General features: G+C 35.6%; 2 protein-coding genes across 3 annotated transcripts; one reads left to right on the top strand and one right to left on the bottom strand.

Annotated features, from left to right (window-relative positions):
• The first annotated feature begins 88,244 nt into the window (after window positions 1-88,244).
• Window positions 88,245-198,897, top strand: LOC149799649 (serine/threonine-protein kinase TBK1-like). Of its 2 annotated transcripts, none has more exons than XM_089958993.1 (20): window positions 88,245-88,277; window positions 120,585-120,624; window positions 156,742-156,866; window positions 159,828-159,968; window positions 163,591-163,720; window positions 168,598-168,688; window positions 169,257-169,347; window positions 169,671-169,828; window positions 170,948-171,058; window positions 175,068-175,241; window positions 176,825-177,030; window positions 179,080-179,230; window positions 179,847-180,093; window positions 180,224-180,339; window positions 180,803-180,919; window positions 181,417-181,518; window positions 187,719-187,815; window positions 191,270-191,403; window positions 193,818-193,880; window positions 194,347-198,897. In XM_089958993.1, exons 2-20 carry the CDS (start codon window positions 120,609-120,611, stop codon window positions 194,396-194,398), a joined length of 2,322 nt encoding a protein of 773 aa, XP_089815119.1. In that variant the 5' UTR covers window positions 88,245-88,277; window positions 120,585-120,608; the 3' UTR covers window positions 194,399-198,897. The 2 variants fall into 2 exon arrangements, with proteins under 2 accessions (XP_089815119.1, XP_089815120.1); XM_089958994.1 differs by lacking the exon at window positions 88,245-88,277 and adding an exon at window positions 114,755-114,848.
• A 4,242-nt stretch (window positions 198,898-203,139) lies between these two features.
• LOC149799650 (membrane-associated guanylate kinase, WW and PDZ domain-containing protein 1-like) lies at window positions 203,140-412,618 on the bottom strand. Its single transcript, XM_089958995.1, has 24 exons — window positions 411,953-412,618; window positions 398,515-398,628; window positions 387,479-387,598; window positions 368,171-368,468; window positions 364,545-364,627; window positions 360,702-360,722; window positions 289,311-289,368; window positions 282,484-282,542; window positions 281,214-281,318; window positions 269,547-269,594; window positions 261,822-262,010; window positions 253,343-253,984; window positions 246,254-246,288; window positions 241,183-241,261; window positions 238,370-239,463; window positions 236,810-237,005; window positions 232,866-232,973; window positions 223,104-223,271; window positions 219,603-219,637; window positions 218,587-218,690; window positions 218,110-218,179; window positions 216,047-216,202; window positions 215,007-215,145; window positions 203,140-214,462 (listed from the first exon to the last, which is right to left on the bottom strand). Exons 1-24 carry the CDS (start codon window positions 412,323-412,325, stop codon window positions 214,308-214,310), a joined length of 4,449 nt encoding a protein of 1,482 aa, XP_089815121.1. The 5' UTR covers window positions 412,326-412,618; the 3' UTR covers window positions 203,140-214,307.
• Between the last annotated feature and the right edge of the window lie 1,966 nt (window positions 412,619-414,584).

Genomic DNA, 414,584 nt, shown 5'->3' on the forward strand with positions numbered 1-414,584 from the left:
GAGAGAGGATATATGGTCGGTGGTACTATTACTAAAGCAGAATAATGACCTCTAAATATATTAAAATATTTTAATTACCTCTTGTCGGTTCGTCATTTCGCTTAGTTTCTATTCCACATTAATTCTGATGCGCCGGTTCGTGAATGGCAAAGGTTTCATGTGAATGGCGTAACTAACCAAACGTTTGTAGACCTAGTGCTCTACTTTCATCATTAAAACCATCTCTCATGTTTAAATCATAAGTATGTATTATATCGATTAAATAAATTTGATAAAAATTTGAAACTAAAAAAAGAAAACACTTAACTTATCAATATGCGGAGGTGATTGTGAATAGTCACATAAGGCATAGAACTACATTTTGTAGCGGACACACTCGGGGATGTGAGGAGTTCATTCACTCCGTCAATACACAGCTGCCTGCAGTAAATCTTAACTCCATTCAATGGACAAATATATGTATTTGTATGTGATATATATAAAAAATATTATAAATTTTTCATTTAAAGGAAACTCGGCAAGCCTCGTTTTCTTTTAATGAAACATGTATGCATCTCGTGGTATATGTGTGTGTGTGTGTGTGTGTGTGTGTGTGTGTGTGTGTGTGTGTTTCTGAAATCTTGTATGTTTCGCTTTCAAATAAGGAAATATTTAATTAGACACGTAGGGATTTTCGATATGATCAAATACAAATTTGCACAGAAAGCTGTGGCTGACACCAGGACTTATTTATTTATTGTTTTGTTTTGTTTTTTATTGTCTGATGCATCTCATGAAAACCGCAATTATACCACAGAAATGATGTTTTTCTTTACCTCCTGTTTTGTGACAAGCTAATACCTATCTGCAACATCGCAAATGCCTTTTGCCCATTCTTCATCCCCATCCCCACTCAATATTCTTTTTCAAGTACTTAGTTAAAAATATTGTTTGTTTGTTTGTTGTTGGGTTTTTATGGTGTGTGTGTTTGTGTGTGTGTGTGTGTGTGTGTTTATGGAAATGTTTAGGACCAAAACATACCTCGCTTAAAACAGTGTTTTGTTCCTGTAAACTATTTTGTGAAGTACTGAATTTTTACTACATGAAACTTAGTTAACAAATCAATAATGACTCTAGAAGTTATTTTTTTTTTTAAATAAATGTGCTGTTAATATAAAAGATTTATAAATTCTGTATAATCATCGTATTACTGAGTACAAAAGTAAGATCTTACGCTTTTCCTCAAAGTTTTATATCTGTGAATAAAATCTGAAAAGTATATGAACATTGATAGGTGTTCATTTAGATTCATAACCCAATTAAACAGATTTGTGTGATAAATATTTTTGAACTTTTTTTCACATAATACTCTTTTGTGAAGTCATTCACATAACCAGTCCCTTCGGGATTTCGACGAATTGATTGTTTGGTTTGAAATGGATTGCTTAGAGTATGTATTGGTACATGAGGTTAAAGAGCTGTTTTGCAAGGCTAGCACAAGCTTGTAGAAATAAAATCATATAATTGCGTCAAATACATTTATAAGTACTTTTGTCATCCTGGCCATTTCTGTTAGCAAGGGCCTGTCTTGCTGATATATATTTCTGATTTCAACCACATACACACTGAAAGGCCATATGTTGATGTTGTTGTGGGCTTAACGCCATTTTGCACAGAGAGAGAGAGAGAGAGAGAGAGAGAGAGAGAGAGAGAGAAAGATAGATAGAGAGAGAGAGTGAGAGAGAGAGATCACTAAGAGGATAAGGGAGTGCGTTTAAATTTTAAAACTGGGGATTATGCTGGAATTACTGATGAACAGTAAAGGTGAAGAGTTGTTTCTTCTCCATTCTTCGCCTACATAATTAGCATTCAATTTTAAAAAATATACTGTAAAAGAAGGAAGCCCTTTAATTGTCTTTTTATTAAACAAATACTACGTTCCTGTTCATACACAGCAGGTCAGATCTATAGCTTAGTCATCCATGATTATAATGCGCTTTATACCTGATCCGTGTCACTATTTTCTGTTGTCATAATGGGGCATTCGTCTATTGCATCTTGCAGCATATTAACAGCCGACTTGAACTTTCTTTGTGCTTCTTCAGTATGTGGGAAACGTTTGACCTTGTAATACTTAACAGTGTGATATAAAATGAAATCTGTCAAATGCACAGAGAAAAATTAGAGTTTGTATGACACAATTAAGAATGTTAACGTGTGATGGAACTATTATTAATGTCAACGTGTGTAATATAAAAAAGCACATAAAATCAATCACATGAAATCTGAAGACACGAAATATCAGTATTGTGATAGCATACCTAACAAACACAGTAATAAATACTGGCAGATGTAAATGTACCATCCAGAAGGTGTATCCTATAACATACATACATAGAATTAAAATACATGCATATAATTGTCGCGTTAATCCGCCTCCATAGTTTTGTAGATCTATAAATAATCTCATTACCTTTATTTAATATTTCAATACCAAAAGCATGAGGTGGTATGTAAAGTATGTGCGTCATTAGCAAAAGCTCTCTCTCTCTCTCTCTCTCTCTCTCTCTCTCAATACCCGACTCATCAACACACACGTTTAATAAAAATATGTTTTAGAGGACCGTGTACAAATTCAAAATGCATCAGAGCTTACTCACCCAAGTGAAATGTTACCTTAAAAGAAAATACACATTGTAATGTATGCTTTGTTCATTACAATAGATGGAAAGACTTTGCCATTGTAAGTACGACAATGACACCCTTGTTGATCTTACTGGTTGCTTACCTAAATTACAGCCTATTAAATGTAGGTGGGAAAATGTATAATAAAGCCTTCTCACGAACACATCCTGAAAAAGCACAATAACTTCGTTCACATACAATATTGTGACAAATGATGCATTAATAAGCTGCTCAGACTTCAGTCATTGCTATACCTGTAATCTCTATTTATTTCTTTACGGGAAAGAATGGTTTACTTATACAATATCGTCAAAAAACGAAAATACGTTTTCTTTAGGTACGATAAAGTAACAATATATCCACTGCTAGCAATATTAGGTAATTACCTGTAATATACACAATATTTGATCAATGACAGTAGTGATTCGTTAAAAAGAGAAGAAGAAAAAATAAGATGACAATGGGACAAAGTATAGCATTAACTGGAGGTTGGCCAAAACTTTTATATATTTAAAAACGGTACTGTGTATTCGATCACAGTGTTTTTTTTTTAAGCACATAAAACTAAATGAAAATACTATATATGAATGTACATTAACTCTCTCTCTCTCTCTCTCTCTCTCTCTCTCTCTCTCTCTCTCTCTATATATATATATATATATATATATATATATATATATATCATATTGAAGTCACAATAAAAGATAATAAAAGATAATCCACTATATGCAAAGGCATAAAGTTCGAAAAACAGTCATGAAATATGCTGCATTACAATGTTTGTTTGTTTTTGACAAACCTGCTTTTATTCTTAAATTGTGATTAGTGTCTCCCAAAATTAAAACGGTATACAAACTAATGAAACTTTAAAGTATAAAATTATATTAATCAAAATCATCATCTGACATACGTGTCCACATAATTTACTGCATTTTTTCAGTCGTGTCACCGTGTCAGGTTTTTTTCTTAATTTTTTTAATTATCTTACAGCATGAATGACAGTTGGTAATAAATACATGCGAATGCACTATAAACACTCAATGCTAATTGCATGTAAATGCATGGGAATACAATGTAAACACAATTGTACAAAACAATAAAGATACGAACTGTTTCTAATCAAGAGACTTCTTGGCTATAAGAGTAAGTACATAAATTTATTCTTTGCCTTTATATTACCTCTTCACGCATGTTCATTAAATTTGTTTGATGTTTTGCCACACAAGAAACATTGTAATTATATACGAACAAGCAATTTGCTGAATAATTCAATGTAACTGGGGTCATGACCGATACGTTGTCCATGTAGGTGACTCTATGAACCCATCACTTGCAAGTGACGTAAAGTCTGTGTCTTTAAATAGCTTACTGGATTTCCCTTTTCCTCCTATTATTTCATTGAACAGTCATTTGTGTTACTTTTACAGGAACTGTCACTGACACCATGTAAGGCATCCGTCTCTGTTACTGCTTGTGTTAACCACTGAAGTTTCTTAGTGCAGCAAATATTAAACAAATCACATTTGCATTATTATGTTTTCACAAAATAATAGTATCTCAAAACGGATTAAATATGTATAGTATTTTCCTTTTTGCTTCCATTAAATATATTTTCAAATACCAATTACATATTTTGATAATTTTTCAATGCTTAAAAGTCTAAACCTATTTATCTATTTTTGTTAGGCGAAACTGATGTATATGCTAACATATGAGAGAGAGAGAGAGAGAGAGAGAGAGAGAGAGAGCATAATGAAGTCATTGTATTCAATTGTCAGAGCATCCGTTCGATATGTTCCCTTGCCGATCACTGAACTGGACTTGACAGAAATAAATTTGAGCGTAGCAGAACAGTTTTTGTAACACTGAATATAGAAATTCTTATTACTGAGTACATATCGGGACACCCACAGTGATAAATAAAGCTAGAGAAACAGTGATAGCTTAACAACACCTTGTAATTTTCTCTTCAACATCACCCCCCCCCCATCCATTTGCCGATCCGACATAATGACCCAAACTTCAAACCCGAAATATATTACATATGTTTTCATCTGTCTTCTTGCTAACACTAATTATGTCATGTTTAGTTTAAGAGAATAGAAAAATGTCAATGTATTATTCAATTTTGAACATATCTTTTTTTTATCCCCCAAACCTATAAACACAGTAGTGGGAAACAAGAGTAATACCCCTCTTGCTGATGGCCACAGGCATGAATAAATGGGCAGATGACTACTAAGTTTGATAAATCTTCATCCAGCTGTTGTTGTTGTTGTTTGGGGGGGGGGGGGAGGGCGCCACAGATGTTATGTACGAGCAGCAGTGGAGATGAACAGACCTTTTGCTGAAACGTCATTTTTGAAAAAATAAGGCTTCCTAAGAAAACGAAAAAATAAGGTCAATAACGTCAAAACAAAGCCTCTAACTTATCGAGAGTTTCTCTAATTGGGTTAGTTTATTTTGTTACTTTATCTACTCGTTCGTGTTTTTTTCTAAAATTGTATGTGTGTTTTGTTTACCCGCCGGACGTTTTATTGAGGTCTCACCTCCTCTGCTGCTATAAATGTGTGAATAATTAAATCATTATTATATCAATCTCTCAACCAAAGATTTTATCAAGACTATACGATATCGTGATCGAGGATCATGTAAATTTATTGTTATAAATCCGTGTGGAGCAGACTGTGCTTTTGAAAAGAAGTTTTTAAACTTAATCATATCCATCTCCCCGCAACACCATGTCTGATCAATGTTTCGCTGAGCATGTGTATCGTCTCCATTAAACACAACTAAAATATTACAATTATCTCTGATCACTTTAGGTATTTATGTATATCGCTGAGTAACATAAATCACTTCAGTATTTTTATGTCTAACTCGAGAAAATATTCTAGCTGGATTTGACTGTTTGTCCAGCATTACATCATCGTAACCACGAGATTATTAATAAATCCACTGAGGTCATCCACAGATGGAACTTCATCAATTTCGGTGATAAAATCTATAATAGCATTACCATATTCGTTCAACAATTTTGCGTTTTCATTAAAATCTTTAGGTACATCGTAGCATCTCTGATCATCAACTGACGGAGCTACTAAATATAACTTATCCCATTTGAGTCATCTTATTATCAGATTATGTAATAATTGAGTCTTACCAGATCCAGATCGACCTATTATAGTTGCTCTGATCGAATTTGGTAGCGCTGGATGATGCTTGACTGACTCCTGCTTTCGAGTCGCTGAGAAATCAATGACATCCATGTTATACAAATATAATAAATTACAAACATAATAAATAATATGGATTTATATTGTGTTCGATGTAGAGCATCCACCCCCACAAGTGGATTAACAACAACAATAACAAAAAAATAAAAAGCGTGCACTTACAGGTAAATGTGTGAAATGTGGTACAAAAAAAAAAATAGAAATAAATTTATAATAATAAAATCGGTGGTGATATCGCTACTTCATTAGCGAAATTATCAGGAACTCCATGGGCTTAATACCCAGGAGAAACACATCTTCCAGGATATAATTACTGTGGTCCTGGAACCCGACTTGATATCCGACTTGACGAGCGAGATCAACCAAGACCTGGAGAGTATCCAATAAATGCCATTGATCAAGCATGACACGTTCAGGATGTAGCTTATAAAAATCCAGATCTGCAACAACGACATATTGCAGATGTTAATTTGATTCACTCGTTAAGTTCCAAAACATTTAATCTTTTAGAGAATCTTTAGCTAATTGGTCGATAAGATCTGCGATGAAAGGTAAACTAGTGCTAAAGGCTGGTAATTAATCAACCGATTATTAAAATAATGGAATCGATTTGTTATAGCCCAAGAGGATATTGGACGAGTAGAGCAGCGATTAGTTTACTCGCGGATGCAGCAAATGTTACACATTCTGTTGCTGCACAAGTGTTAGCACGGCAGGCAATATGGCAAATTAACTACCACCACCAAAAATTAATGCTGCATACACATTTTGATGTCAGCACTCCTAATGAAGTTCATCAAGCAGATACTTTATTTTTACCATACGATACTATTAAAATTGGAAGACGTCAATCACGTACATACAAATACGCGTTAACTGTCGTTGATGCTGCAAGTAGTTATAAGGAAGCAAAGCCATTATCAACTAAAACAGCATCTGAAGTTGCATCTGCTTTTGAACGAATTTATCAACAAGGACCATTGCGATGGCCACACTTACTACAGGATGATCCTCGAAAGGAATTTCTTGATGCAGTATCATCTCTGATTTAAAAACATAATGTCAAAATTAGACGAAGACATACAGCAATTCATCGTGACCAGTTAATTGTTGAAAGATTTAATCGAACACTTGCTGAGCAGTTATTTGGATATCAATATGCGAAGGAAATAATTCAGAAAGAGATGAGATCTTGCGAATGAGTTGCAAGACTACCAAGTGTGATAGCTGCATTAAATAATGAAATTACTCGAACAACTGCCATGAAAACCATTAATGCAATTACAAAAAGCACACGCCAATGACTTTTCAAAACAACCAGTATTAGGTAATGTTACTTTCAGGTATTTATATGAACCCGGTGAACCTGAAGGTGGTGAAAAAGAGCGACGGATCAGATTTGAAGTATTACGACACATACAATTTCTAGCGTGGTAAGATCTACGGGTAGACCTGCAATCTACAGACTAGATTCAACTGCTCATCAACGTGGATTTATACGCGAGCAATTGCAAGTAATTCCTGAAGGCACACAATTACCACCGCATTCACTTTTGTAAACTAGCACCTCGACGTCGATTTCATTCAAGACAGGTCAGCATCACATTTTCGCGTGTGTGACCAAGACTACTATTAATTATGTCTACGGTAAATTGTCTTGGATTATTTTTTTAATATTGCCAAAACATTACTGTGTTACAGCTCTCACAATGATTATTCTGTCGTTGTTTCAATGTCATGATAAATTCAGCATCGATATCAAAGTCGCGTTTATTTTATTTTTTTGTCACACTGTGTATAACTAACCTATTTTTCTTACAATATCATTACTAATACCATCGCTATTACCAGCATTTTCTGTAAAGTCTATGACAATTCTCCGCTGTTGAGATATTCTTCTGACTCGAGACACTGCAAGATAAACTAAATTTGACAATTCGATACGATCATCGACGATCCAAACATTTGTATCAGAGATGATTAATCCTTGTGATGAATGAATCGTCATTGCGTATCCTAACGTCCACGGAGTATTGTCCATAGTTAACGCGCTCTCAACAACACTAACAGGAGCTAAAACAATATCATTTAATACAATATTTTGTTTCTCGGACGATCCCTCTATATCAACGTCGATATTTCTGTCGTCGCACTTCTGTTGGTCATTGCATAATGGTACAGGTAGATTTGAAAAAGTTCTTTATGTAACATAAATACTTGTTGTTGAAGTGTATCATGAACTATCTTTCTACTTGCAACTGTCAAATCAGCTGGTCTCCATAAATTCCAAAAATTGTTAATAGGAGTTTCTGAAATTATTTCACGCATTATTTCACATTGAATTTCATTCGTTTGTAGTCTGATTAATCTCGTAAACTCTCTTAATTCTGGATCAAGTGCTCTATGATCATCAATTTTTTCTTCATAATAATCTATAAAATTCCTCAGCAATTTACGTGCAGACAATTCAACAAAAGGCGGTGGTTGACCATGATCGCCACACATTATTACAGCAGTATTTTTTGTTAATAACAAATCAAAAAATAGTTTTAACGTTTCTAATGAAATAGTGCATATTTCATCCCAAACAGTAATCCTTGAAATATATTTCTCTCCCATTCGTTCAGGAGTCCATTTATCTCCCTTCCATCTAAAGAATTTGTGATAAGTGCATGATTTAATATTTCTTTCTTTAATTTCTCTTGCGAGTCTGTGTGTAGGTGTTAATACAACTATTTTTGAACAACTGTTCAAGAATAATTCGATCACATGAGTTGTTTTACCACAACTACCAGGTCCATTAAAATAAACCGTTTTATGTCTAGCTACAGGATCAAATACTGATAGCGCTGATGACAATTTTGATATTTGACTTTTTGGTAATAAATATCCTTAATTTCAACGTCGGCGGATTCAGAATAATTAAGTATATTTTCTTGCTTTATTCTCCATTCACCCCATGATGCATAATTGCCGATATGTAGTTGTTCTAGCAATCCAGCATTCTTGTTAATATAAAGGAAATCCGTAGCGACTCTGACAGCAAACTCAGAAACTCTATTTATCTTTGATAATAGATTTATCGAAACGTATGCAAGCATTGAAGATCTTAAATGAGTAAACTGCGGTGACTCACCATCAATATAACTCATAATTGGACCTAATTTAGTTCCGTCTGATAAATTAATATTACTTCGACTTATAAATGTGTTTCCATTCGCTTTATCAGCAATTATAAAATCGAGTTCAGCATCATCTATAATTAATCCTGTACAATGTTGTTCATGATCATATGATCCTCCTTGGGTGAATTTACCGATTATATTTCTGCCAAGATCTTTTGCGATTTTATTCTCAAAATCAGTTATATCAGGATTTTCAACATCAGAATATTTGTGGTAACCAAAATTGTTTCTGCGGACGATACGATATAATTGCTTCACTTACTGTTAACAATAATAGTATTTTTACATCTAGCATATATCGTAATAATACTGTTAGGGCCAACATTTTTTTCTGAAAAATATTTGCCAAACCAGACATAACAAATCGGATGAAGATCTTCGGCAAACGTAATTCACTCGATACAAGCAAATACAGTCAAGTTAAAATCCAGTAATGGTCCATTTAGCAATACTCTGGTCATCTCGTGTGTTGGATGTCCAAATCGCTCAAAATACTTAGAACACTCTCCCATTCCAAGAAAACTTCCCGGATAACATGAAACCACATCAACTGAAATAACATCCCTATAATCGTTTTTAGTATTCCATAATCCACCGTGTCCGTATTCGAGACAACTGCGTTGTATTTCTTCAAGAAAATCCAATTGTGTTGGTTTACACGCATTTTTCTCTCAAGCAAAATGAACAGCAACTGAAGGAACGGTACAACAATTACTCAGTAATTGTTCAGCATCGTCATGGGTATATTTCAACGCAAGATTCTTCATCTCTTTATGGAGAGGTTCTGTGCGATAAATATCTCCATTATGCCATACAAACTGATAATAATTTCCATCATCTAAACTTTGAGACATCCATACTAATACAGGATCATTCTTACTTATTTCGTTAACAAAATCAAATATATCTCCTTGGTAAAATTTAACGATTCGATTTCGTGCAAATGTTGTTACTGTTTTAGTCCACGAACGCGCATTATGATCAATAATTTCAATCAAAGCTCCTTTCGATTTATATTTTGATTCGCATAAAAACTCTCCGGTTACCGTTCTTATTGTTACTGGAAATTTTAATTTCTTTCCTAATTCAGCAACATCGTTTATTGTAGCTCTATCATCCTTGACTGATTCAGCCAATTTGTTTGTTTCTTTTTTTCACGTCGTTGATCTGTAAGTTTATTTCAACGTATCGCGTTTGTAAAATGTTCCGTATCTCGTTCGGCTACACAATTTATTTTTGAAAATTTCATCGATTTTAGATTATTAATGCTGTGTTATCATTTATCAGATAAATTCCATAAACAAAGTCGGTCACAGGATACACTCTTTTATAATACGGTTTGTCAATATCAGTAAACATTACTGGTTTGGAAATTTTATTTAATAGGGCGATTTTTTCATTATGAAGGACAGGGTCACGTTTGTCACTGATAATCCAAGTATCGTCTACTTCCTTAATAAACTTTATTCTGAAAAAATATCTTTGCCGAAATAATTAATAATCGTCGATGCTGTTTGGTCTTTATTGCAGCATCGACAACATCGGTGTTGCGTATGATTTTGACGTTGACCACACATGAGTTGCGCCATCTGTACGAAATTCTTTCTTAGAATCACTGATACATTTAATCAGAGTTTTCTTCAGATCAACCGAGCTCGTCTTCGTTTGTCAGGGGTTCTTTTATCAAGATCGAATCTATATTAAGCAGGTTTAAGCTTAGTCGCTGTTAATTCGTCCATATTATCATTATATATATATATATATATATATATATATATATATATATATATATATATATATATATATATATATATATATATATATACCGATCGTCATGCTACGGTTTATTTTGCTTTAAAAATTACATTAATATATATATATATATATATATATATATATATATATATATATATATATATATATATATATATATATATATATATATATATATATATATATATATATATATATATATATATATATATATATATATATATGGTTAACAAAAGTATTAATGATATTATTTCTGCAATTAAAAATTAAAAAAGGCATAAAAATTCAACTTGATCCAGAGAAATATTTGTGATTTTGAATTATCTGAGTTATTAAATTTGAAGATAGATATACACTAACAGCTGAATATAGATTTATAAAGCAAATCCAGCAAGCTTTGGCTCTTGTGAAAGATACAGAAGTTAAAAGAAATCGTATCTCTCTCAAGCTTGATTGAGAAAATTAGATCAGAATTAGCCCAGGAATATGAAACGAAAAAATTATTAACACGCGCGTGAAAACGCTTATGTCAGATCACAATGACAAAGTTATTAATGAAAAAAGTAATCGGGATTTTGAAGGTGAAAGTAGTGACAAAAGTGAAAATTAATAATTTATTCTGCAATATTTATTCACATTATAATATTTATTGACTACGTTAAGGGATTCAGATTTTTTATATTTTACCTGATTATTATTATTATGACATTTTTTATTCAGTTTTTGATGAGATTTTCATTATTTTAGTAATATTTACTCAATCAAAATTATATAATCTAACTGATTTTCATTATTTTAGTACTATTTACCCACCAAATATAAAAATTCTAACTGATTTTCATTATTTTAGTACTATTTACCCCATTAATTAATGAAAAATCAGTGAAAAAATATATTCTGTTACAAATATATATTTGTTAATGAAATTATTATTATACATTTATTTTTCGATCAGATTATTTTGATTTATCCCACCTTATTGAAATTGTTAAATCAATTAAGTGACCAGAAGTTTGAAATGTATCCTTGATAATAACTATTATGACAATGCAGGTAAACAGGATTAATAGGCTCTTGCATAATCAGATATCCAGCAGGTACTTGAGGCGTAAATGTATATAAAATCTACCCTTCGTCGAGCTTGAGTTGATTTTTCAAGATCTATTTGATAGCTACCATCAATTGTATCACATACAAGATTGACTGTGATTGTTGATATGATATTTACAATTCCTGGTGAAATATGTCTGCCTCCGCCGTATGGATCATTGTTATGTTTGAGAGCAGATGCTGGTGGGGATATTTTACTCCATGACTCGATGATTTTAGGAATATTTTCATTGATGAGATCGTTGACTGATGTTTTTAGTTCGTCAGTTCTAAATTCAGGCATTGCAAATTTTGAGATAGTTGTCATATTCAAGGTCTGATACAATTTGATTTAAATGTCATATTGTTTCAATGATCTGTTGTTTTACATTGTTACTTTAATCTTGTATAATACTGGAAAATAAATTTGGTCGATTATTAGGTACGCGTGCATATTCAGGTTTGATTAACCTAGGATATTGATTAAGAAAATAATCATCTTCAAGATAATGACGATTGGTTTCTTCATTTATATAACATATTGTTCCACTTTATCTTTTGACATTGTTATCATCAGTCGTAGTAAAAGAATCTTTAGGATTTGGACCTGTAGCAGTTCTTCCTCTTCCCACAAAATACCACGAATTAGTTTCTCGATATTCTGGAGTTGTTATAAATCTTTTTTGTCTGTAAGGAATTTATTTAACTATAGTTCTGACGGCCTTGATATTCAAGTGCTATCTCAGGCCAACCTAACACACATCTGATTGACGATTGATAAATATCTACAACATAATCTTGCCGTTTCATTCTATCGCAGCTGATAATGTTGGTTCGTGAACTGTTATGTAGCTATTTTTGATTCTCTTGCGGTTATAGATTTCACTCTGCGCTGAAATTCATCATTGATTTGTTCAATCTGATAATTACTTGTGGGAATTCTGTGAACTTTCAATCAGGATTTCCATTATCTTTACTTTTATTTTGCAAATGCAAGCGAATGATTTGCTGGTAATATTAAGACGCCCAGCAGTTGTTGTTTCTGCTGTAACAGAAATTGTTACAATTGCTGGTGCCCTCACTAGCGAGGGTGTTATTGTTGATAATAATATGCTGGTTCCAGCAATAACAGCAGGCGCCGAATATGCAATTATGTCAACAACAGCTATACGTCTACGATATTTTTTTACTTTTACTGTATACTCGTCAACGATATTTTATTGTTTTGTTTGCCATTCACGTGCTTGATTGTATCTAATACGTTGATTGGATTACTCATTATATTTTAAGTAGGAGGGAATTTAACTACTAATTCAAGACACCAATAGTAAATCAAGCCGAGTTTTTTTTCTTTGGGTTCCACAGTAAATGTTTTTTCGTCGTTTTGATCAATTGCGTATGCCACCCAATGAGTACCAGGACTAGAACTATTATCGAGCGTAATGATACCTGTTTCAATATTGTTTGATTGTTTTGGTAATTGATCACACATGAAAACACCTCTAAAATTTTTAATATTTAATTTTTTAGCAGCATCAAGTAAATCAAAATTGGACATTGGAAAGATTAACAAACTGTTCCTTCAAGTCTCAGACCGTTTCCGTATCGATAAGGGTTCATGGTAATCTTAGACCCCTTCCCCTTTTTATAAATCCTTGTCCTGTTGCTTTCGTTAATGCCATCCCAGCAGCCGTTCCAACAGCACCAAGTGCAGCTGCTTTTGCAACAGCTGGGGCTGCAGCGTCTATTAACGCTGGTATACCTCCAAGAAGTGGAAATATACTGCCTGTTTTTATTGAGTCTTTAACTGCACCAGCAGAAAGACTGAGTTTAAGGCCTGTTTTTGATTGATTGGCGCTATTGAAATGCCTGAGTTGGCATTCTGGCAATGATAGTTTATTTTGACCACCTGTGATCTGATCTGTTTTTAGTGATATTTCATTCCGCAGTTCTTTGCTGAACTTGATTGAAGCTTTTTAATCTGATCAAAAATCAGACTGACGCTAACATGATGATATGATATTATAAATATCGTGAGCGATTTAATTACACGTTTTCTGTCGGTGCGTCAATAACTCTCATTCGTCTACCAGTACCTTCAAGTAACATTGCTTTATCGCTGAGTATAACTGCAATTGATCTGTAATCAACACCAGCTGGGTTTACACGAGCTCGAAAATGAATATCAACGACAGATTGTTTAAATAAGTCTGTATGCTCCAGCGAAAAGTAATAGATCGGATACAAGTTTGTAAAATCTAACTATGATATTTGTAAACCAATATCTATATTTTGATCATGTCCCATAAATGTCATTAATCGATGATATGCACGTGCTACATGATTATTTTCAAAGTTTAACAATATATTTTCAGATGGTTCTTGATGTCCATTTATTCGTAAGGAAACTTCACTAACATTAAAATTGTCAAATATCATATGACTACGTAATTGTGAATTTAGTCGATTAACATTTTGTAAAACGATAAATATATACCTCGGTGCAGAAACTCCTTGTTACGAAGCAATATGCCACGTAAATAACCCAGCAAGTTTACTCTGAATGATATATGTGGTCATTTCAACCATGGTAACAATGATTTTCCACCTGAATTCATAAAAGTAATTAAATTTTCTTCTTCAGCAATTTTTGGGGTCATTACTGGCATGAACAACGAAAGTTTTATTATTAGTACTTTACCACCATCACCAATAGAACGCCAGAGTGCATCATCATCATTAGTTTTTCTCATAAGTACAATTGTATGTTTCGCCCCAAAAATAACTTTTCTTACATTTCTACAAATTCGAAAAATATTTGATGGTGGAATTGCACATGAAAATCTTCTACGATCACCTTTTAACATTGATTAACGGGCAGCAAATCCTAAGTTAAATTCTGGATTAGTAACATGAATCATCGGCCACACAGCAGCATCACCGGTGTCATCATTCTTTCTTGGTCGTCTTACATCATACTGTCTGTTATCAGGGTAGTCAGAAGTGTATTTAGCAAACATCACTGACGGACCCGCTGATCTTGAATAATCATCTGAATATCTTGCTAGACCCGATATTGTTTGAATATTTCTTCCGTCATTCATGTACTTAACACTGTCAAACAACGCCATAATACCATTGTTAACAAAACCAACTCTAACATCTTTTCCATATTCAATATCGTCTGTTCTTAGAATTTCACCTTCTACTTCAATAAACGATGCAGCAGGTAAGAAATATCTGCTTGTATCTTGAACTTTCAGTTCTATTCGACTACACTGATTTGGTACACGTGCGTCATAGAATAATACTATAATCGCATATAGATTCATCTTTTAAGAATTGGTGCGTCCATATCAAACGCTGGATCGGATATACGTTTGAACATCTTGTCATAATTATTATCGTCTAACACGAAGACCACTTCCTGCTATTACACTTGAAGTTATATTTTTTCTTTTTCTGACTGGGGTATATTGGCCAACTGTTAGTTTTTTTATTTGCAGTTTGATTTAATATTTTACTGATATTTGAAGGCTTAACTTCAGTGCCGGGTAATTTTACTGGCTATGGTTTTCTTCGTACTAATCGAGCTAATCTTTCTTTGATTACTGAAAATGCTTTACCAGCAAAATTACCAACAGCACCAATACCTTTATCGCAAATAGCGTCAATAGCTTTCATTCCTAATTGTTTTTGCAATCAGTATTGCATTAGAAGCTATTCTCTGAAACTTTGAACAACATCACCAAGTCCATCTCCGTAAATCGCTTTGTACGTTGGCAATCGCGAATTTACTACCCTAATTATTATATGCCCACGCTGAGCATTGTTTATAATCATTTTTTAAATTACATGCTGATTAATTGTTTTCAGTCGCTGTAACAATCATCGACAATTTCATTAATGAGAGAATGATAAACATCACGATCCATAACACCGCCTGTAAATAATCTTCGATAAATATCAGATATTTCATTGATAATTTCTGGAGAATTATTTCCAGCGCGTTTTCCTCCGATCAGAATATCTAATCGTTCAACATCGGCGAGAACACTGTCAGGACAAGTTCCTAATCCACTTCCGATTTTTGGAGGTTTTTCAATCAGTTGAGTACAAAAATCTTCATCTACTTCTTGTTTCAATTCTTGTTCTCGTTTTCTCACTTTATCACGAAATACTCGTAGAAATTTTTCATCATGTACACTATCAGAACCATATGAAATTAATTTTACATTATCAATCCAATCAGCCTTTGTCATATACCGATATTCAAGTTTTAAATATCTATCTCTTTCATCATATTTTGCAGCAATATCATATATTATAGATAAATCCGCATCTGTAATTGCCATTAAACCTTTATCTGTAAATTTTTTCAGATTCTTCAACACCTGTAGATTGAGGAATTTGAGCTTCAGGTTCATCAATTCGTAATTTTTGTTTTTATTGTTTTTGTTGTAATTGTTCTATTTGTTGTTGTCGTTGTTGTTGTTGTTGTTGTTCTAGTTGTTGTTGTTGTTGTAATTGTTCTTGTCGTTGTTGTTTTTGTGGAGGTTGTGGTTTAGTTTTTGAATTTTTTGTAATTGCTTAAGGGCCATATGGTCATCTGATTGTTGTAAATATTCATTACATTTTTCACCTCGTGCTTGATTTTTGTCATCATGTACACGACATATCCATTTACGCTATTGTTCAAAAGATACACCTTTAACATATTCAGGTTTTAAATATTTATCTCGTTCTGCATATCCATCAAAAGAAATTTTATATAATTTTTTAGTCTCTCCTAATTTAGCAATATCTTCTGGGGTAAATTTATCAAGCCTTTTAACTTTTTTTTCTTTTCTTTTTTTGGTTCTTCGCCAACAGCACCTTCAATTTCAGGCTGAGCAGGAGGAGGTTTAGCAAGTGGTTGAGCGCCTGGAAGATCTTTTCAAATCTTTTATGTTTGCTTAGTTCTTCTTGATATCTTTGTAATTTGCTCATTAGTTTGTCTTACTGATGGAAGAAGACCTTCAGTAGCTTCTGCAACTCTTTCAGTAACATTTGTAACAGGTTTTAAAAAATCGTTCTTTATCTTCTGCATATTCAACTTGTGCTTTTTGTTGTTCCTCCTTTTTTTGTTTGAGAGCATCACAAACAGGAAGATATCTTCTAATTGCTTCTAATCTTTCTCGAGCTAATCTACTAGTGGAAGATTCCATTATTGATATAATAATGATTTAATTACAGCAGCAGAGGAGGTTCGACCTCAATGAAACGTCCGGTTGGTAAACAAACGCACATACGAATTTAGAAAATAGAAACACGAACGACAAAGATAAAGTTACAAAATAAACTAACCCAATTAGCGAAACTCTCGGTAAGTTAGAGACTTCGGTTTGACCTTATTGACCTTATTTTTTCGTTTACGTAGGAAGCCTTTTTTTTCAAAAATGACGTTTCAGCAAAAGGTCTGTTCACCTCCTCTGCTACTGTACGTCTGACATTATGACAGATTATGACAGGTGGGTTTTTTGGGGGGGTGCGCCACACAGATGTTATGTACGTCTGACATTATGACAGGTGTATGATAGAAGTTGTTTGTTTTTGCAGCATGGAAAGCATGTTCGCATACCTCTATACAATTTTCATGTACCGTGGCTAAAATTTCTTTATATGTTGTAGTTGTGGAAATCGTGCATGATCTAAAGACGCATCTGAATAACTTGCTGTGCTAATGTCCTCGAGTAATGGGCTTGAACTAACCTAAAGTACACTAACATCAGCAGGTACTAAAATAGGAAAAACACATTTTGCCAGAGTAGGCAATACTAGCGTCTGAACGTGCAATGAACGAATTACATGTATGAAAAGTAATACGGAACAAAATGTTACTAGCTCTATTTTCTACAACTTACCTTTAAATTGAGGAGGTGAAATTGATCAACCGAGCAAGGATTTCGGGGGTTTCCGGACCCTAACCCCCCTCCGCCAAAAAAGTACAGACACACACAAACGTACAATCACTTGGCACTTGAAATTTGACCATCGTTTAATTCTTCCGCACGTTTATTGGGTATTGTGCACACTTTGAGCAAATAGACATATAGACTTTGCTTTGATCCCCTTTCGAGGAAAGTCAGGGCCTTTTTGACATTTTGAACCACCCACCCCACCCCCAACACTTCACCTGATCCGGCCTTGCACAAAAAAATGAATTAAAAGTTCTTTTAGCAATACCAAGGTATCCAAGGTCCTTTTTAATAGCCAGTATAACCAGTGACGAAAACCTTGAAAAATGCTTTTATCTTTGGAAATTATACCCTATGCAAAGTATACCCTATACAAAGTACGAAACAGTAGAATACCACCTTAGGAAGAAATATGGGTAGAGGAATAGACTGATGGACGGACAGACAAACGGAGGGTATCAAAATAATCATCTAAGTATAGGACAGTAAATTGTTCTGCAAGCGACAATTAGCACCTACTGAGCCCAGTCCACCTTCGGCACTAGAATCTTAATATGTGTGTACAAATTACCGATCATTTAGATTCGCCGTTTACTAAAGATGAAAGTAAATTATACACAAAGTTGTTTCAAAATTTATGCACATAAAATATAAAAGTAAAAATTAGATTTTAACTGCTCGAATAATATGACTTCAAGCATGTTTATCGATGTTTATGGGGTATTCAATATAATTAAAATACAACATATGTGTCATCGTAGTAATTATGATGTATGTTGTTGTTGGCATCCGTTAGTCTCGAGAAACGACGGAACTGCACCCATGACAGATGTCCCGGTTGGTGGTTGTGCAGCGTCTGCTGTGGCTAAGTAGTCCAATGCGGGAGTGGCAGTCCCTGCTGCACTTGCTGCACTTGCTGCACTTGAAGGTTGTGTCAGGTGTTGGTTGGAGATGCTTCTTCTTCCTCTGCGATCGTCTTTCATCAGCTAGCAAGCGTTGCTTGTCCTCTCCGGCTTTCAGACCAGTGATCAGAGCATGTCGCCAGCTTGATCTGTCTGGAGCGAGCTCTTCCCAGGTGTTGACATCGATATCAAGGGCTTTCATGTCATGCTTACAGACATCCTTGAAGCGGAGATGTGGCCGTCCGATCGACCTTTTGCCAGAGGCGAGTTCCGAATAAAGAAGGTCTTTGGGGATCCGTCCGTCAACCATCCGACGTACATGGCCCAGCCATCTGATGCGGCGTTGGCGGAGGAGTGTGATCATGCTGGGAATCTTGGCATGCTCGAGCACCTCGTTGTTTGGTACTCGATCGCTCCAGGTGATCCCGAGTATACGTCGGAGGTATCGCATGTGAAAGGCGCTCAGTCTTTTCTCTTGTGAGGCGTACAGAGTCCAGGTTTCACTGGCGTACATGAGAGTGCTTAGCACGCATGCACGGTACACTGTGATCTTAGTGTTCATGGTCAGCATGCTGTTGTTCCACTCTCTGCGACAACCTGGAGAGAGTTGTTGATGCCTTTCCGATCCGCTTGTTGAGCTCAGCATCGAGTGAGAGGTTGTTGGTGATGGTAGAGCCGAGGTACATGAACTGACTCACCACCTCAAGTTCGTAGTTGTTGATGATGATGCTTGGTGGGTCCGCGTCCTGAACCATCACGTTTGTTTTCTTTAGGTTTATGGTTAACCCAAACTCATCGCACGCTTTAGCAAAGCGGGCCATCAGGCGCTGAAGCTCAGCTTCTGTGTGGGTGGCAAGAGCAGCATCGTCTGCGAAGAGCATGTCCCTGATGGTTACTTCACGCACTTTGCTCTTTGCCTTCAGTCGTGCCAGGTTGAACAGTCTGCCGTCTGATCGTGTGTACAGGTAAATCCCTTCTGTGGACGTCCCAAAGGCGTGCTTTAGAAGGACTGCGAAGAAGATGCCGAAGAGCGTGGGGGCAAGGACACAGCCCCGTTTAACTCCACTGCGGATGTCAAAGGGGTCGGATGTTGAGCCATCGTACTGCACTGTGCCTTTCATGTCATCGTGGAAGGACTGCATCATGCTTAGCAGCTTTGGAGGGCAACCAATTTTCGCCAGGATTGGGAAGAGTCCGTCTCTGCTGACCAGATCAAATGTCTTGGTGAGGTCTATAAAGGCCAGGAAGAGGGGTCTGTGTTGTTCTCTGCATTTTTCCTGCAGTTGCCTTACAGAGATCATGTCGATTGTGGACCTCTCTGCGCGGAACCCGCACTGCGACTCTGGGTAAACTCTGTCAGCAAGCGTCTGCAGTCTGTTCAGGATGACGCGTGCGAAAACTTTACCCACGATGCTGAGAAGTGATATGCCCCTGTAGTTGCTGCAGTCGCTTCTGTCGCCCTTGTTCTTGTACAGGGCTATGATGTTAGCATCTCTCATGTCCTGAGGCACTGTCCCCTCGTCCCAGCACTGGCAGAGGAGGTCGTGCAGGTGTGTGAGCAGCACGCTGCATCCACACTTGATGAGTTCTGCCGTGATGCCATCCTTCCCGGGGGCTTTACCTAGGGACAGTTTCTCTAAGGCCTTCTTTAGTTCGTCTACAGTAGGTTTCTCATCCAGTTCGGCCATGAGAGGGAGGTTTTCAATGGCGTTGAGGGCATCATTGTTCACGTGGTTCTCTTTGGAGTACAGTTCGGAGTAGTATTCCACCCAACGCTCCATCTGCTTGCCCTTGTTGTGGATGGTATCGCCTGTGGCAGACTTCAGTGGTGCTGTCAGTTTCTTCGTGGGACCCATTGCTTTCTTTATGCCATCGTACATGCCTCTGATGTTTCCAATATCTGCTGCTGAATGGATAATCTGACAGAGCTGAAGCCAGTATTCATTGGCACACTGCCGTGCTAATCTCTGCACTTTGCTTCTGGTAGACCTGTATGCCTGTAGTATCTTCTGACAGGGGGATCGCTTGTATTGCAGGTGAGCACTGCGACGCTCTTCTATGGCTGGCATGAGTGTGGCAGAGTTAGCCTCAAGCCAGTCATTGTTCTTTGATTGCTTCTTACCAAAGATCCGTGTGGCTGTGCTGTATACAGTGTCTGATGTGATCCCATCTTTTTTTGTCACTGCCGTTGGGGGGTTCTGAGTCAAACGTCTTGGAAAGAGCATAGGTGAATTCCTCAGCCTTGTCTGGATATGATGTCTTGCTCACATCAGTGCGTGGTTGACCCTCTTGCCTAGAGCGGTGGATCTTCTTTGGATCAAGCTTCATTTTGCAGCACACCAGCGAGTGGTCGGTGTCGCAGTCAGCACTGTGGAAGGTACGTGTAAGAAGCACACCCTTCATGGCTGACCGTCTTGTGATGATCAAGTCCAGCTGGTGCCAGTGTTTAGACCGGGGATGCCTCCAAGACACTTTGTGATGTGGCTTTGTCTGAAAGAATGAATTGGTGATGCTGAGTTCGTGGTACGAGCACATCTCTAGAAGGCACTGCCCATTCTCATTCATCTTCCCAACGCCAAACTTGCCAAGACAGGAGGGCCAAGAGTCATGATCGGCACCCACCCTAGCATTGAAGTCGCCCATTAAAATCAAGTTCTCCTCCTTGGGAATTTTGTTGATGAGCGAGTTTAACTCATCATAAAACTCATCCTTGGTATCTGTGGCGGATCTTAGTGTGGGAGCGTAAACGCTGATCAGGTTGACATCCCCGTTTGAGGTGTGGAGGCGGAGGGATAGCAGTCTTCCATTTCCTTGTTGGCAGGGTTCTATCATCCCCAGCAGAGTGTTCCTGACAGCGAATCCAACACCAAACTCTCTGGCTTCATCTGCACTCTTTCCTTGCCAGAAAAATGTGTAGTTCTTTTCTCTGAGGGACTCTGAATCTGGTAGTCGTGTCTCCTGTAGTGAGGCGATGTCGACCTGGTACCTTGCAAGTTCATCGTTGATTTGTGAAGTCTTACGAACATCACTGATTGTCTGGAGATCATCTGAAAGCCCAGTCAGCATGGTCCGGACATTCCAGGTACCTAGCTTGAAGATTGAAGTCTTCTTATTTTTTTTTATTTTGTTAATTCTTGGTGCATTAGTTGCAGTCCGCTTGTCAGGTACTCGCGTACCTTAAGCCTTACGCACCCAGCAAGGCAGGCGAACTGTGGCGGGACAGCACCTTATTGGCTGGGAACTGCCCAGTTTGAGGCGGGCGGTAGCTCTCCAGTGAAACATGTCGGTCTCTCCCACCGTCAGATGCAACCCCTGGCGTCTGGCTCTACGCCAATCGAGCGGTAACTTATAACCGGTAAACTGCTGCTTCCCGTGTTGTGTCGACGCCATGGAGCGAGGCTGGAGTGTCCTCTCCAGGGCGCAAGCCTGGGCAGGGTGATATGGAGAATCAACTGTTGCCCATGCAATGATCCCCCCTCTCCACTCAGCTGATGGATCCAAGGGAAAGGACAAGCCGATACGTCATGGCACCAGCTACGTCGCAGGAGTTGCCGAGATGACACTGAAATCAATGCCAAGTTGCCTTAAGGACTCCGTCTCCGGATTTTCTGTTGTGGTTTACTCCCTTAGCCTTTCCCACGAGAGGGTATAGTCGCAAGGCAGCGAAGGTTTGAAATCGGAGTTTACCTTCTCCTAGATGGGCGACCACCCAAGGTTAACGAGCCCCATCTGCCCGAAGCATCTGGTTTTGAAGCGCCATAAGCTCGCCTGTCATCCCTTCTCTAGTCTGTTTAAACAGGTTCCGCCACTCGTGAAGGCCTGGAGCTGGATTTGGTTGTCAGAGGCTCTATCAGACGCAAGCCATTGGGAGATTTCCAAGGGAAGTGGGTGCTTATCTCCCACATCCGCCCCCGGCGATGACAACCCTTGAAACCGTGATGTATGTATATAAAGCTAATTTGTCATCAAAATGTATCGATGGTGTAATTGGCACACTGTAAAGTCATGATGCATCTGGAGTTAAATTTTATCAAAGTATGTTCCTTTGGCAAAATAATAGCCTGAACACAAAACCAGGTCACGATTTCCAATTATTTCCTGTAATCTCGGGGGTGGGGGGTCCAGAAATATTGTTTTGTATCTTTTTTTTCAAGTGTAGGCGGGGATCAAAGAAGAGCAGGGATCTGTTTTACGAAGTTCCTTGTGGGAGCGGAGGAAGCAAAGCCCCCAAATGTTCCTGCATTTTAAGCGTGTCCATGGCATAATTTTAACTAACTGTAAACAAAAACTTACTCTTGAAGAAGTTCCAGTGACTTAGCTATCATATTAACTGGGGATGGGAGTGGAGGATCCGCTGGCTTCATACCCGGATCATTCCCTGCATCATGCTAAACCATTTGCTGTTACGATACAAATATGTAATGACACGTAGTCTGGTCATGAGGCATAACTGTAAGAAAACAAATCAAAAATATATAATGAATGTTAGGTAATGTTTGTAAAACAATTTATTGCACTCTTAATTAGCAACATATTTCTTCTTCTTTTTCTTCCAATAATATGCTGGGTTCCTCTGGAACATACTCGCACATGGTGTGAGGTCCAAGTGCAGCTAAAAGCAGGTTAAAAACATTTCTGGTCTGGAGCTAAGCGATCCCCATACCAACACTTTCTCTAAAAGTATCAATGGAATTGGCATTTACTATGGAGGCTGGTAAGGATTTCCACAGGCGGATTCCTGATGGGAAGAATGAGTCTTTGAATGTGTTGACTCTGGTGAAAGGGATGAGAAATTTGCATACATGTCCTCTAGTGTTCGATCCTGTCGTTGGAGGTATGGTGCTGCTGAGATGTCATCTAGCTGGTGTACAATCCGGTACATCATAACAGCTTTAGTTTCTTGGCGTCGCGCTTGAAGCTCTTGACATCCCAAATGTTGAAGCATGGTGGAGACGATGCTGGTTAGTCGATAATCGCCAGTAGTAAACCGTGCTACCCTCCGTCGTACCTGCTTCAAGTTTGGCCATGTTTGCTTTGGTAGATGGGTCCCAAACTGTCGACGCATACTCCAACTATGGGCGTACTAAGGATTTATAGCTCGTAGCTTTTACTTCTTCGGGGCATGTAGACAGATTTCTGCGAAGGAATGTTATGGTGTTGTTTGCCTTCTTTGTGACAGAGACAGTGTGGCTGTTCCATGATAAGGTGCTATCAATGGTGACTCCCAAATATTTGGCCCTGGATTTCATTGTCAGTTTTTGACCATGGATGGTAAATATATGACTGACGATCCGTCTCTTGCTGGTGATTCGGATGACTTCACATTTGTCAGGATTGAACTCCATTTGCCCGTCATGTTCGCATCTTTGTAAGCGGTCTAGATCTGATTGTAACTGTACTGCATCCTGGTTCGAGTCAATTATTTTGTACAGCAAGCTTTCGTTGGCAAAAATGCTGACTTGAGAATCGACTTTCAACGGCAAATCTATGATGTAGATCAGGAACAGCAGATGACCCCTGACCCTTAGGGTACGCCTGAAGCAACGGGGGCTGATGAAGATGACTGGCCTTCTAGCACAATCTGTTGGTTTCTTCCAACTAAAAAGCTTCATCCACTCAAGGGTCTTGTCCCGGACACCATTGTGGTGAAGCATGTCTGCACGGCGCTTATGAGAGACTTTATCAAATGCTTTGCTGAATTCGAGCATGAGCACACCTATCTCTTGCTTGTTGTTTAGACCAGCTGCTAGATCCTAGAGTGTGATTATAAGTTGGCTCTCGCGTGATCTTTTCTTTCTGAAGTCATGTTGTGTTTAATATAGAATATTGTTAGTTTCGTAGAACTGCATCAGGTGGTTATGGATGATGTGCTCCATGGCGTTGCAGCAAATTGATATCAAGAACCTGGTCTGTATTTAGCTGTTTTGCTTTTGTAGCCTTTCTTGAACAATGGGGCGGCGAATGCTCCTTTCCAGTCATCTGGAGACAGGCCCTGCTCTAATGAAGCTAGGAAAGCTAGAGTTTGAGATACTGAAGGTGCCGTTTCTTTCAAGAATCTTGACGAAATCTGATCATGTCAAGTCACTTTATGTGGGTTTAGGTTTTGGATAAGCTTAAGTACTCTTTTCTCATTAATCGGGATGTTTGGGGCAGTCAGAGTGTTGCTAGTACCGAAATCAGGCATGTTTGTCGTGTCTTCAATAGTAATGACTAACGATAACTGAGCGTTTAGGATTTCTGACTTGTAAGATGCACTTGAATGGATTGTGCCGTCGTTATTCAGAGGGCAGACTCCGGAACCATCACACTTTGTACTTTTCACGAAAGAGTATAATTACTTGCTGGTGCTTGTGTCGCTGATCATATCGCTGACATACTCATTGTAAGCATTCCGGCAGACTGTTTGAGTAATTTTTTGTATGTGCCGGTCCTTTGTATGGCTTGTCTGTCTTGCTCGTTTATGTGCCCTTCTCTTCCTCCTGGAGTGTCTACGTATCTGACGGCTACACCATGGTTGGTTGAATCTGCAAGATGTCATCTTAGACGTGACATAGGTAGTCGTGACCTGCATTCATTTTTGTTTAAATTCCAGCCAAAGATTATTCCGAAAACAAAGACCAGAAACCTGTCAGCATCGCAGCAAGCTAGAGAAAACCAGATTCAACAAGAATCAGGTGACTACCGCATTGTTATGTGCTCTCTGGTTGGTGAATCTTGCTTTCTCCATGTTGCTGCGACAGTGACAGGTTTCATCATTCTCAGAATAAATATGTTGAAAAGTTTGTGGTTTTTCGTTTTCCTATAAACATTACATGATTTTCATTTATATTTTCGATTTGTTTTCTAACAACAGCACTAGTAAGGGGTTATTGTTGATATCCCCAGTGATTATAAATTCGTATCAACGTTTTACTGTATCAAGATGAAAATCTGTAATAAATTGACCTTAAGGACATTTCATGCAGTGATGAAAAAATTTCTAAACAAAATTATTAAGGAAGTTCCGAAATACTTTATTGACATAATGGAAATTGATTTTACCTAAGCAGTGGAATGTGGAATTATTTGAATTCTTCCTTGACGAGGTCATGATTGTAAACCGCGGGGACATTTGGAAAGTAGTAGAGGCTCAGACATTATTAATTTGGACTGTTATAGTCTATGAATGGATCAATTCAAGACTTCATATTTTGAAATCCCTGCAGGTACAAAACATAAAACACGCTTTGTTATTCGGAACTCACGTAACCACATCTGTAACAGGAAGAAACCGGGCTAGGATTAGATTTTGTGAATGAGACGTTAATTTATAATGTAAATAAACGGTTAACGGTTAATGAATCTGACACCATAGTCGTGAGATTGAAGTCCAACAATGGATTTAAGGGTGCAAGGGACAGTTTTTAAGCGCAAATTTAATGCCATATTAAATCTAGTATAAAAATTAATTAAGAAATACACAGGTGAGGTAAAAAAATTGTAATTTTGGATAGCTATAATAAAACCAATCGGGCCTTTTCTTTAGATATTCAACTTGATTTGAGCCCACATGTCTACTACTAAAGACTTGCTCTGCTTCCTAGCTGACTATCAGCATTTCACTGTCTACGTATTGCAAAGTAAATATAAGAGGAGTATATGTCTCGCTTCAATTTCAAGAACAACACGAGCCCGAAACACCTAATTTACAAATATATAGATCGATTACCATGGATGATGAATGTAAAGAACTTGTACACAAATATGAACAAAGTATAGTTATGTTATTAAGCGTACTCAATTTACTGAATTCGTACAAAAACTATTAATAATGAATCGCTTGATCGACAAGTACGATATACATCCAAAGCAAATCTTAGAACTTTGTGTTATTCTTTTTTTCAAAGAGTGGAAATAAATCTACCTTATGCATCCGGGATTTTTTTCTGGCTTGACAAAAAAGACCAAGGTTGTTCCTAATGCGTTTATCAGCATTGTTGGTAAAGAAGAACAGTGGAGACGACGTTGTACAATAGCCAATGGCAATGGTTTATATATCTCCAGCGAACAATAAGTTGAATGCATAAAAAGGTGTGTAGTTTTCATTTGTTGCTCCAGATAATAGCTAAAATAACTGTCATGGAATTGTATAAATCCTTTTATTTATTAAATACATGTACTCGGGTTTCGTTTTTTGTGAACAACGATACCCGAGGGTGATTTATGTATATTTACAAAGATTCACACTATGCCGCATGTGCGAAGTGCTTTCGATGGGAAGAACCGAATACTTCCAGCGCACAGACGATGTACTGCGGCATCGTCTATATATAAATGCCTCACCGTAAGACTATAACTTTACATTATGGAACGTGTTGTCACTGAGCGGTCTACTTTAAGGACTTGCACATCTCCAGCTGTAGAGCTGACCAGAGTGATCAGATTCGCAGCTGTATAGGTGATTGGAGTGATCAGAGTGATCAGAGTTATCGAAGTGATCGGAGTCGACGTGGTACTAGCTACAGAGCTAACCATAGACGTTGACCGTAGCAGCTGTGAAGCTGAACCATATCAGCCGTAGAGTTGAGTAAACAGTGCTGCTGGTCGAGTAGCAGGTGATCGGGCGTTGCTCACCGAGATTGGTGAGCGCTGATTTCTTGACTGACCAACCTAGAATACTGACTGCTTGATTGACCAGTGTGACTGGTAGTCAAGTGTGCTGGTGACGGAGTGTGTAACTCCATACATGTAATCTTTTAGCCGTGGATTAATCTTTGGGGTTTGTAATACCCTGTGTGTTTTTGGGACTGTAAAGATATTTTGTACATATGTCCGTTTGTTTTTATCATTTTCACTATTTGTGTGAATACATTTTTACTATATGAGTAAAATACCACAGTTTTTACTATTTGAGTAAAACGCACTATTCTTTCATTGTGAAATCACTGTTAATTATTCACCCCTTGTCCTTGTACTGTATAAGGTCATTTATTTGTATTTTCATTATTTAGTTCGCGCGGATTATGTAATTGATCCAATATTTGGATGTTATATGCACGTATTAATTATAATTCTTTTCTCATTCAAGTCATTCGTCATTAAATATTGTATTTGTATCACCATCAAAAGTGTTCTGTTGTAAATACGAAATCCCACCCTTTTATTTTGTTACAACAACATTGTTTTGTTTTTCCTGCTTAAAATAAAACTCCTCGAACAAATCAAACTTCACATTGCATAATGGAGACATTTTCAGGGCTCAGGAAAAATATTTCCAAGATCTCGTCCATGGGACGAGTGAATTGCAGCAGTTTCTTGTCCATATTTAACACAGTACAGTTCTCCACAGGGCCCCGTGTAGCCGAGTAGTCAAAAGCGCTCGTCTTTACCTATCACTGCCTTATCAAAGCTGTCGGCGTAGGTTCGAATCTCGGGCTCGGCCAATGTAGGTATGTGAGAAAGCTGTCAGTAGCCTCCCGTAGGTTGGTGATTCCTACCGTTATTTTCCCCGGGTTCTTCTTCCACCAGTTATAGTGGCAGCCATGTATAGCCTATATTGCAATGCGAAATGGCTTTAAACCAAAAACAACAACAATACTTCTCCAGTAAGTTGCTTACACCTTTACTTAGCACTTAAGGTACTATGAAGCAAGTTCGTAACTAAAATGGGTAAAACCCACGAAAATATGTTCCAAAAAGGGTCCTTAGAAAACATATTAATAAGAGGCAAGGTTTGCAAATTAGAGAAATTGCAATTGCACACCAAACCCTTGATTGCACAGTGTTATTCGCATTTGCAGTGACACCTCTCAGTAACCTAGGTGTCACTTGAATGTCCAGAAAGTTTCCTTTTCAACGAGTTATCACACATCTTTGCGAGTTAAATATGGAAGAAATCAAGAGACAGCGAATTTCAAAAGTATTTGATTTTTGTTTGCTCCGACAGTGTTATGCCAATATAGTTAAAATCGAGATATAATTCCAACAAATATGTATTTATGGGCGCCGATAAGAGTTCATGTTCTTTTGACCTTGTTGTTCACCAGAGTTTTGAAATTTCTGGATCCGACAAGCGTCGTTTTGAACATATGATTACTAACGATAATAATACCCAACAAGAAATGAAATGCTTATTTGATAGGTTACTAAAAATGCGTGGACAAAAAATTCCAGGTCACCAAAACATAAACTTTTATTGGCGTGTGTCACGGCCCGGTTATGTCGGAGATCTCATTAATTTTAATTAGGTTGGTATCGTGCTTGTCCCAGATCATTAAAGTTTTCAAGAATGTACAGCGGTATTAATACACTGTCACGCCAAAGCAAATAAGCCAGCAGATATTTATATAGGTAAGACATTACTTTTCATAAGAAAATGTCAGTAGTTTGCAAATGAAGGAATTCCAAACCGCCAGAATTTTCACCAGTTTTGGTACTTAATAATCCATTTGAGTCACACCTCCATTCTAGAGAGTTCAAAAGTGATACCTTGTAAAGAAAGATTGCTGACTGACAAAATAATTGGAATATTTCTGGGTCAAGAAGCCTATTAAATTTCTGCCAATGAACTTTAATCTCGACATAATGTGCTTTATAGATTAGAATGGCCTACTTTGTGTGAAAATTGAAGGATATAGACATAATGTGCTTTATAGATTACAATGGTTTACTTTGTGTGTAAATTTAAGGAGATAGACATAATGTGTCTTATAGGTTACAATGGCCTACTTTGTGTGAAAATTTATGGATATAGACATAATGTGCTTTATAGATTACAATGGCCTACTTTGTGTGAAAATTGAAGGATATAGACAAAGACACCAAGACACTAAAATAGTTATTTCAAAAATATTTTGGTAACACCTTTATTGTGAAATTAATATATATATTACATGACACTGTATCAATTAAAGATTTCTTTTTCAAATTTAACGGGGTGACCTGGGGCAAGTGAAACAATTTCTGACCAGACAAACATGTGGGAACATTTTTATATTCTCTGTCTCTTTTCTGACTCATAAAGAAGTGTCAAAATGTGCTGAAAGGAAAACATTCTTCACATCAAAATAACACCCAAATTAATGAACAGTATCATCCTTTTTTGGAAAGACTTAATCTATCTTTTAGTTAAAAGTAATTAAATGTAAATATGCATTACTGCATCATTTATTGATTTTATTTCTACTGATTCATCGTTGACTCATGCTTAGCTTCATGACTCACAAAGATCCATTATATAGTAGCTTTTAATATTTATGCTTACTTTTTTCTTTTGGACATATTGCAGATGTGGTAATCAATTTATTCCATTATCACCAAAGTAATTTTGAGCTTGGGGAGAAGAAAGTATTAAGTGTTAGTACTGAATCTTTACAAGAGTATTGTGCCTTGATGTTATGTACTGTGCATTTGCTTATTATGTAATATATATATATATATATATATATATATATATATATATATATATATATATATATATATATATATATATATATATATATATATATATATATATATATATATATATATATATATATATGTGTGTGTGTGTGTGTGTGTGTGTGTGTGTATATATATATGTGTGTGTGTGTATATATGTGTGTGTGTGTGTGTGTGTGTGTGTGTGTGTTATAATCTGCGTATTGAAAAATATTGATCCCAAATGCATGTGGCAAATGAACACCACATGAACAAGGGCCAAATATTTTTGAAAGCTCAGTCAATAACATTTTAATTATTTACTTAATAACAAGCATATTAATCCTTCTGTTCTATTAAGGGAATTATATAATTAAAACAATACAGTTGGTTTATTTAATATTTTTACAGGTTGTTGAATTTATAAATGAAACCTGAGTACAACACATTAATATACATTACTTTACTATTATGAAAACGCGCTTCAGCTGTTAACAAAACTTTGCTTGCTCAAATGAATGGAATGTTATATAGCCCAAGAAAAACAACGAAACATTGATATGACAAACATTTGATAAAATATTTTGTATCCTGTTATCTGCGTGATTTTATTGGTGGCAATCCTGCTTTTGAGAGTTTGATAACGGTTGTTTTTCTGAGTAATTATTGATTCTACGCTGAACTCCCGTATCTTCAGCAGCAACCTTCATCAACGTCCGCACGGTAGTGTGTCCCATCGGTCTTGTGTAATATCTTAAAATAAGGATTGATTTTCATTCTGAAGTCGCTATGTTTCGAAAAGATTCGAAGCACGGAATATAACTATGTTATTCAGAGTGAAATAGTGCACCATTTACTTGATACCGAATATGTTCATGCACTTGCCGTTCATACATTGTATCCAAGGTTAGTATGACGTGCTCTCTCTCTCTCTCTCTCTCTCTCAGATTGCATTTTCGTCTTACAATTTTAAGTCTTTCTGATATAGACATATTCAATATTTCTTTACTTAATTTTGGTGGTGGCTACAGTTGATATATTTTTAACAATTTCATTTTGGATGAGAGCTTTATTAACCCCGTCACATTTACGTATGAAAAGAAATAGTTCAGGAAAATAGTTATTAAACAGATGTGGGTAGATGTTTTTTTTATTGTACTAGTTTCTCACTTTACATCCTATGACCATCGCTCTTCACATCCCATAACTATCGCTGAATATCTGAATACATCTCGTTGCGTCACCGCTTTCGTATTGTGCTTTTCTGATTTTTAATTTAAAAAATTCCACGTCACCTGGATTTATGTGTTGATCTCTTGTCTCCACCTATATCTCTTCCACAAACAGTTGAAGAAATAAACATATCTCTTCTAGACTCATTTCGAGAAATACGTTTGAAACGTCAAAATTTTCACCAAGACAAAAAGTAGTTCTTCGAACGCAAGAAAGTAATTACTATATAAGAAAGCGGTGAATATTTTACTTAACTCAGTACCACTGCGTATTAACCCGTATCAACAATGCTAAACTAATGGCAGTGTGTGTGTGTATGTGTGTGATTTGATTAATTTTATTCGCTTACAATCATAACACGTGGGTTGTTGAATGTGAAATAATAATAATAATAATAATGATAATAATAACACGCATGTCCATATTATATACAAGTTTGGTTGTTTGTAATCAAAATATGTCTTAATCATATGTTTCAAATTTGGATTAATTCAATTAAACGTTATGAAATTTATTCGTGGCAGGTCCACTAAGTTATATATCGGTTCCGCTTGAACGCTTGGAATGAAACCTTAAATAAATTCTATTGACTGAGCGAAAAGGTCAGTTTGCTTTCATTTTCTTACGCATGTTTACATTATTGTCAAGGAGAAGGAAAATGACATGGCCACTGATCTCTGCATCGCGCAGGGATCTAGCGATAAACGGATGTGAGAGATCGTTCGCGTTATGTTTGTGAGCTATAAAGAATGCAAACAATGTAGTTGGAATCAAGTTAAAAGAAACATATCTTTCCTTTACAGTACCAAGTTTCGAAAACCCGTTCATCTCTATTCTTCATTTATTTGTTTACTGATTGAAAAGTCGAAGTGCCGATAGTGCTTCAAGGCTTTGCTATCTCAAAGTAGCAGGATATGATTGGTTACTTTTTTACTTTGTTATTATCTTCGAAATAATTTTATGGAATCAAGCAAACTACTCTGAGAGAAAAACGTATCACCCAAGACTGATCCATGGAGTACAGATCAAACCTGTTCTGATTTGCTGCATATGACACTTATAAAAAAAACTTTAAAAACTACCCTACCCTTGAAAAAAATACAAGATGAAAACACATTTTTGAGCCATCTAATTTGTCAAAACCTATATTAAATCCATTCAGATGTAATTGGGAACTGCAGCTGGTTACATACATTACGTCGTCAATCTAGCTAGTTTGTATTTTTTTTAGTTAAAAAGCGATACACGTGAATTTTATGCAGTTATCTAAACTTGATCAGATCAGGTTACGCCTGCTACCAAATGTAACAGTAACTGTTGACCCAGAGTTGGCATTGACATCTGGTTCTCTCTGAAAAGTTGTCTTTGGTAGATTAAGCGGCTGATCAGATATGTCTCCCCGACTGTGAAGGCAGTTTGGCAAGAGCTGCAAAGACATCTCGGATCATCAGCTCAGGTGCCGTAGGATCCGATGGCCACCAACCTGTACAACCTGACAAAAATGTTTGATATTGTCAGTCCTGCAGGGCTGTCAAAGATCATGGCAAAATCTGGTTGGCCTGAGAAATTTGTATAACGGTTAGGCAATATCAACATATTATTCTTTCGTGAGTGGTGGACCACATCGAGTCAATTGAACCAATCGCATTCACCAACGGATTCAGGCAAGGCTGTATGTTGGCCCCAAGACTCTTCGGTATGATGTTAAGACGACTTTTCAGGAAGTGACTGTTCGTAAGCTTCTGTTCACTGACGACTGTTACCTGAATCCAAAATCCTAGTCTGACATGCAACAGAGTATGGGCCATTTTTCTTCAGCTTGTGACACATTTGGTATTACAGTCAGTATCGTGAAGATAGAGGTGATGCACCAACCAACACCAGGAAAGCCTTACGTAGATCTACCAGAGTGGTCTTCGGCAGACAACACGCGAATGTTTCGGAGCGCAGAGGAGGCATAAGTCTGCAAACAAAATTGAAGGTTTAAAAAGCCGTTGTGTTACCGCCCCTGCTATGTGCATGCGAAACTTGGACAGTATACAGACGTGATGCCAAGAAAACTAACCATTTTGTGCATGGGCTGCCTAACATGACTGATGAGGATGAGACAGCAAAACAAGGTCCCAGATGATGAGGTTCTTGAACAGGCAGACCTTTCAAACATACACGCTCTGCTGATGAAATCACAAATGAGATAGGCAGGTCAAGTCACAAGGACTTGACACGAGCAGCTACCAAAGGAGATCATTTTTGGTAGCTAAAGGAGAGAAAGCGATTTCAGTTAGGTCAGTATACACGCTTTAAATACTCCCTCAGATACTCGTGGAAACCCTTCAACATTTACCTCTAGTCTCGAGAAGATCAAGTACATGATCGTTCTTCCTGGCGCAGACTCTTCAAGACTGGAGAATTGACTATAACCTGAGGAGAGTTGCATAGGCAGCGCAGAAGCTCCAGCAGCATAAAGCTTGGAACTATAGTACGTCCTCTTTTAATCAAGCAGCCTTAAGCGGCTTCTTTTTGTCGAGTATGCCACAGTTCAGCTCGAAAATTGGCCTGACCAACCACTTACATGTTCAAAGAAACCAAACCATCTGGCTATGCCATGGTCTTGGTCGAAGTCGAAGGACGAAATACAACATCGAAACATGCTAAATAGTATTACAGTTTCAGAATGAGCGTATCAGCAGCTGTCTTCATCAAACATGACGTTAATTAATATGTGGAACCTTATTGCACATAGGCTGGTTCAAATGCCTAGCACTGTGCACAAGAAGTAAGACTGACTGCCTGTCGTCTGCCAGTGTTGTGAAATAACGATTACGCCAGGAATATCTTGTTCGAAGTAAATCGCCCTTCGCTGTAATTTAGCTACTTTTGGAAATAGAAAATCAATTATGAGTGCACTGTCGAAGCTATAGATAAGCAACGTTTTGCTTCGACAAGGAAGAGATAAATGTCACAGTCGATACGAATCGGCAGTCTATACACTTTATCATGTAGTAATAAGAAATACATTTTCAAATTTATTTTTCGAGTGTCTGTATCACCGCGATAAGTTAAGTTTTGTGGTTTGCATTGAATTATTTACTCTTAATGTTTCTCTCTTATTTCCACCAGAATTGTTTGATACTTGTTCGGCATGTATAACATGCACAAGATATTCTCATGGCTATGACCATTTGCAACTCTGTAAGTGCTAACAATCGTGTAAAATACAAACTACGGTGATTATTGAGGATTTGTACAAACTTATGTTACTGATAACCTATTACCAAGCTTAGCATTACCTATGTTTTAAAATTGTGTATACATTTGGTTTTACAGCATGTGATAAAAAGTTTACGGGGCAAAAGCACTTGCGCGATCCTTTACACTATACACATGCAAATATGTAGGCAAATGGTATGTGTTTAAACTTATTTGTTTTGTTGCGGGTTAATATCTGCGTCTGAAAGAAATTATTCATACAATTAGCGATTACATATAAAGCTATAAGGGCAAATATGACCATACAAAGTAACTTATGTCTCAGTGAACATCATTGTTTTTATTAAAAATTTCTGTGTTTCTTTCTCAAATGAGACATGATATATAGTAACGAAAGATTCGTTTTGAGACAAAAATGCTGTTAAATCAAACTTGATTTTGAGGAAGAGAGTTTTTGAAATAACTCATGTCCATAATCATGAATAAATGATCATAGTTTTGTTTTTTCTTGTAAAGTCCCCACCGAAGCAAGAGGAACCAGGAAATGAGTTATCTCGAAAGAGATCATACTTGAAAATACTGCATTTATATTTAAATGGAGCCAACAACACCAAAGTTAGCTAATTGCCGTAGGCTATGCAGGAAGGGGCTGAGATAACACGTTTTGTTATGACTCCTTAGAAAGTTTTGATAGACAGACCCTTTGAAAGTTTTGATAGACAGACGTTTCTGTTCGTAAAATAATTATTTCGCTTTAGACCAGCTGGTTCTTGAATACGTACATATTAAGCAAATACAGCAAATAATGGAGAACAAAACTGCTGATAAAGATTTAATGGTTCTTTCCTATGTTTTGTCTATATTCACGGTATATGTTTTAAAATATCCTACTGGCTTATTTGAAGATGACTCATTGATTTAAAATAGTTCTTCTGACCCATTAATTTTGTGAGAAATTTGGCTCTCCATCCTCAAGATATTTTATTAAAGCAATACCTCCACTACCCCCCCCCCCAAAAAAATATTAATAATAATAGGAACTAATGAGCCTGCCTCTTCATTAACTTAAAATCGTCGAAACGAAAACCTAGGCTAATAAATACCAAAGGAAGGGCCATATCCTCTCCTCACGTTTTATTGATTGATATCACAGCACATTACAGACATGCATAATGATCAAACACGGAATAAAAAAGCTTGAAAAAAGGTGTGATGAATTACATAGACAATTCGGACATGAAATAGATGTAGAAATAAAATCGTATGTTGACAAAAATAAATTTCATAAACCCTACGTATTGATAAATTTATTTACATTGGAGAAAAATAACACAAAGCTTGACTACATTGTTTTTAAGAAAACCCCACCTCTCTCAGTTACAAAATCAAACGAAGGATTGTTTTCTTTATGCAATATAATATAGTATAAACCCGCCCAGTGATACTCATTATAGCCCATGAAATTATAACCTTTATACATAAACATTGGTTTAATAAATGCCCAATAACTATAGAAGATAACGAAATATTTAGCAATTAGTTTAATATATATGTTAGTGTTTGTCAAACTGTAGACAAAGTTTTAACACCAGTTAGAATAGCATAAAAGAGAAGGTGATAATCACATATAGTTGCTACTAATATATAACGGAAACAATTATCATTTTTGTGGAATAACGGATTTATGAAAATTGGTTTTGTCTCAAATATCTGAAAGAAAAAATATTTAAAAAAATAACCCATTTGCGATAAGTGTTTGAATTATTTGTATTCCAAAGTACAATTACAAGAGAAGAGGGTTCTGTCGTTAAACTGCAAAAAACTGCACACACGCACGAATAAACTCAATGTTCCTGTTGTTCTCTATTTTGATTTTGAAAGTTTTATTGAACCAATACATAATTGTAAACAGGTCTCTAATACGTCATGGACAATAAAAACACCAAAACACATATTATCAGGATTTTGCCTCTACCTCAAATAATATCACAAGAAGATTTATTATAAGCTATATAATTAAATGGTAAGACACGTTGCAAAATGATATTCAATAATAAAGATACAATGCATTATAACACCAACAATATCGGTAATATAGGTAAAACATAAATTACTAACGATTTCCGTGACTCCTACTTACTTGACAGCAAAACCTACTTACGTATAGATGAAGTTAATAAAACTATCGATTTTGATGAAGCCATCAAGTACATCTTAAGATATCACGATCACGTAACTGCAAAATACGGAAGTTATGCACATCTTAAGTATAGTGTAAATTATAAATATTCGCAAAATATTCTTCTGTTTATTAAAGATTTTCATCTGATTCCAAAAATCTTAGCAAAAAATTATCCACATCAAGAACTATAATTAATGCCAAATGATGAAAACTATATTTAGTTAAGTAATGACCTTATTGTTAATAGATTTTGAAAAAGATAGAGAAGTTATTGCTAAATCGAGAGATTTTATTCAAACATCACAAGATCAAGAATTACTGAAATGGATTACCACTATTCAAAACGCGTCACAAAACTGTGAAATTGTTTTCAGCTGGTGATTTTCAGGACTATTATGTAAAAAAAAAAAGATATTTAATATTATGTCAATAATTCTTTTGTGAATTCCAGTCTACGTGTATGAATAAATTAGAAATTAGAGCCAATATCTTAATTTAGTGCATCCGGATAATTTAAAACCAATACCTTAAATTAGTGCATCCGGACAATATGGCGATGTTATTTTCGAAATAATCAAGGAGAACTAGAGTTGCTAACAGACAATATTATTTTCCTAATAACTGAATATAGAATGAGGTGAAGGGTAAGCATGATACAGAATAGATATGCTAAAGCATATTATGAGTATTAACCTAAAGTGACGCCAGGACTTGATTAAAGATCAAGGTCTTATGTTATATACCTATTTACAACAACTTGTATGTCTGGGTCATGTGTCAATCAATCATATATTGATTGATATTGAAAAACTGAATAGGACAGACAAAGAACGAATCCAACGAATGGAAGAAAAATTAATGTTTTGGAGTGATAATCGATAATTTGGCGCGATGCTAGCGATAGATTAAAACCTAAGAACACATTTTCAAAACAATTTTAACGATTGTCCTTAGCAACCAGAAAACCAAATTCCTAATGATGATGATGTTTCTCCGCTACAGACGAAAATTGATAGATGATAAAAAATAGATACCAAATCTTTAGTAACTAAATTTGTATGTAAGTTAAGAAACAAAGAAAGATATATTATTCACTATCACAGTTTGAAGTTCAGTTAGGAATAAATCTAACAAGATACATAAAGTTGCTATATGCAATCAAAATCACACAGGAAAATGAATATATCTTTGAACCAAAACGCAAGCAATGACAATGACAGGACGCTTTTATGTTAATGAATAGCAAGGTCTAAATATACATAAGGAAAACTATAAGAAAGACAGCTTTTGCAAAAGTATAGCTAGTTAATTTAATAATAAACAAGACTTCTTCCAATTTCTCAACAAACTGTCATTCCAGCCCCATTAAAATGTATTTCGTTTTTTATGCACATTTTTCAGCTATTTTAGCAACAATAATTGCTGACACTCCATCATTTGTTTTTATAAAAGAATATTTTCCACAAACTTTTTATCACTGGACTAAAGAGTTAAGAATAAATGTAACCTTTTCTAGAAGGTATGTTGTGACAGAATGATCATTTTGTACTAACACAAATGCAGATATTCCATAATACCTATCAGTGAATGCTGATTTTGTTAGGCATTTTGCTTTTTTTCACATCGTTTGAATGCGTACAATCGTCTATAAGAAACGATCGATTAGTTTCCTGGTATATACTAAGAAACTAATCCTACTCATTCATCTAATTTATTAACATAATGAATTATTATTGAATTGTCATCTCTTAAAAGCCATTTTCTATTGTACGTTGTTTGTGGATCGTGTGTTTAACTCCACTTTTCAGCATTTGATACATGGCGGCTAATATATCAGGTGAACCAAGGAAAATCCCTGGGAAAAATCTTGCAGAACATTAACTACTTCATGTCCAGTTCCATGCAGTCTATTATCATGATTGCCTTTTAAGTCCAGCCATAAACAAATGTGGTCCGTATCAAAATTGTATAACACTAATATTACTGATTTCCGCTTTTTTTGTTGCACATCTAATAAATAATTTTTTGCGTTTGAAACTTTATGATTAATTTGATAGACCCGTGAATGTTGGAATATAGTATATCCATCACCAACATTATCATCCGGGACCATTTATCACTATTACCTAATGGCGGAGCCGCATTGTGAATCAATCACTAACTGTTGGTGGTAGGCTGCCAGCTCTTGTCACCACGCTTTATCTATAGACAGCAGAAGGTTAGGCCCTAGTTTTCAGCAGTTTTGCCCAGGCTTGCCACTTTGAGGTTTTTTCCTGTTACACCTAGAGCACTGAGCATCTTCCAGACCAGTTGAGCAGGACACACTTTATGTTCCATTTCTACTGGGAACATCGAATTATTCCATCTCCAGCTTCATCCTAGACTCTGACCAAATCGCTACATCCGAATGTAGAGACAACTGGACAATTTCCCCGAAAACTAAATTCTTCCCAAAATAAATACATGTTCCAACTCTCTGTTTCATGGAAGATTCTCTCGTCTGTGGTAAGGTAATAATGGTTTCTCTCTCTTCGCCAAAGTTGATCAATCTTGGCCTGTCAACTGGTACTGGTCTATTCTACTCTCCCTTTCCAATATGTATGTTAACTCTTAAAGAACCCTGTCACGCCTTCATCTGAAGAGGCCAATACTGACATCAGTCATGCCGACAGAATGTCCTCTAGGCTACCTATTTTACACTGAGCAGAAACACACGATTCTCAGTGAGGACCCATATGTACAAGTATGTCATAAATGTCAAAAGATCATACACTGATCTCACAGAAACTGCATATTTAGTGGCTCAAAATTCCAGACATCGGGCCATGTTTTCTTTCTCTTTAGCATAGACTATCTGGTCCATGCTACTTGTCTTTCTAACTGGACACTCTTAGATTGGCAAGTCTCTTCCTCCACTTTCTGTAACTTGTCCTGGTTCAATGACTTTCTCCTAAATACGTCAGTTTCAAGTCTTGTCCGCTAGCTTAGGTTGTTAACACCGTGTCCTTATGCTCGAATTTACTTTCTGCTGATTCACCCGAACTGGAAACTGAGCACTTTCTACCAGTTCGGACTTCAATTCGTGCAGTAGCGATATTCTTATCATGCGAGTGCTTCAGCATCATAAGTACTCTTGGTTTGGCCACTTTTTACACGTCCACCACTGATATTAATGCTAGCTGGAGCATTCTAGACTTGGATCAGAGCCCTACTCATGTAAATGATGATGGGACTCCAAGCCATGTGCGCAGATAAATGATGATTCTAATTTCGAGGCCCTCCACAGCTGTCGCTGCTATCTCATATATCAGTATTGACCAGACCAGTCTAGTAAGTAGACCGTTCTGGTATATCCATGCCTTGAATTTTCCGTGAAATCCTGATCTGTCAATCTTCCGCACCCGTTCGTCTATCTGGTTCTTTAGCAACTTGATGTTGTTTGTGTCTTTCAGCGTCGCACCAAACCTAGTGACGATGCAATTAATAAGGTTATTCTGATTAAATGGGGTCTCTTCATCTTGGATCTTGATTAAACAAAATGCTAGGAGATGACCCGATCATGTCTTTTCACGAAGCTCTGCATCTCCTTGGCACGAATTTCATACGGGCCCAAGATACAGTCTCCGCCAGTGCTGTCAGCACCTATCATGCATTTAAATATGTCTCAGTAGTTCCTGACAGGTCATCTATGAATGTCCTGTTGGTTGGTACGCATATACCTGACATTGTTTTTATCCTCGTGTATCCCATTCTGCTGCTATGATTATGAGGTTCAAGCCCATGACAAATAGTATATCATAGATGGCACAGCATGTAATAACCTCAGTCTAAGAAATTATGAACTTATCTGCTGTAATTCTAGCTGGCTTTGCTCTAATACCTCTTGATTAACTGCTTTACTCTCTGGTATATGGTAATGATGTGGGGATATTTCAATGAGCTTGTGGAGCACTGAACAGTGGACATCGGTAAAATCCAACCAGACAATTGTCGACTTAAAATCTTAATCCTGGCTTCTGCGATGATTTTACTTGAGCCACTTGAGTGTTCCATACACCCATAAAATCATGGGACTCCTCCTTTCTGCAATGTTATACCATATACTAGGTTATCATATCAGCCAAGACCGAGAAGAACATTTTCTTTCTACACTTAGTCGCGATATCTTCCGGAAGTGACATATATTTTTGGAGACTGTCTCATTTGGTACAAAGCAGCTTTCAGCGTCCTGCTAACAAGCAGGGATCTTTCCTTTCCTGTATATTAGCCTCATCAGACCCAACAGATGTTAGAATATTTCAGAGATCATCTTGTAGACTTTGTAGAGGATACCACATGTCCTGGGTCCTAGCTAAATCTAACTTTCCTTACGACCTACCAAACTTTTTCAGGCAGACTCTCCCGTTTCTAGGGCATAACATGGAGTCGTCCCTACATGTAGGATCCACAGACACTATGCCAGATCATCTTTGTGAGGGTCCGAATGTGTGTGTTTCAGGAACTCTTCTGCTTCTGCTCTCCAACACTCTAGATGTCCAGACAACTCTTATCCCAGGAGAGATTAAGCAAAGTTGTAAGAACTAGCGATAAAGACTGCCCTCTTGCGTGACTTCATTATCTACCTCTGTGGCAGTTCTTCGGTGTTCTCAACTCTAAGCAGCCTTTCTCCTAGGACCCGTAGCAACTGCTACAGTTACAGCTTCACTTGGTTGGTCATATGTCATAGACCTCGCGCGTTATCGTTACTTAGTGCCTTGCCACAGATATAGCAGTCTGTGGCTTTCTGAAAAGCCTTACAATTTTCTCCATCCATTAAAATCTCACTTTGATTTCGAAGCACTTCTCACATATCTTTCTTCTCAAGGCACTGGGGGAAAATGGCGTCAGCCTTCTTGCCATGATATAACAATGGAATCTTAGATTCCCTTCCGACTGGACGACTATGATGCAAAAGCTGGTCGACGATTGTCTGTGTGTGTATTTTAGCCTGAGAGTGCTTTCACTGGCACTTTCAGGGACTCAAAATCCATAAAGATGATGCATGTAATACGCATCTGGCGATGGTGGTTCTCAAAGAATGCTCTTGTCTGACTCTGGTAAAGGCAGGCAATGTCTTTTCGTCTGTATCGCGACAGACTGTCATGTTGGCTTCCAGTAAGGTTGATGCAAATAAAGACGTCGAGACATCGGCAGCAGACGTACCTTTTGTCCTTGTGGTCGTTATGCTTGTGTACCTGGCGGCCATATTTCTTTATGCAGACATAGTGGCTCTTTTCCGTATTAATGTAAGAAGTTGATCGTATTTTGCCAAATTTTCTCGTTGATATGTAACGCGCAGAGGCGAGTTTTCCACCTGAAAACAATAACCTTCAAAGAAATAATATTTACAAATTGGATACACTCATGTTGACAGCTAGTACGCAATAATAAATAAAATAAATAAATAAATAAAAATTTATTTTGAAAGCATACATGCATTTTAAAGTTCTTGGAGTCAGGGCCAGTATAAAGGTGTGGCACATGTACCCCGGGCACTTATATTCATGGGAACCCTGGTTACCGTGGATACAATTACATGTGTTTAAATAAATAATATTTAGTTCTGAACCGTCGAATACTTCGCCTAATATAGCTATAATTTATACACATATCAAGGACAGTTTAAGGACTAATAATAATCCCGCTCTGCTTGAGCTTGTTCCCTCGACTGCAGTTATTTATAGCACTAGTGCAATACATACAAATTTATATTTGCAAAGAATCAAAGAAAATGAGCAGATATAACATCTTTCAAGAAGGTAATATTATTTCTCACTAGCTATGTAACCAATTCACTGGCATTTAAAATGAAAAAGGGTGAATAGACAAGCCAAAAGGCGTAACGTCTAATGAAATGGGAAGTCAGCGCCTGATTTAACTATGCTTTAGGCCACTGGAATGATAAGAATACACACCTGGCAACGGAATCTAAGCCAGAACGCCTTATCTGAAACAGAGATGAACTCCATTCATACTTATTTGATTCAAATACTATCATATCTTTTTAAATATAACCACAAAAATAATTCAAAGCTATGAATATAAAGCATTTCGACCTTATGATGGGTGGAGGAGATTTAGACAGAATTCTAATGAAAAGACATATTTTCATTTATTCGCAAAGTAAATAAGTGTTGGCTTTACGGTGATGGCATTGAACATTTGATTGTAGCTTTGTCAATGGTATTGTGATATGCTTAAAAAAATGTATCGGTCAAAAAATTGGACAGTTTAGTTCTGAAAAAAAGTTGAATTAAACTTTACAAATAGAAGTATGAAGAGACCTAGTCAAGAATAAAATCAGCTAAGTTATAAACGTTTACCACAGAACCAGTCCTTTTTAACATCGCGAATAAATTTGAAATCCAAGCTGTGGCAGAGACTACCCTACGATGGGCGAATACATTTCAATTTTATATGGAATGTGTGCATACAGCACGAAAAGTGGATGGATGCAAAGCAAAGCATCATCTAAATTGTTGAAATACTGAGAAACCAGATCTTGTTCTCTCAATGTTTTATTCAGGTAGCAGAATTTTTTATCCCTGTTTACATTACACTATGAAGTTTCTCCTAAATTCTTCATTGTTTTATCGTCTCTTACTCTGACTTCTTCAAATGCGTTATGATAAAGTAATCTGAGGAATTAGTAGCTTCCTGTGAATGCTCGACAATTAGCTATTGCTCCTCCAATAATTATTTCTGATTTTATTTTCTTGAATTTAATAGTAGCACAAATTTAGCACTTCTGCTAGGTTTGATGATGACTTTAAACCATTAAAATTTTAATTCAAAAACTACAATTCTGTTTTTCTTGGGATAGTACGTGCGAGATTCACTTATTAACTATTTCATAATCAAGAATCTATTTATTATCTGTTCACATTGTTCAATTTCAGCTTGTACTTTTGTTGTACAATTCAAGCAATGTATTATCTTTAATCAGTGTTATGCTATCACTCAGATCTGCAATAGATAAACAGCAAGCTATCTTTATACTGTTAATAATGTTTCCATAACCATTTATTTCGCTTTCATTATCATCAATATTTCAGTCATTTCTGTTAAATAATTTTTCCTTGGCACCTCTGACAGTATCGTATTCAATGCAGTACTACAGGCGTTAAAACAGTTTATTATTTCTCAGTATCTTGGTCATTTTTATTTGCATTAATTATATCCTCTTGTAATTTCTCCAGCTGATTGAACAATCCCACAGTCATCACTAGAGTAATTCAACTTTTCTTTCTCCTACCATTTACAATACCTATATGGCATTATATATATATATATATATATATATATATATATATATATATATATATATATATATATATATATATATATATATATATATATATATATATATATATATATATATATTAAATATTGTTTGAACGGATTATGTATATCTAAAGAGACTCGTCGACGGTACCATCGAATCCATTTACAACTCTCAGATTTTGTTACCACGTTCGATGCCACTTTCGTCCATTGCAGTCGTTTTGTTGTCGGTTTATTCTATATGTGTCGTAATGTAATGCAAATTCCGATCCTTAAAAAATCCAACGTATTTTAGCATTGACAGTTCTTTAAGTAACCAATTTATGTAAGGTTGTTTGAGATTATAGTAATACGGTTCATTATATTTACGTCACAGTCTGTGGTATCGTCTAATGATGACGCTGCATCTTTTTCGCGTGTATATTATGCTGATATTGAATTTGTTAATTGTACCTATCTACAATTGATTGTAATGGCAGCTAATATTGTAGGAAGCAAGTCACTGTGAGAAACTATTTTTCTGACAAAATCCCATTATAATAGCTCGTGTTTTTAATGTTTCTGTAATTGTGATTTTTAATTATTCTGTGATATCTATTTGGTCAAGGAAAATGCATAAATTGTAGATCTTAAAACCCACATAATGTATCATCTTCAGTAGATGCTTGCATAGACATCTGGCTATTGAATCCTAGCAAGTTATCGCCAGCGTGAAAAATACACTTTGTCATCGTAACTCAGAGGGATTTGAACTTTTAGGCTGTGTTTCAAAGATTCGACAACGATAATTTCTTTGTTATCTTTATTTGTTGTCATTATTATGAGTCATTCCATCTATCATTTAGTTCATGATCATTCCCAATTTTTAAAAGCCACTAGGACCTACATTATAGTATTTTTAATTAATTGAAAATAATGTAATACCCAACAAGAAAATATTCTCTCCAACGAAATTTGTAAATGTAACTTTCCATTGTTCTTGATCAATTCAAACGAGCAAAAGTTAAAGTTGATTGTCGAAGCTGTGTCCTCGCTCAGTGAGTGGCTTTATGCTACTTTTTCTGATGTTATGATAATGATGAACGTTCCGTTCTCTGTAAATTTCTCCTTCCCCATCTGCCCCCGCCCAAAAATAAAAATATAAATTGCTTTTTAATTCATCAAGGTCTTGACTTTTTATAATTATTATTTTCTTCCCGATTGTAATTTTTTAAAATTATCTTTTTTTTCTTTGGCAGAGTGCGTGAAGCACTTACTGCACTCTTTTTCTTCATTCTTTTTCATATTTCCTTATTTTTAAATAGAAATGTAATTTGTTGGTCGAGAGGTACTCATGTGTTGATTATGGAATTCATTTTTAGAAAATTCTTGTAGTAACCCGTGATCTATAATGTAGTAAATTGTTAACTTGCCAACACAACCTGGAATAATCAGTTTACAGAATTCTTCATTATACATGGTTGCTAGGCGGACCTAGAGTAAACATGAAGAGCTTTTTCAAACGTATCCTATACCAAGCTGCATGGGCGGTGTTTAATGCCACGTGACAAATGGTGTTGATAAAAAAAAATTGAGTCGACATTTGCCTGTATTTAAAAGTTAGTTACAATTAACAAAAAAATTCCCACAGCTTAGTAATATAAGTTTACATTTAATGATATTAACAGTTTTGCCTAGCACTTTTTGGTAGTCAAGTGTGAACTGACCAAATCAAAAGGGAAAAGATTAATTTTGCAACATCTCCAATATTAATGTTTTGTAATGGACCTGTTGATGTATTAAACAACTTCTTCATCTGCATACCGCATGCAACTATATGTGCAGATTTATGTGCTGCAAGATAGAACAAAATTAATATTAGTTTTCGTTTCAACGGACAGTTGCCTGTTGGTAAAAGCTAGTGTGTGTGTGTGGGGGGGGGGTGCATGGGAAAAGCTAGTGTTTATAGGGGATCAGCGGACATGTAAACAGATTGTGTCATGCTATTCTTTGATTTTGTTGATTTTTTTAGGTGTCTAAATGTGTGCATTATACATGTTTTGGCTTATCCTAAGCTTTAAAAACATATTGGTACTTTGGTCAAATAAATAGAATCTCTAAACATTTATATTATCTCCTATAAATCAATAGATTTTGTTCGAGCTTTGTTTACTTGTGTAATTTCTGTCATCTCGTGATCTTTTAGGTCCAATATTAATGAAACATGTAGATTTGTGATCTCAAATTAGCTCCACATGTTTGTTTGTTTTTTTAAATCTCGGAAAGAGTACAGTAAGTAATTTAAAAATAATTTCAAATTTAATAGAGCAAACAAAGATGGATTTCAATACCCTTCGTGAATGTAGATAAATTAACGGTGTATCTTACTTTAACCCAAAATGTAAATGTTAACCTTGTCAAATCGAGAACAGGCGATAGCTAATGAACAAAGAGAGATGATAACAAGCAAAGAAAATATGAGCACTTCAGATAATACTTAGAAACTGACAGTAAACATAACAGAAAACAAAAATCTTGAATTAATACATTAGACTGATGTTACAAATAATGATATTTTCAGGATAATTCAACTAATAAAACATTTATGCGCATTATAGGAACATATACAATCAGACGCGATATTAATATTGCTTGGTATTTCATCTATTCATTTTTTGCGAACATGGCTAACTTTTTTCAAAGCCTCATGTAGTTATGCCCCAAATCGATTAAAAGAATGCTACGTATATTGAACAAAACGAAACTATCTAAACACTTTCTTCAATAATAATTGATTTTTATTGGTTTTGTTAAATAATTATACTTTATCCCATTTCGGCATTCTCGGCTTCCATCGCATTCCAGCTAACTGATATATAGACCAACGAAACATGGAAATACATCCATTTGCATGTCTGAAAATTTGAATTTATTAGAAAAAAAGAGACAACAGAGTAAGTAAAGTCGGAATAAAACATTATGACTTTCATTTGTAGAAAGGCGTCGATGTGGGCTGCCAAGTGTTAGTCAGCATCGGAACACGTAACACGGCGCCATTATTTAGGCAGTAATAATAATAATAATAATAATAATAATTAGGACTTTGTATAGCGCCTAATCTTTAGAAGCTCTAAGCGCTTTACAACATTAGACAACACCTATAAGATAAAAAGCATAATGATATTAATACAAAAACAAACACCATGAAATTAGAAAAACATTAAAAAATATTTAAGAAAACATCCAGAGAATATTTCAGGTAGGAAACATTATTAGGTCTTTAAGCTTGTTCTTGCAGTCGAAATAAGTGAGTTTTGAGGGCCCTCTTTGTGTCTAAGTTCAGTGGGCAATTCATTCCACGTTGCTGGGCCCCTGGTATGCAAAAGAACGTTGTCCATATGACTTTGATTTCATAGTGGGAATAATGAGTATACGATTGTCAGAAGAGGAGCGTAAGTATCTTGCTTGTGTGTACACATGGGTGAGGTCAGATAGGTATGTTGGACTAGAGTCCGACAGTGAAATGTAGCACAGAGAACAAATTTTGTGTTTGATTCTGGATCGAATGGATAGCCAGTGTAGGGTACAGAGCAGTGGGGAGCTGCGCTCTGATCGTGGTACTCTAAGTATGATCCGAGCAGCTGTGTTTTGAACATTTTGAAGTTTCTGGAGTAGATATTGAGATGAACCATACAGAATTGAGTTACAATAGTCCAGTCTTGAAAGTACTAATGAACACACAAGTGTTTTAGTGGCATCAACTGAAAGATATTTACGAACTGAGCTGATGCGTCTCAGCTCAAGATATGCAGCCTTGCATATGTTCATGACATGTTGGTGCAATGTGAGAGTACTGTCCAGAGTAACACCTAGGTTTCGTACTGATTGTGTGAATTTAATGTTAGCGTTGCTGATATTTACTGTTTGAAGTAAAGGATGTGAATGAAAAAGTATTTGTGTTGTGATCAGAATGGCCTTAGTTTTATCATCATTCATCTGCAGCTTGTTACAAGTCATCCATGATTTCACATCAGAAATGTGCCTCTCTACACCTTGGATGGTAGTATCAACTTCAGTTGGTTGGCTAGATTTGTATATTTGGGTGTCATCAGCGTACATTTGGTGAGACACTTGATGATGATCTATAACACTTGAGAGCGACTGAGTGCACAGAATGAAGAGAACAGGTCCAAGAACAGATCCCTGTGGAACACCACAACATAGATCAACTGGTCTGGAGTATATTCCATTTGCAGATACAATTTGTATCCTGTTGACCAAGTAGGACTTGAACCACAGTAAGGCTGTGTCATGAATGCCAAAAATTTGCTGGAGACGGTGAAGTAATATATCATCGTCTATTGTGTCAAAAGCTGCAGACAAATCAAGGAGGGTGAGGACTGTAATCTAATCTTTCCGCTATCCAACGCAGAGAAAATGTCATTAACTACTTTTAGAAGAGTAGTTTCAGTACTGTGGCAAGGGCGATATGCAGATTGTACATTGCTAAAAAGACTGTTTGAATTTAGATGAGATACAAGCTGGGATAGAACATCCTTTTCTAAGATTTTTTAAATGAATGGGAGATTAGAAACTGGGCGGTTATTCTTTAAATCGTTATGGTCTAGTGTTGGTTTCTTCAGCAGAGGCTTTATAATGGCAGTTTTGAAAAATGATGGGAATTCCCCAGATGAGAGAGAAGTATTAATAACATCAGTTAGTGAAGACAATACTGGATCTAAGCACTCAAGCAGCAGTGATGATGGAATTGGATCAAGTTCACATGACTTTGTTGCACTCTTCATCACGATTGTACATACGAAATCCATAGAGACAGTTTCAAATGCTGCTAATTGTTGCCGCTCAAATTCTGTATCCCATCTGTATGGTGACGACGAGTCAATTGAAATTCTGGTGTCAGGCTTATATCTAATGGTTTGTAGTTTGTCACGGAAGAAATTTGTAAACATGTCCGGAAGGTCGACTGGAGAGAAAGCAGTTGGAAGTGGTGTATATTTTGTCCTTGACATTAGCTTGTTAGTAATCTCGAAGAGCTCTTTGCAGCTGGAACTTTCCATGATCTTAGTAGTGTAGTGGGCTGATTTCGCTGCATGGACTATATTTGTGACATTCTTCTTAGCGACTTCATAGATTTGCTTATGAATAGTGAGTCTGGTGGAAAGCCAGAGCCTCTCAGCTTTACGGCGGTCTCTTTTAGCAGTGCGAAGGTGGTCCCTAACACTGCTATACCACGGAGAACACTTTTGAATTGATACTCTGCACTTGGTAGCTGGGGCATGTTTGTCAAGCAATGAACGCAGACAGTTATGGAGTTGTTCTGCGGTAGTAGGTAAGCAAGTTGTTAGGTTAGCTTGGATGTCGTGCATTAGTTTGGTTCTATTTATCCTACGGAGGTTTCTCTTAGTAGTAGATAAAGGTGGAGTATTAGGGACTGATACGTCAAGATGGCATATCATGCAGAGGTGATCTGATGCAAGGTCATGAGATACCAGGGAGGACATACAAATCAGGGTCGATGTCTATCATTGCAGGATTAGGATAACTTATGATAAGAACTTCACCATGAATTCATATCTGAAGGTATTTTATATTAACATATGATTTATTATGATTCTGTGGAAAGTTCAGTACTGTGAAACAAATGTAGAGACTATAAAGAAAAAATGAATGTGACCCGAGTCCATTTGTTGATTAAGTAGTGATCAGCTTTCCTATTCGTCTCTCTGGAGCCAGAACACAATTAATTTTACTATCTATTCTCTACAATTGTTTCTCAGTACTGAACCTTCCACTGTGTGATAATCAATGCAAATCATACGTTAATCTAAAATACCTCCAAAGATGACTTGATGGTGAAGTTCTTGTTGTTTACTTTTAATTTTCTTTTCGGTTGTGTAAGCATCCCACACACGTGAGCCAGTCATGGGATTGGGGGCAGGGTAGAGTCTCGTCCGTATTGAAGGGTCCCAATAGGTTTCCAAAAAAGGGCAAAAAATCAGTCTTTCATAATACTATTGTTGTGGTTGTAGAAACAAAACAATGATGCTTTGGGATATACTTATTTAGTGGACTTACTTCCTAAAGTAGCGATCAATATGCACACAATGCGAGCTAATGATTTTTCGATTGATAAGCAGTCGTCTGTGTGAAGATTATTTGGTTTGTCTCTGCCGGTGGTTGTAGCTGAATACAATTTACTGATCGTACTGAGAATGAATGAATGTAATTTGTTCTGATTAATATTGTCTACAGACAGGCTTGTATTACTATAAATAAAAGCTATGTATTTATTTCTTTACAGCAATACTACACAGTGTACTTGCAGAAAGAAATATATGGTTGATTTGTGAATATTTTTGCATGAAAGAAATGCCTGTGTTTTTGTAAACAAATGTCAAGCAGCCAGGCCATTGATTTACAAAGTATACTGAAGGTATTGTAAGAAGTTTGAGGTAGTGGCATAAACCTTACAAAAGAAATGAATGTCAAAAATGTGACAGTTAAACTGAGATCACTTTATCATTTGAATGTATCGTATAGGTCTATCACCGAGACACAAGAAACGTTAAGCGCATTGATAAATTGGTTAATCTGGAAGTGACCTTAGAAATTGAACGAAATAAATTGGGGCAGACGTTTGAGGCCAATGAAACTAACATGAATCTGCAGAAAATAGTGTATGAAAGAGTAGAACCTCAAAAGAAAGATAACTCGACCTCTGCGCCAGAAGCCAGTGATCTTTTTGATCAGGTTAGAGACGAAGTTGTTCAAGAGCAGGCTAATTAAACAAATGCTTTTGGGCCATAAGTATAATAAAATAAAGAGCAAAGGGAGTGGAAGACCAAGATAAATATCAACATACTATAAAAGAGAAGTAGTCGAACCATACACCCGAGGAGAGAAATGTTTGTACCAAATAATAAACGACTTATCAGAATAGCGGCAGCATGAGCACCGAGAACTATTTGCAGGCGCTTATGCTAAAAGCAGTGAAACCAAATAACTCCATGATATTCAAACACGTTCCAGAAAATTCCATGTTATTGGATACCATCGCATAGACTTTATTACATCCTGAGTTGGTATAATACTCAGTGATAGGTCATTTGACCTTGTTTGATCTGGAATCAATATGAATATGATTTTATCAGACTTTCGATATCTTTTCGATGATGTCAAAAACAATGAGGTATTTTATCTGAGAATACCAGTTTTAAAACTTCGAATTACCATATATCCGTGGGATTATATATATTATGTTTTTCATCCACCTATCCTTAAAGACACTGCAGCGGAAGAGACAGTAAAGAGGCGACAGACACATTTGCGCTATGAGCAAGGTCGTTTCGATTAAAGACACTCGCACGTATGTATAGGAAGCTCCATGGCATCGCGACGCCACAATTGCAAAGCTGCCTGCCTCGGAAAATACGAACTCTGGTAGAACACGTCATTGTGAGTACTATAAAACACACACGCAAATATTACGTGATAGCCCAAATACACGAGCCTGTCTTAAATGTGGCATTGGAGTCAAATCACCTAATCAACTTTGTCAACCTTTTGGATCTGTTCGTCAGTACCATAAAGCACGCAGAAACAAATCAAAGCATCAAACAGCTGTGGCTGCCCAAGCACAAACAGATACCCCGCAAAAGAACAATAAAACAGAAATAGATGAAATAATCACCAGGACTGAAGCGATTGCAGTTTCTGATCCTGATAAAATATATAAAAAAACAATCTATCGATAAAATTTCCCAATTACAAAAACGCTTTACCCTCCCCTTAATAGAAGCATGCTTAATATGTCACATTTAAAACAAATCGCACGGCAACATGGAATATACAAACCAACTTGTATGAAAAAATCAAACATTCTTGAATTATTGAGACCCATATTTTTACTGAATCCACAACAATTACCACCAGTTGTCACTACGACAGCAAAATAAACCAATTACCAACAACAACAAAAAACAGCCGTAAAACAACTAACACAATTTGCCCTTGAACATAATATCCGAATACCCAGAGATGCAAGAAAAACTGACATTCTTGCAGTAGTAGATGAGTGTAAACAAAACCGTGTTCGTCTCGCATGCTTTCGTTACTGAAGTGGCTGAGCATGTTCTTGCAAAAACACAACAGTCACACGTACCAGAATTAAAATTTCAAAAGCGTAGTGGCGAGTTAGAAAATGTCAAGCCATAATCACACACACACAAACACACACACACACACACACATATATGTCGGATATGTCGGAGACGTTCGGCAACTATTGACAAAAATGATTCCTGGAATCGTAGCAGTGTTACAAAACTTTGGTCACACTAGGGTTAAAGCTGACATTGTTCTTAGTGCCCATCTGGCTATACCACTTTGTCACGACAAGAATAGATTTAAAACTACTACACCGTGGATTTATACTGGTGCCCGCCTAAACATGAACCGCAAACATAGCAGCGCAGAGGTATTGACAAAATTCTCCAAACTCTTGAGAAATACACCAAGTCAGGATCGGGATGGACTCTCGAAAAGTATACAGGAGTGGAGGTTCATCTCACACGGTATCAAACATTTCGTGGATCCAGTTATATACCAACACCAGACTGGTACCGACCAAGGTCGGTGATAAACATAAGAAACTCTGACAATAGATGTTTTGAATGGGCAATTTTGTCAGTGCTATATCGGGTCACTGACAATCAAGACTCGACACCAAAATACCAGCAACGTCTAGGTGAACTCAACTTTGATGATATTAAATTTCTCGTACAGGTTACCAAAGCCGCACTGAGCTAATTTGAAACACTTAACACAGGTATCGCTGTTTAATGTATTCACGTATGACAAAGACTTTTATCCGCTGACACTACTACCCTATGGAAAGAACGGCCGAATCCAAATCGATTTGTTGTTGCTGTTGAAATGAAAAATTCAGAATCGGTATCGCACTACGTATGGATAAATAATCTTGCTTGATTGCTTGACCTGTACTTTAAAATGCATCGCAAAAAATATCCATGCAAACTGTGCATGCATATATTTACGACTCGAGAACTGTTCACCAGTCATGACTTTAACTGTGGTGGTACCAGTGAAAGCCTGGTAATAACACTTTCAAATTGCCGTAGTACAACGGAAGATGAAAGTCCCGTATATCATCTACACCGATTTTGAATGCTTGAATGTTTCAGTCGAAAGCTCTGTTAACAAAGACCCAACTATGCTTGATATCTATCGAACAGTGCAAGTCACTGGGTCGGTTCTAAAATCCGTGACCACTGTCATATAATTGGTGCCTACGGAGGTGTCACACACAAAGCATGTAACTTGCAGATGATGATTAATCCTAATAAAACCCAAATTCCCGTGGTGCTTCGGGACCTGCGCGGGTATGATGGCCACTTAATATTGCAAGCAGTAGCCACGGATCAGATAAGCGTGATCACCAACAACAAAGATGTGTATCCCTACGAGTACGTGAATCAATGGGACAGATTTGCAGAAACTCATTAGCCACATATCGAAGCATTTTATTTATCGTTGTCACGTGAAGGTATTTCTAAAGAAAATTAGGAATATGCAAAGAAAGTTTGATATGAATTCGAGTGCAAAAACCTGGGCGACTATCACGATCTGTATCTGCAGACAAATGTATTGTTGCCTGCTGATATATTCGAGAAATTTCATGATTCTGACATGCATGTGTACAATGCTTGATCCCGCCCATTGCTTCTCTTCAACGGGAATTGGTTGGGATGTAGTGTTGTCCGAAACCAAAATTGAGCTGGAATTACTCACTGACATTGATCAACGAGATCACTTCGTTGTGGAATATCACTGTCTATTCATACATACACTCGTGCCATTAAACCAAACGTGGACGGATATGACACCGCTGACCCAACAGTTATCTAGGAGCCCATAATCTGCATGGCTGGTCCTTGGTTCAACCCGTTCCTTTTGGTGGATTTTAGTGGACCGATCCTTTGCACATTGATCTACAAAACTACGTGTAAGATCACAACATCCACGTTGGCCACGGATACTTCTTTGAAGTTGCCATGAGGAACACAACGAGTATTCGCTGGCCGCCGAAGCTCTTTCGATGCCCGGTACATGGTTGTTCCCGTATCAGTACGCCATTGCTGATGTGTCCGGTAGCAAATACACTGAATACAACAAATTGGTACCAAGCTTTAGGACCAAATACAGTATTGTTGTTTTTGTTGTTGTAGGGTTTAACGCCATTTTCAGCACAAGATAGGCTATATAGGGCGGCCAGTATAAATCGTGGAAGAAGAACCAGGAAAACCCCCAGAAAGAACCACCAACCCATGAGAAGCTACTGGCGGGCTTTCTCACATATCCACATTGGCCGAACCCGGAACGCGAACCCACGCATACACAGGTGAGACGGCAGTGATCTGTAACGATGAGAGCTTTAGACCACTCGGTCATTTGGGACCCCAACACAATTATGTACTGCAGGTGCAGTTGTATTTTCGATTGGGTATGCGTGTAACCAAGATTCATCGAGTTCTTGCATTACGTTCGCAAGCTGGGATGGACACATACATTCCGATAAATACTGATCTACGTACAAAGGCCACCAATGGGTTTGAGAAGAACTTTTTCAAACTCATGAAAAATGCTGTCATTGTGAATACCATGGAAAATAAAAGCAAAAGAATTCGATTCGATCTTTTCACGATATACACTGACATGCCCGACACGTACTCTCACATAATGTTTGGCTAGCATCACAGCCACAGATCCGATATATTATCTGCCAGGATCCACCTGTAACAATCGTGACAATGTAAGTGGTCCTCGTGCGTAAATACGCTCGAGTTCATCTGCAGAATCTTTTGATGTTAGCGGCTCCGCTTCTTTGTATGTGCTGCCCACATCGACAACCGTTAGCGAGTATTTGTAGGTGCGTAATTTCTCATGGACACGATCGTGTCGAAGAAATAACAAATCACCTGATGCACCTCATTAGGCGTTTGGATATCGAATCAACCACTTAAAACTTTTTAAATACTGGTAAATAAATTTGTCACAGTGCTTGTTTTGCCAACCATGCTTGGGAAATCCCATGAGTGACTTGGCTGCACAGTCTAACTGTTCCACGGCCGCTTCACCTCTCCAATACCCACGCGGACTTTAGTATATTTTGGATAATGTCCGACTCTTTGTGTCCATTGTTTAATTGTTTATGTTGATATAATTTTACTTTTAATGAGTTGATTTTTGTGCACGATAGGTGGAACCTCCCAATGCAATCTTGGCTTTCATAACTCCTTTGACGACCCATTGTACGATTTGTTCTCTCAGTGAAGAATTAGTGGCATTTAAGCTATTAACCAGATTCCAGCGCATGTCTACGTCCACGGTAATGACTGGATGCTTTATAAGCAAGGTCATGTCGGTAACACTCAGCATCAACGCAGTTGATAGGTGCTTCACCTGGCTTTGGTTGGTTATTAGAATCGAGTCGTATATCAATCCTCGCGCCAAGCCACAGTAATTGTAGCCAGGAAGATGTTTTTCACCTGGATATTTATTACTTGGTGTCCCTGGTAACTTTGTTAATGCAGACAATATATCACCTCCGCGAACATTTTAACAAAGAAATTGGACCCTGCTAGTCTACGGCTTCTCGTGATGATACTGCAAGTTCTAATGAACATGTTATTCTTTGCTCTATATCAAACACACATTCCAGTAATCGCTGCTCGTCCATTACGAGTTCGAACTCGAGATGGATTTGCGGTACCTTTTCGCGCGACGTAGCACACAACAGGAAGACATGATCGTATTATACAACCGACTATTATTTAATGGCATCATTTAAAGAAAATTTAACGACTTTTACGACCTTGATTTCTCCGTATAAACAACATCAAAACCGTCTAAGTATGGTGATGGAACTATGTTTTTAAATTTATTTTGTGCATTAATCATTGGCCATAATTTATTTTGTGCACTAATTAATTGCCATGCTGGATCAGGTAAAGATCAACTGTTACTGAATATGGCTTTTCGATTGTTAACATGGGATCGGCTGTACGTGATTGCGTCATCGGCTGATGACTAACCGTGTCATGATTTTTTAAAAGATATTCAAAAGCGTTTGTAGTCAACCATCAATTTCTTTTCTACCATCGATGATGTCACTGCCATTGACGATTTGGATACAAATAAAAACAATCTTGTGGTGTACAACAATGTGATACTTGAAACTTACCTCAATCCCGCACAAATATTTTCACGAGGCCGGCACAAAACACGGACTTCATCTATTTGATACAAAGATATGCACGTGTGCCAAAAGTAATCGTGACTACTATAACACGCTGATGATATTTCCTGGCATTGACGCGCATGGTCATGGAAATATTCATTGGACTCGGTGTACAGTATTCCACACTTGGGATGAATTTCGTGACTTGTTTGCGCTGATTGCCGCGGATCCTTATAGTTTTCTCGCAATTGATTTCACGAACTTGCAGTCTCGGAAGTAAATAAAGATCTGGTTTGGATGAACCAATTTAACAATAAAAAACAAAGTCATATAAAAAAATCCGGCAGCGATGTCATAGAAACGTAAAGGAAGCTGCTCGTAAACAGCAATATATGATTCAAAAGTTGATAGAAGGCTGTAAAAATGTCAAAAATATTTTTCAGTCGAGAGAAATTACACGATAAGATCTCACAACCGGGTTTGAACAAATATTTGCGCCGCTGATTAAACCCATAAAAGCAATTTTTGAACATGCCGGGGTTATTAAAATGACCACCAGAGCAACCGTGTAACAACTGTCTGCAATTTCGGAAACAGAAGTAGCCAATCGCCCAGTTCGTTAAATAGCAAACCGCACCAAGGATATAAAAAAATTGAAAGGACAACTGCAAAGACGATCGTACGTTTACTACAGGCAACTGTGGATGTTCAAGAAAGCGTAAAAGAACTTGGAGAAGACACCCGTGTACTTGATGTAGACGTTAAAGAGGCACTTGCCAGAACACCAAACATGCCACCTGATTTCAAGTCAGGGTCGTCAACACCGTCTCAACAGTTTAACTAAGCAGCTCGCCAGGCGATTTTTGAAAATCTTATTCGTGTTGCTGTTAGCAGATCTCCCAACTGGAAAAACTATATGATAAAAACGCCATCAAAGGGACATGTTAAAAAGATGAATGGTGAATGTCCTAAAATGGTATTCAGTGAGTTTTTGGGAAGGAAACAAGCTACAGTAAATCGGTAGAATTATTATAAACAATAATACGAGACTTTTGCCAAAGGAAAAACTGAAGAAGGGTAGCGTTACGGGAAGCATTGTTACAATTACATGCTGTGCAACTACTAGAACCAATTATGTAACCACAACCAGAGCTTGAATTACCAAGTCAACACGCTGTAGAACAACGTCCTAGATCACAAATACGTCCATCAATCACTGAAATATAAAAAGAACAATAGCGTAGATTTTGAGGAATTAAGGCGCTGGCTAGCACAACAGCGTAACCTAATTTAGCACAGACAATGAAGAGTTAGCGTGTCATAGGCAACAAATACAAAGGTTCTACCAGGAACAACTACCTGCTGACCTGTACCTCCACCAAAAAAAGGAAACTGTTTGAACAAACATGTAAAAAGAAAAACTACACGAGAACAAACGGAAGAAAGACCTTCTGCACCCTCACCAGATGAAGAACAAAATGGGTGGTATTAGCAACATCAAGCACGTATACCAACTCCGTCTTCGCTGCCAAAAAAAACAATCCGAATGAGAACTACTAAAATCGTAGTGCCAGCACAAATAAGAAATGCAAGAATGGATGGGGAGACCACTAAAAGAAGGAAAAGGCCCTGGTGGACTGTGTGACACCAACGAGTTTGTGGCTTGATTGGGTAATTTCGTGCGCACAACAACGCACCCGATGTCATTAATGAAGCCGCATTGATTTTTCAGCGGTTGCTCACTAGTGATCTTATGGACACATGCACATTTCGCGCGCTGTTGCATGAACTTGTTCAAGATATTCATGATATATACGACACAAATGATGATAGGGGCCCCGAGTGGCCGAGTTGTCTAAAGCGCTTTCCGTTACGGATCACTGCCATCTCACCTCTGTCTGCGTAGGCTCGAGTCTCGGAATCTGCCAATGTGGGTATGTGAGAAAGCTTGCCAGTAGCTTCTTGAGGGTCTGTGGTTCTTTCCGGGGCTTTCCTGGGTTCTTCCTCCACCATTAATACTGGCCGCCATGTATAGCCTATCGTGTGCTGAAAAATGGCGTTAAACCCTACAACAACAACAACAACAACTAATGATGATATATTAGACACCAGTGATGAATTCTGAAACAACTGAGACGGTGCGTGTGTTGAGTGAAATCTATGATATAGTCTAACATGTTGTAAATACAGCCCAAAGCGTGACTTCGATGATTACCATCTCATCCACAAAAACAGTAATCAGTGTGACTTATTCCACACCTTAACCGCTGGTGACTCACGCACACTTAAAATCACACTAGCATCACTACGAGTGTATTAAAGTTGGCCTAATATTCGAGCACAACCGTTTGGTGATCTGCCCACAAAAACACATTTGTGTTTTGATCATATAATGATACAACCTGGTATACTATTGAACTTCTCTCTGGTGTGTACGAGATTACCTCATTTATGTCATTGCCATTGAATCTCCACAATATCAGTCGTTCTTGAGAACAGTTCTTGGTTAGGCCAAAGATCCTCCCGAAAATATAAACACTAAAGGGACTGGATGCTAGTAAGAGTTGGCTCAAGACGCAGATCAATTTAACTTGTTATACTTTCAGTGGTAATGAGAGTAGATCTGAAATGACAAGCGTAGTTGTTCAGGGTTACATATGGTATGGGTATTCACCAACCGTAGAACCAGGTAATTTAATATCCATTACGCCCGTAGCACCCGTGTATCTGCCATGCAATAATAATCAGCTGACCATATTAAATTTTCCATTATGGATCAAAACGGGTACGTTGTTGATCTGCGTTCTAAAACATTAAAGATACAACTGTACATTAGTGATCGACCTGACATTTAATAATAATAATAATAATAATAATAATAACAATAATACTCGTACGTGGACGTGTGAAACCCGTTTGCATTTTAATGCGAGGAAACCTATTTACATGTGTATTATGGAGCTGGGTTTGGTGATGTTGTTCGTGGATTAATGTGCGCCAAAAGCACTCACTGCCTTATCGTCACGCGCTGCGCCCATTGCTACATACGTTGTTATGCGAGTTGTATATAGTATTAAGATAGAATATGACGATTAGTAACACGAACATCAGCATCAAAGGTGGTTCCTGTTACATTACCAACGACAGAATCAATGCCTTTTGCAGTTAGTGAAATCATTAGCAGATATTGACAGATAGGCGGTAAGTGATATTAAAGAAAATCAATAATGTATAAGTGGAAACTTAAAGTTTTTGCAACGGAATAGTTCAAAGTGGTATTTGATCCAACATTTCACATGGGAGAGCCTGTGTTCGTGGATCGAAGCAAGATGGATTTTCAGTATTACTCATATCAAGCTAGAGACCCAATCAATTAAAGATAAAGAAAGAATTGCAAGTGCAAAATACGTCTATATTTTTCCTTCCATGTGAGGCATTCTTGGAAATTGATGGAATACAGGTACAGGCTGAGGATAATAATTACCCCGCCAATGCCAAAGTGGAATTTGTCAACAGCGGTTTCATGGTGTTGTTTAACAGTATACATTACTCCGTCGATGGAAAGGAAATCTAATCCATTTTTGACAATGTTAACATGGCCTCAGAAACTCTGGGACTCGCCAGATACAACGATAATTAAACGAAAATAGCTGGCCCAACTATGATATTTGTGAGAGATGTAACTAATAATGCAAATCATAGACAATACACAACCCTTGTAGTTCATCGTGATTCTTTTGAGCCACACGCTGTTGTTCACACCGCCGTGTTGACAAGCCCTCACCCGACTTTAAACCTTGGATTTGCACGGCGTCCATTACAACCATTTGCGATTCACTGAGGTTTTTGTGAGCAATGCCCTCAGTCACGTATTTGGATTGTGTAGATATGTTGGCAAGGTCATATTTGAACCAAACACTACAGAAACTTTGTTTGATAAAAACAACTCCAGCGATGCATTTTTGGTGTACAGGATGAGCTGCTGGTAAAGTTGTATTCGATACACTAACTTTGTGCATGTCTGTGTTAATTCCTTCACTGAGTACAGAATCACGATTGTTATCATGTACGCAGTCCGGAACCACTTCAACAATGTCATTTCTAGCAAATACCATATATGTTCTCCCAATAACTTTTACATCGGGACAATTTACCAGGCAAATAAGTACCCAACATGGACTTACTACACCGAAACATGTGTTTGTGGCTTTTCAAAATATAAATCGACGTAATTTAGATAATAGTCAAGAGCATAATAATATGATATTTCGGCACGTTATGAGTGACTGAAGTTTCATTGCGGATAAACGGTCATCAGTAACCTCTAAAGAAATTTGTCTCGATTATGCAGTATCCACTTCTCATAATGCACGTGCATATCACAATCTGTTGTCGTATAAGATCCGGCATCCGTCAAGTAAAAAGTGACCTTTGGATTCACCCTAATGTACCACAACCAACTCGAATTAAGCATGGAATCATCGCACGTGCACGTAAAAACGCTCAATCACTGATTCAGCAAAAGATGCAAAAGCACTCCAGGATTGTTTCTACAACAGTGCAGTGGCATTTACCAATGTATCTACCCCAGTTATGTTCACCATCGATTATTTAATCCAACGTTGATGCAACTAAAAAAAAGACAGGTCTCGGCTGTTATTCGACAAGGACGCACTTGTTCGGGTAACAGTTACTGGGCAAAGACGATCGGTAAAAGGGGATCTGGTGTAATCGGTGCTTTTTTATCCAGAGGGGTACCAAACCACCAGAACGCACAATCGTCGGAGATTTAAGTATTCTTGAGGCAGAGTTTTTTCAAATATATAACTGCAAGAGAATTGTGCCAGTAAGGAAAGAACATTGGTTAGAAAAATGTGCGCGTGCGTATTGCGCCTGCGCGCAATGATGAGACCGGGCAAGGTCTGCCTGTCGTACAATTTTTAATACGCGATTGTGGTATTAATAGAAGAACTATGACTGACCTTCAGTCTTACCGTCGTGAAGAAATAATCGGAGCAGGACAACAGCTGCGAATGAAATTACCAAGAGAACAGCCTGATCGTGAAATACAAACGCATGTGTTTGGTCGTAGATGCTATGTGATCTTGCTGCGGCAACAACTGTTGCTCTTGGTGTGACTGTAACCATGACCACATCAACCATTGTAGATGCAACAATCGGTATTATTATCGAAGCTATATTGATAGTAACTGGTGTTTTTGGTGCTGTTCGCAATTAATTTCCATGCGAATGCACTCTAGAATACGCGCATACTCCGAATTGATTGCTGCCACACAAAGCATTCTCAATATGATCAGTAAACTGTATTCGGTAGCAACTAAAGGGAAAATAATCAGTGCGGCTAAGTTTGAGGCTGTACTGGCAGATATGGAAAATCACAGACAATTACAAGCACAAATAATAAAAAAACGCGGGTTTAGAGGCAGAGATAGCCAAATAATCCTCATACAGACAACTGTTTATCAATGGAAAACACATTAACTGGCAGTGTGTATGTATATTGATAGCTACTCTGGGCTTGCCTAAATAAATACATCCCTCTCCAGGTTTTTTCGTTTCTACAATCACAACGATAGTAGTATGAGACGCTGTTGTTTTGCACTTTGTGAAAACCCTTTGGGGCACTTCTATATGGACAAAACTCTACACACACACATGACTGGCTCACATATGTGGGCTGCTTACACCCACGCGGACAATATTAACAGGCCACGCTCGCGTAGGGGCTAAATATGTCATGGGGGTTAGGGGCGAGGACAGGAGGAATGGCCCCAAAAGAGACAAAAAAAAAAAGAAAAGACGGACAGTTTCAAACTACTATTAACCTCTCTGCATGTAACTGATGATTATAATCTATTCATGCAAATTGATTTGTCTGCATAGCATGTTTTAATAAAAGTTATAAATGGGAAGGAATGTGGTCCATTGCTGAAGTTGACATATTATTCTTTAAAGTCCGTATTACAGATGCAATGAGCTAATGTTTATTATTATGTAAATGAAATTCCTAGTTTGTCTATATGTGTCTAATTTCAAAGAAAGACATGCGTATTGGTGATTGATATTCATTATCTTTGTACTAATCTCCAAAACTGGAATGGATCATATGTTGTTTTGGTTATTGTTGTTGCTGACGTTTTGTTTCGGGTTTTATTTGGGGAAGGTTTCTTTGTGAATTGGTTTTCTTTAAGGAGCGAGTGCTGCTCACACTTGTTCTAAATAAACTTGTAATTCTCATGTTCTCATTGTTTTTAAGCAATTAAGGGAACGAAAACTACCCAAATGCACTGAAACAAACCTATATCTTTAACATAGTATATGATGTCATTCTTTGTGATACAAAGATTTTCAGTGCAAACTTCAACATACGATTTGTGTGTTTGTGTGTTGAAGGTTAGTGACTACGATAAACCCTTGTCCCAAATGTGTATTTAATAGTTCATTTATTAACTTAAAGAATAAATGTATATTAATTTATTTTTAAAAAAAGTGTTGCTTTCAAATCATACAGTTTGATGGTTAAATGCCACTGAAAAAATAACTGTTTGGTAAAATATGTAAATATTTTTTTATTTGAATGCTTTATTTGCCTTAATTGTTGTGTTCCATCTTTTGTATTTTACGTGACACAACTTTCATAAATGATAATTATGTGATACAGCTTAACAAATCTTAACATATAAATACAGTATATGATATACTTTATATGATAAAATAAAATATATCCAAGACGAAACTTTCAGTCGTATCCACAGTAGATTTCATATCATGGATCGGTGGCGACGCATTTTAGAAATTTAATCATACGTGACGCTGTATCTCACTCCTGACGATACCTGCTACCGATATGAATACTTACTATGTAAGACGTCTCCATAAATAACCATCGTGTGTGTGTGTGTGTACACAACACCTTCTATCCTGACATGGAATAGTCTTTAACATCAGAAACCCGTATTTTACGTGACACCTTCTGCTTGCATCAAATTGATCAAGATGATGAAGCTGATAGGATGTCTAGACGCTTGCAGTAACCACTTGAAAAGGATAGACCATCAAATATTTTTACCGTCGTGTTCACACTCAATACCTACCGTATTTTAACTAAATAAAATCATTTTTATTATTGATTTAATATAGCCTAAATCAGTGGTGAGTTAAAGAGATTTAATTACTCATGTATGTTATGATGTAACAAGGCTGTCATGTAAATTGCACGAGTTCGTCACGTAGAATACATACAGAAACATGATCATTTATTAATTTAGATTTTATTGTTTAAATGTTTCAAAACTGCTTTCGTAAATTTTAAACGGAATGCTTTTGTGGTATTTGAAATCTATTTGTGTTTGAAATACAAGTTTTAAAACAAAGGTGAGACACGTAACACTGTTATTGTAATGTGTAGGGATACAACTGAATTAACATGATTATCTCATGCAAATAAATATATTCCAACGATTTTCAGTTGTTATTTTGAACTATGAGAATTTTAGATACATTTACTGCCAATCAAAATCCTTTGTATACGTCAAAAAACACATATAAATCTGATATATGTGATATAAATATTTGCTTGTTTTCGTCACGTAAAATACAAGCAATATCATGGCTGTAAAACCAATGATATAAAGTAACCAGAATATTAGAAATAAACAATAATATTAAATCCTCAAAAAGGAATTATTATTATTAGTAGTAGTAGTAGTTAAAGGTTATTGCTATTGTTTTATTATGAGTTGCTATGTCACCATACTATATAGTAAAAACAATAATAATGTTATCTTTTCGCTTTTGGAAAGTATGGCTAAATCGCACACTCAACGACATAAAGAATAAAGACAACAACAAAGCTAAAGATGGCAGTAACCGTCTAAAGGTGTAAACCAGAAGAACCAAAAGTTATTGCAACTGTAGAAGCATACGAACGGCGGGAAAGAGTACTGAAAAATCTATATAAAAAAGCATAGGTTGTATCTTTAAAAAAAAGACCATGAATGCGCAAGTAAACACCGAAGGAACTGGAGTGCATGTAGCTGAAGTTATGAGCTCTAATGAAGCATCAATCAGTTCCTCAATCATCGACAAGCAGATTGATTAGTCAGATTTTCAACTTCTACCAACACAAGAATTAGCACAAAAGAAAAGGAAGATAAATAGTTTAGAAGTTTATTAACAAAAAAGAGACAACGAAAACAGATATATCAACTGAAGAATAAGTTGAGAGACCCCTAACGCCAAGGTCAAAGGCGGAAAGAAATATGAAACCTTCGTGAATAAATCCTAGAAAATATTCCAAAATAACACGACAACTTACACTGACAAATTGTCTCACAGAAGAGATCAGTGAAGCTGTCAAAGTAAATCCTAGTAAAAGAGAAATTCATTAAAAAATGTCGTTGCTGGCAAAATATACAGTTGTTTGATGCTTCTTAAATACAATACAAAACAGAAATGATCTGTATATTCTAGTGTAGTTATATTTTACGCGACAATACTTAACTGATGATTCGTAGTTAATAGTTCACTATATAAAATGCTATAAAAGAAGTTTTTTGTTTTTTTTTAAATTTTGTTCTTTTGTTTCGTTCTTCAATGTTTATAGAAAGTTAAGGTTAATATAGTGTTTTAAAACCAACACTTTCATACTTTGTAGAAAACACAGAGACTCATTTCCTAATTTACGTGACATTTCATTTAGCAAACTACATTTCTTATACATGCCATATGAAGCAATGATCTTTTACGATTAAAATTGTATTGTGTGTGTGTGTGTGTGTTTTGGATTTTTAATGTAGCTTTAAAAAATTTTCAGTCATATCGCTACGATGTCTCCAGTGTGACAGTTTATACTGATGCCTAGCACTGGGGCATCATGCAGCAGATATGTAGCATGATGTCACACCCAGCCACATTATCCTGACACAAGGCCGACCAGTCCTAACACTAACCTCTTAATGATGAGCGCCTAGCGAGGCAGCTGTTAGTACCATTTTTATGTCTTTGGTACGACTCTGCCGGGGTTCGAACCCGCGACCTCTCGCATCCGAAGCGGACGCTCTAACCACCAGTTTACCGGAACGGTAGAATAACATAAAACTTTTTTTGCACGGTTAATGGTTTTCAAATCATTATAGTTATAAACAAACTTATGCGATATATTTGTGTGTGTGATTTAGATTTTTAACGTAACTTTAACATTTTTTCAGTCATATCGCTACGATGTCTGCAGTGTGACAGTTTATAGTGATGTCTAGCACTGGTGCATAATGCCGCAGACATGTAGCATGATGTTCCCATCCAGTCACATTATCCTGACACCAGGTCGACCAGACGTAACACTAACCTCTTAATGCTGGGCGCCAAGCGGGGCATCTATTAGTACCATTTTTGTAAGTCTTTGGTATGACTCGACCGGGGATAGAACCCGCGACCTCACCGGACGCTCTAACCACTAGGCCACCGGAGCGGTCCGATATGCTTGTATATATATATATATATATATATATATATATATATATATATATATGCATGCAATTCCTCAGATAGTGTAATCTTAATGTTCCAATCGTGTTTTTAAATAATCATTAAACAGATCGTTTTGCTGAATATATCTTTTATTTACTTCTTACTTTATTGTTACGTATAACTGATTTAATTCATATTTATTTTAATTTAATTGTTTGTCAGTTTTAAAAAAAATATTCTATTATATGCTACTACAATGTAAATTTATTCGCTAGAGATGATACTTTTTCAGAAAATTGTTTGACCTTGACTGAAAGAACAAATACAATTACAGTTGGAGAAAGAGAAGCAAGAGATGGAATATCAATGTAGCATGAAAGAAATGGAACTGGCAAGTGAAAAACATATTCATACTTCAAATCCAAATTTAAGTTTTGATCTTGTGAAGAATATTAGATTAGTGCCCCCTTTCAGAGAAAAAGAAGTAGACAAATATTTTCCTTATTTTGAAAAAGTTGCTGAAAATCTGAAGTGGCCAAGGGAGCATTGGACTCAGTTATTACAATGTGTACTCATTGGAAAAGCTAGGGATATTTATCGTTCACTGTCATTTCAACAAAGTGGTGACTATGATACGATCAAAGAATGCATCTTAAGGGGTTATGAGTTAGTCCCTGATGCTTATTGGCAAAAATTCAGAAACTATAGAAAAGTGGCTGGACAAACTCATATCGAATTTGCTAGAGAAAAAGAGCAGTTATTTGATAGATGGTGCTTGGCCAAGAAAGTTGAACAAGATTATGAAAGTCTTAAACAACTTATGTTACTTGAAGAGTTTAAAAACTGTGTCCATAGTGACATTAAGTCTTATCTTGACGAGCATCAGATTGAAACCTTTGAGAATGCTGCTCGTGCTGCTGAGGAGTATTCTTTAACTCATACAGCTCCTTTTGTAAATAAGACTTCTACACAAAAGTCTTTTGACAGAAAAGTATTTCAGCCTAATACAAGCCCTTCTAAAACTCAAACTGGCACAACTTATAAAAATCAAACTTCGGAGAAGCTTGATTCAAGATCCTTGTCTCTTCTTACGTGTATCTATTGCAATTAAAAAGGATACGTTATTTCTGATTTGCTACAAATTGAAAAATAGGCATCAGAATCAAGACAGACCTATTCCAAATGCTCTTATTTCTAAGAGGTCAAGGTCACGGTCATGTATTGAAAGCAATACATGTGTTGGGTCTAACAAACCTCGGTCTGATTTGATTATGGAGAATTATGAACCATTCATATCGAGGAGTTCTATATCACTCTTGGGTGATTCGGCCAATCCTATCACTATTAAAGGACACAGGAGCTTCGCAGAGACTTTTATTGTCGGGTACTTTGCCTTTTTCTGAGAAGTCTTCTTCTAATGAGAGTGTTCTTATTCAGGAGTAGAGTGCGGCTTCGTTAATGTTCCTCTCCATTGTGTAAATCTGTCATCAGAGTTAGTTTCAGGACCCGTGACAGTAGGATTGGTCTCTGTTTTACCCGTTGAGGACATTCATTTATTACTAGGCAACGACCAGTGGAGACAAGGTTGTGGTTAATCCACTTGTAACTGACAAGCCTTGCTTGGATCAGAAGGTCGATCCAGTTGAAAAAGAATTCCCTGATTTATTTACAGCTTGTGCAGTTGCCAGAGCTGTGGCAAAGAAAGCTCTTGAGAATGATGTTGATAAGGAAAGCATTTCTTTAAGCTGACACATGTATTGGTCAGGCTTTTGATGAGGTCACTTTCACTCCTTATTTGGATCAATCAGAAGGTATTGATACATTGATCCTCTTTTAACGACTCATTCTCTTTATACTAATCAGGGTGATAAACGACAATCACTTATCGTCGAACAGGAAAAAGATCCTGAGATCTCCTGTTTGTTTCAGAAGGCCATTAGTGAAACTGAAGTTACTGAAGTTCCTGTCTGTTTTTTCATTACAAATGGAATTCTTATGAGAAAATGGAGACCTCCCGAGGTACCTGCTGATGACGAGTGGTCATTGAACTATCAAATTGTAGTTCCAAAATCTTACAGACAGGAAATACTTAGTGTGGCCCATGAAACTTCTTTGGCTGGTCATTTAGGGATCAATAAAACTAATCACAAGATCTTAACTCAATTCTATTGGCCAAAAGTCAAAAGTGATGTTGGTAAATACTGTAGATCTTGTCATACCTTTCAAATGGTGGAAAAACCAAATCAGAAAATTCCCAAGGATCATCTACAACCTATTCCTGCCTTTGACGAACCATTCAGGAGAATTATGGTAGATTGTGTTGGTCCCTTACCTAAGACCAATTCATGTAGCCAATATATGTTGACCATTATGTGTGCGTCAACAATGTTTCCAGAGGCAGTTAATTGAGGAATATAAAATCTAAAACAATAGTAAAAGCTTTGATAAAGTTTTTTTTATACTCAGTTTGGCCTACCCAAGTCCGCATAGTCTGATCAAGGCTCAAAAGTAGTTAAGTGGGGCACTATACGTACAATGGAAATTAGCATTACGGAGACCCCTGGGTGAATATACGTACAATGGAAATTTAACATGGCGAAAAATCGTGGGTTAATATACGTACAAGGGGAATTAACATGGGAAAAAATTGTGGGCCCATATACGTACAAGGGGAATTTAACATGGGAATAGAGTTTGGGGGTTGTTTAGGGACAAAGGGGAATTGAATATGGGATTTTTTTTTTAAAAAATGTTTTTTTAAAAAAAGGGTAGGCAATGGAAAGGCTATCTCTTTTCGAGAAATATGGCTGGCCCTGAAAAGGGCCTTTGGGTTTATGTTAATGTATTCATTAACATAAATGGTACCGCATTGGTCTTCTTCTTGTCCTTAGGCTACGTCTCACTGTTGGTCCGTAAATCAGCACTCTTTTCAGGCATCCTTGTCTTTCAACGTAGATCCTACGTATCAACAGGCTGGTGTTTGTCCTGTGGACAACGGTCCACTTGGATCGGACATACATGAGCATGTCCGTCCGGAACATCTTGGAAGACACAAGCGTAGAAGATTGCACATCGGTCCACATCTTGAAGCGACGAGAACAAGTGAATCAATGCAGTGAACTGCGCTTATTTATAGGTACAGGAAGGATTGAAACGGATTGAATTCATTCACCAATCCGAACACGCGTTACAAAATTCAGTCAGCTCGCATCCAATCCGAAGAGAGCAGTCTGTGACGTCACGTGGTCTATATAGATTCGTTAGCGCTTGTGTGCAGTCAATCTATGCGACAGTGATTCAACATGACGGAAACTCAGAAAACGATCCATTGGGGTGCACCAGCAGGGGAGACTGCCCAAAGGAACCCGGACTTACTTTCAGAAGAGGTGAATTGGGATTTTGTGGATTTTCTTACCTCGCAAGAATTTGTTCCGGAACCTTCGTTACCTTCTTCATTACCGCAAGTGGAGAATTTTAGACAGAGACAGAAAGAAGAATTGGAGAAATTTATGCAACGACAAAAGGAAGCGGAACAAGCTTTTCTCCTACAGCAACAGCAACAACAACAACAAGAGGTAAGAAAAAACAACAGCAACAACAGCAAGAAGAAGTAGCAGCAAAGAAACAAGAGGGTGAAAATCAAACGGCTACGGTACTGTTGGACATTTTAGCGGAGTTAAGAAGTCTGAAACAAATGTATCAGACTTCTTTATCACGACCGAAGAGAATACGACCTTCCCGAGCTAAACACGTCAACCCTGTGACTAAGCCTGTCGTACCACCCTTAGTGATTTCAACCCAATCATCAGAAGTAGGCCTTGGCCGTGGCAAAGGCTTAAGGCAGTTAAAGTTGATTGGTTAAACTCACCCCTACACCAAAATAAAAAGGCCCTTTTCAGGGCCACCCACATTTCTCGAAAAGAAATACAATTTCAATTTGCCAATAACTCAAAAATAAACCCCACCCATTTTACCCTTATAGTACGTGTCTGTGTATGAGTGCGTGAGTGTAGCTTCTTATTTTAAAATCAAAACTCAAAGACACTTACCTTATATCATTAATGTATTCTTTTATCCATTTTTTACAATCCAATTCACAACACAACACTTTAATTAAAAGTTCATTGACTTCTTCTTTCTCCTTGTTTAGTCTCTCTGTTTTTTGAATTTCTTCACCGTTTTTTCCTCATTTTCTTCCCTTCTTCTTTTCTTCTCTTGTTTCTTTGCTTCTTTTAAATAGAATTGTCTTCTTTCTTCCTCTGAAGAATCCCTCTCTTCTTTCGAAGAATCCCTCTCTTCTTCCGAAGAATCCCTCTCTTCTTCTGAAGAATCCTTCTTTTCTTCTGACTCCTCTTGTTTCTTTTTTGGGCAATCTGGAGACCAATGTCCTTTTTCTTTACAATAATAACAGGTATCTTGACTTTTGTCTTTTTTAGCCCCTGTTTTTTTTTCTTTTTTGACGGTCTGGACACTCTGAAGACCAATGCCCTTTCTTCTGACAGATATAGCAAGTATCCTGACTCTTGTCTCGAAAGGAAGGAGATTAGTCCGTCGGCTGGTCTGAAGAGAATTTTCTAATGACCCCTCGCAAAGCTCTGACGAAACGTTCCATCTGGGTAGTCTCTTCCATCGTTCTCCTCGGTTTGAGAGTGAAATGAATAGTGAAAGGACAAGACACACCCTTTTTATATACGCTGGTTTGCCAAGACTATAAATTAGTCTATGGTGTTTAAACTTGAGTCATTTGACGTTTTGCACTCAAGATGAAACGATCCCATTCATTCGAGAAGAAAGAAGAAGAAGAAGAAAGTAAGAGGCAGAAACGTGATCTATCGCCTCGTACCAGGGCTGAAATCTTGGCACAAATTCATGCCAGTGATTTTGAAGAGGACATGAGTGAACCAGAATCCGAACCCTCTAAACCAAGTTCACCACCCTTAGTCAACCCTGAAAAGTACTATTCCATTCGAGAGACGGAAAAGCGCTCCTCTAGAAAATTTAGAACCACGGCTTACACCTACACGGTGAAGTTTAAAGATTTCAAGGCCGACGTACCCTTGGAGAAAGCAGAAGGGTTTATCACCGAGATGTGGGATTCTTTGCTCACCGCACTCAAGCGACAATGTCAACCCAAAGAAGACGATCGCTTGACACTATCCATAGATCACGACGGTTTGAAATCCCCTGTTTGGATCGAGTTTAGCAGACCTGCAGAACTAACCCCTTCCAAAATCATGGACAAGATTCAACACGTACAACAATCTAATGACCAGTTTGACATCACCGATGGTAAAGCCACACTGAAAATGGCCCACGTCTCTCTTCCTCAAGGGACAGAACGCAAAAAGATGTTATTGGTGAACGAGCTTCGCAGCATTAAGCGTAGTCTTGTCCAAATTCACAATCCTCATGACCAGATGTGTTTAGCCCGTGCCATCGTGGTGGGACGAACCTATGCCAACAAGAACGACACGACAGAATGGAAAAGAACCTGGAACACTATTCAACGATCCGATCGAGCCAAACAACGAAACGAAGCAGAACTCCTGTTGCAATAAGCTGGCCTCTCCAAAGACACACCCTGTGGCATTCCTGAGATGCAAAAATTGCAAGATGCCCTAGCTCCACGCTACACCTTGAAAGTGCACCCTCAAGAAATGCGCGGGTCTCTGTTGTTTCGAGGCCAGGATTTTAATGACGGAAAATACATTCACCTTTATTATCACGATGACCATTTCGATACCATTACCAGTATCACCGGATTCCTGGGATACAGTTATTATTGTGAGAAATGTGATTATGGTTATAACAATCGAGAGCAACACAAGCATTGTGGATTGAAATGCCCAGGATGTTTGGCCTCTCCACCCTGTCTGAGCGAAGAACCAGTGCCTTGTTCAACTTGTCTGCGCACGTTTGTCAGCCCTGCCTGTTACCAGCAACATTTGAAAACACAAGGTTCACAGAAGAAATGTGCTTGTCAACTCCTGAGATTGTGCCTTACGTGTGGACAAGGCATACTTACCAACAATGCCAAGGCACACGTATGTCGAGGAAAGAAAAAATGTCACATTTGTCACCACATCGTGGACTTGGAACACGAATGTTACGTGCAAAAATACCAACCCCCACCAGAGAAAGAGGACGGTCACAAGAAGAAAGGCAATTTCATCTTTTTCGATTTCGAATGCATGCAAGAGACTGGCATTCACATTCCTAATTTCTGCGTGGCTCATCGAGCGTGCGAGAAGTGCATTCAAGAACCTATCTTCAGTCATTGCCCTCACTGCAGCAAGATTCCCGGAGGGCGTGAAAAAATCTTTCGGGGACCAAACACGTTAGCCGATTTTGCCCGATGGGTCTTAGACCCCATCGACAAGACGTGGAACCAAGAGGACATCGAACGTTACGGAGATTGTCATCGTCATGCCACGGTGATGGCTCACAATTTCTCCGGATACGATGGACAGTTTCTTTTGAGGTACTATACGGAACATGGCACCGAACGTCCTAAAGTGATTTTGAACGGAGCCAAAATCATTTTCATGCAAGTGGGACAAGTGCAGTTTAAAGATTCGATGAGTTACTTGGCCATGCCTTTGAGTCGAATGCCTAAAACGTTTGGAATGACAGAAATGGCTAAAGGGTACTTTCCACACTTTTTCAAGCCAATCAACACGCCGTTCTACCCCATTTGCCTGAGGCTCACTATTACGACCCCGACAACATGCGTACCGAACAACGAGAAGTTTCTACGCTTGGTACCAGGCTCATGCCTCTGACCCCTTCGACTTTCAGGAAGAAATGTTAAAGTATTGTCGTTCCGACGTGGACATTTTACGACGTTGCTGTGGAAAATTTCGAGAACTGTTCATGGAACACGGAGGGGTCGATCCTTTGAAAGAAGCTTGCACCATTGCCAAAGCGTGTTCCTTAGTGTACCGCCAACGATTCATGCCTGAAAACACCGTGGCTGTCATCAGTCCTCAAACGACCCACTATGTCAAACGTCAATACTCGGTCAAAGCCCTACGTTGGTTACATTACTTGTGCGACAAGGAAGACAAGTGGATTCAGCATGCACGCAACGGAGGAGGCGAAAAGACCATCGGAACGTATTCGGTCGATGGCTGGGACTTAGAAAACCCCAAGATCGTGTACGAGTTTAACGGTTGCTTATTTCACGGATGTCCCGTCTGTTACCCTGACCGTGACACTAAAAATCAGTTTTTGCAACGAACCATGGAAGACTTGTACCAGGACACTTGTCAGCGACGCCTAAAGTTAGAACAGCAAGGATACCAAGTGGTGGAAATGTGGGAACACGAGTACGATCACCGTTTGAAAACCGATCCCGAGTTTAAACGCCTCGTGGAAAGTTACCAGTTCATGGACCCGCTGAACCCGAGGGATAGTTTGTACGGAGGAAGGACCAATGCCACCTGTTTGCTGTACCAAGCCGACGAAGAGAAAGGAGAAGAAATCAAATACTTGGACGTGTGTTCGCTGTATCCCTACGTGTGCAAATATTGTCGCTTTCCTGTAGGGAACCCACAATTGTTGACGGAACACATCGACCTGAAAAACATTCGACAATACGAAGGCTTGATCAAGTGTAAAGTTTTGCCTCCCACGAACCTATACCATCCCGTCTTACCTCACCATTGTCAAGGCAAACTGATGTTTCCCTTGTGCCGTACTTGTGCCGAAACGTGCAACCAGGACCAACCTTGCCATCACAGCCAGGAAGAACGTGCCTTGACGGGAACCTGGGTCAGCGTGGAATTGTTCAAAGCTCTGGACATGGGATACCAACTGTTAGAAGTGTACGAAATTTGCCACTTTCCCAAGACACAACAGTACCACAAGGGTGACCCTACTCAGAAAGGCATTTTCGCCGACTACGTGGATGCCTTTTTGAAACTGAAACAAGAAGCCAGCGGCTATCCTTCCTGGTGTCACACTCCCGAAGACCAAATACAATTCAAAGAGAAATACTATGCACAAGAAGGCATCTCTTTAGACCACATCGAAAAAAACGAAGGCAGGCGATCGTTTGCCAAAGTGATGTTAAATTGCTTGTGGGGTAAAATGGCACAACGACCGTGTTTACCCAAGACGGAATATTTGACAGAACCTTCCCGCTACTTCCAGATGATTCACGACAAAACCAAATACATGAAACACGTGGACGTCGTTCGAGAGGATTTGATCTTGGTCAATTACGAAGAAGATCTGGACTTTGTACAAGACGACCCTTTTGGAAATGTCATCATTGCGGCTTACGTGACAGCTCATGCTCGCTTAAAATTGTACGAAGCTTTAGAACTGTTAGAAGAACGCGTCCTGTACTTTGACACGGACAGTTGCATTTACATCCATCACCCGATTCAACAGCACCCTGACATCGAAGGAGACCGTTTAGGAGCCTGGACAGACGAGCATCCCGACGACAAGATTCTAACTTTCGTCAGTGGTGGTCCCAAAAATTACGGCTACGAATACCGGGACAAACAAGGAGAAGTGCACACGACGTGCAAAGTGAAAGGACTGACTCTGAATCATCGTACCAGTCGAGTGGTCAATTTTGGGGTATTGAAAGAAGCCTTGCAATCGGGAGAGGATGGAAACTTTAAAGTGACCACCTATCAACCGAACAAGATTGTACGTTTACCCACTCACCACATCGTCAGTCGACCCTTGGAAAAAGTCTATCAAATTGTATACCAGAAGCGAGTGCGACTTCCCAATCACTTCACCTTACCGTACGGTCACGTCGGTATTGGTCTGTATATAAAAAGGAACCCTAGGCAAGATCGATAGTTCATTGTTCATTGAAGTAACTTACCATGTCGTTGACGAAGAAGAAACCAGATTGGTTAGGAGTCAAATGTTGGACATCACCGAGACCAGGGTTTTGAGGCTTGGACACAAGAGGTGGCCCAGTATGCACGAGAGTTATTCAAGGAAAAAAGTTACTTTTCAACCTGTGTTAGTGACGGTGCCAGAAGAACCCGTCACCCAGGACAGGACTGTCGTGGACAGGCCTGAAAGACCCTTTCGGGAGGACACTTGTGTGACCTTACCCCTACTATAGAACTGGTTAGAACTTTACCCAAAACATGTTGTACAGACACTTGTGTTTATTCCACGTTCATGGTTATCATGTGCCTTTTATTCTTGTACTTAAGCCTTTGGCTTTTATGTATTTTTGTCTTTCGTATTCATGTTTGAAACATTCAATAAACGTGTTCTGAAAAAGTATATAAACTCTTGTCTTGTTTGTTTTTCGTGTCACAAGTGACATTTCTCACACCATGGCTACCTCTGCTGTCTCTGCTCCCTCTTCCTCTACTGTCAAAGTCATCGACGAACACTTAGATCGTGCCAGTTGGGAGGCTTTGTATCTTCGCCATCCCTTTAACATGCTCATTGCTGGACCTAGCGGTTCAGGCAAAACCGAATTCGTCAAACGTTTGATCGAACATAAACATCATTTGATCGATCGACCCCCTCAACGAATCGTGTGGTGTTACAAAGAGTGGCAATCGGCGTACAGCCTCTTGCGAGAAAGTCAAGGCGATTCCATCGTGTTTGTGGAAGGCATTCCTAAAGAAGACGATGGCATCGTCTCTGACTCCCGTCAAACCATTTGGTCATTTTCGACGACATGTTAGGAGAAGACGAAGAAGAAATTAAACTGTGGTTCACGCGCAAAGGGCATCACCGTAATGCCAGTGTCGTTTACATCACCCAAAATTTGTTTCAACAAAGTAAAGCCCATCGCACCATCAGTCTCAATGCGCATTACGTGGTCTTGTTTAAAAGCCCTCGAGATAAATCGCAAGTGCAAGTCTTAGCCAAACAGTTAGGAACGCCTTGGCTGCCTCAGGCGTACGACGATGCCACTGAAACTCCACACGCCTATTTACTCGTCGATTTGAAACCTACGACTCCCGAGGATTTGCGATTTCGTACCCACTTGTTTCACCACTGGTGCCAAGACGGAGGGCCTGTCCTGTACACGTCTCCGTCCTCGACTTCATTTCACTCCCCATAAAAAAATCTATAAAAACCTCAGACCCTTTTTCGTCTGTCTCACTCTCAGTGCGAACATGACGTCCTTTCAGTCGCATCTTCCCGTCAAATTGATTCGTGCCTTGTATGGCATCAGTCGAGAAAAAGATCCACAAACACGAGCTCGTGTCTTAGAAGCTAGTCTCAAAGAAGTCTTACGATGGTTCACGGTGACGGCACGTCAATTACTCCAAGGAATCATTCAGATTCCTCATCAAACCAAACGCTTTTTCGATCGAAACAAAGTCGCTTTGATCCAACTGGCCGATCTCCGCATCGACACTCAAACCAAAAAACAAATCATTTTCAAACCTGGAGGGAGCGGTACTCTAGGAGGGGTCATCATTCGCTCACTCTTAAGATGGGATCCTAATGCCCCCAAAGTTATACCCATGACAAAAGTCCAACGAAGCCCCAAGAAGAAAAAGACCAGGTCCCCAAGGAGAACTTCTCCAGTGGCAGGACCCTCCTCTGACCAGACACCACCACCACCCCGGAAAAAGAAAAGAAGCCCACAGAAAAAGAAAAGTCCACAGAAAACTAGTCGCAAGAGAGGCACTTCGGCCAGGACGCAACCTTACACTCGCAAACCACGACCTGCCACGGCGGTGACTGCGTGTCCGGCAGCTTCACGTTTGTCCACTTCTCCGTTAATGACACCCAGAACTGAAGAGTACTTGGAGATGTTGATCACACCAAGAACTTCTCCGTTGATGACCCCCAAAAGAACTTCCCCAGTGGCATGACCTTCCAATTTAGTGGCAGTGGCTGCTGCTCACAAAGTACCTTCTCCCAAAATCAAAGTTCAAGAAAGATCGGGCATGTTACAAAGTTTACTGGATTTGTCCAAGCAAGAACTGGCTCGATTTAGTCCGTTACGTACCCCTGCACGACGTGTCATGCCTGTCCTCAAACTAATACGACGTAAAGACAATCAGTGGCGACGCGTTCCAGTATAAAAAAGGCCTGTGACCAAGTCGGGTATCAGTGTTTTTTGGTGCTCCTGAAGACTCAAAGATGTCACCCTCCAGAAAACCCCAAGGAAAGAAAAGGAAAGGACTGCCACCACGTTTAGCCAAACATGGGGACATGTTATCTGTCCTGTCCAAAGCTTCTCCACCCCTACGAAATAAAACTCATTCAAACAGCTTCCAAAGAGGTCATCGATACCGTGTGCGAATGTTGTTTGAACGTTTTGAAAGGCACGATACCTTTGTCCAAACACCAGAAACAATGCTTAGGCAAACATCGTCACGTTCTTCGCCAAATGGTTCAAAAGAAAATTCCCATTCGTCAAAAAAAGAAGATGTTAGTGCAACGTGGAGGTATTTTACCTCTCTTGTTAGGCCCCATACTGAAAGGAGTCTTGGGAACCATGTTGGGAGGACTGGTGGGAGCAAGATAAAAAGGCCTCGGAAGTTCCAAGATCTCAGAATCGACCCCTGACAACCCCATGGAAGGACGAAAACTAGCTTTAGTGCCTTACAAACGATGGATGGAATACCATCGGTGGCAAGAACAACACACCCCGCATTTACCTCCCAATCCCCATTTGAGCGAGATGTCCCAGTTACAACACGAATTGCAGTCCTTGATGGATCGCCAAGATTTGTCCGAAACAGAAAAATCGCAAAAGTACGGTCAACTCTTGCAACGACTGCAACTCTTTCACCAGAAAGCTTTAGACGAAACAGCTCTACCCACTCTGAAAGATTTTAAGACCTTGATGAAAAGTCCAGCACCATCACCAGTACCAGTACCAGTACCAGTGACCAAGACAGAAAAAGGAAAAGAAGAAGAAGAAGGGTTTCAAACTCCACCAGAAAAAGTACGCAAGTTAACAACACCACCTACCTCCAGAATTAGATGGATTAAAAAGATGATGACCACCCCTTCTTCATCACAAGAGAAAAAGAAAGTGAAGACAGAAGTGAAGACAGAAGTGAAACAAGAACCGATATCCCCCGCTCAGACATCCTCCTCCTCTTCAACACCTATTGCCGGTCGCACACGCAAAGCATTGCAATCCAAGAAAATACCCCAAGAGAAAAAGAGTAGCATCCTCCAAGAGTGGGTGCCTTATTAACACACCAACCAACACAAAAAAATGGAAAAAGTCTTAGCCAGCATTTACTACGATCCCTCCCATCCTGCAGGTTACGCAGGAGTTCAAAAATTGTATCGTGCTGCCAAAACGCGACTGAAAAGTCTCCGTTTACCTCAAGTGCAACGATGGTTACAAGAACAAGCTACCTACACTTTACACAAACCCATTCGACGCAAGTTTGCCAGAAGTCGCACCCGAGTGGAAGGCATCGATCATCAATGGCAAGCCGATTTAGCCGATGTCTCTCATTTGGCCAGCTACAATCGTGGTTACAAATATTTGTTTTGTGTCATCGACGTCTTTTCCAAATTTGCCTGGGTCGTGCCCTTGACTTCCAAATCGAGCAGCGAGTTAGTGCGAGCCCTGCAACGAGTGCTGAAACAAAGCGGTCGTCACCCTCTTCGATGGCAAACGGACAAAGGCACCGAATTTCTGAACCAAGCTTTCCAAAAAGAATTAAAGAAACGTGACATTCATTTTTTTACCACCCAGAATCCCGAAACCAAAACCAGCATCGTGGAACGTTTTCAACGCACTTTGAAAGAACGCATGTGGAAATATTTTACGCATCACCACACTCTAAAGTACATCGACATCTTACCGCACCTGGTGCAAGCGTACAACCAATCTTACCATCGAAGCATTGGACGTGCCCCGCAAGACGTGACTCCCGACAACGAAGTGTTGGTGTTTGAGCGCCTGTTTGGTACGTCCCCGACGAGGGCTGTCCCCAAGAAAAGTGGAGAGTTGGCCGTAGGAGATTGGGTGCGCATTGGCAAAACCAAACGCACTTTCGACAAAGGTTACTTACCTAACTGGACGGCCGAATTGTTTCGCGTCACTGGACGAGTGCATGGCCGTCATCCTGCCGTCTATAAATTGGAAGACATGAACGGAGAAGTGCTCAAAGGAACGTTTTATTTGCCCGAGTTACAACGTGTCACCAAAAAAGAAGACGACGTGTACGACATCGAAAGCATTCTCGAACGCAGAACCCGTAAAGTGGGCAAACGACGTGTCAAAGAAGTCAAAGTACGTTGGAAAGGATATCCACCCAGTTTTGATTCTTGGATCGACGCTTCGCAAGTCATCGACTATAAAAAGAAGTGACCATCATGCCTTTTCACACACACGCAGCTACGTCGACCACTCCTCCTTCCCCTAGTTCTTCTGTGCAAGATTTACAAAAACAACCCTTGTGGGTGTGGTGTGGAGAACGTGTGCCTAAAACTCAAATCGTCTTTTTCTGCCAAATCTTCGTGGTGTATTGTGTCATCGGGGCAGCCATCGCCAATTTGAGTTTGCAACAAGGAGACAAACAATTGTGGACCATTTTATTGAGCAGTTGCATCGGTTACCTGCTTCCTAATCCCTCCCTGAAATTCACCTCGAACGGGAACCACGGGAACCTTGTGTCCAGTGCCAGTGCCAGTCACCACTCCAACCACAACCAGAACCCCATTTTGGGCGGAGACACACCTCTGATGTCCACTAACCCCTCGGACAGCCACAGAACTCTGGAATTATGAGTCACCAAAACCAATTTTACTTAACCTTACCCAGTGACAGTTCCATGGAGGTGTTTCCCAAGAACACGTTGTGCTGTTACACGGCCAAATTACCTCAAGCCATCCCCTTAGATCACGAAGCCCATTGGGAAGTGGCTTTAGTAGAAATGATTCACCCGACCCAAGTCCTCAATGTCCTTCCCAATCAAAATTTTTTTGATGTGGAAGTTCATGACGAACAATTGCAACAGTGGATGGATAGCAATGTCAAATATGACAAGAAAACCCGTACACAAAAGTACACCACCTATCACTTGTTCATTTCCCCAGGCTATTATTTTAGTGGTCAACATTTGGTCAGCACCATAACCTCCAGGTTTAATACCGTGTTTCTGAAAGCTTTGGAGCATGTTAACAAAAGTGTCACCATGGAGTACCACAAAACAGCTCGTCGCTTCTTGATGAAATTTGAACGGAGTAAAATCCTGTCCATTTTATTTTGTCCTGAATTGTATGACATGTTGGGCGGAGACATGAACCTGAGAATGAGCATGATGAAGAAAAGCGAATTACCCATCGTTTACGACAACGAGTCTTTTAGCAAGTTATTTCGTGCCCCGGTAGAACTGAACCAAGGACTGAATTTGATGTTTGTGTACTCCGATGTGGTGGAGTATAACGTGGTGGGACACACCTCCGTACCGTTACTGCGTGTCATTCCTTTCAAAGTGGATTCTGCCACGAACACTGACGAGGAAGGTGGAAACACTTACCACGTCCACCGCGAATTTGTACATCCTCACTATTTGCCTGTCAGTAAGTCGTATTTGGACACGGTCAACATTACTATAAAAGGAGATTTGGGACAAAATATTCCATTCACCAAAGGAAAAGTCACGGTGAAACTCCATTTTCGAGAACGGTTTTCTCTCGATTCGTAAGTCATGTATCCAGTGTACCGAGGGGTTGCTCGACAGCGAGGACACGGCTTAGGAGATATGTTAAAATCGGCCTTTCGTTCGGTGGCCCCGGTGTTGAAACCGATGGTGACACGCGGATTGCACGCCTTGAAAGATGCGGCACTGACGCAAGGCAAAGAATTTCTCCAAAATGTCATCATCGACAAACAAAACCCTAAAGAAGCCTTCATGAGGGCAGGTAAAAATGTCTTGCTGCAAACGGGCAAAGACATTTTAGGCCAACGAGAAACACCTATAAATGCCCTGCACGCTACCGAGTCAGGCATTCAGCAAGGACAAGGCAGAAAGAGACGACGAAGAAAACACCCTTTCACCAGACTTGAAGCGAGAAAGGCCAAGAAAAGAAGAACCGTTCGAGACTTAGACGTTTTCGATTATTGAGAAAAGAGACAAAAAAATGATGCACCGAGAATCTTGCGCTTGTTCCAAGACGGAACTGGATCTGTTTGCCATGCCCCCCACGATGATGACGATGCAAGAATCCCAGTGGGTGGAATTTCACCCCGCCTCCTCACTGACCGATTCCGCTCCCATCGAGTTTGAAATCAAAGGACAGCCCGAAGATTACATCGATCTGAATAGCAGTTACTTGTACCTGAAAGTCAAAATTCTAGATAAGACTGGAGGTGCTATAGACGATGAAGCAGTAGCTCCCGTCAACAATTTCATGCATTCCTTGTTCAGTGGAGTGGACTTGTACTTGAATAACAAACTGGTCAGTAGCAGCATGGATACTTACCCTTATCGTGCCTACCTGGAAAATCTCTTGACGTACGGAATAGATGCCAAGAACACTCATCTCAATGCCTGTGTGGTATGGGAAGCTGACGAACCTACCAAGTTTGAAATATTGGAAACTGATGAAAAGAAAGACAACAATGATGGATTTCTAGAACGAAGAAAGAGAATCACGGGAGCCGACACAAGTTTAGAACTGATGGATCGTTTGCATTTGGACATGTGGTTGCAAGAAAAGTATTTGCTGAACGGGGTGGATGTCCGCCTGAGACTGAATCGTAGCAGTGCCGCTTTCCATTTGATGGCTGATAGTGACGGTTACAAAACCAAAATCCTAGAAGCCAGACTCTACGTACGCCGTGTGGAAGTGTTACCTAAAGTGGGAAACGACATCAGTCAGACGTTGAGCAGAACGACTGCCAAGTATCCCATACGACGCGTGGAAGTGAAAACCTTCACCATTCCCAAGGGACAGCGATCCATGATCGAAGATCATCTGTTCCAAGGACAGTTACCCAAACGTTTGATCGTTGGTATCGTCGAGAATACAGCCTTCAACGGAGCTGCCGAAAAAAATCCTTTCTACTTTCAACACTTTGGCGTGTCCAAAATCGAAGTCAGTCGCGATGGCAAGACCTTGTGTACCCGACCTTTCGAACCTGACTTTACCAAGAAGAATTACTTGAGATCGTACTTGTCCCTGTACGAAGCCACCAGACAGTTAGGAACCAATACCAGTCACGGTATTACGTACGAGGATTATGCAGGAGGCTACGCTTTGTGGGCTTTCGATTTCACTCCAGACCAAGGCAGCGACGAGGGACATTTCCACCCTATAAAATCCGGCCAGATTCGTGTGGAAATTCAGTTTAAAGACCGAGACCATGATGAAACGGTGAACGTCATCCTGTATGCAGAATTCGATAATACCATAGAAATCAACAGTTTGAGAGAAGTCATCCTAGATTACTAGAAACCATGGAAGACTGTTATCCCTCTTTACCTAGTGGAGAAACTTTAAAGATGGAATGTGAGGAGACTGTGGAAAAAATGTTGTGTTTTGAAAAAAAAATTGTTTGATGTTATGATGTTGGATTATTGTTAAAAATGTTAGAGTTGTTGTTTAGTGTTAAGTGATTTTTGAATAAAAAATGTTGTGTTTTGAAAAAAATTGTTTGATGTTATCATGTTGGATTATTGTTAAAAATGTTAGAGTTGTTGTTTAGTGTTAAGTGATTTTTGAATAAAAAATGCTGTGTTTTGAAAAAATATGCCTTTGTGGTTTGTTTAGCTATAAGAATGTTGGATTGATGCTCCTTCATTTCTTACTATCCCTCGCATGACACTCACTGAACGTTGCGGCTCGAAAACCGTGTGGGGGATGTTTTCCTTCACGTCCGCGCTTTGACTTTAAGAACCGGGGTTGTTTCCAGTCTAACCATCCATTGTCGACTCATCCTCCTAAGAAGATGTGTTCCAGACTAGCTAAACTCAACGAAGCCTACGTGAATTTGCATAGGGTCAGACACAGTCTGATACCGAAGCCAGAAGAAATAGAGAATGTGAGAATGTTAAAAATCACTGAAGACCTGATAGAAGAGCTCTTCAGAGAAGAAATGAACAGGGAGAAAGAAGAATGGACGGAGAAGTACAGACTTTAGAGACAGCAGCAACAGCAGCAACAACAACAACAACAGCAGCAGCAACCTGAAGCTGACAGAGGCTTTGTCGATTGTCGGATCGACACCAAAGAGTTCTTCTTCTCTTTTCGAAGAAGTAGACCTATCGCCAGAAAGTCTATCCTCAGAGGACATCGCATTCTTAGAAACTAAAAAAAGAATGCCATAGCAAACAAAAAAACAGCCCTTTTCAGGGCTACCCAATACTCTAGAAAAGAAATAACGATCGATTTGCCAATGTGTGTAGGTAGAGTAGTGTGAAAATAAACACTAACTCTTTTTTAAAAATGTGAGGGTATGTGTTTGTGTGTTTGTGTTTGTAAGTGCTTAAGTAAGTTGGTATGGATAGTAGATTAACATGATGTCTTATTTTTTGGTGTTTGAGGTGTAAATTTGGGGTTAGATTGGATTGATTTGAGTATGTGGATAGTCTATTGAAGTGATTTATAAAAAATTTAAAAATAGTGATGGGTAGTATAAAAAAGTGAGTGAGTGTTTCTTTTAGGTCCGCGCGTAGTTGTTTTTTGGTTATGATCTAGGTAAGATCAATGTTATGTTTTTAGGGGGATGTTTTCCATCACGTCCGCGCTTTCACTATAAATTGAAACTCGCTGGGCAGTCTAGCTACCCTTGTTGATTGTTCAACACAAGAATGAATAGCAGAATAAGCAAACTTCTTGAACTCCAGATACATCTGGAATATGTCAGGCGCCTGTTAAATGAACTGGCCGCGGAGGCTATAGTAGAAGAGGAAAGAATGAAGAACGAAGAGGAGGAGAGAAGACAGAGGGAAGAGGAGGAAAAGAAACTAGAAGAGAGGATGTCGTACAATATTCCCGAGACAGAGGATTGGGGTGTTGAAGCGAATCATCCTCCCTCTGCGCTCCCCAGAAGAAAGGTGAAAGGAGACTGGGGAAGAAGATGCGTGTGTGGCGCCAGGCCAGGAAGGTGCAACCATTAGATAGGTGCATCTGGAGTGAAAAAAAAAAACAGCCCTTTTAAGGGCTACCCAATACCCTAGAAAAGAAATAACTATCGATTTGCCAATGTGTGTGTGTGTGTGTGTGTTTGTGTAGGTAGAGTAGTGTGATTATAAACACTAACTCTTTTTTCATAGTGCGAGGGTATGTGTTTGTGTGTTTGTGTTTGTAACTGCTCACGTACGATTGTGTGGATAGTAGATTATGGATTTTGTTTATTGTTTCTTAGTGTATGTGGAGAGTATAGTTTGGGTTTTGTAACCGCTCACGTAAGATTGTGTGGATAGTAGATTATGGATTTTGTTTATTGTTTCTAAGCGTATGTGGAGAGTATAGTTTGGGTTTTGTAACCGCTCACGTACGATTGTGTGGATAGTAGATTATGGATTTTGTTTATTGTTTCTTAGCGTATGTGGAGAGTATAGTTAGGGTTTTATTATACGAAATGAAAAAGTAGGGGGATGTTTTCCTTCACGTCCGCGCTTTTCGTATAAGAACCCACAGTATTCGTCGTTCAAACCATTCTGCAAAGAATAAAAAAAGAAGATGGCTTCTAACCAAATGGACAAAATGGAAAAATTGCAAAACGTCCTCGACAATTTAGGAATGATAGAGCAAATGTTGGTTAACCTAAACGAGGATCACTATTCTTATAGTCCCCATCGAGTGAAGATGGAGATAAACAATTTACGAAAAATGAAGGTAATCATCAGTGATCTGTCGAAAGAAATAAAGGAGGAGAAGGAGGATGAAGAGGAAAGGATAAGGATGAGAGCATGGAATGAAAAAATTGAAAAAGAAGAAAAAAATGAAAAGAGGAAGAAAGAAGAGGAGGAAGAGAAGAAGAAAGAAGAGCAGGAGAAAAAAAGAAAGAAAAGAAGAGAAAGAGTGTTGGAGATAAAATAAGAACTTGGTGGAGAAAAAGAAGAAACTAGAAGCAGAAGAAGAAGAAAACCCAAAGGCCCTTTTCAGGGGCCAGCCATATTTCTCGAAAAGAGATAGCCTTTCCATTGCCTACCCCTTTTTTAAAAAAAAATTTTAAAAAAAAAATCCCATATTCAATTCCCCTTTGTCCCTAAACAACCCCCAAACTCTATTCCCATGTTAAATTCCCTTGTACGTATATCGGCCCACAATTTTTTCCCATGTTAATTCCCCTTGTACGTATATTAACCCACGATTTTTCGCCATGTTAAATTTCCATTGTACGTATATTCACCCAGGGGTCTCCGTAATGCTAATTTCCATTGTACGTATAGTGCCCCACTTAACTACTCTTAAATTTCATGTCTGGAATTTTCCAGCAAGTTATGTACGAATTAGGCACTCAACTATTCAAATCTTCTGCCTATCACCCTGAGTGCCAAGAGGCATTAGAAAGATTCCATCAGACTTTGGAAATTATGATTCGATCATATTGTTTTGATACGGGTAAAGATTGGGATGAAGGCATTCATTTACTATTGTTTGCTGGTAGGGAATCAGTTCAAGAATTTTTAGGTTTTAGTCCCTTTGAACTGGTTTTTGGACACACTGTCGTGGACCATTTAAGTTACTGAAGGAAATACTTCTGTCTAATGAAAATTCTGAAATTAATCTTCTTAATTAAGTTTCTAATTTTAAATACAAGTTGTCGAAGGCTTGTGAGGTCGCAAGAGCAAATCTGCACTCTACTCAATCCAAAATGAAGTTAAGATATGATGAAAACTCAAAGGAAAGGAGTTGTCCTCCTGGTGATAGAAGGAAAGGAGTTTTCCTACTGGTGATAGAGTCCTGGCTCTCTTGCCAGTACCACAAAAGCCTCTTCAGGCTAAGTATTATGGCCCCTACACAGTTGACAGGAAAATAAATGATTTAAATTACACCATAAATACTTCTGGGAGGCGTAAACAAAATCAACTCTGTCACTTTAACATGCTAAAAGAGTATATTGAAAGAGATTGTGAAGTTAAACATGCAGTTAATTTAGTTGTACCTGTCAAACTCGGTGAAGATTTAAATGAAGGAATATCATCAGATTCTACTGACATTGGAGTGACAAATCTTCAGAATTCAGAAATTATGAAAGATCTGGACCAGAAACTTTCACATTTGCAATAGCAAGAAAGAAATGAACTTAGTTATTATTTGAATATGATCACTTATTTCCAGATGTTCCTACAAGGACAAACAAAATTTTCCATGACGTTGAAATTTTAAATTCCAAACCTGTCAAACAACACCCATACAGGACGAACCCTCTCAAACCGGAATACTTGAAAAAGGAAATTCATTATTTGCTGGAGAATGATTTTATAGAGCCCAGTAAAAGTGACCGGAGTTCACCATGCATACTTGTTCCAAAACCAAGATAAAACTTTCTGGATGTGTACTGATTATAGGAAGGTGAATAGTGTGACAAAAACTGATTTATTCCCATTACCAAGAATCGATGACTGTATTGATAAGATAGGGAATGCCAAGTATGTTACCAAATTTGACCTTCTGAAGGGATTTTGGCAGATTCCACTAACGGAAAGAGCAAAGGAAATATCGGCATTCGTAACTCCAGATGGACTTTACCAATATAAAGTAATGCCGTTTGAGATGAAAGGGTCGCCAAGTACATTTCAGCACCTCATGAATATGATTACCTCTGGGGTAGAAAATTGTGATGCTTATATCGATGATGTCATCATCTACAACGCCACCTGGAAAGAACGTTTAGCAACAATTCGGAAATTCTTTGACAGACTCACAGATGCATGTTTGACAATTAATTTATCTAAAAGTGAGTTCTGGCGTGCTAGTGTAACTTTTCTAGGACATATTGTGGGACATGGACAAGTTAAACCTATAGATGCTAAGGTCGAGGCTATCTTTGAATTTCCCGTGTATAGAAATGTATTATTTCATATACACTGTTTGTAATTCATAAGAGTACTTATGTTTTTCTTAAAACTCATTTATTAATCCATGGTAAAAAGAAAGCTTTATCATATAAATCTTTCCTTTTTATGGGGGAAGGTGTTACGTATGACTGATTTAATTCATATTTATTTTAATTTAATTGTTTGTCAGTTTTACATTTTTTATTCTATTATGTGCTATTATAATGTAAATTTATTCGCTAGAGATGATACTTTATCAGAAAATTGTTTGACCTTGACTGTTAGTTTATAAATACTAGGTGTTGATCTAAATTCTGACCTTGTTTCAGAACTTGTAGCTACTTTCATAAATAAGTTCTATTTTATTTTATAATGATTGGTTGTTTCTAAGGTCGTGATGGGACTTAATCATTTAAGATGTAAACAGATTTTTTAATTTTTTATTTCTTGGAGTAAAATGATTGGTCGTCATCAGGGTCATTTTTGGTGTACGTGACATAAACACGATCACGTGACCCACCCACCCCCGTTTCGATTTCGCAATTCCGGTTTTTCCATTACGCGCATTTGTTAGTTTTAATAGAGATGCTTTGTGAGAGATTTCTCAGTTTGGGGCTTTTTACACTGATGTCAAGTTATTTTGTTGTAGCCAGATTTTTAGTTCTAATTTTCTTCAGATCAGTTGGATTTCAAAAATATTCATTCTTTTTTCTCTGGAAATATTTTGAGGAGGGCTCACACAGAAATTTTGGAAAGACATTGTTTACAAATTTATTTTGGATTTCCAACACCGGAGTGCCATTATTTGTATTTCTACAAGGAGCTGTAGATAAGCACAATACTGACTACATCATACGTCATCGTCATCCAATTTGGATTTTCCATCAGGATTTGAACTTGAAATTATTAGAATATTTATTACTAGGACTTTTGTAATTTAATTCGTGGACTATTCTTTGATTATTTTTGGATTTGATTCTTGAAACCGTAAGTTCTTCTCTTTTTGTTATTTTTACAGAATTTTCCAGGAAAATAAATTATTTGTTAAATTTTAAAAAGCCTGTTGTTTTCACTCTTTCTGTGTTACTGTTTATTCGAGTCTAAACACGTATCACTTTATGATGAATGGAAACAACGTAAATTATATACAAATTTATACATTTATGCGTTAATTACAGTACCCTGTCCATTAACTAAAAGTTCAGTGTGAGGAAACTTCCACAAATGCATACTGGTCCTTAATTTTTTTAAAAAAATGTGAACTTTCATTATTCACGATTTTCTAAACCCTGGAATTGCAAGTTAATTTATAAATAGTGCTGCTCTTTTCCCCCCTGCCTTTTTTTCAAATTCATACTTTGTGTCTCCTTTGTCCTTTCTGTCTTTATTCAATTATTGCAACGAATCGAACACGGTGGAAGACACTCCAGAAGCTCGAGGTTGGTAATTTGTTACTTATATGATTTTGTACTCTATACTTACTTGCTAAAGTACAAAACTGAACTTTTACGTTCATATTTTCAAACTCTTACATTTAATTTTTTTTAAATAAGGGAATATTAATAAGAGGAAGTTGCCACGTGTTCGATGGAAATTTACTATAATTGTTCAAAATGCAGCAAAACTGAATCACCGAATATATATGCTGACCTACGACTACTTTTTAAATACTTTGGAGATCATTTTATAAAAGAAATGCTACAATATGTGAGGATACTTGCGTAAAACTCTCGAATTAAGTCTTTTACTATGTCACCCAATCTAGCAAGAACAGTATCTCTTCCCAGCACGTGGGTCCATAAGAATATAAATAATGTCACTTTAAAAAAACACAGAAACTAACTTTATGACAAAGCGGACATTTATACTAAGGATTCAGGTTTCACACACGTATTTTCATTTATTATATTAAATGTATTAAAAACGTTAGGCACAGTTTTTGGGGGGTATGTAATGTATTTTCGAGGTTATTGATAAGATCGGGAATGCCAAGTATGTTACCAAATTTGACCTTCTGAAGGGTTTTGGCAGATTCCGTTAACGGAAAGAGCAAAGGAAATATTGGCATTCGTAACTCCAGATGGACTTTACCAATATAAAGTAATGCCGTTTGAGATGAAAAGGTCGCCAACGTAAATTTCAACGCCTCATGAATATGTTTTCCTCTGGGGTAGACAATTGTGATGCTTATATCGATGATGTCATCATCTACAACGACAACTGGAAAGAACATTTAGCAACAATTCGGAAATTCTTTGACAGACTCACAGATGCATGTTTAACAATTAATTTATCTAAAAGTTGAGTTCTGCCGTGCTGCTGCTAGTGTAACTTTTCTAGGACATATTGTGGGACATGGATAAGTCAAACCTATAGATGCTAAATAACCGAATATATATACTGACCTACGACAACTTTTCAAATACTTTGGAGATCATTTTACAAAAGAAATGCTACAATATGTGAGGATACTTGCGAGATACTCTCGAATTACGTCTTTTACTAGGTCACCCAATCTAGCAAGAACAGTAACTCTTCCCAGCACGTGGGACCATAAAAAATGTAAATAATGGCAACAACACGGCATAACGTCACTTTGAAAAAACACAGAAACTAATTTTATGACAAAGCGGACGTTTATACTAAGGATTCAGGTTACACGCACGTATTTTCATTTATTATATGTATTAAAAACGTTGGGCACAATTTTTTGGGAGGGTGTAATGTATTTTCGAGGTTAGACTTGGTTGTATCACAGAACTCTGACGTTTTATCAACAGAGTACGGCGAAATCTCTGACAACAGGAAATCACCTTATCGGTAATATAAAGTGTTCATTTATATTACTGATATGGTGATTTCATATTGTCAGAGATTTCGCCGTACTTTATTGATAAAACGTCAGACTCCTGTGGTTGTATTTACCAGTGATGGGTAAAATCTAGTAGCAGTGGTAGACTTATTTGATTTAAAATTTTCGTGTTTAGTTTACACAAAAGGAGGTAAAATTTAAGTTATTTTGAAGAAAAGTAAACCAATTCATAACATTTATTGTGATTACCAATCTATTCTGAATACTGACATTATAAAGAACAAACTATTGGGCTGTACCTAGTCATACAACGTAAGACACATCACCTGATATTTTTGTTCTGGAGGGTGATGACACTAAAACAAAAACGTGCTATGTCTTACATTGTAGAACTAGATCTGTACCATATCACTTTGTTTTAAAAAAAATACAATAATCATAAATATTTTATAAGAACACAGTGCCAGTTCCTTCTGTCACACTCTCTGATTACACAATGTAATACTACTGCATGAACTGTATAATATTGTTCAAGATCTATTAGAATTAAGTATTTACAAAATTGACATCCAGAATTTAATGTTACATTGCATACACAATTTGCACCATAGAAATGCAGATTTACTGTAATAATAGTGAAAAACCTGTTCAATATGAAAAAGTGAATGAGGCATTTTTAAAGAATGTCATCCATGTGACTGACAGCCTTTGTTAAATTGTGGAAGTATTCAATGAAAATTATTTTCTGTTTGTTTATTTTTTGGCATAAATTTTACAGATATGAAAATTTACCAAAACTATCTTATCATAATTTAATTCTAAAGTGGCAGCTGTTGTGTACTAAATTATCATTTCAGATGAACATATACATGTACAAGAATTCTATAGTGATTATACACTAATTTAAGAGTAAGATATAATTTCAACTTATGTTTGACTCGTCATTATGGTATTTTATGGAAATAATGATTGGGTGAGACTGCTTAAACAAGGCAAAAAAGCTAAGACAATGAAAAAGTAAATTTATTATTAAAGCTGAATGTTCACAAAACATTTCTATATTACCATATGTAAGAAATATGCAAATTTCAGCTTCAAATAACTAAGAGGTCAAGATTTTTTTAAAAAAGTGACCAAAGACCAATATTAAACTGGTGGATGGTGCATGAGTTTCAATGCATGCTGTGAATTTATTTGAAACAATATCATAAAGATGATTTGAAGTTTGAATTCTGCATATACAAATTATGCATAAAACAATGTTTTTTTACAGCAACATATAATTTCAATGTGTATGACTCAAGACTTATAATATTATTTCATACAAAGATGTTGGGGGCGGGGCACATGATAAAAAGACACAGAAAGCTTCCGAAGTACATGTACATGGAAGATAGGAAAAGTCTATTTATTCTTATGGCTGAATATTCACCCAACATTTCTATATAACCGTATATATGAAATGTGCAAATGTCAGCTTGAAATAACATAGGTCAAGATTTTGCAAAAAGTGATCAAGACCTATATTAAAAATGGTGGATGGTGCATGTGTATGAATGCTTTCTGTAAATTTATCTGAAAAGATATCATGAAGATGAGTTCATTTTTAGATTCAGCACACTTGAATTATGCAGAAAACATTCCATTTTTATTTATTCTAACATTCTGGAAAATTCATCCCTGTTGCTAGTAAAGGTGATATAGACTGTTTGCAGAAGATGTGGTCAATTTAGAACAAAGGTGTAAAACACTTTTTCTATACGCAAAACATTTGTAGATGTACATAAAATTCTAATGAACCGGACAGCAATACTCTGGTAAATAGTTAACACCACAGTTAGCTTTGATGAAACAGGGCCCGGAGCTCATCTGATTTTACATCCTGCATGGAATTATTGGATTTTATGTAAAGCGAAATCCAGAAATCTTGGGTGTCAGGCCTTATTATAATTTTAGCATGCATTTTAAAGTGATTGAAATCACAAAATGTTCAGGTTGTATTTTATGCTCTTATTCAACCAAATGTGCGTTAAAACAGTTACATTTTTTTTATTAATAAAAAACAACCATTTTATTCTTTTTAAGATATTTTTGAAAATTATGTGCCTTGCCAGAAATTGAGTTTTGAATTAAGTGGATCAGGCATGTAATCTTAACCGGATGATGCATTGATAGCATGGCAAAAGTAGTACATTCTGATAAGCGATGTCATTCTAAAGGCTCAAAAATATGTTCTTGTGAGAGAATAAATTTCGGACCAAAATTGGCAAAGTATAACAATTGCATAGCTTTTACATCACCAGGTACATAATTTCAGAAGAACACATCTCCAGCTAAGATGTATAAACTTCAGGGTTTGCTCCTTTGGCAATTGTTTGTGCCAACCTATATAGTTATATATGTAGATATTAACCCTTTTGCCATGTTGATGAATTGTTGTTAAGTAAATAAATGCGAGGTGAATTCTAGTGTACAGTTGGGGACACTTTACTCCCACATCAAGGGTGCAGAAATTCATTATCCATATTGTCCGAGTTGGAAATTTGTTCTTGTGGACAAGCAACTTTTGCAGGGTTACTTGTCTGTGGACAGGTAAAGTTTGGCCTGTGACTTTAAAGGGCAGTGTTTCCCATTTTGTCTGAGCGATGTTTCATACTTACAAGCAAGTACCTTATGGTTGCATTGTGTATTTTGCATAATGTAATGCATGCTGAAATGTATCAATTAGGAATGAAACCAGCCCAAGCTTCCAATAGAAGCAGTCAGTACTGGTTTAATCAACATTTTGTCATGGTTACATCTGAAAATTTTTACTGGCTGGAGGATAGGACTTCTAATGGACACAGACTGTTGGTTTACAATGACGGGACTCTTTGAAACCATTTTGCATGATGCTGTGAACTTTCCTAGGAATACATCTGGTTATACAGTTTTCTTATACAGTTTGATCCAAATGGTGAAAAGTTGAATGGAACGTTAATAAAACAGGCTAAAATTAAACTTGACATGACAGGGAATATGATATTAAACAAAAAGAAAACGGGAGTTCAAAGATTATTGGCTGCAAGAATTTCTTTGGCCCAGAGCCAGCAAAGATAGAACAAATTACATCTTGTAAATACATAAGAGATACTCCTCAACTGCAGACAAAGCCAGTGGATTGTTTGCAGTACAGGTTATCACAAGGCAGAGTGCAATGCACAATTTACATCAGTTAAAATTTGATAATTAAAAGGCCAAGTCTGAGAATAAAGAAGATGTGGGTGATTTAGAGAGTGATCAATAAGTACACTGTGAGCCAAACTGAGCATTACGAGAAGCTGTTTAATACAGCATGTCATAGCAAAGCAGAGAAAATCTTTTTCAGGCTGAATTAATTTGTGACCTTCAAATCAAAAATGTTGCTGAACTTGGAACTGCTCACATCAACAGAACTGCATGCATAGATGTTATCAACAGTATACATAACATCCTATTGAAAAACATCCAGGATAAAATATCCAAGACTAAATTCATATTCTTCCTTTCAGATGCTAGTACTGATTTAGCATTCTTGTTTGTTAGATTTGTGTCCAAAAATAAGTTGAAATATCCAGTATTTTTATATGTCACAGGTCCATACTGTAAATGGTGGAGCTTATTAAAAGAAAATATTTTAACAGTCCTGTCTTCACTATTCTTTATAACTATGAATATACAGACAAGTGAATTGTTTATATGGACATTAAACTTTTAATTTACTTGTCTGTGGACAACCTGATTTTGACAAAATTTCTGGACCCCTGCCAATTACTGTACAAGGGAAAAATTTGTTTTCAGTGCCCCTTTTTATATACTTGTACAAATGTATTACTACCAGCATTTCTTTAATGGCATTATAAAAATGTTTCCTTTTTTTTTTTCTTTTTACATGTTTGCAAATTTCCCCTTGTTGAAGAGAATTGCTGATCTCCAAAAGTCTGATATTTTGATGATGTGGCGGTAGCCTCTAACAATGAGTCCCCCACCCACACCCACTGACAGATACCCTTTATTTATTTTGTAATGAACTCCTGTGGCCAAGTGAAATAAAGTCATCAGTTGCAATTATTGTGTTATTCTCATTTACACATATTTAGCCATTTAGGCAACCTTGAACCATAATTACCTGTTCAAGTTTTGTTCACTGAGCAATGAAGCTATCCTGATTACTGTTCATGCTGGGTTGTTCTATTGTATGACAAGTGGTAAGTAACTTTCTGATTGGTTAGTTTGCTACTTGTCTGTATAAACAACATAGTATGAAAGCATATTAGTGGTGGTCATTCCATTGGAGCTTCTGAAGGGTGCTGGTTATGGCATTGCAGTAAGAAAAGTGCCTGATGATTCTTTTGCTTCAAGGAAAACATGACTTGACCGTTGTCCCATATGAGAAGGGTATAACAAAACAGGAGAAATGTATTTATCTCCATTTGCCAACCTCATGCACAATAAAACCCAATTTCTTATGACAAATATTGGACTTGTGTTGTCTATTCTGTGAGTAGAAGGCAATGTGCTGTCACAATATGAAGGCCCTAGTCTTGGTCCTATTCACTGGATTTTTTACTTGATCAGCAATCATCAGTTGCAGTTTTTGCATCAAGCTACAGATGGAATGTCTTCAGCAATCTGTATAAATATGCTTGGGAGATCATTTAGTCACATTTCAGTTGAAAATGATAAAAGGTCGTGTGCAATGACAAATCGCAGCGAAGTTTAACAACAGATTCACATGATGCTAGGAGCTGATGAGACTTCAATTTTGTTGAACATCAAGCCTTCAGAGACATCCGGTATTGATTTGAAGATTACGAAAAACAGTCTTTTGCTTCAAGGTGAGTACTTGTTAGCATTTGCCCCAATCCTAGACCAACCAGTTTTTCTCTGCCTTTTCATTTTTTTATTACATCAATCCTAGTCTTACAGTGTGTGACAATCCTAATCTGAAAGCATATGGGGATGGAGCCTCTAATATCTTACTGCAATAACAGTGCTGTGTAGCTCTGTTCCTACCAAGTAGACAGGCCAAGTTATTCTCATGAATATCTCACATAATGAAAGTTGGCAGCCCATAGTGAATTGTCACAGGTATATAGTTTAGACTCAGATTGCTTAATGTTAACAATTGTCTTGTTTCCTAATATGATGCTACTTTGTTGGATAAATCAGCCCCCAAACATGTACTACCAGTATTGATACAGGCTTTGGAGCTTATACATCAGGCTACTTTTTTTCATTTCTCAATTCCTGAGAGTACCATCTCTTATTGACATCCCGACCACAGCATTTGTTCACTCTTCAGAACTAATTTATATGAACTTAAGATTTTTCAAAATCATATCATTATTAGTTGTGAATTGAAATAAAGACACATCTTGAAACTCTGTTTCACTAATTCTCATATTTCCAATCCAAAAGTCCTCATAATAATAATAATCCTTACTAACTATTCTCTCAGGATAAACCAGCTCCACTAACCCTTATAAAGCTGTACACCATTCATGTTACTGATTAAGTTATCCACTGTTACATTGCTAACTTGATGACTGTTGTGTCAGAAATTTTAATTTCCCTGAATTTGGCATTCCCCTGTTGACATGGTTGTAACAGCTACACAGTACAGATTGTTATAGCAGTAAGATGTTGTCCTCATATGATATATATCAGGGTTGATGTCTTACATTGTAGAACTACCTGAAACCCACTACCTTTCCAATTGCACTTTGATACCAGTGACCTTGCTGTTTTAGTCCTGATCTGACCCATTCAGAATCATACCCCACCTAAAATCTCAGATGTAATTGCATGTTGTAATCACTACTGCTTCAGAATGAAAGGTCACATGACATGAAGTTTTCATTACAACACTTCTTATGATGTCCATTTGGTCATAAATGAGTATGGGGTCATCTGATGTCTAATATGACTGCTTCATTAGCCATCCTAAAAATCTTGTCACTATTTCTGAATGGAAAGTTGTATTCACTTGGGGGTTTTCACATGAAGACTTCTAATGATGTCTAGTTAGTCCTTAACGAAAATGGTGCCAATCTGAGAGCCGATTCTATCACAACTCCACCTGAATGGATGGTCACACCAATGTGGGGTTTTAACTAAAAGACTTACTGTGTCTTGTTGGTCCTAAATGAAAGTGGTGCCCATCTTGTGTCCACCAATCTTGATAATCTTGTTACTGCTATTTATTACTGCATGAAACATAATGTTACGTTCGGAGTTTTACCAGAAAACCTCTTATGATGTATAGTTGGTCCAAAATGAAACTGGCATGGAGCTGATGGCCAGCACAGTGGCCATATTGAACTATTATTATTACTTCAACTTAATGGATTGGATATTTACTAACCTTCTTGTGATATCTGGTTGGTCCTAATGGTGACGTTCAACCTGCTACATTGGCCATCTTGAAAGTTTTGTTATTAATATTTACCCTTAATAACAGGACTCAAAATTAGCAATAGTCTGTTAGCCTGTGGATTGTAAATTTTCTGTCAGACAAGCAGTTTTCATAATTTTAGTATTGTGATGTGTGATAGCTGGTGAAGTTGCCATTGTCTCCAGATTTTGTTTGTGGAAAGAATTAGTAAAGATTTAGCTTGACTTATAAATTTCACAATCAGCAAATCCTTCTGGTTACAAAGAAATGCATGTAAATTCTAGGCCTGAATAGCATAAATTTCTGATATAGATCATAGATAAGTAAATGACAAAAGAAATTATATGATAAAGCCACTTTTATTCTTAATGCCTCACTGTTGAATGATTGGCACATAAAAACAAAGGATAAATAATACAGACTCTGCTTGTGGGACATTTTGTAGGAGTGTCAAATTTTTCACCAAGGTTTTTGTTGCCATTTTATTTTTGTTGAGCTATTGCAGCAGTTTTAAGCTCGCCGTCAAATTTTACACATGCACATTTATTCCAAGGTCTAGTTGTTAAATAAAAATTGTGATTCTTGGACATGAGATGGCTATGACAGCAGCAAATCAGGACAAAAATCTTTGTCTCCACTCATCCTGAACTGATGGTCATATCAGCAGCGGTTTTTACTGAAAGACTTATGATTTTTAGCTGGTCTTAAAAGAAAATGGTACGAATCTGACATTACATATGGCCACAATGGCAGCCATTGAAAATATTTATTGCAACTCCAGAGGAACAGAAAGTGGGGTTTTCACCAAAAGATTTTGTATTGTGTCCAGTTGGTCATAAATAAAAATGGTGCCAATTTGGCATCCAATATGACCACTACACAACAGTTATCTTGAAAATATTGTCATGAATGGATGGTTGTATCAACATCAGGTTTCCATAAAAGACTTCTCGTTGATGGCTGGTTGGTCATAAATGAACATGTGCTAATCTGACATCCACTATGGCCACCACTTCTGTCAGCTTGTTATTTTTGCTTCTCCTGAACAGATGGTTGTACCAACAGGAGGTTTTCACTAAAAGACCTCATATGTTGTCTGGTTGGCCCTTTATGAGAATGGTGCAGATCTGAAGATCACTCTGGCTGCCATAGCAGCTATGTAGAAAATTGTGTTATCGCTTCTCCTGAACGGAACGCCATTTTCACATGAGGTTTATACCAATAGACTTTTTATGGTATCTTCATAAATAAATATGTTGCCAACCTTAAGTCTAATACGGCTGCCACAGGGGCCAGATTGAAAATTTTGTCACTACTTCTCAATAAATTGTCATATCCATATGGGATTGTCATTAAAGGACTTTTTATAATGTTGTATTGATTCTAAATTAAAATGGTGATGATCTGACATGGAGAGTTCTTATAGTATTTAGTTGGTCCTGTATGACCATGGTGGCTTTCTTGAAAATATTGTTACCTCTATTCCTTCCTAATGGATGGCTATATCAGCATGGGTTTAGACTTCTTATGATACATAGATGGTCCTAAATGAAAATGGTTCCAGTTGTACTTCAAATATGGCTGCCATGGAGGCGGTCTTACAAATCTTGTCACTACTGAATGGATGATCATAATGACATGAAATTTTCACAGAAAGACTTTGAATGCTGTTTGCTCTGTCCAAAATGAAAATGGTATCAATCTGAGAGCTAAAATGTACACCACAGCAGCTAATTTGAAAATCTTGGCAAGAAAATGTGTGTTTCCTATTGTACTAGCTCTGAAGTTAATGTAGGCAGGTCTTGTTTAGACTGCTTCATTTGAAGAAACAGCAAGGATTTAAAGTTGCACTTGCCAATGACTATGAAATTTTGCCAAAATTGCAAAAGTTTGCATAGAGATTAAATAATTATGAGCTTAAATTTTAATTTACTTTCCAAAATTAAAGGTGAGTTGACGGTAGACTACTAGTAGTTGTGTATCATTATTATGGTCATTATCATCAACTGAAGAACACTTATGAGATGGATTATAGACCTATTGCATGATAAAACTGTATAGATGTTTAGATCAACGTCATCAATAGTTTTAGTTATTAAAGAAAAATGACCACATTAGCCTTCTGAGTAACAACATGCTACAATAAATTCATTTGTTTGGGTTCAGGCTTTAAGGAGATGAATTATTATTTTTATTGCAGTAAAGTTGCAGATCTATTTTGCTATATTGTTTTATCATAGTTAATAATATATATCTATCAAAACCCATTCATCCCACTGACAGGTCCACCCCTCTATAGGTTGGAGCAGAACAAACATTTGTTTTGCCTGTACATCAATAGATAACCTTAAGTTATATTCAAAGGCATTTATCATTGACCAATGTACTTTTGGTTAGAGACTCAAAAAAGGGGAGGGGTGTAAGAACTATTTAAATAGATATACCTCTTGATACTGTACACTTTTGCCTTTTGTAATTAAATTTCTTCATTCATGTTGTTGGGGCCCGGAGTGGCAGAGTGGTCTAAAGCGCTCAACGTTATGGATCACTGCCATCTCACCTCTATCTGCGTGTGTTCGAGTCTCGGATTCTGCCAATGTGGGTATGTGAGAAAGCTTGCCAGTAGCTTCTCATGGGTCAGTGGTTCTTTCTGGGGTTTTCCTGGGTTCTTCCTCCACCATTAATACTGGCCGCCATGCATAGCCTATCGTGTGCTGAAAAAAATGGCGTTAAACCCTACAACAACAAAAAATCATTCATGTTGTTGAACTTGTACAGAAACATATCATTATGAACATTATAATTGTTTATACAGCAAGCTCTAAGAACAGCATTTTGGAGGTTGATTTTCAAAAGGTATAAAAATTGTAACTATAGATCAGTTTTATTGCTTTTTACAGAATGACATCAACATCATCTTAATGAGCCATTCCTGGACTGATGAGTTTACGTCTACCAGACTGCAATGAAGATGTACATATTTGAAGTTATTTTATCTGTGCTGAAAGGTGAGGCTCCAAAATAGGAATTTTTACTAACGTAAACTTACTTTCTTGACTCAGTAGTTTACTGACCTCCATGACAGATTTCTTATCTATTCCATAAAGCTGTATTAGGGTTTTTAGTCCACAAATGCCATAGTCTGCTTGTGCAGCAGAGATATTCAAATAAATATCTTCTTAATTTCATTTTTTTCATCCTTATTTATTTAGTTTATCTTAACCCTGATATAAAGGTGTCAGTGGGTACCCAGGTATATGGTAGATGCACTTTCACAATTGCCTGGGTAATAAAATTAGCTATAGGGTTCATGTAAACAGTAAACAATGAAAACACGTTTCCAAGTTCAGATCAAAGATTATCTCTGGCAACGTAAGGAGTAAGCAAGACAAAGAATAATGAGTACAATTTGAGGCTCGTGTCATGTGATGTTTATCCATCGTAGACCTCCATATTTCTGATCTTATATTTTCGATTTGTGTTATGTACGTCAAAGTTTCCTTGTTTTCTATTTATAGTAACTGTACATGACATGTTTCCAAGAAAACATATTTTTTTGAATTTGAAACCATGTGCAACAGATTTCTAATAATTTGATGCACACTATTGAAAAATATAATGGTGGCAAATATTAAGTGAAACTGGCTTTATCGATGTGACTTGTGGATGTTTTATGTCTAAAAATGTTTGGAGAGGGATTTTGTTTAACTGAAGAACATTTTGCATCAGGAAAAGTACAAATTAATAGTGCTTTACAAATTTTGAAAGAGGAATTCAACAGTGATGTAATAGAGCATTTAGAATTTGTAGACTTAAGTTTAGTTTATGACTTTTCAGTGAAAGTTAAACATGTGATGCAAACTAAAGTGAATGTTGTGTATAAATAATTTATCATTTTGTTTTGTGTCTGTATCCTTGTACTAATCCAGTGACAGAAATTTTGAACTAGATCAAGGTAAGTAGCAAAAATAAATGTTTTTCATATGGTTTTATGTATTTATTGCATGTAATATATAGATTGCCCTTTTTATGCTCAGATTCTGCTTTTTTGCCACTTATATTACATGTAGTAATAATGATGCTTATACCTCTCGGGGGTTGTGATGTTGGCATGGATGAACTTGCAACAAAGCAGTTCAGGTTAAACGTTTAATATTATTTCCATTTGATCAGGTACCTGGGTAACCGATCATTCAGATCGACTGGTACCAGGTTGTTATTTCCTAAAATTTTGACATCTTTACCATGGTATGGATATATGGTTTTGTAGCATATGATCCACAGGGCTAAATTGATAGATAAAAAATAAAATAAATATTGCATTATACTTTTAAATAGTCTGTATTTTAATTAAGCTCAGTATTCAGCCCTTTCTACATTTAATTTTGAAATACCACTGAAAGGAAAGATTGACCATCGTGCCATCTTCTTTGTCCATTCAGCATATACTCGCACATTATCGATCTCAAAATCATTCACTGGTATCTCCATTGGAAAATTTCAGGCTCCAGCAATCTGATATACTTCATAACTTCAAAAATTATTACTATCACCAGCCAGTATTTGCTTACAAAAATGTCATGAACCACGCCAGAAATCAGCCATTTTGGGTTTTCTAGGAAGTCCATATTTGAACGACTAATTGTACAACATCCTTCAAACTATGCCATCTTTATTCCAGGGCATGATGTGCCAATCAAATTTAGTTATCAACCAGTCATGTCATGGTTGAAGAACCCAGATGTGTAAACAGTTGCCTACCTGAACAACAGATGCGACTATAATGGTTAAATAAAAATTGTATACTTTGCCGAGCACATTTTCATATGTGGGATGTTCAAATAATTTACGGGAGTTCTGCGCATCACTGTTGTCCAATTATCTTAACCCAGTAGCATGTTCAGCATATAGGATACATTCCAAACGTGTTCCACTTCATTATACATGTAGAACATGTTCGGAATGTATCCTATATGCTGAACATGCTGCTGGGTTAAGATAATTATAAATGGGAGAGGGGCAGATTACAAATTACAGTATGTCACTTTGTGTTAATTTGCAAATGGTGAGCGTGTATTCTCAATATTCTTTTTAGTTTTACAAAAATAATGAGTGCCTAGGACTGCAAATTCTGTTTAAAGAATAATGAGGCAATATTTATTCATGAAGACTAAAATAACTTATGATAAGTATCATTTGGTATCAATTCTCCATTTCTTGTATCGATATATGTATTGTTACAGCAGAAGTTTCATATATCAATGAATGATTTCACCCCTAGTTTGTAGACTTGCAATAAAGCAAGTTTCCCTCTATAGCCAAACATTTAGTTTTGTGACCAGTGTTATGAAAGTTGCAGCTCTTTTAGTAATTGTAAACTTTAAGTGCTTAATATAGAGTTAAGTAGTTACAGTGTAATTTGGAATTAGTTCATAAGGAGATATTTTACAAGTAATTTCCCACTAAATACAACATTTTTTTGGAAAGTTCTATAGCACATGAAATGTCAGAATTCTGTGTGTTTGGAGAGTGAATAATATAGATATAATTTGTATATAGAATCTAGGTTTTGTGTATTTTGATTTGTAAACTTGAGATAGATAAATGTCTGTAGTTGACACTTTTTGATCTTAAGTTTATCAGGCATTGGAAGATCTCCAGGGAATACTTTTTGGGAGGTCCCCTAGTTTTATTTACATGTCTGGTTCAATTCTAGTGCAGGCAGTCAGAATATGGAACTTGAAGGGTTTACATAGAATTAATTGTTTGAAGAAAAGTCCTCACACTTCTTTGGTTCCCCAAATGAAATGGCATTTGCATCAGATAAATGTATAGGCTATAGCTTTGCCATGAAACTTTACCCACACATTCATCCCATGGTCTAGTTGTTAGTCTTAAATGAAAATGATGCTTGGACCTCCAGTATGGCCACCTTCTGAGTGGAAAATCATACTGACATGAGATTTTCAATGCAAGACTTCTTATTGTCTCTGGTTTTTCCCAAAGGATGCATGGACACCAGTGACCATCTTGAAAATCATGTTTACAGCTACTTAACAGATAAGTTTTATTGGTTTGGGTGTTTCACCACAAGACGTTTTACATTGTTTTGTTGGTCCTGAAGGAAATGGTGCTGCAAAGACCTCCAGTAAACCATCACAGACACCATCATGACTATCTTGTTGAATAAAGTTAAGTTGCTGCTTGGAAATCTAATGTGGATTCCATATTGGCCATCTTGAAATTTTTTTATCACAAGTCTACCTGAACATAAAATTATATTAACATTAGTATTCATTGCAAGACTTATTATGGGGTCTAAATGAAAATGGTGTCATTCAAACATTCATTATGCTTGCCAATATGACCATCTTAACAATGTTTTACTCATTAAAGCGGTATTGTCATTGGGTTTCACAAGAAGACTTGTTATAATGTATAACTGGTGCTAAATTAAAATGGTACCAATCTCGACAACAAAATGGCCACCATGGTGGCCATTTTGAAAGTCTTGTTTTCTACTTTCTAAGGCGAGAGAGATTGGGATCAGGAATGGTGACTACATGTTAATGAAGAATGAATGGCACATGCTTGACTCTTGCCTAAATAAAAAAGGTGTCTTGTAACAAATTTTGACAGTTATTATTGTGCACTATGTAGTAGATTGTTTAAAATAGATACATAACATAATATCAGACAATTACCAATACGAAATACAGACAATACCTGTGACAATTGACATAAAAGAAAGTTGCTTTCAATTTGACTTAAATACAACAGATAAAAACAGATGAACATAATTACAACATGAATACAATAAACATAACATAATAAAAACATATATTGAAAGTGACTTCCTCCTTCAGTTCTTCTAGAAACAACTTTGTAATTTATTTATAAAATGAAACATTTTCAGCACATATAAAGTATTATAAAGTAGGGCTACAGTGTTTCATGCCAGGGAATTTGCCCACACCACAGTATCTCTTCTTAAATTAATTACTGTTGATTTAAGTTGGTTATTTTTATAAAATCTAAAGTTTTGGTTATTATTTTCATTATTCTGTTACCTGGCAATTTGCTTGTTACCATGCTTCTATATTAGCATTTTGTATATATTTGATCTAACTAAGAGATATGTTATTCAGTGAACTGGACATATTGCAATGATTAATTGCAACTTTTTTAAAAAATTGGCTTCATATGGCCATTATTGTGCTGATGTGCCATTAGATGCTAAAACATATATTACTAATGCATACATCAATGTCAATATCGTTGAACCTTATGATTCTATATGATAAATTTTTCATTATTAATACAATGGAATGGGGAAAACAGCCATGAGATAAGAATTCTCAATATGAATTTGATACAGAATTCAAAGACATATTTCAAACAGAATATTTTCCTCTACTATTTTTCCAACTTCTACACCCATGATAAAGTTCCATGAATCTGATGAAGTTCATATTGTGGGTTTGCATTTTCAGTAATCAACAAGTGTGTGATTATTAGTATAGATTTAACTTTTTGAGCTGTAAACTCTTATTACTGTGCTTTATTTTTTCAGGAGACTGAAGCTTCAAGATATCTGGCAGATGTTCCAGTTTGCCTTGAAGTTTATGAGCATACATCTGTATTTATTGGATGTTTTTCCAAAGGAGTGATATGGGCTGTAAATGAACAATAAACCAAATTTTTTCCTTTTTCCAATAATCAGATGTCTGCCATAATGATATTGCTTGGTTCTGAATACAGGTTGGAGGCAGGGGTGAGGTAATTAACTGTGCCATGCTTGCACTGAGAGTATTAGAGAAACATGGTATTGCTGATAAACAAAAAGGGCAATGCTTTTACACCATTACTAATCCAATCCCAAAGTGGCAAATATTTTTAAAATTTCTATAATTTCTTTCCAATTTATTTCCTGATCATGCTGTGTTTATTTAATTTATGATTTGTGCTTGACCTTTACCCATGATTGAGGTTAAGAGTTTTGGCCCACCTGACTATTGTCATGATTGAGGGTTGTGTCTGCCTGAATTTTAATGATGATTATTTGAATTAAGTTCAAGGCCTGGCCTTTTCATGAATTATTGAAATTTTTCCATTAGAAATTATTAGTTTTCCAGAACATCTGTTGTCATAGGTCAGGTGACAGTTTGAATATAAAGAGGTTTTAGTAAACAATTATTCATTCCTGCTAATATCAGTCTTTGGGAATCAATGATCAGATGTTTTGGTTCTGCACCATTATATTTTGAGATGAATAATTTATTGAAATTATTCATTGGACTTAAAGTGTTTATCTTGGACTAAAACACTACTTTGGGATTATTGTGAATTCATTCAAAGACATTCTGTATTATATCATGTGATACACCAATGCTGTTTGTACATCAGCATATTCAAGACCATTGGTACATCAGCACATTTAATATTGGAATTACTTTGTAACATCCTATTGTGACAGAGCTTTAGGATTATTTGGGATTTCATTCATAATACTTTCTCTTTTGAATTTTTGCTTTGTATTCTAGGGAAATAAATTGTTGAATTTTACAAAACATGTTGAATTTTGCTTATTTATGTTATTTAGTTAAAGACCAGAGCCTAAGGAGTAAAACATCACACCTGTGCCACATATCAATAAGATTCATTATACACAGCCTACGATATCATACATTTTTGGCGAGAAGGTTGACATTATGAACCATGTCACCTTGTGTTAATTTGTAGAAGGCAAGCATGTGTTGTCAGTAGGCTTTCTTTTTCTTTTCTTAACTGACAAAAATTAGTGCCTGTGCCTGTGATATTCATCTCAGAATTCAAGAATTAAAAAGTAAACAACTTTTAATTATTTATGACGGCTAAATATTAAAAGTAATTTGTTTGGGGTAAGTATTGTTTTGTATCTATTCTCTGCCTCTTGTATCGATTGGTGTACTGGATAGGCAAAAGGATTGATGAATCGTTTCATCCCCAATAGAGTAATAACAATCATTACAGAATAGCTTGAACGTTAACCACAGATGCCCATACAAGAGGAAAGTTGTGGGATAGAAGCCTTCAACCTAGATCAGTAATCAACAAAGCTGATATTACCATGTTACTACATACACGACCACCAAGTCCACGGTTAACAAACACAACAAGTACACACATTTTTTGTATTGTGAAGAAACTGATCAGGTACAACACAGTTGGTTAACCGACAAGTTAATCCACCATATCTTCCAAAATTTCTTATTTAATATCACCTAACAATTTTTCCATAAACCATTTTTCCATCATCGTTCCATAAAATGCTTTAAGATTTTTGTAGTTGAGTGTCCATCTGCTGCTGAAAGCATTGCAAGTGTTGGAAGATTTTGTAATGGTATTATACTAGTTTCGCTGGTTGCTGGAATTTTTTATATATATCTTGTTCTAATATATTGTCGTCTGCAATATTGAATCGGTTAATAATTATTGGGAGACTAATAGCTAATGGCTATGGATCGCTCTTGTTGATACCGGACATTTTCATTGAATCTATTACTATAAAGTATGGGTTGTACATCATTTTTGTCAATACCAAATGTTTTTATGGACTTAATACTATCAGTTATTGAACGTACATGTAGATTGATACCAAATGTTTTGCACTGGGCAATATGTGAGAGCATTCCATATCTGATACACTCAGGGTGAGCTGATTCCATTTCTTGGACTTATTTTGCAGCAATGAAACCATGCAGGCGTTGTATTTATGCAATAGTCTGTGGTATAAGATCTGCTTGTTTTCTTCACATTTTTTGTCATTTTATAAGGTGAATTTTACTGTTTGTAAATGGGGGACCCCGAGTGGCCGAGTGGTCTAAAGCGCTGTCCTTTATGGATCACTGCCATCTCACCTCTGTCTGCATGGGTTCGAGTCACGGATTTGGCCAGTGTGGGTATGTGAGAAAGCTTGCTAGTAGCTTCTCGTGGGTCGGTGGTTCTTTCTGGTCTTTTCCTGGATTCTTCCTCCACCAGTAATACTGGCCGCCATGTATAGACTATCGTGTGCTGAAAAATGGCGTTAAACCAAAAAAAAAAAAACAACAACAACAAAAAACAACTGTTTGTAAATGTACTACAGTCTGATTTTGTAACTGCTCGGAGTTGCTGGCGGTTTTTCATTTCCACAAACATGATCTCAAACTCAAATGTGGTAATCGCTTTGTCATCAATATCCATCGAGTACAGATTGGTAATTGTATTGGCACTTCTTTGTGCTGCCGTGAGTAGTTCTCAATAGACTTGTATTCATGAATGCAGCAGTGACATGATTGTTACCAGCGCTGTCTGAGCAACCAGTTGTTAGTGATATGATTCCAACAATGTTTCTGATTGGTGTACCTATAATTGCTAACATATTCATAAATTCCCATCACACTAAGGTCAACAGTGTTGCTATGGTGATTCTGCAAATATCATCTATGACTTCATGTTTGTATTTTATTAGCAGTGCAGTTCTCTTGGTGATTTCATTTTGCAGCTGTATGATTATTTTCTTGCGCATGTAATGTAGAGGGTCAAGAGGCCATCCATTTAGTATGGAGGGGGGAGGGTGGTTAACCCAAATGCATACACTTGCATATGAGGGGGGTCTACTGATAATGTATGTATGCATAGGAAATGGGGAGGGGGTGAAACCTCAATAATAATTTGTCTTATGTGTAACCTGTTTAGTCGGCGTTTAAATTTTAGCAGACACATGCCAAACTTTTTAAAGTTAGGCAGTTTATTTCTTTGATGCAGCCAGACATTCAGCGTCAGTGGACTATGTTTTATTAAACACATTATTATTATTAATACTTGATCGTTTCTGCATGGATTAAATATAGGTCGTTCTGTAGAATGGTGGGGGGGGCTGCATCAAGCGTACGTACACAGGTAGGGGGTAATAAAGTACACATGTGTACAGGGAGGGGGGAGGGGTCAAGCTTTGCCAGATTTTTGCATACATACTAAATGGATGGCCCCCAATCATAATTCTTCTACAGGGTTGTTTTGCGAGCTATTCTGTATTGTCATTTACCCACTAGGCATTGCGCCATCGGCCATATTGTTTTAGGACAAACATGATGCAGCGTTTGGTAAAGCTTATTGTTGTTTTCATCTTGAAATGTAACTTTTGTGTAATGTCCACGAGGGACTTTTAAATAATTATGAAACAATGTTATTGTAGAAATTTGACTGACTTTTATTACTTCTATGCATTGTTTTACCTGGCAGTAATAATACTAATAGCTGCTGTTGTTCTTGTTATAAATTGATCTTTGTGCAATTCAGTTGTAAACCTTTTGAAGTGAGTTACAAGAATAAAGTACATTTTAGTATTAAAAATTTATTAATTATGCCCATTTGGAATAGAGTAAAACAAAACTAACCCTTTCAAATTCGATCTTAAATGCCCTTCACCCCTTGGAAGAAATGATACAAAGACTCAAGGGCCTGCATGCATAAAAAGACTACAAGTACACATATCCTCCCATCCAAAAAAAATAAATGATTCGTCTAGATGCAACAACTGTCATACAGTTATAGAAAATCTCTGCCTGTGGAATATTTAAAATCTCTGACAATTGTACGGGGCCTAACACCTCGTTCATATAGGACACATGGTACTAATTGTATGGAAAAATGAGAACCTAGGACACATGGTACTAATTGTACGGAAAGATGAGAGCCAGCCTGGAAATGGGTGAACATAAAATAGAGTATATATGGGTTTGGCTGATCAGGATTGAGAGCTTATACTAGTTGTAGGTGGGGAAAAAATAGAGACATTGTTTTATTGATGGAATTTCAGTCCTTTAACAGTCTTGAGTTTGGAACATTCATTACTAAAATTAGCACCTGACTCTTTGGTGTGGAATTGAAAGCACATGTTTCAAACACAAACAGGTCCAGAAAATGCCACGGCCCATATCCTTTCCTCAACACAGAAGCTAGCATCCAGGTTTCATCTATACCGATAAATATAGGTTTGATCATGAGCACTCAACAATTTAAAGTTATTGAATTTTTATTATCATGGTGTTTGCATATGTTTACTATGGGAACTGAATTAATACCGCGAGTCCTATAGACAGCCACAGTAATACAGTGACTCCACATATGAAAGTGCAATTAACTTTACTATAAATGCAATCATATGGTTCTATTTGTGGATAATAAGCAAAACTAATACCTTTTGTAAAGCACAGAGTGACTTTCATTGGGATATTAAACACATATTTAGAAAGATCAGCTGTTGCCAAGAAGGGGGAGGGGGAACAGTGTGTAGATTTGACTGTTAGCTTGAGTGTTTAGCTCTTTGGTTTATATCTAAGCGATGCATATATAAACTTTATACAATTTACCATTCATAGAGTAATTACAGTAAGCAACATGATATTTCCTATTTGTGTTTTAAATCACTTAGGTCTCTTCCACCATGCTTAATGGTGATGACCTCTCATGACTTTGCATCCCACTAATTTCTTTTAGTGAATGTTTTGAAAGTTCATATTTTGCATTTTAATGGACTTATGTCTACTTTATTTTAGTTTTAAATTATGTCTTGTGGGAGGAAGTTTATGTGGTTTTTGTCATTTATATATCATTTTCTGTAATAATACATGTACATATAGATGGTCACCTTGACCTTTTACTCATTAATTACATAATATGACAAGGCTGGCAATACATTTCAGCATTAAATTTGAAGAGTGTTAAATGGGGATATTAAAATAGATGATTCTTATTAGACAGCTTTATTTTTATATTTTTTTCTTAAATAAAGCTCAAATATTTAAATGCTGCCTGAAATGTACCATTGATGTTTAGGTGAAGATGAACTTGCAATATAATGTAATATTCACAAATTTAATCTTTGACAAGCAGACTATGCACATTGCTTACTTATGTATTGAACTACTTACTATTCCTAGGGCTGTCAAGAAAATCAAGGGTGAATATAGGGCACATGGTAATAATGGTATGGATAAATGGGCACCAGCGTGGAAATGGGTGAAACTAAAATAGAGTATATATGGGTTGGCTGACCATGATTGGTTAACAATGTAAGTTATGTTTTAGGAAAAAAGAATCTTTTGAGAGCTTATCCTAGTTGTAAGTGAAAAAAATAGAGACATTGTTTTCTTGATGGAATTTCATTTCTTTAACAATCTTGAGTTTGGAACACTCATTACTAAAATTAGTACCTGACTCTTTGGTGCAGAATATTATGAGGTATCCTGCTATTATCAAAAATATTTTCTAATTCCAAACTAGTTTGCAGCCAGTACATAGATTCTTCAAAAGTGCAAAAAGATAGATTCAATCCAGAACAGAATTTACACATGCATACATACATACATCTGCTCTGGTTCATGAAGTCTTCCGCAGACTGCATAGGTATGTTGGTTCTATCCCTAAAAAGTTTAATGTTACATTAGAAAGTTTAATTTTTCATGGGCAGGAATGTCTTTCTGATTATTATCTAGATATGAGATAAGAACAAAGACCAGAGTAGAGGTGTCCATCAATACATCAGTATTTATTTGTAATTGCCATTATATAAATATAGCATGGAGCAAAAACTTTAACTTCTGTTAGGAAACATTTCTTTTTGTTGTTTTAATTATAATTATATTGTATTTTGTATTATTGTGCCTAAGAGGTACGAGTGTATGAAGGGACGCATGTCTTACGTTGTTAGTACTGTGATTCCTATAGACAGCCACAGCAATACAGTGACTCCACATATGCAAGTGTAATTAACTTTACTATAAATGCAATCGCATGGTTCTATTTGTGGATAACAAGCAAAATTAATACATTATGTAAACCACAGAGTGACTTTAGGTAGGGTATTATAATCAGGGTGTCACTTCTAAGTTCTAACCAGTTTCATATGCTGGGACGAAGCTAAGATTTGTCAACAATAGGTAGGGTATTAAATGCATATTCAGATATATCAGCTGTTGCCAAGAAGGGGGGAGGGGGAACATTGTGTAGATTTGACTATGTTAGGTGGAGTGTTTTGCACTTTGAATTATATCTAAGCAATACATATATAACATTTATACAATTTACCATCTATAGAGTAATTACAGTTAGCAATATAATATTTCCTAGTTGTGTTTTGAAACATAATGCTTCAGATAAGATCACTTAGGTGTCTTCCACCATTTCTTAATGGTGAATACCTCTCATGATTTTTCATCCCACTAATTTCTTTCCGTGAATGTTTTGAAACTTCATACTTTATATTTTATTGGACTTATGTCTACCTTACTTTAGTCTTACATTATGTCTTCTGGGGGTAATTTTAGGTAATTTCTTTCATTTAAATCTCATTTTCTGTAATAATACATGTACATATAGATGGTCACCTTGACCTTTTACTCATTATTTACATAATATGACAAGGCTAGTAATATATTTCAGTATTAAATTAGATAAGTGGTGATATTAAAAAAGGGGACTCTTATTAGACAGCTTTTTTTAAATATTTTTTTCTGATTTTCTAAATAAAGCTCAAATACTTAAATGCACCAGGTGAACATGAACTTGCAACATAATTAATATTCACTAATAAAGTCTTTGACAAACAGAACTATGCACATTGCTTACTTATGCACTGAACTACTACTATTCCTAGGTCTGTCAAGAAAATCAAGGGTGAATATAGGACACACGATACTAATTGTATGGAAAAATGGGAACCAGCCTGGATTGGTTAATAATGGACGTTATTTTGTAGGAAAAATAATCTTTGAGAGCTTATCCTAGTTGTAAGTGAAAAAAAAATAGAGACATTGTTTTCTTGATGGAATTTCAGTCATTTAAGTAGTGAGCTTGGAACACTCTTTACTGAAATTAGCACCTGACTCTTTGGTGCGGAATTGAAAGCATGTTTTAAACACCTGTCGGTCCAGAAAATGTCGCGGCTCGTATCATTTTCTCTACACGGAAGCTGTCATCCAGGTTTCATCTGTACTGATAATTATAAGTTTGATCATGAGCGCTCAGAAATTTAAAGTTAATGAATTTTTAATAGCATGGTGTTTGCATAGTGGGAACTGAATTAGTACTGTGCTTCCTATAGACACAAATCAGTTACGCCATTGAATGGTGTCTGAAACGATCGTTCTCGTCTTTGCCCAAAAGCATTCACAAGGACAAGTGCGTTCTTGGTAAACAGGTTGTGACATCTGAAGTATCACTTTAAACTATACAAAATGAAAGATCATCAAGATTATTTTGACTGTTGAGAACATCATTCAAGAATAGTATACCTGGAGACTTTGCACATCCTTCATGAAGGAAAATACAGTTAACAGGTAAAGAGACTGATAAAAGATATATGTTTTTGTTAAACTAAATATTATTTTACGAACAAGGAAACATTATACACTTCTGTAGTCATGGACATTTTCTTTAAACGATGCAGAAAAGACACGGTTTATTAGATTCAGTGGAATCATCCAACGAACCACTAAGAATTTATTTTACCTTGTATGCATATATTGTACAAATGTTGTAAGAATCTCGATACACAGCAAGCATGTCAGGTTTATCAAATTCCTTCTTTTAATTATTGTTTATTTCCTTGCCAAAATAACTCTTACTTACTTTGTAAATAACTTTCTCACCCCATCCAGTATTGTTTTTCATATATATATATATACATTTTTCAGTTTGATTTTTATCCACACCCTTTTAGTCATTGTTAGGTGTTTAAATACATATTTCGTGCATTTAAACATGTTTTAAATATTTTGCTTTTCTCTAGATGTGTTTGTATACATCAGTCTTCCTGCTCGTCCATCTTTCTCTAATACGTTTTATATGAAATGTAGGCTTTAGTAAGAGTTATAAGAAAAAGAAATTTAGTTTAGGAGCTTTTCTGTAGATTGCCTCTATTGCATTTACCTAATATTTACCCTCAGAGGCCACAAAACAGCCATTGTTACAAGATAACATTTAACTTTTATAAGTAAAAAGTATAAATGATTGTCTTGGAATGCGTGTCACTTTCAGTTTACCTTGCCATGGTTTAGTCTTGATCGCTGTTACGTAACTCTTTTTGTATTAGCTGATATTACAAAACTTGTGTTCATAATAGTACACAGTAGTACACTTGCCGGTATGTTGTTTATTTGATTTGAATAATTGGAGAAAAGAGAAAAATAAGAACATAATTTCGTTAATTCCAATTAGATCTGGATTCAGTGAAATTCAATTCATTACTGCTGAAATGAAAAATAGCTAAAGCTTCTCATTCCTTTCTAATGAATCTGCACTGTTTTGCGGACTTTTGGACTGATATACAATTTTTCTGAAAAAAAGAATTCTTGGAAATTTTCAAAACACTTTTTCAGAAATTGGAATACAAACCCTTCATTGAACAAAAAGAGTAATGTTTCTTTAATGTGCGCGACATTGTTTTCATTGTGTGAATAAGAAATAGGATCTAAGGGAAGACAGTAACTGGAGTGCAGTCAATTAAAAAATGAGACGATTTCAAACATTTTCCTATTGTCATTTTCGGTGATAACCTTCGTTCCTGGAACCATAACTTTACAAGAATAGAATTGGTTCTTTCGAAAATTACCAAAATAACAAATATTACGCGAGAAAATATTGCAGGAAACATTTACTCGTTCTCTTATGCTTATAATTGAACACACATTTGAAGGTCTATGCTTAGAATGAACCAACATAAATTTCTGTCGAATGATGTAATGCCTACTTCGCCTCATAATATATAATCCAGAAAAATGACATAGGTTTGGTAGAAACGTAGATTTTTACTACCACAACTTCCTTTTTAACTCATGCTTATGCATAAACTCTACCTGTTTTCAAGGCGATATTCAGCCTTTTTACATTGAACACAATCTTAATATCATGATTTTTCGACACTTTAAATCTGACAGATTTTAAATTTAAGTAAACTGTATGAGCATAATATTACAGTTCTCATTGATTTGTCTTCCTAAGTTTAGTTGTTAACTTATTCCGTCTGTTGAAGAATAGTGCACATTATTTTATCGTTTTTTATCATCTCTGGAAGGATATTGCGCTGTTTTACACAAAAGATAACTGAATGCCTGCCCTACTTAAGTTAGACGGAATAACATGAGTCTAGATCCTAGTCCGACATGTAAGACAGCGCATGTTGATTTTGTTTGTTTTGTTGAGACCCACAACATAGATATCAGCGTCAGGTTTTACATGTAGGACTGTGCTAGATCCCAAGCATGTAATTCGAGAAATACTGTAACATATGAGCTGTAGCGGATAAAAGCTGGTCAAATGAGAAAGTTGCAGTTTAAATTTTAATGGCATATGTCCAGAATTCCAATTTCACGTGTTGTATCAAAAATGCTTGTCCTTAAAGTTCCATTTCAAGGTCTAGATTTTTGATTGTATCTGTTGAAGTAAACGGTAGTGGTTGAAAGTTTTATTTTCTATGTCGAGGTTTTAGATTGTTTCGTTTGAATTACACGGCGGTGGTTGAAATTTCAATGTCATACGTAGAGAAATCCTAATTATGTTGAGTATTTAGATTGCATCTGTTGAATTACACAGCGCTGGTTGAAAATTCGATGTCCAATGTCGAATTTTTATATTGTAACTTCTGAAATACACGGCGGTTGTTGAAATTTTTTATGTCACATGTCGAGAGTTTCGATTTAACACGTTGAATCACATTGATTGTTCCGAAAGTTCCATTTCGTATGTTGAGTTTTTAGATTGTATCTGTTGAATTACACAGCGATGATTAGACATTTTATTATACTTATCAGAATTGTTATTATTATATGGTGAACTGTTGTGTTGCTATTAAAAGTAACATTATACGATGTCCACTCTAACAATTCAAAATAATGTCGAGTATGAAGATATATCATTTGTGTTTTCAATTATGAGGCGCCATTACATTTCATGCATTTGCAGTTTGAAAGTTACCATTAACAGGTCAAGAATTACTATGAATTTTTTCGCTTAAGGTCGCTCTCGTGAACGAATGGCGTTATTTTTAAACAAGGAGGCTGCTTCTCGTTGCTGTGAAATTCAACAGATGAAATCTAAATGCTCGCCACATGAAATGGAACTTACATCATAACCAGTTGCATACAACGTGTGAATTAGGGAGTCTCGACATGTGATATTGGAATTTCAACCACCGCTGTGTAATTCAAAATATACAGTACAACGTCGACATAGGAAATAGAACTTTAAACCACCACTGTATAATTCAACATATAAAATATAAAAACTCGATTTAGAAAATGGAGCTTTAAGGACATGCAATTTGATCCAACACATGATATTGGATTTCTCGACATACGACATCGAAATTTCAACTGAAACTTTCTCATTGGACTAGCTTTTGTCCGCTACGGCGCCTCATATTAAGAAGGTGACGCACTTCATACCTAATGATCCACCACATTCGAGAAAATCCCAACAGAAGCTAAAATTAGACCCTCGTAGTTTCTAGCTCTTGTGATTTATCACAACACGTATATACAACCTTTGCCAGTAAAGTTGATACTATTATACTTTTTCAAAATAAAAATCTGTTTCTCATTATTTTCTTTGATGTACTGAGTTGTGAATTTTCCGGTTGATATTCCATTTCGAGTTTTGGGTTATCTATTAAATGTAAACATTAAAAAATATTCGAAGGGCAGACATAAATAACGTGACATAGAAAGGTCGTCTTGAAACGCATTGGAATTATGAAGCAAGGTAGGCTTCTTTTTCATTTAGTAGAGGACAGTACATCCATTTATAACGTTACATAATCATTTCATGGAGAAATTTTGTCACTTCACTGTATCTTACAGAGAATATCTTACTGAAAAAGTCGTTTTAACTGTTGTATAGTGTATAAAACAGTATTTTGATTTATAATAACATTTTGTCATACATATTTTTTAAGAAATGTAAAAATATTAATAGATAAAGCAATTGTGGCATTCGATCGAATGTGGAACAAAGATCATGATAGTCGTTCAACAGTTAGATTTGATTTTTGTCTTATTTTGTTTTAAATAATGAAGCTTGCATGGATACAGAGAAGTATGTAACCTAGTATTGTATTGGTTATGATTCTCCATTCTATCTTGTGGAGAACAAAAATCATAATACAGTTCAAGCATTAGAATTCAAGGCATCGTGTGCAGAGTTGAGTCTGGAATCTGGGTCTATGTCAGGTCAAAGCATTTGTGTGTACGTTGGTTTTAACACGTGTTTATATGTGTCGGAGGTGGGGGCTGAATTGTGATCTCCACGCCTCATGGTGCTTTTGTTATCGTTATCTAGGAGTTGATCGATCGCGGTGTTTTTGCCCGGATCGAGTAAACAATAAAATCAAATATGAAATTAATGGATGGAATCGCAGAGATCTGAGCAGATATATAGAACAAAACAATACGAGCCTCTTTCCTCCCCATGTAAAATATAACAATTTAATCAGTTACATAAAAGATGAATTTGGACATGACATGTAGATGATTCACTTCCTTTTAAAACAGTTGCAAAACTTGTGCGGTTTTCAATTAGACGTTCTGTGACACCGATAAAACAAATTTCATCATTTAATCGAGTTACTGATCGAACTCAAGTTCATATCAGTTCTATCAGAAAAAATAATCCTTTTGAAAATCTAGACGCTGTAACACAAAGCGAAAGGGATAAACGCAGAAAATCTGGAAGAAGAAAAAAAAACCTACCACTACAGGTTAATCATTTAATCTAGATACAGACGAGATAATTTAATTTAATTCGATGTACTCCGCAGAAAAATATTTTGATATTAATTCTAGATCAATTCAGAATGTTGCAGACGGTAAATATAACTCCGCTACATCAAAACGACTCAAAAATAAAAAATCAAGATACTGTTTATCATTCAATAAACACAGAATAGTCAAAGATGTTTTGTAATTATATCTGTATTATTAGGCCAACATTTAGTCATCCGGTGACTAAAAAATCAAAAATATATTCATATTTTATAGCACATAAAAAACGTCAAAACGGGTCACATATAGTTTATGTTACCATGCGTTGGACATTCCAATGGTTCCATGTATTTTTTTTTCTCCAGTCACAATGAATTCCCTGATCTCAATTATACTCAGAATTGAGGCATTGCCACGGTCACGTGGATGCGCTAAAATACCTAGCCGCTATTAATAACACGCAGGGTTTCGTCGCTATTTATACATTGCACTGGTCAGGTGATTGAATGCGCTGCAACACGCTGTAGTTTTACACAGCCAAAAATCGATTAATGTACACTCTGTTGAGAAATATACCTGTTACATTAAATAAAAATAAATTGTACGATCTGAATACGTTTGTATGTTTAATGTCTGTATATCTGTTCAGTAAGCGTATGTTCATATAAATTAGTTTATGGTATATTCTTTAGTGAGACAGAGGCCAAAGAGCATATAGACAAACTTTCTATCGTACTTAATGGGTTCGAGTCCAAAAAATGTGGTAGACATATTGTCATCGTTTGCAATAGATGCTATTATAGTGGGGGGGGGGGACGCTCGACGCATCGGAAAAATACGAGATATACTTAAATGGCTAATTGTAAACTTGTAAGAATCTAACCAGGTGCAACTTACCTCCCCCTACTCCCGATCCCCAAAATGGGCGTTCATTTTAAAGCGCCTGGGGTTCACTTGGGGGGGGGGGGGGGGCTGTTGGTTGTATATTCACAAACCAAAAACACTCTTTCACACTTATTAGCGATCCAATAATTGCAATGGAAAATGAAAAATCCTCTGAATCTCTAAACGATCCTACAGTTGCAATGGACAAAGAAAAAGAAAACAATTACCCAAGATGTAAGAGATATCCAACGTCATTCAACCTGGTCGCATCTATTTCCTTCTGCTGTTTTGTTTTTAGTTCAGATAAATCTGTCCGCTGCCATCTTTTTTGGTTCCCCGCCACAAAAACCACTCGGTAGCGTACTCATGTATACAAGCCTCGGACTGGCCTTTGGATAGGTTAATGAGTCAACACTACTTGGCAAAACGTGGCCTTGATGAGGGGCTCACCCAAAAAATCGGCCGACATTTTTTGGGGGTCGGAACACCCTCTTCTGCTGCTTCCTATGATATCGATTGCTAATTTAGACCGGGTACTAGAGATTCAGTTTGGTGTACTTATGAGCGAGATCCACGCTTATCACATAGTCTGTTAACTTTGCATATAGTTTGTGTAGTTTAATATTTTAGATATTGCAACATGTTAACATATCACTTGATATGATTCTGATTGGTTCAAATAAGCCCAGAATTGTTCTCTTTACTGATTGACTGCGATGATGGGAAAATTTTACTTTCCCCGCTTTTTGTAACTTTTTGTTTTTACTATTACTTTCAACATCATTTTGCGGGCACTTTTAGAATCGTTTGCCAAAAAAAAGTTTAGGGTGAACAGGTCACGTGTGTCTTAATATGGCCAATTTACCCCGCATGGCTCGTTACGCCATTTATTGCATATCATTTGCTGAAAAATGACGTTAAAGCCCAAACAAGATGAAGAACAACAAAAACTAAAACTAAGAGTATTGGTCAATTGATAGCGGTCAGAAGGGGGTTGGGGTTGGACGGAGGGAGCGGCATACCTACAACATGGAATCCACCCTATACGTGAGAGTGGTTTAAATGTTAACTTCTAGGAGTAAATAAACTGCCGTCTGTCATAATGAACAAAATTATTTATTTTTTCTCACTAAACTATTTTCATTAAAACTAAAAAAGAATGATAGATTCTCAAATGTGAAATGATTTAATATTAAAGTTATGAAATTTCGTTGAATAATGTCCAGCTTTTCATAAATTCAGTATTAAATCATTTGAAATCCGCTATATACTATTGCATCTAATCAACAGAGACTGTCAGTACTTTATCAGCTTTATTTCTGAACAAGTTTGTAGTCTTATATCATGAGAAAGTTTGATTGAGTTTGATTATAAGCCCGATTTACACTTATTTACGAGGTAATCGTGAATGTGACTGAGTTTGTTTTCTCTCTGATGACCGAATTCCAGTCAGATTTCAATCCAACTTCGTAAATTAGCGTATATCATCATTGTCTAAATATAAAAGAAGTGAGGTTTGCGCACATAACGGACTGATTCATTTTGTTACCTCTAGATTTCAAGAGTGTTCATTTCGCTTTATATCCTCAAGAGTTGAGTTCGATTATGAGCGTGAGACCGTGAATATCAAGTTTGCATTTATCTTTGGAAAGGAGTTGTATTTGTTGTTGCTGTGGGGTTCAACGCTATTTTTCAGCACACGATAGGCTATACATGGCGGCCAGTATTAATGGTGGAGGAAGAACCCGGGAAAAGCCCGGAAAGAACCACCGACCCACGAGAAGCTACTGGCAAGCTTTCTCACATACCCACATTGGCTGAATCATAGGGAATTTTATTTAAGTTAATAAAATGGACCGAATAGATAGTCCTGCTGAAAACATTTCATTGATTTTCCTAAATCTCAAAAATATGTTTCTAATAAATGTCTTATGTATTTGTCAGGGTTTCGGGGAAAAGTCGGGTGAAAGAATAGACTTGTTCCCGTCCGGAGTCGTTAAAAGTGACTGTGGTTAATGTAGATATACAGCCGATAGGGTATAGACCATCATTATACATGTATGTAATCAGTGAGTAGGCGCCAACAAGAAAAGCCTAAAAACGAACTCCAAACAACAAAAATGTTTCAAGTTTTAACTTTTCTGTAATCATTTCTCCATATGAGTCATGCAAATTGTCAGTGAATGCACTTACATGACCTATGTCCTGTATGATATCCAGCATCCTATAACCGGTTACACTTTATGAAAAACGGTACACATTTATAAGAGAAGAAAACCTCTTGATTGAATTTGTTTAAGCTGTGACTTTAACTCTCATCACAGTCTAAAAATGATGGAAAAATCAGATATTGATGAGTGTTGATAGCAAAGCGAAATCAAAATTTGGGCGTACAGGCTGTCATTTTGCTAGGTTGCTAGCTTGCAAAGGTCACAAAAATTCACGCTTGAATGCAGAAATAAACAAGTTAAGAACCCAAATCCTTAAAAGTAAACTCACAATCATTAAAATCTTGGAAAGTGTGTGTGTGTGTGTGTGTGTGTGTGTGTTTGGATTTTTAACGTAGCTTTAACAATTTTACAGTCATATTGCTACTATGTCTGCAGTGTGACCGTTTATAGTGATGTCTAGCACTGGGCATAATGCCGCAGACATGTAGCATAATGTCCCACCCAGTCACATTATTCTGACACCAGGTGGACCAGTCCTAACACTAACTCTTAATGCTGAGCGCCAAGCGAGGCAGCTGTTAGTACCATTTTTGTAAGACTTTGGTATGACTCGGCCGGGGATCGAACCCACAGCCTCCCGCATCCGAGGCGGACACTCAGACCACTAGGCCACCGGAGCGGTCTTATCGATGAGTAATGCAGTCTTTAATCGCAAACTATGGCACAGAATGGAGATTACACAAATTGACGGATTTGGCTTAAAAGATTTAATAAGCTGAACACGTAAGGTGTTATATATTTTCTTCTAGTTATAAGGAATTATTTTAAGCTTGATTTCCAGCAGTATTCATTTTGATAATTAACTTTAGTAAATTTTGACAAATATTTTAGTCATGGCCACCTTTCGGGCAGGGAAACCAAGTTCAAATCCTGCAAGGTGTTTATTTTATTTTTTCATCTTTGATTTGTTTGATTTATGTGCTTCTTTCTACCTTTTTGAATTAGGAAAAAGAAGTATGACATTTTCTGTTCAAATATACACAACACCCATCTGAACTTAACCGCGAGAGAGTTAACACAGTTGTGTGGGATACAGTTAGAAATCTTCGTACATGTTGCTAGCAAATACGTTTGAGCATAAAATAATTTTAATAATTGCTTGTTTTGTGTGAATACCGGATATATTTCATTCAGTGGTGAAAAAACGACTATTTCACCCAGATGAAATATATCCATTATGTGCTTGATATTCTCTTTATATTTCACTCGTGACGTGGAAACATGTATTGTCACTATATTGTGGATCCATGTCAAATACGAAATCTTGCCTCGTCACAGTTGGGTACTTAAGGTTACATGCACCCGGGGCGACTATGACGGTCCGAAAGGTTTTTTTGGCGCCCCAGCAGGACCCCTGCCGCCCGTGGTTTCGGAGCCCCAAGACCTCTGGCACACAGGGCATCGCCTCGTTCGCCCCCCTCCCATTAGTGAGCTACTTCCTCAGCATGAGTGACGTACAGCTATTTATCCACTGAAAAAACGTAGAGATTATGTATATATGGCATGTTTTCCTGTAGATAATTACTTCGAGGAAAATGTTACGTCATACGAAACGAGGAAAAGTTTCAGGAAGCATGACAATTGAATACATTTCACAATTTGACATTTTCATTTCTTTCCAGAAAATATAGAGAGCACAGTCACATATGAATCAAGCACCAGGTTAGTATTATATTTCAAGTTATATTCTTACACAAGCAAACAGACAAAATAATAAACATGTAGATTACAGACATGCCAGCTTTTATGGTAATGAAAGTGGGACTGTTGCTCATTTAAAGTGGGAGACTGGCTTTGTAAAGAGGGATGATCACATACACTTTCTCCCAACCATTATAATTATTAATGACATAATTTTTTTTAAAAATTTCTTTTCAGAAAACAATAACCGTATTGTGAGTGTATTGTCACTTATTTAGGCTCTAATTAACAGAAACAAAACAAAGAGTGAAAACAACAAGCTTCGAAAAATTTAACCAATAATTTATTTCCGTAGAAAAACACAGTAAAATTCCAAAATAAGAACTTACGGCTTTAAGAATCAAATCCAAAAATAATCTTAGAATAATCCACGAATTAAATTTTAGAAATCCTAGTAATGAAATGTTCTAATGAATTCAAGTTCGAATCCCAATGAAAAATCCAGAATGGAAGGTGATGACATATGCTATAGCCTTCATAGTACATATGTGTCTACAGTTTTTTGCTGGTCCACAAACAATATTCCGGTATTTGAATTTCCGAATAAAATTTTAAGAAATGTCTTTGTCCACGAATTCTGAATGAGCTCTCAAATATGTCCAGGAAAAGGAATTGATCTTTTAGAATCCAAATAATTTGAATAAAAATTAAACTATAACTCCAAACTGGTCGCAACAAAATGAACATCTTGACATCAAGTGTTTTTAAGCCCAAACTGAAAAATATCTCTATAAACATCACTAATAAATCTAACTGCTGCGGAACTTCGGAAAACACAGAATTGCGAAATAGGGCTGTTTACAATTTAAAATCACATACACCTAGTATGACCTTGATAAAAACCTATCATTTTACTCCAAGAATAAAATAAAAATAGAAAGTCGTTTGCTTATCGCAGTGATTTCTGACTCAAGGTCTGGAACTATGTCAGAATTAGAAACAGTGTTTCTATTATTAGGTATATATGAAAAGTTTCAGGTAAAACTGAATTTTCTTAAAAATTATCAAATTCCTAGTAAACAGAATTACATTATATTGGCATGTAATGAAAACAAAAATAATTTTAAAAAAAACAACTTACAAACAGACAATTAAATTAAATCAAATATAAATTAAATATATATATAGTTTTAAAAATAAGTTAGTAAATAACAAATTGTATTTTAAATGATCTTCACAATAGTAGAAAACACAAACAAAATGGCTAATAGTTAAGAATGAAAATTCGCTTGTACGTTTCATTATACATATTTTCCCTCTAAATCAAAGAAAGAGTTCAATATAAACAAAGGTAAGCAATAATACTGAAAACAACATTACAGTCTAACAGATTGCATTTACCAAATATAATAAAATTTAAAAGTCTACTTCTGGCTAGTCGCTACATTTTAATTTTTCGTTGTACAAAGCAAAAACTTTTTTGTTTTGTTGTTTTGTTTGGGGTAGGGGCTGCTTTAGAAGAGGATTCTCATACTCAAACCACCTTGAGGGCCGCATGAGGGCATTTTCGATGGCCCATAGACCGCACCAGATTATTTCTCATGACACCTTGTGAAGTTAAACATTTTGCGGGCCACATGATTCGGCTTGGAGGGCCGCATGTTTGAGACCACTATTTTAGAAAATCTTCAATTGGTCTAACTTCAGAACAATAACAGTGTGTTCAGTTGGACACTGAAGAGAGCACCCAATGTATCATTGTTCAAATTATCTTTCAGACTCTGCAGTCTGTATGGATTTTTCTCACTGTTGAGAAACATCTTCCTGTATGTGCATTACTATGTGGGAGACATAATGCAGCCAATGCAAGTTCAGGCAGATACAAGAAACGATTAAAGGAGCACAACTGCATACATTTTCAAAAAATTTCTTTGTTTTCGTTGCTTCTGTTAGATTCAAAATGTTGAAATTTACCTTATGTTCGCTTTATAAAAAAAAGGCTGAAAATCGCATTATAAGACGGTCAAACTTCGACGTACGTAGGACTTTTTCCTCATCTAAAATAGAGATTGCCGCTACCTGATATGGTCACGTGACATCAAATTTGTAATGTAAGTCTCAAACGGCGTGGATGAACATGCTTTCAGATTAATTTTTATGTGATAATAAAATAGTATACATTGCTGTTGACCATGGGATGAAAGAGTTAATTTAGTATGGTTAAGCAAGTAAATTTATCGTGTAATGGGGGGGGGGGAATCTCAAAGTATTACTGATTGAAAGTTTGTTATCGCCCTCCTCTCTCTCTCTCTCTCTCTCGTAAAATAATAAAAGGATGAACCCTATATATTTTTATCTACATGATAAACACATACTGAACACGAGCTCACACCTAGAAAAAGTTTAATTTAATTGAAACTCCATGAGAATTTAAGCATGGACGTTGAAGACCGATTAACCCACACACAGATTGATGGACAAAGTAAATTCTATATACACCCAGCGTAATGACATGAAAGTATATAAGGAAATATTTTGAACAGGTCGCAACTTGTGACTACTTGTCAAGAAAAGAATAATTTTTATTGGGGTTAATGAAACATAGTTTGAAACAACCAAGTATGGCCATAAAGTTGACACAGACAGAAGCAGGGATGGTGAACAGCCCAACCTATAGAGACCGTGTATCTTTTTAAAAAAACTTTACTTCATAACCAATAATTAATGCCGCGCGAGGTAAATGAGACTAAGGTGAAACTGAACATGTCAACCTGGAGTCATTGAAGTTACTAAGTAATTAGTGGCTGGACAAAAAATGAGGCATGATTAGATTAACCTTAACCTCGTTTGACCTTGTACTACTTTCGTTGTCGGTAAAAAATAATTTATTTTGATGATATACGGTCTTTATATGTTGGCCTGTTCACCCTCAGTTCTGCTCTTTACCGGCAGCATGGGTAAATAAAATGTGAGCGATGGGTCCCCTTCCTCTCAACCTAAAGTTCTATCCAGACCAATGCGATATTGTATCCGAATATCGTGTACATTTATCGTAATAAATCCGTACAGGGTTTTCTGAACATTGGCACAGAAGTTTTTAAACCTAATTATGTTCATGTCACCGGAGCACCAGGTCTGTTGGATGTTCCTCGACGTGTGAGTATCAACACTGTTAAAGACAACCAAAGGATTGTAGTTGTCTCTGATAACCTGGGAATTTGAGTGTATCTCTACGTGGCGTAAATGACGTCCTTATTTTCTTGTCTGCCTCGAGAAAATATCGTAGCTTGAGTTGCTTGTTTGTCGAACATAACAACGTCATACACTTCGAGATTGTTTATATCCCCGTTAACATCATCGACTGATGGTGCATCATCGATGCCAGTGATAAATTCAATAACATCACCATCATTATCGTCATCCTTTTCAAGCGACTTTGCATTTTCATTAAATTCGTTAAGAACATTTTAGCGTCGTTGGTCATCTGCAAAAGGTGCCTCTAAATAAAGTTTGTCTCAATTGAGCCTTCTCATTATCAGGTTGAGTAGCAACTGAGTTTTAACTCCCAGATGGTCCGATGATAATTGCACGAATAGAATTTGGCAGTGCCGGTTGATGCTTGACTGGCTCCCGATCTCGTGTTGCTGAAAAGTGAATCACATTCATGTTGTACAAATATGATAAGTATATGAGTTTATATTGTGTTCGATGCAAACCTGTCACTGATACTAGTGGATTAAAAACGAGGACGAAGAATTGTCACGTGTACTTACAAGTACTTGCGTGAAATGTGGTGCAAAACATAAAAATTTGTGTCGTCAGCGATTCGCAAATCGACAGGGACGTCAGATTGCTCATCGATCCTCGGTGGTGATATCACTAAGGCAGTCGAAAAATTACCAGTAACTCCATTGGCTAAGTTTCCCGGTGAGAAACATCTGCCGGGATAATTATTGTGGTCCTGGAACTTGACTTGATATTCGACTGGACGAAAAATATCAACCAAAAGTCGGTGAATTTACAGTGAATGAGATTGATCAAGCATGTCATGTTCATGCTGTCGCATATAAAAATCAAGATCTACAACAACGACATATTGCAGACGTAAAGTTGATTCACACGCTGAAGTCTGTACAAAATAAATTACGACGAGAATCGCTTGCTAATTGGCGGATAAGATCGGTTATGAAAGGTAAATTATTCGCAGGGGCCTAGCTCCCTGGACTGTCAATTAATTTTCAATAATTATAATAATGGAGTCGATTGATTATAGTCCAAGAGGATACTGGGATACTGGAAAGGTAGAAGCCCGACAGGCAATATGGCACATTTAACTACCGCCGCCTAAAAAGATTCAACATGGACGGTTTGATGTTAGCACTCCCAACGAAGTGCATCAGGCAGATATTTTGTTTTTACGCCATGGCACTATCATAACTGGTACAGCACATAAACGTCGTTCATGCACATATGATTATGCTATGACGATCGTTGACGTTGCTAGTAGATACAGAGAAGCAGAGCCGCTATCAACTAGAACTAAAGTTTCAGAAGCATTTTAATGAATTTATCAACGTAGACCCATACTATGATGGCCACAGTTGCGACGGCTTGGTCCTGGCAAAGAATTTTATGGTGCAGTAACATCGCTGATGCAACAATATAAAGTCAAAATTAGATGAGGACAAACCACAATTCATCGCGATCAGGCAATCGTTGAATGATTTAATCAAACACTTGCGGAGCGATTGTTTGGACATCAGTACGCCCAGGAATTACTGAGCAAGGACAGATCTCGTGAAAGGGCTCCAAGACTAGCTCACGTGATAGCCACATTAAACAACGAAGTCACTCGTGGAATTCCTATGAAGCCCATGAATGCGACTGCAAAGAAACACATACCAGTGAGCATGCGTGTGCGCCAATGACATGAGTCTCCCTCGCCATTACCTGGTAGCGTGACTGTCATGTATTTATATGAACCTGGCGAACTTGAAGGTGGTAGAAAAGGAGCAACTGATCCTATTTGGGGCGTAACTACACATAGTTTCCATAGTGTTAAGATCTACAGGTAGGCCTGCAATCTACAGACTAGATTCAACGGCTTCTCAGCATGGATTTCTCCGGGGACAGTTACAAGTAATTCTAGAAGATACCCAAATATCACCAGCATGGATTCGCTAGCGAATCAATACATTAGCTGTAAGGAGCTAGCTTCCCTTCGTCTGTTATATTCAAGACAGGTCAGCATCACATTATCACGTATATGGCCGAGATTAATATTAATTCTGTCCACGGTAAGTTGTCGTGGGTCATTTGGAGAGTATCGCCACAACATTATAGTATTACAGCAATACTTTTGTTGTTGCTTCGGCATCGTGATAAATTCAATATCAAGATCAATCTCGCGTTTATGTTTTTTTGTCATTTCGCTGATTACCAGCTGATTTTTTCCTTACCATCTCTTCGTTGGTTTTCTGAGGTTGATTATCTTCCACAGCAGACAGTTCTCCACAGCTGAGGAAGTTTTGTAAATCGCGATACTGCCAGATATACTAGACCATGATCGCCACGTATGATAATCGCCGTTGATTTCGTCGACAGCCAATCAAGAAACATTTTTAACGTGTCTTTGGACTCCGTACATATCTCACCCTAGATGATGATCTTAGGAATATATTTCTCTCTCATCCTCAACGCATCACTGCACCATCGAAAGAAACTGTGAAAGTTTGAGACTTAATCCCTCTCTCTTTCATCTCCCTGGCAAGTCGGTGAGTTGGAAGTTAGAACCACCTTGTCGGTGGGCTTGGAACTTTTTTGCCGCCGTCGCAAACAATTTTAACGCACGTGTAGTTTTACCAGAATCATCCGGACCATTAAGATAAACCGTTTTATGTCGCGATACAGGATCATACACCGACCGTGCCAATGACGGTTGCAACAATTGTCCGTTTTTATAATACCAAGGATGAGGTTTGTAATCTGCACATTCTGAATAATTACGCATTAGCTCATTTTTTACTTGTCAGTGTCCCCATGGTGCATCGCCGATGCTTATCGGAAGTTCATCTAACACCCCTATTTTTGACTCGCTGATATAAAATGAATCTGTGGCGACTCTGACAACATCCTTAGGAAATCGGTTGATTATGGATAACAGGTTTATAGACACATATGCAAGTATTGAAGAGCATTGAAGATCTCTAATGAGTAAACTGGGTAGAATCACCATCATAGTAGCTGATAATAGTGCCCAATTTAGTTTCATCTGGTAGACTTACATGTTCACCATCTACAAATACACCTTTCTTTCTTGTATCTGCGATTATAAAGTCGAGTTCTGCATCGTCGATGATCAATCTAGTAAAACGGCGCTTATTATCAGACGAGGCTGCATGTGTAAATTTACAATAATCTTTCTTCCTATATCCTTGGCAAATGAACTCTCGTGCGAACTACGTTCGTCGTTGTTGTCTTCGGGTTTTGGTATCCAAACTTTGGATTGCCTCACTCACTGTCAGCGATGTTTGTATAATTGTATCGCGCATATATCTCAAAAGCACTATTGGAGCCAAACCGCGTTTAATCTTGGCGCAGATGTCTTCAGGATTTGGTTTGTTAAAATTTCGACCAAATCAGGCAGGGATGACCGGGCGATGATTGTTATCAGACTCGAATGACTCGATCTCAACAAATTCAGTTAAATTGAAATCCGCTGACAGCGGGCCATTTATCTCTACTCGAGTCATTTTTTTGTGTCGGATGTCCGAGTCTCTCAGAATAAGGCTTATATTAACCCATCCCAAGAAAGATTCCGGGATAACATGACATCATATCAATCGAAATAACGTCCCTGGAATCCAGAGGCGTCGCTGGGGGGGGGGGGCAGGGGGTACATATGTCCCCGGGCGCCAAGGTACAGGGGCGCCAAAATGAGGCTTACAACGTTACTTTATAATAAGTAAACAAGGGTAATATTCAAAAATATGATTAAACGGGGAGGGGGCTGGGGCGCCAATTTTATAGTTCGTCCCCGGGCGCAAAATATCATAGCTACGCCTCTGCTGGAATCATATATAGTATCACAGAGACCTTCATGTCCATATTCAACACGTGAGCGTTTAATATCTTCAAGAAATTCTGCACGTGTTGGTCTCCATGAATTCTTCTGTTGGCAAAAGTGCACAACGACAGATGAGATTGTAAAACAATTATTAAACAGTCCATTTACTAGATCTGTCGGTTGTGTATTTTAGTGCGACCTTGGTCATCTATAAATGAATATATTTTTCAATATAAAGTTCGCCAGGCGGCGTTACGAACTAATCAAATCCACTGATGTCTTCATCGCTTCGAAACATCCATGCCGACACAGGGTCGCGCCTGCTGATATCCCTGATATGCTCAAAGATATTGCCGTGATTGAATATGACTTTTTCTTCAGGATGGAATTTTTTTATTCTCATGATCCATGCATGGGCGTTGTGGTCATTTATTATAATCGAGGCATCACTCGATTGATACTTTGACGTGTACAAGATCTCTTTGGTTATTGTCCGTACTTCTACCGGAAATTTTAATTTGTTTTCCAACTCAGCAATATCTTTTATTGTGGCTCCGTGTTCTCTTACAACTTAAGCCCATTCATTTGGTTTCTGTGTCGCAGATCTTTTAGACCGTTTCCTCGTAACGCATTCATCAAATGTTCTCTGATTCTCTCGGCTACACAAGTTCGAATGACACTGCTTGCTGTTGTCCAAGTATTAACATTCGGCGCGTTAACACTTCTGGTGCTAGCACCAGGGTCCAAGGACCCCATCGCTAGCGATCCACGTATCGGTCGAAGATCATCAATATTAGGTTCACCATTCAGCGGATAAATCGCCTAAACAACTGCCATCACAGGATATACTGCTCATAATATGGTTTGTCAATACCCGTCAGCATCCCTGGCATGGAATTTCTATCTAACATGACAACATCCTGGCGGTGTTTGATTCTCGAACAGGGTTTTGTTTATCACGGATAATCCATGGCATGTCATCGCCACCGACGTCAGCGTGGGTGGGGACGGCAACGATAAATTTTATTCCTAAAAGTATATTTGTCCTATCAGTAGGTAATTAATAATCATCGCTGCTCGTTGCCTGTTCATTTTAGCATCGATAAAGTTATCGTCGTAATTCGAAACGTTGACCAACGGTGTGCTACTTCATCGTTCTTAAACTAAACTCCTCCTTGGCTTCACGCATGCTATTGCGTAATTGAAATGGTACAATGAGACGATTTCTCATATCGGGTAATCTGTCAAAATCGAACCTAGGGTGGGAAGGTTTGATCATGGCTAATCTCGCAAACTCCTCCATTATATAATTAAGGCAAAATGTATCTTTTATTTTAAAATCATATTAAATTAATATATAATGATATCACAAGCAAAAATTACTTGCAAATGGCTGATGATTGGATCAACGGCATGTGGCAAGCCTTGTTATCATAATTGTTATGGCTATCATTAACCGAGTGTGTGAGAAGGAGTTTAGGACCAAAACCATGCGTGAGATGCGGATTAGGTCTGAGGAAATAACATTTCAGTACACCACCCTAGATCACTACTGATCGATCGCTAGTGATTCCGAGATTTTCTTTTTGTTTATTTAAAGAAATATTTTTAGCAAAATGAACCAAGAAAATATTAATGCGGTTATTTCAGCGATTGAATATTTACATGATTGGATTGATAATAAGCCAGATGCTAACATTCGACTTACTGATCAACTTAACTTTTTCGATGTTGATTGCAGCTTTTTAATCTGACCAGGTGTCAGAGTAACATTTACATGTTGATATGACATTTTTACAGCATTATGAATGATCCAATTGCTTTGCAATGATCACTTGTGATTTATCACATATTTTACACTGCTGCATCAATGACTCTCGTTCATCTACCAACACCTTCGAGCTGCATTGTTTTATCTGACAGTATAACGGCAATTGGTATATAAGTACCAGGAGCAGCTGCTGGTCGTGTCATACGAGCTTGAAAATGTATATCGACGACTGACTGACTGCATAAACTTAGATGTTCCAGTGAGAAATAATAGATCGGATATAATGTTCTGAAATACCGCTGTGATATCTGCAGACCAGAATCAACATTATGATCACGCTCCATAAATGTAATCAAACGATGATACGCATGTGCAACATGATTGTTCCCAAAATCAAATAACACTTCGGATGGCTCTTGATGTCCATTTATTCTCAGAGAAACTTCACTAACCCCAAGCCTGTCAAACACCACTGGGTTTCGTTCCTGTGAATCTACTCGAGCGTTATCCTGAAAGGCTAAAAGTATGTGTCGCGGTGCTGAAACTCCCTTTTTGTGATGCTATCTGCCATGTAAATAATCCAATAACATTACTCTGAATACTGTCTGTGGTCATCGTCAGCCACGACAGCGTTGATTTACCACTACTATCCATGAAAGAGAAAAGCCATTGTTCTTTATTGATCAGTGGCGTCATTGTTGGCATCCACAGCGAAAGTTTTGTTAGTATTAGTTTACCTGCAGCCGCAGCATTATCTCACCAGATTGCATAGTTGTCGGTGGCTTTTCGAACAAGTACTGTTGTGTGTTTAGCACTAAAGATAACTTTTCTCACGTTGCGGCAAAATCCAAAGAAATGTGATAGCGGAACTGCACATGAAAATTCTTCCTCGCCGTTTAACAAAGCAATTTCAGTTTCAGCAGCGTTCATTGTTATGCTATGGTTCTAGGGGTGATTAGTGGTATCCTTAGTGAACATCATTGATGGAACAGCAGACCGTGAATAATCGTCGGAATATCTTTCGAGACCTAGTATCGTCGTAGCAATGTTGACGTTTTCAAGACATGATTCAATATTCTTTCCGTCAGTCATGCATGTGGCACTGTTAAACAACGCCTGAACGCCATTATTAACAAAACCAACTCTTATCTCCAGTTCGAATCGCTGTATTATCTGCCTTCAGAAGTTGGCCTTCAATCTAAATGAATGCCTCAGCGGGTAAGAAATCTTTGCTTGTATCTTGGACTTGTAGCTCGATTCATCCACGTGCGTTAGGTACATGCGCATAAGAATAATACTGATAATCACGCTTCGATTCGACCTCGAGGACATGTGCATTTATGTCAAATGGGGGATCAGATATGCGCTTGAACAACTTATTATAGTTTTTGTTATTTAAAACTACATTGAGTCAGGCCACTTCTGCTATCTGACTTGCTTATATTTTTTTCTCTCAGTGGCTTGCTGTTTTGTCAGTGGCACGCCAGCCGATTCTTTCAACCGTTCATTTGCAGCTTGATTTATTATTTTACTGGCACTTGGTGGCATTGCTTCGGTGCAGGGTAGTCTTACTGGCTGCGGTTTTCCTCGTACTAATCGAGCGAGTCTGTCTGTGATTGCTGAGAATGCTTAACTAGCGACATCACCAATGGAGCTAATAGCCTTATCACGAATAACGTCAATGGCTTTAATTTATAATTGTTTTGCAATTGGAATCGCCTTTGGAGCTACTGTTCTGATTAGACCTTGAACAACATCGCAGAGTCCATCCCGGTAGATAACTTTAGATGTTGGTAATCGTGAATTTATCACCAACTCAGGTCCACCTTCAGTATTTTGTGTGATCATATTATGTTATTGTCACTGATCTAATTGCATACATAGTCACCGAAGTGACTGTCACGTCACTTTGACGATACGGTCTCATAGGTTGGTCTGTTCACCCTCCCTGCTGTTCAAACCATGTTCAGATCTCTACTTACAAGACTTTATATCTTTAGATTTTAAAAAACAATAACCTTTCCCAGAAACAGCCTTCATCTCAAGTTAAAACTTTAACACCGTTATGCACATCTAAAGACTAGCTGCATTACTAATGGTGGGACAGACAAACATACATGAAGACATAATCCCCACCTTTTTAAAAGTTGCATGAGGATATCATGTCATGTTCATTGTGTTACTTATATAAACAATATGACTATCAAAAAAAACAAAACAAATTTGCATACCTCTGAACTCAGTGATATAACTAATAACTACACATATTAACTATACTGACAAAACTTTTATTTCAGTGTTAATACTAATTATAATTTCATTGCAACTATAAACAACAGAAGCTCTTGCTGAAACATTTTTTTACCATCTTACAGAAAAATATGATATTCCAATTGTTCATATATTCATTTATCATGACGGTAGAAGGAATGATGTGAAGTACATACAAATAATGAATAGGAACAAGAAAACTGCACACAAAAAGCAATTTTTTTATTTATTGCACATTGCAGTTTATTATTGTTGTTATTATTGTTGTTATTGTTGCTGTTTATTATTATTATTATTAGTAGTAGTATTACTATTGTTGTTGTTGTTGCTCTTGTTGTTTCTGTTAAGCACAGGTTTTAAAGGTCCTTTATCGATTATATCGATTGGATATCCATTCCTCCATCATTAATTTATGTAAAATTATTAACGTTGATTTAAATTTGCTGCAATACTGTCAAAAAGATCATTAATAATGGAGTGTTTATAATGCATTATTTTGAGACGCCATTCTTTTTCTCGTATCAGCTTAGTCATTGTTCATAGATAGCTCCGTTGTATCTGTTGTACTTTCAGCTATGTATTCTTTCTCCTTCTTATCCATGAAGCTACTCCCATCAGTAAGTACGGTTTTTCCACAAAACACATTTCCTCTTCTGGGTTATGGTCAGAAAATTATGTTTTTATAAGGCCTAAAATTCCCTAAAGTTTTCTGGAATTTTGTATTCTTCATATTATTCAGCAGTGTTCCTTTAATACCATCTGGTAGCTTCGTATCTGCAATTCTGAACCAAAAAGCATCCAAAGCAGTTTGACCATAAACAAATGTTAATAGTTCGTCCGGTCCATAGAAAGACCGGAAAACGCCAAAAAAATTTCGAAAACACCACAATTTGCCGGAAAATGCGAAAAACATTTTTAAAAAGTAGCAAAAAGGCACAAAAGCGCCGGAAAATGCCCAAAAAGCGCCAAAAACAGGGAAAAAACTGACAATAAATATTGTTATTTTATGACCTGATTTTATGCATAATTTTTTAAATATTTCTTGTTTCTTTGTAGACGTCAGATTCTCAGGAAACCAAATAGAGAATGTGTCATTAGATATTTTAAACATTTTTCATCCTGCAATGTGTAAAGTAAATCAACCGATCAAAGCAAACAGTGACAGAAAATGTTTATATGGGGCAGTATCACAATCTTTGACCGGGTCTGAGGATTACCATGATTATCTGCGATTACTAAGTGCTTTAGAGCTGATAATCAATGAAAAGAGCCAATATAACAAGGAGCAAATGCAATCATTTTATTGGAGATACTAGAATTTTGACAGGTGACTATGAAAAACTTGTGTGCGATGTAGTGTGCATCAATTGTTACTCAGAGATGGCACATGTATACGCTTTAGGTGCAGCATTGCAGGAACCAATAAGAACATACTATCTGCCACAACTGTATCCTGAATACATGTCCGAGCCGTTCACACGCAGAATTGTTGGTCGAGGAGTCACATACAAGCAAGCCAGAGTTACCCTGATGTGGACGTAAATGATCAAACCAGATAGTAGCAACGAATTCAGCCCAAATCCTTTCGCGCCGCTGATACAGGAGCAGGACTTTGTATTAATTTAGGAAGACTCTGTTAAAACTGGAAATAAAACTGTGACCTGATCAGATATTGGTTGTACACCTTTTAGGTCTACCATTGTGACAGCTATTAACTGGGTACATCGATAACTACAATGCCAGTTTCGATTGTAGTCCTTTCGAGATGAATTCCACATTCTCAAGAATAAACCAAGGATGACGTTGTTGAATGGTCTCGGCAAGATGCCATGCGGCCTGAAAGAAAATGTCTATTTTATATTGAACAATACTAAAAACTTCGACAAACGCTCACAAAATAGAAGTAATACGTTTGGTATTGACTGTGGAATATGGGATCGCGCCAGCGATGCAACTCCAAAAACTTTGTATGAGATGCAACACTGGCACGCTTTACGTCATTTTTGTATAAAATAAATGGACAGTTCTGTAGGAAAAGAATTGTGCAGCGGAAAACAGAGTTTGTACCTATAGATCCACAACCAGAAAAAAATAAGCTAATTCTTTCAACCGCTCATTTGCAGCTTGATTTATTATATACTGACACTTGCTGACATCACATCGGTGCTGGGCAGTTTAAATGGCTGTAGTAGGGCTTGTTGCGGTCTGCGTACTAATTGCTCAAGTCTCTCTTTGAACACTGAGAATGCTCTACCAGCGGGATCACCAACAGTGCCTATACCCTTGTCACGAACAACTTCGATGGCTTTCATGCCTAATTGTTTTGCAGTCGTGATGGCTTCTTGTGCCATTCTTCTGAATAAACCTCGAATAACATCGTCTTCGTAGATTGCGCTATAAACAGGTAATCGTGATTTATCACCTTACGTTGGGTATTGTGTATAATCATGTTATTTTGTTATCGCCGATCTAACTGATCACTCGTTGTAGTAATCGTCGGTAATTTCATCGATCAGTGCCCTATGGACGCTGCTGTCCATGACGCCACCGGTATATGAACGCTGGAAGATATCAGCTGCTTCACTGACGATTTCATGGGAATTTTTGCCGGCTCGTCTTCCATCAGTCAGAATTTCCAGTCGATCAACATCAACGAGGATGTTATTGGGACAAAGTTTATCTTCAGTCACCGGCAAGTTTTGATTGCGAGTGGCAAGGCCACTTCCGGTTGATTCATCAATACGAGGTGGTCTGAATGGTAATTTTTGCGGACGATAACATATCTCCAGGTAATAGCTCTTTTTCAGCTTCTTCGACTTGTTTCTCACTTTTTTTAAATATAACTGTATATTCACCGCTGATTTTAGTTATACCAAGGCTGTTTCGAAACACAAAACTGGAGCAATTGTTTTTGTAATATCGGCGGTCACTGGTTCTAATAGGTCACGATAATAAGGATATCCTGTTACAGCAACCCCATAAGGTTTTCTCGAAGTATTTTGCGACCTTCTTTGGTAAATTCGGTAGGTGGTAAATTTTTTTTTTAACATGTTCTGGTTCTGGCGCAACAAAATCCCTTACATCACCTATCTCAACACTGGCTTGATCGATACCCTCAATCGCTTGCTGTAATTGTGGTTGAGCAGAAGCTATTTCAGGTGTAAGCTCTCGGAGAATCTTTTTTTTTTTATAGTTCTTTCTGCTATTTTTCCAGTTACTTTAGCGGTTTGTTCTAACGACGGAAGAAGACCTTTAATGACTTTTGTTACTGGTTTAAATAACTGCTCTGTACCCTTTGTAAGTTCCACACGAGTTTCCTGATTCTGTTGTAACTGCTGTTTGCCAGAATCACGGACTGGAATATATTTCTTAATTGCATCTAGTCGTCAAGCTTATTTAGCTGTATTAGATTCTATAGTAAGCGCATACTCGCTCATTATTATTATTATTATAACAACAATTTAATTACAGATCACTGGACAGTTTACTTAAAAGATTTATGTATATCCAATGGCGATCAACCTGGTTGCAGTGATTCCTTTTTGCTAGCCTCAGATTAATAAATCAGCCTTACCGCAGATATAATCAACATTCTCACTATGGGGCCTTGAATGGGGTAGGGGAAGAGGGTTCATGGACAGTAACCCGGTTCACATACAAGCTTCATAGTAGCCTTTGGGTAGTTTAATGAGTCAACACTACTTGGCTAAAACAGCATTTTTTTAGCCCCAATTTGCAAAACGGGGCCGTGTTGAGGGGACCCCCTTCCTTCAAGTCGTCGCCTTTTTTTTTTGTCGGTCACTCATACAGGCCTCAGATTAGCATTTGAATAGTTTAATAAGTCAACCCACTTGGCGCAAACGTAAAAAAAAATTAGCCTCAGATTCTGAACGGAGCACTGAATTAGGGTTACCACCCCCAAAGTCGGGCACGCTTTTTTGGCAGTGCCCCCCCCCCCCTCCGCTGCTCCTGAGAACGTTATGGATGAAATAAAATATTTGATAGCCAAAAGACAAACCGAAGAAAGTTTATGACATTCTGGGAATGAAATATGATGAACTGACTAGACCTCGAAATATACAGCAAATATGTGACACAAAGAAGTACATCAAAAATAAAGAAAACTTGGTAAATGGGTCTAATAAAAAATATTGCAGATAACAGTATAATGCTGGACAACATGGTTAGTGAAAACCGTAACTTTGTTCACTCCATTCTACGCTTAAACAGAAAAGCACCATGTATTATCCTGTACACTGATGACCAGATAAAAGATATTAAGAACATTTGTTGCACGGGACTTATGATCCTAGGTTTTGACAAGACGTTCAACTTGTGCAAATTGCATGTAACAGTGGCTTGTGACAAACACTTGACAGTCATTCGACATACAACCGACCTGCCTCCATTATTTTTGGACCCGTTTTCATACATGAAAGTAGTGACTATGAATCTTACTTTCAATTCTTCAGCCACTTGGCAATGAAGTTAGTTGACACCCGGATGGACAAACTTGCTATTGGAACCGATGGCGAATATGCCATGGTGAAGGCTTTATTGAACGTATTTCATACATCTACACACATTCTTTGTACGAGACACTTATATCAGAACACCAACATCTAAAAAAAAAACAACAACAGACAAAGCATTTGACTTACAAGAGAGAAAGGACATATTTAACATGAATTTTGGAGGCGACGGAATAATCGACGCTAATGACACAATTTGTTTTGAGGATACACGTGAGAACCCTCTTAATCTCGACAGTGAGGTATCAACAAAATTTGTACAAAACTTTCAAAGCAGACTGAAAGTACACTAAAAACAAAGGTAAATGAGCCAATTAGACATAACAAAAGTGACCGAAATTGGACAAATAACAATTCCAAAATCACTGAATCATTTGTTGAAACAGACAATGGACTGGAAGATGCTACGACTGATGGACCTGGTGGAAGCAATTCACTTGATAGAGAATAAGTTCAAAGAATTATGTGGGACCTTCATTGGAACTAACGGGCGAATTTAGCTTAAGCGACAGTCATATGAAATTTAATGTCAAAAACAATCTGGACCAGAATGACAAACGAGCAATGACGAAAGCATTACTTACGATATCAAAATTGAAAAACACAGGGAGATGGAACAATGACATACAGTGACGGATGTTCTACAATTGTAGCTCCAAAAGTCCACGGAAAGAAGCTCTGCCGGCAGAAACAACGTGTGAACGTAACGACAGTGACGGTCAAGAGACAACAGACAAATTGATTGATTGATTATTATTTAACAGCACAAATGTTATTAAAGCCTTCTTCCCGGTCAGTCAAGAAAGTAAATGTGGATGGGTGAAGTTTCTTGATCGACGGGTATTGTATATATTGCTGTATGTATCGAAAATCAAATGAAGAAGGTACAGTTTCATCAAACGAGTATTTTTAAAACCAAAACAAAACTATATTTTTTTTTATAAATATTGATTTCATTTTGGTAATCGAAAATATGTGATACAAGACAAAGATTAGACAAAAGACAGACTAATTGACGGACAGGTATTACCTTGGAACGTCTGATATTAATATAATTTTCTTATATTAATATGATATTGGCATATAAGTCAGTTCTTTGATGTAAAGATCTGTTTCAAATATTGTTCTTTCTTTAAATAATGTTATGTATAAATATTTCCATGTTTATAATATAATGAAGAGTTTCAGTTATTATGAATAGGTGCTGGAGAGAGAGAGAACATTGGATAATCATATAAATAATAAATGTTTACAATATGAAAAGGGTGTTTTCTGGCAGCATTTATCAGCCAGACAGGTTTGTTCGGTCTGAATTTGCATGGAAAATGACAAAGAAAATAATAATATATTTTTAGAGTGTCTTATATCCCGTTCTCTAGCATTTTTCAGCGTTTTCTGGTCTTTCTATGGACTCGTCTGCTATGTTTTCTTTAAATCTGATTGAAGAGATTTATTATCAGATTTTTTTAGGAGCATTGTTTCAGCGTCTTTACAAGTACTTCTCAGAAAACATGAAAAAAGCGATATAACTATGTAGGTCTATACTACGGATGTCCTATTACTTCCTGTGGACTCGGATCGACTCGGAAAATATGAAGAAAAAATAACCCTGACATACTTCAGTTTGTTTATACAAAGTTTCTCCTGTTATTTCCTATTGACTTAGAATGATTCCGAAATATGGAGAAACGAGATATTTTGATTTGTTCATAAGACCATTGCCTTGTTACTTCCTGTAGACTGGGAATGAATTTTCAAAAGAAATATCTTTGATATATTGTTTCAGTGGAGAGAATTTTGCCCCTGCTTGGGACTGTCTGGTTTTCTACACAGTCAGGAGAATCCTAATTAAATCGGGACAGTTGGCATATCTGAGAATAACAATATCTGCTAACAAATTCATTGATATAATGAATATTTTTGTCTTCAGGACGATTTTCATCAGTCTGACATATATATATATATATATATATATATATATATATATATATATATATATATATATATATATATATATATATAGCAGTAGTATCAGAATGGGTGTTTTAGATTTTGATAACCGAGATCAACTCCTTGTATACTTCATACTTTCCTACTTTGCCTCGATCGTCAAAAGCAAGTGTATGCACTATAAGTGTACAATAGGTAGTTGAAACGCAAGCGCGAAGATTTTATATAGCAGAACTGGCTAGCATAAAAAACAATATAGCATTAGTTTTTGTGACGATGATTATTAATTTTACAAATCCAATTACTACAACAACGGCAACATCGTAAAAGCGCTGCCACTGGAGAGGCAGTTCAGGCTTTATGCATAAGGTGTACATTGTGGAAACTCTTCACAAGCACAATTGTAAATATATACTCGATTTTCACTGTAAATCACTCGCCAGTTTTGGGTCATCCTGGTTCCGTATATGTGCTCACAGTTGCTAGTGATTTTCCGTTTTCTGCCAACACTTTCGAACTCAGCCATGCTAATTGTTTTATCTCAATATCCATCGAGTACAGTTTAAGAATTTTATTTGGACTGCTTTGTGCTGCCGTGAGACGTTTTAAATAGACACGTATTTGTGAATGCAGCCGCGACAAGACTAGTTTACCAGCGCTACCTATAACACCTGTTACTGTTGATATGGCTCCAGCAACAATTCTGATTATAGTACCGATAATGGTTAACATAGCAGCATCTTATTAGAGAGAATTACAGCAATTTAACGTTGACCACAGGGACTAAGCTGAGTTAAAGATGCTTGCACGTGTGGCCTGAAGCACAGTTTCTTTGGAGGATTCCTTTCTTCGGAGGGTTCCTAATGGCTGCTTAACTGCAAAGAAACTTAAGACACTCCTAAATCAGCAAGTAACATTTGATTTACATACTGTCCACCATGTTCATAAGCTATATTACAAATGTCTTCATATAGCAGCTGAACATTGCGTTCATGCCAGTCTGTGGTAAGTGTGTGAAATGTGGTATGTGCTTCCAGAACTCAGAAACGACAACAACTATGTTTCTGTGGCCATTGAAGAGATTTCACAGGCATACACAATGTTAATTTCGACAACAATCGACCATCAAGAGGAATTGCGCATGAAAACCTCAATTCCAGTTCATGAAGTTGGATCAACGTGCCACCAATCTAATGCTGTGTAAAACGTTAGCTCTTCTACTTTTACAGCATTGGTGGGATTTGCGCGGTCATTAGGTGTGGTGTTATAAATTGTTTATGCTGAGGATGGTTGTTTGTGTCTTTGTGAAACATCATAAATGGGCCAGCAGACATTGCATAGTCATGGCTTTATATGGCAAGTCCAAGAATAATGTTGGCAACGTCAACCAAGCTTCAGTTTCCTTTCCCTTGATGAGAGAGCATATGCTGCTAAACAATTCCATGATACATTTATATTTATTAACCCAGCCAATTTTGATACTGATACAAAATGGTACCAGCAGCATAATTTTTTACAAGAGCGTCATCAATTTCCAAGAAAGTAGGAGAATATACCGAGACATGTCATGCACTGGTAATTCTATTAAATCTTTTTGAATAGGCTCTTTAGCCAGGTATAAATAATACTGAAATATTTGTCTAAATTCAAGGGTACATTCATGTCAGATGCGAGATAAGATATTTCTTCAAATTTTATCTTTGTTCATACCTTTTTGGATTCATCTAATACATATTTGGTAGCTTGTCCAGGCTTAGTCCATAACTGTAATCCACTTCCCATTATCACATTTGCAACCAATGAATCGGTTAGACATTTTTGAGCAGCTTAATTGATTATATTTCTGACTGGCATGGGCATTGTTTGTGTAATCACTTTTGGTTCTACCCGCAGTGATCAAGTCACTAATTGTTGTAGTCAATATTGAATCGATTAAACAGCTCGCAATCCCAAATTTATCACCTTATCCACAGCAACATTTGTGATGCTTTCAATGACCCGCGTTGCAGCATGTTTAGCAATTGCTACAGCGTTTGAAGACTTTACCAGGATCACATTCGCCGGTGTCCTATAAACATTCCCTGGTTCAACATACCAAGTCCATTTCCATCATATGTCTTCCATGTGCCTGTCCATGTCCACAAGGATTAAACAAATCTGTCAACCAGGGATTTTAGCATGGAAGATACACATGCGCTGTGGGAGCAATTGGTATCAAATCACTGGGTTCCATGATTGGGGTAAACACAGTATATATCCTTGAGCAGCTACACTTGAGGAAGATCATCTTTCGTAAGTGCTAATGATAGCATCATAGGTTAAATTGATCTGAATCGTTGACAAAATATGGCGTGATGTGGTATCCAGACCCTCCAGGTCCTACACATATGATTAATTTATCATTGGGAGTTTCATTAATGTTTTTGGGATAACCGAGAATTATTCTTATTATGACATTGAAATGTCAACCTTGTATGGTGCAGCTAGATGCTGATCTGAGTGTGGACTCAAGTTCATGTATGAAAATTGTAGAGTCTTTGCACGCCAGCGGGAAGTTCGTCTTCTTGCCAGGTTACACTATCGTCCATGGAAAACATAACGAGTTATTCGCGGGAAGATCATGATGGCGCCAGTGCAATATCAAGTCTGCATGATTTCCCCAGTGGTGATTGTTGTAGAGAAAGTCTCATCAAAATCTGGTTTTATTGATGAGATCGTGATCATTGTGGTAATGCTTGAGGTTGTATTTACAACAAACACGCTGAATTTCAATATAGATTTGATTTGTAACACGAAGTGTTTCAAAGAAAATTGCTTCAGACGTCGTTATCGGTGTTGTAATATATATCACTGATGTTTTCAGTGATTTTGTACATCAATAACTGCATCGTCCCAGGGTCCATGATGCTATTGGTAAGCAACTGCTGAAAAAATAGATGTGATCTCATTAATGACTTTTGTGCGTTGTTGCCCATGTGAACGGATCCACAGAAAGACAGTGAACAATAGGCAAACATTAGATCTTACTGATACCCTCAGCTTGCTTTGTTATTATATATTTTGACGTTTATATCTTTCAGCATCAAAATTAAATTTACTCTGCTATTTGCCAGATTCTGAATCCTCATAAAACTCCATATTTTATATGATTTACTTGCAGATTTCTTATATTCTTCCTGTACATAGCTTCACCTGTTGAAGGAAACATCACCGGCAAATGCTACAATGGCCTTTGTGATCATATTGTTTAATGTTTGCCTCGTTAAATATTCTAGGCATTTTTCTCAAGTCATATGGCAGCTGTTCAAGATGTGTAATTCTTTTTTGTATGACCGCAATCTGCTCTGGCAAGCATTCTATGGCCAACGCGATCTTAACAGCTGGACCTGCTTTATCTTCTGTTCCTTTAATCGTCATGGTTGTTTCCATGACTTTCTTCACTTGATTTACGCTTTTCCTTTGTATATTTGATCAGTAGTTTAAAAGTTTAATTAAAGCCCTCTCTGAGTTATTTTTTTTCATGCATATTGTTGTAACTGTAACATATCTTTGAGACATTTGTGTGCATCCAGTTTATCACATGTAGTTTTGCAACATTGATCAGCAGCCTCTACTATAGCATTGCTGGTAGATTTCATCATTGAATATATTTATTAGAGTTGTTAAATTGCTGCATGAGACAAGTGTGTGTCCAGACCCGTTCAATATTTTCACCCTAATACGAGACCACTCTGAGGTCATATACACTAGTCACGTCTATAGGGACAAAACTATATTGCTCCTATTTGATCTCCACAAACATATTTCAAAACTCATCCCATGGGTAATCAACAGTACACCGAGGCTAGTGAATGTTTGCAAGGCCATGCATGTCAGGAAATATCATCAACATCTTGTAATTGTCTCGGATTACTTTAGGTATGTGTGCGTATGATTGTGTGACATTGATCAGATCTGTGTTTTTGTCAGCAACGGGAAAAGATTGTCACGAGAGCTTTTAAGCAATACTCTTGTCGTACATGACAAGAACATACTCTCTCATATCAAGATCGTCCATAATAGGAGCGTCATCGACTGCTGAAAAGTTACTTCGTGGTGACAGTGGAAGCAAAACCATAAAATCAAATCTCTGAGTTCATCTTAACATGGTTGATCATTTGTCGATGGCGTAATTATGTGGAACCGATTCCACGCTAAACATCTCAGATTCATATTTAACAACAGCTGGATTTTCCCGGTTACAGCTGATCAAATTAAATGAATTAGGAAACACGTCACCATACTTTTGTGGTCCGAGCTTTGTCTGCATGAACAAGTTGATGGTGCTTTAAGCATCATAACGTTTTCTCTTTTGTGATGCCATGTTGAATGTCACTTATTATATAACTCGATCACGCTTTCATAATGTGTGATGCTGCTGCTCCGAAGCACATACTGCAAATCCAAAACAGGTACAAACACATAGTGGTAGAGTTTTGATCACTGGAATTTGTGGTCAGTGTGGGATGTAAACAAGTTCACGTTTGGGAGACTCAGACCTGCCAGGTCTGTCAATGGAGCTGAAAGTTCCTGGTCCAAAAATACATGAATGTCGGTGTTGAAGCCGTTGCTGCATCAGCAAATACATGGAGCACCATGGTGCAGATACCCAGATTAAAAGCATATCTGGCTACCTCCGGGACCTAGATGCAATTACTGCAGGCCAGGAACACAGTTGGATATATGTCTTGATTCTAATTACCAACCAAAGCCTGGAAAAACACATACATTTTATTGATGCTGCATTCTGCTGACATGATCTAGTGTACCAAGCACCAAGTGGTGCTCATGCACATCAGCATGAATAGATAGATCTCATCCATAACTTGAATGTGATTAATCCTGCACTTGGAGAATAGATCATCAAAGGAGGTACAAAGGCTAATATTGTACTTGGAGGCAAAGTCTTTTGTGGACAAAGTTAACTTGTAAAATATATCAAGATAATAAACAAACAAACAAACATAAGAAAGGTGTGATTGCTGAATGGACTTTATCCAAAACATACTATAGTTATTGTAAAGGTGAAGGAGCCATTAAAATGTTAGGTGTGGCAAAAGTCACCCATGAGATTGCTCGAGCATTGTGGCAAATTTGCCTAAACATGCCAAAACAAATTTCCCATGGATGGTTTGCTATCAGAACTTCTAACAAAGTTCGTCAGGCTGATCTTTAGTTTTTCCAACGTGATCATACATGTGGAATTACATGCAAGTACGTGTTCAGCGTTGTAGATACTGCCAGCAGATACATGTATATAGAATCAGAGCCAATGCTCGTCTAAAGATTTGCAAGTGTTGCAGATGCACTTAAAACATATTTATACATGTACACCGCAACAGGGTCATTTTTAGAATAGTTAATTGGACAACATTACATTCCCAATTTTTTATGAGGTCTCGGTCTCAGATTTGGAGAGCTAGTGTTATCCCACGAGTGATTAACATGACTTACATGAGTCTTGCAAACAGTAAATAATGTAACTATAAACATGATTGGGTTAAAACCTGCCGAAGCAATTCAAAAGAAGACTGTCACTGTTACGTACAAAATGATTTCAATGCTGTTAGACCCACTCAGAAACAATTTTTATTCAGTATTTACATGGGTTAGAAGGCAGGCAGTGTTGTGTTACTGACCCGGAATGGTGTGTCACCATGTTTACAGTCTTGGACCTTATCAATGTTCGGAGGCAACCAGCTCATTACCATTTGGTGAGACAAAATCCACCTAGTAGAGCATTTGTGTGAGAGGAATTCGGAACTACCACCAAGGTCAATTTTAATGCGCTAGCGCATGAAAAGTGTGGTGCCCATATACGTATGTGGTAACACAATTATATTCAATCCACTGCTTGGTGTCCAGTGAGAACAAACTTTATTACATATATTAACACCCATCTAATGGTTTCTTTCTTTTTACTCTATATCTGATTGGCCATATGTGTGTGTTCATGTCCCTTGTGAAGACATTCAACATATAACACCGGATATCCTATGCCACAAAAACAACATGTGAAAAACCGTATATTCTTTCCTAATCCATCAACATTGATTTGAGTATATTTTTGGTATAAACCTGACATATTCTTGAGTGGGCTTGCGGAGTACATCTTTGAGTTTTGCTACCTCTTTTTTTATTGCTAAACAGTAGATTATCCGATGGATACTCACTGAGTCAAATTTGTCAGCGAATGATGCCTCACATATGTCTACATAGACATCAGTGGTAGTTGCATGCATTAACAATGAATCCATGACTGTGTATTTTAATGTCTTTGCCATATTTCATACGGATTGAGTTGTATTAGAAACTGAAAATCCTGCGACAACCATCATTGCATCTCCTTGCTGTCAGTCGCCAGTAGAATCCTTAACATAATACTGCTGAATCACATTGTGCATCACAATGATCAAATGTTTCAGCCTGTGCGTCAGTGTGCTTTCAGGGAAGGATGAAAGACCACATAAGTGGTGTTTGCAACTTGTCAACTCCAGGAGAATTACCTGGAACAGAACTCCAACCTTCACACGGCATCCATGGACCTGACAATAGCTTTTGACACAGTCAGCTGTGTGGACCTTTGGAAGATCATGGTGAAATTGGATTGCCAGAGAAATTCATCATAATGGTTCGACAGTTTCATGATGTAATCCCTGCTCGTGTTGTGGATGATGGTGAGTCATTCTGAACCATTCCCAAACAGTGGAGTCAAGCAAGGCTGTATGTTGGTCCCATCCCTCTTAAGTATGATGTTCTCTGCCCGTGCTTACTGATGCCTTCTATAACTATGATACTGGGATTGACATTGGGTACTGGACTGATGACAAGTCCTTTAGTCTCAAGAAACTATGGGCAAAGACAAAGTTACAGGAAGTGACTGTTTGTGTTCGATTTGCTGATGACAGTTGCCTGAAAGCCAAATCTGAATCTCACATGCAACAGAGTATGGACCACTTCTCTTCAGTTTGTAACAATTTCGGTCAACAATCAATATAAAAAAGACAAAGGTGTTGCACCAACCTTGTAATGGTGCAAAATTTGTAGATATTTTTGCAGTACATTTTTTCGTGGTCAGCATGACACGAACAAATTAACGTTGACCTATAGGCTAGGCTCGTGATAAATCGCTGCCTGCGAATGATGGGATATGCACTGTCGGGAGGCACGTTTGGATTTAATAAGGACCCACTACGATAACTATCAGACATATATGTTAATGTAGAGTCAAGTATAGGAAATGACAAAGTAGAGACAAACCAGAGACAAATTTTGGGTCATTTGAAATGGGTATCATAGAATTATATTTTTCCAGAATAGGTATTAATAAAGGCAGTGTGTGTGTGTGTGTGTGTGTGTGTGTGTGTGTGTGTGCACGCGCGCGCTTGTATGATTTGGAGTTTCTTAACATAGCTTTTAACAATTTTTCAGTCATATCGCTATGATGTCTACAGTGTGGCAGTTTATAGTGATGTCTAGCACTGGGGTATCATGCCACAGACATGTAGCATCATGTCCCACCCAGTCATATTATCCTGACATCAGGCCGACCAGTCCTAACACTAACCTGTTAATGCTGAGTTGCTAGCGAGGCAGCTGTTAATACCATCTTTATAAAGTCTTTGGTATGACTCAGCCGGGGTTCAAACCCACAACATCCGAGATGGACACTCTAACCATTTGGCCACAAGAGTGGTTTCACTTAGGTGAGGTTTGATGTTGGCTGTAATATACTCATTATATATCCGAAATAAATAATAAGTGAACTTGTTTTGATGGATCGTATATTGTGTAATAGACCTTATCTTCTTACGAAAGCTTGATGTAATTGACACATTAGTAGTTATGGGCAGACTAAAAGGCATACTAAAGAAAATTATTCTGACTTTGATGGGAGTGTTACAGTTTTGGTGGTTAGAGAAAATTAAACTTGACTGGCTAAGCTAAACAAGGGGGATATGTTTCCCAGAAGAAATTCAAGGTTTAAGCAATTTCTATAAAAAATTTGGCAATTTAGGTTTTTCTTTGGAAGGGAAAGCTGGCTCTGAGATCATTTATAATGAATTTTTATTGTTAAAATTTTCGAAAGAATAGTGTCTGGAAAAAAAATTACGGACATGGAAAAGAGATTTGGCTTCATTGAAAAGAGAGCGAATCTCAGGAAAGAACAAGGTATTGTCTCAGTCATTCACAAGATGCTCATTGATGTAAGTTAGTAATCGTTTGTTGAATTTATTAGTTTTAAATTCATATTTAAGTTATTGAGTGCAGAAGTTAATCATGCATTCATTGTCTTGAATGTTATATGATTCATATATTCTAAGAATGAATATGTTCAGATTTAGTGGTTTGCATTCTAATAGAAATCATGTACTGTTGGAATTTCATGCGTTACTCTGATACAAATTGTGAGATTTAATTTGTCTTAAATCACAAGCAGCATGTATGCTAAGAATTGATTTTACAATGTCTGTGTCAGTGAATCACTATTTAGTAAGTAATGCAGTTAAGATGAGACGTGAAGTCCATTAATTCATTTGTGTTATGAAGTTGTGAATTCTCTTAACTGAGAAAATTGTTGTGTGTCGACCAACATTGTTGAGCTAGTAATTTATAATCTACATTTATAGTTTTCAAAGAGATCTAATTATGTCATGGTTCCAGTTAGGGATGAGAGTTGCTGCTAAAGAGATGTTAATTGCATTTTAATAGGGTGTGTGCATATCAGGCTGCAAACTGACCACATTAGCTTAGTTCTGTTGAATTATGATAAGATGATATCTGATGTAATAGGAGTGGGAATATTGCTCGATGCCAGGAGGAAAAAGATCTGACATATTTTTAGGATGTGTATTATATTCATTTAAAGGGAAAAATAGCTCCGTTCGTTACTTGTTACATTTTACATATTGTAGCCTATGTTGTCCTACTCTATATTTTTGCAAAGATCTCTGTTATTCCATCCATTAATTTCTTATTTTGATATTAATTACTCAGTCAGAAAAATAGCATTGTGGTCAGTCATCTCATAGATAACGATAACCAATGCACCATAACAGGTTGGGTATCACATATTACTCACACCCCTCACAAACCTGCACCATGAAAGTCTTATGTACAGCCTACTTTCACACTAAATGACCAAACCCTCCTATACTAGCAATACACGGTCAAATGCAGTCCACATCAATGATGAAACCAATGCCAGAATTGCCCAAGTAAGCATGGGCTTTGGCAGACAATACACAAATATGTGAGAGCATAGAGGCAACAGTCTGCAAACAAAACTGTTTACAGACTGAGTGTTTTCCAACCCTGCTGTATACATGCAAAACCTGGACTGTACAGATGTCATGCCATGAAGCTAAACCATTTTCATATAAGCTGCCTGAGGAATCTGAGGAGGAAATGATCACAGGACAGGGTCATAGACTTTGAGGTTCTCACACAGTCAGGCATTCTAAGCATCCCAAATCTGCTGATGAAATCACAGATGAGATAGGCAGGCTGCATCACGAGGCTGTCAGAAAGGCAACTGCCAAAGGATATCCTCAGTTAGCTGAAGGAGGGAAATCAATATCAGGGTGGTCAGAAGAATTGCTTAAAAAAATTACCTCAAGTCATCCTTGAAATATTTTAGCATTGACCCTGACAATCTTGGGAAGGTTTCACACAGGATCACTCCACATGGTACAGTCTCATCCGTATTGGACCTATAGACTTTGAACTGAAAAGAATTGCAGAGGCAGTGCAAAAGCACAAGCAGCATAGATCTTGGAACTATAGCACATCTTCTATAGCTCAAGCAACCCCATGCAGCATCTCCTTTCCAGTATGCCAAAGGCATTTCAGAACAGGCATGGTCCTGATCAGCTGCTCATGTACTCACAGAAACCAAATCAGTTAGTGATGTCATATCATTTTGCAACTCGAAGGAGGAACAACAAACAACACAGGAAATGATTGTTACTGAACTAAACACAATCATTTAAAAGAACTTCTAGGATAACATCTGAATATTTCCAGTACCATGCATTCTTTAAGTCTGGTCATGGATATTAATATTTGTTTCAAAAAATAAAATAAAATTGGTTGTTTATTTGAGAGTGAGAGAGAGGGCAAGTTGTGAGTCTGTTACTGAAATTTGTCTATTTATCAAAGTTTCATTCATTGTTCATAAATTTTAGTTTTTAAGCTTCAGATTGAGCCTATGATCTTGGCAGGTATTGTAAATTTCAAGTATGTTAAAAATACTAAAACTAATTGTTATGCTCTTACATGAATGAGAGACTGTATATCTTCAAGAAAAGATGCAAATCTAATATGTATATAAATGCATACCAAGATAGAAATGAGATCATGGGTCATGATATTGAGAAACAACTATGGCATATGTTTGGCAACCAGCTGTTTCTTCCTTAAATACATTACCCAATCATAATACCTGATGAAAACTATTACTCCTCACAACTCCAGTAATCCCAGGCTAAATTTTTAGTCAAGAATCTAAAAGTTACTTGCCCACATATGTGGCAGTTAGATAGAATGATCTCCCCATGATCCATAAACTCCCTTACTAAATCTATGCAAACACCATAATATTAAAAAATCAGTAACACTGAATTTCAGAATGCTCATGGTCAAACCTATAATTGTCAGGGTAGACATCCTTGATGACCGCTTCTGTGTTGAGAAAACCATTTGAGCTGTTGCATTTTCTGGATCTATGTGTTTTCAGTTCTGTACCAAAGAGTTGGGTGCTATGTACAATAATGAGTTTTCCAAAGTCAAGTCTGTAAAAGGACTGAACAATTCCATCAATAAAACTATCAAAAGATTCATTTCACTAAAATTTTACTTTCATTATCAACCAATCTTAGCCAGCCAAACACAACATATGGTCTATTTTATATCAACCCTTTTCTAGTCTGGTTTCCCATTCTTCCATATCATTAGTATATTGAGTCCTATAGAGAGGCTTGCAATCCACAAATACAAGTATCTGGAAGTTTTCTGCCTTAATGCAAGTTGGAGGGGTGTTCTCTGCTATAGGAAGTATACTCCAACTAAATTTTCCAACTTTTCTTGCTTCTTTCATTCAATAACACACTTCTCTGTCTTCTTTAGAATTATAACTTTGTCATCCTCACACAAGTAGGTGACCTTGGTATGTATCTTCACAGATCATTAGTGTGTCCTGTCACATTGCTGTACCTTTATTTTATGAGTAGGTAATGTGTGTACTTTAGAAAACTCAATTATATTGCTGTATAGTGTCAACTGAAGTAGGATATGTACCGGTGAGTTTTATATCCATAGTAAAGTCATTGCATCCACTTCATAGTTACTATATCTGTGTGACACTTTGGTGATTTTACCTGTATAGGCAGTCAATGGACCTTTCCTATTGGTAACTTTTATTAGAATTAATGTTTTAAATGCATACAAAATTGTTTTATCAGTATTGTAGTTGGCAACATGAATAACTTACTGCAAAAAGATCAACATGTCATCGAGGAAAAGAAAAATTCTCAGTTTAGAAGAGAAAGTGAAAGTAATTCAACTGACCAGGGGGGGTCATTGTCGAGGATCCTTGCAGAAAACTAATGTCGGGAAGACTCAGATAAACAATATTGTGAAAGATAATAAAACAATTCTGCAGAAGTGGGAAGGTGAAATGGATGGAGAAAGGAAGATTGTTTGAGCCAGCAGACGTTTGTATCCTGATTTGCATGACAAGAAAAAGCAACAATTTTGTCAGTTGAATTGGGATATGACGACTTTACTGCAAGTAACGGATGGTTGCACAGATTTCAAGTGCGACACAATATTAAGTGTTCTGTCCTTAGTGGAGAATCAGCTGATGTTAATAATGAAGTTGTCGAAGATTGGAACAAAATACTAAATGATATATGCAGGGGGTATGACAGCAAGGATATTTTTAATGTGACGGGACTGGTTTGTGTTTTTAGGCTGTAACAAAGTGACAGATGTTATGATCTGTAACATAATTATAAAGACAGTTTTAAAACTATCAATGGTTATTCATAGCATTCTTTTGAAAATGATGACACAGTTTGTTTTACATTTATTTCACAACATGCATGTGATTTTTTAATGAAAATATTAAATGTTTTAAAATTAAATGTACTTGTGAATTTCTTCATAGGTATTTACTATTCGCATTTGTCATCCCCCTCTAGAAAGGCCACCCGCATTATAAGACCACTTCCCTGCTGCATTAGGGGTGGCCTTATAAGAGGGGGACTACTGTAGTCCATCCCAACACAAACAATGGAACGTCATTTAAGATAAAATAGCATTGATCCATCACAACTCTGCTATACATTAAATTTCAACAGGTCACAATCACAATTGATCCTACCATTTGAGCCAGAATATTAGAGGTCATGGTAAAGTTTGCCCACTCCACAGCACAATGCACTCTCATGGATCAGCCACAGGTCATTCAATGCACCCAGTTCCCAGTTTAGTGTCCCAGTACACACAAAGCATGGAGTCACTGTGTTCTCATGCCTACACAACTTTAAGGGAGTACTCACACAATGATCATTTGGAAGTACATGTAACTAGATCCCAATCAGGACATTCTGCTAGCATTTTGGGCTGCTCCATTAGACAGTCTTTTCTAGATTTATTTCAGATTGCACATGAGGTATTGGCATCATCCCATTCACCTAGAGACAACAAAGTATGCTCACAAGCTCCATTGACTTTGCTAGATCTCTCTGTGACAGGAGAAGACTCTGCATCTGAGCATCAGGCCAGTCTTTCTCCTATTGCTACCAAAGTTATGTTCTCCTCCTTCTCCATCAACTAGCTGGTCTAGAGCTCCAGCATCTGTTGACATGCTTATCAACAGAGACCAACTGTTGGTCAACTGTTATCAGTGTTGGATTGAGTGGCTGACTTGGAGAATGCAGCTTTTCATGGTGCAAGTAAAGACTGATTATGTAGACTACATATCCCATAACTAGTGATGGGAATCAGTCAGTAATTCGTAATCGATAATCGGTTCCACTTAACCAACTGATTATCGATTATAATTGGTTACTAAGAACAAATTTTAATTTTTGTTTGTTATTCAGTTATTTCTTTGATCAATAGTTCAAGATGTTAGTAAATGTACTGGAGTAATCTCTTCTAATGACATGTAATATACTTTAACCTGATAATAATATTACATTTTCGTCTATTGTGTTGTGTGTTATTTTTGTTCTGCATCTTTGTTAAATGAACGCAACTTTTTATGGCTGATAAGTCATGTGCAACTGAAATACTGCTACAATCCCCCAAAATCCTTTCATTCATATGTGATGTGTCTATAATTTTAAGTGTAGAAGGACGTGGTTTTCTTGTTTGTCATTGTTTACAAATACTACAAATAATGTTGCATTTAAAACTGAAACAAATCATCAAAATGTGTTTCAGTTTATTAACTCAACTATTTAACAACTTGATCATGTAATAATGGCTATATGTTCCTTATGATGAAATTTTGCACCTATGAAATATCATATGGTTTTATATTTGTAGTTGTAAAGGGAATTAATAAATTTCAGGTCAACTTTAGTGGCTGGGAGTTTTACTAACCTTTGTGCTTTGCATACAACTAAAAAGTAGTCTCCCTTTGCATACAACTTAAAAGTAATCTCCCTTTACACATAATCGATTATGGAGTTTCACAATCGATTATCTTACTGGTTCTCTGAACCAGCTGATGATCGATTATAATCGATAATCGGAACAACACTACCCATAACCCACTCCAGCATAAGGAATTGACAAAGTTGTGGAGGATGGCCCTATTCCCTCACTGTTGGACTCTACCACAGGAATCTGACCACACAAGGTCAATAATGAAGCCGATCCAGCCTATTATGTTGAATTATGGGCATGCTTATGGTAATCAATATCTTGTATGCCATTCTGACATCAGTGCACTGGTATTTTTAGGGTTCAGTCTACCATGACAGTGCCACAGTTGATAATGTTATGGACAATAAAATGCATTGCTTTCCTTCTCAGACATGAACTGGATGATTTACCTGGGTAATTTTTCTTTGCACCTGGCTACTGTTTAAAAAAACCTGTATCTCCATTGGGGGAAATTCCCCAAACACCTTGCCTACTTTGGAAACTCACCCTCCAGCTTTAAATCTAATGGAAGGTCCTGTAATGGCCCAGTTTCATCACGTTCAGCCATCTGTATCAAATTGTACCAGGTCAATAGTGAAGGTCTTACCTATGAGGTAAAATTACTATGCTTTTAAGTATCTCATATAGTGCCACAATGCACAAAGCTTGATCTATGGCCAGTTATGGCTTGCAGATCCAACACCAGTTCAAAGCCATGGTTCATGAAAATCCTTGTGGATAAAAGCAGATAGAAAGGGATTGTTGATCTATCACATATTATGTCCCTGCATCTGTACACTGACCCTCATGGTGAGGAGAGTTAGTGGGGACATACAGTACAGTACTATAATGGTTCAGTGCTAGTTTATGGCCAGTTAGTGCCATTGTGCCCAGTTGCTATTACAGACCCAGAGCAGCTGATAGCCATGTTAGGCCCTCAAATTGTTATGGATCTCTGTAGGCCTGGTACCTTACAGATCCATCTACATCCAGTACCATCAACAACCAATGTCGAACAGGTTAAGATTCTCTCTCATGTCTTGTTTCTGTTACCATCTACAGCAACATTCAGCCACAGACATCTGGACCAAGAATGACACTTGCAGATATGAACATGGCTCTAAAGAACAATGGCTCTGTTTAATCAAGACTGAACTTTGCCAACACATGGGGATCATGTATGGCCATGACATGTTCTGATGTGATCTTTTCTTGTGCCTAAGCAGACAGATGACAAGGATCCAAATTCCAGGCACCATAACAATCGTGTGGTTTCTACCCAGTACTGGACCCATGTTGGGATATCATCAGGATAGGGCCACTGTAGTGTTGATTATTTTAATTTTTGTGAGAATCATACTAAAGCCTGGCAGTTCCTCCTGAATGGAGTATGTCTCCAGTAGGAATGTTCATTGAAATAATTTCAGTGAGGGCTTTAATTCTTATGAAAACTGTCTCACAGCCAGAGAAGTCTTCGCCTAATCTGTTTGTTTAGTCAATGTGACAGGATATTAGTGTCCTAAGTTTTCTATTATGAGGCCATTATAAATGATACTTTTGTCCATTGGTGGACAGAAAATTTACTCATTGGAACAAACAATGCATTTGAGGTCCCATCTCATGAATGGGAGAACTTCAGTTGGCTTATGTGGGGTAGTCCCTGACAGGTACAATTTTCAAGTTGACAGTTTGGATAGATGTGACCACAGTGGGCTGGGTTGCACATATTCTTCCATCATTCCAGGAGGCCAGTGGACAATGGCTCACTCTGGACTTGGGATCACCTATTGCATATCAATACAGATGTTTGCCATACAGAAAGTTTTCAAGTGGTGGCAGTAGAATCTACATGGAAAGGTCATTCTCATTCTGTCCAACAACTCCACTGTGTTGAAGTATCTCAGAAGGCAAGGGATAATGAAGCTCATAGACATCTGTGTTCTTCTTTCAGAATTTTTAAACAGGTGTGTTTGATGACAAACCTGTGGACACGTTCAGCATATTCCAGGCTGACTACAGGAATTAGCCGTTTCACTGCGTAGAAGAATCCCCAAATACAAGCAGAATGGATGCTTCATCTTTCAGTTTTCACCAGCATATGTGCCCAGTGGGATTGGCCACTGGTGGATCTATTGGTGACGATGGGAATGCAGAGCTCCCAACCTTTGTCTCTCCAAACCCAGATCAAAAGGCCTGGTCGATTGACTTGCTTTCGTTAGAGTGGAATGGCTTGGATGCATGCTTACCCTCCCAACACACCTGTTTTCATATGTGACACAGAAAGTAAGAGAATTTGAGTGCTGCCTGATTCTGATTGCACCAGTCAAGAGGGAACATTTCATGGATCATTGACCTTATCAAATTAGCAGCAGAAATCCCCAGGAAAATAAGCCATTTCCTCATCAGCTCAATCAGCCACAATGAATGGCATTCCATCCCAATCCAGAGTTGTTGAACCTGTTAATCTGGATCATATTAAAAAAGGCCTCAGGAACAAACAGTTCTCAATGCAAGTGATGGAGAGGTGAGGTGACTTTAATTTTTAACGTAGCTTTAAAAATTTTTCAGTCATATCGCTACGATGTCTGCAGTGTGGCAGTTTATAGTGATGTCTATCACTGGGGCATCATGCCGCAGACATGTAGCATGATGTCCCACCCAGTCACATTATCCTGACACCAGGCCGACCAGTCCTAACACTAACTTCTTAATGCTGAACGCCAAGCGAGGCAGCTGTTAGTACCATTTTTGTAAGTCTTTGGTATGACTCGGCTGGGGATCGAACCCATGATCTCCCGCATCCAAGGCAGATGCTCTAACCACTAGGCCACTGGAGCGGTTAAGTGATGGAGAGAATTGCTTGAGTGAAATGTCCCTTCACTTCAAATGTACATGAGGGAAATGGAAAATTTTCACACAGTGGTGTGAGGTTGAACTCAGTACCTTATATAATTAAGTTCCTACTTTGGCTGTTTGATTAAAAGCAGCACCAATCATGACAAAAGGCTGTCATTCCACAATCTCTGACATGCTGCAGCATCATGGATTGGAGGATATCAGACAAAACAAAAACCTGTCCGATCTTCTGTCAAATATTGATTTCACCCATTTAAAGGTGTTATCCTTGTGCCCCACATGAAATCTGTCAAGGGTGTTTACCTGGCTGATTAAGATACCATCTGAACTGCTCTCATGGCCTTCTTTGGTTCACCTGTCATATAAGACCTGCTTACTGCTCGCACTAGCAATGGCAGGCAGAATCAGTGAGTTAATGCATTATCAGTTGACTTGAACTACTTGCAATTGCATCAGGATGGGTCAGTGTCATTCATGACAGCCCCTGCTTTTATTGCCAAGAACAAGCTCCCACTGATGGGAAATCAGATGTTTGTGGTGCAAGCACAGTATACACTGGACACTTCATCTCCAGGTCAAATGCAGGTCCCACTGAGAACTCTGAAGTGGTACCTGAAAAGATCTGAGCTGGTATGATGTGAGAGCCTCTTCATTCATCTCAAGGAGGGCAAGGATGACATTGCAGCAAAGTCACTCTCATCCTGGACAATTGGGTTATGTGCTGTATATATTGGGAATTGACTCCAGATGAAATAGCTTGCTATGCATCTCAGCTGATGAAGTTAGGACAGTCACAACAAGCACTACGTTCGAGTGTAACTGTTCCCTAGCTGACTTACACACCATGGAATAGAGGTCAGAGTCAACACCCTACGGCTTTTGTCTCTGAGATCTTTCATACCAAAAGGCTTAGCTAAGCCAGGTGGGGCCTATTGCTAATTTACAACAATTTACATTTCCAGGTCATTCAGTGGTGTCATAAGAGTTGGCTTCCCAACTTCCAATGGATTTGAGGGAGGGAAATTGTTCCCTTTCAGAAGCCACACTACAGCATTTAGAGTCTATCCTTCAACCAGGTTATCTATCTAGAAGCTGCCTTAGATACCTTAAGTGACCAGAGATGGCCCCTCTTGGGGAAGGGGATGTAACTCCCTCCACAGTTACTTATTCTCCTAAGGTAATATATTTGAAGAAGAAACCAATATTTTGTAGTAAAATATTTCTTTAATAATACTTACCCAATCTTTATACACATACAGCCTCCCAGCAGTTACATCCATTTGAGAGTGTACACTCCACTCCTGTAGTAACTGAAGCACTCACAGGATTTAGCACCACTCCCTTTATCAAGGGGAGATCACTCTAACTGCCACTTTTGTGGGCAAGTAACATTTAGCTTCATAGCTAAAATGTTTAACATGCAAGGGCTGGATTTGCAAGATAGTACTAAGTTCTGCTAAGGTATTATGATCAGGTAAGCATTATTGAAGACACCTGTTTTACTATATATAAAAAAGTTCTTCACAAAATAAGAACATAGCGTAGGGTATAGGTTATCTGAGGAGTAAAATAACATTTTGCTGCCCAAGCAGCTATTGAATATTACCACATTAATGGTGTTAATAATTAATTATACCAAACAACTGAACAGATAAGGCATAAACTGTCACTAGAACTCCTTAAAGGACAATGTAGTTTGATTGACAGACCAAACTTGTATGGTTTTGATTGATTTTACTTGTGCCATTATAAACACTAATATTGATAACAAGTGAAGCATTTCATTAGTAGTTTCATAGACTGGATATTATGAATTTGCTCTGGGTTCCAAATATTTAATGGTGAATCATCGAGAATATTATTGGAATCATACAGTTTGCTATGTGTAAACATTGGCCAGAACACAAGGAAAGTGAAGACAACTGGTATTACAAAACCATGCACATAAAACTGGCAAAAACTTAACTACTATGTAAGAATTTTTTTTTCTTCAGGAACACCCCAGGTAAACGTGACTTATCGAACTGGGACATTATGTGAGACAGCAGGTTACATCTACAATACTGCAGACATTATTGGCAAAGGTGCCACATCTAGCGTCTTTTTTGCGAGGAAAAAGGTATTCCTAAACATCCATTGCTCAATACAAATAAGAATCTTATAAAAAAATTAAGCTATGAATATAAATATATGATAATAACCACAAAACAAGAATTTATTTTATACTAATGAATGCCTGATATTTCATTTTGAAATGTAAGAAAATATAGAATGAAAATTATAGTGTCTTTTCTAGTTTGAAAATTCTTTGTTCTCTTCAACTTAGAAATCCTATTAGATTTGTAGAATCTATTTGCCTTCTGTTTTTAAATTTCAGCAACTACAGTCTCCATGATTCAAAAGATATTTCATGTTAGAATGCAAATCTGATTCGACTAAGATATATAAACCAGATCTTTTTCCCTTTCTTATCTTTTTTATCTCTTTAAACATTAACTCTGTTTATTTTGAATTGCATGCTGCTGAAGACAATTAAATACCTTTGCTTTTTGCATTCCTTTGTTCCTATCGCTGTCTATCTAACCATGCTTTACATCATAGAATTTCTTCGGTCATTTAAAAGAGTTAAATGCTCACAAAGACAAAATATTGTATGGAAACTAAGTGATAATTTCGAAAAAAAGAATTTATTACATAAAATAACAGCTGACAATTTTTATAGATTCTAATTGTAGAAAAAAGATTGTTTAATATTATATTTACTGAAAGTGTTTAGCGACATCTTTTTCCAGTTAAATTGCAAAACTTAATTACAGTACTCGTTTCGTTTGGCTCATGCAGCAATATTATTACTGAGTGTTTAGAAACCCCTGACATCAAAATTCATTTACACAAATTGATTATATTGAAATTTCATAAAATGCACATCTGAAAAATTTTCAAGGTCAGCAGTAGTAAGTTAAAAAAAGAAATATATTGCAATCAATTATTGCATGAAAGTTTTACTACCTGAATCGTTAACAGATAGTTATTATCAGACAAACCAAATTACATTCATATGGATTTGGGATTTGTTTATCTTCTTTATTGCAATAAAATTTTAGGAAGAACTGAAATAGCAAAAGTTATGATCATAGTTATTTCACTACAGAAAGTTAACAGTGCTTGGTAATAAAACATTACAACTATAACTAAAAACCCAAGTGACAGTTGAAACCTTCCACCTTCTGACTTGCAGTTTGATATGGTAGTTACTGCATGATACAATCCTGATAGCAGTTTTGGCATGAGTAAGAAATATGTTCAACACTTTAATCTACTTGATCATCAGAATACCATGATTTTACATTGCATGATAGATACTCATTTGAAAGGAGCATAAAAGTCTAAAAGTTTTGTTGTTGTTTTTAATAACAACAACTTTTCCAAACAAAGCACAGTCAGCTTTACCATACCATTGTTAAATTCACTAATTGAGCTTTTTGCATTAATGCTGACCACTCTGCTGGTCTCAGACCCAATTTGATCAGTAAAGCATCTGATGGGAAAAACATTTTATTTTCCTTTAAGTGACTAAAAATGTCATTATTATCATGAAATTCTCATAAATTTTTCCACTGACTCAATATCAGCTAATAAACACTCGTATAAAATATTGCAGCATGTTAAAAAATTACACAATTTCTTTCTTTCCACTTAATGACACCATTAAGACTATTAAGCACCTTTGTTTTTAGATATATTACTGTTTATGAAAGGACTGAATATACCGATGCTAATAATTCCTGAGATGCCAAATTTTCTTTTCTGAATTCATTGGCGGTCAATACAAGTGTCACAATATATCAAGGGTGCACAACCTTTTTCGGCTAAGGGTCAGATTGCATTATCTAAGACCACTTAAAGGCTGCAAACACTAATTTCTTTAATATAATTACTGTTCACATGCCAGATTTCTGTGTTGTTTTAATTTGCCCTGAGGGCCAGACAGAACACGTTCGCGGGCCGGACCCGGCCTGCGGGCCACGGGCTGTGCAGCCCTGTTATATATTGTAAACATTATTTTGCTACCTTAGGAAAAGGTCTAATAGAGAAAAACAAGCATGTTTTACCAGTGAACCGGTGTTAAGATATAAACAGATTTTAAATTGTTTACCTTTTGGCTCTTGCAACTGAATGATCATTCAGAGTTTAACATCCATCTGCCATTCTGAAGAAGTTGTACAATATAGCATGTACTATAGATTATGAAATCTTTTTAAAAAATGTAAGGTAAAGCATGCAGTGATGTTTTGTATGGAATTTACAAATTTTTTCATTTTTGTTCACTTAAATTCCACACACAATCTGTCAGTTGTATTTTATAATATCTGATACAGATACCCTAACAATATTTATTTGTGCATCATATAAGTCAGTTCAACTTTGACACAAGAGAACAATCTTAGTCGATAGCTACTTTTGAATACAAAATCTACAGCAGACATGATTTTATTCATATCTAGAACAGTTGTTACAGGTACCCAAATGATTTCTTTTATTTATCTCTGTACAGATGTACAGACCATATTGGAACATATCAACCGAAATTATTAAATAATTACTGTTGCATTTCTAATTGTTCATTTTTATTGCTGTGTCTTCCTCCCCCTCCCCACCAACTACAACCAGGTTATAATTATTATTTTATTAAATTATTATTTACTTTCATTTAGCTTTGTACAGATACATGATTATGTTGCATCAGGATAAATGATAGAACGTTATTAGGTTTCTTTTTTATATTGGTTTTTGGACAGTTATAAATTTTTGGTAGGGTATAATTTTTGGCTAATTAAACTTTCAAAACTTAAAATTTCATTTTCATATGTGTTATACTTTCACTTTTATGATTTTAATTATGAGGATGTAGTTTGAATTCTGCTGTCTTTTCACTAATATTGAAGATTTTGAACTTCTTTGATCCAAAATGAAATTGAGATTTTAAAATGTAACTTATTTCCCTCTAAATGAGATAAAAATGCAATGTTTCATTTTGTAGGAATACAAACAACTGTTGAGCCATGTTTCTTTTTCTCAGGGCGCTGGTACAGTGGTGGCTGCAAAGGTTTTTGCTTCACTTCAACGTGATAGTATTGATTTGATCATACAGCATGAAGTAAAATTAATTTCCTCTTTAGAGCATGAAAACATCGTTAAGTTCCTTGATTTTGAAGATGTGGTAAGTACAGAATGCACTTTTTATAAATAGAATAGGACAGTACATTGATGTCAGCCTAATGAAATAGCTCTGTATCATAACATCAGGTACCAAACCTGTAAGCAAATTTGCCAGTGGAAGTAAAAAAGATAGTTGACTTTAATCAGAATTCAAATTACAAATTATCTGTTTATTATTATTTATGTACTTAATATGGTTACTACATAGCTGTTATGAAATATTCAATTAGTGAAAGCAATTTTAAATTGTCGGATCATCAAAATATGGTTCAGATACAAGTTTAAAATGCAGGTTTTGGGGTAACTGATAATTCTGATTAATATTTCAACTACATTAAACATGTCTTGATCTAGAGGCAAAAAGTTTTGTCCAGATTGATCTTATATCAACCTTAAAGCCTTAAAATCTGGCCATAATCTATAGGCCAATTCAAATGTTTATTATGAATCTGGCCATAATCTATAGGCCAATTCAAATGTTTATTATGAATCTGGCGATAATCTATAGGCCAATTCAAATGTTTATTATGAATCTGGCCATAATCTGTAGGCCAATTCAAATGTTTATTATGACTCTGTGGTTTAAACTAAGTTATGGAAAAGAGCAAAAACCACCAAGTTTTGCAAAAGGCAACAAATTATTTATTTCCCAGGAATACAAAGTAAAAAGTATAAAAGAACTTACGGTATTGAAATTAAATTCCAAAATACATGTAATCTTATAATTTCGAACACTAGTCCTAATGATCAAAGTTCTGAATAAAATTAAACGGTATTCCAAAATAAATAAAAAGGTTGGAAGTGTTGATGTGCCTGTAATGGCCTGTGTCATTGTGTTGTGCCAACAGTCTTTTGTTGAATCACATTAGTACAATCCAAGAATATGTCCTTAATTGAATTTCACTATATATCCAAGTCTCTGTTGCCAAGAATGTTAAGTCTGAGTACTTTGTATTTCAGAGAAGACAAATTTGAATTAAATAATTTTGAATACATTAATTCCAGACTAAATGAAGTACTGGACAAAGCTATGAAACAATAATGCAACTGATTCTGCTCAGATCTTACAGCACGAAGGAAGAATTTCTAGATAAATAAGATTATATAGTCATGTACTTGACATCAGGTTACTATTAGCATTATCTAACAATAAACTATTACCTAATGGAAAATTTCATTCGGAATGTTCCAGATGTTTACAAGATAACATCTTAGTTATAATTAGAAGGTCTGTTACTAAATTTATAATATAAGATGTTGTAAAAAAACAGGTAGACCAGGCATTTCATGGGGAATTTCCAATGTTATGGACTCGTCTTGATAAAACCAAAATCAATGATTTGGGTCAGGTAGAAAATGAATTTGATTTTGGACAAGGTCGTGTATAAAATACAATTATCCTTGACATATAATAAATTTAAAAAAACTAAGAAGCAATGCAAATTAAATATACATAAAATATTTTATATCAGGAATATTGTAAAACTGACATATCCATAACAGTTAACTTGCTTTTTTAATTATTGTTTTAATGTAGTCAGTACTTAATATTTACTTTGATCACATTTGTTACATTTGCTTCTTTTTATATAACAGCCATGAAAATCAATATCTACATTCAGTGTGTGAGGTCCAGATTACTTAGGGAAAGCATGTTGCATGTAAAATAAACTTGAAATAATGTGAGTAGAATGTAAAATAAACTTGAAATAATGTGAGTAGGTCTGTGAGTGGTCTCATCTGTGAGCCTGTGATGGTACTAATTTCAAAACAGTGCCTTTGAAATCTTTAATCCATAAATATTACACTGCTGGTAACTTCAAGTCATTTGTCACATCCTGATCAAGCCAGAAAAAGAAGATGACAGCTTAGCTTTGAAGAGGAACAAATAGTCTCAACTATATTGAAAGCTACTACAACTTTACTTTAAAGAAAAACAAAAGCGCTTGTTTCAGTACAATGGAAATACAGTTCTTGACATTAAAAAGTAATTTGCTTAGTAAATACAAATAGTGGAGAACTGATTTATTTTGCCAGACCAAACATATTATCTGGTCAGTGAGACATCATATATAGCGAGATTGAAGGAATTGAGGACCAATGCTTTCTATAATATTTTCTGCATCTCTAACTTTCCATGAAACTAGCAAATATGCACAGCAGTCTTCAGCTTACTTAAATGTTCAGAGAAAAGTTAACTCCACAGAGATATTCAATACACTAGATTCACAAATATTTTTTTACAGCATATTATTACTAAACATTATTACAAAGTAATTTCACAAATTTTACTTTCTTGTAAGATTGTAAAGTTATGATCATCTGTTCAGTATTATTCCACCACCAGTGAATATTCAGAGCTGGATATAAGCCCTGTCATTTTCTTTTTGTACTGAAACACATGACAGAACTGCTGTTTGCTCTTTATTTGTAAATGACTACCATTATTGTGAAGGAAACAAATAGGAAGGAGACAACAGGCACTGAAATTTACACTAAAACTTCAGCATCCAATATAAAGACTATCAGCATTAACAATCATTCAAAACAGCACAATGTTCATTGGAACTCGTTAGGGTTATAATTAGTGTTCCAATTATCAGTTATAATCAGTCATCAATTGATTTAGCAAACCAATTAGATAATCAATTTTGAAACTCCATAATCGATTGTGTATAAAGGGAAACTACTTCTTTTTGGTTTTATGCAAAAACTCAAAGGTCAGTAAAACTGAGTAAATCGTAAGCTAAATAGGGCTTCCAATCCACTAAAGTTGATCTGAATTATTTATTCCCTTCACATCTTACAAATGTAAAACCATACATTATTCTGTAGGTGCAAGCTTTCATGATTAGGAACATATAATCATGATTACATGATTAAACTGTTAAATTGTTGATTTAATAAATATTAACACATTTTGATGGTTTGTTTCAGTTTAAATTTAAAATCCTTTGTAGTATTTGTAAATAATGACAAACAAGAAAACCATGTCCTTCTATACTTTAAGTTATAGGCACATCACATATGAATGAAATGATTTTGGGGGATTGCAATAGTATTTCAGTTATATATGACTGATCAGTCTTAAAAGTTGCTTTCATTAACAAAGTTGTTGAACAACACAATAGAAAAAATGTAATATTTTGTGTCAGGTTAAAGTATACATGTCAGTAAAACAGATTACTGTTGTACATTCATTAACATTTTGAACTGTAACAAACACAAATTAAAATTTGCTCTTAGTAACCAGTTGGTTAAGTGGAACCGACTATTGATTATGAAATTCTGATTGATTTCCATAACTAGTTGCAACTGATGCATGATGCTGACATGTTTATATCTTGAAAAGAATCTCAACATTCAGTATTACATGTCCTTCCTGGTATGGAAATTGTTTCTCATTCTTAAATATTTTTGTAAATGGCTGGACCATTTAAGAAGTAGTATCTGTTTCCTGTGTCATTTACAGTATGCAAGCATTTCCTGTAAGATATTAACTTTTCAGATAATTTCTTACAACACATATATATCTTAATTTATTTGATTTTAAAATTTTGTCTATCATGATAAGTAAGAATTGTATTTTTCATTTTAACTAAGTTCTTTATTCCAAATTACAGATAGGTTCTCCTTCATCAGTGCTCATTATGGAGTATTGTGAGGATGGAAGTCTTCAAATCATGCTTGATAAACCAGAGTTTATGTTTGGATTAATGGAGGATGAATTGATTATTTTCCTCAACAATTTTAGTGAGTATATTTCCACTGCCTCTGTAATCTTAAAAATATTCTGTTCTAAGATGTACCTCTCCAAATACATATTAAGATCACAAGTTGAATAAAAAATGATAATTTGTATCCATAAACTTTTCAGCATGTAAGTACCTGTAATGGGCCATCCTTTTCTGTGTTGATTTTAAAAACCATCAAATCTATGAACTACATAACAAGGTCAAAGCTACATTCAAGTGCCATGGTAAACTTCACATGATGGCCACCAGTGAAAATGAGTAGCAACTCACACACAAAAATAGAAGTCAAAATAATGTTTAATTATAATGCGTTCACATTCCTGATGCATTCAGTATTTGGCTAAGAGGTGCCATGTTCTCGATGGATAATCTTCTTGTTAACATACTTTTAATATTGGCTCAAGGAAACACTTATCCTGGATAAAATGGATAAGGCCCTCTTTAGAATCAATATCTGAAATCTGCCTTTGAACGTTCTCACAATATTTTCCATGAGATTACAGGTTGAGACTGAAGAGGCCATGTCAGTACTTGGTTGTCTCTTTTCCAATGAAGAGTATGCTAAGATACACACAACAAGGTCTAAATTTTAAATCAGATTATCCACATCTGTGAATATTGTACATTATTATAGGGGTCCCTACACCATGACCAAAAGTGTACTCCTAAAACATGACAATACTTTAAATAATGGGACTGTGATTCCTGTCATTTCACATACAGTAATTTCAAGGTTTCCCTTGTTCGTAAATTTTCCTTCAGACATGAATTTACTCATTTCCATTAGTACTTTTTTGTGTTTCATCTGTAGAAAAAAAAAAAAAAAAACACTAGCTTGGTAACTGTTCACTGTCCAGTGCAGCTTTAATTGACATTGTGTCTGTCATTTCAACCTGTTCTCTGGTAAGATCCTTGTTTCTCTATCAAATACGTTCTCCAATCACATTTTATGTGGAGTATTAGACTGCTACCTCACGAATCCAGCCCTACTGAAATATCAAAATTATCTTTTTCTGACTATTTCAATAGACAAATGGCAATTACTCTTGTTCATTACCTCCCCTTGGCACCGCCAGTTGTCACCAGTTTTTAGCTTCGCTGCTGTACTGGATAGCGTTGTCCAGTTTTTTCTCTGACAATCCATGCCAGTTTTGCATTCTAATTGAATCATCCTCTGTTCCTTCTGGATTTATTGTGGATTAATCATTCTGTTACAGGTTGCAGACCTTTTTTTCACAATTTCTGCCAAATTTGAATGATTGTGTCACCTTTAGTGACTTTGTCCTTCTTAGACCATATCACACCATGCTGTTGTTGACCTCTGCAAGGTCATTACAGGACTTTTTTCGCTTGCTCCATTTGTAGCAGAGTTGGTTTTAGTTTTTAACATGATGCATTGCTAATTTATACTTTGTTTTTCCTTTCTTGTGTAGTGTCAGTAGAATGGTCAGCTAGATACTTCAGATGCATAAGTTCAAAGCATAGTCTGTAAGTTTCAAATGTGACACTGACTTTTTCGATTCATTCGTTAGTAACAGGGAATATATTTATATTAGCCAGATAGTAACTTGTTGAATTACTAATTTATGCTTTGCTTTCTCTTGTGTCATTTCAAGAGAAGGTCATTTAAATACTATTTATGCATCTTCAGAGCATGGAAGTCTACCATGACTCCTGTTTTATTTATACTAAGTATTCACCATCTGTGATATGCAGTGTCAGTAATACATGGTCAGAGGAAGTCTGGGCTGCCATATCAGCTAGGTAGTCACATACTGATTTGTGATCTATACTTTCTTCTCCTGTGTCCTTGCAGGAGAAATGTTTACTAAATGCATGAAATGCAACCGTCCATTCAGCTTGGAAGGGAAGGAAAGATGGAATAAGTCAATGAAGACAATTGACAGCTCATTGTTGGCAATAGAGATTCATTGGGGAGTATTCCCAAATTTTAAACAGCCCAGTTTTCATAAGTCCCCCTTCATGTCTGAGCATGGCCTTCGGTTCTGTAAGTCAGGGCACATGCGGTTTGTATTGGATCAATTGGATTGACTTCCTTACACCACTGCACTGTTACCGACCGTCCAGCTGTCACCTACTGTCTGGCATGGGAGACTTTTTGAGAATATGGTACAGCCAACTCCAACTCATTGGGTCAGTGTTCCCCAATTATAGGCAGCCAGTGAGCATAAGTTGCTTGCATGTCCAAGCATAATCTTCATCCCCTAAGTGTGGACACATGGGTTTGTACTGAATCGATTGGATCTAATGCATAATAAAACATTCCATCACAGGCCATCCAGCAATCATTGGCCATCCATCTGTTCCAACATGGGGACCTTCTCGCTGAATTAGCCCAGCCAACTATGATTTATGGGGATCTTAGTGACAGATCCAGCAAAATGCCCTTTCTGTGATGGAGATTTCATTGAGAAATCTCTGTCCAGCCAGGCGCTTGGAGTGACTGGTACCGGTGATAGCCGGACTGTCTTCTATACCGCCAGTTTTCAGGCTAGTCATTCACCTTGCAAACCAGCCAGCAATCCTGGCAGTGCTGGACTTCCGTATGTTCAGTGCATATCAACATGGGAGAACTAGTGAATGGAATTGAATCTTCATACTGCATGGTATGTCTTCTGCAGTACTGCAAGTAGACCCAGTTGGGCCTCAACACACATTGAGTATAACAGAACTCCTTCAAATCTGCCATCCTTCATGTCTTACTCAGATCCGACCATGGAATGGACTGAAATTTAGCTTTCTCTGCGATCCATGTCCCTTTCCAGATGATCCTGTTCTAGTCAGCATTGCTTTGGAGGAAGACTAGAGGAAGTACGGAGGCAGGCACCTTGGGAACTACCCCTCCAGCTCGCCGCTCAACCCACACGGGTGTTTGGAACCACTCAGACTCCGCCACTGTGAATGGATGTTAAGCAGCCTCAGGACAGGGGATCTTCTCAGTCACATGTGCACTAATATTGATCCCTATGATGCAGTGGTACAGAGACAGTTAGAAACTGAAATTTTAGCTAAATGGATCTCTTTATTCCCTCAGAACTGGGGGAGGGGAATCCAGGTCATTGGGTGGGGCTGCAGGTTTCGTTCATCAACAATCTCCTCCCCTCTCCTCTCCCCTCTTCACAGATGCATCGTCAGAGCAAGAGAAAGATGCCTTTCTACAACAGGAGATACAGTCACTCATCATAAGGTGGTAGAGCTTGCATAAAGGCCACAGTGCCCAGGGTTTTATTCAAGGCTGTGTCTTTTTCAGAAAGCATCATCCACTGGAGTCCTCTACCAATTCAAGATGGGAGATGGCGAGATCAATCTGCCTTTTCGTTTGATGGGACGAGTATGCCCTCAGTCTCGATCTGACCATCGCATATTTTCACATCCCTATCCACCCGTGTCACTAACATTGTCTCCGTTTTTGTTTACCACAACAAAGTTTATCAGTTCAAAGTTCTCCCTTTGGCCTCAACATCAGCCCTTTGGATTGTACCAACATTATGGATTACATCATCACCCTTGTTCAGATCGTTGTCATCTACAATGACAGCAATACATGGATGACATCCTCCAGAAACATATGGTAAGTCCTATTGTACCCAAAGCAGGAATGATCACCAAATCACCTGACCTTTTTGTTCTGATTTGGCAGTTTTTCCATTGGTGCGACAGTCTCCATGTCAATGTACAAATCAGATATATTCCTGGCGGACTCAATATCTCGGCATGGTCTTTCCATCGATCAGTCATGACTTGGATTTGCACATTATGGGAGCATCCGATTATAGACCTCTTTGCAACAAGGTGGAATCAAAAACTAGTTACCTTTATCTCTCCAGGGTGTAGATGCACCATCAATCATTTGGGAGAGGTTGTGGCCATTTGCCTCCCCTCCCACGGTGCTGATACCAAAAATAACCCAGAAGTTATGGGGTCAGAATGGCAAGATGATTCTGATAACCCCTCTCAGATGGGACAAGTCATAGATCACCGATCTACTTGTTCTAGATATAGTTCTGCCCAGGAAGATTCCGGCCACCTGAATCTTTCCCAGCTGTCATGGTTACAGGTGGCACTTCCCTGCCCGGGCCATCCTCTTATTCTACACGGTTGGGTTTTATCAGGACAGTTTTGTGAGACAGACATTTTAAACCTTCAATTGTGGAGAAAATCTCGAGAAAAAGAACACCCCCACTCTCAAGGTTTACGAAGGAAAGTGACATTTTCAGGGACTGATGCCATGTTAACAACATTGTCCCTCTTCTTGCCTCAGTCCCTCAACTGGCTGACTTTTTCTTTGGCTCTTTGAGCAGAAACGGTTGGCAACAATCTCTGTCAAAGGCTACCACCCCATGATATTGGACAGATTCCAGCATCACTCTGACATGATTTTGGGCATGATACACACCTGTCAGATCTTTTAGTCCTTTTGGACTCGATTGACAAAAATCCCTCACTGTTCCCAAATGGAACCAATCCAGTTTTAATATGGCTCAGTTTGAATCCATTCAAACCTCTAGCCCATGCTTCGCTAAAGTCACTATCATCCAAGTCATGCTTCCTGATAGCTTTAGCTTCTGCTTTCAGCGTAAGTGAGTTGCATACCTTTTCTGTTAACCAGAACTCTCTTCAGTTAAGAATACTTACCCCAATCATGCAAGCATCCTCATCAGTATCTCATTCAGCTAAAAACTAGCAACACCTGGTGATGCCAAGGGGAGGTAATGGGCAAGAGCTATTGTCCTTTGTCTATTGAAATGGATAGAAAGAAACAATTTTCATCTTTTAGTAGCAAGCCATATATCAAGACTGAAGGATAATTAACAAGTGTGACATGTATAGTACATGTAATGTATTCTCTTATAGAGGGTGCACTTTTCTACCTGAAGCAAAAAAATATAATTCATGGGGATTTGAAACCAGGAAACATTCTTCGAGCAAAAAGAGAGGATGGAAGGTATGGAAAATAAGTCAATACAAGATCCTTTCCGTGTGAGACATTGCTTTGCAAACAGTAAAAGACAATTTTCATTATAATCAAAAAAGTTTATAATGTATCAAAATATCATTTAAATGTTTGCCTGATTGATTGTAATATTTTTAGGCCATCCAAATCTGTCCTAACCAGTGTGATTGAGCATTTGGTCCCATATATTTCTTCTTCTTTTGTAAACAAGGGAACATTTTTATAATAACTTGAAATTCTTTTCATAATTCTGAACATTAAGAATATTCTATGAATGCATCTATTTTCTCTTTTAAGAAATGGAAATATTACAGTTTCATTCCATCAAGTTTTTATATTGTATCTTGCTTGATACTGTAGTACAAATGTTGAATATTTATTAGAATTTTTAATGATGAGGAATGGTTTTACAGGCTTAAGTTATGTGAGGTCTCTTAAATTTTTCGTTTAATATATCATTGCCTGAGGCAGTTTATCGTTTATTTGTATTACCTTTTACTGTGTGAAGAAAAGTGATTAATGCTTTTAACAATGTTATTTGTTTCCATATAAATTTCAGATCGCAGTATAAGTTGACAGACTTTAGTTCTGCGATGGAGCTGGCCGATGATGAAACATATGACTTGGTTCATGGCACAATGGAGTATATGGTAAATGGAAGATATTAGATACATACAAAAACATATTTATGTAGGTTTTCACTGAAATATGGTAACAGTCCAATTGAGGACAGGAATTAAAATGTCTTTAACAGTTAATTCTTATTTTTGGAACAAATTTTGCTGAGAGTCAGTAGTTTGGAGTACCTAAGATAAACTTACAGGTAAGATTTTTTGTGAAATAGTATTTATAACAAATTTAATGATTCATCAAGAAATGTTTAGTTTGAAACATTTTTTATCTTGTGAGCTTCTGCAAAAAGTTATTGTCCCATTAACTCTACCACTTATATAGTGCCAGGAAATTGTTTCAGTCTCCAGGCATGTTTTTGAGAGGCATCCTAGGAAAAAGTACCCCCAAGAAGTTTGATGTCACTACTGAATTATGGAGCATTGGTGTTACCATCTATCATGCAGTTGTGGGAAAAGTACCATTCCGCTCCTTTGCTGGTATAGAAGCCCAGGCAGCCATGTAGGTTTTAAAACATATTATATTATAAGGAACAAATTGACCACTGTCATGTATGAAAGCTTGAAATCAATACGTTGATGACTTGATTTTATTGCTGAGTTACATTTGCATATAGTCATCCATATACTTGATTAAACGAGTTTCTTAGAATAGATAATTTCTAAATACTAGATATCATAGGTGTCCTGCATTATTGATAATTAAAATTATTATACAACTTTTATTGTTATAATTATTAGCAGTAGTATTAGTATTATAATATTTAGAATTATTACTATAAAGATTATGGTGATGACAGCAATAATGATAACAGTGATAATGGCAATGTGTGAATGTTTTTTATAGGAGTATGCAAGCCTACCATTTATCCCGATTTACTTGGGATACTCCCAAATTTTTGTTTAAGAATCTGAAAATTTCACTTTCACTTTTTTTTACACAAAATCCCAATTTGTAACAATACCAGAAATAAATCCTTTTGATTCATAATGTTATTCCTCCTTCAGAAAGAGCAAAAGTGATGCAGAAATCCCATGAGAAATACACCTGTCATCTTTCATTTTTTTAATTTTCATCTTTTATGCTGATATTTAGTGTCAGTTTAATTAACACTATACATCTGCATAAAAGATGAAAATGGAAAAATGGTAGATTTTCTTGATATGACTGTAGCATAAATTTTTCACATTAAGTAAAATAGCATAAGTCAGTAGAGATGTCATCTCCTTTGCAAAGCTTTGTAAATATATGGTCCCATACACTGATCCTGTTTTTCTTCTTCCAAATCCTGATTTATTTTTTCCTTTGGCTTCTTGATTTTCATGCAGCCTGTGGCAGGTTTAAGTATGTATTTATGTATGTATGCATGTATCAGCATTTAGTGGCACTTCAGCACAACAATGACCATATGGTGCCAATTTAAAGGATAGGTCTAAAATTGTGAAATAGTTTTAAAATAATAACCTGTATGATTAATGCAGATAGACCGAGTCAGTGGCATGTGTATAAAAACCATAATGAATATCAGGGTTCAATGTTTGAAAATCTTTCTAATCTTTTGCACTGTTCAGCATACAAGTACTAGATGCAGGTAACATTGTCTCCATATCTTTACTGCAGGTACAAAATGATATCAGAGAAACCAAATGGTGCCATTTCTGCCAGTCAAAATGAGGAAAATGGTACCATTGTTTATAGCAAGAGGCTACCTAATTCTGTCCAGATACCAGAGTATGGATTTAAATATCTATTTTTTTAAAAATACCTATCTCACATCAAGCAGGGATAGGGTGCTAATACATACATATTTGATCATTAACATGTCAGTTCCTATTTAAGTGTAAATGTATCAATACATATTTAAGTGTGTATTTATTAATACATATTTAAGTGTGTGTGTGTCAATACTTATTTAAGTGTATGTATCAAAACCTATGTAAATGTATCAATACATATGTAAGTGTATGTATCAATACATATGTAGGTGTATGTATCAATACATATGTAGGTGTATGTATCAATACATATGTAGGTGTATGTATCAATACATAAGTGTGTATGTATCAATACATATGTAAGTGTATGTATCAATACATATGTAGGTGTGTATATGTCAATACATAAGTGTGTATGTATCAATACATATGTAAGTGTATGTATCAATACATATGTAGGTGTGTATATGTCAATACATAAGTGTGTATGTATCAATACATATGTAAGTGTATGTATCAATACATATGTAGGTGTGTATATGTCAATACATAAGTGTGTATGTATCAATACATATGTAAGTGTATGTATCAATACATATTTAAGTGTGTATGTATCGATACATATTTAAGTGTGTATATGTCAATACATATTTAAGTGTGTATGTATCAATACATATTTAAGTGTGTATGTATCAATACATATTTAAGTGTGTATATGTCAATACATATTTAAGTGTGTACATGTCAACCCATGTTTAAGTATGAATCTACTTCATACTCAGAATAAGATTAATATTTTAAACCCTTGTTGTTTTATCTGGGATTGGTTGTAGATGTGTTGGGGATATATGAAATGCAGGGTTTCCACGCTACTGGGAAGTCGGGGAAAAGTCGTGAGAAATGATAATTTTCTTCGCGACCATGAAAAGTCCTTGAATTTCACAAATGATGAAAGTCAGGAAGAACCCGGGAATTTTCTGCCAGCACTTGACACCTGAAACAATCACGTAATTGAGTCATAACTAAACTGATCATGAGTTAAATTTATCAAGTTCTAACCAGAATATTCTGAGGGTGCAGTATGCATCATTTGGGTGCTTGCAATAAATATATATGCTGAGTTAATCCAAAAGCTCAATGGATTAGATTTGTCTAGTAGACTTTTATTTTCAATGTCAGCTCGATATCCGTATCTTTCCTGACATGGAAGGCATGAAAACCAGTCTAGCATCATAAGAGGCCAACATGGTGGTTGCAAAGTGTAGCCGCTTACTGGATGGCCTAGCAAACTTTAAACGTTGTTAGATCAAGTGATACATGCATGAAATTGATATGAAAATTACCTATTTTCTCAGAAATTGTGACTATTGTAATCATTATGTCTTTAATCTGCTGAAGGACAAGATAAAACTACAGCGTTGATGAAATGTGAAATGGTACTCGCGATTTGCATTGCTAGTTGCATGAGTGCACAAATCTAACAATCCACATTTTAAAATGTTGTTGAGAAAAATTAAATAAAAAATATTAAATGGTGGTCATATACTGGTTGTAATAAAAAATAAAAAATCGAAAAATCACAAAATTTTCCATATTTATATATTCCGAGAACAACTTCTTGAGTTTTGTTGTATCATGTAACTACCACGTTGACATGTGCTCTCTGCTTGATAAATCAGACTGGCCAGATTGCTAGTTTTTACAAAAAGTATCAGACTTTCATTTAATATAATTGAATTTCTGTACAACAACATTTAAAAGGAGTTTGTTGTTGATATCATGTGACTATTGGACTTCCGATGTCGTCGTTTGAGATTTATAAAATCATGTGACTATTAATGCAAATGGCGAGTACAGGGTCAAGTTTCATCTATGCCATAGTTTCGTCTAGTTTGTCAGCAGATTAAAAACATAACGATTATAACACTTGCCATTTCTGAGAAAATAAATCATTTTCCTATCGATGTCATACAGGTATAAGCCAATATAACATGCATTTAAATTTTCTAGGCCCACTGGTAAGTGACTACCATATGTCGCTACCGCACAGTGGCAGCAAATTCCAAATTATCGATATGCAATTGCAATTACCCCACACCTAAATGTCCAAATATGAAAACTAAAGTGGGAATATTAGGTGGAAACCCAGATCAGAAAATGGACTGCTATTTGTTTTAAGCCAAATTTATAGTCAAGATTGCTGAATCTAAGAGCTGAGATGAGAAATTGTTGTCCCTTGTATTATATATTAAAAACAATATGAGCCTCTGTATCAATACAGGTTTGGGGACTGGTTTAACGAATTACAAGAAAACAATTTGATTTTACAGAAAATTCAGTCCTTGTTTATTCAACAGTATATAATTTTAATGTTTTTTTTGTCAAAATTTAAATCAATCCTTTGGACATTTTTTTAACACATTAACCCCTGGAGCTTTTTGCGATTTTTGCCTGAAAATTGAGTAGGAAACACATTTTGAAAGCTATTTCTGAATAGACTTGAAAACACCAAATCCCCGGTCATCTTTCAATAACATACTGCCTAGTTGTGTTAGAAACCTCATTTTTTGTTGGCTATTTAACTCGCGCATGAGCAGAATGGCAAAAGTTAAATTATTTTTTATTTTATTTTTTTATTTTATTTTTTTATTTTTATTGTTTTGCTAAACGGAGCCATTATTTTTGTATGGAGACCACTCTTTATTAAGTATGCCCATCTTACCATCTTATCCTGCTTTTTGCAAAGGCTCATCTGTCTGCTTGCATGATCGTCTGTTCTGACTTAGATGGTTTGGAGAGTGTTGAAAAAGAAACATCTTTAGATTTAGAAAATGCATGTCTCATAATCTAAAATGTACCTTAATTCCATTCAGTTATGGTCATATGTGAACCTTGAAAAATTAATTTCATCCTGGAAAAACCCTGGAAATTTATCTTTAGAAAAGCGTAGGAACCATGAAAATGGTGTCGAGTTGACATAGTGATGTTGGTGAATCAATAATTACAAGAAGTGTTGGGGTATTCTGTTTTTAGATTTGATATTTTGTTAGTAATTCAGATAGTGTAAAAAGTGTTTGGAAGTTTACCATAACAGTATTCTTTGTAATGATTTGGATAGATATGCAATGGAAATCATAAAAGTCTGAGCTTGAGTATGAAATTGAGTTTTGAATTTCAGCCAATCAAATGAGACCTTTTAAATATGAGGTCCATCTCTCATTGGTTGACACAGATCTTAACCACAGTATCAGGCTCAAAGGTGCTATGATCTCCAGGCTTGTACTTCATTTTTCTGGCATATATGTTTTACATTTGGTCTTCCACTTGAAATAAGAATTAAAGCTGAACTTGCACTCCAGCCTACACAAATTAAATTCAAGTATTTACAATCAAATAATATTTTTATCAAATTTGACCAACCTCTTCCTTTAAATACACTTTTGCTGAAATGAATGGAATATTTGTATATCATATATGGGCAGAAATAAATTGTAACCTTTACACTATAAAAAGAAAACATTTTTATGATTGTTTTATATTTATTAAGTGCAAAGGAACAAATGTTTCACTAATGTCTCACATCACCTATGGTAATGGGTATCTGGGAATTTATCAAAGACCAAAGTAATTAAAAAAAACACTAGGATTTGAATTGGCTTTAAATGATAGGATAAAAGGTTAATAGCAAAAACCTGCTTGTAAAAATGCTGGTCGTCTAAGTAGACATGAAAAATGTATAGATTGTGTTACATTATTGTTTGGTTGAGGACTCTCTTTAGAATGACTGTTTCCTTTGACATGCATAGACATACTTTTCCTTTATTTTTTAATGCCAGATTTATTTGACAATTTGTTTCACAGAAAGAAAATGTTACATTTTAATACATATGGAAATATTTTTCCAGTTATTTTGGATTCTTTTAACAAGTCAGTCATATTAAGGGAATATGTTATATTTTATTTGTATTATTTAATGCTTGCACATTATTTTTTTTATCTGACAAGTTTATACTTGGCTTTTACAGAACACTTCAGGATCTAATAATTGATGTTATAGCTGGTTTACTAGATGGAAGACATGTGCTATCTTATGAACAGTTTTTTGAAAAGGTCGTCATTATTGATGCCAAGATAAAATTCACCATATTTTATTGCTGTATTGGACAAGACATAGTGATCTACATGAATCCCAGGGATAAGTAAGCGGTCTTTCATGTGTGTTTGGCTTCCCTGTTCTCCAAATGTTTATGTTTTCTAAAATGAAATCATATTTAGAAAAATGTTTTATGCTGTATTATTTTGTATCTCTTGTATAGAGACTATACACACACACACACAGTGCAAATGTTCAGAGTTCTTGGGGTTTAAATTTGTTACCAATGACAAATTTCATGACAATAGGAGTGTGGGAGGACATTAGCTCCAGCAGAATGTTAAGTTCAGAATTGTGTACAATTCTTTGATAGTATTAAATTGACTCTATATATGACAATGACAACATGACTTAGCATTCTAGTGTCCTGACATTGTGATTCACTTTAGTAAGTGCCCACATCTTACAGAGCAAACAAGTACAAGGTAGAACGATGCACCCTTTATATAGTATATCAATGATATACCACGAGATGTATACATTTTTCATTAATTTATACAATGAGTGGTATATCATTGATACAGCGTACATACTATACATATATTTTATTTATATCACATACAAATACATATGTTTGCCCTTTGAATGGACTTAGGGTTTACTACAGGCAGCTGTGTATTGATCGAGTGAATGAATTTCTCACATCCACAAGTGTGTCCACTACAAAATGGTTGAATGGATGAAATATATTACAAATGGATAAACAGTATGTATGGACAGACTGGACCACAGACACATGGTTGAATGGATGAAGTATATTGCAAATGGAAACAGTATGTATGGACAGACTGGAAAACAGAAAACTTGATGGGTGGGGGATTTGGGATACACACATACTGCAGTAGGAACTGACATATTGGACCATGGACAACTGGATGCAGTACACACAAATCTAGTGGATCACAGACAAAGGGTTTATGAGCAAGGTTTTATTGTAAATTGGATATATTGTCTACAACTGCATTGAGATAATGGACCACAGATAAGTGGATGGACAGATGATGCACATTAAAATGGACACAATGAAAAGTGGTAAGGGAAGATCACAGATGGATACACAAACTACAGAATGGAAGAATTTGTAATGCATTCTATTTGCTACCCCTTGACTAGCAATAAAGTGAAATTTTCTTCTAATGTCGAATGTCTAGATAATTATTCTCTGACAAAAAATTTTAATTTATTCTTGGATGTACTACTGTATAATTTCTCCATATTCTTTCCTAGGCTGTTGTCAAAAGTTTTGTTATTTAATTCATCAGACCACAAACAAGCAAGTCAATGGAATTACCACAAAGATGTTACTTTAATGACAAACATGGAATTGTTGTGTTGGCCTGGATCATTACTCTAGTCCATCCACAGAAAGCAACAGGTTACTATTATTAAACGAGACAATTTAGTTGTTTGCTGTTTTTCCTAGTGGACAAGCACTTGTGTTAGTTACGTATAAAAATAATAAAAAAAGATAAAATTAACAATTCTCTAAACTACAGATAGCTGAGTTCATAAATACAGTTCAACTCAAGTAAGTTAAAATTGTGTAAATTTGTCCTTTTCTTGTCACACATATGTCACATTTTATGACAGTCAATGGACAGCAAATAAACATGCATCACTTCTGTTTAGATATGCCAGCCTGCAGGAAGAAATTGCATGTGTGACAGAAATACCAGCCATTAACCAGCTTCTACTTGTTGCTGATCAGGAATTGACAGAGATTGTTGGTGTTACTGATGAAATAAGGTCATATCCACTTTCAGTTCGGAAAGGCAGTTTATTCCTCTATCAGTGTCAGATAATTGTCACTCCATTCATGGGATTAATCAATATAAGTAAGTATGACGGTATTGTTATAATTTGAAATATTAACTTCTATCTTGTCTGTTAATAACTTCAAAAATGGACAAAAATCTTACATGATTTCTTTTGAGAGACTCTTGTAACCTTATTTTCTGTGGAATCATACATTTTGTGTTGGAAGCATATGCACAATCCATACTAAAGGGAATTTACGATTTGTCTTTGATACAAAATGTCTGTCATGAACTATTTATGAATACTTGTTATTAAAAAAATTAAATAAAGGCTCATTAAATTGCTTTTTCAATGATTTTTATATTTTGTGTCGTTGGATTCATGTCTTGCAATTTTAAATAATTGTTATTTTTTGGGTCATTGGATTCATGCATTGAATTTTTATGCATGGAGTGTCAAGTGGTCTTCAGCAGATGTTGCAAACCACTCTCTCGTAGCTGAGCCATCTGTCTGCCCTTCTGGCTTCATCCTTCCACAGTAATTGTGGACCATGCTGAATCGCTTCTCTTCAGGACAGGGTCATTGTGCAGTCAACCTTGTCAGATGGGGCAAGGCCACTGACTCTTCCTGTTGCTGTGAACTCTACAGACCATGTCACTCCTGGTGAACAACTGTCAACTGACAAAGTTCCCCAGTGGACTGCATGCTCGGTACTTTGCTGATGATGACTGTTAAATGGCTGAGCATGCACTGAACACGATAAATAAATAAATTGAATTTTTCTATAATTTTTTTTTTTTGGTCAATGGATTCATGTATTGCATTTTTATGTGATTGTTATATTTTGGGTCATTGGCTTCATGTATTGAATTTTTATATGATTGTTATATTTTGGGTCATTGGATTCATGTATTGCATTTTATATGATTGTTATATTTTGGGTCATTGGATTCATGTATTGCATTTTTATATGATTGTTATATTTTGGGTCATTGGATTCATATATTGGGTGGGGTTGGGGGTTGCACATAACAACGTGCAGAAAATTGCTCTAATGTGCATTGAAAACTGAAATCCCAAAATTCATAGGACATTCATCAACATTTGCTGAGAGTGATGATACATTTAGTCACTGTGACATCTTTAAGTTACGTTGATGTAATAACAACCAAGGACTTGAAATGGGTATTGTTTACATCGGACTGTTTTTCTAGCATGCGAAGGAAAAGACACAGGATGTTCTGAGTGACTGGATCTTATGAAATGATGCAGATACACTATAATCATGTGTACAGGATGTAATACAATGGTTAACTAATGATTCCGTGTTAAAATAAATGACTTAAATAACTTCTCTTTACATCATAATATCTCAGGGAAGAAGATACTATCACTGTCAAGTCCTGTTTCTTAGATATGCAAAGTTTACGTCCAGAAATTTTCATCAGAAGTGACAAGCAGTCTATATTTCTTTCCAGATTTTTATGTATTTTGTTTATTGCCCTGGCTGTTTTGTGAAGTGTTGCTATTTCTTCACTGAAATGATTTTTTTGCTAAAATTATCGCTATAAGATAAACATGGGTTTTTGAAAGATCTCTATGTCATAAACTAATATCTGATTTTATTTTTTTGGTTTCACTTAATCTTCACTGCCTTATAATTATAAATCATTATCTGGTAGTTGTGCACTTTATATTGAATCATTTAGATATATTTATTTTACAATACATAAAGGATAAGTTAAAGAGTGCACAATAAACAAAGAGATTAGGAAATTGAAAATGTGTAATTAGCGACAAGATATCAAAAGTTTATGTGGAAGCACTCGGATTTAATTTCTTTTTGTGATATACATATAATTTGTTAGGTTATTTTACCAAAGTGCTAAATTAATGTTTTGTAATTATATCTGGAATATTGTAATTAGATGTTGTCTTTTGACAAAAGCCATTCTTCATTTCTCGATGAATAATAGAAAACCATCTGTGAACATATCAATTTTATTATACAAAAAATGAAACAGTCCCCAATCCACTCAGTGTATTTTCTTTAAAGCATCCGTTATAAAACATTAGATTTGAAAAATTCCATTGTAGATCATCATGTAAATGTAATATTTTTGCAGTGGAACTTCCTGATACTAGTTTGAGATATAGTTTAAATGACGATGCAAGAATGGCTAAGAAATGTACAGCAGTTGCATACCACATTTGTAGGACCCATAAATGTATTATAGACAGCCAAGTCCAGCTCATCCAAAGTCTATCAAATTTGAGGTAAATAAGTTATTATTTTACATGTTCTAACCAATGTCTGTCAAACTTGAGGTAAATAAGTTATTATTTTACATGTTCTGACCAATGTCTGTCAGACTCATGGTAACAAATTATTAAACATGTTCTAACCAAAGTCTGTCAGACTCGAGGTAAATAAGATATTATTTAACATGTATAACCAAAGTCCATGAAATGTGAGGTAAATAAGTTGTTACTTAACATACACTAACCAAAGTCCATCAAACTTGAGGTAGATAAGTTCGTACTTAACATATCCTAATCATCTGTGTTTGATATTTAAAAGAAACAAAGGTGTGAAAAACAAGTTGTAGAGAAGATGAAGTTAAAGAATCAAATAGCTTTGTACAACTATGGCCAGCTCATACATGTTATTAATGACTAATAATTGGCACATAGTTCAGTACACATTTTGATATTATAGTTCTACCTTAATACACAACCTCATCTTTTGAATAGACCATTTGACTGCGTGATTGTTATATTCTGCTAGCATGTCTTCAGTTTTCTTGTGACAGATTCTGATGATAAGATGGTGCACATTCCCAAATATGTCTTGCTAATTTGTATGCAGTGTTAAATCTGTGTATCTTTTCAGACGATACATCTACCGAATTATCCGGCAATCAAATATATGTATTCTTGATCTGAAAAGATGTTCAGATGAAACGAGAAAACGACTTTCAATAGTTTTCACTGTATTTCCTGGATTTAAATCAGTTACAGAATTATTCATTGAATTCCATGACCCAGACATTAACAAAGAAGTTGGAGAACTGAAAAGACTTTTAACAGAGATCAGCAAGCTTCTGGAGGAGACTTCATTTGATGCATTTCAGAAAAAGGTATGTCTCTCAACAATATGCCTGTCATTATGCTTAGCAATTCAAAGCCACTACTTGACATGTTAAATTAAGGAATGTTCTTTATTCAAAGATTGTATTCTAATGCATATTCTCATTATCTATTTCATAGATTGAGGGACGAGTTCAGGAGATTGAAAAGTACATAGACATCTTGAGAAGCAAAATGCAGGAGCAAGAGTCCGATGCTAATATGGACTGTGTCAGATGTTGTGAGGCTGATCATTGGTACAGATTTCAAAAGCCTTGTGACCTGGGTGCTAAACAACTCATTAGCATCAAATGATTTAGATTTTACCTATTTATACCAACAGTATTGCATACAATATTATTTATTTTATTTATTTATTTATTTATTTATTTATTTATTTAACTTTTGGACACAATCTTACTTCTTCATAACCTTGTATATATCAAAATGGCAGTCTGTCTATTTGTGTATATATCAATCTTTTTCTATTTATTTATATTTTATTATTATTTTCTGATTATTTTCGTAGGAATCTATTTCTTTAATGTGAAAGTATTTCTTTTCACCAAGTATTTTGCCAAAAAATTCAAAAGCTTTGAAAACTAACAATTTTAACAAAATTTCTTTAATGACATTCTTAATGGAGCTTGTGTCAGTTTGAAAGACTTTCAAGAAATCAGAATTGACAAAAAGTCACTAATTCTGTACCATCATTTTCAGCCATGGAAAAATCGAACGCAGGAAGCAAGAAATTCTTGGTGTGATGAATATTTTCCTACGTCACATGAGATATGAAACTCTCCATGAACATGAACAGTTTATTCATGAATCAGAAAAGTAAGAACTTTTATTTAAAACTTAATCTGTTTGTCACATTTTTTATATAATTTATGTGACCTTTTTCGTTCCAAAATGCATATATTCTCTGATCAGTAACTTGTTACTTAACTTGGTAGATTATCAGTGTTGAAAACAAATACTCCGGTGATATTCCATTGACCTATTGAGTATTTGTTTACCACAACTACATGCCATACTTAAATGTTTTAGCTGTCCAGCATCAACAAAATAGCCATTTACTGATTCCTTTAAACTCTAGCCTTCTTTTGTGCTAAGTTTTACTTTTGTTTTTCCATTACTTCAGTCCCTTTAATGTGGTGGCTTACAATATAATCTGCTTGCTCTGTCATCAGAAGAAATAAAATGGCTGTACCTTCAAAATTATTTGCACTACAGAATTTTCGAAATATATGGCATGATTAAAACAATGCATATTGATTAATACACATAATTGAATATTGTAACATGTGACAAGAAATTCATGTCATTTCTAGGCACAATCTTGATGTTCTTTGTTCGAAGCTTCTATCAACGATCCAGGATCACTGTGTGCCTACATACCACCGACTGTATGAAAGTGTGATGAAACATCTGGAGTAAGCGATTGCTCACTATATGTTCTCTTATGTTTTCTCTAATATATATATATATATATATATATATATATATATAAATAAGACACAATACATAGGTTCAGTAGACACTTTATTGTAAATATAAATAATCTTTGGCATAATGGTGGCAAATCCTGTCACAGCACACTGCACCAGCCGAGCTCTGAATTGTTTCTATAGGAATACCTCAGAAAGAGAGACTTGGGGGAGTTTGTAGGGTTGTGAAGAATGTCCAACACCTGTATGTTGAGCCGCAAGGGCCTGATACAAGGTATATAGGGACACTGATAACCGAAACTCAATTAGTCTGATCCTGAGGATTGCTATGATGACAAACATCAGCCAATACTCCATACATGCAGTGTAGGAAACGGGTATGAAGTATATGGCCATAATAGTTGAGTGCATTTAAGTACTGACACAAATTGGGGATCAGAAGCAAAGCTGTAAATACATGAAACTTGGCAATGGCAGTACCTCAGAAGGGTAACTTGGGGAGTTTGTAGGGTTGTGAAGAATGTCTGACACCTTTATGTGGAGCCGCAAGGGGCTGATACAAGGTATATAGGGACACTGATAACCGAAACTCGATGAGTCTATCCTGAGGATTGCCATGATAATAACATTAGCCAATTTGACAAAGGGCCTTTTGAACAAAAGTGGGACTGTATGCTATGCAAGAAATGTCCCAAATCAACAACATGATGGTAGGAGGGGAGGTGGATGGTTCTTTCAGCAAGTAATGTTAAAAATTAAATGCAGCATCTGCACTGAAAGGAATGCATCTCTACAGGTGTATCAGTTATATGAATGACACCTAACTTTCACAATGTTTGATCACATGCTTCAACTCAGTCATCTGACTGGTTCAACATGGCAACGTGTCTAAATTTAGTTACTAGCTTATTAATATATATTGGCTGCAATGACATCATGTCTTGGCAGAGAACCATAGTAGACAAAGAGGGGCCCAGCAAGGAGCCAGAGAAGGATGCACTGTATATTACTTAAACTACATTTAATAAATTAAATGATTATATATACATGTATATATATATATATATATATATATATATATATATATATATATATATATATATATATATATATATATATATATATAATGTGACGCCTCTTCTTTAGCACACTCCATTATGACACCAATTCAGATATAACATGGTTGTGGCATGGCTCCCAAAATTTCATCTGCATGTATATTTCTTGTACGTGATAAAATATTTTTTGTTCCTAAAAGTATGAAAAAATAGCATGTAACAAATTTACTATCATTTTGAGGAAGAGATCATATTTGAATCCTAATATAAAATGAATGTGTTGTGGCTACTGAAATTATGTTTGCATGTATTTTTCTCGTACATGAAAAAATATATTTTTCTTCTTAAAAGTATGAAAAATAAGGTGTAAAACGTTTATTCAGGGGTCACACTGGGCTTTGCCAATGTTGCAAATTGCGATAATTTTTTTTCTTATTAGTGACAAAATATGCCATTTGGCAAATTTTTTTTGGTGCCATCATTGTTAGCTGTTTAACTTGTCTATATAATCTTGGGTTTGGAGTGGAGAAATTCAAATGCACCATGAAAGAAAGTTGCAGACTTGGATATAAAATGCACTATATCTATCTATTATTAAATAAGCAAACCACCTTAACAGTGCATAGTTACATCATAATCCTCTTATGCTGACATTCCACTCAAATAGCCATGCTATTGAACTAGCTACAATTGACCAGACTTTGAAGACAGGAACATCTACAATCGACCAAACAATGGCTAAGTTTTTTTTAATGTTCCAGGATATTGTTTTTGCTGAAACATCAAAGAAACTGATTACCTTTGAAGCACCGATCATTCTGTGCAAACACTAAGCAAATGAAAAAAATTCAGTCCCAATCGAATTTGTTCAAATATTTGATGTTGCTGCCAGAATAACAAATGGACATTTGTTTGGTCCTCCAAATTTGCTCATTAGCAGTGACTTCAATAACACATGCATCCTTCATCAAAGCAAGCTGACTAAAATCTTCAGTAAAAACAAGCACGTTTCATCAAAGGAAGTCAACACCTAACTTAAATACATACAATGGAATCTGTTGGATTGTTGCATTTTCCAAAGTGACTGGAAGATGTTTATTGTGCCATGAAAGTTTCCTTTTTGTAGGAATAATGTATATTCTTATGATTGCTACTAATGGCAGCATAAAACTCTAATTAAATTTATCCATAAATATCTAGCCATCAAGTTACTGCTTAATTTGTTCACATGTTTTTATTTCCCTATGAATAGCCTATCTTATATCCCTTGTTTAGGCTAGAAGAAACAGTAACAAAAGAAAGAGTGAAAACAACAAGCTTTGAAAAACACAATAATTTATTTCCCTGGACAATTCTGTAAAAATGAAAAAATATGAACTTACAATTTTATAGAGTCAAATCTAAAAATAATCCAAGGATACAATTTTAGTAGTCCTAATAACAAAATGCTCTACTGATTTCAAGTTCGAATCCCGACGAAGAATCCAAGATGGAAGACGATGACGTATGCTGCAATCTGTAGTGTTGAAGTCTACAGATCATTGTAGAAACGAGAATTATCACTCCGGTTTCTGACAGCTGAATAAATTTTTATACAAAAACTTATTGTTCCACAATATCACATGAGCATACATATTTTCCAGAAAAATAACAGAATTAGTCCTTTTGAATCTAAGTATTTTGAAATCACTCCAAACCATGTAATTTGAAATAACTCTAAACAGCACAACATACAACTAACACTTTAAAAGCCCAGCTTCTACTAAAATTAATTCTCCAAAACGTGGGTTATGTAGGCTTTCTAAAATGTAAACAAGGGTCACTTGATCATCTTCTAGAAGGTATAGAAGCAAATACTTGTTACAGACCACGTTTACCCAGTGTGACACTGATGAAAACCAATCATTTTTACTCTAAGAAATAAAAAAAAAAAATTGTTTACATCTTAAAGACAAAGTCCGATGATGACCTTGGAAACAACCAATCATTATAAAATAGAATAGAACTTGTTTACAAAGGTTGCTACAAATTCTGAAACAAGGTCAGGATTTAGATCAACATCTGGTGTTTATGACCTAACAGTCAGGGTCATATTATTTTTTTTAAAAAATATCTCTAGTGAATAAATGTACATTACAGTATCATGTAATGAAAAATGAAAAAAAATGAAACTTTAAAACTGACAAACATTTAAATTGAAAAAATATATATTAAATCAGATCTAATCAAATCAAATATACATAACACCTAGCTGTCTCCAGCTTTCCAAAATTAATGCCAGTTTAAGTACATGTACATGTAGCAAATAAACAACTATAGCCACGTGCCACTGGCAATAATATCATAGTGAATTAATTATTGACGTGTTTGTTGACAATGGGATATACTGTAGTATCATCAGTTTTCATGGGGGACCAATTTGCTTGGTTTTCATTGTTGCCCTGAACCTCAAAATTAAATCCCCAAACAAAAAGTAGCCACATAGGATGATGTCCCCCCCCCCCATTTTCTTACAGTGTTTCATTCCTAGAGATTAACACAGCTACTAGTATTTGATAAATCAAGATAATTCTGTAATCTGGTAATTAAATGTTAACTTTTACATGTGTTTGTTTTATTTTTTATTTTAACCTTTTGAAACAAGAATTATAAATCATTTTATATTGTTTCAATGCACACATTCGATAAGGTATAAGGTATCCGATAGCTGTAATTTTACACTCACTCACTTATTCAAATCGATCCTTAATTCCAGTACAACTGTTGTTGAAACATTTAAATCCTTTTAAAAGCGCATTTCATTTTATCCATGCATTTTTAATCCAAAAGAACATCAATCCTCTAAAATAATATAACTATTTCTTGAAACACTATTATTAATGAAACACAATGTATATACACTAAGTTCAGCAGAGTATTAAAGCAAACACTTCACAGATATTTGTGGCATAGTTTTATTCTTTTGTATTCTTTATTTTAGGCATTTGTGGAGGTTAAACCATGAAATTAAATACCTATTAATATGCAAATTTTGACAGGCAAAACCACGAATTTAAGTACCCACAAAAATGCCTTTTTTTTTTGACAAAACCACGATAATTGAGCGCTATGAAAATAAATGATACTACAGTAAATCAAACAAGGACTTCCATTCTTTATATATATCTTATTTGTGTTTTGGGACGTGACTGATGCATGAATTTTTTAACATGTGATCTATACTCAGATTAATGGATTTTTTTATACACGTAGGGTACTTAATGGATTATTGAGTATACTTCACAAATGCAAGTTGTCTGTATACAGATATGTCAGACAAATTTTGTCTTATTTTAATCAAAAGCATGAATTTTTATGCCCACTTTTATTACACACACATCATTTTTTATATATGCATAATTTTCTTCAGCTAACTGACCTGGTTGCTTATGACATGGTTCATCTATAACATGGTCATGTTCTGTGGACCCCAACTACCATGTTTTAGTGGGTTACACTGTATATACATGCACACACCATGCCTTATAAATAACATGGTTATTGATCTGTAATATTGTATTCTTCACATATGGCATATGAATACACATTTCAACAGTAGACTTGCTTAATTGATCAGTGATGAATCTTCACTTATTAGTCATTAATGAAAATAGGAAATGGCAAGAAAAAATATTTATTAAAAAAAAATTCCTAAATCAATTAAACATAATAAACAAAATACCTGCAGTATTCACATTCTCCCCTTAAAAAAGAACATGCATGGAGAATGCTATACTGCCAGTTCCTTGATTAGGTGGCACCTGCTGCGATCAATTTAATTTCGGTTTTGTTTTAAAACCCATAACAACGATCTGCAACAGCTCATTCTTAAATATTTAAATGAACGAAGACTTTGGGTGGTTGGTATTCAGCCTGTGAGTTTTACTACGTTGATATCCAGATCTCTCTTTCTCCTCCTTTCTCTTGTTTAAGACTTACGATGGTAAAACTGACAAACTCACTAGCAAAGAGAGCGAGAGGATAAAAGAAATCATATAATCAGTAGTAGTATTAGTAGTAGTACATTGTGCATAATTATGAATTGGAGCAACTGCAATATGAGAAATGCCACCTATATGTTGATTCACTTCTATTTCCATTTGTACCTGCAGCTGATTGATTGGCCACTTTCAGTGTTCGAGATGCATGTCATGCATTCTTTGTTGAGTTATACTTTATTTATTTAAACCAACTTTCAAGCTTAAATCCTAAGCTTATATTTTATTTAATTAATCAATAAGAATACAAATAACTCAGAAAAAGAAGCAACATAACAATAACCAATAAGACTGTCTCGTAATAGCTGCAGAAACACATGACATAGTGGATGCGCTCGGCATGGATATGAGAAGATAACTCTATCAAGAGAGCTTCTTTTGGGGCCTCGAGTGGCTGAGTGGTCTAAATCGCTCTCCATCACAGATCACTGCCAACTCACCTCTGTCTGCGTTGGTTCAAGTCTCAGGCTCGGCCAATTTGGATATGTGAGAAAGCTTGCTGGTAGCTTCTCGTGGGTCGGTGGTTCTTTCTGGGATTTTCCCGGGTTCTTCCTCCACCATTAATACTGGCCGCCATGTATTGCCTATCTTGTGCTGAAAAATGGCATTAAACTCTATAACAACAACAACAACAAGAGCTTCTTTTAGTTAATCTTAACGTCATTGGAAACGTATGTATGTATCTTTGTATATGGTGTAAATATATAAGTATGTACACTGTATCTTTGATACACTACTAATAGTATACAAAAGTTGGAAAATGGCATATGGAATAAAATGAAGTTTCTGTAAGTTTTATGTACAACAAGATCTTTCTTGGCATTTGAGTAAATTCTCATTTAATATATGGCATTCTTAATTTTGGTAATGTATGTTGAGGTAATATTATATGCATAAAGGAACATTTTTTGACTATAAAGTTTCCAGCAGGAAAATATTTAGAATTTATATTAAGTCCTGCATTTTATCATGCTGAATAGAACTATGTTTTAATTGTTATATTGAAGTGAATTCATTTTTTATCATGCTGAATAGAACTATGTTTTCATTGTTATTTTGAATGGAATTCATTTTATAACACTTTTCACAGTTTGTTGATGAAACATCTTGGTCGTGTTCGGAAGGTGGAACAAAACATAGATGCTGTCAAGGAGTCCCAGAAGCAAATAAGTTTTCAACTTGGAAAGGTCCGACATCTTATTTTATTTTAATTTTGTCTAGTCATTGAGAGGGTTTGTTAGTGTTTCTTGTTGACTTCCAAATATTCTGTACTGATGTTTATTATCACATGTCATTATTGATGTAACATTTTAAGTTTCAACCATGAACTTTCCATCCGACACATGTGTAACATCATAATGTCACACAGTTTCATGTCACGTCCCATGTATCCAAATGTAAGCTGCAACTCATTGTATAAAGGACTTTTAATTCATCAGATTACTTTGTGACAAGATACAAATTAATCATCATTTAAGACTGTTTCTTTTTTGCTGTTTTTTAAAATTCATCTAATGATAAGGCCAAGTGAGCCTATGGTATGGCCTTACATCCAATGTGTCCTTCAATGTTTGCTATTTTGAACTCCTTAAAAAAACATTGGATCAGTTTCAAACTTGTCAGACAGCATTTTTGTGTGAAGAGCTTTCTAATTTGTACATAATTATACCTATCATAACACAATGTGTTGTGCTAAAATCACGATTTTGTACTCCAAACCCCCCTCTTTACTTGTTCATTTTACAAAAATCATGATTTTCAGTAATCTTCACACAAAAACCTAAAGAAAACTGAAGCAATACCTGTAACATGTAGCATGTATAAATGGGAAACAGCCCTGCTTAGAACTCCTGTAAAACTCCCCCTGGGGCTGTTTGTACATGTAATTGTCCTGGAGGCAATTCAAGGCAAAGACATCAGGTATAAACAACCACCATTTCATATATTACTTAAATGGCTGACAGTAGCTAGAGTTAGGTGTTATGTCCTTTGAAGATGGTTGTGTGGGACCCCATTGTTCTAATTTGCATAGGTAAAGTTAATCCAATTTCCATTAAGTTAAGATAAATCCACATAATGCAAGGTGCATGTTAAAGAACAAAAGTTATTAGACATCATTGCCTTGAACAAGACTGTTGGAGCAATCTGATCATTGCCAAGTTTATGAACCATGGCAAAGTTACTTTGTAGTTGGATTTTACTCCATACATAAAACACATAGCATGATTGTTTCAGTTGTCCAAATATTATTAAAGTTTGATTCATTTTTTAAGTTGATTCAGGAAGCCAAGCTGAGCAAAAAAATTACAGAACCCCTGGTTGACAGAGTTTTACTTTGTGAAGCATAGCAGCATGGGGGAACAATTGATTCTTTGCACATGCTGCAAACAACATATAAAAATAAATAATTTTGGAATGTACAACATCCGTCAAAATTGGAGCACCGACTGTAACATATTCAGCATGCTGAAATGAATATTCAGATTAGTTTGCTTTATTTTTATTTATTATCAGAATATGATTCATTTTTCTATAAAGACAAGCATATCTCATAGTCAGACAAAATCAGACACAGTTCTAACAATGCTAACATTAAGGTTTTCAGGAACAACTCTGTTCTGACCAAGATTCACTAAGAAAATCCAGCAGGTTAATTTGAACAATGGCACCATCTAGTCTCCATTGAGAAGATGAACAATAATGGCACTTGCATAGCCTTCAACCCACCCCCCAACTGAACAATTGAGAATAACATTTAATTAAGCCTATATTTTACCATACAATCAGACAGAAAATTGGTGCATATTTTTATTTAATGTCTGTGGTTGTAATTATTTGAGTGTTTGCACATATGTGTGTATGTGTTGTGATGAAATTTGACAATGCAGAGAACAGACAAATTATTTTCTTTTCTTCTGATTTGAATTGCAATCATTTTGTATAGGCTTGTATGAAAATTAAGTCTATTCTCAGTTGGATGACATCACTTCTTTGTTACCACATGTGCTGACTCCCCACCCCCATGGGACCTCCAAACACATTTTTTGAGTCTCAAAAAAAAACCCAACTCTGTCTGGGAATATAGCAGGTATGCAAATGGTGCCAATCTACTATCAAATTAGGCCAACCATTACTAAATATAAAAGTATTGAAATGACTTTAAAATACTATTTGAATATGTTTGACAGAAAGAGTCATGTAAAATATTATCAACTCAGAAACTGCCCAACAGAATTTTATATATATATATATATATATATATATATATATATATATATATATATATATATATATATATATATACCATTTTGGCATAAAATATGGCAACTTTTACCAATGAGAGAAAAAAAATGTTGAATCAACTTCTAAAAAATTACTAAGCTGACTGAATTTGACCAAATATTAAAGAAAGTCTTCTAGCATCAAGGCTTTAACATTTCTGCTAATGATCCTGATTTGCCTTGGGAAAAAAACAGTTTACATAAAACAGAACTTTACCAAATTTGGCAAAAAGTTTCATGGCTTCAAATATTTCAGATTTTTTTTCCCCCAATATGCCATTCTGCCATCAAATATATCCACCATTACTAAAAAGAGAAAAACGTTTTATCAACTTATGTCAAAAAACTGCTTGACAGAATTTGATCAGCTTTGACAGAAAGCTCTCCTGCCACACAGATGTTTCAGTGATGCTGATGAGCAATCAGCTATGGATGAAGATACATAACTAAAAAATCTGGAGAAAATCACATTCATACAATCCACAGAATCGGAAGAAATTTATAACAGATGCATGTTATTGATCCAGATTTCTTGACCATCTGCTCTTACATTTGACTGTTAGGTGTATTGGGCAGATGTCAGACAGATGAGTGATCTCAGGCTCACTTTGACTGCTTGTTTTGTATCTCGTAGCAGGGGACTGTAATGCAAAAAAAAACATGTATTAACCTTCTTGTTGTTTTTGAGGGCCTATCAGTTACTTGTACATTTAAAATGACATGGTCTGTATTATGTTCCTATGTAAATTTTAGAGATTAGTCATCTCCCCAAATCCTTTCATTTACCATTTCATCAGTGTAAACTCTTATTTACAGTCATTTTTGGAAATTAATATTTTATTTCATGTTGCAGAATCTAAGTTCTTAAAAAAGTCTGACTTTTGAGTAGAAATAGGGATTGAAATAGTTGCATGCAGAAATAATTTCTGTTTTGGGAAAGTTTGTCTTCTTTGTTGTTACATGTATCTGTTTGAAATGAAATGGAAGTTTATAGTTCTTTCCACTGTGAATACAATCCCTATTTACAAAGAAAAATAGAATCAGAGATTTAAGCAGTTATTAAAGAAATGGGATTGAGTAAATATGTGATTTATTATGTGATTTAATAATGTATAATTGCTATTAAAAAAAAGGAAATGAATACTATCAAAATTACAACTTTTAACATTAAATTAAAATGGACTGTACAGAAATAAACAGGAACTTCATTATATTTATGCATGTAGTGATTATAAATTAATACTTCTCTACAAGTTAATATTATGTCAGTGACCTTTGCTTCATTTAATATACTGTTAGTTTACAATAGATTTGTAGTATAGTCACTAGTTAAATTAAAGAATTTACCTTTGCTTTGTAGTTTGAAGATGTATGTGTTAAAAAGATGAATGATATACTGTCATGTATAACCAAGTTCATGAGCACTTCTCAAGGGGCAACAGGTGAGAGTATACTGCCCAGACAAAGTGAGTCAGTGATCAGGGTTACAAACATGTAAGTTTTATTATTATTATTATTATTATTATTGTGATGGCGAAACATTACTTCTGGCATTGATATTTTCACAAATTGACTTCAGGCGATAACATTAATATAAATACAATGTGACCCTGCTATAACACGGTGATTTGGAGCCATAGAACCCGACTGTGTAATAGAACAAACCGTATTTTAAAAAACCGGTCAGTTAACTGAAGTAAAGGATGCATGTACCCAAAAAAATTGCGGGGGGGGGGGGGGGGGTAATAAATGCAGGTGGTAAAATATGTGCTTCATCAGAGAAATACACTATAGTGAAAACAAAGATGGCATATATAATAGTTTATTTTGTTTAGAGAACCATGAATTGGTACATACATGTGAATACTGTTTATAAATACATGTCTTATATATAGCATGAATAGAGTATCAACACTGTGTACTCACCTGCAAATCTCATATACAACGAATCCACAATACAAGTGATTCCATCAAAAAAATGCACACACACAGATTTAAAATATTCAATAATTTTGTCACAGGTCATTTTGGTTTGAATTCAGAGGAAAAACATAACACAATCACGTAACGAATGACGAAGCACATTTACTTTTCAGTACATCCAAAGTCGGTAAAAGTTTTAGTTTGCATTTTAAGCCGCCGTTGGTAGCATTTGTAAGCATACACTTTTTCCCTGCAAAAAGGAAACTTTCACGGCACAGTTAATGTGTTCCAGTCACGTTGGAAAATGCAAAAATCCATTAGATTCCATAACTTTTATTAAGTTTGGTACTGGCTTCCTTTGAAGAAAAGTTCTTTGTTTTTATTGAAGATTGTAGTCGGCTTCATTTGATGAAGGGCGCATGCATTATTGAAGTTACCACTAAAGGCCAGCTTTGGACAACCAAACAAATGCCCATTTCTTATTGTGGCAGCAACATCAAATAATTGTATTGCATGATTGAGACTGATTTTTTTCCATTTGGTGAGCACGTTTTCATCACAATGCATGCTTCAAAGGTAATCTGTTTCCTTTGAAATTTATCTGGGTACATTTTTAAAAAGGAATTGGCCATCGTTAGGACTAGTCTAGTTACTGTTCCTCCCTGCTTATTGAATAAAGCAATAAGTAAGATATTATTTTACATTTGTGGTAGCAGCTTGATGCTGCCTTCCACGCATGCATCAGAATTTTGACAAAGTGTCAACGGACGATAGAGATGCAGGTGTTCTTGTCTGATGACAGGGATTATTACAGAAAATGTGAGTGTTCTAAGGATTTAATTCTGAGTGAAAAGAAGAGGAATTTTACTTACCATCCACATGCAAATGTCAGTCTTTGTAAATATATTAATTACTAGTGAGTGGCCAAAAATCCAACGAAAGATAGATTACGAGATGATGCCTCGTCCGGTTGATCTCCGTTACCAGAAATGTCAACAACAAAAAAGCAGATATCTCACAACATACAGTACTCGTGCTAGATGTCAAGATAAGCGGATTATGATATAACAATGCACTGTTTAGATGGTTTGTCAATATGAACAAAGAGTTTGTTTATATAACACTAAATAAATTTCAGCGCATTTTATATCAAGTTTACAGCTTCCTTTCATGGGACTTCTGAATTTCTCCACTCCAAACAAATGGTTTTATGTACAAAAACAGCCAACAATGTTGCCAATAAAAAATCACCAGATGGTATATTTTGCTACCAGTAAGGATATAAAGTCCAAGTTTGCGACATTGGCGAAGCTCTTCGCGATCCCAGAATAAACTTTTTATACATTATTTTTTGTACTTTTAAGAAGAAAACACTACTTTTTCGTGTACAAGAAAAATACATGTAAAATTTCAGGAGCCACGTCACAATCGTCTTGTAATATTCATAAGCGATCTCTTCCCCCAAAATGATAATGAACTTTTTTTTAATTCGTACTTTTAAGAAAGAATTTTTTTTAGTGTACAAGAAAAACACATGTATATGACATTTCGGGAGCCATGCCACGACCGTGTTATATCCGAATTTGTGTTATAACAGAGCGTGCTATAGTGGGGTCACACTGTATTATGTAATATTCAGATAATAAACCAGTGTTAAATTCATAGTTTATTCAATGAACTTCTTGTCAAGTGCATCAAGTATTTGGGGCCTGTGAGCAAAACTTTCATGCAACTTGGTAAGTTAGATATAATTTTGATATCAATTTCAATTGAATCAAGAAAAAGATACTTTCAGACATTTATCTCAGTCTGTTTATTTTTTTTTTTTATATAACACATCTTATCTGAAGGGTTATAAATACCAGAATTAAACTAAGTAAATTTTCAGAAATGTAGTATTTATATCTAGTATTATTTTCTTCATAGAATATTTCTTATTTTTTCTTCTGGCCTTACATAATCACACGCTTTGTATTTTCATTTAGGATTCAAGAACTTAAAACTTCAAGTCAAGAAGTGAGAGACAGTGTTCATGAGCAAACGAAAAGGTGACCTAAACATAGAACATGAATGATAGTAAACTAATCAGATATTTAGCTAGAAGTTAAAGTTGCTTTTAGGATAGGCCCCTCCCCTCAAAAATTGGTTGATGTTAACTTTCTTTAACAACTGTCACTGTATGAAAGATTTCTAATTAATAGATGTAAATCATTGTCCAATGGCAGAAAGTTCTAGTTTCTTTCTTTCTTTTCAATGTTTTCATCAATTTATTTTCATTAAAATACGAGTTTAGAAAAACTAAAGATAAAGGTTACGCCGATTCATATTAGATCAGAAAAGTCAAAATCAAAGCTTCTCATGGGCAGACGAGAATAGTTTGGAAATTGCATCATGGTTATTTTATTATTGGTTTGTCCGGTAATACAACTCGGGTATTTTATTATCTGCATGTGTTGACCACATAGCTTACAAAACAGATTTTTAATTGGACATCTTTCTTTGAAACTATTACAGGTTTTCCAAAGAGCATCCAGAGCAGGGTCATACAGAAGAATCTATACAGTAGAATCAACAAACTTTTTGTGCAACATGCCATTGAAATCCTGTTCTTTTTGTTGTTGTTGTTGGGTTTAATGCCATTTTTTAGCACACAATAGGCTATGCATGGCGGCCACTATTAATGGTGGAGGAAGAACCCAGGAAAATCCCAGAAAGAACCACCGACCCACGAGAAGCTACTAGCAAGTTTGATCACATACCCACATTAGGTGAAAATAGCTCATGGCCAGGTAATGTTTGAATGATAATGATTAAACAAAATACAAAAAGACTCTATAAGAAAAACTTATTATGAAATAATCACCTGTAATGGTGTTTTAAGAAGTAACAGTAGATAATCTATACATTTTTTTAATATTATTTTTTTGTATAACAATGTGTTTCCAGTCAACTCTGTTGCAGGGATTTTATCCTTCAGAGAGACCAAATGCTACATGGGATGCATACATTTAAAGGGACTACATTTTGACGGCCCTTTCTGATGTCAGACTTGACAAGTAATGGACACAGAGTTATGAAATGTAAAAATGATTGTTATTTTCTGTCATTAGATATTCTTTAATATTTGCAAATAATACTATAACGCATTTATAACCTTATGTGAAAGAATAAGATTATATTTCTTATGACAATAAAGCAATTTTTCCATTCCTAGTTTTACTTTAAAGTTAGTTGAATAGAGAGAGGAGCAAAATTCAATTTGGTAGGTGTGTGTATGCACGTTTTGGATTTTTAGCGTAGCTTTTTTAAAAAAATCAGTCATATTACTATGTCTGCAGTGTGGCAGTTTATAGTGATGTCTAGCACAGGGACATCATGCTGCAGACATGTAGCTTCATGTCCCACCCAGTCACATTAAACTGACACCAGGCCGATCATGTTAATGCAGAGCTTCAAGCGAATCAGCTGTTAGTACCATTTTTATAAGTCTTTGGTATGACTCACCGGCGTTTGAACCTGCAACCTCCAGTATCTGAGGTGGATGCTCTAACTACTAGGCCACTGGAGCGGTCCATTGGTCAACTGCACAAGAAGCAACTGATGTCATGAAGTATATACAACAAAACTCTGTCATTGTGGCAACATCTTTTCATTATTTTTTATAATTTTGTGAAATATTTTTCAATTCATTCAATTAAAGTTGATAATTTTCATTGTACATTGTTGAAAACTCTAACGTTTCATTTGAAAACAGCACCGACATTTTTAGCACTTAAATAATTTTATTAGATAGTGATTATGCATGATAGACTTGATAGACTGTATAATGATACCCACAAATCACATAATCATGCATTTCAAAATCTTTACATTGTTAATTATGTTCACTTGTTACTTTGTATGCAATATGCATGTCTGCACTTGTCACTGGAAAGGTATGTCTCTTATAATTTGTTCTGTTCGAAGAAATGTGAGCTGTTTTTGTTTTGGTTGTGGCTAAGTCACACAGTCTATACTCTTCATATTGAAGAGTGTATCTTATTCTCCATTTGAGGACATTTTTCTGGAGATACAACCAAAACTCATGGTTTTATCTGTGAAGGTTACGCACTGAATATTTTCATTTGTAAGGCACCATCTTGAATAGCCCAAGTTATTTCCAGTACCACATCTGACTCAGCAGTATATCATGATTCTTGATTTCTGTTAAAATATTTTAATGCCTTTTTTATTTTCTCTTATTTTAGTTAACTCAGTGGCTGAATTATTGTGAACATAAAAGTGAAATGTTTGAAATTGAAGTATACATGTATTGTCAATGGAAAGTGTGTTTCTTGAAAAAAGTCCTATTGTAATTTTTTGCTGATCATGTGATATTGATTTTGAGCAAACAGTCATTAAACATTCATTGTGTAAGAACCGTTTATAATTTAGACATGCTTCATTCATAGGATCACATTTTATAAATATTCACATATTTGTATGTGGCTACAACACTTGACAAAATATTTTTGTTGACAATAAAATACTGTCACAATTGCCTTACTGGTATAATTCTATCCATTCGTATATGTCACATAACCTAAGGCACTTTTGTGTACATTTTTGAAGAAAAATTCAACCAGTTTTGTTTTCATATTGATGCCATCATCATAATATATATTGTATAAGTCAGTGAACAGGCTCCTAATGTGAATACATTTATTATTATTATTCATACAAAATATGATATTTGTCTGTTATTGTTTATTACATCATTTTCAGATAAAAGGGATGTGTTTCATTTTTACACATTGAAAAAGATAATATAATATATCGATGAATCATATTAAAAAATCTAATGGCGACTAAATGTGAAATATACATTGCATGTCCCGTATTTCAATCACCGAGTATATTATTTTTTATTATACCATCAGTTCATCATGAGAGTATATTGTTTTCCAAATTATTGAAGACGTGCAATTTAATATATTGTTTTTCTTAAAGCTAAATCTTAATTGTAACCTTAGCAAAATAAACACCACCTGTACTTGGTAATAGAGTGACAAATCTCATATAAAACTGTATTCTATGTACATTATTTTTATTCGTAATTGCTTAGTTTGTCAACCTAATTATGTATTTCATATATGTAAATAATTATTTTCATTCATTGTTTATATTGTTTGTATTTCAGTTTGATAATTTGATTGGAAATTTATTATTTCTCATTTATAAATATATATTTTTCTATTTTTGACTTGATTCTTATCATTATGCGTTGGTGAAAGGTGATAGATAAGCATCACCTTTCACAAAATTTGGGTTTTTCTATATGTATTGGTGTGCTAATAATTCTGGAAATACATTTCTTACATGTTCCCATGCTAATATATATTAATTCTATCCATGTCTTGACACTGATATTATTACAGCTGTCCATAATATAGATAAAAATTGCTCTAGAAGAACAGGTTTTGACCAACAAACTACTATAGCTGTGGCAGTTTCTTTACAAATGATATTGAGAGTGGATGATATATACTTATGTGTTAAAGAGAAATGTACACAAAATGCAGACTAGTAACATTTTGTAGAGAATGTATATTTTCGATTATTTATACAGTGTTTTATAAAAAAGTGTTGTTATTTAGGTTGCTAGAAAGAGAGAACCAGTTGACAAGACAACAAATAATTTCACAGCAATTTGTAAGAACTTGTATATCACATTTTATCTTTAAGTAAAATATTCCTTCTTAGAGTTTAGGGTAGGAAATCCAATACCTGTTAAATGCATTCCATCTTTAAGCATTATTTTCATGTTGTATTTCTTGATAAATACTTAATTCATTTCATACTTCCTATATAAATCGACACCTTTCTTAATGAAAAACTTAACCAATCAAATGGAGTCAAGCTGGGTATATTGATCTTGATACAAACTGAGAATGCTCCGTAACAACCATTTCTTTCTTTTATTTATATAAGATTTTGTTACTGTTTTCTACTTGAAAATATGCAGTACTTAAATGTGAAAGCTAGAAAGACCAGAAATTATACATATTATATATAATAGAAGTCTCCTAGGTGACTGCTTAACCAACCAATACACCAAGACTTTAAGTAAACACTTAGCTGAATGGCCTTATTGACAAGCAGGCCATTGGAATGTCTGTTTTAAGATGCTGCTTGTTGTGTTAGTCCATGAAATCAGTTACTTTTGTCTGCTCTGGATCGAAATTCTGGCAATTTTGTTGGAGCACAAACTGAAGCTCATGGTTCAAGAATTTTACACAATTACTTTTCTCTATTTCAGTTATAATCTTCACAGTTCTTTATGAATTTAATCATATCTTATATTTTTCTTATTTTCAATGATTTAAATAGCCTGCAAGAATCACATATGAATTGGGAGTTAAAATTCTTAAGGTATAATAAGCCATGATTCAAACTCCTCCTCACCAAAAGGTAGTTCATATGTGAGTATTGATTGGTATCTAAAGCAAGAATACTATGGGAACAGAGCAGCCATTTTTCTTCTTTCCTATCAGAATTTTTTAAAAGAAGAGATGTTTGTCTTCCTGTTGACCAGCAATTGCATCATAATTTTTATATCCAATTTTACAAGGTTTTCTAGATAATTAATCGCCATGCACTGTTGATGGGGTTGGGCATCAAAATGTACTGGAGTCAGCACTACTGTCAATTGTTTCGATGCACTTTAGTTGTCAAGGTGTAAAACTGGGTGGGAGGCACCGAGTCAGTTCAAATTTATATTAAGGTACTCAGCCTATGGGACATACTTTTAGTACAGAATGAGCTTGAAATTCAACCAGGAGGAATATGGTATGTGACAATGATCTAGAAAATTATACTTCTCAAAATCAAAAATGTGGGAAATGAATTTAAAGATCAGTGATTTCATCATGGATTTAATTTTTTTGAGACATTTTTGATGTTCACTGTGTCGTTACATACATGGTGATGATTTTCCTTTTCTTTTTTTTTTTGTATTCTGCAAATAGCAATGGAATAATCCAATCATTTCCTCAGTACAAAGTGAATAAACATCTTTCCCCATCATTTAATCTTGTATAATGTATCAGTTCTGAAACTGGAGAAATGAGCAATTTGCTCATGTAATTTACTCCCACTATTTCACATTCCACCCACTACCCCTTGACAGTGGCCATACTCAAATAAGGACATAACACTTCTGAGATAGTGTTAATACAATTATTGGTCAGAATGTATATCTTGCGATGATCACAATAACATGCACTAGCAACAGTCCACTAAAAACTACAAGAGTAGTTACATTCATAAAAAACTGTCATCCACTTTTTCAAGGTGCAAGTCAAAAAAGGGGCAGTAACTCAGACAAAATTCAAGCACAAAGGTTCTTGAGCATATGCATCTTTTAGATGATGATGAAAGGTACCAAGTTTCATAGCAATCCATAAAAAGAGGCACAACAATCTGGAGCTGGTTTCTGTCATACACTGCATTAAGCTACAAAAGTGCAATAACTCGCACAAAAATTGTTGGAGCCAATTTGACATTCTGTGGATCATTAGGCCTTGGCCATGACATTAAGTTTCAAGGCAGTCCCTCAGAAACTGCAGAACTAGATGCACTGACAACATAGTATCATAAACTGCATTAACCTACAAGACAAAAAGGACAGTAACTACAGTGCTCAAAGTATTTTGTTAATATGTGTATCATCAAGTGATGACCATAATCTTACATTTCATACAATTCAATTACTGCAGGACTAGATCTGACAAAAGATTGATACAATGCATCAAGGTACAATAAAAAGGGACATTAACTCTCAAAAGAATCCGACCAGCAAAAAATTTTGTGTTTAATACAGTGATCCTCAATCTGTGTGCCGTGGGAATTTTGAAAAATATTTAAAATTGCTAGCATTTTGAAACCTTGAACATATTGAAAAATTAAATGGTAAATCAATGTCGCAAAAGTTAAAAAAGTAACATAAAAAAACGTAATCTCTGTCAGTCTGTCATTCATTGGTTCCTTTTGTAATGCGAGATCTCGGGAGAAAACGATAAATTTTTTCAGTCAACATTTCCCGAAAAGAGCCTGAATGAGTTTTGGATCTCAATTAAGAAGTCATATACTGCAATCAGTTCAAAAGCAATCAAAGTAATTCTGCTATTTGTGTTTTCGTGGTTTTGTGAGTTTGGATTTTCAGCATGACTGAAATCAAATCGAAAAAGAGAGAGAGACTTCTTAAAATCTACGATGAAATGGGCGCTTGTTTATCGACTTTGAAGTCTCGCTTCAATCTGATTTGCTCTCGAAAGCAAGCACATCCTTCATATAAAATTTTAAATTAAATATATATGTAAAATAAATAAGTTCTTCACCACAAAAATTGTTAAACCTTTTCAGGTGTGCTGTGAAAATCTTTTTGGTGTGCCGCAAGACAAAAATGTTTGAGAAACACTGGTTTAATACCATTTTTCAACACATATATGGTGGCCAGTATATCTGGTGGAGGAAGTACCAGGAAAAACTGTCAGAAGAACCACTGACCCACAGTAAGCTACTGGCAAGCTTTCTCACATACTTACTTTGGCTGATCCTCAGGCTTGAACAGACAGGTGAAATGCCTTCAACCACTTGGCCAACAGGGAGCCCCAGCAGCAAAGTAATTTGCTCTGTGCACTTTCAAATCATCACCATACTATTTAGCAAATTTCACAGCAAACTCTTCAAAAACTGATACTGCATGCACTTAAGAGATTGTGCTCTGAACTACATTAAGATACAGTACAAAAAGGGGCGATGACCCTAGTAAATATTGTGAATGGAAAGATGTCTGTAGAAATGTGCATCTTCGGGTGGTGACCATAATATTTACCAAGTTTCATAGCAACACAAAAAACTGAGGGTCTACTTGCACTAACAAGACTATCATATAGTGCATTTAGCTTTTAAAAAGTGAATAAGTTGAATAGAAATTGCTTAAGTTAATTGTCAATATGCATATTTCCAGGTGATGATGATAATATTACAAAGTATCATGTCAAATCCATCAAGGGGCCCCGAGTGGCCAAGTGGTCTAAAGCGCTCTCCGTTATGGATCACTGCCATCTCACCTCTCTCTGCGTGGGTTTGAGTCTTGGATTCAGCCAATGTGGATATGTGAGAAAGCTTGCCAGTAGCTTCAGTGGTTCTTTCCGGGGTTCTTCCTCCACCATTAATACTGGCTGCCATGTACATCCTATCGTGTGCTTCAACATGGCATTAGACCCTACAACAACAAATCCATCAAAGACCGGGAGACTAGTTGTTCTAGTAGGACTGTGTAATGCATTATTATAATACACAAAGGGCAATAATTCTAACCAAAAGGTCCTTTACTGACCTGCACATAATAATTGTTGTTGTTGTGGGGTTTAACGCCATTTTTCAGCACGATAGGCTATTCATGGCGGCCAGTATTAATGGTGGAGGAAGAACCCGGAAAACACCGGAAAGAACCACCGACCCACGAGAAGCTACTGGCAAGCTTTCTCACATGCCCACATTGGCTGAATCTTAGACTCGAACCGCCGCAGACAGAGGTGAGATGGCAGTGATCCGTAACGAAGAGCGCTTTAGACCACTCGGCCACTCGGGGCCCCCACATAATAATTAATGACCATGATACTAACCAAGTTTCATAGCAATCCATAAAAATTGCAGGACTAATTGCACTAATTACCTTGTTCCTTACACAGCTACAAAACATAAAGACCAAAAACTAAACAAAAACACTGAAAGCAGTGATTTTCTGATTTGCATATCATCTGCTGATGACCATAATGTTTTCCAAATTTCATTGCAATCGATCAAAAACTGAAGGATGAGTTGCAATAACAAGTTCAGGTTGGAAGGAGTCAAAAATTAATATATACTTCAACTGAGGCAAGGTAAACCAATAGCCAACATATGTGTCAGGTGTTGCTATAAGCATTAACCTGCCTGCATTACCATGCCCGACAAAGTAATGCACATAAAAAAATACACACAATACATTAAAATAGATGTCTTTAGGAATTCATTGATTGTGCATTCTTCTGGGATCTAACTGTACAAACTTGTCTATTATTTTATCCTTAGGTGCCCCGAAAAGTGAGGCAATTGTCCTAGTGCACTATTGTGATAAACCTGCTGTACCATCATGCACCTACCCAAACTAAAATGATAACAAAAAAGAACAACATTCAAGTTATAATGCACATAATCATTATCATCAATATAAGAACTGACGAAACTTTGGAGCAATAAAACAGGTTGATACTACAGTCTTTTTCTTTAAAGACAGGCTTTAGGTAGTATAAGAAAAATATATCCCTCAAGATTCTTTTAGAACCATCTTGACTCTGTGTCATGAAAAGCATCAAAAATACCTATTCCATTAAAGATAAGAGTTAAATAGTACATAATTGAAAACTAACCCAGCTTTTGTCAGTGATTATTTTAGTAACGGTGGGCATTTTGTCTATGATTATTATTTTAATAATGGTGGACATTTTGTCAGTGATTATTATTTTAGTAATGGGGGGCGTTTTGTCTGATTATTATTTTAGTAACTGTGGGCATTTTGTCAGGGATTATTATTTTAGTAACGGTGGGCATTTTGTCAGGGGTTATTATTTTAGTAACAGTGGGCGTTTTGTCTGATTATTATTTTAGTAACTGTGGGCATTTTGTCAGTGATTTTTAATTTAGTAATGGTGGGCATTTTGTCATTGATTATTATTTTAGTAATGGTGGGCATTTTGTAGTGAATCTGCATAATCTTTACAAAATGAAATCCCTTCATTCAAGGATGCCCCCACCCCCTGTTAAATTTACCCTAATTCAGCTGAGCAGGTTTTGCAATGACATGAGTTAATGTTTTTTTCTAATTTTAGTATAGGTAGCCATATTTGATGGCAGATCAGCATCATTTGTAAAAACTTAAAAGTCCTTCATTCCTGGGTGCTATCTAAGTTTGGATGAAACTGGGTTTTCAAAAAAAATTTTTAAAAAGAAGTTACAAATAAAAATTGTAGACATAGGGAGAATATGGATAAAGGGTCCTTTAAAGCAGAAGACTGTCATATATATATTTATGTAAAATTGTCACTGAATGCTCAGTTGTTCCACTTTTCTGACCAATCTTTGATTTTAATTCATCATCACACCACAACTAAAATGGTACTGACTTAAAACATCACCTGTAACTTTCAGTAACAGTAATTGTCAGGATTCATGCAAATATGTAATTCTAACAAAGATAATAAAAGAAAGCAAGATTTAAAATTTACTGTAATATATATCCTTTATTTCTGTACAATACAAAAATTATTTTAAGTCACTCTGAACTATATGCAGTCTATTTACAGCAGCTGTACAGTGAAACATGACATGATTCTGACACAGATGAACAACACACCGCTGTACAGTGAAACATGACATGATTCTGACACACAGCTGTACAGTGAAACACGACATGATTCTGACACACACAGATGAACAACACACAGATGTACAGTGAAACATGACATGATTCTGACACACATCTGTACAGTGAAACATGACACGATTCTGATGCACACAGAAGAACAACAATCACTATGATGGATACATATATACTAGCTGAACATCTCGACTCTTACCGAGACAAAGATATCAAATCATTTTGCATCCGAAATATTGATGATGAACATAATACAACAACCTCATCTAATGCATGAATAATTCTAGTGTAGCTGCTAATATGGCTGATCAATATCAGTCTTTCCCTAGAACTTCTTAAGTTGAGGCCAATTTATAAAAGTATACCATTCGTTAAAGATGCATTTATAAATTAAATATAAGGTAGTATTAGGTGAATAATTTACAAATGAAAGATAAATAAGTCTCTGAGAACATAAAAATCACACAATGAGTGCTTATTATGATAATTTCAATAAAAAAGTTAACATCTTTTTCTCACTGACTTTATTGTACTTTAAATTAATCATTCTACTGGTAATTTTTTTGCTCCCAAATTTTACATTTTCTGTATCAACAAGAAAAAATCCTAATATGAATATTAATCTCCAAGGTGATAATGAGATACTGATGTGGTGTCAGACTTAATGCCTATTTTTATTCTTAAAAACACATTTTGTGCTGTATTATATCCCTAAAGATATGTACACAGATTGTCTTGTGGTAATTATAAAACTCTAATTTTAAGCATTGTAGTTGAAATATTGACTGGATAATTTTGTAGCTAAGTTACAATAACAAAAGTGATATCTGGTAATTACACGTATTTTACTACAGGATCAGAGATAATCCAAATGGATTTGACCGACTTTTTTTTAGTGACATCTTAGCTGGAGATAACTTAGCAACTGAGGCAATTAAAAAGACAGGAATGGCACTAAGTGTTACATACAGTTAAATGAATGAATATATATATATATATATATATATATATATATATATAAACTAAATGCAAAATTTATATACTTTTCTGAGGACTAAAGGACCTCTTTTTTGTGGTTAAAAACTGAAACGGAATAATTTCAATGCTCTATATGTAAGGGAACCGATTCAAAGAATTTAATTGGTTGAGACTGAAATAATGAAATCCTTCAAGTAAATCTCACTCCAGATGTATAGTAAACATTGTGCCATGCTATATACATGAATTATCACAATTCAGACCTTACTCCCTTATCTCCATTTTTTAAATCTTGCATATGTTTAATTTCATTTTGGGGAATCACTGCTGTCCAGCATGATTGGAATAAAATTTAAATAAACACTAGGGACAAAAAAAACTTTCAATACAGAAAAAAAAATTTAAAAAAAATGAACCTCTTTACCACATAATTACTTGCAGTCTGAGTAAACATTCACTTAATGGATGACAAGTGCGTGTGAAACAAAACAAGCCATAAAAACTGGCCATATGTGACACAAGTAGATGGTCTTTACTGCACAAGATAAGTAACCTCACAACTGTTACTTATTCTTGATTCTGTGTTATTTTATTAGTTCCATATACAAACGTTTTACCTTACTTTAGCGGATTTAGTTTTTGCTTACAAGTACAACAAATCCTGCAGATTTAAAAAAAACGAGGAAAAATCATCTATTTCCATTCAACAGCAGAACTGCAAACCCTGATGAGTGCGTTTCAGTAAGGCAGTTGATTATTTTCCGTAAGATTGACCAGTTTTCAGTAAGGTGTAACAAAATATCAATTACTATTGTAAACCTGGAAAACGTAATTAAAAGTTTGATGCAGCGATGATGAACATTATGTTCAACTGAAATGTTTGTCAACTACACGCAGACTTTATTTACCTCTAGTACAGTTCCACAAACTTTAGTTCCAAACCCTATGCAACTCAATGACTGGTTGCTATCTCTCAACTTGACATAATTCTTGGAAATTCTTTTTCCATTTCACATGAAGACGGCAATCATATCTCCCGCCACGAGATACACTCAAATTGGCATATGATGTCCAATAAACGTAATTGTGTCCTTTTCAGCTTCTATTCACAAGAATCAGAATACTCCTTTTTATTCTTCTGTGTTAATTTTTAGCACTTTGTTAGAAGCTTTTTTTCCCTTTTGTCTTAAACATGCATTGCTTTCTGGACCCCATTTTAAATTTTTTTTTATAATCAATAGTTTTATTATGCAGACACTTTGCATGAACAATTAGGTGCAGTTTAAAGCATCTGGGGTGCTGCTGTAAAATTAATTTGGTTCCCTGACTTATTTCACTAATCCTAATATCAAACCCAGATCCATATCAAACACGGATGAACAGATTATCTGGCAACTATCATTTTTCTGTAGTTTTTGCTTGTATGCTGTAAGTCTGCATTTTAAGGGTAATTTTTGTAAGACTTAAAGCAAAATCATAAGAGTTGGCAGGTCTGCAACAGCTGGTATAGACCATCTACAGGAGGGTTATTCAACAAATCAAGTTTCCGTTACAACCTATCTATACAATGCTATAACCCAAGAATTAAAACTGTTGTCCTTCTAAACAGCATATCTCATGCCTGTAAGATGTGCCTTGATGAAAAGGGAGATAACCAAAAATATATGCCAAGCTTTCTACTGAGAGTGCAATGCAAACAAAAATTTTAGTCACTAAATATGACTGTCCTTCATTGCAATACGAGTTTGGTTATTAATATCAGTCAAAGAAGCAAGTTGGCAAGAGGATAAAAACAAAAAAATAACAAACAAAAAAAATACTGACCCAGTCATTTTTCTATCACATGGAAATTAAGGACATAACCATTTAAATACCAATATGCTAGGTGGTGGTTCTAGTGAATAAAATCTATCACAGTGTATTTTCCAGTTATCTTTGTATTTGTACATGTAATGGTCATGTTTAAAAAGAAAATGTCACAACTGTGTTGCAAAATCTATGCTAATGTATTGACTAATTCCTGCATAAAATGCATAGGATTAGGCCAAATAACATACAAGCTCTAAAATTTCATACTTTTCAAAACTTGTACAAGATTACACCGATTGCACCAATTAGACGACTAAAAACAAAAAAAAAAACTTGAAAGCAATAACAGACACAAAACAATCATTACTGAACTGATGTCTGTTAAACTGGTTTATTGAGCCATTTGCATTGATTTCATTGGTTTATTGTAGACAACAGAAGAAAAAGTACTGTACAAAATTTAAGAATTCCATTTTGTCACGAAATTCCAGAATGATTTGGTTTAATACAAAATATGTATCGATTAAAAGTAAACGTACATTTTTCAAAAAATATTTCAGTATTAAAATCTCATGCAGCACAAAAGTTAACTTTTATCTGAGTAAGAATAAGTTAGCCCTAAGGTTTGATCTTTAAGTTAGATATGATATTAGCAGCAACAGTACAATACGGCATACTTTAAGAACATTCTCAGTAAAGGAAAAAATAGTTGTACACAATTTTCTGATCAAAGACCAAAATCGGTGTACTGCCTGAAAAGTGCACAGCATTTTGGCTTTTCTTTCATAAAATAAATGAGCTTTGTGTACAGGATTCATCCTGTTACCAAGAAATTTTCAACAGAGTGAACATCGTAACATTTTCAAATTTAATCTACATCTACCAGTATCTTGCTATTATGCTTTGCTATTGTACCATAAAGTCTCGCTTAAAGTCAAGTCAAACTGCAAAGAGTAATAATGATTCTGATATACCGTAGCATAATGCACTTGCCAATCAGGGTCTCTGTTGTTTGTTCTACTGATTACTCCTAACAAACTGCACAAATCCAGATCTGCCAGCACATTATGTGATTGCTGATCTTGGTCTGTGCAGTTTCCGGTTTGTCTCGTCTTGTAAGAAAGTACATGCAGTAAGTGCTGTATATATTCATGTACAGGTTGAATCAAACTACAAACAACATCAACCCTGATATGCTATTACATAATACACTTGGAGATCTGAGTCTGTTGTTTGCAGATGGACTCGACTTGTGAGTCTATGTGGTACTATACTATAGGGTAACCTCTTACAACAGATTCATCATGATGTTGAGATCTTACACTGCCTCTGCATTAACAATACATCCTGGCATTTAACCTGTTGTTCCCTGCAAAATCAACACATGGTCAGTGTACAATATTGGTAAAAACATCACTGAAAATCTCAAAGTAGGCCTTTAAATCAACAACTGTGTAAACACTGCTGAAAATGCCTAAGTTGGCCTTTAAAATCAAGACCTTGCTGAAAATTCAAAATTAGACCTTTAAAATTATCCACCACATAAACTTGCTGACATTAATTGTTGAAATTTCCCAGTAAGCTTTATTAATTCAAATCAATTTGTGGGTCAAGGGATAGATTTTATATTCAGGATGTTTCTTTCTCAAATTTGGTGCTGGTAAAGACGTACAAAGTACATGTAAATGGTGAATATACATGAAATGTATATTAATACTCAAATAAAATAAAAAAAGATCTAGCCAGTTAAATAGTTTTTAGGAAAAGACATTCATTTCCTGAAAACGTGTTTTAGAATACAAGTCTGTTAACATTGTTGTCCTAAATTTCATTATCAAATTATCTCCTTGTCAAAATTCAGCTAATAATTTCTACAAATGACAGCACATTTTCTTTAGGTATCAGAAGCAGAGCATCTTGCACCAGAGTTTTCTGAAAATGAAATCTATGCAACAAAAATTGAATAATTATTATCTTCTGTGACATGGCAACAAAAAGTTTAAAATAATCTGGGCTTAATTAATTCATACAGAATTATAAAAAAAAATTATTACATGATAAAAACCAAAATTTTTTTTAATTAAGTGTGCAATCCTCTGATAGTCCAACTCTGATGTACATTTGGATGACCTTGGGCACTAGGCATCAGATTTATATGACAATGTCTGAGAACAGTACGTGATATTACACATTTAATATTAGCAGCATACAGTGCATTTTTCATACATCGTATCCCTCACATTATGTGAAGAAAAAAAATCCAGTGATAAATGGAAAAATAATCACCAAAACTAAGAAAACAACCCTTAAATTTCCATTCTTTTAAATCTGTACCCAACAATATGAACATGTTCACTAGCCTTAACTAATTTTTAAATAATGGCAGTATTCACAGCTTACATCCAACAGCTAAGAAACAAAGGTCCTGAAATTTTGGACCAATTTTCTAACCACTGTTTTTGGTAATATCTTGCGAGTTTCTCCACTAAGATATGCAATCAGCTAAAATGTTCTAACAGAAGACATGGTTAAAAGACTATAGACTTTCTTTTTACAAATCTGATCAAATATTTTTTTAAAAAGATGAAAATGAATCTGAGAAATGCTGATTGCACAAAAATATCTGGCCAAATCGCAGCCACAAAATGTTTCTTAGGACTGAGATGCATGAAAAAAGTTAGCATATAAAACACAACCTATGTGGAAATTGGAGACGAAAATAAAATGATGTCAGTATTTTTACACAACCAAAATGGCTTCACTAACGCTAGAATTTTAAATATATAACATAAAAAATGTGATTGCGTATAAGAAAATCTATGACAGGTTGATACTTATAAATAATTCAGACCTTTAACATGTTTTCATTTGTTAATAGGCACAATTTACTTTTTGCAATCGAGTTATACTTGGTCGAAAATAATGAGAAATAACTCAGTCGAAAACAATGAGTGAGAAATATTTTGTACAGCATTCCATTCTTGGCACCAAACAAATTCTCTCTATACAAAACAGTGTATTCTTCATCATCTGGACTGGTGAAGAATACATGAGTGTGTTTATAGCAATATTTAAATGCAGTGTTTCCCCTGCTCAAATTCATTTCTCATTCAATGCAAAAATTAAACCTGTACTACAAAATCAAATGGTAAGTAAGAGGCCACACACTGGGTACCTCCAAGTCATTGAAATTTAACACATATGGAGAGAAAAGCCAATTTTAAGAGATTTCAGAAATCTGAAATTTCAGAGTTAAGTCAAAGTCTATCATAAATTCTGCATGTCAAATATAAAGAGCTGTATCCAGTCTTGCATAAATGAAATCTTCAACACTATATTTTCAAGAGAAGCTTTCCTGAACTGAATAGAAGTAGAAGAACTTTCATAAACTAAAATAATGATGGATTAAAAGTCAGAAAAGAATTATTATGCAGTGAGAATGTTACTGTTATAATGAGCCATGAAAGAACAATAAAACACAGCAATATCACACAGGCTGTAAAATAAATACAAAGACATATTTTCCATGTTACAACTTCACAGCGATCAATCTTATAACACAATCTGTTATCTCAATGAATAAAATTCAAAATGATTTCTGTTATACAGACATCCCTTTAATCTTATTACAAAATGATAATACAAGTATATAAATGTTGATATATGGTTAAAATGATTAAGAGTACTGATGTATTTTAAAATAATATAAAATTTTTGAGTAGAAATGAAATTATAGGACCATATTTTGTTCTCAATGTTTCGATCTGTGCATGTAAACGTGCAAATGATTCAATGTCTGAATACCCCAATGTCATAATATATTTTCAGACTCCACAACATTAAAATTTATCAGGGATAAAAGAAGACAGGATTAAATACCATTTAATTAGCAGTGCCCAAAAGTTGTCAGAAATCAATAACTTATATAAGAAAAATCATGGTGAAATTGTCTCCCAGTCCTTTAAGATAAGGGGGAAAATTACAACTTTTAAAAATTGTATTTAAAGTTTTACATGTATTCTCTTTGAAAATATAACAATAATTTTGTCATTCTGAGGTAAACTCAAGAAAATATCATGAAAAGGTGTATTCCCACCCGGTCATGCATTCTAGAAACTTTTTAAGCATGAAATTCAAGCTCAAGTTCATTATACCAAAATCAGACAAGATTTATTATTTTATTACCTTATGGAAATTCAGTATCCTAGTATAGGAATTTAATGTAAAGATCCTGAAAATTCTGAATCAACTTAATTCAAGCCAAATAGTTTAATTATACAATGCAAATGGTCAAGTTCCAGACTTTCTTGGCATGTTTGAAATAACAGCAGTCAGTAATAGTGAGAATAAAGTCACATAACTGAGCACACCAAGAGCTGGTCTTAATTGCTAAAATGTTTCACACAATCTCAAATAAACCATAAATATTTTAATGCTTAAGTCGGCCACTGCAAGCTGTACTAAATGACATTCTCAAAACACTCTATTCAAATTCAAATTTTAAAAACCTATTAAGTGCCAAACCAGGGAGTAAAATAACCAATCATTAAAAACGGAGTTCTGAAACAAATGATCTTTTGATCTGCACTGATAAAACAAAAATGCCTCATCCATAAATTCATTTCTAGCCCATACATTATGAATTTCATCTTAATGACAAAGTATATTATTAAATTAGCCAGAAAATGTTTTAACTTTGATTTCTTTAGTCAAGTGCTAGAGATAAGCATACATTTTTTAATAGATTTGCATACATTAAACTTGTGCTAGACAAATAATTAGAACAGGGATCTTTATAGGATTTCTTCTATACTCAAAATATTTCACTGGCAACTAAAAAATATACATCAATCACTGAGGATGTCTATCATGCAAGTACAACATTTTTTCTTCTTCTGACATGCAATTAAAATACTAAATATGTTCAAAATATCTCTCTATATAACTTTCTTCTAAAAATCAGACAATATTTTTGTAAGATACTGGCATAAATGTGCTCAATGAAGCAGAAAGATAAAATATTACAGTGCTCCCATGCTATAAAGCACCCCAGTATAGCATAGTGTCCCATATAAGACGTGTATGGTCACTGATCAAATTTGACTGGTTCTATTCCATTTTCCATATGATTTACCCTAGTACAAGGTAGCCTTGCCCATAAGACAGTACACTTTGATGACTCCCATAACAGTATTAAAGTGAGGAATCACTTTGCATCTACTGAATCTACTACTTTTCTTGTGTGCAACTATAAGCACACAACTGCAAACAGTATAGACTAAGATCTAGTAACACATTCAGTGCCAGCAAATTAGAGTCTACTACACGCACAGTTATCTTAGGGCATGTTATGCTGGCCATACAAATTTCTAATGCCTGTCACATGAAGCAAGTTAATTTCGTTAAAGTCAGCAACTCTCCATATGCAGATAAGCCCTCATGAGAAAGGATATCTAATAATAACTGTAATATTCTTTGGAAATTAAGTAGAAATTAAAATGAGCATAATAAAACTCTGGATACACTTGCCTGTGGGCAAGTAAATTTTCAAACAAAATTTATAAAGCCTGTGATGCCTTATGCATTCTTCATCTCCAGTGTTTGCAACAGCGTGTGTACTCTAACAATATTGACAATGGCAAACATGAATGTCTGACAACCTGCCATATTATTAATTCAACCTGCATAGCATCCAACAGATGTTTTATACTTAAGTTATGTGTACTCTAACAATATTGACAATGGCAAACATGAATGTCTGACAACCTGCCATATTAATTCAACCTGCATAGCATCCAACAGATGTTTTATACTTAAGTTATGTGTACTCTAACAATATTGACAATGGCAAACATGAATGTCTGACAACCTGCCATATTAATTCAACCTGCATAGCATCCAACAGATGTTTTATACTTAAGTTATGTGTACTCTAACAATATTGACAATGGCAAACATGAATGTCTGACAACCTGCCATATTAATTCAACCTGCATAGCATCCAACAGATGTTTTATACTTAAGTTATGTGTCTCTCAAAATCTACTTATTTTTTAACAACCGACAAATGGAAAAGTATCTATTAAAATGTATCACAGAAAACTTTTCCACCTGTTACTAAAATTCTACATCTATAACTAGTCTTCTAAAATGATGACAGAAACCAATGTGTACTTGCACTTTTTGCATTGATGAAAAACATGAAAGATGATTGTAATATCAAATGGCAATGGTCTAACTCTTTGATCATATTGTTCAACCAAAATGGCAGTCAGTCTCCTTAAACGGTTTATATGTTTCATGAAGATGTTTATTTGTTGAAAGCTGTGTCACCTAGACTAAGCTACATGATTTTATATGCAGTAAAACTATGATAACTTGAGCACTAATCATTCACATGACTCACAAGCAGAGACTCATATCTACCCAGTCCCACTGTCAAGAAAATTCTTCTCTTCTTCCTTAGAAAACAGAAAATTATAGAACACTCCAACCCAACATTTGGTTCCTTGGAGCTTTATGTTTTAGAAGCTGTTCTGTGCTTATATTTCATGTCAAATAGAGAATCTTCCGTACATGCTCATTTCCTATGAAATTTACTGAAAAAAGAACAATTTCTGTTTTGTAATCCCTGATGAGCAAAACATTTCAACTTATTCAATACACTTCATATTTTTGCATGAAATAAACCTATACGCAAGATTCTAATCATCAAATGGCAAATTGTGCTTGTTCAGCAGAATGTACAGGGATGTTCCATGACAATACACAGGTTACATTAAACTAAACGTATTCTGATTACACCTTGTGGGAAATCATGATGTGACTTCACATATACAAAAAATTGGTTTCCAAAATGCAATCTGAATGACATCATGTGCCCTATATACTCTCTTATAAGATGAGCCCAAATGCAAACTGCACAGGCCCAGATCTGCCATCGCATAATGTGTCAGAAAATCTGGGCCTGTGCAGTTTGTCTGGAGTAATCAGTAGAACAAACAACAGACCCTGATCTGCAGGTGCATATTGCTATGGCAGATCAGGGTCTGTGTTGTTTGCAGTTTGACAACTTATAAGCAAGTATATATACAGTAACAATCTGCGCATGAAAAATACTGTTCAGAAGTTGGCCTACAGGTTGCCAAATTTGAATTTTGCAAACAATAGTACTGTGAATGGCACATTATATATCTGACCCATGGTTCACTGTCCTCTATATAGATAACTGAACTTTTGTACAGATTCCATATTTCTTTTTTCAGTCAATGTAACCTTGATATTTGCCTTCTGACTCCAAAATTGACATTTCTTCCTAAGTGAATAGCCATCCATAAAGCTTGGGCCAGATCTGTGATGTAGAACTAATGTCACTGAGTGGAAACCAATTTTCTTATTTCAGCTAGTGATCGTGACCTCTGGCCTTTTAGCCCCAAAACAGACAGCTCTATTCAGCACCACAAGTGCAGGCCACCCAAAAAGTTAAGCTGTGGTATTACCTTCTATTTTCGAATCGACAAACAGAAAATAAAAGTCACCAGTGTCAAATTAGGCAGTTGTGAATTGACAGAATACACTGATTTGTTTTCCAAGTTAGCATTTTATGAAAATCCATGAAAGCAGAAAATAATAAAAACTCCCAAATCTACATGGCACAACTTAAAAATATAAAAATCATCAATTTTATCACTATTTGTAAGATGGGTGAACATCAATTGTTAAAATTATTTCAATGTTGTTTATCACTTGAACTAAAAAATGTTTGATCGACAGGAGATTCTTTCAAATAAAATTTACTGGTTTTGAAAATCAACAAGCTCAAAAAGCACCTCACAAAATGGAAACAGTTTTCTGAATATGAACTCCACCAGTTACTTTCCTGGAATAGACAATACATCTGTACAGTATATTTCTGCATAGGAATTGGAAAATTCCACGTCATTTTCGTGGACACTGACCACAATGCATATCCTTGGAAGGCTGTTACATTCACATAACTATTTGTGATCTCCGCATTTTACAGAACTGCGCATAACAAAACAGAAATTCCATTCTGATATGAATGCAGCTCTTTCCAATGGACACTCACAACATGAAAGCTAATATTTTGTGTCAGCTTCACCTCAAAAATAAACTGTCAAAATGAGTCAGACAGGCAAAAACAGAGATGCAAAAGACTAGAGTATGATTCCTCCTCAGTTCAACTGAGTCTCAATTTAACAGATCAATAGTTAGGATTGTTCCTTGATCCCTGGTATGTATAAAACTGATCCCCTGGTCGATCCATATTTCTCCGTCCAAGATAAGGGGAGCTCTGCCCTATCGGACCATTGGCCATTTGGGCGGATTGAAATCTTCCACCTTGAGGATGGCTTGGTTCTAAAAAGACATATATGAAATAAGAAATTTATCTGCATGTTTCTAAGTCATCATCACCATTAAAACATTTTTTTTTTTACAAGAAGACATGTCAACTACTGGAAGAATTTCATTTTTTCTTAATTAGATACAAATACTGCCTTTACACCAGTTTTAACATAAGTATGAACCTATTAGGCTTAAAAAATGGAAGTCTCAACTTTCATTCAGTTATGTCAAGACTGGGACAGTCATTTTAGCAATACCTTCAAGTTATATCAAAAAAACTTAAGAATATGGGCACCATCTGCACTTATAACAAACAGTTGAGGAAAATTATTAATGTGCTATGACAATCATACCCTAGAATGCTCAGTAAGATATTTAGAAGTATTACAGCTTCTTATTTCTTCTAAAATGTATTTACAAAACCAAAATTTTCTACTGTTTTGAAGTCATTAACTACATATCATTTTCACATATAATAAAAAATATATAAATCAGAATGTTAAATTCAATGTTGAATGTGAGCTGAAAATCTGAACAGTTGGCTGGCATTATTTACCAATACTTGGAGGTGGTTTTCCAGTGCGTCTGACTAGAAGTTTTACAGTTGGTCCTCCATTCTGAATTATATCAATGGCTTCAGAGTGGGTCATGTTGCCTGTCGTGTAGTTGTTGATTTCCAGCAGTTGGTCACCAACCTATAAACAATAATTCATATGTTAACTGTCACATGAAAAAGTTTCTTTCAAGACTTTGTTACTAAAACCTTGTAATGCTAAAGCTTGCAAATTTGCCTTGATCATTGACACACCATGGTAGCTGATCTGGGCTGATCCTTTGAATCAAACCCTCATTCTTTGATCACAAGTCCAATGCCATAACCATTTGCCAAAGCAAATCCTGACTGGTGTACTATCACCTACTGCATAGGTTATCATATTTACCCGTGTTCTGTGTACACTCAATAGTTAACAGTGTAGACCTAGATCTGCGCTGCACGATACTCTGGCAGAAGAGGATCAGCTAATTTATGATTGTATCTGAGCAGCATCAACCCTGATCTAGTGGCACATTATGCCACAGCATACTAGTGTTGATGCTGTTGTATCTGGGTAAACTCCATGCATGGCTAACCATGGTATTGACTAAACCATCCCTGCTGATGTGTAAATTTAAAAAAGCTCCTGGTATTGCCCTAATTTAAGCATAAAAAACACAGAACACTGAAACCCTTAAAGAATGCCTGAAACAACCCTTAGTGCAAAACTTAACCAATAAGTGACAGACTGAATGACAAGGGTTACAGTATGTCCCTGCCATTGTCATGGGGGTGGGGTATCATACAAAGTGAAAAATCTGATCTGTACATAATGTTAAAATTTCACTGGTGTAGGCACTTTGATTAGAGATGGCTAAAACAGTCTTGAGAAACAAACAAACAAGGCAATGGTACCATGCCAACTCAATTTCACCCTTTTAAACATAAATGATTAAATAGAAGGACAAGAAAGCAAGTACAAAAAATCCATTGGAATGGAAGAATGGCTGTCTTAACAGTGGCCGATAACAACCATGCCCGTCAGTCTGAACTCGTCTTACCCTAAGTCTTCCATCCAAATCAGCTGCTCCACCCTCAGCTATCCTCAACACAAAAAGTGGCATATTGTTGAACTCCTGCCCCCCACGAATGGAGAAACCAAATCCTCGTGCACCTCTTTGCAACTCCACTGAGTACACCTCTCCCTCTTCAGGTATCTTAAGAAAAAAAAAACAAAGAATGAAGACATTAATATGAAAAATATTAATGTCTTCTGGAAGACTTAACAGACAAGCAATGTTCTGCTGAAATAAATGTCACATTTGTGTCAATGCACTGATTTAATTTTATGCATCTGACTTACAAAAACTGAACAATACACTTTAATATAAAGATTGATACTAACGCTGTCTGAAAAGTGAAACCTTTTTCTCACCATGATTATGAAGGTGAAACAATAAAATGTAGGGATTACATTTTGAATTGGTTATGAAAGTAAGTGCAAGGATAAAATGCTATGAAAGTAGATGCAAGGATAATATGAAAGGAAGTTACCTCAAATTAGATTATAAACTGGTCATTTCATTGCATATATAGGTCTGTATTGTTTATTTATACCTTACTGATAGACCTCAGACCCCCATATCACTTACCTCTAAAATATTAAGATATTATGATAGTTTATGTAAGATCTGAGAATTTTAACTTTGTGCAATTAATGGCTAGCCAGATATTTAAGTTTAAATGTACATGTCAAAATTCCCCTAAGCCAAATACAACTTCCGCAGTTTCTGTGAATCAACTCAATGTGATGTCACATGATGAACCCTGCATTGTGAAACACCACTGTTCTACCATCGCCATTTGCCCACATTATTATTATTCATTAAAAATTTAAATTTCATTCTGTACTTACAGTAATTATCAATCAAATATAAAACTTCCACTGTTAACTGTTGAGCTATGATTGGGCTGTTCAATATGTTGCCCAAAAACAAATGGCTTTGTCAATATAAATAATCAATTTTACAGACACAATTTAAATTATCAATAATCAACTGTTCAATTAACAAACTTCCACCCTTAATTAATTGCTTGGATACAAATGGGGTTGTTAAAGACTGTGCATCGCATGATAATAAGGATCTCAAATTGGTAATGATTTCATATTAAACTTATGAAATGAGCTGAATACTGTCAGGCTTTTGTGAGCCTTCGAGAGCAAATACTGAACATTATTCAAGCTTCATAAATTTATAATATTAAATAATTACCCATTAAGAATCTGCTTATCACATAATTTTGATTTTAATGTCAATAGTTCTGACAGAAAGAAAAAAAATAATTTCTTTAATACTTTTTTTTCAAGCCCAATCTTTGTTGTTGTTGTTGTTGTTGGGTTTAATGCCATTTTGCAGCACATGATAGGCTATACATGGCGGCCAGTATTAATGGTGGAGGAAGAACCAGAGAAAACCACGGAAAGAACCACCGACCCACGAGAAGCTACTGGCAAGCTTTCTCACATACCCACATTGGCTGAATCTTAGACTCGAACCACCGCAGACAGAGGTGAGATGGCAGTGATCCGTAACGAAGAGCGCTTTAGACCACTCGGCCACTCGGGGCCCCCCCCCCAATCTTTCTCTCTTTAACTAATTATTCTTATTTCAGAATATTCCACCTTTTTCACAAATGGAAGGGGAAGGATGACATTGTATGCTTCTCTCTGATGGTCTAATGAGAGCTCCTAAGTCCCCTTGCACCCCTCCCCTATACAATTTGTTCTTTACACTTTTGGCAAGTAACCGGATGATAAATTTTCTTGACAAGATCTCGCATCATCCTGCAAATCTATGTAACAGATTTAGTTTAACAGTTTTACATGCATTCATGTGCACACATACACTTTTACATGCATTCATGTGCACAGACACACACACTCTCCAGAGATATAATATTCCCATGGCCAGAATGTATAAATGATATACTGTTGGAACGAAAATGACTTCACTCAAAAGGAGATAAATCTTTAAGGAAATGTGCCAAATCATGGAGACAATAATTTCTGAAGCTTCAACTTTTGAGAGAGTTCTCTCCCCTTGATTTTCATCTCCGTTCATACCTGGGGATTTGATGGAAGTCTATTTCGATTAATATCTTTTGGTGGTGGTATTGGTGGCAGATAATGTAGCCTGCAAGCAAACAAAAAACAACACTTGAAACAGAAAATACAGGAAATGTTACAAAAAGAGCAGTAGTAGCATAAATGTTTTGTTTTTTTTTAATTATAAAAATCAATTTTACCTGAATTTTCAAAAAATGAAAAAATATTCATGCTTGTAAAAGACTGCACAAAGATTAAAACAATGGCACCACAGCCATCCATATATCACATTTAAATGTGGTTCAGTACAGTTATTTTGTCTCTATAAGAAAGTCTGGGAACAGGACAATCAAAAATCTAATCTCCAAACAAAAAAAAAATTAAATAGACATGATCTTCCAGGTAGAATGGGAATAAAAACAAACTCATTACTTGTGATTTTCACTACATTAGGCCTAGCTATATGTCAAGTGTTTACTGTATATGACCACTTACCTATCAGAGGTAAGGAATGGCACATCAGGCCTATCAAATCTTCTGGCATCTACATCATTCAAGGCTGGGTAGGCAGTGGCATTCACCATGGATCCCTGGGAACTCTAAAAGAATTCATACATGATTAACATTAGAAAATGAAAACTAACTTCATCGTGATAAACTCATCACTTACATTCGCAACTTTCAGCAAGTTTTCATATGTCATATTTCTTGGACAGGAAACCCATTCCAAAATTCACCAAACATAAGACATATACTTGTGCAAGAAATCAATGTCCAATGATAATCCATCCTTTTACTGATATCAAATTAACAAGGCGGTCAAGAAATTCTGCCAACAAAGATGTGCCCATCCCACAAATTTCATGTAATTTAATAACCAAACTCTAACACCTTTCAATGGAATATTAAAACAGCTTCAGTACTTAAAAGTTGCTAACAACTGAGGAATCACACATGCCACTGTCCTGCCAATTCTTTTAAAGCTTTTGGTTAGAAGGTTATTATTATTGGATATTATCACGTTTATATCTTCACTACAAATCATTACAAATTATCTTCTTATTTGCCAGCTGCCATTACACAGTTGAGACTACTCAATATACAAAACAAAATGACAAGCAAGTGGGACTGGAGAAAACCTGCTATCTAAAAGTTGATAAAAATATAAATAAAATGCCTTCCTACAATGTATTGCATAAACAAAATTTCAATTTCATGTGGTCTTTAATCATTAATGGAGACAACAAAGTGCATGAACAGTTAAGTGAATAACTGTTCTTGTACAATGCAGGCTAATCAAAGCTAACAAAAGAATCAGGTAGGGGATGCAACTCTTTGTACCTTGGAAATTAACCACCAATTTTGATCCATTGAGTCTTTCAAAATTATTGTGTGGAAACAAAATTTATCAAGACGAGGATTACAGCCATTGGTAACATGATATGCCTCCTTGATAGTTGTAGCAGGGGCATAATAAATTCTTATGAAACAAACAAAAAATGCCAACTTACCCTCTGTGATGCTGATGTATTACTTGATGTATCATCTGAAAAGACAGCGTACATTATTAAGGTCTGGTCCTAATTTGTAAATTATTGTGGATAAAATCAGATCAGACTACATTTCCAAAATGGAAATTTCAAATACAAGTAATTTTCAATTTGTTTTAATTTTGAATTTTTGCAAGTTGGTCACAAACTGCCACATTAAACCTTATAGCTACTTGGGTACTGATAAATGCCATATTAAAACCTTATAGGTACATGGGTACTGATAAATGCCACATTAAACCTTATAGGTACTTGGGTATGATAAATGCCACATTAAACCGTATAGGTACCTGGGTACTGATAAATGCCACATTAAACCTTATAGGTACTTGGGTACTGATAAATGCTACATTAAACCTTATAGGTACTTAGGTACTGATAAATGCCACATTACACCTTATAGGTACTTGGGTACTGATAAATGCCATATTAAAACCTTATAGGTACTTGGATACTGATAAATACCACATTAAACCTTATAGGTTCTTGGGTACTGATAAATGCTACATTAAACCTTATAGGTGCTTGGGTACTGATAAATGCCACATTAAACTGTATAGGTACCTGGGTACTGATAAATGCCACATTAAACCTTATAGGTACTTGGGTGCTGATAAATGCCACATTAAACCTTACAGGTACTTGGGTACTGATAAATGCTACATTAAACCTTATAGGTTCTTGGGTACTGATAAATGCCACATTAAACCTTATAGGTATTTGGGTACTGATAAATGCCAAATTAAATCTTATAGGTACTTGGGTACTGATAAATGCCACATTAAACCGTATAGGTACCTGGTTACTGATAAATGCCACATTAAACCTTATAGGTACTTGGGTACTGATAAATGCCACATTAAACCTTATAGGTACCTGGGTACTGATAAATGCCACATTAAATCAGATCCAAATTAATAAATGTTGAAAAACTGAAGAAGAGTAAAATGAAGGGACTAACGTTCTACTGGATGAAAGCATTATCCAGGAATTCAAGATAAGATAATTTGTTCCTTGTAACTGATGAATGTTGAAACTATCTCCGATATTATTCTTCTTTAATAACAAGATTTTCAAATCAGCAGCTGTGGTAGACATATTGCAAGTCAGATTAGTACCATTTTCAATGAGGACAAAGGCTGTTTGGTGAAAACTCCACGTCATGATGGCCATCAACTGGACATCACATGAAGTCTTTTAGTGAGAACCTAATGACAATATAACTCTCTGTCCAGGATAATTTCAAGACTTCAGATTGACACTTACTGAAAACTCGATGACATATCTGTCCATGTAGCAGATATACTGTTAACAAGATTTTCGAGCTGGCTGCTGTTGTGGCCATATTAGATCCCAGCTCAGCATCATATTCATTCAGGACTCACTAGACATCAGAAGTCTTTCAGTGATAAATCCATGTCAATAAGACCATCCATTCAGGCGGAGTAGCAATAACAAGATATTCAAATTCGTTGCAGTCACAGCCATATTGGACATCATATTGGCACCATTTTCATTTGGGACCAACTAGACATCATAGGATGTCTTTAGTGAAAACTGTATGTTGATATGACTATCCATTCTCATTTAAGACCAACTGGACGTTATAAGAAGTCTTCTGGTGAAAATGCCATGTCAGTATAACTTTGTGTTTAGGAGGAGTCGTGATAAGATTTTCAAGATGGCTGCAAAAGTGGCCATACTGGACTTCAGATTGGCACCACTTTCATCAAGTACCAACTAGACCATGGGATGAATGTGGGTGTAAATTGTTATTGCCATCCTCTATGTAGTTTAAGAGGAACAGCAATTAAGACCAACTGGACGTTATAAGAAGTCTTCTGGTGAAAATGCCATGTCAGTATAACTTTGTGTTTAGGAGGAGTCGTGATAAGATTTTCAAGATGGTTGCAAAAGTGGCCATACTGGACTTCAGATTGGCACCACTTTCTTCAAGTACCAACTAGACCATGGGATGAACATGGGTGTAAATTGTTATGGCCATCCTCTATGTAGTTTAAGAGGAACAGCAATTAAGACCAAATGGACGTTATAAGAAGTCTTCTGGTGAAAATGTCATGTCAGTATAACTTTGTGTTTAGGAGAAGTTGTGATAAGATTTTCAAGATGGCTGCAAAAGTGGCCATACTGGACTTCAGATTGGCACCACTTTCATCAAGTACCAACTAGACCATGGGATGAACGTGGGTGTAAATTGTTATGGCCATCCTCTATGTAGTTTAAGAGGAACAGCAATTACAAACTTGTGCTAACAGATGACAGACAAGGGATGACAGATGGAGGACAGATAACAGACCATCCCATAAGCTCTTCAGGTCTATGACTAGTAGAACTAAAAAAATTAAAAAAACTGAACATATGAATTTTTTAAAAAAAAAAAGGTCACCAAAGTTAACGTAAAAATGTCTGCATATAGGGTGGATGCTGATAAGATTCTGTATTTACATATGTTAAATCAGCAGCATCAATCCATTTTAATTTACTCTGAAAATATTCCTACAGTCTTGCTGATGTTATTCTGGGTCCACTCTGGGAAAAGCTTTGTCTACCACAACTGGGTGAACTGAATGTAACATAAGTAGAAGAGTAAAAAGGTAACAAAGCAATAATTGACTCTGACTGGTGCCTTATTTACTCTGTAAATTATGTAATATTGATGCATCAGAGTTACCCATCATACACTCCAGAAAAGGAACAACCATCTATACTTTCACACAAGTTGCATCCAACTGCCAACTGCAAAGACCCAGATCTGCCATAATGCTTTAACAGATCAGGAGCTATTCTGTTTCCACTGATTAGATCCAACAAAATGCATATACATGTACTCAGGAAAGGGATGCTACTCTCTCTAGTAACCAATCACACTATGTGACATTCGATCCACCCAATTTTAACCATTGTTTTAAAACTTTTGTAAAATATGTAAATTAAAAAATTCTGATTTTAAAATGGATATGTATTTACATAGTACTGAATAAGTAAAGGGATAATAAAAAAGGCAAAAGTGGTTAAAATCCTTAAGTTTAGTTTTTTTAAAAACCTTTGTTACATAAACTGCACTTGTTTCAAAAGTCTAAGATCTTCCCAGCCAGAAAGAAGATCATGATGGGACAAGTCCCTAGGCAAGAAGTCTACCTCTGTTAGTCACTACTTTTGACACACAGGAGGTTGCATCGGGCCTATTCTATATCCATCTGCTAGCTAAGAGTACTGTATACATGACCGATAATGAGCTTCATATAGACTAGCGTCTCATTAATTTGATCTATATCATGCTGCTATTTTCACCCAACTCGTTAAGTTGAGATAACTGAACAAAATTTTGCAAAAAGATCCAATGGGTCCATTCAGCCAACAAGTTCACCTCTAATGCTTCCTTTGAAAAGTTTTAGTTTGAAATAATGACTAGACTGCCATTTTTAAACTTTTTAAATTTACCTTGAGGCGGTCCAATAGTGAGTGTGACTGAATAACCAGATTCTTTGATGATATTGACAATATCTTCATGATGGAGGTGTGAAATGTCCACTCCGTTAACAGCTAGAATTCGATCTCCTACATGTAACATTCCACAGCGCTCTGCAGGACTGTTCTCAAGAATTCGACCTGACAAAACAATTATCATGTGATATAATTTCTTGTAAAAATGATTCATCTTACTCTGTGAATAAATAAAAAGTGTTGAAAAAGCGAAACAGAGAATTTAAATTGATAACAGTAACCAAAAATCAAAGCAAAATTTAAAAAGAAATATTTATAAGCAATGTATATAGTGAAAACAAAAGACTACACCAGTGCCAATTTAAATGAGTTTTGAATATCATGCTTTATCAAAACAGAAAATATTCAGTCACTGATTCATAGATCTGGAATTTTAGAGTAGATATTCTCTATCTGACTTAAATCTGATCAACAGAAAACTGTTCCAAACTTTCTGATAACTGTTCATAGCTAATATCTGAAAATGTCTAAAAATGTACAACATTATTACATCAAAACTGAAAATGTACAACATTACTACATCCTTATGTGAAAATGTCTAAAAATGTACAACATTATTACATCAAAACTGAAAATGTCTAAAAATGTACATTATTACATTTAAACTTAAAATGTACAACATTACTACATCCTTAAGTGAAAATGTCTAAAATGTACACCATTACTACATCAATACTGGCACCTCACTATAAAGACCCTCAATATACTGTTGCCCTTCTTATAATGTACATATTATTATGGATTCCAATAAACCCGCAAGCATTATAGCAAGGGAATATTATCTTGTTAACAACTGACTAGCAGATAATAAGGTACATGAGTGAATGGATGATGGCTGGATAGAACTGATAAAAAAGTGGATGAATAAATAATTTCACCCTGACAAGCTGTGATCAGTCAGGCAGATTCAACCCTTGTATTTCAAACCTATCTTAAATGAATTAATAGGTAATTTCTGTACTGCATTATCAAAATCATTTTGTGCTAGAATCAAGCTCTGACACCAACTCCCTGTACTCAGTGGTTTTGTGGCATGTATGAGTATGACTTCACTTCATAAAGGAGAAAAGATGCAAACTAGAATACAAAAAATGGTTGATTATTTGGACCTATTGGGAGATGCTGACTTTGTGCAGATAACTGATATAGTTATAAGAACAGATTGAGTATCTAAGAATCATTATATTAGTCCCTAAGATAATAAACTGATGTTTTACAATACTACAGTCTGGAAAAATTTTAAGCTATTTACATTAATACATAGGTTTCTCACAAAGATCATACCATATACATTAACTTATGAGTCAAGTCCAACTGCAAAACTACTCAGATGCAGGTCTGCCATTCATAAGAGACTAGCAGATTTAGCTGTATAACGTTTCTTAGGGGCAGTCAGCAGAACAATCAACACAGACTCTGATCTGCAGACAAGTTATGCAATAGTATATCCATGTCTATGTTCTGTGCAGTCAGAATGGATTCATAAACAAGTATATACGCTACCTAGGGATGAAATTAACCACAAAACCATAACATCCACCAAATACAGTATTCATCAAAATATCCTAATGTGGCTTAAAATTCATACACTGTATTTTCATCCAATGCACACAAATATGATCCATTTAAAAGAGCACATATCCCAATCCTAGCAAGCCCTGTCGGAGGAAAGCTGCTGCTGTCTTGATCCCAACACGCCCTATGGCAGGGAAGCAAAAATAAGCTGCTAAATATATGGGAAGGAAATCGCAATTTTCTTGGAATCTACCACCATGTTTGGCTGCTGTAACATTACCAATTAACTGTTGTGTTGAATCAATCTCAAAAACATCTTAAATGTGTTCTATTGGGCACAACCATAGTGGGAGAGAAAATGAGCATTTAAAGTGGAAAGCACACCACAAAGGGAGCTAACTCTTCTGATATGTACACTTGCCTGATGGGAACACTGTTTTGACACTGATGGTGTGTGATCATCATGATGAGATTTAATTACCCAAATGATCATTTTCAAGGTGTCAAGATGAATATGGTACACACTGCAAGACCTCTAACAATGTACTCAAACAATGCACTCTAATAATGCATTCATAACAATATGCTCAAACATGCACAAAACTGTCAGAACCACTGCAACACAGCTACACACCCCAGTAATTCACTACAATATTACAATTTGAAGGCATAGTTATAATCACGTTTATTTCTCAAAATTGCGATATTTATCTATGTATAACATGTACCCAAATGAGAAAAAGAACCCACAATGGCTCAGTGGTTAAGGTATTGGACTCCTGATAGATGGGTGTGGGTTGAATCCCTACCATTAGATTAGCCTGACTGGTCTTAGTGGAGTTTTCCTCAAGCTAGGCATTTTATTTGCTTCCACATGATATAATCTTAGAGGTGTTGTTGTGTCAAAAAAAATAATAAAATGCCAACACCATGCTAACAGCGTTCATCATCCATCACATAATGCACCAGATCATCTTAGTATACACCGGTGTATGGTATCAGGAGTAGAACAAACTGCATATCATTCAGTACTGGCAGATCTGGCCTGGAGATTATAAAAAACTATAAGCATCCCTCTGAAATTGAGTTTCCATTATCAGCCAATCAGAAACAACCTTTCAAAATTAATGTAATTTGTGACTGGTTGAAACAAAATCTCCAGCTCAAACTCAAGAGCTGTATGATTTACAGGGCTAATTTTTTGAAAACTGTTTGAATGTGGGGTGTGTGTGAAGAATCTATGGAATATAATATTCAATAATTAATTAAAAACAACAGGGTGTATTTAGCAATGCCAGATTTGTCCTCTTGATAAAAGAGAGGCTCAAAAGTGAGCAAAAGCTGATATAAGATAAAGTTTCTGGATGATAACTATATTGTTACCACACTCAGCTTAAAGAAAAGCATTTTTAACTATATCTGCCAGAGCTGGAAAATGTCTACTTCACTTTTAACTTCATTTCTATTAATGTCTTGGATAACATGATCCAAATGTCAACAAAATTTACACTCCTGAATTCTCTCAAGACTTGAGTTGCAGTGGTTCCAAGGTTAGTGTGCCACACCAGCAACCAGAAATTGCTTATTCTAACCATTCCCTACCAGGCTTTATCATCCACATGGGCATATACTTTACTATTTGGCACAATGTAGCCTTTTATTTGTTGCTATGCCATTACACAATAATAAATCAATCACAAAACAACTGCTTTCATGATAGAAATTTAACCCCATTTTTATTGACTGTCTGATGGTACATACTGCACTCATTCTTCATCAACTCATGACATGACTTTAAATCAACAGAGAACCATAAACACCTTTTGTAGGAACTGAAAAATGCATATTTAATTGACACCCACACAGAAAAATAAATTTTACAAAATTAGAGATAATCACCATAAATCAAACATATGACAATAATGACAACTTTTCAACACATAAGATATCAGTAACAGGAGTAAAAATACAATTGTGAAACTTGCATTCAAGTTAGTCCCTAAATGATGCAATAGTCCTAGATTTCAATTAATGCAACAAAAGTAACACAAAACACAAAATGCAAATAGCTTGCAGATTATATATACATGGGGTGAAAAGTGGAAAAGGGGATGGCAGGAAGACTGAATGCTTATACTCTGCTAAGCATATGCAAAAAAAACCAGGAACCTCTAAATTCTTTTCACCTCATCTTGCCTGTGAGTTTAGCCCTAGTCAGCAGCAGCAAAACTATGGTATAAAAGGACATAAAAAACCTCTGTAGCTGACCAGAATGACCCTCATGAATCATCCCAGTCTTGCATTCTTCACAGATCAAAGAAAAATACTGAAGTGTGCTAAACACAACTATTTGATGTCTACATCTAGGCTGTAGGGTTAAGTTATACAGCATAACAGAATCAAACAGAACCTGGATTAACGCATTACAAATCTTGAAATAAGACAAACATTCGCTTTAAATAATCTCATAATGAAGCCAATGAAACACCTAAAAGTCTTGGTTTAAACTCTTTAATCAAATGTTTTTCTAGATCAGACAAGTAATAATTTAGTTGAATAATTCATACCATCACCACGTATCAGATTCAAGGGATCCACATACACAAAACATACAGCACAAAACAAAGTGAAGAAGTCGATTCCACTAATAAACTGATCTGAATAACGATACTTCACACAAATGACTTTATTATTCCCTCTTCAACTGGTCTTCGACATGATGCTTTGTCTTGCTTACAAAAGCAAAGCTAAGAACAGACTTTAATCACTGAAGGTTCATTTTAAACATTTTGCTGATATGTTAAAATTAAACCTCTTCCTTGCTTTTGCTATCAAGGTGACAACATACAAAGAAATAATGGAATCCAAACATAAAAAAGATTTAATATAAAAAACAAGCTCAAGAATCAATAAACAGCATTTCAAAATAAAATATACCATACATACAAGCTTGCAAGTCAAACTGCATATGGCACAGACCCAGGCTTACCACTGCACAATGCAACCACAGATCTAGGTGTATACAGTTTGTTAGGCATCATCAGTAGAACAACCAATATAGACCCTGATCTGCTAGTACAGCATATAAATAGCATATCTGGGTCTATGTTGTTTGCAGCTTGTCTTGACTTGTCTGCTAGAATGGCACATAATGTTGAAATGTTTATTCAAAGGCTTGAGACTGGCCAAATTGCAAATTTCCAATTTGATGCATCTCTGAATTTCTTGGGTGAACTGTAAGACAAAACATACATTATTGGTTCTATGATAAACCCCAGTAGGCCAACGTAATGAACACAGCTTTAAAGCAGCAGATAAGGCATTATTACTGGACAGTATTCTGAAATTAAATGTACAAAAATGTAGGGATAAGCTTATAGAGTACATACCCTATTCTATAACAAGCACTTGCTTGACAATAAGCCCAATCCATGCATTATGTCAATTTTTTATTTAAGAAAACCGTGTACAATAATGAGACCATCCTTCACACTATCAGATTTACAGCGTTGACTATGTGGGCCTATCATGGGAGAAATAATGCATTGCAAATGGTAAGAAGACCACAAGGAGAGAATAATAAAGCAAAGGTTTTGCAAGTAGAGCATCCTATAACTTAATATAACACTCCTATTCCAGTCTATGTACAAACATCACTCTGTGCAATGGGAAGAGGTTAGCATCAGGCACAATGGTATGATGCTGGACATTTTAATGACATGGGTTGGTCATGGATGCTTAAAATTAAGATGCCTCACCAATCCATGGATAGAGATTTTTCTTATTTAACAGATCATCTGATGTAAATCTCCCACCTGAATTGGGTCTGTCTGAAAACATCAAGTTTGGGGTTGACTTTTTTATATCGTAAAATAATCTTTAACTGTTGAAAATATAAATTTAAATAAATAGTCATCTGAAAAGCATGTCTCTTATACAGGTTATGACTGTCAGCGCCTGGAAGGTTGGCACAAGTTCACCCCAAATATTGTATAAATTATTAATTTACATGCTAACTGCCAACCCAATGATTTGAAAAAGCCAGCTTCCTCTGAAAGAACAACCCAATATGAAAAATGAATCCAACACCTGCTATGAGTGCACATGTAACTTCTCTGTCACATGTCCAGCTCACTGATCATTCAACAGTTTACACTAGTTCTGGGGGGTGCACAACATTTACATGGACTAGAATCACCTTGTTTGAAACTAAGTGTGTCACACTGAGTATATTTTATTTCTTAATCAAAGCATCAGTGCACTTGCATAAAGTAAGGATATGGGCTGGGAGCCACACAACATGTTTCTGCAGGCTGCATGCAGTCCACGGACCACATGCTGTGCACCCCTGTAGTAGCTGAATGAAGTTTAATGAACTGAGTTCATTAACAGTTACCTTTGGAACCCCTTCGTTAAAATATCAAACTACAATACCCACTTTATTTGAAATTAAGTCAATTATCAATTATCAGCTAGATACAATTACTTGAAGTGTTACATGTCATTGCTAACAATCAGGCAGCCACACAAAATTAACAGCTATATGAAAATTATTTATATAAAATACCACACTATGATGTGGTATATTATGATTTCTATAATATGCCACACTATGATGTGGTATATTATGATTTCTATAATATGCCACACTATGATGTGGTATATTATGATTTCTATAATATGCCACACTATGATGTGGTATATTATGATTTCTATAATATGCCACACTATGATGTGGTATATTATGATTTCTGTAATATGCCACACTATGATGTGTTATATTATAATTTCTATAATATGCCACACTATGATGTGGTATATTATGATTTCTATAATATGCCACACTATGATGTGGTATATTATAATTTCTATAATATACCACACTATGATGTGGTATATTACGATTTCTATAATATGCCACACTATGATGTGGTATATTATGATTTTTATAATATACCACACTACTTCATGATAAAATTCTTCAATGTACTGCTCTTCCACATTATAACACACTTTGTTAAACATAAATCCATCACTATAAGGTCATTTATAATGCATTTCCTTACTATATGACCCTTCATTATTCAGCACTCCCTCACTTAAAGACCCTTATCTTTACAGAATTCCTTACTACATAACCCTTTTTATACAGCTCTCTCTAGATATAAGACCCTCCATAATACAGCACTGTCACTGTAAGAACATTCTTATACAATATTCCCTTATTATACGACCATTATACAACACACTATTATACCATTTATTGTAAACCTACTCTCAATATAAGACCATTCATTATATGGTATCTTCTCACTATAAGACATTCATTATACATCAATCCCTTGCTATCAGACCCTTTACTATACAACACTCACTTACTATAATACTATTCATTATACAGCACTCTTCATTCATTATACAGCATCCCTTTACTAAAATACCCTTCATTATACATCACTCCCTTATACAACCACTCATTATACAGCATGTCCTCATTGTAAGGTTCTTTATTATAATACGGTTCCTGCTATAATGCAAGCAGAGTAATAGATCCAACTGTATTCAATGGTTGCAAAATTATATGCACCATGTAAATCATTATAAGGTGATCTCACTGTAAGGCAATATGGGATTCATGGACAACATTATAAGGGAGTACTCTATTTGAAAATACCTTTGAAATTTACTAATGAAATATAATGAAGTTAACTCATGAATTATAGTTTCATGTGTGTAACTAAAAGAAATAGTAGATGTAGTCCTACAGAAGGGAAATAACTCTTGACAAAATGTTCATAACATCTGACACCACCTTTTCTCCAAAACAACATTAAAATTACCACTGACAGTCACCCAAAATATTGTGATGTGTGCAATAACAATACAAATAAACTCAACAATTTCACATATGTGGCTCAAGATAGACAAATATAAAAAATGGAGAAATGAGCTGCCCTTAAATATGTCATTTCATTTATGCAAAGTAGCTTTTTAGCTTTTTCTTGAGAAACCCCATAAAGTACTTTATACTTAAAAACTAAGAAATAAATTCTGTTCTGAATTTAAAGCTTTTTTAAAAAGTAAATCTTTCTTTTTCAAAATATCTGTAAGGGAATAATGTTCATGTAGGTATAAATGAAATACAAAACATTTATTTACAATCTGAATAACATTTATTTGGAAAATGTTTTTGTCATCCAGACAATTTGTCGGATACTTGGGATACAACAAAAAAGTTAGTTATTTAAGTTATCAATAATGTTGAAATTTCATGTTTTGCTACAGCTATGAAATTCAGTGTCAGTAAAACACAAGTTATTTTACTAAATCACACGTTATTTTATCAACACAGCCATTTTGCCGAAAGAAAGCTATTTTGGGCAACAACTAATGACGATACACCATCAAAACTAGCAACATACAACTACTTAAAGAACAAAGAAAATAACAGAAAATTATTGAAATCATATCTTATTCAAAGTCTTATTCATCATGGGAAATTAAAGAATTAAAAGCGCCAATTATGCTATCTTGAATTTAAGGAAAGAAAATATCTAAAGCTTAACAGTTATTCTACAGAAAGTATCGGACAACTCAAGTATGAGATAAAACATGAAGAGCAATAAGTGTCAAAGGAAAGCAGCAAATTCATGCATGAATTTAGAAAAAAATAAAGAAAAAATTTAAATTACTAGTTTAACTAGAACCAGGGCAAATGCAATGCCTGATAAAAAATATGTATGTACTGTACTTAAAATGCAAAAAGCAGGTCTTCCAGCAAAAGTGGATGCAAGTCACATTTTCAAATACTGTTAATAAACAAATCTTTGTATACAGCCAAGTACCCATAATTGATCCATCACGGAGGTGCAAAAAAATTATTCCAGAGAGCATGCATGCTCCTGCTTATGCTAAAGAATCGTTGGTTGTAACAAAATACTGTATTGTGGTATCATGTGTTTAACACTATTTTTCAGTACATAATAGGCATTACATGGCAGCCACTGTATTTGGCAAAGGAAAACCCAGAGAAAATCCCCCAAAGAATCACTAACGCACAGGAAACTACTAGCAAGCTTTCTAACATACCTATGCTGGTCAAGCCCAAGGCTTGAGCTTACATGACAGAAATGAGATGTTCGAGTGATTTGTAATGGGCAAGTGCCTGAGTCGACTCAACCACCCAAAGACCCTGGTCAATACAGAATGCAAAATAAAAGAAACAAAAGCCAAACCTCATTCAAATTTTGATGGCTATGGGTGCAAATAAAATTTTAACTTGGTCTTCTTGACAACAGCCAAAATCCTAAATTTGGTTCAAATCCAATAACCTAAAATTCTGTACTGTGCACAAACCAAAATTACTAATGCAATGGATCCGCAGATATACAAACTTGTAATACATAATATGGTTCAAGCACAAAAAAGAACCCGTTCATTATCTGACTACACATCACACCTAGCTGTACATCATATTGGCTTTAAAACACTGAATGATGCTTGCTAAATGCTGGTATAATAAATCAGTATTTGTGTCTCTCTCTATTACCTAGATAATAAACATGGCTAGGTAGTAGGCTATAAGGAGACTACAAATGTGTCCATGTAACACTGGCCCCTGCCAATTTAATGCTGTGGAGAAAGCTTGTTCAATATGCAAGGGGAAAGCTCTAACTCTGAAAAAAAGCCATAACTCCATGAAATCAATTGAACAGTGGTGAAAAGCTAACTTTACCTACATCTTTTTATAAGGTTTCATATCAATTTTGCTTTCAATTCATGAAGTCCTTCAAAATGTAGTGGAAATGAAATTTGTGATGGATTGACTTGTGTAACTGTAACATCATATGCAACTTCAACTGATAAGGTGAGGGCATAAAACGAAAAGCTGTGCAATAACTTCTTAAAGTGGAACTCTAAATATTGTAATCTCATAAACACATTAAGTTTATCTGGCTGTTTGCATGTCCACAATGAAATATCTTCTTGGTTACACTAAACTGCCTCCCTTTTCAGGCGATATAGTTCCATGCCATTTTAGTGGATTAGAATTTGTTAATGTCAATAAAATTTGCATATGTGAATGGTTATTTAAACTAACAGAATTAAGATCTGCTTAAAGTCTAATACTTGTAATTACAAATTAGTTGATTAGTAAAAAAAGGAACAAAAAGTGACACATACCAATAAACTCACCTATCGTTGAACCAGATTTGGTAACTGACGATATTATGACAAATCCAAATCCTTCATTTTCCCTCCTTGTTACAGTTATATCATATGGAAAGCCATCTAGAAATGAGAAAATACACAGTATTTAATGCTTAATTGTATGCTGCAAACAATTAAGAAAAACAGTCTCTAAAAGTGTTATAAGATAATGACTACCTTTATTTGCTAAAAGAAACAGTATTTGCTTTCATCACAAATTTTGTACATCACCTCTCCTGTTTGCAACATGCATAGTCCTAATTAAATCCTATTTCCTGACCATGTAAAGTACGTAATCGCGATCTACATTAGATGGCAGTCAGTAGTGCTCCTCATGACAAATGAAACCATTATGCTCTGTGACCATACATATTTGAACTAATTTCAAACACTTCATTACAGAAGCATGAAAAAGGTAGTGTTCCAAACTGACCCAGATTCACAGCACAGAACATGCCAGGATTGTACCCCATGAGACCCAAGCTCATTCAATTCAAATTGGCCACAATCATTTTAATGCTTGGTCTACAAAATTAAATCTATGTAACCATGTTGCATGTCCAGATAAAAGCTAAATGAAATTTCAGACTTTTTATACACATCTACTGAAATTTATTTCATATCCACTGCACAAGCATCCATGTCCTTCACAATAAGTAACTGAATGACTGACATCTTGGACCAGATCATGTACATAGTAGACCTGAAACTGACAAACAGTAAAAAATCAATGATCTTGCGTACCGTTTGGAAATACTCATCTTAGTGATATCTGTCAATGATCAAAATAAAAAACAGATACAGACAAGATTTCTGTTCTGTATTAAAACCATAATTCTGTTTCAAATCTTGTTCTAAAGATTTCAACTTGGAACTCAGTTATCAGTCACAGTCTGAGTTGGAAACTAAGATGCCAAGTTGGGAATATGGAAAGGAAATTGTGCCCTAACTTTGGTTATGTTTAACAGTTGCTCATCAATGAATATATCCAATGAAGTTTTGTAGCTGTAAATTCTATGTACGGTGTCTGCAAAAACCCATTGACAACATTATCAACACCACAAATATGCAGTACAAATGAGATGCCCATGTCTCACAATATTTCTTATACAAGGTAAGCCTAATGGACAGTCACAAGAACAAGAGTCCCATGTGGACCGGAAATCTACCTGACAGCCAAATGCAAGAGCAACTGGATTAGGTAACAATTATTACTTCCAGTTCAGTACCTATCAAAGTAGCCTCCATTTTTTTAAAGTATTTTCCCCCTCTCATTTTGGGGTGATACAAGAGCTACATTTAGGCAATCTTGGTAATGATTTAAAGGCAAAGGTCTATTCTTGAAAATTCAGTAATCCCCCTTCTTTTAACATTAATTAATATAAGGTTCTTCTTGTCATAATAATAGACGTATTTCAAATGAATATACATTAATAGTTCTTATTCTTGACGTAACCATGTTATGCAAGTGGATATTGTTGTCATGCACATTGCAAAACCATTCAAAAATGTCATTTAAATCTTGGTACATACATAATTCTCTTTCCATTTGCTCCATTTCCCCACTGCTGCTGAATAATCTCCTTATCAGTTACAATGTTCGAGTATTTCAACATAAAACTCTTTTTTTTCAGTCCTTTCTACATAAAATTGTTCGGCAAGTCCCCCCTTCCCAACCCAGCTGATGTCATCATGTAGAATAACCAACTTTCTTCTAAAATGTCTCCGTTTATGTGATGACATGTTAGTGTTTGGTAATGATTTATTCAGATGTTGCTAACTGTATGTGATTTAATTATGCAGACGAAATGACTTCTTCATAAGGTATAAATGTATTTTCAGGTGATTTTTCGGTCTTTGCCTGGTACCCTGCTTTGTTCAAGGTTAATTTCTGTGTGTGTGTTAATGCACAAAATGTATTTTTAGCCTATGCTGACGCTGTTATGATCTTGAAAATTATGTCTGGTTGTAATCATCAAAGAGAAGAACTCGACAGATGTGTGAAGCCCAGAATGCTATCATAACACTGTTGAGCCCATTTCATGCAACATCGGCTTTTATAGATAATGATATAATATTAATCTTAGTGTTTCATGTACTTTAGTCAACACTTCTTTCAGCAACAGAAACATGACATCGGGAGACATGTATCGATAGTAGAGATTATGATTACTTACCTTATGTCACGATATGAATTAATTATTGGTTCTGGACACATTTGAAATATAAAGTTACTAACAGCAGAAAATCCTTTAAATGAATTCTCAAAAACAGCTGGATAGAATTTGAATGAACTTGATAGAAAAAATCAATGCATGAAGACCTTTCAAGTTTGTGCAAATGATTTTGATAACCCACCAAAAATCCAAAACACATTTGACAAGTTTTGCAATATACATTAGATATACATCATGATGTGCATCAACCTCACAAATCTACTTATTATAAAAAATTGTATTAGATATAAGTCTGGAAAAACAAGAACCCATAAAGAATAATGGAACTAATGATTGTGGGGTGTAACTTTTTCTAAAATCAATCATAATGCTGTTTTATTTTCATGTCATTTTTGGGGCAAATAAGCAAAATCGCATTTCATGAAAGTAGGCAATTAAATTAACTTTTATGTTTTTGTATGAGTTTGTTTTTGTGTACATTGTTTGCAAGTAGTTTAAGTCAATAAATATATGTAAATGTCTGACACAAACCAATTTAAAGCAATTCCCTATACACCAGGTTAATTAATTATATATGGGAGCATGTCAAATCCTGAAAACTTACATTCAATAAAAAAGAAAACAATAAAGAAACACAAAATTGATTCAGCAGTTTTGGAAAAGTTGCTTAAAAGTTTTTAAAAGTGTGTGTGTGTGTGCATGTGTGAGAGAGAGAGAGATATTAGGATTTATAATATAGCTTTAAAAAAAATTCAGTCATATCGCTATGATGCCTGCATTGCTGCAGTTTATAGCGATGTCTAGCTTTGGGGCATCATGCTACAGACATGCATTATCATGTCCCACCCAGTCACATTATCCTGACACCAGGAAGACCAGTCCTAACACTAACCCCTTAATGCTGAGTGCACAGTTAGGCAGCTGCTAGTACCATTTTTATAAGTCTTTGGTATGACTCGGCTGCAGTTCAAACCCAGGACCTCCCATATCCGAGACAGACATTGTAACCATTTAGGCCACTGAAGTAGTCATTATATTTTTGGTCTCAGAGGCCATATCTGAGGGCAGATAGATCAGCATACAGTGTACTTTGTAAAACTGAAAGGTCCTCATGTCAGGATTCTTTCAGTCACATTAGATCAAATTCAGTTCAGCATTTTTGAACATGAAGTCCTTTACAGGTTTCTATTGTTGTTTTTTTCAGAAATGATTGCTACAAACTTTGAAGGTCTTTATGCCAGAAGGCCCCATGCCATATTTGATTGAAATTTGGTGTTGATTTCTTTAGAAAAAAAAGCTGAATTGTTAACAGATGTCAAGAGGAATATTTTCATTTTTTTTTTAAAATTGCCATATACTTTATATCAGATTGGCATTATTTTGGTATGAAGATCTTCAAGTCAGAATGCTTGGCATTATTTTGTATGAAGATCTTCATGTCAGGATACTTTCAGTCAAATTTAATCGTGATGTGTTCAGCAGTGTGAAAATAACAATTGCTGATGAATGTCATATGGACAACATGATTGACAATGAATCGAGGACCATACAATAAGCTCAAATGGCCTTACAGACAGGTAAGCTATAAATACTGCGAGACAAAATCTTTTAAAAAAATTGATGCCAAATAATAATAATAATAATGACCTTATTTAAAGAGGGTAACACAATTAGGAAACTGATGAAATACAGACCCTGTATCTTACCTTCTGCAAATAATTAAAAAAAACACCTGCTTACCATTGGAAGAGGGTAATCTCTTTCGGACAACAAGTGTAACATGCCCATGCAAGGAGGCATTACTCATCAGTTGTACAACCCTGTGATGTGAGGAGTTTATGACCGACACATTGTTCACATACAAGATTTCATCTCCCGTCTGCAACTGGCCATCAACATCTGCAGCACCTCCAGGCACAATATGCCCAACAGATACCTACAAAAAGCCCAATTCCAAGAAGGGTGAACAAGTAATGAAAATATGACTACATAATTGTTTTGGATAGATAATACAATCAAACTGGACTTGTTTGTCATCTAAATTACAACTAACATTTTGATGTACAACTTAATTCATCTATGTACTAAAGAATTTAATCTTTGAAAAAGAGGCAGATTTTGCCCTGAAGACATTGATATTAATGAACGAAACTTATTTTTTAGTTTGTTAAATCATTTAAGGAACTACATTTCCAAGTGAATGATCATGAAATTTTATAAAGAAACATTTCAGTTGTATGATAATAAATAATGGAACATGACTATAGATGAATAAGAGCTAGATCTGAAATGGAAAATGTTTTTTACTGCAGCCCTTAAATAATGGAGCATGGAAGCATTTTCAGGTATGTCTGGCCTTGCATAACAAGAGAATAAACAGAAATTATTTAATCTTGATCTATTCTTCTCACTGTTTTTTTACTGGACTAGCATAAAAGTCCTAAAGCTCATGAATAATGATGACATTACAAATATTCCTAAAACAAAAATACAAAAAATATCTGCACAATACAACAGCTGCAGACCTAAGATTCAACCTTTTACTTAAAAGGAAATGTCATGGAATGAAATGAATAGTATAAAAAAATAAAAAGAATTTGAAATTCTACAATGACCATTACAAATAGCAACATCTACATGTAAATCTTAGGAAAATAATATTAAGTTTAATAATCAATATCATATATTTATATTAAATCTGCCTGATGAGATCCTATTTTAAAACAATATAATGTCATTTCTTTTATACAACAACAATTGTTAGTTTGGTTTCAAACAGATCTTGATGAGTATGGTTGCTGGCCTGCAGACAGCTCAATGATGTACTGTCAATACATGCTTATAAAATGAGTCCAACTACAAACTGTACAGACCCAGATCTGCTGTCACACAATGTACCAGCAGATCCAGGTGTGTGCAGTTTATCAGAAGTCATCAGCAGAACAATCAGGCCATCTCCACTGGAAAAGTGACACCAATGTCTCACTGTCATTATGCTGGTAAGACAACAAAGGATACCAGTTAGAAGTGATTTAAGGACAGGTGGTGTGTACAAACAGGTAAATGTATTGATTTATGTATATATAGGCCCTACTGAACATGACCTTCAGACAGGTAAACCATGAATTAATAACAAAATGGGACTGATTATATTATCTTAATTATACCCTTGGTTGCTATATATAGTCTGTCACTGAAGCTGTGACTGCTGTGACTGTATTTACTAAATGATACTCGAATGCACATGATAATATGACCTTGTTTGACATTTGGTAAAGGTCTGTAGAATATTATATTTACCTGTGATCCTTCTTCTGTCCCACCTATTATCCGGAAGCCAAAGCCACTTTCCTGTCGGTAAAGTCGCACTGTCATTTCATGAAACTTTGAATTATCTTCCTGAACAATTCTACGAGTATGTGGTGATAGGTTTCCTGGTAATGGATTACTGAAAATAGGATTTTGAAATTGATGACGTTTTGGAACTCTAGTGATATTGCTTGGCGTTGGATCTTCCGTTTCAAAGGATGTGCTTTGTTTGGGAAGGCGTCCAGCACCAGGATTCCCAAAGTTCCTACCAAATGTATCTGTATTATCATGTCGAAGTGGTAAATGTGGAGAGTTTGAATGTTCAGGGATACTGGATCCCCATATCCTATTGGGGTCATCAAAACCTTGCCTCAATGTTCCATTGTGTCCCCATGAGTTTTGATATCGTGAATTTGCAAGAAAATCAGGATTGCCTCCTGGAATCTGGCCATATCCTCCTGGTAAAGGAGTCTTACTCCGCATATCACTTGCTGTTGGAGTTTTTGGTCTGTGAGGGTCAGGTCTCATATCAAACCCTTGAGTCCTTTGCATCATTTCTGGGCCAGGTGTTCTACTCCTGAACTGACCAGGCCGAACTGTTTCTCCCCTACCATAGTCAAACCTTGAGTCTTTATCGTAAGAATTATGCATAGGATAAGGTGATCTGCCTCGAAAATCAGAACGATGTCCCAAATCTTGATGGAATGGATCAAATCTTGAACCAGGTGGAGGCTGTGAATTATAATCATAATTTCCTGGACCATTATAATGGTCTGATCCTCGAGAATTATTCAATTCAGGATCTAAATTTCCATATTCCCTAGAATCTTCATGAGAAGTGTACTCCTTCCTTGGTAATTGTGCACTGTGTGGTGGTGCTCGGAAGCTTGTCATATCAGAAAATGGTGGACGTGTTCCTGCTTGCATTTTTGACCAAGTATCTCCTGTAGGAATGTGATTTGGTCGAGTTGGTGTTTTGGGGCGGTTTTCTCCCTGTATTGGGGTTTTTGGTCTCTGTTCACTGCTTGATGGAGTTTTTGGTCTAGCAGGCACCTCTGGAGGAGGTCCATCTGTCTCATTATGGCCTAGTTTGGAAAAAGGGAAAAGAGAAGTTAAAACAATTAGCAAACAAATCATACTGTATCATACAGTTTAAGTTTCTAATACATTTCAACCCAGCAGCAGTGTCTAAACTCGATACATTTGCAAATGGTCTTTAAAACAAGAAATGTGTCAACAGACCATAGGATGCCCAGTTGGTACAATATAAATGATGGTCAGACAGGGTGAGATAACAGACAAACATGCATTATACTTATATAGCAAATCTACAAACATTGCAGGAAGAAGAAGAAAAAACAAAAGAAAATAATTTGTCCAAAAACTAACTGACAAAAAGAGTCCCTCAAAGCTCAAAGGAACTTATGTTCTACTGGTGGAAAAGAAAACTAAGGAATCCAAGATAATATCATTTTTCTTTCTAACTGCTCAGTATTGAAACCACCACTCATATTTTAAGGGACAATAAAATTTTCGAATTGGCCACCATCCCATGCAAAATATACGATACAGTATCAAATGTCTTTTGAGAACATCCATTTTGTTAAAATGATGGTTTCTCATGACAGTTCCGTTCTAAAAAGAGGTCACCACATTATAAAACAAAACTGATCCATAAATTGTGACAGTTCATTAATGACAGGTCTCATGCACAACTGATCTTTCAAGCCAGGTTAGACTGTATTTAGTCCATATTTAATAATCTTACATGTTACCTGGCTACTAAGAGAATGTCTTGAAGGAATTTAGATATCTTGCATCAAAATAATAACGAACAGAATAGTTGTCACCCAGTAAACTTGAAAACATTTCAAGCACTCCACACACCATCTACCCATCTATAACCCCAAATAATGCTGTTGTTGCTGTGGGTTTAATGCCATTTTTTCATTTTGCAACAGGCTATACATAGTGGCCTGTATAAATGGTAAGAGAAGACCCAATGAAAACCATGGTAGGAAACCACATAATGTACACAATCACTAGTGTCATCATGACAAAATACAGTCCCTCACTATAACACCATTTAGGGGAGTCACAAAAGTGTACTGCATAATAAGTGCATTCACCTTATACTAAGGTAAGTTGAATATCAAACAACATTCATCCTAATTAGTCTCTTCAAGGGACCAACGCTCTACTACCTCAAAATAAAGTACAGGATGGACATTAAGGTCAAAACTTCTGTCCTTTATTATTTTTAACTACTGAGTATTGAAACCATTTCTGATGTTTCTGAGAACTCAAACATGCCAGATTATTTAAAGAAAAATATTTTCCTACATTCAGCAATAGCAAAGAGAAATAAAATTTTCAAGATGGCTCAGCTGTAGCTATAGTGAATGTCATTTTCATTTAGGACAAACCAGACATCATAAGTTGTTGTTGTTTTGGGTTTAAAGCCATTTATCAGTACATGATAGTCTATACATGATGGCCAGTATAACTAGTAGAGGAAGAAACAGAGAAACTACCAGTTAAGAACCACCAACCCACAAGAAACTACTGACAATTATTTTCATATACCCACATTGGCTGAGCTCGAGACTCAAACTCACGTGGAAAGAGGTGAGATGGCAATGATTGGTAAAAGTGAGAAATTTAGAACACTAAGCGACCCGGAGACACTAGTATCACAAGTATAAAAAAACTTCTCAATATGACAATCTTCACATGGAGTAGTTATAACAAGACTTTTAAAATGGTAATTAACAAGTATGAGATGTCCATATAAAATCTTCTACCTGCAGAGAAGAAATAGGCTCCTGGCTGAGTAGTATTGAGACTGTCATCCCCTTCATTTTCCTCTCCTGTACGCATGGGCTGCAATGTATGAAATGGGTAGGAATTAATTTTATAGCTTATATTTTCATTTTTTCTGAACCCTTAATTGAGCCACAAAATACCATATATACTCATAGGTAAGTTACTCTTAGAAGCCTAAAATTTATAAAGGTCTCATGGATATTGTGATGCCCTCTATCTGTACGCACATGTGTCCATCCATTACATGTTTCTAAATTCACAAAACTTTGTGGTTGTGCTGCCCCTAAGGTAATGATTTGTGAGAGGGGTATCATCCTTTTCCATGCATCTATGATTGCTAAGATGTCGATGATTTGATATAAATAAATTTGATTTATAATAAAGGGTCCATGTTGGACTTCTAATATTTGGGTAAAACGACTTCTACCACCAGCTGGAATATGACCAAGTTGGTTAAAATAGGAAGAAATGCGTGTACAAAGTCGGACATTTATAATGTTCCAAACAGTCACTTTAAATGTATGATTTTGCATATTTTTATGTCAGATGAAAATACCAATGAAAAACTATTGAAATTTTGCATAAATTTTAATTCTCATTTTGCTTATCAACAGCTGTTGTATAACACGATTATTATAAAGAATGTCAACTTCATAAATAGTTTACAAATACAAAAGCTGTTTCCACAGTAGGTCACCTTTCATATGCTTATAGAAAGAAACATTGCATTAAATGATTTTAAGTGATGAATTTGGATACAAGGAGTCATAATTCAGTTCCATTTGTCTTTCATTTAAAACCAACTAGACAATTTAAGAAAGTCTTCTGGTGAAATGACTTTCTCTTCAGGAATTTTAGAAGTAGCAATTACAAACCTATGGCTTTGCTAATGGATGGAAGGACAAAAAGCAACAGGCCATTCCAAGAGCTCTTCTAGTATACTTAGAGTTAAACATTCTAAACAAAAACAGGACATTTTTGGAAGATCCAAGTTTTTAATATTTATCTGAATCTCACACGAGAACATTTGCTGATTAACACTGTCACAAGTAACTTTTGAATTAGCAAACTGAAGCAAGTTTCATTAACTTATTTTCAGTCTATGCGTCAATTAAGGCTGCAAAGTTGACAAGTATCAGTGGCTTTTCTTTAGTTCACTTCCTCTCTGTGTGTGTGTGTGTGTGTGATTTGGATTTTTAACATAGCTTTACCAATTTTTTAGTCATATCGCTATAATGTCGGGAGTGTGGCAGCTTATAGTGCTGTCTAGCACTGGGGCATCATGCAGCAGACATGGAGTATCATGTCCCACCCAGTCACATTATCCTAACACCAGGTCGACCAGTCCTAACACTAACCTCTTAGTGCTGAGTGACAAGCGAGGTAGCTGCTAGTACCATTTTTATAAGTCTCTGGCAGGACATGGCCAGGGTTCGAACCAGTGACCTCCTGCATCCGAGGTGGACATTCTAACCACTTAGGCCATCTGAGCAATGCAGCGTCGTTTAGAATGAACCAAATTATTTTTTCTTTATCTCTAAACTATATTCATAAAAAAAATAAAAAAATAAAAAGTGATAAAAACAGAATCTCAAATGTGTAATGATTTAATATTACATTTATGAACTTCTTGATAAACCAGGGGCTGAAAATTTTGCTTTGAACTCACTGATCCAGGAGCAGTAGGACCCCTCACTGCCCAGACCAATTAAGCCATGGACCAGTCTGACGTGAATATTTACTACAGTCTATCAACATTAAAAAAAGGCTGGAAAAAAAAAAACTGACACAAAATGAGCATTCAGACAACTACTCCTTACTGATGCATTTACCTATGACAACCATGAATTAGATCTAACTTGGTGAATTAGCCTTTCTTTTTATTATCAGGTAGAAATAGTAAATTGTACCAGATTCTACCTGCAGTAAAATCAAGCACTGGGCTCAAATGTTCATACCAAACACGATGCATATCCCCATTATCTTTCATTACCAGGATTTTTTTAAAAATCTGATGATGTCATCAACCAACTTTTCAACTATCTGAATTTTTTAAAAAAAACATTCATCCTCTCTAAATCTCTATAAATCTGCTGTATGATAAATTATGAGATAAAGTACAATAAATATTTATTTTATGATATTACCTTCAATGGTTTATTCAGCCCATGATACAATCAGCTACTTCCACCTGATGGAACCATATAGAAAAATGTCAGATTCCTGTTATATCATTTTTTTCCCAACCTAGACCATTCTTTTTTCTGAATGTTCCAAGCTAATTCAAAACCAGAGAAAGGTTTTCCAACTTACACCCCATATGCAGTGCTGCATTGTAAAGGCTTGACCAGTAAGTGGTGATGGAGGGGAATATGTTTGATTTACTATAGTACAAGTCATACAGAACAAGCAGGCATTCAGAACCATCTACTTCAGTAATGGGTGTCATTATTTACGACTTTGATTCTACATACATACCCTTAAAGGGCAATTATTCACTTCATTTGGATCCTCATTCATCCATATTCTTTTGGAGGGTCATTTTTTACATGCCAAGAAATGCATACAGCAAAGTCAATGGTAAGGCACATGGAGACTTTTGGACAAGGACTAAAGACATGATCCAGTACGAAATGTATTGAATGTTGCATGCTGTGATGTCACAATGAAAGCTGTACTTGTTGAAATTGTTATTACTACCCTGTAATTTGTTATGACAGATCTGATGTCCTTGTTATGACAGATATGACAGATCTAATGTCCTTGTTATGACAGATATGACATATCTGATGTCCTTGTTATGACAGATATGACAGATCTGATGTCCTCTTAGAACCTGTAAAAGTTAACATCAATCAATAATGTTCATCTGGGACTTTTTGACACCATTTAATGTGCAGATCATTCAACAATCAGAACTCCAAATGCTCTGACACAACTATATTAGTATTAAAGTACATAATAATAATTAACATTTAATTTGAGCAAATGTGCATACATGTCCACATTGACAGTCCACTTTAGCAATAAAGTGAATAACCTTTCTTGTGCAAGTAATATGCTCTTTGCTTGTTTTATTTGCTATCAGTGGGTCAGCTTTAAAATCAGACATGCCTTTGAAAAAGGCACTTTAATTATTGGGTATGCCACACTTTCTGAAAAAAAACAGCTACATCTTTTCATCAAACTCAACCCATCATGGCAAAGTCTTTTTCCAGTGATCCTGAATAGTCTAAATACATTTATTTGTCATCACAGCTTGTGTCCTTCTCGGACTTTGAATGTACAAGGTCCTGCGGTGCTACATGTCTTGTAGCAGACTTTTTCCCTGTGGTTGATTCTTTCCCCAAAACACCCCACCCCCGTCTGGAAAATTTATATTAAAACAAACTCATAGTAATCCATACTGTAAGCTGATACTATTGATAGCTAGCTAAGACATGGTTGGGAACATAAAAAAAATTAACTGGTGAAGATCAAGCACAGACTGGTGATCAGGGTGTTGCATGCTAAATTTGCCAATTTCCTCTAACATTTTATAAAACCAGTCTCTCACTACCAATCAACTTGCAACTGCATCATTTCACTCTTATGACTCTTTTTGGATGATTTAGGGATCTTAAAAAAAAATCGCCTTTTCTTCAATTTATAGAACAAGTAAGGAATATTAAGAGTCCAACAGGCTAGTACTGCTAACATACGACAGATCCAAAACATCAGTCCTGGACCTTGGACCACCACAGGCCATGCTGTAAACATCTGCAAAATAGGTTACCACGTAAATGAACATGCATGTGGCTGTTCACAACCCATTTAAATTAATTTATATATTTCCACGTCTTTGCTTTAAAGGACTTTTAAGATGGATTTTCCTATTAATTCTTATTTTTAAAACATGAATGATGCCAAACAGAATGTCACATTCCTAGCAAAAAGTCTAAATTGATCTGAATCTGTTGTAGTGTACATTATGTTAATTTGCTGATAACTGACACTACTGTAGTGTACATTACCCATTAGGTTGATTTGCTGATAACTGACACAATTGTAGTGTACATTACCCATTAGGTTGATTTGCTGATAACTGACACTATTGTAGTGTACATTACCCATTAGGTTGATTTGCTGATAACTGACACTATTGTAGTGTACATTACCCATTAGGTTGATTTGCTGATAACTGACACTATTTATGTTTGAAAACATATTCGCTAGCAGAACTTTAAAGACTAAAACTGTATTTTAAACAAATTTTGTTGCAAGTATGTACTCTACTGCCAAGTTTCTTAATCATTATAGCTCCTACAAAATCATCCCACACACATACCCAGACAGTATCAATAGTCGCATTAAACATTTTTCATCAAGTCACAGTATGAAATATAATGACAATGATCCCAAATATGTTTTCGCTAATCTGTCATATATATGCAAGAAAACATGGATTACAAACTAAATCCTGTCATAATAAGAGGAAAAGATACATAGAGTAAATGAAGGAATTGCAAGTTGAGGAAGGTGTGGCATGCATATTGCCAACGTCTTGCAAATAAATAACTGTCAGCTGAATGCATAAATCAGAATCAACAACATCCTTACGATTATTATATATTTTAAGAAAATTCTGGTAATCACTGCAGCCTTTTTGTCAATTACATGAGAAATTATTCATTACAACATTTTCATCACTCCATAATCATCTTTTGCTGTAAAGGATATCAGGTGTTTTTTGCTTTTTTAAACAGATTTTCTGTATTCATGATTTCTGTTTCAGTCAACGACTTTTCTGTTGACCACTACGAAGTGAGTTATGGGCTTACAAAAACCACTGTGTTGAGGTACTGACAGATGCAACTGTCATCAGCATGACTAGATCTCGCTCTCCGAAAAAGGTGAGAAAAAAAATATCACAGACACCTTCAAGGGTTTTCTCTCTGCAAATAGCTGAATGTAATAAATAGATCATCTAACTCAGTTAATACCTTTACACTAAATCTATCAGTGATTGATCCTTTTTGAAATTCATTTAACAATGTATGGCTTACTTACATTTCTAACTGGCCTTTTCCCTTTTGGTGGGATACCTGTTAAGAAATAATACAATTTAAGAATCATAATGGATAAATTTACTAATAGACAAAATAATCAATGTATCTTATAAAATCCTGCTGTATATATATATCAAGATGGATAATTCAAGTAATAGGCAAAATAAACAATAAACCTTACAAAAAGAAGAAACATTCATGCACCACAAAATAAAAGCATGCTGATCAAGACGAGTCCTACATCTGATCAAATGGTGCAACCTGAAATGGCCTAAAAGGGTGAATTAAAGACACTGACAACTAACAGGTAGTCAGTTTTGAAGTATTTTTAAAAAAATTTATCTTGTCAAGGATGTGGATGAGAATGGCATATAAATATATGATAAATCTATGCCTGTTTGTAATCTACATTTTGGAAACACAACCAAGATGCCAACATGTATAAAATGGCACAAGCTTACCACCAACAGGACTTTGAAAGATGAAATGAGCTTCAAGTTGAAATGTGCATCATAATATAGGCTGTGTACTGTGAATCATATCAAAATACTACAATGGTGTATTATTTCAACCATAACAAAAAGCCTACTTATATAAATCGTATCATCATCAATCTAACGCTGCTGATGTATTTGACATTTTAAGATAAACATTCTTCTGTACTATTTTACACAGCAACCAAAAATGTAACTTTGTCAAGCTTTAATGATGAACTGTGTAAACAAGGTAATCATTGGTAGCTGTAAGCCACTACACTGATAAGTTTGGAAAATGCAGTGTTTTCTTTTGAATGTGTGACTGACCTGATTCCTTGTTAAATTTTAAACCTACCTTCATTATAAAAGCCAAATACACAAACAGCACATTTTTAAGTAAGTTATGTTTCTCTGAGAATACTAAGTCAATCACATTAATGTTTGGGATATAAGTTGAAACCTACTAAAAAGATGAAAGTTGTCTTCTGTGTCTATTTCACAAAAACAAAGGGAAATAACTCTTGCCCATTACGCCTATTGCTAACACTAGGTATATTTAACTTTTAAACTGCATGATATACCAATGAAGATGCTCACACATCATGGTGGATGGGAGGGTTTTTAAGTAATGTGATCAGATAATATTCTTGGACAACCATAATTTACTTATAAATTTGCTTTCCCCTTCAAATACGTTCCCTGATCACATTATATCAGAAGGAGAGGTATTAGGAGGATCAAATGATGGGCATCCTGCCTATACCTCAGGTATCCTTCAAGGGAAAAAGATTGTAGTCTGTCTGTGCATGATAACCTGCTCTCCTGCTTAAAGCAACACAGCGTATGGTTACATGAACTGTGACTGTTCTATCATGCTAAGAAGATGCATACTGAAAACTTACTGCCAAAATTTACTGGCGAATCCAGTGAAGATTAAGGGCTGTGTTGTCTTAATTGGGTCTGGTGGTCATCTTGGCCACAGCCATGGGACCCACCAGATTCAGGTTTTGTCTTAGTGAAGCTATATCACTGAGATAAAAACTTGAGAGGGTAGACACTGCATTCCTGCAAACAGCTTCTTTGATGTCTCAAATCAAAACAATGCATTTAAACGCCAGACTCACAGATATTGCTCTTATTTCACAAGCTGAAATTCTCATGACGCGACTGATCTTTTGAGAGATCAGAGTCCACCAAGCATATAACTCACTCAAGCCATGAAGATCTGGTTTGGGATGTGATGACATGCTTTCTCACCATCGCAGGCAGAAAGTCCTTTATGCATGCCACAAATTGTCTCTGTGTGCTTCAAGTAGTACTTGAGGGCATATATAGGATCTTGCATGGCCACAGCTCTTGACTTACCTACAGATGACAGGGAGCATATAACGACTCTCTGACAGGACAGATACCAGTTTTAAAAAGAGGGTGAGGTAGTTTGACCTATTCAAATAAAAATTTGTAGGTCTGATAGGTCTTTATCATTACCGATATCTCTACCATGATGCATGAATGCATCTGATATAACAGAGCAGTAGCCTTTGATGGTAGCTAATGAACAAATTATCTCTTCATAGAACCAGAGAAAAAAAGTTGTCTAGATGAGGGATTGAGGCACACACAATTGACAACATAAATTTAATAGAGGGTTTGAAGGTAATGCTGGTGTTGTAAGTGTACACTAGATATTGGATTCTCCTGGTGTTCAGACTTCTCTGCTGGATTCTCCGAGTCAATCACGGTCAGAACTTAATTGACTTATGTCATTATATTGTTTGCAGTATAAGCAAAGAATTCATTGCCACCCTTTTTTAATCTTTTGTTGGCATGTTTCACAAAGTAAAACTTCATCGACCAGTTCTGAAATTTATTTTTGTTGGGCTTTGCTGATAGCTAATTGTATCCTGAATCTGCTTCAAAAATTAATCACACTTGAACAATATTCTTGCAAGTGAAATTATCATGCTTTGCATTTTATAAATGAAGTAAAATCTGACTTTAAAAAAAGTTGCTGTTGTTCACAAACTTGTCAGAAACCTATAATAAATTCAGCTTAAACATTTTCAATAAAAGCAATGATACATAATACCTTTTGTTCTCCTACACGCATCTAGTACATCTTTGATTTACCTATTGGGCTCTTCCATGTCCTGCATTTACCTATGCAAATTAACACCACGGGCTTGCCAACTACCATCTTCAAACACATCTCACAAGCTTATTTTCAGCCAATTAAGCAATATGTGAAATGGTAATGTATACCTGAACTCTTTGTCTTCTAATTACTGCTGTTCAAACTGCCCAAAGGATAGTTTTATATCAGCTCCAACCAAGACTGTTTACTGTTTATATATGCTACATGAAACAAGCCTATACTGAAAGTGGTGGGTGCTTCTTTTTTTTCTTTTCCCAAAGATTATTTAACAGTGTTTCCCCTAGGGGAGCAAGAATGAGAGTAAAAAATCTCCTTGGTGTCAAAACTGGGGGTCAGACTGAGTAAAAAACAAACTTTGGTATCAAAACTGGGGGTTAAATAAAAAATCTGGGGGTCTCTGAAGCACAAATGAGGGTAAACGGAAACACTATGTCATTATTGAAAATTGATTTCTTGAAGGGGGTCTGTGAATATCGTGTTTTTAGCATGGCATGCTGTGTCACAATTTCATCAAAATCAGATCTCTTTTTCATGCTGAACAACAGCGATCTGATTTTAACCAGACTGTGCTGTGTTACAGCAGGTATCTCAACATCTTGAAAAGACATTTCTGCATTTTATTAGCTCAATCAAAGTCTTCTCTGACATATTTGATATTTTGTGGGGGACAAGCCCAACGCGCACCTCTATTCGAATACAGGACAGGCCCGATCTGAAATTAGAGGGGCCCTGGGCATCAGGCTATCACATTTTTTTAGCACTGTAGGCAAGTTAGGATAGACAAATCCATCATTAAGATCTCTATAGATTGTACAGATCTGAAGCCATAAACCTGGTGAGACAGATGGATCTATGACAAAGATCTTCCTAATTGTAATTGTAATTGTATGTAGACATGTTAGGAGGGCAAATCTATCATTAAGATCTCCATAACTGTAATGCTATGAAGCCACAGACCTGGTGAGAAGGACAGATCTATCCCCATAATTGTAACTGTTGCCATAGGCATGTTAGGATGGGCAAATCTATCATTAAGATCTCTGCAACTGACGACAGATGAAGCCATATACTTGGCGAGACAAGGAGAACTCCAATTAAGATTCTTGTAATTGTATGCAGCTGTCAGCATGTCAGAACAGAAAATCTATCATTAAGATCTCTTTAGTTGTCCAAAGAATAAGCCCTAGGCCTGGCAACATGGACGGATCTTTCAGAAAGATCCCCTGATTGAGATGGCTGGAATGGCTTTGGAGAGCTATATGGTAGTAAAGGATAGATCTGCTGCATCAAATGAAGAGGGAAAAAAATTGCGCACAGACTTATAGGCCAGAAGGCTTTCCTTAGGCATGCCTTGGTTGCCTAAAAATGGGGGTACAATCCCCCAGTGTATCATAATGACTTGTAGGAATTTTAAATTTTGCATTGTCGTCTCCCTCTTTCTTTGTCAGAATCGACTTTTGCATAACCATAGTCCATACAGTCTCTAACCATACTGGCAAAGTACATTTTGTATATGCAAGGCATGACTTTTGTGTGTCTTTTAAAGCCTTGAACTTTTTGCATTTATTACACTTCATCAACGGGTTTCAGGGAAATGCCAATATAAAACAAAACGTAACAAAAATGTACAAATGTATAATTCAGCATATTAATAAATCACATGAATACTAATCCAAATAAATCCAAAATCCTGTATGAATGGTTCGAATTAACACAATTTGGCTTTTGATTCAGAGGAGGTTTCTCATGTTATGTTGTTGTATAGAAGCTAAGCTTAAAAACTAGCAACAATTGGATGTGGAAAGGGGCAGTAATGGGCAAGATTTATTGCCCTTTATCTCACTAAGACAGAAAAGACAAATTTTGGTCTTGTTAGTAGGGTTGGATTCAGCAGGTAGCAGTCTTATATCTCTAATGTAATCGGGGAATGTATCTGAAGGAGAAATCAGTGTCAGCCTAACAAACTTGAAACCTTCATTAATATTACATACGGTCATGTAAGTGTTTGATTTCTTGATCAACCACTAAAGATCAAGCATTTACTAAGTTATTTTACGAAAATGAGATGCTTTCTTTATTTTTTTTTATAAAACTGTTTTATTCAATGACTTTGGCAAAGCTGTGTAATGGTAGTCATGTAGCTTGTTTCATTATTCAGTGGTAATGTTTTTTCTATTACAGAACAGAATCCTTGTCATAACACATGATCAATGTTGCTGTTAATAATGAAGAAAAACAACTTTGAGCTTTTATCTTGATACAGTGAAAGTTATTTAACAGACACATACCTGCTGTAACACACATTAAGGATGTATTCATAATTCTTGTTCTCATATAAACTGTACCCCCACCCCAATTGAAAAACTACACTTTACAAAAATGGCAGAGTAGAAATTATCCTGTGTGAAAATTCTTGAGAAATCACCATAAATATCTTAGAATATGTACCTTCTATATTTGCTTACAAGTCAGCTGCAAGCAACATAGATCCAGATCTGACATTATATAATGTGCTGTCAGATCAGGATCTAAACTGTTTATGCAGTTTTGAAGATGGATCCAACTTATAAGTGAGTAATGATGGCTTTTGCTTATATGTATCAATGATCCAAATACTGACAGGTTTGACCAAGCTCTGCTGCTGTGTAATGTACTTAAGACAAGTGTCTACTTTGTTAGTTCTACTTTCAATTTTAACTGAAAATTATAGACTTTGACCTTACAGTGCATTATCAGCTATGCTAACCCATCAGCAAGTTATGAGGAATCCAACTGTCAGCTTTTCAGAACTAAACAGCTTGTCCCAAATGCATAATACATAATATGTTTCTTAAAACTCACAAACTTCTACATAAACATACTAAACGTTCCTCACAGATTATATATACTTGTACACAAAAAGCAGCAACTAAGGTCCAATGAGAATAAACGGTGCAACCAATTTCAGGATATTGAATTCCTTCAAAATTTTTGCTCAAAACAACAATTATGTTTAATTCCCCCCCCCCCCACCAAGTATCTGCATCTTTCTTTCCTATGCCTGTCTGCTACTATTTTTCACCTAAACGTGGTCAAATTAACTGGTTTCCTGTTATCACTTATTTTTTACATTGAGAAATTGGTGCTAAATAGACTGTTCTGTTTACTCGCGTCTTCTTCTACATGCTATCCCATCAAATGTTCGGTATTTTGAATTTCTTTAAACATAATCCAGAATATAGATTGTCACTAAAGAAGTTGCAATAATTAATAAAAAACAATTCATCTCTGCATTAAGCTACAGTAGATCTGGATCATTGTTGTTCCCATCATGGTGTATGTTTTATGTAAGCAGATAAGGTAACTAAAACTTGTAGCTACCACAAAGGTAATGTTTTTACATGCTTAGGAGTCCAACAGAAAACTGCACAGATCCAGATCTGCTATTGCATAATGCACCAGCAAATCTGGTTCTCTGCATTTGGTTAAGAGTAACAAGCAGCATAGGCCATAATCTGCAGGCGCATTATGATATGGCAGATCAGGATCTTTGTTGTTTGCAATCTGATTCAACTTTATAAGCAAGTATACATGGTAACCTTGATAAAATATCTTAAAAATTAACATTGGATTATTTAAGTCTCTTGTCCACCACAAACTGCACTAACTCATGTCAAATGTCCCTAATCATTTCAATCTATTATTTAAACTACCATATATATTCACATATAAATCAAGTTCAAACAACACAGACCTTAATCTACATTCACATAATGTGCAAGCAGTTTCTCTACACTGCTAGCATATTATGTGATGGCCAACCTGAGTCTGTGCTGTTTTTCAGTTGGACTCCACTTATAAATGAACATATATGGTATGTGTGATATACAACACATTCTAAACCCAGTAACTTTCAATAAGAGCCAATATCATGGATTACAATAAATAGCAAGTTAGATAAGCAGTTCCAAGTCTACACTACTAAGAACCACCTAGTGATTAGTCTAGATCCCAGTAAGCTGAAAACAAGATACTGAGACTGCTCAATTTTTGCAGTCTAAAGAAAGATATGACATTTTAAGGATTTTTTAAAAAAATATCTTACCTTCATTTTTTCATATTTTAAATGCATTTTACAAAATGTTTGCATATATACCTTTTACCATTGTGTGTGTGCAAAACTTCACTGTTAAACTGTTGGACCCTTTCTTGTAATTAGCATCTTATAGTCATTATTGTGCTGACATGCATATGTACATCTTGCTGCTTTAAATTGTGTTTAAAAGAAGCTACTGGCAGTAAATGCTGATACAGCTTTGGTCAAAATGATCCAAGTGTCCAACAGTTTATTTGAGCAGTGATTATGAAAATGGAGTCATAAGACAAAAATCGTCTACAAAATAAATATATGATTTCTTCATGTGATGACTGCTGCAGCATGTACAAATCTATTATGTAAAATAGAAGGCTGAAGACTTACCTCCCCTTTGTACAATAATGGTTGTCTCCTCTTGTACTGGACAATCCTTAAGGACAGATACAATCTCTGAATGTGACATGTTGTGAACCGGTATATTATTTATCTCAATTAATACATCCCCTTCTTGCAAATCCTTACACCGCGGTTTATCTAGAATCTGTTTCACTCTCTGACCATGAGCACTATGAGCTATTGTGAACCCAAATCCATTTTCTCCTCGAACAATCTTTATCGAGAAAAATTCTGGTTTACTCTGTACGACATCTGGAGTATCACTATTACTAAAATTACCCTGCCCTGACTGCTGACTGAAAAATGAATCCTGATTCACATTTGCTGATTTTGCAAGATCTGGGAGGGATTTAATACTTTTTGTTGAGGTATTATGTCGATCCATATTAGGATTTTCTCTTGATGAGTATGATGCTGGAGAGTTCGAACTACGTGTGTCGTTTGGCAAGCTAACAGCTACAGTTGTAATAATTTCCGTATTGGGGTCATCAGGGTCAAAGGGTAAAGGGTATCCTCGACATATCTGTAGAGACACAGTATCTCCAATTGGAATGATTTGAAATAAACTAACCACATCCTGATGAGTGTATCCAAGAACACAATGGTCATTAACATAGACAAGTACATCCCCTGAAAACAGATAAAAGAAATCTTAAGCCCAATGTTCAAAATTAGCAGATTTGTTACACAAATCTGAGATTGCTATCAGAGCAACAAAATATTGTAGTAGAACTTGTTGGTCATGTCATCCATGGAATTTCAGAAGTCTGCAATAAACTGACATGTTGAAAAGTGTCAATCAGTTACTTCTTATCAGTGATCCATGTGGATCCACACACCCATCTGACAACTGTTTACAGACTGCACCAGCAAGAACCTGCATTTCACTGTTATTGTAGGCTAGATGAGTGTTATGTAAGAATGTGGACAGATTGAAGGATTTAAATTAAATATATTAGCAGCATTCAAGTTTGTTCAGCAGTACTGGGATTATGTCAGATATCACTGCTGTGTAAATAAAAGATGTTCAGTTTCGGAATTAGTATGTTTATCAATCACTCTGTACCGTCACTATCTACCGGTATCTATTTCTTTCTTTCTCTCTTTCTCTCTGAATATATTTTTACACAATTACAGTGATTAGTTTATACTATGCTCATTAATCGTTATTTTGACCAAATAAGTCGTGTAACGAGCATGAACGGCAAATAAACATTGATATTTAATTTTTTTAAAACTTTGTTGAAGCATAAATCAGAACAGAAAAAGTTGAATTCGTTCTCATGTACACAAACGATTCATCTTACCTGAGCTCTTGTTCTTAGCAAATTTGCATCTTGGAAAAAACAGTGTAAACAAAAAACACTCACAGCATTTTCTTTTTTAAAGTTTTCTTTAATAAAATTTACGTTAGAGTGCACTTTCCGACATGTAATTTTCTAATGATTTACAAGGTGTCCCACAACTTACGACTCGAAAAAATGTTGTGTCATGGAACATACTGTGCACAAAAAAATTACTTTTAAAATACTTTTATGGTGTCCCAATAAATACAGTGTCCCAACATATATGGTAAATACGGTATAAATGCATGGTTCTTCTTTCTGTGTTAGATGATTTGGCTCTTGCACACATGCATATTTTTCTGCAATTTTGGAATCAGGAAACAACCACCTGAATAAAGACCAATGTGGTCTGCTACTCGCTAGGGTTAGTCAGTGTTCTATTAAGAACTCAGTAAATAACACCTCTGCATTTATAACATTCGTGTCCACACTCGAGTTCTGCTGTTACAAAAAAAAAAAAGAAGTTACCTTAGTATTGGTGTAAGTAAGATGAACTAATTTGATGTGTTTCTTTGTTTTCAAGTGTTTTCTATGTCAAATTTACCAAGATGACCAATATTAAAATCCCTTCCACAGAGCCTGCAATGGGCATGATGCTTTCCACATCAAATTTACCGCCATGACCAATATTAAAATCCCTTCCAGACAGCCTGCAATGGGCATGATGCTGCCCTAAAATGGAACGATGTATTATGTCATTCACTTATTCATCTTTGAATCTTTGGAAGATTCATAATTTTTTTCTTTTTCTGATCTATCTGTGAAATTATTTGAAAAACATTTTTGATCTAACGCACACCAACTAGAATCCATTTGACTACTTTAAGTGCCGAATATTAAAATTCTTTCCACAAAGCCTGCAATGGGCATGAAGCTGCCCTAGAAAGCAATGCTGTATTATGTCTTTCAAATATTCATTTTTGGAGGATTCTGTTGTTATTTTGTTGTTGTCTTTTTCTAATCCATATATATGAAATTATTTGGAAAAATATTTTTGCTCTAACACATGCATCAACTAGACTTTCAGCGCTAAATATCTAGAGGCTGCTTCTGTACAAAATTTGAATTAAACCAAAGAATCTGAAAGCAAAGATTAAAAATTAGAAAATCAGTCTGTTTTCTAAAAACTAAGCTTAATGGCTGATATAAAAAGAGTATAATGATAGCGTGAGGAAAGTAAATGCAGGTCTATTGTACTTGTAAACAAAAACCAAAAGAAAGACCAATAGCATACTATAGACTGGTTCACTAACAAACAGGAATCATAACAATGAATCTGAGGTCAAAAATTTAAAAGCAGAAACCAGCATGTTTCTTGGAAATAGAATAGCTGCTATAAATAGAACATAATAACAAAATGCACAGATCCAGATGTGCTGGTGTACTGTATGACAGCAGAACTAGATCTAAACAGTTTGCAGTTGGATTTGTCATATAAGTGAGTAAAAATGGCTTTTGCTCACATGTATCTTTGACCCAAATAACGACAGGTTTGATCAAGATCTGCTGCTGCATACTCTTACAGTTGTAGTTACATAGAAGCCACCTTTTCTAGAATATGGGATGTTAATAAAAATGAGAAAACAACTTATTCATTTTTTTGGAGAGGGATATACTGAAAAAGCATAATCCATATACAGTCAAGCATAAGGTCTAACTTAGTGAAAAACAGTGTAATGATTATGCCAAAAGCATAATGGTTGGCATGTATTATTCAGGGCCTAGCATGCAATAATAAAAATTATTTGTACTTTCAATGAAAGTTTTTGCCGTAATAGAGATTTTGAATTTTACAGAAAAGGCATGCTGATAAGAAGACAGTGCTATCTTCAATCCATCGCACAGTCATTATGCAATTACCTCTCTACTGCTTGTTTGTTAGAGTACTTGCTAACTAGACTGATCTTTTGACATTTATTCATGTACATCATGTACAAATTCGTTGTGCTATTCTTTGCCAAATTTATGGGCAATTTTCAGTAAACACTCAGCACTGCAGTAATTTTTTGCATGGACTTTTTATACAAGAAAATGTCTTATTCTTCAAGAATTTAATAAGCAGGCCTCTTTACAATGAGGCATATTCAAACAAGAAGCATCATAACACAAGTCCCAAGCTGGGACCAATGTTCAACTAAATATCATGAATTTACTGGAATGAAAGGGAAGTCTGTGTATTCCCTCCTGTATTCTTTTTAACTTCTGAATACTTAAACTCTGTGTGGGGATGGGGGTGGGGGTGGGAGTGGGGGGTGCGCGTGAGAGAGAGAGACAGAGAGAGTTACCAAGTTATGTAATATACTAAAATTTTCATCTTAACCTTAAACTTAATATATCTTTGACAGGTGATCACTGAACTGGTCTCCAGTACTGTCAAGATATACCCACTTGTTAATTTTGGTTTAATCTGCAAATAATATTTTTTAAACAAAAAATTCCCATGCCATGAATTCCCATGCTACTGAACTGGCATTATTCAATCTATTCTTCAGATAAATCCACAAATTAGGTTTGATAAAAATCAATTAAAACTTGCTAATGTCATGGTATGTAGTCTTGAACTAAACTTGCTGTGTAGAAACCATCATTTTCTTATCAGATTTACCATGACTATGACATTTGATCTTTAAAACTCTTTACCTTCTGTAGACGCATATATGTGACCCTAAAAATAGCCTTGTACCACAGAATCACATAAACAAGCTACTAATTGTTGTTGTTGTTGTTGTTGTTGTAGTGTTTAACGTCATTTTTCAGCACACAATAGGATATACATGGCGGCCAGTATTAATGGTGGAGGAAGAACCCGGGAAAACCCCAAAGAACCACCAACCCACAAGAAGCTACTGGCACAAGCTGCTAATAATACTCTGTCCCAGCTGGTACATACATGCTGTTGTTGTTGTTGTTGTTGGGTTTAACGCCATTTTTCAGCACAGGATAGGCTATACATGGCGGCCAGTATTAATGGTGGAGGAAGAACCCGGGAAAACCCCCGGAAAGAACCACCGACCCTCGAGAAGCTACTGGCAAGCTTTCTCACATACCCACATTGGCTGAATCTTAGACTCGAACCGCCGCAGACAGAGGTGAGATGGCAGTGATCCGTAACGAAGAGCGCTTTAGACCACTCGGCCACTCGGGGCCCCCGGTACATACATGCATTTCTGGCCAAGGGTTGGGAAACCCCAGAGACGCATATACACATTTCATATTAAATCTTTGCATTAGATGAAATTACAAACATCCGTTCATTTTTAAAACATTTAGCCAATGAAAATAGTCCTTACATAAAATGATGAAAGTATTCTATTAGTAGTTTTACAGCATAAAGCAGGAAATTCTATTGAAAACAAGGTCAATTGTGAAAGTAAATCAAAATGGCAACATTCATGTGTTCAGGCGACTATTCTGAATAAAGTTTTGAAGATTTTTTTCAACTGATGACATTGCAAATGACAGATTTTAATCAGATTCAAGATGAAAGATCGCATAAGTCCTGTTTTAACACCTGACATTTCAGATTTGTCTGAATCTGAGGATGAAACATGCGATGATCAAATCTGGTCAGAACATGCGAGGCTGGTAAACGTGGACGACTTTACAGCAGTTTCAGGGCCAACAATTATTTTAGAAGAAAATGCAAGGGAGATAGATTTCTTTTTACATTTTTTCCCCAAAGAAATATTCCAGTTACTGGTAAATGAAACAAACAGATATGCCGGAAAACAACTTGGCGAGATGGCTGATCCCAAGTGATCACTGACTTCGGTTGCAGAAATGAAGGCATTTCATGGAAAGAAGTCTTTATTGGATGTGAAATATGCAAAGTTAATTTATGTGTAGACAGAGACTGCTTCAGGCAGTATCACAGAAAATTACCAAATCTACAGTCAAACAGCGGACACATTATTGTGAAAAATAGTGGTGAGAAAAGTAATCTAATATACATTATAAACACAAACAGATATCTTGATGTATATTTTTATTATTATGAATATGTGAATATAAACATTGATTCCTGTGGATTATATGTACTTAGTAGAATGAGTGGCACGAAACATTAGTAAGTGTTTAGAATATTAGTTTTTATTAAATTACATAGTTTGCATGGGACAAGATTGATATAGAAAATGTAGACAGCATGTGCACTAACTCAAGAAGCTCTTACTCAAGCAGCCATTATGACGCTCTAGGGTTCAGCCTACAAACAGTTGCTAGAAGGCAGGCTGCTTATCAGGCTTAGTAGGCAGAGCAGTAAGTACTTGCAGAAGGTAAAGAGTTAAACCCCAGAATGTTTATATTATAATTTTTATATTACCTTCAATGCAAACCATCTACAAAGTTTGCTCAAGAAATGCTATAAAACAAAGCTATTCTTTAAAATTCGTTTTACTCTGAGCAACACTGACATTGATCACTGATATTATCAGCAGGCCTTTTTCCTTGTGAACAAGGTATGAAGAGTAGAGCTTAAAAAAACAAAACAAAAACAAAAAAAAACCCACAACAATTCTTACTCATTCAGCCACTGTGACCTTGACTTTTCATCTTCTGATACCAAAATCAACGAGCTTCATTTTTACCCAACATGCAAGTCATCCACATAAGTTTGGCAATGGTACATGATCAAGAACAGAATATTTTATGCCAATATCATTTTCTTCTTTCAATCACAGTGCAACCATTCTGGTGGCCTAAGTGGTTAGAGCATCCCCATTGGATGCGGGAGATCACCGGTCTATTTCCTGGCCAAATCATACCAAAGACCAAAAATGGTACAATCAGCATTAAGAGGTAAGTGTTGTGACTGGTCGGCCTGGTATCAGGATAATGTCACTGGGTAGGATATCATGCCACATGTCTGCAGCATTATGCCCCAGAGTTAGACATCAATATAAACTGTCACACTGCAGATATTGTAGCGATATGACCGAAAATATTTTAAAGGTATGTTAACCCTTAACCTCATGCAAGCGCATTTTGGACACCTCTATTCCTTTTGCATATAAGCAGTTTTTGATGCCTCCAACAACATTCTCATGGAAGCATCTTTTGATGCCTGCTGTAAACATCAGCCATTTTGAGCAGGTTTTTGTAGCGCCACCTTCGGGGAAAACCCTCTGTTAGATACTACATTCATTGCTGTGATTGACCATTACATCAGATCACATGGTTGCTGTTTATGCCCTGGCCGAAATCTGCTATTTAAAGTAACTGGGTCGTATTCTCCACTCTCCAAAATAGAGGTCGCAGATTTCGTTCAGTACTTACTGAGTTTTCACAATTAGAATCACACCTATGAAAGCTTCAAAAACTTATAAAGTAAAGGCTCTGATATTGATCAAAGCAGCATTTAGTTTTTATAAATTATCAAATTCAGATGACTTAGTGATGTAGATGCAGACAAAGAACTTGTAAACTTCAAGTATGAGAAATGACAGCTACGGTTGGTCACACAGCTTCACTGACTTGAAGGTCAATTGAGTTTTTAAAGCAAATAAAAAATTCTTCCAAGAAAAATAATTACACAGCTATAATGATTGGACTTGTCTCTTAGATATTTCCATACATAATAGATGTGTATCAAAAATGTAAAATGGTTAAAATTGCTGTTAAACATTAACATACACTGTACTGCTTAACAGTTAACAGGCAGGCCTATGTGTATGGAGTTGAATAGGTAACATATGTTCTATTTATAGTGCACTGCACTGGGTAATTTTGCTACATGTGTATCAAAGGTAACTAAAAACCCATACCCTCTGTGAGGTAAAGGGTTAAAAATCCAAATCATACACACACACTTTCAATCACAGTAATCTTGATCTTTCAAAGTGACCTGTGACCTTTTGACCCCAACATAAATTTATTTTTCCTTAAACCCCCACCCACAAGTGCAAGACATTTACAAAGTTTAGTAACTTAAGATGGTGGATGCTGAGGTAATTGTTTGAAAACAAAAATTAGTAACAGATGACCACTAGAAAAGATCATAACATAATATGCCCTGCCTTAAAAAGCTTAAAGGTTTTTGTCTTAGTGATGACAGCCATATTGGATGGCAGATTAGCATCATCTATATAAATCTGAAAGCTTTTCTTGTCAGGATCTTGTCAAAGTTAGTCAAATTCTGCTTTTGGTGACAAAGTTGTTAACAAATTTTAGTAATGGCATATTTTATAGTGAATCATGATAATTCATTCAATTTCTTTTAAATTCTGATAATATCTGTTGAGCAGGTTTAAGAAGCTGCTGCTTAAATTGTTTCTGGGTTTTTCTGTTATGGTAGCCTGATTTGATGGCAGAAATAACACAACTTAAAGCCCTTCAAACCAGCATGCTGTTAAATTAAGTCATTTTCTGCCAACAGTCTTTGAGAAGAGGCTATATAAAGGTTTTTTTATCTTGGGTAATCGTGGTCATATTTGAGGGAAAATGGACATCATTTACACAAAACTCAAAAGTGTTTAGGCCCAGATACTCCAATAATATTTTAAAGTTTTTAGAAATAATGGCCATGATTTTCAACAATCTGAAAGACCATCAAGCCATGAAAAATCTGGTCAATATCTGTTGAGCAAAATTTGAAAAGCTGTTTCAAGATCTTTATACATTCAATATGCAAATATACTGAATGACAAATTAGCATAGTTTGAAATCTGAAAGGACTTGATGTCTGAATGCTCCCTTTAAAATTAAGTGCAAGTGGTTTTTGTGAAGTTGTAACTTGAAAATGCTCTATGCCAGAAATGTATTTTGTCAAATTTATTTAAATTATATGGAGTTGTTTCTGACAGCACGTCTTTTCAAGGCTTTTCTATTTTTCGTAACAGCAGCCATATTTGTCTGTATCATTTGTATCTGCTAAAAATGCATGAATGCCTGGATGCTGTATGTCTGTCTGGTTGAAATTGCTTTTGAGTCATCTGAGAAGTTTAAAAAAAGAAAACACTGAATCACACCCAAAAGACAAACCATGACAGAGACAGCGCCACATCATAAACTCACTTGCCCTTACAGCCTGGTGAGCTAAAAATCAGGTTCCAAGACAAAAAACAACCCTTGGTTCCCACAAACTTGTGTGGATGCATCCAAAAAACCAGTTCAAAGACTTTTACCTGTTTTCAACTTTCCATCCAAAAAGGCAGGACCATTGGGCACCACATTCTTTATCTGTAGGAATTCCTCGTCAATGTGGTCACCACCAATTATTGTAAAGCCGAGCCCCCGTGGACCTTTGAGAAGAGATGTACTCAACAACTCTCCTTTCAATTCCTTGGGGTTCTTGGTGAATACCCTCTTTGACTCTGAAACATTTAAGTAAAATTCAAAGATATATATAGACTACGTGTAATAAGAACCTTCCAGCAAGAACAACTTCTGGCCTTCCACATTAAATTATGAGGGCTGAAAATAAAAAGAATAATTTAGTGCTGAAATATTAAAGTATAAACAGATAAACTAAGAAAATCAATGAAAATAGAACTGTATTCGCAATGATTTCATTGTCTCAGATTTCAGAGTTAAATGGTCTATGAGATAAAGGAAGCCACCAACTTTGGATGGCTACCACTTACCACTGCACATGCTGGAAACTGGGATCAAAAGACTAGGTCTTTAACAGTGTAAAGCAACTGTACTGCCACTTCTCTATCCAAACCTCATACAACAACATCTTTCATGAAATTCTACTTCCATAAGGTGCAATTTGCAAACAAGATAACCTTTCTGAATGTACTCTGCATTTAAGAAAACAGCAAACAATGCACATATTCTGATTTCCAGACATGTTCCTTAGCCAACAAATTCTCTGCCAAATTAGTTCAACTGATAGTATGTGCAGTGTCAAAACAGAACTCTGCAAAGACAGAAAAGTCACATTTCAAAAGTTTGTAAACAGGTATATAATGAACCAATCTACACTACCAAATCTCTAGGGTCTGTTTTACATGCCTCTACTTTATTCAACACAGACAGCCTATAACAATCGCTTGTGTGTTAAATGTGTCCCCAAAAAATGAATTAGATACACTACTGATACATTTTTTTTAAAACTTAACTTTTAATTATCACCATACAGTCATTATTTTTTCTGAGGAGTCACTGAACTCTAATACATGTACATACAATACAGCATCAATAATTAATCTCAAAATAAAACCATTATTGTCTCACCCTTCAGATTTTTCTACTTGTTATTCAAAAGAGAATTCCCATAGTTCGAGACCATATCTCAGATCTAATCTCAATACTGCTTGCCCTTCCCATCAGAGTGAAAAGCATTTCATGGCAAAGTCCACACGATAAACAAATCTTTGCATCTATGGTTACATTCCATCAAGTGCTGCTTGCTAGAAAAAAGCAAATATAATCACATCTGCACTAAATGGTTGCTGACAATATGTACTTTTAACATATGCCAACATCACAAGTTCTATGTATTTCTAATGAAACTGGGAAATCAATCAGACTGACATGGATCTTTGTGCAGGTAGTGCTGGGAAGTTTTATTTTCTCCCAAACTTCATTTAGATGCACAGCAATCTATCTGTATACTTTATATAGCAATAACATGCCTCAATTTTTATATGAACTAAAACAAAAATCTGTTAGAACTTTGAGCTTACCAATTTTTTGTATTGAAGCTACATAACATTTCATCACATTGTATCAAGACAAAAGAATAAGACCTTGATTAAATCAACATGCTGCTCCAGGAATTCAAAGCATGGATGGGTTGTCAGGCTGAATTGATCCTAATTTATATCAGATCTGATAAAAGACTTTAACTCAAGAAATAATGCTACTAGTGGTCCTTTTACTACTAGAAACAGGATTGTTCTAAACAATCTTTACAGAATTATTTTAAATTGTCTTTTCTTTATGTGTCACAGGATAATTTATATAACCATTTGAAACATTATTTGATGAATTATTGTGGTGAAATCTTTGTACAAATAGTTTTTACTGTTTTTATTGTTGTGTCAAGTTTTACCTTCAGTGGAACACTGTCCAAGGGAGATCCCTACTATGAGGTCTCCTTTGAGATATAAAAGTGTTCTAATTGGCTAGCTGATCTATACTTTGTTAGTAATTTTATTATGACCATACCGTTTGTTACCATCAGTAGTAACATAAATTGGTAACAGGGACATGGAAGCCTCTAAACCAAAGAGGCATAACTTAATAACAGAATTGGGTCTGAAAATACTTAAGTGGTGCCATATTTAAGTAAGTTAGATTATAAGAAGCAGAAGATGGTAGAAGTTAGTTTAGCATTTATAAGGTTTTCATACCCCATCTCTGCAAGAAAATCATAATTATTTCTGTCCTTTATGATTTTGTACAGACAGCTTTGTATTTTTTTAACAGACCTGTTTACCCTGACTGTTATATATAGTTATATATCAATAACTTACCAATGTCTGTCAGTAATTTTAGCCATCTGCCCAGAGTTTGCCCAAAAATGGTAACTGGACTGTCTCACATCAACAGTTTTGAAGAGCCCCCAAAAGTATGTATGTGGCCATTACAAATCAGCTGACTGTATCACTCAACTGCTTACTGATCCTACTTTGCATGAATTGGCTGATGCAAGGTCAAAATGTTTTGCTCACATGTTAGTGTGTTGGTTGATGAACTAGTAAGCAAGAAGCATGCTGTGTACACTGATGAAAAACAGTGACCTTCAACTGGGAAACATGCACAACTTCAGTCTTGTTCTGTGATGCACATAAGCACAAGCAGACGCTGATCATTCAGTGCTATATTCAGCAGAACATGTTACAAAGCCATGATGCATGGCCTATAATTGTTGGGCATCAGGCGTGAATGCGTTCCATAACAGTGTAGACAGAAACGATGATGTTGAACTCTTTAAATGAACTGTTCACTGACCCAGCATCTAACAGCAGCAATGAAAAAATTAGGGTGAATGCATACATTCCCAACAGTCACAGTCAGTAATAAAAAAAAAAGGCAAAACTTAATCATTGCAACCAAAGCCTTGAAGTATTAGCCAGACACAGCTTACAGCTCTGATGTCACACATTGAGCAGCCTGGGTGAAATTGCCTGAATTCATGACAAAATCACAAAATTGGTGGCCTTAAGACAAGTTAATGAATTATCAAGTTTATCACAACTAAAAACTAATGGGAGCAACAGGATGTGATTTTTACCACAAAAAATAGATGTTTTCATTATTTCTCTTGGGACCATCTTATCTTTTCTTCAGAATTATCATAAATCCTTATATTTTATTTTACTTGTGAACATCACTGCACGTCTGTATGCTTAACATCACTCATTCTCCAACAGATGATTGAATTAAATGCCACATAGTGTTCTCAAGCATTCAGTGATAGAGCTGAAGAGCCTAATAAATAAACAAAACCCTGTAATGCTGCATCTTCAAGGAATAAAACTTAAACATCAATAAAATATATATCTTCAACTGTAGACCTGTACCTTTGTCAAATAGCTCTTTCTTCTTTCATTTGACAGTAATTTCAAAAGGAAATTTTCGCACAAAAATACAGATCACAGCTTCAGGTATATACTTTACAGACCAAGTCCTTTCCTAAAGATGCAGCATGTCAAAGCTTTATTCAATTTTTAGGCTATTCAGAATTCTGCAAATATTTCTACTTACCTGCTGGCTGAAACTATCATCAATACGTTTTTTAAAAACAATTAATTATCCACGAAGCGATGAATGTAATAAGCACACAAAAAATACTGACAATAAGGTAGCTATTACCATGTGTACTCGCTTGTAAGTCAAGTCAAACTGAAAGCAACATTCACAATAAGGTAGCTATTACCATCTGTACTCGCTTATAAGTCAAGTCAAACTGAAAGCAACATTCATGAGGAGGCAGAAAATAACCTGGCCTTGAGATCCTAAAACTTTTAAAACTGAAATTTCACTAAAATCTAAGATGAAAGTATAGTTCTTTGCCCCCCACCAAAGTTACATTGTTCATGGGAGCCATAAAAGTGGACTGCCTTATTGCTTATTGGTGCAGTAACTTTATATTGAGGTATTATATATATATATATATATATATATATATATATATATATATATATATATAAAATCGAATTCATAACCAGATACACATGCCATATCAAGGTATGAGCTTGTAATCGGGCATCTTAAAGTGCAGTAGGAATGTACTTCAAAAGCAAAACCTATCTACACAAGAAACTGGATGGTCTTTTTAAAATGTCTTTTATCAACAGCTTCCTTTATTTTGAGGTACAAATTGAATAAATTTTTTTTAAACTTATGAAATATACATAAACAGTGACCTTTACAAACAGGTGTCCCTTGTATTAAAGTCTTCACTAAAGACAGGTTTTACTGTATTTGCATAACCTATTCAATTCTAAATACTTTTATCCTTTAAAAAAATAATGCACATTTTGAAAGCTTTTCCTTCAAAAGTATTGTTTCTGTTTAACAGTCTGAAGTCTTCAAGTATACACATCATGACATCAAAGTCTGAAGTAATCAGCCGAACACTGAAACGAACTCCCATCCCCATGCAATGAAAATGTGCATTCATAAGAAATTCAAAAGAACAAAGCATAATGCACAAAATCAAAAATATGCACAAAGACGATCTAGAACTGCAAATAGACAAACATCACACATGCAATATTAAAAGGCATCCATAAAACTGAAAACAGTAAAATAATTTTATAATAACAAAACTTTCATTCAATAATTCAGAAACATGTTTCCTTGTTTCTAGTGAATCTAAATGATTAAATCTATGCAGCATTTTTTTTCTGGGATTTTTTTATAATGTAATTATCAACCACTGATTCCTGAAAATGAACACCAAAAAAAACATGCAAGCAAAAGAATGTATCAAAGCCTTGTTTATTTGGTTCATAATGCAACTCCTAGCCATTTTCTTGCTTGCTATTAATATGCATAAATATATGGGGTAAACAAGGTAGGTACTTTTGCTAAATACACTGAACACTGGGAGGTAACAGATCTTTTTCAGCATCCATGAATTTTTAAAATAAATTTTATCTTATGAAATATATGCTGACGTTCCATATCACCATAAGTTTTATTTTGTATTTTTCACCAAAAAATGAATGAATATCAGTTGAAAAGAGAGCAATCAATTTCACAAAAAATTCCTTGAAAAGAATATGAGCCCAAATGATTTAGATCTAACAACTCAACATTCATTTCTGATGCAGATACTAACATAGGTAAAAAAGAAATCAAAATCAGAGAGAGCCTTGACAAGTCCAAGGTGAAGGCCCCTGGTGCCCATCTTAAATTTAGCACATACTGTATATGGTTACTTATAAGTCAGGTCCAACAACAAGCCACACAGATCCTCATCGGCTGTCACATAATGTGCCTGCAGATTTGGGTCTAAGTTGGTTGTTCTGCTGACTGCACAGACCCAAACCTGCTGGTGCATTATGCCATGGCAGATATGGGGACTGTGCAGTTTGCAGGTGAACTTGTTTTTAAGCAAGTACATAAAGTACTTAGGACTTTTAAATATTTCTCATTATCAGTTACTAATAAATTGTTTCTTGATCATCAAATATTTTAAAAGTAATGTCAATTTTCACGACACATAGAACAACGTATGAAACAATGAGCAGCCATTAGGATACCTGAACTAAACGTATGGTGACCAAGAACCAGCATTCTGTTGGCTCCATGGCTCTGGGCAAATAATTTGTCAAACCCAGAATCCATTTGTGTTTCAGTGTAAGTTCTCAATGCCAACCAAATACACTCAAAATAATTTTATAGTCTGAACATATCAACATTTGCTCCACTAATGTCAAGGTATTAAAATACCATGTCTGAAGAAAAGAAATGTGTACCATGTTAAGACCCTACCTCTCGCATTTCATTGATATCATCAACTGGATTCAATTTTTTCTTAAGCATGATTGCTTTATTTATTCAACAAGAAGAAAAAAATGTTATACCCCTACAGCACTAAACCATTGGTGACAAACAATGATCAGGAACTGGAATTTTTTTTATGCTTTCAATAAAGAAGCACCATTTATCCTAATCAACATACCATAGTTCTGAATTTAACTATTTGTTGTTATTTAAAATTAATTTGCCTATAAAAAAAGCAAATAATCATGTTGCATTTTGTATATATCATAATTAACATACTGTTCAAATGATATATACAGTAGGAAAAAAGTTTCTCATGTCTCAAAATCATTATAAAGAACAAACTTATGAAAATCGAGTCCTGACAATATGGTTTCATTGCCTAATACCTCATGCATGCGCTGATGTGTCTAAAATCTGTCAATCTCTATTTTGGTTAACTGACCAAAACTGGCCAAATGTGAAAACTGGCCAAAATCATTGGTCCTTTTTCATGACTATTTTTCTCAAGTTCCATTGCATAAGTTGCAGTGTTATCACAAGCCTTAAGATGTATTGCTATATCACCACTTTCTTGTTGTGATAGTATCACAATGTACACTTTTACAATGATGCCTGCGCAAAATGGTACAGCACATAGAAGATTCATTATTTTTTTTGACTGACGATAGATAGCCTGTAGACTCCTGTAATTCATATCCGTATATTTTAAAATGTATCAAGTGCCGAGGACACAGCTGATTATTTTAAACATGTAACTTCATATTATTAACATTAATAGGAAATCTCAAGTCTATATGATATCTCTATTTTTTGCAGATACTGTCACTGCACTAGATCCAACAATATATAATGATGGCAATATATGATAACAACACTACACGCAGAATGGGTTTATTCAGAGTAAAATATTCAGCTGCTGACTTTCGGCATGTACAAAGAAATACAATCCATCATGACTTGATTTAATCTTATTAATATAATCCCTCGTATGTATTGGTTCAAAAACACAAATTCCATGCATGGGTCAGAATTCTGCATTAGACATGAGACTCCACCAAGTCTGTTGAAAAATTCTGATCCCGAGGATGGAGTTTTCCTATCCATCGCTTAAGTAATGAAGGATTATTTTTCTCACATTCAAAGCATAGGTTATAAACGCAATGGTGCACAGTTAGTACATATAAAGCATGGACAAAATATACATTAAAAAGTGTCCCTATAAAAGACAGTGTATATGTTTGGTTTACACCAAATAATTCTGTGTAAATTTGGAAATGAGGTTAAAATGCAGATGGATTAGATAACTAATGAACTTCAAGCGATAGAATAATATCAGCCACAAGTGATATCATGTATATGATGATGTCGTAGAAACAAGTCAAAGTGGCAATATAGCAATCAAAATATTATTTAGACATTATGCAATTCAGATCAACAGACATCTAATGAATAATACACATATTTTTTCCATCCAAGTTTTAGACTTCAAAACATGAGAAAATTGTTTCATTTATTGTCCTCTGTTATCCGATACTTTGATACCTTGACAAAAATACTACTGACTGGCTTTCCCATAATTTTGGGTAAGTGATGACTGCCATACAAGTTAAGAAATATTCTTTTTTAAAATTCCAGATCATGGTTATAACTAGGTGATGTTACCTTTGCTCTAGACGTTCTTTACTTCATTACTGGTGCAATTTTCAAAGTCAAATAAAATAAGTTAAATAAATCAAGGGAGGTAACTTCATCTAGCTTGTAACCTAATGATACTTGGGTATTAAACCAGTTCCTGGATACACCACCAGAAAATGTCTGAAAACGTTTTAACAATGGATGCAAATGTTTCAATAACGGTGATACATCATTCTGAGTGTATTTGGTGTCAGCATGCCAGCAATATTTTACTACATATATGGGAGTAAAGTAATACGCACCTCGTTTAGTAGGGATGTTCTTGGTCTTGGAATGACGGGCATGGTAAGCTGAAGAACAGCAGAGACATGAAGTGCAAGCCACTGCGAATTAACGGAACACATAATCACAACACAGCAGTAACACCATAAAACCTCATGACGCTCTCAGCAGCATGGAATATACAGCATATCAAACCAGTCTCCAGACATAAATGCAACACAATATTTTGCATTAATTTGTTTTCATGCAGCTACATGCTTGTCCTCTTACTCTTTGCCTCTTTTCACTATTATACTCATACTTTTATTCCCTACATGTATTATGTCTATACCTTTATTCATTCACCCTTATATCTATAAATTTATTCACTACCATATCTATACCTTTATTCACTATTATATCTAAACCTTTATTCACTATTATATCTGTACCTTTATTTACTATTATATCTAAACCTTTATTCACTATTTTATATATATATATATATATATATATATATATATATATATATATATGCCTTTATTCACTATTAAAACTTTATTCACTATTACACCTGTATCTCTATCTTTCACTATTATACCTGTATATTTACTATTACACTTTTATATGTATTCACTATTATACCTGCATCTTTATTCACCATTATTCCTGTACCTATATTCACAAGTATACTTGTATCATTATTCACCATTATACTTGTATCTTTATTCACTAGTACACCATTACATTTGTAATAAAACTGAGAAAACGTTTATTATGTATTACTATAAGGCACATTTAAATTCCATTAAAATATGAGGGTAGAATACTGGTAACAAATTAACGAGTGTCTCAAGTACTAAATATAACTCGGGAAATATGCCAGCAACTTATAGTACCAATGTGTCTAGAAGATGACATAAACACAGTCTCAAATGACATTTCATAACTGCAAATATTTAAGAAGAAAAAACTAACATGGTTTATATCAATAATTATTAGTACATATAAAAATGTTTGCAAGCTGTTGATGTAAAACCTGATAATGACCCACTGACCTTTGAAAATGATTGGTATTTATCAGTGAATTTATGAGGGCCCCGGAGGGCCAAGTGGTCTAAGGCACTCGCCTTTCACATCTCACCTCTGTCAGCCAATGTGGGTATTGAAAAAATACCAGTACTTTTTCCCCCATTAAATATACATGCCACCTTGAATAAACTGCAACATCCTTTGGCATTAAACCTACAAAGCCACAAACAGACCAGTGAATTCGTGACTTCTGAGTGACTGACATATCCTTCTTGGCCTTTAGTACTACGTATTCAAGTTGTTCACAAAATCTACTTTAAAGCATAAGCAACTGCAGATAGGAACTATATGAATGACTGTACAAGTCCCTTGAAGGAAATGCAAATCTAACGGGAACAAAATTGCAGTAATCTCTGAGAAGTCCATTTCCTTCCATTCTTTAAGTAAGTTGCTTGGTATTTAAACCCTCTTAGATATTCATAAGAAAAAAGAACACCAAATCCAGAAAAACAAAATGTTTTCTTCTATGTTAAAGTTTACATGTTTATAAGATAAATGCAGTACACATTCTGTCATGGCCTTAAACCCTGAACCAAATATCATAGGTCACTTAACTAGTCACAAAAAATGTAAAAACTATCCACATGCTAAGTTTTGTTAAATCCATAATTAGTGCTCTTTTCTTTTGATGGTCAAATTGGCCCCATTTCTATTCAGTACCATCTACAGATCATAACAAGTGTTTTGGTGAAAAAACCCATGTTGATACACCCATCCATTCAAGAATTGTGGAGGACAAAATTCTAGATGGCTGCAATGTTGGGGGTCAGATCAGCATTATTTTCATAAACACCATCTATATACATCAAGTCTTTCAGCAAAACCCCCTCATTACAATGAATTTCTGTTCAGGAGGAAGTGAGATAACAAGATTTTCAACATGGAAACAGATAAAAGGATTCTCAACATGGAAACAGAGATAACAAGATTTTCAACATGGAAACAGAGATAACAAGATTCTCGACATGGAAATCCTGGTGGCCATACTGAATGTCTGTGGGTCATTTAGACAAAACTAGACCTCATCATGACATTGTATGGCAAGTTATACAACCTTTTTCCAATTACAAGCAATTTAGTAGCAAACCACATTTAATGGATGACTGATGGATGGACAATGAATGTGAGACCACCTACATATGTTTTTCTGGTCTCTGACCAGTACATCTACAAACTGTAAAAATGATTCTCAAACTTTCCTACATTTATATTTTCTGAAGATTTCCCTAATGAAAAATCAAGTCACATTAAATGTGTAATTTCTTTCTATCTTTTACAAACATTAAATTAAAACAACACTACTCATCAGAACGAGTTTGCTTATTCTTTGTAAACACAGCTGTTAGAATAAGACAAGAAAACAACATTTATCTGCAAAGTGTGATAGAACACTATAAACAGTGCTATAAATAAGTTATAAGTAAATTATCTGTGATTAAATCTGGGTAATAGAGTATACATTAGAAGCAAAGCTTGAATGTAACATTACATAGCGGTTATGATACTTGTACATTAGTACATGCATGGTGATGATTCCAATGACAAACTTAAATAATGTTTATAATGATATCTATTTAATTGCATGCATGGGCAATTCAAAATGTCTCTCAAGAATAAATTACTTTAGACAATATGTAATATAAATACAATTCACGAAAAGACTGTTTAGCATTGTTACTATCATTAAGTACTTTGGCTACATGGTATAAGACAGTAAGTTTTCGTAACTGCAGACTGAAACTTGGAAACTTGAAATTTAAAATAACTATTTATGTATATCATGATTGATACTGTTTCACTGTGATGAGAGATATGAGGTTTTATTTTGTACTGAAGTGCAATCAAAAGTGACAAGATCAACAAAGTTTATATACATTTAAACAAACAGCCTTCCAAATTAAGAAGTACAAAAAAGCAAGTTTTTATTTCATTCACTTCCAAAGAAAAAGCTGCCATTTAAGCCAACCAACATGAAAAGAACTTGGAATATTGTAATTACACATATAAACGGCACAAACATTGTTGACCTTGTCTTGCTTGTGCAACCATAACAAAGAAAAGAAAACTCCATGTTACAGTCAAATTACGCTACATAACATAAAAAGATAACCATACATAAAAACCTAGATAGATAATATTATCCTGAATCAAGTTTAAAAATAAACAGCTATGAATACTAATTCTACATAACTTTCTAAAATAAAAAAGGATAGAAAAATATCTGATTCTTAATTTTCAATTTAGCCTAACTGAAATATTGTGAACAATGCAAAACAAATAGTTAATTGCTGACAGCTTTGAAAAAATTATGCAAGTCATATGACAATCTATTTATAATTGGAATGAAAAAGCAGTCTGAATTCAGTAAGCCTCTAGATGTGTGTTGTGTATATGTAGGTTTGTTTCCCTGTATCAGAAGATTTACAACCAGTTGATAAATCCTTGCAATAGACAAGAGTGAAGAGTGGAATAATTGATAACACATATTTCTATTTAGAATTAAAAAGAACAAAACTGGCACTTCTACATACTAACTGATTAAATGTGCTAAGATTGTATGGGTTCAAAAGTGTTTTTAATGCGATTTTTCATGGCTTTCCTAAAGTTACTAAGTCAATTACTTGTACTGTTGCTGAATCTGAATTCCTACACTAGGTGTGATCTGGTACGTTGTATCTTTCTGAACTAGGTTTCACACAGATCAGGACGAAATTCTTTGAATGCTACTCTTGCAGACTCAGGAATTTAGAATATGCCCAGCTATACACCAATTCAATTTATGAACCTTCATTTCAATACCATTTATAATGAAGAAAAAACATTCAATTTGCACGACTGTTTTCATTTTTATGCCACCACTGGCACCATTTCTGTGACTCATATGCAGCTCTTCGCTCACCGAGAAAATCTGCATAAATAATCATTACTTGAAAACTTAGATTGTCCAAAAACATCCTTAATTTACATGACTCCTAAGGGAAAAATTACTTTCAATTTATGCCAGCTTTTGTTTTAAGCCCTAACTAGAGCAATGCAATAATGACAAAACTCGAGTGTCACCTATATGCCTTTTCCTTAGATATGCAACATCTTTACCTTTAAGCTTTTATGTCACTGTGCATAATTACTATTGATTGTAGAGGTTTGTCTTATTAATTTTTTCAATAATGTTTTACTGTGTTTGCTGACTAGCTTTTGCTTGGTACTCTATGGACACAATTGTGCTAATGGACTGTTAAACCCTTTATATATATATATATATATATATATATATATATATATATATATATATATATATATACACACACACACACACACACACATTTTCCAATGCATACTGGAAAAAGACTGCCATTTCTTCTAAGTTAACTGAATCTTCTTATTTCTACTTTTATTTCTGCTTGCAACAATAAGAATACTGTGAAGTATGGCTAACATATTATTTGTAATAGCAAAACATTTTAATAAGTTTATAAAGTCACTACATAATCTGATTTGAGATATTTGAAAAAGGAATGCAAAACTTGTAAAGAGAGTGTACACATAGGCTAAACATGTAAAAAGAGCAGAGTGGATATATATATATATATATATATATATATATATATATATATATATACACACATACATACATACATACATATATATATATATATATATATATATATATATATATATATATATATATATATATATATATATATATATATATATTTACACACACACATATACATATATTGCCAATTCAAACGAATTCAAATCTACATGACAAAACTTATGTTTATTTGAATTCACAATATGTACATCTGGAAAATGGAAAAAATATATGCTTTAGCATCACACATCCCTTTTAATTATTATGTTTTTTTTTAATTTTTCGAGTTGAAATAGGATTTTAAAGATATTAATCTGTGATACATCATTTTTTTTTTAAAAGTAAATATTTTTGATGTGCATCACAAATAATAGTTGAAGGCATCAATATTTGGCATTAATTGCATTACAATATCTCACATGTCTTACAGAATCCATTCTCAAACCATGATTATATCCCTTGACCAAAATCGTCTCTGCATCAAAGTTTCCATCAGAATGCTGCCATTCATAATACAAAAACTAATCCACATTATCTTCCCTACATAAAAAATGTATCTAATTAAGGGCAAACAGGTTTCAGGCCTCTAGGCTAAGGGTTTGAACTAAATTGTTCACTAAATTAATCTTTAAATATCTTTCATAATCCAGTTTGTAATAACTTTATGGAGATTTGCAGAGCTAGGTTGAAGGGAAATAGGAAATATGTTCCATTGATAAAAGCTACTTCAGACTAAGTTTGAAGTTTAGGATCACCGGTGGATCTGCCCAATCCAAGTCCCCAATGAATCATTCCTTGTAAATTCAATCAAAACATTAAACTCCTATTTCCATTATCAGAACATTTCTGCATGTCACAAAGTCTGTAGTTCTATGAGGCCATTCTATCCAGTGAAGTTACTTCAACTCTCATCTGACAGCAATCAGACACTATGACTATTTCCAAATCAAAAATGTTCTCTAACATCCCAATGTAGGTAATGTACATTATTCCCAACGACACTTGATGTATGTGGCTACATCACATGAGATGAATACACACTTCACACTTCTGTTATCAAAATAACATTCTGGTTATAATTTTAAGCTTAGGAAACACAAATAAAGCTGATTTCAAACACAGTTGGCAGAGAATAAATGTAACATACAGAAAACATGTATGACTTCTAGTAGTCTGGATTAGTTCACAACACTGTCAGACCTGGAATCTTTTTGTGAAGCAGCCAGCTGGAATACTTTGGTTTTATATAACTAGTGGTATTATACAGAATAAACACAAAGAAACTGTTAAATCAAAGCAAAAGCCTACAAAAGCATAATTATTTCAGCAACATTGTTACTTAAGTGGTTATTTATGCAGGGATTTTTCATTCTTTTGTATATATTGTTCAGTTCAAATTAGTGTGTAAATTTTGAGCACAAAGAGTTTGCCATACAACTGCACCACGGGATATGTATCTTGCTTATAAATACGTGTACTAATACTATATTATTGCCCACTGAATAATGCATTTATAACTGAAAACAGTTTAAAGCAAGATGGACTTAAAGTGCTGGCAGATCAAGGTCAATAATTATGGATAGATCACTGTTCATACACGTAGATAACAGTGTACAGTTCAGTTACTAAAATATAGTCTAAAGTGACTGGCAGATCATGGTCTATACAAGAAGGTAACAGTATATAGGACTGGCAGATCATGGTCTATACAAGCAGATTACAATTTAGAGTACTGGCAGATCATGGTATATACAAGTAGATTACAATTTAGAGTACTGGCAGATCATGGTCTATACAATAACAGTATATAGGACTAGCAGATCATGGTATATACAAGCAGATTACAATTTAGAGTACTGGCAGATCATGGTCTATACAAGTAGATAACAGTATATAGGACTGGCAGTTGAAGTAGATAATGGTTTATAGTATTGGCAGATCATGGTCTATACAAGTAGATAATGTTTACAGTACTGGCAGATCATGAGCTATACAAGTAGATTACAATTTATAGTACAGACAATGACTGATCATAATCAATACAAGTACTGGCAAATCATGGTCTATACAAGTAAATAACAGTATTTAGGTCTGGCAGTTCATGGTCTGTAGAAATAGATAATGGTTTATAGTATTGGCAGATCATGGTCTATACAAGCAGATTACAATTTAGAGTACTGGCAGATCATGGTCTATACAAGTAGATAACATTATATAGGACTGGCAGTTGAAGTAGATGCTGGTTTATAGTATTGGCAGATCATGGTCTATACAATAACAGAATATAGGACTTGATGATTATGGGCTATACAATTAGATAATGTTTACAGTACTGGCAGATCATGGGCTATACAAGCAGATTACAATTTATAGTACAGACAGTGACTGATCATAGTCAATACAAGTAGATAATGGTCTATAATTCTGGCAAATCAGAGTTGACAAAAGTATATCAGTTTATTGTTACATTTAGATCAAGGCCTCTAGTTAGTGGCAGATCAAAGAATATAATTACTAGCAGATCAAGGCCTCTAGTTAGTGGCAGATCATAGAATATAATTACTAGCAGATCAAGGCCTCTAGTTAGTGGCAGATCATAGAATATAATTACTAGCAGATCAAGGCCTCTAGCTAGTGGCAGATCACAGAATATAATTACTAGCAGATCATGGCCTGTACAAGTAAATCATGGTCCATACAAGCAGATAATGGTCTATAGTACTGGCCAATTAGAGTCTACAAGTACAAGCAGATCGATCTGTTATGGCCTATAGACTGTGGCACATCACAGAATATAATTACTCATAGTCTATAAAAGCAGATCACAGTTTACCAAGGATTCTTGAAATCATGAGCAACATAAACAGTGTAGATTCTAATATGATTGCAAATCATGCCACTGCATATTCAAAGTATACATTTTTATTATTGCTATAAGCATATGCTGCCATATTTATCCAATGATAAAATACATGGTACATGATAAGCTCAACCCAGTGTTTACAAAATGATGGTTAATATTTAATATGGATTTTTTTGTCTGATAATATTGCCAGTCCATACTTTGTGGGCAAATTTATTAGGCTAGCCTCCTGATCTTAGAATGGGAGAAACACTATATGCACATAAAGATATGGTACAAGTACAGTCACTGTACTGCAGTGATAAATCTTGAGTATCAGTGATACATCTGGCAGCAATGCTGCACCAATAAATCTCATGTATCAGTCTTGCATCTACAGATGTAGTTCACATCAGTACAGAATCTGCCACATTCATCCAAACAGAAGTTGAATTGCATCAAAATTGGTGCAAGATGGTGAAGCAGGAACTTAATGCCAAGTACAACTATCAAACAAGATAACCAGAAGTTTCTTCAATATGTCAGCCTATCAACCACTTATTAAGCAGTGTATGAGAAGTTTTATCAGCAACATTGAGTTGGAATAATTAATGCTCCATTCAGTGTTATGACTGGTTAATGAAACAGTAAAAGAGTTCTGTCTCTTTACAATGCTGTTCATGGAAGCCAGAAAAGTGACCTGTGTTGTAAGTGAGGGAGTGTTATAGAGATATGTTCTAACAAGACTGTGTTATAATATTGCATAAAAATAGAATACTTCATAAAGTGAAATCACATCATACTTCTTTTTCATCAAAACTACAGTTAGGTAAAACAATTCAAACAGTATTGATAAAACAAAGTTCCTGTTATTTAATAGGATTTATGACCTTCCCAGTGTTATAAGAGGGGTGTTGGTGTACTGAGGAAATCACAGTGTGGAATACATGTATTTTCCTTTTAAACTGTTATTAAATTCATAGTGATATGAGGACATCCATGTAATAATCAGACAAAAACTGGACACTGTTAGCCCTAGCTAACAACAAACTAATTATGAAATCAAAAGTTAAAGTGATGTTGCCAGGAATTAGCTGGAAAGGGGATATCCCCCTTGGCTTCTAACAGGAGGGCTAGTTATGAAACATGCACAATTCTTTTCTCTTCCATGTATCCAGTGGAAACTGAAATGTTTACATGAACCATTCTTTATTTAGTTAAGTTGTTTCTGATTGCAGTGATAACATTGTTCAGAGCAGAAAAAACATTCATATTGCTAGCACCTTGTCTGAAATTCTTACTAATATTTTTACTTCATCCTTTTATGTCTATGCAGAAATCTGAGTCCTATAAAACTGTGAACCAGAATCACCAATTTCCTATAATATAAATTATTGTTTCCATTTGATCAAAAGTCTCCATATATGCATCCGAAGCATTACCAGTCTCTAAGTCATCAAAGACAGTTTCTGTATCATGATCCAACTCAGAAATCTGTGAGAAGGAAAACTTTCAAGTAATCCATTATCAACTTACAACCTGCAATTGTCCTGAGAACACCTGAATGGATTTCTAGTCATGTGAAGTCTAGCATTTTTAAAGATGCATGGAAAAGTCAATCAGACAAAGAAACAAAAAAAAAAAAACACCTTGGTGACCAAGACTAAAGCAAACAACTATACATGGAACAAAACACATCTAGACCTAATCTGGATTATCTGTACATCATAAATTTTATTTGCTGGAATTTTGATTTCATTGTACAAGTTGCTGCATAGACTAATATGAAATTGCATGACACATGGTCAGTTTTGTGTGATTAGCACACATGCCTAGCAGCATCAATATGGTCATCATTCAGCATCAAGGCATCCTTAGCCAAGATGGGGCCAAACTTTAGGGAAGCTTCACTGTATTATGTACTGGCCAGCATCCTCACCAACACAGCAAAGTCCTAGAAACTACTTACATTAACCATGAGAAGTTATGTGGTTGTGTGGGAATGAGTGTTGTTAAAGTAATTACCCAAAGTGTCTCCTACAGCAAAAACTATAATCAGCGGCATGAGAATATCCTACTACTAAGCGAATTAGTTGATGACAGTGGCCTCTGGCTTACTCAAACGGTCGGTAATAGCTGACTGGCATAAACTGCCAGCATTGTAAAGAAATGAGATATCTGCCTTACTCAAACGGTCGGTAAGAGCTGACTGGCATAAACTGCCAGCATTGTAAAGAAATGAGATATCTGCCTTACTCAAACGGTCGGTAATAGCTGACTGGCATAAACCGCCAGCATTGTAAAGAAATGAGATATCTGCCTTACTCAAACGGTCTATAATAGCTGACTGGCATAAACTGCCAGCATCGTAAAGAAATGAGATATCTGCCTTATTCAAATGGCTGGAAATAGTGTTTTTTATTGACTGGTATAAACTGCTAACATTGTAAGCAATGCAAGTCATATGTGCCATGAAACTGAACTTGTACCTTGGTGCAAGTGTTCAAATTTACAAACTGGTTGATGCATAAGGGAATGTATATGGTACTATTTATCTGTCTGGTGTGCCAGCTGGTACTAAAACATAACCATTACCTCTTGGCATATGCATCTGCAGTGTCGTTTTTTTCCCCCTCCAACTCATGATATCAGCTGAATCATATAATGTAATTTGTTTTGGAGGATTGCCTAATAAACTAATGTGCATTATACATTCTGTACTTCTTACTTCTTATTTATAATTCAATTTTTTCCCATCAGCTCACAATTATGGTTTAAAAAAATAAATAGAATTTACTCAGAATGAAGGATTTCGACACTACACATTTTACACACTGTACCTTGCAAATAATTATTTTTTCCAAAAAATTACTAATCATATAAACTACTTTTAGTCAGAATTTTCTTTCAGTATATTAAAAAATTATTTTCACCAAAAATTATGTTTTCTTGTTCATTAAGCACACAAAATTTCTACAATTTTGAAATCCTTCATTCCTACTCAAATTTTCTAAACTTTTAGAAAACAAAATAATCTTTAAAAAGTTTGTTTTAATTTTGAAGAATAATTGCATTGATATTGTGTCCTAACTATCACTGAACTGGAAAATGTAAAACTAAAGCTAAAAGAAAGCTTCATTATGGTTTTCCCAATCAACCCTGTCTCTTGCTTGAGCTCCGGAAATGTTTCAACCATTAAAAAAAGAGCTTTAAAAAGTGGATTTTTTTCATTGTTGTGACCAGTCTTGATATGTCATTTGTAAGTAGGTCTAACAGCATTAGAAATATCCTCTTTAAGATGCTTCCTATTTTTGCCCAATATTTTAAAGTGCCTGCCAGACATGGACTAGAAAGCATGATTTAATAATAGATACCTTTGTAAACTGTTTGCTAATAGTGATCAACTTCAAGTTATATCAAGTTAAATTAGACAAATGCAAATTATTTCAGGAATTATACACATATTGTATATATAATTAGTGCATAACAATGTGCTGGTCACAGATACTGTCAATGGCCTTTCTTGAAAATAAAAATTTTATGCAGCCATGATTCACTTTCAGTAAATGGAAGGAAAAAAATAGTTAAACAAAAATAATTTAAAGTAACTGAATTAAACATTTTTTTTAAAGCATGCAACCAGAAAGACAACATTTTGGGGGGTCTAAAAGCCATGCTAAAGCTAGTGTCTTTTGGTGTAATAAAAGTCATACAAGAGTCTTGATGAAAATAAACTTAAAATCCAGCTATCTACCTCATTTTGCTGAGATAACTCTGCCACTCTCACTTATGAACCCATACCAATCTATTTTTCTTACATGCAGGGATTTGTTTTGACTTTTCCATTTTCCAATGAGCACTACACTATCGCTATACCAGCTGAATATGTAAAAACCAAAACAAGATATTATTATATTTTCTAACCTTATGAAAGAAAAATCAAACTTTCATATTTTCAGCCTGAAAAAACTAAGCAAACTTCTCCGCACTTTGTATCTTTAATCTGATTTACGATTAATCAACATTCAGACAATCAGGAATGAATTCAGACACTGATCACTAACATGATCCACATGTGCAAGAGAAATCCACACACAAGTTTTTACATATTCATGTGGTTAGATCTGGCCAAGTGTGACAGTTTTGGTTTTATACCATCTCCAATCCAGCTCAACTTACCAGGAGGGCTACCTCTTCCATTCATGTCCGACTCGCTGGTAGATCGCATAATCTGGTCACCGTTTTTATTTGTCACTGGTAGTGTACTGCTACTGACTTGTCCCACTTTTGAAAAAAAAAGATCAGAGCAGATATATTTTCAGACTGAGAAAAAGGAAAACATAAATTCCAGTATCTCAATATACAAGTCACACTTAATACAATATGGTAACCCTTAAGGCAATCCGCTACACTCTTTTATTACCTGTGGCTATGTCATCAACAAAACAATATAGCAATTTCCAACACATAAATGAAAGTGATTATTTATCAACTGTGCCTGAAAGAGAAACTTTGATTGGCTCATTTAAACAGAGAAATGTCATGTTGGGTGACAAGATTTTACTCACAGTGATTCTTTAAACAAGTTGATGTATATTACATGCAGTGAGGAAATCTCAGCACAGGCAGTAAGAGGTGATAATGGAGCATAGCAGATTGTCCGATCTGCTTCCGCATTAGGCGATGGCAGATCTGGATCTATGTTGTTTACAGCTGGATTGGACTTACAAGTGAGTATTTACAGTACTAGCACTGAAGAACAAACTTTTATGAATACAGGTCATTTAAAATTAAATGTGGACCATAATAGCAGTAGAGCTCAGTGCACCTCATATCCAACAAACATTATGTTAGGTGTTTAAAGGTATTATCCATATACCCTAAGTAAGCATTAAAATGTAAAGATATGTTTCCTATAAAAAAAAATACCCTTCTTGGACAAAGTGACAACTTAATCCCCCCACCCTACCCCACACCAATTCATGTGCTCCCTCATTTGGCTGTCAGTTAAGTTACTGCATGGAAAAGATATCCAAATTTTAATAAACAGTGATGTTGACCTTCATACATATTGCACCCCTCCTGTCGGTCTTGCTCTGGCTGAAAGCTGAGTGGAAGAACACTTTTTCAACGACTAACAAACAATACTTCATTTAAAGTCAAAAATGGGAATTCAAGGATGAAGTCCGTTTTAGTTAGGGTGACTCTGATCTACAGGTTACTAATTTCCCAAATTAAGGTTTCTTTTTTAACTGAGAAAAACACAAATACCAAGTCTCGTTGAATTCCACTGACTAGAATTCAAAGCAGAGAGAGCAAGACTGAGACAGAGACAGGCAGACAGACAGAAGACACACACAAACACAATTGGCTATGTTCAAAATTTGTATTTCTTTTGGCACTACTAATTACAGCATCAATTTTGAGGAATCATAGACATAAGACATACCTGCTTCTTTCTTTGCTCGAACAACTGGGTTTTCATACTGGGTCTTCCTATTTACATGGCTGAAATAAGAAACCAGTTCACCATGTTCAAACATCAATTTTAAGTGAACACTGAAATTTTTGTCAAAACCAAATGAAATATGTAAGCTGCTGGTATAAAAATGTGCGAATCTTCCTGTGAGAGCTGTCAGATTCTGTGCCAATGTATGAAGGGAATGACTCATGATATTAAGCTAGCAACATCACTAGTCAGTCTTCAATGCAAATTTTCAATACATTTAGAAGTTTGGCATGTAAATGGTAACAGTGATTCATCAATACTAAGCAAAATTCTTCATTTCTCAATGAACAAGGTACTAATTCCAATATCTCTGTCTTAGTTTCACATATCTGAAAGGATCAAGGAATTTATATTTAAAAATTGCTGAAAAAATCACTATTTATGCTTATTTGGAACAGTGCTGCACCTTAGCTGAGCTACCAGAGGGACGTTTTAGATATATATCTGACCAACTATTAGGATACAAAAAAAGGCGACTTATTCACTTATGAGTTCACTGACAGTTTGGGGTGGGAGAATGTTCTTGGACTTTCCTGCCCAACAAACAAAATCCTTAGTTGCACAGGCTGTGCTCTGGGTTGGTTGTATTGCAAACACCATGTACAAGTATGTGTGTTGCATATTAACAAACTGTACGAGTTGAAACTACTGAAGATATTAAAGAATTAACTCTAATTAGCAAATGGTAACTTGTACAGTTTTAAAGCAAATAGCAACTTTATACTTAAACTGAAATAACATCTGCCAGGAGTAAAGAACATTTTTTCAACTGTATTTGGTTACAATGAGTAAAAGTGAGTGCGAGTTTGATCTGAGATGTTGTAATCATTTAAAAAATTTAAAAATCAAACTTCTAGACAAATCATTATTAAGAAATTGGAGTTATACTTTGACAGAGGAAACATCAATTTTACTATCAGATACACTGGGAAATAGGGTAAAGTCTGCTAACTTGATTCATAAGGGCAACAGTGGTTATTCTGGAGATCTTTTCCATTCTGTTTGCCACCAGCCATATGAGTCAATGTTATGAGATGCACCATTGAAAAAGAGGTCAGTGAACTGCTTAACGCCACATCGTTAATCAGTGCACCAAGTGCACATGATTATTAAGGATTAGTCCATACTACAAGTCAACCCACCCCACCATTGTGCTGATGCAGGTGAGAATGAGACAACTTGCCATATTCAGTGACTGACACAGATAAGCACAGTTCTTATGGCACCTACAGGTTCTGCAGAAATGTAAATATTTATAATATGGAATGGCCCAGACAAAGGTGGGTCAGTTCAAGGTATCTTCTAATTCTGAACTTGTGAGCCATTTCAACTTACACAAGTATTACCTCACAAACTGATCAGGCTACTACGAAGTACACAAAAGTACTCGATACAGTGCAATCAAAAGTACTCGATACAGTGCAATCAAAAGTTCTCGATACAGTGCAATCAAAAGTAAAACTGAACAAGTTGTAATTAAACCCAACCATAACATCATTTTCTGAAACCAATACATACAAAGGCATTCTCTCAACATATCCCTTTGCAATCCAGATGTAGAATACTGTATATTCAAAATATTTTTTTCTTCAAAATTACAATTTGGCAAGTATTTTCAAATACCTGTACATGTAGATAATAATGCAAAGCTTTTGCAAATAGCAGCTTCAGCTAAATTTTCAGCAGATTAAATAATTACAGCTTTGTTCTTCAATATTTGAGAATATTTGATTATGAAAGAAACCATGCAGCAGTGCCCTAATTTCTATCTGCGATTAACCCAGCACTGCGTTTTTTTAGCTGAGTCACATTACGCCTAATTCTGATACAGCTAGAGAGATAACTGAGTTTGAATTTCTCTCAGGGTATTTATTTAATGACATGGAATTCTGTCGTTATTTTTTAAGTTTATTTGTAATTTGATCCACAATAAACAACAGACAGAGATAAAAACTGCAGTACGGAAATCTGTATCATCGTACATATTATCCACATGACCTAACACAATAAACCAGTATACAGTATTATAATTGCAACTCTAATAACTGTAATACACTGCCAAAGATCTTGCAAGCTAGGACCACCTGAACATTCTGTATACTTCAATTATCTTTCAAACACTGACTGACTTTTCATGTATCCACATGTGTGATGGTACAACATTCTGAATCCTACAGCTGCCAAGACCCTGGAGTTGAAACAAGTTTTCATCTATTCATCTAAAAACACAATAACAACATAAAGTACCCTCCATTTGTTCGTTTACATGAAAGTGAAAGTATGTCAGAGTAAAATATGGATAGCGCATTTTAAAAAATTGATACCAAAAAAAAAAGCAATGAGCTTTTGATTATTTTTCCATCAACTTCTGATTTTGCATACCAACAATGTGCTTCCAAGCAATCATTTGCAACCTCCATTTAACCTACATGTGTTTTTTTTTTTAAATATAACCAATGAACAGAAAAGGCTAGTTAAATGATTATTGTAATATGGGATAAATACAAGAAAAATAAATCATGCTAATTTTGTATAGAGAGAAACATTTTATTAATTTATGAATAATATCTGTATAATATTTAACGAATAAATATTAGAATCATGGTTTCAAATACTGCATATACTCACTTATAAGTGCACTCCAACTGCAAACAGCACAGACCCAGAGCTACAATCGCTTAATACAATGGCAGATCTGGATCTGTGCAGTTTGTTGGGAGTAATCAGTAGAACAAACAAAATAGACCCTGATCCACAAGTACATTATGCTACAACAGATTATGATCTTTATTGTTTGCTGTTTGTCTCGACTTATAAATGAGTACATACGGTACCCAAAAATGTATACATTGGCTGAGCGATGTCAAGCATATGCAATACAATTGTAGAATTAATTGTGCCTCCTGACGTAATTTAGAGGCTGAATAATACTGTTGCAAAGGAAATAAAGAAAATACTATTGTTGTATGTTTCAACAGTGAAACCCTATGGAATTATGGGGCTGGCACGGTATCATAATTTAGGCTTTGCCACAGCTGCTCTTCTGTTTCTGGGAATTTGAAATAGGTGGAAGCATCTGAATGTCGTTTCCTTTTGTTCTTTCCATCATTGTGTGATATATGCAAACACTGTTTGATTCTGGGGATAATATTTGTTTACAAGCTGATGTAAAACGGCCAACTGATTGAAAAAGAAAACTACACTGCTATGCAAGTCAAAACCTGCTTGCAATTTCAGTACTCTGAGTACCTGGTAGGACGATGTTTGAAAATAATTTTTTTTTTTAAATATTTTACTTATTGCTTGGGGAATAAATGATATTTACTGCTATGACTCTTTAAGTTTAACTTCATCTAAAGAAATTGTAACAAGCAAAGAGACTTCTGTTGTGGTGGCAGTGAAGCTCTCATAGAATGGGGATCCAGAATATTTCTTGCTGGGTTCTGTAGCAAAGAAATTACAAAGGGCAAAGTGCTACACTCAATTAATCTTTAACAGTCACATTTGCAATGTGTTCGCAAAATAGTCGCAGCAGATATTTGCCAAAATTGGTTGAACAAAGCATACTGCAATTATGCTACAAAGAAAATACATTCCCCAAATAAGCTATTATTAAGCAGGTCATCTTGGAATACACTTCCTGTGCTCACTCCTCTTCCTGCAACATGTACATCTATTTCCTCCATCAGTAACCTGCCAAGAGCTGGAACAGTGTCATTTCACAGAATGGAGATCTGCACATTTCTTGCACCCATAAATGATGTAATTTAAGTCCCACCACATGGTCTATGATAAAAGTTGCCTCAATTTCTCATTTACTACACTGAACTTTGGAAAAACATATTATTTTAAAATTCTTACTTCAACCTGAAACAAAATTTCAGAGTAGTATATGGCTGGAATTCTATAAAACTAGATATGACAACAGATATGAGACTACCCTGTTCACAGTTAGAATTAAATTATTCAAAAGCAAATACTGTAAACATCAGTTATACCATATGCTCTCAAAGCATAGATTAAGAACTCTTGCTAGATCAACATGGGTTAGTCTTTGAAACAAAGGATGTAGAGAAGCCATGAAAACCCAGACCTTAAACAGTAAACACTCATCCCATGCAGAGTTTGAACCAGTGGTCAAACCCAGGAACTGTAGAGGTATATTATGCACAAATTGCATTATTTTATATATATATATATATATATATATATATATATATATATATATATATATATATATATATATATATATATATATATATTCATTCATTCAAAACCATTCTTTCATAAAAAAAATATTTGGGTTTTCTTACGAGTTCACATTTCTGCAAAGAGAAAAAAAATGCTACGTGACTAGATCTGTCAGTTAGCAAGTGCTTATGGAATACTGTAAAGTAATAACCTGACATGGCACATTCTTGTATGTAATGTAAATTCTTATACTGATAAAATTGCATTCCAATTAAGTTTCATGAAATATCTCAAATGGTTTGAAAGATATTAATTATCAAGAGTGACAGCTAGACAGCTGGACACAACTTTCATTTATAAAAAAAAAAAACAAAAAAAAAAAACAATGTCAGAACCATTAAAATGCTGACCAACCAAGCCCATCCTTTTGCAAAACACATTGTCCAGTCATGATACAACAGTACACCAACTCAAATGGTTACAGAGATATGAAGTGTGAACACATTTTTCAATGAGACTCGAACCCATGTGGACCAAGGTAAGATGGCAGTGATCAGTAAAGACATGCTTTAGACCACACATCCAACCGAGGCCCATAATTCAGATAGATTTGAGAAGTAAATTAAAGTCATCTGGCAGATCTGGGTCTGTGCAGTTTGTTAGGAGTAATCACTAGAACAAATAGCATAGGACCCGGTCTGCATGCATATTATGCTACAGCAGATGAGGATCTTGTTTACAGTCTGACTAAACTTGCAAGTGAGTATATACAGTAGATTATAAATTATACAATTTATAATTATTGACAGATATGTATCATGTACTATATACTGAAGCAAAATCAAGTATCCTTTCAAAAGTGTCCTTTCTCTGCCACAAAAGACACTAAGTCTAATAATTTGAACAAAAACAACTGCATGAAAATCCAATATCACATGAAAGACATAGCTAAGTTACACTGCAATGAATATATGAATGACCATCTCACATGATAAACAAAGCCAAGTTACAATGCAGTGATTATACTAATGACCGTCTCACATGAAAGACATAGCCAAGTTATACTGCAGAGAATATACAAATGACCATCTCGCATGTTACAATGCAATGAATATATGACTGACCATTTCAAATGATATAGTTAATTTACACTGCGATGAATACTGACCTTCAAAAATGAAAGACAACTGGGTTACAATGCCCTGAATATATGACTGACGATCAAAAATAACAGACATAGCTAAGTTACGCTGCAGTGAATATGACTTACCATCTCAAATGAAAGATGTATTTAAATTACATTGCAGTGAATATACAACTGACCCACTCACATGAAAGGCACACCCAAGGTACACTGCTGTGAACATACAACTGACCATCAAGAATGAAAGACTTGCCAAGTTACACTGCTGTGAATATAAGACTGGCCAACTCACATGAAAGATTTGCCAAGTTACACTGCTGTGAATATAAGACTGGCCACCTCACATGAAAGACAATCTAAGTTACACTGCTGTGAATATAAGACTGGCCAACTCACATGAAAGACAATCTAAGTTACACTGCTGTAAATATAAGACTGGCCATCAAGAATGAAAGTGTTGCCAAGTTACACTGTTGTGAATATAAGACTGGCCAACTCACATGAAAGACTTGCCAAGTTACACTGCTGTGAATATAAGACTGGCCAACTCACATGAAAGACTTGCCAAGTTACACTGCTGTGAATATAAGACTGGCCAACTCACATGAAAGACAAGGTAAGTTACACTGCCATGAATACACAACTGTCCATCAAAAATTAAAGACTCATCTAAGTTACACTCAGTGAATAAAAGAGTACAATACATATATCCACATAATTACAAAATGCTGCACTTTTGGCATTATTGATATTAGTGACTGGAAAATGAGGAAAATAATGAAGCTGACAAAAGGAACACATAATGAAATGGTCAGGACAAGTCACTCTTCCAAAATAACTTGTCCTGGACATGTTACTGAGCAAACAAATGTATACTGCCCTGAATGCTCATGACTCAAAAATAAAAAAGCAGTCTTACTTTAAGTAATTTTATTATATTCCATATCTACAATTTTGTACACTCAATATGATGTGATACAAGACACTTGAAATCTGCTCTTGTCCTATATATACAAAAACAAATGGCAAAGAAATGGGTCACCTCTTTAACAAAGAAACCGCTTAGATTGTAGCTGTTAATTTATTCTCAAGCATACACTAGAAAAAGTTAAATTTACCATACTTTCTAGTGTATGCTTGTAAATAAAATGCAAGATTTATTTAATAAGTTGCCAATTTAATGGGGGGAAAAAATGTGCCCAAAAACTACCATTTGTTTGAGTATACTACTGATCATGCATGACTACAGATGGTTAAACTGCAGGCACAGAAATTAGGTCAACATTTTGCAAAACAAAGAAACTGTTGCAATGATTGATAGATTCTGCTTTCTGGATCAAACCCCTTACCTTATTACAAAGTAATTGAGAGTCATCTGTTACTTAAATTTCACAGAACTAATGAGTAAAGCTAATAAAAGTCAATGACTTACTCAATGTAGTAGGTCCCATAATGTGGGTCTTCCACTTTCTCCCAACCAAAAGGAAGTTCTGTAATGGAAGAAAAAGAATCATAATAAGTTGCATGTGTGTTTTATACATCTAAACCAAAGCTGTGTATGGGACTCAGAGCGGGTCTTGGGTACCATATATAAGCATATAGCGACAAACCTGAAAGAACAGACTTTAAACTGAATCCTACTATATATATATATATATATATATATATATATATATATATATATATATATATACTCATTTATATATGACCAACTACAAACTGCACAGACCCAGATCTGACATTGCAGTATATTTAATGGTAGATCTAGGTCTATGTAGTTTGTTAGCAGTAATCAGTAGAATGATAAAGAATATGATCTGCCAGTGCATTCTACAAAAGCAGATCAGGGTCTGTGTTGTTTACAGTTTGACTCAACTTGTAAGTGAGTATATGGTACTCTATTACTATATCCTCTAAATTTAGATTTTGTATTTAAATTACCAACCTATATGCACAGCAAGGAGCAACAAAGTTGCACATTTTTCTTTCCTTTTGTTTCCATGGAATAAATGACTCGTAGAAAAGATTTTGACAACACAAACATGCAGAGCCACAATCTCTGAGCTGGCATAAAGTATATGGAAAAAAAAGAAGAAAATAAAATCTGAAAGTTGCAAATCCACGATAATTTATGGCATTCTCTCAAACTGCTTTATTATAACAGTTCCTGGTATAAAGTGGGTATGATTGTGGATCTCATATCATTATCAAAATAAGGCATTATACCTGATTTCTTCCATGGATGGCATTATGAGGGAGTGCTGTGAATTTTGTGGCAGGATGGCATTATGAAGGAGTGCTGTGAATTTTGTGGCAGCTACAAGCCACAAATTTTAAGACCCAATGAAAAAATATACTAGGATCTTAGGATCTCATCCAAAGCAATTACATATATAGTCGCTTATAAGTCCAACAGCAAACTGCACAGACCAAGATTTCCTATTGCATAAGGCACCAATGCTCTGGATCAATGGACTGTTAGGAGTGATCACTAGAATGCCCAATACTGAGCATGATCTGCCTGCGCATTATTCAATGACAGATCAAGGTCTATGTTGCTTGCAACTGGACTTGACTTTAAGTCAGTTAATATAATATACATGAATTTAAGTACATGTACTTCTACAAATTTTCCAAGACCATTACACATGACAATTGATAAAAAAACATTATCTGTTAAGGAAAATTCTTTACCAATGAGTTTAATGTTCAAAAATATCAAGCATGCACACAGGCTCCAAAGTGATTGCTCTGTCAAACTTCAGCTAAGGTGAACTCAGTAATGCATGAATTATTGTGTGTGTGTGTGTGTGTTTGTGTGATTTGGATTTTTAACATAGCCTTAACAATTTTTCAAGCATATCGCTATAATGTCTGCAGTGTGACAGTTTATAGTGATGTCTAGCACTGGGGCATCATGCTGCAGACATGTAGCATCATGTCCCACCCAGTCACATTATCCTGACACCAGGCCGACCAACCATAGCCCTAACCTCTTAATGCCATGCTCCAAGTGAGGCAGCTGCTAGTACCATTATTACCCTGAATTATTAGCAGCAGAAATCCCAGATCTCAATATTAAGGCAGCTAAATATAACTTTTAACTCTGGTACATGTGTTTATTCCTTTTTAAAGAGATAAGGGGTTGAAAGTAATTTATTTTTCATTAAGACTGCTTATTGAATCATGGGCAAAGTAATTTAATTATGACATCAAAAACGGAGAACTTCTCTGTTGTTAATTACAGCAGCAAATGGAATCAGCAGTCCAGGGAACATGTAGAACAGTGGGAACTGGAAAGTATCCAAAGCAAACCAATGAACATCAGTTAATACATAAAATTAAGCCTAGCATATATACTTGCCAGTAAGACCAACTGCAAACTGCACATACCCAGATCTGCCATCGCATAATGTGCCACCGGATCTGTCTTTGTACATTTTGTTACAAGTAATCAGAAAAACAACAAACAACATAGACCCTGACCTACTGGCACATTATGCTACACAGATCAGGGTCTGTATTGTTTGCAGTTTGGCTAGACCTACAAGCAAGTATAGATATTACTTGATACATTTATTTTCATGTAGCATATCCTTTTTATACTGCTCGTCGATGACAGATGACAGAAAACATGCTCATTCTTAATTTCACTTTCTAATACTGATACTGCATGTGTGTGTGTGTGTGTGTGTGTGTGTGTGTGTGAATAATGGAGATCACTGATATTCAGTAAAATGTCTGCTTTAAGAAGAAAAAAATGCTAACACATTTACAACTTTGAACATCAATTATTGAATATACTTACTTATAACTCAAGTCAAACTACAAAAAACAAAGACCATGATCTGCCATATGATAATGGGCCTGTAGATCAGGGTCTATAATTGTCTGTTCTCCTGATTATTCACAACAAACTGCACAGACCTGAATCTGCCTGTGCATTATGCAATAGCAGATATGGGTCTTTGCAGTTGCAGCTGGGTTTATCTTATACAAGAGTAAATATGGTACATAAATACTTGGCATCCCTTGAATAGCTTGTTCAGTCAGGTTTCTTTGCCATATTGATGGGAATGTTGAAAATCAAACTAGACCAAGATTTTCTTAAAATAATGAGAAAAGCAAAAAGTTATCAAATGGAAATAAAAATAATGACATATAAGATAAGATGAAGAGCAATCACTAACACTATTATTTTTCCACCAAAGAACCACTATAGTGGCCTATGTGGTCAGTGTCTGCCACGGATAAAGGAGGTCCCAGGTTCAAAACCCTACCAAGTCATATCAAAGATTTACAAAAATGGTACTAGCAGCTGCCTTGCTTGGTGCTCAGCATTAAGAGGTTAGTGTTAGGGCTGGTCCACCTGGTGTCAGGATAATATCAATGAGTGAGACATGATGCTACATGTGTGCTGTATGATGCCTCAGCGTTAGACCTCATTACAGACTACCACAGTGCAGACATCATAGTGATCTGACTTAAAAGGTTTTAAAGCTACTTAAAAAATCCAAATCACTCTCACACACACCCTCCAGAGACTTAGCAAATTGGCAAGTTAATAATCTCTTAATCAAAAACTCTTGTTCAACCTCCTGGCTAGCTGAAACCTGCTTAGACTGAGGAACTAAAGAATGGAAGACCTACCGTTTTCTTTGTTCCTTTTACATTCTATCTTCATAAAACAATGCAAGCATGAAAATATTTAAATATATAATGCTTAAGATATACCATCCTATAATTTCATCCACCAAAATGAACATTCTTTTTCATGTGGCAGTTACAAGACTTGAACAAAGAAGAATGATCTACCACAAGGATAAACTCAACAACAAAAAATTATTATTTGGATGATTTATGGATTTTGTCAGTTTTCTGACAAGTTTCACTGTAACAGATAGGAGGAAAAAAAATCTCCCCATAAGGGGTGCTGACAGCTTAGCTAGCTGGCTTTGATCAGTTCAAAAGATAAGGAACTATGATACAACATTTTAGCCCCCTACCGCTTGTAAAGTTCCAGTAACAGAACTAAAACTCTCTTCAGTTTATCAATTAATAATATACTGCTGTTTTTCTTTCATTATGCAGTCCATTGGTGGGTGCCATTGGAATGAAACTGCTTGTAATATACACATGGGTTCTGCAAAACACTGTGCCACACATTGCACAACAAGTTATATTGGGTACCAACCTTTACTGTATATCCCACCCCTTACCCTAACTGACCTTCCATTATCATCCCAACCCTAAGACAATGACCCAGGGGTCATAACGCAAAATCTGAAATATATATGATGCATTACTGCAATGACTGCACATGTCAATGTTTGGAAATGTTAATGTAACAGACATATTAGAACATCTGACCCAGGGACTATGGGCAGGAGCATGAAACCACATTCACAGATGGTTACAACATGGGTAGGATCCTATATGGGCAATATAACTACTAGGTTTCATGAATCTCCACCCAGTGGTAATGGATCGACAGCAGGACCTCCGCTAGGTTTTGCATTTGTCACCGAATGCTAAAGAATTTTGAAAGTGGCACTATATTTTACTGACTTGTAAAAGTTGCTGACAACAAATTTTTACTAAATAAATTTTTCATTTTTCACTGATATACTGTAAGTGACTCTGGCAACATAATACCTGTTTTCACTAACTGCGGCAGTCCGTGGATCATGTCTGTAGATGATGAATAAGATGTTATTCCAACATGATTGCAGCTAACTGCAAGCTGTCAGTCAGTTTGAGAAGCAATTAAATGTGATTAGTAGGAAATAAGGAATGACCAGAGGGGGATATTCTATTGTTCAACATATCAGCAAAAAAGATTTGGTGTCATTTGCATGTGTTGTTAATTTATGTTTATTGCAAACTGTGAGTGTGAGACCCGCTTGGGACTGCTTAGTGTTTTAGGGATTTTATACTTAGATAACACATTTTTGTGGTCAGAACTTAACTGGTTAACACAGGATGCTGCTACAAAGATTTCAGTCATCAACTGTAAATGGCCCAAGTTGCTTATATCAATGAAAAATGAAAAAAATTACTTTATAAAACAAGTCTGTATCCAGCACAAAGAATATGGCTAATCTTGCTCTGAAAAACAAAGATTTATTTCCAGCTGAATCTGAGGCAGCTACCAGGCTGCCCCTATTTCTACTGCAGACTGTGAGAGAGAGTTCAGTTGCCAGAATCGGATCAAAACAAATTTATGAAATTTTATGGGTATATCTACTCTGAAAAATTTTACGACAATTCCTATTGATGGGCCAAGTGTTAAGAATTTTGATTTCAGGAAGGCATTTAAGAAATGGTCCAGGACAAAAACTGAGGCAGATATTGATGAAATGTCAGTGACATTGTTCATAAAGGCTAAGCAGTATTTTGTATTGTCATTTATAAAGAAACATTCTTATTCATTCTTGCTTTTCATATGCAATACACTGAACTTCACATGTATATAATGGTACTGTTACATTTATTAATAATTATTCTTGTGCTTTGAAATGTAATAAAGACATATAAAAGCTGTTTTATTGTCATGTTTGTACAGAATAAAAATAGGGCCTATAGATTATTACACATATATTTACGTCCCTGCATCATGGCATAAAATGGCTCCTTTTGCTGAAAAGTGGCTTCAAAGTTTTTAAATTTGGCAAATTTCATGGTGCAAAGAACAAAAATTTCCAAGGGAAGTCCTGGAAAGGTGGATGAAGGGAGTCACAATATCTTCAATGACTTTTAAAGTGAAAATAGTAACTAAAAACTAAAACATGACAATGTTCCTTTGACACCATTTTTTGCAACATGCACATGTTGGCACATCTTCGCTAGCCAGGGTTCCAATATGATAACCCTATCTACACACTGGCATATTGACAAATATTTCTGTGCTTTGGGTCAGTGAATTTCACTGGATGCAGCAACAAGCCACTGCGTCCAATCAAAATTAACTTGTTCAAGTTTGAACACTGTTCCTACATGATCGAGACAATGGAGCACACAACTTGAATGGACTGATAAATAAGCAATTTTCCACTACCCGTCGGTGTTTGTACAAATACCTTTCACTCAAATACACCTACATGTATAATGGCCTCCCTCTGGTACAGTGCACCATTGTTACATGCTACTGTTTAGTTGGCATTATATATTAAGGGATAAAACTCATGAAATCCAATAGATATCGCCAGGACCAAGCACTAAAATATCTATTCAATCTGCCAAGGTGTTGATAGGGTTATCATATCGAAACCTTGGCTAGTGAAGATCATGTTGGCAAAGTCCTATAATTTTGTAACTGTAAATAACGCACAAGAAAACAAGTCCAAGACTGATTAAAGCATGAATGTTTGCTCTTATGGTGCTGAACTCAAAGCAGTCTGAATACATCCTTCCCAAAATACCACAAGATGTGTCGCCTAGCTGACTCTTTGTTGGCTTCAGTAACAAATTGGAAGCTTATGCCGCACAATTCACTTCACTATTGTTGTTTGTTAGAATGAAGACTTGCATTTTTTTATTAGGAAATAATTGTTACATAACAGAAACACTCATAATCTTGTAAAATAGGAAGTTACAATTATTTTGGGGCTAAAATATTAAATTTAATGATGTTGTCCTTTAATAATAACCTCTAGCTGTGTAGAGTTGTGGGGTGTTGTCCAAGGAAAGCAATTTGGAATATATGTACATGTATTAGACCAGCATATTTCTTCCTGATGTTGCAATATTATACACATCACATGACAGAGGTTACAACTATGATACATATAACGTTATTGAGGTTAAAATATGTATCATTATATTTATTTGTGCTAATTTCTATGAAAAAGGGAACTTTGGTTGGCCAGTTGGTCTAAGGCTCTTGCCTTTACTGATCAATGAAATCTCAGCCTTCCATGTTGGTTCAAGTCTTAACTCATTGAACATGGGTATATAAGAACAACTGCAAGTAACTTCCCAGGGGTCACTGGTTCTTCCTTGGGGTTTCCCAGGTTCTCCTTCCACCAAATATACCTGCTGCAATGAATGGCTTATAATGTGCTGAAAACTGGCATTACACCCACAAACAAAATAAGCCTAACATAGTTCAATTAATTAATACCTAAAGCACCTGCTCTCTCATATCAACTATATAAATGTACAGTTTTGTTTCAGAGCCTAAATCTATTAGTGCATTTCAGTAACTAAACAATCCATAATATGATAAACTTAAAGAAAAAAAATACACAGTACAAAATGAAAATGTAATCAGTATGCAAACATAGCATCTTAATCTATGTGTAAGTGTCAAAAGTTTTATGAAATTACATAATTGTATTGTTTCACCATAAAAACTATCGATATCCCAGATACCTACTGCCATACAGCTCTATACAAATAGCAGAATTAAAGCTAGGTGTTTTCCAAATCTGCGAGATAAGTCCGAGTACATAAAGCTGGAAGATATTAAACTCATTCTTACACTGTTAGTCATATTTTATTTTACGTGGTTAGATAATGTCAACTGTACTCAAATGCCAGAATGGTACATGGGCTGGAGTTCAGGTATTGTGTATTTAACTTCTGAAGGTTAACTACTCATCAATTTATATATTTAATAAATGATTATGGAATAACAACAATCAAACTTGATGAACTATGTGCAAACATTTGCAGGAATTCATGAGAAAGTCTTGGAACCCATGGGATACGAATCTTCCTCATGATCCAACAAACATATGAACATACCAAAGTCTGTACGATTCCTATTAAGCCACCTTCCAGAAACAAAGAACTTCATACAGAATTCTGTGTCTTGCACTACCACAAAACAAAATGATCTCTAATTTCAAAGGTTTCCAGAATGAACTCCAAGAATTCTTAATAACTGGGCAACAATAATTTTTGTTTTTCAATTTTCAACACTGACTAAAAGGGAGAAGAAAAATCAAAGCAACCAGGTGCCAACAGCTAGGCTCAATGGTTTCCATCCATGCAAAAGATAAGGATGTATAATTGTGACTCCCCATGTGGCAGGCAAGATTCCACTAACAATTCTGAAAACCACTTTGGTAGATGTTTTAATAACCAACTGCTGTTTTTCTTACACAATGCAGCTTAGTCTGAATGAAATACAATGCTAATAGTAACAATCAATTTTACTAATCAAGCATACAATAAGCTTTGACATCAAGGAATGCTGATGCATATACAAATATAAATGCACATTTAAAGCCTTTCTATGTTTTAGTCTTCTGTATTTCTTTCCAAGTTCAAAACACAAATTTTGAGGGATAAACAAATCTAATTCTTTTGCAGCTGAAGAAGAAAGTGTGACCATATCTAATGAATTTTCACAAAAAGGGCAGAAAAAACTTTCATATCAAATATGGATACAAAGTACAAGAACATCTGCCCTCCATACAATAATACAAGTGAATTTTTATGTTTGTGCCTGAGCTAGGGTAGACAAAAACAATTACTCATTTCTCCTAGGCAATTTCAAGGATGCCTAATCGTGCATAATTTTCATACTGATAGTTGGTTAGATAAAGTTTAACATTGTACATGTCATGGGAAAAAGGACAGTGGGATAAAAATTGGGAGTAGGGAGGAGCACAATTTTAGCCTCCTGGCCCCTCTTTTAAACAAATATCAGAGTTATTCTAACTTTTGTAAAGTTTAACCTGGCTGATAGGAAGACTAAAATCCAGACAAGCAGTTCAAACCTGGAACCAACGATTTTTTTTCAATCCGAAAAATCAGGCACTCCAAATTTTGCTTTACTATCTGAATTTTGTGAATTTTATAAAAAAAATCTACATTACTTGACAGTATTTTAAAGTTTAGTCACTGATCTATCTAACAAGGCTATATATATATATGGGCTGATAAAAAAATAGTAATGAGTCATATGCCATAGAAGTGTGTGTGTGGGGGGGGTGTTTGAGAGATTTGGATTTTTAACAAAGCTTTTAAAAAAAATCAGTCACATTGCTATGATATCTGCAGTGTGCAGTTTATAGTGATGTCTAGCACTGGGGCATCATGCCAAAGACATATAGCATTATGTTCCACCCAGTCATAGTACCCTGACACCAGGTGGACTAGTCCTAACACTAACCTCTTAATGCTGAGCACCAAGTAAGGCAGCTGGTATTACCAAGTTTATCATTCTTTGGTCTGACTCAGCCAGGGTTTGAACCCTTGACCTTCTGTATTGGAGGTGGACACTATTCAATTGGCCACCGGCTCGGTCCTTGCCAAAGAAGAAGGTTAACACCTCATGCTATGCAGTAATCAATTGCATTGACTCACTATCCAAGTACTGGGGCATCATGCCACGGACATGTAGCATGATGTCCCACCCAGTCACATTATCCTGACACCCGGCTGACCAGTCCTAACACTAACCTCTTAATGCTGAGTGCCTAGCAAGGCACCTGTTAGTACCATTTTTATACGTCTTTGGTATGACTTGGCCAGGGTTCGAACCCGCAACCTCCCGCATCCGAGGCAGATGCTCTAACCACAAGGTCATTGGAGCAGTAGATTTTGTAGTGTTAGAGAACATTACTGTGACAAGGTGTCTGTAGTACTCCAAATCAGCTAGTTACATGCCAAATTTCATGACTCCATAATATCAAACTGTGACAAGAAAATCAGATAAATGCAAAGGGTAACAAAAATCAATTGCAGATGAAATATAGGTCACAGTGATCTATATACCAACTTATGCAACTTAAGAAAAGTACCCATTACATATACCCTAACCTAGATAAACCAAGCTGAACACAAAGCTCAAATCACTGAACAATGTAATATAGGTCACAGTAACGTGTTTTCAATAATAGCTGTTGTATTGCTCTTGATTCAGTTATTCCTCAAATCATGTGACACAAAACCATGGCAGTGAAAATTAGCCTAAATAATCAAAAACCTTAACCCATGGAATATGTTATTTTGAGCTGAAACATATAACCAAACATTCAAATCAAGCCAATTTTTAGTGAGCATCCCAAAAGAAAACCTTTTCATATATGTTTTTTTACCTGATGAGTCTGAACATTTTCTGAATTAAAAAAAAAGATGGCAACATGCAAATTCAAACTTGCTAAATCATCAGAAATTCAAACTCCCCTCACTAGGTAATCATAATGTTAAAATTCTGCATACATATACAAATTATAATGCTTACATCACCCTTTCTATTTAGTTTCATTTAGGCACACTTTATATGATTATGTGTAATGTGGCAAATTGATGACAAACATGCTATTGAACAACAGATAATATCTGATTCAACAAGGCCTTTATGTATGGTTATATCAGAGTCAACAAGGCCTTTATGTATGGTCATATTAGAGTCAACAAGGCCTTTATGTATGGTCATATCAGTCAACACAGTCTTTTTATGTGGTTATATTAGAGTCAACAAGGCCTTTATATGTCAACAAGGCCTTATGTATGGTTATATCAGAGTCAACAAGGACTATATGTATGGTCATATTAGAGTCAACAAGGCCTTTATATCAGTATGGAAATATCAGTCAACAAGGCCTTTATGTATAATCATATTCGAGTCAACAGGGCCTTTATGTATGGTCATATCAGAGTCAACAAAGCCCTTATATATCAAGCAACACATATCCAAATTCAATTAAATTACAATGGTTCCCTGTACATGCAATTTTAATTTTAAACAAATCACATCCATGAGACATTATTTTTTTAAGTCCCCACACTGAACTGAACAACCAAGAGTTTCTGTACTTATTAACCAATGGTCTGTCTTCAGCACTAAATAAATGTGTTTGATGATAAAATGGATAAAATTACACCTATATTCATAGGATTTTAGACCAATTCCAATTAAAATTTACTCATCAGGTAATTTGATTCAGATAACCATGTTTACCATGTTTTCAGTGTGAGCATGGCCTTGGACCTAAAAAGTATAGAAAAAAATAACATCGCCATTTGAAACTTTATTAACATTGATAAATATTCAAATTCTCTCTGAATATATTATATATATGAATAGGTAAATTTGGTATTCATTTCAGCTCTAGTCAGAGTGACCAAATTTTCGCTGAAAGGCGTAGTAATACACTTAAAATGTCTGTCAAATTATGTGACTTCACAAGCAGTAGTTTCTGATGCCAGATGTATAGATATATGGACAAAGGGTCCCTAAAGAGATATAGTAAAAGCCATAAACTGGAATTGCTTTGAAAAAAATTATGTATATTCATTTAAATATTAATTTTGATCAAGCTGCACATAATGAACTCAAGGCTCCAAAGTCCAAAAATCACAGAGTATCTCTGGCAATTAATTAATTTTTTTAAAATTTTTTCTATAGTCTATTGAACTCGAAAGTATAAGAGCATAATGGGAACAGGCATTTCAAATGCATCTTTGGGTTACCTGTGCTAGTTGCAGTAATAAATCCTGAAATCTTGAAATGAAACAAAACTTTTCCTCAAAACACAATCCAAAAAAGTCCCAGGAAGCATGAATCATTACAATCCATCAAGTATTCAGAAAGCTAATGTCAACTTTCATTTAATCTTTCATTTAGAAAAATTCCTGAAACATTGATTCCAAAATGAATCATTCCCAAATCTAATACATGAAAAATCATTTCCAGTGGAATCTTATCATACATATATCCAGGTTCTGAACAAAACCTGAACCACTGAGATCCTATGAATCAGAGCTTGATGATCAGCAGCAGCAGCCAGCATTATCTCTACATCCTTGGTTTCAGACATTTCATCTTCTGCCCCATCTAATAATGTGTACAAAAAGTCAAACCCTGTGCTGGAGCATCATCATCAGTACCATATACATCCCATTAAATTATAATAACTCCTTCTGAGGGACACCTTCAGACACAAGAACAGAACATAAATCTTCTCCATTAGGTGTAACCACAGATGGCACAGAGGACTAAATGATTGAACAGGCATAACCACACCCTACTCATTAGCAGAACCATCAAAACAAAATCAAAAGTACATGTACTGTATATATACTCACTTATAAGTCATGATCAAACTGCAAACAAATGTGCTAATCTGCTGTAGCATAATGTTCTGGCAGATCAGGGTCTATTTTGTTTGTTCCATTACTCCTACCAAAAACTGCACAGACTGAGATCTGCCGGTGCATTATGCAATGACAGATCTGGGTCTGTACAGTTTGCAGTTCGACTGGGCTAATGAGTATGTGGTATTTTATATTGACACTTATCCAGTGTGCATTAGTATTAATTTTATAGTGCATACTGATAATTCACCCCAAAAAAATGGTTTTAAAATTTTTGAAGTTATGACAATTTTGAATTGGCATGATATATAATGGCAGCTGAATTTGTGACTAACATTAAGCCTGAAAGTCCATCACACTGCGAGTGTGCCAGTAAATTCAGTGTTTTAACACCTTTGCCAGCCATGGTGTTGGTACAGGTAAGTGCTCCATAGGCATTGGCACATCTTAGGATTTGAATAATATAGTACGTTATGTTATTAGAGGGCTCTATGAGACATACTAGCCCAAATGAAAGTCAAGTCTCAGAGAATATGCATAAATTTTTTCAAGGCTTTACATTAGTCCAATTTTCATGGCTTTGCATAAAGATGAACATCAACAACAACAAACCACCATCCTTGGTTCTCGAGATTTTTCACTCCCGTTGGTAACAATAAAAAAAAAATAACAAAGGAAGATGCCACATGGGCCAGATACTCCAGGAATCCTTCTATGGAGTCGGTTATTGAAAGGTTATAAATGTTCAGTATTGATACAAGTAAAATTGAAATACTCAAGACTCTATTCTTTTTGCATTTCCAAAATAATTGTGAAGTATTTGTTGTCACTGGTACCATATGCTTTATAAACAATCTCTGGAACCAAATCAGGTGCCAAGCAACATGAAAGGTACTTTATATGTATATGTGATGTTGCCATAGAAATGTTACCATCATCACACTCAAACCATTTCATCACAAACCAACAAAAATAAATGATCCGAAATTACTCAATCATAGCTGTGCAAACAAAAAATCAATACTTATTAGGAAATTGGTGTTTTACCATCACAATCTATATCCAGTTAGAATCTAACCACCATGACCTAAAACCTGTTATAACCAAGTGAAAATTCTGGAATTTGTGGAAAAGGTTAATTGTCCATCCAAACTGTTCCAAGCTATGTACATGTATATAACATATGGAACATTCATTTAATTTTGTCATTAGTTTTTTTTCCCTTGGTTTTCAGGAAATAACATTTCTGTTGGCAATTATATAGTAGATATGACATCAAGGATGTGGGGGTCTTCTTTTTATTGATCATGTGAATAATTTTACAGGGCATCTTTATATTCAATGATAGCATCAACCAGAACAAAATCAAATAATATTTGTACCCAAACCACAAAATAATGGGGCAATAAAAATTCTAAGGCCTCTTAATTAAAGCTTTGTCACTTTTACAAAATAAGGACCAAAAATGCAATAAATATTCTAAGGCCTGCTCTGAATGAATACAGACCATTACAACTGACCATGACCCATGACCACCACAGTCAAAGGATAATCAAAATTCTGAAACCTCTTGAAGACATCCCTTGATCCCATAATCTTGGCATTAGTCTGTGTAACTCTTGACAAATCTTAGAGGAGGTTCTCTATTTTCCATATGAACATACCCGTATGTGGGATTACTATTCAGTAATCCAAGGGTTTATCAAATTAGATGATAGTCCTATGCTGTCCACCAACACTAATATTAAAAGAAAATAGTAGCCAAGACATGGTACTTTAACTTGAAACAGTAAACAAAAGAAGTTTCCCTTTTTTATTCCTTATGAGTTATTAAAAATTACTCTGTGATAAAGTAGGACTTGAGATTTTGAGGAAAAAATAGTCACACAGGAGTTGAAAATTCACAAGCCAAAATGGCAGTTGAAAATTCACTCAAAGCCAAAATGGCAATTGAAAATTTCCATTAGTCAAGTGGATTTTCCAATCCAATTCCAGTGCTAATTCAGGCTGACCAGTGTTTAATGAAAAGGATGTTCTGATGAGAACTTGATCATTGAAAGTCCATAACTTCTACCAAAACATTTCCCTTCCATTTTGTTTTGATCAAGCTCATACTAGCACTTTGCTCCCAAGTTTCAATAAATGTTTACCAGAGGGAAAACAGACAATCTGTATGTATTAGTTATAACTGGTGTCAGATTGGGCACATATTAAGTTCCAGAAAAGCAGCTTTCACAAGACTGAATTTCCCTCCTTAACATTAAATATTTATATTTCTATATTAACTGGTTGACTAAGAGTTTATCCTGAATGAGTAAAAATATTTCAGTACCACTACATGCACCTGCCTGACTGGGTTTGTGAATTTTAAGACATTTTCAAGGTCTTTCCTGGCACCATGTTGTATATACCTATGTTGAGAAATTACCATTTTTAAATTTTGATGGAGAGGTACTGAAGACTTCTTTCAAAAAAAAACATACCCAGTTCTAAAATAGCTTGAAAAAAGATATTCTTGCTCTGGTTTATGCAAACAGTAAACATTTTATTTCCTTTAAGGAAGTTGGAAAAAAATCATGTGGTGAAAGAAATTAAAATATCACAACTTGAGAAACAATCCAGCCTCCTTCCCCCCCCCAAAAAAAAAATAAAAAAAATTTAAAAAAATAAATAAATAATGGTAGGTCACTTATCTGAATTCAACAAATGGTAGTCCATATGAAACAGCATGTAACCAGGCTTCAGGCACAGATTTATTGGTTTCTGAATGTTGATGCACATTATACTGAGCATGTATGCAGTTTATTCAAGAACATGTGAATATGGGAATCATGCTTAAAAAAAAATTCTTAAATCATGTCAAACAAAAATCAACTAAATACTTGAAAAGCATACCTGATAATAGTTTTGCTAACCTTATCTTTGTTTACTTCAATAATCTCCCACCTCACCCCCACCTCCTCAGGCATAAGAATAAACCCTGCATGTGTATAATGCACCGACAGCATTCATTTAAAAAGGACTGTTGTAAAGTCTAAGAAAACCATGCATTCATATTGTTAAGTATTTTTAACTTCCTTAAGTATAACTTTAACATTATCTATTCAACAACAATAGGTTGTCCCCTTCATGCTACCATTAAACTGATTGCTGGGAGAAGTTAAGCTGAGAGATCACACCAGATTGTATACCAGTTTACTATTCTGAAAGATAGAGCCATAATTACAAGCAACATTACCACTGTATCAAAAGAACTTGTAACCATCATTGACTGATGATTATAAGGTACTGCAAAACAAAAACACAGAACTGTGTGTGTGTGGAGGGGAAAATCTGATTCAGTTAGTTGTATATAGTTGCTCCCATCTAACAACTTATCTTGGCCAGTGTAATTAGAATAAAATTCTATAAATTGGGGAAAACAGGACTCTTGAAAAGAAGTCAAGGCAAGGACAAAGGAACTGGATAAATCTGATATCTGAGTTTAGGCAGCTGATTTTCCTTCCAGCAAATATCACTGACTGCCAGAGCATTATTTGATGACAGACACAGCTGGCTCTGTGGTAGGATATGTACTATACAGGGGTACAGGAATAAATGCTTCAACAGAAATCGATGTACAGTAGTAACTACTTTAAAAAGCTAAATATAATTATCAGGGGTTATGCATTTTAAATTAAGAAAAGAGAACTGGAACTAAGCCCAATTTTCAACAATTTTATTTAATTTTTGTTTATTTAAACTAGAATAGCATTAATATACTGTCATGAATGAAAATGATTTATTTTGGTTTACCAAAATGAACCATAATTTGAAATTTCCTACCCAAGTGGGTCTTTTTAGCAACTGATGGGTGGCAAGGCTAACATCACAAACCCGATATGGATCGACACCACAAACCTAATAGGGTTGAAACCCAAAAAGGTTTAAGATCTGCTGTAATAAGGCATTGATGGGTACTGTATGTACTTGCTTAAAGTCCAAATACAAACTGAACAGACCCAGATCTGCCATCACATAATGCACCAGATCAGATTAGGATCAATCCAGATTGTTATGAACAATCAGTAAACAAACAACACTGACCTGATCTGCCAGTACATTATACATCAGCAGATCAGGGTCTATGCTGTTTGCAGTTGTACTCAACCAAGAATATATGGCTGTGTTTTATTTGTGCAATACATTTCTATTTTGATTAATTTTAACAATTTTCTTGTGAACTTTTGAATAGTAATCTGCTTATTCTAGAGTGTGTGTGTGTGTGTGTGTGTGTGTGTGTGTGTGTGTGTGTGTGTGTGTGATTTAGAGTTTTAATGGCATTAACAATTTTAGTCTAAGAACTATGATATCTACAGTGTGGCAGTTTAGAATGATGCCTAGCAATGAGGCATAATGCCACAGACATGTAACATCATGTCCCACACAGTCCTATTATCCTGACACCAGGCCGAACAGTCCTAACACTAACCTCTTAATGTTGAGCGTCAAGTAACTTATGCTGCTAATACCAGTTTTAATAAGTCTTTGGTAAGACTCGACCAGGGTTCAAACTCACAACCTCCCACATCCGATATGGATGCTCTACCCACTTAGGCCACCAGAGCAGTCTATTCTCAGTATTGTTGATGGTAGGTTTTTCTACAACATGCAACATGCACTTATACTTTAAGTAACATGATGGCAGGGGTATTCTACAACTTGCTATGTTTGCATTTAAATAACATCCTAGCAGGGTTATATTCCACAACTTCCTGCATGTACTTGCATTTAAATAACATCCTAGCAGGGTTATATTCCACAACTTTCCACATGTACTTGCATTTAAATAACATCCTAGCAGGATTATATTCCACAACTTCCTGCATGTACTTGCATTTAAATAACATCCTAGCAGGGTTATATTTCACAACTTCCCACATGTACTTGCATTTCTGATAACATCCTGCCAGGGTTATATTGTACAACTTGCTACAAGGTACTTGCATTTTAAACAATATCCTGGCTAAATTTCCAACCCCAAAAATACATACTCATACAAACTGTTTGATTTTCTGACCACTGGCGAAATTGGGATCACAAATCATCCAATGACGTGAATATATTTTTCATTTATGTGCACCTGCAAGGTAACCCCCTCAAAAAAAATTCATTGGTTATTAAATTCCAACATTTGGTAACTCATCCTATTGTCTCGCAAGAGGATCTCTTTTTTGTTGGGGCCTCTGAATTTGTTGCTGATAGGAAACCTGACATCCACTAAAACTAACACCCCACCCACACCCCATCAGAACTTTCTGCATTTCCACATATAGTTATAAGGGGGGCACCTACCCCCACCCCAAATTTCACCTCTAAACATGTTTTGGTCTACATCTAAAAAACATAATAGCTGATCACTGTATATTTGCCCTCCCCCATCCTTGCAAATAATTCTGCAGATTCCCCTGGCTTCCACTCTCTCAAAAGGTGTATAATTTAAAATAAGGTCATTGCATGTGATAAGGACAACTACAGGCATACAAAATTTTTGGGACAATCAATATGTACATTTAACAATGTTGAACATTATCTCTCATTAAAGCAAAACACTAACTAATTATTGTATATACTTGCTTATAAGTTAAGTAAAACTGGAAACAAATCCTGATCTGTCCTAGTATAATAGGCCTGCAGATCAGGGTCTATGTTGTTTGTGCTACTGATTGCTTCAAACAAAATGCTCAATGACAGCTCTTTGTCTGTGCTATTTGCAGTTGGATGGGATTTATAAGTGAGTACATGAAGTATTTGAAACCATTGCTTCTGATATTTCACTCAATTAAAATGAACTATGACTAAAATTCCTGAATTTGAAATTTGCTCTTCTGCAAAAAGAGTTAAGCAATAGTTCAGTGGTCAACATATCTGATGGGTAACAGGTCCCATACACCTGGAAGCAACTGGCATACACTTTTCTAGAATCTACCACATACAATTTCTAGTGATTTAGCCAGCAGAGGAGTTCATGATGTATGGTTGTCTACTTTCTGATTACTATTAACCAACAAGTACAAGGTGTATGGTTTAAAGGAAACTTTAAAACTGATCACATTGTTTAAACAAGCATGGTTTCAATAGAATGTCAAAGGTTGCATGTCAATCAATCAATCATGTGCCAAAAGGCTGCTCTGACTTGACAGATTAGAAACTGGCAGGCAGGGGCTAATGAGCAGACTGACCACAAATGACATGGCTAATATTAACTCCACCACCCTATACATCCACTTAGATGACCATTCCCCTCATCATATGGTCAGCTTGTTGGGGGGGGGGGTAGTATAAAGAAGGAGATGTGTGCTTGCTTTTATTATATTATTAATGTAGCTTTAAAATTTTTAGTTAGATCACTATGATGTATGCAATCTGGCAGATTATAGTGATGTCCAGCAATGGGGCATCATGCAGCAGACATGTAACATCATGTCCCACCCATGTCACATAATCCTGACGCCAGGCTGACCAGTCCTAACATTAACCTCTTAATGCTGAGCGCCTAGCGAGGCAGCTGCTCATACTATTTATATAAGTGTTTGATATGACTCAGCTGGGGTTCAAACCTGTGACCTACCGCACCCAAAGCAGATACTCTAACCACTCATGCCACTGCAGCTGTCTATAAAGGAGAAGGATGCAAGTGAAAATCAGGATGAAGGAGGGTGAGAAGGCACAGATCTTTGCTACACACACAACAAACTGCAACATGACAGCATAAAATAATGATTTATGACAGCAACATAATGGGTGACAACAAAATTTGGCACAAGTCAAATATATACTTGTCGCCTAAATACACCTAACATTATGAACAGATGAAGTACATTTACTTATATTACATCATTACATGATTATAGGCTTACTACAGCAAACCCATTTTTCAAATCTGGTGGGGGATGTGCGTGGCCTCATAATTTGATTCAATCTATATTCAACAATACCAGATGCCTTTAAAGAGGTGATCTCAAAAGCAATTTTGATTGTAAAAAGTCACATATAATGCAATGGCCACCTGCTAATTTGGGCTGGTTTATTCAATCCAAAGGGTAACTATAATTACAGAGTAGACTATATTTTAACTGCCACCAGGTTTACATATCATCCAATAGGTACAACTTTTAAATAAAATTTGTTCGTTGTGTTGTCCTACTGAGATTACATTTTAATGGGTTAGGTATTTACAATTGCAAAGCAAAGTAAAACCATAATTACCGATGCACTGATATAAAATGTCCAATGCAATAATGCATAAACAAACAATAATCAAGTCAAAAGTGAGAGGTAGTGTTACAGCAACTCGCGAATGCTAAATTCTTGTCATTGTTCGATCGAATTATACACATCTCTAAATTAGGCAGAAACAATAAGAAAAAAGAAAATTAAATAAATTACTTTTCAAACAAATTTATACCATTTCATTTTAATAATCATGCACACAAACCTCGAGATAAGTATTCATGTAATTTTTAAAAATATAACTTTGCCTAAAAAAAATGCATTTAGAAATTACCTTGTGCATCTTGAGATGTCTCGGAGTTGTAGGTTGGCTTATACGTGGGTCATGCACTTTTTAGTGTTTATACCTGTTCAGTTTGGGGATCAGCTTATACGCAAATGGGATTATACGCGCATACATATATATATATATATATATATATATATATATATATATATATATATATATATGTGTGTGTGTGTGTGTATGTGTGTGTGTGTGTGTGTGTATATATATATATGTATATGGCACATTCCCAATTTGGGTCCCTCACTTAATGCTGATGACTTCCATGTCATTATACCTATCAACAAGCTAATAGCTTGGAACATGCCATAACTTCTCAATTTCTCATGACCTTTAACCTAAAACATAAGCCTGGTTCACCTTCTTGGAACAACATGTATGTACTAAGGCACTGATATATTTCATAAATGTTTTGAAATCAGAATGTTTTTCCCCATTCTTTCTTTCTTTTGCTTTTTCTTTTGCAAGCAACCAAGTTTTTCCTTTTAATACAAAAACGAATTGATTTATTAAGTAAAAATACTGCAGGAAATATTGACAGTCTCTGCATTAATCAGAACATTCCTGCCTATAAGAATTCCGTATAAAAAATACTACAAGGAATCAAAGAATCAAAAGGATAATGACGAGGGCATTCATTATACAGACTCTCAAAACAAAAGCATCGATTTTCATTTAATTCTTTATGCATATTGCAAATCTGTGGCATTTTTGAGTCTCCAAGTCTTGGATGACTGAAAACCTGTTGATTCCAATTAAGATTTGTATTCATTATGGGGTTAAGCAAAAGGAGCAAAATAGTTCCCAGGTTCTATCTGATAGTAATACCAGATACAGAATGTGAAGTGAATGGCTTATCTCTCGACAAATCAGAAACCAGAAAAACGCTACAAGATTGATTTTTCTGCTACTGTTCCCTCCAATATTTTGAAAGGGCCAAGAGTAATACAGGCATATCAAAGTCAACAATGAGTTAATACAAGGCCAATGCCTGTATAATTTCTTAGTGATGAAAAAAAGAATCACATAATACCAACATTTTTTACCAATATAAAAAAAAACTTGACACAAAAACAGTAGGTCTCTTCCAATTGATCCTAGAAAAAAAAATCACCAATACAGCTCATATCTGAGTAATATGTGTTACAATATCACTTGGAAGTTGAGTTCAACTGCAAACTGCACACACCCAGATCTGCCATCACATAATGCACCAGCAGATGTTGGTCTGTGCAGTTTGTTAAGAGTAATCAGTAGAACAAACCATAGAGACCCTGGCCAGCAGGTACATTATGCTAGGACAGATCAGGATCTTTGTTGTTTGCAGTTTGACTTTACTTACAAGTGTAGTAAGGTTTAACTGGCATCACAGCATAACTGTGGCTCTATGGTGCCAATGAAAGTAAAATTTCACATGCTGCGCCACAACTATGGGACCCAGGTAGATGAAGAAGATAGTAGTAAGTACTCTCCAAAGTAATGTCCTCATGACATCCTCCAAGGAAGAGTATGATTTGAATTTTAAAGTAGCTTTAAAAGATTTTCATTCATATTTCTACAATATCTGCAGTGTGGTAGTTTATATTGATGTCTAGCAATGGGGCATCATGCTGCAGTCATGAGGCATTATGTCCCACCAAGTCACATTATCCTGACACCAGGCTGACCAGTTCTAAGACTAATCTCTTAATGCTAAGCACCTAGCAAGGCAGCTGTCAGTACCATTTTCTGAAGTCTTTGGTATGACTCAGCCAAGATTCAAACCTGTGACCTGCATCCGAGGCAGATGCTCTAACCCTAGCCAACCAGAGCAGTCCCTCCATGAGAAGTATGATTAAGATAGGTCTATGAGGCAGCAAAGGCTTGAACTTCATGGGCTTTTAATTTCATGAAAGATCTCTATTGGCAACCACTTTTGTGGTGGTGACAATACAGAGATAGTGGAAACAGAAGTATCAACAGAGCCATTAAGAGGAAAGAAAAGACACTTCCAACCTTTCAATCTGGAGGCAAACGGATAAAAACATTACCCCAACCAGACATATAGGCATATTTTCATTATCCCCAGCACAGACTCAACTGGGACTAAATGATCTCTATAGGTGGTGGAAGACTAAAGGTAATCAACTTTTTTGCTAAAGGTCCCAGCTGATGAAAGAGGAATGGATTCATAATTCCCATCAAACTGAGTATAGATTTACAAGGCATAAATCTTGCCCCTTTATCACAGACACAGAAATCAGCAAGAATCAGTCATGAGTGTAATGTCTTCAATGGAAGCTTCACTCAATGGTTCATAGAGGGTTTTAGTTAAATGCCATTAAACACAAGCTAGATTATATCTGGGCATAAGAGAACAGGAAAAAGGTCTCTGCAGAACAAAAATACCTAATGAGATCAGCAAGATCCAAACTGACTGCAATGCACTGCAGGATTTAGATGTGCTGAAAATAGTAGCTCAATAGCCCTCATCAATCAATACTGAAGATCTTTTGCTCATGTTCTTGGCAAGAAACAAAACCCAATCAGTGAAAAGACTGCTGGGATGAACATGTTTCGAACTGCACCAATCACAGAACATTCTCCACCTGGCATCACAGAGCTTTGATGCATAATCTCTCCTAGACTGAATGATGCAACTGGCAACTCAGCTTGACAACTTGTTCTGACAGATAGATTGCTTGAGTTGATGTTGTTTGGGGTTTCACACCAATTCTCAATGCATGATAGGCTGGCCTTACATGACAGCCACTGTAACAGGGTAAACCCCAGTAAGAACCAGCGATCTACAGAAAGCTACTGGCAAGCTTTCTCACATACATGTACCTTCATTGGCCAAGTCCAAGACTTGAACTCATGCAGACAGAAGTGACATTGCAATCAAGCCTGAAGGTGGGGAATATATGGGTTGTTTTGCAGGTCAGCATCCATTTGTTCCATAGATACTTGCCTTGAAGAAGAGACTGGGCTGATCTATCAACAGGTCGAGAAGATTGCTGCACCATGATTGTTGGCACAGTGACAGGGCTAAGAGAATAATATGAGCTGTGGAAATTCAGAATTTTTTCAGAACTTGAGGTAGCAATCAAAACTGGGGGAAAATGTATAGGAACAAATAATTCCACTAGAAGCTGAAGACATCCACAGCCCACCCATGCTGTCTGATCCAGGATTGGAGAAATGTAAAAAGAAAGTGTGTTATTTAGCTTGGTTTCAAACCAGTCCACAGCAGCTTCCCCCAAAGCATGAAAAAGTTATGAAGCAGTGTAGAGATCATTCTGTGAGGACTGTGTTTTACTATGGCAGATGAGTTGATGGAGGAGACCAAGACACATTAACCCCTTACTCTGTTAATACAACCTTGCAAAGCTTGACATACAGCTTTCCCTTCTAGACTGTTCAGGGGGATTGACAATTCATCCAGTGTCCAATCACCCTGGAGAATTGCATGCGCCAGCTCTAAATGAGAACTAGATTTGAGTTGGGGTAGGGTACATGCATGGACCCCAGTCAGAAAAATGTCCTCAAACTCGGAAAGGCATGACATAATACCCAGGGGTAAAGTGCAGTTCCTCCCTAGTGGACATACGTCACACACTACTATTATAGGGCTAAATTTAGTTATTTCAGGTGCAATGGTATTTATATAACTTTTAGAAGAGAACATATATTTGTATATACATTTTCTAAATTCTCTCCATAAATTTAATAATAGTATGTCTATGATAGAGGAATAGCTCTACAGTCACTGTTAAATTTAGAGGCTGAGATTCGGGGTGGGGTGGGGGTGAATACAATATTATCAGCAGCACCTCAAATGCAATGGTGTCATTAGTTACAGTGCTGAGAAACTGAAATAAAGAAGTCAGTGTGAAGGTTGGATTATGTGTTTGTAAAGCTAATTAAAGTCAATTACATGTATAGCAAATTTGCCTTAATACTTAAACATTAAAATTAGTGAAAAGTTGAAAGGAAATTTGAATCTCTTTTAGTAGGTAAAAAGTGCTTAAAATAGAGTTGGGTAGTTATAGTTTAATTTTGAATTAATTTGCTCATAAGGATAGAGTTTACAAGTAATTTCTTACTCAATATGATATTTTTGGAAATTCTAACATACAGTAACAGTGGGAGAAAAGTGTGTATGGAGAGTACATTATGGCTTTATTTTGGATTACATAATTTAGATTCTGTGCATTTTGGATACGTAGATCAGAGTTAGATAAAGGGTCTGCACATAACACACTTAGACCAGAAGTTTAGTTCTAGAAAAGGTCTTCAGATAATGCTCTCTCTGAAGTCCACTAGGATTGTTTATAAGCCAGATCAAACATTGTGCCGGAAGAGATTCATTCAGGACTGAGACGTTGGCCTGATAACATCGGTGCTGGCCCCGAAGAGGAAAAACTGAACAAAGGTGGAAGCTAGAAGCAGGAAGATCATGCCCCACATGCAGCCAATGACTTACCAGCGGTTAAATTGGAGAGAATGGCACCAGCCCTACAAGGACATATGTATGCAGTGGAATGCATAGCTGATGGCAGACAGCTTACCAACCCACCTCAACAAGGAGGCTAGCACCTTACAGTAAATTCTATCGGTTGGAAAACCACTAGCCTGAACTGGGGGGAGCCACATTGATGAAATTCAACTGGAGGCAAGACCAGGGGAGTTGGTGGAAGGACCGACTGAAGATAGCTGCATGGACAGGCCTGCATTAGTTCTAATGGACACATGGGCAGGAATTACTCCTGGAAATACTGGAGAATACCACCGTAGAGACTGAGGAAGGGAGCTGACCAAGTAATGCAGCCCAGATGCGCAGCTGACATCCAAAGAAGATCCCAGCCAATACCCAGGTGTGAAAAGGCCCAGTACACCATTGAGATTGCCTGAATGTAATGATATACGGCTTTCATTTTGGCTTGAAAACCATTTTTGATTATATCTCTATTTTAATATTCTAATTTGATCTGTTTGTTACTGCCATCAAAATTTTTATTGTCTGGTTTTTATTACGCATGATACAAACTATGCACAAGTCATTTTGATTTAGCTGATTGGTATTTATTAGTAAACTGTATGTACACTTTGTACACTAAACTCCAACTTTATGAATCATTTTTGAAATTTGCATTGTCAATTAAAATAACTGGACTAGATTTGGTTAAGTATGAGCTGGCATTTCAGGGCTCTGTGTGTTTGCGCCTGTTGCCGGGTACCTTTCCTCCTTTGCCTCCCATGGACATCCTGTACCATGACAGAGATGTGGAACAAGTTCCACCCGTCTAAACCTAGGTGTCCCAATGTGACATCATAGTGATGACCAATCGTAACATGCATCGCATACTGCTTTGGTAGACACCTAGCTCAGTAGAACAGACTGAAGAATTATCATTGAACATGAGTGAGTGTTGGGTTCATTCCCACTCATGCAGCCTTACATTCAGGTCATTAGGGACTTTAACCTTTAAGTATTAGTCCCATGACCTGATGGCTTAATTAAATAGTGCTCTTCCAAGTTCGAGCGAGAACATGAAATTGGTAGTAAGACATGTTTAAAGCATTCATGTAGTGCCAAACAAAGAGCATAGTGGCCTGGATGAAATGACCCAAAAAGTTGAATTAAATTACCAACTACTAACAGAGAGTCTGTTGGAAAGTATTTTTGTTATCTTGTCATGGATGAGAACGGCATTTAAACAGATGCTAAGTCTATGTCTCTCTGTAATCTTCTGTCTTTGTTTTTTTATATAAATACAACCAATATGTCAACACATAAATGGGTATCACCTAACACTGACAGACCTTGTAATGATGAAAAGACCATTAAGTTCATGTGTGTATCGATAATGTATCATTATCATAGGAGTGTTCTTCTGAAATTAAGACCTATTCATCTTGCAGTGGACTCCTTGACACTCTGCAAGAGATAAACGTGAAAAATCTGAAGAGGAGGGTGAAGTACATTTTCTGTGTTCTCTATATATTCAACTGAAATTGGTTTAATCCCCAATTTCGTTAGATTGTAATTTTCAAAATACATAATGATTCTTTCCTCTAAAATCTGAACAAGTGAGACACTTTCCATGATATCCCAAGGGCCCTTCTTGTGGCCACACTAGTCTATTTACTGTCCCAAAACATTGTTCTCTGAAGTAAAACTTACCTGGAAGACAACAATGAATAATGACAATATATTATGTCATACTTGAACTTACCTATGTTATTTCTTAACACAGTGGTTCCAGACCTATTTTGCTGCAACCTTAAACTGGCCACCAATTAGACCTCCAATACTTAAGTCTTATGTTCTGACCCTACAGAGACCCTACTGACGGCCCTTCGCCCTGATTTGGATGTACCCTAAGCCATGAGTGGTGGAATACAGCATGGTAACCCAAGAGGTCCCTTTAGGCACTAAATTCTAAAAAGAGTCAAGGGTTACTGGCATACAAAATTAATACAGAATGTATAAACATAAAACCTGGATATAATAATTGTCAAAGGGAGACTGCAATTCGGTACAGCACTTGCAAGAAGCATTTCTCTCTGCTCACAATGTACATGTCTAATAACATGGCATCTTTGGAGGAAAAAATGGAAGATTGTTCCACACATGGGCATGCAATGTGCACAAGTGGACTGTCTGACAAGTCTCTATTTATTCTTCATCAAATGGAGTGGTTTTGCAGCAAACAAAAATATCACCCAACATCAATGGGTAATGTATTGCCTTTAAATTTATGGTTCTTAACCTGGAAAGTTTTCCATATATGGTACTGAAATGTCAGCTATTATTAAAGAAAATATTAATAATGAACTCTTATTGTGCAAAGTGAAAGTTCAACCAAAATTCAACATAAGGGAAATAACTCTGAAAAAATTCTTTTATTCCATATTATAAACTGGAGTTTGCTCCTCTGCTTTATCTTGGGTTATATTTGTTGCTTTTAAGTTAGCTACACATGGGCATGCATCATCTGAAATTAGTCCAAATTATTTTTTTAATTAGTATGTCACATAAATTTTACAAGAATTTAAATGGAAAAGGTATTCATGTCGGAAACATATTTATTTAATTTTAGAAATAAACATGAAGAAAGCTACAAAAAAACATGTATTGAGTTTTTTTGGTACCATACTGACAGCTAACAGTTTAAAAATAAAATCTGAATGATTTGTACAATCTTTAAGGTTTATACATCTCAAGAAAGTATTTTTAAAAAGTCAACTGTCTTACAAACCATTTCTTTTAATAAACAGTATTTCTTTTCTCTTGATGGACCTTAAGAAGTGCTCAAGAAATTAACTTTCATTAGAACACAATTTATACAGAATTATAATTTATTCCTTGAGTAAACACAGCTCAGTACATTTGAGGACTTAATAGACACAAACACTTTATCACATGGGTGGCGGCTAAGGCCTATGATTTCTTCAGAGCTTAAATTTTGCTTCTTTCTCTTGTTTAAAGACATAATTTTATTCTCTTTATCAAGTATGATGGGATATAGGGACAGAAGAGGGTGTATTTTGTTCCAACTAAGGGGCAAAAGGATCTTTTGAAAAAAATAACCTCACCCCCATCCCATCCCTACCCTAAACCTCTAAAGGTAAAGTGGTTGGTGTATTTTGGACCAAAAGAATTTAGAACTCAATATAAATATGTGAACTCAATTAAAATCAAAGTACAATACTAAATGTTAAGAGTCCACAAAATTGTTTTAAAATCTGACCAGAATTGGGAATGTACATTTAATATGATTCTGTAAATTTATTATTGTTACTAGCTGTCTCTATACAGCATTCAAAACTGCAAATCTATATATTATTTCACTTATTTTTAAAAATGAGACACCAATTTAGAAAACTGTATAACCACTTCTTAAAACAGAGAATCCAAGACCAGAAACTTGATGTTCTGCAAAGAAAAACTCAAGAAGAGACTCAAATGATACCTGTATTATTTGTAGACAAAATTCTGATTTCAATCACACATTCATGCTATCAAGTTTTATAATCCTTTGGGTCCATAGGTTAATTGTTTCTGTTCAATTACAGTGCAGTGTGTGCACACAGTGCCAAGTGGATGGTCAATACTACTTAACATTATTATGACCTTCTCCTGACCACTCCATATGTCTAGCATATCATGAAATGGTCACTTAATATTTGTCTTCCAGGGACTCCTGTTTGTTTAGAGACAGTTCAAAAGAGTTGGGACATGGGAAATGAGGGTGATCTAGAATTTGTTTCTCTCACTGATAGACCCATGCTGACTAGACTGCCATAATCACTCTGGCCAAATGAAATTTGATTTTGTACTTCAAATATGTCATCCATAAGTTCTGAGCTGCTCTTCTAACAACTCTGTACAGAAATGGATTCCAGACAAATGTCAAATTTAGTTTCATCACTCCTGCTTAATTTATTTGTTGTTGTTGTTGTGGGGTTTAACGCCATTTTTCAGCACACGACAGGCTATACATGGTGGCCAGTATTAATGGTGGAGGAAGAACCCGGGAAGACCCCGGAAAGAACCACCAACCCACGAGAAGCTACTGGCAGGCTTTCTCACATACCCACATTGGCGGAATCCGAGACTCGAACCGCCGCAGACAGAGGTGAGATGGCAGCGATCCGTTAACGAAGAGCGCTTTAGACCACTCGGCCACGTGGGGCCCCTAATTTATTTGTCACTTATCTATGGAGAACTTGTAATAATATGATCTTGCATTCACTAACCTATTTTTGTGCTTTTGTTTCCAAGGCAACGCATTGCTGGGACATACCTTGTCAGACAGGGCATCCATTTTGTGGCCAAAAATGGTGAAAAACAAAGTAACAACATGTTAAAACTGATAAATTTTAAATGTACTCTAAAATCATTAACATCCGGTTTTGAATACAAAAAAGATAACTTTAAACAAATATTGAAGTGGAAACTTTCAGGCAAGCTGTAAATCTTTATGTTCATTTTTTTATGGGACAAAACTTTGACTTTTTTTACATCTTTCTTTTGAGAAATTTTAAGGAATAATTTTTTTTTCTCAGAACATGTGTATGGTACTTATTACAATGCATGCATTTAAAGGATCATATATGCATTCAAGATCCTTGTGAGATACATAATAAAAAACACTTGAACTTGACAATGAGTTTTGAGCATCAAGATCACAAATATTATCAAAAAATATGCAAAAAATGTACTGAAAGTGAGTGTTGAAAGCATCACGCAGCCATTTGTATGATTCTATGGTTTTGCTTTTATTTAATATTGAAAATGCAATTATTTGTCCTTATAATTGGCTACTAATTCTCAAATATATTGGTTTCTACAAGAGACTATCTGTACATGCTTTGAAATGAAGAAATGTGCAATATAAATGACAACTGATTTTTTGTTGCTGTCAATTGGACTGAAGAACCATAAAGAACTTCCACAACCTTTGATGGGTCGGAGAAAAAACAGTATCAAAACTTTGAAATGACTTTAATTTTAAAAATTCTTGAGACATGTACTGTAGACTGAACAGTCACTGCTATACAAGTTTTCTGTTCTTTATTTACTTAAGTCTTCCTTTTCATATCATAAATACTATATCTACTCACTTATAAGTCGAGTAAAACTGCAAACAACAAAGATTCTGAGCTGCCATTGCATAACGTGCCTGAAGATCAGGGTGTATGTTGTTTGTTCTATTGATTACTCATAACAAACTGCACAGACACAGATTTGTAGGCACATGATGCAATGACAAATCTGGGTCTGTGCAGTTTGCAGTTAGACTTGTCTTATAAGAGAGCACATATAGTACACCCAGTTCAAAGACAGCACTGAATAGTTCATTGTTTTGATAGAAAAACTGATACAAAAACCTGTGATTCACAATTAACTTCTAAATAACAGATAAATGTCCCATATGTATCTCTTTAACAGCCAATTCAAAACTGATATTTTATTATGTCATCATTTCAACTTCATGATTTCTATCATCTTCTATAAACTTAAATTCATTTTTTATGTTAATTATTTGATTCACTGGTAAAGAACAAGACAGTAGTAGTTCTAGGTTGACATCATCATCTTTGGATTTAGGTCAGCTTGTCACTGGGCACATTCAGGTCTGATCACAGTAATATAACATCACATTAAAAAAATATTCAAGTTTGGTAGGTCCTGGAAGTTTCAATGTTTATACATTTCATGCTAAAATACAATTAATGCGCAATTTTACATGTGACATTAAAAAAATAAACAATTTTTCAAAACAAAAATTCTGGTACTGTATAAAATGTGTTGGATGGTCTGTCAACATTGTCTAACATGCTGAAGGTGTTGGTGTTTTTCTATTTTTTGACATTTTCTGTGATAACTAAATAAAATGCAATACATTCACCCTAAACTTAACAGGAAAGCTGCTCTGTACTCTGTGCATAGAAAATCAGGTCTTATGATTTATGGGGGTCCTATTAATTACTACTGAGATGATAAAATAGACCACTCTGCACTTTCCCCCACACTGCCCACCAGCTGCAAAAGCTACAGCTCTTTACAACAGGTCAGAGGTCACAGGGAAAAAAAACTACTTTTAAAACCTACTTAGCTGAATGCATATTAAAAGTAAGTGTCATTTTATGTTTTATAAAAGTTTGTTATGTAAAATGGGGGAAAATGTTGAATTTTTCAGTGCTTTTCTGATTTTTTTTGATGCATGTGAATGAAATTTTAATTTAGTGTAAGACTGTTAACCTCAATATCCTCAGACCTACTGTTAACCAATGCATTCTTATATCATCCTGGAGACTGTGCTGATTGGGATATGTCTTCTTGTGAGATTCTTCTTGTAATTTCTCATTAAAGTGTATAGTACCATTTGATATGAATTCTTCCACATGGCATGTTTTTTGTACAACTCTCTAGTTCTCCAGGTCTCCATTTCTGCTCTGTACTGTAGCTTAATGTCTGTACTCACTTCTAAGATGAGTCCAAATGCAAACTGCACAGACCCAGATCTGCTGTCACATAATGTGCTGGTAGATCTGGGTCTGTGCAGATGGCTAGGAATAATCAATAGAACAAACAATACAGACCCTGACCTGCTGGTGCATTATTCAACAGCAGATAATGTTCTTTATTGTTTGAGATTTGCTCAACTTACAGGTGAGTATATACAGTATCAATCACGTAAACAATATTTATTTCAAATGTACTAATTTCAGACACCGCTCCGGTGGCCTAGTGGTTAAAGCATCTGCCTCAGATGCGGGAGTTCGTGGGCTTGATCCCTGGCCAAGTCATACCAAAGACTTACAAAAATTGTACTGACAGGTACCTCACTTGGCGCTCAACATTAAGAGGTTAGTATTAGGACTGGTTGGCCTGGTGTCAGAATAATGTGACTGGGTGGGACATGATGCTACATGTCTGCGGCATGATGCCCCAGTGCTAGACTTCACTATAAACTAGCACAATGCAGACATCGTAGCAATATGACTGAATTTTTTTTAAAGCTACGTTAAAAATCCAAATATCACACACACACACACACTAATTTCAGAAATCATATGCCTTATGTACCAAACAACTCCTGCAGAAAAATCAACATTTTACTTCACCACGGAACCAGTGGAATGGCTGATAATGATCTCAAATTTATGAATTCAGTCAGAAGCCTAAAATAAAGCTCAGATGATATAGGATTACCAACAACTGGAATTATTCTATGCCAATATAATTATATAAACTGTCAAAAAATCATCAAAATTAGTGAGTCAAATTGCAAACAACAAAGATCCTGATCTGCTGCAGCATAATGCACCAGCTAATCAATGTCAGTATTGTTTGTTCTACTGATTACTCCTAACAAACTGCACAGACCCAGATCCGCTGGTGCATTATGCAACAACAGATCTGGGTCTGTGCAGTTTGCAGATGAACTCATCTTATAAGCAAATATATACGGTAAAATATGGACAGGTTGGAAAATACCCCATTATGCAACAGGTTCTGTACCTGACATAAATGCAACATGCACCAAAACAAAACAAATTATATTAATCTTGTCTATGGATGAAAAAGTAATTTTCTTACCAGTTATAAAAGAGCAAAAATCTGCAGTTTTAAAACAAATTCCTTGGACGCTCATTATGGCACTGTTTGTGGAATTTGAGGCATTAAGAAAAATTAAGGCAGAAAATTTAAGCAATTTCCTAAATCTGTTTTGAAATGAACTGTTTCCTGATATTTTTTCTATCTACCGGTACTACTTTTCTCCTAACTACACAAGATGATTACAGTATATACTTGCTTACAAGGAGTCCAACTGCAACTGCTAAGACCCAGATCTGCCATTGCATAATGCAATGGCTGATCAGGTTTTGTGCAGTTTGCTATAAGTAATCAGCAGAACATAAGCCCTAATCTGTGGGCAAGTTAAGGATCTTTGTTGTTGGCAATTTAACTCTACTTACATGTGAGTATATATAGTACATGTCCGATTAAAAAAAGGAGACTGCGTTTGCACTGGTTCCTCTGTAGAAAATGACCTCACTGGTAACATGGACAACTTTTTAAGTGTCCCATGAACACAACGGCATTACAAAGAAGGACCACTGTAGCTACTGTAAAGGTCTTGCTGTGGCAGGTGATATAGGCTGGCCTGGGTGAGTATTGAACCTATGAACCTTAGATTAAGAGTCCAATGCTCTCCCAATTCAGTTAACATGTCTTTGATGCTCAGATATAATAATAATGTAAATAAATGACGATATTTGTTTGTCACTTTATTTTAAAGAGTTCACCAAAATCTTCCCTCCAAAATTAATGATTAGCTAATTAACAATTTTCAGACTTTGTTACACGGTTGCTTTTGTTGGCATATATAAAGCAGCAAAAAATTAAATCATCATGAATTAGAAAATATTACATTCTTTTCTAAGTACATCATGCAATTATGTCCATCCCCACCCCCAACCAAACCCCTATGTAGCAGAAACAACAGGCCATAAGCTGTATGTTCAGTTTACCCCTGGGCTATATTCCAAATCCAAAGTAGGTAGGGAAAATAGTATTGAAATAAAATGAAAATAAAAAACCTTTAATGAAGAGTTTAATCTAGGTGTAAAGAGATAGATGGAAATGCAGAGAGATGTCAAAGTGATTTCTATGTTAAACTTATCTACTATGGCATGCTTGACAATATCAAAAAAGGAAAGGGAGGCAAGCTTCTTATGGGAGAAAAAGACTTTTACTTTTCCCTCCCTTTGAATTAAGACAGCAAGCTACAGTGTAGCTTTATCTGTGGGGTCTTTCTAAAAATCCTTGAAAACCCAATAAAGGCCCCTGCCCCCCCCCCCCTTTGGGGTCCAAAATTTGAAAAAAAGACACATGCATTTTTAAGTCATTTTCCAATTTTTTGTGTTTAAATACAAAGTGATAACATTTTCCACAATTGGATGGCCTTGGATCTCATTCCTAAATAAACTGGACAAATCTGTATGTACTTTTGTTTCATTCTCCAAAAATTTACCAAAATGAAACATGCATGCACTTTCATTTTTATCCACAGCAGATTTACTTACTCTGCATGTATACATAGCTGTGATCTTACCACTACTTGAGACATACTTAGTCTACTAATTTCCACATCAGGTCAAAAGCAATGGGGTGACCCACCAGTCATGGTTAACAGGAAAGTTTCTATTTCAAGCACACATCTGTTGCAAATCTATCACAATTTATTCTCAATAAAATGGTTATCTTTTCTGCCTCAAAAATACAGTTAATGGTCCAACTGCAAGCCTCACAAAATGTTCTGATTACTTGTCGTGAAGGGTAAGTGACCTGAAACTTTTACTTGTCCTTACTCATTCAACCCTGTACATGATAAGGAATCTGCTTAATATGCCACTTGTCCAATCAAATGACTTGAATTGAAACTGCCTCACCCTTCTTCAGCCACCACCAAGGAATATGAGCAGACAAGTGGTATTTCTGTAAGAGCACTATCTTGCCTCCAAATGGGTTTTTTCCCCAACGGTTTCAAAAGAAAATGAAGTTTTAACTTCTTTTTTTTAATAAATAATCAAGAAACTGACAAATGAAAACTTTATGGAGCATCCAAATGCCTAAGTATCCTATTAAGGTCTACTTAAGATCTAAGATTACTGAAGTCTTCACATAGACCAGGTGTTTCTCAGCGTACTCAGCTTCCAACCAGATGTACCTGTAACAATGGATGGGCAAAACACATATCTCCAATTAATCGGCTCAGGTACACATTCTCCCTTTCATCTGCATTTCCAAGATAAACAGTCAGTGACCTGATTACCATCAATTATAAACAAGCTTCCTCTGGGGGACACAAACCTGGCATTCTAAGTTTGGCTATCAGATAAATAATTGGCAAGAATGGTTTCTTTGTGCCAATCTTTAGAAATGATAAATGAATAGTTTGTAGGGATGTAAAATAATGTGTGGGTGTAATAACAGACCTGAATCCTCAGGTCCACCTTAAGATTCTATAAACATCTATTCTAAATTGTTTTCCTTAAAGAAGAGCAACAATTAAATGTATTTACAGGTAGAAAAACCACAGAAAGATAAAACTCTGATTTAATTACTTGGTAAATACCCCATGGAAGGAAGGGTTACAAGGGACCGGTTTGTATTGTTTTTAATCTCAAAACCATTTTTTCAACTAAATAAGGGATATAAAATTATGTTTTATTCCATTAAATCAGAGCAGTAATTTTTGGAGGTATCTGAAAGCTGGATTTTTTTTTTTAAAAACTCCAACTTAAATTGGTTGGTCCCTTAGCATTCTGTGATTGTTTCATTGTTTAGAGATTTTTTTCACATAATTGTCAGCATATTTCAAAATTTGTTACAGCCAATTGAGATTTTAGCAGACATACAAGTGACCTAATGGCAAAACAAATTTCATACTGAAGATTTTTTGTGATAAAAGACAAAACTGTCAACTGCAGAAATCATTCATTAAATGTTCCTTACTGGAGTTGCCAACGTGTCAATATTTCTTTAAATTTACAAATGATTAATGAAACATTAAGATACAGTGCATAAGAAAGCTGCTGTTCCATGAGCCTGATCAAGCACTGGGATTATGGTCACAAGACATACATCACATGATTAGCAATATTGGGTAAAACTCTATGAAATTACTCAACCAGGGCCATAAAGTCACAAAACTGCCAGAGCCTGAAAAATGAAGCCAGACACAAGAAAGAATCTGAAACCATGCTTGGTCTTTAAACATAAAATGACATCATGAAAATACAATGAATCCTGTTGAAAGAAGGACACCTAAAATGACCATGCAACTGTCCTTAATAAACAAGCGCTTTTGACATTGTGGTTAAATACTTCCAGACAGTGACTACAGTGGTTCTAAACTGTCATCCTTCAAGATTGGGTGCCCTTTATATAGGCGTATCAACTAGGACCAGCTTCAACACATGCAGATCAATAAATTTTAATCAAAGTTATTCAATTTTGAGTAGTAACTTCATATTTATCCTAATTTAAAAATTATGGCCAAGAGCTTAATGACCATCAAACTTCTAAATAATTATGCAATCAATCACAACTTTTCTCCTTATAGCAAGAATAAACTTATTTACATACATAAAATGATACAACAAATTGTATGCATTAAATAAAGTTTTCATTGGAATATCTGGGCTTGTTTTCCAAAATTAGCATAAATATTGTCAAATCCAAGGAAAAATATTTGAGAATGTGCACTCGAACTGAGGAGTTAAGTGAATACTGAGCCTGCTTTTAAACTTCGCAACAGTAAAATATACTTCTGAATTTGAATGTTATCAACTTCATAATCTATTTGTATTGTACCTCCTGTGCTATTCTGGACTGTATTAAAATGGTATACAGTAAAACTCTAGAGAAAACCCTTCTGTATTCAGGGGCCCCGAGTGGCCGAGTGGTCTAAAGCGCTCTCCGTTACAGATCACTGCCATCTCACCTCTGTCTGCATGGGTTTGAGTCTCGGATTCGGCCAATGTGGGTATGTGAGAAAGCTTGCCAGTAGCTTCTCGAGGGTCGGTGGTTCTTTCTGGGATTTCCCAGGTTCTTCCTCCACCGTTAATACTGGCCACCATGTATAGCCTATCGTGTGCTGAAAAATGGCATTAAACAACAACAACAACAGCAACAGCAACCTTCTGCATTCAAAACAAGTGGTCTCCTGACAGAGGTCGTAAGAAAACAAGGTGATCTGGTTCAAAGAATCTTGTCATAGTATTGCTGGTGATGTGATCAACAACATTCAAGTCATATTTACTTTACATGACTATTAGACCAATATCTGCTTTCAGCAAGCAAGAGTACTGTGAACAGTTGTTGTTGTTGTTGTTGTTGTAGGGTTTAACACCATTTTTCAGCACACAAAAAGCTACACATGGTGGCCAGTATTAATGGTGGAGGAAGAACCCGGGAAATCCCCGGAAAGAACCACTGACCCTTGAGAAGCTACTGGCAAGCTTTCTCACATACCCACATTGGCCGAATCCAAGACTCGAACTCATGCAGACAGAGATGAGATGGCAGTGATCCGTAACGGAGAGCACTTTAAACCACTCAGCCACTCGGGGCTCCTACTGTAAACAGAATATGATTATTAGTCATCCATTTAAATAAACAAAATATCTCTATGGAAACCATTTTTCTCCTTTCACTGTAATCCTGACCTCTTGATCAAAAAATCAACAGGCTTCTTTCTTACCACAAGTGCAAGACCATCCAGAAAGCCTTATCCAGGTATATAATGTAGAACTGCCTGGTAACAAAGCCTTATCCAGGTAAATTATGTAGAACTGTGTGGTAACAATTTTCTTCTTCCAGTCACAATAGCTTTGACGTTAAAATCGGGTGGGTTCTTCCTTATCCCAAGTGCAAGCTGTCAACAACGTATGGTGGAGAACTCAAGTTATTCTGCAGAAACTATTTTGCTTCATTTAGTCACAGCGAACTTCACCACCGAGCGTTTTAGACCCCAAATTCAAGAGGGTTTTTTCTTAGTCTAAGTACAAGCCATCCACAAAGTTTGGCGACCACAGATTGTGGATAAAAAAGCCAGTTAATGTGCAGAAACAGATTTAGTAACAGAGGGATGGACAGACACCACAACATAATATGCACCACCCTATGGTAGGCATAAGTATTAGTCTTCCATTTACTAAAATAAAGCAGTACAAAATATTACTGGTAACACAATCCCAATCCTCCCATGATAGGAATTCATCAAAGAACTTGAATCCAAATTTTAGTGTATGTTGGTGTCTTTTATGTTCCTCTAGGTCAGACAGGAAGAAAATGATCCAGATCCTGTCTTTTTATCTATTCTTTTTTATCTATCTGAATGATGGATTATTTATGGTGAGATTTTGAGAAAATTCATTCAAGATAGGGAAGCCAAAATAACTCATGGATTAAAAAACTGACATCATTAGCTGGAAATCTTCTAACTTGCACCAACAACAATTATCCTGACTGTCAAAATGAAACGATGGGGTGGAGGAAAGTACGAAAATACTCCTGGTTTGAAAATGATCAAAGTAATCATTGTTGCTGAGACATATGAAACAAAATGTCACAACTTTCCATACTAACATGATTTTATTATCAAACAAAAGGCTGGTTTGCTATGGAACTTCCTTTGCACCATGTATTTCTGCAAATATATACTCTGATTTAGTAAACGGTCAAAGTGAAAGTGCTGTGTACAATTACTGCATGTACGGTGATATGCAACTGCAGAGCTACAGCATGATGACTGATGCTTACCACACTGCTGCAAGTAACATTTACATATTATAGTGATAATGAGATGCAATTTATTTGCAAATCTTTTGCATAAAACACTTGAAAAACCAATCACTGTACAGTGAGTGCATCAATCTCCAAACAGATCTAGATCTGCCATTACTAAAACCACTGGCATATCATGGTTTACATACCCTACTGGCTTGACCAATAAATAAAACAAACAACATAGACCTAAATCTGTCATTGCACAATGTGTTAGCTGATATTGGTCTATGCAGTCTATAAGGACTAATCAGTAGAACAAACATATACCGTATATACTCACTTATGAGTCAAACTGCAAACTGCACAGACCCAGATCTAACATTGCATAATGTGCAAACAGATCTGGGTCTGTGCAGTTTGTTAGGAGTAATCAGTAGAACAAACAACATAGACCATGATCTAAAGGTACATTATGAGGCAGATCTGGATCTTTATTGTTCACAATTTGATTCAATTTAAAAGTATATATGTTGCCCTGATCAGATGGTGCATAATGTACCAGTTGATCACGGTCTACGTAGTTTGACGTTTGACATGTACAAGCATATAAGGCACACAAAATGAATATGGTAATTATGTGCAAGCATATATTGCACACAAAATGAATCAGAGGATATGTTAATAATCACTGTCTGCAGTAAAGACAGTTGTAAAGCATATGCACATTAACCAAGTAAACATTTTCTGTTTTCTCCCATTTCTTGAAGTGAAATGTGATTTCTACTTTTCATCAGCAAGGAGTATGGAGAAAAAGCAGGATAATTTATACTGGGGCTTTATCAGCAATAAGTGCCAGCTGCCAATCTAGATAAAATGCAAAATTTAAAGCCTGGTTTCCTCATTGAAAGAAAAAAAAACAACATAGTGAATCTTCCCTTAACTGGTCCCTCTATCAACCAGGTCCCTCTGCCAAACAGTCACAAATTCTGTCCTGATGGGTAATATTCATCAAACCTCTGTATATTGGCCAGCTCTACTAGCAAAAAGGTTTGATCCAAGGAGTTTCTGGCTGGCTTATATTTCAGTGTATTTGATTGAAGTGATGTTCTGTTAAGTTTTTGACAACCATTTATGGTAACCTTACTAAATCTTCCAGTATATTTCCCATTTACCGGAAAACCACCTTATTAAGCTGTCCAGTACACGTATGTTTCCCACTTACTGGACAACCAAAATTCATTGTTTGGCAAGTGAAATTTTACATAGATAAACTATCTGCCTGAGAAACTAAACTAAATCCAAATTTAATTGGACAGGCACATGAATGAATGGCAAGATTAACAATGCAAGTCCATATAATGTATGTAGTGGGGCTGCAAAATAAGAGTGCCTTAAAGGGACTAAAGCTCTACAGTGAAAAAAAAAGATTTTGCAGGAATTCAAGATAATACTATTTCTTTCTTTTAAATGCTAAGTGTTGAAACCATAATTGATCACTTTCCAGAATGAAAAAATGTTTGAACACATGCAAATGTAAGGAAAGGGAATCATTTGCAGAACCCTTGTAGTACACACATTTTTCTGCTATAAAAACTAAGCTGGATTTCCAAATATCTTTTTGTATTAACCCACATTTGTGCACTCTGGAACGGACAGATGTATTTTAATCAAGTAGGTATACTAACATTTTTATTTTTGTTTACATTCTTATTTATTCAGCTTATCTTACAAGGAAAATAAATAAAAATTGTATATTGCATGGAATGTATATGCATATATATATATATATATATATATATATATATATATATATATATATATATATATATATATATATCAGTTGGATCCCACCACAAACCACTTAGACCCAGATCTGCTGTTGTATCATGTCCTGGCAGATCAACCCATGCATAACACCAAACCAGTGGAGGCTGACTCTTTTCAACATTAGCTTGGGAAGCAAGTTATACAATTTCATTCACATGCTCTTCTTTATATGTTAAATACATCTTTACTACAAAACTCAAGAATGGGGGTTTTGTTGCATTTTGCTTGGTGCTCTGCACTAAGAGGTTAGTGCTTAGTCTGGTCAGCCAGGTGTCAGGATAATGTGACTGGGTGGAATATGATGCTAAATGTCTGTGGCATGATGCCCCAGTGCTAGACATCACTATAAACTGCCACACTGCATAACTGTAGTGATATGATTGAAAAATTGTTAAATCTAAGTTAAAAATCCTAATCACATACACACACACACAAAACAAAACATTCCAAATTCAAACTGCAATTATAAACTCCTACCTCAAACTTGTATTCCAATAATAGCTGACAACCCAAAGCAAAAGTTAAGAACCAATAATTGTTCATGGTAAGATATGAGACAGTTTTTAACTTAGACTTTAGCAGAACATTTTTGTGCAAGCTTATCTGTAACACAAGAACATGAAAATTACATCTTACATCCCTTACCTTTGCATTCAATAAATTTAATTTGGCAATGAGAGTCTTTGCAATCCTCACCACACCCTGCTGACCCCATACCCAAGGGGAAGGGAGGGAGAGGGGGGGTGCCAGACTTCTGTGGGATAGGAGGTTCCCATTCTTCCACCTCAGAAATTATTCCCAACGTTTTCCTTGGAAAGGTCCATGATTTAGCACCTTGTAATAACACCATTCTACCTAGACACTGGTACCAAGATATTTAAATCTGAATTTAACACACAAGACACTGCAATATGATATCCAGTCAAGGTGAATAACTTGTGAATAAACTAACACAAAAATCCAATGAACCCTGAGATGTAGTCATTTCCCTGTTATCATTATCACCTGAAGTTTAGTCCTTGTTACATGGCATCATCAAGTTGACACCATCATGCTGATATTTAATTCCTTTATAACCATAAATTACACACAATCAAATTTCAGGGCCCAGTGAAACAAAAGGTCCTAAACACCACACTGTCATGCATCCAATTTATATGGACCTGTTATTGGTGATCCAATCGCCAATATTCAATTATTCTTGATCAAGCTTAATCCTGCTGAGTGGAAGCAATAAAATAAATGTCAATTAATTCCTGCCAAAGCTGAACAACAGTGGTAATGGACTGTATACATATGATGTATTTTTTAGCTGGATTCAACACACTGCCTGGTACAAAAGCTTTTTCTGTTTTTTATTCCCTCTCTTTCCCTGATAATCCAGACCTACCAATCCACCACTCTTCTATCTACCAGTAAGTGCAATTATATCTAGAACCATAGGGATGGACCAGACATCACATGGAGCCATGCAATGTGATAAAATGTACCAGTCTACACTGAACTGAAGAGGGGGCAGAAAGACAAGTGAACCCAGGCAGTTAATTCCTGCTGAGGGTAACAGCTAGAGCAAACACATCCTCACTTTACACCACCAACAGAACAATAGCATTGCCATATGCACCAATATACAATACAATATATTTAGAACAGAAGTATCACAAACCTAAACAGTATAGGAATTGAAGAAATAACTTGTTTTATCATGGAGCATGCAGTGCTCCTAGTACATTTTTGAAAGAATTTTTTTTTTAAAAACCTGACAGTGGGTCATAAAGAAGCAACCAAGCTTTGCTGTACTACATACCTTCATCCAAGACACATGCCCAGAGTATGTTTTGGTGGCAGCAGCTGAAAGGGACTTAAATTTCAATCTGGTCACACAGTTAAAAAAAAGACTTAAAAACAGTAGTCAAATGACACATCAACTTAGTGCTGGTGCATGATACATGCTCTATGTACCTATAGAGTGGTATGGTAATGAAGAAGTTAAAGCCTGAACAGGAAGAAAGCACAATTTTAAAGCAACTGATTTGACATAAAACACATCAAGGTGCTTTTCTGCAGTGTCCCATCCATCGTCAAAATGTGTCTCCCTAAAGTCATAACCTCAGCGATAAGAACAGACCCCTGGGGCCAATTTTAGTTATATATCTGATCAATATTATTTGGGGTTAAATGCTATTTTTAGCATATGATAGGACATGCATGGTAAATAGTATATTTGGTGCAGGAAGAGCCCATAAAAGCCACTGACCCAGGGGAAGCAACTGACAAGCTTTTTTACATAAATCAGTTGATTCAAGACTCGAATGCACACAGTGATGAGATATGAGTGACCTGGAAAGGCGACCAGCCTTAGTCCACATGCCTGGGCCACACACCCTGGGTCCCCAGTTACATATCTAAATTTGTCTTTTCATGCCCAGCAAATGCATATAATTTAGACCCAGGGGCCACACCACATCCGGTATGTTGATACTTAGATCAAACCTATCACAAAATCAGAGACATATTAGTCTCATAACTTTGGGCTTCCACTTACGTAAAAACACCACCACCACCATCACCACCCTTCATTCCTGGGATTTCATTGAAGTTCTATACCTACAGATCAATATCAATCATATTTCAAGTCTCAATCTTAAACGATGCTGGAGATGCCCAACATTACTCGTACATGCACGCTTGCATGGAAACAGGAAGGATAACCGATAAACCTTTTATCTGAATGCACAAGACTTCTAAAATTTAAATCCTGGAAAGTTGGTTACCGTTTCCCATTTTCATCCCACACGATGCACATTCATCGTAAGATGTATCCCCTGTGCAAGACTGGCCGCAATAGGTAAAAAGGCATTCCAATTAGGGCCCAAAGAAGATTTTTAAGAGGTTTAAATCAATCAAGCAAGTTAAAGTGATTCATTTTGTTATATAGTTCAGTGGCATGGCAGTACAATACTGGCTAAATGGTGCTGATTAGAAGCTCACAAATTTTAAGCATAAAGAATTGCAAAAAATTACAATGGAAGAAAGAGCCTTCCAATACCAAACATGAACCTTACATACCAAATGATAAAAATTAAAAGGCAAAGATATTTACGTTGTGTAAAAATGACATGAAATTAAATATAAAGATAAAACATGCAAACCCTAAAACTATATTAGTGATTTGGGAAGATGCATGACAGGATATTAAATCACAGTGAATCCTATATTATATAGTCAGCTTCTATATTATATAGTCAGCTTCTATATTATATAGTCAGTTTCTATATTATATAGTCAGTTTCTATATTATATAGTCAGCTTCTATATTATATAGTCAGTTTCTATATTATATAGTCAGCTTCTATATTATATAGTCAGCTTCTTGATGTGGGCTTAGCAGGGGTATAAACATACAAGAAATAAAACCAATTCATCAAGTTCCACTCGCTCACAGTAATGTATAAAAACCATGACCGATCTTGCAAACAAGCCAGCAAGGGGGCCAAAATAGCTACAGCGGACACATGATGTGTGGCAACTTAGTGCAATTTACAATTGAATTTTGCCAAATCAAAAATTATCATACTGTGCAAAAAATTATCTAAGATTTTAGATTACTGTAAAACATAAACTCTCATCAACACATACACAATTATGAAAGAGAGACATCTTACCTACAGTGACTAAAATAACTGCTTACACTTTATGCTAAATCCATCAGCATGCTGTCTCTTGTCAGAAGCATAAACTGTATATCTAGCCAATATTCACCTGTCACCTTATCTCTGTCACCTGTTATTGTACACAGATAACATGCAATAGACAAGGCCTCTTTCTCTCTCTCTCTCTCTCTCTCTCTCTCTCTCTCTCTCTCTCTCTCTCACACACACACATTGTGTTGAAGGACGATTATGTGTTGAATGACCATTATGTTTTCAAAAGTTGTCAAACTGAAGTCAGCTTTCGTACATTTATATTTCAGTTTCATTCTCAAGGATACACTCACACCATGACATCTGACTGATTTTTTTCCCATTTAAACATCCATGGGCACATCACATTTATAATGATTATGTTGAAACTGAATTAAAGACAAAATTAAAACACCAATTTTGGGTGAAAAGACTTTTTTATTTAACAACAAAAATTTTCTAGTTTGTAGTTGGCATGTCCCAGTAGGATGGTTGCTAGTGCCAGAATGAAAACCCTGGATTGATTTCATTTCTGGTTTAGTGCTTGTAAACGGAGTTATTGAAAGGTTAATTAGTTTCTTAATTTGACCCAACATATGAATTCTGGCCTGCTCGTTCTTGTTACAATATTTGGAAGAAACAAAAAATTACTATTCATGCATGTCATGAACTGTAGTTGTCAATGACCTTGACTTTCAATACTGATGAATGCTGGTTTACATTTTTTTTATACTGAAAATCCACCCTAATAAGAGCTGATTGACGTTAGAGCAGACAATCCACCTCAAGGAGTTGATTGTAATTTCATCAATCAGTTCAAACATCTAGGCGGCCTTGGGTGGCTGAGTGGTCTAGGATGCTAGGCTTTATTGATCATTGAAATATCACCTCTGTGTGGTTCTTGTCTCAACTTGACCACCATGGGTATATAAAAAAAAGCATGCCATTAGTTTCCCATGAGTCAGTGGTTCTTACTTGATATTTTCCCAGGTTCTTCCTCCACCAAATATACTGGCTGCCGTGCATAGCCTATCATGTGCTAAAAATGGCATTAAACACACAAAATCACAACCAAGCAAGTAGCATCTCAATGGGTAATGCCACAAATAAACCGAACTGTATGGTAGGAGTGTGCCTTATACATTGGACACAAGTGCAGTTTATCAATGGAGTGTGATTCATGCAGATTCTCGTCAATACCAAGTGAACTTGCATGTCATCATGTAAAATCTAGGGAAGTTTTCTTCTTATATTGCAAGTCCAAATGAACTATTGGCATATGTAAATCAAACCTTAATGCATGCCAATGTCTACTGACCACTGTCCAACACCTACAATCACTGGCAAAGGTGATAAAAAGGAAGCCTGTCAGACATTTTGGCATGATGTCCCTCACGTTGCCAACTGCCACTTTGTATCATTCACAATTTTAAATTGTCACACAACTTGAACTTTCTCCACTTAAATCTTGGTATAAACTATAACACTGACACAATAATTCACATGGGTAAGTATTAAAATACAATACTCAAATTTTATATAATGTGCCATGTTAACGAGTAGGCATGTTTATCTCTGCTCTGATAATAGTAATCTTAACAAAGTAGACTCCGATTATCTGCAACAGAGCATGCTGACAAATCAGGGTATAAGCTTATATTCATATGATTTTAACTCAAAGATGCAGACCCAGATGTATTTTACTAACTTAAGATATCTCTAAATAAAATCATCAAAGTACAATAACTAATACTGTATATAATCACTTATAAGTCAAGTCAAACTGCAAACAACAAAGATCTTTATCTGCTGTAGCATAATGCATCTGCAGACCAGGGTCTATGTTGCATGTTCTAGTAATTATTCCAAACAAACTACACAGACCCAGATCATCTGATGCATTATGCACCAGCAGACCTGGATCTGTGCAGTTTGCAGTTGGACTAGACTTATGAGCAAGTAACTATGGTAATCATGCTATTAAGACAGAGAAACTTGAGGATTTCCTGTGAGATGCATAGTACTCGTTATCTATATTAATGGATTCTTATTATGTGAAAACAAATACTATCAGCTGCATAAATTCATAACAAGTTGGCATGCAAGAAACTGGAGAGTTACCGGTAGCATGAAATGTGTAAATTTGTAACTGAGTAAGTAACCTCATGCAAAAAGAAAAAAAGAACTTTAAATATTAATAAATAAGAAAATTCTGCTAATCACCCTTACTTCTAGAGCTGATTTCTGTAATTACTTAATTTTAAGTACATATGTCTGTTTAAGAACAAAACAGGTTGATACCTATTTGAGTGCATTCAATGAAAAACGGTACAATACATGTAGTACTGAGGGTAAGCAATATATATGAACAAGACTCACTTGATGGGACTATTTGCTCTACCGTCTTAAAACAATTTCCAGGAATTCAAGATAAGACAACTTCTTCTTTTCAATGCCAAGTGATGAAACTGTCTCTGAATTTTCTTGGGTGATAATATTTTCAAATGGGGGTAGATGATTCTCTTGTTCCTATAGTGAATGATTAATTAATCTCAATTCTACATTTAATCTTTTGTTATAAAGTATCTATTTTTCAAGCTCTAACACAAACTGACTGTATATATCAATTCGGCAGTAAATGTTTGCCCACCTTAAAAAGTATAACTTATACCAAAAATAAATAAATTTGCCCTCTTATGGTTCTAGACTACATGCATTTTTGCTGTTGTCCATTTGTTCCCAACAATAATTGGAGAACTGCTATCTTTGTGCATGCAAAAGCTTGCAGATCTCTGCCAAGCTAGGTATATCACTATTACAGAAGCTTGGGTTCCGTACCCATTCGTGAAAACTACCGCTAAGTATAGAAGATAATATATCATGGTCACAAAAACTACCCATTCCGTTGCAACCTAGAAACCTCATTCAGAAGCCTGCATGTATACAGTCAACAATAATGTATAAATTTGTGTCATTTTATACAATCAACAACAATGTATCAATTTTTGTCATTTGATAGTAAAAACTGAAAGTGGAGCGTTACTCTCATTTTACTTCTATTTTATCAATCATCCCGTCTTTTCTTTCCTCATAACGCAAAGTAATGTTTCACTGAAACATTTTATTCTGAACCATTAAAGGATCAGAATATTGTATAGTATCGTCATAATGATGAAATACAGTCATCAACCTAATCACATGACACCTTTCAATAGTGTCCTGATACTTTAAAAGGGCAATTTTAAATGTCAATAGATACGTTCGTGCAGTAAACTGAGAAAATTTACAAATATGAATTCCAAAGATAAACTTTTTTCATAAAAAAGTTGACACAAAATATCATTTTTCCACGTCTGTAACATTAAGTACTTTCAGAAACAAAACTACCATTCTACATAATACTATGTAACATACATATGATGGACTATTTTGTACACAAGAAGTAGGTCACAGCGATTTTTCTCCTCTAAAGATGTTGCAAGATGAATATACTGGAAATGAGTTATTTTTTTTTTTAAAAAATGCAATATCATTTCATTGCTGTGACTTTAGCAGAATTGTAAGAAAACTGAGTTTGTATAAGTTTATATTTATGGTATAATAGGAATACAAGAAATAATTGCTCAAAATGTTTTGTTTGTTCTTTGGAAAAATACAGATGACATCCACCACTGTGTTTTATATAAAAAGCCATTTTGTATTCTACCAAAGAGAGCTATGAAGTGATGCAGATTATTTTTTTTATCTATGACAATGCAATTTCTTGTAGTATTTTTCTTCCATTATTTACAGTAAATGACTGCAATTAATGATAATTGATTCTATTGAATTGCTTGTGAGATCTTCACTTATGCTCAGGTCTTTGTGATTTTCTGCCACATCTGAGACCAAAAGAACCTTTTCTCCAGATGTAGATGTGTATATTACAAGTCTCAACTTTTGAAGAAATTCAACCTAGTGCCTCTGTATTCCCAAGATTAATCCTTCAATGATGTTGACAGCTGCTAAACTTGCAAGATGTACATTTCAAAGACAACTTGAATTGCAGTGATGCATTTGATGCAATTCAGCTGCAAGTTTTACTGACTTGCAAAAGGTTTTTTAATGCAAGTCTTGGCATATGTCTCTGTAAAATGCATTTTCTTCCACAAACTTCATGCTACCAGCTAAAAAGAATGTGCGCCAGAAATGAAAGCAGTTCACAATTAGGAAACAATATCTTTTAACACTGCAGAGTGATCTGGATAGTTACATCCAGCCTGAAAGTACATTAAAGGTCACCGGTGGAGAAATCTTCAAAATGCAAATTGTTCATTCTTTTTGTAGAACATTAAGTCTAGACTGTAAATCCATCTCTCCAGAAAAATTTACTCCAAATTTCAGAAATGTACCCCCAAAAATGCATTAAGAACAAAACTGTCCAACATTTCTGACTTTATCACCTCCACTCTTTAAATCTTCAGACATAGTCCCTAAATTGAGCTCGGCTAATCAGATGCAAAATCACCTCATTATTATTCATTAATTTTGAATCATAACTGTACTCATCCAAGATGATTGAAGCCTATTTACCAAGTTTGATCAAAACTGAGTTTGATAGTTTTCTTTTGGCTTAATTTTAGAGTGGCAACAGGCTAAGCCAATAACTTGAAAGATGACCTTATTAATATGTCTGGATACCAAGCATTAGTGACCTCCTGTTAAATCCATATCACAAAAACCTGCATCTTTCTCAAGTTTTAAAAGCAGATCAGAAATACGGCATGCTTCCCAAGTGGTAACAGGCTCAGCCAATCTGATGCAAGATCACTTCCATAATATGCATATGTGTGATTTGGATTTTTAACGCAGCTTTAACAATTTTTCAGTCATATCACTACAATGTCTGCGGTGTGGCAATTTATAGTGATCCCTAGCACTGGGGCATCATGTCACAGACATGTAGCATGATGTCCCACCCAGTCAAATTATCCTGACACCAGTCCAACCAGTCCTAACACTAACCTCTTAATGCTGAACACCAAGCGAGGCAGCTGTTAGTATCATTTTTGTAAGTCTTTGGAATGACTCGGCCAGGCATCAAACCCACGACTCCTGCATCTGAGGCGGATAGGCTAACCACTAGGTCACCAGAGCCGTCATCGATAATATGCATGTATCTAGCTCATTATCAAAGTTGTCCAAGACTTTGACACCATATACCATATACTCTATTCCAAATCTGAGCAAAATAAAAAATCTGGCCTCCAGAGTGGTAACATGTTCATCAAAACAGATGCAGTGTAATTTCTTTAATGGATGTCACTTATTATTAACCTTATCCAATATCTTCATGAAAAAAGCAAACATTCCAAAACTGATCAGAAATATGGCCTCCATAACGGTAACAAGATCAGCCAATTAACATGCAGGATAACCTTATTATTATGCATTGATTTCACTCATTATCAAACTTTTCCAATATTCTGGACAAATGAGATCATACAAGAAGTTTGATTCAAATTGGATTAAAAGGCCATATCATACAAGTTCACATGTAATTCTGGCTAGGTGTTCTAAAACTTTTTTATTTCATGCAGTATATAACCACAAAACATAATTAAAGCAAGAAAAAGAGCCATTGCTTTCCCTGTTTTTAAAAGAAATGACAGAAAATAGGGTTTTGCAACTGGAACATGTCAAACTATGAAGTAATTATGAATAATGATATTTCCTGTGTGGGTTGTACAGCTTGTTCCATTTCGTTTTCTCCAGTATGTATTACATGCAATTCATTTAGACATATCACTTAGACATTTATCAGGTAGGCATATCATTTAGACATTAATCAGGTCAAAATGAGTACAAAAGTGAGCAAAAATAGTTGGACAGAAGAAGAATATTGAAAAATGAATCCTCCATTTTCATGGCGGATTGAAATTTGAACATGTTGAACTGTAAACACATATCTTCATTAAATATTTGCTTTACAGTTTTATGAATCAAGAAATAAGAGCAGCAAATATCAGGTAATGCATGACTAAATATTACATCAGGAGATAAGAAGTTACATTTAAAATGAGTGATAATTTACAAGTAACATTTCAAAGAACTTTTCTAAGAGGTGTTGTGGATAATTTAGATTTTCTCAATCTGGCTGATATAAAATAAAGTTTTAAAAAAATGTATATATCATACTTTGCATTTGAAAATGGACAGTATTTACATCACTTTTCCAACACAGAGGGGCCCCCGAGTGGCCGAGTGGTCTAAAGTGCTCTTCGTTACAGATCGCTGCCATCTCACCTCTTTCTGCATGGGTTCGAGTCTCGGATTCAGCCAATGTGGGTATGTGAGAAAGCTTGCCAGAAGCTTCTCGTGGGTTGGTGGTTCTTTCTGGGGTTTTCCCGGGTTCTTCCTCCACCATTAATACTGGCCGCCATGTATAGCCTATCGTGTGCTGAAAAATGGCGTTAAACCCTACAACAACAACAACAACCAACACACTGACATCATTTGTTTTCTTTTTTTCTATTGATGACCATATCAACCATAGGTTTACCATTAGTTATTGCAATTTCTAATATTTCTACGGGACCACTGTTAATTTCATAACCTACTGCAAATTCAATATGCTAAGATCTCTAATACATTAGCAAATTCTTTGGTCTAATGCTACCTCACATTAGCGTGCATATTACTGTAGTCAATAACTGCATAAATTTTTTAACTATGATACTTTTAAAAACAATTATTCATAAACAAAGCAGTACAAATTTATAACAACAATAAGAATGTGGTTTTCAGGTGTGGAAGATTAAAAATTATATTTAAACAGAAACCTGCCTATTTTGCCTCTACTGTACCATAGAAACAAGATTATATAAGTACAAAAAAAAACAAAAAAAAAAACACAGAAAGTTTATCTGAAGGCAAGTTTCCTTGAACCTATTTCTAAGACAAATAAGTGAAATATTAATGACATAATTATTCAATGCAATTCATTATTGTGAAACACTTAATATTGTAGATAAGGATAAACTGTATTACAGCAACAAAAAACTGTGCATCACTTAAAATACTGTTAATGATGCTGGTCTGTTTTACATAACCAATAAACTGTCCACTTCTGAAAAACAACAAATGGTGCTTGACAGTATTATAGCAACATTAAGTACTATGCATGGTGATTTAAGTGCAATACAGTTAGACTTCCCTAAACCTAACCCTCTGTAATCCAGCTCCATCTACAAACCAATTAATACGACCCTTTCAATACTAATCAAGCCTTTGTCTAATGGCCACCTTTATAAAAGGGCCAACATTGTTTTGGTCCAGAAGTGTCCGCTTTAGCAAAATTTTAAAGTGTGTATACCTATTAAAAGTGAGATGAAATCTCATCTTACTATAAACGAATACAAACCGTTATCATTAAAACATATAAACCTGTCTAAAAGAGGTTTTATTATCCACAAAAGTTCTGTAGGGAGAGACAGAGAGTGTGTGTGTGTGTGTGTGTGTGTGTGTGCATGTTTGCACATGTGCAGGAAAACTGCTGCACAATTCTTACATTGCTTAGGATGACTTCAATATATGGGATATGACTGGGGGTGACCTATACATATGAATAACAGGTATAGAATTCTGACCCATTCCTGGGGGGGGGGGGGGGGAGAATATTGCACCAAGATGTGTAATGGGAGAGGGGATGACTGAGAAAATGAGTTCATAATGCTGCCTGGCTGCAGCTTTCCAGTCCAGATAGACTTAAAACATTCACATTCATCATCATGTCACAATTAAACATGTGACTGGATGGGTGGAAGTGAGATAAACAAGACTTGACAGTAACAAAACAATGGGTTTTTTTTACCTCAATTTGAACTCCCCTTGTTGCTAGTACTGCCAAACCTGGGTGTTAAGAGTAACATTGAGATGGTTGTGTTTGGCTTTTTCAATAAAGATATGTGCCATAACATAGCTGTTTAAAAGGTTTCTATATTTACACTAACATGGTACCCAAAAGACAAAAACAGATTAAAACATAAAGATAAATAATCAAGTTGATCCTGTATTATGGGATGGAACAATTGTTAGAAGCAAACATTTTGTTCCTAATGCTGTTGACCATAGATCACATATAAGCTTCTATTTTTGGTATTCAACAACTGGATGGTCTGTACATTTATTTTCCTTCTATCACTGAAAAAATGTTTTCATGTAAGCACTTATTATTCATTTCGACACAATTTAATCTCCTTAATTTCATGCAAATCTTTCTCATTAAATGATTTTCTTGTAAATACACTTGTCAGGCAAACAGATTTTGTTCTGAATGACATTATTTCAGAGACAAGTTAAAATGGCCAGACTCAAATCAGCCTGTTGCATGAAGGACTCACAGTACTAATTCAGTTCCCAATAGTAAACCTATGCAAACACCATGATATTAAAAATTCAACAACTTGAATTTTTTAGTGCTCATGATCAAACCTATATTTATCAGTATAGATGAAACCTGGATGTCAGCTTCTGTGTAGAGGAAAAGATATGAGCTGCAACATTTTCTGGACCTGCAAATGTTTGAAAGATGTGATTTCAATTCCACACCAAAGAGTCAGATGCTAATTTTAGTAATGAGTGTTCCAAACTCAAGACTGTTAAAGGACTGAAATTCCATCAATAAAATTGTCTCTCTATTTTTTCACTTGCAACTAAGATAACCTCTCAAAAGATTGATTTTCCTAAAACATAACTTACATTATTAACCAATCCCAGGTCAGCCAAACCCATAGATACTCTATTTTATGACAGGTTCCCATTTTTCCATACCATTAGTACTGTGTGTTCTGAACCAAAAGACTGTAATGATGCTCATCAAAAGGATCCAATAACAAATAAAGTTCTTTCCAAATTGATATTCAACATAAGGTTTCATTTTCACAATGTATCAACATGTACAATATGGAGAGCAGACTTGCACCAAATCCCCATTTCAATCTTTTTTCTCTAAAGGCAATTTTCTCTCAAATTTTCTGCCTCTACTGTACCTATAATGTCACATCAATCACATCTGAAAAAAATTAATGATGAATCATATGTACTCGCTTATAAGATGAGTCCATCTGCAAACTGCACAGACCCAGATCTGCTGCCAATCATGTACCTGTTGATCCGGGTCAGTGCAGTTTGTTCGGAGCAATTAATAGAACAAATAGTATAAACCCTTATCTGCAGGCACATTATTGGCAGATCAGAATTTTTGTTGTTTGCAGTTTGACTAGACTTAACAGCAAGTAAGCACTAAGAACTATAGAAACGGGAAACATGAACCAAATAGGGAACTTTGTGAAAGTCCATATTTACGGCAATACAGGTTGGGTTTTTTTAACTCTTGCAACAAAAGACCAGCCTGACTATGGCATTGTAAAAACTGATAGCAATCTAACATGTTATCTTACAGCTAACAATGGCATCCTCTCCTGACATGTGATGAGTTCAGGCCATGGCTACAGTTTACCAGAAAAAGAACATCTGGTATTTGAATGCAGGAGGACTGCAGATTCTTGGTGACTGCCTGCAGTCTACACATGTCAATGGGATGCCATGTTAATGCTGTTTGCCCCATTACTCTAGCACTGATAACTTGTTATTTCCAAGACTTGCATCTGGACAATCCAATCAAAAGAAAACTGTAGAACATATATTGGATATTGATAGGGCTGCAACATTTTGTGTGTGTGTGTGTGTGTGTGTGTGATTTGGAGTTTTAATGTAGCTTTAACAATTTTTCAGTCATATCGCTACAATGTGTGCAGTGTGGCAGTTTATAGTGATGTCTAGCACTAGGGCATCATGCCGCAGACATGTAGCATCATGTCCACCCAGTCACATTATCCTGACACCAGGCCATTATTTACTTCTGAGAAACATGTTAAAAAATTTTCTCAAGGTATGGATGATTTTCAAAGCAAATGTGGCATTGCTAGGAAAAAGTTACAGCTGACAAGAATTAGTTTTACCACAATTTACATTTGCTTATCTGGCTGATTTATCAATAATGCTGAAAAAAGTTCTTCAAAACTACATTATTTTACTTCTGAGAAACATGTTTAAAAAATTTCTCAAGGTATGGATGATTTTCAAAGCAAATGTGGCATTGCTAGGAAAAAGTTACAGTTGCCAAGAATTGGTTTTACCACAATTTACATTTGCTGATCTGGCTGATTTATCAATAATGCTGACAAAAATTTCTTCAAAACTACAATATATACTTATGTGAAACATGTTTTAAAAAATTCTCAAGGTAGGATGATTTTCAAAGCAAATGTGGCATTGCTAGGAAAAAGTTAAAGTTAACAAGTATTGGTTCTACCACAATTTACATTTGCTTATCTGGCTGATTTATCAATAATGTTGACAAAAATTTCTTCAAAACTACATTATTTACTTCTGAGAAACATGTTAACAGAATTTCTTATGAGTGAAGTTTGTAAGCCTCTACACAGTTTCTTATTGAAAAGCATCTATACACATGTCCTTGCAGTACATCCAGTTATTATTATTACCGTTATCATTTTTTTAATAAATATACAGATATGTAGAAGTACTGAATAATATCCTGATGATTCAGACTATGTGTCACCTAACATGTCTAATCTATTCAACAAAGACATGTCTTACAAATTCAACAAAGACAATTGACTTACAAACTGAATTCCATCATAGCAAAATGTAAAATAAATAAGACAAATGAAACAATCACAAGCTGAGCGAGGCAAAGTATACACATCGTCAATGGCTCACATGTAAGGCACAGTATACACATTGTCAATGGCTCACATGTAAGGCACAGTATACACATCATCAATGGCTCACATGTAAGGCACAGTATACACATCGTCAATGGCTCACATGTAAGGCACAGTATACACATCGTCAATGGCTCACATGTAAGGCACAGTATACACATCGTCAACGGCTCAAATGTAAGGCACAGTATACACATCGTCAATGGCTCAAATGTAAGGCACAGTATACACATCGTTAATGGCTCAAATATAAAGCCCAACATGCACACTACAGGAAAGGTTGAGTTTTTAACAGATTTTATTAAACGGTATCATTTCTGTTATTGTATATCATTTACACATTTGATAAATTTTGGCAAACACTGCCACTTCACACACACACGAGTATACATGGCATACACTTACTAAATACCCCGTTTTTTGGAGAAATGTGGCCTTGGAATTTCAAACTCTGCAGCCAGCTCATTTCTTTATTAAAAACATAAATGTTCTTTTTATTAATAAAAATGCATATGCCTATCAAATTTAAGATCCCAAACATTTGCTATAAAAAAGTTTCTGCCTTGACACTATGACTAAAATAGGAACCTCATTTCCACAACAGATTCTGACTGTGTGGTAAATATACTGGCTAAAATCTGATAGTGAGACAAGCACAATATCACACTTGTTCTTTTAAAATAAACTTTTGAAAGACAACTCTTGACTGATGGATTATCTCAAGACAGCAAATGCCAGTATGCCATAAAGAGATCCTGGCCTGGGTGAGATATATTTGCCTGCATTTTGCCTGTTACAAATGCAAGAAGCCAAAAATATCTGATACTGAATCCTATCTCGATTTGAAAGCAGCAACACCACATTATAAGCTGATGCATTAATTGTCGAACAATTTAATAGTGTTCAAAATAGAGAACTGCTTTCTGTTTTGAAACGCAGAAAAAAATATATTTTTGTCGATTAAAAAAATCAGTAACAGATGGGGGGGGGAGCATCTAAATATAAAACTCAACATCAAAATAAATGCACATTTTGTCAGCTGAAGCAAATAAAACAAACCTTCTGTAGTTCTCAGAATAAAAATCCATTTTTTTAAATAATTCTGCAAGCCACACACTTGGAAACAAAGTTAAGGTTTCTTTAAAATAATGTATATGCAACTCAATAAATAAGATGAACTACTGGACAATCAACTGCCCTTTTCATGAGAATGATGTAGATTAATACCGCAGGTATCAAAGAAACAAGGTACAGGACAATTAAATGCTAATTTTGTTAGAATGATGAAGATAATACAGGAAGTATGCATCATATAAATGGGGATATAGTTCAAAGCTGAAAATGCTGGGGTCCTGCATGCCAGGAAATCTATGAATGGTAGTGCTTGACAAAAATCTATAATAAAAATCATCATGTCCTGATGCAAAACAACATGAATCCTTTTTGCATAAGTGTATGCAGGCACTTTATCTTGACAAGAAAACTCTGATATCTGCATTTGAAGTAAAGAAAAAGCACAAGGGGTCAATATTTGCTCTAAAGGAAATGGGAGAATCATGTAACAGGAAAATAATAAAGAAAAGTGCCTTGTGCATCCACATTTAATACCAAAAATATTTTGAAAGTTTATTTGCAACATCAAAAGATTCTATGCGCATGAATGCATTTCAAGCCATGTGTAAAAATTTCCATTTTCATTGGAAGTAAAGCAAAAGTTAAACAGCTCATTGCATGTGTCATCAATGCATCAAAAAGTGGAAAAAATTGTTCAAATATATTACTCATTGAGAAGCATTATAAACTCTAACAATGACCATTGAAAGAGGGAGGGAGGACCATTGATGGAGTGAGACACACCATTAGTCATTGCTTCTGTCAACAGTGAATCTATACCACAAGCTGTGCATACTGAATGTGACCTTGTCAACTTTCTAGCCACACACTTTTTTCAATCCCATCAAGCCGAAAGGCTTCTGAGTGACCTAATGACAAAATCAAATTAAACTTGCAACAGTAAGCTGCCTGAATGGGCATTTCAAACAATCATCATTCCACATCAAATGGTTTGTAAATTAAAGGCAATCATCAAACAATGATGATTTTTTTAAAATATGCACGCATTTTGATAATACCATAAATGCTTTCCTTCATTCAGGCATACTTTGGAAAGCATCAGACCTTGAGTGAATCAAATTCAAAAACTAAACTGTGTTCTAAAATGAATCATTTTTATAAATATTCTCAATTTCCACAACTATGGACAATTATGTATGTATATTTTGTTTTTCTGACACTCTTAAACATAAGTTTATGTAGCCTCTATATGCACATGTATCTTAAAAATGAAAGCAAAATGCAAAAAAAATTAGTACAGTTAAAACACATTGTGAATTCTGAATTCCAGACTGAACCAGAAAACTGTGACCATTACACCTTTTAATACATCTGGACCCTTCATCATGAAATTCTTGATGCAATTTATTTTAAAATTCAAACTGAAAAATGCTGATTTCCAATAACAAGAATTAGAATCAGGTAAAATAGCCAATTTTAGAACTAGCTTATGGTGATTTCAAATTTTCTTGCTCAAAAGGCTCAAGCAATGCAAGGTGTATAAATAAAGTTTTGAGTTCATGTTTAATTTTCTTTACTACAATGACTGAACAATGCTAACATAATTTTCAATTGCACCACCCTGTGTCATGTGACCTTCTGGCACAGGCTTTATGTGTCCGTCAAAGACAACCATTAGTCACAGACTCTGATGAAATTAGAGTCACTCTGACAAAAAAACCTGCTAAGAGACCAACTACAGCATTTCTGCACAACATAACTTTTGCAAAACAATACATCTAGGAAGATTATATGCAGAACATTCATTTGAATCAGGAACTGCTCCAGTGGCCTAATGGTTAGAGCATCTGCCTTGGATGCAAGAGGTCGCGGGTTCGAACCCTGGCCGAGTCATATCTAACTTATATAACAAATGCTACTAACAGGTGCCTCGCTAGGTGCTCAGCATTAAGAGGTTAGTGTTAGGACTGGTTGGCCTGGTGTCAGGATAATGTGACTGGGTGGGACATCATGCTATATGTCTGTGGCATGATGCCCCAGTGCTAGACATCACTGTAAACTGCCACACTGCAGACATTGTTGCGATATGACTGAAAAATTGTTAAAGCAATGTTAAAAATCCAAATCAAACACACACACATTTGAATCAGAGCCTGACAACTTTCACATTCAATTCCAGATACGTTTCTGAAGACAGTTCTCAAACAAAGCCCCTGCCCACTGATGAAAACCATTACTTTTCTGATCAAAATGTGACAAATGAATGAAAATCAACTCTGAAGGACCAGTAGATATTTGGGAGGAGCAGAAACTTTCTTCAGGCGAAACAGAAATTGGCAACACTGTGTATACATGGAAGCAGCACACCAAGAGGCATGGATGGTGAGGAATATTTCTGTGTATTGATCAAGAGATGGAACCTGTAAATTCTGCCCTGTCCATGCTGGGGTCTTTCATCTGCTAATTAATTAAATGGATTTATTACATGCTCACATGAGCATGCAACATCCACCGACTCTTCCATTCCTTTGAACTTCCATAAAAGCCATAACTCACAAACAACATATTGTGCATAAAAAAGGTCAAACACCACTTAATACAATCTTCAGCTCTTATAAAGACACTATTTAGTGAATGTTAAATTGATATTATACATTTACATATACATTTCAACAGGTTTTAAATATAATCTAAGAACATATTCAAAGTTTAGATCTCTGGCTTGTTATATTTTATTGTTGTAATTTTTGCTACAAATACATGATTTTACATTAATAGTGTCTTTAGAATATTGCCTGCTTACTGGTGATACAGAAAACTGACCTATCACAAGAGCAGATACGCCCACAAAACTCTTATCTGTACATCACATCATATAACATCAAACTATTTTATACTGGAAACCCTGTTAATGTTTTAGTGCATGCTGAATATCAAAAATGTTACAATGATTTGAATTTGTATCTGATACATTGCTGCAGTCAGACAGGTACCGTATATAGCAGCTTATAATTCAAGTCCAACTGCAAACTGAAGACTCAGATCTTCCATTGCTTAATGTGCCAAGAAATATGGGTCTGTGCAGTTTGTTAGGATTAATCTGGAGAACAAACAATGGACCCTGATCTGCAGGCACATTATGCTATAGTAGATCAGAATCTTTATTTTGTTAGCAGTTTGACTTGACTTATAAGTGAGCATATATGGTAACAGACATTAATCCTACAAATCCCTCAAGATACCATTGTTCCTGTGTATCATATGATGCTAACACCTATGCCAGCAATATTACTGGTCAGCAATCAGTGGGCATTAGCGCATATCAATGGCTGAGTAGCTTGTGGTAATAGGTTCATTCATTCCAGCTCTTTCTGGCATAGGTGGATGCCACATGAAATTAATTACAGAAATGAAAGACCATTATCACCAAAACAAAATCAAAACTTCGTTTTCAATAATCAGCATCTCAAGTGCAATATTTTTTTCTGAGAAGAAAAATATTCAAACTGAAAGATGTTGTCAGCTAGAGATAAGTACTCATTTAAGTGCACAGATAGGACTGTATATTGGGATATGTCTACTACTATAGGACTTTGAAGCCACAAAGCTGTCTTTCCTAATGGCCCCTGTGGCTATAAAACCCATGTTCTGGCCATTATCTCCACACAATGACCAGAAGAGATAAATATATACACAAAACAATGCAGTTCGTTAACAAATCAACTGTATTTATTCTACCAGAAATTCCTTTCAAACAACCTAAAGATTGTTTTGTTGAGAAGAAAAAACCCAATTACAATGCATATTAAATTCTAAACATGAAAATTACTTCAAATGGTAAAACTGCATTTACCGCATGACACTAATCAAGAGGAAATTTATGATAACATAGTAAAAAAGGAGTTGCTATATGTATATACAGGATCACTCAATTTATCAAAACTGAGAACAAAAATGCTGAATGCAGGTATATCTACTGTTGATTCTCATGGGACAGGTAATGCTAAGTTAGGACTACCTACTTTAAGTTGTAGCCTGGGATAATGAATTTTCAACAATTATTTTGCATCCCAGGTAAATTCATCATCAAGAAACATTTTTGGACATCTTATATCGTTTATCAATTAATATCGTATTTCAGGGATGATAAACATACACTACCAGTTTTGCGGAAATACTGAGGAATGTAACACACTATGCACACAAGTTGAGTACGCTCTTAATTATGTCAGCAGCATGAAACAAAGACCACTATCTGAGACATGGCATGCAGTGTTATCTTGGTCTTAAACTCTGAAGTCAATGTGTTCATGGAACACAAGAGTCCACCACAGTGCCAAGAAAATGACCTTGACACAAAACTTTATGGAAGGTGCCATGAACAGATGGAAAGACAAGGTTAACTACCACCATTGTGTTGAGAGCAGCATATAAAAAAAATAGTACTCAAAGGGTTTTTTAAAAGTGGCATTCAAATGGGTTCCCTGTGGAAACTCTGGCCTAACACATTTGGCTCATCCCAAATGTGTTGCATTGTCTACAGAAGAAATAAATACAAGGATGTTCTAATCTCAAGAAATTACAAAGGATTAATAAATCCTTCAGTTTGCTCCTAAGTGTGTTTATCTAACAATGGCAGATCTATGAAGTAGGCTCCAGTGATAATTGACTATTAAAATAAATACACTGGAGTCTGTTGTTATTTAGTTACCTCTCTCTCTCTCTCTGTAAGATAAGCATCCCTGAAACATGTATTGACCCAACCCATTAGGGGTCAAGTAACAAGGCAGGCAGGGAATGATCTAAAGCCATAACCATTTTCTGGTTGATGCAGTACATGAAGGGTATGTAAATGTACAGCCCTAACTGTACATCAGAATTGAACAGAGTCCCTTAAAGGGTCTGACACTCTAATTGGGTAAAAAGAATTCCCAGAATTCAAGATAACACAAAATTCTTCCCTTTAACTGCTGAGTGTTGAAACCATTTCCATATTCTTCAGCAATAACAAGATTTTCAAATTGCTGCTGTGGTGGTCATATGGGTTTTCAGATTGGCACCATTTTCATTTAAGACAAAACTGACATCATCAGAAGCCTTTTAGTCAAAACCCCATGTCATGATGATCATCCATTCCGGGGGGCAAAAGGATTTTCATGACAGCCATATTGGATGTATTACTGGAACCATTTTCATTTAGATCCAACTAGATATTATAAGAAGACTTCCAGTGAAAAGCTATGTTGATATATCCACTGATTTTGGATTAGGAATAACAATATCATGATAATCACCATGGATAAGATATCGGGGGTTAGTCAATGTAACTTGGGGATAAGTACAGGAAAATGTCAAAGTACAGACAATCCAGAGACAATTTGGAAGTAAGTGTAATAAAATGATTTTTTCCAGAATTAATTGATAAAGGTGGAATATATAGAATTATTTTAAATTTAATGGGTATGTTAAATTTCTGGCAGTTTGATAAAATTAATCCTGACTGGCTTTGTTAAATGAGGGGCATAGATGTTAAAAATGCCAAAATTAAAATAAAAAACGTTAAACAAACGCATTTTTTTCTCAATAAATAAAAAAAAAAAACGTTCTAGTAGTTTTTAGGCAACACAAAAATCAATATTTTACTTATTTACACGCTACATACCAGTTTTAAAGTTTCAGTGATACAAATATGAAAAAATGTCAAAAGTTTTAAACCGTAGTCCAGATAACATTAATAACTTAGCAATGTGTGTTCCAAAAAAGGGACTGCAAAAGGTTAAACACAGCGTCATCTTCCAATGTATACATGCCTGGCCTACACTACCAGATATCAGCATTATGTTGTAGCATGTTTACATAACGTATCGTAGCCCAGCATCATAGATTCATTATTGATCAATATTTGTTATCATGAGTATGACAGAGGACCGCCTGTATGGCCGATGATAAAATGGAAGTACCAAATATAAAAAACGCAAAAAAATAAAAAGACGTAAAAAAATGCATTTTTCGAGGTAAAATAAAAAACAAAAAATACTTTTTTATCATCTATGATGAGGAGTATGTGTCTACCAGACGAAAATCAATGTTTTAAGAAATTTCCCTTGCAAAATTAGTCTAAGTTTCTGTGGTAAGCCATGAAGTTGACTGAAGGAAATAAGCACTTCTTGGAATAAACTGAAAAGGGATGGTGTCTGGAAGTTAAGGGACATGGAAAGAAAGATTTGGCTCTTTAGAAAAGAAACCAAATCTCAGAAAGCACAAGGCTTGTCTCAATCGCAATGTGTTGATTTGTACAGTTTTGTAATTATTTTTTTAAATTTGTTTTAAATTAACAATTCAATTTTCCTTGAGTTCAGAAGTCATTATTTGCATTCATTTGTCTTGAATATCATAAGACTCATGCATTATAAGAATGTTATACAATATCACTCTGATACAAATTTGTTCGAATTTTTTTACTAGTTTGTATGTAATAGGAATCATGTATTCTAGGGATTTCATCTATTACTAAGATGTCTAGTTATGTCCATTCAGGAATCTGGCTAGCTGTCACGGAAAAACATTAATCTTATGGTCAAAGGATCTTGTGTATCAGCTGCAAACTGACCCATATTAACCTTTGTTCTGCTGAATTACGATATGACAATATCTGATGTAAGATGAGTGGGGATTATTGTTCAACCCCAAAAGTAAACAAGACTGATAAATATTTTAGGTTGTGCTTTTATGTATGCTGGGCGAAATAGCTCCATATGTGCACCACTCAGTAGGAATTGATAACCAACAACCAAGTTATGGTTGAAGACTTTAAGAGGCAGGAGAGAAGAGAGAGAAGGAAATATGGCAGTCCTGATCTGTCACCAGCATTGACTTAAGAAGGACCATAATAGGTTATGCTGGTTTGTTGTACAAATGAGTTCGATCATTTACTCAATTCTATGATGAAATTTATTTATCAGCATGACAGAACAGCTAATTGCATTTCTTACACATTCTTCAATTCTACTTAAAGAAAACATGTATCATTCAAATGTCATGTTCAATTTTCATTTTTCATGTAATTGATTAAACTGTTTTATTTTAAATACTGGGGCTAGTGTTGTTTTATTCTAAATCTCTGCTCCGATCGTTGTTATTCCATCCATTAATTTCATGTTTTATTTTATAATTCACTTAATCCAGCCAATAAAACAATGGTCAAACATCTCCAAGATAATGATAACCAAAGAAAAGGACACCCTAACAGACCAACCAGAAGCCAAAAGAACTTATCTGATGAAAATCACATATCAAATTTACTTTGCCTTTAAGAGGAGTAGTGAAAACAAGATTTTCAAGATGGCTACTGTGGTGGCCATATTGGACATCCAATTTCCACCATTTTCACTTAGGACTACGTAGACAATATAAAAAGTCTTTCAGTGAAAACTTTATATTGATACAACATCAATGCAAGAGGAGTAGTGAAAACAAGATTTCCAAGATGGCTAATGTGGTGGCCATATTGGACACCCAATTTCCACCATTTTCACTTTGGACTAAGTAGACAATATAAAAAGTCTTTCAACATCAATGCAAGAGGAATAATGATAACAAGATTTTCAAGATGGCTGTTGTGGCAGCCATATTGGATGTCAGACTGGCACCAGGTTCATTTAATACCAACTGGACATTTTCAGAAGTGCTTTTGTGTGTGTGTGACTTAGATTTTTAACGTATCTTTAACAAGTTTTCAGTCATATCGCTACGATGTTTGCAGTATGGCAGTTTATAGTGATGTCTAGCGCTGAAGCATCATGCCACAGACATGAGGCATCATATCCCACCCAGTCACATTATCCTGACACAAGGGCGACCAGTCCTAACACTAAATTCTTAATGCTGATTGCCAAGCGAGGCAGCTGCATTGTGTGTGATTTGGATTCTTAATGTAGCTTTAACAATTTTTAAGTCATATCACTACAATGTCTGCAGTGTACCAGTTTATAGTGATGTCTAGCACTGCGGCATCAAGCTACAGACATGTAGCATGATGTACCCACCCAGTCACATTATCCTGACCCCAGGCCGACTAGTCCTAACACAAACCTCTTAATGCTGAGCGCCAAGCAAGGTAGCTGTTAGTACCATTTTTATAAGTCTTGGGTATGATCCAGCCAGGGTTTGAAACCTGTACCCTCCCACATCAGAGGTGGAATCTCTAACCATTAGGCAACCAGCAGTCAGTCCTTTTATGAAAACTCCTATTCAATATAATTTCTGTTCAAGAGGAGTTGCAATAAGATTTTCAAGATGGCTGCCATGGTGGCCATATTGAACTTCACCTTGCCACCATTTTTATTTAGGACCAACCAGACATCAAAAGTCTTAAAGTAAAAACCCCATGATGATATGACCAGTAGATGGAGGACGAATAAGCTATAACATGATTTTCAAGATGGCCAATGTTGTGGACATTCTGGATGAATGAGCAAAACCATTTACATCCAGGACCAACTAGACCATGGAATGAGTAAGTAAAGTTTCATGGCAATCCTTCAAGTAGTATAAGTGGAGTAGCATTAGCATACTAGTGCTTATGGACAGATGGATCTTGGACAACAAATGAAAAATGGCTAATGCAAAGTTTCCATAGCAACCCTGTGGAAGAATTATAACTCTGCCATGATTTCATTTTATAATAAACTGTCATAATTGTCAAAATTTATAAATGTGGTGCTATTTTACACTTTATAACATATATAAAAAAAATAAAGGCTAAAAAATACTTCAAATCTGCAAATGAATTAAATCATTATAAGAGTATACATGTTTTAAATTAGTCCGAGTTTCCTCTGACCCTTGCCAACCCATTTTTTAATATTTGGACATTTATGTTGGGGTGTAAGGTCAGAGTCCATTCCCTATCGAAAAGTTGGAATTCACCAACAGCATTTGGTGTCGGCATGGGATAGTCGCATACTAGCCAGCTCAGCAAACTTGAACGACCTTCATCAAGATATATCTGCATGAAATTGATAGGAATATGATTTATTTTCTCAGAAATTGAGATCATATCATTCATTATGTCTTAAATCCACTGACAGACGAGACGAAAGTACATCAGTGCTGAAATCTGACCTGGATTTGGCCATTTGCACTACTACTGCATTATGTGACTTTCATTTATATGTTCGATTTGTTTTCCTACAGCAACACTAGAAATGGTGTATTGTTGATATCATGTGACTGTATGTCCTCTGATGTCACTGACATGTGGGTTGTGAGATTTGTATAGTCATGTGACTCGGAATGCAAATGGCCAGATCCAGGTCAAATTTTAGCAACGACGTACTTTCGTCTCGTCTGTCAGCAGATTAAAGACATGACGAATGCTATGCCCACAATTTTTGAGAAAATAAATCATATTCTCATCAATTTCATGCAGGTATATCTCAATGAAAGGTCATTCAAGTTTGCTGGGCCGGCTAGTAAGCAGCTACCCCATGATGACACCAAATGGCGTCAGCGAATTCCAACTTTTCGATAGGGGATGGACTCTAAACTACACCCCAACATAAATGTCCAAATATCAAAAATGGGATGACAAGGGTCAGAGGAAACTCAGACTAGTTTTAAATCTGCATTTTGTAGCACAAAGTGTAAGATACTTACCATTAAACTCACTGTCAAGTTGAGTAAAACTGCAAACTGCACAGACCCACATTTCCCATTGCATAGTACACCAGGAGATCTGGATCCATGCTATTAGCCAGGAATAATCAGCAGAACAAAACCAACAGAAACCCTGATATGCCTGTGCATTATATGACAACAGATCAGGGCCTATTTTGTTTGCAGCTGATCAACTTATAAGTGAGTATATATGGTACTAATGACATGAGTTGTATGTTTTGTGTATTGCTGGCACAAGATTAACAGAGTGACTGACAAAGATTAGCAAGAGTGACAAAGGTTAGCATGAGTGACAAACTCAAAATTTGTCTGGACAGTGACAGTTAAATGTCAGCAAAGATATCAAATCTAACATTCAAATCAGAGTATATTCTCATCAGTTCTCATAAGTTAATCATATATGTACTTATCAAGATATGGGTCATGGCCTACATATTTGGTCGGCCTGCCTCTGGGCAATATTAAAAATCTAAAGATGGTGGAATAAAATGATACTGAAATAAAAGCTAACTATTGAAAAAACTTTAAGACTAATGCTATTATATGGCAGGGGTGCACAATATAAGACATGCCAGAACAGTTTTTGTGTGGCCCATGGCCTGTGTCAATACTTCATGTTTGTATTTATGCTTTTATTATTGACAAAAAACTTCACAGTATTCTAAAGTAGATTCTGGCCTTTGTAAATGTTTGAGATGTGCATCACTATTTTAGGGTGAGAATGCACATTTGTATTTATGGATGACTGCTGTCTTGAACTTCTGCAAAGCTGCACTCAACAAAAATCATGAAACTTTCTGATTTAGAAAAGAATGTTCTCTGAACTCAGAGTTTGGGACGAATGATGGATGTACAAGCTAAATCTACTGCTAGAGCTATCTGTATCAGACCAACTTCGTGGCAGAAAAATGATCTCTCCGATTCACAGATTGGGTCAGAAATAGACTGCATTAACCAAGCTCATCTATTCCCAGATTAAGCTGTAACTGTGGTGATAGGACTGCACCACCACAATGTTGTACATCATAGTGTATATGGATGGCTCATTGGAATTGAAGAAAGTTTCTAAAAATGTTTTTTAATGTATTTACATTTACAAGTGTTATTTTTGAAAAATATATACATTCATTTTTGTAAAATATGTATTTTATAACATCTAGTGCAATGCACACAAAATAACTTCCTATATCTGCAACAAGTATATTACTCAGGGTACATTCTAGGATGCTTGCCATACAGGATTTGCACTTATTTCTAAACTGCACTAAAACATCAACTGAAGGCATGAAATATTTACATCACACTTTCAAGCCTTATCTACCTTTATTTCTTCATTAAACTCTTCCTATATTCATAAAAATTGGCCCCTTTTGTGGGGAAGGGGTATTTCCCCCCTATATTTTCAGTTCTTGAATAAAGCCCCAATACTTTGTGTGGAAAAGTTCAGTATAACTGATATAATCAATCAATTGTTCCAATACTGCCACATTCCTGAAGCACTTCAAAAGAAATGGGTAATCATACTGGACTGACATCCCTTACTTAGAAGCTAACAAGGTGTAGATACCACATGAAGGCATCCCTTTTTTACTGTACTGTCAAGTAATGAATAACAGGTTATAATGATAGAAGGACCACCAATGAAGGCGAGATGAACAAGGATGGATAAACACTTTAATTATTTCAATCATGTGACAATTAGCTGTGTGCATCATTAAAAAGTGCAACATCTGCAGGATGGATCTGAATATGAGCCTCAACATATAAAACGTCAGTGGATAAAAACTCTGACATCTTTCACTTAGGCTTTCACAAATTATGGGTCCAGAACTCCAAACTTCTGGAATCTATTATTTGTGAAACAGAGTATTACGAATTTGGGTATCAAAGCTTGATTTAAACTTACTGTATTTTTCCAGCAACATGATTATGGTGATACCAATATAAAATCATAGGTTTTTACAAGGTTTGGGAAACTGTAGCCTCCAAAGTACAAAAGTATTTCTGATAACAGCTAATCCGAAATTTACAGCTCTCAAGATTCAAACTTGTGAAAACTGAACTATTACATACTTTTTGGCTAATAAAATTGGGTCTTAAGACCCTCATCCCCTTAAGACCCTCATTCCAATTATAATTAAATGAAAACATTGCACACACTGTACTAATCTGCAATTAAATTTATTTATATAAATGCCCCAGTTTAACCTATGTGTTTATGTCCCAATGGTAATTTAAATGACGTTTAAATAAATAAATGCAGATTCTAACTCTCTTGCTGAATGTAAGAAGCACAATGAATACCCCAGTGTTCCCCAATGCTGCCTACATGTTTCTGTACCTATGGCGGCTCAATGCCACAGTGTTCCCCAGTGCAGCCTACATGTTTCTGTACCTATGGTAACTGAATGCTCCAGTGTTCCCCTGTGTAGCCTATGTGTTTCTGTACCCATGGTAACTGAATGCCTCAGTGTAGCCTATGTGTCTGTACCTATGGTAACTGAATGCCCCAGTGTTCACGAGTGTAGCCTACATAATTATGTACCTATGGCAACTGAATGTTCCAGTGTTCCCCAGTGTAGCATGTATATTTATGTATCCATGGTAACTGAATGCCTCAGTGTAGCCTATGTTTCTGTAACTATGGCAACTAAATGCCCCAGTGTTCCCCAGTACAGCCTAGATGTTTCTGTACCTATGGTAACTGAATGTCACAATGTTCCCTAGTGTAGCCTATATGTTTCTGTACCCATGGTAACTGAATGCCTCAGAGAAGCCTATATGTTTCTGTACCTATGGCAACTTAAACACTGCTTAAATAAATACAGACTTTAACTCTCTTATTGATGCTGCTGTTGTTGTTGTTGTTGTTGTGGGGTTTAACACTATTTTTCAGCACATGATAGGCTATACATGGCGGCCAGTATTAATGGTGGAGGAAGAACCTGGGAAAACCCCGGAAAGAACCACTGACCCAGAAGAAGCTACTGGCAAGCTTTCTCACATACCCACATTGACTGAATCTGAGACTTGAACCGGCGCAGACAGAGCTGAGATGGCAGTGATTCATAACAGAGAGCGCTTTAGACCACTCGGCCACTCGGGGCTCCCCTTACTGAATGTAAAAAGAATGCTGAATGTTTGCCAATCCATGATGTGCACATTGGTACCTATTTTTTCCTGTCCCTATCCATTATAAGTAGGATAAATTCAACTATTTATATTATCTCTCATATATATATATATATTTACTTTTATCTCAGGGCCAACTGCAAAAAAACACATACCCTAACCTACCAATGCATCATGTGCTGGTAGATCAGGGTCCATGTTGCCTGTTCTACTCATTACTCCAAGCTGGATAGACCCAGATCTGCTGGCACATTCTTGGACTCGGCTTAAAAGAAAGCACAGATGGTCCTTTGTGATAAATTTTATTTCTTGATTTATGCAAATGTAATTAAAAAACTGGTCAATTGATCATAATGATGTCCTATGTGCTGGAATGGATGTCAATCAAGCCAAAGTAATCAGTAGAGTTGTCCCTCACTACAAAGCCCATCACTATATTGCTGCCCCTTTTATAATGCCAGTATATTCATGAGTCCTTCAACACTGGTTAAATTATTTGTTTAATTACTACCATACAACCTAAGTTTAATTTAAGATATAGGCTAAAAGGAACCAATTAAATGTCATTTAAATATCAGTCATGCTTTTGTGCTTTTATGCACAATTATGATAAACTCTGTTTGAACATCACTCTGTATAAGTGTCCCTTACTTATAACGTGAGGGCTCATCAGTTTTGACCCTTGGACTCGTCAATGTTACAGAGACTGAACAGATATTATCTTTAGTCCACATACGGGATACAAAAAGAATGATGCTGTGAAATTTATTTATTTTTGTCAGTATTTAATATCATACCAAAAAAATTACATTTTCACTGATAGTTAAAATCTGTTGATATACCTATGGGTCATCACAGATTACTGTTCATTCAATCTGTTGATATTCCTATGGGTCATCACAGATTACTGTTCAGTCAATCTGTTGATACACCTATGGGTCATCACAGATTACTGTTCATTCAATATGTTGATATACCTATGGGTCATCACAGATTACTGTTCATTCAATCTGTTGACATACCTATGGGTCATCACAGATTACTGTTCTTTCAATCTGTTGATATACCTATGGGTCATCATAGATTAATGTTCATTCAATCTGTTCATGGTTTGTACTGTAAAAGGCATATCATATGCCTCTCCTGTATTTAGCAGTCATCTGTGTAAATAACTGAAATTTGTGTGCACAAATCACTTTTCTTCTTTCAGTCACACTAATTCAGATATTTGACAACTCAACTCTAATCCATAATCAATAAGCTTCTTCTTTACCCCAAGTACAAGTCATCTGAAAGCTTGCACTAGGTCTGCAGTGTAAAACTCTTTTATTGCCAAAACCATTTTGCTTCTTTTAGTTAGTGAACTTGACCTAAAAATCAACAGTCATAGTAACCATGGACTTTTACCTTTCCACCCCAAAATCAATGTTTCTTTCTTACCTAAAGTGCAACCCATCCCAAGTTTAGTAACTGTAAAGCAGGCATGTACAACTTCCTTTAATTTCTTTCTTTTAAATTTTCTTTTTTTGTTATGAATACTCCTGGCTTGTACAATTTACAACAATTATACTGAATCCATCAAATACCAGATTCCCTTTTTTTTTATTATTGATCATGACTATAAATTGCACTGCTTGGCTTATGTATGATTGTACAACTGGTTCAACATGAAATCTACATTAAAGTAAACCATTTGTGAATGGCAACAAATATAATGGCATACATGTACATATGATGACCACGTGCTAATGTGAAAAATCCATCAATATAAGGGTTTTGAAAAACAATCTATTCTGCAAAAAATGCACAGATGTAAATTATATAACTATTAAATGTTTTAATACAAAATCCAAATGTTATTCAGGACAATGTCCAATTTTTGTTAAGGTCATGTACATATAGTGATTGCATGCTATCTGAAACCCCCCAAAATGTTATGATCTCTGTCAAATACCAAGTCTTGTAATATTAAGGACTTTTAATCACGGATTCCACAGTATAACTTATAATTCCACCTAAATGTGAGATTTATGTTTTTGATTCTGTCTACTGAAATATAACATTGCACATGGTGTACCAATTCATGGATTTTGCTCAAGATTTATGTTTAGCTTTGGTCTACTGCTCTACACCATTACATGTGGTGTTCCAATTGTCATGGATTTTGTGTAAGATGTATTTTTAGTTTCGGTTCATTGCCATGATCTATTACACATGGTGTACCAATTATCATGGACATTGAGTAAGATTTATATTAAGCTTCTGTCTATTGCCATATACATATTGTGTACTAATTGTCATGAATTTTTTGGTTGCTACACACCACAAAATTTGACGACACAATATAAAATGTCTTTGCATAACTGTCACTTTCATCAGAGGCATGGCCACAAATTTTAATTCTAATTTTTTGCTAAACCACTAAAATTGAATTCCACAAAAATGAATGAATTTGTAGAAATCATGTATCACTAATACTGAGACTGGTAACAATATAAATGTTCCATGAAACTGAATGATATTGTGTAGAACAGGTTATAAAACCTTTCCAGTACCTGACAGAAGAAAGAAAGACAAATCTTCTTAATCTCTTTTCCCTGCATGCTTAATTCCCCTTGTTTGCTTGGCCCTTGAGTTTACCAAATTAAATGTTTTGAACACTCACAGAAACTTATCGAAAATAAACAGAAGCAGAAATGAATTAAAAATGAAAGCAAAAAAGTAAATAAAAATGTAACATGAAAAATAAATAAAAGGAGGAAAGCAGGAACAAGCAAAGGAATTCTAACAAAATAAAAACTTTTCTTTCTCTTTCTTACACTTTTGATTGCATGTCATAATTTAAGTTATACTATAAAAGTTCTTCAACTGTTCCTTTAATCAACAGTAATAATTTATTGCCAAAAAAATGTGGAAGAAAGGAGAGAATTTAATTCAAGTTTTCATTTATCAGGTTTCGATTGTCTCTACTACTTCAATGAACCAATTTTGGACAGCTCAAATAATACATGAATGTATCATTTAAGGACAAAGGTTCAAGATCTAAAGTCTACATTCTATTGACAGGAAGAGTCAAATTCAGCAGAGGGAAGAACAGGCTATAAATAAACTAATGAAAGTGCATAAAAATTAGTCCAATAAATCAGTCCCCAAACAGATCAATTGACTGAGTTCAAAGCATTATGGGTTAAAATTAATCCATCCATTTTTTAATTGGGCAATTTAACTGTAATAAATTTGTATCATGTCAAAATCACATGACAAATCAACAGATGCTCACATGACCAACACAAAGTAGCATGGTTTAAGAAAGTGCCAATTACTTACCAATCGTAATTCGAAATTGCAACAGGAGATAGATCTGTGTTTTTCCACGTGGACTTAAAAGTTGTGAAACACGAATTAATATGGAAAAACACCATACAGGTCAGTGAAAGGCCCTTACAACTGACCATAACTTAAAATCCATGACAAATACCAATAAGTGTCTAAAAACAATTGAGTTTTGCACTTAAGGCTTGTGCATAAATTTGTCTGCAATAAATAACTGATTTTTTGTATGAATCTGTGAGATCAGATCTCATGCAACCCGTCAATACTAACACAGGAATAGGGGCTGATTTATCCAACTACATAAAAAGGTTGTACAGTGAGCAGTGATTTACTGTGAACAAGCAATGTCAAACACAAAAATCCTAATACTGCAATACTGGCAGGGAGATGAGTCATTAAAAGAATGCAATTGTCTATTTGGAGTTATACCTGTGACTCCTAATATGTAAAACAACACTTTTAACTGGCATTCCTGCAAAGTTAGAAGAGTGAAAATACTAAAATTAAAAACAAAATCTTGTCCTTTTGAATTGGGTCATTCAACATCCAAAACAGAAATCCGACATAGTCCTTTTGTAAAGATCCACACTTTGTTCAAGATTGTTTGAAATGAACTAAATCTGGCCAAAAGTGAACATATATATCTGTCAACAGCCAACAAGATTTTCTCTATATAAAACATTTTTCTTTGCTCACAGTAAATCACTGCATAATGCAGCAAACTGTGCAAATGGTGGCTAAATAATCATGCAAAAAGGAAATACTGGAATAAATGTAATCAATCTGGAGTAATATCAATTGTGATGAGGTTGGTTTGGTGCTATATATCAAATATGCAAATTTACTTTACTTCAAATTAATAATTTTTCATTCTAGAATTAAAATTGAACATGCTTTTTACCTTCTACAAAAACATCTTCATCTGTGAAGAGAGTAAAGCTAATTTAATAACTGTTTTGTTTTATTTACACAAGCAGAAATCGGAATAAGTGCAAATTTTAGACTATAGCAGCATTTGTCCTCGGTCTCAGTTACATATGCTGCAATTTCTCAGGACATAATCAGACAGAAAGTCATCACATATGCTTATTATTTTTTAATGGGAAAAATTACTAATTTTCACCTTTTTATGTATATGTTGGTTCACTATATGCTGGAAAATTTAATTAAATTAAAAAAAATTCTTGGTCTTAACTAAATGTCATGGAATATTACCCTAAACTTTCCAAATCTGAACCAACATTGTCTAATGAACATAACAAGTATTTTATAATAAGTATTTTATTCTTATCACAAGCCATGTACCTAAATGTTTGCCGACTGTATCATGGAACAGTGTTTTCCTTCCTGGCTGAATCTATCTTACAAAAATGGAGTTGCTCAACTATCTGAAACCAAATTAATGCTAACATATGACTGTAAATGAGTGATATTTCTAGACATATGCTAACATATGACTGTAAATGAGTGATATTTCTAGACATATGCTAACATATGACTATAAATGAGTGATATTTCTAGACATATGCTAACATATGACTGTAAATGAGTGATATTTCTAGACATATGCTAACATATGACTGTAAATGAGTGATATTTCTACTGTTACAGACAACAGCTGCACAAATTTAAAGTGTGTGCTTAAAAAAGCAAATAACATGGATGTAGAATTGGGTAATACAACTGATCTTTTCCTATGAAAGATGATGGGGTTAGTCCACCATTGTGTGTGCACTCTACATCTCTTTCCATTTTTATGGTTGGAAAGCAAACATCACGTGACCACATCTTCAACTAAATTATAGCTCTGAATATTCATAAGCAAGGAAAAATTGAAAATCATCATTTTTCAGAAGCAAAATTAATAAAAATCAGGCATTAAGGCAAAGTTCTGCCTGGTAAGGTTGAAATAATGTCGAGGTTCTATACTATAAAGTGTAGACAACATTGAGGCCGGTTATGGCATCTAAACTTCAACTTGAGCATCTATTGTGACGGTACAAACTGAGTATCTGGACTGTGCATGGATTTTATCTGGACAAATACCTATGTAATAATACCTATGATATACAAAAGAGATTAAAAGTCAAGATGACATTCAATAGACTCATTCAGTATCATATAAGCTGCTTCGTTGTCTATAGAGGAATTATCTTCCCACAGAAGGTATTCTGCTACACAATGAATACTGGTAATTCAACCTGAAGTCGTAATTCATTTTTAGCTGATAGTATTTATGGTGTACTATTTCGTTTACTTTATACGAATTCATATACTAAATACCAACCAATTCTAAAAAATTATTCAAACTTGGAAATATGTTCCTTATGCAAGATAATGTAAAGAAAGTCAATCCCTTGCTGGGAAGGGAGGTAACTTACAACAAAAAGTAAATTGGAAAGAATAGAGTTAACTTTAACAGAATATAAGCAATTGAGACAATCAGTTTCATTAGCAATATTATTTCCCAGTCATGCTCATCTGAAGTAATATTTTATCCAAACCATATGCATGTCCTGAAAGTCTTAAGACTGAAAACAACTTAAATTCATTTATCCACACTCCCTTTTTTGTTTTCTTTTTTTTCCCTCTAGGAGTTCTAATTTAAAAAAAAAATGTCTACTATATTTAAATGATATTGTCTTCACATTTGGTCTGCTATCATGAATAACCTGAGCTACCTGTACAATGCTTGTTATTACCTATCACCCTCACCCTTCCCATACCATGATGAAGGGTCATAGTCCAAAAATCTGCTACATGTGTCTTCCTGCTGTAAATGCATGTAGAGAGTTTGGTTTTAAAAAATTATTCAAATATAGCACTGTAATTGGAATGTATTTCACTTCTAACCCATGCCAGGTACCTCAGGAGAGGGTGCAAAAATCATATACCTCTCACAGATAGTCATGAGACAGCCAACCTATGTACAAGGTTTGATAAAAATCTACCCATCAGTTTTGGAAATGTAATTATAGCCGGATGGACTGATAATCCTAGGAATTGATCCCAAATCATGCAATCATTTGATGTAATTTTTCCCAAAACCTCTCATCACATCCCTAATTAATTTTATTCACAAAAAAAATCAAATATTTTTATGAAGACAAATCTATATATGCCAAGAGAGTAACAGACAAGGAGGAAGCACTTTTCAACAAACAGCTAATACAGCAAAAATACTTACACAAGAATTACCAAAGGACAAAAAAATATTTAACTTTGCGGATAAGTACTTTTTAGAGAACCTTTAAATTTACTAGCGAAATTAAGATAAGGGGTTTCTAAAAACATGTCCTTCATACAGAGATGACTGCTAAGACTTGGTAATACAACACAAACACACACACACACAGACACACACACACACACTCTAATGCTCTTGTAAACTCCAACATATCAAATCCAGTATCAAAAATATTTTCTTACACATCCAAAGTAACACATTCATAATATACCTCTAAGAACAGGAAAAACTGTCAAGGCCATTGACTTTGAACCTGGTATCATGTATACATAATCATTCAACATGGTGTCAAGATACAGCCATATGCTATGTTTTGCTCAATCAACATTTTAATTATTTAAGTAGAATCATTCAAAGTATTCATCAGAAATATCCAGAAACTAGATTTACTATAATAAATTCATATTTGTTCATGATACAATACTTTTAGTGAAAACACCATGTCAATACAGCTATCCAGGAGAAGCAGTGATAACAAGATTGTCAAGATGGCTGCAATGGTGGGTATATAGGAGGTTAGATGGGAACCATTTTCATTTACAACAAACTATACATCATAAGAAATCGTTTACTGAAAACCCCATTCAAATGTGAGAATCCATTCTGAAGATGTAGGGACAAGAACATTTTTTAAATGGAGACTGGGGGTGGTCATATTGGATGTCTGAGCATCATCATTTTCATTCAGGACAAACTAGACTTTGGGGAAAATGTGTACGTAAATCTTTCATGAAGCTTAAGATAACAATAACAAGCTTGTGATAACAGACGAATGAATGACGGACAACAAGCCAACCACAGACTCTGCTAATCCATGGCAAATGGGGCTAAATATACAGCAGAATCATGAAATTTTGTTGAATTAAAATTTTGTTGTTCAATCATACAAATAATATTTTACATGAAAATATGTTGAATTTGTATTTCCATTTTTTAACAAAGTTTTCAAAATTTCATTTGGGGTATAATCTCAGAGAAGTTCATCTACAAGAAAATCAAGAAATTCTATTTGTCATTTAATATTCTCATTTTACAGTGCATGAAAATACTTGGGGACGGGCATTGGGTAAGTTGTTGATTGTTTCACAATGTGTCTTTCTGTATATTGCGACAGTCTACAAGTTGTCATGGAAACATCAGTCTTGAAAGTAAAGAATTCAAAAGCATATAGCAAATTTCTGCCACTAAAATTAAAATCTGGTAGTAACTATGACGACTTTTTCCATTTTTTAGTCAAATATCTCAAAGCTGCTCATGGAAAATTTTAAGAACTAAGAAATAAAAAAAGGCAACCATCATTTGTAACAAACTTCAATATCAATCCTTTGTCCTATCACTGAAGAGTTTTAATCTGCAAATATTCCACTTTTTGTCATCATGAATTATCTCTATCATCGCTGCCCAAATTTATACTAACAAGCAAAAGCATAGAACTGGTAGCCAATTTGCTACTATTTACTCTGAACACTGAACGTAGGAAATAATCAATGTGCCTACCGTCTTCACTACACTGCAGAAAGTCATCCTTTTGTAACTTGGCCAGCCGCGGATCCAACCAATGGGTCTTCTCAGTCAAATGGCTGAAGTGGAAACACAACAGGTATAAAAATATTTCAGTAATATGGCTGAAGTGGAAACAAAACAGGCATAATAATATTTCAGTAATGTGGCTTAAGTAGAAACACAACTGGCATACTATTTCAGTAATATGGCTGAAGTGGAAACACAACAGGCATAATAACAATTCAGTAATATGGCTGAAGTGGAAACACAACTGGCACAATAATAGTTCAGTAATATGGCTGAAGTGGAAACACAACTGGCATAATAATATTTTTTACTGAAGTGGAAACACAACTGGCATAATAATAGTTCAGTAATATGGCTGAAGTGGAAACACAACTGGCATAAATATATTTCAGTAATATGGCTGAAGTGGAAACAACAGGTTTAATATGTCAGCATTACACCAATCTATTTGACTTGCATAACTTTAACACAGAATCTAATATTGCTGACACAGTCACCAACATCTCTGAATATTTCTTGCCATTTTCAAAAGCAGACAAAAACATATATATGACATAATACAAGTTATGTTATTTGCTAATGCAAGAGAGACATATTTTCATGCCATAATACAAGTCTTGCCATTTCAAATGCAGGTGAAACAAAACACATTTATGACAATACATGTCCTGTCATTTGCTAATTAATACAGGTACAACTCAAGTGTCATTTGCTAATTAATACAGGTACAACTCAAGTGTCATTTGCTAATTAATACAGGTGCAACAAAAACATAATTTTTACAGAACAGTCATCTGCTGCTGCTGATGTGATTAAAAAAAAATATGTTTACGACATAATAAACAGCTTGCTATTTCATAAGGTCTATTCCATTCAAACACAGATGGTATATGCATACCAGGGCCCAACAACGTGGAATGAATTGCCCACTGAACGTAGACACTGTGATCACATTCAAGAGGGCTCTCAAAACTCACTTATTTCGACTGCAAGAACAAACTTAAAGACCTAATAATGTTTCCTACTTTAAATATTCTCAGCATGTTTTTTTTAATGTTTTCTAATTTCATGGTGTTTGTTTTTGTAATCATATCATTATATGTTTTTTATCTTATAGGTGTTGTCTAATGTTGTAAAGCGCTTAGAGCTTTTAAAGATTAGGCGCTATACAATGGACAATGCATGAATGGACAATGCATGACACTGGTCCATACAATAAACAGTGAGAATTTTTTTTAATGTAATCCTAAAATCAGCCAATGGAGGTTGTATTCTAATGGTGAGGACAATACACAGTTATTTCCTCAAGACGGTAACTCGATTTTAGCCTCACACTGAAGTAACTATAATTCTCAAGCTTTGGGTGTGTATCTCTAAAAAAAGATGCAAACAGAGTTGGCATATTGCTGCAATGTAACGCTTGGAATGCATCTGAGTCTAAAACAAATGAACTTTTTATGAGAGATGGAACAAACTGAAATGTCAGAACTTTATATTTTTTTCCACCTCCACCTCCACCTTCATCTCCCAAACCACCCACTAACCTATCCTACCCAGCATGTATTCAGGATTCGAAACCTTTTCTGGTCTTCTACTCATCCTTGTGAAACACCATGCATAATATGATTACCCTCCCTCCAGCAACCTTGACAAATTTACTATTGCCTTCTACAAGAGAAACTGTTTTCTGACATCTAGCAGGGTCAGGCACTATACCTACCACACTAAACCAAAGAACAATTTCCTCAGGAGAAGGCATTAATAAATTAACATCTACAACAGTATGGATAGAAAATGCAGAAAAACACAAACAAGAAATAAAAACAGTTGTGATTTGATATTATAAAGTAGTTAGGGTTCTTTTACATTAATGGAATAGTGAGAATCGAAAACCCTTGAGAGGTTATTACATTTCATCTAACAGCCTCAAAAACCCTTGAGAGGTTATTACACTTCATCTAACAGCCTCAAAAACCCTTGAGAGGTTATTACACTTCATCTAACAGCCTCAAAAACCCTTGAGAGGTTATTACACTTCATCTAACAGCCTCAAAAACCCTTGAGAGGTTATTACACTTCAACTAACAACCTCAAAAAAATTACAATTCTGAGTCTGCACTTTAAAAAAAAGAGCAAGAAATATTGGACCTGTTAATACAAGTTTATTCAGAGGGTCAACATTAATCCAAATACACCAATACCAGTGCAAACTCTTGAAATTTTCCACGTCAGTGATTTTTACTGTCAATGCGCAGAATATTAAAAATTTCAAAACATTTTTAAATATACAAGTACCAAAAAAAATTCCAAGAAAAGTATGCATATTTAATGGAAAGGAAATGAATGGATCAGCGGATAGTATTCCTTTTATATTTCCACACACTGGAGGATTGTCCCCAAAATTATTAAAATAAACTGCAAACAAATCAATGTTTAATTTTATTTTTCCTATGCAACTAAATCTCGTTATTTTTCTTTCTGATATATTAAGTTACATCCACTGATGTCAGTCTAAATACAAAAACATTAAATCTGGTTGTTTTCTGGCACAGCAACACATGAAGGTTATATAATGTACAGATAATTGGAGTAAAGACTCTTGCCCAGGGTCACAGCACAGTAGCCAGCTCGGCTGATCCTATGGTAGCATTCTAACCAATACCCTTCTAGCCATGGGCATGGCATGCTAATTTCTGAGCCACTGAGGCTCCACAAAAAGATATGTATGTAAAACTTTTTAATATTTCAAGAAAATATTTCCAATGAGTGCAGCTATAGAACAGTTTCTGCTACCAACAGTGCTGACTGAAAACTCCTCCCAAACCACTGTACATTAAGATTGAAAATTGTGATACCATCAGTGGTGCAGTGTTTTGGTTGTTGATTGGGTTTAGCACTTGAGATAAAACTTAAACTGTATGAAATGAATCATTTTAGAGAAAATATATTTGATTATACGCTACGAGCAATAGGCAAGTATTATTTACACTTAACTATATATGTTAACTCAAGAGTTTGCCAGTATTTTACACATTTGCCCGCTTTGCCTTGTTTACAAAGTTCACTTGAGACAACAGATCGTTACTTTAAGCCTCCCAAAACATGATAAGGGCCTAAACATCTGTATCCTAGCCATGCCATACTTTGCCATGGCTAATAAACACGAGGTACTTGAGTGCTGATTAAACACCAGATTAAGTGTAACAGTCAAAAAAGAATCTAGCCGTGATGCAGGTTTGTCTATTTTACTGGACACTGGCGATTATCTACTATTGCTTTATGGTAACAGATCTGCTAAAAAATACAGAAAGCACACACAAAATTCAACTTAAATATGTGTGTCTCATTAGAGCTGCAAATTGCAACCAATGTCATAATGTGATGTGTATGCCAAAATAGATATATTGATATGATGCAACCAATGTCATGATGTGATATGTATCACAACAGAGATGTCCCAACATGATGCAACCAATCACATGTTACATGTTCTCTGCATTTTACTGTCATCTTAAATGACATTAATGCTGCATCACTAACAGCGCTGAGGAATCAGTCACACTCTATGAGTTCTACCATACAAGTTAACTTACTCTATAAAGTAAACATGGCCATCTTCAGTGTATGCCATCTCCCAATTTGACGGTAAAGGACCCAAGTCATTGGTACTGTGGGCTTTCTCAATCGACTTTTTCCTGGCTGGAGCTGGGGGTGGTTCCTTCCTTACTGGCCCAGGGGACTTGGGAGGGGTCTCTGTATTGCTATGATTACGTCTCCTCTTGCCGTCTGCTGACGGATGTGCACCTGTAAGATTACTGCCAAGAGAACTGGACCTGTGAATAAGGGCTCCCTGAGGCTCTTTTGGGGGCTTTGGTGTTCCATAATGATTACCTGAAGTACAGAAAATACAGTAAATACAGTGTAATTATATGCTTCACTATGCAGTACAAAATTAAACTTACAGTAAACACACATAAAGGCTTTCAACCCTAGTCGCTTATATGTAATATATTATGTTCACAAAATCAGTAAATGCAAATGATTTTCTATCAAGGATGGAAGTAGCTCTACTAATGGGGTTTAACAAACCTGATGCAAAACAAAAAGGTAAACAACAATAGCTATTAATGACAGTTGTATTGCAATGGATGCCGTACACAACAAATTGGTTCAAAATCGTCTTAAACACGAAAATTTGTCTTGGGAAATCAAAATTAGGAGATGGGAATTCAAGGGCCATGACTCTTGTAAAGCATGATATGGAATGCTTGAAAATCAAGTCCTTTAAGGTCTATTTGATACAAGCAATATCCTATGCAAAGATATAGATATGACATTAGAGTAGATGAGACAGTCAATGAAACAACCTTCTCATCAAAATGCATCCAAATATACTGAATGGTTTTTGAGTTATACTGATTACTAGCAGCATTCCAAGTCGAGATATTAAGCTGACTGGCTACAGCCATCACACTGAATAGTGCAGACAAGATAAAATGATGTTCTTACCAAATTCAATCCAAATATATTGAACAGTTCTTAAGCTGACTCCAAGCAACATTCCAAGTCTAAAGTAAAGACAAGAATATCCTCAGCAAAGTGCGTAACTCTTTCAACAAAGAAAAATGTTGCTAGTTTGGTTCATGGTGTTTCAAGGCATAGCACAAGGTCATTTAGTGTCAAGGCAACTGGAGTAAAATGCCTTTGCCAAGAACACACCATGATCACCCAACCTGGGCTGACCCAGTTGTAAGATTCGACCGATATTTTAAAAAAAACTCATTAACTAAGCACGCCATTTTTACATGTCATGAGGCTGTACCCTACTTCAGAATTCTGTACTGTCAATATCAATTTACGATAAACCAAAGTGGGTAGTATTACAGAAAAGTTGACAGATGTAGTTGCAACTAATGTACATTTTCTACTCACATTACAAAATAGTGTGGAAAAACAATTTTTGAAACCCAATTTTTTAAGGCCTGAAATCTAAAGCAGACTGGTCTGAAGTGCACATGGACAGATGAACCTGTGCAAGACAATAAGTTTGAAATTCAGAGTAAAATGTGGCCAGGATATGAAAATCATGGGTAGTATGCACACGAAAAAGAAAAGAAAAAGAAATACATTTTACCCTTCTGCACATGTGCAAGTGAAATAGCCATTTGAAAATGTCTTTTACACACCTTAGCATCTGATTAAACAAAAATCTCTTGGAAGCACATGTATTTGGATGCATTCAGAAGTAACCTCAAAAATGCATTTCCAACTGCCATTTTAGCAAAAAATGATAACGGTCTTCAGAGGTTAATGAGATAAGCATGCTAACAATGTGATCACCACCGCTCTAAACTATATTAGTCACCTCTAATAACTTATGGGAGGGTGCAACAGGCATATTATATATCCTTGAGGCTACAGGAGGCATGTAAAATGTAAAATGAGTTGTAAAATGTTTTCTTAAAAAGGGCAATAAGCCAGTAACTCCATCAAATCTGGATCTGTTGTTGTTGTTGTTGGGTTTAACACCATTTTTCAGCACATGATAGGCTATACATGGCGACCAGTATTGATGGTGGAGGAAGAACCCGGGAAAACCACGGAAAGAACCACCGACCCACGAAGCTACTGGCAAGCTTTCTCACATATCCACATTAGCTGAATCCAAGACTCGAACCCATGCAGACAGAGGTGAGATGGTAGTGATCTGTAATGGAGAGCGCTTTAAACCCCTTGGCCACTCGGGGCCCCAAATCTGGATCTGAAGATATGAAACACTGTAAAAAGCACATCTATGTGACACAGCCAATCACCTACTAAATGGCATCCAATTATGTGTAAGGGCTACTGAGCTTTGGTTCTTGCATATGTGACAAAATGGAAAGATGCAGTGAATGAAGGATTGATGGAAAATGTTATTAATGTAAGATTTACAAAAACACTGTGCATGGATATCCTTAATACTGTACACGATACATTAAGCATGACTAAATGTATAACACAAAGCCATACCACAGGCAACTAACTATGACACAGACCATCAAAATTTATCAGTCAACACTAATGATGAACCACTATAAATTCATGAGTGCAGTCATGTAGATAAAAAATGCACCTCCAGCTCTTTCTCACTGTAACCATATTATTCTAAGTACTTGCTTATAAGGCAAGTCCAACTGTAAGTCTGTTTGTTTTATTGATTACTCCAAACAGATTGCATAGACCCAGATCTGCTAGTACATTATATAATGGCAGAACTGAGACTGCTCTTTTACAACTGGACTTGGCATAAAAGCAAACACTGACATTAATTCATATTTGGGCATTCGTGTCTCTCGTAAGTAGAAAAAAGAAGGTCCTTTGCCCTGTTCTAATTAAAGAACAGCCTGCTGCCCTTCCAACAAACAAATACAGACCCTGATCTGCCAGCTCATTAGTCAATGGCAGATCATGGTATTTGACATCTGCATTGGATCCAACCTATATATGTTACATAATCTGCATAAACAGCAGCTCTTGGATCAATCTTAAATTATTACATTGCACACAAAAAAGTTGGGAAGAGTTGTATTTTACGAAGCACATGCAATTAGTTTTTCTAGATATAGAGTGTATTTAAGGCATTAGAAATGTAGGTCCAATAAGAATCTAATTCTGTAGTATTAATTAATCTGTACATACAAGTTTCACAACTAATTCTATCAACAATTAAATCCTGTAATACATTCTCACAGATCACTGGCACTAGTACAAAACATGAATCACTGAACTCAACTTTCTTCTATCACTGGCACTAGTACAAAACATGAATCACTCAGCTTTCTTCTATATATGTAGATATGTATTATGCTGAATTTACACTGTGTGTGTGTGTGTGTGTGTGTGTATATATATATATATATATTCATTGTAAATTCAACATAATATACCTCTCAGTCTTAGAAATGTCACAGCTAACCAAGGCCATTGTCTCTGCATCATCAATTAAATTTACATGACACAAAACCTTGCTTGCATGAATATGGATACCTCATCATTTATGACAATCTACATGCATGGATCAATTTTACTGTAATAGTATAATGACCTCTTTTGAAAGATCACTTCTCATTTGTGACAATTTTGCTGTAATAGTATAATGACCTCTAATGTGAGAGAACCCCATTTATGACCAGATTCTTCATGCATGGATCAATTTGCTGTAATAGTGCAATGACTTTTACTGAGAAACCACTTGTCTTTATGACAAGACTCTCCATGCACAGAACAATTTTACTGTAATAGTGTAATGACCTCTACCCAAGAGACGATCTTTCATTTGTGACCAGGTCCCACTTTCAAAATACACCTCAAACTTTGAGTAAAAACTACTCTCAAGTTTTACTTGATGATTGTGTGTGTGTGTGTGAGTGTGTGTGTTTGATTTGGATTTTTAACGTAGCTTTAAAAAAAAATCAGTCATATTGCTACGATGTCTGCACTGAGGCAGTTTATAGTGATGTCCAACACTGGGGCATCATGCCGCAGACATGTAGCATCATGTCCCACCCAGTCACATTATCCTAACACAAAGCCGACCAGTCGTAACACTAACCTCTTAATGCTGAGCACCAAGCGAGGCAGCTGTTAGTACCATTTTTGTAAGTCTTTGGTATGACCCTGCCTGGGATCAAACACACGACCGCCTGCATCCGAGATGATTATTTGTAATGTTACAACTATGGTCATAAACTAAGTAACAGAAAGAACAAGTTTTGTAAAACTTAACAAACAATTTAATTATCAATGTAATAAATGAAAATTTAAGAGGAAATGACAGTATTATGAACTGAATCCTAAATAATCCTAAACAAATAATTGTAAAAATCTAAAAGAATGAAATGTTCCATAAAAATTTCAGACCTGGAAGTGTACTGGTCTGCCAAGAGTTGCAACATTGTCAAAATGCCATTGTCCAGAACTTCTCTGAATAATTCACAATAGTTCCATAATAATAGTATAATCCAATAAGCACCTTCTATTTCCACTGAATAATCTTAACTAATGCTTCCTCTCAAATTACCTAAACAAAACATTACACACAACTGCTTACTGATTTCAAAATATGATATAAGAATCTGAAAAAGGAATGAATCCAAACAAGAATGAATCTGATATCTCTTCTATTTAAAGCTTCTAGAATCTATTATGAGATGTCACAATATACCCCACGTGACAGATCTTATTAATCAATCTAATATTTCAAAACACCTATTTATGTGACCCAACCTATCCAACAGAAATTAACTTAATTTTGTAAGAATTAACATGGCCTAACCTATCCAATAGAAATTAACTTAATTTTGTAGGAACCCACCTGACCTAAACCCATCCAATAGCAAACAGCCCAAAACTTGTCATGATGTTACCACAAACATTATTATCAGTAACTGTCAACATGTACATAAGCATCTATTTATAGATCCTACACTATTTTAGTTTTTAAGATCTTAAAATAAAACCTATGCACGTATGCTAAATCTGTCTATATATAATCACTAATAATTGATAGTCATGAATAAAGATTAAAAAGATCTGACAAAATCATGCACCAGGAGTTTATAGCAGTAAGCTGTGATTGGAAACATCTTAAACCCTTGATCTGAAAATCTGGTTATTTTGAAACTTATCACCAAAATACTGACCAAAAATTTGATTTTATGGAAATGTTTACCAAAGGATGAAATTTTCAGTTGAGTGGATACTGAAGTTTATGAAAGCGAGGCCAGATTCTTAAATGCACAGTTCTGTTTTGTTACCATATGTAATATGATATATGCTGTGATCACCTATTACGTTTTGTTGCCATATATAACCTGTTAATTAATGAAGACCACCTTTTATGCTTTGTTGCCATTCACAATGTGATATCTACTGAGAGATTATAAATGAGAGACAATTTCAATGGGCAGAAGTGATGGTCTATCAAATCAGCTCTCACCATACTTGATTTCCCAAAACATATATGAAAATAAAAATCTACTTGTGATCTGCACATTCTGAAAAAAATTACATGTATTTAAACAGAATTAGAACTCTTTATGGGATTCTTGGTTCTAAAACTTAAGCAAAATCCTGTTAATATGCACATGCAATAAAATTACAAGGGCAATATGGATGAATGATATACAGGTCATTGTAACCTAGAACTCATGCAGTTACACAAAAAGTTGTGGGGGCCCCGAGTGGCCGAGTGATCTAAAGCGCTCTCCGTTACAGATCACTGCCATCTCACCTCTGTCTGTGTGGGTTCGAGTCTAGGATTCGGCCAATGTGGGTATGTGAGAAAGCTTGCCAGTAGCTTCTCATGGGTCGGTGGTTCTTCCCAGGGTTTTTCCGGGTTCTTCCTTTATCATTAATACTGGCCACCATATATAGCCTATCGTGTGCAACTCTATAGACAATGGTGCCTGAGACAATAAGTTAAAATGAAAGGTAAGCACATCACTGGACCATGGATCACTTTAACCTAATTTCACTAAAAGGTCCAGTATTCCACATGATACAGTACATCTAATAATAACTTCTTTTACTTTACAAACAGTTGGAGAAAAATGGTCTAAACTCAAACCCTTAACATCAGTGTTGAAATGAGATAGATAAACAGACTTCCAGACAGAGTGTGTGTATATATGTGTGACTTGGATTTTTAATACCACTTTAAACTTCTTTTAGTTGTATCGCTACGATGTCTGCAGTGTGGAACTTTAGAACAGTGGTTCCCTAACTTTTTCCAGGACAATGCCTCCTTGGTTATCCTCAGCCACCCCCTTAACCCGTAAAAAGCATTATTCAACATTAGCGCCCCCCTCGATAATCCCACTGCCCCCAGGGGACGGTACCACCCACTTTGGGAACAACTGGTTTATACTGATGTCTAGCACTCGGGCATCATAATGTTCTTATTGCTGAGCACCAAGCAAGGCAGCTGTAAGTACCTTTTTTATAAGTCTTTGGTATGATTTAGCCAGGGTTCGAGGCCATGACCTCCTGCATCTGAGGCAATTGCTCTAACCACTTAGGCAACTGGGGTGGTCCAACTTCCAGACAGACATTACCATATGTACTTGCTTATAAAAGTTCAGTCCTACTGCAAACTGCAAAGACCCAGATATGCTGTCACATAATGCACCAGCAGATCTGTGTGCAATTTGTCTCAAGCAATCAGTAGAACAAATAACATAAACTCTGATCTGCAGGCTACAGTTGCAGTTTGACTCTACTTACAAAGGAGTAAATACAGCCTCAATTGCTTTGCCGTCTGGCCAATACATTATTAGTTCTATTGAATAAACTATTTAAAATACATTCTTCCACAATATCATGTTCCAAAATTTACAGTAGTAAAATGGCCAGGAAAAATAAACTCAATACTTTAAGTACAAAATGTATAAAACAGAAAAGCTTGAAATATCATCAATACAATGAGATTGTTTCTTAACACTGCAGTACAATCATTACACCTTACTTAGAAGACCATTGCTATATGCTTTTAGTATTATCATTTGAAGAAATTGTATACAACCTTTGCTGTAGCGAAGTTGGACTACAAACAACATGGAGCCTAATCTGCTGTCACATGTGCTGGTAGATCAGAGTCTACATTGTTTGTTCTAATGGTTGCTCCTAACAAAGTGTAGAGACATAGATCATCCTGTACATTGTGCAATGGCAAATCTGGGTCTGTACAGTTTGCAATGGCAGATCTGGGTCTGTACAGTTTACAGCTGGACAAGGGTCATACGCAAGTACACATTGAATACAGCACGTTTTAGCTTATTGGTTCAATTGACTAAACTGTAGATAAAATGTCAATTATTCTATATCAAAATGTAAACGGCCACTGGCAAGTGAATCGGTCTCAAAAATAGGAATTCCAATTGATTAAGGATGTTTTTCTTTTCCAGAAGCAGCTAGGAATAAATTATGTCTTAATGGACAATGAGTGTTCCAATAAAAGAAAAGTGTTGGGGGGTGCAATATCCATTGTGTAGGGACTTTAACTGAATTGTAACAAAGAAAACTCTATGAAAAACAACCCACATATCAATACATAATGTTAATTGCACACATGTGCAATGTATCAGATCTAGGTAAAGAAAATGTACAACATTAAACCTAATTTTGTCTTGACTTCAAGTCAAATGTAAATGTTTAAGCATGCATGCATGGATGATCTGAGCACAATCCGTGAGAAATACATAAACCATGTACTAAACATAATCATCATGTCACCCTCCCCCCAACTTGTAGTGACAACAGTACAGAGATTATATGCATCATACAGGTATTTTCAACCTAATTATTCTCAAAACTGCACATGCTGTATACAAATCTCCTTCCTTTTTTTTTTTTGCAAGGGCTGCAAGAGCTCAGAACTTTTATGGTCTGAATGAGCACCTTTTAAATACCATCAGATGAGTCTTGAAACTGTAATTAACATAAAGTTCTTAAGTTTATCAGACCAGGTGAAGATTTACATGTCAAGTGTTTTATCCAGGACATGTGCTTGTGTACATCCAACACAACCTGGCCCCAGACAATGCAATGTAGCACCTCAAAATAAACAAGCAGGCCAGGATATGTCACTGTGTAAACTCCACCCACCCCTGGGCCAACGTAATGAACTGCCTAAAACAAGCAAGTCAAAACGCATGGTGTATTTGCCAAGAGCAAAATAAATTTGTAACATTGATCAATATCAACAAATCTCAGTCAGATAACACAGGTACTTGAACTCTAGATGAAATGGTGTAATCAAGCACTTACTAAGTTACTTTTTGCAAGTGAACATTGTTGTTAAAAGTTCTTTACCAACTACACCTGGTGAAGCTTTATAACAATGGACATCTTTTTGATATTTTGTGACAATGCCTTTGCCGTCACATGCAGTTTTAATTCATGTGCCATAGTGTCATTGTCATTATACATGATCGCTGATAAAACAAGAGTCCCTAGATGGGGCTGATGTTCTACTAGCTAAAAAGAAAGTATAGGAATGCAAGATAAAACCATTTCTCCTACTGATATTTTTTATATCAAAAACAAGAGTTCCAAATTAGCTGCTGTTAATTTTGGATAATAGAACTGCACCATTTTCATTTAGGAACAACTAGACATCATTAGAAGTCTTTGCAGAAAATATGTCAACATGATCATCTGTTCAAAGGAGTAGCAACAACAAATGTTCTGACTTTCAAAAACTAAAGAGTCTTCTGGTGGAATCACCATACCAATATGACTTTCTGCTTCCAAGGAGTAGCAATAACAAGATTTTCAAGATAGTAACCATGGTGGCCAAATTGGATGTCAGAGCAGCTGAATTTTCATTTGAGTCCATTCTTCCATCCATCTAGGAAGAGTAACAATAACAAGATATTCAAGATGGCCAATGTGGTTGCCATATTGAAGGTCAGATCTATACAATTTCATATGAGATCAACCAGACATCACATGAAGTATTCCTGTGAAAACACCATGTCGAGATGACTTCCCATTCTGGGTGAGAAATGAAAACAGAAGTGGTAGCAAACCCCAGACAATCAAATGTAAGCATGGATCTAGCCCATTACTGAACTCTGAGATTTTAATGATATAAACCCAAGTCTGAAATCTCATCAGAAATGTGGACTCCAGAGTGGCAACAAGCAACTATCACAGATGGACACACAACAGACAAAGGGCCATACCACAGGCTCCCTTCACCTTTCTGCACAACAGACAAAGGACCATACCACAAGCTCCTTTCGCATTACAGCCTGGTGAAGTCCTTGAAGTCCTCAAAATCTTCACATGATTCTCATGTCCTCAAAAAAGTTAAGAGAAATGAGGTTCAACTGCAAACCCAACATTTTATATTTACTACTCTAAAACAAAAGTTAAAGGCTTTATGGCAATGATATGTGAGATTCCAAAACAATGTTTGCATGAACAGATTTCATGTTTTCCTTCAAGGATTTCCAAGAATGTACAGACAGCATCCATCAGGGTCTTTTGTTTACATCACCAGCAACAATCATTAGCTCTTTGTAAACTCCTGGCATTGTATATCTCTGTTAGACTCAAGTGCCAGGTGTACATGTTTGTAACATGTTACACAACCAATACATAAATAGGATCTATATAAATTCAACTGGACCAGGATGCCACAATGTATTTCAGAATCGACAGCTTTTGCATGTGAAAAGATGTACCACACTGACATAACACTGGTAAAGAACTCCCACATTATAATACTACAGGGAAGCCATAAAATATACCACAATATACTGATGTAACACTAGTACAGCATCCCTTCCATATTGTTAGTGAGACATGACATAACACTGGTACTGTACTCCCTCGTTACAAACCTGTCTATAGAAGCTATAAGAGTATACCACAATATAGTGAGACCTGACATAAAAATAGCACACTATGCCCTTGTGACAAAAATGTCCATGTAGAGTATATAGTAAAACCTATTATGAGTGACCTCTGCTATGAACGACCACCTGTCATTTCCAACCACAATCGTAATACACAGATCGATTTTATAATATAAACGCTATGTCGTGAGCAACCACTTGCTGAACAAACACGACCAGCAACCACAATGTCTTGGCAAAAATTGCATTTCGCCACTGCTATGAACGAAAACATCACAAAAACGGGGATAAACTCTGCTGAACGTTATTTAATCACTGTAACAATGACCACTTACACCATTCTAAAAAAAAAAAAAAACAATAAAACCAAAATAACAGGCTTGCTACCAATAATTGAACTATGTTAGGTATGCTTATAGTGTTTATATTTTCTATGGTAAACCAGACTGAAATACTTGTAGATTATTCCATCACTTAGCCTGGTTTCCCAGCCTTTTTGTACCTAACACATATGTATGTGTAAGACCCAGTATCCCTATGAATGACCGTATCGCAAGAACAGAGACACCGCTGACCTTTAAGTAATCATTTGTAACAACAACCACTTGAATAGTAAAGATTGTTTTGATATAATAAAAAAAAGACATAAAAATAAAAAATAAAAAAAACCAGTCTGGCTACTGGTTTGTATATAGTGAGAAACGGTACAGTCTGTAAACCAGGCCAATGTACATGTCGTGAATTGCCACTGTAGTGCCGAAATTAAGTTAGTGGTCACACATACTGTTTTGTCTTCAGAGTATTCCATATTGCCTGGGGTGGACAAGGTCATTGATTCCTACCTTAAATATTCTCAGCATGGTTTTTTTAATGTTTTTTAATTTCATGGTGTTTGTTTTTGTAATCATATCATTATATGTTTTTTATCTTATAGGTGTTGTCTAATGTTGTAAAGTGCTTAGAGCTTCTAAAGATTAGGCGCTATACAAAGTCCTCATTATTATTATTATTATTGTCTAATAAACTAGCAAGTGAGAATCATTTGTGGGATTCAATTGATAGTGATGTTTGTTATGTTTGTTCTTTTTATTTTTCCCTCAAGATACAGTTAATACACACCAATCTCCAAGCTGTCATCTATTAAAGTTCAAGTTGGTGTGACTAGGTTACACGCTTTGTTTATAGAGTTAATTTCTGTATGTCTTCCTTGAATTAAGCCGCTGACTTTTTTCTTCAAGTAAATGATTGTGTTTCTGGATGAGTGTGTGTGTGATTTGGATTTTTAATGTAGCTTTAAAAAATTTTCAGTCATATTGCTATGACGTCTGCAGTGTGACAGTTTATAGTGATGTCTAGCACTGGGGCATCATGCCGCAGACATGTAGCATCATGTCCCACCCAGTCACATTATCCTGAAACCAGGCTGACCAGTTCTAACACTGTTTCTGGATGAGATACCTATTTCTTTTGATTTTATTAATTGTTAGATATGCAATGTACATGTATAGATTTTTCATATTTCCTCAAATCCTAGTAAAAACCATCTTTACAGTCTATATTACAACTGAGCACAAATAATGTTAGCACCTAGTACTATATAACAATCGAAGTACCTCCAACTAAAAAGAGACAAATTTTAATGCTGAAGAAAATAATTGTTGTAACTGAAAGAAGTGAAAAAGAGCAGACCACTTGCAAAATAGTGATTTAAACATCGGTAAAACAAATTTAGGGTGTTATAAAGGAAAGAGTAAATAAGAATTTATTAAATATGCTAATACATGTACATGTGATCTTCAAATCAAGTATATCTTTGTTGCTATATAATTTTGTTTTCAGATAAATGCACACAATATTTTAGCAAGAGCTATTAATAAAGAATAGAATATATGTACAGTGATTGTGGTTATTTTTCTTAAAACTGTTCTGAAACTGGACCTTGGAAATTGGTCTTTTTGTACAAATCTGTTATGAGAGACCACCTGTCTGGAGAGACTATTTTTCATTGGCAGAAGGGGCCGTCTCTCATAACAGGTTTTACTGTACCAAAATATACCTGATAAAAAACTAGTACACTATGCCCTTATGACAATATGTCCTTGGAAGCCATAGAGTATGCAACAAAATAGTCAGACTGGACATAAAATGGTACAGTATGCCCTTAAGACTAAATGTCCATGGAAACCATAGATTATACCACAATATACATGTAGTGAGACCTGACAATACTGGTACTGTACAACCTCATTACAATATTGTCAATGTAATCCACCACTTTATAATGAGATTGTTCTATAATGAAGTACACAATAAATATAAGTTTTGCAAAAAAATGACATTTTCAGCAGAACTCTATTTTACTCTCTTTCATGAATTGCATAAAAAGTCCTATTGCTTACACAAAAAGTATCACTATTTGTCTGACTTTAAATTCATTGCATGAACCACTACCAAGCACGAAATCTATGAACATATGTGCATGTACAAATATGGTGTGATTTGGATTTTAAATTTAGCGTTAACAAGTTTAGTCGTATCGCAATGATGTCTGCAGTGTGGCAGTTTATAGTCATGTCTAGCACAGTGACATCATGCCTCAGACATGAGAAACGACAATTAACCAAAAAAAAAAAAAAAACAAAGAAACAAAAATGATGTTTAGAATACCTTGTATTTTGTTTTGAAGGTAATGAGGACTGGATGAAACTCAGATTTAATGTTTAAACAGATAAGTTTCCTTAATATCTTCAAGACAAATTGTAGACACTGGAACCAAATAATGAATCCTTCCAGCACACAGACAAAATAATCAATTAATATGGGTAAAAGCAAACTTCTGACTTTTATCTTCATAAATATTTCCCATCTTTTTAAGCCTGCCATTTATTTACTTAAATTTCATAACTTGCAGCTTTCATGAAGCTCATAATTGATTACATAGTTCGTGAAATGCCAAAGCAAAATGAAACCCATTCATGGATAATGTGAATCTGATCTTCAAGTTTCATGACTTCAATTATGTAAAATATAAAGTATATTTTTATAGTTTCACATTTTTACAGAAATAATAAATAAATGCCAAGAAAGTAGATAACATCTATACTTTGACCACTGTGTACAAACAACGTCAATGTACAACAGATTTTAACTAATCTAAACAGACTTTATGAAGTACATGCAAAATATTTTAGAATCATATTTACATGTACCTGTGAGAATCATGCTTCAGTATGGGAACAACTTAGACCTTATAATACAGATGATTCTTGGTCATCATCAAGAGCTTGAAATTTCTTGCCCAACTTGAAATGGTGAAATTTCTGCCAAACTGGTAAGTGTTAAAACTGGGGTAACCAGTGTTTCTCTTTATTAAAAACAAGGTTCTATTGAGAATTTTGCCAACTTGTTCAATTAAGTATACACTTTCTACCGGCAGTTTGTTTTCCTTTTGATTCCATGAAGCTCTTACAAACACTTCACTCTCACTCTTCAGTACTAATCAATGCTTACCAAAAGGAGAGCAGATCAGTCTCAATTTGTAATTACTTACAACTGGTGTTAGAAGGATCAAAGAACTGGGATCTCTCTTACGTGGTTTCACATCAATTTGCAAGACAAGTCAAACACATTTAAACTGTATTCATATTTTGAATGTGTCCCTTACAAGACCAATTAAAATGTAGCAATTGCTTTGCTCCAAAAGCAACATTAAGAAATACATGCCATATAAAATTTTCTTGGAGGCATTGATAATCTTTAAATGCCCCACTGTTTTGTTTTTTTAAATTCTGCACTTCTTTAGAAAGAAAAGTGGGCCACTGGTCCATCACATGGCCAACTGGTTGTCTATCCTATAAAGATCCCTGCAGAATAACTTCCAGAAAATAACCTCAGACATGGCTTAATTTAGGTCATTTTTTTAATATTTACATTTCCATCTGATTTCTTCTAAGAGTCTATTTGGGGCAAGTATATTTTGCAGTCCATGCCTGAACTGGATGAGTGAATGTTTTTATTTTTCAAACCCATGATGCTGTTTAATGGAAACTGCAGCTAAAGCCAGTCGCTGATTGCAGTTTGATGGCACAATTTACATGGTAATATAATGTAATATGGGGTTAGCTTGTTATGGTATAACCAGATTGTTTCCTTCTGATACAGGAAGAAAAATAGCAAAGGAGGAAACAGATCAGGTGGGAAAGATAGCAAGCCTCCACCTGTATACATACACCAAATGTTATAATCTGACTCAAACTTTGATGAATGAATCAAAGTTTAAAACTTATGATGAATTTCAGCTCTAAAAGCTTCCAGCATTTGTAAGACACAGACCCAAAAATGTAAACTAAGCTCTCTAGTGGATGGACCTTCATCACAGACGTAATTACCTTTTAATTCCCTATCAGACTGACAAACTGCAAACATCCTTCTCATTTATTTTAAGACAAGGGCACATCCTTTAGATGTGTAAATGTTTCTCATGGTTTATTCTAAGAGCTGTACATACTAACATGTTAGATCCAACTGCAAATAAACATACATCCAGACCTGCCACTAGCAAATTGTCCTACGTTGTTTCTTCTACTGATATGTCCAAACAAACAACACAGACTCTGATAAGCCATCACATAATGCACCTGCAGATCATGTCTGTGGGTTTTTTTTACTAGTCCTAACAAACTGCAGAGATCCATATCTGTTGGCTTGTTGGCACATCATGCAACCACAGATCTGTATATACCACAGTTAGATCCTATTTGAACACAAGCATACAAGGTATGAGGAAGTTATTTTACTTCAACAACAAGAATTAAAAGATTATATTGACTGAAGTAGTACACAGTTCTCTAATTTTAATTTAAAGAAGGACAATAATATTCAAAATTTGAACTGCTGTAAATACTTATAGTTCCAGTCAAACTGTAAGCAACAAAGATCCTGATCTGCTGTAGCATAATGTGCTTGTAGATAAGGGTATATATTGTGTTTTCTACTGAATACTCCTATGAAACTGCACAGACCCAGATCTGCCAGCACATTATGTAACCGCAGATTTGGGTCTATGCAGTTTTCAGTTGGACTCGGCTTATAAGTGAGTATATACAACTATGCATCAAATGTTCATGACAAATTCTTCGTTTTCAGTACATTAGCACACCCCACCCCAGATACCACCCTCACATCATACCCCAAAATCCATCAGATAAAGGTGTATGATCATGTTTCCATGACTGCATATATCCTGTTTGGTCCAATATAAATCACAATATCAATGTAACTGCAAAAATGACGGCAATGGCCAACTAGCCTGGACCAACGACACAAATCCCTGAGATATTAAATAGCTGACCTTTGACTTACTTAGGTTTACTCTTTATCAAGGACCAAAATTTACTCTAGTATTTAGAAACAGGAAATGCATATCTGCATACATTTCATGCTTTCTGATTTTTAAATGTAAGAATGAAATAAGTCCATGGTTACCTTTCCTAAAAATCTATACACAACATTATAGTCTGTTAAGTCCTGGACAAGAAATTTAAGGTACGGAAGACAGGCTCTTACAAAAACATGTGTTCTAATTAATGCACTGGTAATATACTCTTGGACTATTCCAGACAGGCCAAGAATTATAAGCAAGTTCCTTGTAGTCTGATGGACTAATCCTGCCAAATCTTCACTAGTCCTTCGGACACCTATCTAGATTAACAACATTTTGGTGATGATATTCAATATAAGAGCTGCAGTATTTTCATTTAGGACCAACTAGATCATAGGATTAATGTGTGTGTAAAGTTGAAGGCAATCCTAAAAGTAGTTTAGGAGGAGAAGCATAACAAAACTGTGCTGATGGACAGACAGACAACATACAACAGACCATACCATAAACTCTTCTATGACCAGTAGAGCTAAAAACAAAAACAAAGAAACAAAACAAATAACTTAATAAGATAAAATTGACAAAGACCTGATTCACGCCGGCCCATATGTATCAAAACTCCAGAAGGCAGTACCCACTGTGCTACAGTGAAAGCAGGGTGACAACATCTCTCATTATATTAGTATAGGCACTGACAGTTTTTCATAACAGATATGACCCTTTGAACAAAATGTGTCTCTATTATGCTAATCCTTTAAGGATGTTATGATGAAAACTTAATAGGGATGGTCATGATACAACTAACAAGTTCACAAATCTGGTTTACAGTCTTTTAATTTCCAAGCAGATAAATCACCTCATCAATTTCATGCAGATAGGGCTCATGTATGGTTGTTTAAGTTTTCAAGGCCCTGCAGTAAGTGGCAAACTTATGCCAACAAAGCATGTTTTTGGATGAATTTCAACCTTTCAGCAGGCACTGCACACTGACTTCATGCCTTTAACATAAATGTCAAAATATCTAAAATGAGGTAAGACAGGTCAGAGGAAACCATGACTAACAGTCTTTGACATATAACTTTACTTTATAAATCTAACAAAACTTGTAAAGATTTATATTTAAGCATCATTTTGAAACAGGATTTGTAAAATCCTCATTTGCTGTAACCCTCCAGGGGAACATCAAATTATCGGGATTTGTGTGATTAAGTCCAAGAGAACTTGTGCATCATCCCATCATTCAGACTTTCAAAACCTACATATGATAGCATAAATAAACACTAACTGGTGACAACTAAATCTATACCAGCCATCAGACTACTAAAATTATGAAATGACTAGTTTGACAGGAAATTCAATTTCATCTGGATAGCAGACTACTGCTAATTTTGAGCTGTCTAGAACAGAAAATTTAAGGGCAAAATTCCCACCGCCATTAAAGAAATAAAGATCGGGCATCAAAAGATAATGCATCATTTTCAAGCATTTGGTCAATTTTTCTTTGCATAATTTTTCAGAAATTAGTGCTCATCCTACAATCACACATCCTATAACACACCTGAATACCAGAGATCATTATATTTTGGTATCATTCAATACTTACAAAAATTTGTCAAATGAGCACGTTAATGACATGAAATACCAGCAAGTAACTAATGATTAGTTTATTTTATCACTTTTGGCAAAAACAGTTTGCAAATACACATATAGTGACCTAACCTAATTTGCTAAAATTCTGCTTCACTAAAATGTTCTGAAAGAATTATATACTGAATGTACATGCATGACACTGGTGTGGTATATACTGTCCAGATGATTCAAGTCAACCATTTAGCCCAAGATCTAAAAGCATATTTTCAGCATGAAACCAGACACAAGTCAAGGTGTTCAAGATGGCCCATGTTTTGATAATGAGTACAGACATTAACTATGATATACAAGTTCCGGTGGTACAAAATCTGCAATTCAGATAAAAAGGCACCCACACCCTATGGTTATCAACACTAATTAGAGCAATTTCTCTCTCTGCGTAATTTTTATCATGTACATGACCTGAAACCTTGTACATCATGATGCATGTATGAACTGCATATTCTAGGTAAACTCAGCATGGTTTATAATACCACTGAGAACATTTTTAATGGAGTTTCCACAAAAATTCCAAAAGTTTTCATGTCTTGTGGAAACAATCTTTTCCATACATTAATTCTGTTAATTACTGGTCTTGTGTATCATCTGATCTATACAATTTTAGTCCATTTTATTTATTTATTCATTATTTTTTGACAATACATGTAAATAAGAAAAATTCTCAATATAAAAATGACATACTTTGATCAGCTGTAACACTTTTGTATTCTCTACATAAATTTAATGCATTTTTGGAAAGTACATAGTTTTTCAACAAATTCAAAGACTTTTCAAAGATAAAACCAAACATTTTTCAATTCAGTAAGTCTTCAGGACCAATTCTTTTCGAATGTTGTTCAATCCATACCAAATGTATCAAAAGTTATTCAACTGTACTTCATTAAAATGATTCCCCACTAAATCTGACTGAAAACATTAGTTATGAAGAATGCTATTAATTACTGTCACAAATTAAGCACATCAACCTTGCACCATTCAAATCTAACATAAGATCAGTCAAAATTTTGAATATGCATCATTTAATAACATGGGTTGAAGATTCCAGGGAACATGGCATCTCACCTGCAAATTGTGCCATGATGAGCTGCTACTGTGTCGGACATTTGTAAATGTAAACATAAAACTAACAGATGCAATCATCACATTGATCCTTCCATTGCTACTACTGATAAAGCCATACCGATGTCTATTCAAGCTTATGCAGACAAGATAAAAACTACTTCTTTGACAACCTCCTAAACCTCCTTGGATTTAAGGAGAAATCAAGTGAGGAGCTTAATCTACCAAAATGAAGACTGAAATATATTAGGTTCGGTTTTGGAGTTTAACGTCATTTTTCAGAACATGATAGGCTATACATGACAGCTAGTATATTTGGTGGAGTAAGTACCCAAGAGAAACCACCGACCCACTGGAAGCTACTTGCAAGCTTTCTCACATAACCACATCAACAGAGCTGGAGCTCAAACACAAACGGAGAGAGGTGAGTTGTGAAAAACCAGTATAGGCAAACAGCTTTGACAACTTACACTGCCCACCCCCCAAAGTTAGATATGGTGAGGAACGATAAGGTCAATTTAGCCTGCTTTAACATGCAAACATCAGTCCACTTTCACACTCAACAAGCTTGTTAATACATGCCATCAAATATACCACTGGCAATACAGTCACTCAACAATCCTGTTAATAGATACTATCAAATATACCACTTGCATTATCTTCACAATAAAAAAGCCTGTTAATAGATACTATCAAATATACCACTTGCATTATCTTCACAATAAAAAAGCCTGTTAATATATACCATCAAATATACCACTTGCATTATCTTCACAATAAAAAAGCCTGTTAATATATACCATCAAATATACCACTTGCATTATCTTCACAATAAAAAAGCCTGTTAATAGATACTATCAAATATACCACTTGCATTACCTTCACAATAAAAAAGCCTGTTAATATATACCATCAAATATACCACTTGTATTACCTTCACAATAAAAAAGCCTGTTAATATATACCATCAAATATACCACTTGCATTATCTTCACAATAAAAAAGCCTGTTAATATATACCATCAAATATACCACTTGCATTATCTTCACAATAAAAAAGCCTGTTAATATATACCATCAAATATACCACTTGTATTACCTTCACAATAAAAAAGCCTGTTAATATATACCATCAAATATGCCACATGCATTACCTTCACAATAAAAAAGCCTGTTAATATATACCATCAAATATACCACTTGTATTACCTTCACAATAAAAAAGCCTGTTAATATATACCATCAAATATACCACTTGTATTACCTTCACAATAAAAAAGCCTGTTAATATATACCATCAAATATGCCACATGCATTACCTTCACAATAAAAAAAAACTGTTAATATATACCATCAAATATACCACTTGTAATAACTTCACACTCAACATTTCTGTTGATACATACCATCAAAGATACCACTTTCCAACAAAGCACCACTCTTTTCTAACTCCTGGAATTCTTCAAGAGTAAGGAACGTATAGTCTACTCCATTTGATTCACCAGGTCTTGGAGATCGTGTGGTACCTGAAACAAACATTGACAAACTGTCAAATTTCTTGTCAAATTTTGTAACAGGCATAATATTTTTGCTGTTCTTATCAACAAACATAAATACTTTTTTGAGAGTTAAGCAAATACAAAGAACATCATTTTGAACTCTGCTATTTACCAAGATCAACAAGATTTTCACTTCTCTTTCAATTCTGAATTGAGTGTCAACAATCAAGAAATATATCTACAATGCATAGGTCTACAAACCCAACACTGTCAATCCCCACTTGAGGACAACAGGATTTTCTTTTATCTGCCCATTTCTCTTTGTCAATAGTTTACCCAACTATATGTAGTGGCCATCTCAAAAGGCCAGTTAATCAAATGATCCCAAGTTACCAACAAGCCTCAACAACCTGAGCAACTACAATGGTCCCCCATCATAAATCCCCTAACATTCTATAGCATATTCCAAACCAACCCTCCAACCCCTTCCCACCTGCAACATCTACTCCACCCATGAAAACTAATGAAAACTCCAACTTTAGGGTCATATTACCAATCACATGACTGATTTATCTTCCTAATACTATTGTGTATATAAAGTCTGGTTAGAAAATGTTTGAAACTGTACTGTACCTATAACATTTTGCAAGTGGCACTCTAGTGGAAAAATACACTAACATACTGAAATGATGAGACTTTTCATAAGTATTTAATTTTATTCATTTTTAGTCAGTTAATCATTGATTAATCAGAAAATATCATCATTCATCACTTTTCCCCAAAAATGATTAATCAACTGTACATTAACTACAATATTCCCCAATGCTTGTAAAACTAGATGTACATGCTGTGTCATAGACATGTATATCCTAGCAGCAAGGGGTAATGGAAATAACATAAGCTTTGCTGTTACTTTCTTAATTTAATTAAATCCAAACCAGTGTGGTGAAAGATTGAAATATTAAACATGAAAAACTGAAAACTTAAAAAAAACTAACTTATATGGAGGTTTATAAAATCCTCTCATGAAAAAGGCTGATATAAAAAATTAAGACAAATGTAACTCAAGGTTTTATAATGGATCCAGATATATAAAATCAACTCTGAAACTTTTTTAATTAAATGTTTTATACAAGTTCACCGCAAAACTCTTTCATTATTTTTAGACAGGGAGCACTGGTGGCCACAGATTCATTAACCACCCACCCTGGCCAGCAAAGGTCGGCTGTATTAGTGGAAAAGGCAATAAGCTCCCATTTTCTTGAATTGATATAGACAATAATGTGTTAAAAATGCCATTAAAACCAACAAAAACCAAACCAAATCACTTTCAGACAGTAATCATATGGTACAAGCTAAAAACCAAGTTACAAGTTGGCTCGTAATCCAAGGGCTGCAATTTCAACGCCAACCCAGATCAGCCTATTTAGACAAGCCTATTGTGACCTTGAGAAACGCACTTAGCCAATAATGTGTTAAAAGTACTGTTAAAATCAACAATCCTATGCCCATGAGTCAGTACTTTAAATCATGGTGAGTGTAAGTTTGAAATTATTTAATGAAAAAAGGTACAACTGAATCATCACACACTTGTTAAGTATGAATTTGTTTGTATTCTGTAAAGCTGAATGGCTTAACTGCACATTTGTTATCTGTGATGCTGTTGGCAATGATTCACAGGCCACATCCAGCCCACAGCCCAGTTTTATCTGATTCATTTGCAGTATCTGGGTACACTTCAAAAGCGCTATTTGGCCAGCACCCTGGATGAAGTTGCACATGCCTGATCTAAAGATATTCTTCACATATTTTACTTTTCCTGGAAGGATTTGCCCCAAAACATGTTGAAAATTAATTTTCTTGTTTATAAAGGAAAACCTGTTTTTTCTTTTTAGACCACCTGTCTTGAAAGACAGGTTTTCTATATGCAGATTTATTGATCATATAGTGTCTTGAGAGAACCAACCTTTCAGGAAAGAATATTTTTTTAAAAAGAATGTCGTCTTTCAAGACAAGTTCTACTCAATTATAGCAAATCACAATTATAGGAAATCACAATCAAACTTTGGTTGTTTAACTTTTCTGGCTAATCTTCAACTATTCTGATTAATTGTCCCATCACTAGTCAGTATCAAGTGCCCGCTGTTATTGACCTGACCGCAAGTGAGTTAGTCATTGATAGGCAGAAAATGATGTCTAAGGACTACTGTGCAGACCTACTCAAATCGATCAAGGCTTTCTTCGGATGTAAAATTTCTTGTTTAATCAATTTAGTGCTTAAATACACCAAGCTCAAATAAACTATGTTTTTGTAGAAACTAGAAGTCAATTTTGACAGATTTCCCAGAAGTCAACTTCGACAGATTTACTCTAACCTTCCTAACACCGATCTTCATCCATTTCATGAACCCTGGTCATTATTTTGCATCAAGTTACAAATGTGTATGATTTCAACATGTATAGATAAGGTAAGCAAGATTAATTAAAAATGTGTCTTTGTATAAGTGAGCAAACAAGACAGATGAGGCTAATTCAGTAAACCTACTGACATTTATGTCACTATTCTTTTGGCACTGATTAATCAATGAAACAGTGTATCCAACTCATCATGTGCAATCTATCCTCTTCTCTAGACAGTCTAAATACATACTAAGGCTGCAATATTTGTAGTGTTTTTGGATTTTTTTTAAATGTAGCTTTAACAATTTGAGTTACATCACTTCAATGTCTGCAGTGTGACAGTTGACAGTAATGTCTAATGCTGTAGCATTATACCAGACACATAGCATCGTGTCCCACCCAGTAACATTATCCTGACACCAGGCAGACCAGTCCTAACTCTAACCTCCTAACACAGCACCAAGTGAGGCAGCTGCCAGTACCATTTTTATAAGTCTTTGGAATGACTCAAGTGGGGTTTGAACCTGCGACCTACCACATCCGAGGCAGATGTTCTAACCACCTAGGCCACAGAAGCAGTCTGCATCATTTATAAAAATAGTTTAATGGGTATATGGTATTACCATCAGTCCCTTGAAGGGACTGATGGTCTACTGACCAAAAGAATTTCATGGAATTCAACTTAAGACCATTTCCCCCTTTTAACAGCTGAGTGCTAACACCTTCACTGATATTCTTTAGTGATGGCATGATTTTCAAATTAGCTGCTGTGGTGGACATATTGGATAACAGATTGGCACCTTTTTCATTTAGGACCAACAAAATGTCAGTAGTACTAAAAAGAAATTATAATAAGTCTTCTGGTGTGTCTGTATGTATGTCTGTATGTATGTATATATGTATATATGGGTGGAACAATGATGCATCTTTCCATCTATCAATAAATGACGTGAAGAATCAATACAAAACCAATGCTTACCCTATACAAGCTACTTAATCTTCAGCAGCCATGAATAATTATTAGTTGTTTGCCTTTTCTTTAAATTGAGAATTCATCTGAGACACCTTATTTCTGTCAGTTCAACAAAATCACTGTTGACAACACCTTCTTACCTTCCACAGAATAACTAATGATGACTAACTCACATGGTTTGAAATCTGCCCCACCCCACTAATTCCAAGCCAGTTATTATAACCAGCCACCATAGCATAAACACATACGAGACATTACATACTTGTACCTCGTGTATGATTTAAATACTTTTCGGAACACTTAGTAATCATTTTTATGTGAAGCTTCTATATAATTCTGTATCTTGCCTATGTGGATTAGACCAGCTTGACATCGTAAGTCATTCAGTAAAACCCAATGCTGGTGTGACCATCAGTTTGCTAGGTGTAACTGTAACAAAATTTTCAAATATTGGACATCAGATCTGCACCATTTTCTTCTATCACCAATCAGACAATGTAAGAAGTTTTTTTAATGAAAACCCTATGCTGATATGACCATCCAGTCAGTAGAAGTAGCAAGAACAAGATTTTAAAGATGGCTACAGTGGTGGCCATTTTGGTTTTCAGACTGGCACTATTTCCATTTAGGACCAACTAGCCATTATAACATGTATTTCTGTGTAAACCACACATTCGTTTGAGCAACAATTCAGGCTGAATAGTGCCAAAAAGACTTTCAAGATAGCTGCTATGGCAGATTTATTGGATGTCTGTGTGGCACCATTTTCATTCAGGACCAACTAGACATCATAAGAAGTCTTCTGGTGAAAGCCCTATGTCAATATGACTTTCCATTGAATAGAAATAGCAATAACAAGCCTGGCTGCAGTAGCATCCACACTGGATGTCAGATCAACACCATTTTTGTTTAGGGCAAACTATACAGCATCAGAAGTTGTTGTGGGGGGTGGGAGGGTGAAAACCCCATGTCAATCAGACCATCTATTCATTAGGAGTGTGCAGTGTACTCCCATGGTCTTTTACCATTGTGGTCTCACTACAATATCATTTCAGCAAGTGAGACCTTATAACCCATTACACTATGTGCTTTTTTATCAATATGCTTTTATGTTTAAAGCTATCTATTCAACAAACATTGTGTTGACTAATTTAAAGCCTGTTACTCAAATGACAGCTGTTGTTACCTCTTCTTGTTTATTTAATTAAGATAATTATGGAAAGTTACTCATTCACTTAACCCTTATCTTCCATACCAAATGCTGGAATGTGACCTTTAATACAGGTCTTGACTTGGCACTGACTTTGTCACATGATTGGCCAACAATCAGAGAGTCTGCTGCTTGCGTTATGTATAACAAGGAGGAGAAGTAATTTGGAGAAAGTCAGAGAGGAAAAGAAGGAAATGCAAGAAATAGGAGATAGAAGAATACCACAGATGAGTAGAATACAAAGACAAATTAAAAACAATCTCACACTGCTAATCAAGTGATCCAATAGGCTATTAAAGGGTCGAGTGGAAGGAGTGTAATTGGGAATCTGAATCATTTGATTACTGAATTGTTATCAAATTGTTATTCATTAAACTTCAACCTTTTTGTATATTTAACCATCTAACCGTCGGCATTACTGAATGGGTTGCTCGGAGCTTTACATCATACTTTCACTAATTTAACTTCCAACCAAAACTGAGCCTGGGTAGCACTTCTTTAATAGTTTAAATAAAATACTGGGAGCACCCCACCCCAACTATATTAATCCTCACAACATGCAAGCCATAGAAAATGTGCATGCCATATGCCATACACAACATGCATACAGTACACCATAGACAATGTGCATAAAATACATCATTTACACTGTGCATACCATTCTTCTTTTATTGCATTTGCTGAATATACAGATTCTGATGAATTACTATAAAACATCATTATGTATGTATGTATGTATCATGTATGTATGTATCATGTATGTATGTATGTATGTATGTATGTATGTATGTATGTACGTACCAACGAAAATAACTAATAATTAAACTGGACATTTGATCTCGACATCTGTGCCATATACATGCTCATTTACAAATTTAACAATTTTGTAAACTAAAATAAATGTGTCATAAGACTGCAATCAGAAACCAAGAGTCCCTCAAGGGACTGACACTCAACTGGCCGAAAAGAATTTCCAGAAATTCAAAAGACCATTTCTTCTTTATAACTGTTTAGTGCTGAAACCATATTTCTAAGCAATAACAAGATTTTTAAATGAGCTAATGTGGCAGAACAACCAGTCACTGGAAGGTTGATAATTTTTGGTGAAAAACTGTATGAATGAATATGGCCATCCATTCAAAAGTAGTACTAACGAAATTAAGGTGGATGCAATGGTGACCATATTGTGTGTCATTTCAGTACTATTGTCAATGAAGACCAACTAAAAATGATCTGATCTTTGGTGAAAACCTCATGTCAATACTATCTTCAATCTAGGAAAAGCAATAACAAGATTTTCAAATTTTCATAATGGACAGCATGGCAGCCAAAATGGGTGTCAGATTGGCACAATTTTAATTTAGAATCAACTAGATGTCTTAAGGAGTCTTCTGGTAGTAACTACATGTAGATATGACTTTCCACTGAGTTGTAGCAACACAATAATTACCTGTTGTGGCCATACTGGATCTCAGCATGCACCATTTTCATTTAGGACCAACTAGTCATCATGAAAGGTTAGTACTACAATGCAAGACATAGCACATGGTATTTCTGTTCTAGTGCTATGTCTTACTACCCAAGAAACAGGCTTGTATAGCATGTTCCGATGTCAGCTGAAATTGGAACAAGTAGTCATGGTTTCAGGAATATCTCACACACTTGGCAGCCTTCCACAAATTGGTATGTAATTAATATACTTACTGTGCTGTTTTTATCCTGGTGGAATCAAAATCTCACACTAGCAAATGTATGCATTTTCATGTTTTGTTAGTCAAGGTATGCCAAAGTATTTTCATGTTGGGGATATGTTTCTTGAACTAAACGAAACGTTGCTTACAGTTCCAATAGGCTAAATATATTTTTATTCGTTTCGTTAAAAAAGAATATTTCAATTTAACCCGATTTCGGCATTCCCGTCTTTCACCGCTTTCCAGACAAATGAACTGTATGCCAATTAAACTTGAAAACAGGTCCATTTCTTATGTGAAAATCTGAACTTATTAGAGAAGACATCAAAGTCTGACTAAAACATTATGACTTTACTTTGTAGAAAAGCTTCGTTATTTTAGATGCCAGCTGTGTGAGATATTCCTGAAAATTTTACTTCCATTACTATGTTGGTCCATCAAAACATGCTACACAGTGCCATTATTTAGGTAGTAAGACTCTGATGCCCAAACCATAAATATCAGCATCAAGGTCTTACATGTAGGGTAGGGTTTCTGAAAAACAGTCATTTTTGAAAAACAGCTGTTTACTGTTTTCAATTTTCAAAAAACAGCTGTTAACAGCTGTTTTTACTGTTTTTTCCATATTTTCACTAATTTTACAGTCAATAGCTTATTTTTGTGACGAACACCGTTTTATTATATATCTTTCGTGATAAGTTCTAAATCAATACATTTTTACTTCTTATAATAATATTTCAAGAATACAAGTGCATTAAGCGACTTGTCTGAGAGACACAATCTTAATTTTGTACAGAAATTCGTACAGACCAAAAAAACTCTTTCAACGTCCGTTGATGTCAGCTTAATGGATAGAACTGCGTTGTACAATTTCTGGAGATTTTCAGTGCGCTGGCCAGAGTTCCTGAAGAGCGTGAATTCGGACTTGAGCCATTTGAAACTGTCTTGCCCTCTGACTGCAATTGATGATCCATCTTTTTGAAGCAACAAATTCAATTCATCTTGAAGAGACAAGTTCACACTTTCAGCATCATTTGACGACTGTTCAACGACATCTTCTACTTCGTTGACTTCAAACTGACGAGAGGCTAGATTTCCTGTGACATTCAGCGTAGTTTTTGACGGGGTGACAGATGGATCTTTGAGACTGCGCAGGAGATTCGTGACATCATTGTTCAATCGCTCTTCAACGCGACACTTCAAATTTTCCATGAGCTTGGTACTAATGTCATTATTCAGGTTAGAGAGCTTGTTGAACATGAATTCTAAAATTGTGTCAGCACTCATCAACATCATGTCTTCTCGACTTAGATTCTCAACAGCAAGTTTCACAGGTTCCATTGCCTTCAGAAGAGTTCTGAGAGCGTCAAAATCCAATGTCTCAATGTCTGTTAGAAACAGTAAAACAGTTTGGAAAAAAACAGCTCTTTTTGATTTTGGACGAAAAACAGCTGTTTTACTGTTACTGTTAAACAGTTACCAGAAACCCTAATGTAGGGCTACATGAATGTTCTTCTAGTGAAAACACCACGCCAATCTGACTTTCAAGATTTTCAATATGGTTGCCATGATGGTTATACTGGATGTCAGATTGGCATCATTTTCACTGGGGCAGACTGGACTTCATAAGAAGCCATTTAGCGAAAAGCCCATGTCCTCATACTGATATGACCATCAAGTCTGGAGAAGCAGCAATAACAAGACTGCCAATATGGCCACTGCAGTAGTTATAATGGACGTCAAAGGCACACATTTTTCAGCAAAGACCAACTATAAAATGGGATATGTGTGATTGTGTGTAAAGTTCCATGGAAATCCTCATGGTAACTTAGGAGAAGTAGTGATTACAAGCTTCAGAGCTGTTGCTAGATATTTTCTATTTTCTTTAGAGGGGAGGTATCCCACACCTGCCTTGGGATGGGGGGGGGGGGCTAATAAGGAGGAGAAACACAGAACAGTAGCAGATGGGTGACAACATTATTGTAAGGTATATGCATAAAACAAGCATTTAATGACCTCATATCACTTCTAACAAATATATAAGGCATCTGCACACTTAATTTAGTTTGCTGAGCTGGTAAATATTCTTCTCTGCCTCTTATCAGTCCACTTCCTCAAAGCCATTCAGAATGGAAAATCATCAATATGGCCCCTTTGCATCTGAACAATCATCAGTTTATTCACTGTTTCTGATTTTAACCTATTCCTCAGGGCAGTGTGAATTCTGTTTTTGAACAAAATCCCCTCAACTCAAATCCCACAGCAATTCAGGCCAATTTAAACAAATTAGGGAAGTGGTCTTCATTATATTTGAACATAATTTTCCACAACTCAGTCATGTTGTCCCTAGGATATCTGTGTGTTCTGATCACATTTGCTGCAAGGCTTTATTCAGCCAAGGTTGCACAACCAACAATGACAGCTTTACTGGTTACATAAACATTTTCTTGTAATCTCCAAAATGTCGAACAAGATTCTCCATTTCAGTTAGGCAGTGATCAGCAACATCTTCTAGAGAAATGATAATGACTTTTTCATTTTTTTACCTCTCCGAGCAGCAAAACAGAACCCATCCTAAACGAGTTTCACTGCAGAGACATCTAGGTGCTACTTCTGAAATGTCATGCTGACAGATGCCATAATGTCCATCAGGAAATAAAGTATGGCAACAAACTTATTGAGTGTGGGATTCTCATGTATATATATGCACATGTTTTTATGTCCCTTTTGTGTTATTCAAAGTAGCTGACAAGATGCTTCTGTAACTGGTAAACTGTATACAATATGCAATGCCATCATATGAATTTCATGTACTTCTTTCATAGAATATTCGTTTACAACCAGCACATTAGTTCAGCTGACCCTGAAGATGACTTCTTAAATTACCTGAACAATTCCTTCAAAACGTCATAAAAAGTTTCATTTAAGTATATTACCTGTTATGCAGCCATTTAAGAACACAGGTAAACCCATCCAACCATTTTCACTAGTAAATGGATTATCTTTTTTATATTCTCAACAGAAACATATAACCTAATTCAATTTGTTTCTTTCCTTAACCAGTTGCAGGTACTCAAAAACTTGTCTCAGAATTGTGGTACCTGTTTTGTTCTTTGTTTTCTCAGTCTCTGGTTCCCCATTCATGTGCCCAGTGGATGAGGTGCAGATTATTTCTCTGTCATCGGTTTGTGCTACATCTTCAGTTTGCATCAGAACACAAGAGCTTTCATTTTGCTCTATAATATCGATCATAGCAGATGATTATACCGTAAAGAAATCAGTTATCTTCCATTAGGAATTTCATAAAACGTGCTGCTTGTTATACTACATAAATTTCTGATATGGCTGATCAGTGGATTAGTTTGTTTTATACACTACCAGGAGACAACTAAATTGGATCCCTTTTTATGAACACATACAGCATATCTCAATTATACTGATGCTTGTATTCAAACAATAAATCTACCAAAGTATGGCTTGACTTAAATCACTGGCAAAATGGATGACCAAAACTTAATATGACAAACCTTTATTTTTAATTGGGAGGGATGTTAGTGCAATGGGTAAAACAAATTATGGGAACTGCAAAAACATCGCTGACCTTTCCCTCATTGGTTTTGAGACTAGCTATCGTTGTTGCTCAAAAATACAATCCTGCAAAAGGCAGCATCTCTCCAAACTTGTCCTAATTGACAAATAAATGACAGACCATCCCTTAAACTCTTCTGGTCTATAACCAACAGAACCATAATTTTTTGTACTAAAATGTATCATGTGAAAATGTTTCTATTTGAACTATAATAAAAACAAGTTTATATACATGTAGCTTCAAACTTGAATCTTGCAAATAAAAAAAGATATTAAATGCCCTCACACAAAATGTATAATTAGAAACGAAAACATGGTTCATGATGCAAGAACAAACTCCTAAGTCAAACAGGGTACATAAGTCACAAAAACTCAATTGAAAAGTTTGTGAAAATCAAATTTGATCATTGTCATATTTCAAGCTTTCAAATACAAGAGTACACACATGTCCATGCCAGCTGTGTTCCTGTCCACTTGAAGAATCAGTTCAGAATGCATAGTAATCAGATGTTGTGCTGTCAAGCCAGTACAAATGTGCACCTCCTATACAAAAATGTAATTTTTTTAACTTGCTCTCATTAATATGACCTAGGTCTTCATAATATAAAGCAGATCAAATCTATTTTCACAAATAAGTAATGTATCGATGGGAAAGAAACTGATGATTTACATGACATGCATATCATATAAAGATGGAGAGCAGGAGTGAAACGATTCACCAATGTATCAATAATTTTGGCATTTTGATAAACACACCAATCCTGTGGAAGAGAATCAATTCAAAATTATATTTACCTATTAAAAGTTACTTTTGATCTTCAATGGTCATGAATAATTATTAGCCGCTTGCCTCTGTATTCTTTATATTTATTGATATGCATCACATCACAGATCATGTACAACAATATGTATTAATACATGGCATAGGTATGATGTTTGACCCCTAATGGAGAGAAAGCTAGACATCAGCAACACCACAAATGACCTCTCCAGAACATGACTGTGACACCAAAAAATTGGTGAACAGTGAATTAACACTAATACATTTCCTTCATCTATGATTACGCATAGTAATACTCACATGGCACTGTCCTCATGTAAAGATTGTCTCGAATGGTTTGCTGGAGATCATGATCTATTGAGCCCTTGGAAAATCTGGAAGACAGGTACAGCCTCAGATCTTTTGGCAGGAGACCTGAAAAAGAAAGATGCTGGGTTTTGGGGGGAATATTTTCACCTTCTGCAAAGTAGAACTAACAAATTCACAATAAGATATTATTGCAAATGAGTTTTATGAATAATTACTTTGAGAGAAGAACAGTTAATCATGGAATGATATGACTAACACTAAAGCAGCAGTAAATCTGGGGGGAAAAAACTGACATTTTCTAGTAAATTTAATAATTTTGAGTATATCAATGTTTTTTATTTTGTCACTACTTTTACACATATACATATGCAGACACATTTACTGATAATGTTGATGTGATTACATGGTTTTCTGTTAATAAACACATGTAACGATGTCAGCATATTTTATTATAATGTATCTAAAAACCACCACAGGGTCTATTCTGTAAAATGCGTGAAAGGGGAATTTTCTAATCCATTTGAAAAATGGGAACATTTTTCTAAATATAGGATGGATTTAATGAAGACAATGGTAGGGTTAGGAATGCATGATTGCTGAGCATTCAGCTGATTTTTCAGTATGATTTTTAAAATAAATCTGCAACCATTGTGTTTGAATAGATCCTGCTGGAACCACGATCACTTCTTGTAGTCAAGACCAGTAGTTCCCAAACCTTTTCAAGTATGTGGACCCCTTCTTAACATCAAAAATTTAATGAGATCACCCATATGCTAATAGCTGTGATTTTAGGCTCCCTTGGAAGAACCCAGCAGACCCCATTCCCTTGGTCCATGGTGCACTGGTTTGGAGCCACTGGTCTAGACCTAGACAGAAACCACATCTAATATACTTAGCCATACACAGACAAATGTAAAGATTTGATAATGTTTTTTAACCGTGTGCTTCTTTGGTTGTATGCTGTACAGCATGTATCAGATCAAATTTAAAGATAAACAGGCATGAAAATTTGTTTAACTATTGATATTTCTACCCTGGATCTGTGATAACCATCTTACTTTAAAATTAAATCTCCTGATCAAACATTTTAGATCTCATGAATTTACCTTTCTAGTCTACCATATGTATTTTCTTGTTCAAAACAAGGAAAAATAGCACTTAATTTCATCAAAGTCTTGTCAATGTTTTTATGAGCATTTTAAAAGACTATTTTTCTTTAAACAAGGAAATTCACTCCAAAAGATGCTGATGTATTTAGTATATAATCTTATCCTTATTAATTTTATCTGGCTTATGTTCATGCTGCCTTGGAAGTAAATGAATTAAAAATTAATAACAAAATCGTAAATAATTACTATTTAGAAGTATACTGTTGTACATAATAATTATAAAGTTCTACTATGTTCATCAGATGGACGTTTGATCAATGATGTCTGCTGACGTAAACATGTAAATGCATGCTTAATATTTCAGACGAAATCATTGTTTTCATGTTTCTTTATTATTACATCTTTGTATCCCAACCCCTCCTTCAGCCCAATGAAAAAGTAAAGAGTCACTCATGTATCTGAAAGACAAAATCATTGTTTTTTGGACAAGCCAACATTAAAATGTACATTTTCAAACTTTAAAATAATGCAGTCTGGGCTTCGGTGCTTTCTATAGAAGAAAAACAATATACATCATAGCAAGAAAGCTGGGGAGGTTCTCCACCCATATTTTAGAAATGTTTATTTTTACATACATTTTTCAATTTCAGTTCTTTTTTTTCTCCCCTTCAACATGACATGCTTTTTGACATACTTTTATGCAAACAAACTTTTAATTGCCATCAACTGTTTCCATATTCAGCTGATCGTAAATGCTACCACAAAAAGTATTTATCCATCAGAGTGTTGTCTATGTTTCAGGAAAGGAATAAATCTAATTCCTCCATTTAGATGATCTGGGTATTGACAGTCAGAATTACAAGGCTCCCACTGCCTTCTTTTCACCTGTATGATTGAGAAATCAACAAATCATTGCAAAAACTGTAGTAACTTATCATAATAAGTTCTTTACTGCTACTAGCCGATTGTCTGAGGAAAATGGTGGATGTAAGCAATGCCTGCAGGTGTGTCTAATTTATGCTGCTGATTGCTTATTTGATCAGCATGATTGACAAGTGGCATAGGTCAATTGCTGTTTGTAATTCTGTGCAGTCAACCAGAACAAGTGCTAGTATAAGCATGTACACTAAAACAGTCATTTAAAGGTATGTGGGTCCTTATACATTTTTGCCAATGCAAAACAAAAAAGAATAATTCTATTTTCAAAGAAGATTTAACCTTATTGGACGTGCTTATTTGATAGCGATCACCAACATCAATTATCACACTGCTTTACAAACCTAAAGAATAAAGTTTGCCTGCAGACAGTACCTGAAGCACATATATTTTAAATACATGCAATTTTTTTTATAAAAAATCTGATATTTTTTAATCTCAAGGTTTATATCTGGTTATTTTACTAATTTAACAACTTATTACAGGTAATAAACACTACATACAAAATGTAAATATATATAAAACATATATTCCAAAAACAAAGTTTGTTATAAAACCCTGTTTGATACAGACTAGGGTCGGTTCCTTGGATGCAGAATGCATATAATTTCTCAAAACTAGCCCAAAAAGAGTCATGGAAAAAAAGGCAGAAGTTATGGATCAAATGATCAAGTTTAACCTTTATCTCTTCAGTAAACTGCTCTTATATTCACACACACACACAAATACTGTATTTTCAGATGAAGCTGCCACTAAATTTTCTGCTTAACTGGCCCTGCTACACCCTTTTGCAAAAACATCTAGATATTTTTTTGCAACCCATAGTACATGCAGGTCATTTGATAAACAGCACATATGTATTACCAACTATAAATAATAACTACTGTATATACTAGCGTGTAAGCCAAATAATTTAGGAAAAAATAAATGCCTGGAAGAAGCGGGGGGTCGGCTTATCCACGGGCCAATGTCTAAACTTTAGTTGTTAGGTCTTTTTATTGACTACTGTAATGGCTGTAAATCTTGGGACAGGAAACAATAGTTTTTTCTGTCTCCTAAGACACAGGCATGTTAAAAAAAAATACCTTTTGGTGACACGACAATTATTAAACTGTTATAAAGTACTATGATTGATTTTTGTCATTATTTTGCATGTGCATATTTTCTGATTTCTCCAACTCAAAGTTAAATAAAGGTAAATACAGACTTCATAATTTGCAGGCCAGTTGAGTTTATGAGGGAGACCATGCTGAAATATAACGTACAGTACTTAAAGTGCAAAACGTGCATAGCATCACTTAAATCCTTACTTATTCCCAAATATATTATATGCAGATTTTGCTTTGGTCAAACTGCACAATAGCTGAAGATTAGTCTTAAATAAACAAGCAAGAAAGCCAGCGTGGCTAATTAAAAGTTAACCATTATCCATGCAACTATTTTGTGAAAACGACTGGCCCTCCATCGTAATTCAAAGAAACCATGTTCAACACTATTGTGTGTTACGCAAGCACCAGCAATTGATTGGCAAATAAAGGATTCCCAATTTTGTTCAACTAAAGGTACCAAAATAGCCAGCCTCATGGTACAGTACATGTGGCTCATAATGTATTTAGCATTGTTTATTATAAAACATGTATTCTGAATTGTTTCTTTCATCGGAATGGAGCTATAGCATATGGAGTTCAAGCATTCGTAGTGATCATTCTTGAAAATGAAATTAATTGTGGACGATTTTATTACTGTTGTGGTTTATTATTATTTTTTTCATTATTGTAGAGGTAGAAATGATTACGTGAATAATGTTTAATCATAACATTCTATTTAGTGAGGAAGCGAATTCTTTATAGTAAAGTAATTATTTCGTCATAACAATAATTCACAGGTGATCCAACAGAACATGTAGGACTCTTCTTGTTTAGAAGAAATGAAAATCAAAGACATAATGTAATAATCAGACGTTCTTTACAACAATCGGAAGATATTATGAAATCTAGAGAAAGGCGTGGAGCGACCCCAAAAATGGGGAGGGGTTTTTTTCCCTTGAGGCGTGAAAATTAACAAAGTATGGTTCAAAGTCGCTTACATCAAAGCAAACTACAACTCAGATTTTACGGTATTAGAAATGAACTGTTGTTTGTTCATTGTGTTGTCATACTGGGATTACATTTTAATGAGTTAGGTATTTACAATTTCAAAGCAAAGTAAAAACGCAATTACCGGATATAAAATGTCCAATGCAATAATGCATTAAAAGAAACAATAATCGATTCAAAAGGGAGAGCTAGTGTTACAGCAACTAGCGATTGCTAAATTCTTGTCATCATTCGATCAAATTATACATAAATCTAAATTAGGCAGAAACAATAAGAAAATATAAAATTAAATAAATTACTTTTCAAATAAGCTTATACCATTTCTTTTTCATAATCATGCACACCAACCTCGAAATAAGTATACATGTATTTTTTAAATGTAAGTTTGCCTAAATAAATGCATTTAGAACTTACCTCGTGCATCTTGAGATGTCTCTGAGTTGCAAGTCGGCTTATATGTGGGTCATGCACTTTTTAGTGTTTATACCTGTTCAGCTTGGGGGGCGGCTTATCCGCGAGTATATAAGGTACATGTAAATATCACTTTGTCATAACAATACATTTTCATTATATTTTATGGCAACAAATTTGGAAGCTCTGCTGATTCAGGACCAACCAGCTATCTGATTAAAATCAGATCTCCATGAAGATCTGACATCAACCGCTAAGGGGTCATGTTCTGGTGACCTTTGAATTAGCCAATGGAAATGCATCTTTCACAAATCTTAAAGTGAATCAAAACATTCGGAACTTATTGATGCACTTGAGCCACAATGTTCAGTCTCCCAAATGCAAAAGATATAAGACTACCTGATTGGCTGATAAAATTAGCAATTATAACATAAGTCACATGACCATGAACCCTAAGTGTTTGCTGTAAGATCTTCATGTAGGACAGCGGAGATCTGACTGATTTAAATCAGATTGGACCAACCAGATATTAAAATTAGTATTCTGGTGAAAACCCATATTGATATGGCTTTGTATTTAGGATAAGCAGTGATAACAAGCTTTTCCAGATGGCTGTCATGGTGGTCATGCTGGATTTCGGATCCGCACCATTTTCTTTAAGACTTCTGGCAAAAATCAAAAATGTATCCAGAAGTAACAATAAAAAGGTTTTCAAGATCACCAGTATGCTGGTCATAGTGATTGTTAGATCAGCAACATTTTTCATTCATCACCAATCAGACACCAATTTAGAAGTCTTCTGGTGAAAATGTCATGCTCATGTGGCTTTCTCTTCAGCAGCAATAACAGAAAGAAGATTTTCTAGCAGCCATACTGAAAGTCCAAGTGGAACCATTTTTCATTTTAGAACCAATCATACATCATAAGAAGTCTTCCAGTGAAAACCAAATGTTGATTTGGCTTTCTGTTCAGGAGTAGCAACAGCATGATTTTATTGACAGCTGCAATGGTGGCCATTTTGTGAGATCAGCACCAATTTTATATACAATCAAGCAGACATCATACTTAGTGTTTCAGTGAAAAAACCATGTTGATGTGACCATCCATGCAGGAATAGCAATAACAAGATTTTCAAGCTGGCCGGTGTAGAAGCTATATTGGATATCTGATGAGCACCATTTTCATTTAGAACCAACCAGACCTTGCGATGAATGCGTGCATGTAAAGTCTCATTTCAATCCTCCGAGTAATCTAGTAATGAAAAGTCTCATTTCAATCCTCCGAGTAATCTAGTAATGAAAAGTCTCATTTCAATCCTCCAAGTAATCTAGTAATGAAAAGAAACTTGAGCCAAGGACAGAAAGACAAAGGGCCATCCCATCAAGCTCTTCTGGTCTATATGCAGTTTTCCTTAATTTTACAAGTAAAAGGGTTTTAACCCAAAACAGGAGAGATTTTGTGTTTTTACTTCAAAAACATTTACTGATTTACTGAATATAGGTGGGTGCTAGCAGAAAAGTTGTCGGGATAAATCCTTGGACCCAGGTACACAACACCAGTGTGTGTGTGTGTGTGTGTCTCTATATATATATATATATATATATATATATATATATATATATATATATATATATGAACAGTAGAGCTAAAAAGTATGTAATAAACACAAATGTTACTGGAAGTTATTTTTCACTTAAGCATGACATTATTGACCTGTTAATTCTGGCCAGTTCATATTGATTTTGTGTAGGTGTGATATTATTGGAAAATAAGGTCAACAATTTTCTATAGTAAATGTTGATCACCAGCATTCCATCAGTTCTTCATGGACATTGTGCACTTAATAGGAAATTAGGCCACAGGCAAATCAAGGGCAATTAAGACATGTTCCAGCCCAAATCAATGTGTCATAAAAATGTACAAGCTGGAGTTTCATGTGTGCAAAATTGTTCAAATTTATGTTCTACACATCAAAACTTGAGGGTGGGCGTCTTTTAAGAACCCTGTTTGGGATTTCAGTATTTGATTCTTGAGCTTCTGGTGTCAAATGAATCCTCAGTCTGAAATCTAATAATAACCCTGACACTGCATCATCAAGCTAAACAATGATGATACTAACAATAAAACCACACAGAAATGGAAGTTTTCTATAAGAGTGCAATAATTATTGATACTAGCACAGAAAGGAAAGTATTAAATATCAAAAAGAATACCATGGCATAGTGCTTAGTTAATTATTTATAAACCGCTCTGGTGGCCTAGTGATTAGAGCATCCTCCTCAGATGCGGGAGGTCATGGGTTCAATCACTGGCTGAGTCACACCAAAGACTTACAAAAATGGTACTCACAGCTGCCTTGCTTAGCGCTCAGCATGAACAGGTTAGTTAGGACTAGTTGGCCTGGTGTCAGGATAATGTGACTGGGTGGGACATGTCTGCAGCATGATGCCCCAGTGCTAAACATCACTATAAACTGTCACACTGCTGACATCATAGCAATATGACTGAAAAATTGTTAAAGCTACATTAAAAATCCAAATCACACACTTATTTATAAAGTTCTACTTTCAAAACGCTGAATTCAAGTGCAGGAAAACTGTTGATTTTCAACATTTCTGCTTGACATTTCTGTGGAAATAAAATTCCTGTTGCATAATGTAACAGCAGATCTGGGACTGTCCTGTTTGTTAGGAGTAACCGGATGAACAAACAAGACAGACGTTAGAAGCTGACGTTTTATGCTTCTTATTTTGCAGCTTGACTCTGCTTATAAGCCAGGATATATGGTACATTATTAAAATTAATTTCTTATCACATGCTTAATTATTCACTGTCATCTTACAGTTTGTATCACCTTAAGTGACTCTGACAATTGCAAGTGCCTATTGGGAAATTAATGGACATCCACTAAAGAAAACTTGGAAGTGTATTTTTCACATTTTTTATGTAAAAAATGCATGCATTGGGTCAATTATTGAGACACTTACAAAAAAATCATACACTCATGCCACAACACTATAAATGTTCTAGGTGCTGGCAAACGGCCTGTAGTTAAATATATTATCAATGAACCAGTCATCAATTGATCATAAAAATAATTTAAGATTCATCATGAAATTTGATTCACAATTCAAAGGGTACATCAGGTCTTTTAAATAAAAAATTTGCTATAAACATTTCCATCAGGAGTCACTGTTCCTTTTTCACAGCATTTTTTTTTAAAAATGGGGAGTCCAAATCTCATTTTTACTTAGAGTCTGAAACTCTCATCAAGGGTCAAAGGAAAATCCTGCACAGGCAGATAAAAGTAGGTCTGACAACAACCCAATTAAGAAAACGTGGAGAGAAACAAATTGCAGTAAACCCATGTTAATGTGTGAAATTGCATTCTCTCCCAACAATGTAATATTGTAGTATACTGTATAAAATTTAAGAAAACAGAGATCATAGATTTAACAACAGATATGAATTATCCAGGAGCCAATGACATATTAAAAAATCATGCTGTGCAAACAATTTAAATTGCATTAAAGTTGTCCAAAAATTTAAAGAAAGAAGGATGTTAAATTTTGAAATTTGCTTGATTTTGCATTCAAAAAAATTGTCACAGGTAAACAGGAAACATATCTTTTCATCCATTATCAAGTGACATGTTGTCCTTGGTCTTGTCCAGAGGTTCACTTGTCAGTCACTAAAATTGTGTTATGCCCCCAACATATTTCATTTACAATAGCTATGAATAACAACAATAGATATTACCGCATCCTCTCTATATATTGCATTCTTTCTTCATGCTATCAATTCTTCCTGCTCTCCTTTTAACATAAACATTTTCTCTATTTGTTTTGTTCCCCCCCCCCCTTTTTGAAACTGAATGGTAGTCTGTGGGATGGATCCACAACTCAGGGCTACCTTGTAGGGGAAATATTTTTAAAAGTTTTTTTTTTTAACAAAGATCATTTTTGTACTTTACCTACAACAATTATAAGAAGGTGATCACATCTGTACATGTTTTAAAATGATAAGCAGATGACAAAAGAGTAAGTGAGAAACACCAGAAGGACTTTAGACCAGAAATACATAGGACTGATAACTTTCTGTGACATTTATATTAAAGCTGAACAAAGCATGTCACTGCAGCAAAACAAATATGATTAATATATCTTGAAATATTCAATATTCAACAATTATTAATTTCTTTATTTATTCATGGCTGAAATGTCATTATTCATATCGGGGGCACATTTAGGGATCATGTTTCATGAGTTCAGATTAGTCTCTTACAGTAACAATGAACTATATTGTGTAACAAAATGAGAAGTTAATGTTTGAAAATGGCAAATACTTTTTCTTTGGAAAATAAACTTGGTTCATGGTTTTATATCTCATCTTAAATTATGCAGGGCTGTCAGGGAACCAAACTACAAAGCCAAATGCATATGAAATTCACTGTTTCTCCCTGTAATGCATCCCTATGATGTGCCCATTTTCTTCCAGGATGCTCCTCCTTTTCATATTCTGGTCAGCCATGAGCAATCTGCCTAACAGATAAAGGCTAGACTTAAGTAAAAGGCATGAAGCTGGTGGGACTAATTAACAGTTAATCCTTATCAATGCAATTATCTTATGAAAAGGACTACACATTGGATGGCCACTTGTAATTCAAAGAAACCATGTTCCATTAAGTGTGCATGAAAACACCTGCAAATGAATGAAAAATTAACTATTCCCTATTTTGTTATAAAGGTGTTTGAATAAAACTGGTGGCAATGCAAATATAAATCAGGAAAGTAATCAAAGCTTTCTCATAATTTGATACAGACAACACTGGACAATCACCGACATGCAATAATACTGATAACGGCTAAGTGTGATTTCAAAAGGAAACTACAGTACCTGCAGACTTTTTGAATGTGCAGAAATGTACATGTACTCTGACTTTAAAGAATGAGTGCAAAATCTGTTTTCATTTTTCAGGGAATGGACTTGTGATGAAAATGACACTAATGCTGATAAAAGAAAAAGAAGAGAAAAAGGAGATGAATGTTCAATATGAACAACAGTCCAAATCTGTTTTCTTAAGACATTAACCCATGGCGATGAGTTAACATGGCAGGAGGTAGTAGCCTGCTGCTGAGCTCTGTAGCGTCATGGTCATGCATGATACACTAAAGTGGGTGGTATTATATAAAGGTAGACAAATGCAGCTCTACAATGATACCAAATAATCTGGAAGTTTTAGTTGCACTACAAAATACAGAGGGAAAAATTTTGACCTGATTTTTGTCCACCCAAAATTCGCCAGTGGTCGGAATCCAATTATGTGATAGGATTTTATACTTTTTGGTCTCAGATCTAAGGTAGACTGGTATGAACTGCAGACAGATGAACCTTTGCAAAAAGTAGGATAAGATGGGCATTTGGAATAATGAGTAGTCTCGATACAAAAATAATGGGTCCGTTAAGCATTAAAAAAAATATAAAAAAGAAATCCAACTTTTACCCTTCTGCTCATGCGCGAGCCAAATAGCCAATCAAAAACAATGCTTCTAACACAACTAGGCATTAGGTTAATATGTTAAGCTAGGTAGATGTACTTAGGTACCATACATGTACCAAGGTTAATTCATCTTTTCTATCAAACTCACTACTTGGTATATTTATTCATTCCTTCTTTGTCTCAGTTAATGATGGTAATTTACATTTATATATATGACACAATGTAATGCCAGGTAACTGGTGGAAACAGATTCTATTTTATTTGCAGAGATGACTACACAGCATTACTGAGACTGAAACTGTTCAATCTTTTATTGTTGTGGTTTATTTTTATTTTTTTTATTTTGTAATAGGGTAACAAAATGAAACATTTACATAAAATATCTTTTTTTCTCTCAGTGTAATATTATAAATGGTTAAAAATTCAATTCTGATACTATTGTAATAATGAGCAAGTGCTCTTCATTTTCTTTTCTAAAAATAAGGGACTCCCAAGTTTATGCCAGGGGACTCAAAAATATGCTGGAGGCTCCTGAGTAACATGAGTGATGAACCCAGGACTCATCCTGTAATTTTGTCCACAGCCACATCATGGTATTTTAGTGTTCTTTATGACTATACAGTGGTCAATGCTTAATTGTTTCTCCTCAAGGAACATGAAATCAACAACAGCTAAAACTATGACATTATAAACATAATTATATGTCAATGTAAATTTGCAATTTACTTTTCTTTGAAAAATAAGCTTGGTTTTTTGTTGTGTTTCTCATTTTAAACTGCAATAGTTGATACTTCTTTGCAACAATAGTGATGAATTTTTAAATGACTGTGTTGTGTTTTTAACAGAAATCAAAAGGTTAAAGCTTTCATGCAACGAACATTCACACGATTCAGTGTCCTGGTGAAGTTTAGCTTGGACACTGAAATATATTTTCAGAGATGTCATGCTAGTAGTAGCATTATCATGTTCGATCTTGAATAAGAACGAATATAGTCAGACAGAGTAGTACAATGGGACATGTAAGAAATTCGTACACTGCAAAAGATATGCTAACCAACATTGCCAGAAGCCCATGTCAACAGGGTAAAGATGTCAAGGGGTAAACTGGTATCTTCCCATTGATAATAACCTGGGTAATAAAATGAGCAACCAGATACCTGTTTTAAACCAAAAAAAACATTTCCAAGCTCAGATAAAAGACACCAGGGAACATAACGATTGAAACACTGAATAACGACTACAGTCTGAGGCTTGTGTCATGTGACTATTGGCTTTTGCGCATTTTGCCACTGTTAGTGCTCCAACTAATTTTTTTATTTTATATTTACCGTAACAGTACATGAAACAGTTCCAAGAAAAAAGATGGGTTTCTTCAATGTGAAACCCTGTGTCACATATTCATTATATTCTGATACAAACACGCATAGTTAAATGTTTTAAATCGACAAATGATACCCAATATTAAGCAAAACCAACTTTATCTATGTGACTCAAGGATATTATATGACTGAAAAATGTTAGAGGAGAGGGAATTTGTTCAACTTAAAAAACATGTTGCATCAGGAAAAGAATAAATCAATAACACGCAACTTTACAAACTTTGAAAGAAGAATTTGACAGTGATTTAGTACAGCATTCATCATTTATGGATTTCACGACCATTGAGCTAAAGTTAGACATGTAGACTAGTTCAAGTGTTATGTATAAATAATTTGTCAATTTGTTTTGTGTCTATACTCAGTCTCTCATATTACTCCACATGGTTTAGCCAATTTACAACAAGAAGTTTAACTGCAGATCCAGATAAGTAGAAAAAAAATTTTTTTTCATACAGTTTTTTGTAACTGTGGCATGTAATATATAGATTGTTCTTAGTATGCCTTTTTGCCACTCCTTGTAATAGTTATGCACACACACTTCTCTTTGGGGTTGGCATGTATGAACCTACAAGAAGACAATTCATGTTCACGTTTAATACAATTTCCTTTCGATCTGTACCAGGGTAACCTATTGTTATGATCGAGAGATACCCAGTAAATGTTTCCTGGGAAGGACTTCAATGTAGAAGAGTCTTCTGGAGAAGAATGAAAGAAATTCTGAAGAAAAAGTGAAGGACAAAACAAGCAGACTGAGTAGTTTGCTGATGACCAACTCTCATTTAGTTACACAGTTTGAAAGACTGTTGAAACAAGAGCTGACCGACCTGTGCAAGCAGACCATTTATGTAATCTAAAAGTGCTGTATCTCAAAATGGATGGCACTGAGGACAACATCTTGCATAAGGCTACACATCAAAACCACCAGGAAAGTAAGTACAAAGATTTAGATCAGAACAAAATGCAACTTCTGGAGAGTGATGACAATAATGAGGAATACTGTGAAACAGACTTAACCAGGTAAACCTTAAAATGGCCATTTAAAGGGTCAAAATCTGAAACTATCACCTTTATTTATTTCTTTTATATCTTTAAAATAAAATTATCAGTTATGATCATGTACCATGTGCTGACAGGAAAGACCAAAGAAACGTTCAAGACTGATTAATGTAAACCAATCAAATGCTGTGTAACTTAATTAGTGCACTATCCAAATAGGCAGACTATTGCCACACTATGAAAACATCTATCACTTGTGTGTTATGTGGCAAAAATAAGTTTATCAATTCATTATGGGTTAAAACCAGTAAGCAAATGATACATTTCAAAATAGCTAATTTCTGAACCTAAACTAGTCCCCTGGGTAGGTAAAGAATCATTCATGCATCGATTAATCCCTGCAAATTTATGCTACATATCTGTAATCATCAAGACATAATTTATGCTGTTTGTAAGTCTGTTTCATGATTTAGTGACCAAAACTAATGCACACTTAATTCAATTATATGGCTGCCTTTCAATGAGTGTTCTTGACAGTATCTAACAGAATGATTTCAAACATCAAACATCTGAAACTCAAACTGAGAGAAATAAGTTATATGAATTGATTATGCCGTCAAACAACATAGACTGTGCTCACAAATGAAGCAAAGTGATGGCATAACTGGGCTATAATCTTTACAGAATTTAAACACATAACAAATTTCCCATCCATTATCAGTTGATCTGCTTCAATTTTGCTCTGCTTATTTAGAACTTGGAAATGTTAAGATCTTGAACATAACTGCAATGTTTCTTGTTATATTACTCACCAGGAGATCATCAAGAACACAGCTAACTTGATAAAAATCTTGTCATATAAATGGAGGAGGTGGAGGGCCAAAACGACCCTCATTTAGAGACAGACTGTTGTAATATTGCATGTAGCAAAGTGCTAAACTTTCTTTACATGTATACTGCACATCTACATTAATATGAAGTGTACATTAATGTATACAGTACCTATTTTTACCGTCTTGATCATGACAGGTGCCCCATTCTGGGTGACCTGTTTCAGCCAGGTGACTGCATCTCGTAATGTGTTTCCAGATATTTTCTGTCCCTGAATCTCCAAAATAATGCTGTCTGGTTGTAACTTGCCACTATGATAATTGATTTTCTGATGATCAATGTCATCAAGATAGCAGAAAGACCCATTATCGGCCCCTCCATGGATAGTAAGATGTAAAATGTCATCAGGCAACGCAGACACAACCGTCTCCTGAATTCGACCACTCCAGTGTGTGATGTCCCCCTCCCGACCCCCACTGATCGGTTCAGGTTTCCGAGGCTTTATAGGGGAAACCCGTGGAGGTGGTTGCTTATTTTTCATCATTTTACTTCACATCATAAAAACATACGCTTAATATCCCAGAAAGAAACTTCTAAACAAGTATTTCATCGTCTGTCCAATGCACTTACTGCTTGACAACATTGCAGGACACGGGACAGGTGCCCTAATTAGTGGTCATCTTTAAAACGATATGCATTTTTCGAAAAATCGTTACTTATGCCATCCCGCTGTTGAATAATCCAAACATCAAATAACCATGCTTGCAGATGCACCAGTGTTTATCATTAGCACAAACTAGTGCAATAAATATCACAGGTCTCTTCCGCCCTATTTTAAAACTTGTAACAAGAAATCTAATAAATGCGCACGCGCGGAACTTTGATGCCATAAACCGTTCTAAGGAATTTACTGTCGTAAACTCGTAGCGGTGAAGCAACGTCTCTTATCAAAGAACTTACAACCATGAGAGCCTATGTACAATATTTTTAGGTCAATGTTGGCAGTTTCAATAAGTATCACGTGTGCAATTTACGCATGACTGATGAAAATGTGAAGATTGCCTTTATAGATATATTCGAGTTTATCGTCCTTTTTTATTTATTATCTATCCACATCACTCTCAAGCATTATATGCGGTTATTTTTTATTCTTTATATTTGTTCCCTACATTAGTAGTAATAATGTGTGGAAATAATGAATGGACTAACTTTCTTTTACATTGATAGTAAAATTCTTGTGCTTTCTTCAAGATAGATCCTTCACTTGTTCATTATTTATTTAGTAATTTTATTTTGGTACTGGATATTTTTTGTTGAAGTTTGATTCTTCAATTAACTCTCGTCACAAAAGATAATTTAAGTAAAAACAGTCCAAAACGGAAAGGATTAAAAATCCAAGTCAGGCTATCATATACGTGTATAAGAACATGTCCAATATGTTTATTAGTCTCTGGTATTGCTGTTGTTTGTGGTGGTTATCATCACCGTCATCATCATCATCATCACGTTACTGACAACGTTCTCAAGAAGTGCTACACTGATTTTTTTTTTAAAAGACCAAATGACAATCAGTTAAATAAAGTGAACATATAAGCACGTGATCTACATCGAATACAAAAGTGCCTCCCATGTTATTTGTGTTTTTGCGTAATCGGGCTAATCGAAATGCTAAGGACGTGATTACAGCTAATCAACATGACCCGCTACACTTGCAGTGGAATAATCATCACAAATTCGTTATAATTATTGCTATTGACGTCGACATACTCAAACAATTAAATCAGCGCGAGGGGATGAATCCCAGACTGGAGCAGGCAGAGGTATTAGTATATAGCTGTATATGATTGTCACGATGTGGTGGAGATGAGTGATCCCCCCGCCCCCCCCCCCCCCACCCCCGCCTCTTTTGGTTTGGTTATCGTAATCTGTGAGATGATTGACCACGATTTTATTGCCCGGACTGAGTAAATAATAACATTAAATATGAAATTAAAGGAAGCAATATCAGAGATCTGAGCAGAGATATATAATAGAACAACACGTTTACCCGTGTATAAAGTATAACAATTTAATCAATTACATAAACAAATGAAATTGAACATGACATTTGAATGTGGTATTTCTACCGTTCTAGTTCCATCCATGAACACAGCAGTATTAGGGTTCGTTTTCCCAGCATCTGACAAAAAACGACTCATTCTTCGTTCCGGTTGTTCCTAGGAAATATGTCCATCTATCAAAATCTATGTAATGTTTCAAGAACATTCATGTTAACTTGTAATTACCCATGTTCCTTATTGCACTACAACTCTTCATCTTGCACAATGTCGCACAGAGTGTTGATGAACTTTAGAAGATCCTGGAACTTTCATTCGACCGCAGACTTCAAAGTAGTATTAGCGCTCTCCGCATCGTTATTCGTCCAATCAGACGGAATTCGACTTTTCCTAGCGAGACCAACATGTAGGTCTCCGCTTCTTTTTTTTTATCTGACAGAAAAAAATGCGGAGACCTACTTGTTGGTCTATTTCCTATCCAGTACGTATTGTTCATGTAGCGGCAGCAATTTCTGGTCAATATATGTTCTGAAAGAGTTTCTACTCGCGGTTTCATTCAGAACGTTGATTTCTCGTGGAGTCTGTCAACACGAGTGGAATATGTGTCGACGTCTGTAGATTCAGTGATACCGTCTTTACCAAAGGCGGTCGTGATGATATTTTGTTTGTGTTGTAAAGTATATCCAACACTGTCATCCATGTACTTGCGAACATTTTTCAAATGCCTTATGCACAAAACATGTAAG

This window comes from Sinohyriopsis cumingii, chromosome 5, assembly GCF_028554795.1.
Source record: "Sinohyriopsis cumingii isolate HCF-2022 chromosome 5, ASM2855479v2, whole genome shotgun sequence".
NCBI classification, from domain to species: Eukaryota; Metazoa; Mollusca; class Bivalvia; order Unionida; family Unionidae; genus Sinohyriopsis; species Sinohyriopsis cumingii.

Coding starts and splice junctions, on each gene's coding strand:
- LOC149799649 (XM_089958993.1), top strand. Junction 163,721..168,597: donor TATTTTCCTCAACAATTTTA/GTGAGTATATTT, acceptor ATTCTCTTATAG/AGGGTGCACTTTTCTACCTG. Junction 169,829..170,947: donor ATAGAAGCCCAGGCAGCCAT/GTAGGTTTTAAA, acceptor TCTTTACTGCAG/GTACAAAATGATATCAGAGA.
- LOC149799650 (XM_089958995.1), bottom strand. CDS start 412,325: ATGATGAAAAATAAGCAACCACCTCCACGGGTTTCCCCTATAAAGCCT. Junction 387,599..398,514: donor TTACATGAGGACAGTGCCAT/GTGAGTATTACT, acceptor TGTTTGTTTCAG/GTACCACACGATCTCCAAGA. Junction 237,006..238,369: donor GGACAGAAGAAGGATCACAG/GTAAATATAATA, acceptor GGCTTTTTGTAG/GTATCTGTTGGGCATATTGT.